Genomic DNA, 567,751 nt, shown 5'->3' with positions numbered 1-567,751 from the left:
CTATTTTGTCTCTTTGAACCCTTTGGCCATTACTATTCAAGATTTATAGCCTCACCAATACTGAGGCAAGAATTTTTTGAAAGATTCTACCCAAAGCCCCACGAATCAGGAAGTTTTCCAGTCTGGCTGAAGGAACAGGCACGGTCCCCAGCCCTGTGTGGGTTGCACGCACCGTTTCCTGTAATCTTTTGGGTGGTTCTTTAAAAGCCTAAGGTCGCTTCCTTACACCCAGGGGCTCGGTATCGAGGGGACCCTCTGCTGATCTCCAGGACATCCACATACTACTCTCTGCTCTCTGGTACTCTATTCGGCAAACTAGCTAATTTTGGGTTCTGTGGCTCACAGCTCCATTTCCCCAACTCAGAGACTCCAGGAAGTTTTGTCCGCCTTCTTCCTCCCATGGCTGCTTCCTACAACCTGCTTTGTAGAGTTTTTCAGAAACCACCCCAGAAATGGAAGTTCTGAACTTGAAAGTTGGAAGGAAGCTTCAAGGTTAACCTGTCTTGCCCTCTGAGGACCTTGAAGACATACTGTGCTACCAGGTTCTACCTTCTGTGACAATGGCTTTTAATAAACACAGGGGGTGTTTACTACAAAACAAACGCTTCCATTCTTGCCTTCACTTTATCATCTATAGGATGGGGGTGGGGGAGGGATATGGAAGTAGCACAGCACGAGCTGTGATGTTAGAAACACTAAGTTTGAATGCGAGTTCCATGACTTAGTTGCTGTGTGACCTTAGCCAACACTTAGCCTCTCTGAATCTCTGTAAAATGGAGAGAAAAATGCCTCCTTGAAATAGTGGTTGAGGGTTTGAAAGAGGCAATATAATTGCCTTATGCTCTGCCTGGCGCATAGTCGGTGCTCAACCAATAGTAGCTTATTTCCGGTATTATAATGAAATGAGGGGGTGGCCCGCAGCCGACCCGGGAGGGCTCTATGACTCAGAACAGAAGCAGGTCACTTGCTGGTACTTGTCCTCATTAGTAGCTACTGAAAGGGCCACAGCAGGGCTTTTCTCCATGTAAAACACCGCCAGGTGAGCACAGGCAGGCAAAACCAGCCCCCTCACTCCTTGGGAGGGCAGGGAGCCGGGCACATCCCAGCAGCAGGTAGTGCCCCAAAGTCAGGTAAATGACGTTCTGTCATCACTAACCCTCATCACCACATCAGCAAAGCTGGGGAGATGAAATAAGCTCAGCTGGGTCAAATGGCTCTGTTCTTGAGTCCGCCATCCCAGGCCAGGGGGGTCGGTGTCACTGGCCTGACTGGTCCTCTCCTCTGGCTTCAGGTGAACCTTTTCCGCGATAACTTGTGCACTGGACAAGGCCGGACTGATGATAGAACCGTGAAATCAACATGACAGCTACCACTTACTGAGTTCTGTGTGCATTTCCACCTCCACCTGCTGTACTAATTCCTTCAAGAAGCATTACGGAACCAAGTCCTTCATGGGCTAAGTCAAATGCTGGCACCCTCTTGCTTTAAAACCCTTTAAAAACGGTCTAAAAATGATCTGCTACACTTGGAACAAAATCCACATTTCTAACGATGTCCTAACAGTTCTACACGATCTGACCCTGCTGCAAACTAATTTTCTCCTCCCTCCTGCTTTCTACACTTCAGCAACACGATCCTTTCTGATTCTTGAATGCATACACTCTTTCCTGCCCCAGGGCCTTTGCACTTGCTGTCCCCTCCTGCCTGGGATATTCTTCTGCGTGATTTTTGTATGCCTGTCTCATTTTTTAAGTTTTCCTCAAGTGTTAATTACTTACAGAGCTCCTCTCTGAGCATCTACAGCTGCTCACAGGTTTGACAGATGCTGTGCTATTAGGAACCATCATTATTCCCATTTTACAGATGACAAAACGGAGGTTCAGAAAAGTGATAAAGCTTCTCTAAGACCCCACAGCTTGGTTGCATTGCAGCTGATCTGAAGGCAAGTGACTTTTCCATTGTTTTGTAGGTATTAGGCTTGCATGTGTACCAGGGGGACCCCCACCTCCTCACCCCCTTTTCTTCTTCCTCCTTCTTCTTTGTCATGTTGGGATCGAGTTGATTAACATTGTATCTCTTTCGATGGGACACATTCAGAGCTCGTTTTAACAGGGGCTTAAGCAAACTTCCTGGACTAGGGTGTGAGCCTCTTTCTTATAGGTCAGCACCTCTATTTCTTATTATAGACAAGAATGGAAACAGCCCGTGCTGTGGACAGATCAAAACTGCCAATCTTAAACGTGTCCGTATTCTAAAGCAGTTTGTGAACTAAAATGGGTAGTGTGCTCTCCCCCTCAGGCCAGTCCAGTATAGGGGTATAAATAGGCCCCAACTCTAAGCATAAACGTTATTTCCCTGTCTGTGGGACCTACCATGGGAGAACCCCATCCATTGCCACGCTCGCCCAAGCCCAAATACCTCTTCTTTCCCATTTCTCCTTATTGCTGCCAAGCTATGTCAGTAGTCGAGACCATCAATTCCAGAGATCGAAAGGACAGATGTAATTATGAAATGCATTTCTCCTTCTACTGAATTCCTTTGGGCTATTGGGCTGTCAGTGGAATCAAGAAAATGTGAACTGAGGCTAGAAAATAGTAGTCAACAGAAACCAACATCAAGATAGTCCAGATGATGGACATTGTGACAAAGAAGATAAAGCATCAATTTAAGTATGTTCAAGACCTTAAAGGGAAATTTAGTCTTTGTGAGTAAGCCGTTAAGGAATATCAATGGAGAAATGGAAATTATGTAAAAGAACAAAATGGAAATTCTGAATGGAAAAGTACGGTAATTGAAATGAAAGATTTACTAGATGAATTTGAGGATTGGGGATTCATTTCACAGGGTCACATGGCAACTTTCTGGGGTGGTGAAAATGTCACATATCATCCGTAGGGATGGTGACTTGGGGAAATATAATTGAAAACAAAATCTTCTCCCAATCCAGAAAACCTCTCCTCAAAGGTAGAAGAGAAAAAACACAATTTTATTATTGCAAAAGCATTAAACTAGAATGCGACGCTCATCACAGACAACCTACCAAGAGATCACAAAAAATAAGCTCTCCCTTCTCTATAGCCAAGCAAATATAGCCCATTATGTGTCCTCAAGGTAAAGGAAACTTTGAAAACACTGATTTATGAAGCTATATATACCCTTATGTTCATTGCAGCATTATTTACAATAGCCAAGACATGGAAACAACCCATGTGTCTTTCAATGGATGATTGAATAAAGACGATACAGTACATACACACTATGGAATACCACTCAGCCACGAAAAAGAATGAAATAGTGCTATTTGTGACAACATAGATCTTGAGAGTAACACGCTCTATGAAAGAAGTCAGTCAGAAAAGGACAAGAACCATACGATTTTACTCATATGAGGGATAGAAAACAGAACACAACAAACAGACAAAACAAACTCATAGACACAGGCAACAGTATGGTGGTCATCAGCAGGGAGGGGCTGTGGGGGGAGGTCAAAGAGGGTAAAGGGGGTCTAATATATGATGACGGAGGGAGACTAGCCTTTGGGTGGTGAGCACACAATACAATATACAGATGAGGTGTTTATAGAATTGTACACCTGAAATTTCTGTGATGCTATTAACCAATGTTACCCCAATCAATTTAAGGAAAAACATGATAACTAGTTCCTAAGTAAGAGGACGTGACAGTACCCTTCGTCACACATGGTCCACCCTAGATTCACCTGGAAATTGGGGTGGCCACGTATGTTTGCTAGTTGGGTTTATCCAAAGGGAAAATAAGCATCTCGTGTTTTTATGACACAGGTAGTTTTACAACTTGGAGTTAGGTTCCCACCCTCCCATAAGACACTGGGAAACAAAGGTACTATCTTCCTTGGTTACATTTCAAAGAGATGGCTCGCAGGTCCATGAGAAAGACGTGACTGGTTCCTGAAGCTGGCCAGAGACTTATTTTAAAAAAGATTTACGCATATTTCAATGAGACAGAGAAATAACTTAAACTTATAACTTTGCTCAAGTAAATTTACGCTCTAAGAAAAGGGACTGGGGAGAAGTCTCTTTCCTTATTTCCAACACCAAGAATTAAGCTTCTTCTTTTAAGCGGGTATTTGCCCTTATATGACATAAGTGTATGTATTTGTCCAAATTATCAAACTGTACACGTAAAGTGTGTGCATTTTTGTATATGAGAGCTATACCTCAAAAGAGGTGATTTAAAAGTGACACAGGGGATCTGGAACACTTCCATGCTTTTATACAGGGCACTTTAAAACCTTTCTAGGCTTTCCTTGGAATTTCCACAAATTTCCCTGAGTTGTTTTCACTGTCATAACAGTGTTAGAAAAATTGTAGCTAGATTAGACCCAAGTTCATGTATCATAAATCCTCTTAAATTTTGTGGCAATGGAACCCAATTCCATCAAATAACAGAAAAAATATGATTCAAAGGGAATTTAGTAAAGAACCTTAAAATAATGTAAACCTATGATTTGATGAAACCTATTATAAGCTGGGAGTTTTTTCTTTCTCTCTCTCCCCCCAAATGTAACTGAGTGCTACGAGAGCCTATATTTTTGCGAGGGGCTAAGCATATAATAGTGAGTGACACACTTAGGGTCCCTGCCCTCAAGGAGCTTATGGGCCAGCAAGGTGGCCAGATAGTAAACAGATAATTATACTAATACTTATTTGGTTATATTACGATAAGTGCAAGAAGAGTTTCAAGGTACAATGAAAGTACGTGTGTGCGTGTGTGTGTGTGTGTGTGTGTGTGTGTGTGTGTGTGTTTAAGACCCACCTGGTCAGTTTAGACGTCTCCCCTGAGGACTGGGAGAATCTGTATCTGACCCTCGCTCACCTTTCCAGCCTCATCTTGTGCCTCACCCTTCACCCTTGTTCACTCCCTGTGAATCTAGATACCGTCTTTCTCTCTGTTCCCTGAACACTGAAGCTAGTCCTGACTTTGGCCTCTGCACATTCTGTTCTCTGTCTGGAACACCCTCCACCAGATCTTTAAATGGTGGGCTTCCCCTTGCCATTGGGTCTTGTCCCAAATGCTTCGGCCAGGATCCACAGCCCCCCATGTGAAGACGTCCCCCCTGGCCCCCCCATCACTCCCTCCCTCTAGCCCTCTCCCTCAATCCACGTGCCGTTGATGCTACCACGCCCAAACCACAATTTCAGTAGCAAGATTCTGAGGAATTTCCTCCTTCGGATCAGAGAGAGGAGAGAGAGGCATGAGGTTGGCATTTTGGCCCGTGGTCGCTATGATTTTAGGGAATGACACTGGGCTCTTGTGCTGTGGATTCTGTGGGGAATAGCTTTGTCAGTTTCCCATTCAGAAACAACAACAACAAAACCCTATGCTGGTGCCAAATGCTGCGCCAGGAGCTTTCCTTGGACCATTCCATTTAACTCTTAGACTATCTCTCACTCACAGAGGAGAAACCCAAAGCTCAGAGAAGATAGGAATTTGCTTGGGATCTCACAGCAAGGAAGTGGCTGAGCATGGATATAATTTATGATTTGTCTGATGCTAGAAATTTCCTCTTTCAACCATAGCCCATAGTTTCTTTTGATGTTGTATTTTAAAACTGCACTTTCTCACAAGAGTCAAATTGATGAGAGATGATCTTCTGGGAAATGAACAGCAAATATCTGGAAGACATCTTTCTGAAATTTACCATTTTCACATCTGTGGTCATTAGGACACTGGGTGAGGTGGGCTGGGTCCCCCTCAAATCCCAGTGGGTGGCTTTGAGGAAGTCGGCTACGCCCATCTGGTCTTGAATTCTTCACTTGTAAAACAGGACTGCCAATACCGATTCAACATTTGCAAATATTAAGTGGAAATGCTGGGCCAACATTAGGCACAGAGGAAGCTTCGCATGGGTATTCATTATCATTAATCTACTGTTAATGGCAATCATTACAGTTAATGGTTTTCATCAATTCCACAGTTATTAGTAGAATCCCTTCATCAACGTGCTGGACTAGGACAGCCCTGGGCTGATGGAAGGTGAGTTCGTCGTAGCCAAGGGTACCTGGATCTCACAAGCCAAGGTGTGAGATAGCCCAGTTCTTGTTTCCCCTAGGTTACCAGATGCCAATCCTTGGAAAAAGGTGGGCACACAAATGAATGGTAATTACGTTGGTTACGTTTGTAAGCCTGATCATTTCTGGCCCAGTGGATACACCACAGTCTGTCTGACTGAGCTCTTCAGTGAGAGGGCTCTTTGTTGTCGTCTGTCGTCTGAGTCAGCGGCCCCCACGGATTCACCTGGCGTGGTCTCAGGAGAAGGAGACATGACTGATAAAGGCAGCACCAACATAACCATCTCTGTGACCCGACATGTCTCACACCACTTTCCATTTGTCAAACAAATTAATCTGGATGTGTCATTTAAACACACAGCGACGCTCACTCACAGAGCTGAAGACGGGCGGGGTGGAAGAGATGTCCCTTCTCCAGGCTGGGAGAGGACAGGCTGGCCACATTTCACTCCATGTCTGATTTCCCCAGGCTTTTATTGTTTTCCCATGGTTAAAGGATGTTCATTGTTTTGTAACCCCTTAAAATTTGGAAGCCTGGGATCGTGACATCCATTCCTCAAAAATTGTAGAGGTTATTGAAAATAAGTAAAAGCCTCTGTGTTTCCCTTTAAACTGTCTAGTAGTTCATACTAAGTTTACCTCATCTAGTTTTAAAAGAGAATTCTTGTGCTATAGTACAATTGAAAACTGAATATGGTTTGTTCATATTTTACTTGGTCTGTGTAGAGGGGTTTTTAATTTTGTCTTTGTTTCTTTTATTCTTACTTAAAAACTACAGAACAGTAACATTGCCCATGTGTCCATCAACCAAAAAGAACCAATTCATAACATTTTTATCATATTTATATCATGTTTTTATAAATGGACTTTAAATGTTTAATTATTTCCCAATATTTAAAAATATGAGGTTTTTAACGTAACAATGTGGATTTCTAGATTGAAAAATGGAAAAAGCCAGGCAAAAACTGGGCTTGCCTTTGTAGGTGGTAATATTTACCTGGACCTGAGTTGTTCCCATTCAAGGGTCTGAACTCTCCAGTTTGCCTCAGTCCCCACTATTCCCTATCGCTTCTTACACACAGCATGGTTATCTGTTGTAGGTAGATGGGTTTCTGACTCTTTTTTTTTTCTGTGATGTTCTTTCTTCTTCTCCTCCCTGATGGGTCCCTTGGTTTCTTACTTTCTCTGATCTTCTCCCGAGCACTTCTTTCTCTCAACCTTTCATCAGAATGTCAGTTTTTAAGTTCTACCCAACTTTCACCTGGCTGGGCTTGGGGATGGGTGGAAATCTGATATCCTTCAAGCTCTGTGTTAGAGAGGAGAGGCTGAAGGAAAGGGTCTTTCAGGTTCAGCTTTGGAAAGCAACTTTAAGACAAAGCTTTCTCCTGGTAACGACTGACCATCTCTTAGCGTAACTCCAGTTTAGCGTAACTCTACATGAGTCTCTCTTTGTCTTTTCTCCACCAATTCACACCTTCTTATTTTCATTTGAAGAAGGCCAGGATCTCAGAACAGCAGTGGTTAGAAATTTATTTACTGGGAATGGAATGAGGTGGGGAGAAATCTCCATCGTGCCACTGTATAAACTTCGAAGAATATGCATAATATTACAAAGTCAAAAAAAAAAAATGCTTAAATACAACACAAAGGGTAGGCCCCTCCAGTACATTCCCTCCAGTATATTTTCTTTCCTCTACATAGTTGGGACCAAAGTCATACAACCTTGCATCTTCATTAGTTTGCTACTCATTGTGTAGTAAGTCGTTCCCCATGATATTAAAAACACTCATAATCATCGTCTTAATGACTGCATAACAGTCCGTCATATTCCTGTGCTCTCATTTGTTTAATTAGTGCCATAATACGGGGCAGCGGATGTGACGGGCCAGCCGCCACGAGTCGATCAGTACCTGAATGGGGGAGTGGGAATGAAATAAAAGACACACACAAATGCTAATGCGGCCGGTCTTCAGTCATGCTGAAGCCCTGAGTTTATTATCTCTAACCAATATATACAATTTGAGTACGTGCAGTTAAACGAAGAAGATATGCATTATCTCAGTGAAAGTAAATCTTTCCAGCTTCAACCTTACTTTGACATAGAAGATACAAGGTCACTGAAACTCACAAAAGTAAATATTTCAAGGAGACAGAATCTACTATTTGTCTAGAAAGCCCTTAGTTTTTTGTGTCTGGGAACTGGCCGTTTTCACCACATTCCTCAGCAGCCGTTAGGCGCTTCTCAGATAAGGCAGAGACAATGTTATGGGGGCAGAAACCGAGCCAGTCTGCAAGGTTCAGGGTTGCAAGAAACCATGGCTCCCCACATCTCCCCCTTTTTTATTTTATAAAAGCAAAGTCCATCCAGCCAGGATGGCGAGGTGACGGTGCCTGACTTAGGCATCCCAGGACGCCTGCCTCAACTTACCCGTCATTGGTACTCATATTTTATTAATACAAGCCCTGTCTTAGGTGTTGAAGCGGCTCCCAAGTATTTGCCCGTCGTTGACTAACCCGCCCCTCTAAATGCATGGGGGAGAAAGACTTAAGGCTTCGCCTTGAGCTCAAGCTGATGGATGTCAGCTCGTAAGTCTAACATCCTGCTGATGAAACATCTGATGAGGATGGGGAGTAGGCACAGAACCAAGCAGACACAGATGCCCAATGTAAGAAATATTATAACAGAATGGGTAATATAAGGCATAGAGGGCAAAACACTCCTAAGAACATCAACAAACTCAGAGGCAGCCTGAGCTGCATCAAATTTTAAAGGTTCAGCTTCTCTCATACTTTGAATTTCATCATGAAGCCAGCTTTCTTTTATACACACAGAAACAAGAAGGTTACATAAAGCGGCTGAGGCAGCAAGTACAGATTAGTTATGTTTTTTCAAAGTTTGGCCCTGACTGTCTTTATCTCTTTGGTAATTTCTCATCCCCAGAACAGCAGGTGTCTGTTTTTTATGCTTATCGGAGTTTCCCTCAGCCATCCTCCCAAACTCTGCTTGAAGTTACATTTTCTTAACCCTTAATGCTCCAATTCCCTACATATCCCCTTTTTTATTTTTTATTTTTGAGATCGTGTCTGGCTTAGGTGGTCAGTACAGACATTTTTACTTACCCGTCATTGGATATCAATCATCAAAGCGATCGACTCCTGTCTTAGGTTGTAAAAACGCTTACTGATCATTACCCGTCATTGGCTACCGATCTCCTTTGAGGAAAGCCAGAGACAGCAGTGGCTTTTCCCAGGCAGGGGGAAGGGGAGGCAAGGCTCCTTTTTGGATCTTTTAAGGCAGCTCATTGGGGGTCCCCACTCGGTTTTGCCTGGCTTAGGTTGTATCTCCCGTGAGATATCTTACCCGTCTTTGGCTGCAAACCATCTTTTGGGGACCAGACAGAGAGACATAAGGTGTAAAATATAGAGATAAACAAAGTTCCTAAAAAGGCATAGTCTTACTGGCTCTTTTTAGTTTTTGAAGCATGAGAAACACAGAACGTGTAGTTGTTTCATTTACAGCCTGTCGGAGGGCTATTTGTCCACATCTGAGGACTATGTAAAATAAACAGAACAATAAACAGAATGGCAATATCTCCAGCAAACCTCTACCCAAAGTCTTTATCTATTTAACAGGGTCTGAAGCGGAAAGTCCTTTTGCAGCTGTGGAAAGTGAGAGCTTTTTCACACCGTAGGGGCATGGATGGGTATCTATAGATGTCTTTTCTTCTGTGGGCTGTCGCTCATGGTATGGTTTAACACTGACCAGGAATTCACAAAGGTTTTTCTTCCGGACCTGGAGAAATACAAGCAAAGCCTCTTCCCCGTGTTATCTCGCGGGGAGAAGTAGGATCAGCTTTCCCGCATAATATTTTAAACAAAGGTTGTAATTCACCGGTTGTCAACCGCAACTGAGGTCTAATCCAGTTAATGTCTCCCAGTAGCTTTTGGAAATCATTTAATGTTTTTAAACAATCTCACCGGATTTGTATTTTTTGAGGCACAATGGCCTGAGGCATTAAACAATATCCCAGATAAGAGTAAGGAGGCACTTGCAGAATTTTTTTTTTTTTTGGGGCTATAACCAGCCCATAATTGAGGAGTTTTTTTTTTGTAAATGAGCAAAAGCAGCAAGCAACTTTGGTTCACAAGAGTGGGCAAGAAGTATGTCATCCATGTAGTGGATGATGTAAATATCTGAAAATGTCCTTCGGGTAGGTTTTATTGTAGCTGATACAAATTTTTGACATCATGTAGGGCTATTAGCCATACCCTGGGGAAGGACTCTCCATTGATACCTTTTTACAGGTTCCTGGAAGTTTGGACTAGGAATGCTAAAGGCAAATCTCTTAAAAGGTTTTTGTAAATTAACAGAAGGAACACTGAAAGCAAATCTAGGGCAGTCATCAGGATTTAAAGGTATAGTATAAAAACAATCTTTTAAGTCCAAAACAATTTTGTATGTGTTTTTTTGGTATGGCTGCAGGACAGGGCAAGCCTGTCTGTAAGGCTCCCATTAATTTTATGGTTTTATTAACTTTTTGTAAATCTTGTCATAATCTCTATCTACCAGATTTTTTTTTAATAACAAAAATGGGAGAATTCCAGGGAGAATTGGAGGAAGCAATGTGTCCCTTTTAAAGTTGGTCCTGTACTAGCAGCTTGTAAAATCTTTTGTAGGGGGGACTTTTGATCTATTACGCCTGGTAATTGTCTGATTGTCACAGGGGCTACAACAGGGGCCTCAGGCTGTGGATCCAGCCCTGTAACTACACTTGGAGGAGAGCTTAATTGTAACCTAGGCTTCTATTTTGATTGAGATTTTAATAAAGGCCCAGTCTGTGGAGCCTGAACTAACTGCATTTGAACAGAGAGGGAAGTGAGTGCAGCTTGTAATCTTTGCACCTCTGCTTCCAAGGGGGATCTTTACCCCGAGGATTCCATTGATTTCTAAAAGGAATCTGGGGACTCCGAGGACAATTTCCTCCATCCACAGCAACTTTAAGTTTAATCAACTGTCCCTGAATCTTTTTTAGCTGATCTGCAAAAGAAAGTGTAGTGCCTGCAGGTTGTCTGCCTTCTTGAGCCATAGCCACCAAAGGAGGGTATATGTTCCTATTATGTTTGGCTGCTTCATCCTCTAAGTCTTTTTGATCCTGAGAGTCTAAATCTTCCCAGTCCTCGACCGGAGGTTCATAATAAATAGGCTCTGTATCTTTAAAAAATTCTTCTGTGGGTTTGGCTTCCTCCCCCTTTTCTCTCTCTGCCAGAGAAGCGGCAGATGAAAGAATTTCTTCATTGCCAGCTTGTTTTACTTTCTCTAGCTTACAGCTCTTACGCCTGAGATCTAAACAATCTCTAATCAAGGTCCACAACCCGAATGTTTCTACAGGGATCTGCTGAGGTCCGTGGGCAGCATAATAATCTTGTAACTGCTCTCCCATTTTCTCCCAAGTTTCCAGACTGACAGTGCCTTCTTCTGGAAACCATGGACAAACTTCTTTTACAAATTCTAAAAACTTATCTAACTGTTCTCTGCTCACCCGACTGCCACGGGCAGCAAGCAATTTTTTAAGTCCTCTAACATACAGGTCCTTGCTGCTAGCGTGACCCATCCTTCACCCTAACTCGGCCCTTCTTTCAAACAAAGAAAACACTCTGATGCCCGTCTGGCCGTGCCCCTCGCGGAGCCAAATCTGTCTTGGCTAAGGCGCTCCGGTATAATTCCCCGGACAGGTAGACAGAAGTCCAGTCGCCGTTATGCCGTATGACAGAACCGGAACCGCAGATTAGGGCCCAATCAAGCTCCGTGACAAGAAGTCGTGGAGCTATCACTCACTCACACACTCATTCGACCGAGGGGTATTGTGCCTTACTCACCACGCATCCACTGATAAGCTCTCTACGAGCTGGGCCCTTGCCACGTGGTGTTCCTCACTGTTACCCCCGTATTCAGGTCCCTGTTCGGGCGCCAAGTGTGACGGGCCAGCCGCCACGAGTCGATCAGTACCTGAATGGGGGAGTGGGAATGAAATAAAAGACACACACAAATGCTAATGCGGCCGGTCTTCAGTCATGCTGAAGCCCTGAGTTTATTATCTCTAACCAATATATACAATTTGAGTACGTGCAGTTAAACGAAGAAGATATGCATTATCTCAGTGAAAGTAAATCTTTCCAGCTTCAACCTTACTTTGACATAGAAGATACAAGGTCACTGAAACTCACAAAAGTAAATATTTCAAGGAGACAGAATCTACTATTTGTCTAGAAAGCCCTTAGTTTTTTGTGTCTGGGAACTGGCCGTTTTCACCACATTCCTCAGCAGCCGTTAGGCGCTTCTCAGATAAGGCAGAGACAATGTTATGGGGGCAGAAACCGAGCCAGTCTGCAAGGTTCAGGGTTGCAAGAAACCATGGCTCCCCACAAGCGGATTGTTTCCTGTTCTCTAGATTGTAAATAACATTGCATACAATCTGTCCATGTTTCATGGTATTTCCTTACGATGTTTTCTAGAAGGAGGACTTTTGGATTAAAGAGTTGGACATTGTTAAGTGTCTTGCTGCCTTTGCCAAAATTGAAGCTCACATTTTGATATATGGGTGGGTATTGTCTTGTACAGATGTTGTGATATTTTGGTTCCATTTCCCAAGGGACTGGATGAGCAGGGGTGATGAAGAGAAAGGTAGGCATTGGGATGCTGGATGAGAGACGTTTGGACGCTTCTTTAATGGAAAGTACAGCCAGACACTGAAGTCGTCTGTGGAAGTGCATTTCATTCCTGGCTAAATGATTTCCTGAAATTGGTTTCTTGTCAGTTTCCTCCACTGCAGTGGTATTAGCCAAAGTGTGCGTGTCAGATCGCTTATTGTAGTCATTCCATTTTTCTCCCTGAATCTTAACAAAATATTGTTCTTCCCTTTTTCCCTCCCTCCCTCCCTCCCTCCCTCCCTCCTTCCCTCCCTCCCTTCATCCCTTCCTTCCTTCATCCCTTCCTTCCTTCCTTCCTTCCTTCCTTCCCTCCTTCCTTCCTTCCTTCCTTCCATCCATATCTGCTTCCAATAATTACCATGTCTTGAGTGCCTACGATGGGACAGGCACCACGCATGGCTCTTTGCCTCACGATTCATTTACTCTTCTCCACAAAGTCCCAGCTGGTCATCCCTGTCCCACTTTTACGTCCAGGGAGGCTGAAACCTGGAGAAGGTTATCCAGTGTGCAGAATACTACCCTTCTGGCAGGTGAGCAATGGCACTGGACTCAGCTTTTGTCTCCAGCCCATGCTGGTCCACGAAGCCTGCCCATAAGGTAACTCCCCGGTTCAGCCTGCATTGGGTTAACTGGTAGAGGGCTGCCCCCCTCTCTTTACTTGGTCTTTGAGTGATGTTGTATTGTTACCTGTGGGTCTGCTAGAGGGTATCCCGTCTGATTTCCTTGAGAGTAGAGGTTGGGCATTATCATTTCTATATTCTCAGTACCTAGCACATAGTAGGCACTTAACGTACCACATTATAGTCCCCTTATAATATATGTGAAATGAATCCTGCTGGAGTACCTGACAGGCTCACTCATATGCCTTTATAAGCCCCATGCTTTTATTTTATTATTATTATTATTATTATTATTATTATTATTATTATTATTTTTGCATAGTCTAAAGCTTCCTGTTTAACAAGGTACATGACAGCTTCTGGAAGTTTTTCAACTCCTTTGCATCCAATACCAGGAGGACCCAAAGAGCTAAAGTCATAATTGGTGTGACCACAGGTACATGACACAGCACTCTCTTTTCCTAAAACCAAAAGATTCCCACATGCATTAGCATTTTGCAAACACATATGAATCCTTCTCTTTAGGAAGCGTGCAGCAGTCGGTGATGGGTGAAAGACTTTTCAAGTGCTTTTCATTTACTTCCTAGGTGTTTCTGCTTAGGAAGGGCAGAGTCTCAATAAGAGAGTCAGCGAAGCTAATGGGATCAGGTAGATCACACCTGTGCCTGATAAAAAGTAGTTGAAATGAAGTGAATACAGGTTTAGATCCAGGATGGCTTTGTCAATCCCCAGTGATGGCACCTTTGGAAAATTTCGTAATTTTTCTGAGCCTCAGTTTCCTCACATCTAAGCTGGGGACAATTGTTCACATCCTGAATTACTGCAATAAGGATTTGACATAATGAATGTAATTTATTTAGCAGAGGATCTGGCATTAATTATTGATATTCAAACAAATGAAAAACAGAAACTCATAGACACAGACAATAGTTTAGTGGTTACCAGAGGGTAAGGGGGGTGGGGGGTGGGAGAAGAGGGTAAAGGGGATCAAATATATGGTGATGGAAGGAGAACTGACTCTGGGTGGTGAACACACAATGGGATTTATAGATGATGTAATACAGAATTGTACACCTGAAATCTATGTAATTTTACTAACAATTGTCACCCCAATAAATTAAAAAAAAATTTTAAAAAATTATTGATATTGATGTTACTATTATTGTTTATCTGTCTATATCTATCTATCTGTTTATTTATCTCTGTGTTGTACGACATTCTTCTGGCTGGGTTTTCCCCCAATGTTTTCTCTCCACTTGGAGTTTTCTGCATAGGGAGAGCCTTTGTCTGTCTATTTGTGTTAAAACCAGGTCTTACTTCCCTCACTTCATTCCTCCTGCTGACACGGTTTTATGGGTAATGCAGAGAACCGACAAGCAAACAAACAGATAATATAATGTTGTGAGCTGATGGTACAATGGAACAGAGATCAAGGTGAAGGGACAGAGAAGACTGAGGGTGGCATTTTACACAGAGTGGTCAGGGAAGGCTTCTCAGAGGAATCGGCATCTGAGCGAAGGCTTGCATGAAGTGAGGGAACAAGCTGGGCGGATATTTGTCTCAAGTGTGTTTCATGCTGATGGAAAAGCATGCGCACAGGTGCTGAGGCAGAAGTGGAGGTGGTGGGTTCCAGAAACATCTGGGGGGCTGAAGTGAAATGAGTGCTACAATGTCAGAAAGCAAGTTAGGGGCCAAATCAGTTAGAACTTGGTGGGACGCGGTGGAAACTTAGTCCACAGGTGAGGAGGGGCCAGTGGAGGGCGTTGGGTGGGGAGTGACGCGGTGGGCCTCCCCCTTGAGAAGCAGCACGTGAGCGTTTGAGTGGACAGAGGGAGCTGAGTGGAAACATGGAGGCCAAATGGAGGCTCTGGGCAAGAGCGATGGTGGCTTATGCCACCGTGTTTCCATGGTGATGGCAAGCAGTGGTCAGGTTAGACATGTGGCTTGTGTTGTTTTGTGTGAATGTGCGTGTGTGCGTCTTATGCAGTGGTTTTCTGCTGCTCGCTGCTGCTACAGCTAGTGATGGTGTGTGTGTGTCTCTCTTTCTGTCTGTCTGTCTGTCTCTCTCTCTCTCTGTGTATGTGTAAGAAAGGGAGAGACAAATGTGACTGGACTCGAAATCATGTCACCGGAGAAGGCAGGGACTGTTCCGCCACCGCTAGAGTTATCCAGGTAGACTTGACATTCATGAAACTAAAAAACGAAGAAACCCATCAAATGGCCTCTCCCCCAAAATGCAATATAAATTCAGCAACTGGATAAGCGGATGCTACTTTTGTTTCTATTCAACACGAGAACAATTACAGCTAAACACCTTGGAGAAAGTCATCCAGGCTCCAAGTTCGCTAATTCCATTTCTAAAATAGCTCTATCGTCGTCACTTGCTCATGGTGGGGATAATTAAAACTAATGGAGTGAATTTGGGAGTGTGAATCAGAGACTGAGCAGAGAATCTGACGGTGATTACAGACGGGGTGGCTCCTTTGAAGGTAATTGTTGAACGACCCTTCTTCATTTGTATTCATGGAGATAAAGATCCATTTTCATGAGGTTGGTAAACACTTCAGAGGAGCCATCCGTGTGTTACCTTTTAGAATTTAGAATTCTTCATTACAGTTTAAGAGTTCTAGGATTTTACCTGCTGGTCACAAATGACTAAGCATGAGACATTATATGTCTTTTATCCTTCTTCTGAATAATGAATTTAAGAGATGAGAAACTAGAGAAGGAGGGACAAGAAGGAGGGAGGGAGAAAGAAACTCATTTATGAGTTTATGGAATAAATATTTAAGTACTTATGCCACAGACCCTACTGTGCCAGGTTGTGACCAGGTCTCTCTTCTCATGTATTTACATTCGAGTTGGGAGAAACAATAGAAAAAACACGAATTGGTGATAAGTATATGCAAGAATAAAAATAAGGAGTGGGTCAGAGGGAGCTGGGTGGTCAGGGAAGCCCCCTCAGAGGTGGTGACTTTTTTTTTTTTTTTAAGGAGGACGCAACTCTCTGTGGCCCATGAAGGGATCGAACCGGCAACCTTGGTGTTATTTGCACCGCGCTCTAACCAACTGAGCTAACCGGCCACACCCGAGGTTGTAACTTTTAAGCTGAGATTCAGTGACAAGAAAGAGACAGACACCTAAAAATCAAAAGGAGAGCATTTGATGCTAATGGAATATTGAATGCAGAGGCCCAGTGATGCAAAGGGACAGAAGTGCCTGAGTAAGGAGGGCACGTGGCCAGTGCAGAGTGAGTGGGCACAAGAGTGGATGTGATGAGGCTGGGTTTCGGAAGAGAAAGGAGTTTGAATTTTATTGTAAAGGTAGAGGAGCCTGTTAGAAGCTTTCTGATTGGGAAATAACAAGATCTGTTTTGTCTCCAAAAGCTCCCTTTGATATTGCGTGGAGAACAGACTGTGGAGGGGCAAGGGTGAAGCAGAAGACGGTGAGGAGACGCCAGCAGCCGTCCAGGTGAGAGATGCTGATGGTAGAGGAGATGGAGAGAAGGGAGGAGTCGTCACTGGTTTGAAGGTAGAGTTGCCATGGAGACAACCTAAGTGTCCATCAACTGAATGGATAGAGATGATATCCATGGATATCTTCTAAGATACAATCACACATGCAGACACACACACACACACACACACACACACACACACAGAGGAATATTATTCAGCCATGAGAAAGAAGGAAATCCTGCCATTTGCATCAACGCAATGGACCTTGAGGACATTATACTAAGTGAAATAAGCCACACAGAGAAAGAAAAATACTGTATGATATCCCTTATATGTGGAATCTAAAAGAGCTGAAACTGATAGAAACAGAGAGTGGAATGGTGGTTAGTAGGGGCTGGGAGTGGGGAAAATGGGGAGATGTTGTTTAAGGGCACAGACTTGCAGTGAGTAGCTAAATAAGTCCCAGAGATCTAATGCACATCAAAGCGATTACAGACAACAAGACTGGATTATAAACATTAAACTGGCTGAGAGACCGGATGCTAATTGTTCCTTCCACAAAAAGAAATGATAATGATGTGACATTATAGAGGTGTTGGCTGACGCTGCAATGGCAGTCATAGTGCAACACATAAATGTATCAGATCAACACGTTGTACACCTTAAACTTACATAATGTGATATGTCAAGTATAGTTCAATTAAAAAAAAGGTGGACTTGTCATGTTTTGCTGATGAGAAGAAGAATCCAGAGGGCTTGTGAGCTTTTGGCTTGCAAAAGATGGTGGAGCCATGTAGGCCGGTGGGGATAGCTGGGAGAAGAGCCCATTGGATGGGGTGGGTGGGATTTCCGAGTGTGGTTTGGGTGTCTCAAGACCAAGATGCCAAGTAGACATGCAAGTGGGGAAGCTGAACAGAATGATGGTGATGGAGTCACAGAGACAAAGGGAGCGGAGAAGAAGATAAAGCAGAAACGTGAAGGTTCCTCCAATCTTTTCTTGTAGCACTTGGTACTTTCGCCCTCAGCTTCATGCTGCAGGACCCAGGGTAGAGACTTAAGCTGTCCCCTCAAATGCCTTTCCTTATCCTCCTCAAAAAAGACTCTAGTTCCTTCCAATTGAACTCTAGTCCAAAGCATGACTTTGGTACCCTACAAACCTGGGTTCAAATCCAAAAATTGCCACTTACTAGATGGAATGAATATTGGGCAGTAAGCAATATAACCTATCTGAGCCTCGGTTTTCTCATCCATAAAATGGGAATCATAAGATCTAGCTCATGGGGTTATTAAGATGACAATAGCTAGTGTTTACTGAGCATGATCACATTATATATATTATTGCATTTAATCCTCAAACAGCCCTGGAGGGGAAGAAATATTGTTGCTCCCATTTTACAGATGAGGAAACTGAGACCCAGAGAAGTTACATGACTGGCCCAAGGCTCCCACACATCTGGGAACTAGGAGAGAGCAAGTGACTTTTCCAAGTTTGTATCACCAGTCAGTGTCCTGAGTTGGGACACTCCTTTTAGCATAGTACCTGACACATAATAAGGTCTCAAAAGAGAGCTGCTTGTTTTCCATTGTTCTTGTTTCTAATTACTGTCTCATATTGTAAAATCCATTTACCAATTGGCTTTCTCATCTGACTCGGTAATTCCTTGAGGGCAGGGGCTGTGAATTATTCTTGGCTGTGTACCTGTGCCCTGCACAGAGCATGGCACTTACGGTAGGTATGCAGATGTTTCTTAAATGACAAACATGGCAGCAGGACAGCCAACCGGAGTTCCTTTAACTGTGTGCAATACTTCCGATGAAGTGGACTTCCTCTGTGTTGGAGAGAAGGCTCCCTCCTTTCCCAGACAGAACAAGCCTTGCCAGTCGGGGAGGGAGGAAGACAATGGAATGAACAGCTCAGCGAGCTCTTCTACCCCTGAGCGTCACCCTCAGTGAAGAGTGTCTCTTCAAAACAGGAATTAAAACAATAAGTTGTATTTGGCACCAGCCAAGTGCCCACACAAGTGCTAAACATAGCATATGGGAGAGAAAGACTCTATGAGGCAGAACAGGAGACTTTTAATTCATTCTGCTTCCAGCATTCGAGACAGTGAGTGTGTCATGGGCAGGACAATTAAATTGAAATACGGCCCAGCTGAGCATAAGAGCTGTTCTAATGGGAAGGTCAAGAAACCCAACGGCAAACTTTTCAGGGAGGTAGGCGGAATGAGGTCCTTGAGGTGAGGCCTAATGATCTTGGCCATGTCGATTTTGGAGGGGGCTGGCCTAAAAAATACCCCAACCCCCAGGCTCTAGTGAGATGGCTATTTCATAATAAGAGAAATAATCAGTACAGGTTTATAATAGCTTTGCAATCAGTACATGCCTCTTAGACTGCATAACCTTTCATATGAGAATGATGCATTGTGTCTGTCTGCACCCCTCACCTTGGAATGTGAATGTCCCTGAGGATTGTGTAGGTTTAAGGGCAGGGAGAGGGCGAAGTCGTGGCTGTCCCCCTTTCTCACGTCTCCTGACAGCCCTCAAGCACTTCAGAGAGGAAGCTGATTGTCTCAAAGCAGAAAGGAGAGCTTGGGAGATGTGGGAGCACAGAGGAGAGGGGGGTGGAAAGTTCTAGAGACGCACCTGCTCCTTAGAACGAAAGGGCAAAGCGTCCCTGAGGGCCGTGTGGGGGAATCTCAGCCAGCTGGTGTGTTTTCAGTCTCAAACTCCTGAGTCTGCCTCTTGTCCCTCCTCCTGCCTCCTGGTGAACCCCTGCCAGGATGGATGTGGGAGTGAGTGAATGGGCACAATTTCAGATGGTGCCTTGGGGGACCCCAAATCCATCTGGCCTGAATTCTGAATTTCTCCTATTGCTGCCTCTTTCCTCTCTCTCCCACCTCATCCCACCAACACTACTTAAAACTATTTTATGGTTTTATCCAAGAATTTTATAGAATCCAGGGACTTTGGAATCTGGTTCAAGTTCCCATCTAGCACTTGAAGTTGAGGTGGGTGTTCACATCTTGCTCGACTACTTCTAAGACAGGATTCTCAATCAGGGATGATTTCTGGCCCCAAGGGACATTTGGCAATATCTGGAGACATTTGTGTTTGTCATGATTTGAGGAGGCATCTAGTGGGTAGAGACCAGGAACACCATTAAACATCCTACAACACACAGGGCAATCCCCTGTAAATAATTAGCTGGCCCCAAATGTCAATAATACCAAGGTTGAGAAACCTTCCTTTAGGGACAGAACTCACCACCAATCCCCTCCCCCACCCACGAGCAGTCCCCTTTACTTTCAACTTATTCTGGTTAGCAAAAGAAAGGCAGGTGTCTGAGAGGCAGGTGGCTTTGGTACAAACTTATTTGGAGAGAGTCAAGATTACACAATTCTGGGTATTGGCAATGGGATTTAAGAAATGTCTGCCAGTGATAACAGTAGGTTGGAACAAGATCGCCCAAAGCTATTTCCAAGGCAAGTATCCAAATTACGTGGACTCTCTGGGAACATGACTGGTCTCAAGGATTGGAAGATGATATCTAAAATCAGACACGCAGTGGGTATGAAAATAAAAGAAGCAGACACAGAAAAATGCAGCCTTTCCCTGAGAATGCACAATAAAAGGAATGAATACAAAACAAAATGACACATATATCGTTGAAAACCAGGGTTTGAAGGTGGGGGCGAATGAGCGGGTGGTGGCAGATGGAAATGAGTTGTACAGTAGCCATGAATACTGATTTATTACAAGTTAAACGTCCCTGACATTCTTTCATTCTCTCTCTCAGAAGCTGTCTTCATTGTTGTGTTTTGGTGAGTGTAAAAATTTATTAGTAGCAGGGAGATTTCCCTCTCTATTTTTGGTGGCGGGGGGGGGGGGCATCTTTGGGAAGACAGAATAAAAAGACTGAGGTTTCATTAGCATAATAGTGACAACTCAGGGAGAAAGCTGCGTTCTGAACAACACTATTCTACGAATTCTTTTTTTAAAAGAAAGCGTTGCTTGCTTATAGATCAAGGGTCTCCAAACTCTTTTGATTGTGCACGACATTAGAATTGTTGGAGCATTCTACAATACATACGTTTATTTATTTATAAATTGCAGACATGTATTGCCAAATTAATATATACCTATAAAACAGATACAAGACATTAAAAAGGAAATGAGACATATTTTCTTTATGCACCCCAATAAATTATCCTGCCAACCCCAACCACTACCGTAGATGCTCACCTCTGAGTTAAAACAGTTCACACATGTTGCACTTACTATGTGCCAGGCAGTGTTCTCAGACTTCATACGTATCAGCTCATTTAGCTCTCATAACAACCCTAAGAGGGGCATTCCCACTAGACAGATCAAGAAATGAAGGCACAGAGAGGTTAAGTAATTTCCCCAAGGTCACACTGCTAAAAAGTGGAAGATCAATGATTCAAGCTCTTGCCTGAGTATCCAAGCTCTCGTCTGCTCTCACCTGAGGACAGTGAAAGGCTTGAACCTCTTCCTATGACAGAGGAAGGCATCAGGCATGATGTTCAGGAGTTTGTTAAGAAGTTTCCTTTATGATGGAGCAAGCGGTACAGTAAAGACCAAGAGCATGCGAGTAAGGAGACAAGAAAGAGGCAGAGGCTAAAGACGAGAAAGACTCCTAGACGCTCCCAGAGGTTGACCCTGGTTGAATTGAAAGGCATTTTGAAGAGAAAAGCAAGGGAAATCTTTGCACCATCTGCCACGCCTCAGGAGTAGACAAAATTTTCTTTCTGGCAACAACCTGGACCTGCAACCTCTTCTGGATGCCGGGCAAGATGGAAGAAACACAACGATGGAGGTTTTCATGAGTTTTCTCACTATGTTGATACCCTGGTCTTCCCCCCCCCACCCCCTTTCCTCACATGGTTTTAGGCTTCTTTACTACATCCCTACTACCATGGAGAGCTCCAGAAACCAACTCCTCAAGATACAGGTGGGAACACAATTCTGCAAAGGAACTCCTACTTTGTAGTCACAACTACAGATCTTTTTAGTGCCTTAAGCAACCATACAGCTAGAATGATGGCAGGTGGGCTCTTAGGCGTCATGTGGTCCAATCTACTTCTAAATGAGGAGTCGGGAGAGAACAAAATACCTGACTGAGCTCTTATTAAGCAGCCAGCTGGGGGCAGAGCCCAGACTAGAGTCTAGATCTCCTGTCTGTCCGGCTCTTTGCATGCGAAACATCAGGTTTGAAAAACATCTTTTAGGTTAAACGTTTTACAAGGGTGAAGTCAGTTCAGGGCCAGTGGGAAAGTACATTTTTGTTTTCTCTTGTGCTATTGGGAAGCTTGATTAAACCAAAGCATGACTATACTGAAGGCGCCTGTTATGGGCTGAATTGTGTTTTTCTCTCCAAAATCCATAGGTTGAAGCCCTAACCCCAGCACCTAAAAATATCTTTGGAGATAAGAACTTTAAAGAAATAATTAAGTTAAAACGAATCCTTTAGGGTGGGCCTTAATCCAATCTGACTGGTGTCCTCATAAGAGGAAATGTGGACACAGAGGGAGACATCAGGGCTGAACACACAGAAAAAGCCACGTGGCAATACAGGAAAAGGAGGCCATCTGCAAGCCAAGGAGAGAAACCTCATAAGAAATCAACCTCACCAACACCTTGACCTTGGACTTCTCGTCTCTGGAATTGTAAAAAAAGAAATTTCTGTTTTAATCCACCCATTCTGTGGTATTTTGTTATTGCAGCCCTAGACGATTAATACGGCACCCCCCCCTTCATCTGTCATAGTAGTAATAGCAGTAGCTAAATTCTATCATCAAACGAATTTCCTATTAATTTCCATAAAAATTCTATGCTACAGAGAGATGTAATCATTAGCTTCTTACATATGAAGAAGAAACAGGCTAACAGAAGTTGGATGGAGCTAGGCCTGTTGGAGTTCCAAAGTCATGCTCTTCATTATTACTGGGGTTGCCATAGTAACACTGGGTAGGAGCAGGCAGGGTGCTCAGAACGGACACGCTGCCATTACGTCACTTTCGGTTTTACAGAAAGTGGCCGAGAGCAAAGGAGGGAAGCTGGACTCAGTGCCAAAAGTCTGGGCCATCAATTTCATTCTTGCCAACTGCCTTCTTTTGAATCTTTAGTCAATTCAAACAGTATTTTTCGCTCCTACTATGTACCAAGCGCCGAGATGTGCACTGGGGCTCCAGCAATCAACACAACCGACACGGCCCATCTTGCCCTCACGGAGTTTATGGTCTAGGAAGTTGTCAGCTTCTCTCTCTGAATCCTCCAAATCCTTGACTATCTTTTTCCCTCTAACTAGGGGAAGGAAAAGAGACAGCAGGCCTGCGTCTTTCGGTGTTTTCTTTACTTCCATCTTCTGACAGCCATACTTCGTGTCTGACAAGGGAAATGATTCTTCTTGACAGTGATAAATTTATGAGTTTCGACTGTGGAATTCCCTAATTAATTCTTTCTAAACTTCTATTGGCAACTGAATTTGTGTTTTGAGTTAAAAATGGGAGTTTGGATGAATGATCGGTGAACGTGCTGCTCCCTTTGGGGAGCTCACACTCCGCACTAGACGCTGTTGATCTCTGCTCGCCTCCAGCACCGTGTTTCCTCAGCGATGCATAGCAGTGGTTTCCGTGACATAAGACAACAGTGCCGGCGTTCGGCCCATTGTCACTGAACCCCTGGGGCATCTCCTGAGCACCCTGGCAAGGTCCCAAACCATCTATACCCCCTCAGCACCACAACAGTCACTTGTAAAGTTTTTGCGGGGGGCCTGAGATCTATACCTATCAAGAGTGTGATGTGGGTAAATACATGTAGGAAAGGAGCTATAGTGAACCTCTGTCCAGAAAGAGAGGAAGAGAGAGAGAGAGAGGGTTGGAGGGAGAGATGGAGGGATAGAATGAGAGGAGTGAAGGAGGAAATTGAGAGAGATGCATGCATGTGTGTGCACACACTCTGTGTGTGTACAGATAATGGTTTAAAGACAGTGAGACATGAGAGTGTCTGAGAACAAGAGAGTAAAGAAATATGAAGAAAAAGACTAAGATAAGTAATACACACAGAGAGAGAGAGAGAAATGGAGAGAGGCAAAGACACACACACACACACACACACACACACACACACACACAGGACTTTTGCCAAGAGAACACTATCCCTTCATATCAGATGAAACTATCTGGGAACAACAGTAGCACATATTGTGGGATTATCATGTGCCAAACACTGAGACGCATTGTTTTCCTCGTTTTGTTCCGTTCACAGTATCATTCACGTTCTAGAAACACTGAAACACACTAAAGAGCTTGCAGTGGGACACACAGTCAGTCTTGGGAGGTACAGGTATAGATACCTGAATTCAGAACTCTGATCCCACAACAGGCTGTCCCCAAAGGTTAGGAAAATTGGGTGGGGACAGAGTGGTCAGGAAGGGCTTTCTGGGTGAGTGGCTGTCATCATCACTGTTGACAGCATTAACCACCACCTCCGGGACATTAATTATGGGCCAGCGTGGCACTAAAGGAGCCACATTCTACGTTATTTCTCGGAGCCATTTGGAATTACTTATCTCTTATTACAGAAGTGGAGCCCCTGAAGCTCCAAGATGGAAGGTACCGTGCTCAAGGCCACAGAGCTGGAAAACAGTGGAGCGCAAAGCTCAGATCCACCTGACTGCAGAGGTCAGGTAGACCTTAGAATACACACTTATGTACTGCTCTACTCTCTAGCTGAATCTGTACAATATTTGTAGGTCTTTTCCCTTTGAAATTGAATTGTACTTGGCTGTTGGCTTCTCTCCTAATTTTGGAGCTAATTTATTTTCATCACTGATATCTCTTCAGTCGGCACCAGCGTCTCCAACTTCAGTTTATGGTATCTGTGGTCACAATGGTCTCTCAGTCTCTCTGCCAAGTAGTTAATGGTGTATAAACACATGCTTAAGTGCACCCAGGGACCTTGCTGCTAGGTTTTCCTTTGATGGAGTGACGATTTCCATTATTCGGGGAGTACAGGTCCCTGAATTATCAGAAGAGCATGTCTATCCATTGAAGCCACATTTAATTGACATGAATATGCTATTTGCTGTTCCATGGAAGATCAATTTCCTGATTCCAGTAACAAAGGACCTCCGCGGAGAGGTCCCTCTGCATTCATTAACAAGATTCTTGTTTTTCAATAATGGAGCTCAACTTGAATCATCTTGGGCAAGAAGGATATTGGAGCATCTCAGAGAGAAACAACCAGGCTTCAAAGATTAAAAAAAATGAAAAATAAGGCGGGGGGGGGGGGAGGGCGATGGGCTGTTCCAGGGACCTAAATAAAAGTAGTTTATGGCTCCTTTTTCTTGAGTTCTGCAAGTAAGTCCCCAAAGCTGAGTCACGTAGGTCTCTTTCTGGATCAACCCGCGTTTCATACCCTCAGTCATGTGCTGACCCTGACTTGTACCAGGTCAGAAGAACCAATTATTAGATTTTCAGGAATTTTGTGAATTTGTTGTTATACCACTGGAAACTTTATTTTTTTAAATTTTTTAAATTTCCCCCCCGTTTTTCTGTCTCCCTCCCACACACTCCGGATCAAGCCGTTGTTTCTCAGTCTAGTTGTGTAGGACACAGCTCCCTGGCCCATGCTGGTGTTATGAGCCTTGCGTTCCCCCAGCTGAGGCAGGCAGTCGCCGGTCGCAGCAGCCCACGGCTGCCCATGGCAGGCAGCGCATGCCGACCTCTGGCTGCTCACTGCAGCTCAGCTCCAGATTGATTGTTCACAGTCTTAGCTGTAGAGGGTGTAGCTCACTGGCCCATGTGGGAATCGAACCGGCGACCTCAGAGTTAGGAGCCAGGCCGGCCCCACCACTGGTAACTTTAAGTCACCACAGTGGGAATATTTATACCATTGGCAAATGCTACAAATCAGGGCTTTTTTCTTTTCTTCGAGAAATGGTTTAGCTACCCTCCCCTCACCCCATACATGCATTAATTATCCAAAATCATGTTTTAAGAATATGAACTTTGGATCAGACTCTGTGGGTTTGGTGTCTGGCTGCATTACTTTCTTGCTTTGTGATCTTAAACAAGTTTCTTAGCCTGTCTGAACCTTAGTTTCCTCCCCTGTGAGATGGGGAAAATAGTTCTACACCAAATAGGGTTTATATGGGGACTAAGTGAACTAATCGTGGTGCTTGGTCCATGGAAAGGGCTCTATACACACCAGCTATTTTCTGCACTGCTTTGCAATTGTCCATTGATTTGTTTACAATATTCTGGGGTCTCAACGCCCTGCACAGTTCTCAGTACTAGTAAGCACTGACATTCTTGGTGAATGGGTGAAGGAAGGAAGGAAGGAAGGAAGGAAGGAAGGAAGGAAGGGGGGGGGGGAGAGAGAGAGAGAGAGAGAGAGAGAGAAGAAAAGGAGAATGGGACCATGGGAAATATGCCCATTTTGACTCACTGGTATGTCCCCAGCATCTAGAACTGTAACTGACACATAGTTGGTGCTCAGTGAATGTTGTTTGAATGAATTAATAGATGCATAAACCATGAATCCTCTTTTAGACACTTTGTTATATTAGTCTCCTTAATGTCACGTGGACATTTATATCACGTGTCCTTAATATCACGTGGACATTTTTCTCCCGTGTATTTTTCATTATTTTTGTTTCTACTCTTTACATAACATGAATCAGGTCATTTCCTACCTTTACAGAACAATCTTTTACATATTTGAAACAAGACATGTTTTTCTTTCTGTAGCGTGAGGTTTCTAGAGTCCGTACAGAGGAGGGAAAGGAAATCTGTCTTTTAGGGTCAGGCTTAGTAAAGGTGTCCTCCCGGCCTCACAGACAGGGACTTCCAATGCTGCATCTCTGGGAACAAAGCTGTGACACTTCCCCACTTCCATCGTCTTCCCTAAGGCCTGCCCATGGGGCCAGGGTAGATGGGCCTAAAGACATTTCTGATCCAGCCTCCGTCCTTACTTGGAACCAGACATACAATCAACCCACTCTCTGTGTCCCAGCACAAAGAACCAAGGAGCACATCTTGACCAAGCTTGAAGGGAAAGATTTCCCAGAAATTAGTTGATTAGAAACCGGAAAAGATGAGAGTAAGATGACACATGCGATGGCTTGTAGGGAGGGGGTTTGTCAGCTTGCAGCCTGTGATATGTCCGACCTTTCCTCTCACTAAGTGGACTCCCAGGGGTCCCTTAGAACTTGAAGGGCCAAGACAAAGCTGGTTCACAATTCCTGGGGGTAAATTTAATATCTCTATCAAGTCTCCGGAGAGAGCCATGAGATGTCTTCAGGGAAAGCATTTCCAGGCAGGCTTATATGGATTTGAAGCCCCTGTCCACACACGCCAAGATGGGGAGAATTTGAAATCATTCTCGGCAGAGTCACATCTTTTTTATGTTATTCATGGCGAACAGTACCTCTCTTGATTATTTCCACCTTTCTGGGGCCAGGAGAGGCACCTAGCTTTTGAAGATCTCATTAAACACACACACACACACTTTTACAGGCTAGGAAGCCATCTAGGTCGCTGTCAGGGTCATGAAATATTACAGGCAAAAAAAAGATTGAAGATTATTAGGGACATACTCCAACCATTAGGATGGACAAAAGGAAGTCTGACTGCTGACCTCTGGGTCTTCAAACTGTATTTTCTTGAGGTGGGTTTTGCTTTGTTTTAAATCCAATGGAGACTCACCACGTGCCTCACACTGGGCGAGGGACCTTCCTCCTGTTTTCTTGTCTAGTTCCAGGAGCCCTGTGAGGTTAATATGACTGTCTCCATTTTACAGATCAGGAAACTGAGGCACAGAGAATTTAAATAACTTCTCAATGAGAAACAGCCAGCACTTGGCAGAGGCAGACTTTGACCCCGGATGTGTCTGTCAGATTCCAAAATCCATGTTCTTTTCCCTCTTCCTGGCTGCTTCTCTGTAATTTACACGTTAACCACATTCCAGATATTTCTCTGACTCTTCCAATGAAGACCTGGGGGCAGAATCTACAGGAAAAGAGCTGCATGTACCTTTGACATTGAGAGTTTTAAATGCCAGTGAACTCTCTTGGTGACTGTGGCTGATTTTTTCTTTTTTGAAGTGAGGGGGTTTTTGCTGGGGAGACTTGAGAAACCAAGATTGGTGGCCACTGTGCAAGGGAAATGGCCACGTCTGGTGTCAAGCTCCATGCTTCCTACGAGTGTTTTCCAGGGAAGCCACTTCCTGGATGCACAACCTGAAAGCCACCGAGGGCGTGTCTGCACCCCATGCTCAGAGATGGCAAAACGGTCGTCCGCGCTCACTGGAGAGTCTGGCGGAGCACGGGGCTCACCAGGGTGGTAGAGAAACTGCCTGACAGGGACGAGATGAAGTCATTCATCTTTGCCTTTGGGATGGGGCAGCTGGGGTGCAGAGCAGACAGGAGGGAGGCCCCTGCTTCATCAGGTCCAGAGCGAGCACGTGGTTAATGCTCGTTAGGTAAACTAAGCGTAGAAATTCCATACCAATCACAGCCGGCTGCGCGCTTTACGCAGAGCCCAGCAACATGGACCCCGGTGCTTCTTTTACTGGCCCGGAGCTACCGTGCTAATTGGAGCATGTCTTGCAGGGCCTCTCTGGAGGGGGTCCACCCAGACTCACTGTCCTGCTGCTGTTTATTCTTGGGTTGTCTGCTAGAAGCAATCAGCCTAAGAAGGGATGGCTTTTTTTGTTTGTAGTTTAAAAAATAATAATAAACTTATAGGCAATTAAAGAGCCTACAAAGCTAATGTTGGCCTGGATTAATTTTCTGGACACAGGATCTTTAGTTTCCCGTGTGAGATGATGAAAAGGCAACAGGGGCCAAACCCAAGCACGGGTTTGTGTGTAGAGGTCAAACTTTAGGGATGGAACGGGCTGGACCTTAGCTAGTGCTTCCATTGCCTTCAAAAGCTTGAGATTTCATGGCATTTACTTATTTGCTGGTGCTCTGCCTGGTTCCAGAATGGACTGGAAGCCACTGTGTGGTGTGCTGGCACCTTCCTGTACCAACTCACAAGAACCAATTGTTGCTTTGTCAGGAATTTGGTAAGTCCAACAGTTAAACCATCGGTAGTTTCCAGTTGGCCATGGTGAGAGTATTTACATTATGAGAACTGGGGAACGCTACAAATTAGGGCTTTCCAGCTTTTGTGGGAACTGTGGCTTACTAGCACGCCCTCACTGTAGAATATCCATGCATTAACTACCGAGGGTTGGGTTTAAGATTATGAACTTTGCCCCGAACAGCCAAAGCACTCCTAAGAAAAAAGAACAATGCTGGAGGTATCACACTCCCTGACTTTAGCTTGTACTACAGGGCAACAGTAATCAAAACAGCATGGTATTGGCAGAAAAACAGACACACAGACCAATTGAATAGAATTGAGAACCCAGAAATAAACCCACATATATATGGGCAGGTAAGTTTTGACAAAGACACAAAAAACATACAATGGAGAAAAGACAGCCTCTTCAATAAATGGTGCTCGGAGAATTGGATAGCCACATGCAAAAGAATGAAACTGGACTGCTATCTGTCCCCATGTACCAAAATTAATTCAAAATGGATCAAAGACTTAAGCATAAGACCTGACACAATAAACTGCATAGAAGAAAACATAGGTACTAAACTTGTGGACCTTGGGTTCAAAGAGCATTCTATGAATTTGACTCCAAAAGCTAAAATAAATAATGGGACTATATCAAACTAAAAAACTTCTGCACAGCAAAAAAAAACCACTAATAAAACAATGAGGCAACCAACTAAATGGTAGAAGATTTTTGCAAAGAATGCCCCTGATAAGGGGATAATATCCAAAATATATAAGGAACACATGTAACTCAACAACAAAAAACAATCCAATTGAAAAATGGGCAGAGGACCTGAAGAGACATTTCTCCAAAGAGGATTTACAAATGGCAAATAGACATATGAAAAAATGCTCAACATCATTAATTATCAGAGAAATGGAAATAAAAACCACAATGAGATATCACCTCACCCCAGTCAGAATGGCTATCATCAACAAGACAAATAGTAACAAGTGTTGGAGAGGCTGTGGAGAAAAAGGAACCCTCAGACACTGTTGGTGGGAATGCAGACTGGTGCAGCTGTTATGGAAGGCAGTGTGGAGGTTCCTCAAAAAATTACAAATAGAATCACCATATGACCCAGCAATCCCTCTCCTGGGTATCTACCCAAAAAATCTGAAAACATTTATCCATAAAGACAAGTGTGCTCCAATGTTCATTGCAGCTTTATTAATGGGGGCCAAGACATGGAAACAACCAAAATGTCCTTCGATAGATGAATGGATAAAGAAGTTGTGGTATATATACACAATGGAATACTATTCAGCAGTAAGAAAAGATGATATAGGAACATTTGTGACAACATGGATGGATCTTGAGATTATAATGCTAAGCGAAATAAGTCAGACAGAAAAAGCAGAGAACCATGTGATTTCACTGATATGTGGTATATAAACCAAAAACAACAAAAGAACAAGACAAACAAATGAGAAACAGAAACTCGTAGACACAGACAATAGTTTAGTGGTTACCAGAGGGTAAGGGGGGAGAGGGGTGGTAAATGAGGGTAAAGGGGATCAAATATACGGTGATAGAAGGAGAACTGACTCTGGGTGGTGAACACACAATGGGATTTATAGATGATGTAATACAGAATTGTACACCTGAAATCTATGTAACTTTACTAACAATTGTCACCCAATAAACTTTAATTAAAAATAAAAAGATTATGAACTTTGGAATCAAACTGTGTGGATTTGACATCTAGCTTTAGGGATAGTAAAAAATGGGCCTCAAGGACTTTAAAACTTGGGGTTCACATCCAGTGGTTTCATTTAATAACCACGTAGCCTTAGGCAAATTATTTAAATTTTCCAAGCCCCGGTTTCCTCAACTCATAAGGAGACATAGGGACTTCATAGGGTTGTCATGAGGTCAGAATGAAATAGCTGCCCAGAGCCACTTCTTAGGGACGGGCCCTGTTCCTGGGTCTTGAAGAATACGTGACAAACAGCTGGATCTTGGAAGACGGTAGCTGTGTTGAGAAGGATTCTGAAGCCACACTCAAGGGCATTAGGAGCAGTGCTGCAATGGATTAGCAATGTCTGTCATAAGTGGGGGTGTGGGGAGAGTGGGAAAGGAGGAAATGGTGCCCCGGGCAGCAGGAACAGCAAGGACAAAGGCGTGGCAATAATAAGGAACATTTAGTAAACCCTTGTGACATGCCAGGCGCTCGTCTAAGTGATTTATCCCACATAATATTAACTTGGTTAATCCTCATAAAGGTCCAATAAGGGGTTCTCAACCAGGGGTGAGTTTGCCCTCCCGCCTCCCTCCAGGTATATTTAGCAATATCTGGAGAGTTTTTTGGTTATTATGACTAAGGTGGGTGGATTGCTGCTCCTGGCATCCAGGGGGTGGGGACCAGGGATGCTAATAAACATTCTACAATGTGCAGGCCAGCTCCCATCACAAGGAATTATCGGGTTTAAAGTGTCACTAGTGCCAAGGTTGAGAAACACTTCAATAAAGTATGAAATACTATTACCCTCATTATACCGATGGGACAAGTGAGGCACGGAGACGCTGAAGCACTTTCTCGGGGTTATTCAGGCAGTAAATTGCTGATGTTGCATTCAGGCCCAAAACGCATGTTCATACCCTCCATGGTGACACAGCCTCTTGTATTTAGTCAGAAAGGTAAGAGGGAGGATGGAGAGGAAGAACGGGGGCTTCAGAACAATTTCTGGGAAACAAAAGGCAGGTTGCAGCTACAGTGAGTCATTATTGTTGTTAGTGTTTGCTTGCTGGACCTACAACAGACCATCCCTCCCTGGCCCCCCCCATGAGGCCAGCTCCTTTCTACTCCTTTGAGCCCTGGCCTAGAGTTCAGTTCTCTCAAATTGCCATGGGCATCCGGGTCTTCCTTCCAGCTGTTCACTGCTCTCTTCCACTGCAGGTGCATTAGGGACCGTGAGTGCGATTTGTTCTGACACGTTAGCCACTGTTACCTACTTTGCTGGGGAAACCGAAGCGGAGAGCGGCTAGGGCTTCATGAGAACAAACTACCATGATTGTGCTTCCCACGGAGGAGGCAGGGCTGGCACCGGTTCTGGCACCGTTTGTAAAGCAGCAGCAGTAGGGAGCAGCTCCTTGGGGCCTCCAGGGCACCTGGGTGGTGGCTGGCTGGCAAGTGCTGAGTGAGTGAGTGAGTCACCGGCAGCCTTTGAAGACAGAAGTGGGAGCCAGCCTTTCCTCTGGGCTGACAGGAAGCTCTGAGCTTTTGTTCTTCCCCACGCTGTTGGGTGAGCAGGCAGTTATGAAGAGCTTGCTGTTTTTAATATAAATTGAGGAGGGAGAACCATGGTATGAAATATGGGCTGTGCAATCAGACGGCGTTGGTAGCTGTGTGGTAGTGCACAAGCTACTGTACCTCTCTGTGCCTCACATGTCCCCTGTAAAACGGGAATAATAATGTATAATGTGGCGGGTTGTAGTGAGGATTACAGCTTGTTAGCCATGGACACAAACTCAGCTATTGCCAAACCCTGAGAGAGCAAATGGTTTCCTGTTTTACGAATGAAACCAACTCCATTCTTTTCATGACAGCTGCTGTCTTGGGAAAGATTCAGAGATCAGGGCCAAGTTCATCAGGGAAGAGTGCCTGATCGATTAGTGATGTCTGTCATGGTGCAGGCATGCGGAGGGGAGGTGTATGCCCCTGGTGTTTCTCCCGTTAGATTCTGCTGCATAGTAAATAGTCCGTGGAAACCAAATTCCTGTTATTTTTGGTTATTTAAGTCCCTGTAAAGTCAAGGTAAGGTAAGGTAAAGAATATGTCTTTTTTTGAGAGAGGCTAGAAATCAAAGAAGGAACAAAGATTGTTGATTTCTCTTCAATTGGTAGTTCCTAGTGATCAAATGGCCATGCTGATGAGAGGGCTGTAACGTGTTTTGACAGCGGGTAATCGGAAGCCAAATGATTGGCCACAATCGTCCCCGTTGCTGACTCGTGTTCTTGCTGTGCAGGCTGGGATAAATGCTGCCAAGGGACAGTGGCCCGGTGTTTCACAGGGTGAGGAAAAGGCTAGATGAGGGATGAGCGAGGCCGAGGCTGGGAGCAGGGGATGAGTTGGGCAGCTGATCTCAGTGAGCCTCTACTGTCAACAGTTGTTTTATGGGGAAGGGTGTTGATATGAAAGGAAAAAATGGAAAAATACCGATAGTTAGTGAATGGATTGGTTTCGTCTGCATTTCCAGGTACCACTCATCAGGTAAGAGTGTCACGTTTCCTCTGGGAACCCCCTCCTCTCTCACCCCAGGGGTGGCTCCTGTCTCAGTTCTGAGCAATCAGAACATTGCATCCCTGGCCACCGAGATCTGTTGAGGGCTGGCTACCTGATCAAAATCAATCCGAGAGTTAGACCCAGGAATCCTTCTGGAAGTACTGGGCAAAGAGTTGTTTTCTTCCCATTAGCCTTGTTTAACTTAGAATTCCTGGGGGCCATCTTTGTTAGTACGAGGGGAGAACCTGCTTGAAAATGAAGCCAAAAGCCAGCAGAGTGGAGATGAGAGATGACAGGAAGCAGATTCTTGCTGTTATTTGAGCATCTGGTTCCGGCCATACCCGCAGTGAATAGCAGCTGGACCTTTGGGCACTCTTGCCTTAACCAATGTATGATGAATATTTCCATCCCTGAGAAAAGAGAACCCCGATGACTTCTAGCTACCGCCATATCCATGGTCAAAACAGCATTTCCTCAAAGCCAAGTGAACTTTCCGACATGTGCTGGGAGAAAGAAGGTGAACACTCAACACAGAGAAATAAGAGTGAGAAAATGCTGTTACGTTAGCCACGCGAGTAATCACTTCTGTAAACCTGCTGTCTATTACTACACAGGCCTGGGCCCGGGGGTCCCCCAGTTGACACCCATCTTAACAATGATCCCACTGTATGAGCTCTGTTTTCTAGCTGAAGAAATCAAGGGTCAGAGAATTAATGAATCCCACCCAACCTATAAGAGCTAGTCACATTTGAGTCCAGCCCTGAGTCGAAGACCCCTCTTTCAAAGACACTCTGTACAGTCTCCTGGTGCACAAGTTAAAGAGTAAGAGAGACCAGAGATGTGGTCTTACGCTGTTGGGCGCCCGCACGTGCCTTCTCTTTTGAGGGAAGTACCACTCAGGCTGTGGAGATTGAGAAAACAAGAGATTAAGAAAAGAAAAAATCTGTAGGCAGGAAGCACGAAATCCAGTGCCCTAATGCATGAAGCTCCTTAGGCAATTTATATTAAAACAACGATCAAATGCATATTTTCAGCTTCTGGACTATCCAGTGATAGTGGCTGTCTATAGTTCACCGCTTCAGCTGGAGCCCCCAGAGGGAACACCAAGGAAATCCATACATCTTGTCACTCAAGCCACTCCTGGAGAGACTGGGGGAGTGGTGAGGCAGGGGTGTTTCAAGCACTTTTTTCATATTGGTTGGAATAACAACCATCCATGTGCCAGAGCAGCTGAAACTCTCCCAAGGTGCAGGCTAGCTGAAAACACTCACTGTGCTTTAGAAAAAAAAAAAATCTCTCAGCGTTCAGCCAAGAGAGTGCTTTGACGATGAATGTGCCACTCATTAGAGAGCAATATGTCCCGGGTTTGAACGCAAGCCAACCGTTCTTCCTTGAGACCTTAATAAAGCACAAAGTCTTCAACTGCTGGGGGCAGGGGCGCATTTTTCCCTTCCACATCATAAATATTTAAAAATGTTTTTAAAACTAGAAAATATCAGATCCAATTAATCTTGTCTTCCATTTCTAGTTCTCACCTATCAGCAGTTTATATCCAGAAAAGACACTTGCTGCTGACTACCCTGTTTCCCCAAAAATAAGCCCTAGCTCTAATGCGTCTTTGGGAGCAAAAATTAATCTAAGACCCGGTCTTATTTTACTATAACACCAGGTCTTATAAAATATAATAAATATAATATTATATTATATACTACTGGGTCTTACATAATATAATATAATGTGATATGATATGATATATGATATGATATGATATGATATGATATGATATGATATGATATAATATAATATAATACCAGGTCTTATATTAATGTTTGCTCCAAAAGACGCATTAGAGCTGATGTTCTGGCGAGGTCTTATTTTCGGGGAAACACTGATGCATGTTCCCGTCTCATCTCCAGGGCCTCCACTTATACGCGAGTACTTCCCTCTGTCTGAACGTCCCTTTCCTCCCCACTTCCCTTAAGTTCTCTTTCCTTTGCATTTTCACCGGGTTTGCTGGTACTTCTTCACATTCCAGCCTGGTCTCCCTGGATGAGCACTCCTATTACACATTTTCTTACTTCCAGAATTTTTTCCTAGGTAGATGTATCACTTTGTGATGACAAAACTGCGATTACGTATTTTTTTTTTCAGCATCAATTGTATGTGTATATAAATGTGCATGCATGAGTGTGTTTGATTATGTAATTTCTTATGATCGCTTGTATGGCTATTGACTACTGTCCAACTCTTTCTTTAGAAGTCAAGTTCCATGAGAACACATCTTGTGTCCTTTTTCCTCGCTATGATACTCCCGGAGCTTATCAAAGAGCCCAACGTACAGTAAATCTCCAATAAATGTTTTATAACACCCTCATGAAATAGGTGGATATTACTAATCCAATATTATAGATGAGGAAACTGAGGCACACGGAGAAACATGAATCGTCTGCCAGGATTTGAATCCAGCCCTGTTTCACACGAGCTCTGCCCTTAACATAGAAGTTGACGGGCAGGGTTCAAAGAGCTAAACGAGCATTAATGGGCCTGGAGATCAATTTAAACCCATCTGAAAATTTAATGTTCTTTCTTTCTTGGATCTAATTATCCCCATAGTATCAATGTCCTTTTTTATTGTTATTTTTAGAATTGAAAGTCCAAACGCCTTAGATTGGTAACAAGACACTTTATAATCCAGTCCCATGTTTCTCAAACTGGCAATTCACTGGACTCACTAGGAGAAATAAAACAAACAAACAAACCACCCATGTCTGGGTTCTACCACCAAAAGATTCTGATTTAACTTGTTTTGGGTGGGAGCTTCTAGGCACCTTTGGGAGGTCTTTCCTGCTTAATCTCATCCATGCTCATCTTCCAGTTGCCCATAATTGCCTCCATCTATCCACATATCCACCTACTTTACTGTGTGTTGGCATCTGCTGTTTCATAACTGTGCATTTGGTAAGCTTCCTGGGAGATGAAAATTTGTTTTTAATTTCTTTGGAATACCACAACACCTACCACTCTGCTAGGCAGAAATTAATTTCCTGAATGGCAGTAAAACTTCAGGGTAATTGTTTGGAAAAGTGGCTGGGGAAGATTTCAGCTGGTGTCGACAACACCACATACGTCTGCTCTTACTTTCTGAATACATATTTTGAAAGTGGTCCCTGGTTGGTGCTTCAGTAGGCTCAGGTGGGTACTGACATGATGCAGTGGCCAGAGAGAGCCTTTACGGGTGAGCCAGATTTCTGTATTTCCTAGCTGTGTGACCTGGGGCAGATGATTTAACTTTGCTGAGCCTGATTTTGTTTGTTTGTTTCTTAAAATCTAAAATAGGGCTAGTAAAAACCTTCCCTCTCTCTTTCTTTGTTTTTTGTTTAGAATTAAATAAATTAATGCATTGTCAGATGGTATGGTACTTAAGAACGCAGGTTCTGGAGTCAGACTATGTGGGTTGGAATCCTATCCCTACCACTTACTAGCTGTGAGCTCTCAGATAAGTGCCATAACCTCTCTGTGGGAGACGCACGCAGGGATGGCCCCAATATAGTCAGGTCTCTCTCTCTCTCTCTCTCTCTCTCTCTCTCTCTCTCTCTCTCTCTCCATGCTGTTAGTTAGACAGTCTCTTCTTCAGGGTCTCTAGGATTGGCTAATGGGACAGTAGCAAATGTGATGCAAGCAGAGACTTGAGAAGTGCACGTCTCCTCTCGCTGCTTGGGAACACTGATGCCATGTGAAGAAGCTCAGTCTAACTGGCTGAAGGATGAGGGAGACAGGATGCCTTATCCCCTGGCCCACAGCCCTCCAACCCCCAGATACGGGAGTGAGGCCATCTTAGATCATCCAGCCGCCAGCTCATCCATAAACCGACCAAAGGAGCGTGAGCGAGCCCAGCCAAGGTCAGCTGAGCTGACCCAGATCAGAAAACCCACAACTGACTCCCAGAATCATGCGCTAAATAAATGTGTGATTTTTAAAAGCCATTATGGATGGGGGATGTTTGTTAGCAATAAAAAGTAACTGATACACTCTCCATGCCGCATTTTTCCTTATCTCAGTAAACAATAACAGTACTTACTAGGTCAAGTTTGTGTGAGAGTTAAATGAGTTCATATGTACACAACCCTTACAATACGTCTGGACACATGGTACATACTGTGTTTCCCTGAAAATCAGACTGGGTCTTATATTAATTTTTGCTCCAAAAGATGCATTAAGGCTTATGTTCAGGGGATGTCATCCTGAAAAATCATGCTAGGGCTTATTTTCTGGTTAGGTCTTATTTTCGGGGAAACCCGGTAAGTGTTATCGTGAGATGAAAGTGAATACTCTTTGGGGTGCCTAATAGGAGCTCAGTGAGTATTCATCCCCCCTTTTCTCTTCAAATGTGTTCATTGATAAATTGAACAGAAGTTCAAGTTAAATATCCAGCTCCTTTTCGGCAACTCTTTTTAGTTTACTAAGAGAAACACATGGGATTTTTCACCGATGATGTTTTAACGAACTCCATCTGAAAGCGTCCCTTCCCTTCTGACAAGACCCTTGAATCAAGCTCTTGAAGAGATTCTGGTGTGATAAATGCCCACCCTGGGGTTTCTGCTCTCCAGCTCGAGGCAGCTGAGTGATCTGTGTGCAATCACCCTGGGCATCTGGACCTCAGGCCTCAGAGAGCAGCGGGAATGTGACAATCGTCACCAAGCACCTAAAGCTAAGCTGTGCTGGGGAAGCACTCACATCAAGTGAGAAGGATTTTTTTTTTTTTTTTTTTAAACAAAAGAGAAGGCAAGATACCTATCTTAAAATTAAAGGGAGCTGACAGGCAGGAAGCACATTCTCTTTGTCTGGACACGTCTTGGTATAGGCAGAGGGAGAGAGTAGCTGCTGGAAAGTCTGGACTGATGCAGAATGACTCCTTTTTAGCTCTCTCTCTCTCTCTCTCTCACACACACACACACACACACGGGGAGATTTATAACACCTTCTGTTTATTTGGTGGCTATAAAATCCCTCTGTTTCTGAGATTTAGAGTCATTGTTTTCAATTTGCCAAGAGGTTGTTTTCTTCAGTGAGGTATGATGAAGTCTCCCAAGGAACAAAGAGGATTCATAAACCAGGGTGGTGTCAAGAAGAGGATGCAGTCCAAAGTCAACAAAGACCGCCTCTGGTCAGATTCAGCTGGACAACTGAGAGGCAGAGAGCCCAGAGGTTAAGAGTGTTGTCTTTACAGACAACAGTTTAGGGGTTACCGGAGGGAAAGGGAGAAGGGGGTGGTAGAAGAGGGTAAAGGGGGTCACATACACGGTGATGGAAGGAGAACTGACTCTGGGTGGTGAACACACAACGCAATATAGAGATGATCTATTCGAGAATTGCACACTTGAAACCTATGTAACTTTACTAACCAATGTCACCCCAATAAATCTAATAAAAATAAACAAAGACTGTTGTCTTTGAAGTCTTCCAAACCTACACTTGAGGGCTGGCCCCACCCCTCCCTAGATGTATGACCTTGGGCTAGTTGTTGAATGACTAAGCCTTAGTTTCCCCATCTGTCGAGTGGGAAGGCAGGAGTTCCAACCACGTGGAATGTTGTGCAGCTTTAATGAGATACATGAAGAGTGTTCAGCACAGCACTTGGCAAACAGTTAGCACTCAAGTAATGACAGCTAACATGGCTACTGTAGTAAATAATTACTGCATATCTACTGTGTGCCTGGGAACATTCTTGCTGCTTTCTCACACAGGAATGCAAGGAAGGCAATCCTATTTTACATCTGCCGTGACGCATGATTTCTGCTGATCCAAGGAACAATCTCTGAAAGAACACACGTCTGTACTCCATAGCCTATCTGTAGGAAGACGGCTTCAGCTCAGGTGCAACTGTGGGCCCGTGTTCGGGAAACTTTGCTGAATGGCCATTCTGTTCCAGTTCCTGAGCTGGAGCCTCGGGGCTCCTGAGATACATAAGATGCTTTCCACTGTTAGAAACTCACAGTCCAGAGACAGGAGTGCACTGTGGTCGCTTGAAGCACATTCGTGCATCTATGGTACGTCTGTAACTACGCGTGTGACTTTGCAGGGCTGCACCTGTATGCACACGCACCTATTAATGTAGGGTACACACCTGCCTGTCTGTGTGTGAATGTGTGCGTGCTTGCTGTGCAAATCCACGTGCGTTTGCTTTGGTCCACACAAGGGTCTGTATCTACGTGCAATTGGCATGTGCATTTTCAAGTTTTATCTGTCTTTCAAAATGTTCTGTGGTCTTTGTCCAAAGATGAGCTGCTTTCCTCTTTTTTAGCCATAGTCACAGTTGGTCTCAACCAGGACTTTGCCCAGGAATGATACCAACCCATTGCGTGAAGTAACCAGATGGCCAGTGGGCTGCCCACTGGATAAGCCTCCCAGATACCGCTTTCACCCCCCTTGACCAGACCTTCCTTCGCCTCCTGGTGTTGTCTAGAAGCATGAACCATTTTGTCCCCCTGTCTTTGCTGCGCCCCAGATAGGCTCAAGCGACTTTGCCTTTGGGTTTTTTTTTGCTAATCCCCAGTTAGGAAGTGGTGAGTACCCTGCCATTGAATCCAGGAAAGTTATGTCCTTTGAGCACCCCACCCCAGTGAGAGGTGGACTTTAAAGCATTGAGGCCCTTTAGCTGAGGCCCCTAAGCTCCCTCGTGGCTCTTCATAATTGCAAAGCCATTAACAAGAGTTGCCATTTCACATTCGAGAATCAAAAGCTAATGGGGGGAGAGAAAGCAATGGGAGCAGCGCATTGTTGGGAAGAAGCACCAGATAGACGTTTTGTGCTCAAGTCTCGGCTGTGCTTCCCATTGCTGTGTGACCTTTCACCAGCCACATCCCTCTCTGAGCTTTAGAGGAGCTGGGCTAAGCCAGCTAAATTTTAGAAATACCTGCCAGTATTGGTTAAAAAGAAAACGGCCTGGCTCCCACTCTAGAAGCACTGAAACAGAACCTCCAGGGATGAGGGCCAAGAACCTGCATTTTTAATATGCTTCCCATGTAATTCTTTAGCCCTCTGGAGTTTAGAAACAAATGGACAAGTCAGCCTCTGAAGTCCCTTTCAGATACTCCGACTATTATTCAGGGAGAGAAAATATTGGCAGAGAACAGACGGAATTTTTTTTTTTCCCAAGGAAAAGAAATGAAAACCTTATATCTTGCAAGAAAGAAAAAAGTGAACTGTTTGAGGAAGAACCACATCAGCCTAGGAGGAGAGATAGGGCTGGGTGTCTGACCCAGAACGTTAAAGCCAGACTCCAGGACCAAGGACAGTCTGCCAGCCTCTCCACATTGACGCATCTGCCTGGCCTATAATGCAGGGGAGGAGCCTGTCCGTAGTGTTTTGCAACTATAACAAAGCTGCAGTTTCATCCAAAGCTGTATTGTCCCGATCCATACAACACACTCAACTGTCATTTTCCAATTGTTGGTTTGCAAACTGGTTCACAGAGGTGAGCCTGTCCATCCACATCATTAAATGACAGTAATAACAATGACAGTGACTTAAGATTTACTGAGCATTTCTCTTACACCAGATGCTATGCGTAGCCTTTTCCAGGAATTAAACCACTGAATCCTTGCACCAATGCTATTATTCTCATCCACATTTCAAAGATACGAAAACCGAGGCCCAGAGAGGTTAAGTAACTTGCCCAGCATAGGACCCCTGCCAGCCTGCAACAGCCTATGTGCAAATCAGAAAAAGGCACTCCTTTGGAGTTAGAACAAAATGTCCTTTTGGACAGATACAGCTCCACTGCTGTATAGCTTGGCAAATGATTAACATCTTTACATAAGGAAGAAGGCCCTTGATCCAGATGGATCCAACCCCAAGCTGGCTTATATAGCTTGGAAAACACAGGGCAAGCTGGATTAGCCCCCCCACCCCCACTCACCTACCCGAATGTGTGCCCGTGTGCAGACAGTCTGAACACCCACACAGACTTGTCCTAATACTGCTACTAAGTGGTGAGGCTGGGGTTTGAGCGTAAGCTTTCTGACTCCAGAAACTATGCTTTTGACCATAATAAATTTCAATTCTTGGCAATATGTAAAAATAATATACACTTTTCTTTCTTTTCCTTCGAGGGAGACATATGGGAGCCCTTCAGAGCACCTCAGGTGGGTGTGCATGGAAGAGAGAGGACATCAGATAAAGGACTCTCTACTCAGTCACCCGGTAGCCAACCACTTAGCAGTATGCTGCTGGCTACCGGAGAGTTTTGGCCATTGTAGTTTTAAATTCTGTTTTTCTCAACCATTTTTAAGGCACACCCACAATGGACTGTTGGTTTAAAATAGGATATAAAAGAGATTGTGAGTCTGAACTCTACATCACCGAGAAGTATGATAATTCTACAAATGAGGCTCAAGCTCATTTTTCCCCGTTTCCATAGACTGCGCCCATCTGATCAGAATTCTGATTTAGCACATCTGGTATTCCAAAACGCATGCTGAGTAGAGAAACTTTTATTAAGAACTCTTGAAACTCAACCGCAAAGAAACAAACAATCCAATTAGAAAATGGGCGAAAGACACGACGAGGCCTTTCAGCAAAGAGGATATACAGATGGCAAATAAGCACATCAAAAGATGCTTACCATCATTAGTTAGTAGGGGAATGCAAATTAAAACCAGAATGAGGTCTTTCTACACACCAAGAAGAATGGCTAAAATAAAAATAGTGGTAACACCAAATGCTGGTGAGGACGTGGAGGCACTGGATCACTCAGACATTGCTGGTGGGAATGTTTTCACTCTAGAAAACAGTTTGGCAGTCTCTTATAAACTAAACATGTGCTTTCCACACAACCCTGCTACTGTCTCATGGGCGATAATTTTATTATTAAAATGTATTGGAGTGACAATGGTTAGTAAAATTACATGGGCTTCAAGTGTATAATTCTGTAATACATCATCTATATATCACATTGTGTGTTCACCACCCAGAGTCAGTTCTCCTTCCATCACCATGTATTTGACCCCATTTACCTTCATCTACCACCTCCCTCCCCCCTTACCCTCTGGTAACCACTAAACTGTTGTCTGTGTCTATGAGTTTTTGTTTCTTCACTTGTTTGTCTTGTTCCTTTGTTGCTTTCAGCTTTATAGCCCACATATCAGTGAAATCATATGGTTCTCGACTTTTTCTGTCTGACTTCTTTCACTTAGCATAATAATCTGAAGATCCATCCATTTTGTTGCAAATGGCAGTATTTTATCTTTTCTTATGGCAGCACAGTATTCCATTGTGTATACATATCACTTCTTCTTTATTCAATTATCTATCGAAGGACACTTGGGTTGTTTCCATGTCTTGGCCACCATAAATAAAGCTGCAATGAACATCGGAGCACATATATCTTTATGGATAAATGTTTTCAGATTCTTTGGGTATATACCCAGGAGAGGGATTGCTGGGTCATATGGTGATTCTATTCTTAAGAATAGAATTACTGGGGCCGGCCGGGTGGCTCAGGTGGTTGGAGCGCCAAGGTTGCAGGTTCGATTCCCACATGGGCCAGTAAGCTGCGCCCTCTACAGCTAAGATTGTGAACAACAGCTCTCCCTGGAGCTGGGCTGCTGTGAGCAGCCGGAGGTTGGCATGAGCTGCCGTGAGCGGCCGGCGGCCAGTGGCCGGCAGCCATATGTGCGGGTGATTATTTTAGAGAAATGAAAATTTATGTCTATACAAAACCCTGCACATGAATGCTCGTAGAAGCTTTATTTATATTAGTCTCAAACTGAAAACAACTTAAATGTCGCTCAATGAATGAATGATTAAATAAACTGTGGTACATTCATATTATGGAATACTATTCATCAATACAAAGGATTGACCTTTTGATACCTGCAACCAAATTGAATGGCTCTCAAGAGAATTGTGCTGCGCCTTGTGACGGAACAGTATTTTGATTATGGTGGCGGTTAAACAAAACTACACGTGTGATAAGATTGCATAAAACACACAGACACACACCCACGCACAAATGAGTCCATACAAAACTGGTGAAATCTGAATACGTTCCGTGGATAGTACCAATGTCAATGTCTTGGTTGCACTGTGGACTAGAGTTTTACAAGATTATACAGAGCAAGTATTGGGAGAAACGGGATGAAAAGTACATGGGACATCACTTTCTATTTCCTGTGGTTCCATAATTAATTCAAGATATAGAGTTAATTCATTAGGAAATATTCACACACTATTAGATGACAGGAACGCTACAATACAATATGTAAACTGTGAAAATAATAATAATAATAAATAATACACCGAGAAGAAAAACCAAGAAAAAATACTTTAATCACAATTATATCTGATTCCGTTTTTTTATATACTAAGAACAAATATAATCCACTGACAAACGAGGGAGGGCAGTCTAAATTCTCTACCCAGGTCTCATTGCTTAGAAATAAGACCTATGCGAGAGAAATCCTCACACATATGCACAAGGGAGCATGTGAGAAGATGCTAAGAGCTATACGATTTATAACAGTGAAAAACGGGACAACAGAAGAGTCCATCAAATCTTATGAGGCTCCACTTTATAGAATACTAGGCAGCTGTTAATAAGAACGAAGGAAATATTTACTTACAAGTGTGGAGAGGTGCCAAAGAGCTCCTTGGTTGAGAGAGAAGCACGATATTTTAAAGTAATTTGCAAAATAATAAATTCTGTATGACATATCTCTCTCTATAATAATAGCAATATATATAATAGAAATATATATATATATATACACACACACACATATATATGTTTTTATATGAGAAAAGGAGGAAAGACACACAAATATATATATGATTGTATAAATGAAGAGAAAAATTATCTGGAAAGATGTACTCCAAACTGATAGCAGATGTTCAAAGATTAGGTCAAACATTTGCCAAACACCAGGCCATGCACTTTACAAACACTGCCTCCTTGAACCCTGACAACAGCCGCAGGAAACAAGCCCTGCTACTGTAGAACGCCATTTTCCAATATGGCGCAGGGATGCCAGAAGGAACTTGCCCAAGGCCACTCATTGGAGCTTGGACTTTATCATGGTCTGCCTGATTCCCAAGCCAGTGTGTGTATCCTCCACCATGCTGACCTCCAACCATCCTGTGGTGTCCACTGGGAATAGTCCAGGGTCTGAGAGAAAATGACTCATTGCTGGAGAGCACAGCCACCACTAAAGCAGAGATGAGGTGAGTAGGCGCTGGGTGGGGAGACAGAATGGCCAGACAGAGAGGCTGCACGGGAGGCCAGGCCCCACACTCTGAGGCCGCACTTCTGCTACACACTCCGGCCAAAGCTGTACTGCATCAGACCACTCTCTGCTCAATGGAAGCAGATGACAGCACACAGCTGCCACCGTCAGACATTTCTGCCTCCGGTGGGACGCTGATGTGAAAGGCCATCTGGGTGAAGTCTTGGAAGGGCTGGCAGGAGTGGGGGAGACCCCATGCATCTCCTCTGCGAAGCCTGGCTCTCTGATGGGAGGGAAGTACCTCTCGTGAGGGCTGGGGTGGCGGTGGGGGGGAGGGCAGAAAAAATGAGGGGTCTCTGTTAAATGCTGCAGTGGAAGAGGCGGTCCCCACCCTCGACCTGGGAATGGCATGAGAACAGGTGGGTGGGAAAGGGAAGGAAACTAACACTGTGTGCCTTTCACACTGTGAACTTGACTATTTACAGCACTTATCCCCTGCTATGGCTGGAGCCAGACATCAAAGAGATTAGAGGACTTTGCCTTTTACATTTAAAAAAAAAATTTTCACTCTTCTTTTTTTTAATTCCCCAATTTCCCCTTCACCTGGGCCCTCGGCCACCACCTTTCTACTCTCTCCTTCTATGAGAGAGTAGATTCCACATGTAAGCAGTGTCATGTAGTACGTGTCTTTCTGTGACTGGCTTATTTTACTCAGCAAAATACCCTCCAAGGGCATCCCTGCTGTCATAAATGGCAGGTTTTTTTAGGCTGAACAATATTCTTTCTCTCTCTCTCTCCTTTCCTCCCTTCCTCTCCTTTTTAATTTCAGCTCCGATATCATCTCACATAGACACCTTCCCTTATCTCCCAATACCAGCTCATCTTTTTATGTTATAGGCTCTCTTCTTTCTGGGAATTTTTCCTTTGTAGTACCTCCCCCACCCCAAACAGTAATTAAACAGTGAGTAGTGCAGTTCGCTGTTTGATCTCTTTCTCCCTTTCCGGAATGTGAGCTTCATGAAGGCAGAGGCTAAATTTGCACTGCCCGTTACTGGATCTCCAGTCCAGTACCCAGCACAGTACCCTGTACATAGCAGGTGCCCCACAAACACAGACACATGGATCCTGCCTCAGAAATACAATAAAGTTTTCATGGTACTAAACTGATAATGAGTACAATGAAATATTTGGTGATTCGGGATCTTGCTTCCCTTGTTTGTGTAACGGCTCTTTACCTCACCATCCCCTACAATATGCCAGGCTTTGCCAAGCACTGTGGTGACGTCACACACAGCACCCTGGTCTTCAAAGACAAAGCTGACTGTCTGGGATGGAGGCGCCCCCTGGAGCTCTGAAAGCTGAGACCTTGTATGAAGGCTGCACTGGTTGGGTCTCCTGGTCCCTGCAGCTGACACCAGGCTCAGGGGCCACTTGGAGCCTAACGTCCCCCAGAGGCGCCCAGGGAAGCCCCACTCTCCTGATGCCTGATTATCAAGGCCATGGTATCTTGTTGGGACCATGGCAAAAGGCTCAAGTTGAAGTCAGAAAAGAAATGGCTCCTTGTCTAGTCTCCTCTTCCCAGGTGTCACCTTGGGGAAGTCACGCAGACCTTCTAAGCTGTATTTTCTTCATTAGCAGGAAGAGGTTGAGTCTCTACATGGCAGGGTTTTTGTGAAGGGGACTTCCTTCCTTCCTTCCTTCCTTCCTTCCCTTTTCTCTTCTTTGTCATTTTCTCTCTCTCTCTGAGCTGGTTACTAATATTGTCTCTCTCATCGTCATCAGCGTCATCATCTCACCATCCTGTGCATGTTTCCTTCAGGAACATTTTTCAGGGAGTCACATGACAATTCAATACTCTTTACAAAAGGCACATCCAAAACGTGGGGCATGACCTGAATGAACCGGCTGCTGCATTTTGCATTTGCTCCACTTTCACTCCTGAGTGTGTATAAGGAGAGAGTGAATGGCAGCTAGGAACAAAAAGAAGGGGTGTCATATGCCTTTTCTAGACTCATGTACAGAGCTGCCTACTTGGCAGCTCCCCTGGGAGGTCTGACAGGCGTCTCAAGTATAAGGACTGTAACCCGGCCCCTCCATCTCCTTCCCATCATGGATGGCAACCCCATCTTTCCAGTTATCTGGGCTTGTCCTTGATTTCACGTTCTGTCACACCCCGCATCGGAAAGTGTTGGCTCCACTTTCAAGACATATCCAGAATTTAACCAGTTCTCGCTCTTTCCTCTGCTCCCACCTTGTTCTCACCCGCCGTCATCGCTCACCTCGATTCCCGTGAAGCCTCCAATGCTCTCCCTGCTTCCTTCTTTGCCTTTCCCTCCATGGTCTATTCTCAGTGCAACAACCTGAGTGAACCATTTAAAACATGTCACATTACATCTTTCTTAACATCTTAACTGAAAACCTTGCAATGTGGCCCAATTTGCTCAGTGTAAAAACTTAATTTCTTCCAACATTTGGTGTCTTCTTGTCTCTCTGACCCATTTTCCACTCTCTGCAGTCATAATAATAATAATAATACCTAAAGTTTATCATATGTTTACTCTGTGCCAGGTGCTAAGGTTTTATATGTATTATTCATTTAGTCCCGTAATAATCCTACTAGGTAGGTACTGTCATTATCTCAATTTTACAGATAAGTAAACTGAGTCACAGAGCGATGGCATGACTTGCTTACAATCTACTTCTTGGAAGTGATGGGCCAGGATTCACACCAGCACACTCTTGGTGACCCACTATTTTTAGCGTTCACTAGTGGATCCTGCCCTCAGCAGTGGTCAGTGTGGTGTAAAAGGGATAGGTTTTGCAGTCTAGTTTGTCAGTCACTCATTGTGTGACCTTGGGCATGTCACTTTACCTTCCCGCATGCTAGTGCTCCGTCCATCAAATAGGGTTTATAATGGGGCTGGTAATATCATGATGGTAAATGAGAACATTGGAAAAATGCCTGTCCCATAGTGGGGACTCCATGAAGACGAGATCTTCTCTCAGCCCCTGTCTTCTCCCCCAAACGAAATGGTGAAAAGGTTTATTCAGCAGACAAACAGGATGCTAAAAAGAACATCCTTGCGAGACCAGCTGCTCGAGCGCACAGAGACTTCAAGGCTGTCAGCAGCACAAAGCCCTCCAAGGTGGCAAGTCGCTGCAGAAGGCTGCTGACGTCTTTGACAGAGGACAATGGGGCTTCCTGTTCACGCCACCGTAATACACATTTTCTACGGGGCATATCAATTATGCATTCACTTGCTTCTATTAATATTTCAGGCTTCATCAGCATAAATAAAACATACACTAATTAGGAGCTTGAATCAGATCATTCTTTCCCGAACTTCTGCCACCGGCCTTGTTTCCAGAGCATTAGGGGTGTGGCCACAGCCATAAATCATTTAGTACCATCCTTTCAGGGCGGGAGTGTGCTCCCCCGCCCAGTGGGCACAATTAGTTCAAAGAACCTTGATGTGTGGTCGCTGAGCACCAACAGCGATAAAACTCGATTGTTTTTCCCTTTTAGAAGAAATTAAAATTATTCATGAAGGGCTGCTCAGCTGAACACTTGGATCCCTTCCCCCACAGTGGGGACAGATTTCCTGGCCAGAACTTGGCTGCCGAAGACTTCATCATCGGGTAAAAGTGAACACCTCCTCCAAGGGGGGACATTAATACACTTAGTGTTCGGTGAGTTGTGGCATCTCCTACTGCGAGGCTGCCAGACAAATTCCATTAGGTGGGTACTTTTGCTCTTGATGGAATTAACAGGTGGCCCGGGTACATTACACGTCTTTATTCACTTGGCTTGAGTGCAAGCACGCGGGCACTGTGCATTTCTCCAAAGCATAGATTGACTAGCACCTCCAAGAGACCCTTGGATTGTACACGTGCAAATCACCAGTGCGGTGTCACTCGGGCACCGTGCTCACTTGTACTGACAAGCTGGGGGTCTGGGCACCTCAAATGGTTTGTCCCCACTCTGCGGACTTGGCAGAGGATGGAAGGAGGCCGATTCTTGGCATTGCTCTCAGAGTGCCCCCCCCCCGCCAATTCCAGGGTCACAACCTCAAATATCCACAGGCCCACGATGGGAACGAGCAAAGTGGGCTGAGTGAGAAATCTGAGAACAAGAAATCTGACAAATGTGGCGCAGCCAGGACACACCGACGGGAAACAATGGAGCCTGTGTGGCTCCATATATACACACAGGCCTGTGTGGCTTCGAAGTTCTCGAAAACTTTTGCGCAGGACACAGGTCATGCGATGAAACAAGATGAGCTTCATCAATCCACAAACAGCCAGGAGTTTCGTTGTAAATTATTTCATGTTCCCAACTAACTGCCGGTGGACAAATGAATGGTCGTCCTCTCCATTCTAGAAGATTTCTGTGACTACGGAATTCATCCCACGTTCTTCTATTTCTATTTTTCCTGCTCCTCTAAAGCTTTTTTGCTCTGGGAATTCCAACAAAGGCAACCACCCACCTGCGTGTGCTCTGTCTTTCAAACACTTGGCCTGTCTTTTCCTCTGTGCACAGACCTCAGTCTCAGTCCTTTCTGCACTGAGCGGATGCTGGATCAAGCCTTCAAGGTCCCTTGCAAATTTAAGTTACTGATCTCACCGCAGAAGCACTTTTTGCAATCGCCATTGAAGGCAGAGTGTTTTGACAATCGCCCTGCCCCCAGCTCTTTGGTTGAACGTGACCTGCGTGCCAATCCTTTATCAGTTCAAGAATCACTTAAGTTGACTCGCCACATGACTCTCATTTCTGACTCCTGATGTGCCATTGCTCGGCGACCCTTGCCAGTTGGCAAGGATCTGGTTAAAGTCCTTTACAAAATGGGTGCTTTCATAAATTGCCAGTGGCTGTGAAAATTGGTGCAAGCTATTAGGAAAAAAAAAAAGTTGGAATATAAATCAAGAATTCTTAAGATTGTTCCATGCTGTTTTACTCCATAATTTGACTTCTGGGAATCTATCCTAAGGGGGAACCCTTATATCTTTATACCGTTTATCGAGTACCTTCTCTGTGTACCAAGCCGTAGTTTAGATAAACATCTCATTTCTATCCTTGACACTGCCATGGGGCAGATATAAATCTCATACCCATTTCAAGACAAGGAAACTGCAGTTCAGAGAGGTTGAGTCACTTGCCCAAGTTCTTCATCTGCCAGGCAAGAAAGGATCCCAGTTTCAGCCACAAACACTTTTTCTTTAGATGAATTGCCCACGCAATTGGCTACACTCCATAGCAATGCTATTTTGGAAACTCTATTTAATAAATTAAAATATGGGCAGCTGAGAATTATCTGACTTGAACCCAATTAAAAACATTGAGTCATGGGGGTGGTGGTAGATGAGGGTAAAGGGGATCAAATATATGGTGATGGAAGGAGAACTGACTCTGGGTGATGAATGTACAATGTGATATATATATATATATATATATATATATATATATATATATATATATATATATATATATATATGATGTATTACAGAATTGTACACCTGAAATCTACGTAACGTTACTAACAACTTTTTAAAAAATAAAAAATAAAACAAAGATAAATTAAACAAACAAACAAACATTGAGTCCTTTCTGCCTGAGTTTGAGGGATTCTTTTGATTGATGCTGGACAAATGGACTTCTCCTTTTAACCAGAACTCTGAGGTCCAGATGGCCGGGCTGGCTTCTATACAGAGCATCCACAAAGGGGTTGGCAAGGTGGCCCCACACATGCCCTCTTGTCCATGTGATGACGTGGCATGTCTGTGCGCCAATCGCAGAAAAGACTCGACTTCTGCAAGCAGACATTTGATTTGCATTCTCAACAGCCAAGTGGTTTATTGGGAACGTGTTGCTTTTCAGAAGCTCAGTGAAGCTCCAAGTACTTGGGCTTTAGAATCTCCAGACCTGAGCTTGTAAACGGGCTCTGCCACTTAGCAGCTGTGTGATCTTGGGCAAGTCACTTCACTTTCTCAGCAGCATGTATTTCATCTGTCGGTGATGGAATGAGTCACTGGGGACTTTGGTTGCAGGCAAAAGAAGCTAAACCTGGGTGTCGTAAAGAAGCTCACGACCAGAGGACCAGAGTCAGGGGCAGAGCAGCACAGGGTTAGCAGAACTGGTCACCATCAAAACATGAAAACCTGATGCTTTTGTCTAAATGCATGACGTGAGCCTGCCTGGTACTTAGCACCAGCCCTGGAAGTTGGGTATGCTGACAGCCCAGCAGTTCTTCATGCCCAGGAAATTGGAAGAAGCTGCCACCATGGCCATCATCATGCATTTTCAAAATGAATTTCACTTGTGCCTCACTTCTTGGTGCCTGTAGCTCCAATTTCACTCTGAAGCAGGCACACAGCTTGGCAGAGCCTGGCAGTCAGTGAGACCCGTGAAAGTGGGTATTTGACAATTTTACCTTATTAGGGGGCTCTGCCTCAAAAGATGGGGAACATGCTCCAGGTGAAGGAAGGAGCTTTGGGCAAGAGAATGACAAATACTCCCTACGAATTGCAATAATCATAGCCATCTGTTCGGTTTCATTCATTCATTCATTCATTCATTCATTCCACAAGTATTTATTGAGCATCTATTATGTGCCAGGCACTGGCTACAGCTGCAAAATAAAGATTTGTTGTACAGATTTACACTGTTCCTCATGATAACAATACCTTTGATGCGGATTTCCATTTTTTGAGCTCATGCATTTTGCCAGGCCTGGTGCTGGGGCATTTGATGCCTATTTGTCTCACCCTGCAAGTTAATGAAATGGCGCAGTGCTATAGCAGGTGGCCAATGAAAGTGAATTCGTTCTCTCCTTGGCCCAGCAGGTTCAAACTCTGATCCCGAGAGATGAGGTTTCCTTGCTTTTCTTTTAGACATCAATAAGCTTGAAAAGCAAAACATGGAAACCTGATGTTTTTGTCTAAATGCATGATGTCAGCTATTCAGCTCCATCACTGGGTGACAGCTGCCAACCAGGTGACAAATGGAACAAAGGGCACCACGGGCATTGACACGCAGCGTGAAAAGGCTCGTCGCTTGCAGACTCAGATCATCTGTCACCAGACCCCTCCCTGTGCTGAGTTAAACTGATATAATTATAGGCATGTTTCGATTTGGGAAGTGAGAGACCGAGCTGGCTTTCGGGGCTGCCACATCTGTCATCCCAGCCTGTTGCTGTCTTGGGACCTGGGCTCCGAGCATGGTTCTCCCTAAATCTTTAACCCCTCTGAGACTCAGTCAAGTCATTTATACGAGTGTCACAAAAACGATACCCGATTCTGTCGCTGATGAGAGACTTAAACGAGAGAATGTTAGCAAAGCTCCTGGCTTATGATATTGTTGGTAATAGGTAGGTGCTATTGTTATTATTACTACTAGTGTTCCCAGCTTTGTCACTTTGTCACATGATTTTAGTCAAGTCACTATTCCCTTCTGTGCCTCAGTTTCTTTATGATTAAGCTGCAATAGCTCTTCCAACCCCTCTCATGGGAATGCTATAAGGCTAAGCAGAGAAAGCAGATATGTCGACATTAAAAAAAAAAAAATCCCTCACGAGGATGGAGTTTTTCCTTTGCTTGACATAGTATGAAGGGAAATGCTGCCTTGTACTGTGCTTTCACTCAAAAAACTGCCACTTGGTAACTTGGGTCACTATGAAAATGGGGAATTGGATCAAGAGACTCTGCAAAGGCTTCTTTGTGGGTTTGACTGTGAAATGATATGTGAACGGTAAGTAGGAGTTATTTCGCTAAAGGGGTAATGGGCATTCCAGCCAAAGATAAGAGCTTGTGCAAAAGCCCTGTGGTCATGAGCACCTGGAACACTCAGGAAACGAAAGAAGGCAAAGTGGTGAGGGTGAAGGGAGTGTGAGCTGAAACCAGAGAGATGGGCAGGGTCAAATCACGAGGATTCTGGGGCTAGGTCTCTCTTAAGAGCAGTGGGCAGACATGGCAGGGTTTTAAGCAAAGGAGGAGTGAAAAGATCAAGAAGGAATTTTGAGATCTCTCCAAGAGATCAATTAGACAGATGAGGCAGGTGTAGCTTGAGCAGAAGTAGAAAGAGGACGGTGGAAGCTATCGCTGTAGTCCAGACAAGAAATGACGGGGACCAGCCTGGGGTGACCCACGCAGCCGCAATGGGGTGAAGAGGCTGCTGTAGAATGTATGTGGGAAGCAAAGGAATAAATGATGGGGCTTGGCGATGGGGTCACGGCAAGGGGCACGGTAATGAAGTGGGCGGGGGGAAGGCTTCCTGCGTATCTGCCAATATTATGGCCTCATATGGCCCCGGTCACCATCATCTCATTGCACACGTTCTATTTACACAGGAGCAAGCCGGCCCAGATGGGACTTGTCCCAGGTCACACGCCAGACGGGTAGAGGCAGGGCCTATGTGGGACCAGACATTCTAGATGAAGTAGCTGAAATTGAGTCTTCCCTTAGCGATTCTGTTAGACCTGTCAGATTCTTTATCCTCCGGATTCCAGGTTACTCATCTGCCCTAAAAAGTGGAACTGCTCAGTTCCTGCTCAGCCCTTCTAGCACCTTCGACTATAATCTCTTGCTAGAACTGTAAGCAGAAGCTCGGCGTGCGGGAAAGACTTTCAATCAGGAAGACCAGGGAGCAAATCCCAGCGGTGCTTCTAAATACCTACCTCGGAGAAGCACTTGTCTGTATGCAATAAGGGACATACACAGGAATCTTCCTGAAAAACTGCTCTTCTTTTTTTTTTTCGTATGTAATATAAAATTTTAAATCAACCTGAAAGTTCATAAATGGGGAACATAATAAATAGAATATGGTATATGGATATGATGGACTACATAAACCACAGCTGTCGAAAGCACTGAATTTATATCCGCTGGAGGGGGAGATCTCAAAGACGTATTTTGAGCAAAAATGTGGGTTGCTTAGGAATACATTCAGTGTGATACCATTTATGTAAAAAAAGATCACAGAAAATAGCAAATGTCTTATGGACACATTTACATGCATGTAAAATAATAAAAAGGGGCCTGGAAGGGGAGGTCTGATGCTCTTAACACTTTTTGGAGGTGGGACTGAGGGGATTTTAGCTACACGATTTGGATTTTCTAAAAGGAGAATGGATTCATTTATTATAAGAAGAAAAACCTCTAGCTGTGTGACTTCAGACAATGATATAAACTTTTCTGAGCCCAGTCTTGTCCCCTTATAATTCTACAAACGGTTACTTCTTCCTGTGCTGTCTGTGCAAGCTGGGGGCCCCTGTCCTTAGAGAAGTCGTGGGATCCTGGACAGAAAGCAAGACACTGATCTGAGAGCACAGACAAGCCAGGTCTCAGGAGCCCTAGAGAAGAGTCAGAAAGAAAGACCCCCGGGAAAATGGACTGAACGGAGACTTGAAAGGCAAGGAAGCATTAGCCAGCTTCAGGATGTGGTGGGGGACAGGTGCTGAAGAGAAAAACAGAGGGTGCTCTGTGTCAGGCTGATGTCCTTACCACATCCCCCATAATTAAAACAAAACCCCAATTGCTGCTGCTATTCTAAGCTTGTTCTATTTACTTTTAATGCCGACACCATTGATACGATGGGAATTAGGGTAAGGAGCCTGCCGGGCATGCTGCTTTGAGGAAAGCATCCAGCACATAGGTGTTTAATAGATGCTACTTCCCATCTCACCTGGAGCCTTAGATGACCCACTATCGTGGGTAGGATAATGGTCACCCAAAGATATCAGACCGTCATGACTGGAACCTATAGTGTGACCTTATCTGGGAAAAAGGTCTTTGCAGATGTGATAAAGCTAAAGAACTTGTGATAGAGAGACTATCCTGAATTATCCAGGTGGGCCCGAAATGCAATCACAAGTGTCTTTGTAAGAGAGAGGCAAAGGGAACTGTGGGAGAGTCCATTTCCACAGTCACACAGGGGAGGAGGCAACGTGACCAAAGAGGCAGAGAGAGATTTGAAGACGCTAGCCTTGAAGACGGGAGGGTTGCAGCCACAAGCCAAGGGACACCAGTAGCCACCTGGAAGATGCAAGGAGGGCTCCTTCCCTGGAGCCTCCGGCGGGAGCCCGGCCCTGCCGACACTTTGTCATTAGCCCGGTGACAGTCATTTTGGACTGCTGGCCTCCCGAACTGTGGGAGAGTATATTTCCGTTATTTTAAGCCACCAAGTTTGTAGCCATTTGTTACAACAGCCATGGGAAGCACCCACCCCTATTGTCTGCAGCTTTCTTGATCCTTGCTGCACTGCAGCAAATATCTCTAATAAATCCATTTGCAGTAAGAATGTGAATTCTTGGTCTCCTAGGAACACATGCACTGTAAGAGTGAATGAGCTCAGCTCAAAGAGGGAAGACTTTCTAATTGAGCATTTTAGACTTTAGCAGGGGATTGAGTAGTGTTGCGTGATCTGGAGGAAACTGGCAGCCACGAGGAAGGTGCCTGAGGTTTTATCCAGGCAAATCCATCAGCTGAGACTGTATTAAGGACGAAGCTGGGGTGGATAGGCAGAGGCAGCCAAAGTGTTTATGGAATTCAGCTTCCTGAAGCAAATACTATGAGGACTAAGGATGGGACAGAACAAGTCATGATGCATAAATAACCGTTAACAAATGTGGAATATTGTTACAGGTGTGGGGCACGGTACTAAGAAATTATGTCTGTTAGATACTCTTTAAACTCTAAGGGAAAAGACCCTTTTACAAACTGGGAATCTTAGGCTCAGTGACTTTGCCCAACGTCACAGAACCGAAGGGGCAGAGCCAAGATTTATACTCAGGTCTTTTGGATTTCTACTAGCTTCCTCCAAGTTGGCTGAAGACTGGGGAAGGTATTCCAGGCATATCTACCTGGGGGCCGTGTTGCCTGTGTCCTCTTACTTCATATCTGGCAGATCTGTTTGCTACACAGAAGGCTGATGCTAATGCTAATAGTTTCCAGTGATTCTGTATGTGGATTTATGCCAACACAGAGGTCCAGATTTTTCTGGGAATTCATTTTGGCTGACTCATTAGACTGGAGCCGAGGAGGAGCGAGTGTGTGTGTGTGTGTATGTACATGTGCACACAAACACGCGGTCTTATCAGCTCCCTTGTCTAGAGTCACACTAACTACTGTCATTTGGAAAAGAACTTCATTGCTGTTCGGTGTCAAGCGGATTCATTCCCATTGTAGCCATAATGAAAAGCAAACCACATTTCTGTCCCAACCTTGTGACAGTCTGCATTACCTCTGATTTTTTTTTTTCTCTTAATCCAGCTCCAGAATCTTAACAGCTTGTGTAATCGTCCAAGAATCCTATAGAACTGTCTTATCTGACTCTCTCTGAGAAAATGGGGGGAAAAATTACATTTCTCTGGCTTGTCACGAATTCTTGGAATTTGTGCATAGTTCTTTAAATTATGGGCCATTTGAAAAGGAATCTGATATTACCATAATTTACTAAAATCTTGAGTCTGATTCTGGCAGCTCCTAATGTATTTCATGGAAAATATTGTCATAGCTAATGCAGCATTTACTTTGTCAGTTGCTGGTCACTGTTCCATGCATTTTATATACATCAACTCATTTTAAACTATAAAACAACTCTATGAGGAAGGTATGGATATTAACCCCATAATCAATGCAACCGAGGTTCAGAGAGGTTAAGAAACCTTCCTGAGGCCACACAGCTATGAATCCTTGGATTTGGGTGTTCTGGCTCAAGAGTCCATACTCTTGACTGCTCTGCTAGGGTCCTATACTAACTGCAACGCTGCTTTATTAAGTCACAAAACATCTAACATTAGTTAGTTGAGTGTTTATTATGTGCCAAATACCTTGCAGGGTGCTTTATATGCCTTTTTGAGTGGTTCCCAATCCTGACTGATTATCACAATTATCTAGGAACTTTAAAAAAAAAATCAGATTCAGAGTTCAGAGTGCTAACTGACTCTGGGTAGTGAACACACAATCCAATATAGAGATGACGTATTATAGAAATGCACACGTAAACCTATATAATTTCACTAACTAGTGTCACACAATAAATTTAATCAAAATTTAAAAATAAATAAATATAAATCCCACTACCCAAAGCAATATACAGATTTAATGCAAACCCCATCAAAATCCCAATGGCATTTGTTTAAAGAAACAGAACAAAAAATCATCATATTTATATGGAACCACAAAAGACCCCGAATAGCCAAAGCAATCTTAAGAAAAAAGAACAATACTGGAGGTATCACACTCCAAAACAGTGTGGTATCATCAGAAAAACAGACACACAGACCAATGGAATAGAACTGAGAACCCAGAAATAAAACCACATGAATATGGACAATTTTTGACAAACACACAAAAAAACATACCATGGAGAAAAGGCAGCCTCTTCAATAAACGGTGCTGGGAGAATTGGAAAGCCAGATGCAAAAGAATGAAACTGGACTGCTATCTGTCACCAAGTACCAAAATTAACTCAAAATGGATCAAAGACCTAAACATAAGACCTGAAACAATAAACTGCATAGAAGAAAACATAGGTACTAAACTTATGGGCCTTACGTTCAAAGAGAATTTTATGAATTTGACTTCAAAGTCAAGGGAAGTAAAAGCTAAAATAAATGAATGGGACTATATCAAACTAAAAGCTTCTGCAAAGCAAAAGAAACCATTGACAAAATAAAGAGGCAACCAACTGAATAGGAGAAGATTTTTGCAAACAGTGCCTCCGAGAAGGGGCTAATATCCAAAGTATACAAGGAACTCATGCAACTCAACAACAAAAAAACAAACAACCCAATTGAAAAATGGGCAAAAGACCTGAAGAGACATTTCTCCAACAAGGACATACAAATGGCCGATAGACACATGAAAAAATGCTCAACATCACTAATCATCAGAGAAATGCAAATAAAATCCACAATGAGATATCACCTCACCCCAGTCAGAATGGCTATCATCAACAAGACAAATAGTAACCAGTGTTGGAGAGGCTGTGGAGAAAAAGGAACCCTCATACACTGTTGGTGGGAATGCAGACTGGTGCAGCCGTTATGGAAGGCAGTGTGGAGGTTCCTCAAAAAATTGCGAAGAGAATTACCATATAACCCAGCAATCCCTCTCCTGGGTATGTACCCAAAAAATCTGAAAACATTTATATTTATACATAAAGACAAGTGTGCTCCAATGTTCATTGCAGCTTTGTTTACGGTGGCCAAGACATGGAAACAACTAAAACGTCCTTCGATAGATGAATGGATCAAGAAGTTGTGGTATATATACACAATGGAATACTATTTGGCAGTGAGAATAGATGAAATAGGACCATTTGTGACAACATGGATGGATCTTGAGATTATTATGGTAAGCGAAATAAGCCAGACAGAAAAAGTTCAGAACCATATAATTTCACTGATGTGTAGTATATAAAACTGAAAACAATAAGAAACCAGACAAACAAATGAAGAACAACAACTCATAGACACAGACAACAGTTGAGTGGTTACCAGAGGGTAAGGGGAGAGGGGGGTGGTAGATGAGGGTAAAAGGAGGTGAAATATATGGTGACAGAAGGAGAACTGACTGGGCAGTGAACACACAATGTGATATATAGATGATGTATTACAGAATTGTACACCTGAAACCTATGAAACTTTACTAACAATTGTCACCCCAATAAACTTTAATTTAAATAAATAAATAAATAAATAAATAAATAAATAAATAAAATCCCCCCAAACAATTCATATTTTCTGGGCTCCATCTCTAACCTCCTCTATCAGTTATTAGGAGTAGAAGTATGAACAGGAACCCTTATTTTGAGTTCTAATTCAGCCTCCCTGCCAGCCAGATCCCAGGCAACTTGGGAGGTAGAATGAGATCGTTTCCTCTCCTTCTGTCCACTGGAAGAACGACTGTAGTACCTCAATAGTTCCCAATTGGCTCAACTTGATGAGGCCTTCCCAGTGGGGCAGAAGCTGCAACAGACCACACACTTGCCTGGTCTCTGCCTCAGGGCCTTTGCACTGATGAGCTTCTTCCCATGACTGGCTCCTGCTCCTTCATGTTTCAGCTTATATGTTGCCTCCTCAGAGAAGCCTCTCTGGCCACGCTGTCTACAAATGTCCTCTCCCTGTGTCTTTCTCCTCCCTTCCAACGGTAGGCAAATTTTCTGCAAAGGGCCCGACCGTAAATATTTTGGCTTTTGTGGGCCTCCAGAGATTCCTGTGGCATATTATGTTTGCTTAGAACCTTTACAAATATAAAAAGTCATTCTTAGCTTATGGTTTGCACATCCTTCATTTGACTGTTTCAGCATCTGGTTCATATTCTATCCAGCACTGCCCTTCTCAAATTAGTTCTCCCAAGTTCATTATATATTTATTGTCTGTCTTTCCCATTAGACTGTGGGCTCCATGAGGGATACTTTCTCTCTGGTCAGCATCGAGCATCCAGACTTTAGTCCAGTGTCTGCCCACAGAGGATGATTGACAGACACTGATTAAATAAAGAAATGGATGTGAGAATTTTAAAACTGCTGCCTTTTCCCAAACACTGCCTTTTCTATGCCCTTTCCCTCCATGCTAGGGGACTTAGAAAATTTTTATTAAACAGATTCCTGGCCCTTGGGCCCACAGAGAGCTGCCCACTTTTATAAATACAGGTAGAAGAGGGAAAGGTGAACATAGATACCTGCCCCACCTGACATACGAATTTAGGGCTTTTAGATGCCAATGCAAATGCTCAAATAACTTTCAGCTTTTGCTTATTTGAAAACCAAACCGTCAACTCATTGACTTCCCAGTTGGTCTTCCTAGGGTGGCCACCACTAGATGTGAGACAACAGCCCTGCCACAAATATGGCAGAGCTCAAGCATTCTAGCCTGGAAACAACCTGCTTTTATTTGTGATAACAATGATAATAATGGTGATGGTGATGGTGATGATGATGGTGGTGGTGGTGGTGGTGGTGGTGATAATGATGATGGTGGTGATGATGGTGGTGGTGATGGTGGTGGTGGTGGTGGTGATGATGGTGGTGGTGATGGTGATGATGGTGGTGGTGATGGTGGTGGTGGTGGTGGTGATGATGGTGGTGGTGGTGGTGGTGGTGATGGTGTGGTGGTGATGGTGGAGGTGATGGTGGTGGTGGTGGTGGTGATGATGGTGGTGGTGATGGTGGTGGTGGTGGTGGTGGTGGTGATGGTGATGGTGGTGGTGGTGGTGGTGGTGGTGGTGATGGTGGTGGTGATGGTGGTGGTGATGATGGTGGTGGTGATGGTGGTGGTGGTGGTGGTGATGGTGGTGGTGGTGGTGGTGGTGGGGGTGGTGATGACGGTGGTGGTGATGGTGGTGGTAATGGTGGTGGTGGTGGTGGTGGTGATGGTAATGAGATGACAATAATTATGGTGCTGATGATGATGACAATAATGATGATGACCTTTTTTCTTTGGAAGAGAAAATCACTTCATTTATTTTTTATCACACAACTAATTTGTAGAAATTTTAAAAACTTCAACTAAGACAGAAAAGAAGAAAAAAACCAAAGAACTCACTTAAATTTCCATCAGCCCTAAATAACGTGTTATCCACTTTCAAAATTTTAAAGAGCATATTCTCAGATAAGACATCTAGTGTTTAAAGAAACATGCAGCTCTATAATTTACACGAGTGGGATTGTATGATACAAGATGTTCTGTAAGTTGCCTTTTCACTCAGATGATGGTGATTTTAGTGGACAAGTAAAGCAGAACCAGAATAGGAGAATAAATTTGTCCTCTGTTAGAGTGACAAATACAAGCTCGGGGTTCCCAACCTCAATGTAAGCGCTAACCCCAGGGGGTTCATGTGAGAAGAAAAGGAATCTGAGATAAATCCCTGGACGTGACTGACTGGAACCTTTGACCAGAACCCACCCAGCCAAATATCTGTATCGCAGACAAACGTGGTTCCAGCTGCCCTCTTTCCATGGCCATTCTAGCCCAAATGCGATTTATGTACAGCACGAGTACTGATCATCGTCTTATCAGGGAAAACAGCCTCCAGAATTACTTGGGGCCATCAAAGGCTGGAATCAGACATAAAACGATGGCTGTGATTGCTGTCCATTGGACTCAAATGTAGCTTCCACAATTACGTCATCTTAATTAAATACAAAGGTCAAAAATGACACTAGGGAGGAATACTCATTTAGGCCAGTTCCTGGATTCTTCTCTCTAATGGAATTCCTCTCTGCATTACCTCATCTGTGAAAAAAGGTTTGAAAGTAGTTTTAATGGTACTTCAGGAAATAGGTCCTTTTGTTGTTTGAGGGACATCTGGCAATATAACAATCTGAATCAGTAATATTTATTGCCACTTCTCAGGGGCCAGGCACTGGGGGAAAATCTTACATTTCCCACCGGAAACACCTTTGTGTAGGAGTGCTGTCATCACATACTCTGAATAGGTGAGAATGCTGAGGCTAAGAGCGGGCAGATGACTTACCCAAGTCACCCAGCCAGCAAGTGACAGAGCCAGGAGTTGGACGTAGGTCGGTCTGAATCAGAGCTGACCACGTAACTGCTATGCTGGCAAAGAGTAGGTACACTCTCAACACATTTTCTTTTCTCTTGCTACATGGGGGCTTTTAATAAGGAGAAATCTCATACCCTCATCATCTGATTATATTTTTAAAAAAACACTTGACTGAGTATGATTAACATTTAAAAAGTTTTATATCCTAGATGTACACAACTTGATGAGTTCGGCGCTAAGTATATACCCATGAAACCGTCACCACAATCTATACCATAAACATTCATCACCGCCAAAAGTTTCCTCTCACTCTATTAGTGTTAGTATTAGTATCAGTATTATTTTGTGGTAAGAGCACTTAACATAAGACCCACCCTCTTAGCAAATTTTTAACCATATAATTTAGGACTGTTAACCGTAGTCATCATGCTAAACAGGAGCTCTCTGGGAGTTTTCCATCTTGTGTAAGTGAAACTTTGTACCTCTGACAAATACCTCCCATTTCCTCCTCTCCCAGCTCCTGGCAACCATCCTTACTCCCTGCTTCTAAGAATTGAACTACTTTAGATACTGCATTTAAGTCAAATTGTGTAGTATTTGTCATTCTGTGTCTGGCTTATTTCACTTAGCATAATGTCCGCTAGATTCATCCATATTGTTGCAAATGACAGGGTTTGCTTTTTTAAGGGTGAATAACATTCTATTGTATGCATAGATCACATTTTCTTTCTCCCTGCATCCAATCAGTGGGCATTTAAGTTGTTTCTGTATCTTGGCTATTGTGAATGATGCTGCAGTAACATGAGAGGACAAATATCTGTTCAAGACCCTGAGTTCATTTCATTTGGATATATACTCAGAAGTGGGATTGCTGGATTGTATGGTAGTTTTATTTTTAATTTTTTTGAGGAACCTCCATACTGTTTTCCGTAGTGGCTGCACCAATTTACATTCCCACCAACAATGTACAAAGGTTCCCTTTTCTCCACATTCTCACCAATATTTAAAATACATATATCTATATAATAGATATATTATAACAGGTGTGAGGTGATAGCTCATGGCTTTGATTTGCATTTCTCTGATGATTAGTGGTGTTGAGCATCTTTTCATCTGTCTGTTGGCCATTTGTAGGTCTTCTTTGGAGAAATATCTATTCAGCTCCTTTGTCCATTTTTAAATCAGGTTATTTGCTTTTTTTTTTTTTTTTTTTTTGGTTTGACTTATAGGAATTCCTTGTATATTTGGATATTAACCCTTTGTCAGATACATGGTTTGCAAATATTGTCTCCCACTCTGGAGGTTGCCTTTTCATTCATCTGGTCCATTCTATCTTGAGCATTCATTTATTCCTGCATTCATTCAACACATATTTGTTGAGCACCAGGCATTGTTCTAGGCAGTGTGGACAGAGCAGTGAACCAAGCAAAGCCCCTCCCCCCCTTTCCCCCGTGGAGCTTACTTTACAGTGTGGATGGTAGACAATGAAAGAAAACCAGAAGTAAATGTGTGCTACGTCAAGGTTATGACGAAAAGAAAGGTAGAGTACGGAAGATCAGGAGGGAGGTGGATAAATTATGGACGATGTTTGGGAAAGGACATGCTGATGAAATGGCAGCTGCGTAGAGGCCTAAAAGAGACACAGACAGGAGGCCTGCACGATTCTGGAGGAAAAGCATTCCAGAGAAGGAATGCTCTGAGGCACCAGCAGGCTTGGGGGCAGGGGCCTGGAGCAGAGAGAGTAAGGAGAGAGTTAGGGGAAGAAGGTGAACTCAGAGAGGACATGAGAGGTGGGCGGATCACATAGCGCCCATGGGCCATTGGGAAGGACTTGGGATTTATCCTGGGTAAGCTGGCAGCTGAGTGATATAACCCGATTTCATTTTGACAGGACTATTCTGGCCGCTGTGTGTGTGTGTGTGTTGGGGCTGGGGCAAGGATGGGAGCAGATGGACCAGTTAGGAGGCCGCTGTGATAAATCAGCTGAGAGACAAAGGGGTCATGGGCCAGAAAGTGAGCCCTGGAGGTGGCCAGAAGTGGTTGGATTCTCTTTATACTGTGAAAAAAAGAATCAACGGGGTTTTTTGACAAATTGGACGTGGCGAGAGAGGGAAAGAGAAGATGTAAGAACCATACATTCCTTAATTGTCACGCCATTCTTCAGTATCGATGTGCAAATGGTACAAGAGCAGCTTGATGTCACCACTCGTGTTGCCTACGCGAGGCCGTCCCCACCTGGGCAGAATAGGACAGCACTGGCTGAAACCATACTTAGCAGCTTTGCTCTCCTGTGACTCTGTCTCTCTGAATCATTTCTTCGTCTTAAATTGGAGCAATAATGTCGACGGTGCTTCCATCAGAGCATGTTGGTGTGGGTTAAACGCGATGATGCAGGCATGTAGTTTGGGCACCTACATATGGTGGGCATGACCCAGTTGTCAGTCCTTAATCCCCTTGGGAGTCATAAAGGCCTGTGCTTTGACCACGGGATGGAGTCCTTCCCTGGAGGTCTCTGCAACCCCGTGACAATGTTTATCTAGCACTGTGGCTAAGGTCAGAAATCAAAGACTCAGAAATTGATGAACAGGCAGCCACGGCCCTAATTGCTCCACCACTTGGTGAAGGCATGCAGGCCGCTAGGCCTCAGTTTACTCACTTATGAAATGGGGAGAACAATAGCGTCCTGGCAGGTTGACTGAGAGGATAAGTGAGGGGGCACAGAACTGTCCCCCAATCATGCCTGCTTCTCTGCTCCTCCTGCCCAGCTGCTGCCCTCAGTCACCAAGTACCTGCACTGAGATTTGCCCTCACACTTCACGTCGGCTCCGGGTTATAGAAAATTACGCTCCTGTCTTCTGTCACACGGAGCTGTGGCTCGTTCTGGGGCTGGGGACTTAACATCTTTGCAAATTGCCTGATTCTGACATTTACCGTCCTCTGCTTGTCCTGGGCTGGCTCCTGTGCAGAGGCCGTGCACGCTGAAGCCTGTCTGTCGGGGCATACATGAAAGGAAGGACTGGGCTTTTCTTCTCTTTTCTGTTTGTAAGTCACAAAAGTATCAGTGGTGAGTCCCTTCATTTGCTGTGAACTGGGATGCAGTCTCTCATATCAGTGCTTGCTCCTTTCAAGCCTTTCTCCACATGCTGCCAGAGGCCCGGGGGAATCTTTAAAAATGCCCAGTCACGTCATGTTACTGCTCAGAACCTTTCAGTGGCTTCTGCTGGTCTCCAGATAAAGACAAAATCCTTCCCAGGGCTCACAGGGTTGTCTTGAAACAGCCTCCTCCTCCGTCTCCCCCGTCAAGTCACACTGGCCTGCCCTTTGCAAGTTGATTTTGCATACTTTCTTCTACCACAGGACCTTTCCACATGCTAGTTTCTCTTTTGGTGAACGTGCATTGGGGGCATTTCAGGTTAGAGAGAGGTATAGGCAATAAGGCACAGGTAGGATATTCAGGGGCCCAGTGCCCTGAAGATAGCACACCACCACCAAATGCAAGTTAAAAGAAAATAATGGTAGGCTGCAACATGTAATTTTTGTTTTCAAAATTATACACATTTGCATTATGAGGAAATAAATTAGTTCTCTTGTTTCCTTGCTCTCACTCTCTCCTTTAAGATTTCCTTCCTCGTTCTCTTTTACTCTCTGTGTCTCTGGTTCTCTGCTTTTCTGATACCCTAAATCTACACTTAATTTACCGGTTGGGAGTTCAAGCAACTGGAGTCAAGCATGGGCTTTTTAGGAAAAGGAGGAAGGAATTAAAAGAGAGCAGAGCGAGGAGTATTCAAAGAAGACGGGAGGTCTCACCCCCGTTAGGAGGGCCTGTCCAGGATGGCATGGAGGTCGGCTAGCTGACTGGCTACTGCACAGCTATTCCCACCCGCTCCCTTGCTTCTTTCTTACAAAGAGCCTGGAAAAGCCAGATTGTCATGACCTGGCCTCTTTGTATTGAAGATCGCTTTTCTGATAAAAGAAGGCAAGACGAAGCCAGCACTACTTCTCCCCTTCCCACCCCTTTTTTCATTATATGTTTTTATGATTCAGTTAATTTTTTTATTTAAGTAGAGTTGGTGTACAATCTTATATTGGTTATATTCGTTTCAGGCATACAATATAGTGATTCGACATCCGCCCCCCTTATTTTCATCCTTGAACATGGACAAGATCACTAGATCCTGGGCAGCCGTTTGGGAATGCAAGATAATCACGAAGGAGAGACTCAGAAAATCACAGAGACCCCAGCCCTGGCAGATCAAGCCACTGCACGCACCCCAGCAGCTGCTTACCCCTGGGCTTCCCGTTACATAAGGAAAAGACAGCCTTGTCTGTGTAAGCCATGGTGTGTCATTTGCCAGTCCCTGCTCACTTGAGTGAGAGATTTGGGCTTCATTTGTCTCTTGCCTGCTTAATTTGCTGAGTAGGAAGGGACAAGAGATAGCAGTAGAAGTGTGTGACAGTGAGAGTTTGTAGAAGAGACTATAAGGCACTACTATCTAAGCAAGAGTGGGTGGTACCCCCAGGGGGATGGTCCTGTGAACATCTCCCAAAGGAAGGGACAAAGGGAAACAGGGCCCAACCACTCACTGATGTGTCGTTAATGGGTTAATCTTGTTTTCTATTTTTTTTTTAAAATTCAAGTCCACTTTCCATATCCACCCAAAAGCCCTCATCTCCACCAGCTGAAAGTGAATCACCCCCCACCCTCCAAGTGCTATCGGGTGTCATGTTCTTTACTTAATATCAGCAGTAGTAACACTTGAGCACCAAAAAAGCCCAAGTAATTATATGTCTGTTTTCTCCACTGTTCTTATTTGCATGTAACAAAGGCACCTGCCGGGTTAATTGTGCCCTTTTTAGGAACATCGTCTCCAGCTAACCAACCCCAAACTGCGTGTGGGGGGAGGGTGTGTGTTTTAGAAGAGAGGGTTTTATCTTCATATCACATCGTCACATTTTCCATGAGTCCCGCTATGTACTCAGTTATATGAGACTGAAAAGCCTTCACCCAGATCATCAGCGAAGTTGATTCATTGAACTTAAAAAAAAAAAAGAAAAAAGAAAAGTGGGGAAGGAGCGTATAAAAGATTCTCAGAGAAGGAGAATCTAGAAGGAAGTCAAGCAAACCTCCCTGCCTGGTTCAAGGTCATAACATCCCATTAAAGAGAGGTTTCCTGAAGAAAAATAGAAAAAAAGAAATGTGCACATCACAGCTGTATTATGTAGGCTTTGGGACACTGCCCTTGACAGTTTTGTCGCTACTTACGCACAGAAGCATGACGTACAGTAAAGGGCACACAGTTTAAGCGTAAAGTTGGATTCCTCTTTTTTGGGAAAAATTTTATGGTAAGGTATAGAAAACCTAAAATGTGCCATTTTAACGATTTGAAGTGTAAAAGTCAGTGGCATTAATTACTATTATGATGTTGTCCAACCATCACCACTACTATTTCCAAAAATTTTCATCGTTCCAAACAGAGACTCTGAAACCCTCACACCTGGTTAATTTTTACACACATATATAATGTGTAGTCCAAATCCAGATGGACACATAGAACATTCCAGCTTGCAGCAGGATCTGTATTCTCTGGCCCTCTTAGCATCCTCCCAGAGACAATCACCACTCCGACCTCTATCACCATGGGTTAGTTTTGCCTGAAAATTCATATAAATGGAACCAAACAAATGTACCCCTTTGTGCCTGGTTTCTTTCACTCAACCATGCCCATGTTCACCCATGTTGTTGCATGCACATGTAATTCTTTTTTTATGGCGGTAGCGTATGTTGTGACATGAACATGTAACAGTTGATTTTCTTTTTCCATTCATTCTCCTAGCAACGAGCATTTGAGTTGTTTCAAGTTTGGGGCTATTATAAATAAAGCTGCCGGGAACAGTGTAAGTCACTTAGGGAATATGGGCACTTCTTTTCCTTGGCCATTGTATTAGCCCGCTAAGGCCACCATGACCAAGTACCACAGACTGCACAGCTTAAACAACAGAAGTGGACTGTCTCACAGGTTTGGAGGCTGGAAGTCCAAGATCAAGGTGTTGGCAGGGTTGGTTCCTTGAGGCCTCTCTCCTTGGCTTGTAGTTGGAGGTCTTCTCCCTGTGTCTTCACATGGTCTTCCCTTTGTGTGTGTGTCTGTGTCCTGAGCTCTTCTTCTAAGGACACCAGTCATGTCACATTAGGGCCCACACCAGGGACCTCTATGATGAGCTCAGGTTTTCTGCATGCTTCACCTGTAGGGCTGTAACACTTACAAAGCTGTAAGGTGGGTGCATTAAAGGCCGGTTTTGAGGATGAAGAAACAAAAGGCACTGCCCCAAGTCATGTTGTTAGTTGACAGGGCCAGGCTTCAAACCCAGTTAGGATGGCTCCGAGGTCCATGATTGCTGTCATTATTCACATGATTTCAAATCTCCATCAAGCTCTGGTATGACGACAGCTGGCTCTGCACTATCCTTAGGGACAGGGTCATCCACCAGACAGGGCTCCTTTGCAAGGAGCTGACACTGGCCTTGCAACTTCACCCTGTGGCTTCCGTCCACAGCCCGGCATTCAGTACTTAATTACATCTTGTCTTCTATTATGCGCTAATGGTCTCTCCTGCTTCCTCCTTTCTTTTTTTTTTTTTTTTTTATTGCTTCCTCCTTTCTCTCCGTGGGTTGGCTAACTCCTCGAGGGCAGAGACCAAGTTTTACAGACTGAACAACTAGCAGAGAGGCAGAATCAGAGTTTATTACATTAATATTTGTTGATTGAAAGTTCCCGCCAGGATTTCCCCTGGGACCTCATCCCAGGTGTGTGGAAGACAGCGTAGGAAGGTCACAGGGATGTGCAATGGAAACATGCATATAGTTTCTGAATAATTTGCATACTCCCTCAACAGACTGTGCAGTCAACACTCAGCAATTTTGCATTTGAAATGATTATCCCTCCCCTGAAGGCTGTCATTTCTTCCTCTCTCTCTTCTTTCCTTCTCCAATACTGGGTGCATCTCAAATCGTGAACTGGGGAGTTTACATCCGACGTGTAAGTGAGCAGAGCCTGGATTGCAGCAGGGGCGCCGTCAGGGTGAGGCCGCCTGCTTGCATTTGTTTGTCCTTTCAAGGGTGATTTTTGCCTGTGTTTGTCAGAGCCCTCAAATACAATTACTCACTCTGACATTGTACCTGTCGCTGGCCGTCCCCTTACACTGTGGTCCCAGCTAGAAATTAGTCAAAATTCTTTCAGTTGCAAGTGAGGGGAGCCCTAGTCAAAGTGGGTTAAGCACAGAGAGGGAATTTGAGTTTACTGGCTTCTGTAAGAGGAAAAACAGCCTGGGGACTTCAGACATGGCTAGATCTAGAGACTGAAACGATGTCATCAAGAGTTCTTCAGAGTCTCTCTTCCCTTTTCCCCACTCTGCTTCCAGTAGATGAAGTCAAAATCTCAAGACTCCATCTCATTGGTCTGAAACAGGTCATGTGACCATCCTCAAACCAGTGACTATGGTTGGGAGAGAAATATGATGATTGGCTAACTGTTGGGTGAGCCCTGCCCCAAATGATGTGCTGTAAGACTGGAGGAGAAGGCATTTTCCAAAGAGACGTCTAGGGGCTTTCATTAGAGGAAGTGCAGACGCAGACGCCCCCCACCAGTAGGTCACGTGTAAGTCTGTTTCTCTTTCTAAGCTGGGGGCTTCTGGAAGACAGAAAGTTGGGAGATTCCTTGTGAAACTGAACATGTAAAGGGGAAGGAAAAAGAAACCTCCAAGGCACCAGAGAGTGCTTCCTTTCCCAGCTCTTGACTGAGTGACTAACACAACATGGTCCCTGCCTGCCTGCCACGGTGCTTACAGTCGTGTTGGTGGGCAGAATACACACAAGCAGCCTTATTGGAGAGTCATGGGTGTTATAGTCGATGTGAGAACAAAGATTCTCGTTTGTAGTCTAGACCACTCAAGACGACAGAAGGATAATGAAATAACACCATATATTCTTTTCATAAAGTCCCTGAACACCTTCAGAGCGATGTCTAGGACAGTAGATGCAACATCCCCCACATTTTATAGGTAAGGGAGTGGAGGCTCTGGAAGGAGGCACACCGACCACATGCCAGTAAACAGCAACACTGTGTTTCCCCGAAAATAAGACCTAGCCAGAACATCAGCTCTAATGCGTCTTTTGAAGCAAAAGTTAATATATATAATTGTATATTAAAATAATTATAGTAAAATAAGACTGGGTCATATAATATAATAAATATAATATAATATAATATAATATAATATAATATAATATAATATAATATAATATAATATAATATAATATAATATAATATATATAATACCAGGTCTTATATTAATTTTTGCTCCAAAAGAAGCATTAGAGCTGATTGTCCAGCCAGGTCTTATTTTCGGGGAAACACGGCAGATAACGCCATTTTCACTCATCCTCCCAACAGCCTGGTAAAGTACAATCTCATTTTATAGATGAGGAAGTAGCACCTCAGAGGTGAAGAAGTGAGCCTGGCCCCAAGTGGAGGAACTGGGACCCCAAGTCAGCTGACTCCCACTTAAGTGACTTCATGCTCCACAAACCCTAGGCCGGCTCAGGACGCACTGCTCAGGCTCATGGCTCCAAGTCCGGGGCCTGTTTCCCAGACCCAGCGCAGGCCCCTCTGTGCCCTCAAGCCATGTCTCATCAGGGGTCTTTGTGATCCATCATTGGGCAATGAGTCTTACAACTGGGCAAATAGCTGTAGGCAGCCTTGGCCCAGAAGGAAGACTAAGGGGTCCTTTCTGCTCTCCTTGCCAGAGCCTTGAAGCCCTGCCCCAGAAATGCCACCCTCCCCAAAGGGATTTCCATCCCCTCCATCATTCCTCCCTAACCCTGTTCCAGAAGCTGGGTGGTGATGGCAGCAGTGGCACGCAGCCAGCCCCACCAGGGCCTGGGTATGTGTGTGTGGCAGCTGAGATCTGGCCTATTTCGTCCACGTAGTGAGCAAAGATCTGCCTGCTATCCTGCCCGTGTGTCGTGAGAGAAAAGGAGGACCCAAGAGTGATTCCGACATTTTTTGTCTGAACAACTAGAGGTTGACATTTACTAAGATGGGGAGACGTTGGCCAAAGCAGATTTTTGAGCAGGGTGGAGTCAGAGTTCAGTTTCATACCTGCTAAGTTAAAGATGCTTATTAAACACCCAGAAAGAGATATTGAGAGATAATTGGCTATGAAAAGAGGGTGGGGCTGGGATGACAGTGTGGATGGGCTCATTATCACAGAGTCTTAAACGCCAGGGGTGGTGAAACTATTAGTGAGTGTGACAATGGAGCAGAAAATGAGTTAGGGGACAGCTCTGGAGCACTCCAGCCTTAGGGGACAGGAGGCTAAGACCAGCAAAGAAGGCTGAGAAGGCATAGTTGGTGGGTAGGATGGTAACCAAAAATTAGGCCATGGAGGCTGAGTGAAGAAGGTCTTTCAGGGAGGAGGGAGCAATTAATTGCATCAAGCGCTGCCGCTAACTTGGGTTAAGTTAGGACTGAGGATTTACTTTGGTTTTAGCCTCTGTCACCAGTGACCCTGGCAGGAGTAGCTTAATGGGGAGGTGGGGAAGAAAGCAGGAGAGAATGGGAAGCAGGCAAGTGGACACAGCTCTTTTTATAGTAAAGGAGATGATTTTTCTCCCGATGAGAAATATTGCCGCATGTCTGGTTCTGATGGGAATGAGAGAGCAGGGCGGGACAATTTTATGATCCAAGGGGAAAAAAAGGGTGGGAGGGGAACTGCAGGAATAGTGTCCCTGAGCAGGCGGGAAGGGATGGATTCAGTGCACAACTGGGGTACTGGGCCCTAGAGTCCAAACCCCTGCTCTCTCTGTTCTGCCAGGTGGCCTCTCCCTGCCATGAGGCAATCCTTGATTTCTCTCACTAGGACCACTGCAAACTTCCTGAAGAATGCTGCTGTTTGAGAGAACAAAGCCTAGGAGGGAACATTTGCTATTTCTGCTACCGAGAACCATGAATTAGAGAGAAGAGAGAAACAGGAGGTGACAGAAGACTTTGTCTGCGCTGCTGAATTTAGGTGCATGAACTGTGACTGTCCTTCCCAAATCACCTTGCTGGGGCTGTTTTTAAGCTTGGGAGGCAGTTTCAAAAGGAAGCCCAGACAACATTAAGAAAACACCACTAAAATGTAAGGGGCAAAATGATCTAAGAAGTTTACAAAAAATGTGGCATTTACCACTGTCGCTCCAACTTAAAAACAGCAGCTATTTAGTAGTTTCTTTCCAGGTCATTCACGCAGCAAACGTCAATTGAGATCTGGGTGAGACCTTGGAGATAGAGAGGAGAGAAAGCTCTTGTGGTCAGGGAGCTGGCAATCCAGTAAGGTTTTAGTTGACACAGGATGTTCACAGGATAGCATCCCATGTTAAGTGTCTGGAGAGACTTAGGTGTGAATGCTTTGAATGCACAGAGCAGGCAGGGCTGGGAAACCAGGTAAGTTTAAAGGAGGCAAGACTCAGGCAAGTAAGTAATCAAGAGGAGTAGGCTTTATGCAGGGAAGAACACGTGTGCTTCTGATGCAGGGAACAGCATGTGCAAACCCTTCATAGTGTGAAATACCAGGGTACATTCGGGAAACCCCAAGGAACTCAGGGTGGCTGGAGTTGGGGCTTTCTCCTGAGCATCCTGAGGAGCCATTGAAAGATTTTAATTGGGGAACACTTGGGGTGTTCCACTTGGGGTGGACATGCTTAGAATTCAGCACATAGAAGAAATGCAAAAGTGATCAGGATGAAGGCATTCCCTCAAGGGATGAATAGACAAGCCTATTGTCCCGTGGCGTAGTTGAATTGTAGTGCTATCCAGGGTTTGGGGGTCTACAGGCAGGTGTGGAAGGAGGAGGAAGGATTTTCTGTTTCACGACTATGTACTAAGCCAAGGTCTTGTGCATAATGGTGAAACAGCTGTTCTCCAAATTAAGAGTTAGAGTTAAGAACCAAAATTTTCTAAGCACGGGCCTCTAATCCCAGTGACACCCATGTAAACATCTGCTATGGACAAAGCAAATACTGTGTTCCCCCGAAAATAACACCTAGCTGGACAATTAGCTCTAATGCATCTTTTGGAGCAAAGATTAATATAAGACCTGGTGTTATATTACATTGTATTATACCCAGTATTATATTATATTATATTATATTATATTATATTATATTATATTATATTATATTACATTACATTACATTACATTACATTTTATTATATTAAAGACCCAGTCTTATATTATAGTAAAATAAGACCGGGTCTTATATTAATTTTTGCTCCAAAAGATGCATTAGAGCTGATTGTCTTGCTAGGTCTTATTTTTGGGGAAACATAATACCTACTACACAGGTGTGATCTGGGAGTCCCCTAAAAATGTGGGAGGCACACCTCGGATGCATCTAAATTTATTTTAAGAAGTGCACAGGTGAGCATTATATAATAGAATGACAGAATGAAAAAGTTATTCCCCTTTTGGTCGTCGTGCAATCCTTTTGAATGCTTCAATGAGAAATGCTCAGTTTGATGCTAATGGATGTTTAATACCTCCCTCTCTGTCTTTCTTTTTTTATTGCCTAAGGTACACTTTTGAATTAGATGAAATGGACAATGAAAGAATACCTCAAGACAAGCTATTCTTAGAACGTGGGGAGACAATTGTAGAAAGGGGGCCAGATCGAGACGTATGGGGGCACAGAGCAGGCCCTTCAAGCCAATATTCTTTCCAAATTGTTTAGTATTTATTGAGAAAGGTGAGTAGTATGAGGGAAAGGCGAGGCATTTCCAGTAGGGGGCGCTCTCATTTCTGCTGCCTGAGGAAGTCAACTACAGTGGGAACCCCAACACTCCATTTAACCTAAACAAATAAACAAAAGAGCTCTCCAGTAATTGAGACTCGCTCTTCAGTGACCCTTTACATTTCCTAGAGTAGGTGTCATCCACTCACCCTGATTTTTCCAAGTACTTTCCCCAAACATTACTTCCAGGATAGGAGTTCTATTATGCATTTCACTCCATCATGTTCTACCTCCAGGGATTTTTAAGCATCCCTTATAGATGAAGGGCAATGCCTAGCTGTCTCACTTTTTTATGGCTTCAAACAACATTTCTTTTACTCACAAATCTATAATTTGGACAGGGCTCGGTGGGGACAGCATACCTATGTTCCCCTTGGATGTGCCAGCACTGGTAATTCCAAGGCTGGGGCAGAAATCGTCTAAAGACTCATTCACTCACATCTGGAGGTAGGTGCTGGCTGTGGCTGGGACCTCAGGGCTGTCAGCCAGAACACCTACTTGTAGCCTCTCCAGTGTGGCTTGGGCTTCCTCCCAACATGGTGGCTTGGTTCTAAGGGTGAGAATCTCAAGAGAGAAAATGGACTGGAACCTATATCACGCTTATGACCGAGCTTCAAAAGTAACACAGTGTCACTTCTGCCTCATTCATCACTTCTGCTACATTCTTTTCATTAGAAGCAAGTCACAGAGGCCAGGCCCATAGTCAAAGGGGGAGGAATTCAACCCCTTGATAATAAGTGACAAAAACCTGTGGGCACATCTTAAAACCCACCCCAATCCACCCTCTGGCCAGGAATTATTTATATTTCTCCCACAGGCAAAATAGACACTCTCTCAAGATCCTCCCTCCCCTAAATTTTCATCTGTTTAGAGAAACAATTAATCTCTTAACTGTTCTATTTCTCCTTTTGATGCCTTGACATCTAAGTCAGGTCCAAATGACACCTATTAATCTCTTCTTTTAACAGGTTGAAACCAGATCTCAGAAGCTCACAGAGGTTGGTAACCAACTAGAATTAAATAATGTTTGTTTCACTGATTCTTTTTGAGCTATAAGTCACAACAGCATTTTATTTTATTTTACTTATAGATCCATTCCATTATTGTATTGCTTTTCCACTCGTAGTACTAAGGTCAAGATTTATTTTATTATGGCTTTATTAAAAAGTGAATGGTTTTAAAGAAAATAGGTAACCGCTAAACTATTGTCAGTGGGTGGTGAACACACAATGGGGTTTATAGATGATGTAATACAGAATTGTACACCTGAAATCTATGTAACTTTACTAACAATTGTCACCCCAATAAACTTTAATTAAAAAAAAAAACACAAAAAAAGAAAATAGGAAGAATATTGAATATATCAACAGTAGCACTTGAATATATCAACAGTTATGAAAGTGGGTAGCGTAAAGGGGTGAACTACTGACATGCTACAACATGGACGAACCTCAAAAATATTACTCGAAGTGAAAGAATCCACCTACAAAATGCTACCTATTGTATGAACCTACCGATCTAAAAGTCCAGAAAAAGCAAATCTCAGTAAGATTAGTGATTGCTTGGAGCTGGGAGTAGAAAGATTAGATGGACTGATGCTTGTGAGATTTCTTTCTGGGGGTCAGACATGCTCTAAAGATAGATGGTGGTGAGGGTTGCACACAACTCCATAAATCGACTAAAAGTCATTGACTAGTATACTTAAAACAACTTAATTTTATGGTATGTCAATTATACCTCAATAAAGCTGTTTAAACATTGTGAGAACGCCTATGAGTGCCTGGTGTTTCAGAGACATTGGACAGTAACAGCAGGATGATTTTCAAATTGCGTTCATCGGAGCTGCCACTATGAAGGAAAAGGTATGAGAATGGCCAATCAGTGCTTGTGAAAGAACACCTGGACCTGTCCTCATTTGTTTTATAAACAGGTCAACTTAGAGACGTGGAAATTGCTGGAAATGAACAAAGCCACCCACCGGAGCAAAGGTGGGTCTGCCCTGCCCCATATCAACTGATGGCATGAACCATTGTATGGGGCCATGTGAAGAGTAGGTCTCATAATTTATATTTGAAGGTGACTCATGTGTTATTTATGATAAAAAGGCCAACACGTAAACATCTTTGAATGAACCTTCTATGGGCACAGAACAAATGAGTCAGCACAGAACTAATGAGTCAGCATATAGAACTTGACCTTATTTACATGGGTATGCCTCTGTCACTTATCCAGGGTCTCAGGACCTTGGCACAGATGGACCTAACAGAGAGCCTCATGGAATCTGACCCATTTTGTAGGTTAAGGGGTATCTGATTTGGACTATGGCAGCTGATTTCATCGGAGAGCAAGTTCCCTAAGCTAACAAAAGCCTGTGATCCACTGGCTTAGAATATGCAGGGTGGACACCACCATCACAGAGTTTGGTTTGGTTTTCTATACTTTCCACAAATTGTAGTAATTACCATTTGTGATTTCCCTAGGGACAGGCAAATGAAAACTCGGAGAGGAAGACAGCTGAGCGAATTGCGGGACAGACCAGCCTCCCTCATGGAAATTCCATCTGTGGGAAGCCACCCCCAACGCCACCCCTGTGCGTTGGAGGGAGGAACAGGATGGGAAGGAATCTAGGGGGAGCTCATCCCAGCTGTGAGTCCAGTCACCTCTGCATTTTGGGGGCTGGGGTTATTTCCTGAGATGCTTGTTGTCAAGCCAGGGCAGGCTCTTAACTGTTCTATTTCTCCTTTTGATGCCTAGGGGAGAAAAATCTCTGCTAAAACCCACAGCAATCCCTTTAAAACAAACAAAAGGCACGCTGTTGCTCAGATCCCTCTGGCGACTTCCCATCTAATTAAGAATAAAACCCAAAGAACAAAAACCAATGATCTTGTTGTGTGCTGTCCACATGTGGTTACTAAGCACTTAGAATGTGACTAATCTGAACTCAGGTATGCTGTGTACGTGTGACACACACTGGCCGCGTGTTCCCCTACTTGAAGACCATGGAAAAATATAATGTGAAATAGCTCACTCATACTTTTAAATATTCCCATTGAAATGATAATATTTAGAGATATTGACTTAAATTATACTAAGATTAATTTCACCTTTTTTTTTTTTTTTTTTTTAAAAAAAAAAAAAACATGGTCAGTAGCAAATTTTAAGTTACATCTATGAGCATATTGTGTTTCTATTAGGCAGCACTGCTCTAACTCCAGCTCATTTCCTAACAGCTACTCTGGCCTCTTATTTGTCCTTGAACGAGGCAATCACTTTCTGGGCTTTGGCACCGGCTGTCCACTAACCTTGGAAAAACACTGCACTAGGATTGTGTAGACCGTGGCTCCCCGCTTTGCCTCATCTAGGACTCTGTAATCTCATCAGAGAAGCCTTTCCTGACCACACTGTCTAGAGAAGAACCCTAATCACGCCTGATCACCTTATTTTATTTCTGTTCATGGTACTTACCACTGATATTATACTGTACATCAATTTGTCTATTTATTTCTGTCTCTCCTACCAGAATGTAAATTCCAAAGGGCAGGGGCTTTGATTTAGTCACCACTGGATCCTCCAGGAACTGGCATAAGTAGGTGAACAGCCAGCTGGCACAGAGCTCTGCCTCATGAGGGACACAGAGGAATAAGCAGATTTCTTCACTGCATGATGGTTACAGAGAGCAGGTAGAGCCTGCTAAGAGATGCAGAGAAGGATGCTGTTGGTGGTGGTTTATCCTCCATCCTTTCACCTTCTTCTTTAGTTCCAGAATCCCAAGATTCTCCAGGTATCCACTCCTCCTCTGTAGCCAAGTGCCTCATGGGGAAGAGACCCCATCCCCACATGGGTTTGATTCTCCTTGCCGGTGATTGGTTGAGGAGTGAGCATGTGACCCAACTCGCACCAATAGGAGGGCTTACCCAGGGGATTCTGGCAAAGTTGTACTCTTTCCTAAAAGGAGAGATGGTCTTTCTTTTGCTTTGAGACATTGTTATGTATGGATGTGGTGTCTCCAACTGCTGTAGCTATCTTGTGACAGCCTGAGGATGAAGCCAGCACCTAAGATTGGTCCAGCAGAGGGAGGAGAAGCATCTGGGTCTCTGAGGGTGTCACTGAACTGATAAACTGACCCACTACGTAGCTGGAACTACTTTAGGATTCTCCATGGGATTCTCCAATCTCTAATTTTTAGGTAATTTTGAGTAAGGGTTTGGTGATGAACAGCTGAAAGTTGCCTTGATCTAGTCCTCCAGGGTGTCAAGAAATGTGACCTGTTTTTGATCACATGCCCCAAGAAGTAGACTCTGAATTGGAGGTTTTCATGCAGGAGATTTATCAGGGAATGTCCTTGAGATCAGCGCCTGCTAAGAAGTGAGGGAAGCAGGATGAGGCGAAGGAGAAGTTGGCTTATGATGCAGTAACAAGGCCTCAGCTGGTCCCACAGTGAGCGTGGAGCTGGGACGGTACCAACAGTTGTACTTCCTTGAGACAAAGCTGTCAGGTTGCTGTACAGCCGTGTGAAACAACATGGAACATGTGAACGTGGCTTGGCCCCAGAAAGGCAGAGTAACTTTGGGTGGGACAGTTCTCTTTGGTTGAAGACATTTCCTGGAGAGAGACTTAGATGAGGGCTGTCAGCCACTGACCTCCCAGTGGCTAGAGGAGAATCTGGCTGGTTTCCCACAGCAGCAAGTACAGCCTCCTACAGGAGGCGCTGTCTAAGCCATGATCTAAAGAAATAAGTAAAAGTTATCCCAGTGAAGGTTTGGGAAAATGGAGACCATCCAAAAGATAAGAAATAGTATATGACAAAGCGCATGGTGTACTCTCATAATGGAGAGGTGACATTTTTCCTCTCCACCCTAAGTCAGCTTCAGGTGGGTTTTCTGTCACGTGTACCCAATGCGTCTTAATGGTACCTACACGTTGTAGGTGACTAAGCCAAGATTTGAAATCTGATCTCTGTGACTCAAGAGTCCATGACTACTCAACACGTCATGTTGTTTCCTCAGTTAAATAGAATTTCCTTGTATCTGAGTCACTTGAAGTATCTCTAGATAAGATCTTCAAGTGTCTACAACTTCGAAAATAAGGTGATGTGGGTCATGGCCAAGAGCACTGAATTCCACATATTTCTGTTCCACATGTTTGTAAAGTAGCTTTCATGGCACCTCTTCTACCTTTAATTTCTGTTTATGAGCCTTTCTGTGCCCCAGGCCTGTGCCGCAGGTGTCATAGGAAGGAGGAAGGGAAGGGCCGTGGAAAAGGCAAGAAGGTCAGGCACCCAATTACAGCAGGAGTCCCATAAACTTCATCGTAAGAATGGAAAGAGATTATTTCATTCACAATAAATCAGCCACCTGCAGGCAGGGGTTTTGTCACTACGGAAGGCCAAGTGTGTGTCTACAGTGTGTCATCAAGTAAAAGCAGCATCTAGAGCTCAATCAACATAAAGCTGACGGAAGCAAACATCCTGGCTCTTGGTGTCCTGTCTCTGAAGCGAATGTGTCACCAAGAGCTGTAGAATTCCCTAGAGGCTCGTCAGCTGAGCACTTTCACTGCATAGCAGCCATACTCCAGGTCAAAACAAATCAGGTTATAACCAGGGAAAGAAAATGCCGGTCTCTATCCCATGTTCCAATATTTTCCCACCTCTGGACTTTGTCACATGCTGTTCCATCTGCCTAGAATGCCTGTCCGTTTCCTATGCTTAGAAAACTCCTAGTCACCCTTCCAGACCCAGCTTGGGAAGCAGCCCCGTTTTCCCCAAAGGTGAGTCAGTTTCCCCTTCCTTGGAGCCTTCTCAGCAATTTGTATGGGCAAGTTCTACGGCATTTTCGCTTGGTATTAACGTATTGTAGTTCTTAGTCTGAGTATCTGATTCCCCGCTAGATCCTGAACTCCTTTAGGGGAGGGACATGGGCTATTTGTCCCTACAATCACATGGGGCTGGACACATGACATGTCCTTGGTAAGGGTTTGAAGAATAACTAAACTCCTGCAGGGTTATGTGACAGAGGAAGGATGAAAGTGGATGAGTGAGAGTGTGTGTGTTGCCTGAGTGGCGGGTGAACGAGAGAGTGAGTGACAGGGTGTGTAAGTGAGTATCTGTGCTGATCATCGAGTGTGAAGATGATGAGTGACAGATGAAGGGATGTCTGAGTCAGCATGAGACTTTGGACATCAGTCCTACCTTCTGATCTTGTAATGGTTTAGTTCCTTTGCCACCAGATTTGGGCATTCCCTGTATCTACCAATCATTGCATCGTTTTTTGCATCGTTAAGATCAATTACTTTCTCTAAGGAGTGAAAACTTTGTTTCTTATGGTAAAGCAGTAATCATGGAGGCCAATCAAAATGGGAGGTACCCTAGTTGGAGAAAAGCTAGAACCTCATGGGTGTAGAAATGATAAAAATCCCGGAAGTGGTTCCCAAAGTCCTCAAAGTGAAGAGAGATGTACCATTATTTCTGGATTCATAAATTCTTAAGTTTTTTTTGTTGAAGTGGGTGTCTGACAATAGGATAAACTCTATGGGCCTTCTCCCCAGAAAGAGCACGCACATCCATCACAGTTGTATGTGTAATTTTAGAGAGTTAATGGAGCCCCTTGAACTCAATGAAAGGACACACAGACCCTAGCCTGGGGGGTTGCACCTGTCTGTTTTAGCTTACTATATATTCCTAGGATATATCACAGAGCCTAACACCTTAATTGGGGCTGCACGCATTTCTGTTGAATTGGATTGTAATTGAAATTCTCTAATTTGAGAAGCAGGAACATGGACCAGCTGACGTTCTCCAAGTCTCATATACCGCGGGAATCCTTGACCTATACACAATGTGGCCTCAGGGACCAGCTCTATATTGATAAAATAACCTTTCCAGACACTTCCTATCTTCAACCCTCGCCATGACATGTGAGTCTTTCCTTCCAAAAGCCTTGTAGGGGAAAATGCGAGTGTAAAATATGATTCACATCTGGATGAGCAAACAGAGCTCTGTGTTGGAACAACCTAATTTATTGCGATGCCAAGCCCTTAGCCTTGTTTTCTCAGTGCCATATGCTATGCAAACAGCACCCAAGCCTCTGCTCTGAGGGCGACTCACTAAGCCCCAATCTAGAGAGGTCAGCCCAGAGCGGTCAAAAAATTAACAGCTGAGGTGGAACAAAATTAGAATTCAATTTATCCTGAACCTGAAGTGAAGGGGTATTAATATCATTAATACAGCTTAGAGTGTCTGTCTTTGTTCAGAAGGATTTATAAGAGGACAAGATGAAGAACTGACTGCCAAATCACTAGGGAGGCAAAATGCGAAAAATTGAAAATGGCAGAAATGTGTGGCTTGGCCAGACTGTGGGGAAACAGGCATTTTCACATACTGTTGGAAGGAGGGTGAAATATACAAATATTTTCGAGAGCTATTTAGTAATATCTGTTAAAACAACAACAAAATAACATTTATCCTTTGACACAGGTATTCTAATTTTAAGATGGTTTCCTACATATGTGTGCATAACTGCACAAAAAAGATGTTCATTGTTTATAACAGCAGAGGCTGGAAACAACCTAAGTGTCCAACAATAGGGGATTGGCTAAATAATTAATCCATCCTCACAATGGCACTCACTGCAGCATTTGGGAAGGGGAAAATAGTCTAATATGTCCTCATGAGGAGTAATACCCATGATATATTTTTTTTCCAGTGGGAAAAAAAGCAAGATGCTAAACAGTATTTACTGTGTACTTCTATAATAATTATGAAAAGCAGGATATATATATACACATCAAAAAATGTATACACATTTTAAGAAAGGAAAAAACTATTAAAATGTAATACTCGATATATACCAATAACAAAAGATGAATACAAGTCATGCGTATACATTTACTTGGCACCCCCGAAATATATATGTACTCAGAGTATCTCTGGAAGGCTAAACATACACACACATGCACATACACTTATTAGTAATGATTACTTCTGGAGAGAACTGGGGAAAGGGTCAGAGATGGGATTAATACTTAATTTTCATTGTATGTACTTTATACTGTTTGTTACTACATGCATGTATTACTTTTATCAATTAAGACTGTTATTTTTTTTAAACAAGGAATTCATTTTTAAAATTAGCACTATTTTCTTAAATTTGTTTGTTAATTCATTTGCTTAAATTCCTGAGTACCTGTTAGGAACTGAGATTTGAGTATCCTGCCTTCAAAAAATGGGACCCAATATTCACCCACTGAGAGAGCTGAACAGATTGATATGCCTTTGACAATGCTTCCCAACCACAACCACCTGGCAAGGGTAGGAGCTCCCGAAGTTTGTTTTGGGGAGAGGGCGGAGGAGAAAGGTGATGACGTTCTTTGAGTACCTGCTGTTTTCTAGCCACTGTGCTGGGCACATTCTCTTCAGCATCTCATCAAATCTGCTCTTCTCATCACTGAATTCCTAGCACTTAGATCAGGGCTGGCATCTGATGAGCAAATGGATGATTGAAGTTATAATAAAGGAGTGAATTTCGATGTATGGTCCCTCCAGGAAGAGGGAACAAGTGGCCTGTGGGAGGGCAAACTCTCGGCTAAGCCTGCGGCCTAGAGTCCCTGTTGAGCTGCTAAGGGCAGCTCAACAAAAATTAGTTTTTCTAACAGCTGCCTCTGGGAAAGAGTGCAATCACCACTCACGATTCAAGCCCAGGGTCTGAATGAGGAAACGGCAGATAGTGTGTCCCTAGGAGGCCTGTTTAATATTTTAATATTATGTATTTTTAAAGTATATCTTCAGGATACACTAGTCAGTTTTTCTCTACTCTTATTATATGCTTTGAAACCCGAGGGTTTTGTCTATGATCTGGAACAGTTGCCTCGCCGGGAGAAAGTCTTGACTGTTTCCACAGGTATTTACCAGGCACTTTGACAAAGAATGCTGTTCGCGAAATCACCATACAGCCTTTCTCTCTCTAAGGAATATTTCACCTCACTCAGGTCCTACTGCTCATTCTGTGTGACTCTGTTTCTTATAGACACAGTGGCTCATGTAAGACGCTGCGTTCTTTTTTTTGCATTAGCTACCAGGAAGCTCAGAGCCCAACTGTGCCATGTGTTTCTAGCAGTTTTCATTTTGTCTATGTAGCTGACTCTTATCTCCACCTTTTCTACTACTCTATATGGCTTTTTCCTTACATTTATTTTGTCTTGTATTAAATAAACCCTACAAAAACCTTTTGGAATAAGGCAGATATATTAATTTCCTAGGGCTGCTATAACAAATATCTATGAACTAGGTGGCTTGAAACAACGGAAATTTATTCTGTCACAATTCTGGAGGCCAGGAGTTCAAAATCAAGATGTTGACAGGGATGGTTTATCTTGGAGGTTTGAGGGAGAATCCATTGCCTGCCTCTCCTGGATTTTGGTCATTGCCAGTAATCCCTGGTGTCCCTTGGTTTGTAAACTAATCATGTTGGTCTCAGTTTCCTCATCTGCAAATGTGAAGAGTGGACAGGACGTCCTAGAATCTTCTGGTTCAAAAGTTCAGTGGCCTCCATAATGGGTGACGGGTAGTTGACCAGCACTAGATTTTACAGATTCATGTTCTGGAAAGCAGCCCTAACGGTGGAGTGGGGCCAGGCCAGGGCATACTGAGGCCAAGGCATGTGGGTCAACATAAGCAGTGAGGAGAGAGAACACAATGTAATAAATAACAAGGTGCTCACCATCTTTCCCAAGGGCTCGCCACGCCAGAGGGAATCCCAGAGCCACAGGGAGTGTAACGTCCTGGGACTGGGACGGTGTCTGGTGTGTTCCCCACTGTGTGGCTCAGAGCCTGGCATACAGCAGGATTCAAACAGTCCCTGCTGACTGACTGGCTGGGTGAGTCATACAGATCTGGTTCCAATTCTGGCTTCATCTCTTAGACAAGTGTCTCTTTGAGCCTCTGGAGACACGTCTGTACAACAGGCACAACAATAGCTGCCTTGCAAGGTTGTTGAAGCTTCTAGAATTTAGTTTTTGAAAGTGTGGGTTCTGAGGCTGAATGGTGTGTGTTCCAATGCCACCTCTTGGGCTTACCAGCTGTTAGATTTGAAGCAAGACCCCTGAACTTTCTGTGTGTTGGTTTCCTTACCTATAAAAAGAAGATAATGCTACTCCATTGACTTTCGGGGAGGATGAAATGAGATGTGAGTGGAGAATGCTTGGCATAGGGCCTGGCACGCAGTAAGTGTTCAGAAATTCTGTTCTGTTCTTTAATTTCCCCTCAAAGATGCAGGGTGAGGGAGCAGGAGGGGCTCCCCGGAAAGTCCCCTACTTAACTGAAGCTGAGGCAGTGGTGTCCTCCCACAGACTCCTGACCCCTGCAGACTCAGGATTCCCCACGTGCAGCTCGTAACCCTCACTCTGGATCAGATCAGATCAGGAGACTGGGCAACACCTTTTTCATAAAAACTAAAGAGAGAAAGGTTTTTTTCTTAGATGGGCTCGCTTGTTGAAAAACTCTCAGAAATCCATTAACTCCAGTATTACTGAACATCTGAATGCAATTTGCAAGCTATAATAACATCTCTCTACTTAGCAAATGTTTATGCCTCTCTATAATTTTCTTTTCCTTATGAAAATAGACCTGTCATACTAACGTGGTCGACCAGCTGCCTCTATAATACAGTTAATAAGCAGGAAGGATCGTCCATTCTACTGTTTTATGGGCTTGGTATACATTTCTATTGCGAAGCAGCTCGAGGCAGGATGGATTTGCAGCGCTGGGGGCCACTGCATGTGTGTCACTCAATAAGTAGACAACGTGGGACCCGAGAAGAAAGGAGTTAGGAGGTACCAGGCTTACTCCCAACTGACAGGGAAGAATAGCACTAACATTTTTAGAGTCCCTACATTGTGCCAAGCACGAGACTAGGCTTATATATCTTCCAGTGGTACCCCAAGGGGTGTGTGTGTGCGCGTCTGTCAAAGTCCCCCATGGGACTTCTTACAAATACAGATTCCTGGGCCTCACCCTCGATTTGTTGAATTAGAATTATTGTAGGTAGTGTCTGGGCATCTGTATTTTTCAAATGTTTCTTTGACCACAGAGTGGTTTTCATGCATATCAGAGTATGGAGGGACTGAATCCCTTTAGCACAGAAGACAATACAATTACATTTCAGCGGAAAGTTTCTTTTATACAACAGATATGGATCACATAAACTGCCCTCAAGAGTTGACTTGCCTTCGAATAGCTGAATAATTTAGACCCCCCAAACCAGTCTCCTGAGTTGTCTGATGCATCAGCAAAACTGAGTGCCTACTGAGTGCATTGGTGCTCGGGGCTGGACTCCAGCAGACACTGCCCCTGCCTCTATGGAGGTTACATTCTAATGGGAGAGCCGGGCATGAGAATAGATAATTACAGCAAAACAGAAGCAGGGCAGCGAATGGGGAAGTGGGAGTGTGGGAGCCCCAAAGCGGGGCAGTGACCTAGTTTCAGGGACCAGGGAAGGCCAGCGAGAGGGAGTGATAGCTAAGCTGACGAGAAGGACAAGCCGAAGTTAGCCAAGCGAAGGGATGATGTGCCAGGCAGGAGGAACGCCACGCGACTGGGACCCGCGCTAGGGCAGAGGGACTGTGCAACTTCCCGCGGGGCTGGAATGGACAGAGAGATGAGAAATGCTGGAACATGACTTCGGGCTGGGAAGGGAAATGGGTGCCGCATGGAGTCCAAACCCTATCCTGAGGGCCTCGGGAAGCCATCAGCGGGGTTAGAAAGGGTGTAGTAACACAGTCATGGGCATGTTTTATAAAGATCCCTGTGGCTGTTATGTGAGCCGGGCTGGAGAGGGCAGACCTCATGTCTCAAAGACCAGCTCGGAGGCTGCTGTCGTCCAGGTGAAAGATGAAGGTGACCTGGGCCAAGGTCTTGGCAGTGGATGTGGAGACAGGTGGACAGACTCTAGACACATTAAAGGGGGTAAAAGTCACTATGTTGGGTGCGTGATTGGACACCAGACAATATGGAAATTAAAAAGCAGAATAATCAATTGACCATCCCCACCCAAAGCAATTACTATGACCCCTATTAGTTTAGAGTTCTGATGTTTTAACATGTCACATGCCTTTCCTGCCCCATGATAAATGGCCAGCTTCCTTTGTCCAAAGCTGGTCCAGAGATTACTGGCTTGAGAAGGGACCCTCTTTTCTGGAGGGTCAATTTTGGGCTTGGAATCTGTTCCATCTTTCTGCATCAGCTCCAACGGTCTGATTTGCTGTCATGGACCTCCTAATAAATGAACCAGTTTACTCAATTGCCTGTAAGCTTGCCAGGATTGGGATAAGGGAGAAATTACACAACGGATCCATAGCTTCTGTAAAGTAAAAGTCAAGCTTCTTGGCATGGCTTTCCCGGATACAGGCTGCTGACAGCAAGAGATGTAAAGCCAAGTAGAAACAAGGAAAGATGCGAAAGGGACAGGGAGAGAGCCACATACTCTGTGACATGGCTTAAGCTAGTTTGAGTTTTGTTTTGTTTTTAATTTTCTTCTAAATTTGCGACTGAAAAAGCCCAGATGAAGTTGTCAACACGATATGGGAAGAGTTTTTGCAGCAAGAGGACTCTGTAGGAGAGTGTTTTGTAATTCATGCATGAAGCCAGCCCCTTGCTTGGCTGCTTCTGTCCCAGTACCAGGTGTTCTCACCAAGCTGAGGCTCCAAATTAAGCAGACGCCTGAAGAAAGATTCAGATAGTAGATGTCTTGCACAGAGGATAGCTTTGCAGTTGGGCACACTGGGGTCACATCTCAGCTTTATCACTTACTAGATGTGTGGACAAAGCCCCGGAATTATAGAAATCGTTTACTTGTTGGGTTTGGTCAAGAATCATGTAAGGACAATGCCATAAGCTTGGGGGTGGGGGGGAAGAGTAGACAGATTTCATGAGATTTTGTGCACGTGGAATGTCCTGAGCTGCTCACCTGTCAAAACGGAAATACAAAAATGTGCTCCCCGCAAACCTCACGTGGTAACTGTGAGGGTTAGTATGCAGCGCCAATTCTCAATAATTATTGCACTATTCGGCCGTAAAAAGGAATGAAATTCTGATGCATGCCACGGTGTGGATGAACCTTGAAAACATGACGGTGAGATGCAAAACGTCACGTGTGGTAGGATTCCACTGACATGAAATGTCCAGAACAGACAAAAGGGAGATTGCTGGTTCCAGGGGATGAAGGAGGGGGGGAATAGGGACTGATTGCAAAGGGGTAAAGGGGTTTTCTTTGGGTGATAGAAATGTTTTGGAACGAGACAGAGGTGGTGGCTGTACAACATGGTGAATGTAATAGTAAGTGCCGCTGAATTGTACGCTTTAAAATGGCTCATCTGCTATGTGAATTTCACCCCAATTAAAAACAAAAATCACATGATGCCAGACGACCAGCTGTTTCTCTGCCCCACTGAATCTGATTCTTTTGGTCTGAAAAGAGGCCCAGACATTGGTTATTTTTAAAAGTTCCCCAGGAGGTTGTAATGTGCTGCCAAAGATGAGACCCATAGGTTTAAAGAAATGCATCTTAGCGGAAAGGGTGTGACTTGGCTGTCTAGCCCACAAGGTTTGGATTCCATCTCCGCCGCCTACTTGCTAATTCTCCCAAAACTGTTTCCTCATCTGCGTCAATGCAAGTTACAGTATTTACCACATCGGGGCTGTTGTCAAAATCACATTAGATCATGTTAGTAAAGCATGTGGACATCTATTAGACACTAAATAAATTACTCTTACTATTTATTATTAAAAGTAGACGTCTAACTTGATTGTAAAAGTTAGAAAGAGCCATTCCCCTGTAAGGTCATGAATGGCCAAATACGTATTTCTCATAAATCACAACATCACAATTGTCTGAGACACATGAGGACTTGTGCAACATACTTAGTCTTCATTGTACCTTGGTTTCCCCATCTGTAAAATGGGATAATAGCACTACCTGCCTTTTAGGGTTATGTTGAGGATTAAATAAGGCTATGCTGAGTCCAGGCATGGCATATAAAAAGTATTATAATAAATGCTGGCAATTTAGTTTTAGCAATGCCATGAACACTTTGCGGACTGTGGAGGAGAGACATCAGAGCTCCTGGGAGGCTGGGCCTGTGTCTTTTAGATCTCGTGTATCATTCCAGCACCAGCTGCTGAGACTGCACCCCCACTCCCTCCCAGACCTGCTCCTCTTCTCAGCTACTGGGGGCGGGACACCCAGGTGTGACACCACTCTGCAGGGAACTGGGGGGCAGGGAAACAATGTTAATTCAAATTCAGAGGAGAGGTTCTAACTAAGCACATAGAGACCTGCCACTAAAATAGATTTGGAAATGAGCTCAGACTAAACACTTCAAACCCAGCTTAATCCTAGCAGAATCCCCGAGTGTTTGGAATTTAATAGATGGAATGGCTGTGCATCTAGGCATGGATTTCTTTTGTTCTTTCCACTGCCCACACTGTTTTAGAGTCCCCCACTATGACAAGGACCCCCCTTCCATAGGACCCAATCCACTGATTTGTAACTTTAGATAATGAACGTCTTCAAAAACCCCTCTGATCTTGAAAAATATTACAGGATAAGGAAAGAAAGAAACAAAGAAAGGAAGGAAGGAAGGAAGGAAGGAAGGAAGGAAGGAAGGAAGGAAGGAAGGAAGGAAGGAAAGGAAGGAAAGAAAGAAAGGCCCGAACAAGATGTTGTCAGAAATCTGCTTAAAATGAGAATAAGCATAAAGGAAAAATTTCAAGTACTAATAGGTGTGGGTTCTTTTATTACCAGGCTTTGGAACAAATTTTAAAATGTGACTTAAGTTGCTTAAACTCTACGGTTGGTCTCATTCAACAAATAAAGCATAGTTTTTAATCCCTCTTTGGAGATGTCGGTTAATAAGAAAATCTTTCTTTGACTGGCTTTTGATGTCCCTGTTGACCTTGGCCAAAAGGCCTGCAGGCTCAGAGCTTAAAATGAGGGTGGGTAGTGTGTTCTAATTGGTGGCTTGACCTGACCTGGCATTCTTTACTTGCGGGACTGACGGGAGTTACAGCTATGAGGAAAGATGGATAAAGGTGAGAACTAATGGGTATTGATTGAAACCTGCAGTTCTGGGTTCAAATTTTGATTCCACCACTGATTGGCTGTGACTTTGGGCAAGTCACTTAGCTTTTTGGCCTCAGTGTCTTCATCTATAAAATGGGACAAATAATAGCACCTACCTCATAGATTTGATGTGAGGATCAAACATAAGAATTCATGCAAAGCATGCAGCACAGTGCTATGAAACATTAATATTTGACAGATGAGGAAACTGAGTCACCCACTGAGTTATCTGCAGAATGTAGCTGGGAAGCTAACCATCCATATCTGAACTCTGAAGCTGGTAATGTCTCCTGTATGTCATTCTGCTTCTTCCTTCTCCTCCTCTCTCTGGACCCCCCCCCCCACTCTGCTCCCCGCCCCCCCCCCCCCCCCAGCTTGTAGAGCTGCTGTCTGGGGCATGGGCTATAGTGTAAGCATTTTGTGTGGTGTTCAGCTGTCTCTATGCTCATTTGTGCTGTGCTCCCTGCTCAGGTCTCAGGACCTCCTCTGAGCCACAAGGAAGGCATGTTGGGAGTTGATAGGGCTTTACTGCCATTGGAGAGAAGTCTCAGAAAACAGCTAAGACAGAGACTTAGAGCCCATGGGTGTTTGTGTCGGTGAATGAAGAGCTTCGAAACTTCTCAAACCATTTAAAACAACAGAAACACACCATTCGGACACAAATCCCTCTGCCAAGTGTGTCTCTCATTAAGGCTTCCTTTGTGAGGCCCCACACAATGGGCCATGATAACCTAGTCTGGTGGAAAGGAACAATATGCCCATGAAGAAGCACAAGATGGCATTTCTCGGAGCTGCCTTTTGTTGGCTGAGCTGCCACTGAATTGTGGGGAGGGAGACTGTGATAAGCAAATGGTTTGGGAGGACAGTTATGTGAAGCTATGATCAAGAGGGATGCCACCATCATCATCACCATCATCACCACCATCACCACCATCACCATCATGGGTACCATTTTTGAAGCACTTATGATTACTGGGACTTCATGTCCGTTCTCTTATATTATTACCGTAACATTTATGTGAAGTTGTTATCTTTATTTCTATTTTACAGGTAAGGAAACTGAGGCTCAAAGAAACTAAATAATTTAACCTTGCCCAAAGAGAGATGTGGTCTTCACCCTCGGCCTGAGAGCATCTCTGAGATGACCTCTGAGAGGTATTTATTCACCAATGAATCCCAGCACCCAGCATGGCACTTGGTACCTGGCACCTGGTGGACCTTCATAGACCTATTTCTGAATGACTAAATGATCCCTAAAGTTACAGGTAAGGCTCAGAGAGTGAAAGTGACTTTCCCAAGGCTGCATAGCCAGCAAGAAGCAAAGCTGAAACAGAGGTCCTCTGGTCTCCCACCTCCTCCTGAAATGAGTGGGAAGGTCAGAGCAGGTTCAAGACCCTTATCAGGGGCTGCTGCCATCTGATTCAAACCGAGGTGGCAGAGGCCACAGGGAAAGGACAGAACATTATTATTATCCACTGGGTTTAGAAGAAGACTCGCCTTAGCAGGTTATTTCCCAGGGAACAAGGATTTTGACCCCTACATTGAGGAAAGTGTCACACGGGCTAATGCTGTTTTATGAACTGTGACCTTGGCCTTTGGGAAAGTGGGGAGAATTGGAGAGAGGTTTTAAATGAGGTCAGTAGAGAACATTAAAAATGGCATTCTACTGAAATCCAGGTTCTGACAGCTGCACCTCCATTTCTAAAGGGAGGAATGGCTAACCAGCCCAGCAAATCTTCTTTTACTTTTCTGAAGGCAATGCGATATAGTGAAAGACACAGGGCTTCAAGAGAAGAGAGGCCTAGGGCTTGAACTCAGATGTGCTGCCTATGAGCTGTGTGACCCAAGGGAAGTTGCTTAACCTCTCTGTGCCTCAGTCCCCTTGTTGGCCTTGGAGGACAATAATGACTACTATTCATGGCATGGGGGGTTGTTTAATGAGGCAAAGAATTTAAAGTACCTTCTAGAGTGGCCAGGCTCTTTCTATGACACAAGCCACTGAGTTGTAGGGGGCAAGGAAGATAGCAGGGAAATGCCAGAAAGGGCAGGCAGAAGGGACCATTCCCATTAAAAAAGGAAGAAAAAAATCAGGGAATATCATTTACAGACACCATCAGACTCTCCATAGGGACATACATTTTTATAAACTTTCTGAAAAGCAGTTTGCAAAGCATGTCCTGAGCTGGAGAAATGTTCTTACCTGTTGATACAGTAATTCAACTTGTAGGAATTTATCATAAGGAGCTAATCACAATGAACACACACACACACACACAAACATACACACAGTGCCAAAAAATGTACACATATTTTAAGAAAGGAAAAAAAATTGGGGGAGGGGGTTTACCACTTTGTGAGGGGTATAAATGTCTAATCATGTTGTTTTGTATACCTGAAACTAATAAAAAATAAAAAAAAAATTAAGAAAAACCAATTAGACATATATAAGGATGTTGAAAAAAAACATTACTTGTAATAATGAGATTTTGGAAATAATCTACATGTCCAATGGAAGAATAAAATGGTAATTATGGGATAGCCATATGACAGTATTATTTAGCTCTTGAAAATAACATTTCAAATCCTTTTTATGATGTTGGCAGTGCTTACCAGAGCTCTGCAACTTATGAGCTGTGTAAAAAAAAATACATGTCCTAATAAAACCTTCAAATGATAACAATAATACATGGAGGGATTGTGGTTGATGTTTTATTTTATTCCTTATATTTGTCTCTATCCTCCAAGTTTTCTCCAATAGACATATATTGCTTTTGCCATTTCAAAAAAGAACAAGTAAAAACCACGCATATTTTGGGGTTGGATGAACCTCCTTAAGTGGAAAAGACCAATCCTGATTATGGATCTTTAGTTACCAAATTAATGGATGCACGTGCAACGATGGGGCTGAGACCTTTAAAAGGGGGGCTGAGATGCTGCGACAGGAGTGGCTGGGGACAGTGAGAGGGATGGGGCTACTCTGCCCTTTCTTCCCGAGCAACAGAAGGGCCTGGCTGGGTTCAGGGGCTGGCACTTTAGCTTTGCTTTCCTCATATCCACCTGCCAATTCAACACTATGTGCGAAGCCCCTACTGTGCTCCAAATATTGCCTAAAGCCCTTGAATTTCAATGGTGAGTCGTAGACAGATTGGGAAGTCTCAACAATGTCCCCTAAGGTTGCTGCTGTCCCTCATAATAAAGTGACTTAGGAATCTCCTTTCCGCTAAGCTACTTAACCAGCTCTGTGATCCAGTACAATTTTTTTTTTGATGACCTTCATTCAGTCAATCAACATTGGCTAAACCCACACAAAGTTGAGCACTGAAACAGTGTCCTCAAATGTTAGGGTACAGAAAACTTGCGGGGTGATTGCTAAAAATCCTTATTTCTGGGCCCAGGCTCTGTGGATTCTGGTTCAGCAGGTGGGAGTGGTCTGAGAAGCCACTCTTTCCACAAGGGTCCCAGAGGAGCAATGCTGGTAGCCGTGGAACACACCTGAGAAACCACACTGGGTCGTCTGAAAAACCCAAAATAATAACAGTAGAGGCTGCCCTCCAGGAGCTTATAGTCTAGAGGGTCATATAAACACTTGTTAATTTATTGGGAAAAAATAACAGCTTGCAGACAACCATAACATCACAACCACAATAAAAGCTTCGCTACCTATGAACCAGGGATTGTACGAAATACTTCATCCCATTTAATCCTCGCAGCTGCCCTGTGAGTCAGGTGTTACTGCTTCCATTTTAGAAATGAAGAATGAATTCACTGGCCCATGGTTTCCATCTAGAAATGGTGGATCCAAGACACAGACTCAGGGTTTCTCACACCAAAGCTGTGTCCTGAACCAGCCCCACAGTCTGTGCTGTGAGAAGACTGTGGTGACAAATAATGTGAATTGGGCCCCCAGGAGCACGAGGGAGCCTGAGGGACATTGCGGGGGGGTCGGGGGGGGGGGCTTTAGGAAGCTGCATCGAACACCTGAGCTGAGTCTTGAAGATGAATTGGAGCCAGATAAGCAAAAAAGGGAGAGGCCAGGTGAGAGGCCAGGGATGAGCTCGGCCTATGTTTCAGGAGCTGCCAGGACCTGGGGTGGCTGGTTCTTGGATATGTGCTAGGTGGAGGCAGAAAACAGGCTTTTGGAGGGGTGGACAGTCACAAGGTATTCTCTCTTCCAATTTGGGGGTTTTGGATCTTGCACTACAGGTATTGGGGAGCAAGGGGACGGAAACCGTCAGTTTCACGCTTTTGAAGGATCCCTTTACTTGGAGAGAAGATGCAGAGCTATCACTTTTGCCAGGTAATAGGATTCTCTAATTCAGGAAAGCCACCTGAAACAGTCTTAGAACTAATAAGGGCAGTAAAATGGCTACACAATAGCTTTCTCATGTGTGAGCAATAAGCAGTTAGAAAACACAACGGAAAGCAATCTTATTCCCCCATAGCAGCAAAAAAATAATTTGTTTTGAAACCCTTAAGGAATAAACTTAACTATATGGAGAAAATTACAAAACTTTACTGAGGAACACTGACAAATACCTTGGCTTTGGAGAGAAACACGTCATATTCTTAAAAGGCAAGACTCAATATTACAAAGAGGTTCTCCCTTAATTCATTTACTGGTTTAATGCAATTACGATATAAATCCCGGGAGGACATTTTTTGGGAAACTTGACAAAGTGATTTGAAAATGCATTTGGACCAACAAATGGGTGAAAAGAGCCAAGAAAAAAAAGTATTAAGGAAGGTAACAAAGTGAGATTATGATATGTTTAATATCTGTGAGTGCTGGGAGGGCAATAAATTTAAAAGTATGGCACTGTTGCAAAAAGAGACAGATTAAATGGAATGAAGGGGCGAGACTAACAACAGATGCTAGTGTAACACACACACACACACACACACACACACACACAATAAGGTAGCAAATTCATGATGAAGGTCCTCTTTCAAATGGGTGTGGAACCGAGGATTATTCACTCTGTAGTGCTTGAACAATGGATTAACTATTTACCTTAGCAATACACCAAAGCAAAAACAATTTCAGTATCTGAGACATTCATTCAGTCTTTAAATCAAGAAACACAAAAAATTACCTAATGACCCAGCAATTCCATTCCTGAGTATTTATCCAAAAAAAAATCCAACACACTAATTCAAAAAAATACATGCACCCCTAAGTTTACTGCAGCGCTAGTCACATTAGCCAAGATACGGAAACAACCGAAATGCCCATCAATAGATGATTGGATAAAGAAATTGTGGTCCATTTATACAATGGAGTATTACTCTGCCATAAAACAGAAATGAAATCTTACCATTTACAACAACATGGATGGACCTGGAGGGTATTATGCTCAGTGAAATAAGTCAGACTGAGAAAGACAAATACCATATGAGTGTGATCTCACTTATATGTGGAATTTGAAAAACAGAATAAACTAACAAACAAATCAGAAAAACAGACTCACAGACACAGAGAATAAACTGATGGTTGCTAGATGGGAGGGGGCTTGGGGGGATGGGTGAGCAAGGTGGAGGGATTAGAAAGCACAAATTAGTAGTTACAAAATAGTCACGGGGATGTGAAGTACAATATGGGGAATATAGTGAAAAATGTTGTAAACCTGTGTATAATGTTGGATGGGTGCTGGACTTGATGGGGGATCACCATATATACATATATATGTGTGTGTGTGTATGTATATATATATATATATATATACATATATATATGTATATATATATATATATGTATCATCGTGGGATGTAAAGTATTGCATAGCGAATATAATCAATGGTACTATAATAGCTATCTATTATATCAGATGGATAGTAGTCTTGTTGGGGTTATTCCTTTGTGAGGGGTGTAAATGTCTAATCATTACATTGTTTTGTACACCTGAAACTAATAATTTAAAAAAGGGGAAAAAAATATATATCTTGACATCTATTATGTGCTAAGTTGTGTTTCAAAGAGCAGTGAGTCTTGGTTTTAATCGTGTACGTTTGGACAATGTCTGGTGTGTTATCTTAGCTCTTTCTCTATTTTCTGACTCCAGACAATCATTAGTATTTTTCAGTCATTGCTATGATTTTTTTTTTTCTCCCTGGGGCCACGAGAAAGAAGAAAATCATCAGGGAAGTTCTTCATGCAACAATAATATCCACTTGAAATGGCCTTTTCTGGAAATAGCCTGGATGGGTATGGAGAAGCTTTTTTCCTTCAGCTGGAGAAATGCCGTTGATCAAATCTTCAAACCCATGTGGGAGATGCCAGCCCCGGACAAAGCTAGATTGCTTTCCACTTTCTCCTCTTTCATCAGCAGGTACCTTTAATCAGTGCCCATCTGACACAGCTCAATCGCTCTCGGCCAACGTGGTTTTTGCCTCTCTACTTCATATCGCAAGATCCCTTTGATGTCTTTATTTGTCACCGGTTGTACAGCTCAGGGTCTTCAACCAAATCACAGTGGCTGAGGCAGTGAACACATTCACCTGTGTGCTTGCGCTTTGGCAAACCAGTGCCCGCGCTGGATTCCCCATAAGATCTAGAGACATCAAATCGGAATTCTTCCTGTGTGTACACTACAACCTCGTATTAACCTCTCCTCTTGGCCACTTCCAGGGGCAAAAGCAGCAACCTGGGACTCATTCTCGGGAGTTTTCGTTGTTACCGTCATCAACACTGCCACAAACGGAGCGTTTACTGTGAGCTCGGTATCGCACATACATTCTGTCCTTCAACCCACTTACTCCCACAATACACAGCCTTAGGAAACGGGCTGTTCTCGAGGCTAGTAACTTAATTAAGCCGATTTAATTTTTGATCCATTACCTATATGATACAGAGGAATATCATTTCCTCCTATTTCTATTTTAATTTTGCTAAATGTATTTTCATCAGATCCTTTTCACGTATATATCAGTTAAAATGTTTTAACCCATGATGTTGATGCTGCTTTTTGACTTGGTGAATATTTAACCCCATCATTCATATCTGGTAAATGTTCAACAATTCTGGTTTCTGGGAAATTTTTACTCTGTGTGTTTAAATATAGGCTTTCAATTACAAATTATCCCCAAATGATTAATTTATACGGATATAGTATTTTCTGATCTAAATTGCATTAAATCAGTTTATGTCATCAATTTTCTATACGTTGCAATTCTTTTGTTCTCCTAAAATCAATTTACCTTATTTTCCTTCCCAGCCCCCTTCCTCCCTGTCTTCCTCCCTAAAACATTAGTTTGGATGGAACAAGGGGGCATGCATGTAGTGAGGGGATGGCAGCAGCCCTCGTGTGGATCCGAGCTGGATGGGGTGAGAAAGCCACCTCCACAGTGATGGTGGGAGACTGGTTACATACAGGGAGTTTGATCAAAGAAGTAAATATATTGAGCAAAATATAGGCCAGTTTTTCTCTCTGTAGGATAAGGGACTTATAAATGCAGAAAGGGAGAAAGCTGGTATAAACCCCATGTGGCACTGGAGAGGTGTAGAAAATAATGTCACAGAAAAGACAAAAAAGAAACGAAATAAAACGCATGGTAAGGTAAAATAAATATTGAAAAGCACAAACCAAATTTCCCAGGTTCTATTCCTCTCTGCGTTTGTTTACTGTATGATCTATCTGGACAAGTTCCATAAATTCCCTTTGCCTCAATTTCATCAACTGTAAAATGAGGGCAACATTAATATTAATATGATCTCCCTATCTTATATGAGAATTGAGTAAAATAAACCATGCAACATGTTTATCCTATTGACTGATCCATAGACAGCTCTGAATAGTGTTAGCTATTTTAGAAACATCATCACTATTTTTTTAACCAAATCAAATTTCCTCAGGTAAAATGTTGTATGTCTAAATTTGGTCAAGAATATTTGACTCTTCCGACAGTTTTTTGTCAACTACAGACTGTACCAGTCAGTACAGTTTTAGCTGTTATCAGTTTTACTTTCTGCTAAGCCTTTTACCAAGTCTAGTGTTTTCCTTGAGTCATTTTTCTTTTGCATATTTTAGTGTTATCCAAAAGCTGTGATTCTTCCGTCAGTTTTTCCACTAGAACAAATTTTACCAAGTGCAGATTGAACAGTTGTCAGTTTTAGTTTGTGTCATTTATTTCTATGAGTAATAAGTATTATGGATTAGGAAAAAGACTAAAGATGGTTTATCCATCTCTCGCACTGGAAAACGCTCATCTGAAAACCAGATGTGTAGACACAGATGTACGCAAGAGTCAAGACGGCGAGGCATGAAGCTGGCCTGTCTCTTGCCACTCACTTGGGACGCAGAGGACGGAACCACTCCTTTATTCCAAAGATTTCAGGATGCTTTTTGGGAAATTCCACACATCCATAGCAAGGCGCTAATGAGAAGCAAATAATTACTGCAGAAAGAGCCCTGGCTTTTGAATCCAATAGGTTTGATCTGAGCTCCCAGCTCTCCCACAACCAAGCAGCGTGACACTGGGTAAGTCACTTGACCTTGCAAAGCAATAATCCTCCCCGGTGTAAAATAGGGGCAGGGGCACTGTTCACCTCTAGAATTTTGAGGGTTGAGGGAAATAATATATGGAATGCATTATCTCTAGTGCTCGACAGACAACAGGTGAACTGTCACAGTGATGAGACTAGGTGACAAGACCTTCACTGTCCAATAGAACTTTCTGTGACGATGGAAACATTCTATACTGATGTGGCCCAGTATTCTTCCCACTAGCCACATGAGGCGACTGAGCACTTGAAAGGTGGCTAGCGTCAATGAGGAACCGAATTTTTAATTTAATATGCATCAATTTAAATAGAAGAGGCCACACATGAGTTGGCAACAGTGTTGAGCCGTATAGTCACAGACTTACACATTTTTAGACTTCCCTCCAACACACTTGCATAAATACCCCCAAATTTATCCCTGCTGAACCACACAGACCCTACCAGAATAAATCAAATGTGCCAGCCAGACACTAATATTTCGGGACTCCAATTATTTCATGAAATACCCACGATTCCACTTCTCTGTTTTCCATATGCGGCAATATTGCATGATTTGTTTGCATGCCTGGCACAGGGTCCAGAGGATGGTCAGAATACACTCCTGAATGGATGTTGCTCGGGGCATCACAGTGGAAATCCCATCTGCCCAGGTCTTTGCAATCCTGGAGGCCTGTGCCTTTCTCTGACCTCAGACAAGTCTCTTCCCCATCCCTGGCCTCGAGTGCCATGCACAGATTGACATGTTTGGCTCAGTCACGCAGGACTCAAACCTTTATTGAGAGTGCATTCTGTCTCAGCTACAGCACCAGGCACTGGAGAGAAACCAGAAAACCAAGAGCTAGCCCCTGCCCTCATGAAACTTACAGTCTACTGGGGAACTCAGCTTTAGCAAATGCCTTTGATGCTCTAATTCCATGCACAGTCCATGGTTAATTACTATGGCTGGGTAGCAGATCACTAAAAAACTTAGTGGCTTTCCATCATAGTTTATTATCTTTCACAGTTTCAGTGGATCTGGAATTACAGAACAGCGTGGCTGTATAGTCTGGCTTGGGGGTCTCTCACGAAATTGCAGTTAGATGGTAACTGGGGTAGGGGCCATTCTGAAGACTTCTTTATTCACGTGTCTGGCAGTGGATGCCAGGAGGACAGAAACAGATGGAGGCTCACACAACGAGGGCCCCTTGGTCATCTCTCTCGCAGCTTTGGAATACAGATGCAGCTTATAAATATGTGATAAGTGAAGGTCAGCAGACATGACTGCTAGGAAAAAGCCAACTCTATTTCCTGGCTATTGGCCTGATGGTCTTGGAGCTCAAAGAAGCGGGAAGGGGATGGCTAGCTCACAGAAATGACCTCTAAATCGGGGGGTGAGGGGTGGGGCAGCATCACCCCCCCCCCCTTCTGCCCTTCTGTTTGCTGGGAAGGGAAACACTTCTATAAAGATAAGAGAAATGGGATTTAGTATCCACTCTGATATACTCTCATGGTTTTAGCAATATATTCTCTTATGGTAAGCAGCAGTTTATCACAATGCCTGAATTTCACAAACTGTAAGTAGCTGGTTTATCAGATGAGGCCTTGTGCATGAACATTTACTATTTCTGCCATAGAAATGAGGCGTCTGCATTCAAGCATTTTTTATGACTTGAGAAGATTAGGAAACCATATATTTTAAAAGGCCTTGAAATCGACCAAACTGGGGTGGGGGGGGGAGGGCGCAGGGTGCACCTAAATCCCAGACATTCTCCGCGACCTTAGATAAATCCCCTGGCAGCTAAGTCACATGATTTAGTGAAATGACCAAAATAAGCTTTGGTAATAGAAAGGTCTGGTTCAGAGGTTGGATTTGCCACATTCCAATTGGGTGACCTTGGGCAAATTATCCAGCCCTCTTTGAATCTTGCATTTGTCATTGGTAAATGAAGACTGAAAGCACCGACCTATCAGACTTGCCTTGTGGATGAGGTGAAATAAACTAGGCAAAATGCTACAGCATTTGGTACCAATGTTCACACATGTCGACTCTCTCTCCCCTTGTCCTCCCCTCTCCCTTCCTCATCTTAAAATGGACAGTTGACTTCAATGGTCTCTAAGTTTCCTTTCAGCCCCAAATAATTCTGGTTAATGCCTGGGGCTAAGTGGTAGGAAACAGATGAATCACGGAGACGTGAAGCCACTTAGAAATCAAGGCAGGTAGACAGGCATTAGGAATGTGTGGGTGTGAGGCTGAAAAAGGGCGACAGAATCAGAGGAACCACTTATAGGTGAATAGGATGAAAGACACACTAAAATAGCGACTATTCTTTTATGGGACATAATGAGAGCTTCGGCTGAGGAATTGCAGACCCACAGAAATCAGATGAAACGGTGAGTTCAATGGATTTGCAATTATAGGTTGAACAAGGGCCTGTGCTTTGAGATGAGGCACGTGCTACACAAGGGCAGGACTTGGGAAAGGTTGACATCCTTCATCCATAAAATGCTGCCAATGGAGACTTGCCAACGCAAGGGAAAAAACTCATGTCAGAACAGCGAGCTTCTTTTGTGCTTGTATGGAGACCCTGTCGTAAGCATGTTACGTGCGTTAACTGTTGACAATCACCTCTAATGGCAGCACAGGCATTATATTGGCTATAGGGAACTAAGTGGCCCAAGATCACAGAGATAACCAAAGGCAGGGTGGGGAGTCAGAGCTGCTGGGTCCAGAGGTCCTGTCCTTCATCACGGCTGATGTAAGGAATGTGGAGGGGCTGGTACATCTATTAGAGTCACAGCTTAGGCTCAAAACAGGTCTACGTGGGTACCAGGTGGCATTCAGCAGTCAGACTGGTGAAGGTTGTTGCCGGCTACAGAAAGATCCACCCTGGCTGGGGCATTTGGGTTGTATCCAGCTATCAATCAAAGAATGACCTCCACTCAAACAGGACCTTGAAGCCAACAGACTGAAAATCTGTGACTCTGCTTGGCTGCTGACTACATTCTATGGAGGAGAAAGCTTCTCTCTGGTTATGGTCCTAGGTAGGCGTCATCTCTAACAAAAACAAAGCTAGAGAAATGTTCCCAGGTGCATCCAGCTTCAAAGAGAAGGCTACCACTGCAAAAGGCAACACTAATACCAATCTCTAGAAGCTTCTCCTGTGCCCAGTAAAACTCAAAATTCTCATGGATAACTAAGAGCTCTAGACGCCCGATATCTAAAATCAAGATGTCGGCAGGGTTGGTTCCCGCTACAGGCTCTATGGGTGAATCTGTTCCAGGCCTCTCTCCTGGATTCTGGTGGCTGCTGGCAATCCTGAACTTTCTTTGGGCTGTAAACGAATCCCCCCAATTTCTGCCCCCAATTTCCCCTGGCACTCTTCCTCCTGTGTGTCCTCTCCTCTTCTTAGGACCTTGGGGTATATAACTTCATCTTGAGGTCCTGTAGCCAGTACCATCTGCAAAGATTCTTGTTTCCAACAACAAGCAAGGAAATGACTTTTGTAAAACAAACAAACAAACAAACAAAAAAAAACACTTCACCTTTTGAGGTATGAGGTGAACCTATCAGTTGGGGGGACACAATTCTATCTACTGCAGAAAGTCAGGGGGGCCTGAGACTCTGCATTTCTAACACACTGTGCTGGGCCTACAGGTCCACGGACCACACTTTCAGAAACAAGGTTCTAAAAGACCCACAAGATCAATTAGTCGCAGCGTTTCAGGTGGGTTATATATCACCAGGACGCACACACAGACCTACTACAGGTTACAAGTTTTATTAGCCAAAGTTCTTGGACTTTTCAAGGGTGTGGCGTGAATACAGAGGGAAGGAGTGGTCATAGTATCACCCAGACAGGGATTTTCCTGGTCAGGGGCCTCCAAACAAGACACTTGGCTACTAACGACAATGTCTGAACAGGTAGGTCCCCACCAAGAGGAGAGCAGCACATTTTCATTGCGCTGTTTTTTTCCTTGGGGCTTACAGAAATCGCTGCACCTCCCAGAGTAACTTACACGACTAACACACGTGCTTCTGTTTAAAGGGATGGTTCTTGATATCTGAGTCTCCTTGCTATTGTACTAAACTCCCATCAGCAAGGGCACATTTTTGTCTGGGAGAGAGACTAGGGTTGGTGGCTTGCTGTCTCTAGGCACGACTTAGCTGCCTGGGTTTGAATCCCAGCTCTGCCACTTAATAACTGTGTGCCTTCCAGCAACTTTATTGTCTTCCCTACTTTAGTTTCCTCATCTGAAAAATATGGAAAATAATACTTATTTCATAGAATTGTTTTGAAGATTTAAGAGCTCGTGCTCTCAAAAACACTAAAAAAACTTAGCCATTGTTATTATATTTACTATGATTATTATTTCCACTCATGGCTCTGATTTAATACCATCTTCTTATCTGGGTGTTTTGTAGTAGAGAGTTTGGTCCCAGGGACCATGATAACAAAATCCATTTCCCGTACCTTTTCATATTTCATTTACTTTTTATCTATTGGTTTAATTTAGTCCCTCAGCTCATCCTCTGAAGGAGATGAGACAGAAAAGAGCTTGCTAATTCTTAACGCTGACTTTTTAAGACCTTCTCTCGATTGTTCTCTGGCCTTACTCCTTTGCACGTGTGAAATGCCCATGGACGTTTCATCCGGAGAAGCGATACCCAAAGGAGATTACAGTGTCCCTGAGTCCTCTGGTTGACAATGAGAAATGGAAGAAATATGACCCGGAGAGCTCGTGTGGGCAAGGAAGCTGTGACAGGCCTTCCCTGGAAATCTGTCTTCCAAGGAGCGTGGCATAGGTGACATTCAGTTAGAGACCACGGTGCAATAAGAAGTGCCCAGAAGATGTCCTCGGGTCCTAGCTCACACTTCTCCCCTTCCTGGTGAAGGCTACTTTCCAATGGCAAAGTTTTCTATTTATTCACAGTTCCTCCTTCCAGATACAGCTCTTTGGGGGAAATAAAGCGATGGTCTATCCATTACACTTTAAACTGATAAACAGAAACATGATTTTCCATAATAATAAAATGTTTGATTTATGGAGCAAATAGTCTATTAGGCACAATACTAGAATCTTATTTATGATTTCACATTTAATCCTCACTAACAATCCTGTGGGTTAGACATCACTGTTCTCATTTCACAATGAGATAAATGAATTTTAAAGAGGATACACGAATTCCCAAGGTCACAGAATTAGTATATAGCACAGCCTACATTTTAAGCTATGCTGTCTAACTCAAAAACCTTTCTGTTGTAGTACACGATATACAATATTCAATATGGAATATGTAACATGATGTAATATACCATAGATATAGTGTTTTTGAAGCTAGGGGAATTATGCACATTTGTTATTTTTCTAATTGTATTTTAAATATAACACATTTATATATACATAATTACATATTTTATCATACTTTAAAGCAACTACCACAAGGCCAACTTGACAGGCGATGATGATAAAAGATGAGCTTTTCATAAAATGTAAGGCAAATGAATCTAAATTCACCTACGGATTCTAAAAATAATCTGAACAGGCCATTGAGTTTCATGGTTTGCTCAAAGTCAGCTTCACAATGAATGATGGATACTTTTATATATTTGCCGCATATGAGAAATTGGTGGTTAACTGGTAAAAAAATTACGTGTCAGTTTCCAGAAAGAACAGATGTCGATAAGCAAACCAGACTGCTGTACAAATGGGAACAACTAAAACTTATTAGACATAACTTGGACAGTTGCCCTTTTTTTTTGAGCTACAGATTTTTATTCAAACCATTTTTGATTAGTTCAATCAAGTGGACAAGAGAAGAACTATGGTGATAAGCATTTATTGGATTTTTATGATATTCTAGACACTGTTCTGGGTGCTTTATATATGATAAATCCTTTACTTCTCAAAAAACCAAGTAGGGACCATCCTAACCCCAGTTTTATGTATGACGGAACTGAAGTGGAAGCCTTTAAAATTTTAAATGAAATGCAGAAGACATGGCGTATTCAAGGAATGCTGACAGAGGGAGCACGGTTGGAGAATTGATGCTATCTGACTTATCCTACTTATTACAAAGCTACTTTATTAACACACTGTATACTCACGCAGTGAAACTACTAAATCAATGGTATGGTCTACAGAGGCCAGAAATAGACTCAAACGTATAGGATCAAAATGATTTTAGACAAAGCAGTTCATTGGGGAAAGAAAAGTAAACGTTGATCTCTTCCTGACATCGCATACAAACACACACACTCACACACACACACACACACACACACACACACACACACACACACGCAGAATCAATTTGAGATGTATCATGGCCTTAAGCATAAAAGTCAAAAGTATAAAGTTTTAGAAGAAAATATAGGTGAATGTCTACACAACCTGGGACTAGCTAAATATTTCTTAAGTAGAACACACACAAAAGAGGTAAATTAGACTTCATCAAAATTAAATATTTTTGCTCATCAAAAGTCACCATTATGAAAATTAACCAAGAAAACATAGATTGTGAAAAAATATTTGGAAAACATATATCTGACAAATAACTCACATCAGAATATATGAGGAACATGTGAAAATCAATAATAAAAAGACAAACAATGCAATTAAAAATGGACAAAGCCTTGGACACCCTCTCACAAACAAAGATATATACATTTTAAATAAACACATGAAAATGTGCTCAACACCATTAGTCATCAGAGAAATGCAAAATTAAAACCACAATGACATATCACTATACCCTCACCTGAATAGCTAAAACTAAAAATGACTGACAACATCAAATGTTGGCAAGAATGTGGAGCAACTAGAACTCTAATACATTGTTGTGTGTAAAATGTTACAACTACTTTGGAAAGAGTTGGCAGCTTCTATCCAGTAATTCAGCAATTCCACTCCTAGGTATATACCAAAAGGAAATAAAACCATATTTCCAACAACAACAACAAAAACCTTGTGCAAGAAACTGGTAGCCATTTCTTCATAATACCCAAATATTGGAAATAACCAAAATAAACATTAACAACAACAACAAAAAAAGAAGAAACAATATATAGCATATATATCCACTGAACTAGCAACTCAACAATAAACAAGAATGACCATGTAAGAACATAGATAAATCACTTCAATATTATACTGGGTGAAAGAAGCCCCACACAAAAGAGAACATACTGTATGATTCCATTTATATGAAGTTTTAAAACAGATAAAACTTGTCAATGGTGAAAAACATAAAAACATAAAATAAAATCATTGCCTCTTGTGGGGAACTATCTGGAAACTGAGGCATACAGGAAGTTTCTTTTATTTTTTTCCATACGGGAAGTTTCTAGTGTGGTGGAAATGCTGTCTATATTGATAGAATTGTGAGTTGCAGAGATGTATGTATTTGCCAAAACCCATGACCAATATATTTAAGATGTACACATTTCATTTTGTGTAAACTTTACCTAAAAAAAATTAAAAACAAATTTTGAACTATAGTTAACTGGTTTGTTTTTTACGGTGTCATGAGTTAGAAATTCTAAAACTACTTTTTGTGTATCTGGGGCTTGAGCAAAAAAGTAAATATTCTGAAAACAATGAGATCTAGGTTTGTCACTGTTAGAAAAGGCAGTTACAAATACAGAAGGGGAGAAAACTAGAATGTTTCTTGTGCCATTGGATTAGAATTAGAGGTATTAGTAAAACTCGTGGTGTGTGAGTGTGTATGTGTGTGTGTGTGTGTGTGTGTGTGTGTGTACATATATGCATATACTACTGAGGTCTAGGAAGTAACGACATAGTAATAGCAGTGAGCACATCTAGACCCAGATCTTTGTTTCCTAATATCATTTTCCTCTGAAAGGAACCAAGATTCCTTGTTGAAAAGGCCAAATCCAACAGTTGGGAAGGGAGAATATAAATCGAGTCTTGAGTTCCTTCTTGTGCCGGAAAGTAAAGCAGTGCTCGAGAACGGTGTGGATTTGTCAAAAGGACGTGAGAGCAACACGAAGGCGTTCCTATTGGCTCAGTTGGGCACAATTTGAGTATGAAAATAATCATGATACTAGATTATAATTCATTGAATAAGAATCCATTGAGTTCGTAACTGAATACACAAGTAAGTGGAGAAGAAAAGCTCTGCCTTATGGTGGAATGTCAACTAATAAATATAGGAAGGTTGATGGAATTAGAAAATCATCAATTCAAGCTAAGCCAGTATTGGGGCAGTTTGATAAAGGGACAGGATATGTACAGTTTCAAAGTATCTACTGACAAATTATTTATTAATTACAAAGGGAAAATAGTGACTAGACAGTGGAGAAACCTGGAGACAAATTATCCAGATGGTTTTGAGGAACATTCTACAAAATAACTAATCAGAACGCTTCAAAAATGTCAAGCTCAGAAAAGATCCAAGATGGTGGAGTAGATAAAATGGTGCCTGCATCCTTCCATGAACACGTTAAAATTACAACTAAATTATAGAACAATCAACCTGGAAAGCCATCTGAAATCTAGCCGGACAAAAGTCCTATACCTAAAAATATTTTTAAAAAGCCACATCGAGACGGGTGGCAGAGGTAGAGACACAACATGGGCTCCAAACCTCCAGGTGGCGGTTGAGAACCAGCAGTGATATCTCAGCTGTGGAGTTTCCCCCAGAGGGGTGAGGGACCCTGGTCCTGCACCAGACTCCCCATCCCAGAGTACTGGTGTGAGTAAGAAAACCCCACAACATCTGGCCGTGAAAACCAGTAGGAATTCTGACTGTCCGGGTGGGATGGAAGGCCGCAGGAAACCCAGCTGTCCTTTTAAATGGCCCGTGCACAGACTCACTCGCTCGCAGGCACTTACCTTGGGCTTCAGCAGAGAGATGGTGACTCGGGAGACGTTGGAGGCATACACAGGGCAGGCTGAGGTGTGTGACGTCAGAGCAACGGCTGGAGGACAGCTGGCATTTTCCCTGTGGGGAGGTTCTCCTTCCGTGTAGCCAGCAGCCAGGCGCCATCTTTCCCGTGTTGAGCCCTCCCCCGTGCTTCCGGCCAAATCTGAATCTGGTTGGGCTGATGAGCTCTGCTGCTTTAACCTGCTGACTCACCTGGACCCTGCCCCACCCAACATCCCCAACACTGCAGGCACCTTCTCTGTGAGCAGCCAGCCCCTCCAACATTGTTCTCTTTCTTGGAAAACTATCAGAGTCCGTCAAGCCCCAGATGGGTGGCAAATGGCCTTGGTGTGCTCTGAGATACATGCTCTGAGAGTTGCTTCAGTCTCAGCACTGGCACCAAACCAGAATTTATATGAACCTGGTGAACACAAGTCTTCCCATTCTAGTGACTCGCTGACACCCTGCCTCACCCAACTTGCATACTGCACGAGGCTCTATCAGTGGCTGAACGTCAAGGGAGCTGGCAGGTGGTAGCAGGCCTTGGGGTGTCCTAACTTTTTGTGGACCTACCCCAGACTCAGTACTGGTAGCAGACGTCCTCAGTTTGCAGTGTGGTTTCTCCCATGCGCCTCCAGGTTTAGCACAGGCAGTGAACAACCATGGATCACTTTGTAGCTCCTACCAGGTATGGGGACAGAGCCAGGAGTGCAGTTTCCAGGCTCTCGGCCTCACATGGAAAGGTGCTGGCTCGGTTAGTAGATGGCCGTTGGCTGTGGCTAGTTGGCCGTCAGCTGTAGCCGGTTAGCCAATTGGCCACTGATATAACTGCTGCGGCTGCACTGGGGAGGGGGGAGTCGGTCGGTTGGCAGAAAAGCGGACAGCAGGTCACACGTCGTGTGACTCCAGCCTCCAGTGAGACTACAGTGGTATGACTCCCCTACCTATGGCTCCGTGGGTGTTCCTTTTTGGCCTAGCCATATCCTGCATTCTTATGTGGGGAGCAGGAGCAGAGACCCCGCAGACCGCCCTGCACGACACATGGCGCAGTGAGCAGGGTCTCCCGCACGACACAGGTAGCCCCCGGCTGGTCACAGGCAGTAGGTGACCTGGGCCTGCACCAGAGCCCCTCCTAAGAGGCCCCAGAACCAATATACTTGGAGATTGGCTTCAGACCACAGCAGAGCACTGCCCAGTTAGCCCCACAAACAGCACACACAAAGGGTATCAGAGCCTGTTGAGGTGAATCCCACTCAGAAGGATAAGGCCCCCAGCACAGCAGCCCGTAAGTAGTAGATGTGGCCAAACCCCACAGCCAGTCAGCCTGAGGACCAATCCCACCTACTAATATGCCAAAAGCAATCAAGGTTCAACTATAATAGGAGGGAACAAAACACCCAAACAAGGGACACTCCTGGAGCCCCTGGAGCAGGTGACCAGGGAGACTATCAGGGCCCCACAGGGCACCTAGTACATAAGGCCACCCGGCTAAGACTGGGAGACATAACAGACCTACCTGATATATAGAAACAAAAGCAAGAGCAGCAGCCAAAATGAGGAAACAAAGAAATGCATCTCAAGTGAGAGAACAGGAGAAAACTCCAGAAAAAGAACTAAGCAAAACGGAGGCAAACAACCTACCAGATACAGAGTTCAAAACAATGGTTATAAGGATACTCAAAGAACTTAGAACTTCAATAAAGAGAAAGCATAAAAAAGGACATAAAACCCCAAAAAAGAAACAGTCAGAAGTGAAGACTATAATAACTGAAATGAAGAATGCACTAGAAGGAATCACCAACAGACTAGATGAAGCAGAGGATCGAATCAGCGATTTGGAAGGCAAGATAGCAGAAAACACCCAATCAGAACAGCAGAAGGAAAAAAGAATTTAAAAAAATCAGGCGAGTTTAAGAGACCTCTGAGACAACATCAAACAGAACAACATTCATATCACCTGAAGGAGAAGAGAGACAGCAAGGGATTGAGAACCTATTTGAAGACATATTGACTGAAAACTTCCCTAACCTGGTGAAGGAAATAGGCACACATTTCCAGAAAGCACAGAAAGTCCCAAAGAAGATGAACCCAACCAGGCCCATGCCCAGACATATTATAATTAAAATGGCAAAGGTTAGAGACAGAGAGAATCCAAGAGCAGCAAGAGAAAGGAAACTAGTAACTTATCAGGGAGCTCCCATTAGACTGGTTGCTGATTTCTCAACAGAAACCTTGCAGGTCAGAAGGGATTGGCAGGAAGTATTCAAAGTGGTGAAAAGCCAGGATCTACAAACAAGACTACTCTACCCAGCAAAGCTAACATTTAGAATTGAAGGACAGATAAAGAGCTTCCCAGACAGGAAAAAGCTAAAGGAATTCATCACCACCAAACCAGTATTACAAGGAATGTTTGAGGCACTTCTTTAAGATGGAAAAAAAACCAAAAAAAAATCAAAATTATGAATAATAAAATGGCAATAGCTACATATCTATCAACAACTACTTTCGATGTAAGTGGATTAAATGCTCGATTCAAAAGACATAGGAGGGCTGAATGGTTAAAACAAAACCCTTATATATGCTGCCTACAACAGACTCACTTCAGATTGAAAGACACACAGAGACAGAAAATAAAGGGATAGAAAAAGATAATTCATGAAAATGGAAAGAAAAATAATAAACCCAAAAGCTGGGGAAGCAATACTTATACCAGACAAAATAGACTTTAAAAGATAGGCTATAACAAGAGACAAAGAAGGACCCAGTAATCCCACTTCTGGGTATTTAACTGAAGAAACCCCAAAACACAGCTTCAAGGGGACGTGTGCATTTGTATGTTCATTGCAGCATTGTTTACAGTGGCCAAGATGTGGAGGCAGCCTGGGTGTCCATCAATGGAAGAATGGATAGAGAGGAGGTGGTATATATATACAGTGGAATATTGCTCAGCCAGGGAAGGGAATGGGTTCTTGCCATCTGCAGCGGCATGGATGCACCTGGAGGGTATTGTGCTGAATGGAGTGTCAGACAGAGAAACACAGATGCAATGAGATTTCGCTTATATGTGGAATACAAAGAATAAAATTAACAAACAAAACAGAAACAACTTATAGATACAGAACACATTTTGATGGTTGCTAAATTGGGGGGCAGGTCGGGAGTGTGGGTGAAAAAAGGGGAAGGAATTAAGAAGTACAAATTGGTAGTTACACAATAGTCATGGGGATGGAAAGCAAAGCACAGGGAATATAGTCAATAATATGGTAATAACTATGTTTAGTGCCACGTGAGTACTAGACTAGTCAGCGGGATCACTCCTTAAATTATATCAATGTCTAACTACTGTGCTGTACACCTGAAATTAACGTAAAATTATATTGAATGTCAAAATTAATAAATAAAGCATAAAAAAATCATACATTACCTAAAAAAAGAAAAAAAAAAAGGATCAAGCTCAAGAAAGCCAAAGAAAGGCTGCGGAACATTGTAGAAGGAAGTAGACTAAAGAGGCATGAGGAGGGAATGCAGTGTGGATCCTGGCTTGCCTGGTGGTGTAGAGCTGGGTGGGGGACTGCAAAAGGCGTTCTTGAGAAAATTGACAACATTGGAAGACAGACTTTGGGTTTCCTAACAGTACTATATATCAGTGTTACGTTTCTTGGAGTTGATAACAATACTGTCTTTTTGACAGCGAATATTCTTGATCCTAAGAAATACACACTAATATTAATAACAAAGGGGTGTGATGTCCAATTTCTCAAATACTTCGGAGAAGATACATATGCAGAGTGACGAATAGAATGGGGGCAAATCGTATGGTTAAAGGATATTGGGATTTCCCTGGACTCCTCTTGCAGCTCTTCCGTAAGTTTGAAATTACAGTAGTACCTCGGTTTTCGGTTTTCGAACGTCTGCATTAACGAACACTTCGGTTTACAAACACCATAAATTTTATGGGACTATGGTATCATTAGATAGTAAAATTCATGGTAAATTTGCAGTTTTAGGGGTTGATTTTAAAGGTCTGGAATGGATTAATCTATTTTGCATTACTTTCTGTGAGGAAACCGTGCCTCAGTTTTCGAACGTTTAAGAACTCGAATGGTCTTCTGGAATGGATTACGTTAGAAAACTGAGGTACCACTATATATCAAAACCAAAAGGTGAGGGAATGAGAGAGAGAGAGAGAGACCCAAATGAGATTCCTGAAGAGCAGGGCCTTGCTCCAGCCTGTTAAGCGATGTAAGTTCTTGGCTCATTAAGCCCAGACCATCCCTAGGTTGGCAGGCACTGTCAGGCAGAAAGTGATGCTTGCAAGTTTGAAAATCAGAGAGCTGGTTTAGACCATAAAACTAGAAGTTAGAAAAACTCATGTTGAGCTGGATGCGATTGAATCTCTTTGCACGTATTATTCTGAAAGTTACTAATTGTACACCTGAAATCTATGTAATTTTACTAACAATTGTCACCCCAATAAATTTAATAAAATTAAAAAAAAAGAAAGTTACTTTGTAATTATAAGCATAACTAATATAAAGTTACATACTTTGTTACTAAAGATTTTGTGGGGTAGGGAAAAAGCATCAGGAAGTGGAGCTGGCCTTTCTCTGTCTTTGTGTGTGCCAGGCACTGGGCACACAGTATTTCCCAGGACCTTCCCAGCAACCCTCCCAGGTGGATGTTTTCCTCTGCATCTTACAGAGAAGTCCTGGTTTGCAAACTGGTCCCGTTCCTGGAAGGCAAGGGAAGACTGAGGAAAGAGGCAGGCCACTCCAGGCTGGTAGGTGGCAGTTTTAATAAGGAAGGGAACCTACTTAAGAGAATTGTCATAGGCGGCCACAAGCCAAAGAGATCTCTGTACCTGCCTGCCAGAATCTTAAAAGTTTATATAGAGGCCTTACTGAGGCCCAGTCACCTATACTGTCCAGATGGTCTCAACAACCACTGTCTCACAGCTGTGTCCTGGAAAAAGCTTCAGCTGTGAGAGTGGGATGGATGGAACATACATTCCAAGGACAGAGAGTGTCCAGCTCGAGTGAGCGTCAGCTCGTGGTCACATCCTCTTGATGACCTCCTTCAACCAGGAAGGAATTGAAACATTGAAAGTCTGTCTCGCCCAAAGTCACACAGCTAGAAAGTGTTTCAAGGAGGAGGGCTACAGAGAGAAGAAAGAAAATGGTGTCTTTCTACTTCCTTACTCTTTGGGGGAAGGTAAGATCCTGGAGGACGGGGATCTGTGCCTATGACTGTGTTCAGAGATATGTGTCCGAACCCAGAACAAACATGCTCGAAGAAATGCTCAATAGGTGGCCGTTGAATGAATGAATGAATGAATTCCCCGTTGGCTTTGGCAAGATCTAGGTCATTGTCACCTTTTGGTAACAGTCATTGCTGTGCAGTGGGTTGAGGAGAGGATGTGACATGAAGAAGTGAAGACAGTGAGTAAAGTCAACTCTTTCGAGGAACTTGGCTCTAAAGGACCGAAGAGAAATTGGGCATTATCTGGAAAGAATGAGGGTCAGTGGAAGGACTTCCCATTGGCTCTATTAGGTCATATTTATAAACCAGTGGGATGATCCAATTAAGATAAAGAAATGATGCAGGAGAGAAAGGAGATGCCAGGGTTAGATGGAATTCCACAAAGAGCAAGTCTGGTCAGAAGGGACAGGATGAGATCAGAGAGTACCCAGTGGAAGACCCTAGATACAGACTATGGTGGAGGGTCCCTGAGGAAAATCAGCTCTGGGCACAATCAGCTGTCAAATGGCTGCACCCAACACACGTCCTCTCTCCTTTATTTCCTACTTGGTAATCCAAGGCTGTCGTGGATAGTTTCGGTCGATGCTCCCTCTTCCACCTCTCAGAGCCGTTATTTATGATTTAGTTAGAGAGTATTTTTCACAGAGCATTTCAAACAAAACCATACGCTGTACTCAGGGCCTGCATAAGGGAGAGAGGAGGGAGTTGGAAGCAGGGGAAGGGTGGGGGGAGGGGAGAAAGGCAGAGGAAAGAAAAGCAACGGGATGAGAGGGCGAGAGAATAGCGACAGCAAGAGAAAGTGAGATGGTAACTGGGAAGAGGGAAAGAAGAGGTGGGGAGCAGGGAACATGGATTGTAGAAACTAGATCTGCTTTCTCCTACGCCCAAATCCTCCCCCCATGTCTCACTCTATCCTTGATATCGTCATGTCCAGCAGAGAAGGTTGCTAGGAAGCGTGAAAGAAAGAGTGTGAAAGATGAATGAATGGGTAAAGAAGATGTCGCATATATATATACGTATAGGATGAAATATTAATCAGCCATGAGAAGGAGGGTAATCCGGCCACGTGTGATGACATGGATGGACTTTGAAGGCATTATGTTAAGTGAAATAAATCAGACAGAGAAAGACAAATATCATATAGTCTCACTAATACGTGGAATTAAGAAAGCCAAACTCATAGGAACAGAGAGTAGAGTGGTGGTTACCAGGGGCTGGGGGTAGCAGACTGCTTGTACAACACTGTAATGTTCCCTGAAGTTTCCACCACATCTATTAAGGTTTCTGGACAAGAAACCTTTTCAATCTTTTTAGAGGAGAGAATAAGAAGAAAAAGATGCAAACCTCCGGCTGCCTCATCTTTACAGGTCCCGGGAGCTAAGGAATGAACAGCCTCATTTTGTTTAATTTAAACTCCTTTCTCTCGATTGATGCTGAGTACCTCCTTGGGTCCACAAACGTTCATTGATTGCCTACTATACACAGAGTTCTGACATGTTTCACTACACAGAGATACACAAGAAATAAAAGGGAGAACAAATACACATAAATCCAGAGTGTATCAGTTATGACAATAAATATAAATATAGTTCTCTTTTACAAGGCAAAACTTCCTTGTAAAAATTGTCTTAACATTCCAAGTTATGTTGCTTGTTAAGTGTCTTAAAGGACAAATAAAGGTTACATCAAAAAAAAAAAAAAAAAAAGAAAGAAAGAAAAATCAGCAAGTGAACTTCAGGGGAATAATTAAAAGAAAAAGGAAAAAATTAAAAAGATAAAGGCCATGTTACAATCAGACAAAGACAAAGCAGTTTAATGTGGTGATGCAAAGAATCTGGGCTTTGCACTTAGATCTGAGTTTATATCTTACCCTTGACGGACCCTCAGCTACCTTATGGAAAAAGTGGAGATTCAATAATCCCTACATTTCAGGGTGATTGTGATAATTAAAATGAATGCTATAGCGTATGTATAAAACTTAACTAAATATCCTGGCTCATGGCAGCTAGTTCAACATAGGGTTCTGTTTGTTGTTTAATTATTACTCTCTTAAAGTAGGTTTCTGTTCCAAAAAACAAATACAGTAGATCACTGATGGTTTCAAGGTCTACATCCTTAAATTCTGTATGAATCCTTCAATTCATATAAAGCAACGACCAAATGACTGGTTCTCATTTGTTGTTGATATCCCTGATTGCTCATGAAGAGAGCAAACCTCATATTGACAAGACCTCACATGATTTTGAGCTATTGAAATCGACTGTCCAGACCACGGGCTGAAAATCAAATCCATACAGAGACCAAGCTTGGAAATAAAAATGAATGAAGTCATCTGGGTAAGACGTCTGCTTTTGATACAGACAAACTGGTATTGTTAACTAATCACAGGATCTATTTCAAGTCCTTAATTCCAAATTTTCTTGAAAGGTGTGATCCTGTCAAGTCTATATTTTGTTTTCTGGCATTTGATAGAGATGGTATACTCAATGTTTCACTTTTTCCTTAATTATCCTGAGAAGGAAACAACCCAAATATAATTGTTTGTATGTGCGTTCATTTACAATAGCTGTATTTTTCTGCTTAAAGCAATAGTTTTATAAAAATTTGAAAACAGAAAAATATAAAAAAATGAAAACTATTTCATTCAGCTCCCAGCATCCACAGATAATGATAATTATCATTTGCGCATGCCTTTCCAGTTCTTTTTCAGTACGTATCTTCTATGAAACCACCATTAAGACTATATTGTATATTATAATCTGATGTTTCAAATTCACAACATACTGTGAACTTTTCTCCATGTCATTGAATATTCTTCTCTATTATCGATTTCATGGTGATGGAGAGCTATGAACCCAAATGCAATTGTAAATGTCAAGGGGCATCTGGATTCAGACTCGGAGAGGCCCTAGGGAATGGTGGGGAGTGCTGCCAATCAAAGAGTGTAGACATTGTCAGCTTCAACTGATGGTTGCCAAGTGGCCTAGCTTTGCTAGATTTCCCAATCTTTCCGAAGACATAGGAAATCTGAATTTCTATGGAGGACTATTCCAATATTTCAATGTTGTAACTTTGTTTTATTTTTTTTAACGTGATGTGAGCTGACATTCTGTGGGCCAAACAAAACACAGTTACGGACATCTGACTGGCAAAGGCCCCTGACCATGGAATCAGCTCATAAAAATCACACAGTCATTAATTTATTATGCACATATCCATTCCTGCTGCATTCAAAGCATCCATGCTAGACACTGAAGGAAACCTCAGCTTGGGGGAAGTGGGGTGGAGTGTTTGCAACTATGGGTTTTGCAATCAGACAGCCTTCTTTTGACTCTCAGCTCTGCCATGTTCCAGCTTTGTGTCATTGGGCAATATTCTTACCTCTCAGATCATCAGTAAAATGGTGATTAATCCTAACTCTCTAGGTTGTTAGGAGAATTAAATGAGACAATGCATTGATTGTTCATAGCGAACATCTATCTGTTGATGGTTCATAGCCTGGCATCAGTAAAGGCTAGCTCTTATGATAATTAATGGCCCAGCGATACAATCCTGGCATTTTGTCCTGCATATTTCTAATTTCCTTCCCTGGCCAGCTTCCTGCCAGCTCTGGCTGGGGCTGCTTTCTTTATAACATCGCTTTGTACAGCTACCATCCAAATTAACACAACTGATGGAGATACAGATGCCTCCTCTCTGGACATTTCAGCCATCATGTTGAATTATGTGGCTTGAGGCTCATTTGTGCCACCGTGCTTTGTAACACGCTGGTGTTACATCGGAGACCATGAATCACACAGTTCTGTTAGGCCCAATTTATGTTCAGCTGCAGAGCTGTATTTTCTGGTGTCATGCCTTGTTATATGCGTCCTTACAGACTGGCCGAGGCGGTGGCTGCAAAGTCCCCTAAATCTAGAGTCCTGGACTGTGCAGCCATAGCAAAGACCTTCTCTTTCTAGCCATGCCTCCATTCTCAGACTCCCTAGAAGACTCTATCCTGTTCTATGGAAAAGTTGACTTTCTAATGTCCCCTGATTCCAGCTACTTGCCTTTTCTACTTCCAGACTTCTCCAAATGCGTGTCCAATCTGCTTATCTGCTTGTGATAAAGAATTGGTGCTGACTATACTCTAGCTGTATATATGGACCATTACATCCTCCTGAATCCTCTTGCTGCCTGTATCTTTTCCTCTACTCTGATTCAATTCTGAGGACTTCTAAAACTCTGCTCATTTTCATGACATGTCTCACATTTCCAAGAAAAGTCTAAAATCTCTGTGGTCAGATGGGTGTGCATTTGAATGCCGCGTACCTGGCAGCTGTTTGGCTTTTGGCGAGTTCCTTTCCCCTTGAGCTGGGATTCATCATCTGTTAAATGAGGTAACTCATTCATACAGTTGTAATGATTGAGCAGACATTCCTGGCACATAATTAACACTCAACAAATGTTTGCTCCTTTATTCTATCAGGAAAAAAAAAAAAAAAAAAAAGCTTATTCATAACAAGCCACAGGATCTTAACTCCTGAGGTTAAGGACCATGTTTTAATCATTTCTGAACCTGCAGTGCCCAGTGTGTGAAGCAACGAGAGGAAAACTGGGGGAGGCCCTGCGAGACAAGGAGCCCGTGATGTAAGTTCCTTGTTTCCCGAAGTGAGTAGAACTCTCAAACCCTCTCACCAGCACCCATGAACTTCACTCCATACCTGGTCCGATAGCGTCTGATCCCCTGGCGATCACAGAATCACCTGGAGGGTTTGCTTAAACACGGATCAATGGGCCCCACCCCCCTAGTTTCTGATTCAGTGGGCTTTGCTGGGGCCTAATAAGCTGCATTTCTAACATGTTCCCAGATGCTGCTGGTCTGAGGACCAACCTGTGAGACTCGTGGACTTTTTTTTTATCACCACTCCAGTCTACCTCAGTGGTTTCTCAGTCAGAGGTTGACTTTGCATCTTCCAGAGGACATTTGGCAAGGTCTGGAGACATTTTTGATTGTTACTACTGGGTTTGGGGTGGGTGCTACTGACATCTAGTGGGTGGAGGCCAGGGATGCTGTTAAACATCCTACAGTGCATGGGGGGGCCCCACAACAAGTATTAGGTGTCAATCACTTCCAGGTTGAGAAACCCTGTTCTTCCTCCCCCCACCCCAGGAACTATTCAGAATGGCGGTGTCCATTTGTCAATCAGGAAGTCAGCAGGCCTCCACGGCTGTCTTTCCCTCCCCGTTCCTGCTTTACAGAAACAGTCTAAGGGTCTCCGTCCACCCCAGTGCTTCCTCATTCTCCAGAGCCGTCTGCTCATGACACTTCCCTGTCTGGAGCTCGCCACAATGCCTTTGAGAGAGACAGACTCTACTTGCACTCACAGGCCGGCTTGCCTCTCCAGCTTCCTCCCCTGCACCCAGCTCACTGACTACCTTCCAGCCACTCAGATTCACTTTTAGATTCCTGACAGTGTGAAGCTCTCTCTTACCCTGGACCTTAGCGCATTGTTCCTTTGGGCTAGAATATTCTTCCTCATCTCCTGATGTACTAGTTTGCTAGGGTGGCTGTTGTGCAAGGGACCCTGCTCGCTTCGCCATTTGTCGTGCGGGGTGGCCTGCGGGGTCTCTGGTCCCGTTCCCCACATAAGAACGCAGGATATGGCTAGGCCAAAAAGGAACACCCACGGAGCCATAGATAGGGCAGTCATGCCACTATAGTCTCACTGGAGGTTGGATCCACACGACCTGCAACCTGCCGTCTGCTTCTCTGCCTGCCAACCAACCAACTGACCAACCAACGCAGCCGTGGCAGTTATATCAGTGGCTAATTGGCTAACTGGTTACAGCTGATGGCCAACTAGCCACAGCTGATGGTCATCTACTACCCGAGCCAGCACCTTTCCACGTGAGGCCGAGAGCCTGGAAACTGCTCTCTGGGACTCTGTCCCCATAGTGACCATAACAAAATACCAAAGTCTGGGTGGATTAAACAACAGGAATTTATTTTCTCACAATTCTGGAGGCTAGAAGCCCAAATTCAACGTGTTAGCAGGATTGATTTCTTCTGAGGCCTCTCTGGCTTGTAGATGGCCCTCCTCTCCCTGTGTCCTTACATGGTCACTGTTCTGTGTGTGTCTGTTCTAATCTCTTTTCACAAGAACACCCGTCATATTAGATTAGGGTCCATGCTAATGATCTCCTTTTAACTTAATCGCCTTTTTAAAGATCCTGTCTCCAAATATAGTCTCATCTGAGGTCCTGGGGGTTAGGACTTCTACATACAAATTTTGGGGGACACAATTCAGCCCATAACAGGGAGCAACCAAAATTTTCTCTGAGCTTGACTTTTCTCATCTCTCAAATAGGGAAGATGATGCATGGAAAACCCTTAGCACAGAATAGGAGTTTGATGAATAAAAGTGTCCTTTCTAGTACCACGTCAATGGCCTGCCATTCATCTAGCTTCTTTTCCAGGGGGCAGGAGGTGAGCAGGAGGAGACGGAGAGATGAATGCCTCATGCAGCATTTACACTCTGGAACCCTGCTTCTCAAAGTGTGGTCCCTGACCATGAGCACCACCTGGGAGCTTGATGGAAACGCAGACTCTCAGGCCCCACCCCAGACCCACTGAGCCAGAAGCTGCATTTTAACAAGGTCTTTAGGTGATATGCATACACATTAAAATTGAGAAGCAGTGGTCTAGACGAAATAGAGTCAAGCGACTGCCCGCTCCTGCCACTTGCCTCTCCGGCCCTGATGTCATCTCTAGAACTATGAATTCTGCCATACCCTCGTTACCATGCTTCTCGAGTCTTTATGCTTCTTCCTGGTGTCATTTTCTCCAGCAGATAAGAGGAGGAAACATTTTCTCAGGAAGACAAAGTCTCAGCCTTGACATTTAACCTCTGTGGTTTGTAACCTGTCTCTCAGGAGAGAGGCGATGCTCACCTACCTGACCTTCACGGGGCTCTGCTCTTGAGAAGATCACCAAATCCAGCTCTGAATTCAGGCAGCGGAGAAGCAAAACCATCATGATGGGTCATTGACGAGCATCAGGCAGACAATGTGGGTGGGAAATCATGGGCCAGCATGTCCGATTGCTCTTAGACCTATCAGGAGAAACGCTCCATTAATTCTGCCTTTGAACACCTTCCCAAGAGCGCTCACTCTCAGTTCTTGGAGCCCTCTTCCATGCTACCGACTTTAGCATCAGCGCCTAGAATCTGAGGACGCCAGCTCCACACAAACCAAGCACACCCCACCGTCGGCCAAATGCTTTCAGCTCTGGCCCTACATCTGGGACAGGGAGATTCTAACCCCAATAATAATAATAATAATAATAATAATAATAATAATAATAATAAAGTCTGCCTCATTTTTCAGCATGGCTTCAGTCCCTCTGTCTGGTGCTGTGCTCTCTCCACCACAACTAATCCCACAAAGCCTGTTAGCATCTCAGCTGACTGCCTTCTGCCTCCCAGACTCTGCCGTGTGCAACGGATCTGGCTGCGGCGACCGTGGCCACAGATTGAGCTGTTTGTGGAACAGTGACACCATCTCATGTCTCTGTCCATGTCCTCCTTACCAGTCTGAATGAACAGCTGCACAATTTCCTAGGCTCTTCAGTCTATTGCTCAGACACCTGGGAGCCCCATCCCCGTGTCCTTTGCAATGCCTCATTTCTGGCAACTTACAACACACTCACGGTTAAATATCCATCACCAAATGTCAGCCAGGCCTTTGCCTCATAGCTGCTTCCCACTATTTCATTCCATGCAAAAATAGGCTCACGTCCCACAAGAAGCAGCCTTACGATTTGCACCTGCTTCCAGGGCCGTGCTGGTGCATTGATTAGTGACGCTCTAAGTATTTACATGAGCTACTTGAATTCCCTGCTCACCAGTTTTTAAAAGGCGAATGGTTTTGATTGACTCCTCAGCCCCTCTGAAATATTTTGAAGTCAATGGATGGGCAATCGAGGAATGGCAATGATGACTTCTTGATGCCACCCAGTGCGGCATGGCGCTTCCTGAGTTCAACCATTTCAGTACCACTCTCGTTTTAAAATTTCATTTCAAAATAATGTAAATTTACAGGAAGTTGTAAGAATACAGAGAGATCCAGTGTACCCTTTATCCAGTTTCCCTCAAATATAACATCTTGCCATAAAAACTATGTACAGGCCCTGCCCGGTGGCTCAGGCGGTTAGAGCTCCGTGCTCCTAACTCCGAAGGCTGCCGGTTCGATTCCCACACGGGCCAGTGGGCTCTCAACCACAAGGTTGCCGGTTCAAGTCCTCGACTCCCACAAGGGATGGTGGGCTGCGCCCCCTGCAACTAAGATTGAACACGGCACCTTGAGCTGAGCTGCCTCCCGAATGGCTCAATTGGTTGGAGCACGTCCTCTCAACCACAAGGTTGATGGTTCGACTCCCGCAAGGGATGGTGGGCTGTGCCCCCTGCAACTAGCAACGGCAACTGGACCTGGAGCTGAGCTGCGCCCTCCACAACTAAGATTGAAAGGACAACAACTTGACTTGGGAAAAAGTCCTGGAAGTACACACTGTTCCCCAATAAAGTCCTGTTAAAAACAAAAACAAACAAACAAACAAAAAACTATGTACAATGTTACAACTAGGATATTAATACAGCCAAGATACAGACCATCTCTCTCACCATAAAAAATCCTTCATGTCACCTCTTATAGCCACATTAACTCCTGTCTTTAATTCTAATCTGTTACAATCTCTATTTCCACAATGTAATGACCATTTCTACTATTTTATCATTTCAAGAATGTCCTATAAATGGAAACATACAGTATGCAACCTTTGGAGATTGGCTTTTTTCACTGAAAATAATTCTCTAGAGTTTCATCCAGGTTGTTTGGATGTATCGTTTGTTCTTTTTTATTGCTAGGCAGTATTTATTTGGGTTGTATTTTTTAATCCATTCTGCCAGTCTGTGTCTTTTAATTGGTGTATTTACGAGTTGATCATTTGCATTTAATATAATTACTGATTTATAAGGGCTTAAGTATGCTTTTTTTTCTCTGCTTGTTTTTTCTGTTTTTTTCATTTCTGTTTTCTTTTTCTTGCCTTCTTGTGAGTTACTTGTAACATTCAGAACTCCACTGTGATTTATCCATAGTACTTTTTGTACTATATGCTTTATCAGCGTTGCCATAGTTATTCCATTATATATACACAACTTATCACCGTCTACTGGTGTCATCATTTTACGAGTTCCAGCCAAGTATAGAAATCTTGCCTACTTTTGTGTCCCTTTACCATCTCCATTTATAATATAATTATTCTCTGGTTGGAGACTTTTTAGTATGTTCCTATTTACATTTCTAGGTTGCCAGTTTCTTCATCTCCATATCTGGGAATATGAGACAAAAAGAAAACCCAGAGAACTTAGCACAGTGCCACTTCCCAGGCCCTGAGTTAGCAGGTATCATCAGTACATCATTCCTTTTTACGGCTCAATACTATTCCATTGTATGGATACACAGCATTTTGTTTGTCAGTTTGTCATAGGCTTAGTTTATTTCCCCTTTTTGCTATTATGAATAATACTGCTATGAATATTCATGTATAAGTTTTTGTGTAGACATAGTTTTAGTTTTTCTTGGGTAAGTACTTAGCAGTGTAATTGCTAGGTCAGATGGTAACTTTCTGAGTTTAACATTTTGAGGAATTGCCCAACTGTTTTCAAAGTAGCTGCAGCATTTTATAATGCCATCAGCAATATCTGAGGGTTACATCATGTATTTTTTAACATCTCTGAAATTGGGATGTATCTTTTAATTGATGGAACTTTTAAAAAATATTTTTACTCATTTGAGTGTGTTTTTCCAGGACCCATCAATTCCAAGTCAAGTAGTTGTTTCAGTCTAGTTGTGGAGGGTGTAGTTCACAGTGGTCCAGGTGGGGATTGAACCAGCAACCTTGTTGTTAAGAGCACCGCGCTCTAACCAACTGAGCTAACCGGCCGCCCCAATTGATGGCACTTTAAAATTAGAATTCGCAATGTCTTTTTTCTTTCTTTTATTTTTATTGATTAGCAAGGTATTTTATTTTATTATTATTATTTTAATTACTTTTTTAGAAACCAGCCACAAAATGAAAAGATATCCTACTAAATGGGAGAAGATATTTGCCAATGAAACATCTGATAAGGGGTTAATATCCAAAATTTATAAATAACTCATACAACTCAACTCACAAAAAACAAACAATCCAATTAAAAAAAAAATGGGCAGAGGCAGTGTGCTCTCAACCACCAGGTTGCCAGTTCGACTCCTCGACTCCCGCAAGGGATGGTGGGCAGCGCCCCCTGCAACCAACAATGGCGACTGGACCTGGAGCTGAGCTGCGCCCTCCACAACTAAGGTTGAGGGGCAACAACTTGACTTGGAAAAAACAAAATCCTGGAAGTACACACTGCTCCCCAATGAAGTCCTGTTCTCTTTCCCCCAAGAAAATCTTAAAAAAAAAAAAAAAAAAATTGGGCAGAGGACCTGAACAGACATTTCCTTTTTTTTTTTCTTTTTTTTTTCTTAGTGGCAAATAAAATGATGTGTTTTGCAATCTACAGCATCTTTGATGTGATGATATGTGGTAATCGCTCGTCACCACATACATACGATCAGTCTTGATAATGTAAAACCATAGGTAATAGAAATTGGGAAGTAAAAGAGGGAGCAGAGTGGATGGGTAGAATTTAGATTTTATCTCTTTCTGAAAGAACAAGGAGAGAAGATATCCAAAGGAATATTTACAATAGAGGAACTTGTAAATGTGATATATTTAAGACGAGGAAGGTGAAGGAGTTTAAGTGGAAGCAAATTCTCATCTATCATAGCAAGAAGTTGATAATTTATAAAAGTCATTGATCCATTCATACGAGACTAATCCCATTATTTAGAAATATGAGATTACCATAAAAAACAATGAAAGGTGACAAGGGTGGTGCTTTGTCATTATGTGATCTGGGAGAGGGGAGCACGGTGGGTAGGGAACGGGCAGGGGGCTGCTCATTTATAAAACCTTTTATCCTGATGTTTGACTATGTATATGACTTTAAAACGTTTTAAAAAATACATACTAAAGCGGATTTTAAAATATGTTTTCTTAAACTAAAGTCGCTCGTGAATACTCCGAGAGTGCTAAGAAATATAAGATATGGACCCTGAATGAGATGAAAAAAAAGGAGGGGAAGTAATGCCAGGCAATGGGTTGATCAAAATTGTCTGCTTCACAGATGCTGTTTATGCAACATGTTTCCATTCTATCCATTACTTATGCTTTTCTCCAAAACCCAAGAGGAGCATAAGCTCAAGAAGGAAAAAAAGAGAGGAAAACATGTTTTCGATTTTATCACGTTAGTGGTTCAAAGTTTCAAGATGAAAGGAGGTTAACATAGAGACTCTGCTTCTGTTTGCAACACTCTCCAGGTGTGTGACTAAATTAAGCTATTTAATCTCTCCTGTGACTCAGTTTTCTCATCCCTCACCTTGGGATAAACTCAGTCCACAAGACTGCTAGGAAAATTAGACAAAACCAAGAATGTGAGAACTCCTTGAAAAGTAGAGAGGGTAGCTAAATGCTTTTTGTTCAGGCTTTTTGCACATTAGCAAAATAGGTGTTTGAGGTTACAACACGGAACTCCACACTATCCCGGAAATAGACATTGCTTGATGACATTTAAGCGACGGCACCTTCAGTTTTATTTTCTCCTTTTCTTTGAAAATATTAAATATTAAAGATTCAAAACACTGGCAGTTTCTATAGGAATTGGGATGTCAGAAGTGTGTTGGTTACGTGCCTGTTGGAAATAAAGTGTGAAATCTAAGAAGTCTTATGCAATGTTTCATGGACCAGAGAGCACGCCTCGGGTGTTCTTAAATGTGGTAAATGTACTTAAATGTGGTAAATAACCAAAGGTTCCTGTTCATGCTTGTATTTTAGGATGCTCTGTCTGGTTCCCTCATCCCACTGCAAGTGGGCACGGACTCTCAGGAGCAAGTGCCAAGCTCCCACAATAAGACTAAAAAGAACTTTCTAGACCATGATCATTTGTTTGGCTTTCAGAAACACATTTCATATACCCAAACAGAGTAAACTCTCCCTCCATCCTTCCCATCAACTCCAAGGGCTTAGGAATAAAAGTTTGTTGACACCTGGGGATTGCGTACAAGGAGCCTTGGCACTCAGTGGTTTACCGGGCATATACTCTCTTGTCTAACTGTGACACAAACTTAAGACGGGGTGCTCTTATTAGCCCCATCTTACAGATGAGGACACGGGCTTAGAGAGATGGGCCACATTGCTCAGAGCCACTGGGCTGGCACGGGAGAAGTGAGAACTCAAAGGCTGCTGCCCTGTAAGTCTGAGCCTTTCATCACAAAGTTGTTCTTCTCTGTTGTATACACCAGGAACTCACAGAAGACACAGAGGGGAGAGGCCTAATATCACCCGAGTTCCTGTTACCTGGCAGGCACTTCCATAGACACTCACTGAATCTCTGCAGCAAACCCTGAGGGATGGACCTTTATTCTTTTTTCTTTTTTGTCACCAGTGAGAAAATAGAGAAGCACAGCGGTGAGGCAGAGTGGAGGGAGGTAAAACAGAGTCAGAAGTGGTGGCTTTGCACCCTGTGGGGGTGGGGAGGAAAGAGGAAGAACCATCTACTGGTGGGTAGAAGCCAAGAGGCAGGTAAGGAGTGCTGGGATCTTGGGCTTTGCTAGATTGTGAAGTGCTCTGGCCTGAAAGTATCATGAGCCAACTTAATTATAGTGAAACCTGCCGTTGCCCATGGACGATTAGGTTAGAAGAAAGTAAACATGGTGCCAGCCGCCTTTTCGCCACCATCTGGGAAGCTGGCAATGAACCCAACACAGAAGATACCAGAGGCAAGAGATGAACAGATAAATATTCCTATTGCTATCATTTCAGCACCTGGATCCAGCTATGCCTGAGGCCATCACTGGACTTTCTGTTTTGTTGGCCAAGCCAGTCTCTGTTGTGCTTAGTTTGAGATGGCTTCCCATGAGTCTTAGTTGCATGAGTTCTGAAAACAGGTAGCTACAACTTTTCAAGGCACAGATACCCAACTTTTCTATCTATAGGCCCATGATAATATCTGGGAAGCAGGGGTTGACATGAGGGATTTCCCCCAGGTCACACAGCACGTTAGGATTTAGATTAAAAATCTGGAATTCAACTCCTGGTCTCCACCTCAGCACCCCTGGTTAGGACAAAACAAAGCAGGCTTTTAAGGTAAGTGTTCAGTACACTGGTCTTCTTTTAAATTTTATTTTGGATACTTCAGATCATGTTCCCTAACCAGAGTTTCACACACAAAAAAACACCTGAAGGATAGTTCCTTTTTGTAGTACCTGTTGGAATTCTTTTGAGGGGTAAAGAATGAGGAATGAAATGAAAAGAGGAAACTAACATCGATTGAATACTCCTTAGCGCCTGGGACTGTGGAGGCATTTTGGCATAGATTATCTCATTTATTTATAACAACAACAACAAACCATTAAAGGTGATTACCCTCATTTCCACTGTGTGGAGGAAAAAACTAAGAGTCTCATGCAGCTGTCTGGCTCCATACACCAAACTTTTAATAGCTCCACTATGAGGCCTTTAAACACACAGGAAAATGGGAGAGAAGGTCTCTGTTTGTAAGGAGGTTATGCTCATTCTGTGTGATTCACAGCAGGCAGAGCAGACAGTCCTGAGGGGAGGCCAGCGCCTACTCTCAGCTGTGATCGCAGACAAGTCACTGCTCTGAAGCTCAGTTTCCTTTCTGTACATTCAGGATAGTACAGTGTAACCTACAGGAGTGTGGTGAGAATTCCTGTTGGAATAAATCTGCTACATATAGTAGTTCTCACCACACCCTCAAAACGAAAAGGCGGGCCAGCCCGGTGGCTCAGGCGGTTAGAGCTCTGTGCTCCTAACTCCGAAGGCTGCCAGTTCGATTCCCACATGGGCCAGTGGGGTCTCAACCACAAGGTTGCCAGTTCAACTACTCGAGTCCCGCAAGGGATGGTGGGCTCTGCCCCCTGCAACTAAGATTGAACACAGCACCTTGAGCTGAGCTGCCTCCCAGATGGCTCAGTTGGTTGGAGCGCGTCCTCTCAACCACAAGGTTGCCGGTTCGACTCCAGCAAGGGATGGTGGGCAGCGCCCCCTGCAACTAGCAATGGCAACTGGACCTGGAGCTGAGCTGCGCCCTCCACAACTAAGACTGAAAGGACAACAACTTGACTTGGGAAAAAGTCCTGGAAGTACACACTGTTCCCCAATAAAGTCCTGTTTCCCTTCCCCAATAAAATCTTAAAAAAAAAAAAAAATCCTACAACAGTGAGACTTTAAATAACAAAGAGGGGAAATCTAGGCCTCTGTCAAGAGAGCTTTAACATAGTAGATAAGAGGAAAAGCAAAGGAAGCAGTGGGGTTCAGGGCAGGCCGCCCCACAATATGCCGTGTTGGTATGGGGATTATTTCTAGCTGAAGACAATCAAGGCCCAACAGTCTCAAGAGGAGCTTTGAACCTTCCTCTTAACTGCCTGAAAGAATTCAGATGGGGGCTTGTACCAGGAAGACAGCTGTTACCACAGATAACTTTTTACACCGGAAAACCTATCTGCATGCCAGGGCAAACATCTGTTTGCCAAACATCTGCTCTTCATACCTCCCTGTGGGTTGTCTTCGTCCCCTTTGAAGTCTGTGGGTAGCTCAGGATGGCATATAGCCTCAATTGCCTGGCTGTCCAGGAGCCTCACACTTTGGGATTCCTGTAGGGATGAAATTAAATTTGTTTTTTTCTTCTGTTCATCTGCCCTAAGTCAAGTTAATTATTAGAAGAGCCAACAAACCTCGGTGGGAAGAAAGGAAAAGTTGCCCTCCCCTTCAGTGGTAAAATATATTTGAAAGCACTTAGCTGGGAAAGCAAAGAGGAAAAAAAAGAGAATCAATTATGGAAATTAAGGGATTAGTTCTTGAGGAGCACAGAGATGCTTGATAGAACACAAAGAGAGAGGGAGATATGTTTTTTTGTTTGTTTTTTTTTTGTCCTTTACCTAGGTCGTTTCAATTATGTTTGACTATTAAGCTTCTGACTGGTTAATGCTGTTAGAACTGTGTCAATGGCTAGTTTTCATACCAAAGGAGGTGGAATAACAGGGTGGGCAGTAAAGACCAAATCTGGCCCCACCACTTGCCAGCTCTGTGATTCTGACAATTTCCCTAACTTTTGCCTACTTTGATTTTCCTCATCTCTACGTATTTTCACCAAAGAGTGTCCTTTAAGAGAACTCACCTACCACACGCAGCAGCTGAGAAGAACTCGGTGAGATAATGCGTACAAAATACACCTAGAGCGGTTGGCAAGCTTTGCTCGGTATTATTTTCACAAGTTGCGTATGAAATGTTTACTGATGACAGCTCTCTTACTTGGCAGCTCCATTTTCCATGCTCAGATTCACAAGCCCCTAATTTGTTTTCTCTGCTGATACCACGGACGAAGCCTTCCCTTCTCTTTCTCACCTTAAATTTGGAATTGGAGATGGGCAGCTCCTTCTGTAAGCCGAACTGTAAGTGGCTCTTCCCTGCTTGACTTTTCGGACAAACACTAATGTGCTCCTTCCTGGTGCTGGGGACAGAGCAGTGAAGTAAAGAAACAAAGTCTGACTCATTGTGGCTTAAATTCTAGGGGTAGAGAAAATAAAAGGCACATACAATAAGGCCAGGCAGTGTTAAATGTTATGAAAGACATACGCGTACAAAGCAACATTAACCGGTACTTGTGGGACATGTACTAGACATCAGGGGCTGTGGAGGCTGGAGCTGAGGCCACCAGCTGCAAACACAAGTGGCATTACAAGCTGGACTAATGCTGTGACCCAGAGTGATGAGCAGTTTTTGTTTGCAGGATCGAAACTATCACAGCATAGAAATAAACACAGGCAAGCCGATCAACCGACCAGTTAAGCGAAAACATACAAAAAGTGAGGGCTGCGACAAAAACTCTTGTGAATTCTATCCTCTAGTCCTGGCTATGTTTCCTACCTTGTTTTGTCTGAAACCCTGGAGGAGATGTAAATTTTCAAAAGAAGGAGGAGGAAGAGGAGGAAGAGGCAGCTAGAATGCATATACTACAGGAATAAAACTGGCCTTGATCTTTCTTAAAGGTCAGTGTGGAATTTTAATTTCTCCTCTAAGCAGGAAATGGAGATAGAGTTTGCCCCAAATAATCTGAGAATATTGCTCCTTCTTTTAATTAGAAAATTCTTCCAGACGTGTTTTCGCTGAGAAATTCAGTTAAGTATAATTTAAAAGATAAGCACTCAGAACCCGATGGAGGAAGAAACCCCAGGCTTGGGAGTGAAGGAAGCTTCTCAACGCCCTGGGAGGCTCCCAGCGACCCACCTTCCTGCCTCTCTCCGGGAAGCAGTGCTTCTCCCAAGACTTTTCTCTGTCAGCCAGGTGGAGGGACCAAACGGCCTTGGCAAACCAGCACATCCCGGGGTGACCAGTCCTGTTGGGCATTTTGACCAGCAGTGGAAAAAGGGGCTATAGCAGGCCCTGCCCTGGCATGGACAGCTGAAGCATCTTTCTTCTCACCATCTTTGCAGCCTTTCGCAATGACAAAATTCTGTTGCCCAAAGGGACAGCGAGCTGTGAAACACCTCCTGAGTCAGAAAACTACGGGCTGGATCATTTGCTATGCTAAGTGTCAGTGGTGTGACCTGGGACCCTGACCCTAACCTCTCTGATGGTTCCTTCCTCTGTACAATAAGAGTCTGTACACAGGGATTAAACAGCAGTGTGTGTGCCAATTATCGGGCACATAATAAGTGCTCAATAAATGATCTCCTGGGCCTTTACTACTGACCTCAGATAAACGAAAGTCCACTTAGGGCCTGTGGGTCCTGAAAGCCAAGACGGGCTCACAGTTTGGCGGAGGATGGAAAGATAATCAAAGTGGAAGAAGAAAGAGGTGGGAATTGGCGATTCCAGGCCCTCTCTGTCTCTCTGGCTACCTGTGCTCTCTCTGGTAAGTCATTTCACTCCATGTCCACCTGTTGTCAGATGTAAAATGAAGACTTGAATGCATGGAACTAATGCTCCCTCTCCTTCTGAGTCTGTCATCTGACACCCACTGGTGCCACGGCAAGCACATTGATGAAAACGATGACCGTCAGAGTGGCACTTTTCAGCTGGCAGAAATATCACTGTATTCGGTCATCACAAACATTTTTTTGAGATCTCAGTTTCCAGAGGGTCACTGAGGGCCAGTGTCACAAAGGGACTTGTGACAGACCTCAGAGAGATGCAGAGTCAGAACTGAACCCAGTTCTTACGACCAACGTGTGAAGCCAAACTCCCAAATGGACTCTCGTCCTCAGTGCCTACAGAGTGCCACCGACCTATGCTGCCACTAAACGAATTCATATCCCACGAAGGGCTGTGGAGGGCAAACTCCAGGGCCGTGGCAGGAAGCCAGCAAACAACATTATGAAACACAGTTTTGTGGTTCTGAGGCCAGGGGAGGGTACATGGTGTGGGTGAGCCGATGCTCCTTTGGGCTTGCCCGCTCTTTCTCACTGCAGTTGCCACAGTTGGAGCGGCTGCCACATGCCATGGCTTCTTTCTATGCCTTTGATTAATTGAACCTTTCATGATTCATATTGCCTAATTGCCTTCCAAATGGGCATTCCTGGGTGGTAACCGGAGGATGGTCTGTGGAGTGCCTTAAGTATGATGTTGCAAAGCGACAGAGAAATGAGCCATGATCTGATAGTACAAAGCAAGGGGGCTGGGGGAGGGCCCAAGAGGGGAAAGGCAGCCAAAGACGTGGTGACGGAAGGAGCCCAGGCTTCTGGTGGAGGGCACTCAGTGGAGCATACAGACATTGTATTATGAAGTTGTACACCGGTAATTTATATAGTGTTATTAACCAACGTTACCCCAATAAGTTTAATTTTTAAAAAGCACAGATACAGGAAGGGTGCTGTGTGCGCTCTACAGCAGTGCTGGTCCATAGAACTTGCTCAGTGAGGGACATGGTTGACAGCTGCACCATCCACTACAGCAGCTGGGGACCACATGTGGCTACTCAACACTGCAAGTGTGGCTGCTGCAACTTGGAACTGAGTTTTAAATTTTATTTAATTTGAATTAATTTAAATGTATATGTAAATAGCCACAGGTGGCTGGTGGCGCCCCTACTGGACTGCGGAGCTCTCGAGTTATCAAAAGATTGACTTTGAAGAATGAGATTCAAATCCTAGCGCTACCGCTCTCTGCCTGCGTCACCTGGGACACTTAGACTGGCATGTATGAGGAGCTCCAAAGCACATAGGAAACTTGAGTAGCAACTTTTCCCTCTTCTGAGCCCTCGTGGGCTGAAGACGCTAATCCAGGACTACGGCAGCTGGGATTTATCCATCGAACATGATGCACCTTCCTCTGGAGACCGTGGAGGAGGGCTGTGCAGACAGCCTCCGGTGGACACTTTCACCTACTTAGAACACAGGTGTGAGTGTGCTGAGGTCCAGAAATGCACCTGAGGAAGGTTCTGAGGAGTCATCAGCTCTGCTCTCGTGTGCCTGCCCAGGCTCTGTGCCAGGTCATGGAACTCCCTGACGGCCCCTGGCGGTCTGACTCTCCACACCTTTCCTCTGCCTGGAACGCTATCTTGCACCTTAAACAGCGTCCTCTTGCCTGCCTTACCAATTTCTTCTTCTCTTGGACCTTCTTTAAGAGTTAGTTCAAACATTGCTCCTCTGAAAGTCTTCATTTATTTTTTTCTCTGTGTCCTTGAACAAGACTTTGTTGCAGCACCTGGATGTCTGCATGCCAACTTCCTGTTAGAGCACCATTCATCTCTTTCAATTTCTAGAAATTCTCGTAACCTAGTACAGAACCTAGTAACAGAACCTATGTAAATATATGACAAGACCATAATGATGATAACAACAAAAGTGGTGATGATGGTGGTGATGGTGGTGATGGTGACGATGATGATGGTGATGATGGTGGTGATGGTGACGATGACGACGGTGATGATGGTGGTGATGATGGTGGTGATGGTGATGATGGTGGTGATGGTGGTGATGATGGTGATGATAGTGATGATGGTGGTGATGATGGTGATGATGGTGATGATGGTGATGATGGTGATGACGGTGATGATGGTGGTGATGATGGTGATGATGGTGGTGATGGTGATGATGGTGGTGATGGTAGTGACGATGATGGTGGTGATGGTGATGATGATGACGGTGATGATGGTGGTGATGATGGTGATAATGGTGATAATGATGGTGATGGTAGTGATGATGGTGGTGATGATGGTGATGATGGTGATGATGGTGATGGTGATGATGGTTGTGGTGGTGATGACGGTGGAGGTGGTGATAAAGGTGATGATTGCAATCATTTATATAGCAATTGCTATGTTCCAGGCACTGTTATACATGCTTTACAAAGCATTCATTTAATCCTCATATGGTAGCTACATGGTAGCTACTATTTTTATCTCCACTTTACATATAAGTAGAGTGAAGATCAGTGAGTTTAAATAAGTTTCCCAAGGTTGACCGAGCTTGGAAGTGGATTCCTTGCTAAAGAGGCTACACCTCCAGAGTGCTGAAGGATCCGCTCTCCCAGGGGATCTGGCCCCCTGGGCATCTTCTCCCTGTCGACCCCACCAGGAGAACAAGTGTTGCTCTGACTCCTGTTGGTTTGGGAGCTAAGGGACCAAGAGCCTTGCATTTCAGCATAAATGGCCTGAGAAATAGTCCTGCATGGCTCCTGAGGGCGGGAGCACGTCCCCACATCCCTTCCCAATTCCCAGGCACTTATTGTTTGGACAGCTGCCGTGGAATGATTTACAACCACTTGGTGTTTTCCAGCAAGAAGCTAGAAAATGTCACGTACTGTGGAATACCAATTGCACAGCCTCTCACAGAAAGCAGCCACTAGTGACTTTCTGTAGACCTGCCTGCCTTCGGTCCCGCCCTTCCCCCCCAGATACACACTTTTTAATAAAGGGCTCAGCAGGCCCCCGGCAGTCCTGCCTCTACTTGGCTTTAAGGAGTAGGGAGGGAAAGACATCGAAATCAGGACTGAGTGGGGATAAAATTTTATACATGTGGGTTTTACGTGTAGTAAAATCTCCCCGTGCCTCCACTGAGCTTCAGGGTTTCTTCCTTCAAATTCTCCTTCTTATCTATGACAATGTGTGACGGGCCAGCCGCCACGAGTCGATCAGTACCTGAATGGGGGAGTGGGAATGAAATAAAAGACACACACAAATGCTAATGCGGCCGGTCTTCAGTCATGCTGAAGCCCTGAGTTTATTATTTCTAACCAATATATACAATTTGAGTACGTGCAGTTAAACGAAGAAGATATGCATTATCTCAGTGAAAGTAAATCTTTCCAGCCTCAACCTTACTTTGACATAGAAGATACAAGGTCACTGAAACTCACAAAAGTAAATATCTCAAGGAGACAGAACCTACCAATTGTCCAGAAAGCCCTTAGTCTTCTGTGTCTGGGAACTGGCCGTTTTCACCACATTCCTCAGCAGCCATTAGGCGCTTCTCAGATAAGGCAGAGACAATGTTATGGGGGCAGAAACCGAGCCAGTCTGCAAGGTTCAGGGTTGCAAGAAACCATGGCTCCCCACATCTCCCCCTTTTTTATTTTATAAAAGCAAAGTCCATCCAGCCAGGATGGCGAGGTGACGGTGCCTGACTTAGGCATCCCAGGACGCCTGCCTCAACTTACCCGTCATTGGTACTCATATTTTATCATACAAGCCCTGTCTTAGGTGTTGAAGCGGCTCCCAAGTATTTGCCCGTCGTTGACTAACCCGCCCCTCTAAATGCATGGGGGAGAAAGACTTAAGGCTTCGCCTTAAGCTCAAGCTGATGGATGTCAGCTCGTAAGTCTAACATCCTGCTGATGAAACATCTGATGAGGATGGGGAGTAGGCACAGAACCAAGCAGACACAGATGCCCAATGTAAGAAATATTATAACAGAATGGGTAATATAAGGCATAGAGGGCAAAACACTCCTAAGAACATCAACAAACTCAGAGGCAGCCTGAGCTGCATCAAATTTTAAGGGTTCAGCTTCTCTCATACTTTGAATTTCATCATGAAGCCAGCTTTCTTTTATACACACAGAAACAAGAAGGTTACATAAAGCGGCTGAGGCAGCAAGTACAGATTAGTTATGTTTTCTAAAACTTTGGCCTTGACTGTTCTTAGACCTTTAGATATTTTCCCATTCCCAGGGTAGCAGGTGTCTGTTTGTTCTTTATGCTTATCGGAGTTTCCCTCAGCCATCCTCCCAAACTCTGCTTGAAGTTACATTTTCTTAACCCTTAATGCTCCAGCTCCCTACATATCCCCCTTTTTTATTTTTTATTTTTGAGATCGTGTCTGGCTTAGGTAGTCAGTACAGACATTTTTACTTACCCGTCATTGGATATCAATCATCAAAGCGATCGACTCCTGTCTTAGGTTGTAAAAACGCTTACTGATCATTACCCGTCATTGGCTACCGATCTCCTTTGAGGAAAGCCAGAGACAGCAATGGCTTTTTCCAGGCAGGGGGAAGGGGAGGCAAGGCTCCTTTTTGGATCTTTTAAGGCAGCTCATTGGGGGTCCCCACTCGGTTTTGCCTGGCTTAGGTTGTATCTCCCGTGAGATATCTTACCTGTCTTTGGCTGCAAACCATCTTTTGGGGACCAGACAGAGAGACATAAGGTGTAAAATATAGAGATAAGCAAAGTTCCTAAAAAGGCACAGTCTTACAGGCTCTTCTTTCCTTAAGGAAAGACATGGGGGGACAGTCGGCTAGGCTGTTGTGTGACTACATCTCCCCCTTTTTTGTTTTTGAAGTATGAGAAACACAGAACGTGTAGTTATTTCATTTACAGCCTGTCGGAGGGCTATTTGTCCACATCTGAGGACTATGTAAAATAAACAGAACAATAAACAGAATAGCAATATCCCCAGCAAAACCTCTACCCAAAGTCTTTATCTATTTAACAGGGTCTGAAGTGGAAAGTCCTTTTGCAGCTGCAGAAAGTGAGAGCTTTTCCACACCCTAGGGGCGTGGATGGGTATCTATAGATGTCTTTTCTTCTGTGGGCTGTCGCTCATGGTATGGTTTAACACTGACCAGGAATTCACAAAGGTTTTTCTTCCGGACCTGGAGAAATACAAGCAAAGCCTCTTCCCCGTGTTATCTCGCGGGGAGAAGTAGGATCAGCTTCCCCACGTAATATTTTAAACAAAGGTTGTAATTTACCGGTTGTCAACCGCAACTGAGGTCTAATCCAATTAATGTCTCCCAGTAACTTTTGGAAATCATTTAATGTTTTTAAACAATGTCGCCGGATTTGTATTTTTTGAGGCACAATGGCCTGAGGCATTAAACAATATCCCAGATAAGAGTAAGGAAGCACTTGCTGAATTTTTTTTGGGGCTATAACCAGCCCATAATTGAGGAGTTTTTTTTTTGTAAATGAGCAAAAGCAGCAAGCAACTTTGGTTCACAAGAGTGGGCAAGAAGTATGTCATCCATGTAGTGGATGATGTAAATATCTGAAAATGTCCTTTAGGTAGGTTTTATAGCAGCTGATACAAATTTTTGACATAATGTAGGGCTACTAGCCATTTTTTGAGGTAGCACTAGCCAATGATATCTCTTAAAAGGTTTTTGTAAATTAACAGAAGGAACACTGAAAGCAAATCTAGGGCAGTCATCAGGATTTAAAGGTATAGTATAAAAACAATCTTTTAAGTCCAAAACAATTTTATATGTGTGTTTTTTGGTATAGCTGTAGGACAGGGCAAGCCTGGCTGTAAGGCTCCCATTAATTTTATGGTTTTATTAACTTTTTGTAAATCTTGTCATAATCTCTATCTACCAGATTTTTTCTTAATAACAAAAATGGGAGAATTCCAGGGAGAATTGGAGGAAGCAATGTGTCCCTTTTAAAGTTGGTCCTGTACTAGCAGCTTGTAAACTCTTTTGTAGGGGGGACCTTTGATCTTTTACGCCTGGTAATTGTCTCATTGTCACAGGGGCTACAACAGGGGCCTCAGGCTGTGGATCCAGCCCTGCAACTACACTTGGAGGAGAGCTTAATTGTAACCTAGGCTTCTATTTTGATTGAGATTTTAATAAAGGCCCAGTCTGTTGAGCCTGGACTAATTGCATTTGAACAGAGAGGGAAGTGAGTGCGGCTTGTAATCTTTGCACCTCTGCTTTCAAGGGGGATCTTTACCCCGAGGATTCCATTGATTTCTAAAAGGAATCTGGGGACTCCGAGGACAATTTCCTTTATCCACAGCAACTTTAAGCTCAATCAGCTGTCCCTGAATCTTTTTTAGCTGATCTGCAAAAGAAAGTGTAGTGCCTGCAGGTTGTCTGCCTTCTTGAGCCATAGCCACCAAAGGAGGGTATTTGTTCCTATTATGTTTGGCTGTTTTATCCTCTAAGTCTTTTTGATCCTGAGAGTCTAAATCTTCCCAGTCCTCGACCGGAGGTTCATAATAAATAGGCTCTGTATCTTTAAAAAATTCTTCTGTGGGTTTGGCTTCCTCCCCCTTTTCTCTCTCTGCCAGAGAAGCGGCAGATGAAAGAATTTCTTCATTGCCAGCTTGTTTTACTTTCTCTAGCTTACAGCTCTTACGCCTGAGATCTAAACAATCTCTAATCAAGGTCCACAACCCGAATGTTTCTACAAGGATCTGCTGAGGTCCGTGGGCAGCATAATAATCTTGTAACTGCTCTCCCACTTTCTCCCAAGTTTCCAGACTGACAGTGCCTTTTTCTGGAAACCATGGACAAACTTCTTTTACAAATTCTAAAAACTTATCTAACTGTTCTCTGCTCACCCGACTGCCACGGGCGGCAAGCAATTTCTTAAGTCCTCTAACATACAGGTCCTTGCTGCTAGCGTGACCCATCCTTCACCCTAACTCGGCCCTTCTTTCAAACAAAGAAAACACTCTGATGCCCGTCTGGCCGTGCCCCTCGCGGAGCCAAATCTGTCTTGGCTAAGGCGCTCCGGTATAATTCCCCGGACAGGTAGACAGAAGTCCAGTCGCCGTTATGCCGTATGACAGAACCGGAATCGCAGATTAGGGCCCAATCAAGCTCCGTGACAAGAAGTCATGGAACTATCACTCACTCACACATTCATTCGACCGAGGGGTATTGTGCCTTACTCACCACGCATCCACTGATAAGCTCTCTACGAGCTGGGCCCTTGCCACGTGGTGTTCCTCACTGTTACCCCCGTATTCAGGTCCCTGTTCGGGCGCCAAGTGTGACGGGCCAGCCGCCACGAGTCGATCAGTACCTGAATGGGGGAGTGGGAATGAAATAAAAGACACACACAAATGCTAATGCGGCCGGTCTTCAGTCATGCTGAAGCCCTGAGTTTATTATTTCTAACCAATATATACAATTTGAGTACGTGCAGTTAAACGAAGAAGATATGCATTATCTCAGTGAAAGTAAATCTTTCCAGCCTCAACCTTACTTTGACATAGAAGATACAAGGTCACTGAAACTCACAAAAGTAAATATCTCAAGGAGACAGAACCTACCAATTGTCCAGAAAGCCCTTAGTCTTCTGTGTCTGGGAACTGGCCGTTTTCACCACATTCCTCAGCAGCCGTTAGGCGCTTCTCAGATAAGGCAGAGACAATGTTATGGGGGCAGAAACCGAGCCAGTCTGCAAGGTTCAGGGTTGCAAGAAACCATGGCTCCCCACAACAATGTGATAGACAAGTCACATTCTTATCTGTCACAAAGTGACTCATTTAACCAAATACTTATCGAGCCCCTTTCATGTGCTAGACGCTGGTGACACTGGATTGAAAAAACTACCGAGCCTTTCTCTGACTCTTAGCCTAGTTGGGGGTGGAGAGGTTAGGAGTAAATGTTTGTTGTGCAATGTGATAAATGCTATGATAGAATGGAGCCTGGCGTGTTATGGGAGCATGAGGGAGGGGGTGTCACCCTGCCCGAGGAAACCCGGGAAGGCTTCACAAAAGAGGGGGCATTTAGACTGTGCCTCCAAGGCTTGCAAAACTGAGAAGGCTGGGAGGGAAGCCCGGGCAGAGGGGGCATCTTTCAAAAAGGCATGGAACATGAAGGGATGCTGTGATGGTCAGTTTTAGGTGTCACCTGGCTAGGCGGTAGAACTCAGTTACTTAAAGCACAGATTAGTTACTAACCTAGGTGTTCCTGTGAAGGTGTTTTGTAGATGCGGCTGGTACCTGTAATTAGTTGGTTTTAAGTAGAGTACCCACACTCCTTGGCATGGGCCTACTACATATTTAAAATTCAAAGCATGATATTCACGGTTAGCTGATATTACCATATTGTTGTTATGTTTGTTATAAGACTGAGATACAAAGAGGCCAGTTGATTTGCTTAAGGTCATACAAGTAGCTTTCCTTCAGTGAGAACCCTGCATATGCTAGCAGCCTTATACGTACAGTAAACTTTAGCAGTTATTAGCGTTCTCATCTCCACATACAGGTGAGAAAACAGAGGCACAGAGAGGTTAAGACATTTGCCCGAGTTTGCACAGCTAGAAAGAGCAAGACACTTGCATTGTCCCGCAGCTCAGCCCTAAAACACAACACAACTGGTGTCCTCCCTCTGTGCCTTCTACGTCCTTGCGTCATCAGTCATGACATCTCTGTTTGTCATCACAGCCACCCCTATCTGCTGAGTAGATAAAATCCACTGTGGTTCATGTGTCTGCAGAAGCCATGAGGGACTGGGACGTGGGGTGGGGGTGGGGCAGGGATGGGCCAATCTCAGTCAAATGTGTAATTTGTTGCTGGAAGACCCCTTGCTGTCAAATCAGAACGTTGTCTCCAGATCTGCCAGCACAGCACTCAATCATTTGGATTCTGGGGAGCGTTTGTCAGGCAATCAGACATGTCAGCTCCCCAGGATGGGGCTTACAGGGTCCGCCCCAGTGCTGCTGGTTTGCTGACGGGCCCCTGCTGACAGCCTCAGGTACTGGGTTTCTCATGCTGGATAGTTTGGGTCAATACTGCGCTGTCATCAATTATGGCTCAAGGCTGGCCAGCTAGTAATCCATCATGCCTTCGCAGCGCGCTGCAACCAAATTGTCGGGACCCTGCAGCCTATTCTTCCAGCCTAGGGCCCCAGATTTCACCATCAGAATTAAAAGGGGCCTGCTCTATCCTCTGACATGAAATTTCTTTGTATCTAAAGTTTTGGTATTTATTGGGCTGTAGCCTCATGAGTGTTTAATGTCAAAATAATGGTGCTTGAAGTTCGCAATTCCTTTAATCAATTTCAATTTCTTTTTCTTCTATTTTATCCAGAGAAAAGCAATCTAATATCATAGTTTCAAAAAAGTCAGGATATTGTGATCCTTTTTTGTAATTTTTTTCTATCTGTTGATCTCCCACCTATTAGTAGATAAGCTTAGAAAGCTATCTGAAATGAGCATGAAATGTTATTTGTGGGTGATGGGATTTGGGGTACATTTGGCATTCCTTCTTTGTACTTTTCTGAATTGTTTAAGTGTTTTATGACAGTCACATATCTTTTCCACCAAGATAGTAATAATTCTCTTGAGAGAGAGAGAGAGAGAGAGAGAGAGAGAGAGAGAGAGAGAGAGAGAGAGAAAGTATAGAAGCTCAGAGCTAAGAAGATACCCTAAAGGTCTTCAAGTCCAAGCCTCTATAACACAGATGAAAAAACAGAGGTTCAGAGTGGCAACGGATTTACCTCAGGTCACATAGTAATTTGATGGTTAAATCAAGGCTAGAACTAAGACATGGATCTCAGTGTGAGTTTTCTCCCAATATTCATTCATCCATTTATCAAAAATATAGTGAACATGTATTTGGAAACAAGTTGAATCCAATGCAGTCCCTGCCCTCGAGGAGACAGAGAGTTGAATCAAGATTTATATTGGAATTGATGAAATGAGGGAGGAGACCACAGGGCTGTGAGAGTGCAGAAGAAGTGGGACCTAGTCCAGGCAGGAGAGACAGAGGGGCTCCAGGTTAAGTCCCCTGGAAAAGATATGACCAGCCATTGGCTATATACAGAAGGGGGCAGGGAGGGGTCCAGGCAAGAGAACAGCATGAACACAAGCATGGATGTGAGAGAGGACATGGGCCACTTATCTGGTAAGGAATAGTCACCATGTGGCTAAAACCAATGTGAGAAGTACCGTGTTTCCCCGAAAATAAGACCTGGCCGGACAATTAGCTCTAATGCGTCTTTTGGAGCAAAAATTAATATAAGACCCGGTTTATATTATATTTATATTGTATTATATATTATATTATACTATACTATACTATACTATACTATACTATACTATACTATACTATATTATATTATATTATATTATATTATATTATATTATATTATACCCGGTCTTATATTATAGTAAAATAAGCCTGGGTCTTATCTTGATTTTTGCTCCAAAAGACACATTAGAGCTGATTGTCCAGCTAGGTCTTATTTTCGGGGAAACGGTAGTGGTGAGGGCTGGGGGAGGCATTGATTCGGAGGGTTAGACGTGGGCAGGTAAGACTAAGCTCCCTAGAATCTGCTGAATCTGCTGGAAATCCCATGAGGACACGGACTTGTCTGTGTTACTCACTGCAGCATCCCCAGCATCTATGATAGATGCTCCATAGATATTTGTGCCATAAATGGCTCAGCAAAAATCGCATCCCCTTCCAGATTTCCCCAGCTCCCTCCTCACCCCAGTGCTAAAATTAACCTCTCCCTCATTTTCATTTCTTAGGTCTTTGTCCATGTATTTTAGCACCTATAATAATCGCTCTGATAGGAGAGATATTTTTTTACATGTCAATCTTTTCCACTCAACTACAGGCTTTGAAAAAGAAAGGTGGAAGGTAGCGTATCGGATTCCTGTCTTTATCACCTCAGAGTATCTGGAACACAGTAAGTGCTCAATAAAAGTCTGATGAAAAGATACAAATAAGGCTTCCCTTGTTCCAGTTCTTCCTTCCCAACTTACCTGGAGCCTGTCACTACACCTGGCCATAGCGTCTACGGCTCTAAAGGCCTCTGCGAGAGGGATCGTGTTGGGATGGCAAGGACAGTAGTGATAGCTATTGGTTCCGTCTGTTCAGGAATCATTCCCCCTTCTTTTGGCTACAGGCACTTTTGTTTTCCTCCAAAATTACATGCAGTGAGCTACCCACTGAGTGTGATTTTGTTGGGAATGTCACTCGAGGTGACCACTCCGACCCCGACTTATGGCTGAGCAACAGGCTGAGCCCATCAGCTCTCACTGTGTTTTCCCGAAAACAAGACCTCGTCTTATACCATATTTCCCTGAAAATAACACCCGGTCTCATAATAATTTTTGCTCCAAAAGATGCATTCGGGCGTGTTTTGGGGAGATGTCTCGTCATAACGTACTAAATGCGTCTATCTGGCTGACGATCTTACCCGGGGCTTATTTTTGGGAAAACACGGTATGTCCCAGGACTTTCAGAAGTACGCAGAGTGGGACAAAGATCAAAACTATTTGGAACCAATTCACCCCAGTGTGTTTCCCTACACCCTTACTTATGGCTGAGTCTGTTTTCATTGCTTGCGACCAAAGCATATCTGTAATCACAAACATTGTAGCATCCATTGTTTGGCATGTTTCATGAATTCTGTAGGGAGACGGGCCATCTGCATTGGCTGTGCTTTCATAGAACTATTAAACGAGTCTCTTTGAGGGCCTGCTTTGTCCAGGGCAAGGTGCTGGCCTTTTAAAGTTTATATTACCTGGAAATTAACCAGAAAATGTTGGTGACCTCAATAAACAAAGCACACAAAGTAGATGATTAGCCAGCGTTTGGAAGAGGAAGCCCCAAAAGACCACCAAACGTAGGAAGAGATACTCCAGCTCAGTAATCACAGAAATGTGAATGAAAACAACAATGCAATGTCAATTCACACCTATGAGACTGACAAACAGAAAGCTGAATAATGCCCAGTGTTGGCTGCAGGAGATACGAGTCTGGGTATCCTTCTGCTAGAGGCAGTGTGGTGTGGTTGGGGCATCTGGAGCAATCTGGCACTGCTTGGTCACAGTACGTGTAGCCATAGCCTGCGGGCCAGCAGTGCAGTCCCTAAGGATATGTCCCGTACCAACTTTCTCCTTGGTCGCTAAGGGAACAGGCTTGAAAACAGAAGCATTATTCGTGGTAACAGGAAATTGGAGAGGATTGGGGTGCCCATCGCAGGGGAAGTGGACAGGTCAGCAGTGAAGGAGGCCCATCACAGAGTACCAAACAGTAGTTAGAAGCAGTGGGTGAGCTGCACACCTAGCAAACTAGACGGAAGCGAAAAACAGGGCAGGGAAAATCAAAGAGGAAGAAACATAATGAGACATGGCACATTTATAAATTTTAATGACACATCACCAAAATAGTATTTTGCAAGAACAGAGAGATAAATGATGCACGTTAAATGGAACGCTTCTCTGTGGGAAAGAGAAAGTGACATGCGAAGTGGGATTTAAGTGGGGTACGTAAATAAAACAGAAGAGGGTGGGGAAAGTTGGCATTGTTATGTCTTTTACCAAAAGGCACTAGAGACAAGGCAGGATGGCAGGACCTTGAGAAGTGGTGGCATCTGACCAAGGAGAAGCTTTACCATCATCCAGGAACGGATGGAGCAGGTACCACTGCTTCCTGCAGCTTCTGGTGACATGAGCACGAGGCTGTTTTCTGAAAGACTGTGCAGCAGCAACTGAAGTTGTTTGCTGCCGTCTGTGTGTCTCCTGGGTACTCTGTGTCCTGCTATCAGGGAGTTACTTACCAGTGACATTGTCTACACCAGGAGACGGACACCTTCCTAGTTCTGGCTATGAGAGTCACCGTGTCTTAGGGCAGAAGGACCAGAGGTTGGCAGCAGAATGCCACTGCATTAATACTCATAGTTGGGCCTTATTACATCAGGTCAATTTAGGATACATTAGATAGAGTTCTAATTTCATAATCTCTTCAAAAGTCCTGAATCAAAAAATCTATAAGTATTAGTACAGTGAGTGGTTGACAGAGCAAGCCTTAATACATTGTGGTCAAGATTCTGTTGTTCTCCAGCAATTCTGCTCTGTATCTGCCCAAGAGAAAGGAAAAAACTGCCCGCATGGATTTGGGCTCGCGCACACATTACTGAGCACCCTTAGTCTCAACCCCACCCCCCCAAATACTGGAAATGACCCCAAAGGCCATCAACGAATGAACGATGAACAACCGTGCTGCAGCCATACAATGTGGTACTTGTTAGCAATAAAGAGGAACCAACTACTGATACAGACTCGCAAGTGAATCTCCAAAGCGCTATGCAGAGTGAAAGCCAGACACAAGAGAGAGCGCATATTGCACGGTTCCATTTCTATGAAATTTCTATAAAAAAATATAATCTGTAGTGACAGAAAACACATCAATAGTTGACTGAGGCTGGAGGCTGGGGACTGTCCGGGAAAGGAAACAACGGAACATTTGGAGGTGATGGAAAGGTTCTGTGTCTTGATTGGTGGGGGAGGTTTCACGGGTACAAACATCTGATAAAAGCCCTGGAACAATACACTGAAAATGTGAGCATTTTGTTTTACGTCAATTACAAATCAATAAGGTTGATTTAAAAAAGATACTAGGATATTAAGTCAATAGAACAGATAAGAACCCCCCTTTATTAGGGTGCTAGAAGTGCAAGTCCTGTTCCTCTCTGAGTGGGCTATGCTACTTTACAGTGATGCTATTCCTTTTCTTACAGGCTGATTGGAAAGATCTAATGAAACAGCCTATCGGAAATAAGAACAACAACAGTAATAATAATGAGGAGAAAGAGGAAGAAAGTGGCATTAATTGAAGACTTACTATGGGCGAGGAGCTCCAACCACTCTATAAGGCAGGTACTATTATTAACCTCATTTTACAGATAAGGAAATTGAGGCATTGAGAACATAGGCACCTTGTTTATGAAGTCTGACAATTAAGTTCATGAACTCATCCTAGAAAAAGTGCTACGTACCTCATTGTTGAATATCGCTATGGTCACCTTGGAAGTACTCCCCTTGGGAAGCTATGCACCGATGCCAGCGCCTAGTCCACCCTTCAAAGCAATGTTGGAACTCTTTTTCTGGAATGGCCATCAGAGCTGTCGTCGTATTACCCTCGATGTCCTGAATGTCATCACAATGTCTTTCTTTCAGTATTTCCTTTATCTTCAGGTAAAGAAAGAAGTCATTGGGGGCCAGATCAGGTGAGTAGGGAGGGTGTTCCAATACAGTTATTTGTTTACTGGCTGAAAACTCCCTCACAGACAGTGCCGTGTGAGCTGGTGCATTGTCGTGATGCAAGAGCCATGAATTGTTGGTGAAAAGTTCAGGTCGGCTAACTTTTTCACGCAGCGTTTTCAGCACTTGCAAATAGTAAACTTGGTTCACTGTTTGTCCAATTGTTACAAATTCATAATGAATAATCCCTCTGATATCAAAAAAAGTTTAGCAAGGTCATTGCAATAAGTTCGTGAACTTAATTGTCAGACCCCGTAAGTTCACAAAGAAAACAATGGAGCAGGGTTCAATTTCAGACAGTCTGGGTAAAGAGGCACACCTTGAAGCTCTAACCCTTACAGGCTACAGGGCTCTGTATGAACTGTGAAATGCATCAATGTCTTAAGTCAAAGGAACAATTAGTGATGGGAAACGCATGCATTAAGCAAGCAAAGAACATTGCGCTGCTCACACCTGAGAGCTGACCGTTAGCTGTGTACTTGGTGGCAGGGTCCCTCCTACGGCTGAGAATGAGTGAGAGAACCTTCCTTTTTCTGAGAATGGAACTCTCTTAGTTACTTTCCTACCTGCCGCCAAAGTTGCCAGAATACCAACGAACTAATTAACAAAAGAGGTCAATGAGTAATGGCTGGCTTCCTCTCACGATGCCCAAGAGTGAATAAGATAAATGGCACTGAAGGAAGACGGACCATCTGGGCAGGAACGTGAACTACGTGGGTCTCTACAGCCCCGGGCTCCTGCTCACTGCAAGGTCAAGCTCCGGGTACTAACACTGCAGATCTGCGCAGCCAGTGTGGTCAGTGTGCTGAGCCTGGACGTGACCTTCTCCTCTGGGGCCAGGGGGTTACAACGTTTCTATGTCGCACGTGGTCTGGCATGGGAGAAGTGAGACAGAGGGCCAAGAGGCATTCTCAGAAGGGTAGGTCCCCCTGCAGCCTCATCCTTGAGTCCTCAGCTCAACTATCCCCAACAGCAACTGACGGCAGACAAGTCCGTCCTGGGCATGGGAGCCTGGCCAAGGTTATCAAGCCGGGCCGTAGGTAGAGGCTAGAACCTTTTGGGGCCAGGAGGCCATATTCAAGTCCTGACTTGATCAGTCCTCACAGGGTGACTCTGGAAAAGCGTGTTAACCTCTCTCCACCTCAGTTTCCCCATCTGTATTTTCTGAGTTTGTAATCAAGAGTGCTCAGCGCCGTGTCTGGTACACAGTAAAACTCAAAAAGTGTTAGCAATGACTGTCATAACCAGAGAAATTGCTGCAATTGCAAGATGCATCTTCTGCCCATTTTGAAGTTCAGAATGCATCTTAAAATGGATGTGCTTTCTGTCAGTCTAAAGTTATCTAAATGGTTGCTAGACGGGAGGGGGTGGGGATGCGGGAGAAGGTGAAGGCATTAGAGAGTACAAATTGGTCGTCACAATATTGTCACCAGGATATAAAATACAGTCTGGGGAACATAATCGGTAATGTTGTAAAGATCACGTAAGGTGCCAGACGGGCACTGGACTTATCAGGGGGATCACATCATAGACTGTGTAGATGCCTGACTAATGCACTATACACCTGAAGAGCTGAGGTAGAATATTATCAAATGTCAGCTATAATTAAATATATATAGATAATATATACACACATATAATATATACATATACAGTATCTATACATATAGTATATAGTATATAGTGTACAGTGTATAGTGTACATATACACACACAGGAGGTCGGACAATTAAGCTTGAGAACTTGTTGCAACAACCTTGCTCACCTTTTTTTGCTATCAGAGGGATTATTCATGATGAATTTGTACCAACTGGACAAACAGTGAACCAAGTTGACTATCTGAAAGTGCTGAAAAGGCTGAGTGAAAAAGTCAGACGACCTGAACTTTTCACCAACAATTCATGGCTCTTGCATCACAACAATGCACCAGCTCACACGGCACTGTCTGTGAGGGAGTTTTTAGCCAGTAAACAAATACCTGTATTGGAACACCCTCCCTACTCACCTGATCTGGACCCCAATGAATTCTTTGTTTACCTGAAGATAAAGGAAATATTGAAAGGAAGACATTGTGATGACATTCAGGACATCAAGGATAATACGACGACAGCTCTGATGGCCATTCCAGAAAAAGAGTTCCAACATTGCTTTGAAGGGTGGACTAGGCGCTGGCATCGGTGCATAGCTTCCCAAGGGGAGTACTTCAAAGGTGACCATAGTGATATTCAGCAGTGAGGGATGTAGCACCTTTCCTAGGATGAGTTCGAGAACTTAATTGTCCTAACCCACGCATGTGTGTGTCATGGAATGTAAAGTATTGTAACAGTTATATACCTTATGATGTCAGAGGGGTAGTATCACTTTGTGAGGGGTATAAATGTCTATTACATAGCTTTGTACACCTGAAACTAATAAAAAAAATAAAATTTATATTTATGCAATAATAAAATAAAATAAAATAATCTAAAATAAAAAGTTTATTTAGAAACTGATGTATTATAATTTATATATTTTAATTATGGTCATGAAGCTCTGGCTACCTTTTTAATTCCCAATTTAGCAAAACAGTGTTAACAAACCAACGGAGTACCTTGCGATCACTAGCATCTTAAAGTAACTAGGTGTCATAGGACACAAAGTTGGGATGCAGATGACGATACAATGGCAGAAAAGAACATGTGTCGGAGGATCACCTAGTCTGGGTTCAAATTCAAACTCCATTCAACACTGAAAAAGGGGGGAAAGGAGCAAATGGAAAAGGGGTCAGTAGGCAGTGTACCTGATGTGAAGACCTCTGTACATAACAGTTTCATTCAATTTATTACATGAATGACTCTATGGAATGGGCATTACTGTACCATTTTAATGACTAGGAAATGGTTATTATTAAATGTTAAGTAGCAGAGCAGAGATTAGAGTCCAGATCTCTCTGACCTCAAAAGAGAGCGTTTTCCTTTATACCAACTTGCCTTACACCCTGGCTGTGTGACCTTGAACAAGTTGCCTAACCTCTCTGATCCTTTGTTTCCTTGTCTGTAATCAAGATGATTCCCACGCCTGCCCTGGCGGGTCCAAAGATATTGCATTTAAGGCAATATATAAATGCCAGTTATTACTGCATTCAATATCCACAAACAGGTAGGTCAGAAGGAATAAGTACTTTTGTCGGTCTGTTTAAGACAGAAGAGAGCTTTCATTATTCCTGAGAGAGTTGTCACAGCTGGAGAAGCAGCAATACAGTTCCCGCAATAAAGGGGAGTGTGTGTGGGTGAGTAGGGGGGAAGAAAACGCAACACAACTCTCTCATCCAAACCAGCCTGCTTTTATTTTTACCAAAACACAATTTCACATGAGATTGCTTGTTCTCTGTCTGAGGCGTGAGCATTCACAGCCCAGCTGTTGGGAGCGAGAACAGAAACGCGAGCAACAGCAGAGACGTTACACGCTGCTCTGCGCCCCGGCCCTCGGCCAGGCGTCCAGCACACGCTCAGTGGGAAAAGCTCCTGGGAGCACCATTTTCCCGAACCGATTTCCCGGGGTGTGGCCTCCTGAATCACACCACATGCCCCGCCTTTCCCTGCACAGGTGCTGGTTTCCATGACAACATGTTGTCAACACTGCCCTGTCACCTGTTGAAATGATCAATCGCAGCCCCTAGGTTAGCAGTTGACATGACAACCTGACTGGCCCCACATTGTGGTGATTTTTGCCACAGCTCCAGCCCCTATTTTGACTCAGTTTACCTGTTTTCTGGGTGCGTTTTACCCGTGATGAAACTGGGGGTTGTGAAGGCTCACAGTGCAGTAGAGGGAAGAAGAGAGAGCAGATAATAAGTACTCGGGGAACAGAGGGGACAAAGCCACAGTCCCTGCCCTCTAAGGGTCTACAGGTTACAAAGAGGCAGGAATGTGGATGAAACAACAGCAATCGTTTCTAGAATGCTTAGGATGTGCTCTAAGCGTGTTAGATAATTGGCCACGTTTAAACCTGACTATAATTCCAAGAGGAAGCTACTATTCTTGTCCTCCACTTTACAGATGAGAAACTGCGACTAACTTGTCCAAAATCATGGCTACTGAGTGGTAGAAGCAGGAAGTTGGACGTCAAGCGTCTGTGCACTTACGCACTACGTTATACCTTCTCGCAGATTAACTATAATAGAGTGTAGACTTAGTAGAGGGCGAGTTTTCAAGCTGGTTCATGGACAAAGCTATTCCAGGCAGGCAATCGCACATGCAAAGGCCCTGCGGTGCCCCGAAGCCTGCACATACATGGAACAAAACCCAGCTCGTTGCAGCTGGAGCATAAGGCCCGGGGGACATGAGAAGATGGAGACAAGTGGAAGGCATGTCACTGGAAAGGTGGGTTCTGGTTGAGCTGGAAAGAGCCCCGAATGCCAAGTTCGAATCTCAGATTTGACCTAGTAAGTTGGGAACCCAGTGGCATTTAGGAAGGGGAAAGACATGAGCGGCTTAGAGTTGAGGAGAATCTTTCAGGCAATAGTGTGGACCATGGGTCTAAGAGGGAGACTCAAGGAGACAGGAAGGGTGAGGAAGGCTGGTCTAGGATGGTGACAGAGAACAGAAGGAGTCACCATCTCCTCTGCTTCCTGTTTTCAGAGGGGTATGGGGCCCTACGGACCTCCCCGCCCTAAGTGACCCATCAGCCTGTGTCCTGGCAGTAGCAAGCTAGTACGTAATCGACACCTGCATGTAAGTTGGATTGTAAGGCACCCAAGAAAGGAGCTTTAGCCAGGTGGCACCACTGACAGAGAAGCCAGTATGGCCTTCCAAGTCTGAAAAGTCTAACGATAAAGCCAACTTTCTGAAAACCTGCAAAGGATAGGGGACCACTCATCGTTGCAAGGAACTCTGGAGACCATTTGGGTCTTGCCTATTTTGGGGTAAACTTAGGGTGCCTGCCTGCCCCGCCTCCTTGCAGCTGTGAGGGGGACTGGACCCGTCCCAGAACTCCGTTTCCCCAGCTCTGATTGGCCTACGTGGTGGACTTTGCAGGCAAGTAGAACCACCGAGAGTTCTTCTGTAAAATGTGATGTATGGATGCCAGGTCTGAGAGGGGCCATGCTGGCAGCCAGCTCTCCCGACGTAGATAGAGAATGAACCTGAAAATGAAGCAATGTCAAGGGAACAGGACCAGAGATGGAAAAGGACAGTGTTGATTATACAATTCAGCCTATGGATACAGCTGAGCCTGAAGTCAATTAGATCTACTTGCAACGTACATACTTCCCCAACATTACCAACAAATCAGAATGGAGTCTCATTGGCTTATTCCTGAGTCAATCACTGGGGCAAAGGAAAGGAACATGCTGACTGGCCGGGGTTGAATCACATGACCCTTTTTGGAGACAAGGGTGGGGGTGTGAGCTGGGTTAAGCGGGGAGCAACCACAGCAGAATCCCGCAAACTGAAAGGAGGGGTGGGTGGCTTCCCAAAGTCAAGGGCTTATTACCAGAAGAGACAGAAATGGTTTCCAGGCAGGCAAAAAATAATAGACATGCTCTACAACCTTTGGCAACACAAATGTTAAAATTACATCAATCTTTCAAACTCATTAGCCCTTGAGCTGGGTTATTTAGAGAGTTAATTCCACCAGGATGAGAGTTCTTGGGATGGGAGGTACATGGCAAATGGCCCTCTTCATATCAATCCCAGTTTTTAACCCAATCTCCTATCACTCTGCCCTGCTGAAAGCCACTGGGTCAGCTACATCACAAAGTTCTGTTTCCGTAAGCCTGAGGCTTCTGTCTTCACTTCTCATGACTTTGCCCTCACATTACCATTCATGAACTCAAACTGTCAGAGAGTCTCGGGTAATTAGAGGCAATAAACAAATGCTAATTAGCACTCCGGGTGGGCCCAGAGGATGCCACAGGCATAGACCCAAGCCCAATGTTTGTTTCCAGAATTCCTTGAACTCTCACATCTGAAAACCCTTTACGAAGCTTCTTTAGGAAAGAAAGATCTCAGAGACAGTATAGCATTTGTGACAGGCATTGCCCTTCCAGTGTGACAGACTTGCATTTCAAGCTCAACTCTGCCGCTTACAAGAGCTATGTCCATAGGCAAGTTACTTAACCTCTCTGATAAATAAAATGGGAATAATAATAATCTCTAATGTGTTTTTATTATGTGAATTAAATAATGAATGCGATGTGGGCAGTACTTGCCACACGGTAAGTGTTCAATAAATGAGTTTCTGTGAGTATGTGTAACACACAAGGAAGAAGTGGGAGGTCAGACATGAAAATCGGGGTATAGATTCTTCTCTGCTCCATCCATTCCCATTACCACTGTTTGGCTTGGAGCTTCACACCTCCTGTGTGGACCAGTGCAATGTTCTCCTGTCTGGTTGCAGTTCCTTCACTGTCTTCTCTTTCCAGATCATTCTGTATTAGTTTCCTAGGATTGCCGTAACCAATTGCCACAAGATTGGAGGCTTCAAACAACATAAAATTATTGTTTCCCAGCTCTGTGCCCTCTACAAGTATGAGATGAAGGTGTGGGCAGATGGTTCCCACTGGAGGCTCTGAGGGAGAATCCATTCCACGTCTCTCCCAGCTCCCGGTGGCTGCCAGCACCCTCACCATCCTTGGTTTGCAGACACCTCACTCCCGTCTCTGCCTCAGCCTTCACACGGCCTTCTGCTCTCCTTTCTGTGGCTTCTCCTCTTCTGTCTCTCTAGGCTTTGCCCTTATAAGGAAATCTGTCTTTGGAGTTAAGGTCCACCCAGGTAATCCAAGATGATCTGATCTTGAGATCCTTAAATTAATTATATCTGCAAAGACCCTTTTTCCAAAATAGGTCATATTCACAGGTTCCAGGGGTTTAGCATGTGGACATATCTTTGTTTTTTTTCGGGGGTCACCTTTCAACCAATCACACATCCCAAGCCCCAGACCCCCAGTTCATGGTCAACCTTCTCCAAACACACCTGTCTACCTGGCATCACATTGCGCCCAGGCTGAAAAGTCCGCACAGCCTTCTCATTTTCGACCTAAAAGACTTCCAAGCACATTAGTCTCCCATCCGGGCCCTCCCAGAAGGGGCACCAAACTTATCCTCCCTTCGTGCACCCTGTGCTGGCGCCGGGCTGCTGCTGCCCACTGTTCTCTCAGCTCTTGGGACGTCCTTCCGTCCACTCTCCCATCCTGGACTCTACTAGTTCTCTGTCGCTGCAGAGCAAATTATCACCAATGTAGGGCCTTGAAACAATGTGCAGTTATTATCTCATCATCTCTGAGGCAGAAGTCTGGGCATAGTCCAGCCAGGCCCTCCGCTCAGGGGCTCACAACGCCGCCATCAAGGGGTGGGGCGGGCTGTGCTCTCATCGCGGTCTGACCAGGGAACAATCCCCCCAGCTCATTCAGGTGTTGGTAGAATTCATTTCCTTGCAGGGGTGGGACTGAGGTCCCTGCCTTCCAGGATTCCTCCAGTGAGGACTCACTCTCCCACGCCAGCAGACAGGTATTCCCACCTCCGTGTCACCTCAGGGCGGGCCGTGTCTCCCTTTTAAGAGCTTTCACCTGATTCAGGTGGACCCACTCGGAATGATAATCCTTTTAATGAGCCCAAATCAAAAACCTACTGAGACTTTAATTACACTGGTAAAGTCACCTTGGCTCCGTTATGTTGCCCAGGACACCTCACAGGTCCTGCCCACACTCAAAGGGTATTGGGGGTGGGGAGCTTGTAAAGGACATGCAACCAGGAGGCAGGAATCTTGGGGTCATAGACTCTTACCTGCACCTCAAAGGGGAGCTTCCCCACCTACCTCCCCTTAAAGCCATTGCTGTTCCTATCCAGCTGGGTCATTTCTCCCTTGTCCTAATTCCCGGGGGTTTCATTTTTACCCCACTTACAGTACTAACTGATTTATTTAGGAGGCAGCGACATGCCCCCCTCTCCCCCCCCACAGAAGTAAAAGCAGAACTTGGGAGTTAGGCTGCCCGGGTCCATCCCGGCTTCTCTCCTCACTGACAGTGAGCCTGGGCCACCCAACTTTCAAAGCTCAAGCAGAAACATGCAGAAGAATCTCTGGGTGGGGTTATTATCATGATCGAAGGTGCTAATTTTTGTAACACAGCTAACAGTGTCTGGTTCACAGCAAGGGTCTAGTGTATGGTTATTTTGTATGAGTCAGGACAGGCGAGGTTATATTACAGTAACAAACAGCCCCTAACCTGGGAAAACTCACTGGCTTAAAACAAGCGTGTCTTTCTTCCACATACTGTGTGCCCACTGAAAGTTAGCAGAAGAATTCTGTGCGTTTTAAACACTTAGGATTACAGGTTGATGGAGCAAGCATCACGTTGAACGTTGCTGGGCAGATGAAGAAAGAGTCCAGGGGGGTCCCACCAAGCAAATGAATGGTCCGGCTCAGAAATGAACTGGGATACTTGTGCTCCCCACTCATTGGCCAGAATGAGCCACATGATCCCACCAAGGGAACAGGAGGTAAAAGCCTCCTATGTACTTGAAGAGGGGAGACGCACTTGTGGGCACTCATAATATTATTTCTATTAATGCAAACCTCATTTCCCCTTAAGGGGAAATTATCCTTTATCCACAAAAGCACTGATCCCACTGTCTGGCAGATAGGTAGAACTTAGAAACGAAATGTTAGAAAGTCTAACTTTAAAAATAGAACAGTTTCAATGAGTGGAAAAGAAGACATGATCCTCTTTATAATTTGAGGAGACAACAATTGCTATCTACCTTCAAGTATTTCCTCTGTTCACCTGCTACCATGTCTAATGTTTCTGCCAGGAGCTTGATCCACTTGGGTCTCTAGAGGTGCGTTTGTAACAGCCCAAGGCATTGGACTGCCTAGGAGGGTAAGACATTTGCTGATGCTCTACTTAGTTAGTTAGCCAGGTACCAGCGCCGCCGTCCAATTCAACCGGCGTGAGCCGAGCTCCCTGCCAGGAGCCCGTTCAAAGCCGGGATAAGGTCTGATGTGGCCCAATCCTCAGAGAAGTCATCAGTGAGAAATCTTAATAGAGACAGTGTCTGGGAATGGGACAGAAGACGGGGAAGTTTTGAAGGAGGAAATAGTATCTCCGGATTATAACTATAAAGTGCTTTCTGGGTGCCTGGCTGAGCAAACATCGATTTGGAAGACTTAATTCTCCAAGCAGCCCTAGGAAGATGGGGACTGCAATTACCTTTTGCAACAGGCAGATCAGAAGGATTTCCACTGCTCCTTCAGGATGGGTCCTTGCAGGAGACAGGAGTATAATATCAGGACAAATAATGTGGGGCAAGAGGACGGAGAGGGCAGCATCAGCGTTTTCCAGAAACTGCTTCTGTTAGGCATCCTACCTCTCGAGCAGCGTGACTGCTGGTAACCTGCGTGACTTCTCTGCACCCCAGAGTCTTCAATGGTAACTGTGGGCTCCGGAGAGCTTCTCCCGGGGCTTGGCACATGGTGACCCCTGGGCACCACCACCCATCTCTGCCTCCTTCCTCTTCTCAGAGGGCAGCCACAGGTGCAGACACACTGAGCAAGTCTCCCTGCTAAGAGCGAAGAAACTTTTGCATGAATGGAAGATATTTTTTCAAATCGGTTAAAAATAATTGTTTTCAGAGCCAACCGATAGCCCTGACTAGGACTGGGAACGGAAGAGATAAAGCTTTGGGAAACAAAAGCAATTAAACTCTATAAAAAAGCCCTATGTGATTTTTTATGCAGAGAAAGTAAATCCAACGGTGGGGGAGGGGGGGCTGTTCATATGGGAATGATTCAGACAGTTGGAATAAAATCCCCTGCAAACTGCAGAGAGCGTGTCCGGCACCCGAAGCATTCTTCTCATCGTCAGCAACACAGATCTGTGTGCGCAACTGTTTGGGACTTGGCGGCAAGGAGCGGTGGAAATAATTCTTTGGAAATGAAGAAAATCAGCAAAACATGAGGAAAAAAATAGACAAAAGAAGCGAGCAAATGGAACAAGAGAAAGACGGTTGGGAGCAGGCCGATTTTCTCTGCCTCACGTGGCTTTGGCGGCTTGCGGTAAATGAGTTTCTAATGATGTTTTTAAACAGCAGGTCTTATTTAGTTGGTCTGACGCAACTCCTGCTGCTTCCTGGGGAACCAGATGAAAGCAGGAGGGAGGAGGCTTGAACTTGGGCTTGTGATTCTCTTTGTCCTGCTGGAAAGGACCCCAGCCAAACGCTCCTCCCTTCCCCACCCCCTGCACTGGATAGTCCACTGGCCCTACTACACGCCAGCAATCCCTACCCTTGGGGATGACAGTCCTGTGTGAGACACACAGACAGTGACAATGCTAAGAAGTGGCTCTATGAGGGCCTACTATGTGCCAGGCAGGGTACTGTTTTGAATGAACAAATGGAAGAATAAAAGGATGAGGGAACGAAGCCTAAGATGCTCGTTGGGCTCAGACACAGAGCATCCCCACTTTTGGCAGGGGGAGAAGGGAAGAGGGAGGACTTCCTGGAGGAGGTGACACAGGAGTAGTCAGGAAAAGAAGACACAAAGGGGAGTTTGAGGCAAAAGGGAGGGCGAGGGCAAATGCATCGGGGACGGTCAGAACGCATATTCCAGTCCAGGGAATTTTAAGTCTTTAGATTTAGGTGGAGGGTTTTCTAGCAGTTGGTGGGAGATGATAATGATAACCCTTAGCGAGTACTCACCATGTGCCTGGGGACGTTTGGCGATATCTAGAGTCGGCTTTTGTTCACCACAGTGCAGGGGGTCAGGGGTGCTACTGGCATCTAGGGAATATAGGGCAGGGACGCTGCTAGGCGCCCTTCAGTGCCCAAGACTGCTCTCCCTCCAACGCCCGTGCCTCGGAGGTCGAGAAACCCTGCTGGGTGCCAACCTCGTGCTGCTCATTTCATAGTCTTTAAACCACTTCATCCTCAGCGTGGCCCTACAAGGATTTATCCCCATTTCTCAGACAAGGAAAAGGACGCTCGGAGAGCTTCAGTCACTTGCCTAAGATCACACAGCTCGGAAGAGGCAGAGTGGGGATTTGAACTCAGGCAGCCACGCTCCAGCTCCCTGCTAAGTATGACAAGGGAGAAACCCATTGGCCACATTGTGAAGTTCCTTGATCCATGTGACAGAGTTTGGACTATTTTTCATCTATAGATTTTTTTCACTTTCTCATTCACTAGAGTACTTCTGCCCTACAAATAGAGTGTTGGAGTCAAATAAAATTCCTATCTGTAAGCAGAGAGACAGAGCAAAGACACAGCAACGCTTTTTCAATGCATTCATCATATTAGCTACCCCGAGTCAGGCAAGCTGGGACCTCTTACTAAATGCAAAGGCAAGAGTAATTACCCTGCTTTATTCAGAAAGAGCCTTAAAATATAATTAATGGACGTCTCTCCACGTGGCTTCAGGTTTTCCCTTCTCTGCAGAAGGAATATCAAGTCTGAGTGTGCTCGGTATCAGGAGACCTCCTTGAAGCTCTAATTGAGCGCAGAGATTTCTCTGCAGCTCCTTGTGGAGGCACAATGTTCTTGATGCATGCTTGTCAGGTCTGCTTTTTCTCCTAATGAAGTCACAGCGACTGGCTTCCCTGAACTGCTTGGGCCACTGCGGCATGGGGAGAGGGAAGCTGCCACGGGCCTCACAGCAGCAGAGCCAAGCTCAGAGTATTTGCAAGTCGATGGCTGGAAAACAGGAGTTCAAGACAATGCCCACCGCTGCAGCCCTTCATTGGATGCCAGCTTCTGAGCAAGACCTTCTCTTGCTAACATCCCTCATCTTTACCACAGGTGGGCAGGTAACGAGTTAGCGCGTCCATTGTACAGACCAGAAAACCGACGCTCAAAGAATTCAAGAAACTGTGGAGCTGGAATCCCAACCTAGGCACTGTATTGAGCACCAGTGTAATGAAGCAATAACCTGCACATTTATTATTTTTTAATTGCTTTAGAGCAGAAAGTTCTTCCGATTTTGTATCCTGTACCTAGCACAGTGCTTTTGCTCAATAAAGACTAAATCAGCCACACAAAACAAACACGTCACAGACAGATGATGCGCTTGACTCTGAAGTCATTCATGTTTCTCTGAACAACTCTAATGGGGTGACAGTTTATAGTAGGGGTCCTCTATTTGCAACTCATTAAGAAGAACACAGGCTCTGGAGAGTGAGGTTTGAGTTTAAAACCCAGCTCGGCCCCTCACAAGCTGTGTTCCTTAGGCCAAGTGAGTTCACCTCTGTTTTGCTGCCTGTATAATGGGAAAAATAACACCCACTCCATGGAGCTGCTGTGAGAGTAAATGAGCCAAGAGCAGAGGAAATTTCTTTGTGGAACGTTTAGTACACACATGAGGTAATCATTTAATTTCCAGTCATTTAAAAAATGTTCTTCCTCATTTCAACACTAACTTAACTTTTATTTTCTCTGATGTTTGCCAGAAAGTTAGGCTCAGAGAGGTTAAGCAACTTGCCTGGAGACACACAGCTGGAAGGTGGCATAATTGGGATTTGAATGCAGAGCAGTCAAACCCTGTGATGCCTTGTAGGAGGGCTTGACACTCTGTCATTTTCATTCTAAATTTAGAGATTTTGGCAGAGGAGAGGGACAAGTAAAGTATTTCAAATGGATGAAAAGTAAAAGAGGGGAAATCTGTCTTTTGAATGTGAACACCAATAGGTCTGAGCTTGCAGAAAACTGATTCTGCTCCAGGTCTGTCGTGTCTGGGGTTTTACTCCCTTGAGGAAGGGAGTTCATCACATCAAATCTCTTCTCTCATGGGAAAAGATTATGGAACAACAAAAAAAGGGACAGACAAGATGAAAACAGAAATATTTATTTCCTGGGATAAAACACTGATCTGCAGCCTAGAGAGAAAACTGAGACTGAGGGTTTAAATGACTGGTCTATAGGAACTGGTATCCAGAATAGAGAGAGAACTCTTACGAATCAATAATAAGAAGAAAAATAGCCTGATTTTTAAAATTGGCAAAAGGATTTAAACAGAAATTTCTCTAAAGAGGACACACAGATGGCCAACAGGCACATGTAAAGATGCTCAATGTCACTTATCATCAAGGAAACGCAGATGAAAGCCACAATGAGATACCACCTCACACCCACGAGGACGGCTAAAATAAAGCAGTAGATAATAACATGTGTTGGAGAAGATATGGAGAAATTTGAACCCTCCCACATTGCTGGTAGGGATGTAAAATGATGCAACGACTTTGAAAAGCAGTGTGACAGTTTCTCAAGGTATTAAATATAGCATTACCATAGGATCCAGCAATGTCACTCCTAGGTTAATTAAAAACACGTCCATACAAAAACTTGTACATGAATATTTACAGCGCATTATCCATAATAACCAAAAAATGGAAACAGTCTAAATGTTCATCAACTGATGAACGAATAAACAAAACATGATCCACCCATATGTACTATGGAATATTATTTAGCCACTAAAAGGAATAAAGTACCGATACAGGCTATGACATGGATGAACCTCAAACCATTTTGCTAAGTAAAGAAGTTGGGCACAAAAGACCATATAGTGTATAGTTCCATTTATTTACATTTTTCACAAAAGGCAAATTTATTGGGACAAAAAGTAGGTTAGTAGTTGCCTAAGGGACAGGGCGAGGGAGGAGGAGATGGGGAGAAACTGCAAATGGGCCTAATACGGTTTTGTTAGGGGAATAATGGAAATGTTCTAAAATTAGGTTATGATTATGGTTGTATAATCCTGTCACTACGCTGAATAGCACTGAATTGTACAGATGAATTGTATGGTATGTAAAGAAGCTACTGAGGGTCAACCACTGGCCCCAAGCAGTCTGATCCCACCTGCTTATCTACTGCACAGCACGCCCTTACTCCAGTAGGAGAGTCAATTCTGAACTTACGAGGTCACAGAACCTTTGCTCACGGGGTCCAGGTACTTGACTTTGAAAACGACCAGGAACGACTAGCCGTCATCTGTGCAGTACAGGCAATAGCTCTGGGCACGACGACAGTCACCCGAGGCAAGGCGGCATCAGCCCACAACAACACTTACCGTGTGATTACGTCAGCAACGTGTGTCTGCTGGATTTGTATCATGGCTCTCAGCCATGGCCTGGCCAGCCATTCATCCAGAACAAACTTTGCAGGACCGGGCAGCTAACCAGTTAATTGTTGCATCAATAAGACCCACGTTTGGCCACCTCGTGATGAATGGCAGTGTTGAAATGAACGTAACAGCTGTATTAAAGGAAGAGAACAAAGGAAATCGATATAGCAGAATTTCCTCAGCCAAACAGTCAGCATTTCTCATGGACCACAGGTCAGTGGTGAGATGAGTGCCTATCACATAGCGAAGGTGGCGGTCATCACTGGCAAGACCGTACCCAGTTTACATGCAGGCTTTTAAAACAAGAGAAGCCGAATACTGCAGCCCCAGAAGCACGAGACTGTGGTTGGCACAAAGCCCTGACTCTGGATTCACAAGAACTCAGTTCAAATGCTCCATGAATTTGGGCAAGCCATTTCACCTGGGCCTCAGTTTCTCTTAGCTACAAAATGGGATAACAGGACCACTATCTTAGTGTTCTTAGGAAGATCAAAGCAGATAAGATGGGGTGACATTGCAGTTCTTGCTAAGTAGGTGTTTAATAAAGGTTTGCTATTGATCATGTAACATTTTTCTCTTGCTACAGTGTTTCCAGAAGCAGAAGCACCCCCATTTCCATCTTCCTCCATGGTTCTATTTCTGAACTCTCATCCTTTCCATTGGCCTATGTATGCATGCCAATCTCTCTGCCAATCCCATGCTGTGTTGGTTATTGTAGTTTATAATAAGTCTTAAAACAGGGTGGTTTGATTCCTCTGACTTTATTCTTTATTATTAAATTATTTTGTTGGTCGAGAGATTTTGTTTTTTGGAAGCCATTTTTACTATGGATTCAATTTCTTTCATACGTCTACATCTATTCAGGTTATCTTCCTCATTTTGGTGAGTTTAGTCGTTTGTACTTTTTAAGAAATTGGTCCGTTTTATCTAAGTGCTAGGGATTATGGATATAGAGTTGCTTATAGGGTGTCATACCCTCCTTTTCATAGCTGCAGTGTCTGTAATGTTATCCCCTCACTCGCACCTAACATTGGTAATTTGTGTCTTCTCACCTTTTTCTTTTTCAGTCTTGGTAATTTATCAAATGCATTGATTTTCTTTTTCAAAGAACAAGTATCTTTTGGTTTTATTAATTTTTTTCTACACTCCTTTCTAGTTTCAAGTCCACGGATTTGCTATTCTTTTCATCACTTCCTTGTTGAATGTAAATATAATAACATTGTTCTGTTTACTTTGGAATATTTTGCTCATTATTTTCAGATTTCTTAAAGTGGAAGCTTAGACTGTTGATTTGAGAATTTTCCTTTTTTTTTTTTTTTTAATGCAATCATTTGATGCTAATAAATGTCCCTCTAAGCATTACTTTGTTTCCATTCCCCAAACTGTTAGATGCTCTATTTTATTTACTTTAGTTCCAGGTATTTTGTAATTTTCCTTGCAATGTCCTTTGAACCTTGGAATCTTTTTTAGTATTCCATGTTAGTTTACAAATTGTTGTTTTGCCTGTGTCTCTCGTATAGAATTTTTTTTTTTTTGTAATGGTTGCTCTAACAATGCTTAACTTTTCATGAGTCAATGCTGACCATTTCAAGTAGAATATAGAAAGATTACTATCACAGTGTAATATGTAATATATATGTAAATATGCATTAAAATTTCCACTACACAATGTTATATTTGCTTTCAATAAATCTATCTTAAACAATTCAAGAGGAGAGCAGTTTATTATATTTACCCAGATATTTACCATTTCAGTTCTTCTTCATTACCAATGTTCAAAATTTCTTTCTGGTATAGTTTTCCTTAGCCCAAATAATTTCCTTTAGCATTTCTTTTAGAGAAGATCTGCTGGAAATAAATTCTCTTACTTTTCCTTCATGTAAGAATTTCTATATTTCACCTTCATTCTGAAAGGATATTTTTCTGTATATCAAATTCTGAGTGGACAGTTCTTTTCTTCCACATTAAAAATATCTTTCTACTGCCTTTTGGCCTCTAGTTTCTGATGAGAAATTGAGTCATCCAGGCTGTTGTCTTATAAATATTCTACTTTCCTCACATTTAGCTGCATTCAAGATTTTTCTTTGTCTTTAATTTTCTGAATTTGATTGTAATATACCTGGGCTTGAAGTTTTGGGGTTTATCCTGTTTGGAGTTCACCAAGCATCTGTGGGTTTATGTGGTTTGGAGGACAGTTCTCAACAATATTATTTGAAGTATTTTTTCCAGTCCACACTCCTTCTTCTGTTCTTCACAACATGAATATTATACCTTTTAGTATTGTCTCTGAGACTGTTAAGATTTGTTTGTTTTTTAATCCATCTCTGTGATTCAGATTGGACAATTTCTAGTGATATGTCTTAAAGTTCACTGGCTTTTTCCTTTGCTATTTTCATTCTGCTGTTGCATCCTTCCAGTAAGCTTTTAAAATTTTTGTTGTATTTTCAGTTCTAATATTTCCATTTGTTTCTTCTTTATAGCTTCTGTTTCTTTGCCGAAACTCTGTATATTTTCATTCATTTCAAGAGTGTGTGTGTCAATTGGAGCATTTTTGTTATAGATGCTTTAATGTCTTTTTCAGGTAATTCCAACATCAGTGTCATTTTCGTGTTGGCGTCTATTGGACTGTCTTTCCCTACGCGAGTTGAGTTTCTCCTGATTCTTCACATAGTGAGTAATTTTGGATTGTATCCTCATATTATATTACAAAACTGAATGTTTAAATCTTATCAAAAATGTTGATGTTTTTGCTTTGGCAGACAACTGACCCTGTTGGATGGAGGCCACAAGTTCCTACTGCCCTTTTCTAGGTTGTGGTTTCAAGGTCAACTTCACTTTCAAAGCCATTGCAGTGCTACCTGGATTTCACTCCTGTGTGAGCCACCCATTGGTCAGTCTGCGGTCTAGTCAGTGGTCTGTTTCACTGTAAAGAACCAGATGTATGATACGTACAGCTCAGGGATGAACCCAGTAATTCAGACATTGTAGAGACATTTTCCTGAGCTTCTACCTTCTACCCTTCTGTGATTTTCCCAATTCTTTTTGATTCGTTGGTTCTACCCATTTTTCTCCTTTATTTTCTTCACTCTGCTGAATATCCCCATGAATTTACCTATGTATGGGGTCAATCAGTATGAAGACAGAGGGAAAAAGGACAAGTCTGTGCCACAGCTTCTTCAATCAGAAAGAAAGTTCCCTTCTCGATAATTTTAGGCTCCCTCACAGGCAAAGTTGTCCTAAGAGGGAAATTCATAGCAATACAAGCCTACCTCAAGAAATAAGAAAATTATCAAATAAATAATTTAATCCTACACTTAAAAGAACTAGAAAAAGAACAGCAAACAAAGCCCAAAGTGAGTAGAAGGAAGGAAATAATAAAGATCAGAGCGGAAATAAATAAAATTGAGTCTAAAAAACTACAAAAGATCAATAAAACCAAGTACTTGTTTTTTGAAAAGTTAAACAAAATTGATAAACCTTCAATGAGACTCAACAAGAAAAAATGAGAGAGGACACAAATAAATAAAATCAAGGATGAAATAGGAGAAGTGACAACTGACACCACAGAAATATAAAGGATTATAAGAAAATACTATGAACAATTATATGCCAACAAATTGGAAAATCTGGAGAAATGGATAAATTCCTAGAAACATACAATCTTCTCATACTGAGTCAGGAAGAAACAGAAAATCTGAACAGACCAATTACTACAAACAAAATCAAATCAGTAATCAAAAGAACTCCCACTAAACAAAAGTCCTGGACAGGATGGCTTCACAGGTGAATTTTACATTCAAAAAATTAACAACTACTGTTCTCAAATTATTCCAAAAACTTCAAGAGAAGAGAAGGCTCTCCAGCTCATTTTGCAAGGCCACCATGTCCTGATTCCAAACTAGACAAAGGCATTATAAGAAAAGAAAATTATAGGCCGATATCCTTGATGAACATAGATATAAAAATCCTCACAAATTATTAGCAAACTGAAGTCAGCAATACATTAAAAAGATCATATACCATGATCAAGTGAGATTTATCCTTGGGATTTATGGTTGGTTCAATATCCACAAATCAATTAATGTGACACACCACATAAACAAAATGAAAGATAAAAATCATAGGATCTTATCAATAGATGCAGAAAAAGCATTTGACAAAATCTAGCATTCATTTATGATAAAAACTCTCAGCAAAGTGGGAATAGAGGGAACATAACTCAACATAATAAAGGCCATATATGACAAACCCACAGCTAACATTGTACTTAGTGGTGAAAAGCTAACAGTGTTTTCCTTAAGATCAGGAACAAGACAAGGACGCCCACTTTCTCCACTTTTATTCAGCATAGTCTTCAAAGTCCTAGGCACAGCAATTAGACAAGAAAAAGAAATAAAAGGCATCCAAATTATAAACAAAAAAGTAAAACTGTCATTATTTGGATATGACATGATCCTATATAAAGAGAATTCTAAAGATTCCACCTAAAGATGCTTAGAATTGACAAATGAATTCAGTAAAGCAGCAGGGTACAACATTAATATTCACAAATCAGTGGCAGTTTTATAAACCAATAACAAGCTATCAGAAAGAGAAATTAAGAAATCAATCCCATTTACAATTGCCTAAAAAATACCTGGGAATAAATTTAACGAAGGAGATAAAAGACCTGTGCTTGGAAAATTTTAAGACATTGAAGAAAGAAATTGAAGATACAAATAAATGGAAGCATATACCGTACTCATAGATAGGAAGAATTGACATCGTTATAAACGTCCATACCACCCAAAGCAATCTATAGATTTAATGGAATCCTTATAAAAATACCAATGGCATTTTCCACAGAACTAGAACAAATAATCCTAAAACTTATATGGAACCACAAAAGACCCTGAATAGTCACAGAAATCTTGAGAAAGAAGAACAAAGTTGGAGGTATCATGCTACCTGATAGCAAACTGTACTACAAGGCTATGGTAATCAAATCAGCATGGTACTGGCATAAAAACAGACACATAAAGCAATGGAACAGAATAGAGAGCCCAGAAATAAATCCATGCCTATATGGTCATTTAATCTATGGCAAAGGAGGCAAGAATATACAATGGGGTAAAGACAGTCTCTTCAATAAATGGAGTTGGGAAAACTGGATAAACACATACAAAAAAATGAAACTGGACCACCTTCTTATACCATATACAATAAACTCAAAATGGGTTAAAGGCTTAAATGTAAGATCTGAAACCATAAAACTCATAGAAGAAATATAGGCAGTAAACTCCCTGACATTGCTCTCAGTAATTTTTTTTTGATATCTCTCCTCAGGAAGAGAAACAAAAGAAAAAATAAACAAATGGGACTACATCAAACTAAAAAGTTTTTGTGTGCAGCAAAGTAAATCATCAACAAAACAAAAAGACAACCTACTGAAGGGGAAAGATATTTGACAGTGATACAGCTGCTAAGGGTTTAATATCCAGAATTTATAAAGAACTCATACAACTGAACACCAAAAAAGACAAACAATTCAATTAAAAAATGGGCAGAGAACCTGAATAGATATTTCTCCAAAGAGAACATACAGATGGCCCACAGACATATGAAAAGATGTTCAATATTACCCAGCCATAAAAAAGAATGAAATTTTGCCATCTGCAACAACACGGATGGACCTAGAGGGTATCGTGCTGAGTGTAGAAAGTCAGACAGAAAGACAAATGTCATATGATTTCACTTATAAGTGGAATCTAAAGGATAAAATAAAAAAAAACGAAACAGAAACAAACCTTTTTGATAGTTGCCAGATGGGAGGGGTGTTGGGGATGAGTGAAAAAGTGGGAGGGGTTAAGAAGTACAAATTGGTTGTTACACAGTAGTCACGGGGATGTAGGGCACAGCATAAGGAATATAGTCAATAATATTGTAATAACTATACATGATGTCAAACGGGTACTCGATTTATCGGAGTGATAGATGGGAAGGGTGTTGGGAGGCAGTGTGAAAAAGGTGACGGGATTAAGAAGTACAAATTGGTAGTTACAAAACAGCCATGGGGATGTAAAGCAAAGCACAGGGAACAGAGTCAATGACACGGTAATAACTATGTACAGTGCCAGGTGGGTACTAGACCAGTCAGGGGATCCCTTCTTAAATTATATAAATGTCTAACCACTATGCTGTACACCTGAAATTAATATAAAATAATACTGAATGTTAATTGTAATTGAAAAATTAAAAAAGGGACAAAAAAGGTGAAGGGGAGTAAGAGGTTCTAACCTCCACGTATAAAACAAATAAGTCAGGGGGATGTAATATACAGCATGGGGAATCCAGTCAGTAATATTGTGATAACATCACACGGTGTCAGATGGTTGCTGGACTTATCATGGTGATCCCTTCTTCAGGTATATAAATCTTGAATAATTATGGTGTATCCCTGAAACTAATATTGTATGTTAGCCATATTTTAATAAAAATCTTTTAAAATTAATAATAAACATACCAGCACACACACAAAAAGAAGTGGTACGTATATGCCATGGAATATTACTCAGCCATTCAAAAGAACAAAATCTTACCATTTGTAACAACATGGATGGATCTAGAGGTTAGGCTAAGTGAAATAAATCAGACAAGGACAAATGCCATAGGATCTCACTTATATGTGGAATCTAAAGAACAAAGTAAATGAACAAACAAAACAGAAGCAGACTCATCGATACAGAGAACAAACTGATGGTTTCCAGATGGAAGGGGGGTTGAGAGGATGGGTGAAAAAAGTGAAGGCATTACGATGTCTACACTGGCAGTTACAACCTAGTCACAGGGATGTAAAGTACAGCACAGGGGATATAGTTGGTAATATTATAATAACTATGTATGGTGTCAGGTGGGTGCTAATTGGGGATCACTTCATAAATCCTATAAATGTCTAACCACTATGCTGGACACCTGAAACTAATGTAAAATAATATTGAATGTCAAGTGTAATTGAAAAATAAAAAAAAATAATAAAAAAATTGTTTCAGGCTCCCTGCTGCTGCTGTCACTCCCAGAATATCCCTTTTCTGTCGCTACAGACAGAAAAGGACTTCTCCCGGAGCTCTCTTTGTCTTCACTGATGCTCAGGTCTTTGTTTGGGGGCCACTTTGAATCCCAGCCAGGGGACGCCAGAGAAAAAACACGAAACGTACTGGTGATCCTGTGGGGCTTCAAAGTATAGTCGTTCCTCCAATCTGCCTGCTGCTCTTTACTTTTCAGAGATCTCAAAGGCTGATTCATACATTGTGCCCAGGTTTCATGGCTCTATTCTGTCAGAGAGGCGGGCTGTTGTGCACCTACCCCATCTCACCCATAATTGGGACCATCTGGCTGCTTTTGAAACACAGCAACATCCTTATAGACTAGAAATAGTTACGGGCTGAGTCATTAATAAGTCAGAGTAACTCCAGTTTGAAAACTGGTTCTTACCTTATAGGTCTGCCCAAAGGACTTGTGAAATAAGCATCCCTTTTTGTGAGGGCTTACATAAATTGAATAAGTCCCCTAAGAGCACACAGCTGGATTTGAACCTAGTTTGCGTTCCCTGTAACGTCCATTCTTGCAGTGCCATGTGCTGGTAGCATATAGTCATTTTATTACCCGAAAGCATAGGGCTTACTTATATGCTCTCCTTTCTCAGATAATGTTGATTGACGGCAGCCCTTAAGTGCTGGAATTAGAGCATCAAGTCCCAATGGAATTTTGTTCAATAAAACAATAAAAACCTAAGACAATTCATTGCTTTCTAAGCCTTTGTTCTTTCATGGTGACTTGTGAAGGGAATGGCCACCTCCTCTGGCTTTATTGCCTTATCCTTTGAAAACACAGCTGCCTTAGAATCCTGACCCTTCACTCCAATTTTGCAGATAACTATTCTGGAAAAGAGAGACAGCTCAGGCTACTGATGTCAAATGCAGTAACACACTTCAGAAAAAATGATCCATTTCATACTTGTGAAAATGAGGGACATGTGGTTATTAATAGCAGCTGAGAGCCAGACTGGAATTCAGTAATTAACTATACACTCTGTCTCTGGAAGACATTTACCCAATAGTTCGGCTCCCTTGGGAGCCAAAGTGTCTGATAAATATTGGTCAGTTTTAGGAGAAAAAGTGTGAATTCACGAAAGCATCTTCCTGACCCTCTGGAATATCTCAGTGATTTGATAACTTTTCATGTGATGTAAGGAATGTCCCATTATATTCAGACGACAGGGAAAGAGGTGACTCAGATGACTAAGGAGATGGGATGGAAAACTCTAACCTTTGAGAGAAGATAGTGGGGCTCTGAAGTCTCTGTCAATAGTTTTTAAAATCACAATGCAAGGGTTAAAGACTAAAAGAGAAGTCAGGAGACTGCATCCGTCGGGATTCCTGTAGTTGGTGGTGTCCGACACCATCTCAAATTAGACTAAGGACAGGTACAAAAATGTATTGGCTTCAAATAATGTATTAGCTTATGTTTCTTCGAATTCGAGGAGTTAGTTGTGCTAGCTCAGGTGTGGGTCCAGCAGGGCACTGAGCAACATCAGGCATCTCTCTCGCTCTGTACTTTCCTCTGAGCTGGCTTCATCCTAAAGCGGCCTGTCCACATATGGTGGCTGCTCCTGACTCCCACCCTAGCTCTTCAGTAACCCCACCAGAAGGATGCATGTCTTTCTCAACCATCCCAGAGAAAGCTTTTGTGTAGATCCTCAATGGCTCCTGTTGGCCAAACTCAAGTTACGTGGCTACTTTCTAGCATCATTGTGGTTATAAGATGCAGTCCCCTGATTGGTCAAGCCTGGAGTGTTTGGGCATTTCTACAGATTCCTAGGAAGGACCAGCTCAACCTGAATCACAGGGTCTGAGAGGCAAGAAGAGGTGTCACAAAGGAAAATTGAGATCTTGTTGCCAAATGAATGGAGAGGACAATGGATGATGGGTAGGAAAATATAGGAAAAGGAAAAAGAAGGGAAGGAAGGAGGCAGGAGGGACGGATGGAAGGGAAAGAAAGCTTATGTCCATTACATCTGCTGTCCAGTGCTACCTGGCATTGACTAGTTCTCTGTGACCTTAAGGCCTTTTCTCCTTGACCTTCTGTTTCTTCACGTACAGAAAATGAGGGACGTGGATAATGTGTTGAAGGTCCTTTCCAGTCCTAAGAATTCTTTGATTGGGCGTCATGTACACTCAATGCTCCTCAAATCCCGTATCACAGACGGTCTGGGAGCGCAAAGGAACACCACTCCTGGAGCTTAAAAGAGGCAGCTTTAGGACAAATATGAGAACCAGCTTTCTCACAGGATTTGTCGTTTGAAGAACACGGACTCTGGGGCCTACTGTTCAGGTTTGAATGTCAGATGACTGAGCAACCTTGGCAAGGACCGAAGCCTCAGTGCCTGACATGGACAATGGATACCATAGAAATTCCCACCTTGTAGAGCTGTGAGAAAGCACGTGGCAGGCAGAAGCCTATGGTGGCCCCAGGAGCCCCATTCCCTGGCCTCCGCATCTTTGCATTACTCTCTCCTCTGAGTCAGGTCGATCCTGCGACTTACTATACAGTATACGGCAAAATAGAGGGACTGCCGCTCCCGTGATTGCATTATTGATATAAGACGTCATCTTTGTCACCTGGAGCTAGAGATTCCGTGCTCATCTTGAAGAATTCAGCTGTCCTGTTTTGAGGCGGGACCATGGCGAGAGCTAGAGGGCAGCCTCTAGGCTCTTAAAGAGGTCGCTGGCTGACAGCTGGCAAGAAAACAGGGATCTCAGTCTTACAACTGCAAGGAAATGAATTCCACCAAAGAACCCAAAGGAACTTGGAAGGCAGCCTAGCTGACACCGTGAGGGCAGCCTTCTGAAACTCTGAGTGGGGGAACCATCTAAGCCGTGCTTGGAATCCTAACCCACAGAAAAGGGGAGATAATCCATGTTTGTTGTTTTAAGCAGCTACATTAGTTGTAATTTGTTATAGGAACTCATAGAAGGGGTAAACGAGATAACACATGTAAAGTACTTAAACGTGCATGGTGCCTGGTTAAGTGTCCCATATTAGCTATTCTTAATATTGTAAGGAAAGAGTTTGGGATCGCATATTCACGGCGGTACACAGCTGAAAGTTGCCCTGTGTCCATCACGGATAACCTTGTGGGCTGTGTCAGCTCTAACCTGAGGACAAGCTTCCATACGATAAATGCCATCTTTGCAGATGTTTGTACAGCCAAATGATGACCAAGGAAAATTGAGGTCTGATGCATCGCTTGTTGGAAACACAATTTATAATCATCCAATTTCAGCAGAAACTGGTATAATGGGACTGATTCAGAGTAATAGTGTTGGAAAGGTACTGCACTTACCCACTAATGAGGTGAGCTCAGGTAAGGAGGAACAGGTGTTTCAAACAACCTCAGCTTAAAATTCTAAAATTGGGTTCAGCCAGGCTTTGGAACAAAGAGGAAGGAAAATAACATTTATTGAGCACCTGCCAGATGGTCCCAAACACGTTGCTGCCCTTTCGTAGGAATTGTCTATAGGAAAGACATTTTCCTCTCCATCTTACAAGTGAAGACGTGGAGTTAAAGAAGGTGAATTCAGAGATGGTAAGTGACACTCTCAGGGTCACCGGGGTATCGTCCACACCTCTCACTGACCTTGGCAGAGTCCTTGGAACCTACCGTCCTGGGATTGTAATATTTCTATCTGAAAATAATCTAGCCTGCAAAAGAGGGAAAAGAGGATGGATGAGTAGGAACAGGGGCCAAACCATCTTCATTTGAAAACTCTGACATTTGGCTCAACGTGTGCCAAACAATATGTTTCCAAGAAAGACGAAAAACCAAAAACACCTTCAGGGAGACAGCAGATGTATAGCCACTCCTTAACCTCCTCGTGGGAGAGAGGAAATAAAAAGCAGATATTATACCTCACTCTTCTTAAAATTGACGGTGATACGAACACTTAATACAAGATCCACCCCCTGAACAGAGTTTTAAGTGTTCGACACAGTTTTGCTATCTACAAGCACCGTGTTGTACAGCAGATTTCTAGAATACTCATCTTGCATGACTGCAAGTTCATTAGCATGTCCCCATGTCCCCTCCGCCTGGCACCAGCTTTCTACTCTTGGCTTCTCTGAGGCTGACCTTAGATTCCTCATGTAAGTTGAATCATGCATTATGTGTCTTCCTGTGACTGGCTTAACTCACTTAGCCCTCAACGTTCATTCATGTTGTCACACACTGCAGGATTTCCGTCTTTTCAAAGGAGGAATACATCCCATAGTCTGTAGAGATCACATTTTCTTTAGCCATTCATCCATCTATGGACATTTAGGCTCTTGTGAATAATGCTACAACCAACATGGGAGAACTAATATCTCTTCGAGACCCTGATTTCAATTCTTTTGGATAAATACCCAGAAATGGCATTACTGGATCAGATGGTGATTCTATTTTTAATTTTTTGAGGAAACCTCATATTGTTTTGTATAGTGGCTGCACCATTTTTCATTCCACTTTCTCCCTGTCCTCACTAATAATTGTTGTACCATCTTAACAAGTATGAGGTAATTTATCATTGAGGTTTTGATTTGCATTTTCCTGTTGACTGGTGACATGGAGCGTCTTTTCATATACTTCTTGGCATTCACATGTCTTCTTTGGAGAAATATCTATTCAAGTTCTTTTCCCATTTTTTAATTGAGTTGTTAAAAAAGCACGAGCAACAAAAGCAAAAATAGACAAGTGGTACCACATCAAACTAAAAAGCTCCTACATATCAATGGAAATAATACAGTAAAAAGGCAGTCTGCAGAATGGGAGAAAAATTATTTGCAAATCATATATCTGATAAAGAGTTAATTTCCAAAAGATACCTTCCGCTTCTAAGGAGTGGACATTCATCACTTTCGTGGTAGCCTCTATATTGATTTTTTTCTTCCTTTTTTTTTTTTTAATTGACCACTGAAAATTGAAATGCTAGAGGCTGCCAGAGTCTTTTTCAAAAATTCACTTTGTATTAGAATGTTTCTATCCTGGCTTGTTGCAAACAGGACTTGAGGCAGTTATGAAAGATAAACATAATATTTCAGATATAATAAATTATAATGAATGAATTAAGAAGCTTTAACTATAAAAATACCCCAAGCCCATTATCAATGAAGTGAGGGAGGAACCGGAGTAAGATGGTTCCACAAAAATCCATGCTTGCTGGAGGGTGGCCACAGACTGGTTTCTGTGATCTCCCAGCGTCTAACTAGAAGAAACAAAATGATCCGTTGTAAGAATTACAGGCCTACGCAATGAAACAAACAGTGGCAATGAGCATTTATGGAGCACAATTAAGTACCAGATCCCTACATGTATTATCCCATTTAATCCTCGCAACAAACCTGTAAGCTACGTATTAGCGTTATTCGCAAGCTAAGTGCTAAGTATTACTCTCCATGTTTGAAGATGAAAGAGTGGTCCAAGTTTACGGAGCTAAGAAGTGGTAAGGATGAAATGCATACCCAGATCTGACCTCTCCAAGACCTACCCCCTGCCCAATGCACTGCACTGCCCATCTCCCCCCAAAGAACAACTGAAAACAGTAAAGAATTTTTCTAAGGGCGTCTCAGAGGGAGGGCACAGTGTTACGTAACGAGCACGGCTGTCAACAGCTTTCGTGCAAACCCACAATCAAGTATAAGGGCTATGTCTCACCTGGTCCCTAAATAGAAGTGGTGGCATCGTGCCAAGGTAAAGTTTGGCACGAAGGCACCCTACAGGGAGATACCCAAGACATGACGGGTCATTACTGTTTTATTCTTTAAACGTGCTGATGTAAAACTACTCCAACAGAGACACTTCTCGTCCACAGAGCTGTCACGGAGGACCCAGAAATCCAAGTCCACGTTCTACGTTGGCATCTGACTAATGAACTCCTAAGAGGTCAGCTCTGCTTCACTTAACACCTGCCGGGAGGTAATGAGCTGCAGCTCAGACAGAAGTAATTACCCAGGTTAGAGGCAGAGCTGGGCCCATTTCTACCAGACACACAAAGCGGTGGAGAACAAAAATGATGTGGGCATTTGCAAGGAAAAAGCAAAGGGGAAATAGAGGTGGTGAGATGTGTTTAGGAGGCTGTGAATTTCAATCAAGCACAGTCTTAATTAGGCCTGGAACAACTGAAAAAAATAAATAAAAAATCATATACCACCGTGAGTACCAGCATAATCTCGGCCTGGTCCCAGACGCCAGGACTTTTCAATCATTTAACTGTGAAGTACCAGCTACACAGCAGGTCCCGGCTCTGGGGATACAGAGTGGGCCCTGCCCTCGTGGAGGCCCCCTTCTTGGGTGTCTGGGCTCTGTCCCTCCACTGGGCAGCTGAGGGGAAAGGAAGGGATGGTGGAAAGAGGCTATGTCCCAGTGGGTGGAGATGACGATGTCTAGCTTCCTTGAGTGACACGCACGTAAAATCCAGAAACCTATGGGCCCCAAATTCCAGTGGCTGAGGGACTAGCCCCCCCATTGTCTGGGTGAGGAGCTAAGTCTGGAACTGGAATCCAGTTCTGTCTGGCTGTCAGCCCCTGTTTGTCCCACAGTATCCCGCTGCTCCTTGACTACACAATCCAGAGGTCAAAGTCATGGATCCCACACAGGATTTGCTAATGCCTCTTTGGGCTGTTTGTCACCTTGTCCTTTCTTGGGCAAATCTTGAATGAAATAAAACCCCTGACCTTTGTTATACAAATAAGATGTGTTGTTCAGATCCCCGTGGTGGTTTCTACAGCAACAGTGGGTATTCAAATCCCCAGTGAGGACCAGGGATTCAGTCAGCAACCTCCACATGAAAATACAAGACTCTCCAAAGCACTGTCACCGATACTGCTCAAAGCCAACTCTAGCCTCTGAAGTCTGCATTGGAGGCAAAAATATCTCATACTTTGCACCCAGCTCCATAAAGAAAGAGACAAGCAGCATGGGAAAGCAGGTGGAAGGGCAGGTGACAGCCCCACCGTGGGGGAGCCAGAAAACCATGAAGAACAGACAGAGCTCAAAAAGCTCGTTATTCCTAAAATCCAGCCCACACAGCCGTGGGTATTTCTGAAGCTTCACAGTATTACCGAACTTGGTGAAGTTCCTGGAGGCGCCATGTGCTAAAGGATATTAATAAGTCGGGGCTACCTGGGTATAACATTACTTACAGTAAGGTTCAGTTTAGTTTGGCACGGGAAAAAAGAATCTAAACTTTTTCCCCTACACTGTCCCTCTCCCTCCCCCCCAACTCGCCAACATTCTGGTACCATAGCATTTGACATTGACCATATCTCAAGGAACTGTCAAGGAAAATGGCCATGAATGGCCAGGTGTTACATAATTGATTTTACTTTCATTCCCATGGGCATTTCTATTGTCCCAATAATTGCTTTAAAATACCGATGTCATTTCCATTCATCCTTCAGGTAGGTGCTTAGGCCCATTGATTATGAAAAATATAGATGACCAAGGCGTCTTCAAAGCAGAGTATTGTCTGTATGGTGGTTCTTGTAAACTTTGAGGGCGTTCACGTTCATTATTATCGTTGAGCAGACTGGGAAAAAAAGCCTCCTCCAAGAGCTTTGTTTCTCCTTTCCATGAGGAAATTCTGGGTCTGTCGACTGGGCAGGGCAGACCCTTCCAGTACCCAGGGAGCTGGGAGGACACCACACATCACCAGGCCTTCAACCAGCACGCTCCTCTTTCCATTAATTCCACAGCCTCTTGGCGACATTTCATTCACAGCTCAGCAACCCTTCCAGAGTTTGCTGTCACCCCTCTGCCTCCTGGGCTGTCTGGCTAACGAATGCTGCGTTCTTAGTCAGGAAAGTCTCCTTCACAAAGCAACTGAGATACTGCCAGCTACTCACCAGAAATGAGGGAGACTGAGGAAGCAGGCAAGATGAGCAATACCGCTCAGTCACTCCCCACTCCACCCTCGAAGGAAAGAGAAACTTACAGCCACATCTCCAAACAAAAGAAACTCTCCAGCCAGCTTTCGCTGGAAAGCCACCGCTTTAAGGCTGTGCCTCCGGAAAAAAAGGCAAACAGAGCTAATGGAGGTGGGACTGACACAGAGTTCACACACAGCCTTGTCACCGGGCAATGGTGACACAGGATTGCTGAACTCGTGCTTGCTCCAGAAGGAGGTACTGGAGAGAAATGCAGATCTGTCGTGTCTGTTACCAGAGAAAGAGTCTGGGTTACTTTCTTGGATTCTTAGAGCTAGAAGAGATGATTGACGTAACCTAGTCAACCATCCGTGAGTGCAACGCAGGCCAATATGGAATCTCATAGAACAAGGTGCAGTTTGAATTCTGTGGGTTGGAGGAGCTGGAGAGAGTCATGCAGACAGAGGCAGGTGACCCCTGACCTCAGGGGGTTACTATATAAAGCACAGGAAGTATGTCCTACACGTGGCCTTTGATGTAAATTTCAGTGATGGTTGTTAACGTAGAACAGTGCCTGGCGTGTAGTAAATACGTCTTTACATTTGCCATGATTCACTAACTTTTGCTGAAGTCCGGTGGATGAGACCGGGGAGCCCTGAGAATTGACTGGGGCAGGGGTTCTCCTGGCAGCTGGGGGCTGTGCTGCTGACCGGCTCAGCCGTGCAGGTGTTGACGGGGCATTGTCGCTTTAAAGGAGGAAGTCAACGATGCTTTTCCTTTAAAACCGACAAACACGTTAGCATGTCAGTGCTTCGAACAGAAGCTTGCGACTCAGATTTATACATTTCACTTGACGTGACATGTTCTCATCTCACAAGTGCAAGCCCATCTCCTCTGTGTGGCGTACGTTCACAGATATATTCACAGTGTCCCTCCAAAAAGGTTTTTTATTTTATTTTTTAAGTTGCTTGGAAATATTTAAGGCCTTTAAGCCAGAGCAGAGTTTGGAGCAAAGGGTCGAAAAGACCCTTGATTTCCCCTCCGATGTCTTATAGCAGGGGGTCCACCCGAGATATAAAATGGGAAATAAAATTTGGTGGCTACTGTCAGGAGCCGGGCCTCTCCATCAGGTTGAACTTGTTTTCCAGTTTGTAACTAGTAAATTAGCACATGCTTAGACTGCCCAGGTGTAATTCTCTTTAATGACTGGTTTATTTTGGCACCTCAGAGTGGCTTGTTGAAGACAAAAAGCAAAGGTGCCCGGAGAACACTGCAATTCACTGGGTTCTAACTTCCTGGGTGTGAGAGGCTGTGCAGTGATAAAGAGAACTAATATCAGACAGCTGTTTATCCATTTTATGAAGGGGAACCTGCAGGAGACATCAGGCCACCAAATGGCCTAAGCAGCCAGGAGTGGGATTTGAACCCAAAACACTGTGGTCTCTGGATCCAGGGCTCTTTTTTCCTGATACTAAGGAGTCTTCATTTGTTGACTCTCCCATTCTTGTAAATCATTGTCTAATGGCATCGTATACACACATAAACCTGCCCAACGAGCCCTGAAGGCTAAGTCTGCCGAAAGTGGACTCTGGCAAAGCTTTCCTTCCATGGAGAAAAAGGACCCCAGATATTTACAACCTCTTTTCTGACCCTGGCTGGCATTGCCTTTGTGTGATGCCTGGAACCGTAGCAGCCATCTTGAGGTCAGGAGGCAAGAATAAACTTGATCTGATGATGGCATATCAGAAAGAGGGAAAGAATATGAACTCTTGTCATTATGTTCCTTAATTTTCAACCTTGGAACCATTCAGAAGACCCCATATCCTTGGATGATGCAAAACAGACTAGATTTGACTGCCAGTAGAATACTTTGCTAGAAAAGTTACGGAAGTGATATATGCAGTGTAATCTCTCCATAGTCACACAAGGGGGGTCTGGTCCATATTCCACCAGGACATGGCCACCCAGGGATGGAGAACAATACTTCTCTGTGTGTCTCTTTTTCTGAATGGAAGGAAAACTTTCCCAGAATGTCCCCAGCTGACTTAGCCTCATGGCTTATTGGTCAGGTCTATGTCACATGCCCAGATTACGGTGTCAGTCACTTGACAAAAGCAGTAGAATGTCCAGGACTGTCTCAGATCAGTGGTCTTCCCATCAGGACCACGCCGTTAGGCTTACAGAACACGGTGCGGTCTGGGCTCCACTGCAAACCGGTTCTCCCTGTGGACCAGAGTTCTCTCTCCTTGTCCCATATCTTGTGGCCTTGATTCCGGAAAACTCCCCTCATTTTGGAAGGTCAGATAATTTCTCACGTTATGAACCTGACTTTGTGATACCCAAGATGACACGTACAATCAATCATTTGCTCAAAAGCTCTTCGTTAGGCATCTACAATGGGGAAGAAATTGCTCAGATGATTGGAGATGGGATTTTAGTCAGTAAGACAGGGGCGTCCTTGAGCTCAGGGAGCTTTATATTTAAGTGAAGGGGAACAACAGGATAAACAGATACCTGCAATAATTTTTCAGATGGTGTTAAATAAATAAAATGGAAGAATGTCATGGAGAGAGACTGGAGATGGGGTGCCAATTTATGTAGAGCACTCAAGAAGGTCACTTTGAGACAGGGACACTGCAACAGAGGCTGAATGTCTAGAAGGCCGCAGGACATGCTTGGGAGAGGAAGCAGCATTCCTGACTAAGAATGAGCCGGGTGTGTCTAAGGAACACTCATGAGGCCCGTGTGCCAGGAATGAATGAGCGATGGGGAGACTAGGTGGAGATGAAGTTGGAGGTAGGCAGGCGCCCACTGCCCTAGAAGTTGTACTGGGTTGAGTGGTGACCCCCAAAATATATGTCCATCCAGAACCTATGAATGTGACCATACTTGAAAAAAGGGTCTTTTTAGGTATGAGTTAATTATCTTGAGATCATATCATCCTGGAGTACAGTGGGCCTCCTCAAATCCAATGACAAGTGTTCCTATATGAGAAAAGAAGAGGAAAAGACACACAGAGGAGAGGGTGATACGAAGACTCAGGAAGAGATGTGAGCAATGCATCTAGAAGCCAGTGAGTGTCAAGGACCAGAAACCGGAGAGAAGCATGGGATGGATTCTCCCTCAGAGCCTCCAGAATGAACCAAATCTGCCAACACCTTGACTTTGGACTTCTGGCCTCCAGGAGTGGGAGGGAATACATCTCTTTTGTTTTAAGTGATCGAAATGGTGGTAATTTGTTACAGCAGCCACAGGAAACGAACACAGAAGTCATGACTCAAAGTTGACTCAAAGAGCCCTCCATTGCTCTGCTGTGAACTAGGGGTGTCGGCACCCCTGTGCAGCTCCCGAGGAACCAGGCCAGACACCTCCTACAAGGTTGCCTCCTCCCTGCAAATATCTGCCTTGCGATTCTGAGTGTTCTGAGAAATATACAAGAGACCAGCATTGCATTGCAACTCAATTCGCTTGAATTCATGCCACTTAAAAAGATTACATCTGTATGTTTGATGATTCCGTTCGATTGTTGAGCCTGTCTTGGCAGACACCCTTGCTCTAAGCTGAAATTATCTTTCTGGTATTATCAAAATTCAACAGTCGCATTCATTGTGCTGGCTCCAACTTTAATGGCTGCAATAATTATTAGCAACTGCTTGTTACCTCTTTCGGAAACCCTAAATATGTACCTATTTTTTAAGACATTGGCTCACTGGGACTGGAAAGCATACAGACTTCCATTCTTGGGGCTGATGTGAATGAGGGCTTTATTCGGGAAAATGGAAGTTTGTGGGTTGGTGGGGGCCAGTTTGAAATATTGGTCATTTTGATCGATAGGCTAAGCCTGATTGGCTAGGAAGCCTCAGCCTTCAGACGTGAGGCTCAAAATAAGATGCGGGAATGAGAAGGAAATGGTTTTACTTTGTTCTCTCAGCCACCTAAGTGTCTCTCAGGCTTGCTTTCTCTTTATTTTTTTTATTTTTATTTTATTTTTGGTGTATTCTCATTCTTTTTTTTTTTTAATTTATTTTTTAAATTTATTGGGGTGACAATTGTTAGTAAAGTTACATAGATTTCAGGTGTACAATTCTGTACTACATCATCTATAAATCCCATTGTGTGTTCACCACCCAGAGTCAGTTCTATGTTAATGCCTTCAGGTGATTTTGACGGATCTCGCACATACCGCTGTGGGCAGCGGGCTGGTTGGCCGGGGCAGGCTGATCTAGGAGGACCTCACTCATGTGCCTGGTGCGGTGCCTGGCTGTTGGCTGGGCGGGGAGAGTGCTTGGGTCACATGTCACTCATCACTCAGCAGGCTAGCCTGGGCTTGTTCACACGGCAGTACCTTTCCAAGCATAACAGCAGAAGCACACGAGGCCGTTTGGGAGCTTGGCTCAGACCAGGCACATGTTGTTACTTCCATGCATGCGACTGACTAAAGCAAACCCCGAGGCCAGCCCGAATTCAAGGGGTCTGGCGGTCACCTCTGCCCTCAGGACCCTGATTCTCTCAGGATGCCTCTGTTCCAGCCTTTACTGAACCAGAGTGAGCTTCAGATCTTCCTGAAGTACAAAGCCAAACACACACACACACACACACACACACACACACACACACACACACACACACAGCATTTGTGAATGTAATAAAATTGACTGAATACAAGTACATACAACTGTTCAAACAACTTTAAATGGAGTAACATGCGTATCCTTTTTTTTTTTAAATGTCCGTTCTCTCCCCAGAAAATTTCTGTTAGCCTGACACCATCTTGGTGACTCCTGTCTCCTCTCCTGTACCCGCCCTCCCAAGAGCTTGGTGGACCTTTCCCTCCTACACAAGGAGCAGCCCTCCCTCCTTCCCTCCCTCCCTGTCTGTCTCTGAGCCACACCATCTTCTACACCAAATGGCTCTCCCACATATTCATTCAGACACTGAAAGAAATTCATGGCCAGATCTTAAAATAATATTTTCACTTCACGTCTTTATAGAAACGTGTCAGATAGGAACCACCCCAACATATAAGCAGTGGCTGGTTAGATTACAGGTGATTTTCATTTTCTTCTTTAAACATCTGTGTTTCTAACTAATTATCAGTAGAAGATATATTACACCATTGTATAAATATCTCCCCCACCCAAAAAAAATAACGAAGAGTATAACTTTATTTGTAGCTCAGCCACGCAACTTTATTTGTTCTTAGACTCACAGAACCTGGGCTCCTCTGACACTACATGGGCTCGGGAAGTGACACCTAACACATCTGGTTCTTGAAGGACGGCAAGGACACTTTTTCCTGCTACACATTGATACACAGAGCTCAGAGAGGTTCAGCAATTTCTTCAAGGTCACACAGCTAGAAAGAAGCAGAGCCAAGATTCAGACTCAAATGTCTGACTCTAAAGGCAATGGTCCTTTGGACGTTGCACATCTCCACCCAGAGAGCCGGAGGCTGACGATTCAAGGAGCCCAGCCTCAGAGCCAAGGCTATCTGAAGGAGCTGGGAAAACACCTGGCCAGATATAATTTGTGGTTTTTCATGGGGCTCTCTGGTGAGTGTACAGGCACAGGAACATGTGCTAGAGGGTTGGCTAACCTTCCACTTCACCCGCTAGGCAGCAAACACACCTGAGGAGATGGGCTCGGCATTCCCGATCACCACCAAAAACACTTTACCTGTGTGGAATCATGCTGGGAATGGCTTGCAGAGCAATTATTCCTATCAAACAATGTGTCTGACACACGGCTTGATAGAAATGAACGTGCTCAGGCTCAATTTGGCTTTGGTCATCTGAGACACTGAACCATCAAACCGTTATTAGAACCAGACGATGGTCGCCATGGTTTTCTGCCTGGGAGATTCTGATCAAGTCCCTCCACCCCCTTTCTGGAACAAAAAGAATGTAAGCTCTGGAAAGTGTGTATCCATCCACGTGAATATTTGTGATTATGCATTGAATCTGGGAGCAAGGAATCCAGGGGTGCTCACAACAGACCCCGCACCAGGGGAAGGCAGGTTCCCCTCCCCAAGTTCTTCCTCCGAGTTTTGGACTCTGTTTTATCCCATCCAAGTGATAAGAATGGCTTCCTGCTGTCTATATTGAGCTTGAAAGACAATGATACTAAGCTCTGTTGCAGGATGAGTAAATGGGCTTTGGGACAAGATCAAGGTTTTAGTTTGGGGACTGTTAAGTCGAAGATAACTGTTAGATACCCAGATGGAAATGTCAAGCAGGGAAATGAAAAGTACAAGTCTGAAGCTCTCAAGGGAGGTCTCCACAAAAAAAACAGGAGTTTGAGAGTTGTCAGCTTACAGCGTGTGCTGATACCATGAGACTGAGTGGGGACGAAGAACCCGGCGGGGAGGGGGGTAAGAAAACGGGGAGAAAAGGAGAGGGAGACTTTTGTGCTCTGTACACACACGCAATGGACACTGATCTTGGGGACACTGCTATTTGAATTCTGCCTTTACAATGTTGTAACTTTGGGCAAGTTACCCCACCTCCCTTATTCGTAAAATAGGACAATGTCATACCCCAAGGTTTTGGTGAGGATTGGAAATGATGTGAGCTAATCCCCTGGGTACATCCTAAGGCCACGGCACATGACAGCTGGCTGGGGCCAGCTTTTCCTCTCCGAGCCCTCCCTGGTCTCCCAGCCTATGTCCCCCAGCTCTGCAATTCCTTGATTCATTACCACATCCTTCCCTAATTTCATTCCAAACTTCCAGCAGCAAAAGGCAGATCACTGATAACTCTCTGTGGGGTTTCTTTGAGTTCCGATTTCCCTCTATTTTCCTGCCTCCGAGTAATACCCAGCTCATGTGAGCAATCTCCAAACTTCTCATGTGGAAAACAAATAAGACTGTTTGGGAAGATCCACTTTCTAAGCTGCATGCTAACAAATGATGTTCTTATTCTTATTGTATTTGCTTTCAAATCAGCAAAACTTCTGATTAGATTGTGTGGATGGGAGACAATATTAGCCAGTGGTGAGGAGAAAATACGTGCTATTCTTAGAAAGTCTCTCTTTTGACGAGACCCTGATGCTTATTGGGTAGTTGACGACATCAGTAGGTGATCTTGAGCCGATGTCAGTGGGTGTTTTGGGGGAAGCTTAGGAGACAGAGGAGAATAAACGTTTGCACGTAGCAGATCTCTCTCTGTCTCTGTCTCTCTCACAGGCCATCTGCAACGTCAACCTCCCTTAACCAGTACTTCGAACATGTCACCCGCACCAGGCACTTCTTACATATTGTGCACGAGGCCGACAGCAAGATGATGAAGGGCTCAGAGTCTCGGCCCACACAGGTGGGTTCCTGGGGTCTTTTCCATGTCCTAGGTGACCTGGGGCAAGTACTGAGCACTCCAGGTTTCCATGTCCCCCCTCATAACACGGGGGAAACGACGCCACCTGCCTTAGAGCTTCGTGGTGAGGATTAAGTGGGACAATTGTGTAAAAGAATAAGAATTTCAAGGGGGGTAGGGGGTGGGGGTGGGAGATGAGGGTAAGGGGGATCAAATATATGGTGATGGAAGGAGAACTGACTCTGGGTGATGAACACACAATGGGATTTATAGATGATGTATTACAGAATTGTACACCTGAAATCTATGTAACTTTACTAACAATTGTCACCCCAGTAAATTAAAAAAAAAAAAAAAAAAAAAAAGGATTTCAGTTACAATGTGGTGACTACACCATAAATGTCAGTTTTTACCGTCTTATTTAAAGACCATCTTATTATTTAAGGAGGTGCTAATATTATCTTTCTCCCTTCCTCTCTTTTCCCAACTTACCCCAATCGAAGCTCCAAGAGGATAAAGGATTGAGCTGAGGATGCAAAGAGACAGGTGCCTGATGTGGGATTTAATCGAAGCCTTCCCTAATAGAGGCCAGTGTTCTTTTTGTTACACCCATAACCTTGGACATGTGACGGGAAACTAGTAACCCATCCACCACGAGGACTTGGAGCTGACAGTATTCTAGGGAGGGAGTGGGTAGGTGGTGACGAGACAGATCGAAGAAGCAAACCAGCCTGAGGACGTGCCAGCTGTGTTCAGCAGCACACATTCACACATCCGCCTAATACTGACGGAGCTCCGAGACGGAAGTGCCATCAACTGGGCCGGACACTGAAGTGAGTACAGGTGTTGAGTAAACGGCGGCTCACTATCTGCCCTTATGGAGCTCACGGCTTAGTGGAAAAGGCTGGTATAAACGCAAGCAATCACCAAATAAATGCAAAATTACAAGGGAGATAATTTCTACACCGGGAAAGCATAGGGGCCCTATTTTATAAACACATGCATACACACACACACACACACACACACACACACACACACACACACAGTCTGGTTCCCTGACCTAGTCTGAGGCTCAGAGTAGGCTCTCCTGAGTAATTATAACCATCACTGTGTAATAATAATTATGAATGCTTTTATGACATTACTATGTGCCAGGCACTGAGTTTTTGTATCATGCTTTACATGTTATTCTCACAGCAGCCCTATGACATATTGCTACTATTATGCCCATTTTAGACATAAGGAAACTGAGACACAGAAAGGTTAAGTGCTTTAGTTGCCCAAGGTCACACAGCGAGCAAATGGCAGAGCGGGACCAGGCAGCTGGCTTCAGAGTCCATTCTCCTGACCATGCAGAGGTCTGAAGGAGGTGGAGACATTAACCCGGCAAAGGGAGGGGGTGGGTGCTCCCGGCAGAGGACAGAGCACGGAGAACGCTCAGGTCTGAGTGCAGCTGGCTCAAGCTAGAGCTCAGGGATTTGGAGGCAGCGCAGTACGAGAGGGCACTGGAGGGATAGGTAGAGATGGACCATAAAATGCCTCTGGGCCATGTTAGAGGTTTTCAACTTTAACTTAAGAACCATGGACACCCAGGAAGTTTTTTGAATGGGGAGGACACATGATTTGCCGTGTTTTGGAAGTTCACACTGGCTGCTTAGTGAAGTTATAGGTCGAAGAGGTCAGAGAAGAAGAAGCGGGGAGACCAATGTTAGGAGAATTCTGTCATTGTCCAGGATGAGGTGACAGAGGACTGGACTACAGCGGTGATAATTAAAAAAAACACGCCGAGGAGACAAAACAGAGAGGATTTCATGATGAATTAGCCCTGGAGGAGAGGGAGAAGGAAGATTAAATGTTTGCTCATTGGATCAAGGGCACAGTGAGTTGTTCACCCAACCCAAGGCTGGTCCAAAAAGAAAGAAAGAGGGAGACATCTGACAACAGCTTCTGATCTAAATTGACTGCATAGGTTATAGTTTAACTGGGATAAGCATAAATTCTTGCCATTGGGCCCCAAATATCTACTGTCCAAGAATGTGAGAGGGATGTTATTTTTAATCAAAGCACACGGGCAAGAAGGACTTGGGGGTCTCAGTCATTGGGAGATACGGTCTGAATCATCTGTGTGACATGGTCACCGAAAAGACTCACATTATCTCAGATTGTCCCCCCCACCCCCAGTAAGAGGGAACACATATTTTTGTCTCTTCTGAGACTATCAGAAGATACCTAGAGTACGAGGTTGGACAATTAAGTTTGCGAAATTGTTGCAACGCTGTGCTAACCTTTTTTGATATCAGAGGGATTATTCAGTATGAATTCGTACCAACTGGACAAACAGTGAACCAAGTTGACTATTCGGAAGTGCTGAAAAGGCTGCGTGAAAAAGTTAGACGACCTGAACTTTTCACTAACAATTCATGGCTCTTGCATCACGACAATGCACCAGCTCACACGGCACTGTCTGTGAGGGAGTTTTTAGCCAGTAAACAAGTAACTGTATTGGAACACCCTCCCTACTCACCTGATCTGGCCCCCAATGACTTCTTTCTTTGCCCAAAGATAAAGGAAATTTTGAAAGGAAGACATTTTGATGACATTCAGGACATCAAGGGTAATATGACGACAGCTCTGATGGCCATTCCAGAAAAAGAGTTCCAAAACTGCTTTGAAGGGTGGACTAGGCGCTGGCATCGGTGCATAGAGCTTCCCAAGGGGAGTACTTCAAAGGTGACCGTAGTGATATTCAGCAATGAGGTGTGTAGCACTTTTTTCTAGGATGAGTTCATGAACTTAATTGTGAGACCTCGTATGACACACGTAATTCTGCATGTCATACATTCAAGGAGTTGACAGACTCCACCATGTCTTGATGGAGTCCAGGATACCGACAGGGAAACGTAAAACAGTGTCTGAGCATTTATTTTGTACCAAGCATTTGCTGGGTTCTTAACACACATAGTCTCTACTTCTCCTTATCTTATAATATGTCAATCTGCTGACAAGGGGATGACAGCTCAGATATTTAAGTGATTTGTTGAAGGTGGTGCAACTCAAGAGACAGAAGAAATTTTAATTTGGGTCAGTCTGACTCAAATGGTTCTGCTTTTCCCATCATACTGTACTGTCTCTCAAGACAAAAGAGAAAAAGCTGATAAAATGAGAGGATGTTTAGCCTTGAAAACTAAAGACTTGGTGGAGCTTGATATTTATTTTCTGATACTTGCTTCACATTCCTCATCTGTAAACTAGGGATAATAACAGTACCAACCTCAGACGGTTATTTTAGGACTGAAACACATAATGCAAGTAAAGTACCTTGTCCTGTGTCTGACACATAGTCCTTCAGAAATGTCAGTTTTTATTACCATCATCATCATCATCATCATCGAAAGGAAACTGAATTTATTCTCGATGAGTCCAGAAGACAAGATGAAGGCACGCGGGTAACTTATACAGAAGTTGGTTTGTCTCAATAGAGCTAAGGGAGTCTTAACACTCCGTCACTGAGGCTGACCACATCTAAGCTAGACAACCAGTTAGGGAAACATATAGACCTGCTCATCGAATTGAGTTACACAACCACTGGTGGCCCTTTAAACTGGAAATCTGATTCTGTCTCCCTCACCTGCTCTAACGTGACAGTTTTTGTGGTGACATGGAGTAAATCTAGGGCACCTATTCCAAAAATAGCCGCAGAGTAAAGTCAGGAGGTGGAGTTGGGGTTTTGTGTATGTCACCTTCCCTTCGACTCATCCTCATGTGTGTCACAAGGCCAGACAGGAGCAGAAAACTGACAAGAGTCCTTCTGACCCATCTTTGACTTACTGCGGCATCTCACCTTGAGCAGGTCCCACACACTCCATCTGGCCCTGGTAGACTCAGCTTTGTGGCTGCCCCAAAGGTAAGGGCACCCTGACTCTGGCCAAGGCAACCACCCCAGAAACATTTGGCCTACGCTGTTTAAGGTACAGAATTTCAAGAAGTCACCACTATGAAAAGGAGACTGGGGATCACATCCAAGATGGCGGGGTAGGTAAACACTGTGCCTGCTCCCTTCCGTGAACAAAGCAAAATTACAACTAAATTATAGAACAGTCAACGTGGAGAATTATCTGAAGTCTGGCTGAACAGAAGTTTTATAACCAAGGATATAAAGAAGAAGCCACATCGAGACTGGTAGGAGAGGCAGAGACGTGGAACTGGTTAACCCCAAACCTCCAGGTGGCGGCTGAGAACTGAAATGGCTCTCGGCCACAGACGTTCCTGCAGAGGAGTGAGGGACCCCAGTCCCACACCAGCCTGGCCTCCCCAGCCCAGGGTACTGGTGCCGGGAAGAGGAGCCCTCACAACATCTGGCTGCGATAATCAGTGGGGATTCCAATCACCCAGGTGGGTCGGAAGGCGGCGGGAAACCAAGATGTCCTCTTAAATGACTCGCGCACAAACTCTCTCACTCCCAGGCACTCACCTTGGGCTCCAGCGTAGGGACCGTAAGTTGCGGGGTGTTGGAGACATGCGGTGGGGGCAGGCTGAGTTGTGTGGCTTCGGAATAAGAACCGGAGGACAGTCAGCATTTTCCCTGTGGGAGGCCTTCCCGAGCAGCGGGCAGGCAGACGCCATCTTTCCTGTGTTGAGCCCGCCCCCTACGCTTACGGCCAAATCTGAATCTGATTGGCCGGTGAGTTCCACAGCTCCGCTTTGCTGACTCACAGGGCCCCGCCCCACCCAACTCCCCTAATGCTGGAGGCACTTTCTCCAGGAGCAGCCAACCCGGCCCATATCGCACTCTTGGAAAACTATCAGAGTCCGACAAACCGCAGGCAGGCAGACAGCGACTGAGCTCAGTGAGCTCTGAGACTTTTGCTGAGTAGCTCCAGGCTCTGCACTGGCACCAAACCACCTGGTGACCACAACTCTTCCCACTCTAAACTCTTCCCACTCTAGTGATTCCCTGAGACCCTGCCTCACCCAACTTCCGTACCACATGAGGCTCTATCAGTGGCTGAACCTTATGGAAGCTGGCAAGTGGCAGCAGGCCTTGGGTGTCCTGGCTTTTTGCGGAGCTACCCCAAGCTTGGTACTGTTGGCAGACGTCCTCAGTTTGCAGCATGGCCTCTCCCACATGCCTCCAGAGTTAACACAGGCAGCGAACAACTGGGGATCACTTTGTAGCTCCTTCCAGGTAGCCCCCAGCTGGTCACAGGCAGTGGGTGACCTGGGCCTGCACCAGAGCACCTCACAAGACGCCCCAGAACCCATAGATTTGGAAGTTCACTTCAGAATAAGGCAGAGCACTGCCCACTTAGCCCCACAAGCAGCACACACAAAGGGCAGTCTCATTAGGCACCAGAGCCACTGGGGCAAATCCCACTCAGTGGGTTAAGACCCCTGCACAGAAGCCTGTGAGCTGTGGCTAAACCCCACAGCCAATTAGCCTGAGGGTCAATCCCACCCACTGATGTGCCAATAGCAATCAAGGCTCAACTATAACAGGAGGAAACATACAACTCACACAAGGGACACTCCTGGAGCACCTAGAGCAGGTGACCAGGGAGATTGTGTCACTGGGCCCCACAGGACACTTACTACATAAGGCCACCCAGCCAATACTGGGGAATGTAGCAGATCTACCTAATATATAAAAACAAACGGAGAGGCAGCCAAAATGAGGAAACAAAGAAATACATCCCAAATGAAAGAACCAGTGACAACAAGAAGAGACCAGAAAAATCCTTGCGAGACATGTCAAAGACCGTGGTCTTTATAGTCTAGGCATTGGGGAGCCATTAAAAGACTTTCAGTTGTGGATGACATGGTTTGAATTTTATTTTAGAACAATTACTGTGGCAGGTATGTGGAGAAACAAGGAAAGGTGGGTCAATACTGGAGGCAGAGAGACCTGTTACTAGACTGTCACAATAAGCCACGGAGGAGGAGATGGGACACGGCAACCGGGGAGTGGGGGTGGGGAGTAGGAAGCCTGGAGGAGGATACAGATGGGAAGTCACTAAAACTGGGGGAGGGGAGAGAGAGGAGTCACAGAACGTGTCAGGATTTGGGCCTGGTGAGTGGGAGCCGACGATGCTCTGTGCTGAAGGAAGCAAGTGCTGATGGCAGGGGGAGGAGGCCGCATCTTGTTTTGAATATATTGAGTTTGCAGTGCCTTCAAGATATGCAAGAGACAGCCGCGTATGTGTTTCTATGTCATAGTTTTTACTTCATCTTTGATGAGTAAATGTGAGCTTTATGACCCTGAGGTTTCTCTCTTCTGGACAAATATACCAAAAATGCCCCAAAGCAGTGAAGTGCTTTCCAGGTCTGAAGACAATATCACTGCTCACACTTCTTCCTGTCAATGACTCTCCCCTGCAGCTTACGATGGAATGTGAGATGTTAAGATGATGGGAGAGTATTGGGAACGATGTTGACTGTGGTTTGCGGTTTAACCCATAATAGTGGATTCGAGGTGCCCTGCATTATGAAGCCTCTTGTGATGGCACTGAAACAGGCCTGTGTCACCATATTTCTTGTTCTGACGGTGTTGGTACATTTTGAAGTCAATAAAATGTGCTGTGGTTCCACGCACCAAACTGGACCCTGACATCTTTACATTATTCTGAGCATGCTGGGGAGGCCACAGGTCATCAGCTTCTTGAGCCACAGTATTATAAGCTCTCAAGTCCACCGTGCTTGGTGATGGGGGAGACAGAGTGAGATCTGGGTGTCATTTGATAGGCAATGACCTTCTCTTCCTTCTGTCTCTTGGCTCTTGTTTTCATGAAAGGCCCCAAGCAAACACGTGTAACCAAAGCAGTGAGCATAATTGATGCCTCTAGTTCCTGGGACCCCAGTCTCTGAAACAGTGACCAGGATTTCTTATGGGAAAAAATGAAAGAGGAGAAGGCTATCTGTTAGAACACGGGGCTGCCAGTAGCACTGCTGAGTTAAGAAGGACAAAGCTGCTGTTTCTTCCTCGGGCATTAACAGAGACAAAGTGAGAGACAGGCAAGAGAAAGAAAGAGAACACTTCTGAAGCCCCTTGGCATGTCAGCGGGTGGTGGGGAATGGAAGAGAGTTGGACACTTCCTCAAGACAAAACAAAGAATTTCAAATGGAAAGTCACAGCACCGTCTGCTCTTGGCTTCTGCCAGCATGTAGGTTGAAGGCAAGTTTTTGCTGAACCAGAGTGTATAAAGCTTTGCATACACATACCTAGAAATTTTAGCACCATGGAGATTCCGGAAGCAGAAATGTGGACTCGTTTCTATCTGATGTCTTAGGAGAGTAGTGAAGTCTTTGCACATACAGCCCTAGAACTTTCAGTACCCTGGAGAGCTCAGAAACAAGCCTGTGGCCACTTTTCTACCTGCTTCCTGAGGAGAAAAGCCTGATCTGTGACCTCTAATTCACAAACCATTCTCACTTCCAGGAAAAGACACTCTCTGTCCCCAGTAAAGCTGGGGTAGATAGCATGGACTTCCAGCCATAACGAAGCTGTTTTCCTTTGGACATACCCTGAGCACAACTTCTAAGTTTGGAACTGAAAAAAAAGTACAGGGCCAGCCCGGTGACTCAGGCGGTTGGAGCTCCATGCTCCTAACTCTGAAGGCTGCTGGTTCGATTCCCACATGGGCCAGTGGACTCTCAACCACAAGGTTGCAGGTTTGATTCCTCAAGTCCCGCAAGGGATGGTGGACAGCGCCCCCTGCAACTAAGATGGAACACGGCACCTTGAGCTGAGCTGCCTCCCTGATGGCTCAGTTGGTTGGAGCGCATCCTCTCAACCACAAGGTTGCCAGTTCAACTCCTCAACTCCCGCAAGGGATGGTGGGCTGTGCCCCCTGCAACTAGCAACGGCAACTGGACCTGGAGCTGAGCTGCGCTCTCCACAACTAAGACTGAAAGGACAACAACTTGACTTGGAAAAAGTCCTGGAAGTACACACTGTTCCCCAATAAAAGTCCTATTCCCCTTCCCCAATAAAATCTTTTTTTTTTTAAATAAAGAACAAAACGAATTATCTTTCGTATTGTATGATTCACCATGCCTCTGCACAAGCCTATGAAGAGGACCAAGTTGGAGCATATCTGTAAAATCCATGTTACATATATGCCTAAGAAGACTATGAGAACAATCAGAAAGGTGCAGTGACTGTCCAAGAAAATGAGACTTCCTGGCTCCTCTCTGCTACATATTTATTTAAAAAACATTTACGGAGCATTTACAGTGGCTCAGGCCACTTCCTGCCTGTACGCCATTGGAATCCAGGTATCAGCGAGCATGGCAACAGAGAAGGAAGATCACGGGATATGGAGTCCAGCTGACACGTGCTAACCCCTGACCTCTGTTTCAGAGACACCTGGGTCGCTTCAGCTCTCTGACCGTTGGTTTCCAAATATGTGAAAGGGAGATTATAATTCCTGCTGCAAAGAAGTGCTTTAACGATTTTTATAGGGTTCTTTACCAAGATGGGTTAATGAAGAACTTGGACAAATTTCATCAGAACTCTTGGAAAAGAGGGTATATGACCCCAATCACTCCTTTACTAGCAGAAGACTACAGAGTCTTCCAAGAGAAACATTTTTAGTTTTATCCTCGGGATTATAGCAAATGTGACTGGTGAGAGCTTTTCTCTCTCACAGGACCAGAACTCTCTGTTAATTAATCTGTCGGCTGTCTGGTCATCTGGCTTCAGCCAGCAGAATCTTGGGGGAGCAGAGAAGAAATGAACCATTCTGGATAGCCACGTCCCGGCAGAAGCAAAGGTCCCAAGTCCCAAGTATAAATTTCTTCTAATTAGGAAATAATTATGTGCCCAAGTGGGGCTACGTAGACGTAAAGGCATCTCACAAATTGCCGATTAGTTTCATAGCAGTGATGGTATTTAGTGCCACTTCAGTTAATGGAAAATGTGTTGGAAATGGCCCATCTTCAGCTGCTACAAAAAATGAAAGAAAAAGCTGGGGTTGAGGAGAGACCTGAAAGACAAGGAATGAGGCAAGTGAAACGGGGAAAATTTATCCTTTTTCTTGGGAGTGTACTGTGGTGTAAGAGTTACTTGTGGGATTTGGAGTTAGAATGGGAAGAATTTTGAGTTTATTCTGATCATAATGGAAAGGTAGTGATGGCTTGAGCGCAGGGAAGGGATATGATTTAATTAATGTCTTTAAAAGAGTACCCTGACTTCTGTCTGAAGAATGGATAGAACGTGGAGGCAAGAGGAAAACCAGGTGGATGGGTTAGAAAGCTATTGCAGCAGTATAAATGGGAGGTGACGGACTGGTGACAGGTGTAGAAGTGCTGAGAAGCAAGTGGCTCTGAATGTATTTTAAGCACCATAGAGACAGAGCTAGCCAATGGGTTGGATGTGAGGAGGGGAAGACGAGTGAAGGGTGACGAATAGATATTTGGCCTGAGAAATCAGGTCAGTCGTGGTGCCGTTTCTTGAGATAGGAAACCTTGGGGAAGGTCAGATTAGGGGTGCGTTTGGGGTGGTCCAGATACTTTTTAAGACAGTAGGTTTTGGATGTCTTTAACATCTCTAGGTGGAGCTATAAAATGTAGATTTGTATATGTGTTCTAGAGCTTATAGGGGAGGTTAGACCCAAATATAAAAGTTTGGGGGTAGTCAGTGGCATTTAAAGTCAAAGGACCGGGTGGGATATGGTAGGTAAGGTAGAGAGAGAGGTAAACCAACAACAGATTCAAAGCACCCCATCTCTCTGCCCATCCAGCCATCCACCCACCCATCAGCCATCCATCCTTCCAAATAGCCACCCTTCTATCCATCTAAAAATGTTTAGTAAAGGCCCACATTGTGTCAGATGCTGGCTGGGGTGCTAGGATTTAAAGGTGAAAATTGATATGGCCCCTGCCCTGGAAAAACTCCCATTCTAAGCAGAGAGAGCGCACACACCACATCCGGGAGAGTCTGCTAACTTACTTGACAGAGTGCGGACAAGGGGCTGGGTCATGAAGACGTCAGCTGTTAACTCTGCTGCTAAAGACTAAGAAGAGGTTTCTACTGATGATACATCTTAAAAGACGATGAAGAGTTGACAAGGAGACGAAGGGGAGACCAGCTCTCCTGGAGGCAAGAAGAGTGTGAGCGAAGGCATGGGAGTGTGAGCTTCTGGTGTCTTTGCAGAGGAACAGAAAGATCTCTGCTACAGCAGAAGGTTCGGGGTAGGACGGGGGATGGTGGGGGTTGGAAAGCTTTGTGTGCTGGGCCATGGACACCAGGCTGTTCCTGTGGGTTAGTGTTTAAAGCTGAAGGCTTTAAGCAAAGGAGACGTGGAGTGGAACATGGTCAGATTTCGATTTTCGAAATGTCACTTGATCTGGGGACCGGGGTTGTCAAATAACAATCAAACCTGGATTTAGGAAGGAGAGGTTTTGTTCAGGAAAATTATTTCAAGGGGGAGAAAGACACTATGGCAATAGGGGAGTGGGGGCTACTGGGACAGAGAGAACGCTGGCACCCAGTATCTCTCGGGTTAGGTGAAAAGGTTTTTTTTTATAGGGAGGAGCAAACAAAGCTAGAAAGAACAGGATGAGGGGACGTGAGATGAAGGGGAGTGGCACGCCTGGACAGTAGATCAGAGCATCTGAGACCTGCCTATCGCTAGGAGAGGCTGCTAAGGAGACCCTGTGTGCTGGCACCGGCCAAAGGCAGGAAGCAGAACAAGGAGAGAAGCTTTACCAACGTTTGGTCAACAAGCATTTTGCTCCCCTTGATCAGTGGGGACAAGAAGTTCAGCTAATCATTAATGAGGCAAAAAAAAAAAAAAAAGGGAATTGGGGGTGGCGTCTATGTCTGGCCTTGACATAGGTATACGAGGGGGATATTCGTGAGTCGTACCGAAGTCACATACAGAAGGGTGTTTCTTTGCAGTAAACGGTTTCCTGGAACACACAAAGGAGGGGAGGTCTTTGACCATCACTTATGTCCAGCGTCATAACTCACAGGGCTTGGCAAATAAAGTTCAACATGCTCAGAGTCGAGACTGCAAGTGTGGGAGCTGCGCAGGAAGGGGAGGTCCAGGGAAGGGCCGGGGGCAAAGTGCAGCTAAAATCCTGAGGCCAAGCCGTGGGTTTTTCTCCATCCCACGTTTCCCTCTACACCCGTTCAGTGCACAAAGCGGGGGAGTCAAGTGAATCTCCCTTTGTACAAATACGAAGCCTGCCTGAAATATCCGTGATGCCCACCACGGCAGTGATGATGGCAACAAACACCACAACTCCAGTTGTCGTTTTCATATCAATTGGCAGAAATTATCTTTATTAGAAAAATGAAATTTTCCTGTATTTACATTTTTACACCATATGCCTGGGCACGTTCGTTGCCTTGGGAGTTATATACATATCAGTTTAACACACATTTCAAACCCCATTCCTTAACACAGTTGATAACACATTGAACAAAAATAAAAGAACATACTACAAGAAGACACCCATAGTATATACTTCCTCTATTGTAGAAAGGTGTTAAGCAAACGTTGTAATTTTGTAGCTATGCTTGGAAATAGTTAATACAGTTAGTAGCACTTCCTCATGCAGTGGATTAAAACATGACAGGAACAAGCTGCTGTGACTGGTAAGTGAACCTCTATTCCCAAATGGAAACCACTGAGTCGAGCACACAGCTTGCTTTGGGCTCCACCATCCAAGAGATCAAGCTAGTTCTGCTGGGGGTTTTGGGCTGTGTTTGAATGTAGCTGTGAATGGAAACCCTCTAGATGGAGTTCAATCCCATCCGTGATGGGTTAAAATGGACTCAGACACGGACCTTTCGAGCTGCTTTCGTTCAATTTCTTTCTCCTGGGTAATGACCAGTTTATGTCTCATGTGACAAGTCTTCTAACAGGAGTGAAAGATGAATAATTACCCTCTTTTTCTGTCTGAGAAAGCCATTATTTACGATTTTAACGATCTACTTCTTTGTGAAGCTACCAATTAACTCACTGAATTCTTTCTGAATCTTCAGCTTGAAATATATATACTATACATAAACACATACACACAGACTTCTGTCATGATAAATGACATTGAATTATCCTGACTAAATAATCCAAGTAACAAACTAACTTTGTTTTAGCAGGGAAATTAACGAGATTAAGATTCATAGTCAAAAACAACTGATAAAGAAATCTTTGGGGACTCTCAGGCTTAGAAGCCATCTGCGCTCCATCTAGCCATGTAATAGTTTTTCAAGGAGTTCACTGGATTGTCTGTGAAAATGTTATTTTGCCCTAACCTCTTATTTGAAAAAGAAAAGTAGGCAATTGACATCCTCTTCCAGTGAAAAATTTGGGAACAGGAATGTCACAAGTGTCACAAGTGCATCTTCCCCAATCCATCGGAATTTTCAAAGATGACCACCCAAATTTGACCCCAAAATAGCCATCTGAATCTAAACTGGAACATTTCCTTAGGGGTCATGGTGCCCCAAAGCCGTCTACAAACCTAATACATTTAAGATTTTTTGAAAAATAAAACAGGGTTCAGAAGTCAACACTGTTCATTTGTTTGAATTAGCTTAACTGAGAATAAAAATAATTCAGTAAGTTTTAGATAGCTCATATAAAAACCTTAATGAATTCAAAAGGCTATGATTGTTTCCATGGAAAAACCGACATTTTAATATATCTGGACCGTCACTATTTGCTCAGCTATCAATAGTCTTTGATTAGAGCCCTTTAAAAGCTTAAAACAGCAAAATGTCAGATCAATGAGAAGTATTTAAAATGTGAAAGACAAACTTAGGTTTGCTGGGGAACAATTAACCTTATTAATTTAAAAGGCAACTGTGGTATTGGCTACGTGTTAACACCCTTTTGAAGGCTCATATCTAAAATCCTTTCCAAAGGTGTGAGAGAGAATTAACTGGAAGAGGTGGTGACCTAGGGCTACAGCTAATGAGGAATGTTCTAGAATTGCAAAAGTGCAAACTCATTGTTTCATGGATGTAGGACACAGAAGCGGTTTATGAGCGATAACCTTAGGCTGGCCTTGTTTGTGTTCTGCATACTACTGACATTTTATTTGAGGAAGTTAATCTGAGAAATGACTCCATTTTAAACAATTTGGTTCCTGCTCCCACGAGAGTTGTGTGCTTTGAAATACGGTCCCAGGGAAGAACTACCACTGGCCAAATTGTTCTTTCAAGTGTTCTGGTTTCTGTACAAATCAGCATCCCTGGGAGAATGTGGTCGTATGCTGTAGAACCAACAACAGGGTCTCCAAGTAGCTATTAAATAATAATACCCTGTCTGTCTTAAGAGACTTTTTACTGCCAGCGTGAAAGATGTAAATGGCTAGAGAATTTCTCAGGGACGAGAACAAGGCTGCACCTTAGGTGAACTGACCATTCAAGGAGGATTGATTTACGGAACCTTCTAGAAAAACATTCCTTCAGATTCCAGATAGTTTCCGCATCTATAAAATGGACCTAAGGTACGCCCCCTCACAGTAAATCAAAGCCAGGAGAGAGAAGTGTGGCTTAGACCGTGGGAGAGGGCTTCGAGAAAAGAATGCGCGGGCTCAGTGTCATTGCCAGCACAATGCATCCAGCATTACGTTATTCTGGACTCTTAGGACGCCTAATGGAAATACTCCAGTTCTACACTCTTTAATGAGACAACTGAACAAGCATTCACTGATTCAATAGTTATCTTGATGCCAGTGACCAAGAAAGTAACTCTAAGATGATTTGAAAAACAACAGTAACGACAATAATAGAACAGATTGGACCACGAAGGAAAGACAGTCTCACTAGCTGGCCCTCAGTCACTGTGACTACCAAAGCTCTCGATAATGACTGCAAAACTCTTTATTTCCTATTCCCCGTTGGACCTCGACCCTCATTCTGTCTGCTTGGCAAAAATAACCAAACATATAGATGAAATGGAAGGGACAGTCACTTGTAAAGAGCATGACCTTTTTGAAAATGGGCCAAAATATTTAGGAGAGCTTTGATTGGGGACCACAAGGCAGTGTGTGTTTGTGTATGCGTGTGTGTGTGTGTGTGCATGCACGCGTGTGTTCACACACGTGAGAGCATACTATTTGCATATGTTTAATGGAGTTAGCCCTGACTCTACTGAGAAAAAGAGGAAGGGGATATTTACCATTAGGCACATGCTAAGTAGAGAAAAGAACTCTCCAGGAACCAGAAAAGTAAACTCTGAGTGCAAGAATACAGGGGGGAGAGAGATACAAACAGCATTCAAGTCTCAGGAAGGACTGAGAACAGAGATGAGATCCTCAGGGGTGCCCCATGCACCGCAAACTAGATGACGAGGGGAGGACAGTAACTAACTTCCTCACCACAGAGGCCGAAACTCAAGAGAGAATCCAAGGAACCTCAAAACAGCATCTCTCTCTTTCTGACTTCCTTTCTGAGCTCCCTGGAGGAGATCAGGCACTTTAAGAATATGCCTCACGTGAGAGACTTATTAGCAAATTCCTGTTGCTGATGAGCTCAGACCAACCTGAGTCTCCTGTCCTGATCTAAAGCGGAAGCAATCCGATGTACATCCCAAGGTTATTTTTAGAACTGCACTCTAGGATATGCCTAGAATGTTGTCCACACACATCGTCGATATATTTTGATATTTCCAAATTCAGCTGCTGACCCAAGGTGTGTACTTGGGATAAGCAAAGACTCTGAACATTCCAGTAGTGCAAGAATAGGATGGACAGAGAAAAAATAAGCTCCCTCCCCACCCCGCCATCTTCCTGAAATACACGTTGATTTCTTTGGTCACCTCCTCGCTCCATTTTCTCTAGAGGGCACCTGAGGCGTCTCCTTCTTCAGCCACAACCGTAGGCACTTGGGACTCAACAAGGAATTCTCCCGACTCCCTCCCCTCATGCACTTAGGCCTTGAACTCGCAACAGTGTTCTTCATGAATCAAAAACAAAACCCAACAACAAAGCTTTCAAGAAGTAGTCTTTTCACATCATGGTCTCTTTTCTAATCCTTTGAGGATATATATATATATTGTTCAACCTTTCCTTGAAGCACATGTCATAAAGCAGAGCTGGAAGGAGGCATGATTTGGCAAGGGCCGGAGAACTGGGTAGAAGCAGGTCTAAGCCTGTCTTCGCGAAATGTAGAAGGGCAAGTTTGCTCACCTGTTTAGATGCTCCTAGGTTTTCTAAATACCATCTTAGAAGGTTAAAATAATCAAGGGTATCGCCAGGCGCACCAATTAATAGTCTCCAAAGTTCCTTGCAGGTCTAGGGGTGGGCTTTTTTGTTTGTTTGATCGTGGAATCAGATGCATTTTTATTTCCTGGCAAGAAGTTTATCTTTATCATTTCTAGTTTTTACATTTACCCTGTGTTTGCATTTCATAGGTCCTCGGTTATATTTTGTACTAGGGAACTCAATTTCTAGGCTGTAAGTTATTTACAGGAAGCGACTATATTTTCTATTCCCTTTGCAGCTCCCCCATCCCAAATCGGCCTTAAAAGGGTACTCAGTCACGTCCTATCAGATGATGAGTTTCCTTTGTTCATCCTTGGCTCATGAGAAACAGAACTCTATCATCTCAGTGACCACTGCCAACTTCCATCTTTGGTTTGAGGTTTTAAACTATCCCCATTGTTGACCCTTCCCAGGGAATAGGCCCTTGAAAAAATGTTTTGTCTCTTCCAGGACTCTGGGGCACGGAACGTTGGGAAGCTTAAAGGAAAACCAAATTCAAAGAGGGGATGCTTGGGTCTATATAAGGCAAGAGGCAAAGAAAGACGGAGCCGTCCCAAGAAGCTCCCTTCTCCCAGAGGCACTCAGGAGAACACTCTTGAGAGAAACCTAGAAATGAGTATGCTTGGCAAACAAAACCAAGTGAGCAACTGGCCCATGAAGTCGTGGGTTCTAGACCTGGCTTTGATACTGTCAACCTTACGATCGTCTAGATTACTGCCCCTTTGGGAACTTCATTTCCTCTTAGTTTTCTCATCTCCCTTCCCCTTTCCTCCAAATTTTGGTGTCGTTCTGTAAGTTCTGATTTTCTAAGACCCTTCTGGGCAGGCACTGTTAGCTGATACTCTACTGAGAATATTTATGGGCATAGAAAGAGTGCGGGTGGGGGAAGAGGAAAAGGAATTTGACAGGAAATGTACTCTTTGATGGGTTTACAGAAATTACACACATGATCATTTCAGCATTGTCTTTAGAAGCAAAAGTAAGCAGAATATATTCCATACCCTAACCCCAGATATATATATATATATATATATATATATATATATATATATATATATATGAAGGGGCCAAGTATACCAACACCCAAATCCTATTTGGCTCTGTCAACCTCCCTAGAACTGAGATTTAAAAAAATATAGTGCCCTCTCTCCATAAATATAGTCCCATCAATAACCAGAATGGGTTTTCCATGTGTTAATACCATCATCACCTTTTAATTTTTTAACATAAACTTTACATTATATACAATTTTATTTGGAGAATACGCTTACGTGTGAATTGTAGAAATCAGGCATGTATAGTATGTACATGTGTACACAAGCATTTGTATTCACAGGATAAGTGCACTGGATCACCTCTGACCTCTATCAAGTGGCAAGCTGACCTCACCTGATACAAGGAGATAGGAACACAGTACAATGGAAAAGAATTGAATCGAAAAGGGCAGATGCTTATGGGGAGAACTTTTCAAATATAGACCCCACCTGACCTCTCATTAAGTACTTTCAACCCTGTTTACCAAAAGATGATGGGGGTTATCTGAAAGGTCCAATTTTGTCTCAAGCAAAACTAAACACCGCTTTTGGGATGAAAATTGCCTTTACAGGGAAAACCTTAACTCATATGAAATATCAACCAATGAGTTTAGAGTCTACCTATTCAGCTTTGCTTTGTTTTGTTTACCTTGAAGTCCGACTACGTCGACTACAGCTATGGTTAATACAAACAGGCTGTATTGCAGAGACAACTCATGGCCCCTTTTTAAAGGATTCGTGCACAAAGAAACAGTACAGAGATGGGCACGAAGGGAAGGGAAAGAGTACATTCAGCTCTTCCGAAAGATATTTAGGTTTCTCAAATTAGTATTTATTTAGGTCTCCACAAGGGATTTTAGTGCAAGGGATTTATTTATATGACAACTGATATATGAAAGCTGCACTTTTTTTTAGGTTTAAAGAAGATAAATTTTTAATCACCATTTAATTAATATCAACATTTTTCTTTTTCATTAGCAATTCTATTTGCAAAGTTTTCAGGGCATTTGTCATTTCCGGAGAAGGATGCAGAATATTAACTACACATCAGTGGCAGGCATATCAAATAGAATAAACAATGTGGGATTGGATGGCTGCCGTGGATCTTTTGACTAATTAACTGCCTTGGCTCAAGTCCCATTTAAGCGAAACTAGCTCATTTGTAAACAAGGTGTAGTTTTCTTTTGGTCTCCCCTGAAAATAAGCATGAATTGATTTGACTGCTTTTGCTGCACTGGGTGAATTTTCATGCTTCAGCAGAAAAGCTAAGTATGAAAACTTCTCAGGCAGCCTGTGCAACAGGAAAGAGAAAACCAAGTATGATCCATGAGACACTCAGTCACAGTGCTGGCTGAAATCACGCAGTGGGACGTGCAAAGGATGGGGGTGTAAGGAATGGGAAGATGGTCACCCCACACCTCTCATGGGAGCCTTGCTGGCAGAATAAACAGACCCATTAGCGACTTGCCTTCTCAGAGCATTGAAACCACATGTGGCCTAAGAACCTGAGTGTGAGAACAGTGAAAACGATTTTCCAGAAGCCCACAGGTTTCCCAGAGTAGAATTCATACCCTAGAAAACTCTCCTCGCACGCAGAACATTTTAAGTTGGCTGCATGGATGTAACCAGTGGCAGAAACACACGCAGTCGCATTCGGGGGTACCAGCGGGGCTCCAGTGGCGGACGCCATGAGGAGTTACTGAAACATCATTACGATGCCAGCTCTGACCGAGTCAGGTGAAACTCAGGCACAAATTCGAGTTTCGAGATTCTGGCTCCTTGGCATAATTACGACCTCAGAGCTGGGATATGTCAGAGGAACCCTTGGGGATGGATCCTTTGGGTTGGATACATAGTTCAGGGTTTCCTAGTGAACTCTTGTTACCTCCCCTACTGTGGGCGTCATTTACTGTTGGGTGTGATTTTCCTGTTGGTTCTTGCAAAAGCCACATTTGTAATTTCTTACCCAGAACAAGTATGGCATTAATAGCAGAAGTAATGCTGTTATTAGAAGGCTTTCGATCCACGGACTTCTCCTACCTGTGAACCCCCCCCACCCCCGCCCCGGAGATCTCTGTCACATTTGGCAGCCCCATGGGTTTCAAGGACACTGGAGGAAGACAAAGCCTCTTTGGACTGATGACACACCACTGCTCTGTATTATAGGAAGACTTTTAAAATTCATGTCCTGTTAAGACACGCCAATCTCATGAGGGGCTGGGGGTGACCCTGGCTGGGGGAATACAGGTCTGGAACGCAATGGAAAGGCAAAGGCAGGAAGTCCTAAAAGACAGTACAGTCACAGGTGTGCCTCAGATTAGTAATTGGGGTGACTGGTCAAGGTCCTTCGATCGGGCTTCTCCATTGTTGGGTCTTGGGCAGCAAAGCTATGGTGTCCAATACATAAAATGCAACGTTCTAGCACATTTGCCAACAGCGTCCCATCGGCCCCTTCTGCCTTTCAGCCTCAGAGGTGATGGGAGGACTCCTCACCCGTGGCCTCCCTCTTCCTCTCTACCACTGACTGCAACCGCTTTTTACCATTTTGGGACGAGTGTAAGTCGGGTGCACTTCCCCAAAGATGGACCAATTCAATGGACCCTCAGACTCCAAGAAAAGTATTCCTGGCTACTGCCCACTCACAGGAAAACACTACCTACACAACACAACACCCCACGAATAAAAGAAACAGGGTAACCTTTCAACCTGCTACTCTGCCCCCTTTTCTCAGAACTCAAAGCAAAATGTGGGAAGAAATTAGGAAACGGCCAGACTAGTTTACATTCACTTAGGGTTTCTGCAGCACGTCACCCAGACAGACCAAGGTACGCTGCAAAAACCGATGGCTACTTCTCCCAAGTATTTCAGGGGTATTAATGTATTTAAAACACACTAATTATTAGATAAGAACTATATGAGATGTTTAATGTTATTTGTGGATTTTATAATATTTAACCTTCAAACTAGAAATCTCTGGTCTGATAAAGTGTCATAACATAACAACTTCCTTCCTTCCTTCCTTCGTTCCTTCCTTCCTTCGTTCCTTCCTTCCTTCCTTCCTTCCTTCCTTCCTTCCTTCCTTCCTTCCTTCCTCCCTCCCTCCCTCCCTCCCTCCCTCCCTATCTCCTTCCCTTTCTTCTTTCTTCTTGGCACCTTACACGTGCCAGGGACTGTGCTCAGAGCTTCCCGCGCAGAACAACTGTCCTCCTTCCCCAAATTTTGTTAAATTAGTCTCATCTCTTACCATATTTGCACAGATTTGAGTAGAAAAAGAATGAGTAACAAAGGTGACTCGGAAATGACAAATGTTTTGAGGAATTTTCCATATATCTCTGTTGGTGAAACAGCCTCCAACAGAGTAAGCATTTCAGAAGAGAGAAATCACTTGTCCCACTAAAATTTATGCACAATTTGGAGGATGCTCAGGGTAGATGCATGAGTGTCTCTCATGTGTTTGAAGGCTTCTGATTCGAGGAGGCTGGAAGGCGGGGGTAAGGAGTGTCCAACTAAATTACGTGACATTAAGAAAGATGAACCTAAAGCCACCGTAGCCTTCTGCAGACAGATGGCACTGCGCTTCTTACAGAGCACGGGACACATATGGCTGGTGGTGCATGCCACCACAGTAACAAGCCCGGGAACAGCAACACATAGTCAGACGCCACCACGGCCGGCGGGGACTAAATGAGTGATGGCTACTCCGGGAGGGAAGAGATAACAGATACTATACAACCCTGAGTCATCACCAGAAGGGGGGAAATGCACACTTACGTACACAGGAGTCTTCGGGAGAAACTAGAATACAACGGCTGCTGTGTCACAGACAGAAGATCCACACTTAGATACCGAACACATACGTAAATGTGTTAGTGTACGCAGCTCGGAACAAGACCATCGAAGCCGAGGGTGAGAGAGTGTCTGTGAAACACAAATGGACATCCAAGGAGATTCTTGTAGCTCTCTGCCCGAGGGCCTTTGTGGTCTTTCACGCTGGATGTGTCTTGGAAATGGACTATAATGAAGGTAGCCTAGCTACCAACAAACACACTGATCTGCTGTTCTTTGGGGGAGCCTGGAATTCGGGGGTTGGTCCTGGGCTGTGATGGGAGGCATAACAATAAAGCTGAAACGGTTACAAAGCTAAACTCCCTAATCTCTTGCACATGTCGGTCTCACTACAGTACAGATGCATTCTTAACGGTTTTGTTTGGTCTGTGTCGGACTCACATGCATACCATATTGCTTATTCGTGATTAGAGACACCGTTAGGCATTTCTGATGAGGAAATTACATGGTGGACTGGTCTTAATGGAATTTGGAATATAGGAAATCACAACATCACCACTGGCATCCAAGCATCGTGACTGCCAGCATACCGAGTGGGCACATCCGGGAGACCTGCCCTTTTATGTGTTTATTGATTTTTGGTTATGGACTCACCTACGTATCAGGTATCTGCCATGCTCAGTACACACCCCACAAGATTCCTTGAGTGTAAAATTATGGCATGGAGCCATGTGCAAAAGAACCGACAACAACAAAATAAAATACCTTCCTAAATCCTCTTCCTCTTTGCAGGGCACTATTGGGCATCCAACATTTTCCCCTCCAGAACGTTGGCCATTACGTATGTTTCCCTATAGATAAAACATTAATGGAAGGTTTTTAAACATCAGATTCAATACTAGGCATTTTCTTGTACACACGTCTATTGCTGCAGGAATTCAAAACCCTGGGGGTAGAGTACATATTATTCTTATTTGCAGCATAAGGCATAACATGCTCGGAAATATACACATCCTTGGGGCCTCTACTGTCCCTGGAACAGTACGAAGCCGTGGACCTCAAGGATGACCGGAGATAGCTGTCACTCACTGTCTGGGATGGCAGTGAGTGTTTGTAAGGGTCCGAGGGGCACCTCCCAATGACTAAGCGTTGGTCATCCCCATAGGAGTGGAGGAAAGGGTTATCGGAGGTGTGGTCTGGCAAGAGGGACTTGCTCCGCTTGCTGTCCTCCAGACCCTGGGGGAAGAGGGAGCTTTTGTTCCCCAAGAGTTTGCTGGAGGGCACACTAACCAGACTCCCGTACAAGTTTCCCTCCAGAAGTCGCTCCCTGTCCTTGAGGCTGATGCTCCGCGAGGGCCTGCTGAGGTCTAGCTCCCTGGGTTTGTCGAGAATGTTATCGTAGGAATGCTGCCGGCTAATCCGCAGCTTGTTCTTTTGGAACTGGAGGGCGTTGTTCTGTGCCCAGTCTTGCTGGTAGACCTCCTCCTGGGTGGCGGGGTTCCCTGTCTCCTGCAGCATCTGGTCTTCATCGATGTCGTAGAGGTTCCCCATCCGCAGGCAGGCATCGCATTTGAAGGGGGACCTCATGGTGAAATGGCCCGAATAGGTGGGCAGGTTGGAGAGGCAGCTCCGGCAGTGCGTGGAGTTCTGCCGGTAACGGTCGCTGCCCTCACTGAGAGGCGAGCTCTTGTCTTTTAAGGTGAAATGCTTGGAGTAGAGTTTGTACTGGTCGTTGTTGGGGAGCCCGTCCGCGTTGTGCAGGCTGTTCCGGTTCATGGGCAGCGTGCAGTTCCCCTGGGGGAACTCCTCGCCGCGTTCCTGGTAGACGTCTGGCAAGTCCACGTTCTCCGGAAGGGCCATGTTCTCAACGAACTGGGGAGGCTCTCGGTGGAAGCCGGGTTCTTTCTCCCCATCGATGGTGTAGATCTTGTCTCTGGGGGAGCTCGCTTTGGTTTTCACGTAGGAGCGCTCGACCTCGCCGCCGTCCTTGGGGTACTTGGAGGCCGCTGACCTTTTGAAGTTGTCCTTGGTCTTGTGGTTCTTATTGTTGTCAGCGTCCCTGTGGCACGTGGCCCGACTCGAACTTTCTGAAATGTCCGAGTGGGCCACCTCTTCTGGAAGGTATCGCGGACTCTTTAGGGAGTGGGTCCTATTCTCCACTGTTCCCTCGTCCCGCTGGGAGACCGGGTTCTGGGGCACTGAATCTTGGCGCAGAGACTCCATGGACTTTTTCCAGAGCTGCCGGGGCCTGGAGTTCCCTTTGCATTCCGTGCTCACAGCCACCTCTACCGTGTTAGGGTTGGACTCGTTGAGAGTCAGAGGGTGCTGGCCCTGGAACACGTAGTTATTGAGGTTGTCCTTGTGTCTGTTGGCCACGAAGGTCTGGAGCTCGTTCATGTTGTCCCCAAAAATGCTGTCTTTCCCCTGAAAGGACCTGTTGTCTGAATAGATCAGATTTCCCTTATCTGCCACCATGTCCATGATGAGGGAACCTCTCTGGATGAGGTCGGCAGCTCTTTTGGGCGAGTCCATCCTGGAGGAATTCATGTTGGAGATGTTGGACATGTTCTTGGCCGAGCGCAGGAGTTTTAACATGTTGCTCTGCGAGCCGGTCAGATTGAAGTCTGGTGATTTCTTCTTTTCTTCGATGTGAACCCCATGAATGCAGCTGTAGATGCCCTGCGGGGAGGGAGACAACACACCATCAGCAGCGGCAAGGACAGGAAACCACTTCGCACTTGAACTCTACCTGCCAAGGTGAGATACTGCCTTCCTGTGGGAGCCCTGGAGAACGCGTGAGATCTGATCCGAAGCCTGACAGTGTTTATTAAATGGATGAGACCGGTGGCAAAGCGTCAGGCTTACCTTGTCTCTCTGACCCAAGGTGATCTGACACTTTTGCAAATAGTCATACACAGAGTTTGAGAAAAGGTCTCAACAAATGCTCCTATGACTAGCAGACTCTCCATGCCTCCGTGCTGGCATGCAACGATACTTAATCGACCCTCCCGACACCCAGGTCACCAATGTCTGCTTTTATTTAAGTTTCCTAGACTCATCTTTGGAGTTTGGATACTAGAGAGTCAGCTGTTAACAAAGTTGGCATAAAAGGACCACCTGTTAATAATTCTTTGAGGGGATTTCCCCTACCCACACACTGAAGCGATCGATCAAATCATGAGACCCAAGCAGGTCAGTCGGGAAATCCTTTCTGATTATTCTATGGGTAGGCATGAAATCTATTATGACAATCCAATGATTTTTGGAGGGACGGGTACAGATGTGGGGATAGAAGGAGCACTTGAAGGGAACTAGTCTGGCCACCATATGGGGACATTAGCCTGAGAGTGAAGCCATCACAGAAAAAAGCAGAGCCCAGGGGATAGAGAGACACGCTATGGGTTGAACCCCTGGGACCACCCGCTTGAACTTTTCACTTCCCCTACTCAGTATATTCTTTGTGTGTTGGTGTGAGTTTGCTCAACATAGAGTTGAGTTTTAGTTGTTAGGGACAGAGGACTCATGATGCCATATTTACATACATCCAGGGACCGAGTGACATACGGACTCCCGGGTAGCTCAACTATAGGCATTTCCATCTACGTCTCATTTTCCACTCCACCTTCTTTCTTTGTTAAAAACAACTGTTTACTTTTACTTAAAAGCAACTCAAGGGAAGAGCTCAGGAGCCATGCTACACTGGTGGGCAAGAGGGATTGGTGACACTGGTGGTGCCCGTCTCCTTCCCCCACGCCTGCCCTCAGATTGCGGCAGCCGTACCCAAAGGGAACAATCAAGTTTGCAGGATTTGACCCGTTCCTCCCCGGTGATGGGGAGCCAGCCCCAAAAAGGGGCTTGTAAAAGTGACCACGGCAGCTGCTGCTGAGTTTGGCAGACACGGGTGGAAAGTGTGATTAACTGTGGACTCTGATAATAGAGGCTCCATCAGCTCCCCATGGTGGAGACGAGCTTAGCCCGCAGAGATGCTCACGCAACTGTGACAGCCTCAACTCTGCTGCATTTTTCTTGTAGTTTTCTAGAGACAGCCTCCACTCTGGCCTTCCAGGAGAGGTAAACAGAGACGCCGACAGGTGTGTTTCTGAGCATCTTTCTCTGACCCTCTCAAGCCCAGGCCGCATGGCTAAGGCTCCCTTTGCAGTCACACAAGTGCACCAGGTATTTCCCATAGCCAGTGCCTCTGAACCTTCTGTGTTAACCAGGGCCAGCCCCACCTGTTTGTCATCACCATGGCTCCATTTCCCTGGCCCTGTCTTTGCTGTGTCTCCCACTCCTCAGGTCTCAGGAGACAAGCAAGACAGTTCTTTTTTGCTGGTGACAGTGAACATTCCTTGCTACATGAGAGGGAAAGCAATTTGGAGGGAAAACAAAAGGGCATCATCCTGCAGACCGAAGGGCACAGTTTTGTAAGTCGTCAAAGCCACAGCTGTGGCAGAAGCCTGGTGCTAATGTTAAATAAATGACTTCTTTGAGCTCTGGCTTGTTCTTGGGCAGTGCCGGGAGTGCACATAGCTCAGGTTTGGATCTGTGTCGAGTTATCCAGGAGCTTCCCAAGGGACGATGAGCCCACCACGAGGTCTGTATGTGTCTGCTGTTGTCAATCACTTTACGTCTATTGGCTGGATGGTCAACATGCTAAAAGGAGCACTGTTAGCAGAGAGACCTACCTGGCTTATATGCAGAACAAACCTGCCTTCGGGGTAGAAGTGAATTTCAGAGCACCCTGGACCACTGTCCCTTAGCGAGGAGGCTCAACTCTGAAACTGAAGAACGCATGCAACCCGGCCCTACACACAGACAAGTTCCCTCTTTCGTGCCTTTTTCTGACATGAGAGATGAGGTGAGAAGAGCCTTGTTGTTACAAGGAAGCATGAAGTGAGCCCCAAAGGGTGCTGTTCTAACCTGCTGGGCCTCAGTTTCTCTATTCAGAGGATGGATGTCACTGTACCAACGTCACAGGATGTTGTTTGGATTAGAGACAGAGGAGACATAGTGGGCCCAGCTTCTCATTTACATACGAGGCATAATTCATTGTGCTGTTGTGATCCTGCCTTTGTAGGAAAGCAGCCTCTTTGCCTGGGAATTCCCCACTGTAGGTTTTGTTAAAGAACGTGATTGTGTGTATACAATGAAAACTTTTGTTTTGCTGCACCTTCTCCACACAGTGTGAGCAAGCACGTATGTAAGGGGGTGTGTGTGTGACTCTGCAGCAAGACAAGCTTCAGAGGTGTGTGGTGGCCCAAGACCAGAAAGGAAGAGCACTTTTTTCGCAACCCAGAAGCTCCGCCGTGCGTAGCATCAGAGGCTGAGCCGTCCTGAGTTCCCCTAACAAATGAGGGAGGTATTTATTAAGGGAACTCGGAATGAGAAAGGGACATGAAGTATGAGATCTTTCTGTTCACACGTATCAGGGTGGACTTATTTTAAAAGACAAATCTTATCTGGCGAGAAGGAGGGTCAGTGCCCAGGCAGGGCTCCCTGTAGCCTTTGAGGCTGGGACTGATGGTGGCTGGGAGGTCCCAGGGGTCACAGAAGACCTTTCACTGTGCCTATGGGATGAGGGGTCCTCTCTCCCTGAGGGAAGGGAGGCTGAACTTCAAATTCTAGCCTGTCAAGCCACCACACGACAATGCCGCCTCCTGTGTGCCCAGTGTCCCCTCTGCGCCCGTTCCTCAGGATGTTTGGAACGGGAGTGAGGGATTTAGTTCCTTTCTTATAATACTGATCCTTCAACTTGGCTTCCTTCACGGTATCGCAGAGGAAACGCTCTTCCAAACACAAGCAGGAGTTATAAGTAAATGCACCAGTCGGGATTATTGCTCACGATAATCCCAGAATCATTTGGATATGGAAAGCCTTTAGGAATTGGCAGAGAGAATTAGCTTCAAGTTGGCATAATACCTAGTGGTAGGCATGCATTTTGTTATTTTTAAGCAATCTGTGTGTTTAGATGCCATCAAGCTAATTAGGAACCATGTATTTGCACAGAACTCAAGTTGAGAGTGCCACTGGATGGAGAGAATAAATTCTCCTCCCCAAGCTAATGGGGACCTTCTGAGTCTCCAAAGTTCTTAAAGTCACCAAATGCTAAGAACATACAAATTCAGTTATTTAGTTTTCCCAGAAAACGTTACAAAATATATAAAATTAGATGTTTGTAACCAAATATTTTTCACCATATTTCAAATCCTAATCATTTAAGTGCTTTCAGAGTGACAAAACTCCAACATGAATAAATGGGAGAAATAGAGGGATAGATGGATGGATGGATGGACGGATGGACGGATGGAGGGATAATGTTACACTATATCAGCAGATGAGTATATGTGCTTTTATTATGATGCAAGTAAATGACGAGATTGTGTTGAAAATGGAAACATATTATGTGAGTTGCATGCACACATATGTTGTACAGTATGGTTTACATAATATCTTGTGTTGCTGTATTTGATTTGATGTTTGTTGCTGTGTAAGAGTGTGGGCTCTCGCTGGTACCACACCATCTAGGTTCAAAACGTGGCCCCCCCAAGACTGTGCGTCCTCGGGTAGGCTCCCTAACCTAACCTCCTAACTCTGAGTTTCACCATCTGTAATCTGGGGCTAGTAACAGTACGTACATCACAGAGTTGGTCTGTAGGTTAAATGAGAGGGAAAGCATAAAGCCCTTACATGGTGCCTGCTCTATAAAGATAAGCATTTTCCATGAATTACGTCACATGGGCCTTTTTTATGGCAACACACACATGCCATGTTGTGCAGCATGAAAGGAGCTTTTCTTGTATTGCACGTGAGCTCACTATGGCATGTTGGGTGGAACGCGTGCTTTGTTTTCTGTGTGATGTGTGCACATTTTCTCATGGTTCTTCGTGTCTGTGTTTCATTTTTGGCTCCGCTGCATTGCCCAGGCTGACTGTGTTTTGTGAGGCATGCGTACACATAGCATGGCGTTGTGTGTAGGTTGTTTTGTCAGGTGCGTTCTGCTGGAACGCATACACTGTAACGTCCTGCATCAGAATTTTAGTCATGTGGTAGCTACAGCTTATCTGAGTGCTAGGAATGGAAGCCACACCACAGACTGCTCTGTTTGGCCACATGGTGCTCTGTGGTGCTTTTTCAATGGAATCAGTTACTAATATTTAAAAATCGAAAAGTCTCACATAAAATCACATGACTACTTTCTCTCTTACACAGGAGGTGACCTGATAATATTGGCTCTGCATTCCCTAAGACAAAACTGAGCAGGAGTTGAGGATGGGCGGCCCGCTGTAGGTAAGCATTGCGTCATCTGTCAGCGTTCCCTGCGTCCTGTTCCCTCACTGTGACACCCAGACTCAGCTGCCATTTTTCATCTCATCGCTGCTATTTTTCTCATGCCCAGCTTGTGTCACCCATGCCTCTTTCCTCTCTGCTTTCCACAGTCGCCTGGGTTTGCATGCCCTGGCTTACGGATACCCAGAATCTGGATGCCCTTCTGATAAGCCCAAGGCGGACTGGTACACAAGGGGGGGTGCACAGATCCCCCCCCCCCCACCCCCCGGCCAGGAGTCAGGACTCCCCGGTTCTCTGGAAGCCCCGTGCTTTCCTGGACCTCTCGCCGCATAAGGATGTAGCCGCCAAGGGCACTGACCCTGCTGATGGAGAACAGCAGCCCCGGCCGGTCGGAACACACGCCCGTGAAGCAGAAGCGCAGCTTCCAGTAGAAGAGGTGCTCCCAGATGAAGGTGATGAGGCTGAGGGCCATGGCGGCCGCCAGCATGTAGAACACGCCCGCCATGTTGTCGATGTCCAGCTGGCTGCTCATCACCTCGTTCTTCTCGTTGTGGCAGATGCCCGTGAGCCACAGGGTCTCCAGCTCCTCCATCTCACCTGAACAGAACACAAGACCCACAGGCAGTGAGCAGCAGGGTGCGCACTCGGGGCAGACACGTGTGGTTTGGGGGCGCACGGGTGTGACTCCTCATGGCTGAGGAACCTTAAGGCAAATCACAGAGCGCCCTGCTTTGCGTCCGCTCACTTGTCGAGCGAAGGGAGTAATGGAACAATATCTACGTAATATTGTCTAGCTGTGTGACTTCGGAACCACAGTTATCCTGTCTGTGAAATGGGTATAATAGCACTGCATACTTCCTAGGTCTGCGGTGAGGACTAAATGAGCCCAGGCATGCAAAATTCCCGAATGCAGGAGGTTCTGGTCAAGAGCAGCCTTCACGGATTGCTGTGAAGGAGAAAAGCCCAGGGCAGTGCCAGGGACACCGTCACCTGCAAATATGTTAGTTTCTGCTTTCCTCTTCCTTTAGAACATCCAGGATTATTCCAAAAGTCACCCATAAGCGGTGCTCTTAGGGCAGAAAACGTTAATTGAAAAGAGACATCCCAACCAGCTCTGAATGGCCCTTTGCAAACTGAATACCTCCCCACTTCAGTTGGCCATTAAAGAAACAGGTGGGGTTCTCAACGGGAAAGAGAGAAGTAGTAGGCATGCTTAGCATTATATTGTCTCTCTTTTATGTGCACTTTATCCAGTTACCATTTAGGAGGAAATTCTCTAATCGAAATGTCTAGCAATTATACTAAATGTCTAGCAATTCACTAAACTATGGCACTTACACTATAATTCAGCCTCTAAAAACTATCCTTCGAGGACAGTGAAAATCAAGGAAGATGCATCTAGTGTTAAATGGAAGGTAGGACTATATGTACCGGGTGCCAAAAAAATGCAGACACATTTTAAGAAAGGAAAAACTTGTATTAAAATTGTAATACTCAATATATGCCGATAACAAAAGATGAATACAAGTCATGTGTATGCATTTTTTTTGGCACCCCCAGTATATATTATCTGTAAGATGTAATAAGAGACATACAGAGGAAAAAAAAAAGCCAATACTCCACGTTTATTTGATCTCTTTTGAAGAAGTTAATATAATGATTTAATGATTGTTCTCATGTTGCTCTTTTTTAACTTTTGTGAAATCTGTGTGTATTGCTTTGGGTTTGTTCTCACTCTTGACTGATTTGGGAACACAGAAATCTAAGTTGACAATTATTTTCCCTTGAAGATGCTATGAGTTTTCTTCTGATTGAGACTGCAGGTGTTATCAGAAGTCGGTTAATAATCTAATTGTCATTACTTGCTATGCAATTTCTATTTTCTGTCTAATTGCTTTTGAGAATTTCATTTTGCCTTTGGTGCGGAGTTTAGGTGGGGATTTGTTTTATTTGTTCTGCTCTGGGCTCAGTGTGATTCTTCAATCTGATAACTCATAGCTTTAATTCTGGAAAAATCTTACCCATTGTCACTCTGCATATCAACTCTCCCATCCTTTTAAAAAAAATAATAGACTTTATGTTTTTAGAGTAGTTTTTTATATACAGGAAAACTGAGCAGAATGTGCAGAGGGTTCCCGTAAACCCCCTTTCTCCATCTCCCTCAGTTTCCCCTATTACTATCCGGCATTGGTGGGTACGTATTTTACAATTTATGAACCAATCTTGACATATTATTATTAACAAAAGTCCACAGCTTACATTAGGGTTCACTCTTGGTGTTGTATATAGTTCTGTAGGTTTTGCCAAATGCTTATTGTCATGTATTCACCATTACAGTATGATCACACAAAACAGTTTCGCTGCCCTAAAAGTCCCCTGTGCTCTAACTATTCTTCCCTCCCCATTCTCCATCCCAAACCCCGGCAACCACTGATCTTTTACCTGTCTCTACAGTTTTGTCTTTTCCAGAATGTCACATAGTTAGAACCATACCGTAGGAGGTCTGACAATTAAGTTTGTTGCAAACTTGTTGCAACGATGTTGCTCACCTTTTTGTGATATCAGAGGGATTATTCATGATGAATTTGTACCAATTGGACAAACAGTGAACCAAGTTGACTATTTGGAAGTGCTGAAAAGGCTGCATGAAAAAGTTATACGACCTGAACTTTTTGCCAACAATTCATGGCTCTTGCATCACGACAATGCACCAGCTCACATGGCACTGTCTGTGAGGGAGTTTTTAGCCAGTAAACAAGTAACTGTATTGGAACACCCTCCCTACTCACCTGATCTGGCCCCCAGTGACTTCTTTCTTTACCCAAAGATAAAGGAAATATTGAAAGGAAGACATTTTGATGACATTCAGGACATCAAGGGTAATATGACGACAGCTCTGATGGCCATTCCAGAAAAAGAGTTCCAACATTGCTTTGAAGGGTGGACTAGGCGCTGGCATCGGTGCATAACTTCCCAAAGGGAGAACTTCGAAGGTGACCATAGTGATATTCAGCAATGAGGTACACAGCACTTTTTCTAGGATGAGTTCGCAAACTTAATTGCCCGACCTCGTATGTAGCCTTTTCAGACAGGTTTCTTTCACTTAACAGTATGTATTTAAAGTTCCTCCATGTCTTCTTATGACTTGCTAGCTCATTTCTTTTTATTGCTGGATAATATTCTGTTGCACAGATGTACAGTTTGCTTATCCATCACCTGCGGGAGGACATCTTGGCTGCTCCATGTCTTGGCGTTTAGGAAGGAAGCTGCTATAAACATCCACGTGCAGGTTTTCGCGTGGACATCATTTTTCAACTCCTTGGGGTAAAGAAGCATATTGCTGGATCGTATGGTAAGACGTGTTCTAGTTTCGTAGGAAACCACCAAACTGGCTTCCAAAGTGGTCTCACCATTTTACATTCCCACCAGCAGCGAAGGAAAGTTCCTTATGCTCCACGTCCTCGTCAGCATTGATGAGCGTTGTCAGCATTCTGGATTTGGGCCATTTTAATACGGTGAGTAGTGGCATGATATCATTTTCATCGGCAACGCCCTAATGACACATAATAATCCTATCTTTGTTTTTTCTCCTGAAAATGTTGTTTAAAATATTCTGGACCCTCTCATCCTCTCCTCCAGGTTATTAACTTTGTTTTAATATTTTCCATTCTTTTCTCTGTCCTGCAGTTAGATGATTCCCAAAGAGCTATTTTCCAGTTCATTTATTCTTTCATTAGTAATATTTAGCTTCGTGTTTCAGTTTCCATCTATTTTAATTGTGACGTGCATCTGGCTCTTTTAAAGTTCTGCCTGTTCTTTTTATCATAATCTCTTCTTTTGTTAGGATTTTTAAAGCTTTCATACATTGCATAATTTCAAACCTTCAGTCTTTCAGATTATTCTCTGTTGCCCCCCTCCCTTCTCCCTTAGTTTTGGGGGTTTGAAATCTTCTGTATGTTGTGTGCCGGCTCTCATGGTGGATTACTTCCCTGTGACATTTGTAACTTTTGATTATGGGCTAATCTTCAGCTGACTTGTTCTCTCCCTCACCCCCAGGGGTGGTCCAACCACACTGGGCTACAGAAATGTCCCCACAGCAGGGTTCTGGGTTTGCTTCTGCCATGGCTCCAGGGACTTTCAATGTACCAGTTTTGGTATAAAATTTTTTACTGTAATTACTGCACCATTTAAGTAGTATGCATTTAGACCTCCATACTCACTAAGGTTTTAGTTTCTCACTCAGAGCTTCAAACAGATGGCAAGGCTTCTTGTACTTTCTTTGCTTTGATGGACATTTTTTCTAATCTCCTTTTCACAGATGTGTTGATTCATTGAAGCTCTCAGATTTATGCAGTGGTATCATTTTCTACTTTCTTTGCATGATTCAGGGACCCCAAGTGGACGTTAGAGCCCTGGTCTCCACCCCTACTGCTTATAACCCCTTAACTGCCACACCTCAGCTCAAAAGCACCATGAGAATATCACCTCCTCCTCTGTTTCTGGCACCTAAAAATTTCCTTTTTCTTTTTTTTTTACTTTGTGCATTTTGTGTGTGTGTGTGTGCACATGCTTTAAATCTTGCATTGTAATGTGTCTGCAGCATGAAGAGGTTCGTGTCAGCAGTTTTCCATTGTACTATAGCCATATATATGTGTGTAACATTTGTCATCAGGATTTTAAAAGCATACAGATTTATGGAAAGAAATAATAGGAAATACATTCCTTTATAAGTTCTTCACCCACAAGGAAGGGTGCTGGTTAATCAGTGATGCAGGCAAAGGGATGAGAAGAGATATCTTGACTTCAAGTCCTTTCCTTCCAACAGCCTCCAGTGCTTTCACAGTCACAAATGTCACGGGAGACTCTGGCATGTCATCTCATTGTCTCCCCAACACCATCACCAACGTGTCCAAATTCCTCTGCCGGCTCTGTGCCTCAAGACCTACACTATTGCTTCCTCTTCTCACAGAAACACTAATGTCATCCTTTAAAAAATTCAGTGTGCTGTGGACTTTCCCACTCCCTTTGGAATTGGTGACGACACACACATACAAAAACAAATGGGTCTTTTCACCATGTTTGGTCCAGTTCCTAGCACCTCTTCCTTTTGGTGTTGTCCCAAAGACAGGCACATTCACCTGCCTGTAACAGGGTCTGTCTGGGTAAAAGAAACATCATCTGACCCCTTTCAGGATATAAATATAAAGATTTCCCCTCTGCCTAAACAATACCTCTCTTTGAATAAGTCATCTGGTAAACCATATCTACATCCTGAAAGGAGAACAACATGCACATTTCTCAATCCCAATTACAGCTTGTTCCAATCATTTTCCACTAAATCATTTCCTGCCTTGTGGCTTTCTGCTACTCGTGTACTGAACTGTAGTTCAAATACTTCCTTATTTCTTTTTTAATTTACTCGAGTATATTGTAATCTCCTTGAGGGAGATCAAGGACCATGTTTTATGATTTTGATATTTCTCATGGCCTGCAGCACATCGTAAGCATTGAATCATATTTTCTGTTTCTTTCTTATATCCCCAGGTTTAACGTGGGCAGCACTGCAAAACTGTGCGGATATGCTGGGTGAGTTTTTGTGCCATATAAATAGAGGAAACACGGAGCAAAGGGCACTTGCAGTGGACTGGAGAGTAAAAGGCTGGGAAGTAGGCATGTCCTCAGCTAGCATGAAGCAGCAAATGTCATTTTTCCAAGGAGCAGCAGTATGGTGTTTATTCCACTGTCAGTTCATCCATTACAAAGAGTCCAGGATCGTGGTTGGTGTGGTCTTGTGAACTGGAGCTGGTAATGGGACAATTAAATGTCTTTCCTGTAGCAGAAAGACATCTTTCCCTTGCTGGAAAGACGAAAGCTAAAAGCTCTCTGGAAAGCAGACAGAGCCTGGGCAGCTTTGGGTCTGCAGACAGGCCCCTATCATCTTCCTCTCTCTATCTGAGAGCTCTCTCCCTCTCTGTTTATGCCTGTAGTGACAGGACGCTCATGCGTACTTGAGAACACCTTGGCATCCATGGAAGTTACACCTGTTCCAAAGTTCTTCCTATATCTGTCCTCAGGGAAGAAGACATTGCCAGCCGCAAGAAGACTCTGCTGGCCTCTGAGTTTCATGCCGTCCCTAGGAAGGCTGTGAGGTCCAGAGCGCACGGCAGGTGTCAGGTCTCTCCCTTCCCGAGTGTCAGTTAAAAGGCAGAGTGGTGGGGCTTCAAGAGGTAGGAGCCAGAAAGATGTAAAATCAAAAAGGGAATGGGAGAGAGTAATTGAGACAGCACTGTGTGTGTGTGTCTGAGACCGGCTTCCATTAGCTGCTTGGACGACGCTGCAAGACGCAGCATGAAACACACAGAATGGGTCAGACCAAATCCTGTACAGAAAGGATACAGACGGTGCACGAGCAAGAAGTTTCTCACGTTATCCATCCCCTCATTTACAAGGTATTATAGAAACCATGGGTTTCACACTCGCAAAAGGCAATGAATGAAAATTCAAGTAAATCAGCAAATCACAAGAAAGAATATTTCAGGTGGAAAGTACTAGAATGAGTGACAAAAGGGAGTGCCCCTTCACTGAGGGTTTGGGGAGCATGTCGAATCACCCTGTAAGGTCTCGACAGCCACAGGCGGTAGTATGCGAAGGAGACCGCCTGCATTCCACTCCCACCCGCGATACTTGTTACCCACTTGCTCTTAATCTGGATACTCCTCTTATCTATCCATCCACTCACCCACTCATTTATCTGTTCTTCTATTCTTTTATTTAACAAAGTTACACAAATTCTATTCCCTTTCAGGCGTGTTCTAGAATTTTCAAAAGAGTAACCCTCCTACCGACTTGACATGGCCGGTGCCATCATCACACCCATTTCACAGATGAGGCACAGAGAGGTTAGGGAACTGGTGCCGTCTCTCTGAGTGCCAGTTCCAACGCGTACCAAATGCATTTATGGCGCAGAAGTTTCGTTGGAAGTCAATGAGATTGCACGCACACGGTGCCTGGCACACACGTACTGCACAGTCAGTATTTCCTGCCTGATGCCAGGGCAGCTGGGGGTGGGGTGGGTCACATGCCCCTTCCTGTCCCCTCACAACTCACAGAGTCTATGAGTCCAAGGATGCATGTCTCGAGAGAAGGCTTAGGCCTCTAAGAAGAACCTGTTCTGTCCCATTAAGAGAAACCAGTTCCTTAGTTGGCCCTCAGACTCTTTCTCCGCATCTCCCCAGGGGCTGCGATTGCTTTGCAGATTAGATTTCATTCTATTCTGCAAGACTGTCTGAGCACGGAGGGGATTGCTTCGGGAAAGGATTTTACAGCATGCAGTGTGGCTAGCCTTCAGACTTTCTGAGCGTTTCTCCCTAAGGTAGCTTGTAAATAAAGTCCATTTTGAATCTGTACCCTTTAAGCTTCATTCAGGGCCTGACAATTTGCTGAACCAGCTCCTAAAATCAGCCCCACATGCACCCTTGCAGGCACACATCTGCGTATTTGTTCCCTTGGTTTCTGGCCACAGAGCCTGACCCTAGGGAGGGATGGTATGGAAAGAAATAGCGAGTGGTTTTGAGAAGCAGGGGTTAAAGTCCTGCTTCATTTCTAGTCAAGAAAACGAACGCTTTTTAGTTCTCTGAAGACCTCATCTGGTTTTGCCTTATTCCCTCACGCGTTCATTCACTCACTCATTCGCTGAAGAAAAGAACATTTCTAAAGCACTTCGCATGTGGTCAGCATCTCTGTATTTTCGTGCAGAGACGGGAACAACGGTCTTTGGCCCCTACGCGCTCAGAGTCCAGTGGGAGACAGTCACGCAAACCAGTCAGTAAGGCGAGCTGAGATGACTGAATGTGCGCAGGGCTAGAGGCAGGAAGAACCATGAAGCCCCTTGAGATCAGAGTGTGGCTCAGAATTTTCCGATAGAAGAAATGATCAAAGGAGGGGCCTGAAGGGCAGGAGCCCGTTGCAAAGGACTCAGCTTTCATGCTAAGGAGTTGGGGGTGTCCTGGGAACAGTGGGGCCACTGGGTGAGACCAGCTGAACTCTTGGTGGACTCAAGGTCCTTCAGCTGCCGTCCATGCTACGTGCGAGCGTCTCCTCACATGTGACACGAGGCCGGCTGCTACAGGTGGCATATTGGAACCATGGTGCTCCAGGGTGGAGGAGGGTCACCAGGAAACTCTACCCCAGGAACACAACTGCTATCAATCAGTCCTGCTCCCAGAGGCAGGCAGAACATGCAGATTAAACTCTCTTATTCCTAGGATAGGTAATGATTGGGAGAAACCCACTTGCAAAACAATGGCTGACAAGGGTCCATTGTAAATTGTCATCAGTATCACCATGGCCCATGACAACCTCCTCTGGATAGACTATCAGCCACAAGGTATCGTGCTGAAAACCTGGCTCAGAGGTCTCCGTCTCTAGGAATTCTTCCCTGAATGCACAGGGATATTGGTAAGAGACCACAGTTTCTCCTTCCATGATATCGGGGTATCTTGTCAGTAGAGAATCCGTCACACTAGAGTATAACTGTCAATTGCTTTTATATCCTCCCATTGGGAAGTGAATTTATTCAGGGTGGGGATCTTGTCTTATTCTAACTGTAGTCCCAGTCCCCGGCGCAGGGCTTGGCACACAGTAGGTGGACCCATAAAAGTGTGTTGATTAAATAAAACACCAGGCTTCTCTCCCCAATTCGCTTGTGATCCGCTGCTCCGAGAATCAGCAAGAGCCCAAGAAAGAAAGAAAGAAATCCGTGAAGCCGCAGGCAAAGGGCTCAGGACGAGTTTCTGGCCGACGCGGGGGTGAGCAAGTTCTAATCAAAGTCTTAGCACCGAGTCCGGTGTTTCCCCACGGGGCACTGCCTGCGTCTGCAGCCGAAAGACGTCAGCGTGATGCTCCTACTGACCCATGAGGGTTCGCTGTGGACACCGAGAGGGGAGCTGACCCCATTTCATGTTTCATGTCTTGCCCAGGGGTTGGGCACTCTGGGTTTCGCAGAAGCCCGAATGGAATCGGAATGGCACAGGAACAACATTCTTTGTAGAAAATCTAGGGCACCGTCACCAGGAGGCTCATGTTCTCAATAACAGATTCGGCCACTGTGAGCTCTGAACGGCAGTCCTGGGAGTGAGGACAGCTTGGGGTCTGCAGGGTTGAGGCCAACTCTTCTCCTTGCCCGGTTGCCCTGGACGGACGCTGCTGGTCAGATCCGGGATGTAGTCTGTCGCCTTGAAACAGAGTAAGGTCAGCCAGACCATCTGATCACTGATCTTGGAGGCTTAGCTTGATTAATTCTAAACTCTCGCGTCTAAGTCAGGTGACCTTGGATCTAGAAATAAGAGCCCTTGAAGCCTAAGGCCTTTGCATCCATGACCTCTGAGGCTCACTGAACAATTTGCTGGAGAGGAAAAAAACTACTTTGGGTATGGGGGTGGGGGGAGAGGAACAGTACAGGATTCTGGACACAAACAGACTAAAATTGGAAGCTAAATCTCCCTTATTTAAATGTCAGAATATTCCATTTCTGTATACTGCTGAGGAGTCACAAAACCAAAATAAAAATAGGGCTAGGCTTAAATGTATCCAGCTAGATGCAGAGACAGGCTATCTTCAGCATAAATGTTCCACCTTCCCATTGAGGTCTCAGTTCTGGCAATGGAGCTCAAGTGCTGCAGAATTCATTGTGGGCTGTCGCCATCTGGCTGGGATTACATAGGCCACGTGATGAGCTGTGCCAGTCGGAGATGGGGAAGGTTATGCATACAGGTCCCCAACCTGTGTCTCTTGAAGAAGAAAAAGGAAAAAGAGGAGAGGGAATTGGGTACCTCCCTCCCACGTCAGACAATGTCCATGGTCACAGTTTCCCATGAGAGGGTGGAGTTGGCAAGAAATAATTCTCAGGAGTATGACTGCAGAAAAAAATTACAAGAAGTCCAGGAAATGCTATGTGTAACAGGCACTTCCGGAGTCTGCTTCACCAATTTGTCTCATACACAGAGAGAGGGTCAAGTTGCCATGACTTAAAACGCATACGCATCTGTGAGTATAAATGAATTCAGAGTAACTTTTTGACAATGAACATTTTCTCAATCAACAGTCCTCAGATTCCTGTGACTTATCAGGTGAGAGTACGAGGAATTTTAGTATCACAAAGGGGTTGTTGTGTTTTAAAAGGCTGTAGAGACGGGAAAAGAACAGAAAGGGAAGACGGGGTGGTGGTTCTCCTCTGGCCGCCTCTCCCTTTGTCCCAAGTCAGAAGTAGCAGACGGGGCGAGGCCCTGGCTAAGAAGGCAGGCAGAGCACATGGAGGCGGGGAGGAGCTGCATTCAGATTCCAGCTCAGGAAAGTAGTGGGGTAGACATTACAGTCTTCCTGTCACATTCTACTGATGACGCAGCTGAAGTCAAGTTAGAGGAACCAAGGTCATGAAACAAGGAAGCTGGAAAAGGAATCTGTATCCCTAAATTATTGGCGCTGATCGTACCACAACATCTAGCCACACAGCCACTGAGGAACACACCTGGAGCTCAGGTATACGCGCCTGCTTTACCTCTTTCCTAGAGGGTAGAAACGGCACTCGGAAACTACAGGAACCACATGCACTGCTGGTGGGAATATAACGGGTTGTACTTTTCCTGAAAAATGGAAGTTTCTACTGAAGTGGAGTACATGCACACTCTATGACCCAGCAGTTTCATTCCTAGGTATGTTTCCAAGCAACTAAGTGCCTCCCTGCACCCAAAATGTGCAAGAATATTCAAAGCAGACAAAAATTAGAAATAACAAAACTGTCTTATCAACAGCAAATGTTTAAATAAATTGTAGCATATTCGTACAATGCAATACCATGCAGTAATGAAAAAGAATGAATGCATTAATATGGATTAAGGCCTTAAAAGATACAAATGAATAGAATGCTGTATGATTCCACCGTTCAAAGGGAGGAAAAACCTATCCATGATCGTGGCAGACAGCATGGTGGTTACCTTTGGGAGGGTGGGGAGTGGCTGGAAGGGACCACGGGGAGCTTTCTGGGGTGCTGGACACGTTCTAGATCTTGATCTGGGTGGCACTTATACCGTTGTATAGAAATTAATGGGACACTGGGATTTGTGAAATATAATGAATGTATGTTACAGTTTATAGAAGGCAACAAAAAAGAATGAGTGACACACTAAAGGTGTAAGGTATTCTTCCATTTTGGGGTCAAGAGAGGGAATAAGAAGGGAAGTGGATAGAAGCAGTGTTTCTAAACAGATAAAGAAACACTTTTTTAAGAAATATAAACTTGGTGATGGAAGGAGAACTGACTCTGGGTGGTGAACACACAATGGGACTTATAGATGATGTAATACAGAATTATACACCTGAAATCTATGTAATTTTACTAACAATTGTCACCCCAATAAATTTAAAGAATAAATTAAAAAAAAAAAGAAATATAAACTCTTTACACAGAAAGCAGAGTCTTCAAGGATAAAAGGGTACGAACTATGTTAAATGCCCCATATTGTTGGAATCATTTAAAAATAATTTTTAAAAATGCATTTTGTTTTTCACTTTTATAATTTAAGCCAGAGGCCATCCATCTTTTTCTGTAGAGGGCTAATTAGCAAAACTTTTCAGCTCTACGGGCCATATGGTCTCTGTCACAACTGCTCAACTCTGGCCTGGCAGCACAAAAGCACCCATAGGCACACACAGAGCACAAATGGATGTGTCTGTGTTCCGACAAAATGCTATTTACCAAACGGGCCGTGAGCCATGGCTGGCAGAATCTTGACGTAAGCGATCAAAAAAGGAAACAGAAGGACTTTTTAAAATAACAATATGAACAAGAATAAACCCCAGTTTACGGAGATCCTATTGTTGTTATATCACCCATGACACTGATTGGATGGGTACTACATCCAGCTGTACAGATCACCAGTCACTCTGAGGTTGGCGCCATTACAACCCCCAACTGAAAGAGGAGGAAACTGGCCCTTCAAAAGGGTAAGTAACTTTCCCAAGGTCATGGAGCAAGTAAAGGTCATTTCTTATATTTGAACCCAAAGCCTTGGTTCTTAGCTACAGCCCATGCGGCTACATTTATCACCATTTTTGTGTGAAATATTACAACCAAAGTTTTAACAAATTATTAAGATACATGAAATGTTCATTAAAATTTAAATGTCAAAATAGTAAAAAGGCTAAAAAAGATGAAAAGACCACTCATATTCCCCATCCCCACTTTCATAGTATTCAAAGGAATGCAAATTAAGGCAACCCTGAGTTAGCACACTGCAGCTCCTAAAATAGCAAAAATAACCAACGATGCTCAATGCTGCTAGATTGTTTTAAACTTGGTACATTGATTCATTATTAATTGTACTTTTAGATGGGAACAAACCTTTGGGCATTAAAACAACACTATAAATCAAGACCCCTTGAGATATTAACTTTTCAAATTCTACATTTAAGAGTTTGTTACAAATAGACAACTCAACAGAAAAAAAAACAGCATGAAGACGTTCGTTCCATCATTATCTATACTAGCAACAACAACAGAATGTTTAATATTAGGAAAATAAAGTAATGAAATATGGTTTAATAATGATTATGACATTTTATGCAAAAATTAAAATAATCGTTGAGGACCAGATATGTAACAACATGAAAAAAATGTTTAAAATCTACTGGTAAGTGAAAAATAGAATATAAAAGTGTATAAAACCAATAATTATTTAAAGAAATGTGTCTGCAGGTGACAAAGACCAGGAGATAACACATATATTGAAAACAATTATGTTAAGGTAGTGCATTGGGGTGCTTTTATGTGTATATTATGCTGCCCTTCCAAATCGAAGTGTTTAAAAAATGTAGATGGGGAGGGGTTTGGGGCCACTGTTCACCCCGTAAATCCTACATGAGGTTCTGAGATATCAGTGTTTGACTTACCAGCAAGCCATTCGTGATGTTATTTCTACTCTGATGGTGCTCTGGGCATTCGACTTTCCCGAATTGGAGCAATTCAGTGCTTGTCAGGTGCGAGTTTGGCATTGTGACCTTGTGCTAAGCCTGGTGTCAGATTGGTAACAAACGCTGCACTGTGGATCTCAAGGGACCTGGGGGGAAAGTGACTGCAAACGGACGCAGATGAAAACCCTCCAAGCTTTAAGTCAGAGGAGAGTCAATGGCTCTCTGGGATATTTATGGATTTTATCTGTTTCTCATTTTTTCCATTATTATTCCAAATATGTCTCCAGTTAAAATTAGGAGGGAGATAAACAAGTCTAATTTTTATGGTACCATCTGGTCACAGGCCAGTGTAGAAGCAGTTAAGCTCTTTATCGCTAATCTATGCTTAAGATTGACACTTTCTTCCTTTGAAAACATTTGATTTCCGAATGAGTAGTTTGCCCTGGACTTAGTTTCTAGGTCATAGGATATGACAGTTGCTGGGGCACCAAAATGGTCATTATCACTCGCTTTGGGTTTATATCATCAAAGCTGCTATTTTGTGTGTAAATGAGGTTTGTGTGCATGTAAAAGTCATCCACACAGAGAGGAAGCAATAATGAAATCATAGGAAAAACTCAGACTCAGTCAACCCATCACCAGTAATGGTATCTAGCCACACTCCCGGGGATTTCAAATGGGACCATATCCACACACATAAGGGATGAGCCATCGGGTCCAAATCTGGTTCCAGATAGAACTTAATCAATCAAAGCACTCAATCCTCGTCCGCCCAAATGTGGGTCTTTCCATCTTGCTTGCTTTATTCTGATGCTGTTATTTTATGAAACTGAAATCTTTGGAAGTAACAAACACTTTCATGTCTATTTTGTTCTTTTCTGAATGAGGAAGCGTAACCTTGAAGGCTATTGGACGACTTCTGCCGTTCATAGTCCACTGCCCATCGCCCACGTTCCTTGCTGTGTGGGTTCCACGGTATTTATTCCTCAGGTTTCCACAATCATCAAGGGCTCTGGATATGGAGACCCAGTGAGCAGCCCCAAGAGGAGGAGGAGGAAGAAAACACCGGGCAAACATCTAATTTCACCATCAGTGATCCGTTGGCCACTGACATTTGTATCCATGACTTACTTGCCAATCAGAGAATAAATGCTTTTAAATGCTAAATATTGTTATTCTAAAGAGTAGTTCTTAAATCTTGCTGTGTACTAAAATCCCCAAGACAGGGTGTAATAATGCCCTAGGGGGGAGAAAATTAGGTATTACATTTTTCACAGGCTCCCCAGGTGAGTCTGATGGGCACAGAAACTCACAGCGTCTCTTAAGTAAAGTAACTGTTAGGGGCAGTACAGCAGGGGTCGTTCGTCATGTTTATATCCCACCACCTGGAGCCTTGAAGCAGCTCAGCTATTCTTCATTGAATGAATGTCTGCAGGGAGAAGGAATGAATGAGCAAATGGGTAAATATACTGGGGGGCTTTGTCAATGGCACCCAGTCTTTGCTTAACCTGATTAGAAAGTTCACGATTTGCAGATTAGCCTAGCTCAGCCCAAACTGTGATTTCTGCCTTTGAAGTCTCAATTTGATTAAAACATGTTTAGCAAGGAACAATAACTTTCTGAAATGCCAGGGATTATGCAGCTCTGAGGAGCTCTGTGGGGAACAAGCAATTTGGGCAACTAAATTGGGTCTTTGTGAGCCTGGAAAGGCTGCTCTGCAAGCCTATATCGGGCCGAACATCTGACTCCTCTTAATTACATTCTGTCCTTGTTTCATTCCTTCTCATCTCTGGCTTCTGGGTCCTGAGTTTTCCCCTAACTGCCAGGGTTGGATGGTCTCAAAAATGAGGCTGAGCCTGTTCCCGCGGTGCGGTGGCCCAGGGCATGGACGCGTCTCCTTCTCCGTAGACAAATGGAACAAGTATAGGTCATTTTCCCACCCGCAGTCTCTGCTGCCATGTGATTTGGCCTGGCGTCATCTGTAGGGGACTAATGCTGTCCCTTCCGTGAAGGAGAAAGGCACACTGAGTCTGGATTCTCACTGATCGGCATTTAAACCGCAGCTTTGCCCCTTTCCAGATGAGAAAACCTGCCTTGGATGTCTATGAGGGTATAACAGATAAAGAAGCTGTACTGCAGAATGGTTAAAGCAATATAGAACTGGGATCTATGCCTAGGTCCCCGTCTCAAATCTGCCACTTACGAGCCTGGACACCTTGCTTAACCTACTCGTGGCTCAGTTTCCTCACCTGTAAGCAGGGATTAAAAATCATAACTCATGCCATTTAATCATTGCGAGGACTAAATGATTAATACATTTAAGGACCACGATTATTTGTGACCCATCATTATTCCTCCATAAGTGTTACCTATTATTATAAATGTCTATAAAAATCACAATAATGGGCCGGCCCGGTGGCTCAGGCGGTTAGAGCTCCCTGCTCCTAACTCCGAAGGCTGCCGGTTCGATTCCCACATGAGCCAGTGGGCTCTCAACCACAAGGTTGCCAGTTCCATTCCTCGAATCCCGCAAGGGATGGTGGGCTGTGCCCCCTGCAACTAAGATTGAACACGGCACCTTGAGCTGAGCTGCCGCTGACCTCCCGCTGCTGACCTCCCAGATTGCTCAGTTGGTTGGAGTGCGTCCTCTCAACCACAAGGTTGCTGGTTCGACTCCCACAAGGGATGATGGGCTGTGCCCCCTGCAACTAGAAAACAGCAACTGGACCTGGAGCTGAGCTGTGCCCTCCACAACTAAGACTGAAAGGACAACAACTTGAAGCTGAGCTGCACCCTCCACAACTAAGATTGAAAGGACAACAACTTGACTTGGAAAAAAGTCCTGGAAGTACACACTGTTCCCCAATAAAGTGTGTTCCCCTTCCCCAATAAAATCTTAAAAAAAAATAAAAAATCACAATGATAATGGTAGCTGTTGAAAGACTTCCATTTAGAGAAATACAAAACTGCCCCTTCCCCTCAAAGGGGTTCTCAGAGTCTCAGCACCTCCCCTCCCCCAAGTCCCCCATCCTTAATTTGGTGTTTATCTCTTTAAACGGGCCAAAGATACTGGTCGCAATAGGGTGGTGCTGAGTCATCTGAGGACACGGGGACCTATGTCACGAAGAACTGCTGGCCGGGGAAGTCAGCCGGTGATAGATTAGACATTCCCGAGGCAGGAGTGAGTCAGCTGGTGGTCTGTGTCTTGCTCCACCACGAGCCGAGATGGGGCAGTGGACAATCTCAGACTTCTTCAGTCTCATCGGCAACGTGGCGAATGCTCCGTTGAACAAATGCAGCCTCTGCTCTGTGGATGCCCAGGCTGGGCATCGCTGCCTGACTCGTCACCTGGCTCTCATCTCTCCCGAACCTCTCCTCTCCTCTCCTTCCCTTCTTTGCCTCCTCATTCCTCCTCCCTTTTCTTCCCTACCTCTTCCTCCTTCCCTCTCTTTCCTTCCTTTCTCATTATTCTTTTCTCTTTGTCTTGCTCGTGTCCCCTCCTCTTATCTCCTTCCTTCCTATTTCTTCCCCTCATATGTCGCTGCCCCTCTCGCCCTCCCCGTCCTCCTTACCCCTTCTTACTCTTCTTACTTCCTTTCTCATCTGAATCTTTTCCCGTCCCTTAGGAGAACTGGACAACGTACAGCTTGAAGTCTTCTCTACTCTCCTTTCTCCAGACAGTCTGAGACCAGGAGTTGTCAGACTTTTGCTAGAAAGGGCCAGATAGTCAATATTTGGGGCTTTGCAGGTCATGTGGTTTCCGTTGCAACCACTCCACTCTGCCACTGTCATGTGGAAGCAGCCACAGACAGTACCTGAATGAATGGATTTGGCTGTGTGTCAATAAAACTTTGTTTTCAAAAACAGAAAGTTGCTGGATTTGGGCCATGGCCAGAGTTTTGGCCATAGGCTGCCAATCCCCTAAGAAAACACTCTTCCTTGTTTACCCACTTGGTCACAAACCATAAGCTCAGTAATAACTTATGATGTGCTCCAGTTCTAAAAACCAGGAAATATATCACCTTGCTGGTTACATCCATCCCAGAGGATTTGTGTTAGAAAGAGCAAGTAAAACAGGGATACAGATTTCTCCTGCACACCAAGTAGATAAGGGAGGGATCTGCCACTGCCTTGCAGTGAATACAGGCTCAGAGGCTGGGAAACACTGTCAGATCAGACAGTGATCTAGTGATTAAAGCCTGTGTCTCTCTCTCCCTAGAGACAGCTAATGTCCTTTCTAAAGAAAATAGCACCCTTTTCATCAGAGAAGATAATTCCATTCATGGATTAAGCCCGGGAAAAGTACATTTGTCGTGTTTTCAAATCAATTCATTTGTTTATTCATTCATTCAACCACTTTTATTTGAGCACCTACTGTGTGCCAGGCTCAGCAGTGAGTCCTGGGGGAAGGAAAGGCAATGAGAACGGGCGTGACAGTGTATGCCCTCAAGGGACTGCCCTGCAGAAGGCCAGGCTGGGACATAAACACGTCAGCAATGAGTAGACATCTGATAAGTGCCAAGCACTTGGGCTACTGTCTGCATGTTCGTTCTTACACTCAATCCTTAAACCACTCTGATTTAAAGAGGAGGAAAACGGAACTCAGAAATTAATTTCCCCAAATCACACAGCTACGAAGGTACAGAACCTTCTGGGTTACCCCTTCACTTGTCCTGCTTTGGTAAATGCCACAAGAAAACTATAAGCATGGAGCGAAAGGAGTTTATAGTGTCTAAGGGTATCTAGTTTAGAAGCTGTCAGCTTTAAGGAAGGCTTCATGGAGGGGCCATGTGAGCTGAATGATGGGCCAGATGTCAAATCAAGAAATAGGGTTAGGAGAAGAGGGAAGAAGGAACGCCACTTTTAAAGGAGGTTCCATAGAAGACTCCATGTTTACCAGAAACAACTTCAGATAGTAGAATTTCAGATGCTTCAGAAAGTTGAAAAGGGAAAGCAGTTAGGAGTGAGGGGGCCTTCAGCAATTTCCACAACCCACGCTGCCAGACCATTCCTAAGTCGGCCGTAAGAAGATGGGCTACAAAGGTCGCTCACAAATGTATCCATCCTCGGAGGGGCAGCCTCAGCAGTCATGCGCACCCAAGCTGCAGGGGTGTCCAGCTCTCCTGAGACTCAGACGTCAGCCCAAACATATGAAGCGGGGAGGCTGACAAAGGCAGTGCCGAGGACATTAGCAACCCATCCAGTAGCTCAGAGCCATTGATGAGAGTCCTAATTAGGTACACAGACAACTTCTGTAATCACACAACACTCCAACACTCTCTACTCTGGCTGGCAGCATGGGATCCCACGCCACCGAAAGCCATCCTGTGTGCTTTGGGAAAAGAGCAGCCAACAAACAATGGAACCAGGGACATTAACGCTGACGCATTCGGAAGCAGGGAGTGGGTTTCTCTATGGACCCCCTTCAGTTTTCCTCCACTCCGAGATCTGTGAGCGTCGTTATCCTGGACTGGTGCTTTCCAAAGCTCAAGTCAATTGCATCAAGGTTCCTTATTAATACAAGAGCAAAGTGTGTGGTCTCTTCCGATGTTAAAATGACTGCTTGCAAAGTTGTAGGACAAAAGGAATGGACAGGTACCCAAAGTACCTATCCAACTGAAATGACACATGGTATCCTCCAACTATATGGTATCGATTTTATATGCCCCAATATAATATAACTGGGGTCTCTAGCTAATTTTAAAACTGGGAGAGCCCCAGCAAATTGCATTGAGTTGGTCACCTATTAATACAATATTAACAAAAAAGATACAAGTGTCATTACCTTTCAAATATGTCCCATATGATACCTATCATATTACCGTGTTTCCCCGAAAATAGGACCTAGCTGGACCATCAGCTCTAATGCATCTTTTGGAGCAAAACAATGCAAGACCCAGTCTTATTTTAATATAACTTTATATTAAAATAAGACTGGGTCTATAATATATACTATACTATACTATACTATACTATACTATACTATACTATAATAATATAATATAATACAATATAATATAATGCCGTGTCTTATATTAATTTTTGGTCCAAAAGCCACATTGGAGCTGATGGTCCGGCTGGGTCTTATTTTCAGGGAAACATGGTATACATCTAAATATGATGTAATTACAATGGGATATACCATGTTTCCCCGAAAATAAGACCTAACTGGAAAATAAGCCCTAGCATGATTTTTCACGATGACATCCCCTGAACATAAGCCCTAATGCATCTTTTGGAGCAAGAATTAATATAAGACCCAGTCTTATTTTGGGGGAAACACAGTACCATATAATTTATAAAAGTATATGATAAATACATATATTTAATTTTATTTGTTCAATGAACTCAGACTAGATACCAGGGACGAGTAATGTATTTCTGAGTTTAAAGATAAGCCAAAAACCATGAAAACTGAGCAAAGTACAAAATGGAAGTTTAAATGTGTCTCAATGCTAAAGCATATTACTTGTAGCTAAGGTGCTCGGGACGCTGGCGACCAAGCTTGGTCCCAGCAGCATAGTTTAATGGAAAGATGATCAGAACTGGAGTCACATGAATTTGGTTCAGCTCTTAACTCTATACAAATCTATTCAGGGTGTTGTCCATAGCCCAGCAATGTCAGCGTTACCTGGGAGCTTGTTGGAAATGCAGACGCTCAGGCTTCCCCTCCCCCACCCACTGAAACAACCCCCGGGTGATTCCCAGTCACATTCAAGTTTGAAAAGCCCTGGCGTAGCCCACTTAACCCAACCGAGCCTCATTTTCCTGCTCTGCAAAGTGGAGATAATGAGGTTGATTTCAGAATGTTGTGTGAAGTTACTAAGCTCATCTGTGATGTCCTTGGCATGGAGCTGGACCATTGAGCGTGGGCTCAGAAACAATCGTTCCCTTCCCTTTTTTCAGCATCACTTGCTTCTGAATAGTATTATTAGACAGTCTGTTCTCCTCAATACCTTTTTGCTGGCCTCTATACATCAAAAGGCATTTCCCCCTATGATCTCCCTTCTATCTCTTCAAATCCCAGAATCACATCAAAAAATTACAAAATCCATGAGATCAGTGGGACCTATGAGATCTGCTGTTCAACCCCCCGCTTTGGATGCCATTTTTTAGGTCCCAGACTTACTCATTTTTTATGTTCCCACTCAAGCGCCACCTTTCAGGTGCCAGGGAGATACCAAGTACTCAGTAGGTATTTGCTGGTTGAGTTCATGAATGAGGCTCTATGAACACTGGCCTCGTCTATTCTTGGTCTAAATATCACTGCACTTGTTTTCTTTGTGACTTTTGCAGTCCTTTTATTCTATTTAAAAATAGAAAATTAGTATATCTCATATTTCTCCTTGAGTACTCGCTCCCCTGCCCAAGACTTCTAAGAATGTACGTGTATATATTAATTTTTATAAATATGAATTCTTATTAACATGTTCATATTTTCAGATTGGATATTTTAAGTTTATACATGACCAGCCAACTGGACTGTAAGTTCCTTGAAGGAAAGAAGAAAAAGACTGTGACATCCCCTTTTTGGAACATCACTGCCTAGGAAGGTATATGTGTCAGTAAATGTTAGATATTCCTGACCAAGGCTGAAAAGTATTGTGTGTTATTACTAAACTACTGAGAGCAATGATCCCCATGGCACACACCACTATTCCAGAAAGGACACGATTATACAGGAAAAGGAAGGTAGGCTTTTATAAGGATCCTGTCCATCTCTTTAGGCAGATCAATAGCCCCTTTTCTAGGGAAGTGCCTGGAGGGCTTCACGTAAGAGGTTCCCCCAATAACAAAAAAAAATGCCTGGAGGGCTGCACGTAAGAGGTTCCCCCAATAACCAAATACTCCCCTTAAAGGTTATATTTACACAGCTCATTCGGAACTCTTTTTTTTTTTTAATACTTTTGACACTCATTAGACTTGTAATCATCCACCGAAGCTACTCTATAACAAGAGACAAACACTCCATTCTAGAGGATGAATAATAATTAGGTACGGCTCCACACTGTGCTCTTCACAGGTCTAATTTTAGAGCACAATTAATCCTGCTGGAGCTGCATAAGATAAGTGAAATATTTATGCAGCTGTTAATTCGTGTATTTACTCCTAGAGAGACATTCAGATTTGGACATGACTTTCCGGGAAGATGATGTTAAGATGCCCCCTGGAGCAACATCATTTTCTCTCCGATGTCTTTGCCTCCAGATGGTCTCCAAAGAGGAAGCCAAGAAGACACATTTCCAACCCCAACAGTCTGACCAGAAAAGCAATGGGCCAGGACAGACAATAGCCATAAGAATTTAGATGCTCTGCTAGTACAAGGAACACATCTCTGGCCTATCTGGATGCCTTTACTTTTTATTTTTTCTTTGCCACAAAGCGGAAATTTTCTGTTCAGCACCACGAAGACTGTTTCCATGATACAGCTTGACCATATTATCGCCAATACAACACTAAATAAGGTGGTGACGGTGATGGTGATGGTGATGATGGTGATGGTGATGATGATGGTGGTGATGCTGATGATGGTGATGATGATCGTGGTGATGGTGATGATGATCATGGTGATGATGATGGTGATGATGGTGATGATGGTGGTGATAATGGTGGTGATGATGATGATGATGATGATGATGATGATGATGGTGATGGTGATGGTGATGGTGATGATGGTGATGATGATCGCGATGATGATGATGGTGATGGTGGTGATGATACTGTTGATGGTGTTGGTGATGATGATGGTAACAGCTAGCATTTATTAATATTAAACCATTTCTATTTCCAGGTACTGTGCTGAGCTAACATCCTTACATGCGTTCTCTCATTCCATCCTCACACCAACCTTATCGGGTGAATATTTTTGTACTCAGTCACAGATGAGGCTACGAAAATCACCTCTTTTAAAGAAGTATTTATAAATGGGATAATACATTTAGTTCAGATATGCACTAAAGCACTCCTTCTTAAAGGGTCTATAAATCTCAAGTGTCTAATTAGCCAATTTTGACAGACATCTTAGAGAATGAAATGTTACAAGAGTCTCACATAATTGATCCCCTTCCAGAGTAAGGCCTCTTAAGTAGAGGCTTTGCCCCTTACTAGCTAGGGGACTCACAAGCCCTCTGAGCTTCAGTTTTCTCCTCCATGAAATGGGTATAAGTGATAGTTCACTTCATATGGTTGCTCTAAGTATTAAATTAAAGAACATGTGTAATGTATTCAGTTTGGTAATTGACATATCCTATTACCTAAATATATTGCTGTTTCATAACAGATGCTGCAAAAATGACAGTAATGGTAGGGAAGAGTAGAGTTAGAAGTCAGTATTCAACAGCCACCATCATGCTTTAAAGTTTCCTGTCAAATGAAATACATCCCAACACCAACCATTCATCCATGTGTGTATTTATTCATGCAATCCTTCATGGACCAGTTCTCTGTTATGCTTAGGATTCTGTGGTGTTTACTGCAGGACACAAGACTCTCATGTACTGAACAGTTCAGCCCATGTAGGGTAGCTTAGGCAACCACTCTGGGAGATGGAACAATAAGCTCCAATTCTTCACCCCTCTCGGTGTCCACACCCTTGTCACATAACTCCCAGACTCCTCCCATAAAAGGTAGAGTGCACCTCCGATCCCTGGACCTTTGGCTTGACCATCTGACTTGCTTTAGATAGAAGTTAGTGGATGCGAACATGACAAAGCCGAGATGTGAAATGGACATGTGTAGTTAGGTGTTCCTTTTAGCGCCTGAGACACAGCCAAGACAAGAGCTTCTCCTATGTGGCTGCTGCCTTTGGAGACTGAAACCCAGAACACACACATGCGGAATGGAGAGCACACAGCTGATCCATGGGGATCCGTTACAGAGGGAGTAGAGCCACACCAGCCACCACAGCCCGAGGCAGGGCTTCTCCACTCAGCCTGCACCCGTGAGCCAAACAAATGTATGCCTCTAAGATTTCACACCATCGCTGACCGACACAGCCACAGAGCTCTATTACACAGCGGAGAACACGACTCGTGATCTGAGGACAGTGCAAATGCCCAATAGGAAAGTCACGGAATCAGAGGTCCTTCTTTGGGAGTCAAACGCAAAACACATTTAGATTTCTTGAGGGCACTGAGAGAATCTAGGGTTCAGTTCTGGGAGTAGAAAAAGGAGGAGAAGCTACAAGGGATTGTGTACTTTGTTTAAATTCACAGCAACCCTCTGTGCAGACCACTGCCCATTCCAATACTGCATCTGGCCATAGTGGTTGCCAGATTTTCCTCCCCAGGCTCTAGACAGGCCTAGCACATTCTGTTACCACTCTGAAGGCAGCCTCCACTGGTTTTGAGTGCAGCTCGTGCCCTCTGCCCTGAGTTTCTGTATCCTACTCACACTTACTCAAGTTTTCAGCATGAACCTGCCATCTCTGCGGGTTTCGCTTTTCCTATCTCAGTGCTGGCAATTCAGAGGGAGACCAACTTGCCCCTTGAGCAGGACTCTACAAACAATGCGTTGGACCTCCAGGTGATGGTGAGATCACCAACCAGGAAGTGAGAGCAGGACAGACAGAAGGAAATGCTGCTGGAGACAATGTCAGTCCAATTAGCTCTACTGTCCCATAAATGCCACAATGCCATTAGACGGTAAGCCACATGTGGGTGGAAACTGTTTGTAGATACATTTTTTTGCATGATAGAAAGTCAAGGGGTGGACTATAGTGAAAAACCCATGAGATTTCTGCTCACTATTCCTTTTCTGGAAGTTGCCTCTTTCATTCCTTCACAGGATAATAACAGAAGCTGCTGTGTTAGTACAACACAACCTCACCCTTTATTCACTCCTGATGGGTCCAGGAAAGAGCCCTTGACCCAAAATTCACCAGGAATGCTTCCTCCGGAATTTGAAATTTGTAGAGTTTAGAGATGAGGGACTTATGTCAGGCTGGTGAGTAATGTCACTGCTCTGGAGCAGAGTCTCTCAGCTACAGCATCACAGCATCACTAATATTTGGGGTCGGATCATTCTGTGTTTGCGATATGGGGGGCTGTCCTGGGCACAGCCAGCAAGCATCCCAGACCCCTGGCCTCTGCCCACTAGATGCCAGTAGCAAACAGCTTTCCAGGTCTTAACAATAAAAAATATCTCCAGACATAGCCAAGTGTCCCCTAGGAAGCAAATCCCCTTCCTGCTGGGAACCACTGCTTTTGAGAGAAGACCTGTGAATTCCTGCTGTGAGGCCCCAGGACTGCCAGGGTTCCCATTTCTTTCTCTAAATCTATTTGTTCAACTCTTTCCTAAATTCACTGAGATGGACACTTCTGCAGGCTTAAAATAAATTCCTTTAAAAAATTCAGTTGTCTATAATTGGTTTCCATTATAAGCAACCTAAAGAACCATGGTATCATGTGACAGGCACTCAATGAATTCTTCTAGGGAACAAATTCATCACACAGAGGTCCACTGGAAGGAAAGCCAATGAGGAAACAGAGAGAGTGCGAGGCCCTCAACTCCCCCCAAAGTACGAGGTAACCCAAGGTCTTACCGTCACCCACAAACTGGAGCAGGGCCAGGTCAATCTGCCTCTTCCAGGGGGAGCCCTTCTGGAGGGCAATTCCATAACCAGTGGTGGCAAAGATGTACCCACTGCCAATGGTCACCAGCTTGCATCCTTCATCCCGCCCGGCCTTGTAATTCAAGACCGCCGCATCGTAGATGAAAGCGTCCAGTTTCCTGCAATGACAAGAAACCAGGAAGTCACGGGGATGGTGGGGTCCCATCTTGGGGCCCAGCTCCCGAGGCCGGATCCAGTATCACATACTTTCACACTGAAAATGATGACTCATGGCCGCTTCATCCGGTCGTCATAAAAGGATCTATTTTTAATGAGGAGATAAAAGCCAGAACCTTTTCTCTCCAAGGTACAAGAGGCAGCTAAATAAAGACATGAGGAATCCTTATGCCCAAGTGAGTAAACAGGCGAGTTTGCTGGTTTGTTAAGTGTTGCCCTTAACACTCCCAACAGCGAGGGCAGCGGCTGATTTAGAGCAAAGTCAACTAGTTAAGGGGCAGGAGACTTTGGTGGGGCCGGTGGGAAGGAGAGAGGGACTGGCGAGGAATGATGGTTCTTCCTCCCAAAAGAAACATGCGTACTGTGCATTTATATTACAAAAATTCTTACAGAATAATTTTTAGAAACCCAAATAATATAGAAAAATACTAAGAATACCACCAAAATTAAAAATGCCCATAATTCCATAATTCAGAGGCAACCACACACACACTCATCTTTTAAAGCGTTGTAAAGGCAAGATCATAAGTAGTTTGGGTTTTGTGGGCCATATGGTCTCTGTTGCAGGGACTCAACTTTGCCATTGTAACATAATATGGTCTGAACTGTGTCGCCCTCCATCAAATTTATATGTTGAAGTCCTAACCCCGGGAACCTCAGTCTGACCTGATTTGGAGATGAGGTCATTGCAGATGTAATTAAGTAAGATGAGGTCACACTGGAATAGGTGGGCCCGTAACCCAACATGACTGGCGCCTTCATAAATGGGGAAATGTGGGCGCAGATGCGAAGGCTGGAGGGAGCCGGCCACAAGCCAGGAGCCATCAGGAGCTACGAGAGAGGCTGGAACAGACCCTTCCTTCCCGCCTTCAGAGACAGCACGGCCCTGCCGACACCTTAACCTCGGACTTCCAGGCTCCAGGACTGTGACACACAAATTCCTGTGGTTTAAGCTTCTTGGTTTGTGGTACTTTGTTAGGGCAGCCCTAGGAAAGCCGCCATAGTTAATACATAAGTGAACGAACTCATCTCTGCTCCAGTAAAAGGCTTTTGACAGATTGGCCCGTGGGCCGTTGTTTCTCAGCCCTTGTTTTAACTCCCCAAATATGATGAAACCGTACAAGATATCACAAACTGCTTTCTTTTCTCATTTCACACCACACGTAGTGAACATATTTCCTGTCAACAAATATAGCACTTTTTTTCTTTTTTGATACTTTATGTTTATTAAGTTATAGGTTATGCGAAAGGAAGTACTAGGTAAGTTTTCACGTATGTTACAGCCTTGAAATCACCACGTAGATCAAGGTAAAAGACACTATTGTCAACTCAGAAGGGGTACGACTCTCCTAGTCAGCACCCCCAAAAGGTGAGTGCCACGTACCCCCTCAATAGCATGGCTGTGCTATGCTATTCTGTAGATCCCCATTGTGGGAATGCAGATTGTTTCCAATTTTTAAAGTCACTTAACAAGGCTGAAATGATCGCCTCTGAACATGGAGATGGATGTCTCAACTCTAAAGAAGGTTGGAAGATGAAGTTGGATATTACTCAACTTCCTGACACTTTCTCAACTTTACTGCCTTTCTTTAACAAGAACACATAAAACAGTGAAGCAAAGCAAACTAAAAGTGGCAGGGAGAGGATGCAAACTTCTGCATCCCGTCAGAAACAGCCCCTCGGGGAACAAAACTCTTTGGAAGGTTTACGGGTTACGTTCTTCATTTTAATTTTGTGTTTGTTTCTGTAATGGTGAGAGGTGGGGCAAGACTGCAAGGCTGGTCTCGCCAACAGAGAGACTCTGAAGCTTTTATGCCAAGGCTGTAGGGCTGGTGATGGGGTTTTATACTCTGAGAGTATTAAAAGGGGATCAGGTCACCCCCGCAGAAGAGGAAGAAAACAGTGGTGAAAGCCAACCAGAGCTGACAAACCAAGAAATAACAGTCTTTCCGCACTGCCAGCAATGCTGAGACCCGTGGAAATATGGCATGGAGACTTTTCAAAGGTTTGTGTTTGATGGCAGGAAGGCATGTGTCAGAAGCAGTGCAGGAGCAGGTTAAAGGAATCTGAGCTCTAGTCTCGGTTTGGATGATGGTGTGACCTTGGGAAAGTCACTTCCTTCTTTTGGATTACTGGCTCGACATCTGTGAGGTGAGGAAGTCTGTGTGGATCTGCTGAGATACTCGTCCAGCTGTGGCTTCGTATGATTCTATAAGCCAATAGTCACCTTCTGTCACTTGCCATAGGGAAACTGAGGCTCTGGATAGCACGTATATCCTGAGGACTTCAGGCCATGGGCGGCATTTGTCCTCTTGATGAATGAAGCCAGGGTGCCTGCCATGTCGATACTTCACATATCAAAGTTGCCATGGAGATGCTGAGACCCTGGGTTTTAGTAAGACTTTCTAAGCCTCACGCAACTCTTTTCTCTCAAGTCCTCAAAAAATAAACAAAAATACACACATGTGTGTGCACACGGGGACGTCTGAATGTGAAGGCTATAGGTTGGTATTCACAAGGTGAAACTTCTCCCCATCCTGTTAACCCATTACACATGGATGCATTTCTAGGGCGGAAACCTAGAACTGTACCTGGCAACCACCTAACAGGCATCCAACAGTGGTTTAAATGGTTAAGCATGGATTTCTGCAAATCATTACCATATTTCATGACGAGTCTTTTCTCAATTGAAAGAAAAAATATTCCCATTGATAAAAAGGAAAAAAGAAATCGCTGACGTCCTTGAGTGGGCTTTGTGATTAAAGACTCTGAGCAAGGGACGAATAGTACCGCCCTTCGAGGGCTGCTGGGAATAAAGCGACGTTATGTAAGTACGTGTACACAGCATCTGGCGTGCAGCGAACGCTCAAGACACAGGTGTGTGCACCCGAATTCAGACGTTACAGCAAAGCAGCTTACAATGTATATGCTTCTGAGACAAGTCCAACCCTGAACACTTCACATGCATTATCTCATGTCACTGACTCCTTCTAACTGTGCACCAATTGACATACGACCGCCATTGGGAGCTGGGACACTGAGTCACTGAGAGGTAAAATGACTCTCCACCACCACCCAGCTTAGAAGTGTTGGAGCAACATTTGAACTGATGCAGTCTGATGCCCAAGGCCATGGAATACCCTCTACGACCACAGGATCCATAAGACTTGTAGAATAACCACAGGCAGCTCTATGACTTAGGAAATTCAGCCTGGCGGGGGGGCGGGGGGTGGAAGGGTGGCAGCTATAAATCAAACCCAATGTTATAAAGAAAATAAAAAGAAGCGAGGATGAGACCAGAATAGTCAGAATTTAAAAAGATTTGGTGGGTTGTTCAGCTTCACATGTCTCTTTTCCAACAGATGCTTAACAGTGTAAGGTCTGGAGTCCCCCCCACAGAAAACGTCTCTGGCCCCTAGCACCTCTTACCCCGTTTCTTCAGTAGACATTTAGGCACAGATGGCCATAGCTTCTTGCTGGAGGTTAAAGGGTAAGAAAGAGAAAAAAGTCACCTGAAACTGAAGCCCAATTTAGACCAAAAGCACTTGGGGGACTGCAGTTGCGATTGCTGGAGACAAGTGACATGTTAGGCCGCTGCGTGGTAATTGGCAGCTCTGGGTTTGGAATGTCACCGAGATTAAAGGCAAGCACTGGGGGAAAAGAGGCCCTCAGAAGTCAGAGCAGTCAGTTGGAAGCTTAAGGGAGCACAGGGAAGGAAGCCAGCTATTCTTTCATGCTGGTGTTTTCTTCTGCTGCTTTTCAAGAGGAAGTTTTCTTTGTCCCCACCTTCTCAGCGCCTGCTGAGGTCCCGTGGTGGTCACCTAAGTGCTTCTCCCACTGGGCAGAGGACGAGGCTACAAGGACAGGATCTGAGAACTGTGATGGGTACAGAGCCCTGACCCAGCCCAGCTCAACATCCTACAGATGGGGGATCTCTTCTCCAAACATTTGTGACAAGTGAAATGACAACAGGAGGGCTGAGACAGGACCAGAGCCAGGCCGCATGACACACGCACCCCCCCGCCAGGCGTCACAGAGGCTGTGTGGGTGTCATCACCCTCTCGCTGACACCTGCAGTCCTCAAGGAAAACATGATTAAAAATGATAGTAATTCAGAATGAGAGGGGGAAATAAGACCTCCTTTCTGCAAATTTGCAGAGAAGCAAAGTAAGGAAGACTGTCACGTGTGCCCCACGCTACTTTAGCCTGGCGGCTTCCTGCCAGATTTTTCGACAGCTTTGAAGAGCTGCTATAGCTTTGCTGGAGTGTGTAGGTCTGATCCCGTTCCTTTAGTCGCTCTCTCTGGAACCTACATCATGGCCTGAAAAGTCACTCCTAACCCCAAGGCTGTCAACAACTCTGACTCCCGGCCACAAAGGAAGACCGTGGTCCCCTCTGACGATGGGGACTTGTACTGACTGTCCAGGGCTTGCCATTTCCTAAGCCAGAATTTCTGGTTTTAGCTTATCATCTCCTAATGCATGTTTTCAGATGCTCTCTGGGGTCTTAGCACATTTACGGCTAATTACATAGTTAAAGTTAATTATTTATTATTTACATTTGAGAAGCCTTTAAGAAGACATTGACTTTTCCTGATGAATAAACGAAATGTGTGTGTGTGTGTGTGTGCGCGCGCGCATGTGTTTTGGAGGTCTAAAGTGTTACTGAAAATTAAAACATCTCTTTGATGATAACTGTAATTTTTTTTTTTTTTTTTTTTTTTAGGTCACATCAAAGCCTTGCTATAGAAAGAGAAACATGTCACCCAGCTTAGGCCAGTGAGCATGTTTGGGCAACTGGGGTGCAGGGGATGGGTTCAGCTACACCTCTGCCAGCCCTATGAACGAGGCCTGTGAGCTATGGTGTTCTCATGTGTAAGACGGGGAAATAACAGCTCTCTCGTGGTGCTGCCTATTAGATGGATGAAAAAGGAAGTGAATGTAGACGGGAAGTTTTGTAAATTGCAGGTCCTGGTGCAAATCCAGGAGATTGTTCTGGCAGCAATGACGTCATTGTGCAAAGAAGCGCCCAGACCCAGGGCTACTCGTGGGTAAAGGGCATTTGTGGGCCCAAGAAGTCGTACCACTGAGGCACGCTGAGTGTTGCAAGTGCCTGCTTGGGCAAGAGACAGACGTGCACAGAAACCGTATGTGCCACCCGCACAGGCTGTTCTAAAAGTCACTTTAGGAAAGTGGCCTAGAATCACATTTTGACTCTGAGTTTGTGAATACCAAGTTTAAAGTCGGAATTGTACCAACATTGATGCATTTTCACCAAGGTAGCATTTTTCAGAGCAAATTCCATTAAGCTGATTTAATTCCTAGATCGATGCCTCGCAACACAGAGTTAAACTGTTTCCATTTGGGGGAAACTATTTCCACTGGGATCAATGCTTTGGTGTTTAAGTTTTATAAGGATTTGATTTTACTGATCAGCAGCTGGACCACAACCAATTTTACTGATTTATAACTTTTGCTTTTGAGTTTCCTTTTGTGGTTATTATTTCCATTGAGTCCAATTCTCCTGGGTCAAACTGTGCAGAGATACAAAACTAACTGGCAATTAGACCCATCTATGGATTTTTAGTCAATAACAAATTTCACCCTGTGTGCTTTTAGCTGTTGTGAGTTTAATTTGTGCTAATTATTTCTACCAGCAATAGTCACTGTGAATTGAATTGGCTACAGAAAGACTGATGGTTAATATTTATTTTTAAAATTCTGAGCAGTTTTCTAAGACAGAGACAGAGAAGGAAGGAGGGAACTAGGGAGGGAGAGCAAGGAGGGAAAGACATAGGCGGAAGCAGGCACTCAGTAAAACAGTTAGAAGGGAAAGAACAAGACAGAGAGAGTGAGGAAAAGAGACAGAGAAGGAGAAAGACAGTAAGACTCAGAGGCAGAGAATAAAGAGAGGGAGATGGACTTACAGGGAGTGACTAAGGGACAAAGAGGGAGGGAGGTATTGATTAATTGAAATTTCAAAGGGGTATAGGGGGTGGGAGGTGGGGAGAGTGGGGGGAAAAGGAGGGAGGGAGGGAGAGAGAGAGAAATGAGAGCAAATACTCGAGATGGGGTGCACACAATTTGCTTATTGCTAATAACCTCAAAAACAGAAAAGAGTTAAAATGATACAGCAAACCCCTGCTTTGTTTCTGTTAAATTTAACATTAGTCCCAAATTAACCATGTGCAAGGGGGTTATAGATCATGTAACACAATCTTGTCATTTTGCAGATGAGAAAACTGAGGCCCAGACATGTCTGCCCACAGCATTGCACAGAGGCAGGGATTCCAGACCAGCCTTTGGGCGTCACTCCAGGGCAAATCCTCAGAGGAACAAATCTGGGGGTCCTGGGCCAGTCTGTGCTCCTCTAAGCCTGCATTTCCCACCAAGGGAAACAACCTCTCCCACGTGGTTTTACAGGAATTGAAGGAATTTGCTACGAATTTGCTATAAATTTGCTATAAATTTGCTCGGTGAATTATAAAGCACTATGCAAATACTACATTTTCTTCATGCTACAACTCACAGTCTGACATCAGAAAAGTACTGAATTCTTCCGGAATGTAAATTTATTAGAGTTTCTTAGAATATACTCTTCAAGGATTGGGCTCAGAGCTACCCATTTACTGAAAATCTGAAGGTGCTGCGTATATAATAAAAAAAATGCTCAAAAAGGTTTTCTTTGTTCAGACTTTTCTTGAATATTTCTTATGGGCCAGACACTGTGCTCTGGGCTTGCATGTCACATTTAATCCATATAACACGCTCCCATGTGGAGGACCCAAAATTAGCATCATTTTGTAAAAGGGAAAATTGGGGCCTAAGAGGTTAAGTCACTTGTCCTCGGTCCCACAGCTGGATGTAAGCAGAGAGGGGATGAGAATCTAGGATAACTTTTAAGCATCACATCATACTGCTGGTAGAGATAATGATACTGCTGAACTTGTCACACACCAGGACTGAAAGAGAAGGAATCTCAAAGACCAGAAAACATGAAAATGAAAGAGAGAATGGGAAAAAGAATCAATATTTGATAAAACCCTATTATGGCTCAGATACAGTGCTGGGCATTTTCCCTAAGTGAATTCACTTAATTCTCAAAGCAATTCTCGGAGACAGGATTTTAGAGATGTAGGAAACAGGCTCAGAGAGGTTATTTAATTTGCCAAAGGTCACACAGCAGGCACTGATCAGAGCCAGCATACGAAGCCAGGTATTTCTCACTCAAAGTCAACGTCTGTACCGAGGCCGCTCAGAAAATAAATAAGCCAAGCAAGCAATCCATTGGCTGAACAAGACTAAAGTTTTCAAGACACTATGAATACTTTGACCCAGCAAGTCTACTTCTTGCGAGCCTTCCTAGAGAACGACCTGCAGAGGAGCACAGAGGAGTCACCAAGATTTTTAATACAGTCACCTAACGACCATCCCCCCTGGAGGGAAGTGGTTAAATAAACTGTGACATATGCACACCGTGGGATTGTTTCCAGAATGAGGCAGACACCTACATAGAAGGATGACTCTTCAAAACGTAAGATTAACTGGAAACCAAGCACTGACATATTGCCGTTTGATAGCATCCCATAGAATGAAATTCTGTAATTATGTGCAGACATATAAACATATGCAAACGCACATAACAAAGGTTTAGGAGACATGTCATGAAATCAAACAGATAACAGTGCTTACCTGGTCGGGGTGGTGGTTTGGGATTGGGACGCAGTCAGGAGCTGTTTATTTATCTGTATTTTTGATTTCTGACAACGAGAATATATTTTTTCATGAGAAGCAATGCAGCGCAGTGATTAAGGGCATAGATGCTCGAGTCAGTTCAGCTCCCAGCTCTGCAGCTGATCCGCGCTCGCCTGGGTAAGTGACTTAACCTCTCTGCGTGACAGTTTCCCTGCATATACAACGGAGCTGCTGGCCGTGCCAACCTCAGGGAGGCGGCTGTGAAGATTAAATAAGGAATTATAGGTAAAGCGCTTATAACAGCGCCTGGCACAGAGTGAGGACCACTAAACAATGGACATTAAGAGGCTGGGATGGAGAAGGGACAGGAAACCAGCTCAACAGTCACATTGCCCAATGGTGGGGGTTCACACGCAAGAGCCCGTATCACATAGGTGCGCACTGCACATCCAGGTGGCAGCACACCGTAAAGGCAGCACCGAGCAGCGGGGCCTGTGCCCGACCGAGACACGGGAGGAGAGCCTTCTGTGCCAGTGCGGAGGCTGGACGCCTGGCAGAAGACGGTGCTGGGCGAACCCCATTGTAATTGAGGCGAATGCTGTGGGCTGAGGTCTCCCCCACACGATTTGGGTCCACCTGAAACCTCGGAATGGGACCTTACTTGGAAATTGGGCCTTTGCAGGTATAACTAGTCAATGACCTCGAGATGAGACCACCCTGGGTTTAGGTGGGCCCCAGCTCCAGCGACAAAGAAGAATCCCTTATGCAAAGAGGAGACACACCAGGAGAAGGCCATATGGAGACGGGCGGGCGGACTGGAGCAATGTGGCCACGTGCCGAGGAACGCCTGGAGTCAGCAGCAGCTGGAAGAGGCAGGAAGGGCCTCCCTGAGAGCCCTCGGAGGGAGCATCGCCCTGCAACACGCTGACTTTGAACTTCTAGCCTCCAGACTGTGAGAGAATACATTTCTGTTGTTTAAAGCCCCCAAGTTTGCGGTAATTTGTTACGGAATCCCTACTGGGGTAGCCTGAAGGGGTGGCACCCGAGTTTCTATCACTCCTCCACCTGCACTTCTCTCAACAGAAGGAGACTTGCCAGGGCAGAGGCAGCTGCTCAGGGCTGGCCGCCGCTACTTACTCGGGGTATGAACCGTGTCTCCCCGTGTGTGCTGAGGCCTCCGCGGCCTGAGCCAGCCCAGCCCCAGGGAAACGTCCTCCTCCCTCTACTGCTGGAGCAAGACTGGAAGAGAACGCACAGGCTGATGCTTTTAGCACCATGACATTTCAGCACCAGGGTCAGTGGGAACTGGCTTACAATTTTCATACAGTAATGGATAGAAAGGATCATACTACTGAGATTTTCCAAATTGGATCTGCTGGTGGGTAAGAGCATCATTTCCTGGCTTCGAGTCCCGCCAATAAAGGGGTCCAACCCTTCCCAGAATCGCTCATTTGTCAGACACACAGAGAGCTCACACATCCTGGATAGAAAGAGATATTGGGTTGAGTTTGAATGCTCACTTATCCTTTGGACAAGTTGCTTCTGCTCCCAGAGCCTGTTTTCTCTTCTGTAAAATGGAAAGAATGCCTATTTGGCAGAGTCAGGATGAAATGAGATCATATGTTTAAAGTCCCCTCATGTCAAGCAGTCAGTAAGAAGAGTCCGTCCCTAAGGAGATGGGCTCCTGCTTCTTCAGTCTCCCCAGGACGAATTTCTAATATAGGTAAGGTCCCAATAAATGCCACCTGTTCGTTGCAAATAGCTCGCTAAGTTCTCAGAACAACTCAGGTAGCTTATTCAAATCGCAATAGAATAAGGTGTAACATGTGGATAAAGCAACTCGCGTTTCGTGACATCAAAGGGGGAACAGCAGCGGAGGCCTGAGAACATCGGGAGGCGGACATTTGGGACATAAGCTGTCCCATAAGCGGTGGCTGACAGGATTGTAAGTGGAGCTCTGAATTATGCACTGGCCCACGCAAGAGGAAAACTGTCAGTAGTCTCAGGAATTGTGTTGTCCCCAAGACAAAAGCATGCCTTAAAGTGAAAGAAAACAATGCTCTTTGCGGCACAGAAATCTGAGAGATGACGTCGGATGACATTCTCCACAACCTGCGCTACAGGCACGGTGTCGGCAAGCTTCCAGAAAGAACCGTGTCTGGTGGGGCCTTCCGATGCCAGTCAAGTGATGATGAACACGCAGAGCAGTAAAAGTTAATTAATGTTCCGCTAGCTCAGTGCAGTGTCCCCTCGTTGTTATTTGTGAAAACTGTCCAACAAAACAGCATAGATTTTACTGAGAAAAGCAGAGCAGATCTGCACGCACACCAATTCAGTGTGTGTAAACAAGGGGACAAATACCTGAAGGAAATGCAAGATCAAGAATTGGGTTGAGAAGAAACCTTTTTCCTGATTATTAAAGGTAATGCTTTTGTTGCAGAAGATGTTAAATATAAAAGGATATGAAAAGAACCATAAGCCTAATCATCAGTATCTCTGACAAAATTTTAATGTATTTCATTCTAATTTCCTTTCTTTCTCTCTGCCGCTCTCTCTCCATTTCTGAGTTTACAGAACTGGGGTCTCACTTTATTTAATCCCCGCTCCCACAACACACACTTTTTTTTTCTATTTTTAACACTTTATGAGTGGCCTTCAAATTCTGTTACTATAGTCTTAATAGAGTTTAGCGAGAAATAATTTTCATAGAGTTTAACAACAGAGTTTAACAAGAAATAATTCCAAGTCCAAAAAAAAAGGAAGTCTGTGCTTTCCTGAGATTTTATTAAGGAAAAAAATCCCTCAGCCTATGGTGTGGTGGCAATTACTTCTAAGCTTTATTTGCGGTGTGGGGGTGGATCTCAGAAACCAGGTCATTGTTGATCTGATTTTCTCCGGAGATGATGCTATCCTGTTTAGGAGAACAGCTCACGGAGCCCCGGTGTCTATGCCTGCTTTTGAAGTCAGCAGCTGAAAATGAACCCTCCGAGTTTGATTCTGCTTGACTGATAAAATGCAGCTAATCAAAGCTGCACCAATGGCAACCTGGAAAGAATTTGCTCTGCGTAGCAACTAAACTCATTGACGATCCTTCGACCTTCCTGGGTCTACCTCTGCCTTGGAAATTTCTACCTCTCTGGACCAGTTTGTTTTGAGGATGGAAATGAGGATGCTGTGATCTTATCAACTCTCGGATCGTCAATTAATAAGTACATATTATGTACTATATGTATATTATATACACTATTAAATATGCGTCTATACAAATGCATATAACATGTAACTTCAGTCTCCAATTCTCCCCGAGTGCTAATCTCACACATCCAACTGCCTAGTTGGCCTGGCCAAGTGGGGAGGCAAGCCTGACTCCCACATTTAATGCTATCATGCGGTTACTTAGTTAAACAGCCTGTTGGGGAATAAGTTTGCCTTGTGGGGCCTCAGGGTTCCCGACGCTATAAGGGGATAATGATGGTTCCCAGCTCACAGGGGTAGTGTGAGGATTAAATGAGATTAATTATGCATGTGAAGTGCTTGGGACTGCAGGTCACAAATTGTTCGCTTTTCAATAAATGCAAAGATGATACGGAAATATGATGACGTTCCAACAGCACTTAAACTTAACACGCCCAAACCTGACCGTGCTCCTCCAGGCCTCTGCTCCTCCTGAAATGCCCTTCTTCTTCTTGTTCTGTCCACTCCAGGGAGAACACCATCTCTCAACAGCCAACTAGCTCATGTCTCAAAGCCGGGAGGTACACTACCTGGGTCAGAGTCACCAGAACTGCAAATAAAAACATGGATTCCGGAACCCCACCGGCTTTCTGAATCAGTGCTCTAGACGAGGGTTCAGTGTTCGCCTTGTCTCTGAAGACAGTTTTGACCCTTGTTGGTAGATGTGACCACCCCCTTCCCTTTACGTTTATAGGCACATCAGTGAGTATAATTGGAGTCTTGCAAAACAAATGCTTATTGCTCAAAAGGCAACCCTCCTAGCCCGTTCTTCTCTCAAACTACTCAACATAAAGGAAATCAGAAGATTCTTATCTGTTTCCCAATATCGTTGGGCTGGCAATGGAATCCGATAGACAGCTGGGTGGCCTGAGGGCCAAAGACTAATGCTTCTGAAAGAAACTGGGACTTTTTCAGAAATTTGCGTATACGTAATTGTACGTGAAATCAGCTCAAAAATCAAACATTGCACTATGTCTTACAATATAGGCTCTCTGGAGTCCTGGGGACATTGATAGTTGAATTTAAATCTGGCGTAAGTGCACTGTTTGCAGTTTTGCCCACTTGCCAAAACTTCCTGGAGAACACTGGCTTCTGATGACTGAGCATTTGTAAATCTAAATCCGTCTCCACTCATTTCAGCTTCGGTTCCCTCTTCTAGAGCAGATGTTCTAACCTCTGATTCGCGTACATGCATCAACGGAAGAACTTGTGAAAGCTTGTAGGTCCCCAGCCCCTGGCCCCAGAGGTCCCGATATCGCTGGCTCAGTGGGGTTCAGGACCCGTATTTTTATTAGCACCTCCCACCGACTCAGACTTAGGCTAGGATTTGAGAAACACTGGTCTAGAAACCTGGGGTCACGAGTGGCTCATCTATGCCTGAAAAATCCTCTCTCTGCCGATGTTTGCAGGTCAAATCCTATTTTCTCACTGACTGACCTGACAATTTCTAGACTGCCTAGTCTCTGTTTATTACACATTTCAATGGACAATGAAACTGAACAACTTGGTTCCAAGTCTGTCTCTGGCTATGCAATTTTGGATCCCAAAGATAAACATTTACTCCTTGTGTGCTGTCTCAATACAATGTATTTACTGAACTCCTTTAGAACAGTACTTCTCCAATTTTAGCATGAATCAAAATCACCAGGATGAGGGGAGGGGGGATGCTTGTTAAAATGCAAATTCACAGGCTCCATCACTGGAAAGAAGGTTCTATGTTGGGCCCAGATATTGCATTTTAACAAGTAGTCATGTGCTCCACGTACAGTTAGCCCATTAACCAGGCTTGGAGAGGCCCAGCTTTGGAGCATTAGTCTAAACACTTTCTGTAAAACTGACAGCTGTTCATATTCGAGGTATGCCTGGATTTTGAACGTTAGAAATTTTAAATACGTGTTCAAGTGTTCGAAACAAACAAAAGAATCTCAGAACTATTTCAGAGCTCTAAGAATCCAGCCCTTTTCACTTTTTAGATGGGGAAACTGACGCTCAAGAGGTGACAAGGCTTGTCCAAGGCCACAGCTAGCTGATGACAGAGCCCTGACTCAGGCCACGCTGGAACTCTCATTCACCCATAATCCAAAGGCCCTCCTGTGTTCCAGGCTCTTCCAGGAAGTAATAATCTATAAAGAAGCCTCCCCGTTTCACTGACCCTGGTGTGTACGCACAGGCCTGTTGCTGAGACCTGTGGGTACAGGGGTGGAACCCGACTGCTGAGCTACATGCTCTGAGTTTTCTAATTCAAGACTCATTGGATTTTAGGCTATGACGGGTAACATAAAGGGCAGGTCCTACAGTTTAACATGAGGAGCAGATGGGGCACCTCGCTCTACCTTCCAGGGGGATGAAACCTTCTAGGCACGCTGTACGTGACGAGGGAGGGGAAGGGCTATTCTATTAAAGCTGGATGGTAGGTACATGAGGAGTTCATTTTATTACTTATTATCCCTTAAACAGTATGCCCGCATGATATTTACTCTTGTAAAATTATTTTATAAAACACTTCATATTGTAAAATAATGGATTTCACAATGAACAATTGAAAGAGGAAACAGGATGTGAGAGGGAAGACAAAGACCACTAAATGTGGTGAAGTAGACAGTTGGAGGACAAAGGTCTTGTAGTGGGAGATGAGCAGACCTGACCAACACAGAGTCTGTCAGATTTTATGCAGTTCTGTAGCGGCCGTCGTCATATTTTAGTTCTCAGCATCATCTGAGGAGCTGGAGACATAGCTCACACTGTACACCCAGAAAAATTCCAAATATTAAAAATGCAACCAAACTAGAAAAAAGCAGGAGAAAATTATTTCGTAACCTCAGCATGAGAAAGACTTTGAATCATGACTCAAAATCCAGAAACCATAAAAATAATTGATAATACTTGACTATGTAAAATTAAAATCTGCATAGGAAAAAAAATCATCCACAAGCTCAAAAGAAAAACCAAAACCTGAGGAAAACATTTGTAATCACACCTTAAGTATAGAACTCATTTCTGTACTATATAAATTAAGAAAAAAACAACAAACCAATAGAAAAAAATACTGTTTTCCAAAAAGGAATGGCAGGCTTTTAATTACATATGAAAATGTGGTAAAAATTTACTGATAATAAGAAAAATGCAAGTTAAAATATACGACAGCGTGTTTTACCTATTGTCTTAGCAAAATTGCATAACACTGATGACACCCCGGCTGGCAAGGACTTTGAAGAGCTCGGCACTCACACACACAGACGGGGTGAAGGTGGATTTCCTTGGGAGGGAAATCCGTCATTGTCTGTCAAAATTATGATTATGCGTAGTCCCTGACCGAGCACACCAAGAAATTTATTCTACATTGCACATGACACATATACAATGAAATTCATCGCTATGTTGTTTGCAACAGCAAAAGATTGAAAACCATCTAAATAGCCTTCAACAGGGGACTGACTAAATACTGCACAGTACATTCACACAATGAAAGACTATGAATCTGTCAATAATAACTTTGTAGCTGTTTATGTAATAATAGAGAAAGATCTGGAAGGATATATAGAAAACCAGTACATGTGGCTACTATGAGGGGGGGCTCTAGATAAATAAGGAACAATGTGGAAGGAAGGCTCTTCATTGATTATCTTTTTACGTAATACTTTTTGATTTTTGAATTATGTAAATTGTCTATTTAAATTTAACTTAACTAATTTAAATAATTAACCGAATAGCCTGTTAAACATGTCAGTGGTTGCCGTCAACATCAACTCCACTGAAATGGAATCTCTAGACTAAGGATTGCTATGCCCTCACCCCTGAGGGGGGTGAAGTTATTTCTTCAAAAAGACTCGTACGTACCTCGTTAGCTCTAGCTTCTGAGTTTACAGTAACAGTGCAAAGCATCCCCCAAATGGGAGATTGAGTATAGGGTAAACCCACCATCTGCCCCAGTTTGCTAAGATGGATGTTATAATTATTATATGGCTTCCAGAAAACAGTTTGCACAATTTATGGCCATGAATGGTTTCCATTTATCGTCTCCTTTTGGTTCACATTGTTAAAAACAAAAACAAAAATAAGACAGTAAAGGAAAAGAAACCCATTTTGTGCTCTGGGTGACCGATGGATGAAAAGGGGGCCAACCAGGCTTCAACCCTTGTTTCTAACCATTGTCATCCACATTTGCACTTATGGTCTGTCCAAAGCAACCGTATATGTTGACGAAAAGACCACAGTGGAAACAAATGAACGAACAAAACTCATAGCCATGGCTAAGATGGAAAGTCATTAAGAAATCCATCTTTTCTGATATCTACTAAAATTGAACATACATTCCATAGCTTAGCAATTTCAGTCTTAGGTGTAGACCAAGAGAAATGCAGTGACTTGTGCAACAAAAGACATGCGTGAGAATGCCCTTCGAAGCATTACTCACAATAGCCCCAAACGGGACACTTTGCAAATGTTCATCAAGATTAGAGGAGCTAGATGAATTTGTGGTAAACCCCCTTGAGGAAATTCTATACAGCAATGAGAATGAAACAGCTAGAATGACATGCAACAATTTCATAACAAAATGTTGAGCAGAAAGAAGACAAAGAAGAACACATATGGTATGATTTTATTTGTATGTTAGAATTAACAGGGAAAAAGAATCTATGGCTACAGAAGAGAGAATGGTGGACGGAAGATAGTCACTGGAAGAGGGTGTGGTTGGGGGGAGTGTTCTTGGGTGGGTCACATCTTGTTAACTGACCTGGATTGTCAGCTTGTACAAAGTCATCAAGCAATATACTTAGTATTTGCATATTTTCTATATCATTGCTAGCTTTAAGAAATGTTTAAAAAAACAAAACAAAAGAAAAACATTCCAAGTCAGAATGAGCCGCGTGTCGATGAGTTTTGGATAAGGAACAAACTGAACTTCAAAATAAATGGTGTCCTAGCTCCTGTTGAGATACCAAAGAGATTCCAAAGAGACTGAAAGAACAAAACGCTATCAACCAAAGCGCCCAGGAAATTATGCAGAGGTCTGGGCTTGGTGATTTAGAGGGGGCCCTCCTTTGCGCCCCCAGACACAAAGGAGCAGCAAGGCCTTTGCAATGGGCCTGTGGAACAGCCAAGAGGAAGAGGCTGTGGATTCGGGAGAATGCACTGCGGTAGGTCACGGTTCACTCGACAGGGATCCCTGGTGATGGGGACAATCCAGGTAAATTAATTTTCTCAATAAGCAAAACTTGCCTCATTAAACAACTCCTTCATTTAAACAGAATCATTTTTAGTGGAACCCTTTCGAAAATGCATTTCATATAGTGTCAGATGGGTAATAGATTAATCGGGAGGATCACTTCATAAATTATATAAATGTCTAACCATTGTGCTGTACACCTGAAACTAACATGAAATAATACTGAATGTCAACTACAGTTTAAAAAAAGATAGTCACGGGGATATAAAGTACAGCATAGGGAATAGAGTCAGTAATACTGTAATAACTATGCACAGTGTCAGGTGGGTAATAGACTTATTGGGGCTACCACTTTTTGAAGTATATAAATGTCTACTCACTATGTTGCTTTGTATACCTGAAATTAATTTTAAAAATACATTTCACACATCCTTATATTTTGCAAAGTCCACAGAATAGAATTTAACCTCGACACCAAATAATAACACTAACAATTAGATCTTATCTTAGTGCCAGGAAATTTCCAAAACGCTTTCCAGCAGACTTTCTCTTTTAAGTCTAATAAAAACCCTGTGAATTAGGTCCTATTATTATTCCTACTTTATATATGAGGGCACGGGTGATTACAAAACTGTCCAAGTTCATACAACAAGTAACGGCAGGGGAGGAGATGCACACGCTAGACCCACAACGTGAGCTCCTAACTACTGTGCTGTCTTTTCTTATCAGCTTCAGTTATTTCGCGTGTGCTATACGCCGCAATGCCACAGGTAGACAAGAATATTACCTGTATCTGTAGACAGAATGACTTCTCATTGCTTTTCTCTCCGTATTTCCTTTCTCCTTCATCAATGTTATACTGTTAGTTTTCACATAAAGCAATTCCCCCCAAATTCCTACCTAAAAATCAGATTAAAATCTATAGCACTTTGCTTTCACCACTTTAAATAAACTCAGTCTCCTTAGAGCTTTGTATGAAAAGACACAGCAGCCCCAAAATGGAGTCGCTTGGGTCAAATTCCACATCAGCAAACCAAGGCGTAACTGCATTTTCAGCTTCCCTAGGGAAGTGACCTTTAACCTGGGATGACCTGGTCCTCAGCACCAAGGAAATGTGCTTGACTAGCTGCCCCTCCCCAAAGGAAAGTGACCTTCTCTGAAACAACCCCCTCGATGCTAGAAACTTCTTTCCCTGCCCCCTTCTGCCTCTAAAAGTCTTCCATTTTGTGCAGCTCCTCAGAACTCCTTTCGACTTGCTAGATGGAATGCTACCCAATTTATGAAGCATTTAATAAAGCCAATTAGATCTTCAAATGAACCGTGGGGGTTCAGAACGAGTCACCCCAAGATGTGCCACTCTGGCAATGCAGATTATTTCCAGCTGAAAACAACCCAGGCCCAGGAGACTCATGAAGAAACTGTCATTCCCCCCTCCCCCCTTCCTGCTGAAAAGAATTTACCATAGAGAACCTGCTCAGAAAGGAGCTATCACCACAGATAACTATAGTTTAATCTGAACTACCTAGTTCAGTGGTAGGCAGGGAGGAACCTAGGAGTGCCCATTTGATCCAAATCCTCCTTGTATCCTGTTGTGTCAAGATGGGCCAGCAAACATTTGTTTCCTAAACATTAACTTTTCATCCCCTTGTAAATTGCCTGACTTCCCTTTGAAGCACTGGAACCCAACGTCCCCCTCCTTAGATGTCCCCCTCTTTAGTCCGAGGGAATGACACGTATTGCTCATTTTGCTTTACTGTCTTTGGAATTTTCATGCTTATGTGGATTCCTTGGGCACTCGTATTAAACTTGATTTTCTCCTCTTAATCTGCCTGATGCCATTTTAATTATTCTACCAGCCAGAAGAACTAAGAGGGTAAAGGGGAAAGTTTCACCATCCCCAACATCCTCAGCTCAATTTTGCTTTTTAACATTTCTATTTGGCTAAAATATCCCTTGGAGTTTAAGACCAACTTCTTTATCAGTTTAAGAAACCCCACTGGTTCTCTGCATTTCAAAGTGTCCTGGATTTGCTTTTCCTTAACGCCACTCAGAAGGAAACCTCTGATACTCACTGGTCAGATTAACAAAAGCAGCTCTTAACTGGGGCCCATCTTGACTGCACAGCTCTTCGGGAAAATACCACAGTGGGGGTGATGGAGAAACTGACCTAAGATGGTTCCCTGCCACGTGGAACTGACCTAAAATGGTGGCCTGGAGCAGAGAGAGAGGTCCCCAGCCTAAGTCCCACCCCACTTCCACATAACCCCCTCCAAGCCACACCCCGAGCCAATCACCAGACAACACCTACCCCTTCCCCAACTCAAGGAAGTTCCCAACCCATAAAAACCTGCTCAAAACCTTGCTAGGGGCTCCGTTTTTTGGGGAAGGATCCCGCTGAGCCCGCGGGCGTAATCAAGCTGACTCTCCTAACTCTCTGAGTGCGGCTTGGGTTCTCTCCGGTCCTGGATTCTGCTACAGGGGCAAAGAAGCACCAAGGCACGCAGAGTCATTTTTCTGGAAGGTTTATCAGCTCGCAGGCCCGCGGAGAGAAAGGAACCGCCATCCTTACCCTGTTTTCAAGCTGACCAAGGCGTCCTCTACTCCCTTCTGATTGAATTTGGTCATGTACTGATGCATGTAGGGGTAGTTATTCCGAATGTTTCTTTCAGTACTGCCGTTGGGCACCGTGCCAAATCGAAAAGGTGGGGAGTAGTCGTGAGGTCTCTGAAACTGGAGAGAGGACAGAGAAAGATGGAGGAAGAGGGAGAGAAGAAAGTCAGCCATCATGTTATCTTGGGTCAGGAGTTAAACATACGCATTAACACAGGGCAGCAAGAACACATTCGATTTTGCACCTCATTTTTCTACTTAATGACATCTTCCATTGGTCTGGGAGCTCCAGGAGGTCGGAAACAGGGTCTGTCTCCTTCTGTACTGTTCCCCGGTACATGCTGGCTGGGTACGCAACAGGTATTTGTCCGACTGAGTTTTTTAGTACCATTAGAGACACTAGCCTAGTGGGAGGCAGTGGGGAACTGGCAGAGCGCAGGAAATGTTGATGGAGCTAGAATGAAGGTCTTACTTCAGTTCAGTTCATTCACCTACCTAATGACGAAATTGTCTGTGATCCCCACCAGTCACTCCCTTCTCTGAACTCCATTTACAATGACCTTCACCTCACCCAGAAAACGATAGAGGGGAGCTGAATTTGCCACCCCAAAATATGCCTCTTTGGCATAAGGATTACTGGGGGCTGGTTAGTCTTCAGAAGCAGCAGATACAGGAGAAGCTCTGAAAACCCAGTAGAAGTTACCCTTTTTGTGAGAGTCATTTTCTTTTATAAAAGGAAATCTCCATTTGTAAGGGTGTCTCCCTCTCTGTACCAGGAAGAGGAAGGCGACTTAAATCTCTAGAAATTCTTACCAATGGAGAAGGCAACTGACTTAAATCATTATGGGCAAAAAAAAAAAAAAAAAGAAAGCTGGGCTTCAATTTGCTATGAAATATGCAATTCTGACTCTAGGAAGTGATGATAATAAGCCCACAGGCTGAGGTGTGACTCCACTGTGCCTCAGAGATGATGCTAGTGGTCCCCTCCTCCTTTAGAGGTGAGGGCCTGGAGACCCAGAGTGCGGGAAGGACATTCTCGGCAATTCCACGGCGGAACCAGGACTGGATCCAGAGGTCGCTCACACTTCCAGACCAGCATGCCCCCTGCGGAACTGAGAATTGCCGGAGAGAGCGTCCGGGTTACCCCAAGAGTCAGACCAACCAGAAACATTCTTCTTCTCTTGCCAGACTCACACTTCATTTTACTGCTAATTAAAATTTCCAGTTGAAAACCATTTCCCCTAAATTAGGCATGCGGCTGCCTAATAAGCAGTCACAACTGGATATGAGGGCAGTGGCCATACGTTGTGCAAATGAGATCCTCCTGCTGGGTGCCTTGTGTGTGTGTGTGTGAGTGTGTGTGTGTGAGTGTGCACAGCAATATGCTCTTTGAACTCCCTCTAGCAAGCAGCTCCTCAACCCCTCACCACAAGCGAAGGAGGACCCAGGCCCGGCTCGTGTGCACAGCAGCTGCCGAATTGGGAGACAGAGGCCACGGCCCAGTGTATGAATCCAGTTGTCGCAGCAGCCGCGCCCCATCTCCAGAGACATCCAGAGATGGCCAATTCCACGGGCTGCCTTCCACTTCACTCCCCATCTTTTGCAAGGGAGCCCAAGAGCTCTTTTAGATTCCCTTCCTTCCCTGCCTCTGATTTGCACAGCAAAAGACCGACAGCCTCCGCGATGAGTGTCCAGACTTCTCTGGCCTCGATTGTACCATCACCCAGAGAAATTCAGCCCAGCCCCAAGATCCAGGAACCTTTCCCAGTAGACTAAAGGCTGTCAAACCTTTTCAAAGCATGACTCACAATACATTTCCCTTTGCCACCTTGTGTACGCACACACATACACACACACGCACGCACGCCCCACTTCACAGCCCGCCCTCTTTCTACATGTGGTAAACTCTGCTGTCATCCATGATGTTCTATTTTTTGAATGGTCACAACCCTTAAATTAATTTCATGGCTCACTGAAGAGTCACCACGTACAGGGTGAGACACAGTTAGGGGGCAAGCGCGACTCATCCTGGGTCCCAGGCCCTAACATTGAGCACACTCTGTTTCTCACAGGAATCCTTTCCAGTGCAGCTTTCCCCCACGAGCAAGCAGTGGAAACGTGGGCTTCAGCAAAGGAGGGCGTGGTCCAGAGGCTCCCACTGCCGGGCGGGCCCACAGAGCTCGTAACCATGGTGCCCGGGGGCAGTGGCATTCCTCCCAGCTTCTCCTTCCCAAGGCGGCCCTCGCTGCCCATGTCACCCGGCTTCCCCTGGCCTTGGGCTTAGAGAGTTCGGCCTCTGGCCCGCCACTCAGGAACTGGAACTGACTCATTCCAGGCAGCTGCGTAAGTTCCCTGAGGCTCAGTTTCTTTATCTGTAAATTGGGGGTTGCTTTTGCGATTAATCATAGAGTGCGTGAAAGCCCACCTGGCAGCTGTATGCTTGATACACATGGTCACCGCATCACCTGTGGTTGCCCTGAGTGACTGGAACCAAATAAGGGAGCCAGTGTCCTTCCAACATGGAGAACCGAGGATTACACAATTATATTCTAGGTTTTCTTTCCATTCACTACGTGGACAGGTCCGAAGGCCACCCAAGTGGATGAGACATGGCAAGCGCCTTATGACGCAAGAAGCAGAGATGCAGACCTAGGAAACAACTTGTTTGGGGAAAACGTGGCCATTGACCAGGACATGTTTTTGTTCCCCTCATGAACCCAAATTACATGTTTATTTAAAATATCTGTCTGTCTTCTCTGGCTGTAAATGAGGGACGCTGGCACTGGAGCCCCATTTCTAGCACGGTCTTCTCCCCTGGTGATGTCGCCACACCCTTCCTGATGTCAGCTGTGGCCCTGGAGGGAGGAGGCTCCAGGCCTCTGTTCAGCCAATACTGTGGTGGACCAGGTCCGCCGGCCGTGGAACCGCGGAGCCCAGAGGCAACACGACGCCGTGAGGACATACTCATGGGTCCATCTGCCAGGGCAGCGCCCGAGTTCCCTCACTGCTGCCCCAGAAGCCCATTTCAGTCTCCAGAAGTGAGGAAGGGTTTGAATCAGGCAGTGGTGACACTGAGGAAAAGGAGGGAGACGATGCGAAGGGGGAGGAAGAGGCAGTCGGTCATTTCTAATCCTCGTAGCAACGCTGCCAGAATGGTATTAATGAACTGCCCCCCTCACCCTTTATTACAAAACTAAGCCTTGGGAACGCTGACAGACTGAGGGCCATGCGACCGTGATAGGGCAAGGTCAGAATTTGAACCCAGGTCCATTTGACCTCAAATATGACATTGCTCTTCCAACTACATTACTCTGCCTCCCAGAGATGGGTTTGCCCTACCATCGTGATTCCCAACATTTTGGAACTCCAACTTTCCTTTAATAATACCTAGGGCGGCATCTACCAATGAATTCACCTACTTGTCATTTAAACCCAAGCTCATCTGAGCGTACCATGGACCCCACAGGTACTTTTTTGCAGCAAGCACTAATACTGAAAACGGCTTAAAGTATTGTAAACCTGAGTTGTTACACAAGTACTCGTGATACAAAAGAAAGAAGGGAAAAAAACAACCCACTTATGTACAGTATTAAAATAAATTGATTCAATATAGATTTTTATTCTGCAAACTTTCTTGGTGTATCTCTGCTATTAATCTTCTGGGAGCATTTAGCTTATTTACTCCAAGAATTTTGCTGTTTATCTAATTGTATCAAACATTTAATTAAAAGAGCTATCTGCTTGCTGCTAATGTCTGAGCTTGGAAACAGAGCTGTGTCTCCTGAGGACGTGCTGTGTCTGTCACTAGGTGTTTCCCAGTCAGAGAAGGTCAGTCAAATTACTAGTGGCTCTAATTAGTTTTCCCACAAACGCTCATGTTGTTTAGACCCAAAACTATGTAGCAAGGGATTTTTCTCCCTAGTCTTTGAAAATAGCAATAAAAAGCAGAATATACTGCCAGCTATTTTCTCGAACAAAATCCTCTTATCCAGGAGACGACGGCTGCCCGGTGCTTCCGCTGCTCCTCCAGTTGCTTCTTCTAGAAGCTTTCCTTTTGCTCCCATACAGCGATGGGACCACATGACAGGGCGTTGTGTCTGGAGGGGACTTATAGGCTACAAGGCACATTCATGTTTACAGTCTCCTTGCACCCTCACTCCAACTATGATTCCCAAATTGACAGACAGGAGTAGGGAGGAAGGGGAGGTCACATGACCATAAAGACCTCGCACCCATGTATGTGGGAAAGCGGAAATGGGAATCCAGCTCTCCCAACTCTGAGGATAGCGCTTTATCTGCCTCACAGATGCCCTGTGCTTTAGGTGGGGTTTGGCCAAACGTCGACCCTGAGCCAAGGAATCGGGGAACTGTGATTTATTAGGGAAGGGCTCCAGAAGCAACCAGGGAGGGAAGGGGAAGAAGCCAACCAAGGGTGTAATGTACGGCGAAGTCTCAGCCTCAGCCCGGTGCTGCGGGGAGCTCTGGGGGATAAACTGTACTTGCGCCGGCCCTGCGGAGAAGCAGTGGGGCGGCTGGGCTTTTGGACTCTCGACTGGTTAGCAGGTGCTTATAGGCTGAAAAGACGGGGAGAACTTAAATTCCCAGGCATCTACGGTCCCAGTGCCCCAAGGTAATCATTCTCTGAAGGTCCCTGGCATGAGCCTTTGTCAGCAAAGGTGGGGCTGGGTGCAGAGCTGGAAAAGAGACCCCAGGAGGGTCCTACACATCATGCATTTCTTCATTCAATCAACAAGTGCGAACTGAGCACCCACTACGTGCCAGATAACGCATAAGCACTCTCCTGATAGCCGCCTCCCCCAAGCCGGTTTGAATCTCATCAGTTTTATCTCCTTTATAACACTTACTTGTGCCTGGAGTTTATTATACTTCTCCCTTTACATTTATTTCTTTGCTCTTTACTTCTCCCAACTAGGATTGAAGTTTCTGGGAGCGCTAGCGCAGGCTGCCAAGCTTACCACGGTGGTCAGGAAGACCTGTCCGAGAGGCGATGTTTGCCCTGAGACCTGGACGTCCAGGAGGAGCCAGCCAGGAGGATAAAGGGGGCAGAATATTCAAGGCAGAGGACAGAGCAAATGCAAGGGTACTGTGTTAGAAATAATCTCAAGTGTTTAAGGGACAGAGAGGGGAGCACAGTGAGGGAGAAAGAGAGGACATGTAGGGTGGGCCAGATCACACAGGTCTTTGTCCCCACGGTATGTAGGGTGGCATTTACTCAAGCTGCAGTAGGAAGCCACCAGAGAGAGGCCAACCACCCCCAAGAGTGATGGCGCTTTTGGGAAGGTGACTCACTCCAAACCCTCGTCATCTGTCTGATGACAGGCCTCTCTGCACCTCTTCCAACCACAGCAGATAACATGGGTAAGCTGTTAAAGGCTTTTCACGGACTGATTTTCTATTCAGCAGTTTGTTGATGAATGCCAAAAGCATATATGTAGACTTATGTCAGCAAGACACGATAGATTTTATAAAGAGAGACAAATTATCCACACGCACGAGACGGAAAATCTTTGCAGCGGCGCAGCCCCCACACTGCTGAGCTTAGCAAGTCGGGATTTGTTTCCCGAACCTAGAATTTCAATAGGATGCACCCAATTTCCCTCTTTTCTTCCTGTGCGTGCATTTCTGACTCGCCACTCACCGCCCGCAGCCCTCCTTGCAATTTCAGGGAAGAATGGAGAGAGCAGGTGTTACCATGCCTGTCTTACTGATGTAAGCACAGCCCCCCTGAAGGAGGGCTACAGAAGTGTCTGAGTGACAGAAGCTGGTGGGAAATGAAAAACTCTGCTGCTTTTGTGTCCCTTGAAGACATTTCAGATGAGTCGGGCGAGCTGACAATGGGGTTGACTGGCCACCCAGGAAAAAGGAGCTCTCGGCTTTACCTCCGGGGAGGGCTTAGAGGTGACAGTTTTTTCATGTCACAGATGAGGAATGCAGCCTCTAAGAGACTCCTCCGAGGTCACAGGACCAGGAGGTACCTACAGCCTAGCGCACCCCACTTCACCCCAAGTTTCTCCTCGTCCAAGCTAGTGGACCTTCCTCAACGTCACGCTGTCCTTGGAAGGATGAGCTCCAGCCAGATCTAGGACATTCCCGGGTCCCAGAGCCTCGTCATCAGCAACATCACAAAAATACAAGAAATGGCCACTTGGGGAAACTGTGCCTCCAAATTAGACCTGGAACATTTCAGACCTAGGAGAGCTAAGCAGATGGTGCTATTCCCGAAATCTTTAGAAATACACCAATTTGAGAGAGAGAGAAAAATATCCTCTTTGTGCTTTAGAGTCGATGGGTTTTGATGACAGGAGCCCGGAACGCTCCCTTCTGAGGGGAGAGCATTTCAGATCAACCCCCCAAGGCGGAGAGGAAAGCAAGGTGAGCTCACCTTTTTGTCACTGAGGCCAGTCACTTGGTCCACAAACTCCTCCTGGATCATGAAAGCGGCCAGGTTGGCGGTGTAGCTGGCGAGGAAGATGACGGCGAAGAAGGCCCACACGGACACCATGATCTTGCTGGTGGTGCCTTTCGGGTTCTGCACGGGCACTGAGTTGTTGAACACCAGGCCCCAGAGGAGCCAGATTGCTTTCCCGATGGTAAAGGAAGGCCCATGGGGTGCTGCGAACGACAGGGAGGACATTCTCAGCATCTTCGCAAAACGCTCACTTGGGAGCGTTTCATAATCCATGGCGTCCACCAGTAAGGCTGGCGGTGGCCAGGAGATGGAAATACATCATGCTTGTGTCCCAGCCTCGCCCCAGAACCATGGCCACGATACCTCCTCTTTTCTTTAAAAATTAGCATTCGTCCCACTTTTCTATCTACCGTGTTTCCCCCAAAATAAGACCAAGCTGAACCATCAGCTCTAATGCAGCTTTTGGAGCAAAAATTAATATAAGACCCAGTCTTGTATAAGACCGGGTATTATATTATATTATACCCGGTATCATATTATATTATATTTTATTATATTATATTATATTAATTATATTATATTATTATATTATATTTTTTATTATATTATATATTATATCATATTATATATTAGCCTGGGTCTTATATTAATTTTTGCTCCAAAAGACACATTAGACCTCATGGTCCAGGTAGATCTTATTTTCAGGGAAACATGGTAGCTGAATTTTTGCTATGTTCCTTAAAAGAAAAAAATAGAAAGGAAGAAAGGAAGAATGATTATGCAAAATGTAGGTTTGAATGAGTTGCGTTATGACCTGTTTTCAATTTGGATTTGATTTCCATTTGGGGGAGCCAATCTCCTTGATAAATGTAGAGAGAGCCCCTGGGTGCAGGGGCTGCTTCCGTATTCACTGGATGTTATGTGGCATCAGAGGGACTGGTGTTTGGTATTCAAATCCAATTGTCGCTAGCAATTGCTCCTGTTCAAACTCAGATGTAAAGCGTGCACGATATAGGAATTACACCAAACTAAAACCCTCTCCAAATGGAGACTGAGAAACAGAACAATAGAGCTGAATTCTTCCAACACTTCACAGATGGAAGACACTGGGTTGCAGGGTCCCAGAAAATGAACTCTGGTGTCATAGGCCTTTCCTTCCCTCCGTGTGTGCTTGCAGCAACTTTGTGTCCCTCTTAAGATTCCTTGCAACAGGCTTAACTAGAGAGGCAGGAAAACATGGCAAAATTTACTGACGTGGGGAATATGCAGGCTGTAAAACACGCGTTAGGGCTTTCAAGTCCGTTTTGCACAAGGGGAAAGAAAAATCAATGTATGCCCTCATTTCACGGTGAAGAAAGGTCTTCCCTTAACAGAAGGCTAACTTTTATGTCATTTAAGTAAATGAAGATAGGAGAAATGATCACTCAGGCTTCCGTTGGAGATGCAAGGAGCATGGGCAATAAATAAAGTGGCCGAGTGAATTCAGATTGATGGAAGTAACGAAGTCTGGGCAGGGAGCCTAGGAGCACACTTTTCACACATTGGGGGCCGAACTCAGGCTACTGCAATGATAACAATATCTATTCACCACACGTAAAAGAGAAGGCAATTAATTCTATTCTTCTCAACCTCAAGCTCTCCTGCTCTCTCTGACCAGCTTTACGATCATCTGGGCTTAGTCCCAAGAGGCTGAGAACTCTTAAGAAAAAAATAATGAGAGTCAATCCAGCTAACTTCATGAACTACTTCATTTTACCAGGAGTGCACGTTGATCAGAGGTGACAGCTATGTGGGACTCAGAAATAGGCAGCTGCGAAGGATCTGTCAGAGACTTTTGGGAATTCCTGATTCATGAATACAATTACTGGGCCATCTCATTTTCCCGATAAAGTGTAGTGAAATGGAACCGAAAACCAGATTGCACAAAGAAACAAGTAGCTATCATTTCCTGAGAGTTTCCACGTGCAGTTGAGGAGGACATAGAAAGCCTTGTCGTGACGGAAAGGCTAGCGAGTCTGCATGCTAGAGTCCTGTCTTTCCAAATCTTCTAATGTGGCTTCAGCCAAAGGAGAAATAACTGCACATGATGGCCTTTGGATAAATGTTTATTTTCCAAGATATATCTCAAAAGTATCCAACTCATCTCCACCTCCATTACCCCATCTAAGACCAAACCACTGTAATCCTTTCTCTTGGAGAATCCTTTCTCGTGTAACAGCTCCCTAACTGGTCCCCTCCTTCCACTGCTGCCACCCTTCCCATTGTCGTGATAGAGTAGCCCCAGTGACCTTTCACATTGTCTGTGTTTCATCCCCCCCTTGTCTCTTCCACTGGATTTTGAAGAAAATCTGAAATGCTTACCACGGTCAGCAGCCTATGTTAGTGATTTCATCTTATGCCACTATCCACCTCACTCACTCACATCTTCTGTTTCTTGAGCTTATCAAGATCAAGTCCATGTCAAGGTCTCTGTTTTGGCTGTTCCCCCTGCATGGAATCCTTTTCCCTGTTTTTCACATGACTGAATCCTTCTCATCCTTCAGGGCTCAGCTCAAACGTCACCTTTTCCAAATGTCCTTCCCTGCGTGGCCAGCTTATTTAAGTATCAAAGCACCCCCACTCCATCACTTCACTTTGGATTTTTTTTTTCCTTCTTCTTGAGATTGATTACAATCTGTAATTAGTAACTTATGTGTTTACATGTTGTCTCTGTAACTAAATTCTCAGTTCCCTGAGGGTCAGGGAGTGTCTATCAGATTTGCCACATTATCCCCCTGCACCAGTACAGTGCCTGGCACATAGTAACCATTGGATGAATCAAATAAATGTGTGAATTCACAAGCAGCACAAACTCCGATTCTACAAATGTAAAGCTCTACTCTACCACAGTATGTTCACTCACAGAAAATTGTCTCAGGTTCCGCTCTGCTGGAAAGCTCCTTACTGGTTAGTTGCATGCCCTTTTAGTGAAGGCTGGCAAGTCTCCCATTTAAACACATGGTTTTTAATGGCATTTTTATAGGAGGAGTTCACTACAACTAAGTCTCTAACAGGTTCCCATGACCTGCTGGCTGTTTCCAGCACTGGGTCGTCCAAGTGCAAAGGACAGGTGGCAAATGAAAGTGTCTTGTTTTTGAATAACTGTGCCTGGAAGATCTGCTGTCTTCTACAATCTCAAGTCATTTTTCAGGAAAGAGGCTTCATCCTGGCACCCTTCTGAGATACCATCCACTTAGAACGTGGCGAAGAAAACTCACTTAAAATGATGTAATGTGCTTATGTAGATGACATGAATATTGGATTGCATGGGGGCCTCTTAATAAGTTATAGCCAATGAACGCCTCCCAATTCAATTTCCTGTCTACTAGTGACCACTTTATCAAATACACACAGTGCACGAAGGTCAGGCACTGTCAACATAAAGATGTAACGCTTTGGGGAAAAGTACCATTTTATAATTACATTTATTGCCAAACAAATGCAATTACAATTCAGTACTATGGGGACTATTCTTAAACGAGATTATATAATAGCCATTTTCTCACATAGATTGAAGTTGAGACTCACTGCAATTTTAAGATTTCTTTTGACAGAGATGTTTAAACTTAATTGCTTGAAAAACTTCAAATCTGCTTTCCCAACAGACTGAATATCAGTAGTTTTTACCTTGCAACTATGAACTCCATGTTAAAAAGCTAGATGAAATGTTTCATTTTATCCTTTTTTTTTCAGCTGAAGTCAATCTCCCACAGTTGCATATGACCCAGCTCCATTCATACAGCGTGGACTGTGGGAAGCTGGGCAATATAGGATCATGTGTTCTAGATCTGAAATCTCCATGGAAGGTCAATTAAATAGCACCCATATTGAGTCATGCTTGTGAAGGCGCGCTCACCTTTCCCTTTGGCTAAGTTTCTGTTGTACCCAACGGGACTGAAGTATTCGAAGACAAAAACAGCTATGGCTGAAACAATGAGCAGCATCACAAACATCATCACCCAGACGGAGGCGCTGAAGGGCTCTGCAGAGAAACGGGCCAGAGGGATGGAGACAGGGTCAGTGTGCTCACCTCACAAACATGGCCGACAGGAAGCCCGGGAGGGGCCACCTGCTGGCTCACCAGGAAACGTTCTCTGATGTGCATCTGCTCATTCAAAAGGAGATAGTCATTATTTATTCAGATGTTTGAACCATCCTTTATTCTACCAAATATTGGAGGTATTTTGTAAGACTGCGTAGGATAGGATAAAAATAGAGAAGAGCATATGACATCTTACAAACCAGGTCAAGGATAAGAAAAATAAAATAAGATTGATAAGACCCAGGGAGGAAGCTCACATGCAAATGAAGAGGCCACAGGGTCCTATATAATCGCAGACTCATGCAGGGAACCAAAGCTAGGGAGAAACAAGGCTAGACTCCATCAACCGTAAGGCTCCTGAAAATCAGCATGGGTTTTATTGTGGTTTTCATTTTCATTTTTACATGCTGGAGGGATGGTGTGCAGAGAATTCCAGAAGCTAAGGAAGACTTATAATCTGTTAGAAAAGGATCATAAAATCGTGGGGTTACAGGAATATTGGAAGGTCATGTCTGCCACCCCTGCTCCCACTCTCTCCATCTCCCCTTCTGCTCCAGACAGATGAGATCGCTACAATTTTAGAACTGTGTTGATGTTGGTAATGAGCTTAAATGCAATTGAAAAGTCATTTGAGAATATTACATTCCCATGATAATTCAATGAAAAAGCATCGCTTAAAGAGTAGAGGGAATGGAGTAGTAGCTGGATAGATGATTATTTCCCCTGAATGGAGTTTCCATCAGTTCATTTTCATGTGGAGGTCACAGAAGGGCAAGCCAAGTCACAAGGATCTAAATCTTAAAACTCTCAGAAAGGTAAGAGATCTTATGCAAAATAAATTAACATTTCTATTCAAGCTGATTAAGGCTATGAAAATGAGCTGAGTGAAGTCATTTTACCCATGTGTGACACAGATTTGCTAGAAAAGCAACAGAGACTAAAATTTAAACAAAATGAATACATCTCCATTTGAATGCATCATTGAAAAAAAAAACCAAAAAAAAAACTGCCCTGGACACCAAAGAACTTACAATCCTTTTCATCAGAGACAAAAACTTTCTGAGGGTAAAATATAAGAAGCCCAACAATACCTCTTGAATAGCAGACATTTTGTTACTTTTAAATTGTTTTTCTGATGAGGCTACAAATAATTATAAAGACCAGGCTGATAGCAGGCCACCTTCTTCTTAGAGTCTGTGACTACCTAACACAGCTAGAGGTCATCACAAATTCCAATTTAATGAGCTTGATATATAACAAGAAACGAATATATCTGAAGCTTTAACCATATTGGATAATTTAAAAACCAGAAGGAATGCTTTGCAAAGCAGCAAGTATGTTAAAAAGCAACAAGTGACAACACAAATTGCTTGATGGAAATAACAGAAGAGGAGCTCAAAGTAATCAGCGAGACTACAACTGAAATTTATCTTAGTTACACTTGGCTTAAGAAGTAAACAATATTATGTCCCTGAAATCATAGCAATTTGGTGATGAGGTGTATCCAAAAAAAATAGGGGAAATTAATTAATAATGAGGAGACTAAAAATTACTTAATATTCAAGAACAGAGACTTTAGAGGAATTCTGCAAGTAGCACAGTGTGTCTTACCAGAGGGGCTGGTGATGAGTAAATGAACACATACATGTAAAGAATTTGGTGGTGTATGTTGCACACTGTACACATGTAATAAATTAAATGAAACAGCTGTTTGATTCTACAATTAAAGCCGGAATTGGTGGTGCTGGGGTGCTGTTCGGGGTCCTGAAAAAGGCATCCTGGTTTATAAAACATGCACACTTATCAATCTGGTAGCTTCCTTTTTTCTGCAGTTTGTGATAACATTATAAAAACATTAGGGGAAATCCTTACTGAAATCTTCCATTCACTTGTCGGAATCTGTAAACCTGCAGTGGATTTCACTGGGCAGTTGATTGATCCTAGTCTGTAACTGGGCAGAAAATCAGGTAGAAGCTGAGCAAGTAACTGATGCCAGATGTTTTCCCACTTGGAAGTGACAACACCTGTATCTTGCCTTGAGAGCATGGCCCAGAGAGAAAAGGGTTCAGCTGCAGTGTTCTGGTTTTCGTAAGTTAGGAACCTACTAATGCCCTGAAGGATTGCTACCTGTCAGACACTGCACACACACACACACCATGGCGAAGAAAAGCATTAGAACAATAGTGAAAAAAACCTATCATGTCTAAGGAGTGACCCAGAAATATGTATAGATAGCTCTGGATTATATCCTTTACTGGTTTAAAACAGATTCAACATTTGTCCATGAGGGAACTTCAATCTAGGAGACGCTGGGTCAGATTTTCTTTGGAACAAAGAATCCAACCTGCTTAGAAAAGTCTTCAGAATTAACTGAATGGAAATGTTGCAAGAGACGTCATCTCTGTCCTTGAATTGTTGCTGGTTACATTTTCACACAAAAGCTCAGAGGCATTACCTTCAAGAGTTTCCAATGTGAGTTAATGGGGTTTGCGGAGGAGAGAGAAGAAGAAATAATGAAAAGCAATACAATCAGATTCTGAATGTTTTGGCTCTTCCAGATGACTGAGCCGGTGAATGGAACAATGTAGCCTACCATGGTTCATTATGACTTTCAAAACCTGCGGATAATGACCGCAAATAAAGGGGAGCATAGTCAATCGCGTAGGGATATAATTTAGTGACTAGGAAAAATATTAAGCTTACTGTGTAAAAACAGATTTGAAAATCATTTCCTCTAGGTACAATTTATGTTGCTTTATTTTTAAAAACACAGCAGGAAGATTCGGGGGGAAAGGAGGGTTGGCTAAATTTAGCAAAAGTACTTGACTTTTTATGGGAATGTTCTACTAATGCAGGTAAGATAAAAATCTAGGGAAATTGGGTTGAAGCCAGATTCAATATCAGCAACCCATTTTTATGAAACGAGCCAACCGATATTATTTTTTTCTCTCTGATTGAACTGGGGAAAAATTTCTTTCCAGCTCACTAAGGAGATATGTGGACAGTTTGAAAAGAAACAGATCGCTTTCCATGAACTCCCTTCCTCTGACCCTTTCTGAACCTCCAGAGCTAAAGATCCCTGTTCAAGGGTCTGGTAGGAAATGCGGGGGAAATGAGTGGGAGTGACAAATAAGCGAATCTACCCAATAATTATTCAGATGCTGCCCATATCGCATATATTGATCAGTTGGTTGCACATTTCATGGTATAGTGAGGCTTCCTTATCAAGTCGTGGGCACCGTTACCCCCTGCAGACCACGGCCCGGAAGGAACGCAGTGTGGTCTGTATCTGGCAAGGTCCCCGTTATGCCAACAAAGGTTACAGAATCTGAAGCAATGAGTACAAAATCAAATCTAGTGAGTGGTAAGGATTTCCACAGCTTAAATGGGTTATCAAAAAGTGAAAATAGTAAATCCGTATGTCTCTGTGAGGAAGGCAGTATCCAAAATCCTGTTAGCCCACACTTCACTCAAGCGAATGAAGCATAAAAAATGTCACTGGATGCTGACATTCCAAGTAAATGAAGATCATGGAGGAATAAGACAATGGGCTTGCAGCTGGTGTCCACAGATTGGCTCTAGTCTGCACTTTGAATTCTCTAATTAGACATAGGTTTTTATTTTATTTTTTGTCTTTAAAAACATGTAACAAATTTATTGACCTTAATCTGTTTTCCTCCTTTCATACGTTTTTCTTCTAGGGGTCAATGTTTGTCTTAACCTGCCCAAATGTGGGACAAACCCACTAACAGGGGAGTACCAAGGGGACGCTAATTTTAATTTCATGATCTATAAGACAACCACTACCAAAAACTATGTATGATAACCAAACACTCGACACAACGCTTTCTTTTAAAGAAAAAATAAATAATGCTTGCCTATGGTCCATGCAGTTTCAACTACTCTAGCCAGGCTGCCTAATGCATAGATGCTAAAGAAAACCAGATGATAGAAAGTATAAGTCTACTTTGCCTTACAAAAATTTTATGTAAAAACATAAATTTATGAAATAGTTAAAAGGAGAGTAAAAAAAATCTCCTTCATAAGCCATTCAGCTTAAAGGATAGTCACATTAAAATATGACTCTATTAATTTTAGATCAGTATATATTCTTGAGACTACTTCTATTTTGTTTTCTAGAGTACTGGTATAAATCACTGTGCAGTCATCATTATTTTCACTCTTACATCCAGTAAATAAATGACTGTCATTCAGTGAGTGACGGAGAACGGAGATGCAGATACTGCATAAAGGTTTATGGGCGGATTTAAGTTCACTGTGGACAGACAGGTTTATTTTTTAAATGTCCTCAGGCTCTAAGAAACGTATCTCCTAGTCAACATTCTACACAATCAAGACCAGTATCTGAATACGTGATTGTGTTTTCAGCAGATTTTTCCAAGTTAAACGAAAGATGTTCAGCGAGGAAGAAAGTAAATTGGGATAATTCAAATGGGACATGCTTTAGAATATGTGGATGTGGTTTTAATGGAACTGAACCAAGTCGTATGTGGCTCCATCCTTGGAGTAAACAAGACCAAACACCCACAATTCCTGGTAGGAAAGGAACAGCGACTATGAAGTTCAGGTACCTAGAAAAGCGGAAGGCGACACGGTGCCGTTGCTTCTCGAAACCATGACACTGATTCCCGTCTCCACAAAGGGCACCGAGAAGTCCACCACTTCAGAACGTTCCTCGTTGATGGTGAGTGAGCCGACCGCCATGACTGCCCGCTGATACACCACCTGGGTGCCAGGCGAGAAAAGAACAGTCACTTTATTCATCCTCCCCACCACCCCCTGGGACCTCAGGCCCTAAGTCTGAACAAGAGCCCATGGGTTGAAAAGATCACTTACTTCACCAATCATTCCATTCCACACGTTGTTCACTTTTTTGCCATGTTTCCCATTGGTCACCAGGTAAAGGTCATAGGTAAACTTCACAGTTCTAGAGAGCTTCTTTAGGATATCGATGCAGAACCCCTTGCAGCATTTTTTAACATTCATTCCCTCATTGGTTGAATTACTGTAGAGAAAAATCCCAAGGCCACAGACTATTAGTGCTGGAAAATGTGTTCACAGTCATTAGCTACGCTCTCCCACCACTTTGCACTTGGGAAATTGCAGCTCAAAAATGAGGAAGTGGCTTTTCCAAGGACATGCAGTGCATGTATGACAGCAAAAGTACAAAGTGTCTTAATTATGACAGTCATTGGGACAACGGCTAACACTTCTTGAGCAATCGCTATTGGCGCTTCACTCTGCTAAATGCTTGGTGCTAATTATTGGATTAATCTCCATGACATTTCTTAATTAGGTGCTATTCGTATCCCCATTAAACAGCGAGAGTTACTACCTCTTATTTTTAAAAGTTTATAAGACATATCCCCGCTTTAGACCAGCGTTTAGTCATCTGATCTCAACTGAATTCTAAAAACTTACTGGAAAATGGAAGAGGACGACGTGCGATTTGCAGGTGGAGGAGACTTTTGCTGTCCCCTATCGTTGCAGATGGAGGTTTGCAACAGACGGAGGAAAGTAAGGGAATCTGACTTAGGAAAGGCACTTTTCTCACAGAGGACAATAGCTCGGCTAAGAATTAGGACACCTGAGGTTTACTTTCCACCTGAGTCCGTGGGTCTCGTGTCCCTTTATCAAGTCATCCGTCAAATGAGGGCCCATTCATAATATTTTCCCTCCATCCCTCCATTGTAGGAAGTGTAAAAGGTGACACTATTAAAGAACAATGTCCTTGATCAGGAAAAAAGAAAAAAAAAAGCTCTGTGAAAATACAGGGTGTTTTCAAAGCTGCCTTAAACGCTGTCATAACCTACAAAGGTTACATGCACTGCTCTGTGCCAGCCAACTTGCCTTACGCTCCTGACCAAGTCATACTCAAAGGACACCCACCAAAATCAAAAATGACTTTGAAAGGCAGGGAAACAGGGGCCTTGCCAAGTGATAGCAAAAAGTACTTAAGACGACTCAGGTAGGAAGATAGAGACGTCCCTGGGCAATGCACTTGGTTCCACCTTGCACTGGGCCATTCCATCAGCAACGGTCTGCCTTTGAGTCACGTGTGTCATGAGATAGGTGCTCTGTTCGAATATTCCACTGTTGGCACATCTACACATTGAACTGTTATCTAAGCACTAAAACTATGTTTATGGAAATCCAGCATCATAATGGGAAAACACCTATGTTTCCACATCATATGAAAAAAGTAGGTTACATAGTGATACATACAGAATGATCGTAGCTATATAAAAACAGGTAAGCTTATGAAATATCGGGATGGAAAAACAATGAAATAGGAAACAACCATTTTTGAATGGTGAGAAATGTTGTTTGCTCTTTTTCGTATTTTCAGTCTTTTCCCCCCCAAATTATCTGCAGTGAGTATATACTATATATATAACTGGATACACACACACACATTAAGCACCACTTGAGTATACTGACATCTGTATCCTGGAATATCCATCTATATCCAGGTAAATTTGACAATATAACTTTGAGTAATGGAAGTGGGTTGCAAAATGAATTTTTCTCAGTGTTTTCCTTGTCTCAGGATCACAGATCAGCTATTCTGAATCGCTGTCTTCACCTCTGCCTCCTTCCTATCCTGTCCCCGAGCTCTGTATGTATTTACACGTCATGTATTTACACGTAAATAAATCTGTATGTATTTATATGTGATGAATGGTGGGCCCAACTCCATAGTGTAACAGGAAGTAGGTACCTACCCTATTGCTACCAATTCCCCAGAGTGGAGGGGGTCAGGCTGGAGTTACAACTACCATAAACATGATGGAAATGTGTCCTACATACATTAAATTAATGGCATGTCCAAATGTGATTTCCTTCCTGTATCTGTGACTCTCTGAAAAATGCGTCAAAATCAAATTCTCTTTCTTCCCGGCCAATACAGGCCATGCATGGACGCCTCTTCTCCCCCTCTCCCCATCTGTGTCTCCTTTACTCTCTGCTCCTTCCCTTCTTCTATCACAGACTCTTCCTTCACCTGGTCAAGATTCCTGGGAGACTTAAGACAGGAGTTACATATGCCCCAGGCTTAAGACTCAGGGTCACTGGCAGGTAGTGACTCGTGTGACTCTGTGGTCTCACTGGGCACCTCAGCCAGTTTGAGTTAATTATCTCTGTATGTACCCTACTAGATGTATTTCTGGGTACTGATGGTCATTGGTGCATTGTCACCCAATGAACACCAAGTACCTACCCTGTGTAAGACATGGCACTAGGCCCTGGGGACACGGGATGAAAAAGACATGCAAAAAATACAACAGTTGAATTTATCATGGGGTTTATGGTAACACAACCAACCAGTAATTGGGAATTTCCATTGGTTCCTATCATAGCCTTTGTGTGTGTGTGTGTGTGTGTGTGTGTATGTGTGTATGTGTGTGTGTGTGTGTGTGTGTGTGTGTGTGTAGGGAGAATGACTTAACTACACAGACACCTCAGAAATGGTGCCCTTGCAAGCTCTCTCAGCTCTCCGCCATCGCCCAAAATAACAGGTGACTCATAAAAACACATATAGGAAAGACGATCCAATAAATCCAGTTCTCGGCTCTGCAGTTTCCCAGTGTGGCCAGTGGCTAGGAGCGAGTCAGACAGAGCTGCTCTGAGAGCCTGGTCTGCTGCTAACAACCATGAAAACTCAGACGTGTCTTCATTCACAGCCTCAGTTTGCTCCTTGGTAAACTGAGAAGGCTGATGCTTACCTTGCAGGAGAGTGGGGAAGATAAAAAAAAAACCAAGGACCTAAAGCACGTCGCCCATAGCGCTTAAAAATACATCTCTCTTCTCACCAATGATTTGACAGTTTGGGGGATTTATTGACGGTATAGCCATTTCTCCCGACATAGCAAGCTGGATAATTTTTCCTCAATTTTCTCTTCATACCATAACATTCAACTAGCAGGCTTGAAGGAAAGCCTGGTATCTCTGCTCATTTTCTATTACCTGTGTTTTTAGAAGACTGATGTGTGCCCTCAAGACCCCACCCTTTACCAGAAGTGAGAGACAAAAGGTTTGCTCTGGGAGACGTCATTAAGAAAACAAATATAACCACGTTATCTAACCCGAATCCTTTCTGGAACCAACCATCCTGCCTCAAGGATATTATCTTTAAGAAATGCAATTGATCTAATCTGTGTTAACGTTGGGCTTAGTGGCTGCTAGTAATTTTCTATTGCTCTCTCAGGTAAATCAAAGACTCACTCGACTTAGATGCACGGTAACCTTCTGTCCCCAAGGAAAAAGGAAAGCTGCAAGCCACCGCCTCCCACAAGAACCAAAACTGTGAATTTGAACCCGTTAATCTGTTTATATCCTCAGTGGAAAAGTCAATTCTTTCAAAGAGAGTAATTTATTTGAGGGTTCATTTCATCCATATGAATGCGACTCAGGAGTTGGTGATCTATTGTTTTCAGCGTCAAGGCTTCTGATTCTAGACTTGAAACTCCTATCGTTGATTGTGAAGCACAAGAGGCCCTACCAATGGGCCCGAATGAAACAGAGATGGCATTGTTTTCATAAGGAAGGCGCCCCACTCAGGTTATACTCTTCGCTTTGTGCCAGCCGCTCTGCTCTCTTCATCTGACCAAGTTCTGCTCAGAGAACACCCACCCGAATCAAAACACCCTGTGGCCACTTTCCCAGCTAACCCTTCCATCCATCATTCCCACCGCTTGTCCCTCTCTAGCCCTGCACGAGGCTTCCATCTGTTTCCCACTCACCAAGCCCTGCCTCGGGGCCTTTGCACCTGCTGTTCCCTCTACCTGGGAGGTACTTCTCCCAGTTCTTCACGTGTTTGGCTTCTTCTCTTCCTTTATCTGTCACCTGAAGTCTTACCTGTGTGAGCTAAAGGAGTCCCACATCCCTCAAGCGACTCTCTGTATCACACCACTTTCTTACAATCTTCACAAGATTTATTGTAACATAGAGCTGCCTTGGTCCTCTATTGGCTGCTGTGTTTTTGAACTCTGTATGCTCCTGACTGCAAGACGTTTGTCTTTTGTCTTCCCTGATCATTGATGGAGCCCCCCAAGCCCTGCACTGTGCATACCTCACAAACCGTGCTTCCGGTGCAGTTATTTATTTATTGACTAATCCATTCAAAAGTTCAACGCCAAAGAGGCCGACAACTCCAAAGAGGCCGGTCATTATTTGATGAATAACCTACTCAGAATTTCAACTCTGAAGTGGCTGCTTATTGATGACACAATTTTTCTCCAAACCAACTATGCCTTCAAAATATATTTAGCAATCTTATTTTTAAAAGATTATCTTTATCCCAAGAGCTGAGCTCTGGGGATTTGCATCTTGTGTACTGATAACTTAGGTTGGAAGTTGGAACGGGGAGGAAAGGTGTCCTTTTCTCTCATCCGTTCAAGCATCGACCTTGGTGTGGCCTGTCCTTGTCACTGGGGGTACAAAGATTAATAAGCCACGTTCTCTAAATTGAGGCAGCTAATAATCCAAGGGGAAATATAGACAAACTATAAGCCATAAAAACAGTGACAAAGATAGAGACAGAGAGGTATGGACTGAATGTGTTCCCTCTAATTTAGACGTTGAAACCTAATCCCCAGTGGGATGGCATTTGGAGGTGGGACCTTTGGGAGGTGAGGATGGAGCCTTCAGAAATGGGATTCGTGCCGTTATAAGAAGAGACCAGAGGGCTTGGCTTTCTCTCTGGCTGTGAGGAAAAGGTGACGATGGGCAGAGGGCCCTCAGCAGACTGAATCTGCCAGCACCTTGATCTTGGACTTCCAGCCTCCAGAACCGTGAGAAATCAATGTCCATTGCTTAAGCCACTCAGTCGGTGGTAATGTGTTGTCGCAGCCCAAGCAGACTGAAACACAGAGACACAGCCAGCGTTCGGTGGAAGTGGGGAGAACTAATCCAACTTGGGGAGGGAGTGGTCAAGACTCAAAGGACAAGCCAGAATTAGCCAGGTGAAAGGAGGGGATCAGAAAATACTCAGAAAAAAAAAAAAGGGAGATATCCATCCAATGGTAGATTTCATCCTTTGGAGAATCCCCCAGAAGGGTGGTGTTTTTGTTTGTTTGCTTTAGCAAAGACTATGATCAGGAACTTGGACTTGGCCATCGAGCCTTACGCTTCATCCAAAGGTTTACAGCTTAGGGGGAATCCTGCACCAGAGGCTCTGATAAGAAAAAGTCAGTTCTTTCCTCAATTGTAATGAGAGGAAATAGACGCGATGCATGCTTGCTGCTGGTGAGCTCAGAAATCGCCAGGAGATCAACTGTACCATGATGTCACCAGAAAGTCATATGTAAGGTGTAGGTGGACCCCCTGATGGAGGGAAATTTTGAAAGTTTTTGAAAAGTTTGGATCTGGAAAATATAAAAAAAAAAGGTGGAAGGAAGTGGAAAGTACAGGGCTGGGGGAGGAGGGAAGCCAGAAAGATACAAATAATTATTTAAGGAAAGATTGAAGGGGAGGGTTGATGCAGCAGAATGGACCACCGTTTGAGTCCTGCCTCTTCCATTTACCAGCTGCAGGGTTTGAAATGTGTTTCTTAATCTTCCCACCACTCAGTTTTTACCATGTTTAAAATGTCAAAACCACTTACCTTGTATAGCTGTGGTTGGAAGCAAATAATGCAAACCATTTGGAGTAGCCCCAGTGTAAGCCTTTTAAAAAATCTAGTTTTAATTATTATAGTATACCTATGATAATAGAGTATGTTCTACCGTACATTGTTCTATCATTGGATAGATGTTCTTATTCATGGTACACGCTATTTTAAAGGTTTGGGCACATTCAACCTGACAGCACCCGTGGACTCACTTGATTTTGACGAACTTCCGACATGGCACCGTGTTCCTCACACACGTCTCAGTCAGTGGGTCGATGTCTTCCACGATGACAAAGGGGGCTTCCTCTAGGGTGACGATGCTCAGATGGTTGTCGTCCGGCTCACAGTCCGAAAAGGACTTGTACCTGGGCCATACGGCGTGCCTCAGGCTCAGGGTCTGGTTCTCCCACTTCCCTACCTGCACCATGAAGACAAAGCAGACATGCGCTTTCCTGCACCACTGACTTCCAGACAGGCACGTCCTTCCCCACGAGAGGTGCGGGAGAAGAATCCCATCTGTCTGAGGGGCTTTTCTGCTCCTGTCTCAACATACACATCTGCTTATCGGCTAAGAAAAATGGGGACAAAGAGCAAGCAGAACACTGGGCAGCGCCCATGGTCTGGACACTCCCCAGGCTAGTTAACTGATGGGGGTTTTGCCTAAGCACCGAGACTATATCAGAACTCTCCAGTGTTCTGCCAGAGTTCAGGGCCACTCTGAGAACAGCGTGGACTTTTAGAATCACAGAGGTCTGGATTTCAATCCCCAACTCTGCCACCGTTCAACCCCAGGCAAGCTAGTAAGCTCCGAGTGTCTGTTTTCTCATCTGAAAACAGGCACGAGTCTACCCACTTCATGAAGGTGTCGTGGGCATTAGTGAAAAGCACAGTGTCCACACTTAGTAAGGACTGCCTACTTTTTCTTTTAAATATGGAAGAAAGACAATGAAATGGAGGAAGATTTTTGTTTTAAGTGTTATGAAAACGAAAAAAGAGGAAAGAGGAAGTGGCGGGAAGATTAGCGGGAGAGACAACCCAAGGGGCCCAAGCAGGTGAGAAAAGTATCAGATATGGTTCCATATAAGCCGCAAATTAAGGTGAACTTTCGTTAATCCGGCCCTGAGTGGACACTTGTACTGCTTATTGTACTTCAAGACCTGTCAAAATAGAATCGATGAGTTCCCTCTGAGCAGCAGTCCACATCTGAGTGAAGTCAAATTGAAGGTTGTATGTTTTGAACCTTAATTTCATTTGACAGCTTATTGGCACCATTCACAGACACACGGGGAGGAAGCTGCCCCCAGCATCGCACTTTCTCCTTCCTCCTCCCACTCCCACGCACAATTGCCTGACACCACAGGTCAGCTCTCCATGTGTAATACCAACCTCAAGAAAAACACCTCATCTGAAAAGCTAAGTACCAAGTCCAGGCTTGTCTGTGTTGACATGACCCGCTCCCCTCTCTTCCTGGAACATAAGTGTCACCAGAAATGAATCACAGGCCCTTAAACAGAATTCAGACTCGCTGGACACCAGGAAAGGGGATGGGGTGGGGGAAGAGATGGCAGTCAGTGCTCTCCAAGATGACCTCATCATTTGGACTGGAAAATTTTTTGCTGCTTGTACAGAAACATCCCGTGTGGCCAATTACAAAATTGTCCACTTCACGTATACCTTCCTTTTTAAGACAGGAAGGAGAGCCATTTGGTGAAGCAAACATATCAATCTTCCTGTACTGTGACGTGTAACACAAGCTGGAAGGAATGTTGAGCCCGCTAAAGTCTTCATCATTCAACACGGATTTATTAAACACCAACTATGCACTGACACCAGCCTGGGAACGACCAAGATAAAAACAGAGTGGTTCCTGCCTTCTTGGACCTCTCAGTTGGCTGTGGGTCGAAGATAGTAGTAAATATGCATAGATAAAGAGATATCTTTCATCTCATTAGCTCCGATTTTATGTCAAACAAGGCTTTGGATTTTTAAACAATTGCAAGTTTTAATTAGCTCTGCCCTCCTGAAGTATTATAATTCACCACCAACAGACATCTGTCTGAATTACTTTGGGCTTTCTCTATAATAACCACTGGAAAGAAATTACCAGTGAACAAGGCAGAGAATTTTCATTTCTCAATACCTGTTTCACTTGGTAATCAGATTATAATTTTTTGTCATTGGTTATCGACTGTAACTTTTTGGTTCCCATCGTTTCAATGGGCATTCACAGAATGCTTTCAACGCTTCCAAGAATCTATAGCATTAGTGTACACTGGCACATAACTTTTAAAAATATGTGTGTTAGAAAAGATTCATTGGGAATTTTATTCATAGTATAAAATTTCCTTACCAGAATTGACTTTGGACATGTTATACAAACTGGCCCTGCCCCTTTTCCCCGGAGGTTGGGTAGTTCAGTAGGTAAGAGAATGGCGTTAGGAGTCAAACAGAACTAAGGGCTAATCCTGGGTTCACCCATTAGCTGAGTAGCCTGGGGAAAGTCACTTTACCTCTCTGAGCTTCACTTTCTCTATCTGTAAAACAGATAACAGGATATGTCTTTCAGGAGGGTAGTGAAATTTCATGAGCCAAACATATACATGAAGCATCAAGCACAGAACTCAGGACAGAACATCCTTGGTAGCTGCTGTTATTTCGTTATTGTTGTAGTTAGCATTTAGGATACAGCTCAAATATCACCTAATCTTGAGAGGCATTCCTGCCTTCCCTAGTAATGCGGGACTCCGCACCTATCTCCACCAGAGTATTTGATGCTACAATTGTGACACTGTCAACTTGGAGCACTGCTGTGTGGTCAGAAACGTGCCAATATCACCCCCCAAATCCTACATGGTGAGGATTACTCCAACGTCACCAGGCAGAGAGCTCAGGCACAGACAGGGTATGTCACCTGCCCAAAGCCAGACAGCGCGTAAGTGGTGGGAGCAGGTGTACCGCCCGGGGCTGTGCGGATCCAAAGGTGCTTCCCACCGCAGCCTCTATGAACTGACCTGCACTCACCACGTTACAGCCCCAAGACCCTTCCTTCCTTGCAGAGTCAGCTCCCAAGACGACACAGACAGAGGCCAGCAGACCCTGGTGACCTCACTGACCACGTCACACACCCTCGGCAGGCAGAGCTCCAGCCCACGCTGACTCATGGGGACAGACGTGGAAAAAGGTTTAAGAGTCCCCAGGGTGCAATAACTTCCTGAATCTTCTCTCTCACTTCCCAACATGTCTAAGTAAGCACCCACGGGTTGGTCAAGGAGGAGGGAAGTACGTGGTGGGTGGAAAAACTTGATCAGGAGCCGCAGGTGCTGTGCGAATGTTGACCTAGATCCTGCGAGTTCTCACCTCCTCCTCTGAGTCTGACAGACTCCTGTGATAAGCTCCCACCCCAAACACAAAATATGCCAACGCCAAGCTTTATATACCAGGCAGAGAAGCACAGATAGCCTTCCCTTTCCCCTCCCACATCCCCATTTACAAAGGACTAGAATTGAGTCCAGTGTTTGTGCATAGGTTTAAGAGAGACTCATTCATTCCTAAATATTTACTGAGCATTTCACTAAGTATTTCTTAGGTGCCAAGCACCGTCAGACACTGTAGTGCAAACAACAAATTACTGGCATGGAATTTTTATGCTAATTGGTAAGACATGCCTGGATCAAATAATCACACAAAAGTATATATCATGCAAACTGAGAGGAAGAAAAAAAAATGAGTCTACGAGAGAAACGAGGGGAAAAGAAATCACAGAAGGTTTCCCAGAGGAGGTGACACTTAAAGTGAGATTGCAAATCCAAGATGAGTGGGTGGGAAGGAAGGGGGAGTGGAGGACGGGAGAGCACCCCAAGCAGGCAGGGGACAGATGATGCAAAGCCTTGTAGGTCCTGCTAATGAGTTGACATTTACCCTAAGAGTTAATCTAATCTGTTAGCCAGAACGGAAAGATACATAGAACTCACTGTGAACATATTTCTGTCCAGAACTTGCCCAAAGGTGGAAGCTCTTTGCCCTCTCAATTTTTTTTTATTATGGAAAAAATTTAACTCATACAAAAGTAGAGTAGAATGAATCTCCATATTTCCAAAATCTAGCTTCATTAATTAATGGCTTGTGGCCAATATTGTTTCATTTATACTCCTGCCCACTTCTCCTATATTATATTGGAGGAAATCCCACACAGCGTAACATTTCATTGATAAATCTTTAATTTTATTTAAATATCTAATCTCCATTTGCTTAACAATATTATACCTCGATAATCTGTGTTTATGAGGTAGGACAATTAAGTTTGTGAACTCATCCTAGAAAAAGTGCTACAAACCTCATTGCTGAATATCACCACTGTCACCTTCAAAGTACTCCCCTTAGGAAGCTATGCACCGACACCAGCACCTAGTCCACCCTTCAAAGCAATTTTGGAACTCTTTTTCTGGAACGGCCATCAGAGCTGTCATCATATTACCCTTGATGTCCTAAATGTCATCAAAATGTCTTCCTTTCAAGATTTCCTTTATCTTCGGGTAAAGAAAGAAGTCATTGGGGGCCAGATCAGATGAGTAGGGAGGGTGTTCCAATACAGTTATTTGTTTACTGGCTAAAAACTCCCTCACAGACAGTGCAGTGTGAGCTGGTGCATTGTCGTGATGCAAGAGCCATGAATTGTTGGCGAAAATTTCAGGTCGTCTAACTTTTTCACGCAGCCTTTTCAGCACTTCCAAATAGTAACCTTGGTTAACTGTTTGTCCGGTTGGTACAAATTCATAATGAATAATCCCTCTGATATCAAAAAGGTCAGCAATATTGTTGCAATAAGTTCGCCAACTTCATTGTCCCACTTCGAATATATGTTTCACGAATTAGATTATGAGACCCCAGTTTAGAAGGGGTTTGATTTACACGGTGAGTGATTTCTATGTCTCCAGTTTCTTACTCAGGGCCTGGCACAAGGGAGCACTTAATGGATAGTTGTTGATGGAATGAAGGAATATACAGCCTGAAATTTTTAAATGTCCATGAGTCAGAAAATGCTAGATCGATCAATGTGCCCATAGGTACCTCAGCTGTGGAATTCTGCACCTTAAGGAATGACCTAGGCTGAGCCAATGTGAATTTGCCAAGGAGTTTTGCTGGGACTATTACGACAGGGTGGTCACAACAGAAGAACCAATCAGACAAAGATGGAATGTGGAGCTAAGAAATAGAGAAGAGAGTGAGCGATAAAGTCAGGATGGCATTGTGTGAGCTCTTACAACAATAAAAGCTGGCACTCATTGGGCACTTATTATGTATTAGGTCCCATTCTTAGCACTATTTTCATTCTTATAAACACCCTATACACAAGATAAAAGGTGAGGACAGATGGTTTTTATCTCTATCATGAATTTTTTTTGTCCTTAAAAACAGCTCCCAACTCACCCAAATAAACTGTGTGGGAGGAGAAAAGAAAGCGCTACCTTCAAAATAAACTGAATTTTGATGATAAACCTTTGAGTATTTTCAGCAAGTATACTGAAGTTTTGAGGACAAAGAAAAATAATTGACCACTGATGGAGAAACGCTATTTTGTTAAGAGAATATAAAAAGGGAATTTAACTTTGCTCTTATTAATAAAATTTAAATACAGTGCTTTTAGAAAGTAAATTGCTCTTCAAATCCTAGAAAGTGTTTTGTGAAAGGGCAGTGACTACTTCTTGAAATGTTCAGCCAATATTTTCTCAGAGCAGAGAGAGATAATTTCATCTCCAGAAACTGTCTGTCTTAAGTTAATATGCTCCCCTTCGTGTCTGGATAAATTGAGAGATAGGTCACAGAGGCTGTAAGTGGCTGGAAGAAATCAGGTGAATAGATGTGTGTGGCTCTCCTTTCAAAGAGACGAGTGTTTGATCTTATTTGATCTCTTCATGAAATGCTTACAGGAGACAAATAAAATCACCTCATTATGGGTCTCCTGGTCTCCCAAGCCACTCTCTAAAAACATATCTAAACACCAAAATCAGATCTACCGCTACTCGAATCCTTGCATGACGCTTACTGCCCACAGAATCTGATCCAGACTCCCCTTTACATTAAAGGACCCTACAATATCGGCCCAACCAACCTCACTACATTCTCACTTCTGTCTCTCTTTCTCAATCTTTTTTCATCCACCCTAATACATACTCTCACACTAAAATATATTCATGTGAACCTTCAAACACACATACACTTACACATGTATTCGTACACATATGTACATGAATGTATGTATATATCATATGCCTATACATCATATATAAACCTGTATAAAACACGCTGGCACACACACACGCATACAGACCCCAACTCACGATACACATATGTCCACATACACCCCCCACATACATGCACAACTACACATACACACTGACTTAGCACACACACTACTAAGCCACCAGGATGCATCTGCTTTTCTCACCGCACACACTGTGAGCAACACCCACTTCCCTGCCTTCGCCTGCACTGTTTCTTCTACTCGAAATTCCCCACCTTATTATCTCCACCAACTGAAATCCTCCCCATTCTTTCCCGGTTCAGCTCAAATGGCACTTCTCGCATGGAACAGAACTCTCCAGCGGGATTTCATATCGGCATTTTCTGTGCCTGCAGAACATTTTCTTTTTTCCTTGAATTCCCTCACTGGTTTCTTCATGCACTCAACACATGTGTATCTGGTGCTCTCCCCTGCTCCAGATGCTGCAGGAGGCTCTGGCGCTTCAGGTGTGACCAACCCGGGACTGGCACCTATTCTTGGAGTTTCCATTCTGGTTGGAGAGGAGAAGTTAAAGGTCAATGGCAAGAAAGTGAGATGCCATAAGCACAGGATGCTCCTGAAGCAGGCAGCTTGCTGTTCTGGAAAGAACCAGAGATGCTTCCTAGGGGAAGTGGCTTCCAGCTAGGAACCAGACCAGCAGTGCTGGGGTGTGGCGTCTGAGGGGTTCTGATGTTATTCTCAGGGCCACTGAAGTGTGTGGAGGGGCAGGGACGGGGGCAGGGGCTTGATTGGAGACTCTGAATCAGGGATAAATCAGTCTGATGTATTAGAACACCTCTTCCCAATGCAATGCAGAGATAGATAGGGCTTGCGGCTAAAACCCTGTGAAGGCAGAGGTAGGTTAGGAGGCAGCTGCTTTCATTTGGATGAACCTGCCAGGCCACATCTGTGCGGTCGGCATGAACTCACGAGATCTCCAAGTGGTAGAATCAACAGAACTTGGGAGACGTCATCAAAATGGCGGCGTGAGGTGAGCCTCTGGAAATCTCCCCTGGAATTTACAACTAATCGAACAACCATAACTCCACAAAGGACTCCCTGCACAGCAGACAGGCAAGACGAAAGGCCCACTACAGAATTCACCTAAAGGTGGGCGAATCGCGTGAGCAAGGGAGGAGGGAAGGGAGAAATGCGGAGGCAGAGCCACACAGGAGCAGGATGCAGACCTAGCTCAGTGCTCCGAGCTCGCTGCTTCCCAGAACTACTGCAGATGTGAGACAGGGAAGAACTCGGACTGCTAGGGTTCCGTTTATGGCCCACAGGGCTGAGGGGGCAGCATATAACACGGCTGAACCCAACGCTCACGGCAGAGACCCCGGAGTAAAGACTGAGGGAAGAAGGCTGAAAATGGTGGTTTAAGCCCTCAATGCCAAGCAGAGAGTGGAAGCCTTAGGCACTGAGACTAGCTGCCCCCTCCCTACCCTCCCAGAGCTCGCCCCGCCCCCATCTGCCCGGTGCTAGAAGCAGAACAGTAGCAGTGTCAGATCAAAAGAGCAGAATATTTGCTGTTCTGAGAACGGTGGTCAGCAGACACAGATTCGCAGCCCAACAAGTTCCGGCAAAGGAGAGGGAGCTGTGGAAGCACGACTGGCTGTGGTGGTGGGTGCCGCCATCGTTCTGGGCCACCTCTCACAACTCACCCTGCCCCTGTCCCCAACTATCTGGGCGGATCCCTGCAGGAGTAAACAGAACTGCAGAAACACACGGGCTCTGAATCTGGTGCAAGAAGAGCTTTGGAACTTGTGGAAAGAACTGGATCCTCAAATTCAAGAAGCAAATAGACCACCTAATTACCTCAACCCCAACAGGCCTTCGCCAAGGCACATTGTATTGAAGCTGTCTAAAATCAATGACAAAGAAAGAATCCTCAAGGCAGCCAGGGAAAAGAAGACAAAGGAAAGCCCATTAGATCATCATCAGATATCTCAGCAGAAACTCTACAAGTCAGGAGGTCAGGAGGGAATGGAACCAAATATTCAAACTATTGAAAGAGAGAAATTATGAGCCAAGAATAATATACCCAGAAAAGATATCCTTTAGATATGAAGGAGGAATAAAGACCGTTCCAGACATACAGAAGCTGAGGGAATTTTCTAATACACGACCTGCACTGCAAGAAATACTAAAGGAGGCTATTCGACCACCATCAACAGGGACAATTTGTGGCAACCGAAACATAAAAAGGGGGAGAGTAAAGGCCTGAACCGGAATATGGGAATGGAAAAAGTAGGCGTGCTGAAGAAAATGGAATATTCTAAATATCAAACTTTCTTTTACATAAACTTAATGGTAACCACTCAAAAAAAATCCAGAACTGAAATATATAACATAATAAAAGAAGAAACAGAGGGAAACATCATAGAATACCACCACACAGAAATAATAGACAACAACAAAAAGGCAAAGAAACCATGGAGACACAATCTTACCAGAAAACTAAAGATAGAATGACAGGAAATCCTCACATGTCAATAATGACCCTAAATGTAAATGGACTGAACTCACCAATAAAAAGGCACAGAGTAGCAGATTGAATCAGAACACTAAACCCAACCCTATGCTGTCTCCAAGAGACACATCTCAGCTACAAGGACAAGCATAGACTCAAAGTGAAAGGGTGGAAATTGACACTCCAAGCAAATGGTATCCAGAGAAAATCAGGTGTTGCCATGCTGATATCAGATGAAACAGACTTCAAGGTGAAAAAGATAACAAGAGACAAAGATGGACATTTCATAATGGTAAAGGGGACTATACAACAAGAAGACATAACAGTCATCAATATTTATGCCCCCAATCTCAGAGCACAGATATATACCAACTACTAACAGAATTAAAGGGAGAAATTGACCAAAATACAATTATACTAGGGGATAAATACATCATTGACAGCTATTGATAGATCATCCAAACAGAAAATAAATAATGAAATAGCAGCCCTGAATGACACATTAGATGAAATGAACATAATTGACATATATAGAGCACTTCATCCTAAAACATCAGACTACACATTTTTTTCTAGTGTACATGGAACATTCTCAAGGGCAGACCATATACTGGGACATAAAACTAACCTTAGCAAACTTAAGAAGACTTAAATCATACCAAGCATATTCTCTGATCACAAGACTTTGAAATTAGATATCAACTGCAAAAATAAAGCAGGAAAAAACACAAATACATGGAGATTAAACAACATACCTTTAAAGATCGACAGGGTCAAAGAAGAAGTTAGAGGAGAGATCAAAAGATACATAGAAACAAATGACAATGAAAATACATCCTACCAAAATTTTTGGGATGCAGCAAAAGCAGTTTTAAGAGGGAAATTTATGTCATTACAGGCATATCTCAAGAAACAAGAAAAATCCCAAATAAATAACCTCACGTTACACCTTAAAGAACTAAAAAAAGAAGAACAAATGAAACCTAAGGTCGAAAGGAAATAACAAAAATTAGAGCAGAACTAAATGAAATAGAGAACAAAAAGACAACAGAAAAAATTAATTTGACAAAGAGCTGGTTCTTTGACAAGTTTAACAAAATTGACAAATCCTTGGCCAGGCTCACTAAGATAAAAAGAGAGCAGACACTAATTAACAAAATCAGAAATGAAAAAGGGGAAGTTATCACGGACACCACAGAAATACTAAGGATCTTCTAAGAATACTATGAAGGACTGTATGCCACCAAATTCAATAACCTAGAAGAAATGGACAAGTTCTTAGAAACATATAGCCTTCCTAGGCTGAATCATGAAGAATTGGAAAATCTAAACAGACCGATCACCAGTAACGAAATTGAATCAGTCATCCAAAACCTTCCCAAAAGCAAAAGTCCGGGACCAGATGGCTTCACTAGTGAATTCTACCAAACCTTCAAAGAGGATCTAATACCAACCCTGCTCAAACTCTTCCAAAAAATTGAAGAAGAGACAGTACTCCCTAAATCATTTTATGAGGCCAACATTACCCCGATACCAAAACCTGGCAAGGACAACACAAAAAAAGAGAACTACAGACCAATATCTCTGATGAATACAGATGCAAAAATCCTAAACAAAATACTAGCAAATTGAATGCAACAATGCATTAAAAAGATTATTCATCACAACCAAGTGGGGTTCATCCCAGGGGCACAAGGATGGTTCAATATCCGCAAATCCATCAATGTGATACATCACATAAACAAAATAAAGGACAAAAATCATATGATAATATCAATTGATGCAGAAAAAGCGTGTGACAAGATACAACACTCATTTATGATTAAAACACTTAATAAAATAGGTATAGAAGGAAAATACCTTAACATAATAAAGGCCATATATGACAAACCCTCAGCTAATCTCATAATTAACGGTGAAAAACTGAAGCCCTTGCTCTACATTCAGGAACACGACAGGGCTGTCCCCTATCACCTCTGCTTTTCAACATAGTGTTGGAAGTCCTCGCCAGAGCAATCAGGCAAGAGAAAGAAATAAAAGGCATCCAAATTGGGAATGAAGAAGTTAAATTGTCACTCTTTGCAGATGACATGATGCTGTATATAGAAAACCCTAAAGACTCCACCAAAAAGCTATTAGAAACAATCAACGCATACAGTAAAGTTTCCGGCTACAAAATCAATGCACAAAAGTCCATTGCATTCCTATATACTAACAATGAAATCACAGAAAAAGAAGTAAAAAAAACCAAAACAATTCCTTTTGCAATTGCAGCCAAAAGAATAAAATACCTAAGAATAAACAATCAAGGATGTGAAAGACCTATATGCTGAAAACTACAAGACATTTTTAAAAGAAACTGAAGAAGACACAAAGAAATGGAAAAACATTCCGTGCTCATGGATTGGAAGAATCCACATACTTAAAATGGCCATATTACCCAAAGCAATATACAGATTTAATGCAATCCCCATCAAAATCCCAATGGCATTTTTAAAAGAAATACCAAAAAAATCATCAGATTTGTTTGGAACCACAAAAGACCCCGAATAACCAAAGCAATCCTAAGAAAAAAGAACAATGCTGGAGGTATTACACTCCCTGACTTCAGCTTGTACCACAGGGCTACAATAATCAAAACAGCATGGTATTGGCAGAAAAACAGACAGATAGACCAATGGAATAGAATTGACTACTCAGAAATAAAATCATCTAAATATGGACAGATAATTTTTGACAAAGAAGGAAAAAACACACAATGGAGAAAAGACAGCCTCTTCAATAAATGGTGCTGACAGAATTGGAAAGCTACGTGCAAAAGAATGAAACTGGACTGCTATCTGTCACCATGTACCAAAATTAATTCAAAATGGATCAAAGACTTAAGCATAAGACCTGACACAATAAACTGCATAGAAGAAAACATAGGTACTAAACTTATGGACCTTGGGTTCAAAGAGCATTTTATGAATTTGACTCCAAAGGCAAGGGAAGTAAAATCTAAAATAAATGAATGGAACTATATCTAACTTAAAAGCTTCTGCATTGACAAAATAAAGAGGCAACCAACTGAATGGGAGAAGAGTTTTGCAAACAGCGCCTCCGATAAGGGGCTAATATCCAAAATACACAAGGAACTCATGCAATTCAACAACAAAAAAACAACCCAATTGAAAAATGGGCAGAGGTCCTGAAGAGACATTTCTCCAAAGAGGACATACAAATGGCAAATAGACATATGAAAAAATGCTCAACATCACTAATCATCAGAGAAATGCAAGTACAAACCACAATGAGATATCACCTCACCCCAGTCAGAATGGCTATCATCAACAAGACAAATAATAACAAGTTTTGGAGAGGCTGTGGAGAAAAAGGAACCCTCATACACTGCTGGTGGGAATGCAGACTGGTGCAGTCGCTATGGAAGGTAGTGTGGAGGTTCCTCAAAAAATTAAAAATAGAATTACCGCATGACCCAGCAATCCCTCTCCTGGGTATCTACCCAAAAAATCTGAAAACATTTATCCATAAAGACACGTGTGCTCCAATGTTCATTGCAGCTTTCTTTACGGTGGCCAAGACATGGAAATAACCAAAATGTCCTTCGATAGAAGAATGGATAAAGAAGTTGTGGTACATATACACAATGGAATACTATCCAGCGTAAGAAAAGATGAAATAGGACCATTTGTGACAACATGGATGGATCTTGAGAATATAATGCTAAGCAAAATAAGTCAGACAGAAAAAGCAGAGACCCATATGATTTCACTGATATGTGGTATATAAACCAAAAACAACAAAAGAACAAGACAAACAAATGAGAAACAAAAACCCATAGACACAGACAATAGTTTAGTGGTTACCAGAGGGTAAGGGGGGAGGGGGGTGGTAGATGAGGGTAAAGGGGATCAAATATATGGTGATGGAAGGAGAACTGACTCTGGGTGGTGAGCACACAATGGGATTTATAGATGATGTAATACAGAATTGTACACCTGAAATCTATGTAACTTTACTAACAATTGTCACCCCAATAAACTTTAATTAAAAAAAAAAGAATCAACAGAACTTAGATGACGATTGTGTGGCTGTATGAGCGTGAGGCATGGTGGCCCTGTTTGCATTGAATTAGGGTTCTGGTGAGTAGCCAGCCTGACGAGCCTCCTACCACCACGTGACCCACACCGGACAGAGGAGAGCCTTCACCCACAAGCCAATTCAATAAATTTTTCCTAAACTGAGCTCAATTCACATGGTAGAATAACATCAATTTTTCCTTAGAATTCAAACTTAAAAGAGGGGAATGGCCTGTTTACTCAGCTCCTCTCCTTGCAGTCGACACCAGGGATTGCAAAATTAAAAATCAGAGAGGAGATTTATTAAAACCGACTATGGAAGCCGAGTTCACGAGCCTGTGCTCCAGCTTGACTGGCCCTGGTTACCTCACTGGGAGATTTCATAACAAAAGGGGAAACAGGCCTTAAAACAAATACTTCACGTGTACAAAACACCAGAAAACATGTCACTCCGGATAATAAGCAGTGATTTACTCCTAAGCTGGAGAAAATATGAGTAATTAACTCTTCAGGAAGATGAACTTAAGGAGAAAAACAAAGCAATCAGAAAGCCAATTTCTCTCCACCTGAAAAATAAAGTCTTCCAAAGGACACGAGATAAATGGCCGTGCAGGAAATTTAAAATGATTGAATGCCCATGTTTAGCATAAATAGCATCACCGATTAGCATCACGTTATGTCTCTGCATGGACGTCTAACACACAAGCAAGCAGCTTTACACACTAGTCATTTTGTGTCAGGGGTTGCTGCTTGAAACCAAAGACAAATCTGAATTTGACTGATCTGGGAGCTACAACACCGATGTTTGAGCCACGGTTTGATATTAAGTTGAACTGTGCTCTTTCTGGAGTACTTTGCAATTGAGTTCGGTGATTTTTTTTTTCCCTGAAAACCAACACGCAAGTTCAAGTTCACTGCAAACAGCTAGAGAGTGCTAAGAGGAAATGTCTCATTGGAACCCAGCTTTCCCCTGTATGGTATAATCCACCAGTTTTTTCTACAAAGAAACTGCTGGAAGGCAGGTATGGTGGAACCTACTTCGTCTCCAATGCCTCAGATGGCCACTGGCAGAGGGACACTCAGAATTGCTTTTCAGCTACCGAGGTAAAGTGTCTGCAGCCTTTGCACGCACTGTCTGAGGTGCAGCTATGGAAGGTGGTGGGGCTGTGAACTTCGGCGTGAATAAGCAGCTCTCCTTGGGAGCTGATGATGAAGAAAGCAGACTCCTAGATGTCAGGCGTGTTGGCATCAGGAGGTCTGTGATGAGGCCTGGGAACCTGACTTTTCAACCAGGATCTGGGTCACTCTGTTCTAGGTGGTCTAAGGACCACATTTGGAGAAGTACCTGAAGGACCACGCCTCTGGCTCCCAGCAGGATTAACTACAGCGTAAGGCGGGCATCTTTCTTCTTGGGTTACTTATGTAACCAGTGGCAATTGCCAGCAGCTCTAAATGAGTTTAATCAGCTATTAGAGCCTTAATTAAATTCCTCTCAGTTGAAATTTCAGAATTGCCTAATTGTTACACAGTTCACATTGGAGCAGTTGATTTTTTTTCTCCTATAATAACTGCTCTCAGGAAAATCTAATATCTTCACAGATAACAGCATCAACTGTCTTAGAACCCAGCACTGATCTGGTAATTCCTGGAGATGTGTTTTGATCATCGTTATTTCCACAAACAACCATCATAGTTGCTTCCCTTCTCCTCTTGACATTCAGCCAACAGAAGAACTCAATGCTTGTTCAACCTCCGATTTAAAAGTGAAAGTCTCTGGAACAAGGAGCCACCATTTCCTTCGGAAGTTCATTTATAATCTTCAGTCCTCCAGAGAGGCTCGGTTGCTGGGTCCCCGAGGATGGATAGAAGTTCTATTTCTTTGGTTTTCTTTCGATTCTTTGTGTGCTCTCAAAAGGGATGTGTCTTGGTAATTAGCTAAACAGTTAATAGTGTTTTGTTTCTTTGGTGCCACATTGCAATGATATAACATGAGAGGCCTGAAATATCAGCACAGCACAAAAAGGAGCCCTCTCTTAATTACTAACTAATTGTGGGAACATGCTCTTGGGGGTCCTTCATTGTCCTTCTGTATCAGTCAATCTGCCACGGGCTGTAACAGTGATTATTAAATAATTAATAAGTATAATAACTGGCATTTCTTGAAGGACTGTGCTCACCTCAACATGCATTTTCTTGTTTCACCCTCACACCCCTGTTAGGAAAAAGGCCATTAGAACCTTGACTTTACTGATTGGGAAACGGGGAGCTTAAGTGACTTGCCCAAGATCAAACAGTGAGTGAGAGCATGCAGAGTCTGGGCTCAGGCCTTCTGACTTCAGAGCCTGGGGCCATGACCACTCCCTGATATTCCCAAGGTTGCCATCAGATTGGCTTTGGGAAATATTAAGGCAAACAGGAGCAGCTGGCTCTGTTGAGGGAATTAATATTTCATGGATCAATTGGAAGGACCCAGCCACACCAAGAGGGAGGCCCTGGGGTGCAGGCCCCTCAGGCCAGCGTCCAACATGCACGTACAGCCTTTCCACTTCGGAAATGGCCGGCATCTCTTTTTGCTTTGAAGCACAACTGGAGGTGGTTGCCTTGCACTTTTCTTTCACGTATGCCAGTTGTATTTCCTCAGTTTACCTATGAATTGATTCTTCCAAAGAGCTTGGATTCCAGCTTGAAAATGCCTCTGCCAGCAGAGCTGCAGTGAGTGAGCCCTTGCTGGCTTGAGGTTGAATTCCACTGCTACTGTGTTTCCCCGAAAATAAGACCTAACTGGAAAATAAGCCCTAGCATGATTTGTCAGGACGACATCCCCTGAACATAAGCCCTAATGCGTCTTTTGGAGCAAAAATTAATACAAGACCTGGTCTTATTTTCGGAGAAACATGGTACTAATACCAACATCCAAAAGACAATTAGAATAATTGGGGAAGAAAATCCACTGCTCAAATGTGAACTGAGTGACAATTAGGTAATTTGGGGATTTCAACCAAGAGGAATGTAATTAAGGCTCTAACCGCTGATTAGCCTTTTTCTTCGCCTCTGTGGTCATCGCCATTCCTTACGTAAAGGGCCTTAGAAGGGGGGATTCCAGCTTCCCTTTGTATCATGTGGTACTGAAATGCTGACGGCCAAAACGAGGCGACTGTGTTTGCATTGCTACATCTGTTATTCCCAAAACTCAAACATAAACTTGGTTGAACTTTTTACTTCTTACTTCTCTAAGGCTGCTAACTTGGAGAAGAAAACCAAAAATATTTCAGGAGGAGACGTGAGAAACAATGGGACAATTACAGAAACTGAAATGGGGTCAGGGGAGGATTCTATTCCCCCAGGGGAGTACATTCTATTGGACCAGAACTTGACCTCAGGTCAATCCTCTTTAATGATAATAGTGATAACCATGATTGTTTTTAACACTTTCACAAAGACAATTTAGAAATACTGTAAAGGTTTCTCTTTGACCTTCTAATGTACTTTTTCTGGGTAAATTTCAAAGATCCATGTCGTTTCTACTTGGAAGATAAATGAAGTGCCATTTCCAATCTGGCAGAGTAAATAGCTCTTTCTGGGAGTATTTACCTGAATGATATTTAGCAGCTTTTGTTCCCTCGGTAGAGTTGCCAGTAAGAGCCAGCATGTAGACCAGAGTGGCATACTCCGATGCTGGGCTGATAGCTGAGAAGGCCTTTCGTTTACTGGGACTATCAAGTCTTTCTCCCTGGCCTGAAAATTATGATAAGGCTGGGTGTGAACAGAGAGAGGACTTTTCCTCTTACTCTGGGGCAATTTTTTTTTTTTTAAATGAAAACCTTGAAAAGAGGCAACAATTTTGGGCTGAGTGTGTAACCGTTTATGAAAGGAGATAAGTTCCAGGTAATTAAGTTGCACACTTAGGAAGCGGGGGTGGGGGGGTGGGGGGGTGGGGGGGTGGGGGGGGGCTTCAAAGCCATCAAACTGATTTGAGGAACGACAGGCCAGAAGCTGCAGGATTTCCTCCCCCGTGTTATGTAAAACAGCCAATTTCATCTGGATCTTGGCCCTGAGCATTCAATGTTAACCTCATTGATGGTGTCTGCAGAGTTTTAAAATAAGGTTATAAGACCCAGGGTATCGATCAGATGCAAAGCATTTCATCCCTCACCCGTGCAAAGTTACTGGATTGTGAAAGTTGAAGTGGTTAGAACTTGGTGTCAGGTCTCTGATGGGCATTTGAATTTTCATATCTGGGGCAAAACAATAAATTTACATCTTTGAGAGGGACGTTTTGCTCCTTCCTGACGAAAGGGTGAGGCAGGGGTTGCTGCCCAGGGCTCTGCCGGTTTTTATGAAGATGCTAACCCTTGTGCTGGGGTGACAGCCATGGCTGTGATGAAATGCACGCTGATCGGAATTTCAATCCTCTGTAGATAAGACAATCGTGTTTCTTTGCTTAGCTCTGGCACCAAGCTACTTTCCTCCAGGCTTGTCTAAGCCCTAAAGTATTCCAGGGAGAGGATCCTTTGAAATACTAAAGCCAACAGAAGATTTAACGGGGAGGAAACTGTAATAAGAACACAATCGGAAGGGGGTGAGAAAGACAAAGATCCCCTTGCGAGGTAAGACTGCTATGGGGAAAAAAAAAAAAAAAAAAAAAAAGCCTAAGTAACCCTCTACTGTCAGTCTAATTTCATCCAAATTGATTAACCTCATCTTGGGTGCTAATTAACAATCCCAGAGCCCTGTAGAGTTACTGGGAGGAAATGACTATCTTGGTGACCAACCAGGCAGATACTCGGCATTGTGTCTCTGTTGAATTACACTGGAAAATTCAGTCGGGTAAAAGAACCCTAGAATTGGAGTCAGAAGACCCAAGTTCGAGTTCAGCTATGATGCTCATGAGCTACATCACCTTAGTTAAATCAAAACTTTTCAGATTCACACAAATTGTAGCCTAAGCTAGAATCCCAAGATTCCTGATGACTCTTGAGTGTTACAACCAATAAGCGAAGATATTCTCTAGGTATTTGGTCAGTTAAGGGTTGGATGACATTGAGTCATTGGTTAATTCATTTCAACAGATGTTTATTGAGCACCTACTACATGCCATAAACTGTTCTAGCACCGGTGATATAGCAGTAAACACTCTAAGCTGGGGAAGGGGGAGTCAGCAAACTTCAGCCCAAGGCCACCCAACTATTTTTGTATAGCTCATGAGCTAAGAATGGTTTTACATTTTTTAAATGGCTGAGAAAAAATGGAATAATAGTTTTGTGACATGGGAAAATTATATTGAGATTTGAATTTCAGTGCCCATAAATAAAGTTTGATTGGAACGCGGCCATACTCATTTCATTATACGTTATTTATGGTTACAGATCACAGCTGACATATACACACAAAATATTTACTAGTTGCCCTTTCCATAAAACGTTTGCCAACCCCTGCTCTAAGTTTCTGTCTATAAGGGACCCACCCACTAGTAGGGAAAGTAAAATAAAATGCCCTCAGATTTATCAAATAAAACAGAAAGTGGCAAGTGCCAAAGGAGGAAAGGTGAAATAAATGCAGAGGGTATCAGAAATGAGAGAGCCCATCTGACGACTGAGGGAGGGAATCATGAAAGAAGTGGCAGTTGAAGGGGGTTATGGAAAACGCAAAGGAGTTGAAAAATTAGAATGGACAGACGGGCCATACTTCTAGGCTGGACAAACAGTGTGGACAAAAGCACAGAAGTTTAAGGGACATATTGGTGGACTAGGAAGTTGCCCAAACTGGATGAAACACACAACATACAAAGGGAATGAGAGCAAAAGGGGAATAAAAGATATGCTGAGATAAGATCACACGCCCTATGGATGTTGGGCTGAAATCCCTATGTGCACACTGGAATTTGGTGGCATTTGAATTCATATTGTCACTTGGCCTTGGGATCTCTTAATGGTTTACTCAACACCTGAGGATAGTGTTGGTGATTTCATCCATATATGGCTGATATTTACCATCTCCCCTATCTTTTGGAATTGTCCCATTTTCCAGTCATTGTATCATTTCTTCTATAAATACATTCATACATGTCAGACTATTTAGATAAAATTAGAGAGCAGTCTTTGGACTTTCTCTGCATTGACCACCTCCAGTCCACTTTAGCCATTCATTCCAATGGAGGGGAAATTCACTTAGAATTGCTTGATTTCAGCGATTCCAAATTTAGATCCTCTCACGCAGTTATTCTCACGTCTCTTCTCCAACATCATTTGGCCTTTGGTCCCCGTGCTGCTCTCCTTCCTCCCAACTGATCTACTCACTCACGCCTCCACGTGCTCCCCATTCCAACCGAGACCTCTTCATCTATCATCACATCAAGAGATTTTTTTGGCACACCCATAATGATCCTGCTCCCACGCCGTCCTCCTGTCACACCCACCTGGTGCCACCACACCCCACTCCCCCAACTCTGAGTCAATCCAACCACTTCCTCACCTGCAAACCACCCAGGACAGGCAGAGAATGTCACATAACCACGTAGATTAATATCACTTCAAATGTAAGGACTCCCTCTTTGGCCGGAAACCCTTCTCTCTCTCTTCCTGATTGGCTAGCTCCCATTTCTTAGAAACTATTTCTAGACTTTGCACCTGCCCACAAGACTGCCATTCTGCCAGCTCCGTCCTCACACTGATGAATCTCTCTTATTTCAGAGTCTACGGACAACCCACACACCCAACAAACTTACCTACCTCTGCACACACGTCTTCCTTCTCTTCTCCTTCAATAACGAAAAAGGCATCTCTCCTCAAGCCTAGTATCAGTCCCGTTACTTGTGCTCTGGACTCAGTCACCTTCTGTACCAACCTCTCCTCTAAAACTGGCCTCACCAAGACCAGCAGCTGCTTTCTCATCACTAAACCCGACAGCGGCATCACGTTTGACCTGGAGGCGCCTTCCACCTACCTTGAGTCTCCCTGCCCCAGACCGTCAGGATCCTGCCCTTCCAGGCTACTCCCCACCTCTCTGGCATCTCCCACTCCTCTTGCTCTGTAAGTGTTTTGCATGTTCTTCCCCTCTGCCCTGTCCCCAGACGGCTTCCACTGCTCACTCGTCACTTACCACCTCTTTGTGGACAGCCCTCACACCTGACTGTCTTTCACCAGCCCCTCTCTACTGTCTCCAAAAAACCTCAAATTCTATAGGCTTAGAGTGGAACTCATCACCTTACCTTCAACTGAGTAAAAAAACAAAAACAAAAACAACAAAACAGCGAAAATGCACAATTTCTCTTCCATGTGCCACCTATGAGTTCTTGAAATCCCAACCCCCAAATATTCCTTCATTCATCTGTCTCCCTCCACCGCCATGTTCGTGAAATCAATCGCGGAGGCTTGTTAGTCCTAACGTTTGAACACTTGCTCTTGTTCACGTCTTCCCTAACTAGCTACCACCACCCTAGTCCAGGCCTTCACCTCTGGTTTCTGCGACAGCCTCTGACAGGCATCCCCGCCTCAGACAGTGTTCCTCTCACCCCACGCGCCAAGCAACAGCCCGAGCCATCACTTTACATATCTCTGCACATGTCACCATTCCACTCTCCCCCGTAAAGCCTCCTGGTGGCTTCTCACCGCACTTGGAATCAAATGACAGTGCCTGACCGTACTCTGAGTGACCCAGCCCACTCTCTGGCCTCTCTAGCTCACGGTGCTCATGCTAACCTCATTTCTGTCCACCATCGTCCCATTCTACCCCTGTCCTGCCCACGTGGACTCACGAATCCCAGAGAACCAATCACAGGCTTCCAAATACATCGAGCTCTTCTCAGTGTCAGTTTTCAACACCCGGTCCTCACCCTGCACAGAAAACACTTTCCTCCTCTCCGCCTTGTACCTTTCCACTTGACCTTCAGAACTCTACGTGGAGGACAACTCTTCTGGGAAGCAGACCTTGACCCCATAAAACTGGCCCAGTGACCCCCTCTTTGCTTGTCTCACAAGTATTCTAAGTGCCCCAATACTCACCTGTCTGCCCTCGCTGACTCACTGAGGGTGGGGGCTGTTCTGTTGGCTTTAGAATCCCTGACACCCAACCCAGGGCCCCTTACATAGCAGATGCATAAATGTTTATTAAGTAAACAGTTGAATAAATAAGTGTACCATAGCCACGATCTCTCTGTAATCAATTATCGCCTTTATTTGGTCTCTTCTGACAATAAGTACTAAAAATAATGTGGACCTGAGTCTAAATATCAGTTCTGCTTACTAGTTGTGTGACCCTGGCCAAGTTTACTTTCTGGGCTTTAGTTTCCTCCTCTGTAAAGTGGGCATAAGACAAGTAACCATGATTGTTGTGAGAATTAATAATGCCTATGAGGAACTTACTCCATTTGCCACATGGTCACTGCTCAAACAATATTAGGTGTTTTATTCGATACGAGGCTCTTGTGAGGCTGGCGTTAATTTATTTATGTGAACCCCCCAGCCTGGCCCATAGTAGATATTCAACCAAGGTTAGTTCTGTCACATGTACCATGTGCAGGTCTGTATGAGGTTGACGTTAACCTCTGGATGTAGGACACTGGCTGTAACTCCAGAACAGGATAGAGCATGGCATTGATTTTATCAAAACTCCAAGCCCAGGGCGCGTATATCAAAATGACTCTTAGGAAATGCATTTGCTCTTTTTCCCCCTAAGGGGAGACAGATATGTTCTTTTCTCATGGCTTTCTACTTTAGATAGAACTGATATTGCCTATTAATATAATTCTGTGCACAGAGGAAGAAGGTCCTGCCAAGAGCCGCCTGGCATTACTTTAGCTCTATCAATCAATTCAAAGGCCAGACAATTACTTTTAATTCCATTTGCTGGTTTGAGGTTCTGCACAATTAATGCAGCCCATTCATTTCGTAACTATAAACGAAATCCAAACTTTCTTGGATCCTTATGCCAAAAAGTGCGACCTCTTGGATATAGTTGTTAGGGTTCAACTGGCTAAGAATCGGTAGCGGGGGGGAAAAAAAAGAAAGAGAAAAAGGAAATTTCAGACAATACACACGCTTTGTATTGCCAGGGTGCTATACGTCATTATGTGGCTAATAATACAAAATCCCCAGAGCACTTATGGGTTACAAGTTGCTGCTCATTGTCTCATTTCATTTAACCTTCACGGCAGAGAGTCACATAAAGGTGAGGGAGATATTATTATAATTTTTCAGCCATAAAATAATGTTCATTCAAGTAACTTGGACCAGAAAGTACAGCAAATATGGGAGAGAATTGGATGCAGTTTCCCTGCTGGTGGCACAGGACTTAAATGTGTATGTCTCAGCACTCATCTCCTTGTGTGGGACTCAAAGAGAAAAAAAGGGACAATGATTCTTGAGTATATTCAACTTTCAACTTTGAGCCTAACCCCTCTGAGAAAAGAGAATGCCAGCAGTAGGCTTCTAGAAATCCACTCAAAATGCAAAAAAATTCTAGAAATCCACTCAAAATGCAAAACAAACAAAATCCCCCCAAACAAAAAAAATACCCTAAAAATTATCATTTAAAAGTCCATATTGCACTTTGCATAACAGGTCCTATTGATTAAGCTCTTTCTATTATGTACCAGGCCCTATGCTAGATGAATTACATTATTTATCATATATGTATAAATAATGTTATGAAGTGGCCGGGTGGCCACGTTCCCATTAATTCACTTCTCTGGTCCTCAATTTTCTCATCTGTAAACTAAAAATAATTATAATACCCACTACTTAAGGCCTTGGTGAACTAAAAATCTGATAATGTATGTAATATATTTGGCTCAGGGCCTATGACACAGTCACATGTTCAGAAATTGTTTTCACTCTCTGGAATTGGAGTTATATAGGAAAAACAAGCCCCACGTTTTTCCCTCTTGAATCCTCTACACTGGGTGAGGTCAACTGTATTGTGGAATTTGATTCAGGAAGATAACAGAACTTAGTGGTCAAAGCGTTGGTTTCAGAGGCAGACAAACGGAGGTTCAAAATCCAGCTCAGATTCTTGGAAATGAACCTGTCCTCTATGACTTAGTTTTGTCGTTTACAAAATGGATGTAGTAATAGCACAAATCACATACGGTTTTTGGATTAAGAGAGATCACGTATCGAAAGCGCTTTCTGACCCACAGCATTTAATAAATGGGAGCATTACTATCTTCACAGAAACCCCATCTGGAAACTCCAATTATCTGAGAAATACAAAGAATGACAAGTTTTCGGGGTTGGCTTGGATCCCAGAACTAAGTGTTCTCCACGGCCAAACCCAATCTTATAAAGTTGATCAACCCCTCTCCCGTGACCATGGGTTAATCTCTCTTCGGCGGCATGGACCACTCCCGTAGCTTTTGACATCGACCTGGGACTTGGGGCTCTGGCTGAGACATACCCTTGTCTCCAACCTCTGTCCTGATTGATTTATAGCATAACTTGATGGGTGTCCCACGTTTCTGAATCCTTGCCCATTTTCAAAGAGATGACAATTCCTGAATGCAAAACCTAGGGGGTCATTTTGGTAACGAAACTCAAATCTCGCTATGCTGATGCAAGCTGCCCACTCACGTGCTACCTGTGGAGAGGGATGTGCACAGTCCTTGCTGAGGAAGCTTGGATGACCTCTGATCCTGTCTGAATCTCAGTGTCCTCACCTGTTAAAAGGAGGTTAATGCTTCTGCTTTCCCTATAGAAACGGTGATTGTCAGGACCCAATCCCCGAATCTGATTCTTGCTCTCCTTGCCTGTCCTATTTTCTCCAAACACACTTTCATCAGGAAAGGAAAAAAACAGGCAATCAGCTATGATCTCCTGGGGCACAGAGAGGTCAGCACGGTGGGAGACCAGAGGAAGAATCAAGATTCTCCCAACTCAGATGATCTGATCCAAACTTTAAAGTTAAACACAACGTAAGAGAGAAGCCATTGGTGTCTTCAAGTCAATCCTACAACTCCCGTCAGGGGAAGACGAGTTGATTCTCTTGTCTTTTCCCAACTGTGGATTTTTTCCCTCACGTGCATTTCCAATGCAGTCTTAGCACATTCAGAGAAATCATGATGGTTCAGTCCCTAGCTCCTTCCTTCTCAAATAGGTCCATTCAGTCTTTCTAATTTGCACAATTATAATTCAAATGGAAGGAAAACAGACTTCAAGAATTCTAGAGCTATGCTTGCGATGAGTTTTAAAATACGGTTTCCAGAGACAATGGCTGCAGATAACAAACCATATGGTGGAGCAATAAAGACTGAACAAGCGGCTGACTCCAGGAGTTGGGGTGAATTACATCTTCAGGTTTGCAGAGGAATGCTGACTGGCTTCGCACAAAGATGCAAGAGACTGATGAGGTGGCAGATTTGCATGCAGCTCAGTGGGGTGCTCGGAGCTAAGCCGGCACCCCAGGAAGAGAGAGGTGCCTGGCTCAGAGGGGAATCTTGTGCCTGTAATAGCCCTTCCTGCAAACATGGAGCCTGTCCCCATGCAGGGATGGGGCTCCCAATGCCCGTTTCCATAATTAAGGCAGTGACAGCCTTCCGTACTAACATACAAAGCACTCCCACCTCTACCATATGGTGTCATCGAAATAAAATGGACTTTAGTGTCTGACAGACCTGAGCTGGAATATGGACATTGTCACCTGCTCTGTAACCTCGGGAAAGTCACCAATCCTCTCAGAGCCTCAGTTTCTCTATATATAAGCTGGGGGGAGGGGTGATAGTACTTATGCTGAATGTCTGTTAAAAAGGGATCAAAGTAATTAACATAAAGCCCCTAGGATATAACCAGGAGACAGTAATTATTACTTTTATGAATTATGTGATCAAGTGTGGGTAATTATCTCAAGGTACCAATCCGGTAGCCAATTCCTCTGTCTTCAGAATCTAGAAAGCACAGTAAGTCTTCCACAGCTTAGAGACCCACACTGGGAATATTTAATCCCTCTCTGTCTCTGCTTTTCCCTCTGGCCCAACCCATTTCTGGTTAATGCCAAGAAAAACAGCATAGTGGGGAGCACAGCTTCTGCTGCCAATAGCACAGTTGAGAAACCCAAAATGCAGCCCAGAAGGCAGCCTGACACAGCCACTTGTAGCCAGAAGCAGATTGCTGGGGTACCGTGCTTCACTGTGCTGTCTCTTTCCTTACAGACAGATGTCATTCCTATCTGCACATCAGCCTGCAAATGGGGAACCAACAGAAACTGACAGAGACAAGGCTAAGAAAGTAGAGAGCAGGTCCAGACGTCACACTACTGAGGTCTGGTGGTTGGAGTGGGGTGGGAAGCAATCCAGCTGCTGCTAGCACAGATGAATCGGGAAATGTAGGAACAGAATGAAGGGCCTCAGATGTCTGTGATTCTTGTCCCTTTCTTTCCTAACACCCAGGCTGGGTCGGTGTCCCTCGGTGCCTTAGGCTTAACTCTACTATGCGCACTCATCTTACTGTGTTGTAATTGAAAGTTCATTCCTCCATCTCTCTCACTGGACTGTGAGCTTCCTGAGGGCAGGGACAAGGTCTATGATTCATCTGTGCATCACCGATACCTACCACAGGCCTGGGACAGAGTAGGTAAATCAGTAAACACTTGGCAAACAGATTAGTAGTAGATGGGTTCAAGAGTGGAAGACTAGATGATGGATGAAAGATGGCTGGTTAGATGGGTTGACAAATGGATAAGTGGGTGGGTGGGTGGATGGATGGATGGATGGATGGATGGACAAATGGTTTATTAGTAGATGACTGATCACTGAATGATTGGCTGGGTGGCTGGGTGGATAAATGGATGGGCAAACAGTTCAATCTCACCAGACATTCATAGTTGGCAGTTCTTTCATCCTAAAGAGTAAAATTTGAGTTTATTTAAAGGGCTAAAAAAATAAGAAGAAGAAAGGGCTAGATATTGTCACTTTTCCCCTCCACTCAATTTCCAAGGCAGATACTATATACAAGACTCTCTAGATCCTAAATGAAAATTTCCATCATTCATACCTGATACCTTGAGGTAAGTACCCACATTTAATAAAAACTGCAAAGTGGTGGAATGAGCACCAGACTTGGAGACTCCCAAGACCCAAATTGTAATCTTTTCTCAGCTTTTGATAAAAAATATCTCTGAACAGCCCCAAGTTCCCACCAAAAATCAGAGACTACCACCTGTTTCACAAGGCTATCATGTCGCTTAAGTGAAATAACAAATACGAAAGCCAACCTTGTAAGGTGTGGCATAATATAACAGGTGTTCAACCAACTCGAGCTTACTGTTTATTTGCATTATATTCAGAGGATCCCTAAAGTCAATCCCTTTACTCTACTCAGCTTCAAATTTGTTTATACATTTTATAGCTTTTCCCCAAATGAAAGCTCACTTAGAACACCGATTCAGCCATCAGATAAAGCTTTGCCATCTCTGGTTAAAGTTGGATACTCTCTCGGGAATCCCCCCCTATGCACTCAGAGATCCCTGTGGCACTCTGGAAGAATCTTAGCCTCTACAACACACAGAAGGCTCAGTCTCTGTTCCGCAGGGCTGGGCCGAAAGCCCACTGCTCTTCCTCCCTCCCTCCCTCCCACTCTTCCCTCTCTTCCTCCTTCTGGCAGAGGAGCTCAGGACTTTGCATTCCTCTACAGCACAGATGAGTTGATGACCCTGTCGGAAAAATGAAAATGGTTTTCATCTGTCTGTTCAGGAGTTTCTAGAAATACTTCTGAGAGGCTCTTTGAATAATTTACTCATCTGAAATCATTTAAATAATCTATTCCCTTGTTTTCATAATTGATGGCAATGGCACACTGTCAAGGGTGCAGCTTTTGTCTTACATTTCCACCATCTGTCCACTTACTCATGCCCCCACCCCCCTCAGACAGCTTCCTTATCAGATTGCATTTGTGAGCTGGGTAGAGATGGATATTCTAGATGGCATAACCATCGACTCTGCTCTAATGTGATGCTGCTTGGGCTCCAATTATGCATTTACTACTATCACCTTGGACAAGTCATTTATGCCCCACAGCTTCCAATTTCTCTCCTATAACCTGGAACCCCAACTATAATTGGGTTGGCATTTATCTATTATGTGCCAGTCAGTGTTCTAAGCACTTGATATGTTATTTTGTTTAATTTTCCCAACAACCCTAGGAGGTAGCTACTATTATCATTGCCCTTTTAGATCTGAGAAAATGCAGAGACTATTGTGCCGTGTAAGCACTGAATGCACTGAAAACATTCTGAGGGTGTCTGGCATATAATAGGAGCTGAACTAAGGACTTCTGCTGCCATCGCAATTTCACATCATTCACCACCACCACCACCACCACCACCATCAACACCATCACCACAACCACCACCACCACCACCACCACCACCACCACCATCAACACCATCACCACCACAACCACCATCACCACCACAACCACCACCACCACCACCATCAACACCACCACCACCATCACCATCAGCACCACCACAACCACCACCACCACCACCATCACCACCACCACCACCACCACCACCACCACCAGCACCACCACCACCACCATCACCACCACCACCACCACCACCACCATCACCACCACCATCACCACCACCATCATTGGCCATTTCTATCATTAACATTCCCATCAATGTATGTTCCCATACAGCTGCCTTTTCTATGAATTGCTTTCTTTTTACGTTTCTGGAGTCTAGAAAAATCTCAGCAGAATATTGCCTTGCAGGGAAGCACTGGTTCAATTGCTCTTCTTTTTGGAGTTGGGCTGATGTTACAACTAAAAACAAAACAAACAAAACAAAACAGTGCAAGACAGAGACACCCATCATTCTCTCTCTCTCTCTCTCTCTCTCTCTCTCTCTCTCTCTCTTTCTCTCTCTCTCTCTCTCACTCACACACACACACACACACACACACACAATCATTTATGTCAATGTCATGTGTTAATTTGCTAGAGACCTACCATATTTCCCACACTGTGACCTAACATTTGTACTGTGTGGGTATTTAAAACAGTCACTAGGCACGACTCTAGGGAAGTCCAACGATCATTTGAAATCTTTTATAACGCCTTCACGTCCCCTCTCTGTGGCTCACAGAATTTGAGACACTTAATGATCATTATTTAAGGAAACAAGTTAAATTTCACGCAGACTTGGCTAAGGTAGTGATATTACCAAACCCGTTTTACAAAAGGGCATTTGATTTTAGATGTGGTTTTGGGAGAAAAAAAGGGAAAGAGGGAGGAAGGGAAAGAGGGGGAGAAAGAGGAAAGAGAGATGAACAATACCATTTATAGTCATGACAAATTTCTTCTGGAAATACTCAATCCAGAAATTGCCTAAGCACAGACCCATGCCTAAAAAAAAAATTGAATCTGACTGATTCATCTCTGCAATGAATCTCTCAGCAAACCATCCAGTCAATGCCATGTGCTTTCAATTCTGTTTCTGAAATGTCTCACTGCCACGGTTCTTGCTCACACCTACATGCCCCTTAACCTGAGCTACTACTTAAATGACCCCTTAAGAAATTTCCCAAAGATTCCTGCCAATCCCCATTTTATTTTTAAAGAAGCAGTCTGGTTTATGTTTATGGGGTTCGTATATCCTGGCTTTGCAACTCACAAGCTCTGTGACCCTGAGCAAGTTATTGAATTTCTCTGGGCCTCATTTCGTGCATTTGTAAGAGCAATAGTAGCATCTGTATTACAGCGTTCACATGAGGATTAGATGAGTTTGTATAATTGAAGGCTTAGCACCCTGCATGGTACATCAATACTAAACAAAGGTTAGCTAGTCCTATTATTATTTTTATGTTGATCTCTCCTCTCAAGCTCTTCAACAGTGCCCTAAAGAAGACTGAATAAAGTCCTGTAGTTTATAATTCCAATTCCAGCATGGTTGTTCATTCTCATAATTTCCCTTCAAACGATCTGTATTCATTTCCTATTGTCATGTAACAAAGTACCTCAAAGTTAGCTACTTGGAACAACAGCCCTTTATGATCTCATGGTTTTATGGGTCAGAAGTCCAGGGGGCGCTCAGCTGGAGTCTCTGCTCAGGGTCTCTCTCACAAGGCCAAAATCAAGGCTGGGCTCATGGCTGAAGGTCTAGGAAGAATCCACTTCTAGACTCATCCAGGTTGTTGGCTGAGCTCGGCTCCTCGAGGCGGTAGGACTACCCTCTGCTACTGGTGGCTCCCCTGAATTCCTTGTCACATGTCCTCGTCAGTCCTCACTCCCAGCAGCCAGTCAAATGCTTCTCATGCTCAAATCTCTCTGACTTCCTTTCTGCCGTAAGTTGTAGAAAACTCTACTTTAAAAGGTTCATCTGATTAGGTTAGACACACCTCGATAATCTTTCTTTCGATTAACTCAAAGTCAACTGAAAAACCCTTTTTGCTATCTAATGTAACAAGCACAGAAGGTGCATCTCAGCATATTCACTGGTCCCCCTCACCTTCCAAGGGAGAGGACCATAGAAGGATGATGGTCACTGGGGGTCCTTCTTAGAATTCTGCCTCCCACACGAGCCGTCACCACACGAGCTGTGATTCCAACGCACTCAACTCTTCCCGAAATGGGCCTTGTGGCGCTTGTCTCTGGACTTTGCTTTAATGTTCCTGCTGCACGGAATGGCCTTCTCACATATGTTCAGAAGTCCAGGTCATGCTTATTCTCCGAGACCTTGTTCAAATGAGAAGTCCTCTGTACAGACGCCCTTGATCCTTCTGCCTACACAGAACATACCTCTTCTCTAAATACCATAGCGTTTTATTGGAACATGTGGCACATTTCACACTGTCTTATAGTTATAAGAATCTTCTAGTGCCCTATTAGATTCTAACTGTCTGAAAGGCTGGTCCATCTCTTACCGCAGCCCTCTACATGACTTGTACATAGTAGGAACTCAGGAAATTTTGTTTGATGGAATAAATGTGTCAATAAATTTTGTATACCCCAAATTCAACCACCTCTGTATATGGGGGACAGATTTAACTGAAAAAAATCATTTAACTACTCAATATTTACTGTGGACTTATCAGGTGATGGGAACTGCACTATATCCATAAACAACATTCTGTTTGGCATTGTTACTGTCTCATTCACCAGAGATTATTCAAGGTGAAACAAGACTCCAATTTCCTGATTTCCTTTTCTGCCATATCATTTCTTTTAAGCGTTGCTATTAAGCAGTGTATTGCAAAGGAATAAAGAGGCACAAAGACTAAAATGCAAGAACTCTTGATAACTTGGATGACCTAGATGAAATCATTTTGTCAGGGTTACAAAAACTAACTGTATGCCCTAAAGCATTAGTTCTACATCTTTAATGGACATGAGAATCACTAGGGGAGCTAATCAAAAAGCAGATTCAGAAATGGTTATTCTGGAGGGTTGAGGTAGGGCTAAGACCTTTACATCTTTCCCACGGCAACTCTGATACAGGACTCCTAATGAACCACACTTACAGAATGACCATACTAAAAGATATTCCTCATTTGGGGAAGTTTATTTAAAAAAAAAAATCTTTCCATTCATTCTCACATCCATCCTACAAATATTTATTGAGTTCTGCTATTGAGCACCAGAGATCAAACGGTAAAGGAAAGAGAGAAAACCTGAAAGCAAATGAGCAGTGTTCTTTCAGCCACAGCCAGAACTCATGGTTTCATCAATGCACTGCCATTGTTTCTTTTCTAAGCAAAATAAGCACAAAGTGGAAGCCATATGTTTCTGTCCACTTGTAGGAAGTGTAAACAACGCATTTCCTTTTTAGCAATCCACACAAGTGTTCTATCAGTCGTCATTTACTGGTGTTCTCTCAATTATAATTTTCCTCCATTAATTTTTTTTTTTTTTTTTTACATAATCATTGTAATGTGGGTGCAGAAGCCAAGTACAATGTTTGCATAAATACGTCAATCCTTTAGCAGGATGAACCTTTCTCTTCAGATTATTGGTATCACACACAAACCAGCAAACACACACACTTGAAATCTCCTGCACATTCTCCTGAGCTGTGGAGAATCCCTGGGCCCTTCTAGGTAAAATGTGGTGGGAAAGCAATGCAGGGGTAGTTTAAAATATGACGATTTCAAAGAGAGGGAGTTAGCGCATTCTATAATTAGAAATTACATCCTGTACTTTGTACCCCACGCACACACCATTGTTGGTGAAAGCCTTACTAGATCTGATGAGACGGGGATATGCCAGTCAGAACTATACAGTCCAGAGATCAACCTCAGCTTTTTGTAAGAGCCCCTTTATCAATATCTGTTTTAGGAATTCTTTAACTGGCAACTACTTCATTATGCACAAGACACAAGGGACAGATTACAATCCCCTTCTTTAGTAAGACAGATTGAAAGGTGGGACTGCAGTAGAACAAGAAAGACACAGCCTGTGAGATGTGCTAAATATTTCTACCCCACGTTCCAATTAGTTGGGTTTGGGTGCCAATCTACTGCACCCAACAACAAAAAGGAGGTGTGTGTCATTCTAAGGGGAGGCAGAACGCCCTTAATTTCTCCTTCAAAATATCCTCTCTGCCTACCCGTCACTCAGTATGATGGAGTGAGTAGGAAGGCAGCCTTTGGGGTCGGGCAGACCTCCCGTCACACCCTGCTTCCAGCATATACGAGCCATGGGACCTGAAGCAGGTCATGAGCCTCTCTGAACCTGTTGCCACAGATGAGGCAGAGGTACAAACACTGACTTCAGATGAGTTGTTGAAATGACTAAACGAGATTATGGGTATAAAATTCTCAGCATCATGCTTGGTGCTGAGGAGCTCTTAATAAATGGTGGCCGACGTCATCGTTCCCTGCAGATGTCGGTACCTGCAGAATGTACGGGGACCCTTCTACGCACCAGAAACAAAGCCTTGTGGTGGAGCCAAAGAAACATATGAAAGCAACAGACTTACTCCTGATGGGTCTCTACTCTAAGTGAAGATGAATATGCAAGCAAATAATTAACATGCAAGCTGTTAAACACCCTTAGGAGTTAGTACACAGGTCTGTAGAAATGAAGTGGAAAGGACCCAACTCACTTTGGATTCCCCAGATATAGAATCAATGGAAAGGATGCCCTTGGCAAAGAGGGGCAAATGTTCAAAGAGACAGGAACATCAGGACACGCCACGCATGAGCAGATGACAATTGAATATGAGGGTCTGGAGGATACTGGGATAATAAAAACGCCGCCTTCTCTGCTGGAACACAAGAGAATCACCATCGTTGTGAGAGGAGTCTGATGACTTTGATTTTGGACAAGATGAAGTTAGAGGTCTGTGGAGTCACCACGTGGGCGTGTTTTGCAGGCAAGTCTGGAGATGAGATCTGGGCTGGGGGGAGGGACCCGGGAGTCATCACAGCGCGGAAACCAAGGGCAACAGTGAAAACGCAAGCAGAGTGCTGGCAACAAAGAAGGAAGCAGACAAATCAGAGCGAGGGGAACGGTCGTCCTGGAAGGCATGACGATGGGTCTCCCTGATGTCTTCTGGGGCATCTTATCATCTTTCAGTAGCACTTCTCTACAGAAATAAGAGGGTTGTTTTACTCTAATATTTATGGGTTTTGTCCTGTCTATGCTTGGAGTCGAAACTTCGAAGCTGCTTTTTAAAATCTTTCTTTAAATCTCTCTCCTTTTTCTGTCTCTCTCTAAATATACATCCCTTTTAAAGTCTGTCTGTATGTGTACAGATATATACTGTATATACTGTACATAGATATATACACATACAGTATATACACATATGTAGTTTCATTTTAACCCTAAAACGGTAAATAGGATTATCCCCAAAGCATTTTTTTTTTTTCCAGGTGGTTAATAAGAAATGGATTCGGCTTGGAGAAATAACTATCGTTCAAGGCCCAGCGCCAGTGTCCCTACCCTCATGAAGACTTCCTCCCTAATGGATGAGTCAAGTTCACCCTCTCTCCCCAGAGATGGCTCAATTAGGAGCTACCTGGGGAGAGGGACAGTTTCCTACTCATCTTTGCAGCAACCCTGTGCCTGATAGAATGTTGGCTATAGAGTTGGCACACAGAACGTACTGGTTGGTTGTACTGGCCCAGACTGCCAATTGGCTTGTACCCAGGGTATTGTTTTCAAGCATCTCTGGGAAGCTTTGGACCCACCAAGCTCCAGTGCAGAGCAAAGTGACTGAAGAAAAGGAGAGGCAATAGACACAGAAGCCCTGATTTGCAAGACAAAGCCTGCGCAAAATGGAGTTCTGTGTCTGCTGCACACAGGCAGGCACCGTGCATGGTATTGGAATACCCCACGGCGGCCACACACCAAGGCCCAGCACAAAGCAGCTGCCCCTCGAGGGCTTGTCATGTTTTACAAAACACCCTTATTACATGCTACTGCTCCCAGTGACGACACAGAGATGAAAAGAAATGGCCTCTGAGTCCCAAAATAACAGCTCCCCACTTCTGCGGGCCTTCCCCTCTGCTGACCTGCTGGAGCAGTGTGTGCTGCTGGGGGGCAGAGTTAAGGAAACCATGACTGGTATTTACCTGGCCACTGGCTTCCACTTTCTTCCAGACAGAAGCACAGGAGTTATTTCTGAAACACTGGATCCCCCAAGTGCCAAGAGAATAGATCAACTACAGGAAGCATTTGTACATTCTAAGCTCAACTCGGTAGCAATTCCCTGAGCTGTCTTTTTGGGAAATTGCTGTATTTCAACAGGAATTTGAAGGACGACACACAAAATAGTAAGAGGGCATTTTCTGTATCAGGTAATGGAGGCTATCAAGGGCAGCCTTAGTTTACGCAACGTTATCACCTGCTCTGCAGGTGGCTTCTCCGTAAACAGGCTCCTTGGCAAACAAGCTAGGTCCAAAGGCAGCACGAAAGAAAAATTCACAGGTGTGAGCCAAGCCTGACCCAGGCCTGGTTAAATCCAACCAAGGAGAATGATTTTACTGCTCCTAAAGTGATCCCCGTATTGTAGAACTTCAAAAGGCTGAAAAATAACCCCAATCGCCACAATATAGGCAGAAAGGCTCAAGTTCTCTACCTCCTATTAAGCGTAAGAAAAAAATAACCTGCATTTTGGCTTTGCATATGTAAGACGAAAGAAAAACCAGAATTTGCAGGATGGGTGAAAGAAGGTGAGGATACAGCAAAGCTTTACAGGCCAGTAAAGAAACTCCAAGTCCCAGATGCATAAAAGGACCCACTTAGTATGGCGGCGACAGGGTACACCAGAGAGAAGAGAGGGGGTAACACTGGGAGAATCAGCGAGAATCTAATGCTTTCCTCAAGCATCACCAAAATACACGGAATCCCATCCCCCTCCCTACACACACAAGAATTGAACCTTTGTGAGCACAGAAATTATTTTTTTTGTCTCTCTAGCTCCCTGACAGATTTCAAGCCTCAAGAATAGCCCCTGGCACATAGTAGGCCCTGAATAAATATTTGTGGGATAAATGAATAAACAAAATTTATTCAGTGCTTGGGTGTGCCACCTAAAGGAAAAATAAGAGTAGGTGTCCAATATGCAGAAACAACAAGTATTGTTATAATTACTATTCATGGCTGGGAGTTTAATATGAAACTCAGCAAACATTGGTATTTCATTGTACCGGGTTATTTCAATGTGAAGGGTTTCAAATTTTTAAAAAATTAAAGTACAATGACATAAAATAAAATAAAAACAGCTTGTGTGTTAGTTAGATGCATTTTGACAAGTGTTCGTGTTAGAGAGCAGTGCCATCAATCTGGAGTTTCCTGGGCCTCTTTCCTGTCAGTGACCCTCCTCCATAACCTCACAGATGAGTTTCGCCTCTTCTTGAATTTCATGTAAATGGAATCATATAGTATAACCTTCTGTGTCTGGCTTCTTTTGTTCCACGTTTTTGAAATTCGTCCCCATTGTGAGAATCACTACCGGTAGTTCATTCCTTACTAACGAGCAGCATTCCGTTTTAAGAAGATACCATCATGTATCCACGTCCTTGTTGAGTTCTTTTTGATGTTTTGTTATTATGAATAAAGTTGCAATGAACATCCTTATACAAATAGTCCTTTTGGGGTTTATGTTTACATTTCTTTGCAGTAAATTCCGAGGAGTGGAACTGCTGGATCATAAGGTTTGTGTATGTTTAACTTCATAAGAAACAGTCAAACACATTTCAACAGTGGTTGTAAGTTTACGTTCCCACCAGCAATAGATAAGATATTCAGTAGCTCCATAGCTTTACCAATACTTGTCATTCTTTTTCATTCTAGCCATTCAGATGGGTGTAAAGTGGTACCTCACTGACAACAATGATGGTGGGCATGTTTTCATGCTTAAGTCAATTTCCCACTTTTAATTGTGTTTTTTTGTTTTTTTCTTTTCATTATTGATTTATGGAAGTTCTTTATATGGTCTGGATCTGAGTCCTTTGCTTCATGTATGTTTTTTTCTTTCTCAAATATTTTTTCCCAATTTGTGCCTTGCCCTTTTCACTTTCTAACAGTGTCTATACACAGGCAAATGTTTTAAATTTTGATGGAGTCGTTTATTGTTTTTACTTTATGCTTAATGCCTTTTGATTTTGTGGTCTGCTTTGTCAGACCATAAAAATATCTTCCCATATTTTCTCCTACAAACTTTGTAGTTGTAGCTTTTACATTTAAGCCTGAATTTTATTGTAAGTTATTTTTTGTGTACAGTGTGAGGTCAAGGTTTATTTTTCCTCCTTGTGGATATCCTGCTGATCTAGCGCCACTTAGTAAAAAGGCTTTCATTTCCTCCAATGTCATAATTATACAACAAAAATGATTTGAATGTGTACTTGTGGATCTATTTTCATTGTTTCATCATTATACAGATGCTAGTTATAGGGTTTTCATAGATAACCTTTATCAAATTGAAAAATCTCCCTTCTTTATCATAAATGGATATTGGATTTTGTCAAATGCTTTTTTGCATCTATTGAAATGAACATGTACTTTTCTCCTTTATTATGTTAATATGGTAACTTACCTTGACTTATTTTTTTGAATGTTAAACCAATTTTGTATTCCTAGGATAAACCTCACTCATCCACAATTACCCTTTCTTAACATATTCCTAGATTTTAATTACTAATATGTTGAAAAACTGTGATTAGTGTTATTTCTCTTTAAAATGTGCTTGGAATTCACAGTGAAGTAATCTAGATCAGGAGTTTTTCTTGTTTGTTAAATGGGAAGGTTTTTACTTATAAATTCAATTTCTTAGCAAATTTAGGGCTATTCAGATTGTCTATTTCTTTTTGTGTCAATTTTGGAAAACTGTGGCTTTTAAAAAGAAATTTGCCCATTTTATCTACATTGTCAAATTCATTGGCATAAATGCTTCATAATTTTTAAAAATAATTTTAATATCTATAGGATCTGCAATGTCTGTGGTGATATCACCTTTTGCATTTTTAGCACTGATTATTAAGTATCTGTGTTTTCTTTCTTTTGTATGATCACTCTTGCTAGGAATTATGAATTTTATTAATCTTTTCAGAGAACTAGCTTTTGGTTTTGTTGATTTTCTCTATATATTGTGTCCTACTTTGTTGATTTTTACTGTTAATGTGTGTTCCTTCCTTCCTTCTATTTAATTTGGGTTTACTTTGCTCTTCTTCTTCTAGCTTCTTAACGTAGAAGCTTAAATCAATGGACTTTACACTTTCCTTGTCTTTTTCAAGCTATGAATTTCCCTCTTAACATATGATCAACTTTACTCTTCCAATTTTAGTATGTTGTGTTTTCAGTGTCATTCCATTCAAAATACTTTCTAATGTCTTTCTGAATTTCTCTTTGACCTATAGGTCATGTAGAAGTACGTTACCTAATTTCCTAACATCTGGTGATTTTTCAGGTACATTTTTGTTATTAATTTTTATTTCAATGCTGTTGTGGTCAAAGAATGCATCCTGCATTGTTTCAATCCTTTTAAATATATTGAGACTTGTTTGATGCTCCAGAATTAGTCTACTTAGTGAGTTTTCCAAGTGCAGTTGGAGGAAAGTGCATTTTGTAGCTGTTGGATGCAGCATGCGAAATCTTCCAAGGCTTCATCATTCCCTTCTAGGAATCTGACCCCGATCCCGCCCCATGAAAGTCAATGTTTCTGTTCGCACAGTACTTTCTTCTGACCCTAGTTAATTACAGTATGGCACCCACACCATATCCGCTGGCTTCCACTTTTAGGGTCTGTCAGGCCTCCATGTAATGTGCAAAATGAAGATAAATCTCAAGCTGCTGAAGGAGTTTGGAGGCCATGCAGTGCTTGTCAAAAAAGATAAGAGCGCAATATAGGCTTTTTTTTTTTCGGTTTCTTTTATTCTGCTCTTTATGTGATACTGTGGCGACTAATTTGAGAGTTGAATTATATGGGAGGAAAGGGTGCAACTGGGACAGTGCCTGTCATTCTACGCACGGAATCTTCTGTAAATCCCTGTGAAGTCCCCCTCTCTGACTCAGGACATGGCCTGCATGGTACGTGGGTTGATTTTTTTCCTGCACTGTTATTTTTCATCTATTTTAATAGTTAATATATATGTACTAGAAAATGTACTTTACAAGAAATATAACCCCCATCTCTAACCTATGCTGTACAGAAGTGACAGACTTAAATTTTGGAAATAGTTGACTTAAAGTAAAATACTAAGTAGATGAAACCACAGGGGTTCAGCCATATGGCAAAGTGTGTAAACAAGGTACACAATTATGAGGTTTTGGCAAGCTGGTGCAATCACTGCTAACATAGTCAACATTTACTACGGAACCAAACTTTGCCTTTACATTATCCTAAGACCTTCAAGAACCCTTCCTCCTGAGATCTGCGAAGCTGACGTAGAGAACAGCACACAATTACCACAGTTCAGCTGGGGAAAGCATTCCGATTGCATCTGACAAGATTTGTCTGCCTTGTTCCAAGAACGGTCTGCCCCTGGCCATGGGATGGGGTCTGAAGCTGCTCAGTGGGAAATGTTTTGGGACGAGGAATCTGTGTGGCCAGGCTTTCATCCCCCCCCCCCCCCCCCCGTGGAGAGCACGCAGAAGGACACTCACCTTTTCCCATTCTCGGTCCTTATTCAGCACAATCACCACCAGCCTCGGGTGCACCTGATAACCTTCCTCCGTGAAGGACAGGTCTTTGCCGTCCCATGTCACATTGACCATAAATCTAGACAAAGGAAGAAAAAGACAACATTTTTAGGGAAGCATTAAATAGGTATCAACCAAGCGAGTGGATGCCATGGTCAGTGTCACACCAAAGTGTACGCTTCCAGGGCCGTCACCCAGCTCCAGCAGCCTCGACCTGGGGAAGTGTTGGGACCCATGCAGGCCCGGCTCACCGATGGGCCCTCTCTTTCTTTTTTATTTTACTTTTATTATTAAATTTATTGGGGTGACAATTGTTAGTAAAATTACATAGATTTCAGGTGTAAGGGGGGCGGGGGGTGGGGGGTGGGAGATGAGGGCCCTCTCTTTCATGAGTCTGTCTGCACTCTCAGATCCCCCAGTTCTGCACAGGCGTTAGTCATTGACTGCAATTAGCACATGGACGGAACATTTCTGCCCCGCCAGATCGAGACCTTTGTTCAAAAGGTCTCTGAAACCATGTTCTAATATGTTTAACAAGCTTCCCTAAAGGAAACTACTCCCTCATAAACCACGTGATATTTCATCCATTCATGATTCATTCAACTACTATTTACTAAACATTTGCTGCATGCCAGGACTCAGCCAGTTGGACAGGGATAAAGAAACAGACACGATCACTCCTCTCCTCATGAGGCTGACAGAGTAAGAATCAAGTACTCTGTAATTGATTAATTACAGATCAATGACAAGTGTTACAATAGAGAGGTGGGTGTGCTCGGTGAAAGCGAATCAGGGCTCAGGCAAGACTTCTGGGAGGAAGAAGCCTGCCCTGAAGGAGGAGTTGGCGTGGACTAGGTAAGAAAAGACAGAAGCACGTTCCAGGCAAAGGGGACAGCATGTGCAAAAGCACTGTGGGAGTCACATGGGGGGATGATTGCAAACCAGTGAGGTGAAGCAGAGAGAGAGACAAGAGATGGGGGGATGTCCGACGTGCTGTGTGAGAGGGCAAACAGGAGCAGATAATGGAAAGCTTCTCAGGCCAGGCTAAGGAGTTTCAACTTGTTCTAAAATAATGGAAGACACTGAAGGTTTTAATTAAGGAGGTGACAGAATCAGACTTTTCTTACATACCATGAAGGCTGTGTAAAGAACAGGTTTGAGGGGGACCAGAGTGGATACGGGGGGTGGTTACTGTGCTCCTATTGTCCAGGTGAGAGATGATGTTGGCTTTGGTCCTGTTATGGCCCCAAAAGAAGAGGAGATGGAAGAAGAGAGCGTAGGAACAGGAACAAACAGGACCAAGTGGGGACATATTTAGCAGGGATTTAGTGATGCATTAGATGTGAAGGTGAGGGGGGAAAGGTATCAAACACGACGCCTCAGTCTCTGCCTTATGTAACGTCCATGCAGTTAACTTCGGGCCTGAGGCATTTTCATCACAGGTGACAACTGTCTGTCTGACAATACTCTCATCTCCACCACACTTGAAGCCACCTTGATGGGGAGGCAAGGCAGAGCTCATCGCTCAGGCTTTGAGTGGGAGAGTCCTCCTGGGTGTCCATGTCCCTTTGCAGTTTGAGAAAATGGCGATGATCTTGAAGACTGCCAAGAAAACACACCACTAAGCAGACGCTCAATAAACACAGCGTGTTGGAGTGCAGCATTCCAAGACTTCCCCTGAAAGGCAGGCTATCTCAAAGCCATAGCATTTTCGTGATTTATATTCCTGCAACACCAAAAGCAACAGAAGAAGTGAAATATTAAGATGGCTAGACTACAAAAACATTCCAAAAAAGAGATTGGCCTAACTGGTCACTTGTTCACCCTGGGCCACCACAGAGCAGAAGACCTGACTGGTGGTGGTGGTGATGGTAGCGGGGAGAATTAGGTCTCCCACGACAAGGTAAGAAGCTGGGGCAAAGTCAAAGAATGAGCATTGTATATCCACTCAATGGACTATTTGGATCATTAAAAGTCATGTTTTTGAAGACAAGTTAATGGCAAGGAGACAATGCACACTATTTAACGTTAAACAAACAGAAAAGAGGATAAAGATAGGGCTTATCTATGCATGGAAGGATTACAGGTACCTTTGATTTTCTTTTGTGTATCTTTGTAGTCTCCAAATTTTATGCAAATTTTTTGCATAAAAAAAGCTTTTTATTTTTAACAAAAATACTGTTGAAAAAGCAGAAACATAAAACATCGCTATTCTAGAAGAAGCAAAGAGTAATCAGTCTTCTATTTGGTGCATTTGAGGCATCTTGGATCATTTCCTAGTAAGATATTGTATTGATTCAACAACTATTTTCTGAATGTCTGTTATGTGTCAGGCCTTTTGGTGGGTCCTTTGGATACAGAAATAAAAAAAACACTGCCTGTCTGCCCTCTTACCCGCATCCTTACAATGCAGTGACTTGACACGTAAATAATGATGGCACCAGAACGCCGCTTGTGCACTAATGGGCGGAAAGTACAAGAAGCTGTGAGAACACAGAGGAAAAGCACCTAACTCAACCTAAGGGATTTAGGGAGGGCTTCCTGGGGAATCTTAAAAAGTGAAGGGGTTGAGAAGAGGTGGGAGAAAAGGATTCTGAGCAGAGGAACAATCTTAAGAAGAGTAGAAAATAGCTTAGTGAAGCTGGTGGGTAGTGGGATTTACCTGGAGAGAATCCCCGAAGCCACACACATTACCAGGGACCTTGAAGGATACCCTAAGGGGTTTGGATTTTGTTCAGAAGGCCATGGGGATCCATGAAAGGTTTTAGGTAGTGGAGCGTTGAGTTCAAATTTGCTGCCAATAGAACCTGAAGTCAAAATGCTTCTTTGCATCCGAAGACCACTTCAACACTTTTGTTTATGGCTGAAAGACATTCATTATCTTGACAACTGAAACAGCTTTTTGGTTTTTGTTTTTCATTTAATTTCTGCTTTCCTTTGACGCTTCCTGGCTGGTGTTTGGTGAACTAGACGGACGCAGTCCAGGCACATCTAAGGAGTGTCCCACTTCACAGTCCCTGTTGAGACTCTTGAGAAGACATCTGCATGGATTGGGGGTTTAGAGGACTGCATTTCAGTCAAGTTCCTCATTATTGACCAGCTTTCAAAGTAACTAATTGGGGTCTAAATTAAGCTGTTTATATTTTCAAGTTGACTTTTTGGTTTTGTTCCCCTACAGTTATTTTTAGCTCTATCACACTGTCTGGCACACTGCATGGGAGGGGTTCATGTCTGGTGGTTGAGGGTACTGAGAGTTCATCACCAGAAGTGCCATCCAACCATCCACCATCCATCCATCCATCCATCCATCCATCCATCCATCCATCCAATAGACATGTTTGAGTACCGACTATGTGTGATGGCCTATGCCAAGAACTGTGCTAGGAAAACAACACAAAAATAAGTAAACATATTTCTACAATAAAGAAAAAAGCCCACGAAAAATTAGAGATCTGAAGTCTGACAATTAAGTTTGCGAACTTGTTGCAACGATGTTGCTAACCTTTATTGATATCAGAGGGATTATTCATTATGAATTTGTACCAACTGTACAAACACTTAACCAAGTTTACTATTTGGAAGTGCTGAAAAGGCCGCGTGAAAAAGTGACACGACCTGAACTGTTCGCCAACAATTCCTGGCTCTTGTATCACAACAATGCACCAGCTCACACAGCACTGTCTGTGAGGGAGTTTTTACCCAGTAAACAAATACCTGTATTGGAACACCCTCCCTACTCACCTGATCTGGCCCCTAATTACTTCTTTCTTTACCCAAAGATAAAGGAAATATTGAAAGGAAGACATTCTGATGACATTCAGGACACCAAGGGGAATACTACGACAGCTCTGATGGCCATTCCAGAAAAAGAGTTCCAAAATTGCTTTGAAGGGTGGACTAGGTGCTGGCGTTGGTGCATAGCTTCCCAAGGGGGCTACTTTGCAGGTGACCGTAGTGATATTCAGCAATGAGGTGTGTAGCACTTTTTCTAGGATGAGTTCATGAACTCAACTGGCCGACCTTGTACTATATACTAAGTACATAGATTGGTGAAGACTATAAAAGCAAAAGAGTGGCCGATTCTACTGTGAAGGCAGGGCGGGAATCAGGAAACAGTGGAAGATTCTGGGGTTGTGTCTGGGAAGAAAGAGGAAAGGCTGGCCAAGTAAATAGCAAGGGGAAAAGGAGGAAATGCACTGCACGGAGCAAACAACAATGCCCAAGGCATAAAACCATGACACATGATGGAAACATTCATGAAATTTCAACGTAAAGATTACAGACAAAGACCACCAGTGGCTTTTACCTGAGCTAGTAGAAAATCTGTTACCAAGTCACTCTATAGCTGTTGCCTAAATGCAGAGTTAGGCCAACTGATTCACTGAGTTCCTCCCTCCCTCCCTTTTTTCCTTCCTTCCTTCCTTCCTTCCTTCCTTCCTTCCTTCCTTCCTTCCTTCCTTCCTCCTTCAATTGAATCCAATGGGCTCGCAAATCAGATTTTGATTATACAACAATTTGGGGTGAATAGAACTCTGCTTAAATCTACCTAATGCCTCAAATGTGAGTTAAACTGAAAAATTTAGTTAATTATCAAGAGGTTTGGAAATATCCAATTGTTATCTGTTTGGAAAAGGCAGACCAGAGGGCATATGTTTTGGGTTTGACTTAAGACTCATGGCCCTGGGGAGAGCCACGCACAGGGTTATGCTATGTGAACCGGAAGTCCCCGTCACCATTTTAATCAAGGAGCTGGCATGGAGTGTCGAGTCCCCAAGTCCCCTTTTGCTTTGCCGGTTGAATTTACTTAACTCTCCTTTAACTCCCCATCTCTATTTCCTCTGCTCATTCCCTTCCTCCCATTTTGTAGTGAAATTAGATGGAATTAGCATAGTGATTATTTAGATGCAAGTGCTCTTGTTCAGATTTTATGAGAACAATTATATGGAAACTCTCATGCTCCAGATTTTTCTGTGTTCCTTTAACATTCAATATTCTGGACCAATGAGTCCATATACTCAATATTAATATTGTCTTTTTCTTTTTCTTTTTTTTTTTCTATTAGTCTTCAGTCCCTTGGGAGAAAAATAAACCTAACAGAAATTTTTGCTGAATGGTAATTTCATTATGAAGATGGCAGGGAGCAAATACCTATTACCTTCAATTCCCCCATCCAATTTCTAGGAAGGACAATCCATATTTCCTCGGGGTTTCTTCCCGTTTAAACTTGTTCCAGAGCGAAATTCTTTACCTAGGGAAGTATCATTATACACCCCATTGCTTGGTCCCCATTAATACCTGCTGGGCACTTGCATTAAACAGTAAAATCTTATCATTGTTTGTTTATCTCTCGAAAATTGATTATAAACATTTAGTGACCAGATAAATATTAGAAATTCTGGCTGCTGCTAAGCTTCAAATTACAGTTTCAGTCAAGAGCAATAAATACACGAAAGCATGCTGGCGAAATGTACAAGGGGGGGCGGCTGTAATGGTTTACAGAGGATCCATTTCTGTGTTATCATCATCCAATGATGGTAAAGTGTCAAGTAGTTGTTTTGTTATTGTCAGTGATATACACCACACTAAACCAGAAGATACGGAAATGTATATGACGTACATACAAATTTCCTTTGGTATCTACTCTTAGGCATCTGGAGCTCAAGTTCAGGTGAAATAAACATTACTGCCTCTATTTTGTGCCCTCCGATGTTCTGTGGGGATCAGGAATAACCCTGAAAAACAGGTAGGCCATTTTTCCTATATAATTATGACTGCAGAATTTGGGTCAGGATTGTCATGTTCTCCCTAAGACCTGCGCTAACTTGGTGGCTGCCAGCGGCACATGGCTACTAAGCCCGTGAAACGTGGTTCATCTGAATGGACATGTGCCAATCAGGGCTTAGTACACGCTGCATTTGGAAGACTTTGGATTAACAAATAGTGAAAAAGAGCGTATGAATAATTTTATATTGATTTCTTGTTGAAATATTTTAGACATGTTGGGTGCAATAAAACATATTATTCAAATTAACGTCATCTGCTTCTTTTAATTTGTTTAATGTGCGGCCAGAAAGTGTAAGATAGACAGCTGTCCTAGACTGTCTCTGGTGTGTGTTTTTTTTTTTGTCGGTGGTGTGTTTTTTTTTAAACCTGTAGACAATATGCATCATGAAGGCAGTGACAGCCTCTGTCCTGGTTAGTACTGTATTTCTAGTGCCAAACAGAGTGTCTGGCACATGGCTGGTGCTGAATAAATATGTGCACAATGAGTGAAAGAATAAACTGCGATTTCTACATTGCGGACGACAGAACCCGATCAAAGCCTGCCTCTGCCACTCCCCAGCTGTGTCATCTTGGGCCTTGCACATGAAATTCTCTCAGCCTCTATTTCCTTCTTTGTAAAAATGGATCACGTTAAACCATATCACCTAGCCATGACAGTTTCATGTGGTTTATTTAACCTAGCAGCTATCTAACTGCCAGGTTTGTGGGTAGGATTAGCTCTAGTGCATACAAAATGCCCAGCACAATGCATAGTATACAGCTGCTGCCTAATAAATAGCAGTTAACATTTACATACATTTTCTATGCGTTTTTAAATTATTTTTCTACCCTGCCATATTTTTTAACACTCCACCCCAACGCAAACTGGTCTTTTTAAAGCCATACTTACCGTTGCCATTCAGTACAGTCATTTCCAGGGTTCCGCTATCCTTTTTTCAAAAGCCAACCACATATGGGCTGCATAATCTCCTTTAACTTTACTTAAAATGTCTCTTTCCCCCAGATTTCTATTTTCTGTCTTTTGCCTTACACTGGTAAGTCTCCCTTAACTTCCCAAATCTGATTATTTGAAATGTTCTCTAGACATATTTATTACTCCCCATTTCCCTTCAGACTTTAATTCTCTTACTGTTTTATAAATGCCACCATAACCCACTTAGTGTTTCTCAATTGTAGGTTAATTTTCCATCTGCTTTGCCATTTCCCATGTTCCCTGAGCCTCTTCCCAAATCACACTATCCCTTAAATACCTCTTTGAACTGCTTTGGGTGTCACCATTTTTCGTTTGTCATTTAATTTACATGTTTTTCAAAACAGAGTCACCTGTTTTCTTTTCTTAACCTCTTTGAAGTTCTCAAGGCACTCACATTTTCTTTTTTAATGTTTCTGTTCTTCCCAGTTTTCTCCTGGTGGTTTGAAATCCCTTCAACTTTGAGGTCTTAGCGCTCCCTCATCTTCAGTCCCTTATGGACATGAACTCTCTTTAGAACAAAGTCATGGCGCTGTTACCAGATTTCAATTCCCAACCCTTTCCTGTCCCTTCCGCAAATACACCCTGGGCACCTTTTCTTTTCAGCAAGTTTCTGAATGAATTCACTTTCCTCTTTGCCCAGGGCTCAATTTCTGATACTCATCGATGGTTTCCCATGTCCTCTGAACAATTACCAAAGGCAGGACCGCAGAGCTGAGACTTAAATGTCAGGATAGAAGTGTAATCCCTCTAACACACAGACATGCATATTCTAGCCCAACATCATCCAAAATGGGCTCAGAAACGACAGCACAAAGAAAAAGAAAAAACTGAGTTAAAAATGAAGGGGTGGTGGTATTTACTCTTTCAACTAAAATTTTACTGGCCAATTAAAAAAAAATGGTGTCAGTGAGGGTGCATCTGTAAGAGATTAGCCTTTGAATCAGTAGACTGAGGAAGCAAGGTCACCCTCATCAGTGTGGGTGAGCGTCACCCAATTCACTGAGGGACTGAACAGAACAAACAGGCTGAGTGAAGGTGAATGTATTCCCTCTCTTGAGCTCAGATGTCCATTTTCTCCCACCCTTGGACATCAGTGCTCCTGGGTCTCAGGACTTCAGGTTTGGACTAGGGGTGGTGAATTAATTACACCACCATCTTTTCTGGGCCTCACCTGCAGATGGCAGATCGTGGGTCATCTCAGCCTCCATAGTCATGTGAGCCAATCCCTCATAAACTCTCTCTCTCTCTCTCTCTCTCTCTCTCTCTCTCTCTCTCTCTCTCTGTCATATATAATATGAATATAATATGATATACGATAGATGTCTTAATAGTTCTGTTTCTCCAAAGGACCCTGACTAATCCAACCCGATACTACCATCAGTCAGAACTGTGAAAATAAAATACAAACCTTTGATGAATATGATAAAAGAGACACTCCTGGACTTGTGTTATTCATAACCTACACAACCTCTGCTACATCATAACCTCCTCGGGGATGAGAGTTCCTAAACCAGTACTTTACACTCTGGGAACATTCTCCGGTAGAGAGGAGAGCAGATTTAGGAATAGACAAGTTGGAGTTGAGTTTTAAGTCCACCATTACTGGCGCTATACCTTAACATAACCCAAGTTCCCTGAGATTCAGTTCACTCCTGGGTCAATGGGGAAGCACCACCGTCTGAGTCTCCTCTGGTTGCTATAACAAACTACCACAGGCTGGGTGGCTTAGACAACCAGCATTTGTTTCTCGATTCTGGAGGCTAGAAGGCCATCACCAAGCCCTGGCAGAACTGAATTCTGGTGAGAGCCCACTTCCTGGTTTATAGAGAGTCATCTTCTTGTTGTGTTCTCACATGGTGGAAAGAGACAGAGCTCATGTACTTCCTCTTTTTACAAGGGCACTAATCCCATCACAAGGGCCCCCCCCCCACGACCTCCTAGAACCCTAATTGTCTTCTAAAAGGCCACCTCCAAATAACTTCATATTGTGGATTAGAGTTTCAACATATGAATTTGGGGGCGAGGGTGGGGAGGGGCAGAAACATTCAGTCTATGGCAACCACACAATGTTATTGAGAAGTTTCATGGTGCTAGTGCTAAGAATTAGAGGAAAGCCTATACTAAATACATTTCTTGATTAACACCCCTAAGTGGTATGAACAACTATCGCCGTTTTCCCAGAACTGAGGGGTTTCCTGGGGCGTGGAACATTCAGTGTGAAAACCAGGACCATAAATTATGGTGCCTAAATTAAGAGTTTGGTCTATTAAGCAACACTTCAAATCCATTTCTTAGCCAACACATCAATTCACACAAATATTGAGTACCTACTATATGCCAGCAACATGCAGGAGATAAGACGGTAAGTAAAAAAACTTGTGGTTCTTTCCCCAAAGTCATTTAGAATTTAAGGGAAAACAAATAATTATTATCAAGAAATAATTACAATAATATAAATAATTATAATAAGTGGTAATACATTTACTGCTAAAGCCCATGATGCTATAGGAATATTAGCAGGGGAACTAACACATCAGAATACTAGTTAATCTTCCATTACTCCATTTCTACTTGCTTTCCCTCAGTGTAAACACTAAGTTGAGTTCTCAAAAGGAATCAAAACCTCTCACACTTTGCAGGACAGGGCAGGTAACATCAATGAGTAAAACGGGCCAGGTGCAAGGTGATAGAGAGTGGGGAGGCATTCAAATGCATTTAGAAACAATATTTTAAATGAAATAAAATACAACTACTGACCACTCTTTTGAATCTTGTTTTATATTCAAACTTAAGAATATTCATAGTCACAGGCTTTCTTCTACGGATTGCACCCCTCGGAGGGGCTTACTGACATTCGAGAAGCCCTGTTCTTTGGAAAAGACCTCCCCTATGTATCCCTGAACATTGGTGCTTACCCTGGCCATAAAAAAACAGACCTGGTGGGCAAGGGGTGCATCGCTCCCAAGACAGGTTCATCACATTCTCTCTCCAGGGAATTTGAAACTTGATAGGTGAGACAGGGACCAGGAATTGTTGGATCTGGACCACGGTGATAGTAATGTTCCCCCATCAGTGCATGTCGCCTCACCTGAGACCTTTGCAGACCTTAGCTGGTCAATTTTTACTTTTTAAGATACCTCTGTAAAGTCCCAATATATTTTCTATTGTTCCTTCTTCACTACCTCCCTTTGTTTAAATTAAGCCAGTCAGAGTTAATTTCTGTTACTTACTACCAAAATACCTTAGGTGACATTCACTTTGTTCCAACCTGGACTGTCAGACCATCATACTTGGTCTCCAGATTTCCTATATAGCATCCCTCACACTCAGTAAGTCCGCCTGCCAGATACATGATCCTAAACCTTAGTTCTGATTTTACACAACTCTGCTCAAAAGGCTGTAATGACTCCCTATTGTCCAGAAATAAAATCCATGCTCATTAGCCAACTTTAACTTCCAATCTTACTTCCTACAACTGTTCTCTATGTATTCCACATTGGAGCCAACCCAAGCATCTCACGGTGTCCTGCTAAAGCCTTAGGATTTCCCAGTTCCTTTCTTCCACTGGGAAAGCAATAATAGCTATTTCGAGCTCTTCCTATTTCCTGATAATAGATCTTCCCCTTCCTGGCCAATGGGAGTGCCTCTGGCCACAGGGGCGGGCTCAGGGACGGGCACATGACTCAAGTTCATCCAATCAGTTTCCTTCTCTAAGAATGTTCTCTTGCAGTTAAAGGGCATAACTGTCTCTCTCTCGACCTAAGGAGACACAGAGACGAAAGTATGTGAATTCATAACTATTTTAGATGACGCCCTTCCCCACCTCATGGTGTGGGATGGAGACAACGAGCTATAATGGGGAGAAGTGAGAAGGAGGGAGGAAGGAGGGAGGGAGGGAGGGGCGGGGAGAGAGAGAGAGAGAACTGAAGACATTTGAACCGGGGTCCAAATATGCCAGGTAACAAGCACACCCCATCCTTTCCACTTAAAAGGACCAATGAATCCTTTTGTTTTTGTTTTGTCTTTGCTTAAGTTAACGAGAATCAGTTTTCTATCACTTAAAATCACAAAAGTCTAAATTAATATAAAGATTTTTCTCCCCTAAATAGTCACACGTTCAGCGCTTCCAAAACGGAGTACAGAATTCAGCTCTTTCCAGACGGTTCCCTGAGTGCTCAGCCTCCACGCCCTCCATCACTTCCTCTGCATCTCCTGTTCCACCTTGTTATTACAGAGTTTCTCACACACACACACACACCATTTCCTTTGCTGGAGGGTAAACTCCTGAGGCCCAGGCACCGTGTCCGAGTTGTTGCCATGTGCCCTGCACTGGGGCACAGCATCCAGCATATGGTAGGTGATGGGTGGCCATTTGCTGAACGAGCAGGAGCAGATTTTCATCTGGCCAGAGCTGGAGTCCTCAGCAGCGGGGAGAATGTCCCAGTGTGCAAGATGACACCTCAGAACCATCAGGCCAGAGTTAAATATGTCCCGGCCTAAATAGCAGTCTAAATGCTGCCCAGTCTCCTAATGGAACTTGACAGCCCTGTGTAAATTCAGCAGTAATAACGTTTCACATCCTGCCATGGATTTCTGGCGTGGAAATGTGTACCCCAGAAGACTCCACTGTGCCGTCCCAGGCACTGCCCTGACATTCATAACTTTGTCCATAATTGCTAGGCTGCTTTCTTGGTGGGGAAGAAAATTGTGTATTTACCTCCTAAAGAGCAAAGAAGAACCACTCGATCAAGGAGGATTTGGGGTTTTGTCCTAGTATACATGATAGAAAGAATACAGTGTTTTATTTTCTATAGTTCCTCTTCCTGTTTGTTTTTCAAATAGCTTTAAACGGTTAATTTTACAACTCCAGGGAAATAGTTGTAAGGAGAATAGGAAGAAGAAAAAGGGAAAACAAAAGAGCAGAAAGGAGAAGAGAAGTTAAAAATAAGGAAAAGCCTGGGTCAGGGAGAGAAGGAGAGACATAAGAGACTGGACAGAGAAGTGAGGAAAAAGGAGGGGTTATGCCTTGTCGCACTTGAAAAACACCACAAAACGGAGACGGAAGCAGAGCGGGGCCCTTCAGGAAAGCTGGAGAGGGCTATGAGGGGAGGGGTCCTCCCCAGAGGGATGGGAGCACGAGAGAGTGACAAGATGAAGGGAGTCCAGAGCTGGTCGAGCAGCAAGCAGGAAGGGGAGGGGAGCGAGGAGGTCCCATGCTGTGGTTTGGCACCATGCCCTCCGTGGTGACATTGGAAAAGTAGGTCAGTTTCCGAGCTGGCTGGGAAACGAATGGTCAGCCAGGAACAAGTGGTGGGAAGTGAGGATGCTGAGGGAGAGGTTGACCCAAGCATGGCACCTGGGAAATGGGGCACTTCCCTGGGACAGTTAGAAGAATGAAAGCCAATTCTAGATAGCACTGCCCAATAGACCTTTCCCCCAAGATGGAAACGTAATATATTTGTGATACCTGATACGGTGGCTGACATCTCTGATGGCCAGTATGGTAACCACTCATGTTCTGTGGCTACTGAGCACTTGAAATGTGGACAGCATGACTGGGGAACTGAATTTTCCATTTTCTTTCATTTTAATTGATTTAAATTTCAACAGCCACATATGGCTACTGGCTGCCATATTGGATAACCTAAGTCAAGGAGCTGTGTGGATCACATTCAAAAAGGAATTGATTGTCAAGAGGAACTAAAAGACTGTTTTCCAAAATGGCATCAATGTACTTCAGATAATACACAGGTAGATGCATTTAGATGGCGCATGGGTTAACCTCATTTTTAGAATTAAATTGCTTATTTTAATGTACATTGGAAAAATGGAGCTAGTATATCAAATCCATTAACTCATAGATATCACTGCCTAGGAAGAAATCATAGTGGAATTTTATATCTCTAAATCAATGTAAATAAAAAGTACGATGTGAAAAATATCACAGAGGGTTTACAGATATGACAAAAAGCAATAAACATATTTCATATAAATGGAATCATACAGTATGTGACTGTTTGTGTCTGGCTTTTTCACTTAGCATAATGTTTTCGGGGTTGATGCATGTTGGGGCATATATCAATACTTCATTCCTTTATGTCTCCATCACATTCCCTTGTATGGATGGGCCGTATTAAGTTTATCCATGCATCTGCTGGTAGGCATTGGAGTTTTTGCCACCTTTTTTTACCGTGAGTAGTATTGCTATGGATATTGGCATACAAGTTTTTGTTTGAATATCTGTTTTTAATTCTTTTGGGTATATAGCTAGGAATGGAATTCTTTGAGGTAATGAAAAATTTCTGGAACTAGATAGTGGTGATGACCGAACAACATTGTGAATGTACTTACTACCACCGAAATTGTACCATTTAAAATGGTAAAAATGGTCAATTTTATGGTCTATGTATTTAACACAAAGAAAATTTGTTTTAAAAAGTTAATAACGTAAATAAATGGCTGACTACAGACTGAGCTCATTCAAATGATACAATAAGTAATTTAAATTGGAGCATGAGGTTTATCAGGGATCCCAGAGTTTTTTAATAGCCAACCTTCTATCCAAGAATCATTTCTACAACATCTCTGGCAGCCAGGTGAGCCTGACACCAAAAGCACAAGCAACAAAGGCAAACAATAAATAAGTGGGACGACATCAAACAAAAAAGCTTGGCAAAAAAATAAATAAATAAAAATTAAAAAATTAAATAAAATCAACAAAATAAGGAGGCGACCCATGGAATGGGAGAAAAATCTTTGCAAATCATATAACAGATAAGGGACTAATACCCAAAATATAAGAAACTCATAAAACTCAACAGCAAACACTCTACAAATCCAATTTAAAACTGAGCAAAGGACTTGAACAAACATTTTTTAAGAAGAAGACATACAGATGGCCAACAGGTACATGAAAAAGTGCTCAACATCACTAATCATCAGGGAAACGCACATCAAAACCACCATGAGATACCACCTCGTACCTGTTAGAATGGCTGTTAAAAAGCGCTAACAAGGGGGACAACCAAGATGGCGCAATAGATAAACGCTGTGTTTACCTTCTCTCACAACCACATCAAAATTACAACTAATCTACAAAACAACCATTATTGAGAATCGCCTAAAATCAAGATGAACCGAAGCCTTTCAACTAAGGACTTGCAAAAGAAGCCACCTCCAGACTGGTAGGAAGGGCAGAGACGTGGAATGAGCTGGTCCCACACCCACATGTGACCATTAAAGATCAGGAGAGAGATTTTGGCTGTAGAGGCCCCCCTACCCCCTAAAGGAGTGAGAGGTCCCAGCCCCACCCCAGCCCAGGGTTCCAGGGCCAAGGAGAGTACCCATAATTTCTGGCCAAAAACCAGCAGAGATTGTGACCGAGTGAGACTGAGGGTGGTGGCACCCCCCAGGTGCTCCTCTTAAAGGGACTGTGCACAGACTTACCCACCGATGGAATCACTTGCTCTGAGCTCCAGCCCTGGGGCAGCAGCTGGAAAGGCAGCAGGGACAAATGGTAGGGAATTAAGTTGTCTGGCTTGGGACAGGTGCTGGAGAGGTGGCTTTCTCCTGGATGGGAAAGCTGGTGGAGGCCATTATTTCTTTGTTGAGCCCTCCCCCTTCCCAGTGTGGCTGCCACACCGGTGGCCACACAGGTGGCCGCCATTTCTGAGTTTCCGCTGTTGGTTCACCAAGCCCTGGCAATTTGAGACCTGGCCCCGCCCAATTTTCGGGCACACCAAGGCTGCTTTCAGTGGCTTTTTCATGCAGACCTCCTGCATTGGCTCAACCCGCAGACTTTCCTAGGGTCTCAAAGGTTTATGGAACCCAGACAAGCAGCATCTGGCTTGAGCATGTCCTGTACCTCTAGCTGAGCAGCCTAAGCCGGCACTAGTGGCAGCTGGCCTGGTTCAAAGCTTGGCCTCTCAAGACACTTCCAAGCAAAGCACAGGTAGCAACCATCTGAGGATTTCTTTCTGGCTCCTGCTAGGTGGCCCCAGGTGGGGCACCGGCTGTGGCTGAAGTAGACCTACAGTGGATCCCCTACAAGGTGGTCCTGGGGCTGGTGCCCCAGTGGCCAGCTTCAAAATGAGCTGGAGCATCACCCAGCTGCCTCTAAGTATAACACACCCAAGGGGCAGATTGTGCAGGCACCAGAGACCTGCTGAGGCAGATCCTGCTCTGTAGGGTCAGCCCCTGCACAACTCTTCCCCTGTAGTCAAGGCCAGTCCTCACATCCAGTGAGCCCAAGGGTCAGTCCCTCACATTGATGTGCAGTTATTAACCAAGGCTCAACTACAACAGGAGGGCACACACAACCCACACAAAGGACTCACCTGGAGCACATGGCTCAGGTGACCAGAAAGACTGCACCACTGAACCCCACAATACATCTACTACATAAGGCCACTCTACTAAGACCGGAAGACATAGCAGCCCTACCTAATACATAGAAATAAACACAGGGAGGCAGCCAAAATGGGGAGACAAAGAAATATATCCCAAATAAAAGAACAGAACAAAGCTCCAGAAAAAGAACTAAGCGAAACAGAGATAAGCAATCTATCACACACAGCGTTCCAAACACTGGTTATAAGGATGCTCAATGATCTCAGGGAGAACTTCAACAGAGAGATAGGAAGCATAAAAATGTACATGGAAACCATAAAAAAGAATGAGTCAGAAATAAAGGCTACAATAACAGAAATGAAGAATATATTACAGGAAATCAACAGTAGATTAGATGAAGCAGAGGATCCAACCAGCGATGTAGAAGATAAGGTAGCAGAAAACACCCAACCAGAACAGGAAAAGAAAAAAGAATCCAAAAATCTGAGGAGAGTTTAAGGGGCCTCCAGGATAATATCAAGCATACCTACATTCACACAATAGGGGTACCAGAAGGAGAAGAGAGAGAGCAAGGAATTGAAAACCTATTTGAAGAAATAATGACAGAAACCTTCCCTAACCTGGTGAAGGAAATGGATATACAAGCTCAGGAAGCACAGAGAATCCCAAACAAACCCAAAGAGGCCAATACCAAGCACATCATAATTAAAATGCCAAAGGTTAAATATGAAGAAAGAATCTTAAAAGCAGAAAAAGAAAAGCAGTTAGTTACCTACAAGGGAACCCTCATAAGACTGTCAACTGATTTCTCAACAGAAACTTTGCAGGCAAGAAGGGAGTGGCAGGAAATATTCCAAGTGATGGAAAGCAATGACATACAACCAAGATTGTTCTACCCAGCAAGGCTGTCATTTAGAATTGAAGGACATATAAGAAGCTTCCCAGACAAGAAAAAGCTGAAGGAGTTCATCACCACCAAACCAGTGTTACAAGGAATCTCAGAGGGACTTCTTTATGATGGGTGGGGGGTTAAGGATAGGTGAAAGGGAAAGAGATTAAGAAGAACAAATTGGTTGTTATACAGCAGTCATGGGGATGTAGGTTATAGCATAAGGGATACAGTCAATAATATTGTAATAACCAGGTATGGTGCCAGATAGGTGCTAGACCTATCAGGGTGATGGATGGGAGTGGGGTTGGGGGCAGGGTGAAAAAGGTGAAGGCATTAAGTTAATACAGTACGGGGTATATAATCAACAATGTTGTAAAGCTCATGTAAGGTGCCAGATGGGCATTGGACTTACCAGGGGGATCACGTCACAGACTGCGTAGATGCCTGACCAATGCACTACACACCTGAAGCTGAAGTAGAGTAATATTGAATGTCAACTATAAGTAAATATATGGGTATACATAGTCATGGGATGTGGTACAACATAGGGAAAATAGTCAATGATATTGTAACAGCTATGCATGATGTCAGAGGGGTAGTAGATTGGGGGGTGGGTTATCACTTTATGGGAGGTTTAAATGTCTAACTATTACATTGCTTTGTACACCTGAAACTAATAAAAAAACAAAAAAAAAAAGATATTTTGGAAACAACTGGACAAATGTTGGTGAGAATGTGGAGAAAAGGGAACCCACGTGCACTGTTGGTGGGAAGGTAAAGTGGTGCAGAGATCCACTTTCTGGGTATTTATCTAAAGGAAATGAAAAAGGGGATCTCAAATGGATATCTGCACTCCCAACTTCACTGCAGCATTATTCACAATAGCCAAAACATGGAAACAACCTAAGTGTCCATACCCAGATGAATGGATAAAGAAAATGTGACACACACACACACACACACACACACACACACACACACTCTATTATTCAGCCATAAAAAAAATGAAAGAAATCCTTCCATTTGTGACAACATGGATGGACCTTGAGGATATTATACTAAATGAAGTAAGTCAGACAGAGAAAGACAAACATGAATACTGTATGATCTCACTTATATATGGAATGGAATCCAAAAACAAAACAAAACAAAAAAGAACTAACCCAAAACAAAGAACATCCAAGCTCATAGATACAGAGAACAGACTGGTGGTTGCCTGAGGCAGGGGATGGAAGGTGAAGGGGGTTGAAAGGTAATTTCTAGTTATAAAAGAAATAAGCCATGGGATATAATGTACAGCATGGTGACTGTAGTTTACAATACTGTATTGCATACGTGAAAGTTGCTAAGAGAGTAAACCTTAAAAGTTCTCATCACAAGAAAAAAAAATTATAACTTGTATGGTGATGGATGTTAACTAGACTTATTGTGGTGATCATGTCCCAATACATACAAATATCAAGTCATTACATTGTACACCTGAAACTAATATAATGCTATATGTTAATTACACCACAATAGAAAAAAATGCTCATCTCATAGGGCTGCTGTGGATATTAAAAAAGCAATGCACACAAAGCACTCTGTGCAAAGCTTGGAACGGAGTACGTGAAGAATAAACATTAATTACGCTATTAATGGGTACAATGAAAGATGGAGTCATCTGGACCAAGGAACAAATGCTACAGAATTCCGTATCTAAAGGGCAACACTAGATGTGCTGTTCAGCAAAAGGGGATGGGAACATTCTAAGGCAGAGAAAGCAATGGACCCAAATGGTCTCCATAGAGGATTTTAATGTTATTTATCTAAATCAACAGAACTACCTCAATCCACACTTGACCCCACCACCCATTAAAAAAAACCCTTCCTGACAGACAGCTGCCCATCTGATGGGAAGTTTCCACTGTCTGAATGGTATCTCCCTACTTCCTAGGAGGGTCCCTTTCACTGGCTGTTCATAGTGTTTAGCAAAGACTTCCGCTGAGTCAGAATTATTTCCTTAGAACATCAACCCACTGTCCCTAGTGCTCCATTGTAAGCAAAAGAAACTAATTCTACTCCTATTTCCAGATGGCAAACCTTTAAAACTCTTGAAAATGTCTGTCTCACCCTTGAGAAGGCACCTTTGTGGGATCCTTCAACCATTCATCCTACAGACACATATTAGACACAGGCGCTCCTTTCCATTCAAAAACACACCTGTAGATTCTTCTTTCTTTTCTCCAGACAGAATATGGAATTTTCAGAACATTTTCAGAATGAGATGGTATCCCAGGGACCTTTTATGTACAGGCATGCGTTACAGTGAGTTGTATAATCTTGTATGTCGGGTCAAAGAAGCAATTGAAACAAGTTTCTTTATGTTTCCCCTATATATAGGGATGACTGATAACAATATTAAATTGGGGGTCCAGCATGTGTTAGGTATAGTGCTGTGTGTTTAACACAAGTCATCCCATTTCATACCGAAACAGCTCTGCAACTAAGCAGCTAATGCAATCAATTTAGAGAGTGTTCATACGTTTTGGAAATTGTGTCTTGTATCCTGGAAAGAAGCCTTTTCTATGCTTCATTTGCACTCCACTCATAAAAACACCCTGGGAAAGAGCTATTTGATGTACATGGTCCCTTTTTTAGCTTTTGCCTTTAACTAGGAGGTCACGTTTTGCATTCCCCAACTCAATCCTCAAAGGCTCTCAGGCTGCTTAAAATGAGAAGGCAAATGATATCAGGGAAACATTTTTTTCCCATTTCTTCTTTGGGGAGGATATTGTATTTCATCCACAGGGGTCCTTTCTACTTGCTGCTGATTTTCAAAAGAAAAAAGAAAGGAATGAAAAAAAATTACAAAATTCATTATGTGAGGGCATTAGAATCGAATGTGAAAAAACAGCTGAGGACACAGGCTCCTGAGAATCCATGGTTGAAAGAGAAGTAGAAAATCATCCTCAGCTGAAAAGACGATACACTTCTAATATTAACAGAAAATCAGAGACTAATTTCTTCTAGTTGAAGTGGAGACAGGAAACAAAAATGCCAAGTCATCATAAACAAAAAAAAGGGCCAGTCTTAGTATTTCTCCGCTTGACAGAATCACCTAGAAAGACAATAAAACTTTACAGAACGGCCCGTTTCCAACATGCTGGCAGCCAAACCCAACAGATGCACCAACAAGAAAGGCAGACCAAAACCCGCCTAGCAGGGGTACCATTTGGCAAATGGACGGCCTGCCACCATACTGATTTCTATTTCAGACAACAAAATTGTCCAACACTGTCTAATAGAGTTAACTCAACCAGCTGTGTGGCTGACAGCTCTGCACCTGCTTACAATATCAAATCTGGCTTCTGCACAACACAGCTCATCCGGGTTCTTCTCACCGTGTTAAATCGCAGTAGACAAGGTCCCGAGGTACAAGGTCTGGAACTAGTTCCAGTGCTTACGATCTGCTGTGGCACAGAAGTAAGGCTTCCTGAAGACGTACACATGGCTCCAGAGTCAAAGGAGCTGGAGCCTAAGGGGCTTTCGGAGCCAAAGCTGGGGGAGAAGTCAACGACGCGAACGTGCCATTAATGCCTCGCTACCTGGATGTGACAGTAGCAGTCAGACCAGCCCCGCGCCTCCCCTGGTGATGAAGCCTCAATTGGAAGCTGAAACATCGCGCTGCAAAGGCAGCTAAGGGGCACCAGAGCCAACAGCAACATTTCCCACATGCAGGGAGGTGCATATGTTTCCATTTATTTGCATCCTATTGACTATGCAGAATTCTTAATAAGGCAAGTGGAAGAAGCTGAAGCTGACAGCAAAATACAAGTCAGGAAAACAGGAATCAACTGGTTAAGGAGCACATCGAAACTGGGAGAGCTGGAACTGAGTCTGGTGTCGCCAGTCACGGCAACCCCCTGTCTCAGGAAGAATGGCAACTATTCAAACATTCTGATTAAAGTAGAAAATACATAGGAACAAATTTATCTATGATGGAAGCTTTAGAGTCTGATTATTTATCAAGGCAATTGCTGCAATTTCTTCTTTTCTACTTGCCTGTTTGGAAAGAGACAGCATAATGGCAGCCTGTTCCTAAATTTATTTATTTTTTATTTTTTTTTTTTACCAGCAGTAAGACAGTTACAACTAGGAATATGCTCAATGCAATAAATTGCTGTGAGTCCTATTAATATCAGAAGTACGTCATCTATAGAGGCAATTTAAATTGTGAAGGCAAGTACTGGCTTTGGAGTTAATCTGTTAGGGTTTGTGAACTCTTCTGCAACTTGCTAGTTATGTAAAGTGGGGTACATCGTTACTTCACCTCTGTTAGCCTCAACTTTCTCATCTGTTACAGAGGCACCCACTTTGGGGAGTTGTTGTGGGGATTAAACTGGTTAATAAATAGAAAGAACTTGGTACAGTGTGCCAGGAGCACTCGATAAGTGCTAATTGTCGTAGAAATCGTAAGCCCATTAGTTGTCATTAACATGTTTACGTCTTCTCTGAGATTATTGAGAGAGGTGGAACAATATGGCACTTCCAATCCTTTGCAACTGTTATCCTCCGGATTTGGAGGAATAAGAGTCGGGTCAATGTTTATGTGTGATCTTGGTTATAGCACATCCCCTCCATGAACTTTATTATCTTTATCTGTGAAATGGGAATAATCTCGTGTGACTCGGAATTATCACAAGGATTAAGACATCTAGTAATTGAATCTAAAACACTCTGTATCGCATTGTAATAATTATTATTTCTATGTATAGGGAAACAAGCAAAATGATGGCCCTGTTAGCCACAGATCTTTCCACACAGCCCGAAGCATCTTCATGACATGAGTCCTTGGGACAAGTAAAAAGAGAAAGTGACAGTCAAGTGCCACCCAACTTCTCAAGGGGACCAAGAGGTTGAGAACGGGAGCTTTTCATACACCCTAAATCTGTAGACATTTATAAAGCGAGATCTTCTCCTTCTTCCCTTATGTTCAGTGTCTCCTGCTGGGGAGAAAGGTGCTAAGATGAAACCATTTGGACTGAAGAGTCCAACCTTAAGAGCCATTGTGACACTGGGACAAGTGCAATGTGCTTTCTGTCACGTGGACTGACAGGCGCCTTGTGTTCCAGAGGGGAGCTGGCCCTGGACGCAGCTTTGACTAGGGGTTGGCTCAAGTTCAACAAGCATCACCCACCCCCAGCTCTTCTCCCATCTTCCCTTTTTAGTCCCTTGAAAGTGGCCCTCCCTCCACCACCAGATCTCCAAGGGAAGCTCTCCAAATATCTCCTCCAGCTTTAACAGGACAGGAATGGGGTCGGTCACATGATGTCCGAAAGGAACTGTCCTCTGAAGGATTAAGTCATTGATGTGAGGAGGTGACTAGCATCCTTTGCCAGCCACTGCTTCATAGTTTTTCTTACCCTTCAAGCACTCAAGCATCCCTTCTGCAGAGACAGTGCTGTCTAATGATCAGAGAGACCACGATCTAACCACGCTAACATTGTGTTCATTTCCTTATAAACACCCAAGTCTTTCCCGTCTCAAAGACTTTGCACAGTCGGTTCCCTTTGCCTGAAATGATCTTCTCTGGCTCTTTTCATGCCTGGTTCTTCAGGTTTCAGCTGAAATGTTACCTCCACAAAGACATATGCTCTCTTCATCCTATATAGAGACGTATGCCTCCCATTCTTGATGTTTTCCATCTCAGTTCCTCTGCAGCAACCATAATAAAGTGTAATTATTTTATGTATTGGATTCCCTTCTCATTTTTGTCTAAATTCCCTATGAGACTGTAACCTCGTGGAAACAGGGCCCATCTCTTGATGCTCTTGGTACATCCCCTGCAGGGCGTGACATTGAACTAGATACATTCTTCAAATGAATGGATGATTGCAATTAATTGTGACTCTTGCCCACTAATGATACGACCTCGAAAAAGTCACTGAACTTTCCAGAGCCTCAATGTTCTCATATATAAAATGAGGCTTTCACCTATTTTGTAGGTAGGTAGAGCACTGGACATGACAGGCCCTGTTACTCTATTGCTCCATTTTAAGATGCCCATCTATTTTGCATTTTAACCTTAATGAAATAAAGATCATTTTATAACTGCTGGAGTCTTCGGCTATGTAAAATATGGTAACATGCCACTCATCTGCAGGGCCCAAGTTCTTCTTACATTAGAAAAAGAAACATCCACTGGAACGGCACGGTTACATGGCTCCCCATGTCCATTCACTGTTTCAGGAGGAGGTACGTCTATACCAATGTATTTTCCTCCCCAGTGTCACCACTGCCTCCCTCTCATTTCCTCTCTAAGGACTGCCTCTATCCTACTCTCTTAGTTAATGAGACTACCTTTCTAAATTTTTAAAAATCTATTTTCCCTTCGAAAGCCCCAGGGAGTTAGAATAATGAAACACAATTAAGCTATGCAGAGCAATCCTGCCACCTAGGTGACATTTTGTGTGTCCCACTTTCCTCGGTCGTTCTGAGAACGGTAGGATTATACAAGCACTAACATTCATGGGCTACTGTGCACGTGCCAAGCCCTGAGAAAACTGCTTTTCATGCCTATTAAATGCACACCAACTCCCCACTATGAGAAGGGATCAGTACTTTCTACATTTTACAAGTGACAAAAATGAGGTCTAGATGTATTTAGTTACCTACTCAAGGTCTCACAGCTAATAAGTGGCAGAAAAAGCTAGAATCTGATTCCAAATAATATGGAATTCTCCAACGGCTACAAACATACTGAATACAAATTATGTATATCAAGTTTTCTGTCGGGAATTAAAGGGCCATAGCGGTCTTGTGCAAAACAAGCTTTCTAAAATTTTTGTTTATAATATCCCCTTGTTGGTCAAATTGGGCTTTATTAAAGGCAACCAGGTCAATTTAAAGGGTATTATACATTAACTAATTAGGATAATACTACAGATTGGCTGCCAAATATGCATATCCATCAAAATCCTTTCGGTTGCAATTAGCAGAAACCAACTTGAACCAACTTACGCCATGAAGGGAGTCTGGTGATTAATATCTGAAACGATCCGGGGTAGGGTGGACATCAGGTGTGGTTTGATCACGGCTCTGGCTGGTTCCCCATGCCATCATTCTCTAAGCTCTGTCCCCTGTGTGAGTCACCTTCATCGTCAGCCTGACTTCCTCCGTGGTAGAAATAAGGAAGCAGAAATTTCAGACCTCACACCCGCACACTTGTCATACATCAAAGAGTCCTGAACTTCTCGCTATTAGATCTACTTAAACAGGAAATGAAACGACACAGGGGCAAGTAATAGCAAATGAGACTGCAGACACAACGTGTGTAAGCGTGGGGGTCCGTGCAGCAGTCTTCCTCACTGCCCTGCTGAAACTCGTCAGTGGTTTCCCACAGCACTCGAAACAAAATCCGAAACCTTCATCATGGCCCCCAAGATGATACAGAACGTGGTCCACCTCTCCCAATGCACGTCCCCCTCGCCCATTCTGCTTCTGCCATTCTGGCCATCTTATAGCTCCTCAAACTGTCCAAGCAATTTGCCAAGTCCAGTCCTTTGCACTTGCTGGTCCCCTTTCCAGAACATTCTTTCCCCAGATCTTCACATCACTGTCTTTTTCACGTCATTCAGACATCTCCAAAACTTCACCTTCTCAACCATTCCATCTAAAAGAATCCTTTTCGTTGTCTCTCCCCTCACTCTGCCCTATTTCTTCCCCATCCCCCGTCAATACCATTTTGACAATATGTGTTTAATCATTGACTTTGGTCTCCCCACTAGAACAAGAACTTTAGGTGTCTGTTTTGCTCACCACATATTAAATGCTGCACATATGAAAGGGTAAATGAATGAAAACAAATGCATATGTGAATGAATCAATGAATCAATGAATGAATGAACAAATTAATGGATTCCAGCAATCAGGAGATGAACTTGGGTAACAGATGCCAGGGGACTGTTTTTATTCTGTTTCTTTTGTTTTGTTTTTTACCTAGTCGGCTGAAGACAAACACTTTCTCCCAGTCAGAGTCTATTTAAGAACTGCTGTTTTGAAAGCAGAAGATTTATTAAACTCAAGATCTGTAAATGGTTCAGAGGTATGATGGCTTCCCTCCCCATCTCCTATACTGAGTGGAAGATGTTTGCCAAAGGTTTGGCCTCCCTGCACATACATGTGACTAGAACACTTTGAAAATCAGGGCAGACAACCCTAACATGACCTGGCTCGCACTCAGTATCAAAATTAAATATTGGCTCCCTTCTTCCTTTCTACCTTTTATTTCCTTCCTTCTGCTTAGTCAGAATTCCTGAAATACCCTTGCTGACATTTTTACTCGATTTTTGGACTCCAGTTAACATTTATTAGCACACCTCAGGGATGCACAGAATCTGAAGGGACTCGTTCTAGAATAATTTAAAGAGGGTTGACAACCACGAAATTGAGCTTTTGACTATTCTCATGAAAAGTCTCCCAGGAAAGACCAGCTTCTCTCCCTCTGTTCTCCACTTGCTTTAGTCTTGACAATGCCAAACATCGATCTCCGTGATACTGACAAAAATTATAACTAACACTGATGAAGAGTAACATTTGCAGAAAGGTTTTGTGGTTTACAAAACGATTTCCCATCCATCCATTGCATTTGGGTGATAAATTAACTCGAAAGACAAGCAAATGACTTTGGCCCACAATAGGAGGGTCTGTGCATGGGCTTTGTGGCCCTGGGAGACTTTCTAGGGCCTCATGGAAACACCAGAGACTCTTCTTTCCTTGAGAAGCCGAAGAATCTGAGGATCGGATGCTGAAATCAGAGAGTCAACCCTCATCCTGATTCGACCACTGACTGGCCCCGGGAAAGTCGTTGTTCGCTCCGAGATATTTATGTGAAAATGGGAATACTAATACCACCTATTTCATGGAGTTGTTGTGAGAATAAAATAAGATAATAATACATGTTGTGGGAAAGCTGTTAGGAAAATTTGCCTTCATTGTCTGATGTGAGCTTCTGTCTGTTAGCTTTTTGTTTCCTCACATGAGAGACTGCATGTGAGGTGAAGGTTAGCATAGGGTTAAGAAAATTCTCCCTCGCCTCATTCCCGGCAGGGGAGATATGAGGTGATGAAGAGTCTTTATGTCTCTTTCACCGGCATCAGCAGAGGAGGTAGAGAAGTAACTAAGTTATATCAGAATGACATGACATGCCTGTCAGAATGTTGCCAGGCTTTGGAAGGCCTTGAGCTGATGGTCCCAGGAGAGAATAGTAGGTATTGTTTGTCCAAATAAACTGGCCCTTCAGCCGGATAAGCAATATTTTTATCACAGTAACTGCTGAACCCTCCCGGAACTGGTCATTTTCCCTGAAGGGGAGGCAGGAGCAAGGAGCCTGGCTCTAACATACATCTGAAAAAATATATAAGACAGACCTCAGTTGGCTGTGTAATATCGTCATTTGTCATTGTTGATTCTTCATTATTCTAACATTTTGGAAACGTGTATGCAACGTGCAGCTTACAGCATCAGGAGACGCCTGACTTCCAGCCGCGGGGGACCTGGTGAGGGCTGGCTGGTTCCCAGCCTCTCCAGTGTTGTTCCCCACAGTTGGCCTTTCTGAGAACTTGTTAAAATTTAGAAACTTGTATGCAGCTTGCAGCTTGCAACATCAGTAGATGCCCTAACTTACAGCAACAACAACAGCAGCAGCGTTCTTGGGAACTTGTTAACATTTTCAAATCTTGTATGCAGCTTGCAACACCAAGAGACGCCTCAGTTTTCTCCAGCTGCGGATCTGGCAAGGTTTTGATTCCTGACCTTTGCACTGTTGTTTCCCCACAGTTTGGGGAGCTTTCGGCATCTACTGTAATAGTTGCTATCCCATAAAATTTATTATTGCTTTTAGATACTCCTTATTGATGTTATTTGTGTATTTAGCCAAGTAATTTTTGACCAGTAGTAAACACATGTTGGGATCTCTTAAACTTGTACCTATGTGTACTCCTTTGACGTGACATTGCTATCAATGCGTATAGTTTAGTCTTAACCGCCTTTACTTTCTGTCATGAACACATTCTTTTAAGTGCCTTTGTCTTTTGCTATGGTATCTTGCTAAATAAATTGACTGGATATTGGTAAATAAATTAATTAGTCCCTTTCTAGTATGTGCTCCCTGCTCGTCACTACACCTGTAAAAATCCTTAACATAGCATCTAGATCAGAGTAAATGCTGTGCTGGAAATTTTCATTATTCACTCATCCAGCGCATGTGTATTAAGTGTCTGCGCTACCAGGTAGTGGTGTCTACAGATAAAACGGACAAGGGTCCTGGAGTTCATCATCACCACATTATTCTTCTTATTTATCACAAAGGACCCAGAAGGAGAGGAATGGCAGAGTGGAAGCAACACACGTAGGTCTGGCAGAAAACACACTGGGCTCTTCGCACACCCTTAACCACTCTCGTTAGTAAAAAAATGAACCTGTGTCTTTTCAGCCTCAATTTCTTTATCAGCAATAAAACACAGAGAAGTAATTTGTGATTCTGATGTTGTAAAACTGGTTGAAAATAACTTGTTACAACTAATAATATCTTTTATGAACATGAGCCAAAGGCGATAGATTATTTATTTTAAAAATATGAATTAGAGTCACTGTCATTACTTGCCTGCTAACGTTTTCTTACATGGGAAAAGGGGGGTGGAATTACCACTTATACCTTAGGGACTATGATAATATTGCACAAGCATCCAGAAGCTTCTTATGTATAAAGAAAGAAAAATATTTATAAATTATTTATCTAAGTGATATCCAGCGTCTCTTTTTGCTCTGACATCATGTAATTCAGTTCCAAATGATAGTTCTCAACACCATCAATCTACAGGTGAAGAAGCTGAGACCCAGAAAACTTAAGTGTCTTTCCAAAGACTACAGCCCTATATAAAAGCAAAGCTTGGATTAGAACCCAATGCCCTAAATCATCGTGTGGGTTCTACGATACTTCATTTTATGTGTCTACTTGACTGGGCCATGAGGTGCCCAGACATTTGGTCAAACATCATTCTAGGTGTGTTTAAGAGGGTGTTTTTAGGTGAGATTAACATTTGAATCAGTAAATTGAATAAAGCAGGTTGCTCACCCCAATGGGGTGGGCCTCGTCCAATCAGTTGAAGGCCAGACTAGAACAACAACAACAAAGTGACCTGACCGTGAGGGAGGAGGAACTCCTGACATCTGATGCCTTGAGTTGGAACAAGTCAAACTGAAACGTCAGCTCTTCTTAGGTCGCAAGCCTGCCAACGCTCGGATTGGAACTTACACCATTGACTTTCCTGGGTCTCCAGCTGGCTGACTACAGATCGTCAGACTTCTCAGCCTCGATCATCATATGAGCCAATTCCTTACTCCATCTCTGTCTCTCTGTCTACACACACACATATACACACAGAGGGTGCCAAAAAAATGTATACACATTTTAAGCCAGGAAAACTGTATTAAAATTGTAGTACTCTATTGAGTAGTATTGATATTGAGTATACCAATAACAAAAGATGAATACAAGTCACATTTGACTTCTGCAATGACAAGAGGTGCTCAAAGTGGTTCCCATCAGCGTCCAGACACTTCTGATTACGGCGAACTACTGCTTGAGCAACGTTGACCAAAGTGTTCACTTGTATACATTTTTTTGGCACCCCCAGTGTGTGTGCATATGTGTGTGTTATATATCTCACACACACACACACACACACACACACACACTTGCACACACACTGGTCTGTTTCTCTGGAGAATCCTGACTAATACATGTTCTATTTCCACCATCACATAAAACTTGATGATGGCAGGGAAGGTGGCTCGCCTGAGAATTACACCCACAGCCATCTGGACCCAGTTTTCTGTTCTTTTGTCAGTAAACCCGTGCCTTATGCCCGCGCATTCATCAACCTCTGTGCGGACGTCAACTCCAGAGTGTCCCGTGCAAACACGAATGAGCAAAGAGCCAGACGCTCCACGACTTTGTCACCTGAGGATGGACCTCGCATCTAAATGATGAACAGCTTCCCATTGCTGAGGCAAAACCCTGTACTCACCCCAGTGCTCCATGAATAAGGTTTTCCAGCCTGGCTGCTGGGGACAGACACTGTTCCTGGGCCCACGCGAGTGCTGGGCACTGTTATTTCTAAACTTTGGGGGTGACCCTTTCCCTGGCCCCGATTGGTTTCCATGCCCATATGTATTGATCAGTACTCAGCTCAGTACTCAAGGGGGACCTCAGGCAGAGCTCCAGGGCTCCCCATTGGTGCAGATTACCTGTCTCATGCACTGTCCTGGGAACTCTGGCTGCCTCTGTGTCCTGGACTCATCTTCGTCTGCTCAGCTCAGAGAGTCTTCCGGGCTTTCCCTGGGTTCCCCATCCGTAAGTTCCAGCCTGGAAACTCTCTCAAGACAGTGAGCTGGGTCTCACTCAGTTTATTTCCTACCCTCTTTTGCCTGAGATCCAGTGTCTTAAAACTCATCACTTTAAATCTTTTGTCCATTTTTGGTTGTTCTAGTCAGTAGGATCTATCCAGTCCCTGTTACCCCATCTTGGTCAGTAAAAGCCAATATGATAAAATTTAATGCAGATAATTATGTGACCATTGAATCGTCAAACATACCCCTAGCAGTTAGAATTTACAACCCCCAAAGTTATTTTTGTAGCTAATATTGAAAACCTCAGCATCATAAAGAAAGAAAACCAGATTGGAACCATACACTTTCCTAGGTTTAGACAATAAACTGACATTTTCAGCAGTGAGTGACCCTTAACGAGTGACATAGATTCCGTGAGACTCCGTCACTTGCCGTTCATTTAACAAACGTCAGGAGATTGTAGAAAAGCTGGACATCCACCCCACCGACTCCCAGCTTTAGAAGAACACCTATAAATGAAAGCAACCTGACAACCGAGTGGGAACTCTCCTTGGCTGAGTCAGTAAGCTCATGCCTCCTGAAGAGTGGGCGCAAACGACACAAATTCTCACCTGGAAGTTGACAGAGGAGTCATTTTATGACCTCGGGCCCCATAAAATGACCCCTTAGTTTCAGTTGACTATGTCACAGACACCCCCTGTTGAAACTTTAAAAGCCACTTTTATTTTGAGAAAATGTGAATAAAAGATTAGAGGTACCCCTCCAATCTTGTGGAGCCTCTCCTCACAGAATACCACAGAGCAGCAGTTCTTTCTGTGATTTTTTCCCCCCGTTTGACCAGTAAAGCTGCGAGCACACAGAAAGAAAGACAGCTTTGTTGGCCAGCGATCTCCTTGTACTGACTCAGGTATGTAGCTCCCTGGAGGTGAGACAGCAAAACTTCCTGTCATCACTCATTCTAATAGCGATCTTTCAAGATCTTGTTTTGGTCATGATTATAAATAATGATGATTCTGACAAGCTAATCCAGGAAATACAAGGCATATGATCAAATAAAATGCCTAACGAGCCCATGGAGGTAATATAGATGAGCAAATGGTCCAGGTGGGGACTAGGGACACTGGGCAGGCCCTTCCTGACCTAAAGAGACCTAAGAGACCTAAAGGTCTCTTCCCACACCCAGTTGACCATCTCCAGGAAGAAGAGGAAGGTTCCAGTACAAGATGGTGACATAGGAGGCTCCGGAACTCACTTCCTCCCAGGGACACACCAAATCTACAGCTACACATGGAGCAGTTGAGATGCATGAGCTACACACGGACAATTCCCTCTGAAAGAAATCCCGACACTAGCTAAGCAACTCCTGTACGTTGGGTGAATGGGAAATCCACAGCAGAATGGACAGGAACGGCTGGGACGCTCTCTCCATAAACTTCATTTGTAGCCCAGTGACATACATTGAGGAGGGAAGTCACAGTTCCCAGCGTCTCCCTAAGATGTGAAAGGTTTGTAGCCAAAGGCAGTACCCCGACTCTTAAGATTTCCAAGGCAGGGATGTGGGATTAACACCAGTTCTTCGTACTTTCCAAGATTAGCTAAAAATATTAACTTTTCATGAAAATCTTACAATATTGAAAACAGTGAAAACCCTTCTGTGGGTCAACAACAACAACGGCAACTTCAGGTCAATTTGCAAAGTAAATAGTACAATAGGGTTGAGAAAGTAGCATAACAGGGTTTAGATCCAGACAAAACTGGATTTGAATTCTGGCTTCATTTTATATTAGCTACGTGGCTTTTGTCAAGTTATGTAACTTCCCTGGTCCTCAGCTTCTTCACTGGTAATATGACTTATTATGATTTATAATTGACCTGCTGGCCATCTACCCAGCATCCCTTTCCCTGTTCCTTATTGCTTTTCTTTTATTAGCTTCAGGTGTATAAAACAATGTAATAGTTAGACAGTTACACCCCTCACAAAGTGATAACCCCCCTCCCCCAATCTACTACCCCTCTGACATCGTATATCGCTGTTACAATTCCACTGACTCTGTTCCCTGTGCTGTACTTCACATCCTGGGACTATGTACATATATTAAATTATACTTGGCATTCATTATTGTTCAGCTTCAGGTGTACAGTGCAGTGATCAGGCATCTACACCGCCCCTGAAGTGGTCTCCCTAATAAGACAAGTGTCCATCTGACACCCTACAAAATCTTTACAACATTATTACGTTCCCCAAACTGACTTTCGTATCCCCGTGGCCATCTTGTGGTTACCGATTGTGCTTTCTAATCCCCTCACCTTCTCCCTCATTGACACCCCCGTCCCATCTAGCAACCCTCAGTTTTTCCTGTATCTCTGAGACTGTTTCTAATTAGGTTGTTCATTTGTTCTATTCTTTAGATTCCACATATAAGTGAGATCATATGGTATTTGTCTTCCTCCGTCTGACTTATTTCACTTGACATAACGTTCTCTAGGTTCATCCGTATTGTTGCAAATCCTCTTCCTTATTCTTAACAGAACTTACATTTGTTGCAACTTCATGCCTCCCATAAGAACCTATGGGTCTTGGAGGGAGCTTACCCCACCCCGAGTTCTAAGAGTAGGTCTGCTTTGGCTTAACCCACTCCTATTTTCTTTCTCAGTAATGGGTCAGGAGTCCAGAATTAAGCCAGTTAGTACATGGCATTTTCAAAATGGCTGTTATTGACCCAAAGATGGGCACATGACCTAATCTGGTCACAAACAAAGAAGTTACCTCAGGTGTTGCTGACAGCAAACCTATATTCATGAAGGAAGCAGTTTGAGAAGAAAAACCACACTTCCCAAAGAATAGAGTTAAGAGATCACAGGGAAAAGAACTATCACCTTGATCAGACTGCACCTGATGTTCACCCTACCTCTGGAATCCCAATCAAATAATTCAATCACATAACTGAGTTAGTTGATCATTACCTGAAGCAAAAACATCCTAACCCACACCAAAGGATTAAAGATAATGTATTTAAAGTGACTGGCACAAAGGAGGCACTTAATACATAGTAGGTTGTGTCACCGGAGTACTTTAACATTTCCATTATATCAAATTTTAAAGTACATATGCTTCCAAAATGTAACTTATGAAACTTGAAGTTCCCCTCCCTCACGCACATAATGATGTATTAATTAAATTTGAAGTTTCTTTTTATTAATAGTGATGGAAATGAAAAGGAAATAAGCACAGGTCTCAGGAGAGCTGTTCTCCATCAAGCTGGAAACTGAGCAGCTGATTCCTTGCATTTGGACAGGACGTAACCAAATGAAGCCAATCCTCAGGAAACTGGCTAGGAGGATGTGGGCAAGTGTACACCAAACATCAGCAGATCGGCCAATTCATTCACCACGCTTTAGGGCTTGTGTCAAAATGTGGCTGGCCTCCCGTGCCCACGCAGAACCCAGCTAGCGTCACCAAGATAAAGTGATGCCTTCCTTCCTGGGGTCCATGCCAGGCATCAGGAGCCTGTCCAGGGGCTCAGTCACACCTGCGAGCCACCAACATTCGCATGGAGGCAGGAGATGGGGAAAGCAGAGAAGCGAGAGGACCAAGACAAAGAACAGGTGGACGGGCCCGTTCTGGCTGTCGTGCCCCCACCTAGAAGGGATGACAAGGAGGGTTTCTTCCCACATGTGCCTATGAGGAAGTGCACAGACAGACGCTCTTCCAGGAGAGGAAACAAGACAGCTTGTCAATGAACCAGCCCTGAGCACTTGCCCTTCCCACAGTGCCACATGGCCCTCCCTCGTGGTGGAAATAATTTTTAACTTTGTTGTTTTGTGTGAAATCAGATGTTTCCCAGATCATGTAGAGAAGGGAATAAAAAGCAGAGGTTTTTTCTTCCCCCTTTCCTGAAGTATCACTACGTCATCTCTCCAGATCCAAAGCTTGGCTCAGTATCTATGTCACGGCTCCGGCCCAGTGTGGTATTGGTTTCCTTTGACTCAATTGGTTTCCTTTGCCTAGCAGTTCCTCATGTGATAGAGTTTACTTTACTACTAGGTTGCACTAAACCCAGATAGATTAGCAACGGCCATAGATGATAGATCTTTGGAAGGTCCATAGTACCTAGCACAATGTCTAACACATAGCAGACACTCTACAGACACCCACCTGGCTGCACACACACACACACAACCAAGACTGGGAAGTCTCCACTGGGAATCTTGGTTGTGTGTGTGTGTCTCCACAGGGAAAACAATGACTGAAATTCACAGCCAACTCTTCCTCTCCAGTATTCTCCTTCCCCCACGGTGATTACCAATTAATGGGAAGTTCCTCATGGTTGGAACCCAATCGCTCCTCTGATTCTTCATTCTCCCTGTGTGTTCTCACTCAGTCCTGGGGCTTTCACTGTTACCAATAAGCTCAAAGCCTATGTATTGTATTTTCAGTCTGAACTCAGACCCTTTTCTCAATTGACTACTTGAGATTTCTACACAGGGGTCTCGAACGTGTGTTCAATTGACCATGTTTGAAACTAGATGCTGTCCCTGACTCACCCTCCCCAAATTTGTTCTCTTCCACCGTTTTGTAATATTTAGCCGTACAAGTGAAAAAAATCACTGATTATTATCTCCTTTATCACATCATACTCATCCATCAAGTCTTGCTAATTTTACCTCCAAAACATGCATATGCAGCCTCACGCTGATTCTCTCTCCTAGACTGTGTCATGGTCTCCTAACGGGTCCCTGTGTTTACACATTAAGACCCCCTGCTCGCAATGTCCTCACTGTTAGCAGGCATCAGAGTAATAAAGACGGTGTTTTTCTTTGCTTTACCTTCTCCCAGAAGAGAACCACAGCAAATTATTAGTATATGTCACCAAATGGAGATGTTTCAAAATGAAAACTTTCCTAGTATTCACACCCTAGAGGAAACAGATCAATGTGTGTTTTTGTTGGGTAAGCTACTCCCCAAATCCAAAGACTTGCAACTGGATGAAGGCAAATTTGAATAGTCTTATGTTTTATGCATGACCCCAAAACAACCCAAACCACCTTTCCCTCAAGGTAAAGGCACAGCCAATTTCTGGTCCTTCCAAGTTGCCCAAATTTGGGTTCCTACCATTTGTCAAGCTATTCACGGGTTGCCAGTTGGAAATGATTGACTTGCATTGCAGGGTTGGCATACGGTGCTTTTGACTTCCAGCCAAAAGAGAGAGGGCTGTGTTCCAGGAGAGCTGCCACAAATAGCGATGATGCTGAACAGAGGCTGTGGACTCAGCTCCCAGGCTGGGCACGCAGGGGGCACAGCACGCCTCTTGTGGTTCAGCACGACACACGAGGAGTCCAGATCAAGCTGTGATTCTGGGCCACGGAAGGAGGAGCGTTAACATCTGCAGGGTGCCGACTATACCCTAGATGCTTGGCTACGTACACTGCACGTATTTAAATGTTATCATAATCCTTTATGGTTAGAATTATCTCTGTTTTCAGTCCAGGATATGAAGGCCCAACGTCATGCAGTCACTTGCCCAGAACAACCCCGATAAAAGGAGGACAGGAACACAACACTGTCCAAACCCACATCCCACAAAGTCACGCCGGCTCACAGGATGCCCTTCGGGTTCCCAGTGTGGTACATGATGCTGGATCCTTACTGACTATTCTCTTCAAGGCTTATCAGCCTTTCCCCCCACCATTCCTGAGTCCAGAGGCCCAATTAGATTTACAGCACAGGCCCACAGGATGGCTGGGTCTCCTGGGTGCCTGGTGTCATTGCCAGAAATGTCTGTCAAGCATATGGTGATCTAACAGATAAATATTTGCAAAAAGTTATCCCATTTACCCAGGGAAGTTTGAACTCCGGTCAAGCTCAGAGAATTAATTGAGCAGGCTCTTTTACTGGCATGAGAAAAAGGAACCAACAGTGAGTATTCTGATTATCAAAGAAAAATATGCCAACCAAGTTTAGGACACTCTCTTAATAAATCACTGAACCCGGAACTTTTCCTAGTGGTTATTTTAGAAACGAGGACTGAGAAAAGCATCATTGTAATGGATACGAATTACACTCACTCTCACTTATATACCTTCCTCCCATTTCCTTCCACTTGGGGTAATAATTTACAATGCGGTCGCTTCTTAAAGCAGAGGCCTGACTTCATAAGCCAAGAAGTGAATGTCAAACACAAAAGTGGTTCAGTCAGGTGTCATCAATTAAGGCCCAATAACCTCCCTTCAATACTAATGCTTAATTCTCCCAGGAGAAGATTGTTTTTCCCACTCGGTTGGACGATAGATCTACTTGAGTGCCTCTATTTGACTTCCAATGCCTTTAACGTCTCCTCAGCCTACTCCCTTAACGGAAATGGGAGCAACAGGACATATAGTTGTAATCGGCTGTCAAAAAACAAGGTTGAAATATCCTTCCATTTCTCACTTCCCCGCCCGTGTCTGGCTTGTAGTATAACCTGTATAAATTAAAGTAACAATAACGATGATCATTATCATTATTATTAGAATAAAAATGACCAGAAGGCAATAATGCCAGCTATTTGTGAAGTGCCTGCTACCTGCCAGGCATGATGAGAAGTGATATACATACATAGTTACATTTAATTCTGCCACAATACGAAGAAGTGACTATAACACACACACACACACACACACAAGCATGCACATTATAGGGGGAAAAAACGGGGCTCAGAGTGGTTACTTACTTACACTTGGTCAGTCTGTGGCTAATTCAAAACCAGTTCTGTCCTGTTACCCAACCCATGAATGTTTCTACACTACACGGCCCTTCTTTCCTGGGGCCATATTCCTCCCAAGGCAATCCTTTGGCAAGACAGTTTAGATCTAAAAATCACCTGCCTCTCCCTTCTATGACCTCTTCCTCAGTAAGTGTAAAATGCGTTCCCTCCAATGCAGAAGAGGAAACACACACAAAGGTGCACGTACGCACACACACACACACACACACACACACACACACCCACATGCACATTTTATCAATTACAGTGACCGTTTCCAGGCTGCTTTCCATATGCCAGGCTGTGGGCTAAGAGGCAAATACTCCTCTTATCCCCATGTTTCATCCGATGGAACAGACCTACAGGAATTAAGGAACTAGCCTGAAGTCTTAGATCCAGGAGAGCTCAGATCAGGGATTCAAACCAGGCTGCCTGGCTGCCATGCCCACACCCTTCCCCGTGACGCCATACTGCCTCCCAGGGGCCCCATCCACCAGTGAACTGGACAAAACAGCCTGGTTCCACACCAGCAACACAGGTAATGGTTTCCCCTCACAGTGCGGGGAGGTGGGGTGATCTGCTCTGTGCCTGGCGAAGGAGCAGATGTTTAATAACTTTGCAGTAGCGAGGAGGAGGTTACATAACGTGGCTGAGCTATTTCTGAACTTTGGAAAATGCTGACTGCTCTTTTCAAAGTGCCTCTGTAAAACCAAGAATATTATACATGAAGAACAGTTCCCCCACTTTGTAAGTCCTGACATCCCAGAAACAGAAACAGGTCCACGGTAAGATCGTTACCATGTCATCCTCAGCAAACCGTCCCTCGCCCCGCTCCAGCATCACAAGCAATAAGTCTTGGTTACGGGCTCCTGACTGTACCAGCTCTGTGCATACATCCCAAGTGATGTCCACGCAGACCACTAAGGGACACAGCCAGCTAGCCCCAAGATGCGGCATCTGACCACTCAAAGCTGGACTGCAGCTCCATTTGGTGACACATCAGGAAACCACCAGGTGTGCCTTTGTCTGAACCTCTCCTGAAGCCGCTTACATCCCTCTACATAGTGGGGGTAATCAGAGCTATTTGTTTCCTGGGTGCTTTGCAAATAAAGACGTTTTAATCCAGCTGGGAAAAGAACTTTTAAAGCTTGAAGTGAGAACCCCTAACTGTAGAGTCCTGGGCTCCACTGAGCATGCTGTTGGGTCCCACCCAGGCTGCAGATATGCCTGCTCTCTGCCTTTGGTCATCCAGGCTGGAGATCCCTTACTGTCAACAATCTCCATGTCCAGCAAAGGGGGATGATCGAATCAAAGATGGAACACTTATACAACAGAATACAAAACCGTACTGACAGACACATGCTCAAATTATATGTATCTTCACGGATCAACGCGGGAAAACTCAGGTTGAGGAAAAGTACACTCTAACACATTCGATACCATTTGTGAACCATAAGAAGAACTCTATTGGGTCTAAGGCTGCGCATACATCTATATTGAAACACAAAACGTGTACATGGATTTTGATAATGCCAAATTTACTGTAGTGTTTTCCTCTACCCAGGGAGAGAACGGGAGAAGAGTGGGGCTGGGCGGAGGTATAACCCAGATTTCTACATTCTCAGTAACGTCTTCTTTCTTTTAAAATTCTGAAACAAATGTGACCTGTTAACCTTAGTTATCTGTGGTAAGTATCGGGCGGGTGTTTTAGTGGACTCTGTGCTTTTCTGTACTATTCCTTTTTTTTTCAATATTTTTTTAAAAAGAGTTATTATCTGAGTTTGTCATTAGACAAATCTCCCCGGCCCTCATCAGACTGTACATTTTTTGAGGAAAGAAGTTCCTCGTATACAGGGAGTAGCACAGGGTCCGTTAGACGGTACGAGTGATAGGTGGAGGATGGAAAGATACAGTGCCCTTAACCCTTTTCTTAAAAACTGCCTTCTTAGGGCTTTCTCAAGCTCTCAGTTCTTGCCTTGCCTGGGTAGGTCCCACTCTTCCCTGGGACGTGTTTAAGAAACGCTGTGATAATGGGGAAGTGTGGTAAGGAGGCTTTGCTCGTGCCAGAGTCCAGCCTCTCCCACTGGGTGAGGACCACCCGCACCCCATAAACGGAAAGGGGTTTCATTCAACACCAGGCAGTGGATGACGGCTCGCCACACGCCACATTACTTCTCTGGGACTGAAAACCATCTACCACATTGCTGCACTCAAAAGCATAACTCCTGGAAATAGCACAACAGCATTTCACCGCAGCAGGATTTGTCTTTTTTTAAGAATGGAAGTTGGGGTGCTCGCTGGAAGGAAATTTGAATGTCTTGCCAATTTTCCGTCTCAAACTCCTTTTCCTGTATATATTATATTTCAATTGCCCTAAAATTGAGTTATGTTTCCATCAAATTATACATTTCTGAATATTCCGGCTTCAGGGCCCTTCTTGTTATGGAAAGTACCAACTCATTATCCCAGCCTTTGTCTTCGGGTTGGCAGAATCCTGCCTCTGTAAGAGGCTCCACGTTTCCTACGGATTGCTCTGAGTTCCTTCCTGGTATTTGAACAATTATTTAAAATGCTGAAAATGGCCATGTCGAAACAAGATCGCGAAAGAGGGGAAGAGAGGAGGGAAAGGGAAAATTTCAAAGGACCATGATTTCTTAATTTGAGGGTTGATTTTTCATGGGTGTGCCACACACACACACTCACATCTCCAGCCCAGAGATAATTCCTGAACTCTAGCAGATCCAAAGTTCTAAAACCTTCCAGAAACATTCTAGAGTGACGTGTTACTCTGTTAATAATAAAACCAAACAAAGTAGCCTGCTGACTGTAATGTCTGACGACCAAAACACAACTTCACGGATCCCTCTGACAGTCACTAAAGAATTACCAGCTGCCAGGTATCGTGCGAAGCAGCCCTTTTCATGCATCGCCGCATTTAATCCTCACGACACCCAAAAGAACCTGGTTCTCAGCACAAGGTCCCAGGTCAGCATCACCCAGGAATTCGTTAGGATTGCAGATTCTTGGAGCCCACCCAGAGCTTCTGAATTGGAGACTGAGCGTGGGCCCCGGCAATCTGATCTAACAAGTCCTCTCAATAGTGATTCTGATACGGAAGTTTGAGAACCGCTGCCTAGAAAGTACCGTGTTTCCCCGAAAATAAGACCTCGCCGGACCATCAGCTCTAATGTGTCCTTTGGAGCAAAAATTAATGTAAGACCGGGTATTATATTATATTATACCCGGTATTATATCACATTATACCCAGTATTATATTATATTATACCATATTATACCTGGTCTTATATCATATTAAAATAAGACTGGGTCTTGTATTAATTTTTGCTCCAAAAGACACATTAGAGCTGATGGTCTGGCGAGGTCTTATTTTTGGGGAAACACGGTAGGCGCTATTATCATTGTTTTGCCAAGAACAACTGAGGCCTGGAAAAGTAACATGATTGTCCAAGTCACACAGAAAGCGGAAGACACAAGATTCGGACCCTGACAAGTCCAACTCCAGAGCCCAGCCATCCCTGCATCACGGTGCTACCCTGCTCATTATCTCAGGGATGAGTGTGGATTAAATCAGCGAACATCGGGCAAAAACATGTGAAATGGCTGTTCAAGTGTGAGCACCCTAAAACTCAACGGCTGAGCCATGGTGACGGGCCACAAAGAGCAATGACACTTCTCACAAACATAAAATTGAACACAAGCGTCCACCGAATGGGAGAAGTTACATAAATTATGATACACCCATGTGATGGAGTAGAATATGGCATTAAAAGTGATGTCTGCCATGATTTCCAATGACCTACAGAAATATCTAGGACACAAAAAGGGAAGAAATTCAGATACACACTTGAACAGAGAGTAGGGGCCCCCGTGTGGGCATTTCTCCCCAAGTATAACATGTTGGTGAGGATGTGGGAAGTTAACTGATTTCACAAACTGCTGGTGCGAATAAAAATTGGTAGAGTTATTTTGTAGGAGAAGCTGGCAATAGATACTTAATTTTAAAATGCACAGGCTCCAGGACCCCCAAATTCTACTTCTTAGAATCAGTCCAGAGAAATACTTGCACGTGTGCATAGAGACATGTAGAATGATTGTCCCTGCAGGTTAGTTTCTAATGAAAAAAAATCTGCAACGACCTAAATTTCTATCATTATGAAGACTGGATAAATAAAGAATGGTATGTCCCTATTGAAGAATGCAATATATAGGTCGCAAAGAATGTAGATATTCATATATATGCATTTGTATGTATACGTATAATCTACATACACACATAGATACGTATATCTACATACACATATATCTACATATATTCGTAAATGTATGTGCATGTGTATGCATTTATACGTACACATACGTATACATATATCTACATATACTCATACAGGTGTATATGCATACATATATCTCCATATATATACCTGTGTACTTGAGATATAGCTACAGATAGAGAATGGATAGACAGGCAGACAGACAGACAGGCAGATATAGCTAGATCTCAAGTGTACATTTCCAAAGTATATTCTTGAATAAAAAGAGTAGGTTGCAGAAAATAAAGTATGAAGTTACTTAAAAACAAAAGATGAGAAGAGAGTGAGAGGGAAGAGAGGTGCAGAATCAAAACAAAACACCCCGTAAGCACACACACAACATGCTCTATTTTCAGCGCACATTTTCGACAGAGCACGTATCGCTCTTAAGATTTAAACAAACAACAGCGAACTCTGACCCTAAGCAAAGAGAGACAAGCAAAGAACCCCTCTTACTGGTGCAGAGTGTGCAGCGGGACGTCTGGCTTCTCAGTCTGCCCGTAGCAGCTGGCCCTGGCCTCGGGGATATAGGAGAACCTCTCCAGCATGGAGGACGCGGCCGTGGTCAGGATGCCCAGGCCGTCCCTTACTCTTGACTCCAGGCTATAGTCCCAGTCGTCATAGGAGACCGAAATGAGTCCTGATGGAAACTCTTTGGGGATGAGCTCCGTGTTCCCGGAGACCAAGCTGGGGACAATCCAGAAGAAATCATACCCGGTGAGGCCGAGGGAGCGGGCCTCGCTCAGGATGAGGACGGCCTCATCTTTGGAACAGTAGAGCAAGATGACAGAAGAGTGGATCTTCTTCAGCTGGACTTGTGTCTTTGCATCCTCGAAGGACGTGTCCAGGGTGATCACGTTCTGCATGTCCCAGCCCACGAAGCTGTTGTCCACCGTGGTCTTGATGAAGCCGATGAAGTCCCTGTAGCCAGGGAAGACGGTGGTCACCAGGGAGAAGACATGCCAGTCGTAATCCTGCATGATCTTCAGCATGACGGTGGCCTGTTGCTGGATGGACGCCCCGAACTGGAAGAAGGTAGACGTCGGGTCCTGCCAACAGGTCAGAAAACAAAAGGAAAACAGTGGATGAGGCAGAAAGCGATTTATACAGCACCATCTGTCTTCATAGGCTTGTGAAGCTCCTTCCTAAAAGTGAGGGAAAAGAAATCAGACATCCATTCCTTCTTAAATATTCCTGAGCACCGACTATATGCCACACTCTGGAACACACATGGGAAATACAAAGATGAGAGAGGCCCCTGAACCGGGAGCCCACAACCTGGTACAGTGAAGAAAATCTGCTATTTTGGCCGTCCCGTCATCTATTCTCCTCATTTTTCTCTAGTTCATCCCATCCACCCGATATGGTTCCAACAGAATGAACTCCCTCTGGCCCTGTGGCTCATAACTGGAAAATGAAACCAACAGAGACAAAACAACATCTGAAAATAGAGACAGATTCCTGATGACACACTTGGACCACCTGGAGTCTGCAGCGCCTAAAGCCATTTATTCTGGACCAGTTGGTTACATACGCCAGCAAGTTCCCGCTTAGCTCCCTTGAGTCAGGCTGAGTAGGATTTCTGTCACTTGACTTCTAGACGTCCGTGTTAATATACAGTATAATACACGCTGGGTGGACAGCTATCTGTTTAATCAACAGATATCTGCTGAACACCTAACTATGCAGCAACACCACGTAAGAGCTCGGAGAAAGAATGATCTAGAAGGCAGACACAGGCATGGTCTCTGCCTTCTAAGATCGGTGGGAATTTGAGGCAGAGCGACTTGCATGAACTGAGGGCTGAGAGAGGCGTAAGGGGACGCTGAAGGAGAAGCCAGGTGTGGAGGAGGGGAAATGGGTGGACATACGGTCAGAGGAGGCCTGCGGATCCACTGTGACTATTGCAGGAACTGCAGAGCAATGCATTATGGTTTGTGAAGCAGAGGGGATGAGACGATGTTTAAGAGCTTGGTGGGAACCCCATCACGGATGGCCTCCGGGGCTATGTTCAGAGCACAATGGGGAGCTGCTGAATAGTCTTACCCTGGAAAGGGACACAGTAACAGTAACTCGTGCTGGGTGGAAGGTCCTCCCCAAGTCTGTGATCTGATCATGAGAAAGATTTCCATTTAGAAAAGGCAGGTGATGCATACAGCTGTACAATTTACAAACTACCTTCATGCCCCTTAACTCATCAAATCTCCACAATAACCCTATGGGGTTGGTATATTGTTAGCAGGGGAGAAAGAGGCTTCAAATGTTCGTAGCCAGTAAGTATCTGAACTTAGGCTATGATTCCACGACCAGCCCCCCCTTGCGACACGAAGCTCGGCTGTCTCGGGATCACTGACGACATGCAATATAGCACATGCTTAAACCATGGTGCAAAAGTGCCAACAAAACAGGAGGTGTGGCTCTGTGTTGTAACAAAACAGGATTTGACAAATACTGAGATACACTTTTTTCTAGGAACTGAAAGAATTCTCAAAGGGCCATTACCATAGCACAGCCATGCTTTCATTTTTTGCATTCTATATTCACCAGGTGCACTTAACAAAAACTCATATGAATACGGGGCTTCCGTGTGTGTGTGTGTGTGTGTGTGTGTGTGTGTGTGTGTGTGTGTGTTAAGAGTAGATGGTTCCATTCATGTTTTTCAGAACAACACGTTGCGGCTCTGCGTGTCAGCTCTTTCAAAAAGCCTGCGTAGTTTTTCCTGTGGGCGCTCATGGAACAGAAAGGTTTATCTGAATGGGCCAAAAGCTATAGTTCTTCGAAATACTCCCCTTTCCCAAAATGCATGGGTTTGGGGATAATACGAGCATAGAGAGTCTGAAGGCAGAGAGAAAACAGGAACAAATGCCTTCTGGGCCCCTTCCAACATTACAGTTCTGTGAATTTTACCTAATTAAATCAATTAAAGTGGGAAACGGATTTAAAGACTTTGGATAATTATCTTTTTCCCTACAGTAGGTTTTGGAGAAATCCAATATTCTTGGATAGATTAATCATTTTAAATCATCCTCAACAGGACTGTGCACAGCTCAAGGGCGAAGATTCTGCTGTCCTCATCTTTCTGCCCCCAGAACCTGGCAGAAGACTTGGCATATGACGCATCAGTTAACGGAGGGTGAGGAAATGCTTGAGTGAATGAATGCGTGAGTGACGCCTAAGAGCAATGACCTTGGTTGAAATATAAAGTGAAAGGGAACGATTCAGTACCTGGGACTGTATTTTGTACGGCTATTGGAGGTCATGTCCAAAAAACAAAACAAAACAAAACAAAAACACCACACCAAAAAAAAAAAAAAAAGTGTACCATCACCACCCTCCTATCCTGAGGAACCAATCAAATGCCCCAAATATATTTAGTGTGTCCTTATTGATAAGGAGGAGACTAGAGAAGCTCTGGAAGCCTCTGCAGGTGTCCACAGCACCTCGTTAAATACCAAAAAAGGCAACAACAGTAAGAACCCACCCACAGAAGAAGGCACAGAAATGAAATCGCAAGGCAATTATATGCCTCAGCCTCGTGCACTGTCAGCTGCCTCAGGGGATGGGACTGAAAAGTTCCCAACTTCATTACCAAAGAAATGTAGTAATCCCTATAGAGCAAAGAAGACTCTGAGGAAACCGGTCACCAGTGACACTGGGACCACAAAAGGCAATGGGCCCAGCATCTTCTTGCACCACTCACCCTATGCATGGCTGCCTGACTGAACCATGCCCCTCCTCTCCCCTAGTTGTCGATGGCTCCCCTGGACCTGCCACATCAAGTTTAGACTCTCTAACCTTACCCCTGTGTGCATACTAGTCAAACTTTATCACTGAGCTAGCATGGACTCTGGGGTCTATGGGATCTGAGCTCGAGTCCTGCCCCCCGTTAAGTAGCCATGTGCCGGTGGGTAACAACGTCAGCCTCCTGCGTCTGTTTGTTTGCCTGCAAAATGGGAATCGTGAGCAGTACGCCACGGGCTGCTGTGAGCATGGGATGAACGGTAGGAGTGAGACGCTCACCAACTCACGGGGACTCCAACAGTTTGGGGGCTCCTCTCCCCGTCCTCTGACACCACCGGAAACCTGAGGGGATCGCATGCTGTTTCAGAAACTGGTACCTCCAGAGGTACCGGCATGCCAGTTTCATCCCCCTGCGAGCCAGCCCACTCATTCTGAGCCCGAGGAGGCGGCACGAAGAGAAGGCACTGTCTCTGCTCACAGGGCTGAATACTGCTCGGGGAGAAAGCATCACCATGTCCTTCAGGACCTCACGCCGTTACCCCACATCACTTTCATTTCCACTGACATCGGAAACAAACTTCAAACACGGCTGTGGACCAAAGGCATCGCAATCCCCTCGGAGGAGGGACGGAAGCGAGTGTTATTTGCGAAACAAAATTGCACAGCGAGGCACTGAAGAGGCTCACGTTCAGCTTTGGGTTTTTCTAAGGTGGTTTTTGGACTGGCAGGAGGTGACGAGGGAATTTGGCCACACTCCCGGGGCCTGGCAGCTGATATGCCAAATGGCCCTTTCTTTCAAGGCCCTGAACGCTCTTCGCTTCCTGCCTGGATAGCAGAGGCTGCATTTCCCGCAATTAACCTTCTCCTGCCACCTCTCAGCCTGTCCTTTGCAGATTCTACAGATCACTCTCTGACCACCTCTGGCACCAGCTTCCTCAGCGGCGTGCAGCCGGGGGAGAGGAACAGATTTCAGACACCCACTTCGGTTCTGAAGCAAAGGCAGTTCGCTCCCCATGCTCCCTGCTCTGCAGAACACAGAACAAACTGTTTTAAACACAGAGCGAGGGAGGCAGGATGGTGTGGGATTCTGGATGTCTGCTCTCAACTCTGTCTCAGTCCCATCAGGACTGAGGTCTCACTCTGATGTTCTAGAATGTTCTAATGCTTCACTGAGTGCTCGGGGTGAGACGTGACTCCATGGATATCAAAGCCTAATGTTTAATGGAGTCTAATACCAACTTTCATTTTCACTTACCCATTCACAAAGGCTATAAAGGACACCCACACCCATTATCTGTTTGAGTCTACCCAGGAGACAAGGAACTGCAAGTGGTCACAACCCTCATGGATGCATTTCTCATAAAGACATAGGGAGAGAGGTTACGTGCTTTCCCTAAAATCCATGTGGCCCCATGCTGACAACAGCTCAGTTATTGCAAGCTGTCATCCAGTATTCCTTTGCATATACCAGTGGCTCGCAGACCGCACAAGAGAATCACTTGGAAAGTTATTAAAAAATGTTTGCGCCCCACGCCAGTCCAATTGAAACTGAATTCCTGTGTCCTGAGTAGATGAACTCCAGCGCCGCTTTATTTGTTTTTCTCAGTCGCACCTCAACAGCAGGACGCGTGCTCTTCCGGTTAATATTTTCAAAGCGTAGCACAATGCCTGACACACAGTAGGGGCCCCCAACAATATTCGGTGAGGAAATAAACGAGCAGGAAGCATGAGAGACCCGCTTGTTGTGGTAAACCCAGCCCCCAGCCCATAGTTTCTTTTCTTCCTGCCTGCCGGCGTGGGTACCAGCAGAAAGGATAATGACGCAGGTGACCCAGCACAGATCGGGAGGGGCTCCCAGGGAATTTGCTTTCTCCTGTCCAAGGGTGGCTTTGGTGAGGCCTGACGTACTTTTTGCCACTCTTACTGGTTCCCCATCGAGCTTTTAAACATTTTTCGGTTTCCATGGATGAGGGAAAAGTAAAGGCATCAAACTTGGTCAGCCTCAGGATTCCCGCGAGTGGCATTGTCACACACAGATAAGCTGAATCTGTGCAAATGAGAAGGTGAAGCTTAAGCGTCTGGTGACTGGTGGGTTTCCAGGTAGGGTAGCTCTCGGTGGCTGAACTGCTCCAATTCCGAGACCAGGAGCTAAACACCAGTCTTAACTCGGAGTCTGTGCACTGGGTCCAAGGACTAGAATGGAAGAAATGGTTCTTAAGTAAAATAACGTGTGAGAAGAGCTCTGCGACTTGGGGGCGCAAGGGACAAGAGCCACACACAGCTCCCGAGCCTTGAGCCAGACCGGAGCCTGGGCCTCCGACACAGCACCTACTGGCCACATGTGACTATTTAAATGTAAACGGAAAGTATTAACTAAAATGAAATGGTTGGCTTCTCAGTCACAGGAGCCACATTTCAAGAGCTTGACAGTCTTTGAACTTTAAAGCTGACGCTCTCCTACTCCTTCCAGCCTCGTCGGCCCTAAACATGCCAATTCAGTTGGTCTGAGACAGGGTCCAGGATTTCTTTCATTTTTTCTTTCTTTCTTTCTTTCTTTTTTTAATTCCCTGGGAGAGTGTAATGTGCAGCCAGGGTTGAAAAGACTCATCTAAGCCTTCAGTCTCCAACCCGGTAGCTGTGCATCAGCCCACTTGGGGAATTTTCTATGCCTTCAGGTTTCCAGGCTGCATGCCATCCCCACTGAATCAGAATCTCCAAGGAGGAGCCCTAGAGTATGGATTTCCCCCCAGAATATCCAGGTGGACAGCAAACCCAACGTTCCTGTTTTCTAGCTGATGAAACTGAGGCCCCCGAACCTTGGATACGTTGCTCCCAACCTCACGTAAGTCCGTGGTACCGCACGCACAGACACGGGGTCCCCCGCCATCTAATTCAGTGCTGTCTTTGCTGTGTTGTGATGTCATCAGGTATGAAATGCTTTCCACAAGGAACGGGGAGTCTATAGGAGGCACGTGGGCTTTGCTGACAGCCCACCTGGGATCTGCTTCTCACCACAAGGGAGTTATTTAACGTAAGGCTCTGTTTCTCCATCTGAAAAGTGGGACTATAGTAACAGTCACCACCTTGAGGTGTCCCTGTGCGTATTTTGAGAGACAATGCACACAAAGCACTTGGCATCAGGACGTGCTAGGTCAAGTGCAGCTGGTGTTAACAGTGGTGAAGATGGTAGCCTTGACTGTCAAGCCCCCAGTCCCACATCCATCACAGACGTGTCAGTGCCCCCACTTCCTGCTTATCCAACCTTCTGAATGTCCATCACCTTTGTCTTGCCCCCCTCCTCCCACCGCCCCGTCAGCCCTGACTTGTGTGACGTTGGCTAGTTGCCTCTCACCTGCCCCTTGGGCTAGAATTCTCGAGGGCAGGGCACCATGCCCTTCTGGTTCTCCCCAAAAGCGGGAATAGCACCGGGCCACAGCCTTGGGAATAAAAGTGGGAGAAGAGTCCACAGGCTGCCAGTGGGCACAAAGGGAGACTGTGCTTCATGTATTTGAGCGGAACTGCCAGATCTGCTGCTCTAGGAAGACACATTCATCTATTGATTGCCTTTCATTCGTTCAGTGAATGTAACAAACTTTGGCTATGTTCAGGGGATGTACATCGAGGAAAGAAGGTTACCAAAGTGAAGGTCCCTGCTTTTATGAAGTTTCCATTCTTATGGGAGGAGATAGACCAGAAAGAAGGAAATTAATACACAGAACAGTTTCAAGGAAATTGGGTGATGTAATAGTTCAGGGGGAGGGGAGGGGAGAACAGAGGAGGGGAGAAGAGGGGAGAGGAGGGGAGAGAGATGAGGGGAGAGGAAGGGAGGGAAAGGGAAGGGAGAGGAGGGGAGAGGAGGGGAGAGGAGGGGAGAGGAGGGGAGGGGAAGGGAGAAGATGGGAAGGGAGGCGAGAGGAGAAGAGGGGACGGGAGGAGAGGCGCTCCCCTTTAGATTATCTGGTCATCTACATTGGAGCTAATCAAAAGAATACCAAGAAAAATCAGCCAGGCCAAGCTGCGGGGTGGGGTGGGGTTAAGGAGAGCCATTAAGGCAGAAGGAGCAGCACAGACAAAGGTAGGAAAGGGCTTGGCAAGTTCCGGGAGCAAACGGAAGGTCAGAACAGCGGCCGTTTAATGAGCAAAGGAGAGAGTGGTAAGAGACGTGTTAGGACAGGAAACAGAGGCCCTATCACACTCTGAGTGCCCTGTAGGTCATGGTACAGGGTCTGGCCTTAACCCCTAGATCAATTTCATTCCAAACACCTCCTCGGCTAAATGGACCATTAGTATCTCCCAACAGGGAAGCTGGGAGGGGACCTGGAGCTTTGGGAATGTTGGGGTTTCATGCAAGCCAGCCCTAGTCTTCCCTTTGGGATTCTGATCTGTGCCAAGAGGGGACGCAGCAAGGCACGGGACTGTCTGCTGTATCATGGAGTCTACTGGTACCCTCACCTCGAATAGTAAGGCTGGAACTCCTCTGTCTGCCTGGGCACTCCAGCCCTGTACCCAGTTCAACATCCAGAGCCAAGCTCTCTGTCTAGCGAGTCATGCAATGCTGGCAGAGAGAACTCAGCAACGCGGGGAGAGACGTATTCCTGGATTCCAGTTCCAGCCCAGCATCCTCTGCATTCATCAGAACCACAGGATGCCTACATTCTGGGCCCCAGCCCTGCTTTCGGGGTCGTTAGCAGAGCTGGCCCAGAAGGAACACCTACTGCGACTCAGGCCCTTATTTCCAGGCAAAGACGCAGCAAAGGCCCAAGCTGGCTTCCTCGAGTGCTCTGTCAACCTGCAGGTGAGCTTCTGACTCAAGGCTTCCAAACAGGGTTGTTAGCAATTATAGATTGTCTGAGGCTATGCAGGAAGCACTGTTTGTTGTTTCGGTTTTGATTTTTGTGTTTTTTTGTTTTGTTTTGTTTTGTTTTTTGTGACTGGGTCACTGGCCTTGCTCTGTGCACCTGAAGCCATTTTTTTTTCCAGATCCCTTTTCTTAGAGACCTCATAGGCATTTGTTATTCTGACCACGCATCACCCTTTCTTCCTTTCCTGACAATAGTGAATCCCCCCTGGGAGCCAGCTTTTCTCTCTCTCAGTCAGGCCAACTGGCCCCTCCACTCCCCACAGTGTCAGCAGTCAGTGCAAGAACAGGAACGTGTCCTCGCCTGGTCAGAGTGACTCTCAGGATTTGTGGAGAAAGCACGTAGGAAGACAGTCTTCTCACTGGTAGACTTGAACCTGAAAGGACGTTCAGCCAGAACTTCTGGCAGCCATCCTGCCACCTTTCACCCTCCGGAGAAGGAAACCATCAGAGCCAAAGGCAAAGCTGAAAGATGGATCATTACCAAATCCTAACATCCTTGTTGAGCACCTTGTTCAAGCCACACCTGAAGCCAACCTACCCTTGTTGTCACTGCATGTCCCAATTAATTAATTAATTATCTCATTCTGCTGAAACCAATTTGAATTAGCTTTTCTGTCACTGGCAAGCAAAGATTCCTGATGCCACTTTGGCTAGGGGAGAAAAATCGAGGATAATGTGATTCGTTCCTCACACATCCAAATTTTAGAAGCATTCAAGCTACAGCGTGGAGGGTTTCCCTTCACTATCCTTCCGTTTTCTTATCCATGCCTCTTCCCCCAGGGCAGCTGCCGCTCTCCACATACGTCCACCTTCCCTGCATGAGCCCTTCATCCCTCCTTTTTTTGTGTGTGTTATTGTTGCTTTTCGTCAATGTGCTGCTGAGATTGGTTTCCTCTCTGAGAGTCTGACAGCCACAGCCGCCATAACCCAGACAAAAGACATGACAAGTTGCCACCAATAATAACTGTTTGTCATTAAGCTGTTACAGCAAGGAGAAAAAGCAAACAGGTCCTGTTCATTAAGTTTTCGTCTCTGGCTGTCACACACAGAGGGGCCGCTGCTGATCTGAAGGAGGCAGCTTTCTTTTTGGAAAAAGGAGAGTCTTGGGCATTCCCATAACACTTGTGAGGGGCAGGCTCTGGTGGTAAACATTATAGTAGAAATGTCCTCTCAAAATGTCCCGCTGTCCTCAAAGAAATGTCTATAAACCGCTCTGAGAGCTCAGCCTGCGAGGTAATTGCTTCTCTCTTTGGGAGTCCTGCTCCTCACAGCCCAGACGTTTGTGCCAAATAAAGGGTTCAAGCCTTGGCTCCGCCTTCTACCGTATTTCCCCAAAAATAAGACCTAAACAGACCATCGGCTCTAATGCGTCTTTTGGAGCAAAAATTAATATCTAACCCGGGTCTTATATTAATTTTTGCTCCAAAAGACGCATTAGAGCTGATGGTCTGTCTAGGTCTTATTTTCAGGAAACACGGTACTATCGTCGGGAACTTGGACAAAATCCTTCATGATCTTCGAGACACCATCTTCTCATTTTTAAATCGGAGGGAACGTCAGCCCTCCGATTTATGCTTTAAGGAGGCAGCAGTGATTGCAATAATGAATGGATTGCTCTCGGAACATGGCAAGAGCTTGACTCACGGGAGCTGGGACTACTGTGGCTGCTGTCACCATAAAAGAGTCAACCACAAAGGCAACAAGACAGCCCAGACACTACAGCCCACAAACACAGCACGGGTGCAAACACAGAGTCCCCTGTGGCTCTTTCCCATAACAACATCACAGCTCCGAAGGAGCTTACCGTATCAACTGAGAACGGCTGATAGACTGGCCCAGGGTCAAAACTGAAAGCCCCACATCCCCGGAGACCCCCTGGCCACACAGAGCTGTAAGTGCATGTAATCCTCACACTGACCTTTCAGGGAAGCATTTCTATTCCCATTTTACAGTTGAGGAAGTGGAGGCTTGCAGAGAGGGGCTTCTTTAATGTGCACAAGAAGCGCAGGGCAGGGCCAGGGGGGCGGGGGAGGACGCCTCGTTCCGTGTGGACTGGACTCAGTGGATGCGGCTGAAACAGCGCTAACAAGCTCCCAGCTGGCGCCGCTGTGGCTGGTCCAGGCATCGAGCTTTGAGTAGCGTTGCGGAGGCTCGGGCACGTGACCGGGGTCGTGCAGCATTTGGCAGAGCAGAGACTTGGGCCTAGGGGTCTGACCCCACAGCGGCTTTCAGCCATGATCAACCATGACGCCAGGGCCCCTCTGTCTTCCAGGGAAGAGTGGGGAGTGACACAGACAGTGTCTGCTGTCTGACACCCTCACCTCTTGTGTGTTTCCATTGGGCCTCCCTGGATGCGACAGCCGCCTGTCACAGCCTGTCAGTCCTGTCGCTTATGTGACAAAGTGCTTTCAAGAGAGACTGTGAGTCAGAATGCACTGTGTGGAAAAGAAAGAAGAGGGGCCGCCCAGGGTGAACCACCCCACTCCCGGGAGAGACCCAGAGCCACCCAGGAGCCCAGCGAGTTCGGAGGTGGCCGTCATTTAGAAGGTGGCAATGGCCATCTGCCAGGTGAGAAATGACTGCACTGGGCTCACAGCTGCCCTCTCTCCTGTGTGCTGGCTTTCATCTTGAGGGGGTCGCTGAGTCTCTCTAAGCCTCTGTGTTTTCATCTTGAAAATGGACCCAGCGGGACACTGGTTACCTGGAGGGGAGTTTGGGGGATCAGTGACATGGACACGCACAAGTGCTCTATGAACGCAAAGTGGGGGCCAATGTGCCAGCTCTCTGAGTACAGAATGAGTGCTGCCACCTCCTCGCCCCCACCCCTGCACCCCAATGTTCCCAGAACATGCTGTCCAGGCCTGTACTGTGGGTCTCGTCACCAGGTATTTTTAGTGCCTATTTCAGTATCTGTCTCCACGCGACTAGATTAACACTAATTCATCTTTGCAGCAACAGCACCCAGCCCAGCTCCTGGTACATGGTGGAGCTCAGAACACCTGAGCTGCAGGTATCTATAAGCAAAGGAATGGAAGGTGGATGGATGCATGGATGGATGGATGGATGGATGGATGGATGGATGGATGGATGGAATATGTTGTGACAAAGTGAAGGAATGAATGATGCTTCAGTGAGAGTGGCTCAGTCAGGGGCGCATCCAGGACTTAGTAGGAAGGTGGGGTACAAGTGAGTGCTGTGTGAGTCGGGCTGTGAGATGAGGGAGCTAGGAGGCGAATCTGAGGGTCTGAAGCACAGGAATCCTTTGCTACCCAAACTCTTATGATCTGAAGACTGGAAACAAGTATAGTTTTAGGGGGACTTGGCTGGTATTCCTTGTTGTCTGAACTCTTCTGCCTGCTCTGCAGAACTCAGGAACCAAACAGATTCAGACAAAATGGCATTCCTCTCTAGCCAAAGCCAGGAACAGACTCCATCAAGAAGCTGTGTGCACGCTGCAGTCAGTCTGACTTGGGGCTCTCGGCAGCACAGGACACACACGCTTTGCCTTCTCCAATCTCTACCTCGCTCCCAAGCCCCCTTTGATGCCCTCCCCTCCCAAAACATATCCTGAGCACAGAAGCCAGACACAAAAGACCACATACTGTACGACTCCATTTATATGGCACGTCCAGAACATGCAAATCCATAGAGACAGAAAGCAGACCCGTGGTTGCCAGGGGCTGAGAGAGGAATGGGAGTGACTGCTAATGGGTGTGGGTTTTCCGTTAGGGGTGATGAGAAAGTTCGGGACGAGGTAGTGGTTGCACAACATTGTAAATGTACTTAATGCCACTAAATTGTACTTTAACTTGGTTACAATGGTAAATTGTATTTGTATTTTATCACACACACAAAAAGATAAAGAATAAATAAATAAAGCAAGCAGGGCTGACCGCTGAGGCTGGATGCTTCCCCCGGGTTCCTTCAGTCCCTTTGGTATGAGGGGGCCCGTAGGGAGCCCTTGGACCTCATGGCCCTGAGCACCGACCCAGCTGGAGGAAGAAGCTGCGGGGCCTGCAGAAGCAGGCTGCACGCATGTTCCTGCTCCTCCTGGGCCCCTGGAGGCCCCAGCAGCCTTGCAGTCAGTCAGAAGTCATTCCCTGACCTCACAGAACCTACAACTTGAGTGACTGGGACAGCAGCTTTCTCTAGGCAGGGCTCCCAGGCAGATGTGGCCCTTCCTGTTCTGTACACACTCAGACAGGATGCTACGATGGTTTTGCAAGAGCACAGCTCGGGCAGAATCACGGAAGGGGAGCTGCTGCAGTGGAAGGCACACGTTTGCGATGAGACATACCTGTGTTCCAACCCCCACTCAAACCTCCGTTCTGCCGCGTACCAGCTCTGTGGCCTTGGGAAACTAAGCCTCCGTTTCCTCTGCTGTGAGACAAGAAAAGCACTCGCCACCCACCTCCTGGATTAGATGTGGTCATGGGCACAAACGTGCCAGCACCGGGCCTGACCCCAGTGACTCCAGCCTACGGGGTATGTATCCCACGCCAGCCGCTTTTCCCACATTATCTCATGGAACCTTAACTGGCACAGCCCCATGGAGTAGGCAATATTAATGGCAAAGTGAATTCATTTGAATTTTGTTGGATTCCAGAGCCCTCGCTCACCGCCCCTGGGCAATGGGCAGCCCAGCCTTCATTGGTCTTTACCCATTTGCTCCCTTTACTTGACCCAACGCCGGCTCCTGTTGCATATATTCGAATACTGCCTCAAGATCACGGCTTAGCACAGCCGCTCGCTGCCAGTTTCTCCCTCCGGAAGTAACACCTCCGTAGCAGACATTCGAGCCCTGGAACCAAGGGATTTAGCAAGCTAATCTGCCCCATGTCACTTGGGCCTAATATTCTGCTGCCTCATCACTTGCCCATGAAACTAACAGAGTACAGAGCTTGCTATGTCCTATGTAGACTGAGGCATCTCGGGGGCTTCAGATTTGTTCCTCTCTCATACTCCTGGGGACTAGTAGACCAAGTACAGAAGACGATTGGCTCCTTTAACAGGCAACTCTAACTGCTCATGTGGGCATTTGTGTGTGTGTGTGTCCTCGGCAAGTCAGAAAGCAAACACTGGTTGGTTCTCTCCAGCAAGTGTTAAGCTGAGACCCACTTGGAGCCCAAAAAAAAAACACCGAAGATGAATTAATTGTGACCAGAGTTCACCATCACACTTGAACTCGGAGCACAAAAAGAATTAGGAACGTAAACAAGGGGCGGGAAGAGAGAGATTTTAATGGAAAAATTGATGGTTTGAGTGTTTTCCTGAGAAGTGACATAAAAGAGAAAACTGAATGTCAGTCTCTGAAAAGGGTTCCAAGTTACTATTTAAAGGAGAAAAACACAGTTGATGGGGGTCCCGCGAGGAAAAGCACAGGTGAAGGCCTCCCAGTTGCAGCCGCTCTCAGTGCCGGCTTCAGGCAGGGGCGCAAGTCAGCTGACTCGCTGAGGGTCAGGCAGGTGTGTCTTCTCCAGCGCAGGTGAACGCAGAAGGGACGCCTCCTCAGGGCCTCAGGCGAGGGGAGCCCTGACACACGTCACCCGAGACGTCCCAGCCTCCAACGACACCCCTCACCCTCAGATCGTTCGTATTTGTTTCAACTCTTATGGAAACCATGGGGAATTGGTAGACGGCTCTGTTTCTTCCCATTTTATACACGAGAAACCTGAGGTGGGAGGGTGTGAGGAGACGTGCCCAACGCTGGGTCCACCCATGCCTTCCCGCTCCGTGTGGAGTGCCGGCTCCAGAGCACTTCTCACCTTCACAGTCCACACAACTCATATGATTTACTTGTGTTTATTGTTTTCGTGTCTGATGATCCCTGATCTGATATAAGGGATATTTTGTTCGTTCATTGATGTATTCCAAGTATTTGTAACAGAGCCTCCCATATAATGAAGTTTAATACACGTACCTGTGGAAATGAATTGAAGATATTCCAGTTGTTGTTGGAAGGGAGAAAGTCAGGCAAGGATAAAGGGAGGGAAGGAGGGAGAAAGGGAGACACAGAGAGAGGGAAGGAGGGAAGGAGGAAAAAGGGAAGGAGGGAAGATGGAGAGACCCAGAAAAGGAGGGAAAAATAAAAGATAAGGAACTAAGATTTTCTGTGATTTAGGAGAAGAATCCATTGAAAACATTTTAAGCTGAGATATGACATGATCAGATTTTTGTCTCCTGAAAGGAGCTAGAGCACGAAGAACAGCTTGGAGGAGGGAAAGAACAGAGGCTGGAAGAACAGGTCAAGAGGCCACGGAAGTCATCCCAGAAAAGGGGGAAAGCCCTGAACTGGGATTGGAGCAACGGAGATAAACAAGAGGAGAAAGATTCCGGAGACGCTTAGGAGATCGATGCTACCGGCCTTGGCCACCAATTGATGGGACTGGCGGGGGGTTGGGGTGTGGAGGACAGAGGGGCCTAGAGGATGATGGCCAGGTGAACGGGTGTCACTTACAAAGGTAGAGAACAGGGGAAGGACCTTGTTTCCTTCCTCACAGTTGTCTCCCTGGCACCTAGCACCATGCCTGACACATAGTAGTGGCTGAGTCAATGTTTGTTGACTGAATGAGTGACCAAGGGGGACCAGGAGATACGGTAGGAGAAGGGGGAAGTCCATACAGAAGGCAGCTTTGGACCAACCACTTACGAGACTTCCACGTAGGGGAGCCCAGCCAGCAGCGAGATATGCAGGTCTCAAGATCAGGAAAAAGTTTAGGGCTGGGATTTGAGCCTTAGGGGTCATCCATGTGCAGGGAGTTACTGACAGCTGTGGATGGCATCTCCTCGCGTGTGGAATGAGAAGACTCTTGGGAACGTCAGGAGAACATCAGAAAGTATGTGCTAGCAGAAGGAGCGATACATAAAGGAGACAGAGAAGGTACGCAGGAGAGGTACCAGGAGAAAGCAGGAGCGTGTGCAGTCTTAGCCGCTGTGGGAGCAGAGAGACTGAAGAGGGAGGCGGGATGAGAGGTGTCCGAAGTGTCCAGGAAGACAAAGACTGGAAGGGATTGTTGCCCAGGCCAGTGACAGGCGCACTGGGGGCTTTCGCATGAGTGGAGGGCACAGACGCCAGAACTCAGGGATCCAGATACGTGAAGGAGACACAAGAAGTGAAGCAGACAGTGGAAGAAGCACCGACACTTTCCACCCAAACTCTGCTGCTTTTCAAACCCAAAGGTATTTTGAGGCAGAGAGAAGACTCCCTCTGACGCTGGGATCAAACCCGGGCCAGCTGGCAGGAGGCCTTCTTCTCTTTTCCCGTTCACCAGGTCATCTATCTCTCTGTCCCTGTGCTGGACGAGCAAAAACGTATGCAAGGAAACACAGGAAGTCCTAAAATAAGTCCCTACATGCTAAACGACAACGGGGTTGATGCTTTTTAATTCCAAAATGAACGCTTGAATATTGAAGAATGGGGTTCCTTAGTTCTTCACTCTTGACATACCTTTCTCTTTGCAGAGCAAATACGCCTATAAAACCTAATTGTGTTCTGCTCCCAGGAACAAGCATGAAGTAAGGGTTGAATGTGGCCGGCCGCTGAGACAGCCTTGCCGACACCCTCTGGAGCAGAGAGGGCTGCTCCTCCCAGCTCTCACGCCCCGTACCATCTTTCTGTTGCCATCTCCATGGAGGTTGCCAACACCCTCTTCTTTGAAAGGACGGAGAGAACAGAGGGCCCACTGCACACTCAGCTCATTAGCGGCGCGCACATGTGCCTCTTTTCCTAATGCTCGTGTGAGATGGGGAGTGGACAACCCTGGCATAAAACCCCAACTCTCTTCATTTTTTTAATCCCTTGCCAAGCAAAATTTTCAGGTCACAAATCAGAAAATTAGAGGCACCGCAGGTACAAAACACACACACACACACACACACACACACACACACACACACACACACAAAACCACTAGGATTTTAATCAGCCTTTGCCTCTAAATGACTTTATCTGTCCAACACTCAAATTCTCTCCACGAGCCCCAGAATTCCCTATTAGTCAACATCCTCCTTTCTCCAGGCCATTCCACGTCCATCATGTCAACGAGTGATACGTTCGTAGTAAGTGGTGGGAGGTTTGGTCCGTGGTTTTCATGCAAACAGAGCCCTGCTGACGTGGCTGCCCTCACCTCACCTGGCATCATGATGGATGAACTTACCCTGCGGCTGCCAGGTGGGGTTTGGGGATGAGTGTGGTCTCATCCCTGAGGGCACTCCATAAATCCCTGCAACCAACTGCCCGAGTCAGAAGAGGGTTTCACCCTCTCGACACCCCGAGTTTATCTCTACTCTGGCGCTGACGACTCGGTGTCAAATGGCTCCCAGGACAAACGCCACACAGCACAGCAGGCCCTAGAGATGCCAGCAGAGTCTGGGCCCTGGTGCCTCTGTCGGCTCGTCCCGGACCACATGCTGCTGGAGTGACCACTCAGCCCCCGTGTACCCGCCACAGGGCCTTTGCTTGTGCTGGCCCGTCTCCCTCCTCGCCGGTCTTACTCATCCTTCATCTCACTGCTGGATCATCACTGTTTAAGGGACGCCAACCTCCCTGATTAGGTAAATGTCCTCTCTTCTATGCTCCTTCTTGTATTTTCATAGCACTTAATGTGGTTACAAATTAACATTTATTTACAGTTGCCCCCCCCTTACCAGCAAGGAATCTGTTCCAAGCCCCCAGGGGGTGCCTAACACAGCGGACAGTACTGAACCTACAGAGACTCTGTCTTCTCCGAGACATACACATCTGTGACACAGTTTAATGTATCAATTAGCCACAGTGAGACATTCACCACAATAATAAAGTAGAACAACATACTGTAATAAAAGTTATGTGAATGTGGTCGCTCTCAAAATATCTTACTGTCCTGTATACACCCTCCTTCCTGTGATGATGTAAGATGAGAGATACACGCTTACATGATGAGATGAAACGGGTACTCAGATGGCATGCAATTTAAAACGTATGCATTGTTTATATCTGGAGTATTCCATTTAATATTTTCAAACCGTGGTTAACCAGGGTAACGGAAACCACAGAAAGTGAAACCACGGATACGGGGTGTGGGAGGAGGGTGACACTAATGTGAAGGCTTTTCTGAGTGTCTGTCCTTCGCTGGAACCTATACCCACGGTGCTTGGGGTCTAGATGGGGAACAGAAGCATTAACCAAACAGCCATGCAAATGTAAAATTGCTATTGACATTTGTGTTTTAAAAGAAAAGTATGTGGTACTTTAAGAACCGACAATGAAAGAAACGGAACAATCTAGACAGCCAAAAATTGCCCAGAGGAAGGAAAGCTGGCGGAGGCCAGCAGGAGAGGAAGGAGTGTCTTTCATGAAGACGGAGCTTCATGTGCAAAGGCCCGTCGGTAGGAGGCAGAGTGAGGGTCTGAAAGGAACCACTGGGGCGAGAGTGGGAAACACCCATTCTCTGCTTAGAAAATGTATTTTGATTCCTTTATACATAGAGAACAGGCTACTAACTTCCTCTCACCTCTCGGTTGCCCGGGGATCTTTTCACAGTTGCCATTTAGTCTCTTTCAATAATTCTCTGGCTGCTACTCAGAGAAAAGGTGCTAATTGTCTTATTAGCATGGCTTTGCTTCTCTGTGACCACAAAATGCTCTTCCTCCACCATGGCAGGCAGCTGTGAGTGTGCCCTGTCTTAGTCCTGTCCTCAGCTAGAGGGACCAGCCGACCTAGCGCCAGACCCCACTTTTACCCCTGGGGAAGATGAGTTAAGGGACCTCCCCACACATGGTCAGCTCACAAATGCTGGATCTAGAATGGAACTGCAAACCCAGGGCTGCTTTTGCTGCATCACCCAGCTGCTGCGTGCCCCATGGGCCCCCCAAAGAAGAACGCAGTCTTTCCCTTCTAAAAACACTCCTCAGCATTTGGGTCCAGACACTGTGGTTTCCTTTAAGGGCCTTCTTTTTCATTTTTCCCCTGTGAACCCTCAGTTCGTCTTGACAGACATAAGGAGCAAAACTGCAACCCACAGTTGTGACCTGCTTACTTCGGCAGCCAGAGCAGCAGAAATGAAATCCATACAGAGCCTGCGAGGCAGTTTGCTAGAGGAAAGGCGGAAACTAGAATGATGCTGTCACATCATGCCTAGAGAGGGGACCAGGATTACCAACCCAGGAAAGGGGGCAATGTCGACTCCCCGTTAACTGGGCGATTTCTCAACCAGGACGCTGACCAATGACAAAGATGACCAATGAAGGGCTAGGGGCCGAGAGAGGCACTCGCTGGACCTCTCTGAACCTCCCCTGGGGACTGTTCTGTGGAGCTGAGCAGGAGAGCATCGCCTGAGCCTCTTTCTGGAGGCTTCCAACAACCACACTCTCAGGGTTCCAGAGTGTCACCTGGGTCCCCGACATGTGCAGCATTTGCTGATGAAGGTCCTTCCCAAAGGACAGATGGGTTCGTCTTCCATAGTGACGGTGTTGTGCTTCTCTAGGCTGTCCTCGGTTATACTAGGAAGGAGGCATCCCCACCCGCCAGCTCCAAGCTGGTCTCAAACTGGCCCTAGGACAGACCCCACGGGGTGGAAGCATCTTGCCAACATAGCTGTTAAGATTCACAGTGAGAAATACCCAGAAGTGGAATTTCTGGGTCATATGGTACATCCATTTTCAGTTTTTTGAGGAACCTCCATACTGTTTTCCATAGCGGCTGCACCAGTTTGCATTCCCACCAACAGTGTATGAGGGTTCCCTTTTCTCCACATCCTGACCAATACAAGTTGTTTGTTGACTTTTTTATAATAGCCATGCTGACGGGTGTGAGGTGGTATCTCATTGTGGTTTTAACTTATTTCCCTGATGATTAGTGATGTAGGGCATCTTTTCATATGTCTATTGGACATCTGTGTGTCTTCTTTGGAGAAATGTCTTTTCGTGTCCTCTGCCCATTTTTCAATCGGATTATTTATGTTTTTTGTTATTGAGCTGTATGCATTTCTTATATATTTTGGATATACAACCCTGAATCAGCTATATATGGGTATTTATCCAAAGAAAATAAAAACACTAATTCAAAAAGATATATAAACCCCCTGTGTTCACTGCAGCATTATTTACAATATCCAAGACAAGGAAGCCACCTAGGTGCCCATTGATAGGTGACCGGAAATAGAAAATGTCTCACACACACACAGACAGTGGAGTATTGTACAGCAATAAAAAATGAACTCTTGCCATTTGCAACAACATGAATGGATCTAGAGGGTATTGCGCTAAGTGAAATAAGTCAGACAGAGAAAGACAAATCTGTATGGTTTCACTTATACGCAGAATCTAAGAACAAAACAAAATAGACACAGACTCAGAAACAGGGATCAAAGAGATGGTTACCAGAAGGGAGAAGGAAGGGGGATGGGTGAAAAGAGGGAAGGGGAATATAGTCAATCAATAGTATTGTGATAAGTTCACATGGTGACAGATGATTCCTAGAATTAGTGGGGTGATCACATTGCAAGGCATAAAAATGTCAAATCACCTGAAACTAATATAACCAACATAAGACTGTGTATCAACGATACTTAAATAAAACTTAAAAGAAAAACTGGGGAAAAAAAGAATTACAGTGAGCTGAGGAAAGAATGTTTGCTCATATATCGTGTACTAGGTGTCCATTGCATAACCTAACTTTCACAGCAGATTGCAAGCTACTTGAGGACAGAAATTAGAACTTAAATAGTTTCCTATTACCAGCATTCCCCAAGCCACATACAACAGGTGCTCAATAAACATCTCAACTGCCACAAGAAACTATAAAATCCATACAAGCATGGCCTTTGCTCCCTGTTGTCTTACTTGTATGGGTGCACAGAAGGTGTTCAACAAATATATGTTGAATTAATTAATCATGAATATAGAGGAGGTGGTATTGAAATGCACAAAAAGAGGACAATCGATGCTAATTTATGTTGAGATAGGCAAATGTTTGCCATGCTACACAGCACACGTTTTTACAATCATCTTTCCATGAAGCCACTGAACTAACGCTAGGAGCTTCTGCTCTGGCGTGGTCTGCCTCTGTGCGTCCCCGTAAGCTTTCATTTCCATTCAGATGTTTGCTTTTGAGCATCACAAAGGTGAGTAACCATCCAGACCAAAGAAATAGGCTGGATTTGCAGTTACCTGCTGCAATGCCCCAAAGTCTGCCTCAAATGATTCACAGCCCTCTTGAAAATATCTGCAACCACCTAAGAGACAAAAAGGCTACCTTTATTTGCCTGCCCCTGACCCACCCACAGGCTCTCATTTCTGAACCTTGGGTGAAATCACCTGACATGGCATCTCCTCCTCCGATTTCAATTCCTCAAGCTCTCGCACATCCCCCAGTAAGAGCCCATCACAGGTTTGCAGGTCCCGCCTGATTCTGGAAATCAAGTTATGGCTTTGGAATCCCTTCCATCTATTTGCAGAGCAAGCCTCGTTCGTGTTTAAATATGCAACCTGGGCTCTGGCATTGCTCTAGGTGAACTCCTCACCTGGGAGAATGAATTCCAGGAAACCCTGCTCCAATGTGTCATATAGGATTCCCGCTGTGATAAAGCAAGGACCCCGGGGAACCTGCAGAGAATTGTTCAGGGTGTTCTTGTGGTTTTCTCCTTTTATTAATTAAGAAAGTAGCACATCCCAGCAAACCTAGGGATCCATTAAGGGCACACATTCCAACAATGTCAACACCCTAAGGGGGTCGGTGACGGTGTGGCTTCTGGGCTGGGACCCAACTAAGGTGGATCAGGTAGGGGACAGCAGAGGCTAATGGTACAGAATATGAGCTCTGCATGGGTCCCCACACACAGGAGGGGCTCAATAAATAATGCCATACGGTAAGTAATCTATACACATCAGCTGAATGAATAGTGAATTAAATGCATCACAGCCACCGAGTTTATAACAACCTAGGGAAAAGTTAAATAAAAAGATACAATTTTGCAGGTGTCCTGTGATCATTGCTGTATTAAACCAATAATATACTATACACAGAAAATAATACAAGAAGATTATACACCCCAAAATATTAACAGTGATTGTCCTGGGATGGTGACATATGGGGGCCTTTATTTTCCCTTCCTTCTGCTTTTCTGTATTTCTCAAATTTTCTATAATTAAGCTGTATTTCCTTCATGAAGGAAAAATGAATGAACTTTACTTTAAAATAGACAGCCCAGACAGGTGAGAGGGACATAGTCATAGGAATCAATCAGTCTATCCCTTATTAATCAAATGACCTGGGCCCAACATATACCTTTCTTGGTCTCAATTTCCTGATTTATATACTAGAGATAATAACATCTACCATTCAAGTGAGTTGTTGTTACTGTTTTTGTTTATATGAGACAATGAATGTAAAGTGGTCAGCACTATCGTGCCTGGCATACAGCAAACACCCAACAGAGATTGGGTAGAGAAGCACCTGTTTGTGTGCTTATTCATTCAGCCCCTTCTATGTACCAGGAACCACTGTCTCACTGAAGCTGCAGCCCATGAGGAAGACATTCCAAGCCTGAATCACCAGGTACCACGCAGATGTCAGTAAGGAGCCATAATCCACTCGGAGGCCCATTCTCCAGGCTGGGAACTCATCTAGTGATATGGGTCACTGGTGGGAAGGGCAAGCAAAGCCCTTTCAACACTCAGCGTCATGGATGAACCTCGAAAACGTGTGAGGCAAATGAGCCAGCCACAAAAGAATACGCATTATGCAATCCCATTTACAACGTAGCATACGTGACAGAAATGTTATATAAAGTTCAAGAACAGGCAAAACTACTATGTGGCGAGTGAATTCAGAATAGTGGTTATGTTGGGACTGACGGGAAGGGAGCAAAGGAGTGCTCTCTGAGGCACCGGAAATCTTTTCAAGCTTCACATGATTAAATTGGGCCCATCTGGATAATCCAGGATGATGTCTCCATCTCAAGGTCCTTAACTTTAATCACATCTGAAAGTCCCCTGTGCCATGTAAAGTAACATGTTCAGATTCCAGATGTGGACACCTTTGGGAGCCATTATCCTGCCGACCACAGAAGATCTGACTTAGCACAGTGCCTGGCTTATAACACGTACCTAAGAATGGTTAGTCGCTATGATATTACTGTTATTATTACATCAGATTCAAAGGAGCATGAGAAAGAAATGAAAGCGCCTCGGGGGCCAGTAGGGATGCAAATCTGAACTCAATCAGCTCCTGAGAACGCTCAGGTCGTAAGCAACTGCTCCAACAGGTGCACAAACCTAGAGTTAGTTTCCACTTGGATGAAAGTTTCTAATGAAGTCAGATTTTTCTCCCTACACACGAGCCATTGCCCAGTGTCATGCTGGCAGGACAAATACTGCATGCATGGGGTTTCAGCATTTCCATACCAACAGCTAGAACAGTTCGTCTCCTAACCCCCTGTGCTGTATCAACCAGCTGGTCGGGGCTGACTCATCAACGACTATCGCCTGATGGTGGGTGACGAGAGCTCTATAAACCATTTGCAAAGAACTCTTCGCAACTGGTGGGGTGGAACCAAAAATGCGACCCAAAGTTGCCTCCACTTCATTAAAAGTTGGGTAACTAGGAAGCCAGGAAATTGAACACCAATCATATTGGGCCGGGTCACGGAACGGAGGCTCTTTGGATGGCTAGTAAACTTTCTCCCCCACCCCCACGTGAACCAGACACTGCAGTAGATTCTGACGCAGCTTAACAATCCCCAACCCCCTACCCCCGCCACTTGATGAGACTGCTGGGACGTGAGAGGAAGGACCTTGCTTGGAAGCCAAGAGTCGATCTCCCATGCCTGGCACAGTGGGGACCCAATAAAAGGTGTTGCGTTAAAGGATGGAAAAAAAGAAAAAAGAATGGATGGATGGATGGATGGATAATTACTGACGGGCAGATGAGCAAACCAGTATCACAACCAAGGGTGATATTTAGATTCTAAAGCAGGGTTGACAATCTATGGCCCACGGGCCAAATCCACCATGCAGCCTACCTTATACAGCCCCAAAACACAGACACAACTCATGCCTGAATGTATTGTCTGTGGCTGTTTTTCTTCTCCAACAGCAGAGCATGTGGCCTCTTTGTCTGCCAAGACTGAAATATTTACTGTCTGGCCCTTTACAGAAAACTGCTTTACAATATATTATGGTAGCGCCTCCGAATAATCTGGGATCTTTTATACGCAGCTTACTAAACCCAGGATCTGAATGTTAACTAGCATCTAAAAGACTGAAATCCTTGCACTAAAAGGGTAGTGGTCTGGTTTCACTAGGAACAGGTTCTAACCATTTGGATTGAACCAGAATCACCAAAAGGCTTATTAAAGCACAGACTGACAGTCCCGCCGGCAGAATTTCTGATTCAGCAAGACTCGTATGAGAATGTCCACTTTGTGGTCACATTCCCAAGGGATGCTGGTCCTGCTGACCCGGGACCACACTTTGATGACCACTGCACAGGGTTACCCAGTGCCTACACTGTCTGATAGTCACTCGTGATCCACCTGTTGGCAGTAGGTTCTGGGTTGAGTAGGCCCCACCTTTTGAAATTTGGAGTAAATTCTTCCTGTAACTCTGTGGCAATAATGAACTATGAATGCAACAAGACGCTAAGTCAGCACAGTGACAGAGAGAAAGGCACTTGGTGATGTGGCTGAAATACTTGCATACGATGTGTTTCATCACCTACAAAGCTGGTGCTCATCTATTATCTCATTTAAATCCCAGACAACCCGATGGGGAGGCATTACTATTGCAACACGATCCTCATGCCCATTTTTCAGGAGAAAACAATGAGGCACAAAGGGCTTAAAGAAGGAGAGAAGCTCCTCCCCTCTCCACTCCACCCACCCATTCAGGAACAATCTCTCTAAGCCCTGTCTTGCTTCCTTCTTTCTTCTCTCTCTACCTACGGTATTTTCCCCAAAATAAGACTTAGCCGGACAATCAGCTCTAATGCAGATTATTTTATTTTATATTATATTATATTATATTATGCCCAGTCTTATATTATAGTAAAATAAGACCGGGTCTTATATTAATTTTTGCTTCAAAAGACACATTAGAGCTGGTTGTCTGGCTAGGTCTTATTTTCGGGGAAACACGGTACCATTTCTTCCCCTCTATTGACTCTCTTAACACTTGGCTCCAAAATGCCCACATCTCTCCCTTCCTAAAAATAAGCTCTTTGTAGCGCTGCCTCTTCTCCTAGGTAACAATGCAATCGCCCATCTTCCCTTTTCTGCCCAAAAGCAAGCAGGCTGTGTGCTCCAATGTGATCACGTGACCTCTCTTTTGACCAAAGAGCGGTCGCCCTCCAGCTCTCTCTGTCCTCACCTTCCACTCACTTCTTAACACTCCAGCCTCTGTTCTTAGTCCTCGCCCCTCCACAGACACTGTTCTGCGCCAGTGCTGGCCGCTGAAAACATCATGCAAGCCACACACGTCATTTTACATTTTACAAGCAGGTGGAATCAATTTCGACTACTGTACCTTATCCAACCCAATACAGCAAAAATATTACCACCTCAGTGTGCAACCGCTATAAAATGATGAATGAGATTTTTACGTCCCTTCTCTTTCACAGTGAATCTGAAACCCAGTGTGAATCTCACATTTACAGCCCATCTCAGCTCATCTAGCCACACGTGGTCAGGAGTCGTCATACAGCACAGTGTAGGCAGGTCTCTGTATTCAAGACGGTGTGGCCGACATATCCCGTGAGCCCTTTTCAGGCCTGGGGTTAGCGAATCTTTCTTCTGCCGGCTGTCACCTCTCTTTCCTCCTTGCCCACTCTCCTCCACTGTTTTCTGATACTTTTTTCCCCTCAACCTTCTCCTACATCCCTGATCCTTCCTTCTGAGGGGCACCGCATCCTTCACTCACGTCTTAAAGAGCTGGCGCTCCCAAAGGTTCTGTCTTCTGTGCGTTGTTTTTCTCTCAGTACATCATTTTCTTGGAAACTTTATCCATTCTTTATGATTTTAAGTATATGCTGGTAGATCTCAAATCCATGTGGTTAGGCCTGACCATTCCACTTGGCTTCTATATCCAAGTAAGGTGGCGCCCTATATGCCAACTGAGCTCCACAGACTCTAAAAATGACTTTATGGTCCGCCACCCAAAGCTGCTCAGTGAATGAGACATCAACCCCTGGACCATCCAAACCAGAACCCCTAGAGCAGTGGTTCTCAACAAGGGGTAATGATGTCCCTGTGGGACATGTGGCAATGTACAGGGACAATATTTAGTTGTCTCAGCTTTGGGATAGGGAATGCTGATGGAATCCAATGGGGGAAGACCAGGGATGCTTCTAAATGTCCTACGATGCACGAGAAAACTGCCCACAACAGAGAATGATCTGGGAAATCTGGATCCTTTTCTCACACCACACACAAAAATCAACTCAAAATGAATTAAAAGCTTAAATATAAGACCTGAAACTGTAAAACTCATAGAAGAAAACATGGGGAAATGCTTCATGACATTGGTCTTGGCAGTGATTTCTTGGATATGACACCAAAGCACAGGCAACAAAAACAAAACTAGACAAGCAGGATTAAACCAACCTAAAAAGCTTTTGCACAGCAAAGGGGGAAAAAAAAAAATAGAGTGAGAAGGAAACCTCCAGAATGGGAGAAAGTGTTTGCCATCATATATCTGATACAAGGTTAATTTCCAAAATATTTAAGAAAGTCATACAATTCAGTAACAACAAAAACCCAAATAGCCCAATTAAAAAATGGGCAAAGGACTTGAACAGACATTTCTCCAAAGAAGACGTTTTTTCCAAAGGCCAATAGTTCTATGAAAATGTGCTTAACATCACTCATCACCAGGGAAATGCAAATCAAACCACAATGAGAGATCACCTCCTACCTGTTAGAATGGCTAATATCAAAAAAAAAAAAAAAGAAAAGAAAAGAAAAAGAAAAAAAAAAAAAAGACAAGAAGTGATGATGAGGATGTGGAGAAAAGGGAACTCTTGTACGTTGTTGATAGGAATGTAAATTGGGGCAGCCACTGTGGAATACAGTGTGGAGGCTTTGAAAATAAAAATAAAAATAGAACTACATGTGATCCCACAATCCCACTTCTAGAAATTATTAAAACAGGATGTCAAAGAGATTATCTGCTCTCACATGTTCACAGCGGCATTACTCACAACAGCCAAGATATGGAAACAACCCACATGTCCGTCAACAGATGAATTAATAGGTCAAGAAAACAGGGCCTATCCATGCAATGGAGTATTACTCAGCTTTAAAAAAGAAGGAAATTCTGCCACTTGCAATGACATGGATGAATCTGGAGGGTACTCCGCTAAGTGAAATAAGAAGGTCGCATACTACATGATACCACTTAAAGGAAGAATCGGAAATTGTCACACACTCATAGAGGCGGAGAGCAGAACGCTGGTTGCCAGGGCCTGGGGACGGGACACGTAGAGCAGCGGTGCAATGGGTACCGAGTTTCAGTGAAGTGAGGTGGGTAAGCTCTGAGATCTACTGTACAACACTGTGCCGACAGGTAACAGAAGTGTACTGTACACTTAAACATTTGTCAAGAGGGTAGAGCTCATGGTCAGTGTTCTTACCATAATAATAATAAAAATTATCCAACCCAAGATGTCAAGAGTCCCACCACTGAGAAACTTTAAAGCCCTGTCACTCAAAGAATAGCCCGTAGATCTGCTCCAATAGCATCACATGGAGCCTAATAGACAGGCATGTCCTCAGGCCCCACCCCAGACCCAGTGAACTAGAGTCTCTGCTCTAGCTTGCGAGAACCAGTGTTTTCACAAGCTCTCCGGGTGATTCTTACACACACTCAAGTTTGTGAATCATTGCTCTGGGCAGAGACAACTTCAATGTCAAAGGCAGCCACTGCGTTCCTGGTCTGTGTCAAGCATCAGACTAGTCGACACAGAAAAGGAAGCTCAAGTTCAAGGTGTGAGTGAGCACATCGCTTTGGCTTCCAGGATCCAACCTCCTAGGCCGCCAGGTGAATCATTTCATTCTCTCTTTTTTTCTCCTTTATTACATGATTCCAGAAGAAATAAACCTGTAAAGTTCATGTGCAAAGCAAAATATATACGATGCACAGACTGCTTCTTAGTCCTGGAGCTTGGAGCTGATTTCTCCAAGTTTGAAACCAAGAAATAGTGCTCGGTACATTGCCCATTACAGAAAAATTGGAGTAAAGACCAATGCACGAAAATCCTCGGCTCTTTGTACCCAATACACTCAGTGTATATTCTAAAACATAAAACAAGTGCTTTTGAGATATGGGGACGAAGATAGGAGCTGGATACAGCAAGGAAAAGAGGCCTTAAAGATTGTGTGGGTTCACTCAGCTGCTGGAGACCCTTGGAAAGAATTCCCGTAAAGGGCATATAAATCTGGAATCCAGTTCTGGTTTTGCCTTACCTGACTGTGGGACTTTAAAAACAAAACAAAGCAAACAAACAAAAAATTCCAGTTCGAGAAATGTTTACTAAGCATCTCTGCTGAGCCAAGCATAGAGCTGGGCACTGGGGACACGATAAACAAAGCATGCCAGGTCGCCAGCCTTAGGAAGACAGGCTGGGAACTCTCAACGGGAGAGGCATTCGATGTATCAAATACAGTTCCTTCCCCTGAGAAACTCAGACGAGGTGGTGAGAAGACAAACAGGTCTTATAACTGTAGGACAATGTGGCAAATAAATACTAAAGTATGTACAAGAGGCCATGAAATATCATGGAGATAGAAAGTCTAGGAGATAAAAGCTTTTACAGGAAGGCAAGGAGTTGTGCAGACAGACATTAGAGAGCAGCAAGAATGGAGGGAAGGAGGCAAGTTAGAAGCTATTCCAGGGGTCCTGCAAAGAGGTGATGAGGGCATGAACAAAGGCCATGGTGGTAGGGACAGAGGGGAGCAGTCAGTATGGAGTGGGGACATTAAAGCTGGCCACACATTTCTTGCCATCCCCCCTACTAACAGGTGGGATCTTCCTCCGCCTCTTGAATCCGACTGGTGCTGTGACTGTGGGACCAATAGAAAGTGTCTGAAATACAGAATTTACTGGATGGACTTCACATGAAAACGGAGATGACGTTAGAAAGAATCAGAGAACTTGAAGATAGCGCAATAGAAAGTAGTCAACCTGAAAAAGGGAGACTTTTAAAATTGAGCAGAGCAAGGTCTAACACACGTGACTCACATGTGAAAGAGAGAGAGAGTAGGGAGAAAAATGAACTGAAGAATAATGGCTACAAACTCCCAAATGTGGTGAAAGACCTGACTGACTTTACCAATGCAAACAGTTCAGAAAACCCCAAACAGAATAAATGTGAAGAAAACCACGCAAGGCACATCAGTCAGGCTGACGAAAATCAAAAGAAAAAGAAAATCTTGAAATTAGCAAGAGATGGACCAGCTGAAATAGACTTCCACACAAAGAGTAATACCAGAGGGACCTTTCATAGTGACAACAGGGTCAATGCCTCAGGAAGATGTAACAATCATAAAAGCGTGTGCACTTAATAGGGTCCCCAAGTACATGACAGTGTAAAGGGAGACACACAACTCCACAGTTTCCCTTCAACCTCCATCACCAATGTTTGCCATTAGTTATCCTTTGGCCATAAACCAACTCACTTTTTAACATGAAATGAAGCCATTTAGGGAAATTTCATAGCTTGCATAACTCTGTGTCACTTACATAAATGATCACGCACTGTATTAGGAAACCCTGGTGTTACTATGCCTTCTCTGTGAGGCGCTGTTCTTCAGTGTGGGCACGTGCCACCTAAAACCACCTCCTTCACCCGGCGCATCCCACAAGCTGGGAAACGTTGATGCACCTCAACTCTCTCGTGTGTGGTCTCACGTCCAAATCCAGTTACTGCCACACCCCCATCTTCTGATCCTTTGCCAAACGTCCCTTTCCTCTGTTCTGCTCAGTCTCCTATTAGCACTAAGAGTGGAACCCAAGACTCCCCCTTGAAGGTGGTATTTAGAACCCAACAGAAAACCCCAAGGTCCAGAATCCTGAACCAGCTCAAAAAGTCAGGTGTATATTGTAAATATTTTTAATTTTCCATACATTATGATGTTTTGACATCTTAAAAAGCCTTTCTGGCTGGGGAAAGATTGCCCCCTCTGAAGCTAGCCAATTCTTTGAGATGGCAAAGGACTCATGCCTCTGATTCACAAACGAACCAATCCAGACTTATTCCCCCTCAATCTGACCCCCACACGGTAGGAGGCAAAACTCCTCTGCCTTAACCATCTAGGGACCGGGTACCAGACCACTAGGGAGCATTCCTATAGTTTAGAGCCCTCCAGAATTATTCAGATTAGCCAATCCTAAACTGAACAGCCTGTGCTGCTTGCCTTGTCTATTAGGGTTGCCCTCGGAAACCCTAATAAAAGCCGTTGGCCTTTGTGGCTTGTCTCTCGTTTTTAGGGGAATTGTGAGTAACATGAAACTTTTTCTTTCAATGGCATTGACCTTTTTGTATGGTCACTCAGTCACCTTTATAAATCAAGACCCGGACACAGAACAGTATGCTGGGGCTATCAGCATCCAAGAAACCTCAGAGCCAAGTTTTTTTGAGCTTTCTTGCTAACAGGACTGATGCCATCCACGGGATTCCAGAAAACGGGGAATAAGCACTCCAGCTCCAGTAATGGAATCAGGCAGGCAACCCCCACCCATAGGAGTTTTGCCAATGATGTACGTCCACTAAAGCTGTTCAGTGGGCAACTTGTAAATTTATCCCTTGGAGGGAAGCCACTGTCCTTCAGGTGGCCAGCCTGGCACCACACTGGGTAAGGAATGAGATCTTGGGATCCAAGTCTTGTCAGGCGAACGCCGCCATACTGGAGGAATACCAAATGGTTACCCTGCTCATGCTCAGTGTTCTGCTGTAAAGGAACTGTGTTCAAGGCCAGAAACAGGATGGCCACAAACAATTCTGCTTCTGTTTCCAACAACAAAAAGGGGGTTAACTCTCTGATTGATCACTGTGATTGATCTCTAACCAACCAGCCGGTTACATGGCTCCCACCCAGCATGAAGCAGGCGTGCAAGACACCGGTTTCAAAACCAAGCAAGAGCTGGGTTTGAGTCCTGGGTCTGCCATTTGCTAATTGGGTGATTTGGGAAAGTTAGGTAAGGCTCTAAATCTCTCTTTTCTAATTGGCAACACTGAAGAAATACCACTTACCTCACCCTAAATGAGAAAATTAGGATAAAAATTAGTAGCATTCATTGTATGCCATCTGCAGACACTATGGCTAAGCCCTGTCTGGGTACAGGAGCAGGTATGCAGAAACTAGAGCGACACACATATCTAGGCACTTAGTGTCGGGTACCGCCCACTCCAGGGCTGAGAGATGAAGGCAGAACTCAAGCACATTTAGGCAACTCTGCCACTGAATTTTACTCAGAACATATGTAAATGCATCCCTCCCCACCAGCCCTCTCTCTCTCTCTCTCTCTCTCTCTCTCTCTCTCTCTCTCTCTCACACACACACACACACACACACACACACACACACACACACACACACACACCCCTCAGTTCAGATGACTGGCTTCCTCAGGGGAGCACACGTTAGTGAACATATACCTCTCTTAGCCTTAATCCAAAATCCCAATTCACGAAAGAAGTACATTCTCAATTAGGTTGACCCTAGAGCTTGAGCACAGAGGTAACAAAGAAAACGACCTTTAGCGAGAACAGGGCAGCAACAGTCTGAGAAGAAGGCAGTGAACTTGGAGTTGGAATTTGGACCCTGGCTCTGCTGCTTATTATCTGGGTGAGTACTCTTCCCCTTTCTGAGCCTCTTATGTGCAACATGAGACAGTTGGAGGCTGTTTCTAGACTATGACGCTATGGCATAAGCAAAGCACCCACCGCTCCCTCTTCAAAGCATCCACCGAGAAGCTGTGTGCTTCCGGGAGAGCTGCTGAAGAGAATGCTTCAGCGTCCTCCTCGCTTTCCACCTCCCCCTCCCCTCCCCTTTCTTTCTCTCCTCCTGTTCCATAAATGAAGGGTCTGCCTTCAGAGATAACATCCAATTTCTCCCTCTCTGTGACCTGGGTCAAGTTCACCACGAAAACAACTCTGCCAATAGATACATTCCGGCAGAAGGAATTTTTCATTCCTTTTCTTTTTGAGGAAGAGCAAGCAGGGGACCAACAGTTGGCACCACCGCGCAGAAGCTGCTCCATATTTGGAGCTGATGCCCCCGGAACCAGAGTGATGGCTTAATCTCGGTTCTGATGACACGACACGGCTCCGGTTCTTCATCTCAAATGGCAGGTTACTCAGCGAGACAGAGGGAGAGCAGCAGATGGAGGTGACAGTAAATCCTGCTATGTACCCACAGACACTTCTGAGACACTAGAACGTTGTGCCCACGTTTCCTACTCCCACAGCGAAACCTGTGAAGAAATCCTGACGTCGCTTGGAGGCGCCCGTGGGATCTTGCCCTCTCTTTTCAATGCAGGTCCCTCACTCTGGTCACACCAGGCACAGCTTAAACTGACCTCTCTGGTCGTGAGAAAAGGGACACGAGGACAGACTAAGACTGTAACAGTTTATCTGTCTGGAAAGAACACCAGTCTGGAGTCTGAGGAAAAGCATCTGAGCTTTTGTTCTGCAACTTACTAGCCATGACACGACAGGGCTGCGTGTGCTCCCATCTCTGAAATGGGGGGACACTGAGAACGGCTCCACCTGGCTACTCTGAGGACCGAGTCAGACCCCGTCCTTGGCCACTCCCTCTCGCTCATTATACTCTCACCACAATCGACCTCGACAGTTTCCAGGCTGTGCTCCGCTTTTTCTGGCCTCAGCGTCTTTGCACTGGCTGTTCCCTGTGTCTGGAATGCTGTTCCCCCAGCCCCGTTTCATCCTTCAGGTTTTAGCTTAAGCGCCGCCTGCTCTGAGACCCTTAGCCCATTAGTCTCCACCGCAGCTCTCTGCTACTGTTTCCCCACAGCACTTCTCATAATCTGTGATTAGGTTTTTGACCTGTGTGTGCATGGATGTCTCCCTACACTAGAACGCAAGCTACAATCTGGTCTTTTCATCTAGTGCAGCGCCAGCTATCTAAGCATTTAATAAATATGCACTGAATGAATGAATGAATGTATTAGAAAACACTTGAGGACTATAAAGACCTATATACATAGAGGAGACATTCTATACACATAGATGAATATATCTGTATATATTTATACACACACACCATACAGAAAGTGAGATCACAGACCCATTCTGATGGTACTGGAACATTCCCCTTTGTAACTACAGAACTTCTCACGCCATAGTCCCTACACCCCACAGCTGACTTGGAGAGGAAAAGAAGCTGGCGTGGGCTCCAGACTGAAAAGGTATCAGTCATGGTGATTGTCAAGCCCCCAGAAGGTGCTGAGAGAACTACAAGACAGGAAGTGCACGAATTAACAGTGGAATAAACCGAAAATGCCATCCCCGCTGCTTGTTATTGTAATAACTTCCTGACCTAATGGATCCTCCTTTACTAATCTCAAGGGCAGCCCGGCCCGTGTGCTCTCAGAGTCTCCAATAATTTTTTAACGTTCTGTTATTTCTTTTTTCCTAATTTATTTTTGAGATACAATTGACATGAGGCATTGTGTACGTGTGAGGTGTGCAACGTGATTTGATACTGGTATGTTGCGATATGATTACCAATGATTACCCGTGAGCATTAGCTAAACACCGCCTATCACTCTACGATGTTTAAAAGAAATTGGGCTGGTAAATTTTTACCCATTTGCCAGGCTTCATTATGACCCAATAAGATCGTTTATAGGAACATTTACATAAACTTAGGTCACTGTATTCTTTTACAACTTGTGAAATGTCAAACACAGAATAGAGAAAGAATATTATAATGAACTCCTATGTACCACATCACCCGTTTCAACAATTTTCCATTCACGACCAATCGTGTTTTGTCCATATTCTTACCAATATCCTCCTTTCCTTGAACTGTTTTGAAGCAAACCCCCAGACATCACATCAATTCATGTGTAAATATTACAGTATGTATCTCTAAAAGTCAAGGACACTCTTTTTCAAATATCACCACAAAACCATCATCACACTCAGAAATTTTTTTAAATCCTTAATGTTATCAAGTGTCTGATCTGTGTTCACATTTCCCTGCTTGTCCTATAGACTTTTCAACATTTTATTTCTTTGAATTAGAATATAAACAAGGTCCACATATTATGATTGGTTACTAAAACTCTTAAGTCTCTTTTAACATATAGGTTCCCCTTCTACATTTTTATTTTATTTCACTGCATTATTGATTTAAAAACTGGGTCTTTTGCCTCAGTTTCCCACAGTCTGGATTTTGCTAATGACTCTCTCATGATGTCATTATCAGACTTATATCCCTATATTCATGGAAAATTGGTAGCTTAATCTAACAACTTGCTCAGATACAGCTTTCCTTTCTTTTACCCAGACTATTCCATAGGTGGTGTGCATACTTTCTTTGGGAAATAAAAATTTCTAGTTGTCTCTTTTTGTAACATTTACTGGCATTGATGGTCATTGCTTAGATCCATTAATTCATTAGATTTTGTAATGCAGTGATATTCCAATTCTATTATTGCTTTTTCATTTATTACCTGGAATAATGCCAAAAAAGAGAAATCTTCTCTCAACTATTTGGTTAGCCTAAAGGACAGTTTATGTAAGAAAGGCAGCATAAATGCTGATTCTTTCCCTTTATATAGGTCTTTAAAACAATGAGTTGGTTTCTTAGCCTCTCCAAAGGTTCCCCATGAGTTATCTTTTAAAATATTTTATTATAAGCTCACAAATATATTATTATAAACTCATTGATTTTATTTCAATCCACTGCAGTTAGCATCTTTATTGATGCCCAAATTGTGCCATCTTTGGCCAGCGGGGACCTTAGGTTAGTTTCTGAGTTCTTTTGACCTGTGGTGTTTGGTAACTGCTTTGCTGAAAAGGTGCTGCAGGAAGGATCTACCCCTCACCTCGAAACAGCCACTTTCCTAATGGTTTCTCTCTGTGGAAAATACTATTTAAAAACCAAAATCTGGGAAAGATCCAAGATGGTGAAGTAGATAAATAAACACTGTGCCTGATTCCTTCCATGAAAACATGAAAATTACAACTGAATTATAGAATAATCAACCTGGAGAACCATCTGAAGTCTAGTTGAACAGAACTCTTATAACTAAAAACACAAAGAAGCCACGTTGAGACTGGTAGGAGGGGCAGAGATGGGAGGCCCCAAACCTCTGTGTGGTGGTTGAGAATCAGAAGGGTTATCTCTGCTGTGCAGGTTCCCCCCAGTGTAGCCAGAGACCTCAGCCCTGCACCAAACTCCCCATCCCAGAGTACTGGTGCTGGGAAGAAGAGCATCCACAATATCTACCTGTGAAAAACAGTAGGAATTCCACCATCCAGGTGAAACAGAAGGCTGCAAGAAACCCAGATGCCCTCCTAAACAGCCTGTGCACAGATTCACTCGCTCGAAGGCACTCACTTTGGACTCTGGTGAAGGGATGGTGACTCGGGGGGAAGTCAGAGGCATAAGTGGGGAAGGCTAAGGTGTGTGGGCTCAGGGAAAGAGCCAGAGGACAGTCACCATTTTCCCTGTGAGGAGATCCTCCTCCCATGCAGCCTGCAGGTGTCTGCCATCTTTAATGTGTTAAGCCCGCCCCCTACACTTTCAGCCAAATCTGAATCTGATTGGTCTGGTGAACTCTGCTGCTCCATCCTGCTGACTCAGCAGGGCCCCACCCCACCCAATTCCCCCAATGCTGGAGGCACTTTCTCCACAAGCAGCCAGCCCCTTCCGCATTGAACTCTTTCTTGGAAAAATATCAAAGTCCATAGTCCCCACGTGAGTGGCAACTGCCCTCAGTGTGCTCTGAGACTTTTGCTGAGTAGCTCCAGGCTTGGCACTGGACCAAAACAGAATCTATGTTAACTTGGTGACCACAACTCTTCCCACTACTTGTGTATCGCATGAGGCTTTATCACTGGCTGAATCTTACGGGAGCTCGCAGGTGGCAGCAGGTCTCGGGGTGTCCTGGCTTTTTGCAGTTACCCCAGGCCTGGTACTGGTAGCAGTCATCCTTGGTTTGCAGCATGGCCTCTATCACATGCCTCCAGGTTAAGCACAGGAAGTGAACAATCATGGATCGCTTTGTAGCTCCTACCAGGTAGTCCCCAGACAGTCACAGGAAGTGGGTGACCTGGGTCTGCACCAGAGCCCCTCCCAAGAGGCCCCAGAACCAATATACTTGGAGGTTGGCTTCAGACCACAGCAGAGCACCACCCAATTAGCATACCCAAAGGGCAGTCTCATCAGGGACCAGAACCCACTGGGGTGAATCCCACTCAATGAGGTAAGCCCCCCCCCCCCCCCCCCCGCACAGCAGCCCATAAGCTGTGGACATGGCCCAACCCTACAGCCTGTCAGCCTGAGGGTCAATCCCACCCACCGATATGCCAATAGCAATCAAGGCTCAACTATAACAGGAGGGCACACACAGCCCACACAAGGGACACTCCTGGAGCACTCAGAGCAGGTGACCAAGGAGACCGTGCCACTGGGCTCCACAGGACACATACTACATAAGGCTACCTGGCCAAGACTGGGGGATGTAGCAGATCTACGTAATACATAGAAATAAACAGAGAGGTAATCAAAATGAGGAAACAAAGAAATGTGTCTCAAATGAAAAAACAGGAGAAAACTCCAGAAAAATGACTAAACAAAATGGAGATAAGCAACCTACCAGAAACAGAATTCAAAACACTGGTTATAAGGATGCTCAAGGAACTTAGTGAGGAATTCAAAGAGAGAGCAAGCATAAAAAAGGACATAGAAACCATAAAAAAGAAGCAGTCAGAAGTGAAGACTACAATAACCGAAATGAAGAAAGCAGTAGAAGGAATCACCAGCAGATTAGATGAAGCAGAGGATTGAATCAGCGATTTGGAAGACAAGATATATGAACACACCCAATCAGAACAACAAAAAGAAAAAAGAATCCAAAGAAATGAGGATAGTTTAAGAGACCTCTGTGACAACATCAAGTGTAACAACATTCACATTATGGTGGTATCAGAAGGAGAAGACAGAAAGCAAGGGATTGAGAACATATTTGAAGAAATAATGACTGAAAACTTCCCTAACCTGGCTAAGGAAATAAATATACAAGTCCAGAAAGCACAGAAAGTCCCAAACAGGATGAACCCAAACAGGCCCACATCAAGACCCACTATAATTAGGAGTGCAAAGGTTAAAGACAAAAATAAAACCCTAAAAACAGCAAGAAAAAGGCACCTAGTACCTTATCAGGGATCTCCCATAAGATTGTCAGCAGATTTCTCAACAGAAACTTTGCAGGCCAGAAGGGACTGGCACAAAATATTCGACATGATGAAGAGCAAGGATCTACAACCAAGGGTGCTCTACCCAGCAAGGCTATCATTTTAAAATCAAAGGACAGATAAAGAGCTTTCCAGACAAGAAAAAGTTAGAGGAGTTCATCACCACCAAGCCAGTATTATAAGAAATATTAGAGGGACTTCTTTAAGATGGAAAAATAAAGATCAAAATTATGAATAATAAAATGTCAACAACTACATCTCTATCAACAATTACTTTCAATGTAAATGGATTAAATACTCCAATCAGAAGACATAGGAGGGGCCGGCTCAGCCCAGTGGCTCAGGCGGTTGGAACTTCGTGCTCCTAATGCCGAAAGCTGACGGTTCGATTCCCACATGGGCCAGTGGGCTCTCAACCACAAAGTTGCCAGTTCGACTCCTTGAGTCCCGCAAGGGATGGTGGGCTCTGCCCCCTGCAACTAAGATTGAACAAGGCACCTTGAGCTGAGCTGCCGCTGAGCTCCCGGATGGCTCAGTTGGCTCAGTTGGTTGGAGCGCATCCTCTCAACCACAAGGTTGCCGGTTCGACTCCCACAAGGGATGGTGGGCTGCGCCCCCTGCAACTAACAACAGCAACTGGACCTGGAGCTGAGCAGAGCCCTCCACAACTCTGATTGAAAGGACAATAACTTGAAGCTGAATGGCACCCTCCACAACTAAGATTGAAAGCACAACCACTTGACTTGGAAAAATGTCCTGGAAGTACACACTGTTCCCCAATAAAGTCCTGTTCCCTTCCCCAATAAAATCTTTAAAAAAAATAAAATAAAATAAAAAAGAAGAAGAAGAAGAAGACATAGGAGGGCTGAATGGATAAGAAAACAAAACCTTTACATATGTTGCCTACAAGAGACTCACTTCAGATTGAAAGACACACACAGACTGAAAGTAAAGGGTTGGAAAAAGATATTTCATGAAAATGGAAACAAACAAAAATCCCCCAAAAAACTAGAGTAGCAATACTTATACCAGACAAACTAGACTTTAAAACAAAGGCTATAACAAAAGACAAAGAAGGACCTCTTAATTCCACTTCAGGGTATTTATCTAAAGGAACCCAAAATGCTTCTTCGAGGGGACATGTGCATTCATATATTGACTACAGCATTGTTTGCAATGGCCAAGATGTGGCGGTGTCTGCTGATGGAAGAATGGATAAAGAGGAAGTGGTACATATATACGGAATATTGCTCAGCCATAGAAAGGTACGGGTTCTTGTCATCTGCGGCAGCATAGATGGACCTAGATAGTACTGTGCTGAGTGGAGTGTAAGACAGAGAAAGACAGATACAATGAGATTTCACTTATATGTGGAATCTAAAGAACAAAATAAACAAACAAAACAGAAAAAAACTCAGATACAGAAAACATTTTGATGGTTGCCAGATGGGAGTGGGATTGGGAGTATGGATGAAAAAAGGGGAAGGGATTAAGAAATACAAATTGGTGGTTACCAAATAGTCTTGGGGATGTAAAGTGTAGCATGGGGAACATAGTCAATAATATGGTAATAACTATGTATAGCGTCAGGTGGGTACTAGACCAATCAGAGGGATCACTTCTTAAATTACATAAATGTCTAACCACTATGCTGTACACCTGAAATTAATATAAAATAATACTGAATGTCAACTGTAATTGAAAATTTTAAAAAGGGGAGACAAGGTGAAGGGGAATAAGAGGGCCAAATTTCCAAGGATAAAACAAATAAGTCATGGGGATGTAACGTACAGCATAGGAAATATAGTCAGTAATATTGTGATAACGTGGTACGGTGCCAGATGGTTGCTGGACTTATCATGGTGACCACTTCTTTAGGTATATAATTGTCAAATATCTATGGTTACACCTGAAACTAATATCGTATTGTATATTAGCTATATTTTTAATAAAATCTTAAAACAAAACAAAATCTGAGTGTTAGGGATGCTTATTGTCAGGAGGTTGGTTACTGTTTTAGAGTATCTGTATTTTAAGTTATGCTTAAGAATCAGCAGACATTGGAGCGACTCTGAAAACCTAGGAGAAGTCACCCTTTTGCAGGAGACATTTACATTGATAGCTCCCAAGAGTTTTCTAATACATTCATTCAGCGTTCTACTTTGCCTTCTTTTTTTTTTAATCATAATCACTTTGTACGGGATTCAACTATGATCCTTTTACGTTGCTCTTTTTTTTAAGTGAATTTAGTTTTTCTCTACTTTCAGGCGGAAGAGGTTGGGCCAAGACAGCTTCTCTCCATGATTCTGTGTTACCTGTTCTGTTTTTCATCATCAAGTGATTAAAAATATGGCCTCGAATTTTTTGAGAGCTTCCTCTTCTGCTGCTGTCATCCCCTTTCATCTGGACTTCGGTCATTTTCCCCTATTGTCCACTCGTATGCCCTGCCTACTTTGGTTTCTACTCCCAGCTTTATCTCCTCACTGCAGGGCTTTGTCCTGGGAGAACACTCCGGTTTTTCAGTTGTGAGGGTTCATAAGGTCGCACCTGAAGGCTATTCCAGTACCACCAGCGCTTCCTGTAGCCCCCTTGCACTAACACTCAGTTAGAGCCCACAGGACATCCCTTTCCCCCCGATCCCCCACCCCCTCCAGTTTCTGCTGTCACCCTTAGAATGGTCTGCCTAGCTTTCCAGGAGGATCTGATGGTGATTTTTGGACTTATCAATCTGTCAGGGTCATCATTAGCAACTTTCTCTTTCCTCTACTTTCTCACACACAGTTTCTATGCCACAAGGAAATCATAGTTCCTTGTGGTTTTATCCACAAGTTTATTTTGGGGCTTGATGGGGACATCCTGTCTCGTAATTTCTTTGTAGATACGACCCATGAGTTTTGTTTTATTTCCTTTGTTGCTCTTTCACTAACGAGTGGGTTCAAAGATGTTCAGAAGCTCAATTGCTACTATATCCCAGATTTCCCTGACACGCTTACCCTTTTCTTCTCCCCACAAAAGTTGCCACATTTTTAAATGAAAAATAAGAAAACTGAGGTAGTGTGAGCAATTGATGCACAAAGAATCACAAACCACTAAAAAGGGGTTTTAAAATTCTTTGAGGCATTTCCGAGGAGAAAATCAGTTCGATTTTTATATTGGAGGGGGCAGTTCTGTCAGAATCTAGATGTTCTCAAAGGTACTTTCCAATCTAATGTATAGAGGCCCATCCTTGTTTGCCTTTTAACTCTACGCAGCCCCGGCCAACTTCAAGGATGAAACTCGAGCTGATCGGCTTATTCTTGATGTGACACTTTCAGCTACGATGCAGACATACAGTATGAGCCCCTTCTCTCACATATACACACATACATGACACACGTGTACGTGCGTGTACACACTCTCTACACAGTAACCTGCCTCTCTAGGAGGCTCTGCCAGCAACTAAACTATTGACAAAAGTTGCCTGATTTGTCCAACTCTCCAATTATGTTCCTCAGTTAAGTTGGGCCCAAACCGAGGGAGATGTAGAGACCAATTCCCTTGCCATCATTCAGAATAAATCAGATGGTGTTATTACAACATCCAGCGATGGGGCCAAATGATTTATTTGTTCATTTCTATATGGTTCTCCGTATGGCCTGGGAAGAAATTTCAGTTTATCCTTCTGGTAACAATCTGTCTTTATCGCTAGGAAGCGATGTTTATTAGTCAGTGTTTTAAAAGGAAAATGCATTGGAATGAGGTTTTTTCTTGGCCTAAAATCATACAGAATCACAGTCATCTGGATTTCAGCAAATGGAGCGTTCTTACCCATCTGACTGGAGTAACAACTTTGAAGGAAAATAGAAGTATCCATCTTCCTCTGAAAACAGAAACCATCAACACCCCTGTCCCTTCCACCTGGGTACCAATAGAGATAGAGATAAGAGACGTATGAAAGGAAAGTCACCTGATAGAATAGTCTACGCAAAAAGGAATTCTATAACCAATAGAAAGGTGTTTATGGAGAAGTTATGACAACATGGCAATGCTTAAGCTATGACATTAAGTGAATAAAGCAGGACACAAAATGTATTTACACGACGACCTTAAAAGATACTCATAAAAAACATACAAATACTGAAAAATTATACCAAAATGTTACAAAAGTGATGGGGCTACAAGTGATCTTTTTCTATTATATTATATAGAAGTATTTTTTATTTTTAACAACACTTATTAGAACCAAACACTTATGCACTTATTAGAACAAAAGGCTTTATTAAAGAAAACATGCCAATTTTGCCAATGTTTTGTTCATCCTTCAAGATCTGGATGTCACTCTCCCTCTTCCATAAATCCTACAACCTCACATAGGGATTTTCCATTCTCCACACTTTTAGAGTACTCCCTCACAGCCGCAATTCGATAATTTGGGGATGAGCGTCAGAATCACTCAAATGAGCTTATTAAAAGGCAGCACCTGAGGTCCCCTCCAGCCCCACTGAATCAGAACCTCTGAATACGATCCCAGGAACCAGACACCTGGCGTCATTAATGCTGTGTTCCCTGGACACCACTTTGAGACACTGTATTAGGGATTTGACGTTTCACTGGGCACATAATTTGGTACTTGCTGTTCCGGCTGTTTGTTATTGCGGTGCATGCAACCAGGTTACTAATTATGGAAAAACAGCCAGGACTTGTCCCAGAGCCCTCTAAAGTGATTCTGGGCAATAAAGGTGACCTGAAGCCATGCTACCTCTTCCTTTTTCAAAAAAACACATTCATTATGGAGTTGCGTAGCATAAACCTACTTACTTTCATCTGTAATTCAGAATCTACGGGAGTAAAGGAAAGCAGCTAGGGTGATGTGTTGTTCTTGGGATGCCATTAGGCACACAGGTGGGATTTCACCTGTCAACTAAGGATAGTGTCTACCTGATGACTGCTCGTTGGTGCCCCGTCCACATGCAGTAAAATAAATGAGGGCATACAAAAGTAAACCCATAAATATGCCCACACATATTTAAAAAGTGGCACACTAAAAATATCTAATCACCTCTGCCTTGAGCTAAGCTGAGAGCACAGAGCCAACGACACCAAAGAGAAACAAATTATTAGGCGCTCAGGTTGTACACAATGGCTTAATAAAAGCAAAGACAGAAAGGTTGTCATTCACATAAGACCTGTGTACTCTGCTCATTAGCCCCATCACAGGTAAGGGGCTCCAACAGGTCCAGGAGGACCTGGCTGAACTCAGATGTAGATTGGTACAGCCATTTTTGGAAGGGAAAATTCCCAACATGGAACCAATTTAATACATACGAGGACTGACAATTAAGTTTGCGAACTTGTTGCAATGATGTTGCTAAATTTTTTTTATATCAAAGGGATTATTCATTATGAATTTGTACCAACTGGACAAACAGTGAACCAAGTTTACTATCTGCAAGTGCTGAAAAGGCTGCGTGATCAAGTTAGATGAAAATGACCTGAACTTTTCGCCAACAATTCATGGCTCTCGCATCACGACAATGCACCAGCTCACACGGCACTGTCTGTGAGGGAGTTTTTAGCCAGTAAACAAATAACTGTATTGGAACACCCTCTCTACTCACCTGATCTGGCCCCCAATGACTTCTTTCTTTACCCGAAGATACAGGAAATATTGAAAGGAAGACATTTTGATGACATTCAGGACATCAAGGGTAATACAATGACAGCTCTGACGGCCATTCCAGAAAAAGAGTTCCAACATTGCTTTGAAGGGTGGACTAGGCGCTGGCATCAGTGCATAGGTTCCCAAGGGGAGTACTTGGAAGGTGACCGTAGTGATATTCAGCAGTGAGGTATGCGGCACTTTCTCTAGGACGAGTTCACAAACTTAATTGTCAGACCTCGTACCAAGAGGTTGCTCAACAAAAGTCAGTGTCTTTCCGGATTGGGGGTCGGGGGGTGTCTCTACCCCAGAGATGAATCCAAAAAGTGTGAGGCTGATGTGTCAACACACCCAGCACTGTGCTAACTGGTTACCTGGATCATCTCTAATCCTCTTATCAACAATTTTGCAGAAAAGAAATCGGAGGCTTGTGAAAAGTAAACCTGGTATTCAAACCCTGGTATCTAGTATCTCTGCTTCCAAGATCCATACGACACCCACTACACCAACCTGCCACCTAACAGAGGCAATGGAAGAACCTCAGGTCCAGAGACCAATATGGACCGAAGTCACGCCTGGTGTTGGGGCAGGAATCAGCAGTGGAGGGAGAGTCCCCGAGATGCTCTGGGATCGGGTCTGTCCCGGACACTGACAGAAAGAGGCCCTTCGCTATCCGTGTGTGCTTGTGGGTGAAGCATAGCTCACGCAGTTTTAGTAAAATTCTAGTACGTAAGAACAGTGGAAAAATCATCATGGTACACCAGTCAACTAACTGTTTCCAATTTGAATGCACATACGTAAGCACTTCCCACGTCAAGATACTGGGCACCACCAAAGCCTCCCTCCAGCTCCCTCTAAGTCTATTCCCCACAATAGTTGTCTGTCTCTCTCTCGCGCTCTCTCTCTCTCTCTCTCTCTCTCTCTCTCTCTCTCTCTCTCTCTGTCTCTTGCACACACACACACACACACTTTTAACATGGATAAAGAATATCTAAAGAACTCTTTCTGTACATCAGGCACTGTGATAGGTGCTTTAGCCTTCAGTTTATTTCATTTTCACAAGAACCCTCTGAAGAAGCCATTATTACCTCCATGATGAGAAAAAGGGAATTAAGGCTCAAAGATGCCAAGTAACTTCCCCCGGTTGATACAGCTAGAAATCAGCCAAGGCATGATTTCACCTCAAATCAGACTCACTCCCACCCCATGTTCTTTCCACAACACCACAGAGCCCCCAGTTCTCCCAGTTCCGATGTAATGTAACCCGAGCTCTCCCAGAACCCAAAGCCGTCAAGCAGAAAGATGAGAAAGAAGAAGGATGTAATCTGTATATCTACCTAGTTAACAGTTTCGTCCTATAACTAGCCCTTATTTTGCCCTCAATGTTGAAACCTTAATAAGTTGGTCCATTTTCCTGCCTTAATAAGGAGATGGAATCTTGATGTGTGTTGAACTTTGAAGACTCTGCAGAGCTTTGGTTCTCTCACTCTGCACGTCAGGAATCTCCGCCCAGGAGTCAGAAATAGAGGGTTGAGGTACACATGAATGCTGACCTCAGATTCTGCCTAGAAATAGACTTTTGACTACATGCTTAATATTGACGCCCCTTCCATCTGTCTCTTTCTCATAAAGGTCAAGTGGAGCTGAAATTTTGGCTAACAGAGCTTGTAGAGGTGGTTTTCAATGATAGAGTTTTCTTGTTTTTAACAAGTAACCTGATATTTGGAAGACGCCAATGTCCTCATTAAATAGAAAACGGGAAAAAGCAAATGTCTGGCATTTCTTAATGAGGCACTACACTCGGCAAGTTACAGGAGTTACCAGATTTAATACTCCCAACAGTCTACGACCAGGTATTATCAACTCCACTTCCAAACTGGGAAAACAGGTCCCAGAGAGGAAACAAGTGAATCTTGGTCATCTGGAGACCCAAAGGAAAATGATGGCAGTTACCAAAAGATAGAGGAATGAATTTGGGGGAGACAAATCCAATGTCCACCGCAATGGCCTTTGAGAATATATTTACCTTCATCTGACCCCAAAGTCTAGTTCTGAATTATTAAATGGTCCAAATGGTAAAATAAATGATGCAATTTCAAGTTGCAACCATGGTTCTTAATATGAAGGCTTCTCAGATGACACACTCACTTACAGAAAATGCTGGAAGGAGGAAAGAGAGGGATTTGTGAGTCAAGAAGCTGTCGGAGCCAACGTTCCCATGGAAAGATGGAACAGGGAAGAGATGTTCTATTTGCTCAGCAGAAAAAGGACCCGCTTCACCCTCCGCCAGTTGACTGCAAATTGTTTGCATACTATTTCTTGGCCATCAAAGGCCAGAAACAAGTCCATGTAGGTCTCAGTTCCTGAAGTAAAAGAGAAGGTTTCTGTGGTGAAAATAAACTGCCCGGGTTTAGCGCCTTCAAACAGAGGTAAAGAACGGGACCAACTAACTCATTTACTGTGAACAATGGTCTGAGTACTTGCTGATGGGGCAGGTTATATACTGTTTTTGATTTCACACAGAGGTTCACGTTGCATCAACCAGGGCTAATAAATCAAGACAAAGAGGAATCAGAACAGCCATGAGAAGCGCAGTTCACAGGGAAATGTTGACACTGGACAAACTTGAGACCAAGAGGCCACTCTCAGCCAAGTAACTGAACAGGAAGTACCACGAAAGTCATACTCAGGCCCCAATTTATCTCCTTTCCATCTTGCTTCCAATGTTACCTTTTCCTGCAATAAATAATGATAACTCTCATATTTAAAAAAAAATAGTTCGTTTTCCCTAAGAGTTGAGATTCTCCCATTTTGAATCTCTCCCATGCACGTGACGTTTCTCCATCTTGTATTGCAGGAGGAAAACAAAGACAGAGAGTAATTGGGTGACATCCCCAAAGGCACCAAACAACTATGTCAAAGGGAGAATTAAGGCCAAAACCTCAATCTGCCCCATCTCCAACCCCCGTCTGGCAAAGACCCAGCTTCCAAGTCAACAGAGGCAAGAGGCCTCAGGGTACGTCATGAGTTAGTGCAGATGGCTGTGGAAAGGAGAGGATGCAGTCATCGTTTTGCTACTGTCCCAGATTTCAGAAGCATCAGTGCGAAGTCCTGGTGTCCCCATTACACTACCATTCCGATTCGGTCGCAAAGAGTTGTTTGCTAAATTACAGGAATTGCAGATGGGTACTTCTTCTCGAACGTTCTGCAGCAGCAAGGGAAGAATAAATCCATCACGTGGAATATCGTCCTGCATGCTATAATCTTACATCTTTGGCACAGACGATCAGCAGGAAAAGGGATGCTCCAAAATATCTCCTTTCTCACTTAGGAAACAAAGCGAAAACTCCAGATTTGCAACTACATGCATCATTTTTCCAATTTCCACGGCAAACTGGTGAAGAGGGCCTTGTACTTATCAGAATACAAACCCACTTATCGGCTCCTGGGTAGTTCCTTCCAGTTATTGGAAGAGACGACTTGGGTTACTTGTCTCGTGTTGCCTGTGGCCATGCCTTCTATGTCCTTCTCTCTGAGGTAATAAAGCAAAATGTCACTGTTTGGGGGACTGTGGAGCCCTCCACATCCCCGGTGAGAGGTGGAATGAGGAGGCTCAGCAACGGGATCCAATCAATTAGGAGGAAAACATTCTCTTAACTACGTTCTGCCCCAAGGATTGACTTCCCCAGGACGCTAACCTTTGCGTGTCAATGGAGCAGGGAGACTGGAGAGTTGACTGGCTATTTTAAATACAGGGATAAGATGAGGGGAACTATTGATTTCCATCGAAATAGACAAAGAGCAAATGGAAGACCACGGACAGAGAAGGATCAGAAAACAAATGGAAACCACCAGGCATAACACTGAGCATTTCGGGACTAAGTTTCAAGCCAGGGCAGCTGTAGCACCAGAGGTGAAAAAATACGAAGCAAAATTCTAGGCTCAACCAATATCTCCATGTCATTGGCTTTCCTTTAGCCTTTTGCTTACAGTTGCTATGGCGATAGAGGTGTTCTTGGCCAGGATCCCGATGACAGCAACCGAGCAAATAATCTAATTCCAACTAGTTATAATAACGGTTAAGAGGCAAACAAATGCAAGTTGATGTGCTAGGGTGTGACAAAGGAGGGGGCACTCTTGGAGACTGATCTGGTGGCACATGTGCCCAAAAGGTCCAGGGAGGGTCTTCAGGGAGCTGAGGGAGTCCCTGCAATTGGGGGAAATACAAACTGTTACGTGTATGTGTATGTTCCTGCGAAGAGAGTCCTTGGCTTTCATCAAATTCCTCAAGGTCTCTCTTCCCCCTACAAACAGCTAGGAATGTCACTAGGCAAGGCCACTCTGAGGACCCAAATGCAAGAAGAAACCGGGCATGTGAAGACTTGGGATGGGTTGAGGAAAAGATAAGGGAAAGTAAGGCTAAACTGATCAAGGTGATAAAGAGATGGTGAAGAGAATTTGGGGGACAGACAAGAGCAATGTTTAAGCAGGTTCATGAAGGGAATGGAAGAAGAAACACAGAATTGTACACCTGAAATCTATGTAATTTTACTAACAATTGTCACCCCAATAAATTTAATAAAATAAAATTAAAAAAAAAAAAAGCTTCCTAGGAGCTCACCCCCTCAGGATGTTCAATAAAGACAAGAATTTTGTTGTTGTTTTGGCCAAAACATCATGAGGTAGCCCTCTCTTCCAGTGGTACAGTGGCACAGATTCAAAGGGAAGGCATGTGAGCAAATGGAAGAGGGGTACAAATCAGTCTGATCCACACTCAAGATGAAATCTGCTCAAGTAAGGAAATGAACCCAGGGCCGCGCTCACTTCCTGGTCTTCTTCCCCACTTCCCCACCCTCTCCACCCCCAATACACACACACACACACACACACACACACACACACACACAAACGTGTACTGTGCTTCTAACGTTAATGATCGTTGCACTGTACATTCCCCTGGCCTGTGTCCTCACTCATTTTCCTTTGAGTGGTTCCCCCAATCCTACTCCCTCACAATGTCTTTTTCAATGCAAGGAATAAGTGGTCCCTATAAGCCTCACTTCACTTAAAGAGGGATAATGAAGTAATGCTTGTAGGATCCATTGGCACCTTCAGTGGATCTAAGATATAATCGGGGAGGGCTTGCAGGTAGGCAGAGAAATAAAGAAACAGGGAGAATCGGAAGCACACTGAACGAGAGTGATCAAAGACATAAAATAATAGACGAAGGACGAAGTAGAAGGAGAGGGTCAAAGAGAAAATAAATGGTAAGAGGGAAGAAAGAAGAAAGGAAGCGAACAGAAGGAAATAGAAAGAGAAAGCAGGGTTTGGAATGGAAAGAAAGTAAAAGAGAAACAAGTGTGGAAATCAAGTAATGAACAGATGGAAGGCAAGGACGCCAGAAAGGGAAAAAACAAAACCACCGAGAAAAGGGTATGCAAGGTAAAAGGTCGTCAACAATCACATCCCACTGTGTCATCTGCTTCTTTCTGCCTCGATAATCCAGCTGCAGAAGGGCAAACCTGAGTCTCTTCCACAACACTGACCTTTGTGCTCCCACTCCCACACCCTGTGCCCTGAGCCACGCTCTCTGTGCTCCCCCAAACAGCGATTCTCTCAGACTTGGGTATATGTGCAAACTGAGTTCTACTAAAAGCAAACCGAACCCCAGAAGGCCAGCTCTTACCCATTACCAGTCATGAAGAGAGAAAATTAATTCCTTAAGTACAGAGTACGGAAATTCAACTAGACATTTCCTCCCAGGTGATCTGGCCCTGAGTGAATTGGGGTGGGCACACCTGTGAGGCACATTCCAAATGCATTTGTCCACACAGAATTTCCTCGTCAGGATTTATAATCACATACACATAATTTTCGCAGTTGTTGTAAAGTATCTGTCTCCCCAACACACTATAAGCTCCATCCATGGGAACAGGCCATGCCTATTTTTTAATCCCCTAGGTAGTATTTGGTGCACACTAACCACTCAGTAAATAATGGTGAAGAACGGGAAAATGAATGGGGTGGGGCTCCCCAACCAGAACTCACAGTTCTTAATAAGGGAAACAGAAGAATAGTAACACTATTCATTTTTCTGGTCTGAGTCCTCTATCGGGTTTTTAAAAACCATAAAATGATTTCGCACACATTGAATAAGTAATTCCTTTGAAGTTTCAAACAAAAGACACCAATCTTTCTACAACTCCTTAAGCTATGCTCTTCCATTCTTTTAAGCAAACGCCGATTTTTTTTTTTTTTAATCACCACCACCCCCCAAATTTATCATCCTGACAACACAGAAAGAACAACTAGATTAAGCTTGGAAAACTTTCTCTAAAAGCGAAACACTGATTGCCAAGGAAAACTCAAAACGGTAGCTTCATCCTGAACTGACTTCTAGAGTTTCCCACACTGGAACGAACCAGTAATCACCAGCGTTCGAGATGCTACAATTACAGTCAGTTTATCAGGAGGAGAAGGCTGGGTCTACAGGCCCTCACTGCTGGGCACTCGCCCACTGGCGCTTCTCCGCTCAAAGAGGGGAGTCGTGATGTGACGAATGGTTTCCCCCAAATTCTACCCCTGAGCATCTCCACCCCTTTGTGGACTTCCCTCTGTGCCCTTTTCTTGCCTTGACTCCTTTTTCTTGTTTTCTTTCAATTCATTTACATGTACGCATTCAAAATATGAGTCTATTCTCCTCTGGCAAATCCAAACATTGGGAGACAAAGCTGAAGTCCCCTGACCGCCATTGTTATCCCAACAGCCACAACGGTCGTCTTTCCATCCAAATCTCTGCCTGTGCATTTCTATTCCTTTATTTATATAGAGAGTGATATCACCCCGTTTCATAACTTTTTGTTCTAAACGTGCTGTGTTCGCCCAAAATAAAGTCTCAAAGACTTTACCACATCAGTACAAGACTATTTGATTCTACTGCGTTCTTTTTTCCCATGGTACAGATGTATCATAGATTAGCTATGACCCTGAAATAAATATTTAGGGCATGGCTAGTTGTTCTTGTTGCCATGGTTACATGGCACAACACGGATACATCTCAAAAATGTTGCGCTAAGTACAAGGAGCGAGACACAACGGAGTACGAGTGCATTTATGGGGAATGTCCGGGATAGGTGAACCCACAGACAGGACACAGACTGGGGCTTGGTAGCGGCTAAGCGGGGAAGTGGGACAACCAACAGGTATGGGGCTGCCATCTGAGGTGGTGAAACAGCTCTGGAACTAGACGGCGGTGATGGGTGCACAACCATCACTGTCAATGTTAATGCCACAGAACTGTACACCGTAAAACTGGTTAAAATAGTCAGCTTTCTGAGTATTTTACTCAACTAAACCAAGTGTAGACCTGCACTTTTAGTGGCACATGCTCTTTTAATTGTATTAAAGCTTGGCAAATTGCCCTGCAAAGTCTTACTCCTTTTCTCTGTTTGAATTATTGTATACATCTCTTCTATGTGTCTTTTTCAATTCATTTCATATCTGCCTCTCTCCCCCGCCCTCTCTTTTCTCCCTCTCCCCACCCCACACCCTCTTCTTCCCTCTCTCTCTTTCTCTCTCCCTGGCTCCCTCCCTGCCCCTTCAGTGCTCTTTCTAGTTCCTTTTCAGGAGAGTGTGGAACTCCTTCTGATTCTGTGGATGGTTCTGACGATAGACACAAATATTCCCCCTCCTGAGAAGAAAATCAAGTGATGCATCAGTTCCAATTATATGCTGGCCTTCCCCTCCCTGTTGCTCCCGGCCGACATCCTGGACGGCCAGGTAAGGCACATATGCTGGGAGGTGGGGCATGGGGTCTGAGGATGCGTGAAACCCTGATCCCCGTACACCCAGCGGGAGCCCTGCATCAGCGAACCACCAAAGGCGAGTTAGAGGTTCCCGTGCATCGCAATTCCTATTACACGAGGGAAGTATTTCCCTCAGAACAGCACAAGACTTTACACGTAAGGCAGCTTCCAGGCACTGCTGGACTGGAAAGGATATTTTGATGTTTAAGGCTTCGCGGCTCTGCTAGGGAGGTAGTCGAGTGCAGTGGTTACGGGCCCAGGTTCTGATACCAGACAACCTGGGTTCAAATCCTGACGCAGCCACTTAGCTAGTGACGTGGTCCTACACATATCCACTCAGCTCTCTGAACAGTATTTTGTTACCTTGACTAGGATGGACTACTAAGAATCAGGCAAGAATGCATACAGAACACTGAGCACAGGTCCTGTCACATGGTTACTAGATTGCCTTTGCAGCTGTAACAAATTCCCACAAACTTTGTGGCTTGAAACAACACATTTCTTTTCCTACAGTTTCTGTGGTCAGACACTCTAAATCGGCTTCTCGGGCTTACAATCCAAGTGTCGCCAGGGCTACGTTCCTCTGGATACTCTCGGGGACAAGCCATTTCCTTGATTTTCCCCAGCTTCTAGCATTCACTGCATTCTTTGGGACATGTCCCCTCCCAGCTACCTCATTACTCTGACCTCCGCTTCTTCTGCTCTGTCGTCACATCTTCCTAAGAGGCTCTGACCCTCCTGAAACCGACTTTCATGCATAAAAAGCCCTGTGATGACACTGGGCCCCCCTGAATAATCCAGGATCATCTCCCCATCTCAACATGCTCAATGTCATCACAACTTCCAACTCTCTTTTGCCGTGTAAGGTTCTGAGCATCAGGGACAAGGGGAGCTTTGGGAAGCCATTACTGCACCTTCCACATACGGTGAGACTCACGTATTAGCTGAGCGGCTTCTCTGTTACGCCCACTAATACAGAGAAAGAAAACTTCTTGTCCCCTTAGGAAAAAAATGGCTCAGCTATCAAGAGAAAAGATAAAAATCCAATATCCTTCTCTCTTGAAATTCCTCTAAAATTACTTAACGTAACCTCTCTTTCCTGTACCACCAATGGGCCACTTGAAGTACTAAACACTGAGTTATGTTCTTAAAGTGCTATGAAGTGGCCCTAAAGTCCTTGAAGATACTTTGGCATGAATCACGGAAGGAAACAGAGAAGACAGAAGACGCGTTCTGGGTACCTCGGCCTGTGTGAACGGGACTGATTTACTGTGAGAAGCAGGAGAAAGGCAAACACTCTGCTCCTTCACCCCTCATGCGACTTCTGCTTTGGACAGCATCTCAGGAGCACCTTTCTCCTCCGTCTCTCTCCTTTTTCTTTTCTTTCCCTTCCTCACTGTCCTCCCTCATTCCCTTCTCTCTTGCTCTCCAGAAACTGATGCAGTACTGGGGTCTTCAGCTTTGCATCCCCGTTGCTTTGCTCCTAGTTTTGGTTGTCACATGAAGGGCAGGCCTCACAAACTCACTGCAGACCCCAGCTGTCCCCAGGAAGCTTGTCCCATCCCTGGCTTCAGGATTATTTTGAGTTGGTGGACCAAGGATGCCATCAAGATTTTGTTTTTTTCATCTTTCTGGCCTGCATTTCCAATGTTAGAACAGTCCTATGGATACAAGATGGGAACATGCCAACCATGCCAGGAGCCACCTGCCAGCTCCTCCGTATCCTGAATAATAAGAAGACAGTCTCTTCAGAAGGTTCTCAGAAACCCCCCAACCAAACCTTCCCCAATCTCCTTGTTCTTAACTGTGACTCAGGCTAATCAACGAACCAATGACTGTGGTCAGTCAATAGGAATTGTACTGACTGGCTTAAGCCTGAGTCGCACGGCCTGCCTTCCCCAAAGGATTCGAACCGCATGGGGTAGGAGTGGCTATCCAAAGGAAAATTATGCCAGTTACTGAAAGACAGAGGAATGAATTTGATGGAGACAAACACAATTTCCACCACAATGGCCTTTGAGAATCATCTCTGGACGCTGAATGACCCGCTTTGAGACATAGAAAAGGGACACCCATGGATCAGATGGGTGAGCGAGGGGCCAGTGTAGATCTCTATATGGTGCCTTCCTCCTGCAAGCCTAGAAGTCCACGAGAGAAACTGCAAACTCAGATGCCTACAGAAATCGTGCAGGTAACACAACTGAGCAAAGCAGGATGGATACACACCAGACCTGGAGGAACCAAAGATTGCCATCTCATTCCTAGGGGGCAACTACTCAATCCAGCTGTCTGTGGCCAAAGAGAATTAAAGCTTAAATGTTGCCAAATCTTATACTATTTCCAGATAATACAGAAATCAGAATTGTGTGTGATTCCTATTTTAAAACTTGGCAATTCACTCACATTGAAGAACCTGGGTGGATCAAAGAGGACCCATTCTGATTTATGAATCAGAATTACCCATCGGGCCCACCATCTTGTGGCCTCTACAGGAACACCATGAGGCCTTTTTTGTTCACATCAAAATCCATCAGCATTTGATGAAATAACCTTTTAAGCATTAAGTACTAGAAATACCTGGCACATTGCCACTGAGTGAGGGTATGGCTGCAGTGACTAACAATTGTGGACATTAGAACCCAAACTAGCTCTTGATGCATGTTTTAAGGGGAAGAGAATATAAAGCAGTCAGTGTGAAATTAGAACCACATTTCTTGGAGGCCTCTGTTTGTCTTTCTATATGGGAGCAGGGAGCCTGTCCAGATGGAGGGAAGAAACAGAGATCCTGGATTCCATTTCCAATGGTGGGGGCACAGAGTAGTCAAGAGTAGAGTGAGGGGAAAAAAAGAGAGAGAGAGAGAAACCCGTGTGGAAGGGGATGAAGGCAGTAATGACCACAGAGGGATTTCAGAGAGGAAATCTAACATAGGGAAAGGACATCACGATTAGCTAGGAGAAATTAAAGAACAAAGTCAGTAAATTCAGGGAAAATTGCATAGACCTAACTGCTAACACATTAATAGAAAGAGTAAAACACGAACAAGGCTGACCGTGGAATGGTTTGCACTGTTTTGGCTACGGAAGATGGGAAGACCGAGAACACAGAGGGAGCGTACCAAGCCAGCCAGAGCACTGGGACGAGGCTGAACTCATACGCGCTCCCACTTCTGGTTACCTTGGCAATGAGACTCCTACTTTATACGAATGACACGTTAGGATGCCTGAAACCCCATGCAAATGAAGCACAGTAATTAGAGGTGGAGCCACAGGCAGTCTAGATAGTGCCATGTCAGAGGGAAATTCAGGGAGTACTCTGGGTGAGCTTGTGCAGCAAAGAATGAGGTCATGAAAGCAAAGAAACTGAGTTATGAAGGAAAGGGAATAAATGCTTGAGAAAACGGACTCCTACTGACTTGTTGGTTCTCCCCCTGGTTTGGGTCCAATCATTATGGGTAACAGCTCAGGCAGCCACCTACCCACAGCCCCTCATCGGTTCTATTTTTCTGTGTCCCTCCTCGGAAGGACTCATAAAATAGGGAAAGACGGCGGTTTACTATCCTCTTTCCCTGTGTGTGCTGCCTCGGTAGTTGCCCCTAAAAGGCAAGTCAAAAGGGGACTGGAAACTTTTCATGGAGAGGCTTGTGAACGAATACATGAAGAAAGAGACCAGTGATAGTTTCTTGAGGCTGCTGTAACAAATTACCACAAACTCGATGACTTACAACCACACACATGTATTCTCTGACAGTTCTGGAAGTCAGCGGTCCTAAGTTAGTGGCACTGAGTTGAAATCAGTGTGTCAGTAGGGGTGCACGCGCTCTGGAGGCTCCAGGGGGAAACCTGTTCCTTTGACTTTTCTGGATCCTGGAGCTGTAGTCTTTGCATTCCTTAGCCAGGAGCCCCCTATTCCAGCTTCAAAGCAAGGAGCACGGCATTTTGCTTCAGTCATCAAATGTCTTCATCTTCTCCTGTTGTGGAATCTCCTGTATATCGTTTGTAAGGGTATTTGTGATTACATCATCGGGTCTGTCTGAATATTGCAGGAGAATCTCCCCATCTCAAGACCCTTAACTTAATCAAGCCACAAAATCCCTTGGCTATATAAACTAATATATTCACAGAGTCCAGGGATTATGACATGCATATTTTAGGGTGTTATTATCCAGCCTGCTGCATGGGACAAGAGAGCGGAGAAGTGGAGAGGAACGGTGAGTTTAAGAATTGCAACTTAAGGAGTATTATAAATTAGATTCCCATTAATGTTGTTGGAAAGATACAAGATGGAAATTTCTATTTAATAACTGTTAACTATGTTTCTCTGAATTTGACACAGTTCTGATACTGGACCACAAGGGACACCAGCACATATGTAGGTTACAATCATTCATCGATTGAAATAATCATTTTTTAAAATTACATCTGGCAACATGCGTCACTTAAAGTAATAATTTCAAGTTGTTATTTCTTTGACACCACTTATTTTAAATGGGTATTGATATGCAAAGCAGCAGGGAATTGAGATCTCAAAAGCTACTTATATTTGGAGCAAACGTAATCTTAAATATTGATTCCTCACCTTCTCTCTCTTTCTCTCTCCCTCTCTTTCAGACATCTACTATTTGTATTGGTAAGCTGGGGCAATTACACCAACTAACAAACATGGACATAACACTTTTTATTACTCACATTACCTGCTATTTCTCATTCTGAAGGAAAATGGATGAGAAATTTCAGAATGAAGGTCACAAAACCAAATGCTCTAAGGGCCATTGTATGACATAGTGACCAAGTGGTCAAGATGGGGAAAGGTGGCAAACTGGAGGGTACATGCCCCACCTAGAGTAAGAAGCCACTATTCACCTCTCATTATTGCCATTTCAAAAGACAGTATAACCGGAACTTTTAAATTTTCAAGGTAAGTCAAAAACTCAGAATTTCATGTAATACTGCCTCATTTTTAAATGTGGGAGACTAATTCAAAATACTATGCAGGTCAAGTAAAGCTTATGCAACCTGTAGCTTGCAAACTCCATTATAAATTCTGTTAAGTAGTTTTGACTTGTTAACCTGAGGACAAAAGAGGAAGGTTTCACCCAATGGCATGATATGGCCGTATTTGTATTGGCTTTGTTTATTTCTAATGCAACCACGTGCATGAACATGCACACACACACACACACACACACACACACACACAACACACACCTACATAAACCTATGACTGTTGGAATGAATTACTTTTGAAACCATAAATTCTTGAAGGATAGCTTTCATCCTCATCTTGCAGCTTTGGCCAGCACTGACCAATAACTATTTTCCCTTCTGTGAAGATCTATGTAGGGCTACAGGTTGTTGTAGTAACAGCCTACTTCAAGTGAAAGAAAGCAAGCCTCCCAAACGCCGTGTGACCTGCCTCAGTGGTCAATCTAAGCAAAATTGGAACCTGGGACACCATCTTAACTGCAGCCAGAAAGGTCACTGTTCACGTCCTCCTTGCCTACAGTCAAGACTTGAGTGAAACCACCTCAGACACATAAGCATTCACCTCGATTTTAAAACACATTTTGTTTGTTTGTTTTTAAGGTGATTCCAAAGTCTACATCGACAGATAAAATGTGTGAACAACAAAAACAATTTCTTCAGATAGTGAGAAGCGCTGTGTGCAAGATGAAACAGGGCAGTGAGATAAAATGTGATGAGTGAGAGCAGTCAAGAAAGCTGAGCCACCCTGAGAAGGTGACACTCGCGCTGTGGCTAGAAGACACCAACCACGCCAAGGTCAGGCGGCTAACGTTCTTAGCAAAGGGAAGTAGAAATGCAAAGGTCCTGTGGTGGGGATGAGCTCACAGACTGAGTGGTGGGCAGAAGGCTATGGTAGCTGGAGCCAGATGTGAGAGGGACGGAGTTGGGTTATGAGTAAACAGGCTGTATTGGCAGGCGCCAGGTGAGAGCACGAAAGGGCTTTTTAACGGGAAGGTCTTAAGCAGGAAGTGACTTAATCCTATTTACCTTTTCAAAAGCTTACTCTGGCAGGTCATTCCACCCTCTTTGAGTCTCTGTTGTACCCTCTCTAAGATGCTCATATCCTTTTTTTGCAGGACTTTTCAGAGCGTTAACTGGGTCTGGAGCAGAAAGCACCTGGCATACAGTAGGCACACAGAAAGTGAGCTGAAGCAGAACAAGCTGAGGTGGAAAAGCAACAGCTCTACAGAGAGGCGTAGGGGCTGCAGATAGTGAAGGAAACCTGCTCTCCGGAGCCCTGACCGCTCCCGCTCCTCAGAGACACCGTGATGCCGTAGCAGTGCCTCCCTGCACCTTGATTTGATGTCTCACGTCTGGGCTGCAGCTGAGCCCCAACTAGCATCCTATGGTGGCTTCCAACAGGAAAACTAATCTGGTTGTATCATGCTGAGAAATCTATCCTCTAGTACACATGTGACAGGTTAGCACACAAAGAATGGACTGTTGGTGACGGCAGGGGTTAGCAAGACAGACTTCTAGAAGGCTGAGCAGTGTGTGATGGCTCACCCCGTCATTCTTGCAGTCTGTCAAGCCCAAGAAAGGGGCTGGGTTGTTTCTAACCGAAAAACCAAAGAGCAAACACCCAGCCCACGAGAATGGCGATTCCTTTCCAGGCATACACGACACAACCACGCAATGTCTACTCAAGGTAGCAAGACGACCTCGGACTCAGCAGTCCCACTTGTAGGAAACTTCCTACAGGTACTGAAACCTGTAGACAAGGAGGTCTGTGCAAGGATGGCCAGGGCATCAGAAGGGGACCGGTCACATCCATCAATGAGGGTCCAGCCTCATCACGGAGGCACATTCTATGCAGCTGATGAGAAAGTGAAGCCGCTTTACATGTACTGACAAAGAACAGCTAGAAACACATAGTGTTGAGTGAGGAGAGAAAGATGCAGGACGGTAAACAGAGCTGGCTTTCGTTTCTGAAAAGAGAGTGAGTGGTGTATTCACTTATTGATGGGCAGCCTTTTTTTTTGGTCCCAAGAACTGGGGATACAGATATAACCAAAGCAAGTCCTGCCTCCATGGCATTTGCAATCTGATGGAGACAGAGAGACAACACACATGAAAATAGGTTCTATATCAGGTGGTGATAAAATACAGGTTACATATTTACGCTTCAATTTAGCTAAACCACATGAAATTGCCAATATATAACTACTCTGACCTATTAACAAGCACTTTCATAAGGTCTAAACTAACCTAGTACATACACAGACGAAATGATGTAAAAAACAAAACAAACAAAAAAAACAGACAGTGGCTCCTCCAGGGAGGAAGAGAGGAAGGGAAATGCTTGGACTGGTTAATATTTTTTATCCCGTGCATGTATTACCCATTCAACACCAATGATTTAAATATGTAACACATAGGAGCATAATAGAGTTGGCATTCAGAGAGAGCCGGAAGGTACCCAGGGACGGAATGAAGATTAAGAGCTAAGAGGAGGTGGAATTTTTTTAAATGCACAAGTAGGCAGGTGACAGCGACACACTGTAGAAAGGTATGCTCAGCTTGAAACCAGAGTGGTCTTTTGTCTGTGATTCAACTCAATTCCTAGACACAGATCAGGAGAGGCCCGTGGGAACTGGGGAGAGACCTGGGCAGGACGGGGGGCCGTGGAATCTGTGCCTCAGCTCACCAGTGCCCCAGCCCCAGGTGATCCTCATGGGTCTTTCCTACCTGCTCTCGAGTCCCTACACAAGCACGGATTGCAAAACACACTTCCCGTTATCACCCTCTGTGTTCTGAGTGCCTCCCTCCGATGAACAAAACCTGCCAACCTGACCTTTCCTGCAGGAAATGAAAACCAAGGTATTGTTCCGGCACAGAACAGAGAAGCATCCAGGCAGCTAGGTCACGTGGCCAGAGGCAACCTCCGCAGGGACAGGTCATGTGGCACAGAGATGAGCAAAAGGCAGAATCAGTTGGGACGACCGCCAAACGCACACAGAGACAGGATCTGAAGTTCCTGAAGATGTGGCCTGGCATGGAACAGCCACTTATCTTGGGCCAGCCCCAAGCTCCGGCCCCTCTGCTCTAGGAGTGGGCCGCCAGGGCTGGGCAGACACACAAGGCTTTGAACTCAGTGTGAATTCCTGCTCTCTACCTTCTAGCTTTGTGCCCTGGGGCACATCGATGAACGTATCGGAGCCTCCATCCTCCCGTCTCTAAAAGGCAGATATAAACAAGGCCCTCCTGGTCGGTGTCTTTATTTTATTATTAATTACCTAGCTGTTCCTTTCGGCATGTTTGGCTAGTTTTCTATATTGCTCTGTATGCTTACACAAGAATACTCCCCACCTAAACAAATTCCCACCTCCTTATTTTTCTGAGTCCTCCAAAACTTTCAAGAATGGGGCCACAGTGACCAGTTAGCTCAGTTGATTAGAGCGCGGTGCTCTTAACAACAAGGTTAACAAGTCCCCACATGGGCCACTGTGAGCTGCGCCCTCTACAACTAGACTGAAACAACTACTTGACTTGGAGCTGATGGGTCCAGGGAAAACACACTTCAATAAATAAAAGTTTTTTTTAAAAAAAAGGAATGCAGCCTGTTCCAGAGATAAGACAGTATTTACTCTTGAGAGGATTAGCAATGGTGCCTACCTCGGAAAATTATTGTCAAATGAAATGAGAAAATGTATAGAAAGTATCTAGCACAGTCCCCAGCACTGAGTAGGTTCTCGATAAATGCTTCCCATCACTATTATCCACCTGCAAATACCATGGGTATCAGCATCAGCAAGTGACAACGAACTGACGCCGATGACCTTGAACTCCAGGCACCCGCCCAGGTAGGAAAGGGTCTAACCTTGTCTCTCTAGGGATGCACTGGTCTCTCAGCCACGACTGTCCCTCTGCACAACTCCAGGAGGCAGCACTCACATCGTATTCCATGAGCATAGTGCCCCCACCGCACCTGGCACCTGGAATTGTGCGACATGGCGGCCGCCAGGTGTGAGGTTTCAGGTTTGCGGGTTATCGCTGCGGCATTTGCTTCCACGGTATCTCCCCCTAACACTTTACGGCCATCCAATGTGCACAGCCACCAATGCCACGCTCCTCCTTAGCAACTGTCACCCCACAAGCAACTCGGGAGATACTCACCTACCTCGCCCCCCACTTTTTCGATTCATGAATCCATTTGAAATTATCAAGAAATATTTGTACCTTTACTCTGACAACGGCTGTTATAATTAATTGCAGGCAACTGTTAAACTCACTCTTTAAATACTAAGATTATGTGCCCAGGGCCTTAATAAACCAGAAAGAATTCTAGGTTTGGAGGTGAGAGGGCACTTAGAGATTCTCTAGGCTTCCCCACTTTGTTCTAAGCGGAGAATTTGAGCTCAGAGAGGAAAACAGACTGGACCAAGTTCATTCAGCCCATTAGCAGCTCTCTTACTATTCCACTTCCCCAGTTCACCCTTAAGTGCTTAGTAAGATGCTACAAGACCTGTGGAATCACCTGGGCCTCAACTCTAAAAAATCATTTCCAGTAAAAAGGTACAGCTGACATCAGTACCCAACCCTTTTCTACTAGTGGCAACATCCTTTCTCCTTTTGGGAATTACCTTTCCCGAGTCACACTGGTCAGAAGGGCAGTCAAGGCACCTGCCCTCCCCAGGTCAAGGGAGACCCAGCCCAAGCTGTCAGACTCATTCCCCCAAGGATCTACATCTCCAGGGGAAAGACACAAGGTCAGAGCTGACTCACCCTGACTGCCCCCAGAGTCTCCTTCCTAGATCCCCAGAGAGGCCTGTCTTCCTGTCCTTGCAGAGGCTTGCTTTTTCGGAGCATCCCTGAAACCTCCCAGTGAATTATTTTCAATCTAATCTAGCCAAGCCCTTTAACTCGCGCATCACAAATGCAAATGTCTACAGTGGAAAGATAGGTAAAGGAAATCTATAAACCCATTCAGTAGAGTCTAAAGGGGTGGCTGTGTGGGACAGACAGAATAATGGCCCCCAAAGATGTCCATATCCTCATCCCTGTTACCTCTCACGGCTCTTCCTGCCGAGTACGGTAACGTAATACAGACGGAAGCATAGAGACCTGCGGCATACCGCCAGAGACCGGCTTCCAGGTGACATACGTCAAGTCAGTGACACATGGCTAACTCACTCAAGCAAAGAGAGAGGGAAACAGAGGGATGGAGGGAGGGAGGGAGGGAGGGAGGGAGGGAGCGAGGGAGGGAGCGAGGGAGGGAGCGAGGGAGGGAGAGAGAGACCTCCCGATTCGGAAAGCACTTCCGATTTCTGAGTATCCTTACATTTGAAACATCCCTGTGCCCTTGAGGACACAGTGTGCGCCAGATTAATCTGCACTCATTTAAGAGGGCTGCATTAGCATGCGTCTAACTAAGCATCTTCATCTGTGCAAACATCCATCCGAGGCTCATTCCTTTGAAAAACATTTACTGAGCACGTACTATTTACCAGGCGCTGGCAAGAGCAGGGGACAGGGGGGTGAAACAGCTCAGTCCCTGCTCTGAGGGAGATCAGGGTCCGTGTAGGCCACGGACACCCAAGCAGACTCACTCAACAGCATGGTGGGTGTGTCCTGGCCAAAGGAAGTGGGGGGCATGGGGGCACCTAACTCAGCCTGTGATGGGGTGGGGAACAGTCAGGAAAGACACCTTGAAAATCTGAGAGTTGTTCCGTTTTCCATGGTGAGCGCTCCCTGTCACCCCTGCAGCTCTCAGCTCACAGCTCAGACAGGATGGGGTAGGACCTCCACTTCAGGCACATGGGATTTCCACACATGCATGTGTTAAAAAAAAATAATGACATGAAAGAAGCCACTTTACAATGGAGCTGGAGCTGCCATCCCAGAGCAACTGCTTTGCATGTCTTATGCCTCAAAGCTTTGGAATGTTAAAACAGGGCCAAATCACCTTTGGGGTGGCCCTAAAGCAACATTATGCCCCCAAAAAACTGTTTGCAAGGATAACAAAAAGGCAAATATTATGACTACGGGACCAAGGCCCACTGGACTGAAAACACTGTTGAGAATTAACATCCCTCTGTTCCGTCATCTGCACCAATAGAGATGCCTTCCTTCTATTGGTATCAGTTCCCCTTCCCTGTCTCAGAAACACTACCGCCTTTGTCTCCTAATGGGACCACTATTTGTGTTTCTGCCTGAATCAGTGCTTCCTGATTAGCTATTATTTTTTGTTCTCAAATAAGTGCTTGTTGCCTCTTACTTGGCCTTTTATTTTCAGGTTAACACAAGGAACAGGAAAGGCCCCCCCAGATACATTGCATCTAGGATTGGCTGCTTGCCAATCTCATACCCATCTTAGTGCACAACGCAGAAGGCACTCACCAAATCACGTGTCTTACGAGGGCAGGGAGTCTTGTCCTTGACCTCATGGCTGAACCCCCGGGGTCCGGCATAGTGACTAGGGGCTGGATGGGTAACTGAGAGGCCAGTTGAGTTGAGTTGAGGTTCTGCAATAGTTTCTCTTTGCCTCTGAGTGATTACATTGCTCCTCCCCATTAGGGCAATGTGGTCTGAAGTATCTCTGATTTGACCAGAACCGACCCTGACCCCACCTTCATTATTCACAAGGGGCAGCAGGAGGGAGCTGGCACGCGAGACCAGTCTTCAAATATCATCAGTCAAGCTGGAAAAAGCCTCCACGCCACCGCTGCTTAATGGGCCATGATGAATGAGCACAAATGCAGACCAAGGCTGTATTTACTGACCAAGAGATAAGATGCCTCCTTTCTGTCCTCCGCGAGAAGCATGTTTCTATCAGGCCAAAGGAGGTTGAGTCCAGAGCTGATGGAGAGCAAGCCCAAAGCAGCCTATGAACCTTTCATCTTTTGGTCACAAAGTAACCACGGGAAGATGCGGAAACAGCCATCTTTAAGAGGCCTCACAAAGAAGATGGACAAGTAAATGGATAATAATTACATGCCATCGTGCGTGCCATGATGGTGTCATCGTGGGGCGTCTGGTGAGTCAGGACATCACAGAAGTCTAATGGCCAAAGGTGGGATTAGACATGGTTTCTGCTCAGGGTATTGTAAGCCAAGTGCATTTTCTAGAGTGAACAGCCTTGGGTAGCATCTCGGCTCTGCCCTTTTTGAGTTGCATTAGTAGCGACTTATAGTCTGGGGTCTTAACTGCTCTGCGAAATGTGAACAGTAACAGCTCCTAGTTAATGGGGTTGTTGTAAGGATTGTATACAGAAGGCATGAGAGCGAGCCTGGGACACAGTAGGTGCTCAGTTAACACTGGCCACTAATACCAGGCTAGGACAAGGGTGAGGTAAACGAGACTCTTGTTATAGGTGCAAAACTGGAAAGGGTGTCAAAAGGCCAAGCAATAAAGATAAGGAATATTTTAATGCAGTATCTTTACAAGTCAAAATCAATGCAAAAAATCCATGATGAAAGAAAGACCAAAATTTGAAATTAAGGCCGATCCGACCCTGCGCTTCCCTGATCCTGCCTTGCCTGTCACCCTAGTCCTACCTTTCTTTAAAAATTCAATATTTTCTTCATCGTGGAGTTCTTTGCTTTAATATCCGTGTTTTAAAATATTGCATTAAAATAGCACTTACCTTGATAGCTGAGTTTTTAGTGAATCTGTATTCAAGGCGAATGCCTTCACTAGCTCACCCTAGTTCTGCCCCTAATACATTTCTTTCAAATCTTTTTACAATGAGTATATGTTACTTTTGTAATTAGAAAGAAAGAAAGATACGCTGACTTTTAAAGAGATGAATTATTAAAACAAGGCTTAATCGGAAGGCATTCAGTCTAGCTTGGAAGGCAAACTAGACACATGTGGGCTATTTCAAGAACAAGACCAGAAAACAATACACGATAAAGTACCTCTTAAATGAGTCAGTGGGTGTTATAAGAATTCTGATCAGGGTGAGAGAAGGGAAAGCTAGGATTTTCCAGAAAGGATCAGAAGAGAAGCTGGGGTTGGCCCAGTAGCACCGGAAAGCACACACGGGGCTGCAATCCCACTGCACTTGCCGTTCCCAGCAGCCCCTGCAGAGCAGCTCACCAAGACGTAAAGGGGACAACAGCATGTGTGCACTGCATTTGGGGCCTAGGGCTCAGCTCAGCTCTGCAGCCACACCTGCCCGTAGACAGGTGAGAGGGTCCTGGAGGCCACGTCAGGCAGGCCACACAGGGGACACTTTCAAAGATGACGTGGGGAGCCTCTGATCCAGCTTTGCTGAGGCTGCAGGAGAGGAGCTCGGCCAGGGGTGAGCAGCCTGGTGCCGCAGCATTCAGCTGGGCACACTGTCTCTGCCATGCACCCACACACACTGTGAAGCCCAGCTCTGCTTGTCCAGGAGGGTGAGTACAAGAAACGTGCCCCTCAGCTCTGGGCTGCTCTGACTGTCCAGACCCCAGGCTCAGAACCGCGGACACCGTGGCCGCCCTGGAGGCGTAATGAGCACACACCCAGAGGTACGTCTCTAATTCCTCGGTCTGGGCACTGCTGCACTCTGCGTTCAGTGATGTGGGCCCAGCCACGGCTCAGACCCCACGTTTTCTCCCAAGTCCCCCCAAACCCCAAGAAAAATCCCCGTTTTTAGAAACATATTTTTCACAAAACGTGGCGAGGTGAGGAGGATCCATTCATTCTCCAACTGGTCCGAGGAAGCAGAGATCTCTAAGAAAGAGCTGATCCCAGTTTAAGCTGGTGAGCAAACTGCCGGGTCTCTTTATGCTTCCGTTACCCTATCAATAAAGAGGGGATCGCCCCACTGCTGACACCTTATTGGTAAAATGGGGACACTAACAGTACCCTCCTGTGTCACAGGTAGAAGAATAAAGTGAGAATAAAGCAAGCGTTGGGCACCAAGCCTAGCATATGACAAGCGCTGGGTGTCTGAGAGCTGCTGTTTATTATCATTTTATAATCATGGCCATCATCATCATTATTAGGTAGTAAGGATTAGAATTAGGTTGTGCGTGTAACGCATCCATCACTGTCTGGCACGCGGCAGGAGCACAATAAATGGTTGGTGTTGTCACAAGGATGGAGTGAGCAAATGGGAAAGCCTGTGAGGCATTTCAAAGACAAAAGTTAAAATAATGTTTCTAAGCACCAATCTGTAAGCACACCTTAAAGATCAAATGCACTTCTAATTAGCAGCACTGTGGCCACCTAAACTATTTATCTACCCAAGGCAAGAAAGCGGGTTGTTCTCAAGTGGATTAAACCACCCCCACCCCACGCCCCATTTCTTTGTGCTGCTCGTCTGCGTCTGCGTGGTGAAAGCTTTCTTCTGAACTTGCGGCCTGGTCAATTTCAGCCCAGCCCCGACAAGATGCAGAACTAAGGGCATCAGGTGAAGTGGCTCCTGAGTTTGCATCACACTGACATCCAGGCTGATCAGAAATTACCCCCAAAGTAAAAAAGGCTCCGTAGCTCGGTGCTCATGATGTGAAACCACAAAAGGGTACTTTTTCCCAATGGTTGGTTTGGTTCAGAACATTTAGTCTCTGGTCTTCGAGGAAACTTTTTAATAAACTCTACTTTGGGCCAGAAACTTGGGTAAATGTTCAGTCCAGGAGACAGGCCGGGCAGTGCTGTAAAACAGCTCTGCTGGTTTTTCTACATGTCGGAGACAGTTCATAAATAAAGAATAAAAACAAGGAGGCTCATGCCACCCAGGCTGCCGAGCTCAGTGACGCTGGAATCCCACAGCCTGGCAGCTGGATGGGGTCCTGGCAGGCTTGTTGATCCCAGGCCTGCCGCCCGGCAAGTCACTGAGGACGCACGCTAACGTCCCGTACGAGTTCAGTGCAGTTAGGGCCTCCAGGGACTGCGCAGACCTCTCCTCCCTGCCTGGGTACTGACTTCCAGATTTCTTTTCCTTTCCCTTTCGCCCCATCCAGGCAGGGGTCTTGGGAATGCAGGCTGACTCCCAATGAAGCAGAGGGGCTGCCTATCCCGTAGGAAGGAGGAGGCTTTCTCTGGGGCACCAGAAGAACAGAAAGAGCCCTTAGCTGCGACTTGAGACACTAACACGAGGTCTGGCTCCACCATGAACCCACTGTCTCTGGCCCTCAGCTTCCTTGTCTATAAGAAACGGGGGGAATAAGGGATAACCCCAAACTGCCTCCTTTAAAGAACTGTTTCAAGTGAAATAATGGACATAAACATTCAAAGGCCACCTCGACCCTGGCTGCATGCTGACACCACGCAGGGTACTTTTTGAAAATTCAGACGTCCAGATCCCAGCCCAGAACCATTCAATCAGGAAGCCTTCTGGAGATGCTAATGTGCAGCCAGGGCTGGGAGCCGCCAGGCAAGAAAGAGACACAGTGGAGAAGCAGTGTGTGCTTCTCAAGGAGAGTTACTCAAAAAGTGTGGTGCCGGGTCCAAGACAAGATCAGTACAGAAAGCGAGTGTTGAGAAACGTTTACAGCCATTTTGGTATTGCTGCAATGTCCAAAGATAGGGTCACTTTTCTAGTAATCACTTTTTATTGTATTTTACAAGGTATCTGACAATGAAGGATTCATAATTTAAAAGAATTATTGCTGCTGTTTTCAAAGCGCTTGTGTAGTGGGAAGGGAGCATCCTTGGCGTCAGGTGTACTTCTACCCAGGCCCGGACTCCAGCCTTCATTAGCTGCACGCATTTGCACACGCATTGAAACTCTTCGGACTCAGTCTCCTCATCCGGAAAATGGGAATCCTCATACCTGCCCTGTGCTATTTTTACAACAAGTCCAGAAGTTAACTAGGTAGAAAGCACCTTTTACAACGCAGGTGAGGAATAAATATAAAATTGAAGTTCTTTATATTATGATTTCAGGCCAAGGTGGGAGCTTAACGCATAGGGCACACAGTAGGTGCTCATTAAATGCGAGATTAGAGTTTTCCATATTGGGTTTCTGAATAACCATGGAGAACATGGATTCTGGAGACAAGAGGGGACAGTGTTTGCTAGTTCCATGATATAAGGTGAATTAATGAAGAGCCCCAATCCTCAGCTGTGATGTGAGGTATATAACCATGGTGTAGCCCAGGACGTTGTAAGGACGGCATAAAATTAAATACACATAATGCCCCATGCACGGTGCTTGCCCCTGGTTAAGCATTCAGTCAACAGCTTAACTTTACTATAAGAATAATGTTATTATTTTCCTTGCTACTCTCCTGCCAGGTGTTGCTGGGCTCCTATCTGTGTCAGTTCCAGCACAAAGGATCAAGGCCACAGGGTCTGGACACGTCACTGGGCTGCTGCGGCTCTCGGCCAGGCCTCTGCACTTGTGCAGCCTGCGCACGATGCCACTATTTCCCATGAGCCTCTTGCTCTCACTTCCGTGTGTGTGCAAAACAGCTTACCAAGCAGCTTCAGCCTCATTAACAGCTAATCAGTCCTAATTGGCTGCGATTCGGCAGGCTGCGCTCTGGAAGAAGTCCCTTCAGGGGCAGGTGGCTGCCAGAATGCCCACAGAAGCATACCTATGGCCTTTGGGGACCAGCCACTGGACGGGTGGGAGAGGGAAGACCAGAGTTGAGTCCCAGCTGTAAGGCAGCCACCAGACCTAGGCACTGAACGACGGATTGAATGAACCAAATGATCGAGCATGGATCCATTCAACACATATTTACTGAGCACCTTCTATGTTTCAGGCACTGCGGTAGGTGCTAGAGATACGACCGTGAATAAAACGGATGGCTCCCTGCCCTCATGGAACTTGGAGCCTCGGGGACGAGGTGTAGCAAGAAGTGAGTGAACAAACTCATCACAATGATGGTCAGCATTTACTGAGCGCTTACCGTGGGTCAGGCTCTTCCCTCCTGGATGACCTGATGGGGTAAGATCTATGATTATCCCCATTTTAGAGAAAAGGAAAATGAGGCCCGGGAAGTTGGCCCATTATCCCAGCAGTTGGTAAGTGGTGAAGCCAAGATTCTCACCTCAGCATCGGCTGCAGGATGAACAACCACAGACACGGAGACGGTCAATTCCAACTGAGTTCTCCCAGGCGAACCTCAAACCACATCGTAAACAACCAAAATTGATGGCCACCAGCTGCTCCTAGTATTCCAGTTGCATCCCAAAGGTAGAGAATGAGGACTCCCAAACACGGAGGCAGGGGCTCTATAAACACCACCAGAAGCCAGAAGCCAAGTACTGGACGGATGCTGTTTTCTGCAGTACTTGTGTCTGTGCCTGGGTGCGTAACAGTGTGGTTTTCATAACGGCTCTTCAAAGTTGGAATTACGATTACAGCTTTATAGGTGAGGAAACCAAGGGCAAGACTTGTTTACTTATCTGACACAAATCTTAAAACCAGTAGGAGGACGGACCAGGATTTGAACAGCAACAGGAGCCCATTTTCTACTATTACCGCCGACGATGAGCGTTAAAAATCTTGCCTAATTATGGATGAGAGACATCGGTAGATGGAATTACAATACCAGAGAGCATGGTGGTATTTCCCCTTGCCCGGGTTCAAGGACCTCTTATGAGATGAAAGTTCTAAGAGTATGTTGATATACATTGATATTATTCTCTTGCTACTCGAACCTGCAGACAGAAATGATACGGGCGGTAACAAGTTGACACATTTCCGTAGGTCTTCCAGACAGGTCTCTGACATATGGGGTCTCAGCGAAACCCCCAACGGCCCTGGGAAGTGGGCACTGGTGCACTGTCCATACAATGAAAAAGTGAGCCAGTGAAATGATCCAGCGAAAACAGTGATGGCGCATATTTGCTACTATGAAGCACGCACCTTCTGCCAGGCACTTTGTCCATTCTGCCACTTACTCACTCGCATGAAGTTGCCAGGGTACCCTTTGTTCAGAAGAGCAGATTGGGGCTCAGAGAGGTTAAATGACTCATCCAAGGTCATTAGAGCCAGAATTCAAACCCAAACACATGCTCTCAACCACGATGGCCTCCCGCCTCTCCCCAGGACAGACAAGGACTCAAATTAAGCCCATCAAACGCCCATCAGATATCGCCAGGTCATTGGGATTTGGGGCTCATTACACACTCTTGTGAAGTCTTTATTGAGGCCACACACAGTTCTGAGCCAAAATGCATTTGGGTCTCCACCAACCTATGTCCTCACTGCCCCTTCTCTGTCTCCTATTGCCTGTTGAAAAGCAAATAACCCTGGTGGGCCTGCCGTTCAGAGACTCTCATTTGCAATCCCACTCAAGCCACAGAGTTAGAGCGGAATCGAGACGGAAAGCCTAAACAATACCAGGAAGGCACACGTTCAAGCATAACCCCTACTCGCCACTCACTGAAGAGGTAGGAACAATAGCTTTCCCACCGCTTAGCTATTATTTTACGTCCAGTAAGAGTCATTGAGTGACTGGAGAGACCACTTGTCGACACAGAATAGCTATTTGGTTAGTTAGTTGTTCATTTTTTGAGGAAATGAAATGAGCTTTTAATTCAAACAGAGCCTCCAACAAAATAATCCAAAAGCGAATGAGAAGGAGGTAACAGGTAAGTGGAGCGAGGCTGGGGAGGCGAGGGATGCGGCTGGGAGGACCTGAGAGGAGGGAGAGAAAGAGGGAAGATGAAGGGAGAGGACTAGAGAGAGAAATGGCAGAAGATGGAGAGGAGAAGGGAGCAATGAAGGAGGGAGAGCGTGAAGGAGAAAACTGAGAGATGCGGCCGAGAGATTAGGGGGGAATGAGAAATGATGATGAGAGAAGGAAATTATTAGTGATGTAGCTGAATCATAAAACTTTCATGTTTATAGGAAACTCGTGGCTCCAGGCTTGAACAAAAGGTGTTCAAACTTGCCAGATTGGGAAAGCAGCAGAGCTTCTGGAATATGTTTAAGTGTGGAGGCCACAGTGCCTTCTGATTTGACTCCAGGAAAACAGCAATTTGCCTCAGGGGTGAAAAGAAATACACAAGAGGTCGCATATTGGGCAGGGTCCACCCAAGGGTATGGACAAGAGCCCCTAGGTGTACCCCTGGCTAGGGGATGCAAAGGCTCACAGGGTGATACTGCCTGGCTTTGGAGAAATCCTGCTGCAAACCCTGGAGACTTCCGATCGGGGCTTTGGACACGGTTGCAATGACCTTACGTATTTGAAGCAGTGGAAGTCTCCTCCAAATGAAAAAGAAAGGCAAGAGGCGTGGAGTCAAACAAAGCAAGCGTGGTGGCCAGGGTCCTGGAGTCCCCGCGAGGCAGCCTCTCTGACGCGCACAACGCTGTCTGGTTTCACATCATCACTGTTCTCAGCCCAACCTTCTTCCTGGTTATGGAAGCTCTGTACACTCGCCATGGAAAAAACTGGCGAAAGGGGAGGGATGCAGAGACCTCCAGAATCCCTCACCCAGAGGCAACCACTAGGACAGGACTGCTTGGTGATTGAGAGCTGGGTTCAAATTCAGCCTCGGTATCTAACTAATTGGATGACGTGGGGCAAGTCACTGCACCTTCCTGAACCTTGGTTTCTTCAGCGCTATGACAGAAACAACAAAAGAGGAAAAAGGAAAATGCTGCACTGTCCAGCATATATAGGAAAACTATTGCTATTATTTATTACTGTTATTTGGGTCGATTTCCTTTCGGCCTTTTGTTTTTCTCTCTGCATTTAAATATGGTCTCTGGATTGTACCCAACAGAGCGAGAAGGATTTTTCCAGCCCATTAAAAAAATGATGACCCTTCCTAGTAAATTCAATCTTCAGACCGCTTTGCCCTCTGATCCAAGAAGAGCAGTGGGGACCACCTCCAACTCTCCCTTTCAATCAATGGAAGCATGGAGATGCTCGGCTCAGCTGCAAGTCCAGCTGGGACAGACTGCGCAGGACACAGAAAGAGGACCACCACCAGCAGACACGACAGCTGTTCACAGTGGCCCCAGGAAAAACTACCCGCTTCACTCAGTTAGAGTCGTGTCAAATAAGAACCTGGTCTATTTGTCTCTCTCTTCCCTCCCCCACTAAAAAAAAAAAAAGAAAGAAAGAAAAACAAATTAGGGAACTGTGAAAGCAGGTCCTTTCAGATTCTTCTTATCAAGTGGAGGAACCTCCAGGCCTTTGCACATGCTGTTCCCTCTCTTGCGATGCTCTTCCCTCAAGTACCTGAAGGAGTCACACCCTCTCCTACTTGGTCTGTCTGTTCTCAAATGGCTCCTTCTCAGTGAAGCCCTCTTGGTCGGCTCTATTTAAAATGGAAACCCCATAGCACCATCACCCTAAACTCTCCCTTCCTGCCTCTCCCTGTTCTATTTTTTCCTGGTGTTTATCACCAGCTGACAAATTGCATACTTCACTTGTGTGTGTCTGCCTGCTTTCCCCCTCACTAGACAGTAGCCACAGAGAAGACAGGTTTCGCTGATTGTGTTGACTGCTGTATTTGTTACATGAGAGGGTGAGTAGCTTATAGCTCCCCCATCCCCTGGGATCTGACGAAGGTGTAAGAAACTTTATAAAGAAGTTGTCCATATCACAGATGAAGAAACTGAGACCCAGAGAGGTGAAGGGACTTGTTCAAGATTTCACAGCAAAGTTTAGCAGTTCAGCTGGCAAGAACACTCGCGTATCAATGTTAGAATATAATGAATTTCCTCTCAATGCTCCAGGAAATATTTATCTAGTCTTGTCTCAGAAACACCCTCCACAATCACAAAGCAGGGTGAGATCTGGCTGCCATTCTTGGGTCTGCATTGACTAGCTGTGTGAGGTTGAAATGCCTCTCAGTGATTCAATCTGTAAAATGGAACAATAAATCCTGCGCTTACCATCAACCAGTGCTGCTCTGAGCATCAGTAGAATATTTGGGGAAGTTTCTTGGCTTCCAGAGCGGGAAGGGAGCCGAGAAGCCCTCGCCGGCGTGCTACTGGGAGCGCTAAGGTCGGCATGCCCCCAGTGAGGGCTGGCCCGATGCCTCTGTGACTTCCCTCCCATATGCCCCCCTGCCACTTGCCACAAGCGAGGGGCTGCTGTCTCAGCCAAGGACAGAACAAGAGATGCTGCACCCACAGACCAAGCACTTTCTCTGCCTGCAGGTTCCTCCTCTCTCCTCCCTCCTCCAGGCATTCCAGAGACACCCCTGTGACTTGAACAGAGGACCCTTTCCACCCTTCGTCTGTCCCCACTGTCTAGGCCTGGACAAACCTCTCCAGGAGACATCCCCTTTCACATCCACATGGCTTCTCCCTGAGAAGCGCAGGTGGTGGAGGATTTATTACAAAGTGTCTAAAGGATATGCTGGGGTGCCTCTGGTTTTCTGTGGAGTCTCTGGAAATGCCAACATCATCATTGGTGACCTATATTTGTTTTCTGTATGCCCCATGCCCGACCTGTGCCAAACACTCCATGTAGCATACATGGAGCATCACTTACTCCTCACAACTCTATGAGGCAGGCGTTATTTTTATACCCATTTCACAGATGAGAAAATCAAGGCAGAGGGTTTTAATTAAATTCCCCAAAGCTGCACAGTTAGTATGTGGCAGGGCGATGATTCTGCACCAGGCATCCAGCAGAGAGGGAAAAGAGCATGAGGGTGACGGCTATCTATCCAAAATGAATGTGGGTTCCCCTTAACATAAATAGTGTGGCACTGTTGCTAGGAGGCAGCTGCCCAGCGAAGGACTACATTTCCCAGCACCCCTTGCTTCTGGGTATGGCCATGTCAGTAATTCTTACTAATAGGAAGTAAACCAGAGTTTTTAAGAAACCTTCTATCTCTTTTCCTCCACTACCTGGTTGCAGAACATTCTGAGGTACTGGAGGATGGCAGTGCCTCAGTTGGCAAAGATTGGGTCCTTAAATCCCCACATGACATGAAGCTGCTTGTTGACCTGCACTGGACCATTGGATGAATGAGGAAAAAGCTTTATTGTTAAGTTAGGGTCAACAAACCTTTTTCTATCAAGGGTCAGAGAGCAAATATTTTCAGATTTTTGTAACACTGAACCAACTCGACCATTGTAGCATGAAAACTTCCATAAACAATCGGCAAACAGATTGGAATCTCAGGATCCCACCCCATCTCTCCTCCCCAAGGCTTGAGCAGACCACGAATCCAGGCCCCAGGCATCAATGCCTGTAAGATGCGGACGGGGCAAACCCCAAAGAGAACCCTCTGTTTCCCAGCCTAATTGCACAGCTTCCCAAAGGCTTTAGTCATTGGAGATTAAAATGAAAAATGGCATTTTAAAAACAGGACGGAAATGCTGAATAAAACATTAAATAGAAAAATCCAACGCAGACCTTAAAAGTTAATGCCTCAACATTTGTTTTTAGGATGAAGCATATGCCTCACCTCATCTGTGATTAAAAAGTTCCCTGCCTTGTTCGTGCAGTGGCTTTTTTCGTTGTTTGCATAATGCAACCAGTTAAAGTAGAAACTCCATGGAGGCCGCGGGGTCTTAGGCGGTTACTGCTGGTGACAGAAATGGAGTACAGGCTGCCCACGGGCGGGAAGAAATAATTTCAGAGAACTTCCAAGTCAATTTCACATTCTTGGGGTTTTGTTTGTTTGTTTGTTTGCTTTGATCATTAAATGTTAGACAGTGGCGTTTCTCCCGTCACTCAGTATTACTGTCAGTTCTGGCAGAAAACATAACAGACACGTGCTGGGGTTCCTTCGGCTTTGTCTGCTGCAGATGCTGATGTGGTCACATGAGCAGCATCTTTACAGGGAGATGCTGCCTCCCTGGCAGGCACGGAGGTGGTGTGGCCTCCCTCCTGCTCCCTCCAGGATGAGCTCAGGCCTCACCACTGCCACCACCGTGGGGAGGGAGGTGGGAAATCCAGGAGGGTATTAGTTTTGGTCTCCGACCTGTACTGTCTCCCGTCCTGGGGAATCAAGCTAACACCTACCAATCCCAGGAAGGTCTCACACAAGGACGAGGCATTCTCAGACAGAACTGTTTTGTCACTGGTACTTTCTACTTGCATTGTGTCTTAAGCCCAAGACTTTCTCTTTTGTGCTTTTATATTGATGAATTACGAAGGGGCCTCTCCCATCTCCCTCTTTTTCCTAATCTTCTCTTTCCTCTTTCTTTGCTGAATCTCTACTCTCAGTCCAAGAGGCATTACACGGAGACTTAGGGCAGGGTGATCATCCATTATCTCAGCAAATAGTTACTGACATCTACAATCTCAGATCCTATTTAAGGCTCCAGAGATACAGCAGGGAGTGAAATACAGACGCTGCTGTCAAGGTTCCTGCAATCTAGTGGGGAAAACAACAAAGAAGTTTAGAATCTGCTCCCAAAAAAGTTTCCTAAAGTAAAGCCTCTTTGGTTTTGTGTCTCGTGTGTTGTTTGGGGATGGGCTCAGTCATACCAGCAGCTGACAGACAAATATGCGAACACTCATGGGGCCAGGGAGAAATATGAACTTGAGAAAGTGGTTTGGGAACCTGGAACCAGAGAGAAAAAGGCTAGGCCAGAATCTTTCTGCCACTCAGTTCACGTCGTTTCCCAGCTCCCCAGCTTCCAATGGCCTCTTGTAACTGGCTCAATAAAATCTAAATCCTTAACGAGACCTTCAAGATCCCACATGATGAGTCCCTGCTACTGCTCTAAACACATCGTTTATTCCGTCTCTCCAGCCGACTGGCTTCTTTGCTGTTCTTCAAACACGGCGCCTGTTCCCACATCACAGCTTTTGTACCTGCTGGCCCTGAATGCTCTTCTCCTGGATATTCATATCCCTGCTGCTCTCAAATTACCAGCATTTCAACAAGCCTTTTCTATCTAAACAGCAGCCGAGAGATTCTCTATTTTTTGTCCTGACGCTATGAACAGAATGCCGCCCCCCAAAATAAATTAATATGCTAAAATCCCAATCCCAGTGTGATGGTATTAGAAGGTGAGGTCTTTGGAGGGTAATGAGGTCATGAGGGTGGAGCCCTCACGAAAGGGATTGGTGCCCTTATAAAAATATATTCTCTCTCTCTCTCTCTCTCTCTCTCTCTCTCTCTCTCTCTCTCTCTCTCTCTCTCTCTCTCTCTCTCCCCTCTTCACTGTGAAGACACATAAAGAATACGGCCCTCTGCAAGCCAGAAAGTGGGTCCTCACCAGGAACCGAACCCGCTGACACCTTTATCTCAGACTTCCCGCCTCCAGAACTGTGAGAAATAAATGTTTGTTGCTTAAACCACCCAGTCTCAGGTAATTTGTTACAGCAGCCCAAACCGACGAAGACACCTGCTTTCCGTTTGTCTTCCCAGCCCATATCGCACCCTGACACAGTGGTTTTCCATGTGGCCGGCAGAAGATACTTCCAGAAGGTAAATCTGATGCTCACCCTCCACCCCCAACCCCCCACCCCCAATGGTTTGGAACTTTCAGTGGCTTCTATCTGCTCTTAAGATAAACAGGCTCTCCCAGCGGCACCTGCGACGCCCTTCATGGCCTCGCCCTCCTCCCACCCCAACCTCACCCTCCAGCTCAAGCTCCAGAGTCTCCGGCATGTTTTCTGATGTTTGCCACAGGCTTTGCCCAGGCTGTTCCCACTTTCCAGAACACTCTTCTCTCTTCACCCAGTCACCCCTGCTAGTCTCCACATTCCAGTTTCTGTCCACGTCCTCAGGAAACCTTCTCCGACCTCCCGAGTGGGACAAACCCCCCATCATCTGCTCTCACAATGTCTGGTGCTTTCACAGTACAGACGCTTGGGGGTTACGATGGGTAACACACCAATAAACTCATCATAAGCTGAAAATACCCCAAGTCGAATATGCATTTAATACACCCAACCTACTGAACCCCAGAGCTCTGCCCAGCCCACCTTACACACGCTCAGGACACGGACATTAGCCTCCACTTGGGCAAAATCACCGCGCAGCCGCCGTCCAGCATCATGGGAGAGTATCGTACTGCGTATTGCCAGCTCAGGAAAAGATCAAAATTTGAAGTACGTTTCTACTCAATGCATATTCCCTTTGCCCCGTCGTAAAGTCAAAAAATTGTAAGTCAAATCATCGTGAGTCAGGGACCATCTGTACTTATTACAGGGTAGTGTATATATGGTCTGACAATTAAGTTCACAAACTTGTTGCAACACTGTTGCTAACCTTTTTTGATATCAGAGGGATTAATCATTATGAATTTGTACCAACTGGACAAACAGTTAATCAAGTTTACTATTTGGAAGTGCTAAAAAGGCTGCGTGAAAAAGTCAGACGACCTGAACTTTTCGCCAACAGTTCATGGCTCTTGCATCACGACAATGCACCAGCTCACACGGCACTGTCTGTGAGGGAGTTTTTAGCCAGTAAGCAAATCACTGTATTGGAACATCCTCCCTACTCACCTGATCTGACCCCCAGTGACTTCTTTCTTTACCCAAAGATAAAGGAAATAGTGAAAGGAAGACATTTTTATGACATTCAGGACATCACGCGTAATAGATGACAGCTCTGATGGCCATTCCAGAAAAAGAGTTCCAACATTGCTTTGAAGGGTGGACTAGGCGCTGGCATCAGTGCATAGCTTCCCAAGGGGAGTACTTCGAAGGTGACCATAGCGATATTCAGCAATGAGGTGTGTAGCACCTTTTCTAGGATGAGATCCCGAACTTAATTGTCAGACCTCATATTTATCTTGGTGATACCTTTTCTCCATATCTGCGCTTCCCCCCTTCTCTCTCCAGGGCAAGCAGAGAGAGCATGTTTTTGCTCCCCATTTTACTCGCAGAGCCCAGCACATAGTAGGCTTTCAAGAAACACATGAGTAAATAACCGAAGGGACATGTCTTGCAAACATGCCACGGAAAGCTTGCTGAGCCTCGGGCAACGACAGCTCAGCCACCGGGTGCGAAGTCTCGACGAGCTCACGCTTACGACAGCGCTTTGCACGTGGAAATGGGCACACACTGTACAAATTAAGTGGTCCTTTCGAGACTCAGGCCCGCCCACCTCTGGGTCTCCCATCTGAGCCACTGAACTTGAAACCTTCCACAGTGACACTTTAATTCAAACCCCACCCCTGCTAAGCTTCTTTTAGTAGCTTTTTACTAAAGGTCAAATCTCAGGATCTTTCTACCAAGTTGGGCATTTACTGGGTGTTCTAAATGCTTTACATGAATTAACACATCCAGCCCTGGCAACCTATCATTATCCCCACTGCACAGTTGGGGAAACTGAGGCATGAGGACCAAGAGGCCTTCCCAATAGACACACAACTAGAAAGTGATGGATTCAGGATTTGAACCCAGGCATTCTAACTCCAGTCCATGCTCTGAACCACCACGCAGCAGTGGTAAAACACACTCGCAAGTGACAAATAAGACAACTGAGGCCTGGAGGGGCTTAGTCACGTGTTCTGCCTGACTCCCAACCCAAACTCCTAACACAAGGTCTCCGTTCACATGACAGAGACAATGCGCAACGTCCCTGCCCAGTGGGGGCCCCTCGAGCCCCTCAGCATGCCACGCCCTGCACACCAGCTCCCCAGACACCGCTGGTGCCCTAGCTCACCCTGCACTCTGGGCATAGCTTATACCTGTATCAGGTATATGCGTTTCTGGAGTTTTCTCAGGTACACATATCTGGTGCCACCAAATGCCATGCCAACCTTGGGCTGTAGCCAATTTCATCCACGTTTACCAAGATTCTACCACATGGAACTCTGCAGAGAGCAGAGGTCACAGCGTGAGGCTTTAGGCAGACAGGCTGGGTTCAAATCAACCCTCCCTCCTTCTTTCCCTCCCTGTTTCTCTCCCTCCCCGCCCTCCCCCCACCGCACTCTGTTAATAAATACTGCGGACCCCTGGCTCTATGACGGACCTACTCTAGACACTCAGGATACCCAGGTGAACCCAAGAGACAGGGACGCTGCCACCAGGAACTCAGAGCCTGCTGGGAGAGACTGACCCTAAGACACTAAACACATAAGAAGAAAATTGGCAATTGTGCTACACGCAATGACGGACGTAAACAGGGCGGTGTCGTAGGATGAAACTGAGAGTGGGGGGTTGGAGAGATCTTTGAAATAGGACCACGATCCGTCTCTGACACATTTTGCGCCTTTGGCTAAGTCTCTTAACCCCTCCAAGCGACAGTTTCCAAATCTGTGAGAGGCGGCGGTAATACCTGCAGCACGTGTAAAAAGCTCAGAAATGAAAGCTACACTTTTGTTAAGCCTGGCACTAGGCACTCAAGTGTGAACAACACATCGTGTGCAATCCAGGAGGGGAGACAGGCGACCTGAGGGCATGTGCCACCAGCATGAAGGGGCCACCGTCGGTCCTCTCCAGAGCCCTGTCCTGTCCCTCCTGACGCAGCCTTCTAGGCACTGAGTCCAGGCTTATTCAGTCACTGCCACCCCAAAAGAGGGGTCTCCTCCAGCCCCAGCGAGCCCAGCAGCCAACGTCAGAAAGGCAGGCAGGAAGTATCTTCTTCCTCTTCCCATGTCACGGGGTCATTGACCAAAGAGGAGACAGGCAGATGGGCCCACTTTCTGCCTCTTCTTTCTCTGTTTTCCGATCGCCCCAGGCCAGACAATCAGCAAGGAACACCTGCTGGAAAACCTTGTAGGAAGGGCCAGAACCTTGACAGAGATGGATGTCTTCAGGAAGCCGGGCTGCCATGAAAGCTGAGATTAGTGGTGTGCAGCCCAGACAGTTCTGGGTCCTATCTGACCAAATCACATCGTTCCCAGAGACAACGGCCCATTCATTCTGCGCCTTCAGGACGGGTCAACGATCAGGAGAGCTTTGCAACTTGGGTCAAAATTGGCTCAGATATAACGGAGCCGGGCTCTGGGGAAGAGAATCGTGACTTGCTGGTCAAGAGACAAAGGAGTCACTACTATTTGAACAGCGTCCGGAGGGAGAAAACTGGTCTATCTATTCAAGCGATTGCATTGGTTTTTTCAGATTTGTATAAAATAAGGCTAACGTACAATAGTACATTAGTTTCAGGGGTACACCATAGTTATTCAACATTTATAGACCTAAAGAAGGAATGATAAGTCCGGCAACTATCTGACACTGTATCACGCTGTCGCGATATCACTGACTCTATTCCCTCTGCGTTACATCCCCATGACTTCCTTGTTTTACACATTTATAATTTTCTTTGCATATTTTACACTGGTATTTCCCCAGCTTTCATCATTCAAAAGCCATCTTTGCGATGTCTGCCTTACCGGTGAACCACCTATTTTATGAATAACTCAATATCTTTTCAATGAACTTAGTTTTCCCTTTAATAAATTCATTTTGGAAGATGCTTTTATGCACAGTACCATAAAGGAAACACCAGTCTCATTCACCATGATGTAAAGGCAGTCATAAAAATACGTAAACAAAATCACGCCGGCAAATTCCCGCTGGGGACAGGAGCCTGCCACAGACTTTTAACCAGAGACCTCCTGACATTTTGTGAAGAAGAGAGAAAAGCTGGCGCTGGGGGCGTGATGCCTCCAACGAAGACTTTCGCGTAGACACCATCGAGAAAACGGGAACAGGACTTGAGAAGGAGCTCGATCATCCTGTTGATTGAACCTGTTGCTGGTGTGCCTCTTGCATTCATCTCAAGAACCCCCAGCTGCAGCCCACACTTGGAGAAACGGTGGGTGAGCATTCAGTGGCTTGGTGGCTGGGGACAAGCAATGTGAGTGTCACACACGCAAATCACACGTCGGTGCTTCAGCCTGTCGGAACCATCCCGAAACTCCTTCCAGGGCACCCCGTAAGTGTAAACTCTTTCTGGCTTTCAGACCCTTTACAATATGACATGCTTGGTTGGCTTCACCCTCACTTCCCACCGCGTGCCTGTACTTTCTGTCATGTCCCGCTTCATTATTCTACCTCCCCGCCCCGCCCCCGGGCAAACCGGACTTCTCCACGTCCTCTAAGTCTCCTGCTTCCACGTCTCCTGGCCTCTGCTCCATCGAAAATGTCCTTCCCCAGCTGCTCCTCAAGCCCTACCCGTCTTTCAGGTCACGTCTCATGTGTCACCTCCCCTGCCTTCTCCAGGTGTCACACCCAGGCCAGGGGCTCTCAGACCTGAGCGTCCACCAGCATCACGTGGAGTTTCTGACTCAGGGATCTGCATTCCCAGGTGACACTCAGCGGCTGTCTGGGGCCACATCTGAGGACCCTGCCTCCTGCTTCCAGCGAAATGTGGTGTCTGGACGGCTATTAGATTCCCCACGAACACCCCTCATTGTGTCACTGAGATCAGGGGCTCTCTGTGAAATACACCAGGACCTCCCCCTTGTAAATCACTCTATTTACCCTGCCCTATTGGTTCCTAGGGCTGATGTAACAGTACCACAGACTGGGGGACTTAAACGACAGAAACTTGTTCTGGAGGCTAGAGTCCAAAATCACGGTGTCCACAGAGCTGGTTCCCTCTGAGGGCTGGGAGACATCTGCTCCCTGCCTCTCTCCGAGCTGCTGCTCCCCTCGGGCACTCCTTGGCTTGTACATGGCGCTCTCCCACTTATGCCAGAATAAAAATATTAACACTCGCTATTCTTTTCAAAATTAGATGTGTCTTCACATTATCTTCCCTCTGTACGCACCCGACTTTGTGTCCAAATTTCCCCTTTGTATACGGACACCAGTCATTTAGGATTCGGGCCCATTTAAGATCCCATCTGAACTTGATTACCTTTGTAAAGACCCAATCTCCAAATAAGGTCACGTTCTGGGGTCCTGGGGGTTAGGGAGCGCGCACACACGTATATATGTATATATGTGTATATATGTATTTTTTTTCTTTTTTCTTTTTTTCTTTCTTTCTTTCTTTCTTTTTTTTTTTTTTTTTTTTTGGAGGGGATACAATTCGACCCATAACACCCTGTCAGGTTACACCACCAGTCTCAGGAGGATCCATGCTGTGGAGACAAACAACTCACTTGCCCTGATGACACACCATCTCATAGATGTCCCTCGTCACCGGTCCATGCCTCAGAATTGGGGCTATTGGAGAATTCTGCTCAGGTTAGCAAAAGTGGATTGCTCATGTCGTTATGCAATGTGCTGACCTGGTTGGTAACTTAAATGAAAGGGCGTTGGTAGCCAAGTAAAACTTTGGATCTCATCTCACCAGTGTTTTTCTCTCCCTAGCTTTCTCCTTGATAGATAAAAACGGCCCTGTTATATAACTGCATTCCATTGCACTGAGTTAACTAAACCGGCTCTAAGCCCTTCTGGGAATCACAATGATTGCTTCTCTGCTCGCCTGTTTTAACAGCCCCCCACTTGAAGCCCCCCACCCAGGGTCCAGCCCTGCCCCCCTCCGTCTCACACACATTCAGGACCCAAGGTGATCACTGTAAAAAGGAAAAGCGTATCTGACCATGTCACTCCCCTGCATAAAATGTTCCTCCTTCCATTCGAGGATAAAGTCTAAACTTGGCAGGACATTCAAAGGTCTCCAGGAACCTGTATATGACAACTTCTCCAGTCCCTTTTTTAAGCCCTCCCCACACCTGGCTGCCCTTCCAGACAGGCCCCGCTCCTTGCAGCTCCTCTCAGCACCCGTCACACGCCCTGGAATGCCTTCCCTTCTGCTCTGCCTACATCAGGTTTTCTCGCCCTCGGCACTGCTGACATCTGGGGTCCGGTAATTCTGCCTTCTGAGGGGCTGTCCTCACACAGGACGGCAAGCAGCCTCGCTGGCCTCCACCTACTGGCTGCCAGGAGCAGCTCCTCCGTTTCCAGTTCTGACAACCAAAAATGTTGTCCCTAGATAACACCAAATGTCCCTGGCCTAAGTAACTCCAACTGGTCTCACCTCCTCCAGGAAGCTCTCTGGCCCTCCTTCAGACCCCACAGTGCGATGTTTTCACCACATCACCCACACTGCAAATGTATTTACTTTGGGTCTCCCCCAAATTAAACTGGACTACATCTGCTTCTGTGTTGTGGCCCTGCTGCTAGCACAGTGCCTGCCTAGCAGGGACAAACACTCATGTTGTGTGGTGTTTACAGATCAAGTAAATGAAAAAGTGAGTGAGTGGAAAAGAAAGGGAAAAAGAGGGGTGGGGGATTGATCTTGCCTCCTGATGCCAGATGTAGAGAGGTTTCACTGCATCCAGCATGTTTTCCCAGCTGTGCTCAGGCTCACCACTCAAAGACGAATGAGAAGAAAGATACAAACGTAGAAGGATCACGTAAATAAACTGCACTGCAACTCAGCACCAAGCATGCTCTCTGTCCCCGGGGTCTCTTCCTAGGTTTCCTTTTCTTTTTTAAACTTTAAAAGAAAGAGGTCTTTTTTTTTTTTTTTTTTAAGGCACGAAGCTAAAGATTGCTAAAGCTAATAATCTCCCCAGACGCAGGATGAGAGCAAGGCTTACCAAGGCTGCCACCTACAGAGCTGCGTGGCAGCAGAGCTGAATGGCAGAGGGGCCAGGCTGAAGGGGCCAGGCAGGGACCCTCCTGAAGAAGGGCCTGGGGTCAGCGCCATGGAGGGACCGGCTCCTGGCCCCTCGGCTCGTGGGAGGGGAGTGTCACAGAAGTTCTGAGAACAGGGTGCTAAGCAAGATTGGTCCCCTCTCTCAGCTACAAGAGAGCTGGGCTGAAGGAGAGAGAGATGACAACCCTATACATTCAGCACACGTACAAACTCAGAAACACACGCACTCAGACCCCCCACATACATAAACACACACCACAGGTAAACTGTACACGTTCTCTCAAACACACACACACACACACACACACACACACACACCCCACAGGCAAACTGTGACAGTTTTGCACACACAGACACATATACACACAACACCCCTCCCCCCCAACATTTGTGCTTCTAATTCTCTTTACATTTCCCTCTGCTCTTCAAAAAGCCTTTCTGGAGGTTGAGACACAGCTGTGGGAGGAGATAGAGCTAAGGGGGTGGGGGAGGAGAGAGACAGAGCTGTTGGGGGAGAGCAGCTGTGGGAGGAGATGCAGCTGTGGGAAGAGATGCAGCTGTGGGGGGAGATGCAGCTGTGGGAGGAGACAGAGCTGTTGGGGGAGAGCAGCTGTGGGAGGAGATGCAGCTGTGGGGGGAGATGCAGCTGTGGGAGGAGATGCAGCTGTGGGGCGAGATGCAGCTGTGGGGGGAGATGCAGCTGTAGGGCGAGATGCAGCTGTGGGGGGAGATGCAGCTGTGGGAGGAGATGCAGCTGTGGGGGGAGATGCAGCTGTGGGAGGAGATGCAGCTGTGGGGGGAGATGCAGCTGTGGGGGGAGATGCAGCTGTGGGAGGAGATGCAGCTGTGGGGGGAGATGCAGCTGTGGGAGGAGATAGAGCTGTGGGAGGAGATAGAGCTGTGGGGGGAGATAGAGCTGTGGGAGGAGATGCAGCTGTGGGAGGAGATGCAGCTGTGGGGGGAGATGCAGCTGTGGGGGGAGATGCAGCTGTGGGAGGAGATAGAGCTGTGGGAGGAGATAGAGCTGTGGGGGGAGATAGAGCTGTGGGGGGAGACGCAGCTGTGGGAGGAGATAGAGCGGTGGGAGGAGATAGAGCTGTGGGAGGAGATAGAGCTGTGGGAGGAGATAGAGCTGTGGGGGGAGATGCAGCTGTGGGGGGAGATGCAGCTGTGGGAGGAGATAGAGCTGTGGGAGGAGATAGAGCTGTGGGGGAGATAGAGCTGTGGGGGGAGATGCAGCTTTGGGAGGAGATAGAGCTGTGGGAGGAGATAGAGCTGTGGGGGAGATAGAGCTGTGGGAGGAGATGCAGCTTTGGGAGGAGATAGAGCTGTGGGGGGAGATGCAGCTGTGGGGGGAGATGCAGCTGTGGGAGGAGATAGAGCTGTGGGAGGAGATAGAGCTGTGGGGGAGATAGAGCTGTGGGGGGAGATGCAGCTTTGGGAGGAGATAGAGCTGTGGGAGGAGATAGAGCTGTGGGGGAGATAGAGCTGTGGGAGGAGATAGAGCTGTGGGAGGAGATAGAGCTGTGGGAGGAGATAGAGCTGTGGGGGAGATAGAGCTGTGGGGGGAGATGCAGCTGTGGGAGGAGATAGAGCTGTGGGGGAGATAGAGCTGTGGGGGGAGATGCAGCTGTGGGAGGAGATAGAGCTGTGGGAGGAGATAGAGCTGTGGGGGAGATAGAGCTGTGGGAGGAGATGCAGCTGTGGGAGGAGATGCAGCTGTGGGGGGAGATGCAGCTGTGGGAGGAGATGCAGCTGTGGGGGGAGACGCAGCTGTGGGAGGAGATAGAGCTGTGGGGGAGATAGAGCTGTGGGGGGAGATGCAGCTGTGGAAGGAGATAGAGCTGTGGGAGGAGATAGAGCTGTGGGGGAGATAGAGCTGTGGGAGGAGATGCAGCTGTGGGAGGAGATGCAGCTGTGGGGGGAAATGCAGCTGTGGGAGGAGATAGAGCTGTGGGGGAGATAGAGCTGTGGGAGGAGATGCAGCTGTGGGAGGAGATGCAGCTGTGGGGGGAGACGCAGCTGTGGGAGGAGATAGAGCGGTGGGAAGTTTAATCTGTGGGGGGAGGCTCAGAGGTCCCACACTGCTCCTGGTGAGGTGTCTGTTTAGAGGGAGCTATCACAGCCTGTAACTTTCACTTCTGCCTCAGGTTTTAGCAGCGGGTTTTCTCAGTGCTTCCTCCCGGCCCCTCCCAGCTTCTCCCTGACACCAAAGCGTCTTGGCAAAGTAACCAATGGTTGACTCACCTCCCTCTCCCTTCAGTATTCACTCCCCCTCCACACGTGATTACCTGGGTGGGTAGAGTTACAAGTGTTAATTAACAACAATTAATGGGTTTGTTTTTTTCTTCCGTAAACCTTATCACCTTTATAATTTAAAAAGTGAATTTAATTTTTAGGACCTCACTTCTTCTGTGAGACCTTCCCACTTTTACAAGCTAATTTTTATAAGCTAATTGTTCCAACAAACCAGCCTACAAAAGGTATAATGCAGAGTGGGAATTCCAGGGGGAGAGGTGTGCAAAGTAAATCTTAATAAATTTTGAATCATATTTTGAATGCACTGGGTGGGGTGTAGGCTTGATAATTAGGGAGAGTCTTCAGTGAAGTTTCAATAAAATGACAAATTCTTTTGTAAAGAGATTACTCACTCTGCTGTACCTACTCCCTAAAGCTAAATTCTTATGCAAAAGCTTGACTTTGAACAAGCTAGCCAAGTTTCTTAAGGCAAGACACTGTCCCCCAAGGGCTTTGAAACACAAGTATCCCTTAGGCAAGCACTCAGGGGGGCCTCTTCCGAGCTACAGGTCTTCTGGGGGTCACTTAATATCTCTGAGCTTATTTCTTTATCTGTAAAATGAGGATAATATTGCATGTCTCCCGGGAGGGTTATAAGAGTCAAAAATACACAGACACACACACCCACACACACACTCACACACACACACAGTGAGTGGTACATAATAGGTGCTCAGTAAACACTAGATGACACCTTTGGTATGATCATGCTCTTCCCAATTCCCACCTCCGACTGTGTAAATCTAACCATTTCCATGGAGCCCAGTTCAAATCCCACCTCCTCATGTCTCTCCTTAACTGTGCTCATTGGATGCAAACCGCGTCGTCCTGTAATCTGCACCCACCCTCGGGGGCAGCTGCAGCTTTCTCTATTACAGTCTCCAGCACATCTTGCTCCCTCTTACCCGTAATTACCAGGGTCCATGTCTAACTCAACCCCATGTCCCCCTCAGTACCCAGAACAATGAGATGCACATAGTAGGAGCTTCCCGTGGGTAATTTACGTTAGTTGTGATAACAGCATGGCCGACCTTATGGTGGGCTCCCCGATATGCACGCCACCCCTGACCACCCCTGACCATCGTTCTAAGGCAGTCATGGAATTTCTGGTACACCGCCCACATGGTGGTTGAAAATATGCCCACAAACATTTTTAAACTCCCTCCACCCTTCAAACGGAGAAGCCTGACCCCCTCCTGTGCACTTGGTCATTCACTTCTAATGAGTGGAATTTGACTTCTGAGATGAGATCAACAAAAGCACGGTGGCTTCCTTGTCTCTCTCTTGGATCACGCATTCTGGTGGGAGCCAGCTGCCGTAACAGGAGGACACTCTAGCCCACGGAGAGGGTCTCAAAGAGTTGTCAATACATGAGGCCTCCTGCTGACCACCGTGTGCGCGAGCCAGCTTGGCAGCAGGTCCTCCAGCCCCGGGGTGGCCTTTACATGACACAGCCGTGTACCGGCCACTATACTGACCACACCCTTGCTCCTGAATTCCTGACCCACAGAATCTGTGAGCTAGGAATGCTGGTTCTTTCAAACTGCTAAGTTTAGGGATTATTTGTTATGCATACGTTCCATCGGTACACGGCTCAGGAGTTTGATCCAGTCCTGAACACGGTACACGGCTAAGGGAGAGGGGATTCTGCAAAGGCTTGCCTACTGACTCCTAAAGGGGCCATAGGAAGGTCAAGTCTCTCATCTGCCGGAAGATGCTTGTGTCTGGATGTGACGCTCCAAACCTCAGAAATCCTTCCGGTACCAGTTTGCAAGTGAAGCCAACACCAAGGAGAGCAGGGCAGAGAGAAGGAAAGAAGCGGGGTTCTTGATGACGACCCTGAACCACTGAGTCCACCAATCCCAAAGCCTGATCTACTCCGGACTTTCCAGTCATGTGAGATAATGAACTTCTACATCGTATAAGCTACTTTGAGTCAAAGTTCTCTATTGCTGCTAAAGACACCCCAATTCACTCCAAGAGCGACATTTAACGGGCTGCCTGCTCTTCCCAACGGGCGCTTTCCTTGACACTTCCCACAGACTATTTCTCATCTTGCCAGGATCCTACAATGTCGGCATTAACATCCCTATTTTAAAGACGAAGAAGTTGAAGGTCAGAGAGGATAAGGAACTTGTCCCAGGACACACAGCTATTGAGGGACACGGCTGGGATGCAGTACCTGCCTGTTGAACTCAGTCCACATTCTGCACAACGCGCCACGCTGAGGAGCAAAGCGGCACGTTAAGAGAGCTCCTGGGGATAAACGCTGACTCCTTATCTTTGTGGAGAGACGGACATTGCCCTCTGCCACAAAGCCTCCCAAAGCTGGACAGGTCTTGATGTGATTTTCCACTGCTCACTATGTAAGGTATTATTTCTCAACATCCTACCAAGACACCACCAACCGCCAATCACCTCAGCTGGCAACGCTTCTGCAACCGGTCCAGCCCACGGTGAGGGCTCCCTGATCTGAACCCCTACTGTACTGATAACTACACAGTTCAGTGCCGAAAGGTTTTCAAATGGTTTCAGTCATCCGAACCTGCCCCTATTAACCCAGCTCTTTCTTAAGATCAGATTCCTGTGCCAAATGCTTCTCTTGTTCAGCCCTGAGTCTAGATATCAAAGTATTAGGCATGATACACTTTCACACTGTCTGATCAATGGAAAAGGGCTGAAAATTGTTTTAAAAGTCATGGGCACGTGGGTTTTTACTGTATTGAGAAGTCTGACCTGCCTGCCCTTCATGCCTTTGCTCAGTCCTTGTGAAGTCTTTCCCTACGCCATCCCCAAGCCCCCAAACCAAGTAACTCTTCTTCCAAGCTCTCAGTGTGCTCTGTATTTATCTTTAATAAAACAAGCCTCCTAGTGCTTTATGACCATCTGCTCTTGAAAAGCTCTAGGGGAATCAGGTATGTGAAAAACTGTGCTTTCAATTCCCCAAGTACCAATGGCTGGTATTCAGTAGATGCTCAATAAGTGTTTGTGAAATGGATGAACACATTTATCATTCAAATGACAGCCAACGTCTGCTGCGCTTCTGTAACAGTTATCACGGGTCTCAGCCCACTGCATTGCAATTAAACGTTTGAGACGGTCTCCTCTTTCCGACTGTGACTTTCCATGGGCAAGGAATGGCTCCTTTTCGCCATTGTCCCTCTAACATCGAGCACAGGGCACAAGACAAGCATTCAAATATTTGCATGTAAATGTGTGATGACTGTTATCTGTTTAGCTGAGCATTAAATAGGTTACTGTTCCTCAACCAATGGCCAATGAATTACTGAACAATGCAAAGAAACTGGTCTTGAATAAACATTTACTATGCATAACAACCTGGCAGAAAACAGTTCAAAAAGGATTCCTTTTCTAAAAAAATTGTGGGAGAAAATGAGTTGATGTCATAAGCTTTCTCGAGTTGGTGACAGCTTCTTGCTGAGTGGCCAAAGCCTTCCTTGGTACCCTGCATGGCAAGGTTACAGATGTGACTCAAGGATTTTTGATAAGGTTTGCCTATGAAAGCGTATCCTGGGAGCTGAAAACTACAAAGTGGCATATTTAACAATACAGATACCCTTGCCCAGGAAATTAGTATTTCCTTCCCCAAAAGGAAGCAAGTTACAAATGTTGTTCCTGCCCCTTATGGTCGCCAGGGGTCTCTGGCTAGTTCACAGCCTTTTGCACAGCAGGCTCCATCTCAGACCTCTTGGAAACTGGTCTGCCCCGTTCAGGCAGCAGAAGAGAAAGGTTCAAAGGGGGACACAGCGTCACCATCAATTAATCCTGACTGATCTCCTGCCAGAGGTGACGTCTTATCCTCAGGGTTTGGCAGCAAGCCTGATGGAGATAAGAAACGCCAGACTGGGTCGGCCCGATGGCCCGTTCAGGCCGCGGCACAGTCTGACAGGCATCCAGAGACATTTTGTAGAAAAGGGCGGCATGTGTCTCCTACGACATCAGTCGTCAAAAATGTGCAAAGTCCTTTTGTAGCAGACTGTCCTGGTGGCCCATCCCACTTCTGCACCCCACCTCTCCCATGCTGACAGAGTCCCCATAAAGTATAGGATTAAATCGTTTTAGCCCTACAACAGGGTTTTTCAACCTCTGAACTACTGGCATTTTGATCAGATAATTCTTTTCTGCGGGGACTGTCCTGTGCATTGTAGGATATTTTGCAGCATTCCATGGCTCCTACATGCTAAATACTACTAGTAACAACCTCCCCATACCCAGTGTGACAACCAAAAATATCTCCATACATTGCCCTTCGGGGAGAGGGAGACAAAATCACTCCCAGTTGAGATCCACTGCTCTAAGCCAATATGGTAGCCCCACTACCTTAGCCAGTGATTGGTTTAGGGGCGAGCATGTGATCCAGTTCTGACCAATGAGACGTGAGGGGAAGCCTCCTTGAGGGCTTCTGAGACATGCTTTCCTTTTTTCTCCTAAGAAAACAGGAAATAGAAGGTCCCTTTTCTCTTTCTGGTTGCTGAAATGTCTAACTCTGACATCTGGAAAGGCAGCACACTTCTTAGAACCACCTTGAGGTCGCAGCCAATGAAAAGCATGAAAAAGATGAAAAAGTTATTTCTCAGAAACCATGGCTCCCCAGTCGATTTAACCAACCCTAGGGCCACCCTACCTCAAGATTATTTTGTTACACAGCGATAATAAATGTCCTTATTGATTAAACAAATTTGAGTTGGGATTTTGTTACTCGCAGCCAGAAGCTATAATAGATACACTTTTCTGTCTTCTCTCTAACAAAGCCATTTTGCCTCTCCTCTCATAAGTCGATCAAACATCATCTTTAAATGCATTCAGAAGCCACATTGGATAGTTTAAGAGTCTTGGATTCTGAGTCAGACAGAGCTAAGTTCAAGCAGACACACACACACACACACACACACACACACACACCTCTGTCACTTCAGAATTCACTTCTTTCATCTCTAACAATGGTAATACCATCAATTCTGCACTCCTTTGGGGTCTTATGATGGCCAAATGAGACAGCGCATATGAAAATGCTTGGGGAACTCGACATTTTTCCTGAGTATTGTTTTCTTTTCAGTCCCTACCACCTTTACAGAGTGGCACACCTACACGTTCACCACCCAACAGTCAGACGTTCCTCTACCATTTATTATGCCTGACAATGAACTGGGTAGATCAGTTTCTCAACCTCAGCACTGCTGACATTTTAGGCTGCATAATTCTTTGTTGTGGGGACTGTCCTGTGCGTTGTAGATAATTTCGCAGCATCCCTGGCCTCCATCCACTAGATGCTGGCACCACCCCTTCCCCAAGTCAGGACAACCAAAAACGTCACCGGACATTGCCAAACGGGGGACATTTGTCCCTGAAGGACAAAAATTGCCTCTCCCTGAAAACCACAGGTGTAGATAATGAAGATATATAGATAAAAAAATAAAAATTATTCCTTGACCTCAAGGAACGTACATTCTTGTATAAACAACTGTTTATTTTTATACCATAAAACTACAACCATTATTTGATAGCAGAGAGACAAAGATCTAGTTTCAAATGCTGACTCCTCTCCCCTAGCTGGGGAACGTTACTGTCTCAATCTCAGTTTCCTCATCCAGAAAATGGGAGTTAGCAAGCCTACCTCTCTGGATCATTTCCAGACTTAAGAGAATGAGTGTGAAACACCGACCCAAACGCCTCGCATGCAATTAGCACCCAAGGCAGCCACGTGCCGCGTGACGCTAGGGCAGTCAGTGGGCCGCATACGAAACTGGTATACCAGCTGGCCCAGGTGTGTCGTAGGCTATACCTTCTAGGTCTGTGCACGTGTACTCTGGGATGTTCACGCAATGATGAAACCACCTAACAATGCATTTCCCAGAACGTATGTCCGTCGTTGAGCAGTGCACGACGGTACATGCTGACTTTGCTTATTACTGTGCTCTTAGTTTAAACATTGTTGTCTGCTTTTAGGAATTAGGATCTCAGCTCCTGTTAACCTGCTTCCCTCTGTTCCCTGATTTCACAGACCAGAGTCTCACACCTGACACAGACACGGCGGCTGCTCCACCAAAATCCCCTCAGATCTTCTTACCTTTCCGGGAAGGCCAGCTTGACTTCCACCAGCCAGCACCTGCGTCATCATCAGAGAGCAGATATTAGGCCCCACGCTGTCCAGACACTTGTGACCCACCTGCACCCTGCACCCTGGAACAGCCTGTAAGTGGTGACCAGTGCGTACGGAAGTATAAATGCCCCAGCTCCCTCATTCCTTGGCAGGGAAATTCTTCCGCAAATGTTCTACATCGATTCCTCGCGCTTTCCTGCAGGATTAACTTTCAGGAGCCTCAACGTGGCCCCAGGTAAACCAGGTGTACTCAGTCTTCAGTCAGAGTCTGTTTCTAGGGGAAACCAGCTAAGATACATTTAGTTTAGTGATTGAGATTCTAGACTAGAGCTATTCTGTCCGTTAGAATCCCACGTCCCACATTTATTCCTTTTGTAGCTCAGGCAAGTTATTTAACCTATGACTCAGTTTCCTTTACGCAAAATGGAGATACTGATATGTACTTCACAAAGTTATTACAAGCGCTAAGTTTATATTCATTAAATACTTAACATGGTGCTGGATACCTACTAAGCCCCATAGAAGAAATCATTCCTTTAAACTCCTTCCTAATGAACCCCAGTCTCCTAGCAGTCTGGGTCAAGTTTCCAGGACTTGGGATGGCTGCCCACCATCTCAAGCCAGCACCCAGGAATTGTTTAAGAATCTGATTTCCAAACAGTCAACAGCAAGAAGGAAACTTCTCCCACTGGCCCCAGGCACAAACCCAGCCTTCGCTGGTGAAGACATATGTGGGGACAGGTTGCTTGCAAACTGCCTGGATTCCTGAATTTCAATTAACACTCAGGAAATGTGTCTGGATAGGTCTGTATCTGCGGAACAATCCCTCTGCTCTGGGAAACAGACCTGAGACATCAGTGGCCCCAGATGCTGACACACCCAGTATTGTGCCCTGCAGAAATGGGCATCCCCAGGCCGTGAAATGAAATGAGTAAGCAATAGTCCATCCTGCAAGGCAAACACCCACCACACGGGGCCTCCCCGGGCTGAGCTCTAAGGGCCTCAGAATATGCTTTACTGCACAAATCATTTCTTTCCCCTTCCTCTCTCACAGTTAAGTCTGTGAGTTCAACTTCTTTGTTCTTTATTCTTTTTTTTAAAGACTCCATATATAACTGGTACCATATACAATATTTCTCTTTCTCTGTCTGACTTATTTCACTTAGCACAATGCCCTCCAGGTTCACCCATCGAAGTGTTTTTTTAAAGTGCTCTAGGCATACAAAGCATGAAGAGACTGATTCTGCCTTGGGTGTGTGTGTGGCTGGCAGAGGGGACAGGAAGGGGAGGTATCAGAGAATGGACCATTTGCATTGAATTTGGCAAGATTCCTAAGATTCCTCAAGGAGAAAGGGCATTCCAGACAGAGGAACAGCATAAGCCAGAGCCAAGAAGGAGGAAAATACTAGAAATGGGAAACTACTAGAGAAAGCAGAACATTCCCGGCCAGTGCAGCACTAGGCAGGTGACTGAGAAGATGTGAGAGAGACTGACCAGGTCCAACCTGACCTGCGGGGTGACCTGCTCCTGCCAGCCACGTGGGCCAGCTCGGACGTTCAAGAAGAAGGGTGACATAGTTACACAGGGGTCTTGTAAAGACGACACTTGCAGCAGTGTGGACACCTAAATGACGTGTTTTCATTTCTCAGGTCACTGTCAACTACAAAAACGACCAAACAAACAAAAACATCTCTTTTGTTTGTGCTATGAGATCCCATGCTATTAATACCTGTTGTACAAAGACTTTAGCAGGAAAACTACAGACTCATGATGGACTTGAAAGGTAAGTTCCAAAAGGACTAGGATTGAGGTCAGAAGACAATGTCACACATGCAGAAAGCAATGTCGTCAGAAAATTCCAGTGGTTCCTAAATCTTACTGTGGAGGAAACCAACAAAAAGGTAATGACAGGCGTATTCTTCGGATAATTTAAGGTTTTCCCCATTTGGAATGGGAGAGAAGAGGAAACTCATTTTCAAAAAGCCTGTCCTGTTTCATTTTTCCCCCTCAAGGCCTGTGAGGTGGACACAGATATCACCACTTTAAGAAGACGAAGGATCCACTACCGAAAACAGTGTGGAGGCTCCTCTGAAAATTAAAACCAGCTACCATATGACCCAGTAATGCCACTTCTGGGTATATATCCAAAGTAAATGAAAACAGGATCTTAAAGAGATACCTGCACACCCATGTTCACTGCAGCATTATTCACAATAGCCAAGACATAGAAACAAGCTATGAGTCTGCCAACAGACGAATGGATAAAGATGGTCTGACAGTGAAGTTTGCGAACTTGCCCCTGTGCATTTACATTGGCAGCACTGTACAAACAGCTCGGTAAGGTTTCATAACCTTGGTATATCAGTGCTCACAGCTGTGTTTGTGTCGACGTGTGGCAGTGTCTTGCTGAGTGGCGTTCGTTATTGTTGCGTGTTTTTGTGCGCTGTCATGAGAATGTCTGAGCTTGAATTAGAGCAACGAAGAAACATTACATTTCTTGTTAAATTTGGTAAGAATGGAAATGAAATCAGGGACATGTTAGTCCAAGTTTATGGGGATAATGCCATGAAGAAAACGGCAGCGTACAAATCGATTAAATGTTTTTCTGAGGGGAGAGAAGGTGTCACTGATGAAGAGAGGTCAGGGCGGCCAGTAATGAACAGAACTAACTAAAACATCGCAAAAATTCGTCAAATTGTGTGTCAAAATTGTCGGCTGACTGTGAGAAGCATAGCAGACCAGGTAAACATCCATAGAGAAAGTTAGGAAAATCGTAACTGAAAATCTTGGCATGAGAAAGGTATGTGCAAAACTCGTCCCGAAGAAGATCACCAATGAACAAAAGCAAAGGAGAGTCGAAGTTTGCCAAGACCTTTTGGAGAGGCAAGACGATGTTTTGGACCGTGTTATCACTAATGATGAAACAAGGGTGTACCAATACCACCCTGAAACAAAGCGTCAAAGTGCACAATGGAAGTCAGCCAATTCTCCACGACCAAAATAGTTCCGTTAGTCCAAATCAAGAGTCAAAATGATGTTGCTAATCTTTTTTTATTTCAGAGGGATTATTCATTATGAATTTGTACCAACTGGACAAACAGTTAACCAAGTTTACTATTTGGAAATGCTGAAAAGGCTGCGTGAAAAAGTTAGACGAAAATGACCTGAACTTTTCACCAACAATTTATGGCTCTGGCATCACGATAATGCACCAGCTCAAACGGTGTTGCCTGTGAGAGAGTTTTTGGCCAGTAAACAAGTAACTGTATTGGAACACCCTCCCTACTCACCTGATCTGGCCCCAATGACTTCTTTCTTTACCCAAACATAAAGAAAATATTGAAGGGAAGACAGTTTGATGACATTCAGGACATCAAGTGTAACATGACGACAGCTCTGATGGCCATTCCAGAAAAAGAGTTCCAGAATTGCTTTGAAGGGTGGACTTGGCACTGGCATTAGCTGCATAGCTTCGCAAGGGGAGTACTTCAAAGGTGACTGTAGTGATATTCAGCAGTGAGGTGTGCAGCACTTTTTCTAGGATGAGTTTGCGAACTTAATTGTCTGACTCTGTGTGTGTGTGTGTGTGTGTGTGTGTGTGTGTGTGTGTGTGTGAATGTATGTTTAAGTTTTATACAGCCATCAGAAAAAAGGAAATCCTGCCATTTGCAATAACATGGATGGACCATTAGGGCACTGTGCTAAATGAGATCAGTCACACAGAGAAAGACAAAAACTGTACGATTGCACTTACATGTGGAATCTAAAAAACTGAACTCCTAAAAAGAGAGAGTAGAATGGTGGTCACTAGAAGCTGGGGGTGGGGGAAATGGGGGCATGTTGTTTAAGGGTACAAATCCGTAGCCAGTAAATAAATAAGTTCTGGACATCAAACGCACAGCAAAGTGATTATAGACAATAACACTGTCTTGTAAACGTCAAAGTTGCTAAGAGACTAGATCTTAATTGTTCCCACAACCAAAAAGCAATGATAATTATGTGACATGATAGAGCTAATGCTACTGTGGAAATCATATTGCCATTCATAGATGTATCAAACCAACACATTGTAGACTTTAAATTTACATAAAGTTAAGTTACATGTCAATCATAGATCAACAAAAATAAATTAAAAGAAGAAGACGACGACGACGACGACGACTGAGGAGGGTGAGCCCCGTGGACCAGGTCAGAGCTGGGGTCTGGCTACCCAAAGCCTCGCCACAGCTATAGCCATCCAGCACATTCAAAATACCAACAACAAAAATTATAAAGCACTCAGGAGTGTCAACCAAGATCTGGGAGTCAGGTGTGGAGAAGTTTTATAACTTCACTGAGTATCATAAAAAATGTCCCAGATAAATGAAAAAGCTACAGCATTTCATGAATTAAAAGATTCCCTGTCGAATATTGATTTGCTCTAATGTATAAATTCAATAGAACTTTAATCAATCAGTAGAATCCATGCACTTTTTTATAAAATGTGACAAGCTAAGTATAAAATTTACATCTAAAGATAAAGGCCCATAAAGAGAGAAAAAAATTACGATAAGACAAAAAGGCAGGACTTATCTTCGCAGAAATCAAATCTTATCATAAAGCTACATTAATGCCCCCCCCAAAAAAAAAAGTATTAAAAAGGTATAAGGATAAACAAGTAGTTCAATGGAACAAAACAGAGAATCCAGTAAAAATAATATCACCGAGGAGTTATTGCAAATTTGTGAGAAAATGATGAGATAGTCAACAAACAGTGCTGAAGTAATTGGCTCTCCACATAAAAAGTAAATAAAATTATATCCCTATTTCACAACACATACAAAAGAGATTCCAGATGGTATAAATACCTATATGTGCATGGCAAAACTCTAAACTTTAAAGGATCTATCTTTCTGTCATTGGGTTAGGGAATGAGTTCTTTTAAAAGATGCAAAAAGGAAAATCTACTAAAAAAAAGTCTGACAAATTCTCATGTGTTAATTTTCTCATTTTATTATGAGACCCTATACTTAAATTTAAAAGACAAACTGAAATCTGGGATAAAGAATTCTACAGTACTTTCAGTAGATTCAAAAATTAGTATCCATGATATAGAAAAAGCACGCACAAATCAGAGAGAAAAAATAATCATCCCAATAGAAAAGAAAACCCAAATGGCCACAAAATATGCTCAATTTCCCAAGAAAAAAGATAAATACAAATTGAAAACAATAGTAAGATTCCATTTCATACCCATCATATAAGCAAAAATGGACAAGACTAACAATACCAAGATTTGGAAAGAATATGAGAAAACTGTGTCTTTCATTCTTTGCTGTGGGAATATAAACTGGCAGAGTCATTTTGCAGAACAAACTGCCAATCTCTAGCAATGCTGAGTGATATCTAGCCCACACCCTACGACTCAAAAATTCTACTTACAAGTATACACTCTTGCGAACATCTGTCATTGGTGCAAGTAGGTCTACTGGTTCCTTGTTTGTAATAACAAAACGGTAACCATCATTCAGTTGACAGATAGCTAAAATTTTTATGCATTTGTGTAATAAATACTGTGGAACAGTTAAATCACCTAGAGCTAAACATAGATGAATCTCAACATACTATTGAATAAAAAAAAAGTAGAAGGATATATATATATATATATATATATATATACACACACACACACACACATATATATGTATGTGTATGTATATGTATATATGTATATGTATATGATTGTTTATAAAAAGCTTAAAAACATTAATACCATATACTCTTTAGGTTTGCATGCACATATAGAAAAACATGTTTGTTAGCTTCAGGTTAGTGGTTTCCTCTGATGAGGGAGAGAGGGGAATGGAATGAGGGTGGCAGGATTCAACAATGTCTTTCTTTATACTTTAAAAATCTGAAATAAATGTGACAAAAATTTAATGTGCTAAACCTGAATAGTTGGTACATGGGTGCTTGTTATTTTATTCTCTGTATGTCTGAAAGGTTCTAGCATTTATAAATCTTTTCTTTTTCAAGAGAAAAAGGGAAAGTGTTCAAGTACAATGATATGACTGCTTCTCCGAGACTTCTGAGTTCATCGGAGGTGTCTGGACCAGCGCTAAGGAGGCCCTGAGCACACCCGGCATCTGAGAAGATCTTTGGCAACCGGTGAAGTTAATCCATCTGGCACCAACCTGCAAACCTCCTATTAAAAGAGCAATGACAAACTCAATCACTTAAACAGACAACACCAGAACAGGTGCTTTTAAATTCAACTAAGCCCTTCCTTGGACAAAATAAAATCTTCAACAGAAGCCAAGACCTAAACTTGAGAGTCACCAACACTGCAACATAACCCCTGTCCAATCGGAAACAATGAAAGCAATTGTGCAAGCCTACGGCATATTTAGCTGACATCACATTTAAGATTTTAAAGGCGAATGGGCTATGCAATAGTGGCGTCTATATACTTTTTAGTTCCTAAACAGCGGGAATTATACCCAACATGTAATTTCTTGCTAGGAGTTATTTCAGGCACCAGAAGCACATGCCTGGCTAGACACAGACCCAGGCTCGACATGGCACCAAGTGAACTCACACATACACCCTTCTCCTTGGGATGTTCACAGCCTAGGACACTTGTCACTAAGTCATTCCAGGGAACAGCATTTCTGAACGCAGAAAAAAACCCACAATAAATATTTAATAAGCGCTTTTGAAATGCAAAGTGCCATACTAGGTAATAAGGAGAAGATAAACATATCTGCCACGAACTCTTCAATGAAGAAGGTGAGAATCTACACCGTCAACCATATGTCTACCCAACCAGTCAAACATCCATCCCTCCACTCACTTACCTTTCCACCCACCCCACTTTCCACCCTCTATCCGTTCAACCCTACATCTTCCCTACACATCCATCCCTTCAATTCTACAACCACCTGTACTGGGTGGAATAGTGTCCCCCAAAATTCATGTCCACCCAGAACCTCAGAATATGACCTAATTTGGAAACAGGGTCTTTGTAGATGTAATTAGTTAAAAGGAGGCCATAAGGGATTAGAGTGGGCCCTATTCCAATGACTGGTGCTCACAGAAGAGGAAAACACAGAGACACAGAGGCACGCACAAGAGGAATGCCACATAACTATGTCAGAGATTAGAATGATGCATCTACAAGTCAAGGAATGCCAAGAATTGCTGACAACCGCAAGAAGCTAGAAGAGGCAAGGAAAGATCCTCCCTAGAGTCCCCCGAAAGGGCACAGTCCTGCCAACATCTTGATTCTGCACTTCTAACCTCCAGAACTCTGGTACAATACATTTCTGTATTTGTAATGTGTTGTTTACTGTGTTTCCCCCAAAATAAGACCTAGCTGGACAATCAGCTCTAAAGCATCTTTTGGAGCAAAAATTAGTATAAGATCCAGTATTATATTATATTATATTATATTATATTATATTATATTATATTATATTATATTATATTATATATATGACAGGGTCTTATACTAGAGTAAAATAAGACTGAGTCTTATATTAATTTTTGTTCCAAAAGACGCATTAGAGCTGATTGTCTGGCTAGGTCTTATTTTTGGGGAGACACGGTAGGTAGCCCTAGGAAACTTATACACCACTCTTCCCACCAAACACGGCTCTCCATCTTTCCAACCCCAACCAGTAACCCTTCTAACTATCCAACCCTACACTCAGCTACCTCATCCACCATTTATTATTCATTCCATTTATCCCTCCCTCCATCTATCCACCATTCATTCTACCATTTCAATTATCCATCCATCCATCCACTCTTTATTCTATCCATCCACCATTCCATCCACCTATTCATCAATCGTCCATCCATCCATCATTCATTCATTCCATCCATCATCCATCCATCCATCCATTCATCCATCCATTATTTATTTAGGGTCTATGTACCAGGCATTGGTTTCTGTGTGTTAAGTCTACAAGGGAACAGTGAGAGTAGCAAGATGTCATGGGTTTTGCCTCCCATGCATGCTAATATCCCACTAGTATCACCAGATTCCAAGTGCAGTCTAAGTAAATACAATGGCCTCGCTAAGCAAACTGAGCTTCAAGGCAAGTGCCCTAGCCATCCCTGCCACCCACAACCACACTGGTGGCACTCAGGCCCTTCTGATATAAAAGTTCCTGAGCCTCCACCAGGTGACGAGAAAAACACCCACACTCTCTTGCCTGATGGACATATGGACATTAAACAAGTAACAATACAAATAAATACATATTTTAAGTTGTGCTAAATTCTATGAAGGACAAACCTCAGTTAAACGGAGAAGAGAACAACATTGCAGGGGCCAGGAGACTAGTTACAATTGGGAAGGCCTCGATGAGTCGGAGAAACAATACAAACTCCTAAGTGAAACAGCACCTCACAAAGGGGTTTAATGGTTTAATGTAGGGTCAGGGCTTTATTGGGATTGTCAAATAAGTGAGTAAGTGCTACACAGTCTCAGAGGACCAGGAGCCCACTATAGGCTGCAAAGGCTTCTGGGAGAAAGACCTGCCCGGACACCGAAGGATTAATGGGATTTAAGTAATCGGTGGGGGGTAGGGGTGTTCCTAGTTTTAGGGTGGTCCTCAATAACCAAAAGTGCACAAATCATTCATTCATTCACTCATTCATTCATTCATTCCAAGGGATTTGACTTTTTTATGCCAAGGGCCACTTTGACAGGCTGATGAAGCCTTCAGCTTCCTTCTCAGAACAAAGATGTTAAATGACATGCTAAATATGACATATTAAAAATGACACGTTAAATGACTTTAAATATATTGAATTACAAAGGAAACTAATTATATCAAAATACAGTCATAATAATCTTTTAAAAATAAATCTGCGATATGTATTTAAGTCTACATTACGTTAAATAACAAGATCTACGCTATGTTTACTAACTACAGTCATTCAAAGTGGTTTGATGAAAGTAAACAATAATCCTAACGTATCTCCAACAATGGTAGTTTGATATGAAAATGTAAGTGATTTGGTGAAAAAAGTCAGAGAACTTGTAATATTACTGTGGTTTGTTGCTACCATTCAAAATAGAAGAAAATGAAAATTTAAGTTAGCGATGAGTGAAAATAGGTCATTTTTCCCACATCCACGTTTACAGATCACTGAATTCTTTCCGCACACCTCTTGGGGGCCATCACCCCAGGTTAGACCTCCTGATTCCTGTGCTCAGGCATTTATGCTCTGATCCGTTCATTTATTCAACCATTCCTTCTCCAGTTCCTCATGCTTATGACATGCTTGACGTTGTATTAATATTACGTAGGTGCAAAAGTCATTGCAGTTTAAAAGGCTAAAAATACATACCTAATAGTAAGCGCTAGGAACACACTGGGGCAAAAAGATAGATGTGGTCTCTGCCCTCACAAGCCTTTATTCTAGTGGGCAGAAACATAGCCGAGAAGCCCGCAAATACACAAGACAGTTGTAGGCTGTGATAACTGCTGGGATGGGAATCCACGGGTGACATAGTAGAGACAGACTCTGGTGGGGAGACAGGAAGTACACTTGTGTGAGAACCCACGAGGAGTATGCCGCCCAAGAGCCTGGGCAATCACAGTGCAGCGAAGGGGACATCAGAGCACAAAGGCCCTGGGACAGGAGAGGGGCTTGGCTGACCATGGAACAGGAAGAAGGCTCCTGTGGCTGAAGATTAAAGGAAAGATGGAACAGCCACCAGATTAGGTTGGAACTCACAGACCATGGGAACGGCTCTGGGTTGTACTTTAAGGGCAATGGGTAGATATTGAGGCAGCTTAGGCAGGGGAGTAACAGGATATGATTCTGTTGTTTTAAGAGATTTCTTTGGATGCTGACTGGAGAATGGGTTGTAAAGGAAAAGATAATTGGCGAGAGAAACCAGCTTAGAGGCCATTGCATTCACCCAAGTAAGAGGTGGTGGCTAGCGCCAGGGCTGGGGTTAAGGTGAGGCGAGTGAGGCATCTAGGGTCCAAAATTTAAGGAAGCACTGATTCCCAGGGATATGCAAATGCAGGGTTCAGTTAAGCCCGGCTTGCTCTGGTGGCGGAGACAGAAGGATGTGGGCAGTTTGAAGATATATTGTGGAGGTAATGAGCAAGACAGAAAAAATGTATTCTGAAAATGTCTATATTGTGGAGGTAATGAGCAAGACAGAAAAAATGTATTCTGAAAATGTCTACAGTTCAAGAAGTGAGTAATAATTTTAGAAAGGAATTTATGCAATACATCATGGGGGGGGGGGGTCTTTAATAAAGAAGAAAGGACTTTTGACTTTCTCCCGGAGCTAACGAAGAGCCATAGAATTAAATAAACAGAATTATGTACACGGTCCTGACAAAAGACTGTGGAGCTGCAGCTGCCATTTTGGACCGTGAAGCAACTACAGTGACACAAACCACACGGTTAGGGACACAACAGAAATACAGAAGGAGCCGAGAGCTATGATGACACCACGCCAGCCCTGAGCCACCCACCTCTAGACTGTCCTCACCTAAGAGGCAATCAACTTCTATCTTGCTTCAGCAACTGAGTCCAGGCCTATCTACCGGCAAATACAATCCCTGACCAATTGGAAGTTGCTGAAACCTGCCCACAATGCTTACAACACTCACAATGAATAGATGCCTCCAGGTACTCATTTCCACGCCTTCACTCTCATTTAAACACAATCGTGTGTGTGTCTCACTGTGGTTGACCACATGCCATCAAAAGGACACTTTTCTCTCTTGTTGTTTCTGAAAAAGACTCTCAAACCCACAGTGAAATAATTCTGGGGCAGAGAGAAGTAGTGTGACATTCTATGTGTCATTACAAACTTCTAAGTGCCTCTTTTCTGACTCTAAGAGAAGGTGAGAGTGGCAAAGGCACCAAAAAGTCTTAGTGATGAATAGAATGTGTTGGAAAGTAACTTTGAAAAGAAGGAAGCAATGAACGTCAGCCCCAACAAATGTCAGTTGTCAACCACAAGTGAAGAAAGGAAGGCATTCCCTCCACAAGTGGTGAAGGGGACACCTTCACAAACAGAACACAAAGGCAACTCCAACTCGGCAGCAAAATGGACTACATTCCACTAGTGCCTATCGTTTTGCAAGGCCATTCCATCAGCTTCTCTGCTGAAATCAGGGACATGCTCGAAGGGGCTTTTGAAATGACGTGTTGAATGCCCCCATTCCAGAAGTGAGGCATTTCAGGGAAAGTCACAGGAAAACTCAGTGGCTGGGATGGAACAGGAATCCGGTCCTAGCCTTACTGACTTCTCTACTGATGTCCACACATCCTCATGGATTGTGAGAATCAGCTTTTACCTAAGGCAGAGGTTGGCAAACTTGTCTGTAAAAGGTCAGATAGTAAATATTTTAGGTTTACAGTTTACAGGGTCTCTGTCAAAGCTACTCAACACTGCTATTGCTATCGCACAAAACCACAGTAAACAAATGGGTGTGTAGCTGTGTTTCGATAAAATTTATTTACAGAAATAGGTGGCTGGCTGGATCACCTATGGACCACAGGTTGTTACCCTCTGACCTAAATCATTGGATCAGTGTGGTTGCTGGACCAGCAGCATCTGTAGCATCTAGAAGTTGCTAGTAATGCAAATTCTCAGCTACCCCCACCCCCAAACCTAATGAGTCAGAAATTCCAGGGATGGCATCGGGAAATCTACTTTCATAAGCCTTCCAAATGATGCTGACACCCTCTAAAGTTTGAAAACCACTGGGCTAGAATCACAGCACAATTTTAGTACCTATTCTGGTGTTTGACTCCCAGTCGGTGCCGGTGACAGCAACTACTAGCTTCCACCCCAAAAAAGCTATTCTCCTCTCCTTCCTTATTATTAGAACCCCAAGTCTCAGCTGGACTTACGGCTACCCAGAATAAAGCCTACATTTCTGTCTACATTTTTCCAGGCTCCCTTGCAGCTAAGTTTTGCCTTGTAACTAAAATCCTGGCCAGTGAGATGTAAAATGAGTATTGTGTGCCAGCTTCTGGGGAATTCCATTAAAGGACACCTTATATACACCAATTGCTGCTTTCTCTTCTTTTTTTCTGCCCAGGTTTCTCAAATGTAGACACAATGGCTGAAGTTCCAGCAGCCATATTGTTTCCTGAAGTGACCGTGGGAATAGAAGCCATCTAGGAAGGAACAACAACCTAGAAGAAACGGTCCTTGTCACTGTGTAGCCACCTTACAGGTACTGAGCTGGCAAGTGCCAGGCTTCTTTTATGTGAGAGGGAAATAAAACTCTGTCTCACTGAGCCATTGTTAATTTCGGTTTTCTGTTGTAAACCACCAAACTTAATCAAACTGGTTCCGTCTCCAGTGAATATCTGTTGAATGAACAAATCCAATAAAAAGCAAATTAAAAGGTCTGGATCACAAGTTACAGATACATTTGATTCGTTGAAACAATTCCTCAAAACCCAGTGTCCACAGGAGCCAAAATAATAAAGAGAACCACTGTAGGTGGTGAAAACATTGGAAACTTCTAGACATATGGTAGCCTTCATTTCTTGCACTGCCAAAGCCAGGCTGATAATGGCGCACAAGCCCTTTTCTCAGGCGCCCCTGAGGAGGCAGCCACTGGAGCCATGGCCCCAGTCACCTCGTCCTGGAAGCCTTTCCTAATTAGAGCATTTGTAGCACTCTGGGGCTTTGTGTCTCACAGCAATAGATATAGGATTGTTCTGTCCTGCCTCATTCAATGCACGCGGCTTTGTCATTTTGCAATGATTCTCAAGCAGAGTGCTTTTCATACCCATGGTAGCTTTTCCGTCGATATCTGTGGCACTGAACTGACTTCACCGGTGAGTGTTTCGTTTCTCCTGATAGCATAGAAATTCCTTGAGAAGTTGGGACTGACTTTTCTATTTGTCGAACAACACCCCAGTAGCCACAGAAATGTGCACGAGCTCTGCACCCACAGGCACGTTCCCTGCCCTGCCCCTCCTCATCTTCACTTTCCGAGGACTGAGGCCTGGCCTGGTTGCCACCACAAAATGCAGGTAACAGATATAGCCATCACCTCCAAGTTTCCCTGTCTCTCTCTGTGGTCATTTGTGTGTATTGCTTTGTTCTGCTCATGGTAAGAACACTTAAAATGAGATGCACCCTGTCCGATTCTTAAGTGCGTAACATAGAATTGTTGACTAGTTATTATGCTGTACAGCGAGCTTCAGAAGTATTTCATTTGGCATAACTGAAACTTCACACGCATTGAAAACACTCCCTTTCCCCTCCTCTTTGGCCCCTGGCAACTGTAGCTCTAGTCTCTGCTTCTATGAGTGTGACTATTTTAGGTACCTTATATAAGTGGAAGCAGGCAATATGTGCTCTTCTGTGCCTGGCTCACTTAGAATGATGTCCTTCAGATTCATGTGGTCACAAGTGACAGGATCCCCTTCTTTCAGGCTCAATAATATTCCATTTTATGTATAGACCACCTTCGCTTTATCCATTTACCTTGAGAAACATTTTTAAACTCGCAAATTCCTCTAACGTTATTGGAAATTTCAAAATGAAATACTATTGTGAATTAAAACATAAAAACGGAACAGTGATGTCACCCTGTTCCTTCCAGAGCAGATGCTATCACTTCCCCAGGAATATCACACACACACACACACACACACACACACACACACGACTCCACCGAACGTCCTTGTTTCACGTGCTAGTCTCTGACTCTTTCTTGCTCAGTCTCTGTTTTGACTTCTCCATACACTTATGAAAACACAAATTAGTTCAATCCCGCAGACTAACCTGGGGGAAAAATCTCTCATGCGTCAGAACAGGGTTGAGCCCCGGCCTGTGGCTGACGGCTGGCATCCATTCATTTGGTCAGTGCATCCATCCAACGTGACCGATGCCTATGCCTGACCAAACGTTAAACTTCTTGAGTATTACCTACCTACAGGGATCAGAAGGTAACAACCTGGAGAGTCCGTAATAGCAGAAATGAAGCATTGAGATCATGTAAAAAAATGAGTGGGCATTTAGCAAAGTCTGGTGATAACATAAAAAGCCCTCCCCACAGCATCTCACACAAAGTAGGAATGTAACAAACCCCTGGTGCGCCTGTGAGTTCGTACATGCCCCTAAGTGCTGTGCTTTTTCTTAAGGTAACCCACCTGTCCGGCATTAGCTGGGAGACTTATTAACCATCGTTAAATAAGTATGTGCCTGCTTCTGCCTACCCAGGAACCACTGAATGGACAGGTACCCACACGAGAAACAACTGGTTAGCAAAATAATGCGTCTGCACTTCACAGCCTCTACCCTTATGACTTTTATTTAGGGTTCCTTGTTAAAACCACGCTTTTCTTTCTCCAACTATGACAATTTAATACATGTGCCACAGAGAGTCTCTCTTTGAACTTCAGGTTAACGGCTGCCCATCTCTCTGAGGTGCCTCCACGAGCCACCCAACGCGGAGTGCATTTAACGTATATTTAGATCGCGGCCATTTGCTCCCTGTGTGACCTCTGGCTTCCTCATCTGTAAAATGGGCTCATAGTAGCTCCTACCTCATAGGGTTTTTAAAGGGTTCAAGGAGATCATTGCTAAGAAGCACACGGCATGGGGCTTGATGTGTAGCCTGTCTTCAGTGGTGTTAATAACTATCGAAGATCCCGTTGGCCACCGACGCGAAGCTGGAGGAGGGTTGGATACGTCATTGACTCCAGCCCCATCCCACACTATACTAACAGCACGCGGACGGTCACCTGCCCGTAACTCACAGGCTGTTCCTGGAAAGAAAGCTTTTGGACACCATGACTTCAACAACCAGGAAATCGTTTCTCCTGTGCTCCTGACTCCTTCCACAGCCACTCTCACCCCGCCCTGTCTTAGAAACGGAGTAGAAACATCCTTCAGGCTCTAGAAAGCAGACGATGCACTATCCGGACATGGGATTTCATATCTCCCGGCATCGACGCGGGGGCCTGACAGCCTCTGAAGTTTGGAGCGTGTCTCCCTCTCTGTGCTTCTCGGGGGCCTTTACTTCTGCTGCACTGCATTTCTGGGGAGGAAAGGCCTGGCCGAGCCCTAGATCAGGAAACGGCCCCCGGGGCCTTCCCAGCCTCTCATCCTGTCTCATCATACCCTTCTTCCACGAGATCACCAACTTATTTCTCTCTCCGTCATAAGAAGGAGAGAGGGAAGGAGCAGCGGAGAGTTTCAAGGTTGCCAAAGTTTGTGGAGTAAAAATGGCATGTTGGAGGTAGACGTATGCTGGAAAAGGCAGCCAGGCACATGACAGCATCACAGCGCTGGGACAAAGCTATGGGCATCTCGTTTTCCCCACTCACAACTGCGAACTCTGTTTATAAAAACGATGAGCCACAAAGAAGCCCGTGTTCCCACCCAGGATCTATCACTCTGAGATCCTATGAGGTAGGAGCTACTATGAGCCCATTTTACAGATGGGCAGAGCGACAGAACCATGTTAAGCCTTCCTCCCTAGTGTCTGTTAAGAATAATAACAGAAGGTCCTCCTCACCTGGGGCTGAAAGGATTTGATGAGAGAAGATATGCACAGAGACCAGTGCAGTGCCTGGCACACAGCAGGCACTGAGCAGATGTTGGCTTTAAAACTGATTTATAAGACCAGCCCATCATAGCAGCATTATTCACAATATTGAAAAAGGGAAACAACCCAAATGTCCACCGACAGCTGAATGAATGAAGAAAACGTGGTGGATCCACACAATGGAATATTATTCAGCCTTAAAAAGGAAAGAAGTTCTGACGCCTGCTACAACATGCATGAACCTTGAAGAATCAGGCTACATGAAATAAGCCAGTCACAAAAGGACAAATACCATGTCCTACATGAGGCACCTGGAAGAGTCAAATTCAAAGAGACAGAAAGGTGGGTGCCAAGGGCTGGGGGATGGGAATGGGGAAATGCTATTTCATGGGCATGAAACTTCAGTTTTGTAAGATGAAAAGGTCCTGGAGATGGATGGCGGAGGTGGCTGCACGACAGTGTGAATGCACTTCATGCCACTGACCTGTGCCCTTGGAAATATTTAAATGGTCCAAAAGGGGGTAAAGCCCCAGGGATCGAAAACAACCCCCCGACTTTGGCAGGGAGTTGGGGGTGGGGCCAGCATTCCAGACACAGCTCTTCCTCCTCCTCTCCCACGTTGAGCTCCATGGCAACGGGCAAGTGGCCCTCACCAAAAATGCGCACTCAGCAAACCTAAACGGGGCGGAGCCTGCTGCCAGCACGGGGGGGGGGGGGGGGAGCAGACCAGTCACTATTCCAAAACTGACGACCACCACTCACTGGATGGCTCAGGCCCCCACAAGCAAATCAGTTACAACCCAAAACTCTAGCCTAGAGATCCGTAGGCTGCGCCGTGAAGGTGTAACAAGAGCAGCTTCCATCCTCCGAGCAGGAAGAGGACAGAGGACGTGGACACCAGCTTTGCTCAGCAACCAAGGAACTGTCCCTATGTTAGCAGCAGGGGTCTCCATGGGTAATAATAATGACATGGAGCAAATACTGGGTACTGGAGACTTTAAATATGTGACTCCTAATTGTTGTAACGACCCTGGAAGTTAAGTACCGTCGTCCCCGACCTCCCTGGGCCCCAGCTTCACCTGACGATCGTGCTGACCCCACCAGCAGCTATGAGGCCTCAGGGAGGTGATCTGGAGCAAGCAGAGCACTAGGGAACCTCACGCTGCCCTCTTCTAAGCTGCCTGCTGAAAGTGAGAGACTTCCCTCAAGGCATTTGCTGCAGCCAGAAGGGGGCGTGAGGACCGCTAGCAAACGCCCAGCTCACTCCTTTCAGGGAGCTCTCCCTGATCACCCCCCAAGACTGGGCCCAGGGGCCTTCCTCTGCCTACCGACCCCTGTGCTCCCCTCTAATCCCAGAACTTGACATACTAGGTATGTCATAATGTGATGAATGTTGACGTGTGTGTCTCCCACAAAACACCTGAGAGTGAGGACAAATTTGTACCCAGCCACCAGCACCAGCACACTACCTAGCTCACAATGTGTTGGATGAACAGATGGATGGATGGACAGATGGACAAACGGATGGATGGAAAGATGGGTGTATGAGTGGGTGGGTGGGTGGATGGGTGGATGGATGGATGGATGGATGGATGATGGATGGATGGATGGATGGATGGATGGATGGATGGATGGATGGATGGACAGATGGCTATATGAGTGGGTGGATGGATGGATGGATGGATGAGCCAAAAGGCAAACCCTCCCACTAACTGGATCCCCTGGCGAGGAACTTACTCACATTCTCTATTCCTTTCTCTCTCTTCATCCCTTGTGCTTTAAAAAATACCTGCATGTGGGGTTTTTATTTTCTGTCCAAAAAAAAAGGCAGGAAATAAATTTCTACTTTACATCCACATAAAACACCCAGGAAAAATTCACACTCCATCTCTGTATAAAGGAAGGCTAGGAGGCTAGTCTGTTCCAGCCATGGAGCCATGAGTCTGTTTTGACAAGTTATCTCCTCATAAACACACTGGTTTATCTCACACTAAACAATCAGACGTGCTATTTAGGCAAAGAAAAAAAAAATATTGCACATTTTTCTCTTCAGCCTGTTAGCATCCACGCCAGTGATACAAGCATCTGAGCATGGGGCTGGTGTTAAATAAACCAAAACAGCAAACATTTATTGCAACACCCGGGACATCATCACCCGTTTGTTGCAATCCCAGAGGGATTTGCGAGGAGGACTGTGGGAAATGGTGGGACGAGGGGGAGTCCACAGGAAGAAGCGCAGCTCCCCAAAAAAATGGGGGTGCGCAGGGATCGGAGGAGAGGGGCACAGGAGGGGCTGAACTTGGCCAGAGGCTAAGCCACTGGTTCTCAACTGGAGGCTGGTTTGGCCCCAGAGGGACATGTGGCCAAGTCTGGAGACAGTGTGGTCATCATAAGTTGGGGAGGGCAGCACAGAGAGAAGGCCAGGGATGCTGCTAAACGCCCTACAGTGCACAGGACGGCCACCCTTCCAGCCCACAACAAAGAAGTATTTAAACCCAAATATCGCAGGGCCAAGGTCAAGGCACCCCAGACTAAGGGGACGCACAGGGCCAACCAGCTCTGCGGCTCAGCAGCTGTGTGACTTGGGCAGGTTAATCAAACTCTCTGGGCTGTGAGCGCAATCTGTGCGAAAGGGTAAATGCGATGGTAGGTGTTCGGTGCACACAGTAGGTATTCAACGAATGTTAGCCGCTTTAATGCGCTCCTCGCTGTCCTCTGCTTTTCCAAAATGTATGGATTCTTTAATTCATTGACTCCTTTAACCAATACGTATTGAGTGTCTCCCGTGAGTCTGAGCGCTGGGCACTCATCAGTAGATAAGAAAGGCAGGGTCCCTGCCCTCATGGAGCGCACACCCAAGCAGGAGAGGCAGGCAAACGATAATATATAAACCAAACTTCTGCTGAGTGCCACGAAGACCAAGCACAGGTGGGAGACCCAAACCACCGGCAGAGTGGGAAGAACTCGCTGAGGGTAGGACAGTGAGGCCGAGATCTGAAGGACGCTGGGAGCAGCGGTGAGAAGAGAGGGGTTCTGGGTTTGTTTTTGTTTTTGTTTTGGGGGGGTGTTACTGGATCCAGGCAGACGGGGCAGAATATGCAGACTCTAAGAACACATAGGGTGTGTTCAGAACCGACAGAGTCACGTGGGGGAGCACAGACCGCAAAGGGGAGAAGGAGAGAAAGGTAGGGCGCTGCGGAGCCACGGGAGTCTGGCCAAGATGTCAGGAGAAACCCTTGAAGGCTATTAAGGGGAGAAGTGAGCTGGCTGCGAGAGAAGCCTGGGCTGGAGACGGATGAAAGTGGAAACAGGGAGACCAGTAAGACTGCTTCCGAGGTCCAGGCGAGAGAGGCTGGTGGTGGTGTGGGGACGGGGGAGAATTGGCAATCTTTGTTTGAAGGAGAGTAGTCATCAATTGCACTAGTCTGAGGACGGGGGAAGAGGGAAAGGGGAAGTGTCACTGTCCACTGGGTGGTCAGGCTGTGTGGTCAAGGTTGAAAGGCAGATAACGGCCACCCAGGGATGCAACCAGTGTATGACTCAAGGTCGCTGAAAACAGACAACATCCATACCAGGCTCACGTGGTCCAGCGTTTACTTACAGTAAGAGGAGGAAGAGAGGGCACAAGATCCAGTCCCTTGCAAAGTGTAGCTCTCCCACGGCCAGGAATCCACGCCACAGCTGACGCTGCTACGTGGCTGCGTGCACCTCACTTTGCACTGCGGTGCAAGGCTCCCCACCACCCTCACCAGGCACAGACACAGCAGTGGGGTGGGCAGCTGCCATACAGAACAAAGGACACATGAAGCCCAGAGCAGGGAAAGCGGTGCCCAAAGCCAGGGGAGCTGTCCAACGCGAGCCACATCTATGCAGCCGTCCGTGCAGGGTGGAGCACGTTTCAAAGGGCTGCCTTTCCCAAGAGAGAAAACTGAAGGACAGCTCCCATCTTGGGCGTAGGCAGTTGTGGGGGTGGTGGGTATAATTACTGAGGTGAGAACGACTTGGGAAGAGACGCTTGGGGGCGGAAAGCCAGAGGAAAGAAAACCAAGAAACAGTACCTGGGCTCCCCCTAGCCTGTCTCCTCTTACCCCCCTTCCCTTTCTCTAAGCTTGCTGACAATGTTCCCAACTCCAGCCGCTCTAGAATTCATTCACACCTGGGACTTCCATAGCAACGTCTTCCTGGTCTCTACCTGAGAGGTAGTCAGAAAGTCTGACTCTTCACCCTTCCCTGGGGAGTCCCCAAGCCCTGCCCTGCACATGGGCCCCAGAGACGCCAGCAATGCTTCCTAAGTACCCCAGTGGCTTCTGTGCCGCAGGGAAGCACCTGCACTCAGGCCCCCTGCATCTGCTTCCCAACCATTCCTCCACCTCACTGCTCACGGTGCAGTCCACGGGCCAGCAGCCTCAGCGTCTCCCAGCAGCTTCTGAGAAATGCAGAGTCTCGGGCCCCACCTCTGACCTGCTGAACCAGATCTGCATTTGAACCAGATCTTGGATGATTCGTGCACACATTACACTTGGAGAAGTGCTAGTGTACAGTTCAGAAGGCAGCCATCTATTCCTGTAAGTCAGCTATTTGTAATTATGGGGGAAATGCTACCAGCGTGACCTGAGATGATTTGTTCTTACACTTCAAGGGCCGCCCAGGGCCCAAGAGCCTAGTGAGACAGAGATGTTTATGAATTTCCCCCTCGTGTTCTCTGGCCTCTCATCATCAGATTTTTCCAGCTAGTAAGTTTTAAGTGGGCCTTTCTTTTCCCTGTACTCCCATCTGCACCTCTAAGCCTCCTCTTTGCGATTTTGTGAACTGGCTGTGAATTGTCTCGGGTGGCTGGCCTAGCCAGCCTGCAGGCTGCCTCCTATGCAAGCCCCGGGCTTGTTTGCTTATAGAGGAGACAGTTCTAAGTAAATACCCTCTTTCCTTCATGCTTTTCTCAGGGGCGCCTTCCCCTCCAAGGAGTCAGCTCCCTTCTGTTTGTTTAGGTTTCTTTTCCTCTCTTCCTCTCCCCATTTCTCTGCACTGGGGAGAGCAGCTGGCAAGCATCAACATGGCAGCTACGTCAGAGCCCCAGACCTGGAGCTCACGGGGCTCCATGTCCTCCCAGAGGAACGACTATCATTCATTCAGCACTTGACTGGCACCAGGCAATGGGTGGTAGTGATCAGGAGAAATCTAGTGTGTGGAAACTGGGAAATCAGTTTAATACATAAATAAAAGGACCACGCCGCACACTTGGGGGGAATGAATGAAAACTTGGGGGATGTGGCTAGAGGTGTAATAAAGGCATAATCACGTGACCCATAAACTTGGAAATATTCTGAAATTGGTAGTAGAAATGCAATGTAGTAACTTTGAGGAGAACGTGTCACTGTCAGTCATCCGGATACAGACCTAGGGGAGGGAAGAGGAAAACTAAAAAGTCTACACTCCACAACTGCAATGACAGAGTCAAGCAGGAGAGCTGCGTGTCACCAGGCGACGCGTGGCTCTTGCTAAGAAAACAGATGTGCATCTCTTCTGGTCGCCTACTAATGACCTTGTACTGAGCGCAACTCCAAGTGCAGGAAATGACCAGGATGGAGCGACGCCGTGTTTTCCTGAGCTGTGCCTGCGGAGAGGGACTGACGTGGATTTGGGGAAGGTGTTGGGTAGAGGACACGTGAAGAAGTGTCACCAGGCAAACACGAGAGGAATACACAGCACTTGTGCACTGAAGAGCCTTTTGGACGAGGAGCCTGGCCACTGTTTCCAGCGCGGGCCTGGTCCCAAGCACCTGCCCTGCCTGTCGGCCTGGCTGCTTGGAAGGCAACCCTAGAGGACGAAGGGTGGGGAGCTGACACAAGCCGCGGGACTAAATGGTCTGCACGGATCATCTCATTTCATTCTGAAGCTGATTTTCTTTCTTTCGGGAAGCTCAGTCACAGTTATTTATTTATTTACTTACTTATTTATTGTATTTAATTGTATTTTATTGCGGTAAGAACACTAAACGTGAGGTCTAGCCTCTTGACAAATTCCTGAGCACACATTACAGGCTTGTGAACTGTGGGTACAATGTTGCAGAGCTGATTCCTAGAGCCATCCATCCTGCTGAACTGAAACTTGAGGCCCCATTCCACCACCACCACCCCAGCCCCTGGCTGCCACCATTCCACCCTCTCAGTCTACGAATTTCACTATCTTTTGATTCCTCATATAAGTGGAATCATGCGGTATTTGTCCCTCTGTGACTGGCTTATTTCATTTAGTGTAACGTCCTCCAGGTTCCCCCATGTTGCCCCATATTGCAAAATGTCCTTCTTTTTTAAGGCTATTATTCCACTCTATGTATATACCACATTTTTTAAAATCCATTCATCTGCTTAAGACAATTCTTGAGTACTTTTATGTATTTCCATTGCACAGATGAGGAAACAGAGGGTCAGGTAGGACCAGCAGCTGGCCCACCCAAGTGGTGGAGCTAAAATTCAAGCCAGGCAGCCTGACTCCAAAGCCTGACCTGTTATCCACTCTTATCCACTTTGTAGAATAATCTTCCCAAGAAAGACCCTGGTGTCACAGGTTCATGACCAGAAGATGACAATTCCTTTATCTGGGGGTTTGGGACATCAGTGCGTCGATGTGGCTCCATCCTGAGAGAATGAGTAAAGATGTCTCAAGCGCTGCCCTGTATGGTTAGCCAACCCCTGTTGTAGGGAACTTGGAGGTGTGTGTACCCCTTGCGATTCTGTGTTTTCAAGTCGCAGCATGAGAATAAAGAATAAATTGCTGCTCAGATAAAAGAGCAGAGAGAAACTGCCGAATCCAGCTGACCTGAGTGGGTTGGAGGACTTAGCCAAAGGAAACAACACATATAATGTTATGGCTGCCAGTTCCAGGTAGGTTATATAACCTCCTGTTCTCTGTCCCAGCTGTACCTTGGAGTCCCCTGGAGAGTTTGAAAACCTACCGATGCCTCTGCTGCCTGGGTCCCATGCTCAGAGATGCTGATTTGACAGAGATTCTGTGGCCTGGGCACCGAGAGGTTTTGAAGGTCCCCGGGTGATGATAACATGCAGCTACGTGTGAGAACCAAGGGGCTCTCCCCCCTCTGGGATCTCAGCACACATTTGGGTGGGTACACTTCTAGAATAGGGCAGTGCCTCTCACGATGTGGTCTGTGGACAGCCAACACCGAATCACCTAGGGATCTGGTTAAACACGTGCATCCTTGGGTCCCATCCCCAGAAATTCTAATGCAGTCGGTCTGGGGAATGGCCCAGGAATTCACACATTTAAGAGCAAGCTTCCTGGGTGGCTCGGACACACACTGAAGTTTGGACCCTATAGAATTGTGTGTAATCAGAGCCTGAAGCTGATTTTCATCAAGGCAGCTGTGAACAAACAAAAGGGAAAATGAGCTGAGACAGGCTGAGGAAACTCAGGGACGAGTCTTCATAATTGTTGAGCATTCCTGACACCTACGGGGAGATGGAAGGTGCTTGCAGGCAAGGCCCGCGGGAGACAGAGCCCATGTTCATAGGCTGATGCCTCTAAAGATTCGAAAGAGCCGATTTATCACATGCTGGTCGTTCAGGGTTGGCCTGCGGAAGGGATTCTGAAGCGGGGGCACGTAATGGGGCCACGAACGTGCTGGCCTTCACTGATCCCCTGAGGGTCCTCTCCCCTCCTTCCATCTCATCCTGAGTCTGGGCTCTGACAAAGCACAGGGGGCTGGTCTTTACTTCGTCACCCCCGGAACCAGCATAGCACTAAGAAGTGCCTAAGCCACCATGATGTCTGAGGATAGAAACATGGGCCTGCGGGGAAATGGATCATAAGCAATAATCCTAAGGATGCTTCATCAAAGCATGAAACTTTTCTGCCTCAAGGGACACTATCAACAAGTGAAAAGACAACCCACAGAATGGAAGGACATATTTGAAAATCATTTATCCGACATGGATCCACTACCCAGAATATAAAAAAACAACTTTTAAAACTCAACAATAAAAGGACAACCCGATTAAACAACAAGCAAAGGACATTTCTCAAAAGATGACACATGAATAGCCAATAAGCACATGAGAAGACCCTCAACATCATTGGTGATTAGGGAAATGTAAATCAAACCCAAATGAGACATGACGTCATACTCACTAGAATGGGTAACATTAAAAGGATGGAAAATAGCAAATGCTGGTGAAGATGTGGAGAAACAGGAACCCTTGGGCATTGCTGGTGGGAACGTCAAATGGTGCAGCTGCTGTGGCAAACAGAGTGGAGGTTCCTCAAAAACCTAAACACAGAATTACTGTATGACCCAGCATCCCACTCCCAGGTATGGACCCAAGAGAACTAAAAACATGTCCACACAGAAACTTGTACATGAATGTTACAGCATTATTTACAACGGCCGAAGATGGAAACACCCCAGGTGCCTGTCAGCTCATGAATGGTTAAACACAACGGGCGCTAGCCATACGATGGAGTGTGATTAGGCCATAAAAACGAAGGAAGCACTGATGTACATGACACAGAGTGGGTGAGCCTTGAAAATATGATGCTAAGTGAAAGTAACCGGACACAGAAGGCCACATATTGCATGACTCCAATTATATGAAATTCCCAGAATACGCAAATCCATACACACGGAAAGTAGATTAATGAGTTCCAGGGGCCGGGGTGAGGGTTGGAATGGGAAGTGATCGCTAAGAAAGTTTCTTTTGGGGTTTTGGAAATGTTTTGGTATTAGATAGTTGTACAACATAGTGAATATTCTAAAAACCACTGGACTGTAAACTTTAAAATGGCATATTTTATGTTCTGGGAAATATAACTCAATTGAAAATGGAGAAAAAAATTTAAAACATTCAAAAAATACTAGGTATCATTTACCAACCAACCCGTCCTCACAGGGTTAAGTGCTAAACGTAGACCAAATATCTTGTTTTACTGTTAAAAGAGTCCTAGGAAGTAGGTTCTATTATTGCTAAGAGACAGCATAGTGCAGTAGTTGAGAAATGGCCCTGGAACCAGACCAAATGGGTTAAAATCTCATAAAATCAGCATCTCAGAGAGCTAACTGCAACCCCACGTTCGCTTCAGCATTATTCACAATAGCCAAGACATGGAAACCACCTACAAGTCCACCAATGAATAAATGAAGAAAGAAAATGGAATATTATTCATGCCTCAAAAGGAAGAAAACCTTGCCATTTGCGACCGCATGGATGAACATGGAAGGCACTATGCTAAGTGAGCTAAGCCAGACACAGAAGGACAAACATTGCATAATCTCGCTTACATATGGAATCTCAAATAATAATAATAACTGAACTCATAGTCTCACCAGTAGGAGCCTGGTCTGCGCCACTGTCACCTCTCCGGATGACTGTCCCCATCTCCACTTGTGCCCTCTTAGGATCTAGTATCAACACAGGGGCCATCGGCCCTGTTGGTTAGTCCACCTCCCTCTCTGCCCAATACCCAGCAATGGTTTCCCTGGAAAGACCTCACTCCATCCCACAAGGTCCTGGACAGTCCAGCCGGCCTCCGGTCACCTTCATCTCCTTTCCTTCCCAAGCCATCCCGGCCTCTTTCACGTTCCTCAAACACACGTAAAATGTGCCACGTCAGGGCCTTTGCACATGCTGCTTCCTCTTATTAGAATGCTCTTCTGAATGGTCCGCTCCCTCGCCTCTTTCAGGTCTTTATTCAGACATCTTCTCAGCCAGACCTGTCTTGACATCCATCGCATTTAGAACTGTAGCCTCATCTCTGACCCTCCGTGTCTCTACGCTGAATGTGTTTATAAGGTGTCTCTAGGGTGAATACATTACCAACCCAACCGACATGTTCCCGAGACGATCAGTAATGACCCTGAAACAACACACTTGACCTGTGACAGATCCCAAACCTCCCTCCCGGATTTATGTTTCTCCACAGCAGTTACTGCTTTCTAACTATATATCTCACTCATTGACCTTGTTTATCCTCTGCCCCTTCCTCACGTCCCACTCAAGAACAGAAGCATTACAAGGGCAGGGATTTTTGTCCACTTTGTTCATTTCCCCAGCACACAGTACTTGCTCAATAAATATCTGTTGAAGAAATGAATGAGTGAATGGACCTCGGAAGAGGGGGTCTCACCCCAAAAGTGGGTCACGTCAGAGAAGGCTTTTGGAGGAGGTGATATCTTGAAGGGTAAGTAATAACATCGTCATATGGAGGAGGAGGAGGAAAAAGGGCAGGTCAGTCCAAGAAGAGGGACCCGCTAAGCAACATGTGGGATTAATACCAAAAACAGCAGCAATAGCGGCCTCCACGTTTACTGGGTGCTTTGCTCTGCTACTGGCATCGTGCTGAGCCCCTGCCGGGTGCCACCGTGGGTAACGCACCTAAGAAGCACATGTGCTCGGCACGGTGACGACCCCCATTGAAGAAATGGAGAGTCCAGAGATTATGCGACTCGTCCAAGATCACGCAGCTAGTAAGCAGTGCAGGTGCTAGAACATTCCTCTTTCTAGTATGCACAAGTGGCAGGCACAGAAGAAAGCAAATCTAAGGGGAGGCAGCCGACAGCTGGGGATGCTCTGAGCACCTGGCAGGTCCAGGTCCTGGGAGCAGGGGAAGTCAGGCCACAGGTAAGGTCCCCAAGGCCTTACCTGCACCCTCAATCCTCTGCTCAGTCACTACTGCCCTGCGGAGGCACTGCCCCAGGCTGGATCTTCTCCCTTGTCTGCCTGGAGCAGCTGCACGGAAACCAAGAGCACAGTACCCTTCAGCTGAGAGAAGGGAGAAGCTGTGGGGTGGGCGAGAAAGGGGGAGCTGTCGGGAGCTGAGGTCTGCGCTACCCGTGCAGAACCTGCCGACCTGCAGCTCCCACTGAGAGAGCCGCTCAGGGTGCTGCTCCTTCATCCTGACCCCACACTCTGTAGTGCCCTCTTATCCCCGCTGTCTTTCCTCTTCACCAGCCCTGGTGATGACAGTAACAGCAGCCGTACACTCATGGCCTCGTTCATTCTAACAGACGGGATCCACAACGGCCACGGTGCGTTCTGCACCTGTGTCTCACTGCTGACCATCCCGCAAACAGTTTGAGGACTCGCCAAGGGCCAGGCTGCAGACATGGCGGCAGAGCTACACAAAGTCCATGTCTTCAGGAGCCTAAATTCTAGTGGGGGTTGACAGGGCGGGGCACGCAGATAAAGGCAAACAAACAAACAAGATGATGCCACATGATGATAAGGGCTGGGAAGGAAATAAAGTGCTGGGCTAGAGAATAAGAGGAAAGACCTTACTAGGGTGTCAGGGAAGGCCCCTGAAAGAGCTGGCCTTCAAGCGGGGACCTGAAAGATGAGAAAGAGCCAATGCAATGTTTCAGGCAGAGGGATATGCAAAGGCCCTGGGGTAAGAAACGGCTTGGCAAGTTCTGGGAAGAAGTGACAGAAGGTCACTGTGGTGATGGAATGGTGTAAACCTCTGGTTCATAGCAGAGCACCCAGTTCAGTTCCTGACACCCCTACCTACCAACTTGGGTGAGCCTGGGCAAGGAACCCCCTGAGCTAGCTCTCTGCGCCGGCTCTAGTTCCCAACCAGCAAAGGGGGCGATGATGGACCCCTCTATCAGGACCTGTTGTGAAGATTAATCTCGCTCGTTCGTGGCAAGTGCTTAGAGCACAGCACATAGTAAGTGCTCAATAAATGGCAGCTCTTAGTTCTATCACTCCCCTGCCTGGCAGCCAGGACTCAGTACCGGAGTGTGAGTTCAGGTTTCTTGTTGTGGTTCTCACTTACCAGGCTGTCAGCAAATATTTGTTGAAAGAGCAAATAAATGAATGAGGGGGCTTCCTGATTACCTTCTCCTTAAGCCACTGAAATGCACCAGTAGGCCTCCTTACGATCAGGCTTCCTGGGTAAGCTACGTGATCTGGCTTGGAAGTCTGTGTTCCTGGAATTTTGCACAAAGGCAAGGTGGAGGGGAGCTGGTTATTAGCCACTGTCTCTGCAAACACCAAGCCATCTGCACCCTGTTACCTAAGCACAGACCTCTGTGGGTGCCGAACTTCAGAGCCCTGAAAGTTGGAAGGGATTCCGAGCTTGGATCCCTCAGGCGAGGCTATTCTTGGAAGCTGAGCACCGCCCGCCCGCCACAGGGAGATGAGTCATGCAGAGGGTGAAGGCTTGATGGATTTCTCCCAGGCAGCAGCTATTTATCAGGGGAGATCTGTATCCCACAGAACACAAGGGGAGGGGTGGGTCCTGATAGGATGCTGCTCGAAACAGTATCAGCCGTAGCTGCATCCTTGCCCTGCATCCAGGTGAGAACGCCGGGGACCCTCTCCCCATGCAAACGCCCATACCAAGGCGGCCAAACGCTGTTCTTTGACACACTGTTCCCCCTTATACATGAACAGCCCCCCTGAAGAGCTTGCAAAGTGGTCCCAGCCTCATCACCCTCCACACTCGGGTTGCCCACTCTTCAACTCCTAGCTGCGTGTTCGGTCCCCACGAATGTCTTCGCCTCCCTGTGAGACTCTAAGATCTTGGAAGGTCGTGTGTTGCCGAGTTCACCATTGCTCGTAAAACGCTGAGTTGTGCCTGCAGGCAGAGCTAATAGTGGTCTTATTTCATTTGGTCTTTGCAAAGTCTCAACTGTGGAAGGCATGACAAGCCCCGAACAGCTTAAATGCCGATAATAAAAATAGCCACCGTGGGGCAATTTCCTCAGATTTCACATGCTTTGTCCTGAGTTTGGTGTGAGGCATCGACACCCACTGCTGAGACTTTGCACACATATTATAAGGGACAGGGAGCTGGGAGGGGGCGCGAGCCGCTGCCCAGGACACAGGCGCCCAGTTCACTCAAGGTGCCTGTTTCCTTTGTCCTTCCCCAGTGCCTGGCCAGGTTTCTCAAAAGCCAGTCTCAGCCAGCACTTCTGAAGCGTGGCTCCTTACATATGTTCCCCACAAGTTGCTCCAAGTGAAGGCAGTGTAATTAAAACCCACATTCGATCAAACTGTCATTTTGTTTATGAAAAAGCATCGAGTGGCTAGACATGGCAGGAACAAGCACTGAAGATTAATGCTCGAAATCTGTTCTGATTAAAAGCATGATTGAGGCGTTAAGATTGAGGCACCCCCTGTGAACCCGGGGCCCCTAAGCCCGACTTTCTGCCGTTTTCAAGTACAACTGGGGACAGTGGCAGATACAAACAGAGCTTCATTCTACCTAGAGCGTTTCTCTGCCTTCATGAAGGCAGCGCGTCTGGCTGGAACTGGTTGTTTTTGAAGAGAAACACAGCTGAGATGTGCTCGTAGGTATCTCTCCTCACACCTGCCTCTTCGGAACGGTCATGCGCTCCATAGAGGACGTTGACCTGAGCTGGCTCCCCAGATCTGTGGTCGTACTGTGACACTAAGCTGAGCGGGGACCTCAGGGAACCCCTGACCCTACTCCCTCATTGTTCGGAGAGGGAAGCTGAGACCTGTGGATAGAAAAGCACAAACTCAACAGTGCCAAGCAGAAAAAGATCTGGAGTCAGGCGGCCTGAGGTTCGCTTCCCTCCCAGAACTTGTCAACCTCCAGAACCCTGATTTTCCCACAGGGTTATAAAGCCGCTGGTCTATTTTATCCAGCAGAGAAATCAGTCCTAACAAAGCCTCCTAGGAACAGGTGGCTCTGACCTGCTCGGCAGATAAGGGCTGCCTCTTCTGTATCCAGTGGCGCCACTTCACCCACACATGAGACCTCCAAAATGTTGTATGGTCACGTGCCACCTGGTCTTACAATGGAATCATGAGAGGGCTTGGAGAGCAGCTGCCCTCCAAGGCACACACTTAACCCAAAGATTGGGAAAAACAGGGCAGCATCTCTCTCCAATGTGGGTGACCAGCTGTGGCAGGCAGAATTCTAAGAGGACCATCAGCGGTGCGTGCCCTCAACTGACCTGCCCCACAGTATGGGTGGAACCTGTGAATGTGACGGGTTTCACTCCTGTGGTGATGGTATGTCATATGGTAAAGGCGGAACGATTTGCAGACGTCATGAAGGGCCCTAAGCAGCTGACTTTGAGTGGAGCAAAAAGAAGTTTATCCTCGGTGGGCCTGACCTCATCAGGTGAGGGCTTTAAAGGCAGGTTAGACTTTCTGTGTGCTCAGGGATTGGAAGCAGCAGGAGTCAGTCAGTCTGTCTGTCTGTCTGTCTGTCTGTCTATCTATCTCTTTCTATCCATTGCTGGTTTTGAACAGGAAGCCTCTATGAGTTCTACAGCTGCAAGGAAATGAATTCTGCAAAGCACCATGTGAACTTAGACGAGGACCTGAGCCCCCTATGAGACCCCAGTCCCAGCTGACACCTGGGTTGCAGCCTTGTGACACCCTGAGCAAAGAACCCAGCTAAGTCATGCCTGGACTCCTGACCCACAAAATCTGTGAAATAATGAACAGGTGTCAGCCACTAAGTTGGGGGTAACTTGTTACACAGCAGCAGATAGCTAACGCGCCAGCCCAGCACTCACAATTCCTGAAGAGGTCAAGGTGGCAATGCTGTCACTGGAACCAAAAGGAGGAACTAGCGCTAGGCATTCCCTGATGTGGCCCTTCTTTAATAACAAGAAAACAGAAAATACTTCAAAACCTAACTGGCCCATTTCCTTTGCCTGCCATTCTCTTTGTGAAAATTAAAGGCCAGTATGGGGACCCTGGGCTGACCGGGTCACAGCATGGTCAGGTAAGCTTCCTGTAAGAGTTAAGGAGGGGAAGGCTCTGTTAGCACAGGACGAACAGGTTGCCCTTTGAGAAAAAAAAAAAAAAAAATGTTTGCAAAGAAAACATCTGAGTCTGAAACCTAAAAAAACAACAACTTCAGCCAAAAAGAAACTCCCACCATTTAGCATTTGCAGGAGCTAGAGGAGAGACGATGCCAAAGGGAGCTGATTCTGGGTGTGCAAATCTCTGACAGGTGTGCAAGACACAACAATCCCCATGGCAAGCACGTGACACACATGCTTGGCTGCTGGGAGATGGAGTCAACATTGTGAGGCAGTATTTACTCAGGTGCTAAACTGTTGGTTGCTGGGTACAAGTGGGAACCTATGTGTAAAGCCACTTTGATCAGAGGACACTCCTGTTTCGGAAATTACTTGCATGGTTACCCAATGCCGGCAAGATAAAACTCTGAGTTACTGAGTAAGGCCTATGCAGCCCCTCATGCTCCCCTCTCCACCTGCCCCCCTCTCCACCCTGGTCTTTGACCGCTCCCCAGTCTGCATTCTGTCCTGCAGACACACCAAATCTCTCATGAAGATGCTTCTGTTTGCAGTGCCCTTCTCTGCTCCCCCTTTCCTACCGGAGAGGTACTGCTTGTCTCACTTTAAAGTCACCACCTCCAGGAAGCCTCTCGGACTGTTCCTATGACACATTAGAGATCCCAGCCCATGCTCAATTTCCTCATCTGTTCAATGGGGAGAAAAAATAGCACTTCAGTTGTATATAGGAAATAAGTTAACACACATCGAGTGCTTAGAACCTGGCAACATGTCTTCATCACATAAGAAACACTCTACTATTCACTGAGCACCTACTAAGTGCCAAATGGCATACGGGCTATTAGAGTGCAGAGCAGGCATAGATCCTGCCTTTGCTCCCAGCACCGAAAGCGTGGGGCTTAGCACAGTCCCTCCTACAGAGCAAGCCCCTTTTCACAGTAGTGGAGCAAGTAAATGAGTCCTCTCCTGGAATCTGTCACTGGGAGAAAAGCCTTCCTGGAACCCTCCCTGAACCTAACACCAAGGTCATTAAGATCGGAAATAAGCTCTGGTTTGTGACCTCATTTGGATACCTATTTATAGGAGACAAGAAAAAGGGAGAGATGACAAATGTGCCTCCTGAGAAGAAGATTTCAACGTCCTGGCAGAATCTCCTATCAGGATTGAATGTCGTGTGTGTACCTCACATGACGACACCTTCACCTGAGCAGATGTCACCTCCTCTGGGAGGTTTTACATAATCTCTGCTCATTAGGAATTAATCTCTCCCTCCTCTGACTTTTCTAGAGGCTGCCTTGAATCTCTGTGGCCCTTTTCTTCCCAGCCTTAATCACCAGCTGATGCATTATACATTCCCTTGTTTATCTTCTGCCTCCATCCTCTGAAATGTAAGTGCCTCAGGGGCAAGGCTTTGGATGCGGCTCACCGCTCTGTAAGTAGGACCTAGGTGGGTCCTTGGCGCATAGGAATACTCAGTAAATACCTGTTGAACAAATGGGAGGAGGAGCCAGTGCTTTGAGAGCGCCTCCTGCGCCCCGGGAGTATTCTGAGTGCTTTTTGGGTATCAACTCATTTACTTCACACAGCAACGCTGTGAGCCAGGTACTGCTATTAGCAAGGAAGAAGCTGGAGGCATGGAGCACTTCAGTCACCTGTTCTGTCCTACAGCCAGTGCGTTACAGAATAAGGCTTCAACCTCAGGCAGCCGGCTCCAAAGTTTATGCTCTTAACCACAACACTGGAATGAACGAGGGAATGATCGAATGAATGAACGAATGACTTAATGTCTATCACACCCCATAAATGTAACGCTGGAGATTACACTAGGGGATGGGCTTACCTTCTCCCCAGGTGTCTTCAGGATACTGTAACCTCTACATGAATTGCAATCCTATGCTTCGCACACAGTAGGCACTCAGGAAGTGTGTCTTGAATTAGATCACCAGAGTTAGCGCTTCCAGATATTCTAAGCACCTTTTCATGCAATCCCAGCTTTCCTGCCTGTGGAGATTCCCAACAGCTCTACAATGAATTGCAATGTTCCTGTTGCTTATCTGGAGCTTTTGACAATAAGTAAACCAAAGCCACCGTGCCTCACAGTGCCACTGCCACTGGTTTCTGGCCTTGAGAGTGTTCCATACACATTAATAATGAGTTCAGAAAAACAATGATTTGAAAAGAAATCACCACTCTGGAGCCTTCTGAATGCTCTCATTCCCCAAGGAGGAAACGTGCAGTCTGCCTGCCCAGGAGGGCAAACACATACGACGTCAACGGCAAAATCCAGCAGGTTCCTGGCTGGACTTAACTGCAAGTGAGCAAATCCCACCTTTTCTGCTGGCTCCGAAGCAGCTGCAGAGCCATGGTGGCTCCCCAGGAGAAGCGACACCATACAAATGGGAGGCGCAGCTCAGAAGAAGAGGGAAGCAGAGAGAAAAAAAAAAATCTGGCTACATGTCTACCTCGGACAATCTGTTTTCTCAACAGCAGAGAAGACTGTGTAGCAGGCCCAGGCAGGCAGAGCGTGGGCATATGCCACTCCTGGGTTAATCCACAGGCTGCAGGGAAAAGCAGGCAGCACGGCAAGGCTGCCCAGCTCTAAAAATACCCAGCACAGTCCCACCGTGGCACGAATGGTCAGCTCTTGCAGAACAGGAGTCCCGCCACACTAAGCCTAGCTGGACACCCAGAGTGAGTCTCAAGGCTGGGGACTATGAAAACATGCAACCCAGCTCCAGAAGCGGTTTTCTCTTGAGCAAGGTCGGAGACTGATGAAGCGGGAAGGGGCTGGTGTGTTTGGGCTGCCTGGACTGGAGGGAGGGAGGGAGAAGGAGGAGAGAAGGCGCCTGCCGCTGCTAAGCCAGTGGAAGCCAGTACAAGGCAATGTTTAAAGCCTCAGGCTCTGGGGTCAGACCGAGTCCACTCCAGTGCTGGACCTGCCACTTAATAATTATGCAGCACTGTGGGGGAGGGGGAGGCTCATCTCGCTGAGCCTCAGTTTCCTCATCTGTAAAACTGGAACAATATTAATAATCACCACCATCTACTTCATTGCTTTTGTAAGGATTTAGTACAACACATTATTGTTCAAATATTCCCGGCGTCTCTCTGCAGGATCCCTCCCCACTGGGCAACTGGAGTCCCCACTGACGGCAGCCAACGGAGCGTGAGAGGAGATGATCTGTGCCACTTCCAAGAAGAACCTTTAAAACTCATCACATGCTCTACACCTTATTCTCTGCGCTATGCGAGTAGCAACGACCCAGACAGGGGATGCTCCTTCAGCCTGAGTCGTGGCTCTAAGAAACAAAGCAGAGCCTCAACTGACCTCACATAACCTGTGAGCAAGAAATAAACCTTTGTTTTGTAAGCCATTGAGACTTTGGAGTTGTTACTGCAGCAATACATAAGCTTAAACTGATTGATATAAGGGTTAAATGGGATCATCTATGTGATACACTCAACACATACTGGCATTTTCTAAGCACTCAATGAAGTTTCATTGTTATTACTTTACTAATATCAATATTGTCATCCCTGGTTCCCACCCTTTTAGAGACACTTGCATAGCTCAATGAAAAAGTAATGAAAGCTTTGGACCCTCTCTCTTGAGAAATTACATACAGACAGAATTATGTGTCTGTAACTACAGGTGGCTCAGACATCCCGGGCTCAGAGCCCCTGGGAGAAGCGCCAAGTTGAGAAGATCATCTTGTCATCTTGAGTGTCATCCTTAAGTGTCAGCATGGAAACTGCCACCACGGACTCTCTGGGGCCGTGTCAAGTAGCACGGTCCCCCACTGTACCACACCTATCCCCAACCCTCAGCCGGTGCTGGGGGACTGTCTCCAACAGCTGCAACCAATCAGACTGAAGTAAACATCAGGGGAAACCTTCAAATAAAATTAAAGGCAACTGGAAGAGGGCAAGAGGTCGGGACAACTGTCTCCCCATGAGATGGAAGATGCCCCGTCCCACCTTTAAGTCACTGTTCCTCTGAACAGAAAGAAGTGGTTCAAGTTGGGTAATGTGGTTCCATATGAAGGGTTTTCTGCTATTTCTGTGAAAAATGCCATTGGAATTTTGAAGAGGAAACATCCTCAACCTGATAAAGGGCTTCTACCAAAAACCCACAGCTAATATCACACTCAATGGTAAAAGAAAGTTTTCCCCTAAGATCAGGAATAAGGCAAGGGCTGCCCACTTTTGCCATTTCTGTTCAACATTATACTAGAGATTCTGGCCAGTGCAATTTAGTAAACAAATAAATCACTTAACTGGTTTATTAACTAAAGCCCCCCAGGTAGGGAAGGAAGGAAAAACTGTCTTTATTCGAAGGTGACATAATCCTATATGTAGAAAATCCTAAAGAATCCACAAAATGCTAGTTGAACTAATGAACAAATACTAGAAACAAAATTTAAAAAACAAGTCCATTTACAATAGTATCAAAGGGAATAAAATACTTAGGAATGAATTTAACAAAAGAAGCATAAGATTTGTACTGTGACAGCTACAAAGCATCTTCTAAGAGAGTTACAGAAAATCTAAATAAAATGAGAGACAGTTCATGTTCATTGACTGGAAGACTATTAGATTCGATACAATCTCCAACATTCCAGGAGCAGACGTTTGGTGTTTTTTTAACTGACAAATGATTCTAAAATTTACATGTAAATGCAAAGGATATGAAATAGCCAACATAATTTTGAAACAGAATAACAATGTCAGGGACTTACACTGCCCAATTTTAAACTTCTTATAAAGCTATGCTAATCAAGAGAGTGTGTTATTAAAGACAGATGGGTAGATCAATGGACTATAACTACAGGTTCAGAATTAAACCCTTACATTTACGTCTATTGATTTTTGACAAAGATACCAAGACAACTGAATGGGGGAAGGATATTCAACAAATGAAGCCGGGAAATTTTAATATCCTTATATAAAGAAGTGAACTTAACCTTATCTCAAACCACACACAAATATTAACTCAACATGTAAGCGCTAAAACTATAAAGCTTTTAGGAAAAGAGATTGGAGAAAATCTTCATGACCTTAGGTTAGGCAGAGAGTTCTTAGACACAGCACCATTTTTATGAGCTACATAAAAGGGAAAACGGGTAAATTCGGTTTCATTAAAATAAAAAATGTTTGCACTCCAAAAGATACCATTAAGAAAAAGAACAGACAAGCCACAGACTAGGAGAAAATATTTTCAAATCATATATATTTGATCAAAGGACTCGTACCAAAAATATATAAAGAACTCTTATAACTCTCTAATAAGAAAACAACTCAACTAAAAGATCTGGTAGACCGTTCACCAAAGACGATGTACAAATGGCTAATAAGCACATGAGAAGGTCTCAACATCATTAGTCATTAGGGAAATGCAAACTCAAATCCCAGAGAGATACCACTTACATACTCACTAGAAAGGCTTAATAAAGACAAGTATTGGCAAAGATCTAGAAAAACTGAAATGCTCATTCATTGTTGATGGGAATGTGAAACGATACAGCCTTTGGAAAACAGTCTGGCAGCTTCAACACAAGGTACCTACCCGAGAGAAATAAAAACATACATCCACATAAATACTTGTACATGAGTGTTCATTGGAGTGTTATTTGCAACAGACAAAAAATGGAAGCAGCCCAAGTTCCCATAAGCTGGTGAACGGATAAACAAAACGTTCTATGTCCAGACAATGGAATATTGTTTGGCAATAGAAAAGTACGAACATTGACACATGCTACGACATGGGTTAACCTCAAAAACATGCTCCGTAAGTGAAAGAAGCCAGACTCAAGAGACTACGTATTCTACGACTCCATTTGGGTGAAATGTCCAGAAAAGTGAAATCTATATATAGATAACACACAGCAGTGGCCTCCTGAGGCAGGCCATGGAAGCAATGACTGAACACAAACAGGCTTGAGGGGATTTTGTAGGGATGATAAAAATGTCCTAAAACTGGCTTGTGGTGATAGTTGCAAAACTCTGTAAATCTAAGAAAAAATATCATTGGATTTACAATGAGTGCATTTTATAGTTTGTAAATTGTATCTCAGTAAAGCTGTAGAAATAAAGTAATGAAGTCCCACTCGCCCACCCAACCAACAGTCTAGGCCCCTGCGTGGCTGGCTTACAATCAACCCCGTCCTTTCAACAGGGGTTGAAGAGTGTAATCAATGGAGAGGTCTTTTGAGGTTTGACAGAGTCTAAACTCTCTCTCTCTCTCTGAATAATCTTATGCAGCTATGCGGCAATAGTTAACCAGTATACTTTGCTACAATGTAGTTTTTGCTTGGGGGAGCCCAAGAAGTCCAGGGAGGGGATGACCCTAGGGACCTCTGACAACGACATCACCACAGAGCTCACGTAGCTTGGTTCCTCTCCTTTCATGAATGAGAAATGAGGCCCAAGGGGAGAAGTAAGGTGTCACCCAGGGAATAAATGCCAAGGAAAAGCCATGTGAACACATAGCGAGAAGGCAGCCCTCTGCAAGCCAGGAAAAAAGCCCTCACCAGAACCCAGCCTGCTGACACCTTGAGCTCAGACTTCCAAGCTCCAGAACTGTAACAAAATTCATTTCTGTGCTTTCAGCCCCTCAGTCTATGGTATGTTCTTACGGCAGCTTAAACTAAGATAGGAACATGTCAAAAGAACACAAGGGCCAGTCGGAACCGGTGCTGCTTGGCCAAAGCTGGAACAATTTAAGCATAAAAATAATGATACTAGTGGATTATAGCCCACTGAAAAATTTAGAAGTCATGAGTCCATACTGATAAGAATAAGGAAAGGAGAAAGAAACACACTCTTCCTTGGAGCAGAACAGCATCTTATAAAGACGAGAGACGCCGGAGTTAGAAAACGGTCCACGGCGCAAGAACATGGTGAGGAACAGGGTATTTACGTAATCTCACTGTATCTCCCCATAAATTACTTACTAGTTACAAAGAACATAGTGACTGTACCTAGAGGCTACAAACACTCCCTTACCCGACTCATCAAAATGAATGAATATACCAATAGCAGGACAAAGTGACCTCATGTGCTCCTTATGTGATGCAATGAGAAGGGTATCCTATCACTGAAGTCATATTCCTGCCAAAAATGTGTCAAGGAAACAGGGCAAAATGGAAAAAGTTGATGAATCTGGGTAAAGAGTATGTAGGAGTTCTTTCTATAAACTTGACTTACATCAAACTATACAGTTTTTAAAAATATATGGGTCCAGGTCCCATCCCAGACTAATACAACCAGATTCACTGGGTGAGGGGCCCAGGCATCCATGCGTTTGTTTTTATTTTTTTAAGCTCCTCCCGTGGTTCTAATGTGCTTCCTGGGTTGAGAACGCCTACGGGTCCTAGAGGAGTCACCTTCTGCCATTTTCTGGACTCGTAGCACTTCAGTCCCCAGACAGCAGGAGCAGCACCGGGGGACTTGTCAGACAGGCAAATCCTTGGGCCCCACCCGTACAAATGAACCAGACACTGGAGGGAGGAGCAATCCGTGTTTCAACAAGTCTCCAAGTGAGTCGTGATGCCCGCTCACGTTTCAGAACCACCGTCGACACTGGTCCTCAATATTTCTAAGGTGACCAGCAGTGTTCCTCTTTTGCCTTTTGAATTTATTTTTCATCGCGGTCAAGAACACTCCACCTGAAATGTACTACCGTCACCACTTTTAAATGCACATTTCAGTAGTGTCAAGTATATTGACATTCCTGTGCAATGCACCTCTGTCTTCACCTCGCAAAAGTGAAACTGTGCCAATAAACAACTCCCCAGTCCGCCTTGGTGCAGCCCTAGCAACGACCATTCCACTTCCTGTTTCTATGACGTTGCTAACTTTAGATAATTCATAGAAGTGGAATCGTCCAGTATTTGCCTTTTTCTGACTGGGTTATTTCACTTAGCATAATGTCCTTAAAGTGTATGCATGTTGTAGCGTGTGACAGGGTTTCCTTCCTTTTTTAGGGCTCGTAATATTCCATCATCTAGATACGAGGTCTGACAATTAAGTTCTCGAACTTATTGCAACAACATTGCTAACCTTTTTTATATCAGTGGGATTATTCATTATGAATTTGTACCAACTGGACAAACAGTTAACCAAGTTTACTATTTGGAAGTGCTGAAAAGGCTGCGTGAAAAAGTTAGACGACCTGAACTTTTCGCCAGCAATTCATGGCTCTTGCATCACGACAATGCACCAGCTCAACACAGCACTGTCTATAAGGGAGTTTGCAGTCAGTAAACAAATCACTGTGTTGGAACACCCTCCCTACTCACCTGATCTGACCCCAATGACTTCTTTCTTTAACCAAAAATAAAGGAAATCTTGAAAGGAAAACATTTTGATGACATTCAGGACATCAAGGGTAATACGATGACAGCTCTGATGGCCATTCCAGAAAAAGAGTTCCAACATTGCTTTGAAAGGTGGACTAGGTGCTGGCATCAGTGCATAGCTTCCCAGGGGAGTACTTCAAAGGTGACCGTAGTGATATTCAGCAGTGAGGTATGGAGCACTGTTTCTAGGATGAGTTCCTGAATTGAATTGTCTGGCCTTGTATATCACACTGTGTTTACCATTCATTCAGGCTGAACAGTTGGGTTGCTTCCACGTCTTGGCTACTGTGTATAATGCTGCCATGATCATGGGGGGCAATCTGAATTTTAACAGGCATACAAATCCCTATGAATAGTGTCAAAAATAAAGATTATGATTCAGGGGGTCTTAGGTGAGGAGCTCTCAGATTCTGCATCTCTAACAAGCTCCCAGGTAATGCCGACGCTGAAGAACAAAGGTCTACACCCAATGAGAAGAGACAAAGGAACTCAGAAAAGTTTCCAATCAGAGTAGACTTCAAGCACAGATCACCTTTCCCAAATGACCCCAAAGGGCGAATTCCAGGGACAGCAGTGAAATCATGGATTTTACCTCCACTGTTCCAACCCATGTGAGGTACCCTGTCTCTTTTACTTTCCCTGCTGGTCACCACCCACGCACCACCTGCTACAATCGCCACCACTGACTCCTTGAAACTGACCAGTCTTCTCCATCACTGTCATGCCAGGCCCCCTGAGCTGGCCCAGGAACCAAAGAATCGATCTAGGGAATTAACCAGTTCAAGGAAAAAGTTAGAACCCTTTCCCAAGCAAGAGGCGGCTCTACTGGTGTCAGGTGGTACAAGGACACAGCACTAAACACATCAAATCACAAGGTGAGAAAGCGGCTCCCTTGCAAGTCTGTTTTATGCTTCTGAAAACTTCAAGGAAAAAAGTCCCAAACACCCTACAATACTTGCTAATCTCCCTTTTTAACAGAGATCAGGCCTGCGGCTCAGAGCCTTCAGCAAGCAGCAGTCTCCATCTAGAAATGAGAAGAAGCACTGTTGAGTCTTCAGTTGCATTTATTTTTCCACTTACTTTCTATTTCTGGGAAGTGATACTGGTTTCCCATTTATGGCTCTAAAGTCAGCTGCTTTTTAAAAATAAATGTAATGATATGGGGCCAAGTGAGTAGTCCCCCCGCTGAAAAACTTGAAGCTTTCTTCCCTGTAGGGATTTTAAGTTTCCTTTCCCCCAGTTTCTTAGCTTCTACCTCCCTACTTCTTATTTTGTAAACCAGCTTCTTAACCTTAGGCAACAGATTGTTTTTAGCCTGAATCATAAGAAGTGTTTCTACCCCCTGCTTTAGATAATTACCCTGAAATTTGTGATTTATGCTTGTTGATTGTAATCACTGAAGCCTAATGTTCTTTCCAACCCATCTGGGCCCAGCTCCTGGACACTTGATGCCACGTGAGTGACCAGTTGAATGGCCACAGGCTCCATAAAGCTAATGGATTTTCCATCATGTAGCCACCCCACATCAACAGCTTTGAGCTCTGCCTGTTAATCCCACACTTTCAAATTTATTAATCAAAATCTATTGTTCCTCATTTAGGTGACTTGGGGGTACAGAGGATGCCCCAGTAAGATCACCAGTCCCGACCAAAGAAGCCAGCATAGTCTTCCAGGAGGATCTCGAGACCCCTTCCTCTCATCTAAGATCAGATAGGGCGAGAGTTCCGGGAACCCCCATAGGTAGGGACAGCTCTACGGCCATGCCCAGCAGGAAGCAGATACAGAAGAAAAGTCCCTCAACTTCCCATAGAGATTTTACGGGGATCACGTCTCTCAAGGGGAAGACAAGTCAGGCAGTTAGACATGCATGGGGTCTCTGCGTTTCTGCACGTCCCACACAATCCACAGAATGGGACCTCCCAAAAGACCTCCCCTCTCCGCCCAAATCTTCCCCTTTTCATTGTAAGTATCTACCCCTAGGAGGAAACAAATGGGTACAAAATACCCAATTAGATTAGACCAGTCACTCACACATGCACAATAAAGGCCACAAAGACCTTCATTTCACCTGGGCCTCATTATACCATCATTATAATATCATACATATGCCCAGAAGCTCATTAATATCATGATAACAAACTGAATTCTGGGAAGGAACATGCACAGTCTAAAAAGTTGAAGTAACAGCTTCTTGTCAATCACGGGTGTCAATCAAGTGGTCCCACGCCCAGGGATGAACAGCCCATTTTAAAGAAAACAAGGGACAAAAACTCCAAGTCCAGCGCCTTTGGAGCCACGCTTTTGCTCAGGCCCACTCCTACCCCTCTGGAGTGGACTTTCTCTTCTAACAAAGGGTCCCTGAGCCACTGCCTTCTGCTCGGGCCTATTCCTACCTCTTTAGAGTGCACTTTTCTCCCTAATAAATTGCTGTTTCACTACTTTACCTCTGTATCTCATTCAATTCCTTGCCCGAGACACCAAGAACCTGACACCACACCAAGGAGGGCCCACCCTCCGGCAATGTAGTGGCTAGGATTCCTGGTTTTCCTCCAGGAGGCCCAGGTTCGACCCCCAGTATGGGAGCCAAGCCCAGGCATCATACAGAGAAGGGCCTGCTCTCCAGAAACACTTAAATTTAAAAGCAAATCATTTAAATTACACATTAAACAAATAATCACAGAGAGATTTGAAGTTGGAAATCTGATGGGAGGATGACCCAGGCCTCTTCTCTAAGAAATTCCCACACCACACATACCATTTCATCACCTTGGGGATGCATTCTCCTAACACCTAAGCTATGGGGCATCAGGAAAGGAGCCTCCAGCCAGATTGGAACACCAGTTCCAAAAAGGGACCAGCAGACCCTACTTTTGCCCTTTCTTCTGGTCCCTGAAACCGAAACTCAGGCTAGAAAGAGACCTTGACCAAGTCTGCCACTGTGGGAAGATCTTGGATTCTACGAGGTCTGACATTCAAGTTTGCGAACTCATCCTAGAAAAAAGTGCTACATAGCTCATTACTGAATATCACTACAGTCACCTGTGAAGTACGCCCCTTGGGAACCTATGCACTGATGCCAGCGCCTAGTCTACCCTTTGAAACAATTTTGGAACTCTTTTCCTGGAATGGCCATCAGAGCTGTTGTAGTATTACCCTTGATGTCCTGAATGTCATCAAAATGTCTTCCTTTCAAGATTTCCTTTATCTTCGGGTAAAGAAAGAAGTCATTGGGGGCCAGATCAGGTGAGTAGGGCGGGTGTTCCAATACAGTTATTTGTTTACTGGTTAAAAACTCCCTCACAGACAGTGCCGTGTGAGCTGGTGCATTGTCGTGATGCAAGAGCCATGCATTGTTGGCGAAAAGTTCAGGTTGTCTAACTTTTTCACGTTAGAAACACAATCAAAGAACAAAACGAAAACTTTACCAAAAAGATTGAAATTTTTAAAAAGAACCAAATAGAATTTCTGGAGATTAAGAACTCACTAAAAGAAATGAAGAATGAAATAGCCAGCTTAGGTAGTAGAGTTGACCAGGTGGAAGAAAGAATCAGTGACATCGAAGATAGAAATCTGGAAATGACACAGATGGAAGAAGAGAGAGACTTGAGAGTTAAAGGAAATGAAAGAACTCTACAAGAACTTTATGACTCCATCAGAAAGAGCAATATAAGAATAACGGGCATACGAGAGGAAGAAGAAAGAGAAAAGAACAGAGAGTATATTCAAACAAATAGTCGATGAGAACTTCCCAAACTTGTGGAAAGAACTGGATCCTCGAATCTAAGAAGCAAATAGAACACCTAATTACCTCAACCAGAACAGGCCTTCTCCAAGGCACATTGTATTGAAGCTGTCTAAAATCAACGACAAAGAAAGAATCCTCAAAGCAGCCAGGGAAAAGAAGACGGTAACCTACAAAGGAAAGCCCATTAGGTTCTCATCAGGTTTTTCAGCAGAAACTCTACAAGCCAGAAGGGAGTGGAACCAGATATTCAAACTATTGAAAAAGAGAAATTATGAGCCAAGAATAATATATCCAGCAAAGATATCCTTTAGCTATGAAGGCAGAATAAAGACCTTTCCAGACATACAGAAGCTGAGGGAATTTTCTAACACATGACCTGCACTACAACAAATACTGAAGGAGGCTATTCGACCACCATAAATAGGGATAATTGGTGACAAAAAAACATAAAAGGGGGTGGGGGGGGGGGGTAAAGGTCTGAACCAGCATAAAGGAATGGAGAAAGTAAGTATGCTGAAGAAAATGGAACACTCTAAATGTGAAACTTTCTTTTACATAAACTTAATGGTAAACACTCAAAAAAAAAAAATCCAGAACTGAAATATACAACATTTTAATAAAAGAAGAAACAGAGGGAAACATCATAGAATACCACCACACTGAATAATAGACAACAACAAAAAGGCAAAGAAATAATGGATAAACAGTCCTACCAGAAAACCAAAGATAGAATGATAGGAAATCCTCACATATCAATAATCACCCTAAATGTAAATGGACTGAACTCACCAATAAAAAGGCACAGAGTAGCAGATTGGATCAAAAAACTAAACCCAACCCTATGCTGCCTCCAAGACACACATCTCAGCTACAAGGATAAATATAGACTCAAAGAGCAAGGGTGGAAACTGACACTCCAAACAAATGGTATCCAGAGAAAATCAGGTGTAGTGATAGCAGATGAAACCGACTTCAGGATAAAAAAGGTAACAAGAGACAAAGATGGACATTTCATAATGATAAAGGGGACTATACAACAAGAACACATAAGAGTCATCAATATTTATGTCCCCAATCAGGGAGGACTGAAATATACCAAGCAACTACTAACAGAACTAAAGGGAGAAATTGACCCAAACACAATTATAGTAGAGAACATAAATACATCATTGACAGCTATGGATAGATCATCCAAACAGAAAATAAAGAAATAGCAGCCCTAAATGACACATTAGATGAAATGGACATAATTGACATTTATAGAGCACTTCATTCTAAAACATCAGACTGTACATTCTTTTCTAGCGTACATGGAACATTCTCAAGGATAGACTATATATTGGGACATAAAATCACCCTCAGCAAATTTAAGAAGACTGAAATCACACCAAGCATATTCTCTGATCACAAGGCTCTGAAATTGGATATCAACTGCAAAAAGAAAGCAGGGAAAACCATAAATATGTGGAGATTAAACAACATACTTTAAAGAATGACTGGGTCAAAGAAGAAATAAGAGTAGAGATTAAAAGATACATAGAAACAAATGAGAATGAAAATACATCCTACCAAAATTTTTGGGATGTAGCAAAAGCAGTTTTAAGAGGGAAATTTATATCATTACAGGCCTATTTCAAGAAACAAGAAAAATCCCAGATAAATAACCTCACATTACACTTTAAAGAACTAGAAAAAGAAGAACAACTGAAATCCAAAGTAAGCAGAAAGATGAAAATAATAAAAATCAGAGCAGAACTAAAGGAAATAGACAGCAAAAAGACAATAGGAAAAATTAATGCAACAAAGGGCTGGTTCTTTCAAAAGATTAACAAAATTGACAAACCCTTGGCCAGGCTCACTAAGATAAAAAGAGAGCAGACACTAATTAACAAAATCAGAAATGAAAAAGGGGAAGTTATCACGGACACCACAGAAATACTAAGGATCTTCTAAGAATACTATGAAGGACTATATTCCACCAAATTCAATAACCTACAAGAAATGGACAAGTTCTTAGAAACATGTAGCCTTCCTAGGCTGAATCATGAAGAACTGGAAAATCTAAATAGACCGATCACCAGGAAGGAAATTGAATAAGTCATCCAAAACCTTCCCAAAAGCAAAAGTCCAGAACCAGATGGCTTCACTAGTAAATTCTACCAAACATTCAAAGAGGATTTAATACCTGTCCTACTCAAAGTCTTCCAAAAAATTAAAGAAGAGACAATACTCCCTAACTCATTTTATGAGGCCAACATTATTCTGATACCAAAACCTGGTAAGAATAACACAAAAAAAAGAAAAATATAGAATATCTCTGATGAATACAAATGCAAAAATCCTAAACAAAATTCTAGCAAATCGAATGCAACAATGCATTAAAAAGATTATTCATCACGACCAAGTCGGATTCATCCCAGGGACACAAGGATGGTTCAATATATGCAAATCAATCAATGTGATACATCACATAAACAAAATAAAGGACAAAAATCATATGATTAGGGCCGGCCCGGTGTCTCAGGCGGTTAGAGCTCCATGCTCCTAACTCCGAAGGGTGCCGGTTCGATTCCCACATGGGCCAGTGGGCTCTCAACCACAAGGTTGCTGGTTCAACTCCTCGAGTCCCACAAGGGATGGTGGGCTCCGCCCCCTGCAACTGAAATTGAACACGGCACCTTGAGTTGAGCTGCCTCCCGGATGGCTCAGTTGGCTGGAGCGCGTCCTCTCAACCACAAGGTTGCCAGTTCGATTCCTCGAGTCCCACAAGAGATGGTGGGCTCCGCCCCCTGCAACTAGAAAAACAGCAACTGGACCTGGAGCTGAGCTGCGCCCTCCACAACTAAGACTGAAAGGACAACAACTTGACGTGGGAAAAAAAAGTCCTGGAAGTACACACTGTTCCCCAATAAAGTCCTGTTCCCCTTCCCCAATAAAGTCTTTAAAAAAAAAAAAAGTATTCTTCCAAGAACATGTAAAAAAAAATCATATGATAATATCAATTGATGCAGAAAAAGCATTTGACAAAATACAACATCCATTTATGATTAAAACACTTAATAAAATAGGTATAGAAGGAAAATACCTTAACATAATAAAGGCCATATATGACAAACCCTCAGCTAATCTCATAATTAACGGTGAAAAACTGAAGCCCTTTGCTCTACATTCAGGAACACGACAGGGCTGTCCCCTATCACCTCTGCTTTTCAACATAGTGTTGGAAGTCCTCGCCAGAGCAATCAGGCAAGAGAAAGAAATAAAAGACATCCAAATTGTGAATGAAGAAGTTAAATTGTCACTTTTCGCAGATGCTATATATAGAAAACCCTAAAAACTCCACCAAAAAGCTATTAGAAACAATCAACGAATACAGTAAAGTTGCCGGCTACAAAAATCAATGTACAAGTCCATTGCATTCCTATATACTAACAATGAAATCTCAGAAAAAGACATTTTAAAAAAATTACTTTTGCAATTGCAACAAAAAGAATAAAATACCTAGGAATAAACTTAACCAAGGATGTGAAAGACCTATATACTGAAAACTATAAGACATTTTTAAAGGAAATTAAAGAAGACACAAAGAAATGGAAAGACATTAAAATGGCCATATTACCCAAAGCAATATACAGATTTAATGCAATCCCTATCAAAATCCCAATGGCAGTTTTTAAAGAAATAGAACAAAAAAATCATCAGATTTGTATAGAACCACAAAAGACTTCGAACAGCCAAAGCACTCCTAAGAAAAAAGAACAATGCTGGAGGTATCACACTCCCTGACTTCAGCTTGTACTACAGGACAACAATAATCAAAACAGTGTGGTATCGGAAGAAAAAGAGACACACAGACCAGTGGAACAGAACTGAGAACCCAGAAAGAAAGCCACATAAATATGGACAGATAATTTTTGACAAAGAAACCAAAAACATACAATGGAGAAAAGACAGCTTCTTCAATAAATGGTGCTGAGAGAATTGGACAGCCACATGCAAAAGATTGAAACTAGACTATCTGTCACCGTATCCAAAATTAACTCAAAATGGATCAAAGACCTAAACATAAGATCTGACACAATAAATTGCATAGAAGAAAACATAAGTACTAAACTTATGGGTCTTGGGTTCAAAGAGCATTTTATGAATTTGACTCCAAAGGCAAGGGAAGTAAAAGCTAAAATAAATGAATGGGACTATATCAAACTTAAAAGCTTCTGCACAGCAAAAGAAAGCATTGACAAGATAAAGAGGCAACCAACCGAATGGGAGAAGATTTTTGCAAACAGTGCCTCCGATAAAGGGCTAATAGCCAAAGTATACAAGAAACTCATGAAACTCAACAACAAAAAAACAAACAACCCAATTGAACAATGCAGAGACATTTCTCCAAAGAGGACATACAAATGGCAAATAGACATATGAAAAGATGCTCAACATCACTAATCATCAGAGAAATGCACATAAAAACCACAGTGAGAATCACCTCACCCCAGTCAGAATGGCTATCATCAACAAGACAAATAGTAACAAGTGCTGGAGAGGCTGTGGAGAAAAAGGAACCCTCATACACTGTTGGTGGGAATGCAGATTGGTGCAGCTGCTATGGAAGTGTGGAGGTTACTCAGAAAATTGGGAATGGAATTAGTATATGACCCAGCAATCCCTCTCCTGGGTATCTACCCAAAAAATCTGGAAACATTTATCCATAAAGACACGTGTGCTCCAAGGTTCATTGCAGCTTTAGTTACGGTGGCCAAGACATAGAAATAACCAAAATGTCCTTCGATAGACGACTGGATAAAGAAGTTGACCACAATATACACACAATGGAATACTATTTCGTGGTAAGAAAAGATGAAATAGGACCATTTGTGACAACATGGATGGATCTTGAGATTATAATGCTAAGTGAAATAAGTCAGACAGAAGAAGTCGAGAACCATATGATTTCACTGATATGTGGGATAAAAAACTGAAAACAACAAAAGAACAGGACAAACAAATGAAGAAACAGAAACTCATAGACACAGACAATAGTTTAGTGGTTGCCAGAGGGTAAGAGGGGAGGAGGGTGGTAGATGAGGGTAAAAGGGATCAAATATATGGCGATGGAAGGAGAAGGGACTCTGGGTGGTGAACACACAATGTGATGTATAGATGATGTATTACAGAATTATACCCCTGAATCCCATGTCACTTTGTTAACCACTGTCGCCCCAATAAACTTTAATTAAAAGAAAAAAAGGCAAATGGTTTGTTCTCTATTCTGAGGGGCCTCGCGTGCAGGGAGACAGGAAGCAGTCAAACAGTGAAAACATCAGTGAACATCCCAGGTCACAGCGAGCACTACTGAAGCACGCGAAAAGAATTTGCTAGTCATGGACTGATACTGGAAGGAACGGCAGGTGCAAAGGACCTGTGACAGAAAGGAGCAGGGGGACATGCGGGGAACCGCAAAAGGCCAAAGTGACTTGTGCGGAGAACGTGGGGGCAGGGGAGCGATGCGGCTGGCCAGGCAGTACCTTGAAGACCACAGAGATCATTTTTATTGCAATCAGCAGAGCAAAGGAAGCCATCCAAGGGGGTTGAGCAGGGGAGCAGCATGATTGGGTTTGCATTTGCAAGGATCCCACTGGCTTCAGTGGAGAGAATGGATTTGTGAGTGGAGCTAAGAGGCATGAGGGAAAGCATCCTGAGGACCTACAGGTATCCTGGCAAGAGACCCCGAGAATTGGGCCAGAGTGATGGGAGATGGAGACAAGTATTTCCCGCAGGTTGTGCGGTGTCTGACATGTCACCACTCCTCCCTGCACCTCCGTTTCTTCATCTGTAAAATGGGGTAAAAATGTTCATACCTTCTAATAACGCGAGATGACGTGGATAGCACCTGGCCCCCTAAGGAGGATTGGAGAAATGAGAGCCATTGTTATATGTCGGTCTTCTCTGCACTGCTCCTAAGACCCTCGCCCATTTATACTTTTTACATGGTTGCTTAGCCACACCTCTCATTTCATCTGCGAGGCTTTATGCTCTTTGAAGGCACCAACCTTGCTGGATTCACTGTATCTCAAATCAGGTTGCCCACCAGGGTGTCTAGTATCCAAAAGTGTAAATAGCTTTTTGTAGAGAGAACTGACTTGACGGGCCCAGAGGGTGGCACCCAGCAAGGCTCCCTCGTTGTCTGAGTTTGTCCATCACAGACGTGCTGGTCTCCAGGTCTGGTTTCTAGAGGTACCACTAGGATCTGCCTTCAAGACAGAACATGTTGCTCGCTCAGCCACTAGGGGCCCAGTTCACTGACAGCCTCCGACTCCAGCTCCCTCAGAGTCCACTTCAGCTCGGGAGCTGAGGCCGTGCCCTTCCCTGCAGTTCCCAGCCAATGACAGAGCTGGGCGGGGGTCCCGGGGCCTGGCCATTTCTGCCGAGTGGGGGATCCTCTAATGGGCAATCTCTGCTCCAGACATTTCTGTTGGGTTGGCAGAGACTTTGTCAGATCTGCATGTTAGTCTGAGGGTCTCCCTTGCCCAATCCTGCTTCCTCCCTCCCTCATTTTATTTTTCCCAGGCATTGACACCTCCCCTTTCCTCTCCCAATAAACCTCTTGCTCTCATGACTCAGACTCAGCCTCTGTTTCCTGGAGGATCTGAGGGGCCTACCTTGGGGAAAAGCTAAAACTAAAAGCTACAACATGAAGAAGCATCTAAAAGAATTAAGCAAGTTAAGCAACTCAGAGCTGTCTGCTGTCTCAAAAGATTAAAAACTCCAAGAGTTATAAAAGAGAATGGTCTAATTAATTAAATTGGCTCAAATTACCAAGAAGCTTTCTGAGTAATAACAGATGTTGGGGTTCCAAGAAAGATTGCTCCCTGGTTTTGGCCGGAAGCCCAGGGATCATTTAGGGCTGTGATTTAGCCAGTTCTCCCGTTCTGGCCAACACCTCTCAATCCATTATTTTGGGTACTAATTATAAACCTGGGACAAGAGCCTAATCTTCCAACAAGGAAAACCAAGGATATCAGTCAACTTTACCTCTCCCCACCTTGAGAATCAGTGTGGGTCTCAGGATTAAAAAATCAAATGGAGATAAGAAAAAAAAATACACATAAAATATCCGCATCCCTAATATAAATTTCAAATCTTTTGTTGCAGTGATAGCTCCACTCTAAGAGATAACAGCTATTGTTATAATTTGGGTGATAGTTTAGGAGGTTTGGGGGAATCCACTCAAAGTTTAGCCTCAGTCTCTAGGACATCAAGCCACCTTAAAGTGACAGGCAAAACTGACAACACGGCGGTAATCTTAAAGAGGATAATAACAGGGCAGCAGGATGGCTCCACTGGTTAGAGCGTGAGCTCTGAACAACAGGGTTGCTGGTTTGATTCCCACATGGGCCAGTGAGCTGCGCCCTCCACAACTAAAGTGAAGAAATCGAGCTTCCACTGAGCTTCTGGAGGGGAGGCCGGATGGCTCAGTTGGTTAGAGCGTGAGCTCTCCACTACAGGGTTGTCGGTTCAATCCCCGCATGGGATGGTGGGCTGTGCCCCCTGCAACTAAAGATTGAAACCGGCGACTGGATTTGGAGCTGAGCTGCGCCCTCCACAACTAGATTGAAGGACGATGACTTGGAGTTGATGGGACCTGGAGAAACACATTGCTCCCCAATAAAATTTTTTTTTTAAAAAAAAGAGGATAACAGCAACTAGTATTTATGGAGCGATCATTATGTTTCTAGAACCAGGTGAAATATTTTCATATACTTATATACTCACGTAGTCATCATAGGCACTCAATGACATAGGTTATATTATCGCTCATTTTTTCAATGTGGGCACATAGGATTGGAGAAGTTAAATCACTTGTTTGAGGTCACAGAGCTAGTAAGTGGCAGAGCTAGGAGTCAAACTTAGGTCTCTGCAGAATCAAAGGCTGTCTTTATCATCCTTCCTCCACCGTCTGGGGTACTCTTTCCCGGGGTCACTCATTCTCCAAGACATGCACCCACCACAGACATACAGGGGATGGGTCAGTTGCTGCATCACTAGACAAGCATTTACGGTCGCCTCTGAGCTGCACCCTGTGCGAGACACGGAAGAAAGGAATGGATGACCCTCGACATCAAGAAGCCCACAGGCCAGTGGAGGAGATACGATGTAGCAATTCCTCCTAAGTTCTGTCATGGGGGGTCCACCCAAAACTCTGAGGAAGTAGGTACCATCAGCAGCGACACTTATTGTGGTTTTTTTTTTGAGGATGAAGAAACAGAAGATGACAGAATGTAGTAGATTTGTCCAAAGACGTACAGTTAGTCATAACAAAGCTGAAACCCAGACCAGGTAAAACAATATATCACAGCCTCTGAATCACCATTGCTGAAAGGAACAACACACTTGGGGATGGGGGAGGGCTCTCCTTGCATACGTTAGTGCAATTTGCAGACATTCTGCAGAGCCGAAAATATATGACTCTCTGAAGGACAGTGATCAATCATTTCAACAATCTTAAGTGAGACCAGAATAGATACAAAGAGAATCACAACCCCACACAATTCCAACAGCCAAGGGTATTAACTAACCTCAAGAATATTTCTTCTTAAAATTCTATGGACGTGGTTCTAGCATTTGGGGGAGGGTACAAGGAAATCCTAGTTTGGGCAGTGAAGCAATACCTGCCTATGTGAGGCATAGAAGTCCTAACTTCTATGTTGCCAGAAGTCCTAACACCTCACAGACCTGAGGGGCAAGAATGTTCAGACACATCCTAGTCAAGCCCAGGGCACGGATTCCCACTAGGGCCTCTGGGACAGGCGTCTATTCTGCCTGTTGATGCTCCAATGACAACTCTAAACCCAAGGAGTCCACCCATTGCTCTTCTTATACTTTCTGGAGCCAGATTCTATCTCTTCTGGACTCTAATCTTCCATTAGCTTCTAGAGCAACATAGAATATACCTGCTCCATGTTCACCATGGAAGCTCTTCAAGTAATAGGAGAGTAGAGCAAGCTACTAATCCCCTCCCTTTCCCACTTTTCTCTGCTCCCAGAAACACACACACGTATGTTCCACTGATGTTCTTAGGAAACCACTTCCAGCTGCCTCCACCTTCCCTACCGTGTTTCCCCGAAAATAAGACCTCGCTGGACCATCAGCTCTAATGCATCTTTTGGAGCAAAAATTAATATAAGACTTGGTCTTATTTTACTATAATATGAGACCAGGTCTTATATTAATTTTTGCTCCAAAAGACACATTAGAGATAACTGTCCTGCTAGGTCTTATTTTCGGGGAAACATGGTAGTCATGTTCCTCTGAACAAGCCCAGGGTATCAACGTCTTTCTTAAAATACGGAACCTAGAAATGAGCATAGCCAGAGATAGAAATATTTGGGAAGGGCCTGGGAAGACTATATTAGGCAAAAGCAAAGGAATTTTTCCCCTGAGACCAAGCAAAAACATCAACTACAATTTTCTTAACACAAACCAGTTTGAAAAAACTACTAAATTCATTCATTCATTTGTTCGTTCATCTCACAGATCCGTGCTGGTTCTAAAAGTGTGACCTAAGAGGAGGGCGGGGCATAGCATCGTAAATAAACTCAATCCTTACTCTTTAATGATCACCTTCCAGGCTCAGTCTGTGGCCCTCTTCTCTTCCCACCCTTTTTCCTCTTCCAGGGAGACCTTTATCTCCAAGGCCAACGCTTCCCAAAGGCTCATCTGCCTTACCCAGCTCCAGATTGCAGCACCCTCTAACCCAACATGTTGAAGAAAAAACTCATCACTTTGTTTCTTCAACTAAATCTGCGTTCAGTACACGGCACCACCATCCTCCCAGATGCCCAAGCAAAAATTGTGGGATTCTTGCCTCCTTCCTTTCGCCCACATCCCCGTCCCTCTACCTCGTATTTACTATTCATATCTGTTGCGGAAAAACGGCGAGGACCGAGAGACACAAACGGCACCCAGAGGGCAAGGAGAACTCAGCTTTATTACACTAGCGGGCCCAGTGGGATATCTCCCAAAGAACTGAGCACTGACTGGAGTCAGGTGTTTTACTTTTATATGCTTAGACCTCCGGGTTGAGGGGGGGAGGTCTGGCCGGGGTGCCAGGGAGATCCGTCCCTAGCAGCTGTGATCCCTCAACTTTGTTTTGACAGGGAGGCCTCTAACTATGGTGCCTGCAGGAGTCATCTCTGATAAGGTGGGAGGGAGACAGGAGACATCTCCAATAAGGTATGGGAGGAGGAGGGGGACAGAGCGCTTAGGGGGAGCTTGCCGGGGACAGCTCCAATAAGGGGGGGATTGAGCTCTTAGGGGGGCCTGCAGGAAAACTGTCTCAACAATATCCATCCCTCCACTTCTCTCTTTTCTCTCCTGGCCCAACTCCCTGTAACCCCTCCCCTAGACAAGTTCAATAACATCCTAACCATTCTTCCCGCTACCACTTTTGCCTCCGAGAGTTCATTCTCTGCCCTGCAGCCAAAGGGATTTTCTAGTAAACAAAAACCTGATCACGCCTGTTTCCTGTCTAAGCAAAACCCTTGATGGATCTCCCAGAGTAGCCTACTTACCCCTGCATGGCCTAGCCTTTTCTGACGTCACCGGCACCACTCCCTCCTCTACTCCCACTCCCAGATCTTTAAAACAGGCCACAGTCCTTGCAACCATGGGGCCTTTCCATTTGCTGGAATGCTCTGCTCCTCTGCCGCTCTCTCCTCTAACCCATCTCCGTACTCGCTAATGCCTACAGCACCCTTCCCTGAGCACCATCCCCCATGCTGAGCCCCCCCCCCCATCAGCCTGTAATAGTCATTGCAATGATGGCATTTATAACTGAATCATTTGTGGCACTGTTCATTATTTGGTGTTTCTCTCCGATGAGACTGTGAGTTCTGTAAGTCCTGAGACTGTCTGTCTTGCATTCCTATATAGCCCTCGTAGCCAACACCTTGCATTGTAGAAAACAGTGATCAATAAAAAGATAAAGACAGAAAAAAATAGGTAATAGACAAGAAAAAAAGTATGACTGAATTCCATCAGAAATGGTTCTGCGAGCGCACAGAAACTGGGTGAGAAAGTCGAGTTCGAACTTTTCCTTTCGACCAGCTTCTGTGCAAGACACCACCTTGATTCGTGATTCAGACACGTGAACTATTGCTCTTCCAACCTTAGGCTCCCAAAGGCATCTCACCAAATATCATCGTCCTTTTTCATAGGACCTAAAGAAACTGTCTTTCCCCATCCTCTTCCAATCCCCAGAAAGAGAGTGGGAGATGGGTAAGAAGAGAAATGGAAGAAATGGCAAGTAGGAAGAAGCGGACCCACAGCACGATGTTTGTTTAGAGCTTTGCTGTCAGATTTGGGTTTTGTTTTGTTCTTTCGCCAAGAGCCAGGCACGCCAGTATTGTTTATACCTTTATCATCCCATATTCCCATTGTGGGTGAGAGCCAGTATTTTTTTTTTTTTTTTGTCTGTTTTGTTTACTGATACATCCCCTCCACCTCCAACAGTAGTAGACAGTCAATAAATAGTTGTTAAATGAATGATTTCAGATGTGCGAGTTGCATAAGAACTTCTCAACTTTGTAGCCCCAGTGCCTAACAGAGGACCCTGACTATCAAAGGAATCCAATAAATATTCCTGAAAGAAATGATTGAAAGAAGCAATTAAATAATGATTGTATAAGTTACATTAATTCTCCTGGGCCACTTGTTTTCCTTTGATTAAATGCATTCTTTTATTTGGGGAGCTTGCATGAGCATGATTTTACCTAACTCTAGAGAGGAACAGTATCATATATATATAATTTTTTTCCCAATTACTGGATTCTTTGGGTCACCACACGACAATGCTGTTTTTACACTGATTCCTGACTCCATAGAAGAAAAGCTCAAGGAATACCTATAAACAAATACCCAGCCTTGAAATCAATAAAATGATCCCTCAGTTCCTATCATGTCAACCTTTTAGACGCCACAGTGTGTGCAGGTGTTCCAGAAGGTTCCAGGAACACAGAGAGAAATGGGTCAGATTTCCGCATCCTTCATGAGCTCAGAGTCTGCAAGGAAGATTGGTGGGAAAGCCAAAATAAAATCAAATAAAAGACGACAAGTGTGTTCAATGCCCTGACAGAGGTACATGTTACTGTTACAGGAGCACAGAGAAGACACAAAATCAAAGCCTGCAGTCAACGTCTAACAAGTTGCCAAGAAAAGTCTTTGGTCTTCTCTGCCAGGATTAAGGCAGTGCTGCTCCGGGTCTCGTGTCTGCAGCCACGGTCCCGAAGGAGCCAGAGTTCATCCCGAAACTTCCCCGTCAATGGAATCTCAGAGGAGTTTAGCAAAAGCGGACAGGCTCTGAAACCCTGACAAAAAGCCTACGGATCTTTCCCCAGCAATGCTGACCATGACAATTACAACCGGAAGCCGAATCCCCCGGAGAGGAAAAAAGCCTTGCCCTTTAGTGAAGCTGCCAAAAACCTCCGAAGTTAACAGTTTGCACTGTCTTTCTTCAGACACGGAAAAATGAGAGGGGAAGTCTGAGGGTCACATCAGAGCCAGGAGAACTTTTGAAGGCATCACCGCAGGCCTTGGCGATGGGACACGCTGATCCAGTGTTAATAGGGATACTGAAAATATACAAGCATAAGGAAACCACATTTAAAAATCACAATGGGGGGGGGGGCGTCCCAGTGGCTCAGGCGGTTAGCTCCATGCTCCTAACTCCGAAGGCTGCCGGTTCGATTCCCACATGGGCCAGTGGGCTCTCAATCACAAGGTTGCCAGTTCAATTCCTCGAGTCCCGCAAGGGATGGTGGGCAGCGCCCCCTGCAACTGAGATTGAACACGGCACCTTGAGCTGAGCTGCCTCCCTGATGGCTCAGTTGGTTGGAGCGCGGGCTCTCAACCACAAGGTTGCCAGTTCGACTCCCGCAAGGGATGGTGGGCTGCGCCCCCTGCAACTAGCAACGGCAACTGGACCTGGAGCTGAGCTGCGCCCTCCACAACTAAGATTGAAGAACAACAACGTGACTTGGAAAAAAAGTCCTGGAAGTACACACTGTTCCCCAATAAAGTCCTGTTCCCCTTCCCCAATAAAATCTTTTAAAAAAAGTTAGAAAAAATCACAACAGGGGGCGGGGCGGGAGGAGTGGTAAATGCATATGAAACAAGCCATATGATAGAGCATTCAGCAGCCATTATAAACACAAATAATTTTAATGGCATAGGAATACCTGTGACATTCTAAATAAAACTACACATACACACATGCACACACGAGAAAACAGGACTAAAGACAATGTTCACAAATGGACATGTGGAAATTTGAGCCCAGGTCAACTGCCTTCAAATCCAGGGACCTCGACCCCTGAGGGCCACCGTGAATCTATAGAGGGATGGTATGGGACAGCCTGTGGTGGGGAGCCGCCGTCTCCTGAAGGAATGCTGAATCCATGCATACTCCAATCCTAACCACACGGAGGGAAGTTCCTTCTGCATTTGCAAGGCAAGGGGGCCCTCTCAGCACAAGTCTATGGCACTGGCTGTTTCTATCCCCTGGTCACTAGAGAACTGGATACGCTAGTGCAGGAAGACAGAGAACTGCAAAATGGATCTGCATGCACCCGAGGAGACCCCAGGGCATAAACAGCCGCAGGAGCCCCCAGGGGACATGACAGCTACCCCCTCTGTCCTCCAGCTCTGGTATGGAAACCACCAGGCGCCAACTTTTAATTCACCACAGATAGCTGCATCCTGCTGGGTCTGTTTTTACTTTGCATCACCGAGTCCTGTCGCCTTTGAACAAATGCCTGTTCTCCTGCCAGGCTGGGTTAGCAAACAGCAAAGTGTCACGTCTGGAATTTGCAAACCAGGGCTGAAGGAAGATGGCCACGCTCCATCCTGGTGAAAGAGAACGGTTGTTCTTCTGAAGGTCCTGTCCTTCCCCAGGGATCCTGGCAGTCGAGAAGATTCTTGAGAGGGAAATGAGCAGCTCACCTGAGACAAGCATAATCCAGGGCTGAGATAACCACAGGTTAGATTGTTGAGGCTACTGTTTTCCTGCTGAGCTTCGGGGCACTGAAGTCAGAGGCACAGATTTAATAAAGAAGAAGAATCCATTTCCCAAGTTGTCTTGAGTGCCTGCTACCTGAGCAGCTGTTATAGGGGGTGGGGATACAGAGCTGATCAAACACACAACGTGTCCGCCCTGGTGACGTTCACCGTCTGGTGAGAAGAGCTGTTGTTCCTGGGATAATAATACGTACAGTGTGAGGGAAGGCTCCGCGCATGACGCAGACAGACCCACCTGGGCTCAACCAGTCCTCCCAGTAGTCCTCCCAGTAACACCGTGATGAAGTACTCTTTGTATCCGAGCATTTTAAAGAAGAGAAAACTGGGGCTCAGAGAGAGGTTAAGTAATTGCCTCAAGGGTCACATAGCTGGCAAATGGGAGAGCTAGACTCAAGCCCCAGGCCTTCAGATGACAGAGCCAGGACTCGGAGCTGCCACCCTGCACAGCCTTCCCCTCCAGACGGATCAGGCTCATTCCGAGCACTTTGTCATTCCCGGTATTTGTGACCCACGCTAACAGGGGTCCATGACCCTAGCATAGACTTCTTGGCCTCAGCATTCTGCCAGATGGGAATAACCGGACCTGTAGCTTGTCGGGGGACTCCCATGAGATCCCCAAAGCACACCAGTGTGGCGTCCTCTGGGTGCTCTGCTGGCCTCCATCGGCTGCAAGCTCTTAGCAGCAATGACTCAGATGATCCCATGCCATTTATGTCATCATCATGAACATCCCGGCCATACATCAGTTTCCCAAAATGTTCTCCACAGAACTCTATTCTGCAATATGCTTCTCAAACAGCTTATGTAGAAAGGCAGCTTGCATGTCTTATTAAGCTGTTACTGTGTGCCGGGCACTGCTGAACACTTTACACATATTAACTCATATATCTCCCACAGTCCCATGAGATAAGCGCCATTTTACCTCCATTTTACTTAACGCAAGAACTGAGGCCCAGTGAGGTTGACGATCTTGTCCAGAATCACACATCGAGTGAATGGGGGAACCAGGATTCAAGCCCAACCCTGAAGCCTACACTCTTAGCCACTACAGATTCTACTAACTCCAACACATTTAGGAAACGCTCTATGTGCCCTTCTTGGAAAGTCGCAAGGCAGAGTAGCATGCTGGGTAGAATTATTACTGTTCACCAATATCTGAAAATTATGTTAACAGTAAAGAAGGCACATAAACAAATAATGAGTAAATTAAAAAATAATTACACGTGGGGCTGAGACAGAACATAATGGGGACAAGAGAAAGGAAGACCACTTTAGAGAGAATGGACACATCCTTCTGAAGAGACATTTAGGCTGAGAACTGACTGAAAAACAATAGAAAAAAATGAAACTCAGAGATGAACCTTTGAAAATTTATCAATAAAATCGATAAACTTAAACACATTAGTCAAGAAAAAAGAGAGGAGACAATAGCAGAAATAAAATTGGGGACATTACTACAGACCTTTCAGATAGTCAAAGGATAGTAAAGGAATATTATGAAAAGCTTAGACTATTTTTGACAACCTAAAAGAAACGGAAAAATTCCTTGAAAGACGCTCTTTTGGTGTTCTGAGACCAATCCCAATTTTTTTTTGAGGGGAGTGGGGGACTTCCCCACCCCAAAAAGCAATTTAACTTGAATTGAATTCAACTTAATTCTGAGTTTATCTACCTAGAGATAGTATCAGATTCCACAGGAAAAGTAATCAGTCTCCAGACTGTTCCCCCCCACCTCCTCCCTCCTCAGGTTCGATTAATTTGCTAGAGTGGCTCAGAGAAACATTTTACTTATTAGATTACCAATTTATTTACAACGGATATTAAAGGACACTTATCGACAGTCTCATGACGAGATGCACAGGACAGGATACGGGGAAAGGGCACGGAGTTTGCATGCCCCCTCCAAGTGCACCACTCTCCCCGAACCTCCACATGTTCGCCAACCCAGAAGCTCTCCGAACTCTGTGTTTTGGGTTTTTATGAAGATTTCATTACAGAGGTGTGATTGCTTAAATCATTGGCCATTGGCAACTGACTCCACCTCCAGGTCCTCTCCCCTCCTTGGAAGTTAGAGGTAGACGTGGGACTGAAAGTTCCAACCCTCTAATCAAGTGGTTGGCTCCAATGGCAACCAACCCCCATCCTTAGATGTTTTCCAACAAGTCACTCATTAACATAACAAAAGACACCTTCATCACTCTGAACACTTAGGAAATTCCCAGAGTTTTAGGAGCTTTGTGCCAGGAATGGAGTCAAAGACCAAATATGTATTTCTTATTATAAATCATGACATTGGAGATGCAAATTACCAAACTCCCCAGAAGAAGAAAACCTGAATAGCCCCATATTAATTAAAGAAATTGAATTCACATTTCAAAATCTTCCCACAAAGGAAACCACATTCCCAGCAGTTTTCTCTGAAGAAGTCCATCAAATGTTTAAGAGAAAAAAAAAAAAACAACAACAACGCTACACAAATTATTTCATACACCAGAGAAGCAAATACTTCCCAACTCATTTTATGAGGCTGGTATTACCCTGACTCCAAAGCCAAACAGATTCCAAAGTATCATAAAACTATGACCAGTAAGTCTCATGAACATAAATGCCAAAATGACCCATATTTAGCAGATCAAATCTAAAAATATACCAAAAGGCAATAAACACACACATACATACACACTTCTATGGACTCAATGTTCGTGTCCCCCTAAAATTCCTATGCTGAAATCCTAACCCCCAAGGTGATGGTGAGGAGGTGGTGGCATTGGGAGGTGATTGGGTCATGGGGGTGGAGCCCTCAGGACTAGGATTTGTGCCCTTATAAAAACAGACTCGGGAGAACTCCCTGGGCCCTTCTGCCGTGTGTGAGGACGGTGGCCATCAGAGAGGAAGCATGTCGTCAGCAGAGATTTCCCAGGCTCCAGAGCTGTGATAAATAAATGTTTACTGTTTATAAATCGCCCAGTTTATGATATTTCTGTTAGCAGCCTCAATGAACGAAAACACGTACTTACACACACCAATGCGTACAGATATAGAAGGGAAAATGCTATTCGGGTTTGATATGTGTAACAGGATTACTGATCATTTTAATTTCATTCTGTATTGACAAAACAATAGGTGTATAACACTCGGGATCATTTACAACAACACAGATGGGCCTAGAGGATATTATACTAAGTGAAATACGTCAGGCTGAGAAAGACAAATACCATATGATCTCACTTATATGTGGAATCTAAAACACAGAATAAACAAACAAACAAAACAGAAACAGACGCATAGATACAGAGAACAAACTAATGGTGGCCAGAGGGAAGGGTGGCTGGGGAGCTGGGTGAAAAAGGTGAAGGCATTAAGTACAATTGGTAGTTACTAAATAGTCACAGGGGTGTGACGTACAGCACAGGGAATATAATCAACAATGTTGCAACCACTATGTATAGCGCCAGGTGGGTACCAGACTCATCAAGGGGGTCACTACCTAAATGATACAAATGTCTAACCACTATATCGTATCCTGAGACTAATACAAAATAATATTGAATGCCAACTGCAACTGAAAAACATAAATTTTAAAAAATACAAGGAATAGCATTTTTAAATTTTTTTAAAGAGCATCTCATGACCTTGAGGAGTAGGGTCTTAAAGAGCATCTTAAGAAGAAGGAGAATTTGTTCAATCCTTCCTAAAACCACACAACAGGACTTAATAACACCATGCTCTGCGATGCTGATGCTGAAATACACTCCCGGAAACCCCGTGGGGGAACCAGCTTGGAAACTTGAGAGAAGAGCTGAAAGAGTTATTTCAACCTGCCCAATAGCGGGTGGGTGCGCAAAGCCAGGAGAACTCTAGCTCAGAGGTTCCAGGCTGGAGGAAGTGAACCGAATCAAGAAAAGCAGAGAGACTGCTGCAGGCCAGCTGCCCACGGAGGAATCATAACCTATGAAAGCCGACTGTGTAAACACATGACAGGAAAGAGGAAGGTGTACCTTCTGTGTCCCCAGCAGTCCCCAGGCACCAGCCACATGGATCCCAGGATGTGCACAGCTAGCTTGTTTTGGGGAGCTAACAACACTGCCCACTCAACCCAAATAAGAGTGACTTCGAAATCATTACGCATCCATTGATTTCTCCAACAAGCATTTCCCCAATAAAACCCAGAGCCGTGCTCAAATACCTAGTTATCTAACCAAGGAAACGCACATTAGAGTGTCGTACAGAAGCCAACTAGAAGCAACAGTGACAAAATGGAGAATCCTTTTTTTGCCCTTTGGTTGATGGGGCAAAGTCAGGCCCCCAACGCATCAGACCTGCACATTGTTTTTAAAACTGTTTTGCTTACATATTTTTTGATATAAAATATTATTCCACTTAAAAATCCCAATTTCCAGTTTTTCCTTAAAAATTAGAAGAACTGAACCCTGGACCCACATTCCCATGTAGCACTGATCAACTGACTGGCCTCTTCTCATTTTCCGCCTGCTAAAGGTATTCCTTCCTGCTAAAAGGTGGCATTTCCAATCCTGTTAGCATTGTGTGTAAAGTAAAAGTAACATGGCCCTGAGTGAGAGTCCCAGAGGATTCTCCTTTGAGTAAAGTGCATGGGCTTTGAGATTGTTGTTTTGGATCTAAGATTTTTTTCTCCGCTTACTGTGTGATTTCCTTAACGGTTCACGATGCTGGATAACTGGTTTCCAGATACGTGACACACTGATAGGATCCTGTATTGAAGCTACGTGTTTCATTACCAACTTAGTGTTGTTTGCTTGTGTGTTTTCATCTGTAAATAGTAAGAAAGACACTTAAAATGGCCCCACAGAGACAGCAGCAGGCCTTGTTGTACCTCTAGTCCCTTGTCGTAGGTGCCAGGAATTCGTCTCCAGGAGGATACGCAGAGCAACCTTCCAGGTGCACATCCAGGGGCCTGCTCCCCCATAAATCACCATGTGAACCACCAAGCAGAGCTGCCGGGGTCTCCGTATTCCTTATAGTCTGGCAGTTGTGCGCAAGTCACCAGCACCTGGCTTTTATTACTCTGCAGGTGAAATTCAGGACACACCAGGTATCCTTAAGAACTGACTGGGTTCTGCTAGAACTGGATCCACAGGCTACGAACATTTTGTGTGAATAATGGGGTACTTGGGGGAACAGAGTTTTCTCAGAAGTGTTTGTTATTTCCTAAACAAATATTGGCATATGGGGGTGGGAGACATACACCATAATTACTTAGGGTTTTTGTTGTTATTGTTGTTGCTATTGTTTTGGGGTATTTTGAGAATAACTAGGGGATAAGGGAAGGTCTTAGGTAGGTTTTCTCTAGACCAGATCCTAAGACAAGAAACTGGGGACACATGGTTTAGTTGGGAGGTGACCACAGGAAGCATGGTGAGGGAGCAGGAAAGTAAGACAGGGAAGGGGAACAAAACAATCATTAATGGCAGGGTTACTACTGGGGGCAACTGTGCCTCAATCCCACAAGGGGCCTTCTGACACTCAGTGTAATACCTGCCTCATTGTCATCTCACTGAGCCGCAAGGAAGCTGGGACATTTATATACCAATTTCTGTCCCTTGCGGTTGGTGGGGGGCGGGCGGGCATTTATTCCCTGCCACTTCTGGTCTGCCGTGTGCAAGAACCAAGCACAATCTTATGGCCAGAGAAAGCTCTCAGGCAGACGGATACCCATGCTCAGTTGAGAAGCCATCACTGTTGGGAACTGTCCACCTAAGGTTCAAGTGACACGTAGAGTGGGGGAAGATGACACGAGCAAGCCACCAACAACATAGCTAAAATGGATATTCTGGCTCACCTGACTGGAAAAAAACAGTGGTAAAGCTTACTTAATGCACAGCTGAATTCAGGGCCAAAAATTTGTCATCAGGACTTGGTTTCTCTCTCCTTCTTGCTGCTCTGCTATCCTCTAATTGGCTCCAGTTGCTGGCTCCAAACGGAAGCAAGATGGTGGCAGCACCTTTACCTCCTACATCTTTTCAGATTCCCTTCTAATAGGAAATACCAAGTCCTTTTCTCCAAGAGCTCTTATCTTTAGAGACACGTACTGCAAAATATATAGATGATACGATATGACGTTGGGAATTTGCTCCAAAATAATTCACTGTGGATGGTGCTATAATGAAACAAGATTGCCCTTGAGTTGCTAAATGCTGACGCTGGATGGTGGGTATCTGACGGCTTCCTCTCAGTTATCTCTGTTTCTGTGTGTGTTGGAAATTTTTCATAATAAAAAATTAATTTTGAAATGGATTTTAAAAGACCCTCTTTCACTCACGTTTCAGCTAAAGTCTGATTTCACCTTGTTGGCTCTTCCTGGGCCAGGTGACCGCCCCTGAACCATTCACAGAGATCAGGGGGACAGAATGACACCAATGGCCCAAGCCTGAACCGTACGCTCCACTTCTGAACTGGAACAAAATCTCCAAAAGTAGCTCAGGGACCACAGCAGAGGAGGGGACTTAACAGAGGTTAGTCAGATACAATTACCAGACAAATGTTAATGCGTATTGGGTGCAAAAATACTGAGGTCCACTCCATAAGGACATTGGAAATGTAGTGGACATTGGGTATTTTTGCCCAGCCAGCACCCTTTTCCCCATCTTTTTGTAACAGCATTCCCGATTTTCCCTGAAGAACTGTCCCACCCTGCCTCTCAGTCCCTGTGGATTGGGCAGCCCATATTCTAGTGGTGTACACATAACCTGGTCTGGCCAATAAGAAGCAGGCTATGGTGATTGGAGCAAGGATGGGCACATGACACCGGACTGGCCAATGAAACTCCACCCTGGGACATTCCCTGGAGGCCTTCCCTCTGAGGTAGCTAAGCTGCAGGCTGAATGTGGCACTGCTGGTGGCATCTTTGCCATCACGGAGGGGAGTCTGCCAAAGAGTGAGTCTCTGACGCAGAGGAAAGCAGAGCCAAGAAACGAAGAGAAAGAGGTTCCCGATGACATTGTACTCAGTCCCGCTGAAAGCCAGATGCCCTGGACGTTTTAGTTACAGGAGCAAATAAATCTGTGGCTTCAGGCTCTGAGTTAGGCTTCCGTCACTTATTTCCCTGGCTAATAAAGGAAACGTTGATCACTCCGATGCCACCCTTGGAGTTTGTCCTGCCCCGATGCCTGCAGCATCAATGTACAGCTGGGGTACAGCTCTATAAGCACACACTGCAATTGTCAGGTTAACAAGTAAAACCCTCCTGAGGGCACGCTTCCGAAGGTGTGAACAGTATTTGTTTTCTTTTAGTTACTAGCTCTTTTTAACCTTTTATTTTGAAATATTTTTTAATTCCCATCCCCTACCCCCTTCCTTTTGGCAACCATCCGCTTGTTCTCTGCATCTATGGGTCTTTCTGTTTTTGTTTATTCATTTATTTTGTTTTGTTTCTTCTAGATTCCACATATAAGTGAAGTCATACGGTACGTATCTTTTTCTGTTTGACTCATTTCACTTAGCATAACACCCTCTAGGTCCATCCTTGCTGTTGCAAATGGCAAGATTTCAATCTTTTTTATTGCTGAATAATATTCCATTCCATATATATAATGAAATACATATACATATATATCCCACATCTTCTTTATCCATTCATCTGTTGACGGACATCTAGGTTGCTTTCACATCTTGGCTGTTGTAAGTAATGCTGCAATGAACACAGGAGTGCATCTATCTTTTTGAATTACTGTTTTTGTTTCAACAATATTTCTCATCCATTCATCGCCTCTGCAAACATTTACTGAATGCCTTACATGTGCCCGACCCTGTACCACACACTGGGGACAGAAATTAATTTGGCACAATCCATGCCTCCAATCCTGGTAGAAAAGAAAAAAAGAAATTCAAAGAGTGGGCAGATTGCTAGACAGGGAGATGAGCGTTCTTAGCCCAGCTTTACCTCAAACTGTTAGTAAGAGGATTCTATGCAAAACTCTCCCCACGGCTGAAGAAATCGCTCTAATGAAAAGGCTCCTGATGGTAAATTTTCATGACCAGAGAGCGTCACAGAGTTTGAGCCAAGAATAGCAATTCAAAGTTCATTCATTCCACTGGGCTAGAAACCATCCGTAGTCTTTTTTCCACCAATGGAAGGTGAGCATAAATAAAGTCATATCCACACTAAGACTCTTTAGAAGAGGGTCTGCCTTCACCTTATTCTTTTTTCTGTTACTGGAAACACTGAGATCTGGGGAATTGGAAGAGCTACAATATGGCAGACGCCTGGTCCCTGAGTCACCACATGGAGAAAACCCTCCTTGAGCACATGCGTCACCAAAGCTGTTCACCAAACAATTACATTCACAAGAAACAAACGTCTACTGTGTTAAACCGCTTAAATTCTGGGGCTTGTTACAGCATCTACCATAAACTATATATCCTTTGAATTATAATATGCTTTTTACCCATTCCACGTGGTGGAAATCTTTGGTATTCTTCAAAGCCAAGAGAAAGGGATTTTTCCAACTTTATTTGATAGCTGTTCTCATCTTTAATATTTCCCAGGAATCTGCTACTCCATACAGGTCAGGGACTGTGCCTTATTCATTTCTGCATTTTCCACAGCGTTTCACAAATAGTAAATTCAATAGAAAAGGAACAAAATAAAAAACTCATTCAAAGAAGGCTTTCCTTTTGTCTAACCCAGTGGTTTTCAACTGGGGGTGAGTGTATCCCCAGGGGATACTTGGCAATGTCTAGAGACGTTTCTAGTTACCACAACTGGGGATTGCTCCTGGCATCTAGTGGGTAGAGGTCAGGGATGCTGCCAAATGTCCTACAGTGCACAGAACGGCCTCTGCAACAAGGAATTCCCTGCCCAAAATGTCAGTCGTGCTGAGGTGGAGAAACCCTGGTCTAACCTGACATTCCCACCCCAACTTGATCAATTAATCATTTTATCTCTTTGCTAACCCTCCTTCTGTTTCTTAATTCTGCTGGGTCCTGAAGCCAGTGGACCTTTATCTCAGCTTCCCAATTCATGAAATATCAGTTTTCTGGATGTGTCTTAGAATTTCACCTCTTAATTAAAGTTCCCTTTTTTAATTCAGAGAGAGAATGTATGTGGGTGGGTAGGAGGGTGGTGAGCAGACCAGATAGATTCCGCATTTAAACACACAGGAAAACAGCTCTTCTCTCTCAAATACACTCATGATCTCTTTCTTTCTGTCTCCCTCTTCCTGGGCAGGTGTTTTGGGTTTCCAAGAAAAGAGACCCATTCCAGTTAGCTCAAGAAAAAAAAACAAACGGTATTATAAGGACACATGCATATTGCCACTGGAAAGCCTTCCTATTTTCATTCTCTGTGTGTCTGTTTCTTTCCCTGTCTCCCTGGTCTCTTATGTCTGCCTCTCTCTAGAGTCTTCACCCGACTGTCCCCACACACAGACTGCCCCTGATCACTCCTAACTTCAGCTTGTCATAACATCCTTTCAGCTCCCACACCAACCAAGCTAAATGGAAAATCCTATGTGATTTCTAATTCACAACCCCACACTCAAGTTCACCTTTTCAAGGCCAGCCACAAAAGTCATAGGTCATCAGGCAGCCTGTGGGTGGGCTCTCTTTCCATCAGTCCAAACCCTTGAGCCAATCAGCCCTGCACAAGAAGAAGGGGTGGTGGGGTCTCAGAAGGGGGGAGGACCATGAGAACTGACCTCCCTGGGACAGTCTCCCCCACACTCCTACCTTCTGTCCCTAGTGATATCAACCACAGACAGAGTTAAATGGAGCCAACAGCAGGATGAAACCACCTCCAAGGCCCCAAGAGGCCCCCTAATCATTTTGACCCTCGGATTGGCTTGTACCCCTCCTGAGGGAGGGTTGTTCATCTAGAGTCTGGGAACAATTTATTTTAACAATTTTTTAATCTTTCGATTACATGGCAACACTTTTTTCGAGGGTCACAATTCCTGGTTCTCAGACTCAGAGAAGGAAAAGACAGTGAAGGAAAAGATGGGGCTTTTCCCAGTATCATTCCCATTACCCCATGGACAGCTTCCACCTCAGGAAGCACTCACAACAATAGAGTCCAGCAGAGCCTAGGGGTCCGTACACCTTGTTCCCCATCCTTGTGACCATGGAAATGGGGCAGCACTTAAGAAACTCAGGAATGCAAAGGCACAAGCTTGCGTTTCCATAACACCAACGCAAGTGAAGGCACAGCTTCACATCGAGAGTTTCCAGGCCGTTCTGCCTGAGTTGAAATCATTATGCTATTTCTTTCATTGCACAGAAATGTGGGGGTTTCTCTAAACATGACTCATAGCAAAACATACAGATATACATGAAGAGAAACGCGTTCTCCCTGGGAAAGGAGAGTGAGCAAAAGCTAAAACTTTTGACATTTTAATACAGCACTGGCCTTGGCTAATTTTACTCAATATGAAAATTTTCAAATAATGGAAACACTGTCGGGCAAAAAGAGAGGGAAAAGGCAGAATGTGCATGAAATCACATACATTCCTGCAAACAAGGGGGAAGTGGGATTTAATTAAAATAAAGGAAAAGGTTGCTTCTAGGCTCCTAACTCCGCTTTTCACAAAGGCTTCATGTCAGAGCAGCTTCATTCATCAAGCAGCCTGTGTCTGGCTGGAGTTCATTCAATGCCTTTCCTTTCTTCCAGCTGTGAAATTGGTAATCTATTGACAAATACGTTACTTTTCCAGCTGCTTCCATACTCAAGAGCTTCAGCAGCAAAATCTACGAATAATATTTGGCCCTGAGTCAGAATGCATTATGCACCTCCTGTAGCCAGAGCCAAGAACCTTGTTAGAAACCTGGCACTGTGTGAAAGGTCCCCTTTTTAGCCTTGGCTGTCCCCTTTGCAGTTCGTTCAAGCTGGAGGAATTTTAATCCACGTGAAATCTCTTTCAGGAGACCCTTTGTATGCAAGTGACAAAAGCGGGGTGCTGGGGGGCGGGAGAACCTCTGCAGCAGGTTAGGCTATTCAGACTGTGCTCTTTTCTCCCAAATCCGGAAAGTGCCTGGAGCATGAGACCTTCTAGAAGGTCACTACAGACATGCTGCTGTCAGGTTCCTCCCATAAAGTTTCTGCTTTGATTAGTTCCCTGATGCTTATTTCCGAAAAGGTTCTTTTTGCCCCTTGAAGAAATGAGGAGCATTAAACATTGTAGAAAGGAATTAGATGAATAACTGCCACCTGTAACATGGCGAGATGAACGGAAAGAGCAGAGAAGCAGGAAAACGGCGCTGACCTTCTTGCGGGCCTCCTGCTGGATGGCCAACCTGAGAGACACTGGTGCATGGTCAGCATATCCCCTCCCCCAACAACGAGGTAACGCAGAGACACACGACTTCACACATGATCTCCGGAACCGCTCATCCTTTTGACTCAAACACGGTCACGTCCATCATTGGTAAAGCCCACATACCTGGGCACCTCATGGCCCGTGGGGAATTTACAAGGTGGGAAAATTTAAAACACATCTCCTTGTCTGTATGGATTCAGGCGTCTAAGGAAGCACCAACAAGGACCAAATGACATGCACTGGAGCTGAATAACTAGCTGTTACAGCTACAAGGACTAAACCCGTAGCTCGCAAAACCAATGCTCGGAATCAAAGGAAATCCAAGTATTTCCCCCGACACAATAAGCGGGAGCCCGTCTGCCTTGGATCCAAGGCTCCTTCTGTCCTCACCACCCCTGAAGATGGATGCGTCACGGGCAGACCTAATGCGGTACCTGCCCAACCCACAGACGCTGTTGGCCGAAACTTCGCCTGCAGTCCTGCCGCCCTCGGCAATCCCAGCTCCCTGGTTCTTTAGATGTGATACTACGTCAACAGTGTCCTGCAGACCACAGCAGCCCCTTTAGTTTTTTTATTTTTCCAAGCACTGATCAACTCTGCAAGCACAACTTGCTTTCATTTTTGTTGACGGTACTAAATTAATTAGTCATCATGCATCCCGCCGTAAAAGGAGGTAGCAACGGCTTGTTAACGCCATAATCTGTAAAACCCTGAAATCACAGGTTTTCTCCAAGAACCCACATGCCCTAAATCTCCAGTTTTTGACTTCAGTCAAATAGCGCTTATTTCACAGCCCCTGGAGCAGCGCACATCAAACTTTACACGAATCGCCACGGTTGGGGCGGGAGTCTCATTAAAATGGGCAGGGGGGGGGCCTGAGAGTCGGCTTTTCTAACAAGCTCACGGGATGACGGAGCTGCTGGTCCTGGAATCACACCTCGGGCAGTGAGGCTCTGGGGAAGCTTTCCTTAGCTGCTTAGGAGGGACACGGTGGTTGAGCCCTCGAGATCTACAGTCAGATTCCCTGCATTTAGATCCACCCTCCACTACACTGAACTTTCCTTGTGCCTCAGTTTGCTCATCTGCAGAATGGCCCTCAAAATAACAGCAAAGCTAGAGTGGCTATGAGGGTTAAACGAGGCAATACCTGCAAAGGACGCAGCACAGCGTGTGGCAATGAGCCTCCAAGATGTGAGCTGTGGCTGTCCTGGTATCCTCTCCCTGTTCCCTTGGGTCCCACCTCCTTCCCAGTGGGAGGAAACCCAGGCGAGTCCCTAGATGCAGAGGAAATGCAAGGTTCTGACCCTCACAACTCAACCCAGCAGCTTCGCTGTTTCTGTTTAAAGCAAGTTCTGGCCAGATGATTACATCACCACAGTCTGAGGCGGGCTCCGTGCCTGCATGTGTTCCAAACGAGGCCACGCTGCTGTGGAGGGAAAAAGAGAATACAGGTTTTGGAGTCTGGCAACACAGAACGCAAAGTCGCCTCTGACCGCCTCTGTTTCTTCACCTGTCAAATTGGGGTCACACAACGCACTGTACAGGGAGGCTCTGAGGGTCAGTGATAATCTATGCCACGCGCCTGCCCCGTGGCAGCAGGCACGCGGGAAAGGGAGGCTGTTACTGTGCTGCCATCAAAACGCCATTGTGAAATGACAAACAGGAGAAGAAGGCAACCTAAATGGCAACTCAGCCGGATGCTTCTGCGTCCAGGACAAGCAGAGGCTATTGGCCAACAAGGAGGATGATAAACGAGGGCAAGATTGCCCGGTGCTTGGGTGCAGAGCTCTCCTGGCCTTAGATACAGGTTTACCGAAAGTGTTGGAAGCAAGAGGTTTTTCCATGTGGCCCAGGTGTGACTGAGCTGGGAGAGGGCAGGAAAGATGCGATCACAATTGCCTGCCTAGAGTTCTCCATAAATTCATTCCTAGTACTTGTAAGGTAGCCCACGTGTCAGCTGCTCTAGTCAACATCCAGCATGAACCAGAGCCCGGCCCTCCCCCCAAGGTGTGCCCACCTCATGGAGGAGACAGCACCACAAACACGAACAGATAAGGTGTAAATTAGAGTAGTGGTCCAGTTCATGGAGGGAGGGCTCCTATGAGAGCAGTAAACAGGATTGTCACGAAAGGCCTCTCCGAGGAAAAGACATTTAAACTGAGTTTTGAAAGCTAAGAAGGAGCCAATCAAGTGCAGAGCAGTGGACGAGCATTACAGTCTGAGGGGACAGTGAGTGCAAAGGCCCTGGGGTTGTCAAGGAGGAGAATGGTAGGAAACAAAGTCAGAAAAGCAGGTAGCAGCCAAATTATGCAGGGCCCTGCAGGCCACAGTGAGGATACTGGATTTCATTCTGAAGTCCACGGACACCAAAAAAGGATTGTAAATGGAGGACTGTCTGCCACACACCTGTTCTGCAAAAGGACAGATCGAACACTGCAAAAATCACACCCCACAGTGGCCTGAGACCACGGGGTCAGGACTTGTCTTCTAAAAAGCCTTCTGCTTCCTACTAGAAATTGAAGGTCTTTGCCCCTGGGGACACCACCCCAGACAGACTTTCTTAAACGCTTTTGTACTCGCTGCCAAAAGCACAGAGGAAGCAAAGCAAAACATTGAGCTTCACCTGGCAGTCCCAGGAGCGCTGGGCAGAGCCACACCAAAAGCTTGTTAAGTTCCTGGGGGAGACTGAGCTGAGTAAATACACTACTGACAAGCCTGTCCCCCCACCATGCGCTCTGCACTCCGAAGGAGTAAGTAAATCCAACATAAATTGCCAGGCGGCCTCCCTCAATTACACAAATCCAAGACATGACAGGCAGCGGCTGAGATTCTCCTCCAGTCAATCTGAAAGCTGAGAGCAAAGTGAAGGAGCTAAGATATAATCCTCACGCCTCGTTCAGCCCGAGGAAGCAGGGCTCCCCGAGTCACCTGCTCCCGCCCCCCTCCCGCCCCCCCAGTGCTTAGCTAAGCCTTAGGTCCGTCTAGGAGGCTGGGTGGCCAAGGGCAAGGGGGCTGCCTCACCTGCTACAGCGATGTCTCGGGCACCCTGGGAAAGCAGAGGAGGGCACCTTCTTCTTCGGTCAAGAAAATCAAGCTTCCTGTAGGGAGGGGGTCTCGGGGAAGAAGCTGGGGTGTGAGGATGCTTGAATGCAAGTCTTTCCCTGTCCTCAGTTCACTAGACTACGGTTATCTTCCACTCCGAACAGAAAGAAATCTGACACAGTCACATTAGAGAGAAACAGGGTGGGGGGTACAAAATGAGAACATGGAAGCAGCCAAAATGCAGAAGGGAGGGTCCCAGACCTCCCTCTGTTCCCCAGCTTTCCACCAAAATGAAGTAGGTAGGCCTCCGAGAAAACCCCCGGCCCCATCTGATGGCTTACTTGTGATTTTGCTTTCTTTAATTATAAAAACAATAAATACACAGCTCCACTTACAACACTTTTGTGTTTGCTGATTCATTTTATTATTTTATTTTGAGTATTCTGTATTATCCACAGGTTTTACCATTTTCTCAGGAGGTTATTAACCTTTGTGTTTATTTTCTAACCACCTGTTAATTTTCCTGGTCTGCTTTTCTTAGCGCATTTGCTGCCTTCTTAATTTCTTAAGTAACCTTGTTGTATGAATGATAGTAACCCTGTGGCAAATACTGCCAACATTTTTTCCTCCTGTTTGTTGGTTTCTATTAATTTTTAATGGCATTTCTTGAACTCACTAAATAAAAGGACCACAAAGCAGCCATCTAATTCTACCAAAACTATGTTCTGCCTTTGAAGTATGGTTTCTAGAATTTCCATGAATCACCTGCCACGTGCCCAAAATGTCTCAGAAATCCTTCTCTTTTAGAAACCATGCCATCTGGCCTGCAGTACCCATTTACTCTTTTTCTGCCTCTGTAGAGGCCGGGACCAGACTTGAGAAACTTCGAGTCATATTCTGTGAGTCGTGAGGTCACCATAAACAAAGGACAGTCTCTTGATGGCTTGGAGATGCCCTCATCCCTGAAGATGGAACTCACACTTATTTGCTCCACTCAACCCCCTTCCTTCGCCTCCATTCCTTTTTGTCTAAAAGACTTCCTGGCAGCAACACGTGCCAAGAATCCCTCACGGAAACCCCATTTTCTTGGTTTCAAAACCCAACTGCATTGCTACAAGATGAAGGAACCCTTGATGGTATTTACTGACTGTACATTCGATAGGAACCACCTGTGGCACCCCGAAACGTGGAGATCCTTTTGCTCCTCACGTGCTATCTCACCTCCTACCTTAGCAAGTGCTCTTCCTCTACCTAAACCCCACCTCCCACCCCCACACACCACCCAGGTTAGCCAACTTCTAATCACATTTCCAGTCTCAGCTAAACCATCACCACCTCTGGAAAGCTTTCCCCAGCAACCAAGCTAGAATAGACACACTCCACCAAGAACCCTTAGTATCACTTCTAGCACCATAGTTGTATAATTAGGTATTATTGCCTGCTGACCCATCTGTCTCCACGGCCTCTGGTGGCTTGGACTGTCTTTCACCGCTGCATCCCTCGCAACTAGCACAGAGCCTGGCTCATAACTCATAATAAATACGTATTTGTGGAATCAATGGATCATTTCAAGTGTTAAAACAAGAAAAGGGCTGCTAGCTCCACTGCCATGTGCAAAACTCCATAACAAGAGGACCAGGTTTAGCTCTTATAAAGTGGAGAATTAAATCTTGCCCAAAAGGAGGTCTGATCTTTCCGTTGGCTTCTCACTAAGCCCTTGGAATGTCATGGAATGTCATAGGAGGGGTTTTGTTTGCTTGGGGGCCGGTTTACACTGGATACTCTAACACTGGGATTTAAGGTAGGTGCTTGAGTCACACAGTATTAGCTCAACTGGAGACTGAGACCAACCATGTGGGCAGCAAACCATGGACCCCAACAATCTGGGCACCAAAGTTAGAGCGAGCTTCCTGGTTAGCAACACTCCATGCTTACTGTCCCCCGTTGTTGCTGGGAAGGCAGCGCTGTTCACGGCTCCATGGGAAGCTCCACATTTGGAACTTTCCTGGACTCCGCCCCGTGTGCTTCCCTTGGCCAATTTTAGTCTGTATCCTTTAGCTGCACTAAACCATAACCATGAGTATAACAGCTTCCAGTGAATTCCATGAGTGTCCAGTGAATTATCGATGCTAAGAGTGGTGGGGACCCCCAAACTTGCAATTGGTACCAGAAGTGAGGGTGGTTTTATGGACTGTGGGCCCCTAACTTAGCAGTTCTACTTTTAAGGGCATTCAGAAGGCAATGGATATAATAATAACTCATCTGGGAAATGTGAAACATGAAAGACAGGCCCAATGTATGGGCCGTCAAGACTGGCCAAGCCACCATTGTGGGTTCCTCATTCATTAAACCCAGCCTGGGGTGCAGGATGTCCCTCTCTGTCGTCCTACCCTTCCATGATCAAATGGGCAGCACGCTTCAGGCAAGTGAATGAATCATGAGTGCCTGTGTGCTGCTCCCCCTCTCTCCAACAGATGAGTGGGCCAAAATAGAAAAGAATTCCTCCTGTATAAATATCTGTGCATGCTAAATGTCTCTAAAAAGAACCATGTGCCAAGCTGGTCTACTAAGAAACAGATGTAGAACAGATGCAAAGGCCCTTGAGGTAGCTGAGAAGTTAAAGAATCTTTATTCAGCGAGAGGCAGGAAAAGTTTCTTGGGAGCATAATATGATCAAAGATGGCCCAAGACAGCTAGCTAGAGAGCTATGGAAAGTCTGGCTCCCAGGTTTACATAGCATTTCTTACCATGGCAGTTTCAAAACACCTATAAATATGTGTGTGTGTGTGTGTGTGTGTGTGTGTGTGTGTGTGTGTGTGTATGCACGCACGTGTGCTCTTCTCTCATCCCTATAGCCACGCTTTATCCATTCACTTAACAGATATTTATTAAGCACATACTATGTACATGACTCTCTCCTTAGGGGACAAGATATGGGGTGACCAAGATAAGTTCCCAAAGGACAGACACTGTAATGGAAGAAGTCAAATAAAAATATAAACAAAATAATGTTTAGATAGACCTATGCCACAGAAGGAAAGGCAACTGATAACATAGTAATGCTGGGGGTAGAGGCAATTTGAACTTGAGTGGTCCACAAAGGCCGGTGAGAGGCAGCAACGTTTGAGATAAAACTTAAATGATGAGAAGCCAACCATTGGAAGGTCTGGGGGAAGGAAATCCCAGGCAGGGAGAACAGCAAGTACAAAGGTCCTGAGGTGGGGACAAGGTTTGTTCCGAGAAGCGAGAGAAGGGGCCACGGGACAGGGGCAGAGGACGTGGTGCGACATGTGATCGGATTATGACACACCTTCAAGACCATGGCAAGGAACTGGTTTCAATTCTCAGTAAAATGAAAAGCTGTATGAAGGTTTTATGAAGGATTCACATGATTTGATTTATGGGTTTTGTTGTTTTTCTTAGTCACTCGGGCAGCGAGGTCACACATTGGTTGTAGGATGTCAAAGACGGAGCAGAGAATATTCTGGAAGATGTTACCGTCATCGATGGCAGTTTGCATAAGGAGAGGCAGTGAAGATGGGGAAACACTCTGTAGCTGTTTTGAAGATAGAGATCGTTGCATTCGCTGATGATTTGGACGTTCCGGTAAGAGGGACAGAAATCAAAGATGACTCCTAGCTTTGTAGTTTGAACAGCTACGTGGAAAGTGGACCATTAACTAAGACAGGAAAGGTACGGGGAGGCATAGATTTGGGGACACGCCAAAGATGAGAAAATGAGACTCAGAGAAGCCAAAAGACTCACTCAAAGTCACAGAGCTGGGACACGATAGGGGCAGGGTCTGAACGCTGCTCCCTGGGTTTCCAGGACAGGATTCAAATGGCAAAGCAAGCCGAGCTTCCAAGCCAGCTTCAGAGAGGAGGTGGAGGAAAAATCCTGTTGGGAACCCAGGCAAATTCAGGACATGCCAGGCGGCTGATCTATTTCCAGCCCCCACTCTTGGGAAGGCTACTTGTAGAATCATCAAGTTAATAGAATTTTCAAGCTGAGCAGATCCTCGGGCTCCAAACGGCACCTGCATCTTTGCAAATATGATTCACAGAACATCCCCCTGAGTAGGCAGATGGGTCAGGCTGCTGAGTAGACTTCGCTTTGAATGGAGCTCCAGACGCAGACCCACCTTCCAAGCCACCCTATCCATTTCCTCCCCACTGTCAAAGAAACAGGGCATTATATAAATCTTCTGAAATGCCAAAAGGAGCAATTCTATATTTAACTCCCCTCCCAGCATCCAAATATCACATGATAGAATGTTGAGAATCCAATTCAACAATACTGAGTAACAGGGAGATCACCCAAGGGGTTCTCGCCTTCTCCCTTCTCCTCCGACTTCCTGTCATATCTTCATTAAGGAACTTCAGGAGCTGGTGGCGCAGGCAGGTCCCCAGGAAAGCAAACAGCTGGGGGAGCCAAAAGGATTAGACTAATAGAGATGCTATTAACACAGGCAGAGCTACCTGGGAGCTGGAACTCAGAGATAATCGCAGGCCCTTCCTCCCCTTCAGCCATTCCCGGGGAGAAGAGTGGGAAAGAAGAGATAAGTGGGAAGGAGGCAGCTATATAAAAACCAATGTCCTCAAGGCTGTGGAGGCAAATGAAATGGAATTGCAGCTACTGCATCTCTGTATCTGGAAGCCCGTTAGAAAGGCGCTGATGACAAAAGCCAAGGCACATCCAGGAGGTTGCAAGAGCTGGGCTGATGAAGCAGCAGTAGGAACTGACCGGGCAGGCGTGGAGGGGGCTCCTGCACACCCTTATTCTTGCACGCTGGGGGCAATCGATAAATACAAAGCACTGAGGCTGGTGGAGGGCAGGTTTTAATGAGACCAGGAGCAGCGTAGAGTGGGCTATAGTGGTGAAGGGCCGCGGAGACGCTAAGCAACCGGCCTCATCTCTGCAAGTCCCTTGTCCCGCCTCTCTCTGGGTTGTTCTCAGTTTCAAAAAGCAAGCAAACCAACTGCAGGGAAATTTATGGGGAAGTTGAAAGCTGAGGGGACCCTCCTTGACCTGGTTCAGATCTAGAGCTCCAATCTCATCACACCATTCATTCAATTAAAACAAATTCCCAGGACGCAACAATAAATAAGAGGGACAGAGGGGACTTCTATCCTCAGAGTGCCCAGGCACCTGGGTGAGGCCCTGAGCATACTGACAACTGAGCAGGGAGTACTTCCTGTGATGAGCCCACAGAGGAAGGGCGTCCACACCAGCCAAGGTCGGGAAACACTTCCTGGGGAAAGTGGCTTTTGAACAGAGACATTAAGAATCAGAAGGGAATAGACAATTAAAGAGGCAGAGAGGAGTGATCCCCGGGGGGGGGGGGGTGCGCGAAACATGTGCAAAGGCTCAGAGAACAGGCTCTTCCCTCACTTGTAACATGCTCGTACCCCTTAGCCACCATGCATCTGGGCTCTTTCCTTCGCTATCACTTTGCCTAGAGTTCCACAACAGGAAGAGTAACTCGTCACTGCTGTTAGTCCTGTGTTCTTTTGGTATGACCACTACTACCGTGACCATTATTACTATCTTATTTCTGAGCACGTATTATGTGCCAGGCACTGTGCTAATTCTCGTGTAAGCCCCATATCCCTATAAGATGTTACTACTACGATGGGTGAGGAAACTGAGGTCCACAGAGGGGAGATAACTTGCCCAAGGTCACACAGCCAATACACGTGGCAAAGCTGGATCTGAGCACAGGTAACATGACTCCAGGGTACTTAAGCATCTGCTATAGCACTTTTCACTGGTCATCCCACTCGCCGTACGTACAGCCTCACCTCCAGCCACGTCTTCCTGGCTTTCCAACCTATCTGTTTTCCTCACATCCCGCCGCATGTATCATCCAAGACCTGCTCCCTAGACACTAGAATCTGTTGGATGTGGGGTTAAATCCCAGCTCTGCCAGTTAGGCACGTATCTGAACTTCCAATGCCTCAGTTTTCACAGTCACAAAATGGGCATAACCACACCAATATCCTGAAGGATGCTGAAATAACTAAACAAGATACTGTGTTTAAAGAGTGCTGCAGAGAGCCAGGCACACGGTGGTATTCATGGTTCTGTGGCTGCTGTAACAAGGTACCATCAACTTCGTGGCTTAAAACAATTGATCATCTTAGAGGCCTCTAGATTGGAAGTCTCAAGTGGACCAGCAGGGCTTCCGAGAACTTTCTTCTGAGGGCTGCAGGGGAGGATTGTGCCTGCATTCCATGGCTCGTGGCCACATCACATCTCCTGTTCTGTCACTCCTGCTTCCCTCTGAAGTCCCCTTGTGATCACATCCCCACCCAGATAATCCAGGATAAGCTTCCCATCTCAAGATGGGAAGAGTCTTAACATAATCACGTCTTCAAAGTCCCTTTGCCGTAAAAGATAACATACTTTCAAGTTTCAGGGTTTAGAAGGTGGACATCTTTGTGGGGGGGGGGGGTATTATTCTACCAACCACGTGACTCTCTGGCCCCCAAAGATTCACTTCTGTCCCACATACAAAGTACATTCACCTCATCCCCAAAAGTTGCAACCTAAATACAGCACCAACTCAAAGTCCAAAATGCTCATCTAAATCTTATCATCTCAATCACCAAAATCAGGTATGTATGAGACTCTGGGTATTATCCATCCTGGGGGCAAACTTTTTTCCATCTGTGAACCTGTGAAACTAGAAAACAAATTCTCAGCTCCCAAAATATAATTGTAGGGCCGTCATAGGATACCAGTTATAGGCATTCGTAATCTAAAAGGGAAACAATGGAAAGAAAAAACTAGTAACCACACCCAAGCAATTCTGAAATCCAGCCATAGACAAACACGAGGCTCCAAGGCCTGGGAAGAGTCCTGTGTGCTGTGATTGTGCCTCCAGAGCAATCCTTCCTTTTTCATGTGTTTTCAGCTTAGTAGTTTTAGCAGTGTTTCCTGCCTGGAGAATTTGGGGAGTGTGGTGGCCTTCTTTCATTTCATCCTCTTTCTGTTCCTTTCAGTCCAAGTTGGCAATGTTTCTGTTGGTATGAAATTGCAAAATCCTTGTGGGTCTCCTATGTGTTTCACAGGGATTCATTCCATTAGACATGAGATTAGATTGTCTATAGATCTTTCCGAGATAATTCTCTCTCTATCCCTGGCTTCTGCTTAGATGGCTGAGGAGTCCATGAGTCACACACCCAATCTCTTTAAAGATCCCTCTGTATAATCAAATACTGAGACTTTTTAATCCTTCCTAGGAAAAGGTTACCGAGCCACACCATTGGCTTTCTCTTTAGAGTAGTTTTTCTGACAGTGAGTCTCCTAACTTGGCATCTTTTGCAATTTGGGTAGGCTAAGAATTTCCCAAGTCATCCTTTTTGCTTAGCAGTTCTTCCCTCAATTTACCTCTTTCCCTTCACATTTTACTAAAAGCAGCAAGAAGACACCACACTGTACCTTCAACGCTTTGCTTGGAAATCTCAACTAACTATCCAAGTTCATCGCTTACAAGTTCAGATTTCCACACAACTCAATTCAGCTGAACTTCCTGCCAAAACATAACAAGGACCCCATTTCTTCCAGTTTCCAGTAACATATCCCTCATTTCCATCCTAGCCAGCCCTCACTGGTAGTGCCTTTAACGTCCATATTCCTACCAGCAGTCTGTTCGCGATGATTTAGATATTCTCTAATATATGTTTTCCCTACAAGCCTCCTCACTTCCTCCTGTGTCTTCAATAGCAGAGCGATTACCATTCACATTTTCACTAACACTAAGTTCAAGGAAATCTAGGCATTTTCTATGATGTGTCTCAAAATTCTTCCAGCTTCTGCCCACCGCCCAATTCCAAGGCCACTCCCACTTTTGTAGGTATTCGTTACAGCAGCAACCCACTCCCGGCACCAAAACTTGTATGAGTCAGGTTTAATCAGAAAAACAGACCCATAGGAAATAGATATTAAGAGATTGATTATAAGAAATTTGCTTACATAACCGAGGAATGGCTAGACATACCTGAAATCCATTGGGCAGGCTGGAATTCCTGGCATGCGTTGAAGCTTCTATCCTCAGGTGGGTTTTCTTCTTCAGGGAAAGCTCAGTTCTAATTTTATGGCCTTTAACTGATTGATTCAAGCCCACCCAGATTATCTAGAATAATCTCCCTTAAAGTCAACTGATTTTAGACTTTACTGTGTTTCCCTGAAAATAAGACCAGGTCTTATATTAATTTTTGCTCCGTTAGGGCTTATTTTCATGGGTGGTCTTATTTTTTTCATGTACAACAATCTACATTTATTCAATTACAGTCATGTCATCTTCTTCTAGAACATCGTCATAATGTACTAAATGCATCTGTCTGGGTGATGATCTTACTTAACTGGGGCTTATTTTCAGGGTAGGTTTTATTTTCCGGGAAACACGGTTAATCACATCTACAACACACCGTCACAACCACACCTGGATTAGTGTTTGATTGAATAACTGGCAAATCAGCCGAGCCAAGTTGACACATAAAACTGACCATCACACAGGTGTGACACTCATGCCACTTTCATAACACTCAAGGCAGCCCTTCGTGCATTTCTAGTTCCCGTCCCCCAGGGCCCAGGTGCAGAGCAAGCACCCACAAGTCAAGTGGCAAGTTTACAGGCAAACGGGCTCGTCTTTTCATCACTCCTTTTTATCATTCTTCCCCTTCCCCTCCTGTTCCACCAGCCAACCCCACTGATTCTGAAGGTTCCCTGTTGTCCTTCCCTCCCAGGAAGCCCCTCGTGCTTCGGGAAGCCAATATTATAAACGTTGGAGCATCATAAGCCACAGCACAGATCGTACAACCCCGCCTCCTCAGTAGATGAAGGCTAAAACCATGGAAACCCAAGAGTAACTCTCTCCAGCCCATGCCTAGGAAGGCAAGCTCAAGCATCAACAGAAACTTCAAAGGTGAGGTTCATTTGCCACGAGGTTCTAACAAAACCAGTTCTTCTTCCAAGAAAATCGAAATGGGTAACTCAGAACGGCCAATTTAGGACGCAAGAGGCACATGACTAATCATTCTCAACTGCAGACCTGTGATCTGTGGTGTCAGACAGGACTGAAGGTTAAAAATACTGACTAATGTTAATAAACTGTCTTCCTTTAAAAAAGAAACTATTGCAATATTTCCGAGGCGACCTTATCCTCCACATTTTCTTCATTGTTTTGGATGAACTTATCTGTCAGTACAAATGTCCTAAAAGAATGAGTTATTCTACCTTCAGAATAATGGTGATTGACGATGACAACGACGACTGATGACGATAATGACAGCAGCAACCATTTATTGGGACGTACCTATTGCTAAGCACTTCATCTACCGTATTTAATTTGATCATTATTATAACCTGTCATACTTGGAGTTCTCGCAGCAGGAGACCCTGAGACGAGGATTCGAGTTCCCAGTAGTTCATTTGAAAAATGAACCCAGGAAATGCAGGTAAGGAAAAGAAGTGAGACAGGGAAAGAAAAGGAAACAACAAATGTTGTATTTTCAAGCACGTTACGAGTGCGGGCAACTGAACTTTATTACCACTGGGGACATCTGGGGTCTGGCATAAAATACCTACAGCACAGTCATCCCACCTCAAAGGACAGGAAGTGGAGTACTTATCCAGAACGCCCTATGTATCACTGGCTACTCCCAGCACCTTCACTCATCCTGCAGGTGGGCTAAAGCCTCTTCCAGAGCCAGAAAAGACCTGTCAGGATGAGTATTCAGCATCAGCAGCCGTTGATATATAGAGCTAAGGACTAGGGAGATGTGGGCAAGCACAGCAGCACACAACCCTAATAACAGGTGGTATTACTCCCATTTTAGAGAAAAAATAATTGAGACTCAGAGAAGAAAAAGTACTTTGCTCAAACAATGGAACTGCATTAAAATCAGGTCTATCTGCAAAGAAGATACACAAATTGCCAACAAATATATTTTTTAAATGCTCAATGTCACTCATCATCAGGGAAATGCAAATCAAAGACACAAGGAGATATTATCTCACCCCAGTCAAGATGGCGATTATCAAAAACACAAAAGACAAGTGTTGGCAAAGATATGAAGAAATCAGAATGCTTGCACACTGTTGGTGGGAATGCAGAGTGGTGTGGCCACTGTGGAACAGAACGGAAGTTCTTCAGAAACCTAAGAATAGCACTCCCATATGATCCTGCAATCCCATTTCTGGGTATTTATCCAAAAAATTGAAATCAGGATCTCAAAGGGATAGTAGCACTTCTCTGTTCATTGCAGCATTATTCACAATATCCAAGATGTGAAAACAACCTAAATGTCTATCTACAGACAAATGGATGAAGACACTGTGGTATATACATACACTGGGACACTATTCCGCCTTAAAAACGGGGGCAGGGGGGTCCTGCTGTATGTGACAACATGGGGGAACCTTGACGAGGTTGTATTCAGTGAAACAGCCAGTTACAGAAGCACAAATAATGCAGGATTCCACTTCAATGGGGTGTCTAAAACAGTCAAATTCATAGAAACAAGAGTGTGAGCTTGGTTGTCAGGGACTTGGGAGAGGGGGAAATGGGGAGTTTCTTTTCTTTTTTTGATTTTTACACATTTTAAGAAAGGAAAAAAACTGTATTAAAATTGTAATACTCAATATATACCGATAACGAAAGATGAATGCCAGTCATGTGAGACATTTTTGGGGCACCCTCAGAATGCATACACTTGCTCCATAAAGGGAAGAGCCCTGATTTACCTCACCCACCGAAGCTCAAGTTCAATCAAGTGTAGGTGCCCCAAGGCTCTCCCAAAGCTCTCCAGATGCTGCCCTGCTTCACGCAACTCCCTGCCCTGGAATCGGACCCTCTTGCTACAATCTCCCTCAATCGTGCTCCCATGTAAAACTCTCGGGTCCCGTCCCTTTCCAATTAGGGACTTAATACAACTCAGATCCTTATGCCACCACATAATAATTTACACAGAACACTTAATTAGCTTCTTAGATAAAAATAACATGTAATTTGTTTGGTAATTATATGTTTTCACAACTGCTGAAAGCAACTCATTATAGGAATTTGGTACACTTAGGGTACATTACCTTAATTCTATTTTCTGTTGATCCAATTATATCTGTCGATCTTGCTTGTATTGCAAATGTGTTGGGCTAATGAAGGTGCTATAAACGCTGTTGTTCCTTCAGGTTTCATGGTTCGCTCCAGGCACTGACTGGCTTTGTTGGCATAGTGAAAACAAGGACACACTAAGACCTTTCACACAAGCAAAATAGAAAGTCGGCAGAACCGTCTGCTGAGGGCCTCCTTAGCATGGCGTGTTCCAAAGGGAGGGAGCAATGGATACATTTCCCTTCCAAGTTTTTAATAATTCAGTAGTTATTCTAATGTGTATGAGAAAAAATAGAAATAGCATATGCAAACCATAATTTCAAGCAAATTGTTATTGGAATGCAGCTTAAGTAGGTACGTATGTTTAAAAACATTGAGTCAATTTATGGGTAATTGATGATATTAAGAAATTATTACTTTTTAAATGTAATAAAATTATGTTTATATTCAACAAATGGAGCCTTTACCTTTTAAGATGCTTACTGAAATTTTATAATAAAATGATACAATGCCTGGAATTTGCTTTAAAATAATCGAGACGGTGGATATGAAAGAGGAGGGACTATTAAGAAAACAAGATAGACCATGCGTTGAAGCTAAATTAAGGGTACATGAGGGTTCATTACATTTCCTCTCTACTCTTGTATGCTTGATAATTTCCACAATAAATTTAAAACTTGAGTCAATTAAAAAAAAAAAATAAAAGGTTAAATAATAATGTAGGTCAGACGTCGGCATTTTTTCTGTAAAGGGCCAAACAGCAAATATTTTAGGCTTGGGGGATCGTACAGTCTCTGTGGTAACCACTCAATTCTGCGTCTATATCATGAAAGCAGCCTAGACAGTATGTACACGAATGGGTGGCATCCCGTTGTGAATGGGCATTGCTCAGTTCCAATAAAACTTTATTTACAAAAAGTGGGGGCAGGCCATAGTTTGCAGACCTTTGAGGTAGGTAATACACTGATGTGGCAAAAACCATAAAGATGGTATAGGAAAGACTGTAACAGGGAGAAAAGCACTCAATTCTTGGATCCCTGAGACGCCTTCCTTTGGAGTAATAAGTTGTTATCAATTCAGAGAGGCAACTGCCAGCCAGGCTGTGTGCTAGACCAAGACACAGAGAAAAGGAAGGTGGGAGAAGGCGGGACAGAGAAGCATAGCCAATCATCCATTCACCCAACAACATCTTACAAAATCCCCAGAAGGAGGACGTCATGTCAGCCTGCGTCAGGCGATGGTGCAACGGGCGGCGCTTAATCTGCCCCTTGTCATCTGCGGCTCCTGCTGAGACCGGTTCACACACCCACACCCCCTCCCTTTGTGCTTAACCACTGTGGCAATGAGGGCTCTTCCTCGGAGGGTAAACTGATAACGTTATTTCAGAGTGAAGGTCATTAGTATTATTAATAGTCACCATCCTGGTGAATCTATCAAATGCCCTTCCCAGGTCACGATCTGAGACGGGGATGTGAGCTGGGTCTGACAGCCTTTCTAGGTTTGAGTGGCGTGTCCCCCAGTTCCTGCCAAGAGCCCTGCGTAGTTTCCGATCCCCGACCTCCAGGAGCTGCCTTGGCCCTTCACCTTAGTCTCTCAGTGTTCAGTTTCCCTCCTGTCCTGGCCAGAGAACGGGTCTGGTGCTTGTCAGGGAAGAACTGTTCCTGACTTTGCCAGGTGGGTGGGGAGGAGCACTCCCGGTGCAGGTGACCACCCTGAGCAAGGCACCGAAGCGTGACACCCGCAGTAAACGATGGGGCATGGAAATCAAATGTTCCTTCAAGGTACACACGTGTTTTCCCCCAAACTCTGGAACTCCCTAGACATTTAGTTCACAAGTTACAGACCTATTTTCCTAGAGCATCTCTTAGCTACAGGATAACAGGGCATTTTCTGTAAGATCAATACTTGGCCAACAGCAGCCTCCATTTTTGCATCAGGCTTGACAACTGAAAGTTTCCTGCCACCTTTATCATAATTCCTATAATGGCAATTACCCTCTCGTGTTTCTTCACTAAGTTCAGCTTTTCAAAGAACTTGCAAGGACATTAACACAGAGACTCCCCCAAAGTCTCCGAGTTTGAGGCATTAAAGGCTTTCCAAGTGAAAAGACCAACCCGTTTAAAACAAAAACACCTTGGAGAGATCCCAGATGGCAGAGTAGGTAAACCCTGTGTCTGCATCCTTCCGTGAACACATTAAAATCACAACTAAGTTATAGAACAATCAATCGGGAGAACCATCTGAAGTCTAGCTGAACAGAAGTTTTATAACTAAGGATATAAAGAAGAAGCCACGTTGAGATAGGAGGGGAGGAGATGCGGGACAGGCCCCACACCTCCAGGTGGCGGCTGAGAATTAGGAAGGATATTTCCGCCATGGAGGTTCCTTCCAGAGGAGCAAGGGACACCAGCCCCTCACACCAGGCTCCCCAGCCCAGAGTGCTGCTGTCAGGAATAAGAGCCTCCACAACATCAGGCTGTGAAAATCAGTGAAAATTACGACCGTCCGGGTGGGACGGAAGGTTGCGGGAAGCCAAACGGCCCACGTACAGACTCACTTGCTTCTAGGTGCTCACCTTGGGCTCCAGTGGAGGGACAGGGACTCGGGAGGCATCAGAGACATATGGGGGACGGGGACAGATTGAGGTACGTGGCTTTGGGGGGAAGACTGGAGGACAGTCAGCATTTTCCCTGTGTGAGGTCATCCTCCCGTGCAGTGGGCAGGTAGGTACCATCTTTCCTGTGTTGAGCCCACTCCCTACGCTTACAGCCAAATCTGAGTCTGATTGGTCTGGTGAGCTCTGCTGCTACAACCTGCTGACTCACTGGGATCCTGCCCCACCCAACTCCCCCAACTTTCTCTGCAAGCAACCAGCCCCACCAGCATTGCCCTCTTTCTTAAAAAACTATAGTAGGAGCATGCAGGACCAAGGTGGGCAGCAGCTGTCCACAGTGAGCTCTGAGACTTGCACTGAGTAGCTCCAGGCTCAGCACTGGCACCAAACCACCTGGTGACCACAACGCCTCCCATTCTAGTGACTCCCTGAGACCCTGCCTCACCCAACTTCCGTACCACATGAGGCTCTATCGGTGGCTGAACCTTAAGGAAGCTGGCAGGTGGCAGCAGACTTTGGGGTGTCCTGGCTTTTTACAGAGCTACCCCAGGCCCAGCACTAGTGGCAGAGGTGGTTGGGGGCAGGGTGAAAAGGGCAAAGGGATAAAGAAGTACAAACTGGTGGTTACAAAACAGTCATGGGGATGTAAAGTAAAGCACAGGGAATATAATCAATTATATGGTAATAACTATGTATAGTGCCAGGTGGGTACTCGTCAGGGGCATCACTTCATAAGTCATATAAATGTCTAATCACTATGCTCCACACCTGATACTAATATAAAATAATATTGAATGTCAACTATAATTTAAAAGTTTTAAAGGGCGGGGAAAGGTGAAGAGGAATCAGAGGCTCAAATTTCCAGGTATAAGACAAATAAGTCGTGGGGATGTAACGTACAGCGTAGGGAATATAGTCAATAATATATGATAGCGTGGTACAGTGTCAGATGGTTGCTGGTCACTTCTTTTATGTATATAAATGTTGAATAACTATGATGTATCCTGAAACTAATATAATATTGTACATTAGCTATATTTTTAATTGAAATCTTTAAAAAAAAAAAGAAAGCTTCAAAGTCACTAAGACTGTCCAGCCTCTGCCTCACCCTCAACCCTTCTCATCAGACACTGCAGCTTTTCTCAAGGCAGCTGCAGGTAAGACATTCATTCAAACCGGCAGGAAGATAAATGCTGAGCCTGCACACTCAGAAACTTCTGCTGACTTAGCACGCTGCCACCAGAGATGCTGACCTTGTCACTCATCCTGAGGAGTTGCAGCCGGTCTCGGACGCCCTCTTCATGGCCGTGGCCACCAGGGAAGCCAGTGCAATGGGTGGTCTGAACAAGAGAGGACCACAGGACTGAGCAAACCTTCCCTGAAATTCAAGACACCTGGCAGACCCAAGAATGTGGCTGTTGCCATTTCCATTTGCTCCAAATCAGCATCAAAGTCAAGAGGAGTTAGGGTTAAAAGGCAAACACTCCAAGCTGCAACCACAACCGCCTACATAGGGTTCCCCACACACACCGTGTATTTCGCCGCCTATGTCTTTATTCATGCTGTTCTCTCTGGCTGGACAAGCCCAGGGAATTTGCTTCTTTTTGCCAAAGTTAGCATTTAATATGGACATAATTATAGTTAAAAGCCATGGATTGCATGTGGCAATCTTTCTCCCAGCTCCACTACTGAAATCCTACTCATCCATCAAGCCTGTTCTTTCTCTCCACCAGCACTCACTCGGACCCAGTGCCTTTCCTTGTGGCCTCAGCCAATTGTTCTCTAGTTTTACCACATTTCTTGGCTTGGTGTTCAGTCCACCACTGCCTTTACCAGAGAAATTCACTCTTCTTCTTGTCAAATTCATTTCACTTTCTTGACAGTCAGTGCTGCTGAAGTCAGAATCCCCCCCAGATCTTAAAAGGTGCATCACCTTCCCCTCCCTTGGCCAACCAGTACACAAGTACTGGATGCACTGGTCATCCAGTACTTTCCAGGTACTAGTGAAGGTGCTCAGGGACGGGGCCAGACACAGCCCTGCCCTCCTGGAGTGGACCAAGAAACAGGGACAGTGATAAAGTCATCGGGTAAACACATGGGCACACACTCCCTTTCCTTTTTATATGCATTTTATAAACATCATATGCTTAGAGTGACATTATATAATTCTGTCCCACTCTTGGATAGAACATAAGATCCTTGAGGGAAAAGCCCTCAGTCCAAGGACAGGTCAAAATAATCATGTAGCCAGAGATACGTTCAGTAAACTGATCCTAAGTCCTTTAATTGAAGGACTCCCTATCAAAAAACCCTTGTGTGGGCTTGTTAGATGTGGTCTGTTCCTGCAAATGTGCACTCCTTGATATCTGCCACTTGGGCGACTGGAATAGAAAGATCTACGAGTGCAGAACATCCTAAAATTCAAGATATTCATTCAACAAACATTGCTTGGTCATCTGTGCTGAGTGCTGGAGGATTGGGACCTTTGCACACTGGAGGGTAAAGGACTCTGCACGCTGGAGGGTAAAGGACTCTGCACGCTGGAGGGTAAAGGACTCTGCACGCTGGAGGGTAAAGGACTCTGCACGCTGGAGGGCAAAGGACTCTGCACGCTGGAGGGTAAAGGACTCTGCAGACCAGCATCTCTACCTGTCCTGTTTCTTCCACCCAGAAGGGCCTTCCCCCATGTCCACATGGGTCCTTTCCTCTCTCACTAAGCTGTCCGCTCACTTGTCCCCATACCAGAGAGGGTGTCTTACGTATCCAGTAATGCCACCCATCACCCAGTCCAGTTCCCTCTCTTTCCTGGCCCCTGGAGTTAGCTGTGGCCAATCAATGTGAGCTGAAGCCTTAAGGGCCAGTACATGACTCATAACACCCCTTTCCCCCCTTCCATGACAACCAGCCATGCCCCGTGTGACACAGGCCCTGTCTGCCTGGGTCCCCAAGTGAAGGGAGGCGGAGCAGAGCTCCGAGCTGAGCTGAGCCCTGCTGGGTAAGCTGCATGAATGAGAAAGAAGCCTTCATTGTTAGAAGTCATTAAGATACGTGGACTATTGTTTCTGCAGCAGCATCTAACCTTTCCTAGCTAACGGGAGCTCCCCCCCGCCCCGAAAACTCTATGCCTACCATTCTCAGTCTTCTTACCCTGCTTTATCTTAGCACTTAACACAATCTAACACTATACATTAGTCCTAAGTTCCTATTTTGCCCCAGCCCCTTGAACGTAAGCCTGTGAAGGAAGGGACTTTGGTCGCCCAGAATCCCCAGTACCTTCAACAGTACGCCTGGGCCACGAGGCACACTCCATAGTGATGAAATGACTCCATGAAGGAATGAAGAGACACAGGTAAGACGCAGTTCCTAGCCTCAACAAGAACACGTTTGGCAGAAACTACAAATGCACGAAAAAGGCTCCTAATGCCATTGCGGGGGGGGGGCGGTCCTGCAAGTTTCCCCACAGGGCATGACTTCTGAGATTTGAAGGATACAAAGGCAGCAAGAGCCACAGCACCAGTAAGAACCAGAAAAGGCCAAAGAACCCAGGTGTGTTGAAGCAACCAAAGCAATGTTTTTCATTATACTTTATCAAGCCAATTAGAACATGAACTGTATAAAACACACACACACACACACACACAAAAGGGGCGCTTTGTGATTGAATTGATTTAGAAAATAATCTAAACACAGTTTCAATGATGTCTGTAGTGCAGGACTTCTCAGAGCCCTGAGTAGGCTAATATGTATTACAAATAGCGAAGGGTTTCGTGATATTCAACCTAACTTATTTTTGCTTAAACTCTTCTCTGGAGGGAACATCTCCCAGGACTAGTATTCCTCAGAACTCTCATTGGGAAATTGCAAAAGGGGAAGCGAACTAAGTAGAGGCTGGAGAGGCGGGCAGGGGTCAGAAATCATGGTAAAAGATTTGTGTGGCCAGCAGTTTACATTTTATCTGAAAGCAACGTGGTGTGCAGTGAGGAGAAGTTTTATCACTATCTTCCATCACAGAAAAAAAAAAAAAAAGGCCCAGCTGGCCTTTTAATAGCACCAGAATCAACATCGGATGGGCCAGAAAACCTGTCGACTGAGACTCGGGAAGGAGGGTGCTTTCAGGAAGTCCCTGACGCTGTCGGAGCCTCATCATCCACATCTGTTTAATGGATCACATTAAACATATCCTGTCTGTGGTCTCCGTCAATTATTAAGTTTGATAACGTAACGTCGATACTATTAATGATACGATGCTGGGTATAAAGTCTAAGGTCTAAGGTACCATCTTTCCCACTGAAAGAGCTCAAAGGCTCCAGAGATTTCAAAATAAGAGAAGAGAGCAAGGAATCATGCAGAAAAGCCATTTTAAGTAGAAGGATGGTGAAAAGGGTGGCCTAGCCCTCAGGCCGAGAGAACTGCCAGCTTTCCTGCCCCACCTCTGCACCTGCACGCATAGCTGTCTCCTTTCTCCCCAGGGGAGCTCCTGTCCCCTCAAGTGATTTTCAACGTGCTTGTTACTCACGGGTTCAGCCATTTCATGGCTCCTCCCAAATCTTTTGATGCAAAGAGCAAGAGAGAAGGAATCATGTCACAAGACAGACTGTCTGCTCATCACATGTGGTCAGCTGTGTAGCAGAATATAAATTTAAAACACTCGAATAATTAAACTGTCACTTCCTATTAGAGGAACCATATTCAAACATGCAACTAATAGGAGAAGAGAAATAAGGAAACAAAGTAGGTTTGGCAGAGCCGGTGAGACTACGGCTTTCTCCACTCCTGGTCTACGAGGATAAGATGGTCTCGCCCACAATTCGGCACAGATTTGCTCTTTCAAACTACATGTACTAGGCACTGAGGGGTGAGCAGTTGAAAATGGCTTCAGCAAAAATAAAGAAAAGAAATCTGTTCAGTCATATTCAAAATGCAAAGAACTTAAGACAAAGCAGGGATAGCAATGACCTGTCTGGCACTTGTATTTCTTTTTAGAGTTGTCAGGGTTTCTGTATGCCTTGTCTCGTTTGATCTTTGTAAGAATCCTGAGAGATCAACCAAGATGACCAAGCAGGGGACGCTGGAGGAGGAACAGAAGCACTCAGCAACAGAGTCAGAGCGACGGGGCATGTGGAAGAGAGGGCGAGCTCTCCAGTCCACCTGATGGGTACAACACGGGAGACAGAAAGAGCTGGAAAGCGAGGGGAGTAGGCTGTGATGACCGTTGGGTACCTGGCTAAGGGCTTAGACTTTACCCTGGAAACCATGGAGCTTTAAGACTGGGCTGTAACATGCTCAGAGCTCGGCTTTGGTGGCGTGAGCGGTCGGTTGATGGTGGTGTGAGCATATGAGCAGGGAAGTGAGAAGACTGGAGTCAGAGCCCAAGCGCTGGGGACACAGAGAGAAAGAAGGTCACCGCCAGTTGGGCAGTGGAAGAATGGACACAACCAGAGCTGCCAAATGTGGTACCAGGGATGGTTTTGTCTGATAGACAAGGCATGAAATGACACGAAAGCACATAGGCTAAAGCCCTGATTCTCTTTCAATCTTTCTAATTAATTAATGAGAAAGTCTCCTTTTGGTGCTAATAGATCTTCAACACCTTTCTAACATTTGCTAATCTCCTTTTTAAGGAGAGTGTAATATGCTAAGCGTTAGCAGAAAATCGCAGCTAGCTGCGTTTTAATGATGCTATTGTGTTTCCTCTTTTTATTTTTCGAGATTTGTTTTTAATCGGTGTGATTCTGTTTGTTCGTTAGTTTACTGTTGCCATCTATTTATGGCAAGGGAAACTGCATTCTATTTTTGATAGTGATATAGCATTTCCTTTTAAAATACATTATTTTCTTTTAAAGTGTAAAGAAAAGCATTGTGGAAAAAAAATTTAAAAAGATCAGTCCCCAACAAGTGAAACCTAGTATTACCATATGACCCAGCAATTCCACTCCTGGGTATCTACCCAAAAGAACTGAAAAGAAGTGTTCAGAAAGAAAAAAAAATGTATGCAAATGTTCACAGCAGCATTATTTACAATAGCCAAAAGGTAGAGACAACACAAATGTGCATCAGTGGGTGACTGGGTAAACTAAATGTGGCGTGTTCCCACAATGGAATATTACTCAGCCATCGCAAGGAATGAAGCACCAATGCCTGTCATAACATGGATGAACCTTGAAAAATTTATGCTAAATGAAAGACGTGAGACACAAAAGATCACATATTATATGATTCCATTCCACCTGGAATTGGTAAATCCATACAGACAGAAAGATTAGTGGCTGCCAGAGCTGAGGGAGGAGGGAATGGGGGGGTGATGGCTTCATGGTTGTGGGGTCTCCATTTAGAGTGAAAAAGACGTTCTGGAACTAAGTAAAGGCAATGGTCACCCAACACCGTGAATGCACTAAACACCACTGAATTGTTCACTTTAAAATGGTTAAAATGGCAAATATGATATTATGTCTACCACAATTTTTTCTAAAAAAGCAGTCAAAAGGGACAAAAAAATTTGTGACGGTCTTATGATAACACCTGAAGAAACTGTTGTGGTGAAAACAAACACAGACTCGGGAGTCAGGAGACCTGAGTTCAAGTTCTAAGTCTGTTACCTACTAGCTGTGTGACCAAGAGCCAGTGTCTGTGACCCTCTGGCTTCACTTTCCTTCTCTGCAGTGAAGGTGCTGCTCCTTCACTCCCTGCCAGTGACATGGGGCCTCCCACGTGGCAGCTCAGCATATGTCCACCCTTCCTTTCCCTTCTGAGTGTGGAGACGCGACGAGCAGGAACATCAGTGACAGAGAGAGGAAAGCCAGGATGGGGACGCATCAGAAGGCAACAAGCCGGGGCAGGTTCAGTCAGAGGTGCTCAGGGCTCACTGCACAGCTCGTCCTACTTTACGGCACGGGGGGAAGTACGGCGAGCGGCTAGGGGGTGGGGAGGGACCCAGGGCCAGAGGTGGGGACAAAGGTACAGATGGTGAAGGCAACTGCACAGCTCCGGCTAAGAAGGACCACAGCTGGAGAAGTGCAGCTACGAGGGATGCTCTGAGGAAAGCCCTGACTCACCTGGACAGGGGCACAGGTCCCACCACGCAGGTAGAGGGCGGGTCATCATCAGACAAGCCCGAGTGACTCCTGAGCGCCAAGAAGCAGTGGACCCCTTACCAAGGTGTGGACCTTAGCCCAACCCAATTTACGGATAAGGAAAGGTGAGGCCCAGAAGAGAAAGGGAGGAAGAAGACACACATATGATACATGTGCTACTTCTACATATGTGAACATACATTTATTGTCTGTATTTTTCCCTTCGACAGGGAAGAGTACTGAAGCTCAGATTAGATTAGGTCTGCCTAACTCAAAGCTCCAAATTTTTCCAACACAACCTGCTCTTCTCATTGCACAGAACTCACCCAAAGAAAGAAAGGTGTTAAAGCTGGAAAAAAGATTAACCCACCCTGCTCACATGCAAATGAGAAAACTGAGGTCCAGAGATTGCTGGGCCTGCCCACCACCTTCACCCTATTAACATGGTGAAGGAACTAAACTCGTTGGCACAATCTTGCCACGTCCCCTATGGTGAGACAGTGATAACGGCCCCTGTGGTCCGAACAATAATATCCAGCTCCTGATCCCCAGAATTTGTAAATGTTACTTTAAGTGGCAACAGGGATTTTGTAGGTGTGATTAAATTAAGGACCTTGAGCTGGGGATATTATCCTGGATGCTTGGGTGGGTCTTAAATGTGCTCGCAAGGATCCTTCCAGGACGTGTGACAACTGAAGGACAATGGTACACAGCTGGCTTTGAAGATGGAGGAAAGGGTCACAACCCACGGGATGCAGCTCTTGAAGCTGCTGAAGACGAGGATGCGCCTCCAGAGGTAGCAGGGCCTGCCGATGCCTGGGTTTGGGCACAGGGAACCTGAATTCAGATGTCTGCCCTCTGGAGCTGCCAGAGAGTGAAAGTGTGGTGTTTTCAGACACCAAGTTTGTGACAATTTGTTACAGCAGCTGTGGGAAAGGAACACAGTCCTGGACCCAGCCTTTTCTACCAACCCAGTCTTTTATTTAAACATCTACTGAGTACCTACTCCGTTCAAAACAGGGTTCTGGGAGCTGGGAATTGGGAAACGTGGGGTCCTAAACGTCAATGGGACACAGGCTCCACAAACTCAGCCAGTTGGAACACACGCCACACCGGGCGGTGGACCAAGGGAAGGCGAGCTGGGAAGGGGACATGGATGTGATGAAGCCTGGATTTAGCTTCCAAATTCTGCCCCAGTCAGGACACCACACAAGGCATCGGGAACAAGAGAAGGCTGCATGAAGGGGGGCCTCATTAGAACGTATATTCTAAACAGGACTCCTAGTAACAGGGAGAGTCAGACATCCATCTAGATCATTCCTATGGTCCCGATGTGGCTGACGGTTCATATTAAGAGGCTGAGGTATTGTCGGGGAACACAGCCTTTTGTGGGTGCTGCTGAAGCAGAGATTTCAGCTGCTTTAATGAATTCTTCCAACCCGTTGCACAAACCTAAGTCAGCCACACAAGTTAACAGATTCGTATAAGAAATAAAATTTGATCTCTATGTATTTTGGAGAAATGCCCAAATGAACAGAAAGCTCTTTATTCATTTATTCTTCCTCTTTTCCCTGCCTCGGGGAAGGGAAATCCTGAATTTCTTGACCCTTTTTTCCCATCCAGGTCCAAGAGTGATGGGGAAACTGTTGGCAAAGAAATTGGTGGAGGCGCATTAGTTGCTCAGACAACTCCCCGTAAGGCCTTGTGTGAGCTTCAGGAATCATCCTTCTCAAAACAATATTAAGCACCTCTGCGCACAAGCGCCTGTGCCTTCTGCAATGTGCTCGGTGCTCAAACTGCCGCAGGTTCCTCAGCTGCCGGAGAAGCCACCAAAAAGTGCTGAGATCCCCGTACACCACTTGGTCTTGACAGCAGCCTCCCAACAGGGGAGTGGGTTAGTCCGCTGGGTGCTGGCTGAAGAGGCAAGAACATCCACTGACACTTGTCTACATGTAGCAGTGTCTGGAGACACTGTGTGTTATCACAACTGGGGGCGTGGGGGAGGGGGTGCCACTGACATCTAGCCGGTAGAGGCTAGGGATGTCGCTAAACATCCTACGCTGCACAGAACGGTCCCCACAACAAAGGATTCTCCAGCCAGGATGTCTGTAGAGCCGACTTCGAGAAACCCTGCCCAAGAGCCAAACTAGCGGGGTTCAAATCCCGGCTCTACCATTTACCATTTGTGTGAATTCAGACATACGTCTTAAGTTCTCTGGGCCTCCATTTCTTCATCTGTAAAATGGGGATAATAATGAAACCTACTTCCTCCTGCTGTTGTGAAGATGAGAAGTGTTAACACATAGAACCTATTAGTCTGAGAACAGTGCTAGTTGCATAGTATGTTCCATGTCACATGCCAAGCACTGTGCTATACACTTTTCACAGATACTTACTGATTTTTACAGCAACCTTGCAAGATTGACATTACTACTAACCCATTTTATAGATGGGGAAGTCGAGGCTCAGAATGATTACGTGACTTGCCCAAGGACACCGAGCTAGGAAGTCGAGGAGGCAGGTTTTGCGTTGTCTGGATTTAAAGCATGCACTCTCAGAGGGTTCTCAGACAGAGGCCTGCAGGCCCAGCAGTCCACACATGCAGAATAAACAGGGGAGAACTCCCTACAGCATTACTTTTGCTTGACTATTTGGTGAAGGGAAAAGTGGACACATCTACCTGAGAAGTCATCTTTTATACCGACACAGTTACATGATCAGATGGGATGTACCCTCTGCATGAGCTCTTAAGGTCAAGTCCAGAGAGGAGGCCACGGGGGCACAGCCTGACCCACAGCACAAGTTTATCAGACGCTCCCCCGTGCTGGTTTCCTATGGCTGCTATAACGAATTACCACATCTTCACCCTGCTTTCGCTTTTCTAGAGGAAGGAGAAACCCATGACTTCCCATCCTGACCATTCACACGAAGCCTGTGAGACAAGTACACCTCAAAACCACTAGGGTACGGTTCTCTACCGCCTCCTGGCCAATCCTAATAGTCAAGTCCCACAGAACGATTTTCTGCTGGGAAATTTTACATTTTAAAGCAAGTCTTGAAGTAACATTGATGTAGACACAACCTGTTGAGCAATGCCTGGTGACTAAGAATGAATAACCATAGCTCCCTGCCAGGTTTCAAAATATTTATTATTTTTTAGAAATTCAAATTATTTCACTGTACTTTATATTGGAATCCATCATTTTCTGAGATTTTCCATTTGCACAGGGAGAAATATCGAAGAGGTTAAAATATGCAACACCTAGGAAATATAAAAGTGTGACTAAATTAAAATAGATTCCACAGCAGGTGCCATAAAACAAAGATGCAAATTAAAACAATGAAAAAACATTTTCAATGAACCAGTTAGAAAAATTTTTGTTTCCAGGGCTGGCCAGAATTCAGCGACAGAGGTACTTTATTTTAACACATTGGAAGTGTCCAGTGTCCCAATCTTTCTGGAAACAAATTAGCAGTATGCATTAAGAAGCTTAAAATTCTTTATGTCCAATGACCCAGTAAGTTCAGCCATAGGGCTCAATTTAAAACCTATAATCCACAATTCAGACATTTCATTATGAAAATGTTCACTGAGGTGTTGTTTTTAATAGTAACAAATTTGAAAAATCGAAATTGTCAAGTAAATCGTGATGTAGCACATAAAATGCTTACAAATAATTTGTAATGTTTATGATAAAATGTTAAGTAAAGCTACGTGTAAAATTATATTATCAATATTTATACACGTATTTGTATATAAGGCATGGAAAAGACTAGAAGGAAATACATCAAGGTTGTCTGTGGATAGTGAGATCAAAGGTGATTTTGATTTTCTTTATACTTCTCTGAATCTCATTAATCCTCTAAAGTGTGCATTTGTTACATTACTTTTATATTAGCTGAAGTTACTTTTGTAACAGTCCTTAAAATCCTTATCTTCTTGAGATATATGCTGATATAGTTATAATGACGTATTTATACTATGCATATTTATACTGACGTATTAATAGATGAAATATAATGATGTCTTAGATTTGCTTTAAAATGATCCAAAAATGATCGGGGGCGGGGGGGGTAAAGAGAGGGTAAGAAGACTGGTGAAGTTATAGGTGAAACAAGAATGGTCATATGTTAACAGCTGTTGGAGCTGAGTAATGGGTGTATGAGAGCCCATCAGACTAGTCTCTCCACTGCGGTATGTGTTTGACATTTTCCATGATAAAAGGATTTCTTTGAAAGCTTCCAAACAGTTTTAAAAAAGAAAAAAGAAGAAGAAGAAGAAAAAGAAAACGAATGTCAATTAACCAAGACAAAACCAACAGCAATTAACTAAAGTGCAATCTGACCAAACCTGCCATTTTCAAACTCCTGCTGGTGGAAGCCACACCCCTCCCGCAGCTCCAAAGCCACGGCCAGCCTGTCATTTTGTACCACTTGGCACCCTCTTCCCGTGGTCCTGGCTCTATTCACCCAAGTAAACCAATCCTGTGTTTCCTCAGCCCTACAAGTATCTTTGCTGGAAAACAATTCATCTGGAAAACACGTAGCTTTTTTCAGCCCTAGGACCAACAGACATGGAGGACAATATGGATTTCCAATGCCTCGCCCTCTTTCTGGCTAGACTTTTCCAATTTGGAAGAGATGAGAGAGCAGGAGACATTCAGCTATCTATGACAACAAAACAGAAATCAGCAAAAAGCTCAATGTTTTGACTGTGAGAACTGCCTTCCAGAGGAAAACTCAGGAACGATCAAAACAACACTCAAGCCTGGCAGCCTTGAGGAGCACGGGCAGAGCAGCGAGAGGCCTGGGCGCGAGCCCATCTCCTGCTCTCTGCAGCTCACCCTGCACTGTGCTGGATGCAGCCTGCAGGGGCGGACACTCCAAAGGAAGGTAGGCTGGCCTCTTCTGGGTCAGGAGCGCTCCAACTCCACGCTGGATCCCAGCCCTCCAGGGCGGCTCCTCTGCCCAACTCCCCACCCTCAGGCCTCCCAATGAGGGGCCCCTCCTTTTCCCCACAGCCCTCCAGACCACTCCAGGCAGAGATGCACCACTCTGGGCTTTACCTGCAAGTTGCCAACGAGACTCTGAGTTACTTCAAAGCAAATCATTTGATCACAGATAAAGCTACAGAACATTTTGGCCCAGATATAGGTTGAATAAATGTTTGAAGAATGAACATATTAACAACCCAATAAATGAACGCATTCCAAGGCAATCTATGAATGGGTTTCAGAGGGTCTGTGAGCCCCTAAAATTGCACATACTATTGAATGCATGCTTATGAGTGTACACTTCTCTGGGGAGAGTCCATCGCTTTTATTAGCGTATAAAGTAATCATGACTTTCCCCCAAATTAGCTTAAATTCCTTGGGTGAGTATATGGGCCTAGCTTTGAGGAACAAGTGATTTTCAGAACTGACCTTATATTCTAGAATGAGTCTTTGTTTTGTTTTGAGAAAACAGGCACAGCTGGGGACCAGCAGAAAAATCATTAACCTCTTTCAAGTCAGTGAGATTTAAAAGAGGACTGAGGTTCTTGTAACATGCCAACTTCAACAAAAATTACAAATAGAAACAAAGTACCATTGCAACTTAATATTTTATTTTATTTGGGTAACATGGTCACTTCCGTGGAGAGGAATGTGTGTCTGAGCATATATTCTTTCTCTGAATGCTGTATTGTATTATTGAGATTTTTTTTTTTTTTTACTCTGCACATGATTACCTATCTCAAATAAATAATTAGAAAGAACATATTCATTTCCATCATATGGAACATTGTAAAATGTGGAGAGATAAAGCATTTGAAAAGTAATTTCGGGTTTTGTTTTTCCCTGAGAGACGTGAGGAGAAAATAGGAGAAATAGATAAACAATAGAAATGTGAGAATAAGACCCAGAGCTGTTTCTGCCATAAGCAAATATTCAACACACAGGGGAGTCCAACGGGCTAAAAAGAATAATTCGACAACTGAAATATCTGAGAGGGTTCTAGCTATCTCTTTAGAATATAAAAGCATTAGTATTATAATAAGATGTGCAAAAATATGAGTATACTTCACCAGGGGTGCAACTGCAAACACTTCCCATTTGGAGATCATTGGTAATTATTCCAAACATTGTTTTCTGTAGAACTGCTCCTTAGCCAAAAACATTTCCACTAGTAAATATGGTGTCGGCTGACCTACTTATGTTTATATTTATATGTGTATGTGTGAGTTGATATATACATAGGTTTTCTGCTTTTCAAATCTCATCTCCCCTTCAGGATGATACCAAGTCCTTTGGGGATTACAGGTGATAACGCAGGGCTCATCAATTCCTCCCCCACGCCAGGCAAATTTAAACTGAATTACTCATACACTCGCAGAAAGTGAGGATGTTGGTTTTCAGCCAAATCCAAGGGCCTAAAGTACCAGGACTGGGGGATTAAAAAAAAAAAAAAATGCCAGGATTTGAGAGGTGCAGAGTCTCTGAGTTAAGGACCTAGAGATGGCCCAGTCCAATCTTGCCAAAGTGAGTCCATCTCTCCAGCCTGTCCCGACAGATGAGCTCAGTCACAACTGACAAACACCTCTTAGTCTGTGAGACACCACAGTCTTCTATTAGATACCAAATCTCCAAAGCATATGCCTCATATCAAGATGAATCTTTCTATAATTTCATCCTCTGGACTCAGTTCTGTCCCCAAAATAAACAACAGAAACAATTAAGACTAAACCTTCCTTTGCCTCACAGCCCGACGGGGTAGTTGATCCCATCTTTCAAATTCTCTCTGAGATTTCTCCAGACCGAACTTCGCTCAGTATTTCTTCTGAGATTCTCATCGTATGTCACTGAGATCCTACGCAATGCTGGAGGCCCTTCCTCTGGACACACTGCTGTTTTTCAATATCCTTCTTGAAATATTACCCCCCAAAATGAAGTCAAGTCTACAGAGAATGGTGTTGCTGAAGGCATCGTCAGTTGTACCATTTGGCCAACACTCTGACACCCCTGCTAACAGAAGCAAATTCTGCCTCAGGGGCAAATATCCATGCTTAGAGAAGAATCTTGAGTGCTATTCTCTACCAGCGACGTTCAAGGGGTGGCATGTGACCCAGCTCTGGCCAATGAAATATAAGGGAAGTCTACTCGCATGAAAGGATAGAGTGGCTAGAAGAAAGCTTCTTTTCTCCCTCTTCTCTTCCTGTTTTGAAAGCTGGCATGTGAAGATGTGATGGCTGGCACAGAAGCAGCCATCTTGTGAGCCAGAAGCTGAGGAAAGCAAAATAGAAGAATGGAAAGGACCTGAGTCCTTGATGGATTATTGGGTCACTGAACCAGACCTGAAGCCCTCTGTTAAAAAAAAGAATTAAATAGCTTAATGGTTGAAGCCACCTAAAGCACGCCTAACAACATACAAGTTATAATGGAGATATCAGCACTCCTGATTTGGACATTATATTTCTAGAAATGTGGCCTTCGCTTTTTTAAGAGCTATTATCACTACCTAGAATCTGCCGAGCACCTGGTCCATGCAAAACAAACAAGCAAATAAACTAATAAAAACCCTATGATTGGGGACCCCAATCTCAAACGCTAGCCGAGACCGCACAACTAACGTAAATGTGTGAATTTGGCTGGATGTAAAATAACAGGGAGTGAGGTGGCCTGTAGTGAACTTGAAAGTGCAGGCCTCATCTGAAGACATTAAAATTCAAGCAGGTTAAGTATTATGCTAGTAAATAAAATATTAATGCAGCTGTGAGCCAGATTTAGCCGGTAGGCCACAAGTTCATGACCTTTGCAAAAATCATTCTCAAGTGAGTGGGAAAGCCACGTCCCCCTGCCCTTCCTGCAAGAGTGTAAATTCTTCTTAAACCCGCCAGTGCGGTCTGTGGTATGGGTTCATCATTTCAATCTGGAAAGGCAGTTTTACATTTGAATTCCAGCATCCTACATCTTCATCATTTTAGTGAGGACAACCAAAATATTAACATCAAAACCTGTTGTCTCTCTTGAATCAAAGCCCCTTCCCTAAACCAACTGGATTCAGAATCATTCATTGGAAACGTCAATAAAATACGAGAAGAATAAGCCCCCCAAAGACCTGGCTTCTGGGTGTGTGACTCAACAAATCACTGCAAAAATCTGCACCTTTATTTCCTCGCCTGAACACGGGGATTCTTTAATCAAATATATTTGTGGACGCCAGGTTCCCCAGGCCATCACTGAGTTACTTAATCCTTGGCAGAGATAAAATGAGAAACTATGTATGTCCATACCCTGAAGCCCTAACTAAGCCAGGTGCAAACACAGGATCCAATTGGTGGAGTTATTTACTGCAAAGGTCACTGAGACAGTCTCCTCTTCTAGTCCCTTTCACATTAGCCACAATTAATCCTCAGTTCGCCAGGATAATGCTCATGACAAGTCCTAAGAACTCAAAGGAAGCTTCTGGTTGTGCCAGTTAAGAAAACAGGAGTCATTTCATCTTGGGCTGTCCACACCTAAGGTTTCTGGGGGGTTCATTCCATTTCTTGCAGAGGATACCCTCATATCACCATATCTTTTTTTTTTCACCATTTTTTCTGGTTATTCAAAGTGCATGTACATTGGAGAAAAATAAAAACTACAAAATATAGACACAATAACATAGCACTCCTGTAGTAAGTATTTATTATGAGCCAAGCACTGAGCAACGTACTTTATATCTATTTTCTCATTGAAACCTTACAACTCTATGAAATAGATACTATTATTGTTCCCATTTTAAAGATGAAGACACTGAGGCTCAGAACCGTTAAGGAACGTTCCCATGATCACCCAGCTGGTGAGTGATGGAGCCTGAATTTAAACCCAGACACTCCGACTCAAGGTTCAACTTATTAGCCATGTTCCAATGACATTTTAAAAACAGAATGAAAACAGGCATGAGTTTACCACGTAAAGATAACCACTGCTGACCCTTCGGTATGTTTCTCGCCAGTCTTTTCCTGAAGGCCATACAGTTTTCAGAGCCAGAAGGGGCCTTAGATTAACGATGGCGGCAGTGGACATAGCAGTGCAGTCACACGCACACCATGAATTTGCCACCTAGTACCAAGGAGCAGCCCGTGGAGAAGGAGACGGAGGAGGAGGAGGAGGAGGCAGAGGCGGCCTGGGAAAGGCGCTCCTAACAAAGACCAGCTGTTTCCTTCACCGACATCGGGGATCTCAGACCCCAGCGCCTTCAGGACAAGGTCAGCACATAAATGAGTACAGTGGGCAAGGTGGGCAAGGTGAAGCCTGCAGGAGGAGGCGCTGCCCTGCCTGGGGGAGGGGTGCTCGCATTCCCCAGCCTGGAAAAGGCGCCGCCAGGCAAAGTGGCCCCCTGTAACCAGGCCTTCTGATGGTCTCAAAGAAACATCACATTTGATTTTTTTTTTAAAGTGATGTCTCCTAAGTTTAAAACACTGGCAACTAATTCAAATTTGAAAACTAAGGGGGCGTGCAGGACAGACAAAACACACTCGTTAACAACATCATAACTTCTCCTTGTCATGATACGGCCTTACGAGAAGCCATCAGCTCTTTATTCCAAACCCAAGATTCTATTTTAATCTCGCCCCTCCCCTCCCCTCCGCTCTCCTCTCCTCTCCTCCTCCCTCCCCTTCTCCTCTCCTTTCCCCCTTCCCACCTTTCCCTCCACCTAGAGAAGCATTTTCCACATGATGTTACCAGGGAGAAGATGAACAGCTACCAAGGGTCCAGGAGATCACCGGTGACCCTGGGGGCCATCTGGAGAGTGAGTCATGCCTCTGGGTGATACCTGTTGCTCTCCCATGACTTACGTGAGGAGGAGTGGATGACGGCATCTGACATGCCTCATCGGGGAGGCTAAAGATAGGCCTCCCCACTCAGGAACTACCTGGTGCCTCCGCAGCAGGAGCTGCGTGGGCTCCACCAATATTCCGGAGTGAGTGTCTGCCCTCTCTGTAAGCTCTGCGTTTAAAGGAAGGCCCCTCACTCACAAGCGAACTCCAGAGCTGCCAGGCTCCAAGGGCACCAGCTTCCACCCACTGCTGATGAGCTGTTATTATGCAGCAGTGTCACAGGGGCCTTTGGGATAGAACCCCCAATTTCTGGTAACCCCCGGGATGGCTGGTAATGATCTGCCCACTAGAGAGAAGAGATCTGGCACACACATGAAATCAGTCAGCATTTAGGGGACAAACACTGCATGGAAGGCCCGGAACCACAGTGGTACGTGCGCCCCGGAACCAAGGACTTGCTTCATTCAATCAACAAACATCTACAAAAGGCAAGAGCAGCACAAGGTGCCAAAAAGGCCACACACGTGGACTGGAAATTAAACTTACTAAAGAGACAAAAACAGAAGGCTATTTACAATAGTTGTGGTGTAAACAGACGACGCTGCAGCCACTTACAATCATATTTAAGTCTATTTAATGAGAAGGGGACATTCCAAGAATATATAATCAAGTCTGAAAACAAATCAAAGCTGTGAAATATCACTGAGTCAAAATCAAAGTGAATGTACTCAGGAACCTCACGCTTCTGCTTCTAAAACATGGAATTTAGAGACAAATCTTCAGATATTTTAAAATTTACATAGTACTGCTTAGAAATAAGAAAAAGGGAATCACAGATCAAAACTAGAGAGGACTCCCTAAAAACAAATGAATCAAAAGATGGGACTCTACATTTCAAGTAGGAATCAAAGCCACCTGGTCCCTGGGGCGAGGAGTCCTATGTGAGCCATGGGAACAGACGTCCCAATACCCACCTACGGGATAAGGGGGAAACTGGACCCAGAACCAAACAATTAGCTGTGAATGGGGCCGGAACACCTGCACCATCCTCCGTGAGTCACGGCCAAATAGGATGCCCGTCTGCGTCAAGAAGCCAAAACGAAGTCACCTACATGAGATGGGACCCAAGCCTGAGCCAACCATAGGGTATGTACAGAAGGAACAGAGCTGAGCTGCCCACGTGAGCTCTGGTTTAAAAGCACGTAGCCTTACAGAGAGAGGGCAGAAGAAATCATAATACTGCCTTGAAAATCAGTTCACAAAGAAAAATTAAGGAATATAGGAGGACATGCAATGATCAGACTCTGCAAAATGGGAGAATTCATACCTGAAGAAAGAAAGATGCTAGAGCAATGAGAAAAGGACTTTATAATAAGTTGTTTTTTTTAATCCTCAAAGGGACAAAGGAGGGATTTACATTTACAAAGAAGAGCTGTTTTATTTTTCATAAAACAAGAAAAAGCAGGAAGGTACGAAAAGGGACCAATTATTTATCCTGGAAATAAAATGAACCATTGTTGAAATTAAAAACACTTAGGCAAGATAACAGATTAGACACAAATGAAAAGAGCTGGTTAACAGGAATATAAAATTGAGGAAACAACAACAAAAAAAATTTAAATAAAAAATTTTTAAAAATACAAAATTGAGGAAACCTTCCCGAACATAGCACAGAGAAAAAAATGAGGAAAACAATGTCTAAGATACATGGAGAATTGGCTGAGAACCCACATATGGAGAGAACAGAGATACTGTTGGAGCCGAAACATCCAACAGATAATGGCTGAGATTTTTCCAGAATTGAAGAAAAATTGGGATCTTCTAAGAAAGCCCACAAACTGCAAAGTACAGTAAACAAAGCCATGCAGACAGTATGATCCTGAAGTTATAACTAAATAAATAAAGCTCAGAAGAAAATAGACCCAAGTGTCAACAGCGGTTACTACTGGTGATAGGATTTAGAGAGAGATTTTTATTGTCTTCTTTAAACTTTAATGTACTTTCTAAGTGCTCTGCAATGAAAAGACTTCGTTTTTATCAACTGTCTGCAGAGAGGGAGTATTTGTTATTTCAAATATACATATACACATAAACACACTTCAAAAGAAAATCTGTCCTCAAGTAACTTACACTCTAGTAGAGGAGACGAGGTATGTATAGAAATACCATATAAAGCAAAACCCACGCAGTAATCCCGATGGCTAAATGTAGCTAAAATCTCAGGCTTGCCTTTCTCCCATGGAGCAGTTGGGAATAAGGGAGAACCAGGAGGAGGAGGTGAGGCCACTGAGCACAAATGCAAAGTTCTGGTGCATGTACTTGATTTACGAGGGGCTGGTACTGCAACCGGAGTGTGTTCTGTTTGGACAGGATCAAATGGATGGCCAAACCAAGAGAAGACTAGAATTTATCTGCATCAAGTACGATTTTCACCTCTAAATTAATTATATCTCATGACCACCCACTGATAGAAGCAAAAATTAACATCACTGCAAGTTAAATAACACCACAAAAATCTGTCACTTAACACATTTCAATTATTATAGAGCTTTGTTCTTGTTCTTTCTTTCAAGGGCCAATTAGACGGAGGGAAAGGTAAGAACGGGAGGAGGGGTGTTCGATTAACTGATAACCACATTAAAACTTCCATCCTTATCCACAGGGCACTATCACGTTACCAAGTTAGAAGTGAAAACACAGGTCTGTTCGGGACTTTATCAAATGAACCTCATCTTCGGGGAAAACAGAGAAGCCTGGTCCGTGTGGGGAGACTCAGGTGTTGTGGCTCTAACACCACTGGCTCAACCCGGCAAGCACAGTGGAGTTTTAGGCAACGTCCCATGGCTGCTTCTTCAGAGCCAAACAAACTGCACTCAGCGTTCAGCTCCAAGAGAAACAGGTGGCAAAGGCACTAGCCAACTTGATGTGTTACCAATGGAAGCAAGGGCCATTCGCATCTCAGACAATCTCTTTCCTTTTTTGACACATGCGGGTTTTTCAAAATACCACCCTGTAACCCAACTCCTTTCAACGTCCCTGCCTATCCCATCCGTGGGGCCCAACACACGCCCCGACATTACCTCCTCTGACTTCTTGGAGCCCTTGCCATCAAGACCACCTCGGAAAGCCCCAGGAATAAAGAGGCGCATCCAATTTCCTTCACCATGTTTGAGCCAATGAACACTTTCATTCTTCTCCTCGCCATCCCCTCTTACATCTTTCTCTAGTCTTGACTTCTCCGAAATGTCCTTCCTCATCTTCCTCTTGCTGTTTCCTGATTCCCTTTTACGTCTTTACTCTGAAGCGGGGTCACGCTCCTGTCCAGTCCCCGGAAGGCAGTTTCATTCTCCAGGAGAGGAGGACGCTTCCAGCCATACGCCCTGGACTTCTCAAAATTCCCTTTCTAACATCCCCTGAAGGGAGGAGCAGCTGCTGGTCTAGTAGGTCAGGCCTGCCGTTCACAGCGGGCAGGGTCACTGCACATCAAGGGGGTGCTGGACCAGGAGCCCTTTCTGAGTAGATGAGTAGGTGGGAGAGTGCCTGAGCCACACGCCCACCAGCTCGAACCTCCCGGCCTGAGCCTCAAGCCACCTTCTCCAACTCAGTTTTACCAGATTTCACCACTGACGGCGCTGGGCCCTAGGTAATCCAGAAATGTCACTTTCAATATGGCTACTGTTTTCCGTGTGTCGCTCCTTCGCTCAAAACTTCGGAAGGGAAGCCAGATCGGTGGTAATATTTAGATCCTAGAATCACACTCCAAACCCCGTGCTGTTCTCCTCCTTCCTGCCTTCAGCAGAAGGCCAGTCACTCCTGCTGCACAAGCCCCCTAGGCTCTCATGTGCTGTCCCTCTCCATGGCTCAGAACCTCCCATAAGATGAGATTGATTCCTTGACCCTCCCGAAGATGGGACGACAAAGTGAAAGGACAGGCTTGACTTTGGTGCAATGTGAGATCACAGCTTGGGACCAGAAAACCAGAGATCTAGTTCCATCACCCACTGTGTGATCTTGACCCAGTCTTTCAGTGTCCTAGGCCTCGGTCACTTCATCTGAAAGTCAAAGGATGCTCTTGCAGACTCCATCTAATTCTGAAATGGTCCATACACTGGTGGCAGGGCACAGCTGTTCCCCACTTTGTTCGTCCCAGATATGAGCCCCCACAAACTGAGAGGCAGCTGAGAAAATGCTCAACGACACACAGGAATTCTGCTAGGCTGCAAACCATTTAAAATGAATGTTTAATAAGATACTGCATCAGTTGTGTACTTCAGCTGAATGTGCTGCAGCCCAGGAGACCTGAAAGAATTAATACGGTTCCCAAAGGGGCTGGTGGGAATTGCTGAGGCAGAGGCAGAATCTGATTTGATGAATATAAAAGTGCTTTGAGAGCATCAGGAGGAAAAGGCTCTGACAAATGTCTGCTTGCTCCATTAGGATGTCTCCCGCTACCTAAGAAACATGCTCCAAGAAGGTCTCAGGACAGGGGACCATGACACACAGTACACTGACCCTTTCCTCCCCTTCTCGACTCCCCAGTCCCTTCCTGGGGCTTAGGCAAAGGTCCAGTGCACCCACAACTCTAATCTTTCCCTTTTTTCTCACTCCTCTCTTTGCTTCTTCCTTCTCTCCTGCTGACCTTCTTCCATCCCTCCACTTCTGCGCAATTCTCAAAACAGGCCCTCATAGGTAAGGGGGGAGGAGGCCTCTAGAAAAGGGTAAACGGAGTCTAATATTTGGTGATGGAAAGAGAACTGACTCTGGGTGATGAACACACAATGAGAGATATAGACAATGTATTACAGAATTGTACACCTGAAATCTATGTAACTTTACTAACAATTGTCACCCCCAAAATCTCCCCTCTTCTCCCAACCAACACTCCCAGCTGGTCCACAGAAAGACCCTCCCTCTCATTCTAAGCCAAGAAATTTAGAAATACCTACCTTCATTCTGACACTCTCAAATGTCAGTACCAAAATCCATCCCTGGGCACCAACCCCACCATCTGAGGTCCTTGGAAAGCTGGCCAGTCCCACCCCACGTAGGAAAAGGCCATGCCATCCAAGCTCTGCGTCCGAAGTCAGTTCTCTCCAGTCACACCCACTCCCTTTGAGGAACACACTCTTGTAGCCTTTAGCCCAGAGCTTCTCAAACTTTCCACCCCTCTTGCCTGAACTGCTGAGACTATGTGGAAGCATGACATTTCTCTACCCTGTTGTGCTTTACCTAAAAACTTTGCATTTTGCTCCATAACATACACACATTTCATCTTTTTCTAAAATAGTTTTGGTTACCGCAAGAGAAAAATGGACATTTCCCACAAAACAATCAGGTAAAATTGATATTATAGGAATATATTATTTCAAGTGACCCTGGGCTTGCCTGTGCAAGCGTTTCACCACCCCATCACACTTCTGTGTTTGCCAACTTCTTCCTGGCACACCCAAGTTGCCTCTGAGTACCCCACTTTCAGATCCAAGGCAAAAAGTACTTCCAGTCATTTCTGGTTTGGAAAGGCAGGACCTGGTTCTCACCAGGGCCAGTGGCGGTCCCTTTCACATGGAGACAGATGCCAGGGCCTCCCAAAGACCTTTCGTGGCCACCGTATCACCGGCACACTTCGGAGTCCTGGCCGCCCATCACCTCCCGGCCTTACCTTGTCAGCCATGATCATAGACGCGCCGCCGTGGATGCCAAGGATGGGGATGAAAGTCTGCGAGGAGATAAAATCCAGCATCTGGGCCACGGCCTCCTGGTCAGTGTCGTCCCCAAACACCAGGCCGTGGATGCGTGCCCCGGACATGAGGTCGCACACATGCGTGATGAGGCTCTTGGGGTCGGTGCGGTTCATCAACAGCGCTACCACGTTCACGTCCAGCGCCAGCCCCGCCGCTTGCTCCGGGCCCCACAGATTTCGCAGTTCGCGCTCCGTCACGTCGTGGCTGTGGCCCAGCAACACCGCAATGTTCAGCGCCGGGGGACCCTTCTCCGCCGCCGTGCCCTGCGCCGGCCGGCGCCAGACCAGAAGTGCCGGCAGCAGCAGCAGGGTCCAATAGCCCAATCTGCCCATAGTCGCCACTTGCGGTCCCTGCAAGGTGGAGAGGGAGCGTCAGGTAAAAGGGATTCCCGACCCAGCCCCTCGCTCCAAGAGCCAGGTAGAGGGCCCATCCCCAGGGCGAGCTGCCAGGGTCACCGACTCCATTCCCCATCCTCCGACGGCATCCACATCCCTCACCCATCTCCAACGCAATGCACAACTCCCATCCGAGCTAACTCTCCATCCCTAGCTATAAATCCATGTTCGCAACCAGCCTCTTCATCCTCTGTCTCCAACCTGTTCTCCATGCCCAACTCTGCCCACATCTCCCACTGCGTCCCCCAAGTTAGCTGCAGACCACCGCCCCTGAACGTAGGTGCCCAGAGCAAACCCTCCACCCACCCCAGCTAACGCAGACCAAGTTACCGACCCCGCCCCCTGTTCACGAGGAGCGAACTACGGACGAGCCCCGGCGTGCGGAGGCGGCGCAGCCACAAGGCAGCCCAGCGCCCGCGCCGCCGCCGGGTGAGTTGATGGACCCCGCCCCCTGCGAACGCGCGGTGTGCTGCACAGACATGGCTCCCCGCCGCACCGCAGACCCCGTTCCTCTCCTGCAAGGTACGCCCCAAGCGCATGGGAGCGAGGACACTCGCTTGTGCGCCCCAGGCTCTGGGGTGTATGGGGGAACTTAGGGCCCACCCCACCTAGCTCCGAGGGGCCCTGAAGCGATTTCCACTCAACTGCAAGTGGCCCCAGCACGTGTGCGTTCATACACACGCACATATGCATACATACACACACACACACACACACACACACACACACACATACACCCTCTTTCACGCGCGCCGTGTGCACTGCAGAATTCTGGAGGCGCGTCCCCCGGGGGACCAGTGCGTGGGAGCTGGCAAAGAACGTGCGTGGGGGGAAAAGGTAGGCTCCCAAGAAGCTCTCCGACCCCCAGAACTGCATAGCCCTTCCCCAGGCTTTCCACTTAAGGTCCTGTTATCAAGTCTCAGGTACACGTGGCAGTGGGTTGCACACGTTCACAGGCACGCGCGCACTTCTGCGCACAACCGCAGGCCGCCGAAGCGGTGCCCATGGCCATTCGGAGTCCGCATAGGTGCTAAGGCGGTGCACACACATGTACCACGCCAGGTGCACAGCCGCGCGTGCCTGCAAATACCAGGACAGTCGTGCACGCGTGCACAGGCGCGCGCCCCTCGGGCCGGTTGCCGCCAGAGCCAAGGGAAGTTGGGGCGAACTCACGGCGGCTTCGGCGCTCTTCAAGTGAGCATTACGGGGCTGCAGCGCCCCCTGGTGGTTCTCCCGCGCCTCGCTACCGATACTCCCTCTCCCGTTTTCTCTCTCCCTCTCTCCCTGGGTCCCTCTCCCGCTCTCCCTCCGGTCGAGTCTTCCTCCTACCCTGCCCACCGAGCCCAGGTCTCCCGCGGAGACGTACCTGTAGCCAGAGAAGGTCGAGGATGCAGTGGGGCGCGCTGCGCGCACAAGCATCTCGGCCGCCTCAGCAGCCACCGGGTTTAGCGGGTTCCCGCATGCTGCGGCCCCCGCGCGTTCCCCTGGCTGTCCCGCGCTGTCCGCATCGCCCCCACGGGGGGCGGCTATCCCAGCCGGAGGCTCTGCAGAAGGGCTCTACGGGAGCGGAGAAGAGACAGAGAAGCAGGGTCAGCCCACCAGCCAGGGAAGCAGGATTGGGGGTGGGGGGCAGGCTGCAGTCTGCAATGCTCACAGCCCCTCTGTGCGAGGGGGGCTCGACCGGAGCGGGGGAGCTGAAGCTCCGCACCCAGACGCTCCTAGTGCGGATCCTCAGACCCTATGGCCCATACGGAGAGCTCCGCTCCAGGGCGCACGGGAGAACCAGAGCCCCAGGTTGGCCACCCACCAGAAGCTAACTGGGCACCTCCACCCTCACCCCCTACCACCTCCCCAGCGCCGGCTGCTGGGAGTTGTGAGGCCAGGAGCTGCTGAGAGAAGGGGGTAGGGAGAGAAAAGGGGAGGGAAGGGAGGGTTGAGGGGTGGGGGCTGGCTGAGTTTGCGATGAGCCGGCAGAAGAGGGGGAGGGAAGGACTCGGGCTCCTCTGGTCCCGGATCCCCAAGGGAGGCGCGATCATTCCCACGCAACGACCCTCTTGCGGTCCAGCCTTCACCTCCTAGCCAGGCCTTTCACCGTCCTCTTCCCAAAGGGGCCGCCCCAGGCCCCGCGTCCCACGCCACCACTCACCGCAGCCTCTCTCCACATAGTTCTCAGCAGTGGCCGCTCCTGGTCATCTCCAGGGCTGATGGCTGCGGCCGCGACTCTCAGCGCTCACCTGGCCCCATGCTCCAGCTAAGCCCTCGGCGCCTCCCTCCAAGAGCCAGAGCTCGGCTTCCTACCCCACTCCCAACAGCAGCTGCCCGGTCCTCTAAACGCACCCGAGAGCCCTCTACGCAGCCCAGGTTTGGGCTGGTGTGAGGGCGAGTGTGTGTGTGTGAGTGAGTGTGGGAGCGCGCGCGCTTGTAGCCGGGGATCCCCGCGGTCCCCGGCCGAGAGGCGCGGGCGGGGAAAGGCAGCTCCCTCCCGGCCCTTCGCTGCGGGGCCAGCTCCGCACGGCGTTCAGCTCCCCCACGTCCTGGTGGGAGTCCCAAGAGCGCCTGACCACCCTGGTTCACAGCACTGGCAAAGCCGGGCTCCCGAGGCGTGCTTCTGCTGCGGTTGCCTCGGAGGAAGAGGAGGAGGAAGGCAGGGGCGCCCCCACGCCAACTTAGGGACTTGTTCTCAGTCTGCGAAACGCAGCAGCCCCCGCGAAAGCTGGAGAGGTTTGGAGCTCCAGCAGGCGAAAGCGTCTCCCGCCCGCAGCTGCTCTCCCCGGAGGCGGGCCAAAGCAGACCCCGCAGTCCCTGGGCGGAGGCGCAGAGCGCGGCCACCCGCTCCCAGAGCGCACGGTGGTGACAAGGCCAGGATAGGTGGCTGACTGGCGGCGGGGGCGCCTGCGTCCGCTGTTCGTGGTGCTGAAACCACGCTCTCCGCCCGCTCCCCGGCGTCTAGTGCGGCTGAAGAAATCAATTATTCAGAGCTCTGCTACTGCTTCCTCCTCCCCCAGTGCCTCACTCTGGGTGCAGCAGTCCCCCCTCCACGCACAACCACGCTGACATGCTGACACACACACACACACACACACACACACACACACACAATTTGCTCCAATGCTTCTCCCTGTGCCTCGCCACCCCCGTATGGGAAGCCACTTGTCTGATCTTAGAGAGCCAGAATCCTAAAAGTAAAGACATTTTTACATTCCCCACTCGCTTCGTTCTTGTTTTCTAAGTTATACCAAACAAAAGTCGCCCTGAGGCCGACACTTCTAAGCTACCAGTAGGGGCGAGACAGAGAGCATGGGACTGCTTGGGTGTGTGGGGCCTGGCTAGGTTGAATTGTAGCAACTGGGCTTGACAAACATCATCAAGGGAGGACCACTGCCCCCTTTACACTAAGCTGCATCTCTCCTTCCAACACCTATCTCCACTTTTCTCCGCTCAGGCCCTGGAAGGAAAGAGGCCTTAAATTGGAAAAGGTTTTGCGATCAGTGTTCTTGCATCCTCCACTTACCAGCCTGATAGCACCTTTGGGCCCATAATTTATCTTCCCTTTTTGATTGCTAACCTGGAAAATGGGGAGGTAAGTTAAAAAAAATACCTACTTCTCAGGGTTATTTTGTAAAGAAAATGACAGTGTTGGTAAGGGAGCCAACAAGGTCCAGCATATAGTAGGTGCTCAGTACATATGAAGTTCCTACAAGGTGGCCTAGCAGGGAAGGGATTCCTCCAGGAATGCAGATAAGGCTACTGAAATGGAGACAGGAAAGAGACACAGTTCCCGGGCATCTGTGGGTTTATTATGAAGTTGGTTGTCGTATGTTAAGTTCTCTAGGGTTTTATCATCGAAAAGACAGAGAAAAGGTGGGAGAACTGTGGGCGGTAAATGAAAACGGGGTGTTCTGTGATATAAGGTAGAGAACAGGGAAGTGTTCCATTTCTTGAGGATCTAACTGGGCTGAGCTGGCTTAAGCCCTTCCCTTGTGGGGGAGATGGTCATTTCTTGGATATGGGCACAGGTACAGGACCCTAATTTGGGGATTCATAGGGAAGTTAGGCTGAGTATTTAAATAAGGTATAAATTATATACATTAAAATGTGCATCGCCTAAGGATTCAGTTCAGGTTCTGAAACAGTATGCGTCTGTGTAGACCACCACCCAAAACAAGATATAGAATATTTTCATCACCCCCAGAAAGTACATTTGTGTCCTTTTGTGATTAATCCCACTTCCCTCCAGGAGAAATTATAATTTTGACTTCTAACACCATATACTAGCTTCGCTTATGCTGAAACGTCATATAAATAGAATTCTACATTGGGTATTTTGTTGGCGACTGGCTTTTTGTCCCTTAATCTAATGTCTGGGAGAATCATCCATGTTGCTACAAGTAACAACAGTTTTTCTTTTTTATTGCTGATTGGCTTCCCATTGTGTGAATAAACCACACTCTATGCATCCCGTCTCCTATTGATGGACATGTGGGTGGTATCTGTGGAGCTTTTCAAAATACAGATGCCTGGACCGACTTTAGATCTTTTCCATCCAAATCTCCAGTGGGCCAAGCATGTTTATTGGTGTTAATTCCATTCTGAGATACCCTGGTTAATAGCCACTGCACCTTCATTCTTGTATATCTATACTGACCCTGGAAATAGTCTCTGATGAAAACAAAACTATAGATATGGAGTTTGAAGTTATCTATGACCAGACTTGTGGAAAGATACATCAAACAGGTGTGGCCTCTTTTAAACAGAGAAAGAAGGAACAGTCTGTCTCTGAAGACAGACACAGGTAGCTGGAGTTTCCCCAGGCTCGACGTGTCCCCAGTGTGGAGAACCATTAGGGGCGGGGACCTAAAACTCCATCACACATGTGGAGACTCTACAGCGCATGAGTTACTGTGACAACTTTACCCCATGCTGTGCTGGAAAGCTAGTCCCTCCACACAGTTTAGGATGCTGAGCGGGATATTGCTACTCAAGAATTTCAAGTGGAAAACCTTCGTAAGACTACGAAGTCCGCTGATTAAGTTTGCAAACTTGTTACAAGGCTGTTGCTAAACGTTTTTGAGATCAGAGGGATTATTCATTATGAATTTGCACCAACTGGACAAACAGTTAACCAAGTTTACTATTTGGAAGTGCTGAAAAGGCTGCATGAAAAAGTTAGATGACCTGAACTTTTCACCAACAATTCATGGCTCTTGCATCACGACAATGTACCAGCTCACACGGCACTGTCTGTGAGGGAATTTTTAGCCAGTAAACAAACACCTGTATTGGAACACCCTCCCTACTCACCTGATCTGGCCCCCAGTGACTTCTTTCTTTACCCGAAGATAAAGGAAATACTGAAAGGAAGACATTTTGATGACATTCAGGACATCAAGGGTAATACAACAACAGGTCTGATGGTCATTCCAGAAAAAGAGTTCCAATATTGCTTTGAAGGGTGGATTAGGTGCTGGTGTCAGTGCATAGCTTCCCAAGGGGAGAACTTCGAAGGTGACCGTAGTGATATTCAGCAATGAGCTATGTAGCACTTTTTCTAGGATGTGTTCGCGAACTTAATTGTCTTACCTTATATGTCCCTCCCTCCCCCCCCAAAAAAAAAGTCCTTTAGTCAACACTGTTCTGCAATTTTGCCAGTTGGTTTTACTGCCAGTCACATTGATAAAGTAACTGAAATAACTTAGTCTGCTCTTAAGAAACAAGTTGTTTCAGTTGTTTTCAATCCAACTGATTTACCTTCAAATGCTCTACTATAGAAATGACCCCCATGGTGGCCATTTGCTTTGAGCCACTTAAACTCTGTGGTTAGAAACCAACCACCATGTCATGTTGACAGGAGACAACTGAAATGAGCCCGTCATTGATTATGCTTCTCTTTATATCTCTATTCTCAAACAAAATTGGGAAAGAATTATAGCATTCTGAAGCTGAAAAGACCTTTAGAGACTATCCTGTATGGTGTATTTTCTGTTTCCAAGTAAATTTAGGAAACCCTGTGTACCTGAGTCACGTTAAGGTGAATTCTTATTTTAAAGGATCCAAGAAGCTCTGCATTTAAAAATGTTTTCATGAATCCAGCAATATTCCGGAAGAAATTGATCATGGAAACCTATTTTATTCCACACGATAGCTGCTGTCATCCCATGGAGCTGGTTTCTTGTAATGCTTTTGGAGAATTTCTGACTTGGCCCAACACCTTTATTTTGCATCTGGGGAGAGTGAGACTTAAGTGGGACTCATCAGCTTTTGGACTATGAGACAAAGGGCTAAAGGCAAAATTTGGAGCAGGAACCATAATTTTTGCTTCAGGGCTCTGCCGTGTAAAATAGAGTATGTGTGCTTACGTGGTTACTGTGATTTCAAAGCAGTATGATAGAATCCTGAGAAGCTTAGAGCAAAACAGTAATTGCAGAGGGATGGGTAACCTGAATACCAGACCAGCTACCACCTTTAGGCATTGATTTTCACTGGTGTTCTGTCTTCACCATCCCTCCAGCTTCTCGCCTGTAGGTTCCAACTCTTGGTCTAATCGTGATTCCAGCCTGCCTGACCTTGTCCTGTACGTAATGGCAGATCAACAGTACTCACCTGTGCCAAGGCAGACATCACTAATCAATTCCTGAACAATTTCTCTCAAGGTGTAGATAGAACTTCACAAGCTTGTTCAGTCCTAGGTGTTCGGGGGAGCCCTGTCACTGACTAATGCAGTTGGCTCCAACTGGCCATGCATGACTTAGCAAGTTCTCATCGACTCCTGATTTTAGCACAACCTGATTCTGACTGCCTGTATTTCCTTCACTTTCTCTCAGATCCTAATTTCCATGTTACCTGGCGACCTTAAGGACTTTCTCCTCTGTGGACCTCAGTCTTCCCATTTGTAAAAGAAAGGTGTAGACTAGCCAAAATGACCTCAAAGCTGCCTTCCATGTTTGATGTTCTAGGACTCTGTGACTTTTCTCGAAGGTCTCGACCCTGGGATCAACCAAGGCACTAGTTTACCCTTCCATAATATCTCATCCAAAAGGCTAAAAATCCCTTCTGGCTCCCATGACCCATTCAAGTATCAACAGTTCTCCTGAAAGGGCAAGGCTTTTTCTAAACAAATCCACTGTTACTCTTGAGAACTAAAATAAAGAGGCGGCAAAAGATTGTTCCTCGTCAGTCTTTACCTAATGCAACCCAGTGTCCTCCCGTATATTAGACAGGAGCCTAGGAGGCACCAAGGCACACCACTGAGAAAAGAACAGTGAATTGGGAGTTAGGAATCTACATTCTACCACTTTGGGAAAAGCCATTAACCTCTCCAGGCCTCAGTTTCTTCATCAGTAAAGTGAGAGTAAAATCCCCCAGCCTCCCCCAGCATTGTAGTGAAGGTTGTGGAAAGATATGTCTTAGTGTGGGTACTTCCAAGAGCAGTAAGGTTCTACTCCCAATTCCAGGGGGGCGGGGTGGGGGTCCCCACACCACCAAGAAATTCTCAGACACAAGCTAGGTGTCCTACAAGTCAACTCAATTCTGACACTATCTATCTGAAGATAGCATTGTACTCCACATGTTATGGGCTCAGTCCCACAAGACTGCCCTCCACTTCAAATGCCAACTGCCCATCCAGTTTGTCATTTATCTGTGCTTCTGACTGGCTGGCTATAAATCAGAGGTTCCCACGACCCCCTCCTTGGGTCTGATTAGTCACCGAGCTCAGGAATCCAGTTTACCCACTAGGTTACCAGTTTATTACAACAGATATTGAAGCGTACGAATCAACAGCCAGATAAAGAGATGCACATGGCAAGGGATGAGGAAAGGGCACAGAGCTTCCATGCCCTCTCCAGGTGCACGACTGTCCCTACACCTCCCCCTGTTCACCAACCCAGAAGCTCTCCAAACCTCATCTTTTTGGGTTTTTATAGAGGTTCCATTACATAGTCATGATTGATGAAATCATTGGCCATGCATTGGTGAATGAACTCAATCTTCAGCCCCTCTCCCCTCCCTGAAGTTCAAGGGTGGGACTGAAAGCTCCAGCCCTCTAATCGCTGGTCCCCAACCAAACCCCAACCTGAGGTCCTCCCTCATTAACATAACAGAAGACATATGTATGCTCTCGTCACTTGGGAAATTCCAAGGGTTTTAGGCGCTCTATGCCAGAAACAAAGGGACAAAGACCAAACGTATATTTCTTAGTATAAATCACGTATCACAAGCAGACCCTGAGATAAGGATCTGAGAACCTGGGTTTATTTGGGAGGCGATCCAGGAAGCACAGCAGGAAGTGAGAAGGGACGAAGCCAATACAGAGCCTGTTGATGGAAGGCAGCCCCTGGGGCAACCAAGGCCCCGTCTAGCCAAAAATGGGCTGAGAGACTGTGTAGAAGACACTTCACAATTATCCCACGTGGTGGCAGGAATCAGGGGAGGGGCACTTCTCCAACCCCTCATCCTTCACTGACTGAAGGTCACTCCCTAGGCCGTAACTTCCCACCCCTACAGCCGAGCTGTGCGCAGAGAAATGCAGGAAGCCATCAGGTTGCCCGTGGATTTTCTACAGGTGATGCTACAGATGGGGTGCGCCCAGGAGATGTGAGTGGGGTGCTGGCCACTCTGCCTAACAAAGCAGAAAGGCATGGATCAAGGGAACACACCAAAGTGTGTGGGACTGAAGGAACGGAGAGGGGGAGAAGAAGGCCCAGCCTCCCTTTTGAAATGAGCCTGAGCCTTTTCCGACTTGGGCTTCCGAGAGAAGGAAGACAAACATGTCCGTCATCTTTGAACAGCCAATCACCTTGCCCACTAGGAAACATGAGCCCATCAGCGTTCTGGAATCTGACCAACCAAATCAGCAAATCCCCCTCTACGAGAAAGAAGGAGGAAGAGCTCTGTGGTGCCCACAGCTCACACTGCTGTACCCCGAGGAGGTTCCTTGAGTTCTCCTCTCACACGCACCAATGTAGGGCAGATCTGCGCCCAGAGGAGAGCAGGCCTCTCCAGGAAATCTCTTCCCTCACAGGCTCAGACTTGACTACAGACTCGCGGACCTGAGCCAAAGTTCTCTCACTTGCTGTGGCGAGGTCTGAGCAGTTCCTCAGGACCGTGCTTCGAAAGCCCTGCAGCCAATTTCCCAAGGCCAGGCATACTCAAAAGTCTCATCACTCACCCCACAGTAAAGAGGGCAACTCGGTCGATTAACCTAGTCTGATTCATGCGTCTGCACGTGGGAGAAGACTTCTCAGGGAAACGTCTGGATGCCAAGGAGAGAGGGCATATTTCCTGGTGCCCGGGACCACTGAAGTAAGCCATCTCAAAGCTGCAGCGCCCGTGGGCATCAGCAAACTTCCAACACCATTCTTTAAAGGTGAGGTCACTGACGCCTGGACACGTGAAGGAAGATGCTGGAGGTCACACAGCTACGCAGGGTCAGACACCGTCTCTTTTTCATGTCTTCTTGTCACAAGCACAGCCCTTTCCCTATACACGATTACAGACTCTGCTGGGCACGAGTTCCAGATGGAAAGTCACCACACATTAGTCCTTGAGGGGGCACAGTCCCTGGGGACCCTTGGTACCCTAACTGGGCAGGTCCAAAAGCATTTGGGTGCCCTGTGCCCTTTGGCCTCAGAGTTGGGGTTGGGGGGAAAGAGGGAGAGAAACATGACCCAGTTACTGGGTTCTTCCATCAGAGAAATAACTCAGGGCACCAACTATCCCACGTGGAGCGCTTAGTGGGAGGAAAACGGGGCTTGCCCACCAGTCGCAAGCTGACCCTGCCCACGGACACCACCAGCAGTGGGCAGAGCTGAGACCTGAACCCACCATCGTGTCTGGCTCCAGATCCTGCCCTTTGACCACTACAAAATCTGCCTCAGTCACGAATTTGCTGGGCCTCTTTACATGGGTGCCTTACCCTCTCCAAGGCCCATTTTCCTCCTCTCTCAGGACACGACAATGTCGGAGCAGCAACTGCCGGTGTTCAGACTTATTGTAAACAGCAGAACGCCCTCTGTGAGCCAGCGCTCACACGGAACTCTACTATGGGAAAGAGCGAAAACTGGCACTTTGATCTCAGGTTAAAAGGCGTAAGAAGCTGGGGATCTGACGCTCATCCTCGGCTTCCCCTCACCGTTTCCCCAGCTCTTCCTCCACCCCCACCATAGCTCCTCATAGAACCTGGGACTCTGATGAACGCATGTTTAAAATGGGCTTTACCCCCGCTGCATTGTGCAGAAGAAGGAACTAAAGACGCATAACGAGCAGGAGCCTGGAAACAATTGCTGCTAGTAAGCAGCTGAGCAAAGCTTAGAATCCAGGATTCATGAGCCAGCCAAGTTTTAGAAAACAGAATCTGAAACCTGGTTCTGACACTTACCAGCTGCATGATCCTGGGTCGGTCTCTGAGCCTCCCTGTGTCTCAGTTTCCTCATCTATAAAATGGGGATAACAGTACGTAGGTATGTACTTGAGGGGGTGTAAGGAGTGAATTAAATGAGACCATATAGGTAAAGCACTTAGCATAGAGCCCAGCCATAGAAAGGGCTGAACAAATGTCAGTTATTAGTATGCCTGGTATTGCTGGTTGGGCCCCTTGGGAACTAAGGAGGAAGAGGTTCCCCTGAGATGTTCTGTCCCCAGAAGCTCTGACACCGTCCTGGGCTGAGCGCTCCTGGGGTGTGCTCCAGGAGGTAAGGCCGGCAGGCAGGGTGGCGGAGGCAGCCATTGGCCAGCCCCAGCTTTCCAGCTCAGTGCTTCCCAGATGGCGCCCAGTGGGGAGCTGGCCGGTGACACACTGGCAGAGCCTGCCTTCCTTGCACAGTTCACCGAGCCACGCGGGGCCCAGGAGCCTCAGGCTGTAGGCTGCTCTGCCAAGGAGGCAGGCTGCCCAGCCCTGACTGATGGAAGACAGGCGTGGTGCGCCCCAGGGAGCGGCCTGTGCCTCCAGCCTCCAGAGAAGGCACAGGTGAGGCACTTGTCCAGCGTCCCGCCCCCCAGCTTCTCTGAGAGGGAGAGGGCGGGGCTCAGTCAGAACCAGCCCCCACCCCACCTGACCTGAGTCCATGCCTGTCTTAACCCTTTTTCTGAAAGTGACAGCTCTTAGAAAAGAACCACGCGGCAAAGGGAGATAACCCATCACTGAACACACGAGTCAGTTTCTTCATCTGAAAAATGCAGATCATATCAATTTCACAGTCACTGTGGGGATTAAATGATATGCTTCATACAGTGGTTGGACGAGTGTGCGCCCCGTGGAAAATGTCCAATAAATGCTAGCCACTGTCAGTGTCTGCATTACATTCATATTTGTACCGACATTATAGCACAACGATAAAAGCACGGGCCTGGAACCCTGGATATAGCTTCCTGTTTGTGTGCCGTGGGCAAGCTGCTCAATGTCTAAAGCCTCAATGTCCTCATCTACAAAATGGGGATGATAGCTGTGCTTCCCTCCCTGACAGGCTTGCTGAGATGATGAAATGGGGTGCCACCTATGAGTCCCTTGGTACAAACCTGGTCCATAGTGAGAAATCAGTGAGGCCATCATGCTCGTTAAGGAGCATCAATAGTATAGCCCCAGGTCACAGCCGGTGAGGACTGGAAAAGACACCTCCTGACTCCGCAGTTGGTGCTCACTGCACCACTCACTGCTGCCTCTCACCCAATTAAAATTCCTGGCTCTACCCTCCGAGAGTCACTGTTCCTAAAAAAGAACTCCATTTTTACTGGGAAGTCACAAAATAAATTGTTGCCAAGTCCAGCGGTCAGATCCAAACTGCATAAAGAACATTTCTTTTCATTAGGCATAGCCGCCCGAGGTGCCAGGGTACAGGGAGACGAGGAAAGACGGAAGTTCCACAAGCAGACCTGGCACCCAAAGACCTGGCTGGACCCCTGTCCCGCACCTTCCCTCTCTCCGTGCGAGCGTGGGCAGGTCATTCTGCCCTCCCATGCCTCAGTTTCCTCATCTGCAAAATCACAGTTGGGTGAGAATTATGTCACTCTAGAGCTTGTATGTTTTTGACACGCACATATATTACCTTTTGGTTTTGAAAAAAATGAATAAATAAGGCTGAAATGGCAGGAAGTCTGGGTGTCTCTGTGCTAAGGAAAGCATCTGGCACATGTTGGGTCTTTAATAAATGGCAGGTATTATTACGCTTCACAGCTTTCTTTGTTGAGTGAGGTGTGTGGGGGGTTTGAATTTTTTATTGTGGTGGTGGACTTTTTCTTGTTGTCTCTTTGGAGTTTTCTTTTGTTTTGCTCTTAGTGGAAGGATGAAGGTCTTTTGTGATTTCTGCCTATGAGTGTGTTTCTGCTGTCACCAGGGGGTCCTCGGCCCCTGGCAGACAGATGGATCTCTTTCCAGTTGAAGGGATGGACCAGGTCAGGCAGAGTGCACCTCTGGGAAGCTCAAGGGCACGGGCATGCTGGAGCCCAAGGCCCTGGTTGGCCTTGGAGGCACCGTCTCCTGTGCTTCCTATTGGAGCCGCTGCTTTAACTGTGTTGCCCACGCCTGTCCCCAGACTGTGAACACACAGACACACAGGCTCCCTGCCATCGCATTCTTTCATTCTTTATTTAAACAAAAGGTAATAGATGTGTGTCGAAAACATACCAAGTTCTAGAGTGAGACGTAATCCTCCTTCTCTCACCTGTCTCTCTCTAGGGTCCCTTTCTCCCCGCCCTCTCTTCCCTGCTACCAGTCACCTCCCTAGAGGCAACCACTATTGTCACTTCCCCATCAAGGGGTTCAGTTTATGAACCCTTGAAACTAGGTGGGCCTTTTTCACTTCCTTCACCAATATACCACCACAGAGGTGTTGTTAAGTGACTTCTGAGGCTAGATCATTAAAAAGCAACATAATTCCACCTTAGCTGTGCTTCCCTCCCTGACAGGCTTGCTTCCCTCCCTGACAGGTTTATGTTCTCTTGGGACATTCACTCTTGGAAGCCGGCCACCATGCTGTGAGGAAGCCCGAGCATCCAGAGGTGACCTACCAGGGAGAGGAGCCAAGGCCCCCAGCCCACAGCCCTGGCAGGATGCCCCGCTAGCGAGCACACCGACCTGCCAGCCACGTGCGTGAGTCCTCCTGAAAGGGCGTCCTCCCTTCCCCGGCTGAGCTGCTGCAGCAAAGACAAGCCATTGCTGCTGAGCCCTGTCCTGGCTACAGATTCAGCAGGACACTCAATTCTGTTGTTTGAAGCCACTAAGAGGTGGGGCGGTGTGTTCCGCAGCAATAGAGAATGGACACACCGCATTTTTTAACGAGAGATTGCTCTTTGCCGTCTCCGTGGCCCTGGCAGGCGCCGCAGTGAACCATCGCTCTCCATGACAGGGCAGACCTGAGAGGGAGACTTGAAGAATCCCGTTCTCTACCAGGGGGTTGATGAGCAAATCCCGGGCCTCTTCTGCACATACATATGTTTGCTCCAACATCTTTCCCAGGAAGGCCTGGAACTCGTCCCACTTCTGGGTAAGCAAAGCCAAGTTTCCATCCATATTTGCAGAAGTATTTGTTACCTAAGCAAGAAGCAGCCTTGCAAATGCGTGGGTAAATAACACAAGTCCAAGAACAACACTCCCATGCCAGTAGCCACAAGATTCAGGAAATGACGGGGCTCCTGGGGTTGCTCAAGCTCCCCGCACAGACAGCGAGGCACTGGCCCCGAGACGTGTGTGGCCACCACCACTCTCAGTGCAAGAGGAAGCCCAGGACGGGACAGCATTAAACACAAGGGCTTCGATTTGAATCCTGGCTCTGTGACTTACTAGCTGTGTGTCTCTGGGCAAGTTGCTTCACCTTTCTGAACTTCAGAGTTTCACTATGGAAAATGGAAAACATAATAGCGTCCTCATTGGATCACTATTAAGGTAACGCATGAGAATCACGCAGCACAGGAACTTAGCACATATTCAGTAAATAGCAAGAGTTACTATTTTTGACATGTGTCATTATCGTATGCTGCCCAGGTAGAAAAGAGGCGGACTGGAGAGGTAGAGGGGGCCCTGGGATGGAAGCCAGCAGGCCCGGGTTCTTGTGTGGGTTTTGCTGCTGACTTGCTCAGGTACCTGAGGCAAGGTGGCTGACAACGCTGGACTCTAGTTGTTAAATCAGGGGGAGGGACAGGAAGTGACCTCAGCTTTCTCCTTCCTTGGACAGCTGAGAGTGTCCTCAGCCAAAAAGGGAAGACGTGCTTGGCTCAGAGAAGCCAAAGGAGGGTTGAGCAGTAAAGCCTCAGGGACGCAGTGAGATCCCAAGAGCAGCTGGACCCTGGGTGTCACGTGTCTCTCCCCCTCTCACTTGCTCACTACATTCACCCTCCCTCTCCAAACGGCCTTCCTCTGTAGTCAGGGAGCGTTCGTATCAATGCTCCCTGTTTCCAGTTTAGACCTAAACCCACAGGAAAGAATAACTGACCACCCTCCCTCCCCAAGTCCAAACATCCCAGCACAGTGATGGGCCCAGCCTGGGTCAGCTCCCAACACCTTGACCCATCCACCACGGCTTGGGGGTGGGGTCCTGTGAGACCACGGCTGCTCTCCTGGGAACTGCTTGCTGTCTACCTCACCGGAGTGCACCTCTAAATGTGCAACGCCTGCTATACACCCTGGGTGGGGCAGTTCTTAGGTCTCCATTGTCACTTTTCTAAGTCTCCCACTCTTACCCTCATGTAACTCTTATAACCACCTCACAATGGAAATAGAACTGACAGCTTTAAGTCTGATATAATACAGGACCCTTGGGCTCCCGGAAGCTGGGTGCTGTGGCCAACGACACCCAACCTGTCCACAGCAGAGGCAAATCCAGCTAAGGAATCAGGTGCCTAAACTCTTCTTCCAGGGCTCTTTCTCCCAAAAGGCATTGTGCACTTGGCCGAATCTTTCCAGACTGCTCATGAATGAAGACCCAAGAATGGAATAGTTGGTGAATCCCACGTGTCCCCTTCCCTGGCAGCTGTGGAGGTTCCCTTGAGGGTTGATTTCTGGGTCTGATGTCTCCTTGCCTATAAATAGCAGACCCAGGAACTCGCAAGCCCAGAGAAGGAAAAGCACAAGTTTCCTAGAGCCCCTCCACCTGCTAAGAATGGAAGAAAAGAAAGCAGACGGAAACCCTGGAGACGCCCAGAACAGCTCCAAGCTCTGGCAGAACAGATTTAATCACTGCAGACGGCAGTCCATGACCCTCCCTCCAGACCTCTCCCTGGGCATGATGGGAAATCTGCTTCCGGTTGTCACTGAGCATCCCCAAGGGGAGGCAGACTTGGTTTCCGACCTTCCTTCTTCATTTGCAGCATTTCTTGCAGTTCTTTTGATCCCACATGGTGGTTAAGCTTGCTGGCTTGAGAGCTGGTCTGCCTGACAATCGGGCCTTGGCAAGTCATTTTCCTTGCGTGCCTCATTTTCATTATTTATAGAATGGAGTTGATAAAAAAAAGTATTTGTGTCATGGGTTTATGATGAGAATTAAATAAGATAGTGCCCAAAAACAGTGCTTAGTTACCATGCCTGGCACATGGAAAGCAGAGTTGTTATTATTACTTACACAGTTGGGAGAGTGGTTAATAACTACAGGAAGGGGTATTTTTTACCACTTTGTTTTCATATGACAAAAGCGATGCAACCACAAAGAAATGGCAAGTACAGAAGTTGGGATCCTCGATGAAATAAGTGACCTGGTCTGTTCAACAAGTCAATGTGACGACTGAAAGGGCAGGGCCAGCCTGTGCTCAACTGAAAGAAAGTTGATCGACATGACAACCAAATGTAATGAATGGTCTTTAATTGGATCCTGTTGAAAAAAAATTTTTTTTTTCGAAGGACAATTGGGGAAATTTACATATAGACTATGTGACTATGTAGCTGATAACATTAAGGAATTATCCCTAATTTTGTCAGGTGTGATCATGATGTGATTAGGTAGGAAAATATCCTTATTGTTTTTTAGAGATACACACTGAAATATTTAGGGATAAAATATCATGATGTCAGTAACTTTAAAATATTTAACCTAAAAGGCAAAAAAAAGATGACACAAATATGGCAAAATGTCAACAATCACTAAATCTAAACAGTGAATTTATGGGTGGTCATAATACCAATCTCTCCATTTTTGTGTATGTAGGGAAATTCTCATAATAAACAAAACGTGCTTATTGTAAAACATTAAAAGCTAGAGAAAAACACACTGAAGAAAAGAATTCCACCATCTACTAGAAAAAAAGAATCACCAAGTGTTTGCTGTTATCTCTGTTCTGTTTTTGTCTGTTTTAACATCACTGCAATCACAAAGCACATGAAATTCTGCAGCCTGCCTTTTTTACCTTATCATAGGCATTTTTTTCCTTGTTATTAAAATGTGTTTGCAAACATCATTTCTAATGGCTGCAGAATATTCCTTTGAGGAGATGAACCAGAAAACCTTTAAGTTCCTCCACCACAAAGTTGTAACTATCATTAAAATGATGATGGTGAAAAAAGTGATGACGGTTTATATTCACTGAGCACTTACTACTAGGTGTCTGGAAACATGCGTCATCTCTTTTCATCTTTGCAACCTATGAAGTAGCTGCTATTATTATCAACTCCATTTCATGGAAGAAGAAACTGACATTAGGAGACATAAGTGACAGGGTCACACAGCTAGGAAGTGGCAGAGCCCAAACTCACACTCAGAAGAACAGACGTAAGCTTGCACTTTTCATTTCATTCATTTGTTCACCAAAGAGGGCACCTGCCCCGGTCAGGTGCTGAGCTGGGTTTTGGAGCAAAAATTAATACAAGACCCGGTATTATATTATATTGTATGATATGATATGATATGATATGATATGATATGATATGATATGATATATGATATGATATGATATGATATGATATGATATGATATGATATGATATGATATGGTATTATATTATACCGTCTTATAGTAAAATAAGACCAGGTCTTATATTAATTTTTGCTCCAAAAGACGCATTAGAGCTGATTGTCCAGCTAGGTCTTATTTTCAGGGAAACATGGTATGCCAAATCTCAGACATCTTGCCCAGGGAAGACGGGATCCCTGGCAGCAGAGAGAGGCTGGGGGTAGGGGATAATGTAGTATTGATAATTAATGGCAGCAGAAACCTTTTAATATTCGTATTATTTATTCTTAGCCCTGCCTGCCTGCACCAGCACTAACAGTTTAGCATTAATGAGACTGGGAGCATTTTTAAATCAACTTAATTGACATTTTTATGGTGTTCAGCAGGCCTTAAACACAGGGTTTTCAGCTGGGGAGCTGAATGTGTGCTACGGGGAGGGAAGGGGCTCCATGCAGCCCAGTGCAAAAGGAGGTCACTGAGGAGCAGCCAGAAGGGAAAGTGGCCTCGAGGGACCCCAGCTGGACCCAGGAATTCTGTCCCCCCCCCTTTCTAGTCCTCCACTCGGCTCCCATCACGGCTACACTGCCCCACCCCAGCCCTGGAGGTTCCAACTAGCTCTGCAACCTTGGGCATGAGACTTTAACTGCTCAGTGCCTCAGTTTCCCCATCTGTAAAATGGGAATAATAATAGTTCTTTCCTCACAGGGTTGTTATGAGGATGAAATGGGTTAATTTAGGTAAAGAACTTGGAACCACACCTGGTACTTTGCCGATATTACTATTGTTATTGTCCATTAGATGAATTTTACTAGATTTACATGGTAGATTTTAACACAATTTACCAAAGATTCTGGATTACCTCCCAGAAAAAGATTTTGATATGCCCACCCTATCGAACTCAGTAATAGCCATGTGACTTGTTTTGGCCCTCCATATGCAGATAGAACAGACACGTGTCACTTCCCAGCAGATTTAACAGCCAACATGTTATTCACGAATTCTTTTTTTCCCCTCTGCCATGAGACTGGCAACGTTCCACACAGAAGTTCACCCATCTGCCAGGTCCCAGAGTGAAGACGACATGGAGCACAGCTACTGCCACCCCACGACGGACATGCAATGACGAAGAAATAAACCTTTAGAGGTAGAAGCCACTGAGCTTTGGGGGTCACTTGTTACTGCAGCAAAACCTGTCCTAGTGTAACTGACATAGAACTTTGCCTTAAAATGCTCTCAGTCCGACTGGGAAGACCTAACACACAGGTCAGGGCTGTGACAGTAGAGGGCAGAGGGGCTGTGATAGTCCCAAAGAGGAATGCCAGATCTTGCCACAAAGGACTGGATGGGAAGCATCCTCGAAACCTTACTTCCCAGATGAGCTGGGAGGAAGCATTACCCAACGGGGTGATACCTAACACGTGTAGATTGCTCCAGGCAGTTGCTACGAATTTCCTCATTTAAACTTCAAAACAGCCCCCAAAATTAGTTACTCTTGTTATTATGGTCATTCCTATTTTTAAATGGGGGTACTGAAACCTTTAAAGTTTAAGTAACTTTCCCCAAGTCCCATATGAGAAGATTTGGAGCCAGGCAGAGCATACATACTGTCCACCCCAATACATCACCTCCTGGATGGGTCCTCACCTTCCAGCTGCATCTACAGCAGGCCTGGGGCCTGGGGGTGTGGGTTCATCACAATGAAGAATTACTGGCCCACCCCCGACCTGCCACTGCAGGCAGAATTCTCAGCTGTCCCCCCTGCTCTCCATCTCCCGGTGTCCCGTTCTCTAATAATCACCTCTCCGAAGGACTGGGCCTCTGGGACTTGCTTCTAACCAATATAATATGACCTATCTTGGGTATCTTAATATTACCTAGAACGGAGGAAAAGCTAAAGCTGGAACTGATGAAGACGCAGCCTTCACTAGCAGGATGGGGCCGGCTGGTCCCCTTTATGGTTTGGACAACACTCCTGTTTTGTCTGTGTTCAGACATAATCGCAAAGGGGTCTTGCTTTGTCTTCACCCATCGTGGTCAGCGTGGCCTTGTCAGATACGGGTGATCTGTGAAGTTGTTTCTGCTCCACAGGAAAACACCAAGGCCAGGCTGTGAGCACCGGGCCAGCTCCCAGCCTCAGGGGCTGCTTTTGTCTTTTTCAGAAAGATTCAAAGTGAAGAAGAGAGCAAGGAAAACCTGGAGAGGGAGGCAAGAGGCCGCTGCCTAAGGGCTTGGGCACCAGAACTGGTCTCCCGGATGCTGTTAGACAGCACTAGTTGGTTGGAAAACTTGCGCTCCGATCCTGGTGGGCAAGAAAAAGGTTTCTCCTTCCCGTCTCCCCACTGCGCTGGCATCACTTCTGGCTCAACTGGGAGAATTACAACCATGTTGTTGAACAAAGGCAATGGTGACCCACCTAGGGAATCTAAACACTGACCACCCACGTTAGACCACCCCTCCCCCACCTGCACAGACTGCGTATTCATTGATTCCTTCCCCTTCATTCATTCATTGCTTTACACACTATTAAATCCCTACTGAGAGTCAGGCACTTTGCTTGGGCATTGACAGAGCAGAAAATAAGACCAATGATGCTGTCCACCGAATTGGTTTCAAGAGAATCACTTTTCCCCAAATCACGCGTTTCCGTCTTCTGGCCTGGACTGCGCTCTCGCTTCCCTACACGACGCCTGCCTGTGGAAGTCCTGACTATCCTATGAGTTCATCTCTGAAGCTTCCACCTCCCCGAGGATTTCTAGATCCATCCTGACCCGTAACGGGACCACTCTCCCACAAACTCCTTCTACCCAGAGTCATTTCATACTAAAACGAGCCACATGGTAGGGGAAGGGTCTGATGATGGTCTTGGTAGTGGTTGGGCCTGAAAGACTGACAGCCTATACCAAGGAGAGCAGAGAAAGGGCCCAAAGGGGTGACTGAGGGTTGGGGGACGTGACTCCCTAATCACTATGAAGAGATCTAACTATCTGGGAGGCCCCGGAACTGGACCGCAAGCCCCTGTCCCCCAGGGAGCAGGGGCCAAGTGAACTGGATTGAGGAGCCGCCCACCTGTGGACGCCGTGGAAGATGAGACTCCAAGTTGAAGGTAAAGAATTCATTGTACATTCTTCTGGGCTACTGTGTTCCCCCAAAATAAGACCTAGTCGGACAACCAGCTCTAACGAGTCTTTTGGAGCACAAATTAATATAAGACTGGGTATTGCATTATGTTATATTATATATTACATTATTATATTATATAAGATCCGGTCTTATATTATAGTAAAATAAGACCGGGTTTTATATTCATTTTTGCTCCAAAACATGCATTAGAACTGATTGTCCGGCTAGGTCTTATTTTCGGGGAAACACAGTTCTGACCATTTGGTCATAAAGATGATTCTTACCCCTCCCTCAGGCACAGAGCTAATTACATTCAGGAATCCCGGTGTTTGCAGGGTCGAGTTCCTGGTCTAAACAGGGTGCAGGGCAAGCCACCAAACAAGTTCAGGCCATGCTCTTGAAAGCGGAGATATCCCCCTGAGGTCTGGGGCTCCCCAACATACTTTTAACAAGCTCCTTTTCTGCTTAATTAGCACTAGTTGGACTCTGTTACCCCCACAATCCGTCTACTCAGGAGCGATCACTGTTAACTCCACGGTGTTCAAATTTTCCAATCTCTTTCTGGTCATTTATGAAGTAATACTTCTTCATAAATAATGGAATTGCATTTTATGTGCTGTTGTATAACCTACCACAATTGGAGCAATGCACCAACTGTTTGAAGTGTTAAGCTTTTCCTACTAATCCTCTATTTTTTAGCAATGTGATTGTTCCCGCTAATCCTTCATTGTTTCCAGCATTCACACAGAGTAGAGCTATTTGACTGATAAAGGATTACAAAGGAAAGAAAGCGTCTCCCCACCCCCTTTCTTTAAGGCAGACAAAATATTAATGGCTAACCACCAGGATTTTAGAGTTTACTATGTGTCAGGCACTGCTCTAAATTCTTAACTTGTGTTATCTTATTTAGTCCTCACCAAAATCCAGAGGGAGTGGTGAAAGGTGGGTCATTCTCCCCATTTTCCAGATGGGGAAGCTGAGACCTGGGATAGGTCCGAGGCTTGCCCGAGGCCCCACAGCCTGTGAGTACCAGAGCCAGGATTCAAAGCTGTACATTCTGGCAATAAGTTCCTGGCACGCTGCCCCAGGGAGAATCCACATCTCTTGTGGGTGCTCAGAAATGCTGGCATCGGAACAGCTCTCAGGCGGCCCTGACCCCTCCAACATTGGCTTCAAGCGCCTGATAAGGTCTGACTGTATACTCCCCTGTTTCTTACTACCCGCTGTTCCCTCCCCTTCTCCTCTCCAGGACTAACTCAGTAACAGACATAGCTGGCAACTTGTCTAAAACCTATTGCAGACATTGCTAATCTATCACGCCCTTTTTCCTGACGGGTCTGACCTGATCCTCACAGTCTTTCCTAATACAGCACTCCAAGCCCTTCTATCAGCCAGTCAGAGCAACATGTGAGATAAAACCTCTTTGCCATCTCTACTCTGAACGGTGAGTTTTTCCAGAGCAGGAGCTGTGCGTGATTCAACCCTCTCATAAAAATTTTAAAAAACAATATCAGCAACAACTAACATTCTGTATGCTTTTAACATGCTTCAGGCACTGTGCTTAGTGGTTTATATGTATTCTCTCCTTTAATCCTTACGAGGAAGACATTTAGAATACCCCTTTCTCAGATGAGGAAAGTAAGACTCAGAGAGCATAGACAATGCATGAAAGATTGTACTGCTAGTAAATGGTGACAAGCCTGCAACCTCTGGAGTCTGACTGACAGGGCGCACCCCTAGCCACCACGCCACATGGCCCTGCCCCACTTCCAATCTGTGTCCCCAAGCTCCGTACGGTGGGTGGCGTGCAGCGGTGATTACATAACCAGCATTTCAGAAATGAATGGACGTGTGAATGAATGAACAGGTTCAAGGTCTGGCTCAGAGGTGGAAAGGCAGAGTGGGATGGCCTCTCTAGGAGGCTGGGCTGTGGGAGATGGTTTCTGACACCGACCCAGCACCCAAACCCGGCAGGAAGAACTGCCTCCCTGCTTCTCTGCCTGAGATTCAAACCTTCCAAGATTATAATGATCCCGGTCACCCCGCCCATAGCCCTGCTTCTCTCAGCCACCGCTCAGGCCTGGGGGCTCCCGAGGAGAGGGGGCGCCTGGGGGCTGGCAGTAGGGAGGGCCAAGGGGTTCTCTTAGTCAGAGAGCAGGAGGAATGAGGAACGGGGAGTAGGCTGCAGCCCTGGGTGCGGCGTGAGAGCCATGGAGGGAAGGAGCCCCAGGTCACCACAAATCCCCCTCGCATCCTAAAAAACGGATCCAGGAAGTGGTGAGCATACCCAGCAGAGAGTAGGGATTCACTGGGTGTGGCCCTGCTGTGCCCCTGAAAAGTGGTGGGGTCCTAGGTGGTTCTTTCCTCTACCTGGGCCTCCACTGCCCCAGGAGGAAAGGGGCAGAGGAATTAGATCACCTGAGAGGTCCTCTGAGCCAAGTGCTCTCTGACTGGCACATTTCTCGAAAAGGAAACAAGTGTGCACAGCCTGCGACCCATCC

The 567,751-nt window shown here is 44.8% G+C and overlaps 1 protein-coding gene across 1 annotated transcript; it reads right to left on the bottom strand.

Moving 5' to 3' along the window:
• Window positions 1-197,554: 197,554 nt before the first annotated feature.
• On the bottom strand, window positions 197,555-548,253 carry GRIN2A (glutamate ionotropic receptor NMDA type subunit 2A). Its single transcript, XM_074322871.2, has 14 exons — window positions 547,412-548,253; window positions 546,632-546,822; window positions 544,789-545,220; window positions 347,951-348,543; window positions 307,994-308,108; window positions 270,334-270,539; window positions 264,349-264,517; window positions 264,084-264,237; window positions 259,306-259,431; window positions 255,384-255,613; window positions 248,940-249,100; window positions 230,030-230,217; window positions 205,880-206,118; window positions 197,555-200,913 (listed from the first exon to the last, which is right to left on the bottom strand). The coding sequence occupies exons 3-14, from the start codon at window positions 545,200-545,202 to the stop codon at window positions 199,114-199,116; spliced, it is 4,395 nt and encodes a 1,464-aa protein (XP_074178972.2). The 5' UTR covers window positions 545,203-545,220; window positions 546,632-546,822; window positions 547,412-548,253; the 3' UTR covers window positions 197,555-199,113.
• Between the last annotated feature and the right edge of the window lie 19,498 nt (window positions 548,254-567,751).

The sequence above is a fragment of the Rhinolophus sinicus genome, chromosome 10 (genome assembly GCF_057876585.1).
Source record: "Rhinolophus sinicus isolate RSI-liver-muscle chromosome 10, RSI-T2T, whole genome shotgun sequence".
Classification (NCBI taxonomy): domain Eukaryota; kingdom Metazoa; phylum Chordata; class Mammalia; order Chiroptera; family Rhinolophidae; genus Rhinolophus; species Rhinolophus sinicus.
Note: the sequence above shows the minus strand (reverse complement) of the source record. Positions and strands in the feature narration are given on the sequence as shown.

Bases quoted from the DNA above. Each gene is read 5' to 3' on its own strand.
- GRIN2A (XM_074322871.2), bottom strand. From the start codon at position 545,202: ATGGGCAGATTGGGCTATTGGACCCTGCTGCTGCTGCCGGCACTTCTG. The intron at 348,544-544,788 runs GTAAGGCCGGGA...ACCTGTTGGCAG, and splicing joins CTATGATCATGGCTGACAAG to GACCCGACGTCTACCTTCTT. The intron at 308,109-347,950 runs GTAAGAGGGGTT...TCCTTTGTCTAG, and splicing joins CCGCTGCACACTCTGCACCA to ATTTATGGTCAATGTGACAT.